The sequence below is a fragment of the Bos mutus genome, chromosome 2 (assembly GCF_027580195.1).
Source record: "Bos mutus isolate GX-2022 chromosome 2, NWIPB_WYAK_1.1, whole genome shotgun sequence".
Taxonomy (NCBI): Eukaryota; Metazoa; Chordata; class Mammalia; order Artiodactyla; family Bovidae; genus Bos; species Bos mutus.
In genome coordinates, this window is record NC_091618.1 from 116,711,449 (window position 1) to 117,282,628 (window position 571,180).

A 571,180-nucleotide genomic window follows, 5' to 3' on the forward strand; every position below is an offset into this window, starting at 1 on the left:
GAATGAAGTCAAGGTTGCAGGCAATGTCTTTACAAAGGCCAGCTGAATCACTGGTGCCTAAGGAATGGTGCTGATCTCAAGGACGACTGGATGACTCATGTGTTGGGAATACGGATAAAAATTCATCACCTCCTGGACAACGCTCAAAATGTATGACCTAAATATGGTGAATGTGGTCTGGATGCTTTTAGACACAAGTAACAGAGAAATCTGGCTCAAATAAATTTAATCAGCTATATTTTCCATTGTATAGGAGACCCAGAAGTAAGTCAGGCTCTAGAACAGCCGTTACAGTGGCTCAAAGATATCATCAAAGACTCGAGTTCTTTCTTTCTCTTTGATATCTCAAAGTCACCTTCACACTTTAGATTGGTTTCTGTGATGGTCACACAATGGTGGCAGCAGATTCAGATCTATAACACAGAGAAAGAGACAGTCTTTCTTACATCCTTTTTTTTTTAAGAGATGATAAAACTTTCTCAGCAGCCCTTCCCATGCCTTGGAAAATATTGGTTCACACGGGTTTTTCTAACTCAATCACGAAAAGGGGGATTTCAACAATGGGCTTAGATGAATGGTTCTCAACTACATTTTGAAAGTTGAGAAAAATACTGATACCTGGGTTCTATCCTCAGAGATCCTAAGATGCAGTGTGGGGTGCTGAGAGTTTTAAAAGCTCTGTGGGTGATTCTAATTTGTAGATAAGCATTTGAGAATCATAAATTTAGACCAGATTTCCAGAAGTGGGGGTAGAATAGGAGTAGGGAATGCATACTGAATTATAAACCACTATAGTCATTAAATACTGTTGCATTTGCAATGTAAATTTTAAAAGGTGAATGTTAATCTATAAATACACACATGAGATTTGCGTCAAGTTTGGAGGAATTCATATTTATAACAAGACCAGATGAATGTGGTCCATACTAGGAGAACAAATTAGATGCATCCAAAGCCAACAGAGGCAGAAGATATTAAGAAGAGGTGGCAGGAATACACAGAAGAACTGTACAAAAAAGATCTTCACGACCCAGATAATCATGATGGTGTGATCACTCACCTAGAGCCAGACATCCCGGAATGTGAAGTCAAGTGGGCCTTAGAAAGCATCACTATGAACAAAGCTAGTGGAGGTGATGGAATTCCAGTTGAGCTATTTCAAATTCTGGAAGATGATTGTGTGAAAGTGCTGCACTCAATATGCCAGCAAATTTGGAAAACGCAGCAGTGGCCACAGGACTGGAAAAGATCAGTTTTCATTCCAATCCCAAAGAAAGGCAATGCCAAAGAATGCTCAAACTACCGCACAATTGCACTCATCTCACACGCTAGTAAAGTAATGCTCAAAATTCTCCAAGCCAGGCTTCAGCAATACGTAAAACGTGAACTTCCAGATGTTCTAGCTGGTTTTAGAAAAGGCAGAGGAACCAGAGATCAAATTGCCAACATCCGCTGGATCATGGAAAAAGGAAGAGGTTCCAGAAAAACATCTATTTCTGCTTTATTGACTACGCCAAAGCCTTTGACTGTGTGGATCACAAGAAACTGTGGAAAATTCTGAAAGAGATGGGAATACCAGACCGCCTGACCTGCCTCTTGAGAAACCTATATGCAGGTCAGGAAGCAACAGTTAGAACTGGACATGGAACAACAGACTGGTTCCAAATAGGAAAAGGAGTACGTCAAGGCTGTATATTGTCACCCTGCTTATTTAACGTATATGCACAGTACATCATGAGAAACGCTGGGCTGGAAGAAGCACAAGCTGGAATCAAGATTGCCGGGAGAAATATCAATAACCTCAGATATGCAGATAACACCACCCTTATGGCAGAAAGTGAAGAAGAACTAAAGAGCCTCTTGATGAAAGTGAAAGAGGAGAGTGAAAAAGTTGGCTTAAAGCTCAACATTCAGAAAACGAAGATCATGGCATCCAGTCTCACCACTTCATGGGAAATAGATGGGGAAACAGTGGAAATAGTGGCTGACTTTATTTTTTGGGGCTCCAAAATCACTGCAGATGGTGATTGCAGCCATGAAATTAAAAAATGCTTACTCCTTGGAAGAAAAGTTATGACCAACCTAGACAGCATATTAAAAAGCAGAGACATTACTTACAAAGGTCCATCTAGTCAAGGCTATGGTTTTTCCAGTGGTCATGTATGGATGTGAGAGTTGGACTGTAAAGAAAGCTGCTGCTGCTGCTGCTGCTGCTAAGTCGCGTCAGTCGTGTCCGACTCTGTTCAACCCCATAGACGGCAGCCCAACAGGCTCCCCCGTCCCTGGGATTCTCCAAGCAAGAATACTGGAGTGGGTTGCCATTTCCTTCTCCAATGCGTGAAAGTGAAAAGTGAAAATGAAGTCGCTCAGTCGTATCCAACTCTTAGCGACCCCATGGACTGCAGCCTACCAGGCTCCTTTGTCCATGGGATTCTCCAGGCGAGAGTACTGGAGTGGGGTGCCATCGCCTTCTCTGACAGAAAGCTGAGTGCTGAAGAATTGATGCTTTTGAACTGTGGTGTTGAAGAAGACTCTTGAGAGTCCTTTGGACTGCAAGGAGATCCAACCAGTTCATCCTAGAGGAGACCAATCCTGGGTGTTCATTGGAAGGACTGATGTTGAAGCTGAAACTCCAGTACTTTGGCCACCTGATGGGAAGAGCTGACTCATTTGAAAAGACCCTGATGCTGGGAAAGATTTCGGGCAAGAGGAGAAGGGGACGACAGAGGAGATGGTTGGATGGCATCACTGACTCAATGGACATGAGTTTGAGTCAACTCCAGGAGTTGGTGATGGACAGGGAGGCATGGTGTGTTTATGGCATCACAAAGAGTCGGAATCAACTGAGCGACTGAACTGAACTCAACTAAAAGGCAATTAAAACCATTTATAAGATATTATAAATATTAAATATCATATTAAATAATCAGCAACAAGGGAAGTAGTAAAAGTCATGGCTCTGGAAAAAGGAATGCTTAACATTGATAGAGTCAGAATAATTTGGGGGAAAAAAAGTACCTAAGAAGTGGAATGAGGTTGAGTGGAAAGAGCACAGGAGTTGAGCCAGAAGCTCTGTGTTCTGATCCTGTTATGGCCTCTTATTTGTTCTTGGACAAGTCCTAGTAATATCCGTGAGCCTCAGATATTTTAGTTTTGATCTGCATTTCCATAATAATTAATGATGTTGAGCATTTTTTCATGTGCCTCCTGGCCATCTGTATGTTGTCTTCTTTGGAGAAATGTCTACTTATTTCTTCTGCCCATGTTCTGATTGGGTTGTTTGGTTTTTTGTTGTTGAGTTGTATGAGCTGTTTGCATATTTTGGAAATTAAGCCCTTATAGGTCCCATCATTTGCAAATACTTTCTCCCATTTCATTGGTTGTCTTTTCATTTGTTTATGGTTTCCTTTACTATAGAAACACATCTAACTTTGATTAGTTCCCATTTGTTCCTGTTATGATTTGATTCTTGAAACTTTAAAAAAAAAATTTACTTGTGTACACCGGGTCTTAGTTGCAGCATGCAGATCTTTTTTAGTCGCAGCGTGCAGAATCCTTAGTTGCAGCATGCAAACTCATAGTTGCGGCCTGTGGGATCTAGTTCCCTGACCAGGGATCAAACCTGGGCCCCCTGCATTGGGGGCTTGGTGTCTTAGCCACTGGACCACCAGGAAGTCCCACTTCCTGGAGCTTTGACTTTATAAAATAGGATGTAACCATCTCTTGTGATATATATATTGTATTTCTTGACTTAAAGATGAATTTAAATGTCTTAAATTTAAATGAATTTAAATAGTTCTCCAAAGTATATATTCTCCTTTCTGGTATATGAACTACATAAATTATAGGAGATGACTTTGGCAAATTTGGAATAACTGAGACCAAGAGGTTGAGTCTTCACAGAATAGGCTCTTACCATGTATAGCAGAGACAGAAATACTAACCAGCCAGTAATTTCCTGGAAAGTCTTGACAAGATCTTTAAGAGTCTTTGGATACTCTGTGGACAAAGTTTTTAGAGCAGTTGTCATGAGTGCTGGTGAAACCTTTTGTCATATGTCATTTATCTGAGGCATTTGCCTCTTGTACTAAAATAACTGGAAATAAAACAACAGCAACAAATGCTTGCTCACACAGCTTACTTGGGTCCTGATAGCACAGTGCAGCTTTAGCCATTTTGTAGTTTTTGAACTGAGGTACCAAGTCATTGATAAATGATGATTAATTTCACAAATATGTGCAAATTGCACTTTTGAGCAAGGACTTGGACTTAGTGTACATGTTCAACTGATAAGATTCACAGTCAAGTTATTGACTGACCCTACTTTAACATATGTTCATTTTTCATACTAGAAATATGCATAGAACTCTATTTTCTAATAGTTTTTCCCTATGAAGGCAATTCATTTTCTAATACGTACATATTTTGCTGTAGACAAGTGTTCAGTATGTGATAGATCAAACCTGGCCCAAATCCAAGGGAGTTGATTTAAACACCCAAAAGAACCTCAATTAATAGGGGGATTCAAGTACAAAGTAATCACCTCAAACTACCCCATACAGTCTCCAGCCAAGATAATATTTTAAAAAAGACATTATACCTAATATAAAGCAAAATGTTTAAAAAGACCACACTATACCTATAACTAATGAATTAATTACCTTATGGCTAATCCCCAGCTCTGTTTTTCAGTATAAAATGATTATGATACAGAAAAGCAAGTATGCTCTAGACTTAAGAGTAAAATTAATCCCCAGTGTTGTGGAACATTTTAAGTAGTAACAGTATTGTACATCTTCATAAGTCACTGTTGTTCTATTGAGATCAAATAAAGTTTTTTAAAAAAAGTATAGGAGTTCCTGCAAGTATTGTATACAAAGCTCACCATATTCTACAAATTCTACAGAGCCAGTGCTCTTAGTGATTCCTTTTAAAATTTTCCTCTGGCTTTACTAATTTAAGAATCACTTTTTATTGATAGGTTATTTCAATTTGCAAAAATGCATGGTTAAATTGTTCTAAAGTCATCTTGATAATCATAGTGCTAGCTTACCTGACGCATTGCTAAAACGTTGGTATGCATGTTTAATACCTGCTTATGGTTTCAACCACCAGCTGTCAGGAAATTACTCCCTTTTATAATTGACAAAAGGCAAAAAATAAAGGATAAAAAAGAAAAAGAAAAGAGGGTGTGTGGTAAGGGAGAGATATTTTTCATTTCTTGTCTTGTGATACATTTTATAGCAATAAACACTGCTACCTCCTAAATAGAGCCTTTCAAGGCAAAAAAAGAAGCCGCTCCAAAAGAAAGCTTTATAAACTGGAAATTCTCTTCCTGTTCTTTGTGGCTTTGTCCTTTTGAAAGTCTGCATGACCTCTCCTCGTATTAAAACAAGGGTGTGAGGACTGATGACTCGACTGAGTGAGTGAGTTACAGAAGTAGCTCTGGCATCTGTTACTTCCACTCTGTTATCCATTACTGCTGTTCTGTTAATGGCAGCAGACACTTGATTAACTACCGAGATTTGGACATGAAGGGGATCCAAGGTGGGCTGTAAAGTAAATCACAAAGCTAAAGCTCTGTTTCATCTTCACCTCAGTGTTCCTTTCTTTACAAATTTCTGGCAGACTGGCAGCTGGAGGCCTCACTTCAGGGGAATGAGAGACTATTTCAAGAATAACTGATTTTAAAAATACATACTATAATAACTTGTTAATAAAACTCCAGAAATATATATAATTTTTGGTATATCCTCTTAGAGAATAATTAAAAGCACATATCCCCTTCTCCAATAAATACACATCAGTAGATAAACTTAGAGAGATTGAGAAGTAATTTATAAATATTTACAAAATTCTTAATTTATGCACAACCATAGCAGAGAGCGAGGATTGCTTTATAATACATTTTCATAGCTAGAGCTATAACTAAATCTCCCAAGTGAAAAAAGACAAAAATCCAAATTTCTTAGTAGGTGTCAGAATGTTAATGCATCCAATGAGATAACAACAACAGTTACCTGAGGCGTTAATGTTTACTGTCGTAAGTAAAAATACCAAAAAACACTTGTTAATACACATAAATATTGTGTTTCCTGAGTGACTTATTAATATATATTCATGCCATAAAAAGAGGCAGCTTTCTTCTGTATGACTTACATAGAAGCAGATGTTGTAGCTGGAATTAACTGTGAAGAGTTACTTCAAATGACTGGGGCCTCAGTGGGTGAGTGAATTTCTTAAGACCTAAAACTTGACTGGGGAAAGTCTGAAACTCAATACCTTCGTCGTTTCATTATCAATTCAGTGCTCATTTCCTCCTACCTTGAACTCATTAGAGTCTCCACTCTTGATATTTGTTAGTATTCACAAGGAGGCACAATCGATTCTAAAAAATAAAAAATGGAATGTGAAGGGAAAGTTTGATTATGAAACTTAAGACCAATCAAGCAATCAAATTATGGAAGAAAAATGAAGTCATGAACCAAACTTCATACCTGAAAAAAAACAGTTCTTATTCATTTAGGACTTGTACTTCTCAAAGAACTTAGCCCAGGGTCCAAACTCAACATTGCTGAGATCCACAAAGTTGAAGGACTTAAAAAATAGAGTGAAGGCATTAAGTTTTAATAAGAATTGGTCTTACTGGACAGCACAGTCTATCCTGAGATACCACAATAAACCTATATTTATTTGCTGATTAAGAAATGGTCCAGGGACTTCGCTGGTGGTCTAGTGGTTAAGATTTTGCACTTCCACTGCGAGGGGCTTCGGTTGGATCCCGGGCGTGGGGGAACTAAGGTCCTGCATGCCACATTGCACTGCCAAAAGAAATGGTCCAGCCATGGACCATTATATACCGGTCACCAGAGTAATGCAAACACACCACTCCTAACAGTTCTTTGGCTCATGCCACAGCCTTTTCTATAGCCTAAAGTAGAAAAGAAATTGCTCTTTATGGTTACTTGCTTATATAAAGATGTCACTCTAGCAACTGTTGCTTGAGGCCAGTATCTGGTGACTATTACTGGCAGAGAGAATGCAAAAGTGATTTAGCTTATACTGCATGCTCCCTTTTTTAAAAAAGCTAATTTTGTTGCGCTGGGTCTTCATTGTTGCATCCAGGCTTTTTCTAGTTGCAGTGAGCAGGGGCTACTCTCCAGCTGTGGTGTGTGGGCTTCTCATTATTGGTGGCTTCTCTTGTTGCAGAGGATGGCTCTAGGCACACGGGCTTCAATAGTTGTGGCACACAGGCTCAGTAGCTGTGAAGTGAGGGCCCTAGGGTGCTCAGGCTCAGTGCTTGTGGCGCTTGGGCTCAGTAGTTGCAGCATGTGGGCTCTAGAGCACAGGTTCAGTAGCTGTGGTACACAGGCTTAGTTGCTCCACAGCATGTGGAAGCTTCCTGAACCAAGGATTGAACCCATATTCTCTGCATTGGCAGGTGGATTCCTATCCACTGTAAAACCTGGGAAGTCCTCCCTACTCTTAATAAGATGGAAAAGTCCATCAGATAATATTGTTATTATAATTCTAAGTGTACAAAGTTCAAATATAACAACTGCAAAGTTGTTGGGAAAGATTGAAGGCAGGAGAAGAAGGGAACAACAAAGGAAGAGATGGTTGATGGAATCACCGACTCAATGCACTTGAGTCTGAGCAAGCTCTGGGAGTTGGGGAAGGACAGGGAAGCCTGGCCTGCTGCAGTCCATGGGGTTGCAGAGTTGGACATGACTGAGTGAACAACAAAAAAGTTGTCAAGGAGAAATATAGATTTAAAAAATTTGTGAAATGGGGCTAATGAAGAATTAAATAGAAGCCATTGTCAGGCATTACTATATAATCCAACCTATAATCTCGTGTTGTTGTTGTTCAGTTGCTCAGTCATGTCCTGCTCTTTCTGACCCCATGGACTGCAGCACGCTATGTTTCCCTGTCCTTTACCAGCTCCCTGAGCCTGCTCAAATTCATGTCCATGGAGTTGGTGATGCCATCCAACCATCTCGTCCTGTCATTCCTTCTCCTGCCTTCAATCTTTCCCAACAACTTTGTAGCTGTTATATTTGAACTTTGTCCACTTAGAATTACAGATGTGAATGATTCTTACTAGTATGTTCAGTTCAGTTCAGTCACTGAGTCATATCCGACTCTTTGGGACCCCATGGACTGCAGCACATCAGGCTTCCCTGTCCTTCACCAACTCCCGGAGTTTGCTCAAACTCATGTCCATTGGGTTCGTGATGCCATCCAACCATCTCATCCCCTGTCATCCCCTTCTCCTCCTGCCTTCAATCGTTTCCAGCATCAGGGTCTTTTCCAGTGAGTCAGGTGGCCAAAGTATTGGAGTTTCAGCTTCAGCATCAGTCCTTCCAGTGAATATTTAGGAATTATTTCCTTTAGGATTGACTGGTTTGATCTCCTTAAAGTTCAAGGGACTCTTAAGAGCCTTCTCCAACACCACAGTTTAACAGTATCAACTATTCAGCACTCAGCCTTCTTTATGGTCCAACTCTCACATACATACATGACTACTGGAAAAACCATAGCTTTGACTATATGGACCTTTTGTTGACAAAGTAATGTCCCTGCTCTTTGATACGATGTTCAGGTTTGTTATAGCTTTTCTTCCAACGAGCAAGCGTCTTTTAATTTCATGGCTGCAGTCACCACCTGCAGTGATTTTTGGAGCCCAAGAAAATATAGTCTGTCATTGTTTCCATTGTTTCCCCATCTATTTGCCATGAAGTGATGGGACCAGATGCCATGATCTTAGTATTTGAATGTTGAGTTTCAAGCCAGCTTTTTCACTCTCCTCTTTCACCTTTATCAAGAGGCTCTTTAGTTCCTCTTCACTTTCTGCCATAAGTGTGGTGTCATCTGCATATCTGAGGTTATTGATATTTCTCCTGGCAATCTTGATTCCAGCTTGTGCTTCATCCAGTCCATCATTTCCCATGATGTACTCTGCCTATAAGTTAAATAAGCAAGGTGACAATATACAGCCTTGACGTACTCCTTTTCCAATTTTGAACCAGTCCATTGTCCCATGTCCGGATCTATCTGTTGCTTCTTGACCTGCATACAGGTTTCTCAGGAGGCAGGTAAGGTGGTCTGGTATTCCTATCTCTTTAAGAATTTTCCACTGGGGAGCCATAATCTCTTGAATCAAAGCTTCTAACTATCTGGATTCATATGTGACTGTATTATTTCCAATATTCACATTCTTCTTTCAGGAGTAGTTCAGTAACAGCAGGTATGCACATCATTTGTCCAAGTTAACATGCAACAGGAAAACTGAAACTGCCAAACACGTTCTTAACATGCTCCAGAAGCTTATTTGGAACTAGTAGGTTTGGAAAGGAGTCACTTCCTTGAGCAAGGAGACTGCATGCTATCTATACTTCGTAAGGAAATGGAAAATTTTCTACAGTGTACAACATATAAACTCATTTAATAATCCCTTCAGAATTTCCTTCCAAATATGGGGCCATAACCATCAGCTGGATAAATGGTACTAGCTCAGATAACAGACCAAATATGACATAATTTCAAGCCCATGCAGAATTCACAATGAGCCAAATTCTTAGACAGATATAGAATCTCAGTACCCAGAGATGTCATGCTACACAATTATTCTCAGCATGTTTCATCTGGGTACCATTAGTTTTTTTCCTCCCTGAAAATTAAAAAAAAAAATTATTATAGTAGGAATTCCTACCATTCATTGAGAGCTATTAGGTTGAATCATGGGAACTGCTGTTTTTGTAGGTTGAAAACTTTTAAAAGCAGCAATGGTTCAACCTAACGTTGTTGACTTTTTCTAAACCAGGTTAAGTGGCCACGCCAGTCACTTTATAAAGGGTGGAGGAAACAAATAATAAAGCTCTTGTAGCTTGTAGAAAATTAAATGTCATAAGGTTTCAGAATCCATTGATAACATTTTATGGTATGAGTAGAAGACTTTGATGGGGTGATTGGAATAGAGTATTTTTTTTTTTTTTTTGTAGAATATTTTTCTTTTTCCAAGAGGTTACAACATAAAAACAAAGTCCAGTATTAATGTGTCCTAAGTAGAAACAAGAATTAAAAACCAAGTTTTAAGGGTATCTTAGAACTTTATTAATAAGTGTTATTAATCAGTTAAAGAAAGGAGTAACATCATATATTCAAATTATTAACAAATGGACAAAAGAAAACCATGAAAATTTATCAGTTGTTTATTGTCTCCACACCACAGCACCATAGTTTTGATATGGTATAATTTCCTACTAAATCTTGCAGGTTAAAAAAAAAAATTGGAATATAAAGAATTTTTGTTAAAGAAAGCATTACAATTGTATTGGAAAATTCTGTCAAGACATACTAAAATCTATGCAAAACATATGCATTACAAATTAATGTTACTCAAAGATAAATTGTTGGAGTATAACATGAAATCAATCTCCAGATGTCCTACACATTAACTGAGTTCTGGACTTGACAGTGCTTGGTCCCTGGAGGATATAATCTTCTTGTGCAGGATTTTTTCAGCGTATAGCAAAACACAAAAGATACAAAGGAGAGATGTAGGCATTACAAATACTATTAGACACATTTCCTCATTCACTTTTGAATTTTTCATAAATCTTTCTAGGGTTCAAGTTCTTTTTATTATACTCCTTTTGTGATGTTTCTCAAAAGATACATCTAAATTATTTTCATTATAATTGTCAAGTGTACAAATTTCAATGTATAACAAATGTGAAAACGCCAAAGGACAAAGATAAGAGAGTTGCAAATATATAAAGTTATCAGAGCCATTTTGATAAAAGCCATCATTAGACATTACTACATATTCCAGTCTATAATCTCATAAATCAAAGCTTTCAACTCTCTGGATTCGTATGTGACTGTATTCTTTCCAGTATGCATTCTTTCTTCTTCCAGGGGTTGCTCAATAACAGCAGGTATGTTCCTCCCATAGAGTTCACAGTGTTCAAGAAACTGAACACATTCTTGAATGACACTGTCACGAAGTACAATCATGTGTTTTGACATGTTTTCTAATAATGACAGGAAGCATCTTTTGGCATAATACCACGTATCAGTTCCTAGTTTTTTATTATAAGGTTCCAAGCTTTTGATAACCCGGGAAATACCAAAGTCATAATTTCCTTTGGCACAATAAAGCGTCCCTATCACCAAATTCACAATGCAGAAATGGTAGATTTTCTTATCTGGGTCATCATAGGAGAGCTGCTCTTCCTCTTTTTCAATCTTCCTCATCAACTCCTCAGCTTCTTCATTTTGACTTGTCATAATATACGAAACACACAGGTTAGCCAGCACAATAGCACTGACTTTCAGGATGTTGTCATAATGCTTCTTGACTATGGGCTCATAAAAACCTATGGCTTCTTTGTATTTGTTTTCCTGCATGAACAGAACATGAGCCACATTCAGCTTCCACACATCATGGTCGTTACAAAATTCCACAGATTTACGGAAGATCTTTTCTACCATTGGGTAATTTTCAAGGTTCCAGTAGATTTTGGCCTGGGCCATCAACACAGGAATGTACTTCTCAAGGGTGTCGTCATATTCATTCTCTGCCTTTTTGATAGCTTCATCATCTTTATTGTGTCTTGCTTCCTGCACTTGTTTGGTCAGTCTCCTGAGCTGTTCAGTCAGCATCCCTGCTAGGCCATCAAGCTTAACGAAAGCCTCTTCAGGAGCTGTCTGGCAAGTGATCATGGCATCCAAGAAATCATAGAGATAAGGTGTGAGGAACTTGTAAGTCAAATGGGCATTCTCTGCCAGGACGTCTGCTGCCAGGTCAAAATACTCATATTTACAATAGAGCAGCAACAGGTTGCCAAAGGTCTCTGGGGGAAAGGGGATCTGCTGGAGCAAAAACTGTAGTTTTTCAAACCCTTCTGTGGGCCTGGCATCCATGTTCATTAGTGCCTGATTGTGCAGGGTCACGGGGTCTAACTCCTCCTCTGCTCTTGGTGGCATGTCAGTGAGTGTTTCCTGGGCCGCCTCATAGTTTCTCAGTTGGTATTCTATGGCAGCCTTGAGGTTGAAGGCTTCCACTAGAGCAGTCTGGTGAAGGACTAAGGTGTTGCCAACACTTCGAACATCAATGCCCTCAGTAGTCATGCCCACACCCAGCTCCGGGTGCTGGCGGATACCATGTTCAATAATCTCCACGATATGCTTTAGGGCGGATGCATACTGTCGACTGCTGAAATAGGCCAAAGCCAGGTTGTAGGAAAGATCAGGCCGGTAGCCCGAAGCCTGCAGGGCCGCAGAGAACTTGGAACACGCGGCTTCATAATGTCCCTCCTTGTAGAGCAAACAACCCAGATTGACCTGGCCATCCAGCTCGTTCTCGCCCCCGCTGTCTTCTCCTCCTTCACTCAGTAGCTGCTCCACCAGGCTCCTGGCCCCGGGCAGGTCGCCCTCGCTGTACTTGATCGCGGCTTGGAGACGGAGGACCCGGTTGTGGTAGGAGGGGTTGTCCAGGAGGAGGAAGGACACGCGGGTGGCCTCTGGGTAGAGGCAGGCCTTGTACAGGGCCTGGGCCTGGTACAGGCGGTACTGCTCCAGCTCCGGGTGCAGTTGGCGCAGCTGCTCATAGCACTCGGCAGCCAGCGCGAACTCCTGTAGGCGGTAGTAGCAATAGCCCAGCAGCGACAGCCCGGCGCGGCTTCTCGGGCTCCGCTGGAGCTCTCCGCCCAGCAGCTGCACGGCTTCGGCGTACCGGGCATCCCGGATGAGTCGGTAGACAACCGCGGTGAACTCCCCGTCGGGGATGGGCTCACCGCCCAGCCCCGCCATAACTGCCTCCGCGGCTGTGCATCCCAGTTACCAAGGCAACATGCCAACCGGAAACGGAAAACTGTTTTGTCCGGATATTACTTGGCAACGGGAAAACTGCGGAAGGAATATAAAAGAATCACTGAAGTGAATTTTTAAATTACTGTGTTAGTCCCCGAGAACTCCGGGCTGCGGAGGTCGTGAGTCAGGGAAGATAGACGAAAGGCCTCGGGGCAGTTCCGAAACGGAAACTCTACTTCCCGGCAGGCACTGGTCCGATCGCGCAGGCGTCTGGACGTGCAGCGCTGCATGCTGGGAGGCGTAGTCTCTGAAGGACGGACCCTCTTGCCTTCCATTAGTGTTGTTGATTAAAATTGCTGGCCGCCTTTTGTGTCACCTGTCTCTGGCTCGGGGAAGAAAGGTTTGCGATCTGAAGCCCCTTACGTTTTTAGCCTCATACACTTTGCAATATATACTCATGGTGTCGGTTAGTTTTTATAATTTAATGAGAAGGAAAACGTGGACTATATCTTCGGAATTCTTTTGGAATTAGAGTAGCTTCTCTTTTTAAGCTGCCTTGGCACACTTTCTAAGTAATATGCAGTAGATAATGATAATTCTTATTTTTGTCGTTTCCGCAAGTTAACGATGGGGAATGGTTTTGTGAATATTATCTGGTACTGGAAGACGTTTAATTTTAGATCCAGGTGTTCCCTCCGCCCTCCACAAAGAACAGTTATTATTGAGTAGATGTTAGTGTTTAATCTTGGCCATATCTATTGGTCTGGCTCCCCAGCTTTCACTACGTGTAAGAAACCAATCTTCCTCAATCCCCCTACATCTCCATTGATCATCCATGATGTACATTGGCCTATCTAATACCAAAGTAAACAAGTGTACAAATAAAATCACATCTTTCCTGTATACTTAAAGAGTCAATCAAGTCCTTTTGCTGCCCATAACATCTTTTCTGTGCATAAATTCCAGTGCCACCACTAACCATATTGTATGGCCCTCAGACAATTGATGTACCTTATTTCTAATCTTAAACAGCACGTGTGTTCTCTTTATTACAGGCACACAATCTGTGTACTAGAAAGTTTTAAAGAATTTTCTCAAGACCACACAGCAAAAAAAATTTTTTTTTGAGCAAAGAATTTGCTCAAGAGCACACAGCAGAATTGCCATGATATTCAGCAGCTAGTTTCAGTAGGAAATAGCAACTATTTGTAACCTATTCCATGTATTTCCTATAGATGAGTTTGTAAAGGCCCTGTGTTTGATGCCACATTGTGTGCTGGAAAAGTAGTGTCTTTTTTCCTTCCATTAAAACAACCAATCAACATGGTGTGGGCAATAGACATTTGAACTTCCATATCTGAATTGTAGCTGTGAGCAGGTGTTATAAAATATCTAATGGGGGTGGTATAGTTCCTAGTCACCTAGTACAGCAGGCAGGAGACATTGCTTATATCCTAAAGCAATGGAATTTCTGTGCTCTTTCAGCTTACCTTGCTGAGAAATTGACAGATCTCTGTTCTTCTGGGTGGGACCAGACAAGAAACCTTCCCCTTCATGATACTGAGAAAGGGACAAACTGTACCCATTTCAGATGGGTTGAATAGCATTCTGGCCCACCTAAGATCCCCAGAGAAAGCAATGGATAAGGTCCACTATAACTGTACTCTGAGTCTTCTTTCAACTTAATTTCTGGGTACACCCTTTTAGGGCCTTCAACCCAGGGAGGTGCTTGGGCTGAAGGACGCTTGCTAGTGCTGCTCAGTAATCCAGGAGTGGGGTGGGTGGCTGGGGGAGGGTCTTCACGTTTATGACTACCCGACTATACTTGTCCCTTGGAAACTCAAGCTCAATATTAATATTTTAAAATCCTTTTGTGTAATCTGATACTTTGGGTGAGGTGCTACGAATATGGAAATAGGAAATTATCATTTGTATCTTTAATCAAGCAGTCTGATTTTCAGGGTTGTATTTGCATCATGAAAGCATTCCCCTTCAAATGGCCTCTTGGGAATGGAACCAAAATAGAAGGCCTCTGCTCTCCCCTAGACTTCTCCCCTCCCTACAGGCATCAGTTGAGGACCCCTCTTTGTGCTGCTTCCCCTGTCTGTGTGTGAGTGTGGCTGCTGAAGTGGGCAGGAGGGAAGCCGTTCTTCCTCCTTATTTCATGTGCTGCTGCTCCTGAGGCCTGGCTTGAAAAAAACAGGACATTCGGCTTAGACAGATGGAGGGCAGGGTCATTTTCAAAATGAAATGAGTGCACAAATCACACTGTGAAATTGGCATGACCATGCCTGCTGCTGTGATAGACCGACTTTTATTTAGTCTATGACAGGCAGTTGGGGAATAGATTAGGTTTTGGTGGGGTGGGGGATGGTGAAAGAAGGCCCTTTAATTAATGATAGAAATTCTGGAAAGCAATAAATGGGGCGGGATATTATAAAATGTCATAAAGGATCATTTTGTTTCCAAGACAATCTTGGAAAACTGGAGCATGTATCAAAAAGTTAGTGTATTGTACCATTTCTAGCAATAAGAAAGCATTTGGTGGTTGCAGTAAAAAGATTTAGTGCCTTGTTGAAAGGAATTAGACTTTAGGAAAATGGTGTTGGACTCAGGGTGGATTTTGCTGCATGAAGAGAGGCATATTTACCACACAGAAGAATTTCATTTGGGCAAAATGGATAGGAGCTAAAAGCATGATGTCTGGTTCTTAACATGCTTATATTTCTGCCTGTCAAATGTGAGATGACCAAATTCCATATCCTATTTTATGTATAATCTAGTTGATATTCTCTTTTAAAACTAGTTGGAAAAGTATGTCTTCTTATTTATCCTCTAAATGTAATCACTTCCTATTGGTAAACATTGGTAATTTATGAACATCTCAACAATCGTAGCTGGGGTCAGACAATTTCTTTGACAAAGGAAGACTTCCTGCAAAACCATCTTCCAGTTGTTATGTCTGATCCCTCTCATCTCAAGCCATTTTCTTCAGGATGTGGCCAGCCCCCTTATTGCGTCTTCCTTCCCACCCCCCGAAATCTTCCACCACAAAGGGGGCAGAAATAATAAAGTTTTGTCAAATTGGTAATGTAATTGATTGACTTTTCGGTGCATCTATTCAATCTTTTAAGAGTTTTGGGAAAATTGTGTACCAGATCAACACTTGGGAACATTTATGCTCAGATGGTAAGACATTTAACCTCATGCATTCTCCTTTCACTGGTGGTTCCAGCTTTATTAATATTTTTATTAGATTTCCTTCTTGGATATACCTTTTTTTTTTTTAATCAAGTACCTTATATTTGGGGGCTTATGGTGTTACTATTGAAATTAACTTATTAGGAAGAGCACAATAACATTGCTGTTTATAAATGCAATTACCAGAGAAGGCACAACTGTGGATACTTGCATTCAATGAAATCAATCAACCATCCAAACAAAGAGCTACTCTAAGCCCCTGTGTTTATGCAGTACTTTCTGTACCAGGACCAGGTCCTGCTCTGCCTAACTTCCCTCATTAATCCTCACAGCCCTACCGTGAATTAGGTAATTCTTACCGTTGGCTCCACCTGAAAAACACGGACTACAAAGCACAAAGAACCCTGTGGTTGCCTCAGTCCGCGTGCGGGGACTGGTGATTGCTTAAGCTGGCCAGTAGGGGCCAGGCTGCACCTCTTCCTCTCCCCCTGAGCACCTCCTCTCCAGTCATTGGAATCCGCTTTGGATCATTTGCTGCAGTTTGTTCTAATAGAACAGGCACAATGGTGTAAGAATTTTAAAGTTTAAGCACCGAAGCCACCGTGTAATTGTATGGCGTCAGTGGCTGGCGGCCCTGCATTGATGCGATCCCCCTGTGTAATTGCCCATGCAAATTTGAGTGATCTATAACAGGCACAGGGAACTCGTCTGCATTGGGCTGCAGACTCTTATCCCTCCAGAAAAACTTCAGTAATTCTAAGAACCTTTTGTCATCTTGAAGATGCTCCGTGGACAGGGCTGTCCCACTCTCTTCTTACACAAGCAAACATCACAGATGAAGTCAAGGTTAATGGGCTAAATGGACAGTCAGAATTGAAATCCTAGGTCTTTGGATGCATGCCTGCCTCTTTCAGCCCTTAAATCACCCTTCTCAAGGGAAATAAAGAGTATTTTAGAGGTTTAGTTAAGCTTTAAGCATTTTGTTAAAAACAAAGATATTTAGTTCCCTTAAAGCAGTTTCAAAATCATGGATTAGATGCTTGTGAAATGGTCCAGGAGTCTTATAATGTAGTATTCCTATAATGACACATCAGCCTGGGAAATCTACACAAAAGGAGTGATGTCCGATAAGTCAATTGAAGACATATTTTGCTTCTTTTGTGTAAAACAATAATAATTAAGAAGCAAATCAGTAGATCCTTTGTAGAATATTGTACATCAAAATAAAATGGCAAAAATATTTTTCCCCAAGAGGATGAGATTCACCAACACCTAAATTCTTGTTTCCATACAATGCTATTTGTGTTTTTTAAAAATTCATCTAAATATGATTTCATCTAAATCTAAAGAAAAAATAATCGAGATTCTAATACAGATACACAGAAAATGAACACAAATGGTGGCCTGAAATAACACATTTTTTTTTATAGCAAATACTTCATTCACTTAGTAAAACAAACATATTTTTGTACCAGTGTATACGTTCAACAATGTTAGTAGGGATGTGCTACCCAGGTGACTAACTTACCTTTAGTGCTATTGAGAGATGGACTAAATATGTAAGAACGTTCAAAATTGAATTAGAAAAGATACACAGCATCAAATTACCAGCTGAGGAAGAGGTACACAAACAATGGAAGCAGGACCTCAGGCGTTGTTAAGTCCAAGCGCTCAGTGTGAAATTCCCCAGACACATCACTCCTGCCGTCTATACGTTTCATTCTATCATGGTTCACTTATGAAACTTACGAAATTTTGGCTTCTTATAGTCAGACTCAACCTGTACATTTCCTGATACATTCGAGGTTCGGGAGTTCTTTACAGCACATGACATAACAATTGTTTCAGAGACTGTTATTCTGGAGCAGACAGTGAAACTCCATTGCAGTGGCTCTGCCATAGTTTTTAGGGTCCCAAATTAGGTTTAACTCTTTTGCTTTAATGAATCCTTTTTGAATACTGTTTTTCCAGCCCAAACATTTTTCTTTATATGTAAATCTTCCCTTAATCTGTTAGATTTCTGTCCCACTTGGCAGGAGTTTTTCACACTATTAATGGAGATGAAACTGTATTTTATCTTCCTGTAATTCATTGAGTCAATAGGAGAAATGGATTTTAAAATAATTCTACCACAAAGTAAATTGAGCAGATTCTGTTTAATGACCTAAGGTAAGTGGATCAAATATGATACATTTTGATACATGAAAAAAGCAACTGAATTCCTGTAGCATTAATATTAGATGGTTATTTCACTAACAAAATTTTAACGATTATTTCTAACCCAACGGGTATTTAAATATAAAATACCTGGAAATATGTGGACATTGAAGATTTCAGAAACAGAAAACACATGCAACTTTAACTTCTTTTGACTCACTTTATAAATTCTAAATTAAACTGACTACCATTTATGGGATATCTATGCTATGAGATAATCTAAAGCTGTCCTTTATAGAATAAAAGGATGTATTTTAAAAAATTATACTGATGACCATGTCTTTTATGATCATGACAGGCTCAGACATATCTGTTCTAAGGTTGTTTTTGTATCTACTCCATATAGGTAACTTTTTATTTTGTCTTTAGGGAGGAGATGACCTCTTTATCCCTATCTTGTTTGAGAAGAGTGAATAAGACAATTACATGGAATAATTTTTTAAAGTTAAACACAGCTTGGTCCTTTGGTGTACGAATGAACTGAATAAAAGTCCGGGCTTTTATTTTACAGGTGGAAAATCCGAGACCTGAGGGTCCCAAGATAACAAGCCAGGCCAGGGGGAGCCCCGTCCACTGTGCGCTGGGGTGGTGCCCTTCACAGTCTGCCAAGCTGTCCCTCCTGGCCGGGATTGCCAGCTATATTGTAGGCTGTGCATGTATTATCCACGTACTGACTAATAAAATGCTAAATAGCCTGCCTGAGAAAAATACACCTCGTGGACAAAGTAGGATGAAGTCATTTCAACCATAAATGCCAAGAGAACCGAACATTTGGTCAGTTGGAGATTTTATAAGAAGGTTCATATTTAAATTCCTTCCTCCAATAGGAAATAAACATTAATAATGATTGGGAAATTTTCTCTTTTTCTGTTTTGGGAAAGCAGAGTATATGGGTAAACACACATACCTCAAATTCTTAAAGTTATACATTACTTAGATTTAAAATACCCCAAACTCCCAAGTTCAACCTCTAACCTTCTGGGTCCTTGGCTCCAGGGAGCCTGCTACCCTCCTTTTCGACTGTTTCATGGTCATGGAGGAACAGACCTGGCATTAGTCAGCAGTTTCTGAATTTTGACCCACAATAGGAAAGATACCTTGAGACAGGAGAAATAGATGGAGGCAATTACAAACAGCCACTTGATTGATGGTTGACATTGTCAGGGCTCCACTGTATGGCAGATTGCAATGGTGTTGAACTCCCCTTGCTACCAGTGGATGTTGCTATTGGCAACCGTGCAGTGAAGCCAATAAAAAGGCAAGAAAATGAGAGGAAAACTCAACCTTAGTGGAAGCCGTAGGGTTTCTGCTATAAATTACATTCCCCTTAGCAATAAGCAGCATCAACATTCAGGGTAGCCACAGTGCATGTAGCTGTCTGCAGTCTCCATCGGACCCTGGGTCTAGTTTTATCATAAAGCACATGCTTTAAAATTTTGCTCTAGATACACTGGCATTCATCTTTCTGGGTTACTTATTTATTTATCGTTGGGGAGGACGACAGACGTGGGTTCACCTCTGCCTCACATGGACTGATTTTCAGTTCCCGCTTGTGACATGAACACGATGTGACACGACGGCTGGAAACACCTGCAGTCCTGCTAGCTGCAGACCCACAACCAGGGTCTGGCCCTGCCTCCACCCACCCTTTTTCCTCACCTGAAGGAGGGAGACAGCCCAGCAGAAGCTATTTTCCTTTATAGCTGAGTGACTCGGAAAACTGGCTTAATAAAATCCATAAATCTGAACAACCTCCTCTCACCTGCTCTGCAGAGGCAATTTTTCCTGCACGTATTTTCTCCTCGAGTTTCTCCAGTCTTCCCCACAGAGACAGTGGTAGAGGGTTAGCTGGGAACATTATTTTTTTAGGGTTCCCACTCCTTCCTTCTCTCCTTTGTCAATCCGCTCCCTACTCAAGTGTCTCTCTTTTCTAAGCAATTGATGACAGGACGTACCTTCATTTTCTTTTGATGACAAGCGCCATTTTTCCTTGTTTGGATTAACGTTCACCTTCCCTTTGGCCATCTCTTACCGCCTGCATTGGGCCCTGTATTTTCCGTGTTAGTCATTTTCTTTTGGCTCTCCTCCCTTCCCTCCTCCTCTTCCCCCATTTGCCTGGTTTATAATTTTCTTTTCCTCCATTTCTGGTCATGTAGAATCTTTCTTCTTCCTCATGGTTACCTTGCTCTTCCCTTACTTCTGTTTTGGTTCCTTAATTTACTCATTCTTTAAACATTCCCCCAACGTCTACTATGTGCCAGGAAGACAATGTCCTTGGTGGAACTTGGCCCCTCTTTCTCTGAGTAAAGTTAATAACTGACACTGACCAGCAACAACAAGAACAGAAGTGGTTTTAAATTTTAGATTTTTTTTGGAACTGGAATGGGCTTCAAGGTTCATCTGGTCCAGAGATTTCGAATTCCTCAGAGGCCCTTTATGGGCCGCTGGGTATGTAATCAAAGAGATGAGGCTTCATAGGGCTCCCCCAACCCAGCTTCAAACAGAGGACTTGGACTTTTAGATGTTTTATGTCTTGGGGATTCTTTGTAAGATTTATTTGAACAAAGAGTTCTAAGGTTCAGTTATGTTTGAAAATAATTTCTTAGTGTAATCTCATTTGACAAATGAGGAAAAAGGAAGAAGTTAGTGATTTGTCTAAAGCCATCCAGAGAATAATACCAGAGCTAGGGCACAAGTCTAGCTTCTAGCCCAGCATTGTTTCATTTTTTTCTTTTTTTGGTTGCACCTCATGGCATGCAGGATCTTAGTTCCTTTGTGGTGGAAGATTCTTAACTACTGGACCACCAGGAAAGCCCCACAGCGGGGCCTTTGGATAGGGCGTACAATGTCCTCAGCCTCTCAGCATCCTAATCTCTGCATCTGTTTAATAGAGCTTATTCTTATCTATGGGCTTCCCAAGTGGTGCTAGTAGTAAATAACCTGCCTGCCAGTGCAGAAGACATAAGAGACCCGAGTTCGATCCCTGGGTTGGGAAGATCCCTGGAGGAGGGCATGGCAACCACTCCACTATTCTTGCCTGGAGAATCCCATGGACAGAGGAGCCTAGCGGGCTACAGTCCATAGGGTCACAAAGAGTCAGTCATGACTGAAGCAATTTAGCATGCACACATTCTTACCTGTTATAAACCTGGATTTCTGTAGGATATTTGTTCACTGCCCAGACTGTTATTTCTTAATCTTTCAAGCATTATATTTTATACTTAAGGAAAATCCAAAATTGGGGAGCCCTCCATTTGGCTTTCAGTTGGCACTGGCAGTAACCTTAAACTTCATGCTGAAACTCATCACTAGAACTCAAGTTGTCAATGATTATTCTCTGTGGCTCTGCTGTGTCCTGTGAAATGTCTCACTGTTGGAAATAGTTCTGAATGTTCCCGTGTCACTCATGGTAAATCCACCTATAGATTTTCTTTCATCCTGACTTTTAATTAAAGTCTATCAATCCTGCTAGGAGAAGACTTGATCTACATTGAAGGTTGAATCTAAAAACTGAAAAAGGGGACCACAATCCCAATGCAGTGTTATGAATCTTGTGTAAACATCAATCAGACAAACACATTTGCTGTCTTCCTACTATGGACGTTTTTAGGGGAAACTGGGAATGGCTGGTTTTTGTAAGGATAATATAGGTGTCTCTTTTAGGTAGGCAATTCTGAAGGCTCTGATCTATCATTAAGAAGCTTTGGGATTAAAAATAAGATATCTTCACAGGATACAAATTGGGATTCTAAGGACAGTCTGGCACAAAAGGGAGCTTGGGAGAGGAAGCAAAGGCAGGCATTGTTTGGCTTGTAACAAACAGAATAGCTGTATGCAAAATGAAGCAGCGCTAACACGCCTTCACTGTTCAGCGTTCCCTCAGCTCCGAGTGAGCAGGGCCAACCATCCTCAGGTCCTGGACCCACAGCTGCCCTCTGCCCAGAATCTTCGTCTCAGCCCAGAATCTTCGTGCTCATCAGGGAAAGGTGAGGGTCCTGGGGTGTGCTTGTTGCCCCCACTTCCTCCTCTGCCCTTTTTGCTGACACCACACTTAAAGGTGAAAGTCCAGGCATGCTTCTCAGCACATCCCTGAGGTTTTATGTCTGTTTGAGCTTAAAGGAACAAAAGAATGGTGTGCGGGACCGAAGCCGGTTCTCCAGGGCGCAGTCATCTTGCAGCAGCAGCTGGCCTGAAGGGTTAGTTTCTGTCATCCCTGGTCTCCATGACGTTGGCGGAGGGGGCGGAGGCAGCTGCGGAGACGAGCAGCCTTTTCTGGTGCAACTCTTCCCACTTACTTCTGTTGGTGGCCACGGAATCCAACATTGGCTTCAGTTTCACATTGACCTTCACCAATGCCTACAATAAAACAAAAGCAGGTAGGGGAGAGAGGAACCAATCATGATCATGATTTTCTAGCTTTCACTTGTGAGGAGAATGGAAATGGGCTGTAAGAAATGAAAATGATGATTATTTTGGTAAACATGAGCTATTTACAAGAAGCAAATATGCACTTAACATCACTGTGTTGTATTAATAGAGCTTATAGAGAAAATGAAAAAATAAGACAGATGTCTGTGTACTGCTCCAGGGGGTGCCAGCCAATTTGATTATGATCCTGTTTTAAATTAACATCAAATAGGAAACAAAATATTCAGCTCACACAAGTCTACTAATATGTGTATCTTTGCCTGCTAAGGAGGGCTCCAGATCTCAATAGACCAGGAAGTGAAATTTTTACAAAAATAAACCTATCATTTGCTCCACCATAGATGAATCTGGGTGGATTCACCTGAATAAGAAAGGCCAGGTAAAGTCCTGAAATGAGAGGAGCTCATTTTTTAAAGCACAGGATCGGGGAACAGTGCTCAGTGTACAGATCGACATGAGAACATGCATGGAAATAGACACGAGAGAAAAGAAAAAGGGGTGTGGAAGAGAGGGACAGATGGAGGGGTGGGGAAGAAATGAGGGAGAGAAAAGGTAGGGTGTGGCCACAGGCTGACCAACCCCAAGGCTAAGAAAGGTCAGGATCCAGCCTCCTCACTTGCAGGAGACCCTTCTAAATATCTGTTTTGCACTTAATTTTGTATCATTTAAAAAAAATCAATGGTTCCCTATTCCCAAACACTACAAACTTCCAGCCTCACAAATCTTGGATCACGGCTCTAATGGGACATAGCAATGAATAAAACAAGGATCATGGAGCTGTGAGGCTTAGCCCCTGGAAATGCCTTGGTCAGCGTTCTGTGGCCACAGATTATACCCGGAGTCCCATGGAGACACCCTGCAGGTGCGTCCCATTCATCACAAGGGGGACAAACTGTGACCATGTGACTAAACCGCCGCCATTGTAGGACACCTCCCGAAAAGCCTTCAAGCCTGACCGGTGGTTGGCAGGTGCCCCAGAGCAAAGTCCTCCAATAGGAAGAAGAGCTGTTTCTGTTGAGGATGGACTACCCTGATCATGACTGCAGTGTGTTAGGAAGACCAGAAGCATTCCCTAAATACGATTCCACTCTGGGGAGTTTCAGAGATACAAGTGTGATGTGACTAGATGGAAGTTAAGCGAGGGCTGGAAGTCCAGAAATAATCAGGGAGCCTGCTGAGCAGCGAGCACTCCACCCTGGCCCAGGTGGAGCCCCTTCACATTCACGTCCCCCAGACAGAGCACATCATCGTGATATTTATCACACCAAGCAATGACGTCTACTTTGAAATTGGATGTATTCGTTATTCCATATGATAATAAATCACAGCAACATGATAATTCAGGCAGTAATCAAAATCCCCTTTACATCATGAGAAAAATGCAGGTGCCTGTTTTCTGCTCAGTGCAGTGATTTTATTTAGACAATAGTGTGAGAGGGGGCGATGAATGCCATGGCTTTTAGTATAGTTTGGCACTGGCTCCTCTTTGCTCTGATCAAGCCTTTTAATTAAACCGACCACTATAATTCCTATGGAAATTAGTGTTTATGTTATTTTCCTGCTACAAAAGCATTTCTCTAAACTTTTTTTTTTAATCCCAGGAGCACAAATTGGAATTTTTTTCTGCATGAAATGTAATTAAAAACTCATTTGATTACTATAGTTCTGGCTCTGTTTTACTTATTAAATTCCTGTAATCAGTTTTCTTTTATGAAGCTGCTGGGAAATGATCTCAAAAGCAACACATTTTTCTCTTCCTTGGCAGGTTCCCGAGCATTTACTAAATTACATTCATAGCACCTGCCCATGATTCGAATTACTCCACCAATTTATTTCTAAAACTATTTAAATTTATTTGGCTTAGCCCCAAACAGATTGCTTTCTTTTGTCTAGCTCTTTGTTCTCTGTCTTGCTGTCTTTGTGTTGAATATAAAAATTTTTGAGGGGGTGGTATATATTTCTCAGTATTCCTTTTTCTCTTTATTTCATACTCTCCTTAAATACAGAATTGCCATACTGGAATATCATTTTCTTCTAGTCAGGTGCTGGTTCTAGGCAAAGGGAGCAAGAACTTCATCTTAAAGAATAATTCTTACACTATAAATTTGTTACACAGAAATGCACTTAGCTGGGAGAATATGGAACTATTAGAATATTAGGAAGGCAAGGCATGATCCACAAATCTAAATTCCAAGGTTTACGGTGATTACATGCAATGTACCATCAGCAAGAGAATTGCTCCTAGTATTTAGAAAGATACAGGTATTCCTACGAACTTCTCATCAGTGAGTGATACCCAATAAATTCTGTGCAAATGTTACTGGTTATCTGTCTTGTTTGACTAACTCTTCTCTTAGCAAAAGAGAAAAGGGACATGTCACCCTTCTGCTCACTCTCCACACACACACAGAGGGATACTAAACATTATGTGCGTGGTGCCATCCACTGTGGGATGCTGAGTCCCTTCTGTGACATCCCCTCCGTGTGACCTTTCAGTGTTTAGACATGTCCAGAGGTAGTAAACTCATGTCCTCCCTGGGTGGGTGTGTCCAATTTCCTCTTCATCCTGATTTTAGAACGTCATTCTTTCTACTGAGCTATGTATCCCTGTAACCAACCTAACAGTTCTAGTCCTCTGGGTGCTCTCCCTTTAAACCCAAATCTACTGAGCAAGGAGATCCAACCAGTCCATCCTAAAGGAGATCAGTCCTGGGTGTTCATTGGAAGGACTGATGCTGAAGCTGAAACTCCAATCCTTTGGCCACCTGATTCGAAGAGCTGACTCATTGGAAAAGACCCTGATGCTGGGAAACATTGAGGGCAGGAGGAGAAGGGGATGACTGAGGATGAGATGGTTGGATGGCATCACCAACTCAGTGGACATGGGTTTGGGTGGACTCCGGGAGTTTGTGATGGACAGGGAGGCCCGGCATGCTGCAGTTCATGGGGTTGCAAAGAGTCGGACACGACTGAGCGACTGAACTGAACTGAACTGAACTGAGCAGTAAACCAGTGACTCCTGTGCACCTCCAGGTGTAGGTTAGGGTTGATTTACTGACCTCAAAACCCAACTTGGGCTATATATGGATATCCTGGGGGCTCCCAAGCCACTTCAGCTCCCCCACCCTGTTGGTGGCCCATCACTGACAGGACCCTCTACACCCTGGGGACACAGCTGGAGGCATCTGGCCATCCGGGTGGCTGAGGGGCCTCACGTCCTTCCTGATTCCAGTCAGGCTCCACTCGTGAGCCCACTTGTGACCAGCACATACATTTTATTCTATATTTTATGAATAAGTCATACATTCACTAGACATGTAGTCTAGTGAATACAAAGGGTCCCATATGTATAGTGTTAAACATCTCCCTTCACCCCCTGTCCCAGAGATTCCGTTTCTGTTCCTAGAGGCAACTGATATTACCAGTTTCTTGGGTATCCTTCAAGAAACATTTTATGCCTATGTCAGTATAAGTATGTATATTATGTACATATATTAAAAAAAGTGAAAATGTTAGTCTCTCAGTCATGTCTAACTCTTGTGACCCCATGGACTGTAGTTTGCCAGGTTCTTCTGTCCATGGAATTCTCCAGGCAAGAATCCTGGAATGGGTAGCCATTCTGTTCTTCAGGGGATGTGTGCTGGATTTTTTTTTTTTTTCATTACTTTAAACATTGCTCAGTTTTATTGCGGAGAAGGCAGTGGCAACCCACTCCAGTACTCTTGCCTGGAAAATCCCATGGATGGAGGAGCCTGGTAGGCTGCAGTCCGTGGGGTCGCTAAGAGTCAGACGCAACTGAGCAACTTCCCTTTCACTTTTCACTTTTATGCATTGGAGAAGGAAATGGCAACCCACTCCAGTGTTCTTGCCTGGAGAATCCCAAGGACGGGGGAGCCTGGTGGGCTGCTGTCTATGGGGTCGCACAGAGTCGGACACGACTGAAGCGACTTAGCAGCAGCAGCAGCAGCAGTTTTATTGGGGAAAGCATTTAGGTTACTTAGAAATAACATGATCCTTTGAGGCTTGTCTTTAAGCTTCCCTTGGTGGATCTGGAGCAAACTTTAGGGCTAATTTGGCCCCATTACTAAGACAGTAATCTTCTGAGAACTGTGCCCAGAACATCATATATTTCAAGGTTTTTCTCTAAAATTCTGGGTGGTGGAAGCATGGACTACTTCCCTGCCCGTGTGAACTCTGAGGATTACTCTGCTTGCTCCTTTTTGCTAGATCTTTCCAGCCTCAGTGGTTTCCTCACGTGCAGGGAGCGAACAGCACAAAGACTCAAGGGGCCACTGCAGATCTCTGGAGCTGTCCCACGCAGCCGTCTCTTCTCTGCCACTCTTCCCAGAACGCTCACCTCCTTGGCCTCCCTCGACTCCTGATTCTGCCTCCTTATCTCAGTGAGACCCCTGACTCTGCCTGGGTGCCCCTCCCTGTGCTGTGGCCTGGTCACTCCCCACAGGGAGTAAGCTGGGACACCTGGCGGGCCCATTTCATTTGTTCCCCTTTCTCATGAATCTGTATTACGTGGCTGTTGTCCACTGTCTGAAACTTGTTTTGTGTATTTTTCTGTTTTGTTTTGTTTTTTTTGGTGTTTTATCCCCCCTATTACTATGGCCCAGCAGTGGAAGTTGCTAACATTGGTTTTAAACAACTCTGTCTTGGGTCCCAGCCCATGAGCTCCAAGGGAGAGTGGAAACAAGGCCTATATCTTTAGATCTCTAGCTCTGGGAACAGCAGCCCTCCTCCACCCTGCCCACAGAGCAGTGGCAGGAAGACAGGGGAAGGTCAGGATGAGTAGGGTCAGGACGTTCTGACCTGCTACAAAATCCTGCTATAAAAACAACCCCAGCATGACCCCCTTGGGAAATGAATACAGTATTCTGTCTTACTGCCATAATTCCTGAGACCGTGTTTATACCAGCTCACTAAGCTGCTGGGAGGCAGATTTTGGCCTTGCTTTCCCTCTGCCACCAGGATCTACATCTGCCATCATCTGGCCCGTGTGTGCTTCTCAGTCAACCACAGTCACTTCTCTGAACTCAATTGCTGGATCGATGGAGGCAGATGCACTCCAGGGGAGGAAGCCAACAGAAAGCTGTGCTCTTAGAAGAAGTCCCTACTCCTACATTCTTGCTGAAAAGGGGCAGAGAGGAGCCCCACCAAACTAAAGGCAGTTCAAAGACTTCCTTTGAACCTGAAAATGTCCAACTACATCATTAATACCTTTTAAAAAAACTTTGAGGCAATTATCTGAGCTGGCTATTTATTTTTTTTTAAAGGCCAAAGAGAGAAGATGGTTTTTACTTCCTATTGTTGATTCATATATTCCCAGGGTGTTGGCAATAAGAACTGTATTTTCTGATTTCCTCCATTCCCCACCCTACTCAAGAGAAATAATCAGAAACTAACAGATATGATGGCATGGTAGAGAAAAGAGAAATTAAAATATTTTTAAAATACCGATTTGGGGGGGTAAAATTTAAAAATAGACTTGGAGCCCCTCTTAAATGTCTTGTTTGAGGCAATATCCTTGTAATGAAGATGTGATTACTTACAACCATGATCATTTAACTTCCTCATTGAAAATGTCCAAAAGCCCACTTGGGGGTTGGCATTTTGAAATGGAAAGTCATTGGTGGCATGACCAGCTGGTGTCATCTCTGCTCAAACCTTCAACAGGAGAAGCAAGAATGCAAGCGAGTGGTGGCAGGACCTGAAATTATTTAGAATTCTCAAGACTGGCCACTCACATGCATAAAGAGCATCTCCAAGAAACAAGAAGGCTTCGACTGAAGGTTTGTGACTTCAGAGAGAAGTGGCCAATTGTGCAGCAAATCCCAACTTTTCAATTAGTGAACTGTTGAACTGCTAATCTTTCCTGGTTCTCAAAGGTAAGGATTAGTCCCGATTGCATCTGCCATATTCCTGAATTTTACATGCCATGTTGCAATGATGTAGTTGCTAAGAATCCCATTTGGCTTGTTAGCCTTCTACTCCTCCGTCATGTTGTAAAGGCCACATCGTGAATTGTCCTGAACTCAACTCATTGCCTTCCTGTGAACCCACCTCTGCTGTCAGGGTTACTCCCTCAGGGAATTAAGTATTAGCATCTCCACCCAACTGCCCAGCCCGGCAATCTACAGGTCGTCCATTACATCTTTGTCTTCCCCGGCATCCAGACTATCACCAAGTCCTCTCAATCCTGCTTCCAAAGTGCCCCCGTGTGTCAGTCTAGCGCCATTTGAATCGCCCAAGCTCAGGCGACCCTCACCTTCTCCACTGACCCTGCCTGGGCTCCCTGCTTCCCTTGAGTCCCGTCCAATGAACTCTCATTGCAGCTATCCTGGTCAATCAAAACCATTCATCTGAGCCTGCTGCTCTCTACCCTGAACCTTTCGGTGGCTCCTATATGATATGAATGTGTTGCAAGACCCTACTAGAAAAGGAGAATTGTGGCATTAAAAGGTAATGAAACCCAGAAATAAAACAAAAAAAGAACCATAAAGCTGAATGGAAAATTTGCATTGCAGTACAAAACCGAATTACCAAACACTAAAATAATCCCGTTGGGTCTTCTAGAAAACCTGAAGTGCACACTTTTTTGTGCATTTTACCATTTTTCTGAGTAAAAAAATAAGCTAACTTCCACATGGTGTGTTTGGCAAGGGAGTAGCCGAAGTGTTAGTTACTACATGTGAGAGCAGATGGAGCTGGCTGTGGGGTCCAGATGGGAGGCAGCAAACAGATTCCTCCTAAACCTCACTCCTTCCCTCCCCAGTTCAATGGCCTCTGAAACTCAAGGTTGTGTAAAAATTAATTTGCATTAAATTGCTTAAGATAATGTATTAACTACCACGGGAGGCTTCCAGCAGATTTTAAAACTTGCTTCAAAAAACAAATAATCAAACAATAATGGTGAACACAGAAGTGAACCAAGACTTTCCTGGATAAATGTTTGTAGACATTCATATTAAATATACTACCTTTAAAACAAACCTTTAGTGTGTAATTGGCTCAGGCTGGAAAATTAATAATAATCGTTTATATATGTCACACATGTACCTGCTCCAGGCACCATGTACTGCTGGGTTTTCCCCAGGCTAGAACACGATGGAGTTTAAAAGGCTTATGACTTCTTTCCCATTTAGGGAGGGAGTCATTTACTCCACCAGGGCTGTGGTATCTCTATCAGAGATTGCTAGTTGCCTTTCCAGTAAGCATTTTAGCCTCCCTTAAGCTTAGGGACTTCCCTGGTTGGTCAGTGGTAAAGAATCTGTGGCCAATATAGGAGACTTGAGTTTGATCCCTGGGTCGGGTAGCTTCCCTGAAGAAGGAAAGGGCAACTCATTCCAGCAGTCCTGCTTGGAAAATCTCAGGGACAGAGGAGCATGGCAGCTACAGTCCACGGGGTCATAAAAGAGTCAGACATGACTTAGCAATTAAAAAGTAACAACAGCAAAGCTTAGGAATGGCCAGGGAGGAGCAAGAAGAATTTAGAAAAAAAGCTTCTGAGAAGACTCTTAAATGAGAGTATATTCATTTGGGAGGTGCATCTTCTTGTCCTTGCCCCTCTCTCCTTCTTGCTGCTGGAATATTAACATGATGGTTAGAGCCACAGTGACCATCTTGTGACCATGAGGCAATCTTGAGTATGGCAGCCACATCCTAAGGGAAGATAAACAGGGCCTGGGTCTCTGACTGTTATGGAACTGCCATATCATAGAAACCTAGAATTGACTTATTTGCATTATTATTATCAGAGAGAAAAGTAAATTTCTATTTTGTTGAAGCGATTGTGATTTCAGATGGTGACTGCAGCTATGAAATTAAAAGATGCTTGCTCCTTGGAAGAAAAGCTATGACCAACCTAGACAGCATATTAAAAAGCAGAAACATTACTTTGCCCACAAAGGTCCATCTAGTCAAAGCTATGGGTTTTTCCAGTAGTCATGTATGGATGTGAGAGTTGGACTATAAAGAAAGCTGAATACCAAAGAATTGATGCTTTTGAACTGTGGTGTTGGAGAAGACTCTTGAGAGTCCCTTGGACTGCAAGGAGATCCAACCAGTCCATCCTAAAGGAAATCAGTCCTGAGTATTCAATTGGATGGCCTGATGCTGAAGCTGAAACTCCAATACTTTGGCCACCTGACGTGAAGAATTGATTCAATGGAAAAGACCCTGATGCTGGGAAAGATTGAGGGCAGGAGGAGAAGGGGACAGCAGAGGATGAGATGGTTGGATGGCATCACCAACTCAATGGACATGAGTTTGAGCAAGCTCTGGGAGTTGGTGATGGCCAGGAAGCCTGGCATAATGCAGTCCATGGGGTCGCAAAGAGCCAGACACGACTGAGTGAGTGAACTGAGCTGAATTGTGATTGCAGATCTCTGTTACTAGTACCACATGCAATTCCTGATTCAGAGAATTGATGTCAGGATGTAGGTCTCTATTTTATGGCTACTTGTGTATGTGTCAAAAGGTTCTAACCATCTTGATACTTGGACACATTGATCTTTGTATCGAGGAGTTGTGAGACAAGTTTCTTTGGCAGTGGGTTATAAGTGAACTGTAGTAGGCAGCAGAGGCTAGATACTGTCCTCTTACCCTCCCTCAGGGAACAGTTCACTCCATGTGCTCTGAGTGGGTACATCATTCAGGCCTGACCAACACCAGTGATTGACATAGAGATGTGGATCAGATGTGACCCAAGCTAAGGAAATCCAAGGTCTTGCAAGGTTTCCCCTGGACCTACTGGAAATGAGCTTTTCTTTTCCTTCTTTCTCTTGGTGTGATAATACCTAGAATGAACATGTGACCTTATTGCTGCCAGGATGTGTGAGGAAAGCTTGGCTGAGAATGAAGGCAAAACATACCTAGCTAGAGGCAGAGAAATGGGGGCATCTGTCTTATGATGGCCTTTGAATCCTCTGGATCTGTCCACATGCCACCCAGTCAGCTGTACCTCTAAGTTTCCTGGCTGCTTAAACCAGCAAATTCCCATTTCTGCTCAAACTCAATTGAGGGAGTCTCTGAGCTCCAAACACTGGGTCTTTGGCCATTGTCCCTTATTGTTCTCTGTCACCTGCAGGAACTACTTGAGGTTGAAATCCCCTACTAGACTTTGAATTGGTGGCTGCCATAAGGGAGTCTCAATTTTCCCAACATAAAAAGTTGCTGCTGGGCTTCCCTGGAGTTTTAAGAATCCGCCTTGCAATGCAAGAGACACTGGTTCGATCCCTGGTCAGGGAAGATCCCATATGCTGCAGGGCAACTAAGCCCATGAGCCACAACTACTGAGCCTGCACTCTGGAGTTGGTGAGCTGCAACTGCTGAGCCCACGTGCAGCAACTACTGAAGCCTGTGTGCCTAGAGTCCCTGCTGCACAAGAGAAACCACAGCAATGAGAAGCCTGCACATGGCAGCTAGAGAGTAGACACCACTCTCTGCAACTAGAAAAAGCCTGCACGCAGCAATGAAGACCCAGCACAGCCAAAAATAAATAAACATTTTTTAAAAGTTGCTGCTAATACTCAAGGGTCAGCCTTCTCCACCCAAGTTCATTAGAGTCAGGGACCAGCTAGCACTTATCTCCCTTATCCTTGAACCACTAGAGTCTGCCAAATAGACTCTTTAAAAGGTTTTAAAGGCTGGTGAGTCTTAGTCTCCCATGCTATGGGGACTCAGGACACCAGCAGAGACTGCCAACTCTCCTAGTAGTGAGTCAGCAGAGCTATGGGATTTCACCTTGCAAGGAAGGAACGCTCAGAGGTCTGGGGTGACTTGGCATGCGTTTAGCCTGGATTGTTCCTAATGATCAAGTGAACTCAGACAGGAAAAACAGCAACTAGCTGTTTTTACTTTCTCCTTAGTGGTAGTTCAGTATTACTCCACGTTTATCACATCAGGTGAGATTCTCTTTCCAGCTGAGAAAACTCTTTTTCTATATGTGATCTTAACTCGGCAGATTCCTTACAGCAGTAACAGCTGTAGGATCTATTCAGCAATAGCAGATTGTCTGTGTCTGATTTTTGCAAGTGCCAAAAATTACTGTCAGAGCTTTCTGTTTTGTTAGTGATATTTGAGAACTTAAAATCTAAATAATGTGACAGAGTTACTCAGATAGGAATCGTAAGTAAAGACGATAAAGCCACAGAGGTAATACTTGGTTTGAGGAGGGCAAGCAAGTTCATTGGAATCCAGGGTAAGAATGAGGCAGATCTATATTTGGAATCCTAAGGGCACGGTCTGCTGCTGCTGCTAAGTCGCTTCAGTCATGTTCAACTCTGTGCGACCCCATAGACGGCAGCCCACCAGGCTCCCCCGTCCCTGGGATTCTCCAGGCAACAACACTGGAGTGGGTTGCCATTTCCTTCTCCAATGCATGAAAGTGAAAAGTGAAAGTGAAGTCACTCAGTCACGTCCGACTCTTCGAGACCCCATGGACTGCAGCCTACCAGGCTCCTCCGTCCATGGGATTTTCCAGGCAAGAGTACTGGAGTGGGGTGTCATCGCCTTCTCCAAGTAATAACTTAGAATGAGATCATTTTCTCTCCAAGGTTTGAAGCAGATTAGTAGTGCGTGTAAAAGAGAAAATACTCTATTGCAATTTTCTCTCCCTCTTTTCTTTCTCTTTCCATGTTCTTCTTAATCTCTCAGAGGTTACTTGTTTCACTTTTATTTTATTTATATGTTCAAGGGATTGCTTTGTAGAAAATTTATATTTATAAATTACATTAACATTAGGAATTAATGAGGCAGGAATTTAGTCTCCTTGGATTAATAGCATTGTTATTTCCACAATATAGGGTTGCTGCTGCTGCTAAGTCACTTCATTCGTGTCCGACTCTGTGCGACCCCATAGACAGCAGCCCACCAGGCTCTGCTGTCCCTGCATCTTAAACTCAATGTCTACCCAGCCAAGCCAGTAAAGTTAATGAATGAAATAGGCTGGGAGATACAGCTGGGAGAGGTGGGGCCTGTGGCAAATGGAACATGTTACACTTTGATAAACCACGTTCAATACCACGTTCAATATAAACCACGTTCAACTGAATGAAACGGGGCTGGGTCTGTTCCGAGGCCACACACTTGCTCTCAGTGACAGACAGTAAAACACATTTGGCCAAAGTGGACTAATAGCTTCTGAGTACTGAATGTGTTCTGTGTCCATGTGCCATCCTAGGGCCCCTCCAGATGTGAGCTCGTTAAACCTCGCAGCAATGCAGAGATCGTGATGTTGGCCCTGTTTTGACAGATAAGGAACCTGAGACTGGGGAAAATCGACTTAAAAGGGTCAGCGTTTCCATGGGTAAGTGTACAGCAGACCTGGAATGCTGCAGGCTGAGGACAGAGCCTATGGAGTCTCCCCCAGGGATCTCAACTAGGACGCTGGTGGCGCCTGCGTCTCACAAGTGGCCGCAGCATCTGGGCGGTGGTGCAACTTTTCTGCTCCAGTGTCCTCAGCACTGTTAGGGGACAAAGTCCCAGGAGGGAGGAGGCCTCACTAAGGAATGAAAAAGCACCACTTCCCAAGCATTAGGTGTAGACAGTGAGTCTTTTATCTGTGACTCGTCTACTCGAGCTTACCCTGGGAAAATAAAATGAGGGTTTGAAGTAGTAAATCACAGGCAAGCCTGAAGAGGCTCCTGTGCACAGGAGCAAGGAGGACCGCTTCTTCTGCTATAATGAGCCCCTCTAGGAGACTGTCCTACGTTACCCTGTTGGTCGGGTTTTCAGAGCGCGTTGGTAGCTAATCAATCATGTTCATTGTGTAGGCAACATCTGGACTTGGAAGGAATAAGCTGCTGACCCAGAAGCCATAGGCTTTGATGAATGGGGCCTCATGTAAGCGGTGGTTGGAACATGTAAGTAAAACACAGCCACATGGTAACAATCTACCTCTCCATTCACCGAAATATTTCCCGGTAAAACTATGCCACTTGAGATGCCATAGACATATATATCATCTATTGTTTTTGCAAATTTCAATGTGTAAAAAGAACCATTAAAAAATTTTAGTTTGTTGAGCTGCAAGCATGTGTTTACTATGTACTTTCTGTATATTTCTCACAAGCTTGGGCTCAAGGTTCTCTAAACATAACAGCTAGGGTGCCTGTGTGGGAGAGGGTTGTTGCTGTTCAGTTGCTCAGTGGTGTCCATCTCTTGGTGACCCCATGGACTACAGCATGCCAGGCTTCCCTGTCTTCCACTATCTCCTGGAGTTTGCTCAAATTTATGTCCATTGAGTCAGAAAGGGTTGTAAAAATGTGGAGTTCCTTGCTCTTGCTGTGAGTGGTTTTCTGAGTAAACTATCAAGGTACCTCCAAGAATGGATTCTATAATACCCTATTAACACTTGCTCTTCTGTTTTTTACCTGATATTTGTACTAATGAACTGCTTGGTGTGTGCAGGGCAAATCTCATGATGCCTGAGCATTTCTTGTGAGTTTAAAGGTGGTCCTTGTTGTCAGCACCAACCAGGGCTCAGATCTGAGACAGGGAGGGAGCCATCAAAGGCTGTGCATCCCACTGCCCTAGAACAATAGAGAATCAGAACCAAAGTATCCATGAGGGATGCTTGTCTTTAGATGAACATCCTTGGAGACAAAAATCCTCTATTATTTTAGTGGTCTCTTTCCATATGGCAAGAGAAACTACTTTTTATTAATTTTACAGCATGATAAATAAAGATTTCGGGGAGAAAGAATAAGAAGACAAAGAATATTTTACACATTCCACTGGGTGTATCATTAGCTGGCATTTTGTCCATAGAAAGGGGTCAGCTTTAAGATCTGAGGAAGAGACGCTATTGTGGCTTCTTTATTATATTGCTGCTGCTGCTGCTAAGTCACTTCAGTCATGTCTGACTCTGTGCGACCCCATAGACGGCAGCCCACCATGCTCCCCTGTCCCTGGGATTCTCCAGGCAAGAACACTGGAGCGGGTTGCCATTTCCTTCTCCAATGCATGAAAGTGAAAAGTGAAAGTGAAGTCGGTCAGTCGTCTGACTCTTTAGTGACCCCATGGACTGCAGCCCACCAGGCTCCTCTGCCCATGGGATTTTCCAGGCAAGAGTACTGGAGTGGGGTGCCATTGCCTTCTCTGTATTATATTGCTAACTCTCCCCAAAACTAAGATATGGGGCAAGTTTTTATGTGTGGGAACAGCAGGACGAATACTCTGAATATTTTTAAATTAAATTTTAAAGTTCAGTTTAACGAAGAGAATATTAGAATATTATGAACAAAAACTTCCTAATAGGCACCATTTTTCATCTCAATGTTGGGAAGTTTTGTATTCATTTAACCTTCAGCTGTTGATCATTTATCCCAATAAAGAGACAAACTAGATTTGTTTTTGAACTAAATTACAGAGCTTCTATGGAAAAATAAGCAAGAATACTTAGAAACTACTGAAAGAGAAACGGGGAAGGTGAAACTAGGCTTATCATTAAAGTATATTCTAGGGACTTCCTCAGTGACTCAGTGACGGAGAATCCGTCTGCCAATGAGAGAAACACGGGTTCGATCCCTGGTCCAGGAGGATCCCACATGCCAAAGAGCAACTAAGCTGATAAGCTACAGTTACCGAGTCTGTGCTCTAGAGCCCGGGAGCTGCAACTGCTGAGCCCACTTGCCACAGCTCTGAAGCCCTCATCCCCTAGAGCCTGTGCTTCACGGCAGGAGAAGCCAGTGCAGTAAGAAGCCCTCACAAGACAACGAGAGAGTAGCCCCGCAGTAAAGAGCCAGCACAGCCAAAAAAAAAAAAAAAAAAAAAAATATATATATATATATATATACACACACACACATATATATTATCTAAAGCAATATTAATTAAAACAGCATGACTAGGCAGAGAGAGTAATAGAACGGAATAGAAAGAGTTAAACTAGAATTGTTTAAGGGAATTTGGTATATGATGAAGGTGATCTTTTAAATCATAGGGGAAAAGATTAGGAAAAAACTGATGGGAAAACTGGGTAGCCATCTACAAACTTTGTATCCAACACAATAAAGTAAAACCAGATGAGTCACAGATATAATATAAAAAATGAAACCATAAAGTACTGAAAGAAGTTCTGAGAATTTAAAGAATTTCTAATTTTGGAATGGGAAAGTCATGATCTGTATGATAAAATCCAGAAGTCATAGGAGACGAGTTTGACTACATAAAATCAATGTATTTCTGTATAGCATAAACAGAGTGAAAAGTGAAAAGATAAATGACAACCTGGGGGGGAGTGGAATTGCCACTTTTGCTACAGATAAAAGTCTATTTCTTTAATATACAGTGAACTCCTACAAATAAATAAGAAAAGACCACCAGCCCAATAAAAAAAGGGCAAAATGTGGAGCGTTTATAGAAAAAAATACAATTACTCCTAAGTAAATAAATCTATACTAAAAACATGATCAAACTCATTTATGGTATGGAAAATACACATTAAAACTATAATGAGATAGATTTTGCACCATCATATTGGCAGCATTCAAGAAGTTTGATAATAGCTTGTCTTGGTAAGAGTAGAGAGGAAGAGGCGCCTCAGCCATCGCTGGTGGAAATATAAATTGGTTCCAACTCCACAGAGAGAAAGTTGGCAATATCTATCAAAATTCCCAATGCCCATATGCCAAGTGCCCAGTTATTCCACGTCTAGATATTTATTTTACAAATAAAGTATGAAGATGATGCATTTACAAGGATATTTATAGCACTCTGTTAATAGCAAATCATTAGAAACAACGTCAGTGTTCAGAAATAATAGTTATTGATTAAATAACTCATTTTTACATCTTTAAAATCTGATATTCTGCAGCCATCAAAACTAATGAGATAGCTGCTATCTGGACATGAAAAAGGAGTAATCTCAAAAATATATTAAGGGTAAAAAAAATAATGTATGGAGCAGGATAGACATTCATATATGTGCATATATAGATATATACACACATATACGTGTGTGTGTATATCCATATGTGTATTATACACCAACTATATCTGAATAAAAGAAAAAGCTAAAAAAACACTATATTTCTGCTTCTACATAGATTATCTTTGGATGAAATTGGGTAACAGTGGTTGCCCTGAGGGAGAAGACCTGGGTGACCGGGGGACAGAAGTATGAGGCAGTACGTCTTCTCTCTAATACTTTTGTGCCTTTTGTGAATTTTGTTCACTGGGCATGTATCAACTATTTAAGACTAAACTATTTTATTTAAAAGTTTAACATGCACTGATAATAGAATTAGCAACCTTTGATCATGCATTAGAATTACTCAACTAGCAAGTCATTTCATTGTTCATAAAGCTCACAAGTACAGGATAAAAAAGAGAAATACTTATTTCATAAAGATCAAAATAATTTAGTGCTTTGCTACCATAATTCAACAATTATCTCAGTACCTTAATGCACAGCATGCTAATGTTGTAAGCCTCGGTCCCTCTCCCCCGTCCACATTCCGATAAGGGCCGACTACTCATTGATTCTAAACATTTCCTCTGAAAAGCAATCAATGTCCCCTGCCTGGCCATTAAATGGATTTTGAAAAACTCTTCAATCCGTATCAGTCTCATATCCTTATTTAGTTCCTCAAATTTGCCCTCAGCTGGGAATTGTGCAGGCGACTGTGATTCTGTTGTGTTCACCACTCATTTGAAGGGCCCCATCCATCATCATTTCTAGGCCTTTTCTGATGCAATGTAGCTTGTTCTTTGTCTTTCTTAAAAACTGAACGGCTGTTAAATTATCCATTTATCTTCCTTCAGATTTTGTGTTCAGTTTCTCAGGCCCTCTCAGGGCTGTCTTTTCTACCTTGCTTGCTGACTTTTCATTCCATTTCCCCTGTTCTTAGAGACATCTTGGTTCACCATGCTGTCCTTTAAAACAAACTCCCTGCTTCCATCTGCTTGCTGTGTGTTTGAAATCTGCATCACTACTCAGACAGATATGCTTTTTAAACTTTGTTCCTTCAGGACAGCTTTGAAAACTTGGCGATTATATGCTTCAAATTTTATATGTAGGTAGTGGAGTATATCGGAGAAGGCAATGGCACCCCACTCCAGTACTCTTGCCTGGAAAATCCCATGGACGGAGGAGCCTGGTGGGCTGCAGTCCATGGGTCGCTAAGAGTCAGACATGACTGAGCGACTTCACTTTCACTTTTCACTTTCATGCAATGGAGAAGGAAATGGCAACCCACTCCAGTGCTCTTGCCTGGAGAATCCCAGGGACGGGGGAGCCTGGTGGGCTGCCGTCTATGGGGTCACACAGAGTCGGGCACGACTGAAGCGACTTAGCAGTAGCAGCAGTAGCAGAGTATATCAGGGCCAACCCTACACCGAAGGTCAAAGTCTTGGTTTCTAAACCTAGCTTTGCCACCATCAAGTCAGGTGACAAGGGAACTTTCAGGGTTTCACTCCCCTACAGATGATTTGCAAGTTTGCTTCTAGGCAAGCATTTCAGTATGACGATAGCGTTGTTTCCACTTCAGGTGATTCAGTAAGGACCTGAGGTCTGTACACTGATGCCTGCATACACAGCCGCTCAGGTGGCAACAAGGTTCTATCAACCATAAGCCCAGATGTGAAGGCTGAAATAAAAAATCTAAGCTCTGTTACTTAATATCTGTGTACTCTTAGGCATGTTATAGGAACTCTCTAGCTTCAGCTTTCACATATGAAAAGGGGGGTGGTAGTAGAATCTATCTTGATATGGCTAAGAAAGTTAAATCAATCTCGATCAGAAATGCTGAAGTTTCCCACAGCGCAGCTCAGGAGTGGTGGGTTATATCAGGCATGCAAAATCTTCATAGCAACTTTGTGATAATGCATTCCTTCCCCATCCTTGATTTTGCTAAGAAAATTTAATCAGACTTGGAAAGTCAGTCTAGTGCCTGGCACACAAGAAGTGTCCAGGAAATGTTATTGTTATAGCTTCACTACATCTTGGTGAGACCCGCAGTTCACTATTTTTTTATCCAAAGTTCCAACTGAGGCTACTGAGGCTTAGAGATGCTATTAATGCTAATAACAAGTATAACGGCTCATATGTATGGAGGGCTTCAGCATGTAAAGTTTACTTTTCCAAAAGCATTTCCACAAATTCCGTCTCCCTTGGTTCAGACTTTTGGAAAGGTTGATATTAACTATCATCAATTGCATTTACTCCAAAAAAGAAAGTCACTTTGTAAGGCCAAATGCCTTACAAATGTAGCACAGTGGAGTTATTAATACTTTCACAGTGGAGCCTAAAAGCCCAGGGTGATCACCATGAAAATAGTGTGGAGGATAAGGAGCTGTAGGTTTCACTACAAGTAAGGAGGGGGGATTTATAAAAGCCTTTGTTGTTCATCTTTTCTCTTTTCCCTCTGCCTCTTTCTTCTCTGTATGTCTCTGTTGCTCTCTTTCTCGTGTCATATTAGGTTTTTCAGCTGTTCAGACCATCTATAGTGTGATCACAGGTGACATGTGAAGTCAGGGACTTGGAGAATCATTCTCCCTCTTCTGTTATTTTCTGGTTCTGTGGCTTAGCCCTCCCTTTGCTGGTGGGAGGCATTCATTTGCTGAAGCTCCTCCTAATTCATTGGGGCGATTCTGAGCAGCAAGTATAACCTCCCTAGCTTCTCAGCCGTGAAATAAAGACGGAAATGCTAAAGCCCACCACAGGGCAGCTCAGGAATGGTGGGTTATGTCAGACAACACGGAAGGCACGAGATGCTCGGGAAACGCAAGATCTTCCTAACAGCTTTGCAATAACCCATTCCTTCCCCATCCTGTTGCTATGTTGGCTGTGTTGCTGATGGAGGCAGCCCCGAGGGGTCTCACGGCAGGCAGCTGAGTTACAACTAGAGACCGCTGCTCTAGCCGGGGCAAGGCGGAGGTTGGGGGCATGCAGTGTGCGAAGGTATTACGGCTGAGTAACAGACACAGGGAATGCAAACGAGAATAATGTGCTAATAATGGAAAATGCAGTGGGCCCTGGAGACCAGGATATCTACCTCCTGGGGGAAGCTTGTCACCTGAGCAGATTCCTGCAGTTAGAGAAGGACTTGCTGGAGAGAAGAGGGAAGGGTGGGCCTGGCAGAGGCACCTGTGTGAGCAAAGACATGGGCTTGGACTATGAGTAGGGGAGTAAAAAAGCAAAGACATCACTTTGCCAACAAAGGTCCATACAGTCAAGGTTATGGTTTTTCCAGTAGTCACGTATGGATGTGAGAGCTGGACAATAAAGAAGAATTGATGCTTTCGAACTGTGGTGCTAGAGAAGACTCTTGAGAGTCCCCTGGACAGCAAGGAGATCAAGCCAGTTGATCTTAAAGGAAATCAACCCTGAATACTCTTTGGAGGGACTGATGCTGAAGCTCCAATACTTTGGCCACCTGATGCAAAGGGTCAACTCATTGGAAAAGACCCTGATGCTGGGAAAGATTGAAGGCAGAAGAACAGGGCAACAGAGTTGGGTGGCATCCCCGATTGAATGAGCATGAAATTGGACAAACTCTAGGAGATGGTGAGGGACAGGGAAACCTGGCGTGCTGCAGGCCGTGGGGTCGTGAAGAGTCAGACACAACTTGGTGACTGATCAACAACAACAGTGGTGGGTGTGTCAAGAGCAGAGGGCTCAGGGTGGAGGGCGAGGAGGTGAGCACGGGCAGGCCAATGTGCCAGCTTGGATTTTTTCTTCTCTGATGGGAAGGGAGGATCTGAAGGGCCCACAGTCAGATTTGCCCTAGGAAGATAAGGCGGGTGTTATGATGATGGAATCTAGGGGGTGAGAGTGGGGAAAGGCTGTGAGCCTGACAAGGTCTGAGTGGAGGCCACTGGCAGTGGGGCGGAGTCAGGAGAGCCCAGGATAGGAGGTCCCCGAGGAGGAGAAAATCATGACATAGCAACTAGAAAGTACTGGAGAAGGAAAACATCAGGCATTAGGTCCTAATTTATAATATACTTGTCTTTTTGATGATAGGAGAGGCTTTCTGAAGTTGTCTTTGTTTTTTGCATCTCCTGTATGCTCTGAAATCCTTTTTCATTCAGCGTTTTGATTCACTTCCATTCCTTCACATTGGAAGCTCTTTTCAAACATGCTGTGGCCCTAATCTGTTAGCATATTATTTAAGCACGCAGCACTGAAAGACTTGTTCTGGGTAGTGAGTAAAGTGGGCCGGGGGAGCAGAGAGGCTGTGGTTGTTGCTGGGCGGGGGGGGGGTGGTGGTGGTGAGGCCTCTTAAGGGCGTTCTGCAGGGAGCCAAAACTCTCACTGAGGGAATCCCAAGTGCAAGTACACACAGGTCTTCTCTCTGTAGCTGTTCTCCTTCCCTGAAGAGGAATCCCACTTTTCTGCCTCTGGGGCTATCTGGCCTCTGGCATCTTGAGTGCAAAGTAGGGCGGGCGGGGGGGTGGGTGTGGAGTGTGGGGAGGCCCCCTGGGGTCTAGTCGGTCATTCCACAGACTTCTAATTTCAGTTACAGGTTCTCCCAGTTAATGCTCTGAGAGAAGAGCCCTCTGGTCTCCTGAGTTGGCAGCGGCTGCAAAGGCTATTTACCTGGCTGTGTGGAGAGTAGGAGACTCCAGGAACCCCATTTCCAACTTCTCCTTGTTTCCAGGCTCAAGCTTCAGTCTCTTTACGATGGATCGAATTGTGACACACACCCTCCTCTCAAAAAAACAGAGAGAGATGCTGAATTCCTAACCCTGGTACTTGGGAATGTGACCATATTTGAAAATAGAGTCATTGCAGATGTTATCAGGGGCTTCCCAGGTAGCTCAGTGGTAAAGAATCCACCTGCCAATGCAGGAGATACAGGAGACGTGGGTTCAATCCCTGGGTGGAGAAGATCCCCTGGAGTAGGAAATGGCAACTCACTCCAGTATTCTTGCCTGGAGAATCCTACGGACAGAGGAGCCTGGCGGGCTATAGTTTACAAGGTCGTAAAGAGTCAGATACGATTGAGCAACTGAGCCTGCACACGTAAGACAAAGACATACTGCATTAGGGTGGGCCTGAAATCCAGTGGCTGGTGTCCTTATAAGAAGGTCATATGAAGACACAGGGACACAGAGACGTGGGAGAATGTCATGTGAAGACAGAGGTGGATATGGAAGTGACACAGCTGCATACCAAGGAATGCCAAGGGCTCCAGAAGCCAGGAGAGAGGTATGGAATGGATTTTCTTGCAGAGCTGCCAGAAAGAATTGGCCCTGCTGACCCCTTGATTTCTGACTTCTAGTCTCCAGAACTGTGAGAGAGTAGATTTCTGGTGTGTTAAGCCACCCAGTTTCTTGTATTTTGTTAGGCAGCAGTAGGAAATTAATAGACTCCCTCCTGGCTGAACTGGACCCTTGCCATCCTGAGCCTACTCCTTCTGAAAGACAGATCAGTTCTCTTCCTATTGATGTTCCCTTCTGCAGCCATCCTGGGACATAACTTCCTTTCCAGCCTCCAATTTTGAGGATATTTTATGCCCTCTTACATTCCATTGTCTTTGAGAATTTATATCTTTTTTTTTTTTTTAGAATGCAACATTACTATTTCTAACCACACTTAATAGCATTAAATAAGTCAATAAAATATTGAACAAAAGTGCTCATTTTATAATTATCTCAATTAGGAAAAACAACAAAACAACCAAAAAAAGTAGGAAATGATAGAATAAATTGTGACAAGTCACTCTTTGGAATTCTAGGCTGCCATTTCAAAGGATAATGTGCAAATTATGTTAGGCATTTGGAAACACATTTTGAAGTTTATGTTAAGTGGCTAGAGCAGAATACACTGGTGTTCCTGGATGAAAATGTGTTTGCATGTGGACAACAGCTTGAGGGGGCATCACAGGAAGAAGAGAACATGAGTCCTGACTTGTCCCTACAATCTGCTCTTGAGGAGTTAGGTATTCTCTGAGGCCATATATATTTTCTCTCCTGACATCCTCGATTTCCTTCTGGGTCCTCAACAGCAGGTTGTTAACATCCTTACTTACAGACTGTTCAAGGCACGGTAGGCTTTTTCTATCAGAGTTCCTTAAAATTCTTCCAGCTTCTTTTCATTTCCCGAGAATGTTTATATCTTTAAAAATCCACCCCCCCTCCAATTTTTTTCCTTTGTTATTTTATTAATGGAATTCCCAGAAGGGTGTGGAATACACTAGGGAGGTCGATCTGCCGTTGTTAATTGGCAACATCAACTCCATCACAGATCAAAGTGTTTGGTCAAGGACAACTTAACATAAAATCTTTCTGAGAAAGTATTTCTCTGGTAACTAGCTAAACAGAACCTATTAGCTCATTCAGCACTCCATGAACTGCTCTCTCTAGAATCTCTACTCAGGTCCTTGTATCCTCCTCTCTGAAGAACTCAGAGTTTTATTTTGTAAATGGGAGGTTTCTGAGGTACAGCTCTGCTGGACAAAAATGGAGCTGCCTTTCACTTCCTCGGGGCAGTATGGTGGGAAAAAGCAGCAAAATAAGGCTGAGAGGACTTGGCTTTGAAATTTTGGCTCTGCTGTGTACTAACTGCTTCACTCTGGTTAAGTCCGTTAGTTTCTGTAGGTTTTCATTTCCTCCTATATAAAACTAAGACCATAGATATTATAGGATCCAGAATGAAGTATTTTCTTCCTTCACAGAGTTGGGGTCAAATTACAATGCTTGTAAACTTTAAAATTTAAGCAAGCCCTTATCCAGTGGCCACTAGAGTCAGTATTCAACAGGTGTCTGCTTGCTGAGATAGTATATACAGGGACACCTTTGTATCTTTCTGGACTGTAATACTGAAATTCTTTTCCAAAAGCTCAGTCTGATAGACATCTTTAACTTTGTTTTAGACACTGCCTAACAGACTCAACATTTTAAATTATCATCTATAATGAAAAACAGTGAGCACAGCAGTTGGGCTGCCATGGTCACTGTACATGAGGTTGAGAGCCTGGCTCCCTCTGGTCACATTGTCATTTAGCATCTGCTTGTTAAGATGAGGCAATGTGCCTTGAGTGATTTATTTAATATCTTACAGCTGCAGCTCTGATAACTAAATATAAGAGTAGTGATAGCTGAGGATCCAGATATTGCCTCCTTGAATTCTCTTAGGAAACATTTCAAACAATATAGAGGACCTGTTTGGCAACAGCATAATGAGAATACTTTATGTTTATTTCATGCCTCACTTCCTAGGAGCAAAAACAATGCTGACCCTTCAAATGAACATTAAATTGCAGAAATTTTGGAGAGGCACCCCTAGAATGCAAACATCAATCTTTAAAAAAGGACTTGATTCTTTTCCTAGTGAAAAATGAAAGTTTTCTTCTTTCTCCCTCTTTCCCACCCCACCCTTTTTTCTTTCCTTCCTCCCTCCTTTACTCCGTCCCTCTCTCCTTTCCTCCCTTACTTTCTTCCTTCTTTCCATTTTCTTCTTAGGAGAAGAGAGGTCATGAAGAGGTAAATCAGCATTTAAAATATGCTTTCTAGAGGAACTGGAAAGTAACTTAAGACAACATTCCAAGCCTTGTATGGACTTGGGGTTAAGTGATTTTTAGCTTCATAAGTTCAAAGCAGAAACACTTTTAAAAAGAGTTATTTATGCTGGTCAGCTGGATAGGAAGAATCAGATCTTATCTTAAATTCTACCCTCAAAAGCCTTATTAGGGAGTGTATTAGAACCTTTTTTTTTAAACCAGATTCCAGCATTTTAATATAGATTTAATATAGATTCATGATGGCAGTTTTGGGCTCATAAAATGCATATGAATAGAAATTGAGTCCTACTGTATAAATAAAAGGTTTTTAAAAGCTACTTGAAATAAATCAAAGTCCATTTTGTTTACAAAAAAAATGTACACAGAGCTGGTTGCTTTATCAAATCATGGTCATTTTTTGGAGGTGGAAGACTTTCTCCAAAATCAAACAGTCTGGCATGTCAGGTATGCAGGAAGAACCGTGAGATATAGCCAAAGGTGTGTGATGCCTTCACTGGCCACATACCATGCCTGATGCAGGGCGTGACATGAACGTGAATGTTCTTCTAATAATGCGCCCTCTCGGCTATTCAGCACTTCGTCCTGCAGAGCACATTGCTATTTCATGTTTGTTTTGATAACTGTCAGGCACTGGAGGATCTGAAAAGTCTTCTAAGTCAATGGAAAGTTATATTTTAATCATGATAATTTAGTGTTTCATTGTATTGTAACTTCATGAAATTGTATGTATATATATAAAACTTCTTGAAATCTGTGTACATGTGTTAGCTCTCCCTATTAACTTGGATATTAAAATAACTATATTTTCAGCCAACGCTGGAAGCAGAGAAAATTTTATGTATTTCCTAGTTGAAAAAGTTAAAGCTCTGAAAAATTCATGGCTATAAACTGGTCTTTTTACATTAGAATTAAGGGCCAATTCAACCATGATGAGAACCAAACCACTCTCTAAAAAGATAGCATAGGCCATATACTTCAGATTATGGGCAGGAATATAGCAGTGCACACTCTGATGAAAGGTTTTATGTATTTATATATAATAATTTAAAATGACACTATAACCCTACTTCGTACATTCCACTGCTTATTAATTCTGTGGTCCTGTGTTGCATTATTTTCCCTTCTGTTTCTTCACTCGTTTATTCAGCTGATAGAGGTTTGAATATACTGGGCACTGTTCTGGGAACCAGGACTATGATGGTTCCAGGAAACTAATCTAATGCAGAAGGAAAACAGAAAAGACAGACAGAAAGATGACCACAACACAGAGGGTTACATGTAGTTATACAGAGATCGGTAGAGTGCTGAGGGGAGAAAAGCTTTCTCAGAGGAGGGGACAGTTTGGAGTGACTTCTTCCAGACAAAAAGAAGAGGGAGGGAAGGATAAGCAAAGTCAAAGGAAGACAGCTGAAAGGGTTTGTGAGCCCTGTGCTTTGGGGCAAAAAGTGCCTGGGTGACGTGACAAGAGGTCAAGAGGCAGGGGCCTCAGAATGAGAGGGTTAACCCAGGAGTCTGGGAGGTATCTTATAGATGGTGGTAGTAATCTGAGGTTTTTAAGCAGGAGAGTACCATGATATAGTGGTTGTTTTTTTTTTTTTTTTTTTTTAAATAATCATTTTGGCAAAAGTTTGGAAGACAGGGTATAAACTTCATAAAACTGATACATTTGAATGTGTATATTTTCTCTTCCATCTGAATGCAGAGTTCCAAAGAATAGCAAGAAGAGATAAGAAAGCCTTCTTCAGCGATCAATGCAAAGAAATAGAGGAAAACAACAGAATGGGAAAGACTAGAGATCTCTTCAAGAAAATCAGAGATACCAAAGGAAAATTTGATGCAAAGATGGGCTCGATAAAGGACAGAAATGGTATGGACCTAACAGAAGCAGAAGATATTCAGAAGAGATGGCAAGAATACACAGAAGAACTGTACAAAAAAGAGCTTCACGACCCAGATAATCACGATGGTGTGATCACTGACCTAGAGCCAGACATCCTGGAATGTGAAGTCAAGTGGGCCTTAGAAAGCATCACTACGAACAAAGCTAGTGGAGGTGATGGAATTCCAGTTGAGCTATTCCAAATCCTGAAAGATGATGCTGTGAAAGTGCTACACTCAATATGCCAGCAAATTTGGAAAACTCAGCAGTGGCCACAGGACTGGAATAGGTCAGTTTTCATTCCAATCCCAAAGAAAGGCAATGACAAGGAATGCTCAAACTACCGCACAATTGCACTCATCTCACACGCTAGTAAAGTAATGCTCAAAATTCTCCAAGCCAGGCTTCAGCAATATGTGAACCGTGAACTTCCTGATGTTCAAGCTGGTTTTAGAAAAGGCAGAGGAACCAGAGATCAAATTGCCAACATCCACTGGATCATGGAAAAAGGAAGAGAGTTCCAGAAAAACATCTATTTCTGCTTTATTGACTATGCCAAAGCCTTTGACTGTGTGGATCACAAGAAACTGTGGGAAATTCTGAAAGAGATGGGAATACCAGACCACCTAACCTGCCTCTTGAGAAATTTGTATGCAGGTCAGGAAGCAACAGTTAGAATTGGACATGGAACAACAGAGTGGTTCCAAATAGGAAAAGGAGTACGTCAAGGCTGTATATTGTCACCCTGTTTATTTAACTTATATGCAGAGTACATCATGAGAAACGCTGGGCTGGAAGAAGGACAAGCTGGAATCAAGATTGCCGGGAGAAATATCAATAACCTCAGATATGCAGATGACACCACCCTTATGGCAGAAAGTCAAGAGGAACTCAAAAGCCTCTTGATGAAAGTGAAAGTGGAGAGTGAAAACGTTGGCTTAAAGCTCAACATTCAGAAAACGAAGATCATGGCATCTGGTCCCATCACTTCATGGGAAATCGATGGGGAAACAGTGGAAACAGTGTCAGACTTTATTTTTCTGGGCTCCAAAATCACTGCAGATGGTGACTGCAGCCATGAAATTAAAAGATGCTTACTCCTTGGAAGGAAAGTTATGATCAACCTAGATAGCGTATTGAAAAGCAGAGACATTACTTTGCCAACAAAGGTCTGTCTAGTCAAGGCTATGGTTTTTCCTGTGGTCATGTATGGATGTGACAGTTGGACCGTGAAGAAGGCTGAGCACCAAAGAATTGATGTTTTTGAACTGTGGTGTTGGAGAAGACTCTTGAGAGTCCCTTGGACTGCAAGGAGATCCAACCAGTCCATTCTGAAGGAGATCAGCCCTGGGATTTCTTTGGAAGGAGTGATGCTAAAGCTGAAACTCCAGTACTTTGGCCACCTCATGTGAAGAGCTGACTCATTGGAAAATACTCTGATGCTGGGAGGGATTGGGGGCAAGAGGAGAAGGGGACGACAGAGGATGAGATGGCTGGATGGCATCACTGACTCGATGGACGTGAGTCTGAGTGAACTCCAGGAGTTGGTGATGGACAGGGAGGCCTGGCGTGCTGTGATTCATGGGGTTGCAAAGAGTCGGACATGACTGAGCGACTGATCTGATCTGAATAATACATAGAAAAATTTGAACAGGTTTTACTATCAGCTCTCAGACTGGGTTATAGCATCAAAAAGCATTGTCCTATGTGTAACAAGGAGGAGAATTTGAAAATATCAAGCCAATATATTTTTGTTCCACTTGAACCATGACGCCCATGGCTCCCCACCCATCAGCTCAGCAGACTTTCCTCCTCTCAGCAAGTGGTGGCTCCCTGCTAAAAACAGCAAGCTCTCATCACTCAGGTTTCAGAGAGTAAGTCTCAGTGCTGGTTTTGTGCGGAGAGAAAAGTGAAAGTGAAAGTGTTTGTGACTCCCGCCAGGCTCCTCCGTCTATGGGATCCTCCAGGCAAGAATACTCGAGTGGGTGGCTAGTCCCTTCTCCAGGGGATCTTCCCACCCCAGGGATCAAACCCTGGTCTCCTGCATTGCACACAGATTCTTTTTTTTTTTAATTTAAATTTATTTATTTTAATTGGAGGCTAATTACTTTACAATATTGTATTGGTTTTGCCATACATCAACACGAATCTGCCACGGGTGTACACGTGTTCCCAATTCTGAACCCCCTTCCCACATCCCTCCCCGTACCATCCCTCTGGGTCATCCCAGTGCACCAGCCCCAAGCATCCTGTATCCTGCATCTCCATCTGAGCCACAAAGGGGATTTCTAAATTTCAGAACTCTTATCTCTTAAGAACCAAGCCTGGCTAAAGCAGATCATCAAGTGTGACTACAAAGCTCTGGTGTGGGGAGCATAGAGGAGACCATACAAGGAGAGTTCCCATCAGACTAGGAAAAGGAAATTCATGAACTTCCCACTCCTGTCTTAGAGAAAGGAGAGGAGGAGAGAGGGAGAAGAGGAAAGAGAGAGAGGGGCCAAGGGGGGCCATGAGATCAGATGTGAGTGTCCTGGCTCCATGTTCCTTGGGGGGTCAAACCCTGAAGATGAGGGGAAGGCTCATCTCTTGAATCTCAGAGCCCAATTCAGGAAAATGACAGAACGTTCTTAGAATGAGCTGGCACTACCCAGGTGGCATATTGGAAAGGACTGAGAAAGCTGCTGTGTGGACGGCAGGGTGAAGAGAAAGTAGCTGGGGTTGTTGCAGGGGTTGAGTGATGACAGAGAACCAGCCGATGAGCACTGACCAGGAAGCAGGTGGCGGCTCACCATGGTCTGCATGGACCAGAGCTGCGGCAGCCAGAGCCAGCAGTCAGACCCTGCACGGAGTGCTTGTGGCAGCCACCCCACAGTCCCAGAGACCAACCTCATATTACACCCAGAGCCCTGACCCCGCAGGCAGCCGGGGCACTCGGTCCCTCTCACTCCCCAGCCACAGAACCGTGACAAGGACAGGTAAGCTCCCCTAGCACCTGGACGTCAGCTGGGGATAAGGAATGGTTCTGACTGAGGACAATTCACATTTTAGTCTTCCTAAGGACTTGTTTTAACCAGAAAGAACTGAGAAGCTTTAAAATCAGTCCCTGAACACTCCCAACCCATCACCAGGAGAAGGCGGAGCCAGATAAATTATAGAGAATATAGGAAGTTATTTTCTTCCCTCCCTCCTCTTCTTTCCTTCTTCCCTCCCTTCCACCTTTTCTTTCTTCCTGAGTTTTTGGAGTTATGTCATTCCACATATGTCCCCCACTTTGTAGAGACAAATAAGAAGTTAGCCTTAACTATTCCTTTCTCTCATTCACAGGAATACTAAATGTCGTAGAGGAAAACATTTATAAGAAACTGATTTGGGTGGTGTTCTACTTTTATTAAGTATGTGATAAAATTGTTCCCCTCTTTAACCACATTCTATTCCTTGTAGGCTTTTAAGAGGAGAGTCCTAACTAGTCACTCTGCAGCTCACTACTTTTTCTTTCTTTTTTTCTAAATTGAACACAAGGCATGAACCATCTGGGGAACATTGAGTTGTTTTTGAAGTTCATTTCTTGGTATCCAGAAAAGCTGTCTTGGTGTAGCACCTTACTTTTCCAGTTTATCAATTCTAACTCCAGGTTCTACAACTTGAACTATATTTTAAAGATTTTTTTTCCTCCCTTCTTTTCAGAAAGCATGTTAGTAATTGCATCAGGTGGAATGCATTTTCCAAAACAACCGTGACAAATGAAGGCAGAAAAAAAGTCAGAAGTTACTATAACCCTAACTTCAGAAGCCCTGCCTGTTGCACAAATGCCTTGACATTCTCACAAATCTTGCCAAAATCTTCTTTTACAGGAGATCAGTATTCCAGCTAGAACCTGGCCAGGTCAAGCTCTTTTTTTGTTGTTGTTGTTGTTGATCAAATACTCCAAAATCAAGAGCCAGTTTGGGATAAGCTGAAAATCTGATTATGTTCATAACAAAAATTAACTCTCTCAACCCTTAACACACAGAAGATTTATAATGATTTATAGCGCCTCATTGAAATTCTAGGTGCACTGAAGTTTGACTTAGTTGAGAATGAAAATGAAGGGCAAAAGCTTTGCCCGCTATTGCAAAGACAGGCTCAGTGTGATGCTGCTACATCAGGTTTTCTGTTTATCCCTAAGGCTGGTGCAGCAATGACTTCAAAGTTTGATGGTGTCTGGGGTTTTTTTCCTACGTTCTTTTTTTTGTTTTGTTTTTTCTTTCTCTAAAGAAGTTGAGCAGCAGGCTAATGGATCCCCAGCAGGGTGCAAAGACAGCGGAAAGCGAGGGAATCAGATGTCAATGTGTTCCTCCGAGATACCCTGCTAGGACAGCTAACTAACCAGGGCTTTAGTCTTCTCTTGGGGAACACGCTTTGATGGTTCCCTGCCCACTCCTGGCTTCCTATATGCTTCCTGATTAAAATGCTGTCACAGATAAATCATGACTTCTGCGACCGTTTTCTTTTCTTTTTTTTTTTAAGGAAAAGTTTGGAAACATAAGATTAAAACGATGAGCAAGTTCTAGAGAATTTTATGTGCACATATAAATGTGTATTTAAGCACATCACATCTCCCTACTGTAGAACCATCCATGGGTCTGGGACTATTCTCTGCATGTTCCTTCCCGACCCATTACTTTATGAGGTATGTTTATATATTTTCTTTCAGTCACTTTCAGTCAATCACTAGATTACTCTGGAAAGTTCCTGTTGAACAGATTTTGAGGGGTTGGGGGGTTTCATTGTTTTCCTTCAGCATAAGCACAAGTTGGGAATTGAAGTTGTCTCAGAGGTAAGAGTTTCCACTTTAGATGCAATGGACATTCAAAATCTACCAGTGTACTTTTGTGGGTTCCCACCTAGGCACACAAATAAATAGCCCTTCGGGTACCACAGAGTATTAATAATTTACTCTTTGTTTGGAGAAGAGACAAAACTCAGCAAACTGGAGTGGAAGTGGAAAGTGCTTCATCTATTTTGACCAAGCACAACCCTCTTAAGCTGATTTTACCCAGTAGAAGTCAATGAAGTAAAAAAGCTGCCCTAGAACCATATCTGTATCTATTGCCGGGCTGCATCTCCATCTTCACCTCCACAAGCCCCTTCCTGTCTGGGGCTGCATCCAGCAGCCTCAGCCCGACAGTGCGTTTGATTGGCTTCTCTCTTCATGGCCCTCATCTTTCTAAATTGCTCTGACTGCAAGAAGGTTTCTGATCATGATGTACGTATCTGTTTGCTTCAGGCTCTATGTGAGGTTTCTTGCCACTCAAACCTGCTCTACCTTGGGGTCAGGGCTCTGGCCATCAAAAGGTCTCAGAGCTACTCTTCCATATCATTTTGCCCTCTGCCCAGACTAACTCAGCAAAGCCACACTGCATTCTTATGTTCCATAATGAGGAAGATGATGTCATCTCTCACAGTTTGGGGTTCCTGTCAGCTTCATGCTTTCCCGTTTGCCTTTATCCTCTCAGACTCTTTATTAGTGCTGCTGCTGCTGCTGCTGCTGCTGCTGCTAAGCCACATCAGTTGTGTCCGACTCTGTGTGACCCCATAGATGGCAGCCCACCAGGCTCGCCCGTCCCTGGGGTTCTCCAGGCAAGAACACTGGAGTGGGTTGCCATTTCCTTCTCCAATGCATGAAAGTGAAAAGTGAAAGTGAAGTCGCTCAGTCGTGTCCGACTCTTAGCGACCCCATGGACTGCAGCCTACCAGGCTCCTTCGTCCATGGGATTTTCTTCCCCACTAAAAAACCCAGACTGACCTTCCAGCAACAACCTGAATTCCTGTAGACATTTTGACATTTTACTAGCCTCACATTAGGGATCTTCCATGCTTGGTGAGTCATTTCCTCAAGATTTTGTGTCTTCATACTCATGGTGAGTCCTCTCCACTGACTGATTCCATTTCCATTGCGGAGCATCAACAGTTAATGCGAGATTATCTAGTTAAATAATGAAAAACATCCAGGTGCTCAAGATGGGACAAAAAAGGGATTCTCAAGGAGGGTAATTAAAGTCACTCTACAAGGTTTCAGTTTGAGGGCTTTTTGAATGTTGATTTCAAAATTAGATCAATTTATATATTCATATAAATATGTATTCATATGACTATATAAACATATATTAATTGTCTAGAAATTAATATATATGCAAATTCTATATATATAATTTATAAATATTGTAAAGAATTTATATGAAATCCATGAGGTTTTAAAAAAATAAGATGAAAAAAGAGCATGACTTTCATGCTTTGTTCACTGAGAAGATACAGCAGCAGGTATGAACATGAACTTTTATAAACAGCTTGTTCCACATTCCTCTTTAGATGCTATGACTTTCCCCATTTGGTTTAGTAAGAAAAGATCATGGGTGAACATCCAACAGAGGTGAGATGAGGCAGCAGAAAGGCCACTACGGCGAAACCAAGGCCACAGATGAGTGGGACACAATCTGATTTGGTGGGAGCGTCGCTTGAACTTTCTATATGTCAGTTTCCTGTGAATAAAATTAGCAAGTGTATCTAGTATCACAGCTAGGTAGTAAAGTAAAACATGTGAAAAATCAGGAATGATAGATAATATGATGGGGTAATATTACCCCCTAAATTCTGGAAACTGCTGTTTTCATTTTAAATTCAAAATAACTTACTTTTTAACCGGAAGATTTTAAAGTATTTAATGGGAAGTATAAAAATAAGCCCGGGTGATTGTGAACCAGCAATGAAACATTTAAATTAACATGGAAAAACACACAAGAGTCCTTTCCAGCATTTACGGTAACTAATCCTGTAGGAAGGGTTGTGTAGAGTTGAAAGCTACTTTCATTCCAAAGTAGCTTTGCAGACTAACACCAAAAACTTATCAGCCATACAAAAACAACCTAAGCTTTACCCACAGTAAAAGGAATTTATTAATTGCAAGAAATTCATCTCATTTATTGCCTAAGAATGCACAGGAAAGTGAGTAAAATTAAAAAATAATTCAACATGGGTAGTCAAGGTCAATTTCGCAAAGCAAGATATACCTAACCCAACAGCTATAGGCCTTACATCTGGAAACCCAGCTTATTCAGAGATACCAGAGGAGTGAGGATGGCAGAAGTGGATGGGAGAAAAGAGAGGTGAAGATCTTCTTATAATAATGTAGACCTTATTCTTGATATTTCACCCAATCTTTCATTTTTAAATAAAAGAGCATTATGTCCCATGTATCATTAAAATAATTCATTTTAGATTCTTTTAAAGCTTTACTTCTCTGATTTTATGCTATCATGTACTTAATGGATAATATAAAACAAAAAAAATTACTTTTGTTGTTTATAGTCATTAAAAATTACATTTCCATCTTCAAGACAGTATTCTATATTGTTTTATTTTTTAGGATAATGTGACAGGGCTCAGCAGTTCCTAAAAGTGCTGGAAATGAAGTGGTAGATAAGCCTGAAACTTAATGGTTGTGAAGTCCTTAAAAAACAATACTGTGTTTTTAATGGAGTTAGAGTGAGAAATGAAGCCGTTTTGCTTTCCCTGCATGCGTTTCTCACTCTGAAGTCAAAAAAGCAGCTCAAGCTGATTGAGGTAGGTAGGGGGTAAAGAACTTACCAGGTTTTTCACATGAAAGCAAATGCATAGAAGTAGGATTAAAAGCCAGTGTGCACTAAAGTGTGAGTGTTAACTGATGTCAGCTTTACTCCTACTCAGAGAGTGGAGTGTGAACATCCGGAGCTGGTGACACTGTCTCCTTGCCAGAAGCAGGGTCTCAAGCCCACACAGCAGAGTTGGAAACCATCTCACTCAGGGTTCAGTGGCTGCCGTTTGTCACGCATCTCAGACAGAGGCAGATATTTAAGATGGAAGAGGCTTTACAAAACCCTGTGGCCCAGGCCAGAGGGTCAAAGCAGAAAACTATGTTTCATGGAACTCTCAAGTCTCACATGATATTAATAAAAGTAAAAGAAAAATGGTAAAAAAACTGAAAGAGATGTCCATGGTCAAATGTTTAAGAAACTCAGAATTAATCAAGGTTAAACGTGTTTCTTTCCTGAAGTCCTTTTCCAAGCCTTCAGTATTTTAATATGCAGGAAAAGAAAGTGAAAGTGATAGTTATGTCTGACTTTTTGTGACCCCATGGACTGTAGCCTGCCAGACTCCTCTGTCCATGGGATTCTCCAGGCAAGAATACTGGAGTGGGTTGCCAGTCCCTTCTCCAGGGGATCTTCCTGATCCAGGGATCGAACCCACGTCTCCTGTGTTGCAGGCAGATTCTTTACTGTCTGAGCCACAGGGAAGCCCCAATTATTGGGCCTGAGACCTCTTTCTAATAAGATATTCACTAAGCTATGGATGGACATTTCTGTTCCTTAGGGGCACAATTTGAGAAATACTGAGAGATAATATTACGATACCTGGTTTATAGATGAGGGAGCTGAGGCCCAAGGAGAACTCGGGTCTTTGGGTTCCGAGTACCCACTCTTCTCAGTGGACTGACCAGAAATCCGAGAAAAGATAAGCTGCAACCACCATTCCTGGCAACACACATACCCTGGGAGGGTGTCCTAAAACCAATGCTTCTGAAAACGTGGTACATACACTTTTCCTTCCTGGCCCGGTGAAGACACACAGACCCTCTTGGATCATGATTACCTGATACAAAGGCATACAGATGCTATCAATCCACTCCAGTTGCAACCGAGGCAGCTCATCCTTCCGGTTCCGATCAAAAATAGCCTGGAATAGGGGAGGAAAGCCTTGCTTTATTACACCAGAGACTTTACAGGTGCTTTGTCAAACATTTGCCACAATGATCCGATTTTTACCAACTGAACACTTCACAAATCACAATCAACCTTTACACGTACTTTCTTTTCCTTTATCTGTGATGAGAAATAAGGTATTTTCACCTCTTTTATGAGATTTGTAAGCGGATTTATTTGGACTTTATAGCATGCAACTCCTTGGGGCCAAAATCTGTCTTCAGATATAGGTAACTGCCACTAAATCAAGTCATCAGGTCACTGAGAACTGGGTACAAGTCAAAGGAAGGGGGAATGTTTTATTGCCACAAAATAGGGCAGGCTTTTATTTTTATAGTGAGAGAGTATGGGATAGATTGGAAAAGATCCTTAAAAGCAATGTCATTTTAAATAGGAACTATTTGTGTTAATTTTTCAGAGTGGGGACAATTTTGTGTGTTTTTCAATACGGTCCTGTCATTAAAAAATTCCTAAATTTTTATCTATCACTAGATGGATAATTGGAGAAGGAAATGGCAACCCACTCCAGTATTCTTGCCTGGAAAATCCCATGGTCGGAGAAAACTGGTAGGGATGGATAATGGGGGGAAGTACCCATTCTCTCCTCATTTCCAACCTTTAAACTTTATGATATTTTAATGTTAGAAAATTTTTGAGAAAAAGAAGTGACATATTTCTGTTGGGCAGACACAAAAGGAGAGACACTCAGTTGTCACTGGACGGCTAAATTGGATTCCTTGGACAAACTCTGCCCAGTGTACTCCAGTGGGAATGTCCCTCCCTTTGTTCTTTTGCGAGGCATCGAGCATTACAACAAGCGCTCGACTATCACATCCAGGGAGATCCAGACCGCCGTGCGCTTGCTGCTACCTGGGGAGCTGGCCAAGCACGCCGGGTCCGAGGGCGCTAAGGCTGTCACCAAGTATACCAGCTCCAAGTAAATATAATATGCCTAGCCGCTGTTAAGGGAGAAGACAATGGCACCCCACTCCAGTACTCTTGCCTGGAAGATCCCATGGACGGAGGGCCTGGTGGGCTGTAGTCCATGGGGTCGCTAAGAGTCAGACACAACTGAGCGACTTCACTTTCACTTATGTATATAAACTTTATTGCCAGAGGGTATATTTTCAGGTATAGATTCAACTTATCAATAAATTTTAAATACATACACATGAAATGTTTTGCCCAGATACAAATGAGATTGTCTTTAACTTAGATGACACCCACACAATGGCTTTTACTGTAAAGCATTAAGCAGGAGTCATAACATTATTAAGTATGCTGCAGATTCCAGGTGCTATAACAAATGTGTCACGGACATGACCAGCTCAGGGATAGGTAAAGGCTAATTCCTTTATTCTTAAAGAGTAAGGCCAGGGTCTAAGAAGCAACCCCGCTCCGCCTTACTGTCTTACAGTAGGTTTGTCTTTCTTCTAAATAAAATGTGGCATCCACATCATGTTGGTATTCACATAGGTCATGAGGGCAGACTCGTGACATGTCCTTGGTCCATATATGTTGAAAAGTCCTGCATCCTTTAGACTTAGGAACAAAGGTGAGACTGGGTGGGGCCCAAATCATTTACTGCTGAGGCTCACAAGAAGATATAAGGGTGTTGCTGAGGAAAGTATTTCCAAATTAGGGAGAAGGTCACTGCCTCCCACTGGCCCACTCATCCTTGACTGCCATGTGGAATGTAAATATCAAGAAGGAGGACTAGGCACTCCAAGAACACTGCGAAACGTGCTGGAGGAAGGGCTGGTTTCTGTGAACTACATGGATCTTGGTTCAGTATGTCCAAGATTTAAAAACATTTAAATGTTTTAAAACCATTTAAAAAACATTATTCTGTTTTACCCTGTCTATAGTTCTCAATGTTATCTGAAATTTTCTTTTTTGTTTAATGACTCTTTATGGTGCATAGGATATACTTTTTTTTAAAATTCACTTTAAAAATATTCACAATTAGCTGTGCAACCATTACAACAGTCAATTTTAGAACATTTTTATCGCTCCAAGGGGGAAAAAAAATCACATACCAATTAGCAATCTCTCTTCATTCTTCCCCAAATCCCCTAATACTTAGGCAGTTTACAAAATCACTTTCTGCCTTTATAGATTTGTCTGTTCTGCAGACAAATGTCTGTTCACATTTTATGTTCATGGAATCATATGATATGTGGTCTTTTGTGATGGGCTTTTTTAACTTAGCATAATGTTTTCAAGGTTTACTGTGTAAGCCCCCATCACCACTTCATTTTTATTGCCAAATGATATTTCCTCATATAGATATACCATATTTTATTTATCCATTTATCAGTAGATGGACATTTGGGTTGTTTCAACCTTTTATTATGTATAATGCTACTACATTCAAGTTTTATTGTGTGGATGGATGCTTTTGTTTCTCTTGGGGTTATAATTAGAGGTAGAACTGCTTGCCACATGGTAACCCTGGTGTTTAATGTTTTGAGGAACTGCCAAACTGTTTCCAAAGCAGCTGCATCATTTAAACTCCCACCAGCAATGTACAAACTTCCAATTTCTCCACATTCTTGCCAACTCTTGTTACTGTCTGTCTTTTTGATTATAGTCATCTTAGTGGGTGTGAAGTGGTATCTCACTGCAGTTTCGATTTGTATTTCCCTGATGACTAATGATTTTTATTCATGTGCTTATTGGCCACTTATATATATTCTTTAGAGAAATGTTTATTCATATCCTTTACCCATTAAAAAAATGTGTTGTCTTTCTGTTGTTGAGTTGCAATAGTTTTTATATATTATATATTTTATAAAACATTTTATACATTTATATAATAGCTTATATATATTGCAATATTTTGTATATATCCTAGACATTAGGCAGGCTTCCCTGGTGGCTCAGATGGTAAAGTGTCTGCCTGCAATGTGGGAGACCTGGGTTCGATCCCTGGGTCGGGAAGATCCCCTGGAAAAGGAAATGGCAACCCATTCCAGTACTCTTGCCTGGAAAATTCCATGGATGGAGGAGCCTGGTAGGCTACAGTCCATGAGATCGCAAAGAGTCAGACATGACTGAGAAACTTCACTGGTTAGACATTAGGCCCGTATCAAATAATGCTTTATAAACATTCTTTCCCATTCTGTGGGTTGTCTTTTCACTCTTTTGATAGTGTCCTTTGATACACAAAGTTTTTTATTTTGATGAAGTCCAATTTCTCTATTTTATCTTTTGTTTCTTATGCTTTTGGTATCATATCTAAAATATCATTGCTGAATCCAATCCAGAAGATTTATATCTTGTTTTTTTTCTAAGAGTTTATAGTTTTAGCTCTAACATTTAGGTCTATGCTGCATTTTGAGTTTATTTTAGGGTCTGGTGAAAGAGAAGGTCCATTTTCATCTGCATGTGATATTCCATTGTCCCAGCACCATTTGATATATAGATTATTTTTTCTTGATTGCATTATCTTGGCACCCTTGCCCAAAATCAGTGGGCCATATCTGTAAGGGGTCATTTCTGGACTAATCACTTCTCAACAAATGTTTGATGAGTGGAAGTGTGAGATACCACTTTGTCCTATGTTTCCCCTTACAAAATTTTGCATCTTGTAATTGATTCCAAGTGAAAATGTATGTAATGTCCATATTTCCTGCCAGTTGACAAGCTTCTTGAGGGCGGGGAAGATGGTGCTGCCTCATGTCTCGATGCACTGCGTTCAGCCTAATGCTTAATACTTGAAGGTGGTCAAGCACGTTCTGTTAACCGACTCATTGCTTCCAGTATTAATTTGGATGAAGTTACTCTGTTGACCTTTAGGACTATGACACCTGAAAGGGCTCTTGGACAATTTTATCCCTAAATATCAAGGAATAATGGATACAGAAGGTGTCAGATCTGGGTGTGCACATTTCTAGACATTTCTGGAAAAGCACTAATGTGGAATACTCCTGTTACGGCAGCCAGGCCCCTCCCGAGGAGATGGTCTTCAGTCGTATTAAGTAGGCCCCTATGGGGAGACATAGCACGTACAGCTATGTTTCCACCACAAAAGTAATTTCATTTATGTCTCCAGAAAAGCCCTTACCTGACTCTACAAAAGTTCCTTAGTGCTGCACCACTACACCTGCCAGCCTGTCAATGCTGGCAATTAACTCATATTTTTTCCATTTAATTAAATGACCTGTGGTATTGCTGCAGTGTAAGGCCTTCAGAGGAGGCCTTGGAAACAGTTTTTTAAAAGAGGAGACAAGCTTTTACTTGAAAATGGATATACTAATAGCTGGCAGAAATTTGGGTTGTACTACATTTTACACATTAACTATGTATCCCAATTTAGCATCTTTATTTTAGAACCAAATTTGATGACACCACCAAAAAAGAACAAAGGAATGTTTTGAAAACAGTATAAACAGATATTGCTTTGGAAATTAAAATAATTGATGGGTGTGTTAACTTATGTAGTCTCCTGATCTATTATGGGTCAACAACAAATAAAGAATAGTCAAAATTAGTAAGTCTGAGTTCTGACTTCAAACAGATGAAACTCTTCAAGCTAGGAGCTCTTCTGCTGCTTTTCCTTGTTTTTAAATGTCAGTAAAGGAAAATGTTTTAAAACTTGAAGATCTTACAAATATTCAAAACCTAGTTGATCTGAATCTTCATAAACAGACACTCTTGATAACTGACACATTCCTTGAGCTGCATTGAATCTTCTGTGCTCTGGCAGACTTTAGAATACTCTGGACCATTCTTGGATCATTGGGTGATATGTTTTGAGCTACTCTTTCATTAAGAATAAAGAGACTGCCCCCTCCTGTGGCTGGCGACTGGGGCATTTATATCTTTGTTTTCTGATGGGTAAAAACAGAATCATCCTTAGCCTAGGGTAAGCATTCTCAAATAGTAACTGAATGGTGGAATCCAATAAAAACAGCATTTCAATCAGCAGAACCTAGCTTCTCAGGTGCAACTTTTCATTTTGCAAAAAAAGAAACAGAGACTTGAAAGGATTTGCTTTCAGAATTTGGAAACGTTCAAAATTGGAAAGTAAAATCCAGATTATCCATTATTTACTGCACCTGCCTGTTCTAGCCCCTCAAGGCTGGACAGCTTGCCTTTAGTTCCCCCCGCCTGTATTTCTGTTTCAACATAGCCACTGACTGCATATGAAGCACCAGCCCTGGGCTTTGAGTTATTCAAGTACTGCTCTGCAATCCTCCCTTGCGCCTACTTCTCCCAGTGTGGGAACATGGGAAATGCTTGTTAAGTCATCAGCCCTCTTAACCAGAAACCTGGGAATAACAGTGTTTAGCACTAAGTTTAATTGAAGTTTGAAACTTTCAAGAGTGCTTCCTTAAATTCATTCTCAGCCTTTCAAGGTGCAATCTGAAGTTACTTTGAAATGTCATTCAAAAGGGTAAATACATCATAAGAAAAGGACGATCTTACTGAAGGGGTGAGTTTCAGTTCTGCTCTCTCCCGATCGCCTTGTTCAAAGAACTCGCTGGTTACAAGTTCAGCCACCTGAAACACAAAAACATTTTAATTAATGGGCATATGTAATTCATCATGAGACGTAGAAGTTATTTCTGGCTTATGTCTATGGCAGTTGCCTTCAAGACAGACTATCATTTGAAAAGCGTATGAGGAAGTTCATTAACCTTTTGTGTTTGAAAGTATGACAGAATTTAATCAATGAACCTGATTTCCTTTTAATCAGATCTTGTGCATTGTATTTTTATTTATTGAAATAGAGTTGAAGTACAGTTGCAATCCTTAGACACATGCCAATAGACAATCTCTGAGAGTAGAGCTTACATATTCAGATGAGGCATGGATATGTAACCTTCAAGGGAGGGAATGTTCTTATCCAGAAAAATGAAGCAAATAATAACCTAATAATAATTGACGTTATAACAGATTATCATACTGTATTTGTAATAATAATTCAGCCAACGTTTGGTTGTTTCTGTGCAGATTTTTTCACTCTGTTGCACACATATTTTAGCCTGGCTACACTCTGCCATCATAGAAACTTTTTAACCGCATCCCCCTACCAGTATTTGTGTGCACTCTGGAAGGGTTAACCCCAGGGCCCACCCTTTGCTTCCTACTGTAGCAATCAGTCAAGGGGCAGGACTAATGCCAGATTCATTGTTCATACCAGACTTTTTGGTATTTTTTTTGAAAATAATTATTTATTTATTTTTGGCTGCACTGGGTCATGGTTGCTGCTTGTGGGCTGCTAGGTGTGGTGAGCAGGGGCTCCTCTTCATTGCAGTGTGTGGACTTCTAGCTGCAGTGGCTTCTCTCGCTGTGGAGCACAGGCTCTAGGTGAAAGGTCTTCAGTGGTTGCACAGGCTTAGTTGCTCAGCAGTATGTAGAATCTTCCCGGACCAGGGATCCAACCCATGTCCCCTGCATTGGCAGGGAGATTCTTATCCACTGTGCCACCAGGAAAGTCCTATAGTATGTTATGATATGACTTGAAGAATGTGATTTGGTTTTAGGCTGTCTCCATCCACATAGTAAATAACTGTTTATTTATGGTGGGTTCTAGTTGTTAACAAGCACAATGGAATGGCTGTTCTACTGTAAACCACACAGATATTTCCAAAGTAAGAACATATATTTTTCTACTTTTCATCTATTAGCATGGATGATCAGAAGCTACTGATCATGGTCAGGCTTATAGAGATTCCCCCCCCCACCCAAGTCCTGTGCTTCTATCAATAGGTTTATGGGAAGAAAACTGATATAACAGATAAGGGCTGACTGGATATTTTCAATAACACCGTGGTGAACATCTGGGAAATCTCTGAGATGAACTAGCTGGATTTACAAAATGTTGAAAAAACAGAAAACAAATTCCAGACAACTTGATGGCAAGAAGATCTGATTTCCAGGCTAATTCCAGGCTCTTATAAAGATGAGGTTCTTAGGTCTGGCAAAGGTTAGAGTGGCTTAATTTTGGTCAAGTGCAGAGAATCAAGATCATTTACCCAAATATATCTCTCAAGAGATTTTATCAACCATAAATGGTAGCCATTGATAAAACAAAAAGAATATGTAACATACACACACATCTGAGAGTGGCAAGTATAAAGTCATTTATTAACAAATGAAATGGCCAGCGCAGATTTCAAACATTTAAAAAATTCAATAGCATAAAACTAGGTGGAACTGACTGAATCTTCCTAGGATTCTGGTTCACTTCTCTCCAGTCTCTGCCACTGCCTTTCACATTAGCACTCTAAGCCTCTCCTGTTGCTCTCTAGCCTTCCTTTAGAGAAGAAATGGCCCTCTAAGGACCTGGCCTCGCTAATCAGTTTCCAGAACTCTCCCTCGGACTCCTCTGAGGTGGATCTTTTGCACTAAAGAATGTACGTGTGTATAGCAGGTCACCCCGAGGTGGAGTCCTGAGGAGGTCAGTAGTCCCTAGAAAGCAAAGAAATTAAAACCAAATCCTTGTATTGAGCTTTCTAAAGTGGTCTTGGCTATCTCTCCTGAGCTTCTTTCACAGCTCAACTTGTACCACTGTTTCATTTGTACTTAAAAACCCAAGCAGGCCTATTAAGTGGCTCCTGATTGAATTTTTTATTAAAGAAGGAAATTGAGATGCTAATCAGGCCTTGGGGGATGACTGGGGAAACCCACATGCTTAGAGTCCTGTGTGCAAGGAAGGCAAAGTGAAAGAGACTCCAGTGAAAAAACATTTTCAAAGGGAATTAAAAAAAAATCAGCATCCAGGAAATTGGAAATATATTTCTATTTTTAAAAGAAGTTTCTGTTGTTTATGTCCAACTGTTTCCTAACATCCTACTAGAAGTGAGTAAGTTTTTGAAAATATTTAACTCATTCAATTTGGAGACAAAAGTGAGATCTTTAGAGTTGTGATTTTTTTTTTAGATGTCTGATGGAAACATTTGGAAAAACAGGGTTTTATGTTTTATTTCCCTGACCTCATGAGTTTCTGCATCAGTGAGCAGACGTTCAAATCTTGAAAATAAAATAATATTTATATCAGTGACCAAGAAGACCACCTACAAGTGGCCACTGGGCCTCTTCATTCTACAATCTCAATGCAGTAACTTTTTTCCTTTCAAGTACTTTGTCACTTTCTGACTCCCAGCTGGGCTGCTGCTCCTTTCATCTGTGACATGCATTTCACTGGGGTCCTGATGGCCCTGGCACAGCATCCCTAATCCATCCCCTTTCTAATCTTCTCTATTATCCTCGGTCCTCCTAACTTTTTCCTACTCTCCACCACCTTCCACCCCTATCATAGAGGCCACTCCCCACAGTACCTGGAAAAGTCACCTACCTCTTCTCTGCAGTATATTCCCAAACTTTATTTTAAGGGAGGCCATCCCACATGAGGGAGGGAAAGGTGGGCACAGATGAAGAAATAAGCTACGTGACCAACAGATTCTCCGCCATAACCTGCTTTTTAACTTCAAGCATGTGCGCATGCTTAGTTGCTCAGTCGTTTCTGACTCTTTGCGACCCCATGGACTGTAGCCCACCAGGTTCCTCTGTTCATGGGATTCTCCAGGCAAGAATACAGGAGTAGGTGGCCATTCTGTTCTCCAGGGGCTCTTCCTGACCCGGGGATTGAATCCAGTCTCCAGCATTGTCAGTTCAGTTCAGTTCATTTGTTCGGTTATGTCCGACTCTTTGCGACCCCATGGACTGCATTACGCCAGGCTTCCCTGTCCATCACCAACTCCTGGAGCTTTCTCAAACTCATATCCATCAAGTTGGTGATGCCATCCAACCATCTTATCCTCTGTCGTCCCCTTCTCCTCCTGCCCCCAATCCTCCCAGCATCAGGGTCTTTTCTAATGAATCAGCTCTTCGCATCAGGTGGCCAAAGTATTGGAGTTTCAGCTTCAGCATCAGTCCTTCCAATGAATATTCAGGACTGATTTCCTTTAGGATGGACTGGTTGGATCTCCTTGCAGTCCAAGGGACTCTCAAGAGTCTTCTCCAACACCACAGTTCAAAAGCATCAATTCTTTAGCACTCAGCTTTCTTTATAGTTCAACTCTCACATCCATACATGACTACTGGAAAAACCATAGCTTTGACGAGACAGATGTTTATTGGCATTGTTGGTGGATTCTTAACTGTCTGAACCACTTCAATCATGTCACGCTAAAGTGAAAACCAAGACTCAGTTGGAAGAGAGTCTATTTATTGGAGGAGAGTCTGTAGGAAAACAGCACCACCTGCACCAAGCCGTGATGTGAGCAAGATAGAAACTTTCATTTGTGTTCAGCAACTGAATTTGAGAATATATTTGTTACTGCAGTCAAGCCTAGCTTAGCCTTGACTAACACAAAAATTGGTATGGAAGTGAGGTACTGCTATTCAACAGAAAGGAAGGAAGGAAAAGAAAGAAAGGAAAAAACCCTAAAATATGTGGCTTGAGAGTCAGGTATAAAAAAGTGAGGAAATGGTTGTTAGAAGCTGTAGGGATGATGATCCATCTTACATGGTGGCAAAATAGTTTGTATAGTTCTCATGGAAATAAAGCAAATACTGTATCTAGAACTTACAGCCTTAGGGGAAGAGATTAGAAAAGAATTAAAAATAAAGTTTAGATTAAAAAGAAAGTTAATAGCATGTGATGGCTGCTATTGACTGTTTTGCTCGGTATTATAAGAAGTGAGCTCAGAAAAGGGTTGGCAGGTGTATAATCAGAAATGAAAGGGAACAGAGAAAATCATAAATTCTGGGTCCTATAGGGATAGAATATGAAGCTGCTTTTTAACCCCAAACTGTGAAAGTAAAAGTTGAGATACATTTTGAATGACAAAGATCTCGAGACTGACTTAGCCTCACAACAAGAATGAAATAGAAGGTGTGGCCAGTGACACTCAGTTAAAAACTCTGAATGAATTAGGGGACACACACAACATCCTTTCAATTAGACAAAATGGCCCAGAGAAATAATTTTTGACTACATGGTTTTCTCACTGGTGCCAAATACTGGGCACCAAATACTACGGATTAACTGTCAAGAGAGAAATAAAGATGTACCTGTGCTATATTTCCTTGTTCCTGAATGTAAGGAAGCAAAGAAATAAAGGAGATCTAAGAAGTTTGTATAGTATCTAACTGTGGGAATGATTATTAGCAAATGGAGATGACTGGGATCAAAGACCTGAGAAGGTGACTAAATGTTTAAGAGGCTTTTGGTGCTAAATCCCCCTCACAAGCCTGTGACTATCTAAAACTTAAACCTTGGGCACTTGACCTCCTTTAGAGGGGAAGTAGGCTGAGAGACGGAGAAGGCAATGGCACCTCACTCCAGTACTCTTGCCTGGAAAATCCCATGGACGGAGGAGCCTGGTACGCTGCAGTCCATGGGGTCAATAGAGTCGGACACGACTGAGCAACTTCCCTTTCACTTTTCACTTTCATGCATTGGAGAAGGAAATGGCAACCCACTCCAGTGTTGTTGCCTGGAGAATCCCAGGGACGGGGGAGCCTGGTGGGCTGCCATCCATGGGGTCACACAGAGTCAGACATGACTGAAGCGACTTAGCAGCAGCAGCAGCAGCAGGCTGAGAGAGTTTGACCTTTGAATCTCACCAAGGAGGACTGTGGAAAAGGAATGATTTCCCAGGATGGATCTAAAAACCATAGAAAATATCAAATTGGGGAGCATCCCCCTGAGAATCAGGGCCCTCACAGAGGACGCCCCATGGAGTTGGGAGTGTCATTTGAGTGTTTTGTGGCATGGGTGTGTGCTATGTGCTGCATTTTGGGTGTGTGTGGGCCCCTAGTTTACATCCAGACATGCTGTAGGGGTGCGCACGTATCACCCAGAGATCCTGGACTTTGAGCTTAATCCCTTGACGGATAGGTGTTTGGGTCATCTCCCTTGGAGGGGAGGATGAGTATATTTTGCTCGCAGGAAGGAGAGTGAACCACATTTTTGGTGATTAGAAGGGCAAACTGTGGGAGTTATGTTTCCACCAACTCTTCCTGGCTTTCTACTTTCTGGGGACTGGGAAGGATTGCATTTCCTGTCAGGACGGGGTCTTGTGACAAGTTCTGGCCAATGAATTGCTGGGGGAATGACATTTTAAATTCCAGGGAAAAACCCACCCAGGCCTCTGCTGGAATGATCCAGACAGTGGCTGCTCCTTCAGCCCCAGTCCAGCGTGAGGACAGAGGCGCCAGCCAACCCCCGGGGCACGTGCCTCCAGGTGATTTGTTGGTTTTAGCCACTGAGATCTTGAGCTTAGTGGTAACACAGCCCATTCTGCCAACACACTTGCCTCATTTAAAAAGGCTAACGGGTGCCTTCTAGGTAAGAAAAGCATAAAACACTGTTAAGAAGGAAAGACTTTGGAACTTAATCTGCTAGGACTTGAATTCCTAGCTATGCAACTTACACTTGTATGACCTCAGACTATGTATCCTTTCTAAGCCTCATTTCTCCCATTGGTGAAATAGGAATAATCACTGTATTAGTTTCCTAGGGCTGCCAGAAACTACTGCAGACACGGTGGTTTAAAGCAACAGAAATGACGTCTCTCATAGTTCTGGAGGGCAGGAGTTCAATATCAGTTCACTGGGCAGAAATTAAGGTGTTGGCAGGGCCAGGGTCCCCCAGAGTCTCGAGGAGAGGATATGTCCTTTGCCTCTTCCAGTGTCTGTGGCTGCCAGCACCCTGCTTCCTGGGGCCACATCTCTCCAGTCTCTGCCTTGTCTTTGCCTTGCCTTCTCCTCTTATGAATGTGCCATCCCCGTCCTCTCTCTTCTAAGGACACTTGTGACTGAATTGAGGGCCTTCTTGAATAATCCAGATGATGCTAGTGATGGTCCTTAACGTAATCACATCTGCAAAGACCCTTTTTCCTTCTAAGGTAACACTTACAGGTTCCAGGGATTAGGACCCGATGGCTTTAGGTTGCTGTTATTCAGCCCCTACAGTAACAATACCCACCTCAGAGGATTTAATGATATAACACTTACAAAGCAGACATTTAACAGTTATTCAGTCAATAAATATTAGTTTTTATTGTTATGTGAATGTATCTTATTTTCTCTCAAATGTCAAGTCTTAACAAGTTACTGCTTTAGACCCCACAGCCCACCCAGGAGGTGCCTCATAAAACAGAAAGAGCTATTAAATTAATCAAATCTTAAGCTGGGTAGTTATGAGATTAAAAACTATTCTTGCTCTAGAACTAACACTTTTGATCAGTGAAACCAGTAAATGCATTAAATTTTTGGTACAAATTAAATTAGATACCTCATATTTTGGCCAAAGAGCCCTCTGATTTCTAAATAGGCTTTAAAAAAAAATCAAATTTCCTTTTTACCTCCTTGTTTTTGTTTTTTTGTTTTTTTTTTTTTACCAGATGTGAAAAATTGGACCTTGTACTAAAATATGGTTACTTATTCAAAAACACTACGTTTGAAACTCCTGCCTTAAGAAATGGCCAAAGTGTTATTTGGATTTAGTGTGTTAAAAGAAAAAAATCTTACAGAGTCAGAAATATTAGTTCTCAGTGGAAGCATGATAAAGAAAGGCTGGGCAATAAACTATGTCGCCCCTCAGCCTCCTGCTATTTTTTACACCGCGTTAATACTGATGCAAATTGACTCGGGTTTCAGTGCCTGGCAGACAGGGCTCTGGGAATACTGTCCCCCCCAGTCCCCCCTTGGTTGAGTCCTGCCATTAATCACCACTCGCCTGTCTCGAGATCTCCCACGGTTTGGTCACGGCTCCAAGGTCACAGGCTGTCATTAACATTGATCTGAAAAACAGAACCAAACAAAACAGCCTGAATAATCTTTTGTTGCATTCCTAAACAAACCCATCCCAGATACATAAATAAATAAAATGGGACCGAGGCCAGCTCACATCTTCTTTACCTCCACAAGGGAAGCACTGTTTATAGTCCCATGTTTAAATCTCCATCGTGCAACCACACTGCTTCGGAGGACAAAGCTCACACTCCCTCTCAGCGGCCCTTTTGTTTTGTCTGCGGTAGATCAAGGAAAGCCAAGCCCTGCTTTCTCCCTACCTAAACCAAGCAAGTTCTGAAAATAATTTGTAATGGACAATGCTTTTTATTTTTAACACTCAGCAAGGGAATCAGTATATAATACTACCATAGCTGGTGAACCTATTTACCAAAGTATCACTGATGGATGGGGACGGAAGAAAACCCACAGCAAAAGGCAAATAGCCTGCCCTGTTAGGGGCTCCGGCATTTTTATCGGCTCCACAGAGCTAATATTTACGAGGGAGAGACACACGGTTTCACTCCAGTTTACTACCTGGCTACAGCCCTGTTTTACAAGCGTTACGAAGAAGAAACATATTCAGCCACAGCTTTTATTAATTTGAGCATATAAGAAAATACAGGCAAGATCTGGATCAGATCTTTGAGGGGCAGATTTCTATTGGTTTATCTAGAATCCACACTGAACCCTGGGTATAAAAAACACAGGGAACCCCAGTTTCAAAACTTAAAATGTACGTGAGAATATTAACATAAGCAATCATGCAAACCATGAAAAACAGTGTACAATTCAGCCCTAAACAGACTGCCTTTAAGGAAGAATAAAGAATCGGCAGACAAGGGTCTGCGAAAACCAAGACAAGGGTTAAAAGGAGAAAGAAGCAAACAGACACCATCACCTGGAGCATTCTAGAGAGGGAGGCTATGACAGACATCAGCAGCTCTGATGCTCCTAACTGGGTGTGGTGGGAAGGGGAAAAATCAGGCACACTCTTTGTCCCAAATCTCTCTTTGTATTAAAGCTAGCTGCATGTGATGAGAAGTAGTGAAGGATCTGAGCTGGGGAACCACATCTTGGCTCACTCCTTTTGGAAGAAAGGGGTGGGTTGTTAAAGGTCAGAGGGCTGTCCTGACGTCAGGTGTTAACATTTCATACCCTGCTGGGTTTGAACGCCTTAGAAACACGTCTGCTTCCCAGATGGCAGAGCATGCCTGGACGGTGGTGAGAGGTTTGTGTCACTTCCCCAGGAAACTACTCCAGGGAGCAAGGCAGACCGGCAGATAACAATAGGTCTTTCAAAGCGTACTCAGGCAGCACCAGTTAGGAGCAGCGCTCTCGGAGTCAGGCAGCATCTAACTCCAAACACTCCCAAGCTAAGACCTGTGCAGAGAGACACATCAGCCTATTCTTCATCTTTGGTCTTCTGTGACAAGTGCTTCCGCAGTCCTCACCATGTGCCTGCCTCTCCACTAAACACTGTACCAACTACCTACTAACTAACCACTAAGTAAATGACTCCCCATCACAGAGTGCTATTATTTCTAGTTTCCAGAGAGGTCAGTGGAAGTGTGGAGGGATTAAGTAACTTTCCCAAAGGAAGGAAAGGATTCAGGATTCCGTGCTTATCACAAAGCTGCCGCACCCCTCTTGTTCTACTCCAGTGCTTTTCATTTTAGGACCATTTTAGGACCCTCTGCTGGGACCAGAAAGGGACAAAACTGTAGGTAATGTGTTGGACTTTGTATTCTCTCTCCCAGACAGGAAATAAAATCTCTGTGAGCTTGCCTACTTGTACCATAGTTGATCATTACTTAAGTCTCATCTACTCAATAATTTGAAGCTTACTTCTCAAATTCATGTCAACATTAATCAGTCAATCAACAAATTTTTTGAGTGTCAGCAAGGTGCTCTGATGATGAGAATTCTAATAGCTACCAGTTATTGAATGGGGCTTCCCCAGTGGTTCAGTGGTAAAGACTCCATCTGCAGTGCAGGAGCTGCAGGAGACCCAGGTTTAATCTCTGGGTCAGGAAGACCCCCTGGAGGAGGGCATGGCAACCACTCCAGTATTCTTGCCTGGAGGATCCCATGGACAAAGGAGCCTGGTGGGCTTCAGTCCATAAGGTTGCAAAGAGTTGGACACAACTGAGCGACTTAGCACACATGCATTGAACAGGCATTAAAGAGTGATTTATATCATCTCTATATGAGGTAGAGATACCATTATTATCTCCATTTTACAAAGCAGAGAATGTTTTGCCTTCCTGGATGGGGAGGAGTGGGGGGAGGTGGTTAGGTACCTTGCCTGAGGTTACATCACTCAGATCACATCACTCAGTTACATCACTAGGGGGTATCAAAACTAGGGCTGGGATCCGAAAAGTCTGACAGAACATCTCTACTTTCAGTGAATACAGTGGAGCCAGGAAGTCTGTATGGAGAAAGGAGACAGAATAAAGGCTGGGGAGGAGGATGGCAGATGTCGAAAACCTTTATCCAATTGGTGTAGGGAGTCAATTAAGGTTGGGGGCTCAGTTAAGGAGGCACTTGGCCAAAGCTTCAAGGAGAGGACTTTAATACCTCTTATTAATTAAGAGGTATTAATAGATGTGGGAATAGTTTAAAGGAGAGAGTGGAAGCAGGGTGACTGGTAGGAAAGTGTAATTAAAAAGGGCATAAAACCAAGAAAGGTGGGGATGGAAAGGCAAGGATAAGCGTGAGCACTTACAAGGGAAGAATTGAAGGAGGTGAATGGGCAGTTTTATCTTATTTTTTAGTCAGTCTCTGTACTTAAAAGGCCATCTCTGGAATAAGAGAGGAGGGAGGGAGCTTGCAGCAACTGTTGGTGTCTTGATGTCTGCATAAGTCTGGTCTGATTTACAGTTAGTGGTGCAATCTGCTTAGTGCAACTGCAGGAATGAAGGTCAGGAATGTCTGCCATGGGGTCAGAAGAGGCCATGTGACCCTAGAGCGTCTGAGACTCCCAGTGGCTCACTGCTACCATGATTCTCCTCTAGTTGCCAAAATTACTTCAATAATTATCTTGAGATAATCATAACTTTCTTGATTTGTTCTCTAGTTTTAAAAGCATTTGCAACTAAAAAGAAATATTTGGGGGGATAAACTGGGAGACTGGGATTGACATATACACAGTACTATATATAAAATAGATAACTAATACGGACCTACTGTATAGCATAGGTAATCGACTCAATACTCTGTCATGATATATATGAGAAACGAATCTAAAAAAGAGTGCATATATGTATATGTGTGTGTGTATATGTATATATATATATATATAACTGATTCACTTTGCTGTTATACCTGAAACTAACACAACATTGTAAATCGCAGCAACATTGTAAATACAGTAAATTAAAAAATTACTATATAGTAATTTTTTTAAAAGAGGAATACGTTTTAATTTAAAAGATTTTAGTAAAAGATCACATGTATGAACTGCATTTTATGCTTACCAAACAAAAAGATGACACCTTGCAGTTGACAGTCTCTCATTGCTTTAAATTTTATGCACAAATACAGATCCCAAAAGGCCAACATAAGATGACAGTATGGAGGTAACTCGAGTTCTGTTTAGCTTTACCACCACCGCGCTACCATTGTTTATTCTGAATATACTGCTTAAAAGCAGAAAGGTGACATCCCCAAAGGTTGGAGCATTGCATGTGGAGTGAGGCCAAAAGGTTCTGCACCGTAAGGAACTTACTCTTGAAAGTGCATCCCGAGCCCACCTGTGTTAGGGCTGACGGGAACACTGGGTGTTTTGGGAATTAAATTACATGTGTACAATCCATACACAATGAAAGGATGAGTAATACTGTGTTAATTTGAAGCTTTCAGAGCAATTATTTTGATCCTCAACAGTAACCTCAGCAGTTGTTTAGAATTTATACCAACAAAAGAATTTTCTCTGGGATGCACGTCTCATCGTTGACATTGTTTAGATTGCAGGCACATGGTGATGATAAAAAGCAGGCTAACTTTTAGTTGGTTTTATTACTATTTTAAAATTCTCTGGGATGGTGTTTCCCAGACCACCCCCTCCTTCACATGCACATGGTCAGAGTCCAGCTGTGAAATGGGGTGGGGGGTGCAGAGCTGCAGGGAAAGGAGAGTTCCTGCAGACTTCATCTCTGCTTTATGTACTCTGCCTCCAAATAAGAGTTTTCTTACCTATAGGGTTCCCTGCAGAAAAGTTTGAAAACCTCTGTGGGAAAACACTCATGTGGAAACACACAATAAGCGCTGGCATTTTAGGAGCTGTGCTCCGGAGAGAGGCCAGACCCCAGCGGTTCTGGTAGGACAATTTGTGAGGATGCTGAGGAACAAGAGAAGAATTCCTTGAGGGGAGATTACATTTAGGGGGTAGTAAGGAGGAGGAGGGCTTCCCTGTGGTTCAAACAGTAAAGAATCTGCCTGCAATGCAGGAGATCAGGAAGATCCCCTGGAGAAGGAAATGGCAACCCACTCCAGTACTCTTGCCTGGGAAATCCCATGGACAGAGAAGCCTGGAGGGCTACAGTCCACAGGGTCACAAAGAGTCAGACATACTGAGTGACTAACACACACACACAGGGAGAAGGAAGGGTTAGAGAAAGACAAATAGGAGGAAAAAAGAGTCAGAAGATAGCAGAATATTCAGAAGAGCATGGGCTTTGCAGAAGCCAAGGCAGGAAAGAGTTTTAAGAAAGGCAAGGCCAACACAATTCAGACTGTGAAGAGATCTAGGAAGCTGGAGAGAACAAAGCTCGTAGGATATGATCCCTGGGAGGTGCCTGGTGACTTTCAAAAAGTGCAGAAATCACATTTCAGCAACTAAATTCCTCAGTTGAGGAATTTACTGTAGATACTAGATACACTTTGGAATGCTATGCAGCAATCAAAGATGATGCTGGTATGGACATGGAAAGAATTCCAAGGCATACAGTTGAGGGAACAAGCTAGCTCAGATTGATATGTAAATATATAAAGTATGTTAAACAAACAGATGGACACTAAATAGCATGTTTCCCATGGGTACACGTGTATGGAAATGCTCTGACAATAGTCTGAAAATGAACAAGGAATTAAAAACAGAGCAAAGCTGTGCACAGCATGGGAACTGGGAGTAATACCCCAGGAACTGGGGCTTTATCCATCATGTTCTGATCTGTTACAGAAAAATGTATTCCTATCATTACTTGTGGACTTGAGTGATCTAAAAAGAAAGAAACTGCCTTGTACGAAGTTAGAGGAGTGTGGCTGAGCTGTGGGATTGAAGGAGAGGAGAAACCTATGATTGGACCTTAAGAAGAAGGCAGACTTTAGGGATGACTTTTTTTTAACTGAGGGAGATGGAAGCATGTTTTTTAGCCTAGAAAGGTTATGCTGGGGAAAAAACTAAAAGCCAGATTTTGAAAATGCCAAAAGGAGTAAAATTGTCACAGCAAGGTCAGAGGTCAGGGGTGGGGAGTCGGGGAGGAGGGCCGGAATAGGAACCTAGAACAGGAAGCTGAGATGGAGGTGTTGACAAGAGGAGGCCCCCGATACCACCTCTGGAAGGACAACAGGAATGTCACCTGAAATGATAACAGAGCGAAGTATGAATGCAGAGGAGGGCAGGTAGAGGGCCCTTTGGTGAGACAGTGAGCAGAGGGTCAGCTGTGGAGGCAAGGGGCAGGCAGGCTCTGTGTTCTGAGACTAGGATAGAGGCTGGGGGCTGGGCTAGGATACCTGGGGTGTTTTCAGTGGTTGCCCAGCTGTGGGGCAGATGCACTGAACCCAGAATCCTGGCCTCACAAGCTTTCCCAGGAATACTAAACAGCTGTGGAACAGGACTAAGGCACTGTCTGTGGATGGGTGAGGTGAGGACGGTGGAAGGACAGGGCAGAGGGAAAAAGGAACAGTGCCTACCCAGCTGGAGTGGCTGCAGTGGGGAAAAGTGGTTAAAACGCGCCGAGGAAAAACGAGAGTTTGCTGCTGTCTTTCCTAAACTACTGAGAAGAAGTCCCATGAAAAGTCTAGAACAGATTCCTTATTCCAAACACAAAAATCTTTTGATTGGTTTTCCATCTAAAATGCCTGCTGTCTCTAAAAACAAAACAACCCAAACTTAACTCTCCATTTTCCTTTGTTTTGTGAAACTGTTTTCCAAGGTCCCAAAATCCCATCTCCAATGCACTTTGCATGCCTGCTGAAACATGACCAGTTCAAACATCTTCTAATTTTGAAGGCAAATGTATGGAGAGGAGGCAATAGAAAATAAATCAGAAGATGAAAAGACATATTCTCTATCTTTTCTCTAATTATTCAACTAGTTTCTGAATGTTTTGAATGTAAGCTAAGATTTGGTCCTTTAAACATCACTTGTGCACTCTTAGCATTGTCAAAAAGGCATCGGTAAATCTTCAAATACTGAATAAACACACAAACAAGAGCTTTTTCTTACCGAAATATATCACGATGGTTTTTGATGTTCCAATCATATTCTCCTTTACTGACAAGTTCGAAGAATTCCGTTCTCCTTCTGCATGAAATCAAATGAAAATTCTCAGTCTATGTGGTGATATAAACACATTTATGGGAAAATATGACCACCTCAACCAAGTAATTTAATATTTGAAATCATGAGGCTAAAATGCTATCAAAATAAACCACTTTTTAAAAAATGTTGAGGCTTTGACAAAAAGCCACAATCATTTCCAAATGTATTTACAACAGAAGAGATTATCAAGCCATAAAACAGAAATCAGTGTGGTCCCGCATTTGGGATTACCTGCTGTGAAGCCCTGTGACTCTTACTGAAAAAGTCAGAGAAGGGAGGCAAGGACACATAAAAGGTGGGAACAGTTCCAGAATGTTCTTTTATCATTCAACATAGAACTGAGCTGTATGATCATCCAAGATAATATAAACTCCCTGGTAGTAAATTCAGGACAAATACTTTTGTAGAGGTTAAAAAGTAACCATTTCATCATTTCAGGGCCTTAACACATCAGCTATGGAGTCAGAAATAACTGTGTTTAAACCATAGCTCAGTCACTTCCTTTCTGTGCAACTTTGGAAAGTCACTTAAACCCTCTGAACCTCAATTTCCTAATCTCTAACTTGAAGGTCCTATTTGGTGACTCAGAGTTATTGTGAGGATTAAGTGAGATGACATGCAATGTGTGTTTATTAGTATCAGCACATTTTAAGTGTGGCTACACAAGCATGTGGAAATGCATGTAGAGATGTGTGGATATGGAAAAGAAAAGAAGGGAACCTTCTCAATTTGTGAAAATAGGATGCCATTCCTATTTTCAAAACTTTTGTTTAATCTAGTTTTATGATTTTTCATTTTTATAATGAGAAAGGAAAAAAAGACGTCACCATTTTGGCTCTTTAAGAATCATTTCCCAAGGTCTCACATTTTTGGCACTTCCTAATGAGAGGCTCTTTAAAGGATCCTGACACACTGCTTCCCAGTGTGCACCCCACAAAATGCTAGGCTTAGGAGGTGCTGCATGTAAAGGGGGTGCTCTGGCCAAGTGGGTTTGAGAAATGCTTCCTGTGATCCTTGAAGATTCACCACCCACATTAGCCTTTTGAAGGCTCTACAAAACACTGAGATAGAAAAGCCTGGAGAAGGCAATGGCACCCCACTCCAGTACTCTTGCTTGGAAAATCCCATGGACGGAGGAGCCTGGTAGGCTGCAGTCCATGAGGTTGCTAAGAGTCGGACACAACTGAGTGACTTCACTTTCACTTTTCACTTTCATGCACTGGAGAAGGAAATGGCAACCCACTCCAGTGTTCTGGCCTGGAGAATCCCAGAGATGGGGGAGCCTAGTGGGCTGCCATCTATGGGGTCACACAGAGTCGGACATGACTGAAGTGACTTACTAGTAGTAGTAGTAATAGAAAAGCCTACTCGACTTGACCATAGACTCCCATAGCACTGATGTTTTAAAGAATACACTTTGGAAAATACTACCATGGCATTTATGGCGGAAGTCAGAGTAGGATCTTGGACACTTAGTGCTGACTCATTGTAGTTTGGGGGACAAAGGACAAGATGCTGAGTGCTACTGGCTCCCCTGTTTCTTGTCTGGAGTCCCCATCACCACCTGGGTCCTTACTGTTCCAAGCAGACTTCTGTCATTTATTAAGCACATGACTGACTTTGGGTAGGTTAGGGTTGGTGGGAGGATTTATGTAAAACACTTAGCAGAGTGCCTGACACACAGTAGCTCTTTAGTAAGGATTAGCTACTGTTATTAAGCTCAGAAGCATTGGGTGTACTGGCCCCAGCTGGTGAGTGGCAGAGCTCGGATACAACACAAGCTTTTGGAATAACAGTTGCCCCAAGCAGCAAAGGGCTTTCCCTGGTGGCTCAGATAGTAAAGAATCTGCCTGCAATGCAGGGGACCTGGGTTTGATCCCTCGGTTGGGAAGATCCCCTGGAGAAAGAAATGGCAACCTAGTCTAATATTCTTGCCTAGAGAATTCCATGGACAGATGAGCCTGGCAGGCTAGCCCATGGGGTTGCAGAGAGTCAGACATGACTGAATGACTAACACTTTCACTTCACTTCATACACTAATGTATAGTAAAATTGCTGGGTCATAGAATGATTCCTATGTTTAATTTGAGTTTTCTTTATAAATACAGATTGTTAGGGGCATATGTAACCTTTGAAAAAGGCTGCTGTAATTCTCTGATTTATAGGTCAGAAAACTCAAGGTGAAGGAAGGTGAAGTCATTTCCCCAGGATCCCAGGGCAGTTATGAATAAATCTAGGTAGATTCCAGGCCCCCAGCTTCCCAGCTGTGGCCTGTGTGATAATCTTTATAAACTGTGTGTAGCATGAGCCTTGGAGGCAGAATAGCCTTGCCTGCTATGAGCGTCTGGACAGAGATATGACAGCATCACAGGCTGCTGTACTGAGCCATGGTGAGCACCAGACAGAGGTTTCCATCAACAAGGAGGTGCTCCCAAGAGCTGCACATGGCCCAGACCAGAGTCGTGATCCTCAGCCTTGGTGGTATTTCTGACCTCCTCCTTAGTGATAATCATTACAAAGCAACAATGTGAAATTCACTGTACTTTTGAGAAAGGAACTGGCCCACACAACTGCTCCTTTTAGCATCTATATGTGTAGATAGCGTATACGGAGTCAAAATCAACATGGATGAAACTGTTAGGAGCACTTTTAAAACCATGGGACTGCTAAAATGAACATTTGAAAATCCACAAAGTTATAACACTCCCTGGATCCAGACGCCTCTGTCATGAGGAACTATATCATTAACTTTTCAAGAAGATCATTGGCAACCTTGGTTTTCAAGGACAATGGCAAATACCTCGGCTAGTGAAAAGCAACTTACTGGAAAATCTCATTTATAATCAGATATGTTTTTATTAGGCTTTTATCCTGCTCTCCTGACATATGTTCCACTCAGAAAAATAGCAGTCTTTAAACAAGCATCATTTGAACAGAACTGGTAAAATTACCCTCAGAAATAATTCTAAAGATTGGTTACCAGTCACCCATCACTACGTTGAAAGTCTTTCTTGTTTCTCATTTATCTGCAAGGCACCTTTTTTTTGTAAAGTGAGAAATCACCAACCCTGTGTATATTTTAATTGGGAATATTTTTTGTAATGTTATATAACTCTCTATATAAGTATGTACACATATTCTTTATCTGTTTATCTAACTGTTCTGAATCTACTAAAAGTCTTTGAATGTTAGGAAGATTTTTACTGTCAAGGTGGCAATTTCAACTCCAGAATTATCAGACGGGGTGGCAGGGGACAGGGTGAGATGGGTACAGGGGAGTAAGATTCTCTTCTCTCCGTGTTCTTACAGCTCATTCAACAGGCAAACCGTACATCTGCAATTGATTCCTAAAGGCAGATTCTGGAGAGATTTCTGGACTTTGGGCATAAAAGCACCACAGAGGAATAGTAAATTAGTAGGCAGATGTTAATTCCAGTAATTATGACTAAAGGGAAAAAAAGTTCTATGTTTCACTTTGAAAGTGAATTGTGTCCCTGTGTTAGACTAGCACCGATAACACAAGGACCAGCTAAGCATTAATACCTGAATAAAATTATCTGTTAAAGGCTGTGCTGTTGTTGACAGCACAAATAAAACTGGCAAATGCAAGAAATAGAAAGAGCAGAACAACTCTCAGTATTGATAATGGCAGAAAATTAAGACAATACAGGACCCTACACGTGAGTTCGGTTGATCTATAATCTCCAGGCCGAGAAGAGATTCAAGGGGTTGCTGGATGGGGCGTGCCCTCGTTGCCCCTGCATTTACGTGGCCCCTAGTACTCTTCGTGGGCTTCCCAGGCAGTGCAGTGGTAAAGAAACTGCCTTCCAGTACAGGAAACACAAGAGATATGGGTTTGATCCCTGGGTTGGGAAGAGCCCCTGGAGTAGGAAATGGCAGCCCACTCCAGTATTCTTGCTTGAGAAACCCCATGGACAGAGGAGCCCGGTGGACTATAGTCCACAGGGTCACAAAGACTTGGGCATGGCCGAGCAACTGAGCATGCATGCATGTAGCTCTCCCCAAGGTGGGGTATTACTGTTTTTCTCACTCTCACACTGGGCTCTGAGTCCTTGAAGGTAAGAATGATATCTTCTCTCTGTGTGCATCCCCAGCAACTAGCACCGTGTCTGGCACAAAGAAGGCGTCAGTAAGTGCTACTGGATAAATCTCTCATGTTTTATTCAGTTGCAATATCATATGGATGGAGATATGAGGGTGAATCCTGGAGAAGAGAATGGCTACCCACTCCAGTACTCTGGCCTGGAGAATTCCATGGACTGTATAGTCCATGAGGTTGCAAAGAGTCAGACAAGACTGAGCAATTTTCACTCACTCATGAGGATGAATAGATATAAAATGCGTTGATGTTCATCAGAAAGTACCAAAATATTTCTTCCATTAACTTGTCACTGTGTCTGTAGTTCTACCATTAGAGTAATTTCTGTGGGTTAATTAATCAGCTCTGTTAAAATATAAGAATGTTTGGGAAGGAACAATGGGTCAAGCTCTGTACTCATTACACCTCACTATGCGTTCGTTTATCCTCTTCCTTTCCAAGAAGGGACTAGTTGAGTGCAGGCAACTGTGGAGGTTGAAAACATTGAACATAGTGGCCCTTTAACATTCATTGAATGATGAATGAATGAATACTCCCATCTGCATAGCAGTAGAAATATTTGTTGGGTTCTTATTGTGTTTTATAAAATAAATTGTTCTAGATATTAGTCTAATTTTTTAGAAAGATGGTCAAACTATAACTCCCAACAATCTAAGCTAATTTTGGTACATTCTGTTGTCATCATCAGATGCTTTGAGAAATGCTCCTTTTTGCATCCTTTTGGAAAGACAGAGACAAAGAAACCATTAGACTGGGCGTTTTCTATAATTGTTGATGAATGTTTGCAGAGCACAAAGGGAAGTGAAAAATTTTCAACTTGAAGATTAGTCTGATTAATTTAGAAAGCCAACCGGAAAAGCATTAAGCACCCAAATGGGTATACAAAATCTGAATTCTTGGATAATTCTCTATTTAAATAGTGATCTGAGGCAATGTGGCGTGGAGATATGAGCACAGAAACCTTGATGACTTTGGGCAAGTCATGTACCCTCTCTAAGCCCAGGTATCCTTATCTAGAAGATGGGGATAACAATATCTACCTTGCAGGTTTATATGACAATTCAATATCAGAGAGTTAAAATTTTGAAAATTTATTATGTCAGGCAGTGGGTCAGGTGTGGGGGCTCCAAGAGTGAGCTACAGAGGAAGATGCCTGCATTCACAGAGCTCCCATTCTAAAGGTGATGCAAGAAGATGCTGCAATCCTAGAGCAGTGCAGGGCAGCAGCAGCAGGCACCTGAGATGAGGGACACAGTATTCTGAGGTCACAGCCTCCTGAGATGAATGCTGCACTGCTCCTGCTACCTAGAGGAACACCTTCCATGACGGTACTCAAGCTAAAGAGGGACCAATCTCTATTATGTCCCAGTTTAGCTCAGCGATAGGCAAGGAGCCTCTGCTTGCAGTCTCAGCCCCATGGGTGAGTCTCCTGAGCAACTCTTACCTGGGGTCTCAGCCCATCCCGACCTGCTGGTGGCATCTACAGCCAGCTGAATCGCACCTGCATGATATCTACTGTGTTTGGAACTGGAGCCACTGCTGCCTTTGGTTCCAAAGTGTTCTCAGGAGTGGCCTCAGTTTCCCCTCTGGTTCTCTTAAACTAACAGTTACAGAACTGCAGAGAGAATGGCAGAGTAGCTAAATACATTTTGGAGTCCACATATTTGGTTCCAATCTCAGCTTTACCACTCAACATGGTGAGCAAAACACTGACTTTCTCCCAACCTCAGTTTCCTCATGTGTATGATGGGGTCAGTAATAGTACCTGCTCTGCAGAATCCCTTTAAGTGCTAAACAGAATAATGTGTATATCAAACTCCCACGTGAGCACTCAGGGAATTTTAGGTATTGTTTCCACTAATTGTGGAAGATGCAAGGTCATCTTTGTTAACTTACAGGCAGAGAGTCAGTCCAGGACCACTGTGACATCTTGAAGTTTTAACGCTTGTAATTTTGGATCTCTCTCTGTCTGCCCCGACAGGGACTATCTCTTATGGTCCAAAATTTCATTAACCTTTCTGGTTGAATGATTGTTTTCTTTATAAGGTACTTAAAATTGTCAATGTTTTCAAATTTAAATTATTTAGATTACTTAAATTTTCATCATCTTTCATACAGATAATCTCCTTTGGCCACCACCAGGACTCTAGGAGATCGGTATGGGTGAAGTACCTGTTCCTCTGTTGCTGACAAGGAAACTAAGGGAAAGAGATTAAGTGAGTGACTCTCTCAAAGCTACATGGCTGGTTACCAACAGGGGATATCTAATTCCTGCTTGAGATGCTGAAATTACTATTTAATTATGAAAGCTGTATTCACTGCAGGGACTCAGAAATAGGCACAGAAATCAATTTCAGAAAACCACTCAGCAGTAACTGGAAAATGTTTTCAGTGAGTTCGAAAATCAGACTGAAGAATTAACCCCCAGACTTAAGGTTATGAAGCCTAGAAATTCACACTGAGTTTTTTTTTTTTCGTTTGTTTGTTTGTTTTAAACTTGTGAATTCTGCTTTCACCCATCATTTGTAGTATAGAGTCTTGAGCATATCCAAAGCCATTAGAAATTGACTTTACGAGGTTTTGTGGTTGGTTTTAAAAGAATTCCATATTTCCAGGAATTTTACATTGTTCCCTATTGGCACGTGGCAGGATATCCTGCCACTAGGAATGAGTCATAACCCTCAGCCCCTGCCCTCAAAGGCCTGGATCTTGTGCCTGTCCACCTAGACCCCTTCTACAGTGACTTGCCCCTTCTTAGGGGAGGAAAGCAGTGAACTTCCTTTCTGGTTGGCCTCAACTGTTTCAAGGCTTTTGAGTTAAGTAGCCAGGACAGACCATGGGGTCACACAGAGTCGGACACGACTGAGCAACTTCACTTTCACTTTTCACTTTCATGCATTGGAGAAGGAAATGGCAATCCACTCCAGTGTTCTTGCCTGGAGAATCCCAGGGATGGGGGAGCCTGGTGGGCTGCTGTCTATGGGGTCGCACAGAGTCGGACACGACTGAAGCAACTTAGCAGCAGCAGCAGCTAGGACAGAAGAACCAAGCATAATCCAAACTTCTAGAAAGTGTACAAGGCCATCCCACGGCCCACGTTTCTTCCGCCATTTCTGCTCCAGCCAGCACCGTGGCTCCTGTCTCCGCTGCCCTGCACCTCCCTTTCTGCCCTGGTGCTGCTTTGACTCCACGTGTGGGATGGGGAATGGCTGTAGGAATCCCCAGCCCTTGGGGATGCGCATCCTGGAAATGCATGGAAGTTTTAACATCCATGGGACAGCCTTGTTTATGGAGGCTGGAGGCTGATGGCAATTCTGAGGTGCAGCTTATATAAGTCTTCTCAGATAGTCCCTGCGGGATCAAGCTTGACTGACCAGAGGGGTGGCCAACAAGTGGACGTGTCTTTAGAAGAGCTTCCCTCCTTCCCCATTTCACTGTCTTGGTCCTCGACTCCCATTTCTGATGTTACCTCCAAAAGTAGACTATGTGCATGCAAGCTCTTGTCTCTGGCTCTGCTTTGGGAGAGAGGAGGGAACTCATGCTGGTTTTCATATTAAACTGGTTCACATACACCTGGGAAGGTCAATATTTCCATGTATAATGCATCCCCAATTTAAATGACAAGTACTTGATTCTTCCTTTAGAGAAAGAATACAGTTTGTGGAAAAGCCCCAAAACCAGAGGTAGAGGTTCCAACTTATCCACAAGTTACTTATGTGAGCCAAGCTACACTATTTAACCTACAAACTTAGTACCTGATCTGCGAAATAGAGGAGATAAGTTGGATGACATCATTGCTAACAGTCCTTTCAATTCCACAACTGTATCTCTGTGAAATAAAAGTAACTGGGAGACAGTTTGTAGTAACTGCTTTCCCCTTCATTAACCCGAGGAGTTGTCTTGCCTAAAAATATGGCAATACTTTAATGCAACTTTAGACAGGCAAGTGAATCAGCCTCCTGAAGGTCTAGATTAGAGAAGGAGCAGCTATTCAGAGCCTCAAAACACAATAACACTCACAGAAAGAGAACAAGCCAGCTTCTTTGGAGTCAGCAAACATTAGCAGGGGCTGTAGCATTAAGATAAGAGCAGAGTAATGAGCAAGCAAGTGCCACCAGCTTCCCTGACTGCATCCCTCAGAGATTCGTCACATCCCTAACAGGCCTTGATGAATGGACTCCTACTGTGGACATTTTTTCTCCCTTAGAAGTTACTTGGAAACTTGGCTTGGCAAAATGCTTCTCCTTTGAGAAAAATAATGTAAAATCCTGCAAGTGTCAGACATGGGAAATAAAAATATTAAAGATATACAGGTTTCCATAAGCAATCAATACAGGAGTATTAATTCAGAAAAAAAAGGAACATCATGATACTTAAGTCAAAATGAAGGCCCCAAAACATGCAAAATAAATAGTCTATAAAGCAAATGAGGTTGTAGATGCCACCATTTATGAGACACACAAGACATTTACAAGACAGATAAAGTAGGTACTATCATCTCCATTTTACACATGAAGAAAACAGGATCAGGGAGGTAAGTAATTTGATGACACACAGCTATCTAGTGGCAGAGCTGGGATTTGACTTTTAAAATTAATTAAAATGTATATTCATAACAGTAATACATACACATAGTTAAATGAAACAACACTAGAAAGCACACAATGAATAAAGCAGTGCTTTTCATTTTTCTGCTTTACTGTCCTTTGACTGTTTCTCAATGCTTTCGCCTGATTCTTAATTTGGCCATCATGCTTTTAATTTCCAAAAGCTCTTTCTTCTTCTACAGTTGCTCCTATTATTTTTTAAAGCACCCTGTTCTTATTTCATGGAGACAATGTTTTAGCTCTCTAAGGATATTAACAATAGCTTGGGGTTTTTGTTTTCTTCTCCCCGCTGTTTTCTCTGAATTCTGTTTATTTCCTGTTTTGGCCTCTGCTTTTCATATGGGTGCACATGCATGCTCAGTCGCTAAGTCATGTCCAATTCTTTGTGACACCATGAACTGTAGCCTGCCAGGCTCCTCTGTCCATGGAATTTTCCAGGCAAGAATACTGGAATGGGTTGCCATTTTCTCCTTCAGGGGCTCTTCCCAACCCAGGGAATGAACCCACGCCTCCTACATTGGCAGGCCAATTCTTTACCACTGTGCCACCTCAGAACTGTGCCCTGTTTCATACGGGAGGTTTTCCTAAAATGTTCTGTGGTCCTTGGTGTCTCTGTGTAATAGAATGACATTAAAAGGCTAAGCCGGAGCTGTATGTGCATGTCCCCCCCACACAGTGCATGCGTGTTATTCAGTGTTTATCTGAAATTCAAATTTAACTTCTTATACTTCCATTTGCTGAATCTGAGGAACCTGGGTATGTGGCTTATGGATTCTGGCCTCTGGTTGACTGGGCTGTGGGCTCGAGTTTTCAATCCATTTTACTTCATCCCCTCTTCTGACTTCTGCGTGAGTTCCATTCCCACCTTGAGCTTTTCTCAGTCCAGAGCACTTTCTTTCATCTCTCCAGAGGATAAACTTCTGGCCTTCTCCAGGGATAGAGGAGAGGGAGTTCTGGCTACATTGGCGGAGGACTTCGTGGGCTCTGAGTGTCCTGAAAACTGACTTTCTAGTAATCTCCTCATCTTAAGCTGTGAGCATCACATTCATTTTTTCATGGTGCTTTTTGTCTCTGAGCCCCAGGGGAGGCTCTGCGGGGCCTACAGCTCACTTCTCAGTCGTCCTGCTTTCCGGTCCACTCTGCCAGAACACCTGACCCTCATCAGTGGGCCTTCGTTTGCCACAAACATACTGACACCTCTTCTCAACTGTTGGTGTCCTCTCCCTTTCTCCTTATAGATTCGCGTTTGCTTTTAAATTTATCTGGTGCCATTTAAATGGTGTTTCAGAAGGGAGAAAATATAGACACATGGGCTCAGTATACCAGGTTTAACTAGAATGAGACTTAAATCCAGACCAAAATCATCCCAAAGCCTCTACTCTTTCCACTCGGCCATGTCATAACCCATTCACCAGAGACCAACAACAAATACCTGTGGCCCAGATTGTCAGTTGTCTACTCCAATCTCTCTCTTGCCTTTCTTTCTTAGTAATAGAACTCCTAGACTTTAGCATGGCATGCAATTACCCAACACAAAGCCTAACCTAGGGATGGCCAATGAAATGTAGGTGGAATCGTTACGTGAAGTTTCCAGAAAATGGTCTTAAGAAATAACTTGCATTACCTTTGGCTTCTTTCTTTTTCGTTCCTTTCTTCTTTCTGAGAGCTGGAAGGTGGACATTGTGCCTAAAACATGGGCAGCTACCTTGGGCTAAGGTGGAAACCAGGTGTTGAATGTGGCCACACAGAGAGATAAAGAAGCCTGGGTCCCTGATGACAATGGAGCTGCTCTACCAACTGCCGGTTGCTTATCTCCAGACTTTTTTGACGTGACAAAAGAAGTAAGCTACTGTGATTTTGGGTTTCCTGTCCCTTATAATTGAAGCTAACTCTCACTGACACCATGCCAAGCACAGTAAGATCTGAATGGAGTGACATAGGTTTCCTAGAAAAGGTGGCAGGAAATGGTTCAGCCAGATGGGGAAGTGGAGGAAGAGAGACACACTGGAGAGCAAGGGGCACTGCATAAGCTGTTTTCAAAGGGTAACATGCAGTTGACTAATAAAAAAAGACTTATTTTTTTTCTGAAAAACAAAACACAAAGAGTAACACTAGACCAGTCTAGCTGAAGTATAAATCACATAGGAGAGAAGTGAGAGGTAAGAAAGCAAAATGGTTGGGGGCAGATTATGGAGGGAGAACCTTGAAACACGAACCAAGGTTAGAGGTTGCTTTGAAGGTGATGAGGCCACTACAGCCTTTTGAGATGGGAGTTGGAGACTCGTCTAGAATGTGAGGGAGGGTTAGAATAAAGAGTTTTGGGGTCTTCTCTATGCCTCTATAGAATTAATGTAGAGTTGAGTCCAGGAGAGTGAGCAGAGAAAGAAGAACTGGAACTCATACATAGAAGCAAGGAGAAGAGAAAACTATAAGAGATCCAGAAAAGGAGAGAGGAAGGCAGGTGCATGCTGGGGAAAAAAAGAGAGTAGACACTGACAAGAAGTCAGTAAACCTGCGGATGTCTCAAAGAAGCTAGAAAATACCAGGAATTAGTAAAAGACGTTGAATCTGGGGACAAGAAAGTCTCTGCTGACCTCTGAAAGTACAATGCTGGCAGAATGTGAAGGTGGATACTGGTCTGCCAAGTGCCACCTAGGTGCTAGGAAAATAAAAGCAGTCATGTGCTCCATTTATTTTGGAAGGTAGGAAGTAAAAGAAAGGTAAGGCAAAAGGCAATGCAAGAGCATGTGGTCAGGTCAAAGAATTTCTGAAGGAAAAGAAGTTGTTTGGTCTTTAAGGTCAGAGAAAACTGTGCATATCAGTGAAGGAAGAGATGACCAGGCCACCAAAAGCAGTGGTTCCTGATGGAACAGGTTTCACAGGAAATGAGCAGGATGGAATCACCATCTAAGGTGGAAGCCTGAGCTTTGGGGGAAAGAAGGATGGCTTTTCTGAGAAAGAGAGCTAGAGGAGAGGTGAAGAATGAAGGCTTGGATTTCTTGTCATCCTTTCAGCAACACAAGTTTTTCATCATTATTAGCATCATCAATGCCATTAGAGATCTAACCACTCATGATAGTCTACAATAGAAATCTTAGGGACTTCCCTGATGGTCCAGGGGTTAAAACTCGACACTTCCGCTGCAAGGGGCACAGGTTCCATCCCTGACTGGGGAACTGGATTCCACCTAGCTCGTGGAGTGGCCACAAATAAAATAGCAACCTTAGCCAGTCTTTAAACTAAAAATGCCCATCACTTAGTTTTAGCCAGTAGTCCCAAACAAAGCTCATAAAACAGAAGGAAAAATATGTATCTTGTGATTGTAGTCCTGACTGTCTTGTTTCACAGACACCACACTGATGAGGTTCCTTTAGATGAGGAAAAACAACAACAACAGCAACTTTAGCTCGTTTACACATTGATACCAGTGTTAGAATAACAGGCAACCTCCAGTTTGGACCTGAAAGTTAATTACAGGATGAAACTTTTATATCCATTTGTCAAATAGATCAGATGCCAATACCTACTCAAAGTACAGCGTGAGGTCTGTTGCCAGGATTGACTGCTTCAAAAGCTGCATAAGGTCACTGTATTCCTTGGAGGACAAATTAGCAAAGATGTTGTGACCCTGGAACGAGAAAGTAAAAAAGCCACAGAAGACACCATTACATCCGAGCTTGGCAACTACATGTTTTTTCCACTTTTTTTTCAAAAACAGTCTAGAAACACGATGAAATAATTCTTTAAAAAGCTTAATGACACTCTGTGCAAATACAAACAGATTCCCTGGCAAACAGACCAAAGCCAGAAGCGCAATCATAATCATTGGCGAGGAGGACCACCAAGGGACACTTTATTACATCTAGTTTTGAAGAGAAAACTGGAAAGTGTTTGAACTCCTCTTACTAAGGCTATGCTTGTGCCAACAACTCGATTTCTTGTGGGATCATTGAGCAGAGAAATCGACACTTCTGGGAAACTTTCTGACCCCTGAATACATATTAGTCTCGCTAGTAAAGACTTAAGCTGGCATTTTGGAAGTACTTGCTATTGCAACAAATGACTCAAGGAAGAGAAGAAGCATTAGACCAGTGGTGCACAGGTGGCTCAAGTGGTAAAGAATCCACCTGCCAATGCGGGAGCCGCAGGAGACGTGGGTTCAGTCCCTGGGTTGGGAAGATGCCCGGGAGGAGGAAATGGCAACCCACTCCAGTATTCTTGCCCGGGAAATCCCATGGGCAGAGGAGCCTGGAGGGCTACAGTCCATAGCGCTGCAAAGAGTCAGTCACGACTGAGCATGCAAGCACACGATTGGGGGTGATTTGGACAATGGGCACTTCTGGCAGTGCCTAGAGACACTCTGATTGTCACGCTGATGGACGGCGCTACTGGTATCTATCGGGCAGAGGCCAAGGATGCTGCGATGCACCCAACAGCCCCCACAACGAAGACTTACTTGGCCCCAGTGACAATATTGATGAAGTTGAGAAATGGTGTGTTAGGTAAGATGAAGATACATCTGGATGAAGTGTGTGAAATAATTATAATACAGTAATTGCTGAGTAGCTAGAAAGTGTAAGATATTGCTCTTGGCACAGGAGGACTCTAAAGAGTGACTTTTGCATAGAACATCCTACAAATACACCTGTATCTCCATTCCTTTGAAAAGCACACTTTTTTTCCATCCAACTTTGTTTTAGCTACACTAGACAGCTCCATAGTGTTTTTAGTCAAGTGAAAAAGCCTTTCTGTTAAGTGACAGACACTTCACTTAATTTGCTTTGAAAGTCAGGACTTTTTATTTATCAGGTTTTCTTAGTATGAGATACCAACTCACCAACAGGTGGTCTGGAAACTGGACCAGTTTTAAACCGAGTATCAAGAACCAGAAGATGGTGCAAAAGAAAGGCAGTGAAGATTTCCTGGGAACATTTTCCAATGAGAGGTAAATTAATTCTTCTGGGGAACCAGAATATCAATTAATAAATTACTACATACCAGGCACCAGATGATCTCCTGCCCCCTTGAGTTTAATTTATCTCATTAGGTGAACCTATCACTCCTTAAAGACTAGAGTATATTGGTTCCACCTGGGGCCAGGTCCAATATTAATAATAATTTTCAAACAAACTCTTCTGGACCCTTAATTCAGCCATTAGGAAGAAGAGAAATAACTGAAGGAATGCCACATCATAATTCTACCCAGGTGTCTTTGCCTGGGCCTTGCCCCTGGGTCAGTCACAGGCTGGTGGTGTACTGGGGCCTGGGAAAAAATGGTTGGGGGCTCTGGAAAAATAGTCACCTAGGTCCAGCCACACATCTAAAATTTCTCAGGGAAAGAAACAGAGCTATTAGGAGCAAGTTATAGTAAACTCTACTGTGTGAAGACCAGGAGGAAGATGGTCTGAATCTGACAACGTTGATTATTTTGTGAGAGTGCGTTTTGCTACATTTAAAGGACATACAGTAACTAACACAGTTTATAGCTAACAGAGTGACAAAGCTAGCCAGATCATCTTTAATAATTATAAGTTAGTTTGTAATCAGTTTATGTTTATATGCAAACTGGCCTTCTATGGCACCCTGAAATACTACTATTTCTTGTTTAGGGAGGAGTGGTACTGAAGGGGGGGTGGGAAATGTGTAGGAAGAAAGATCTAGATCAACTGTCTTCAAGCCATCTAACCTCCCTATGCCTCTGCATCATTTGGAAAGTGGGGTGGTAATAACATCTGCATTTCTGCCTTTCTGATGGGCAGTACGGGGATGGGGAGAAGAGGGGGGCATCAACGCAAAGTCTGAACACACCAGTGCTTGTATCCATTACTGCTATTCTGCATTCCTCATAGAGAACCCTGGCACAAAGGGCAGCTGATGAATTTTGCTTGTATGAAGACAAATTCTGAGTTAGTGGGGCTCTGTGACACAAGCAAATGACCTTCTGAGAAAACTCGACCTCCTGTTTATAATCAGTTATTACAAAGGTGTGAATGTCTGGCCTCAGGGGTGTAAGCCCATCATATTACCAGCATAGAAAAGATAGTCTGATCCCAAGTTCCTCCCATTCCTATTCCCCTCTGCACACATCTAAAACATGACTTTCACAGAAGAATTCCAGAGCCACGGATGCTGGGACACTGGTTTCTGTCAGGGTTACTGAGAGCCAACCCTGATGTTTCATTCTCAACTGAAAATCCATCTCCCCCAACGGTTCTGCCTTCCGCAGCTGCAGGCAGGTTCCGGAGTGCTGACTCTCCTTTATGGGGTCGAAGAAGGCTTTCATGATATTGCAAAAGACATGCTTTCTCAAGATAGGCTGGAGGAAAAAAACCTCCATATTTAATGATGCTATTCCAGGGAAGCAGGGCCTTAATGATGATAATAATAATAATTAATGGCACAGCTAGAGAACTGACAAATAATGGGGAACAGATGATCCCTTCCTGGCCTCAAAAAAAAAAAAAAAAAAAAGTCTGTACGCCTGCAGAAAATTAAACAGATCCTTTCTTGGCAATTTCAAATTCAGATGCCTCAGCTAGAGTCAGTTAGCAGTTTTACTTTTTCTCTGTGGAGAGCTAAAAGTATAAAAGACCAACCACTTCTAGTGCCCGCAATGCCATACGAAGCAAAAGAAGGCATATGGCCCCCAGCTTGGGTCTCAAGTTTAGTTGCAGTTCTCACGTTCAAATTGTCCCACCAGCAATTTTAAGTTCTTTTATCTTTTTTATAGGTTTCTCAATTATGTAAATAATGTGTAACTTTCTCACCCCGTTTCTGATTCCCTCATCTTTTCAAATGGGTTTCGCAAAATGGAAATGCTGGGTCACTGACTTCTGGGGTCTGTTACTGGGCTTCTGTACCCTGAAGAAATGTAAAGCCATGTTCTGGTGACAAGCAGTGCACAGTCTGCTTTAAATGAATCTGAAAAGCCCCCTAACCAACAATAAAAACCCAAATGAATTAGCTCGGGAAGAAACTGAACAAGGTCCTTGGTCAGGCATCTGAAAGAATTTCTTAAAAGCCACAAAGAAGTCCGATAGTTCTGATTCTCTGTATTTCTTCTTGCAAAGAAAGAGAAGTAGGAAGCATAGTTTCACTGGTTTTCTTTCAAGGAGAGAAGCAGAATGGTGGGTTTTTACCTCGCTCTGAAGGATCATCACTGCATGGTTGAAATGGTGATGCTCTAAGGTGGCAGAGGTTCCATAGAGTTGGGCCAGGGCAGAGCCACTCCTGAAAGAGGACAGACACGTGAGTGACCATGGCCCTTCCACATCAACAATCTCCTCCACACCGGCTCTTTGGATCACACTGCTTCTCCTGTTTTTACAAAGGACCATGGGCAGATACATTCTCAGGTAACCACTTGTGGGGTTCACAAATCTATAAAGTAAACCTTTTGGGAACCTGCTGTGTGTTAGGCTAGACACAGTGGGTGATACCACCATGAAAAAGACATAGTCCATGCTGCCAAGAAATGTACAAACTAGTAGGGAGATGCGATGTGGTCCTAAGGGAAAAGAATGGACAGACCACACAATATAAAAGCCGTAGGAAGTGTTTCAGTTCAGTCAAAGAGCTCTCGGTGTTCTGAGGACGAGAGACATGATTCCTGGCTCTGGGGGTCAGGGTAGGCTTCATGAGCTAAATCTTATAACGTTTCTGAGTATCCAGGATGAATGTCATATACTAAATGTATCTGCTATTCCATGGGAAAGACCTTGCGAATACTATGTAGAACCCATTTAATCTACTTTACATGTAAGGTTGACAAACTTCAACCACGGTTTTCCAACCTATGGTCACACTGTGATATATCAGTGTCCAACTCCAGAAAGTTCTCTGGACTTGAAGTCAGAACTCAGCTCTCAGTAACAGCTTTGGGTCATTACTTGGTTGTTTGAGAATCAGTTTCTTTGTCTCTAAAATTATGATAATACTCTCTACCTTACCTGCTATTCATGAGACTACAATAAAATATTTCTAAGTGCCCATCATAGTGCCAAGCATGTAAGTAGGTTGTAGTCTATACTACTTAAAACACATAGATATTTCCATTTAAAACAAATAAAATGTTAATTAATACTTGAAAGATTCTTTTGAATTATCTGTAAGTTTTAATCAGGGGGTATTATTTCTTTCAATCTTGCCCTAACCTATATCATTTAATAAGTGACAATTTGTTAGGCTAATCTTAGCAGTACGTGATTAATATTTAATGTTAGTTACTATTTTTCTAACATATGGTTCATTTTTATGAAAACGCATTTTCCAAAATGCACACTGTATTGTGCCTTAGTTGTATTTGTCATGGCAAATCTAGGATGGAAATCTAGGATGAAAATCCAAATGCCTGGATGTATTTAAAATGCCTGGATGGAGTAGGTGTTTAAAAAATATTAGCCACTTGGCTAATAAGGTTGTAGTGATATGTCTAGAGATTATAGTTCAAACTGAAGGTTGATAGTAATGTGTGTTAACATATTTTAAAATAATATTATTAATAATAATAGCTCTATGAGTAAGTACCTATCATGCACTAGGCAATATGTTAACACCTCAACATATTAATTCATCTGTTACTGACAACAACCATGAAACAGTTATTATTTTCTCATTTTACAGATAAGAAAACCAAGGCTCAGAGAAGGTATGTTACTTTTCCAAGGTCACAGAGCGAGTAAGTACCAGTTCTAGATTGGCACCCAAATTCTGAAGTTTTCCTGATTACATAATGAGAAAGAGAATTTTAACTTCCATATTTCTTATATTCTAGTCTCCATTTTTGTCAAGCTGGTTGTCATCAAACCTTCTTTGAGAGAAGGTTTCAAATTTGATTCAGAATTCTCCTGTTACAGCTGCTAACTACAGACTCAGATTTCTGCAATTGGTTTCTATCAACCAGCCACATGCCCCAGTTATTGGTGTGAATCCTAAGAGAATCACTGGTGTAAAAGTGGGGTCAAGATGTAAAATAGCATCTCCTCCTTTATCACGTTGGTTTAGCAGACCTCACAAAGTTAAATCAGCTAGACGATCACAAATCATTAACTATTTCCTTTTTTCAGGATGAGTGGGAAGTTTGTGTCCTTTACCCTGGGAACAACTGGTGGCTCCTATGCTGCCCTCTGCTCTCCCCACATCCATGTGGCCTCTGAACTGTTATGTTTCATCAGGAGGACTCAGTGCTTGTGCAAATGCATCTGAAGGTCCACGGTTTAAGAGTCTTCATCCTTACAAAGGAACATCCTCTTTGTTCCTTTTAGTAATTCCATCTTACATGTTCCACACACTCACACAATACTGAGCTAATTACAGGTATGCAGATTTTGCAACAGAAGCAGACTAATGATGCTTTCATTCCTTCACCTAACAAGGACTGAGGACTATCATGATGCAAGGCTGTGAGTGTGTGGGATATGGAGATAAAGAATGGCTCTTACCCTCAGGAAGCTCTCAGTCCCTATAACTGCACAGGAGACTTTCTCTGTCCACACTTTCATTAACAATGCTCACCTTTCTGCAAGCAAGGTGCCATCTTAGTATTCACAGAATGGACCATGATACTAACTCCACTTTGAGTTTTCTTTAGAATAAAATCATTTAAACAAGAATGCTTCCATTTCCATATGGTTGCTTCAGTTACACTGTTAGGTTTGGTCTCTGTCAGATTTTCTGAGACTACAGGACACCCTGGTGCTCTCTCTCTCAGGCCGAGGCTCACTGAGAATGCTGCCTGCACCTGCCATTACCCACACACATGTTATGAATCTCCTAGCACTGCAAGAGTGAAGTCCATGGTCAGGAAACTTGATAAAAGTGGCAAATCATTGAACTGTTAGGATAAACTTTATCAGAAAGTATTAGACAGAATACGAGTTGTTTGGGATGTAAAATGGCATTATGGGCAGAAGTAAAAAGGGTCTCAGAGTTAAATACATTTGGGAAATGCTGGGTTTAAGAAGTTAAACTGTTTAGATACTGTAGGATTTATCTGTGGCATCAGTGTGTGAACATATGTACTGTGATTCTGCAGGAAAGGAACATACTATGCCGTATTAACCGAACTTACTTGATCATTAAAACATTTTTTACAAGACGACATGCATTTCATGTAATGTACTCTGTGTAAAGGGCATACTGACACTTTTTCATGTAAAATGTGGAAAAAACCTTCCAATCAATCACATATGGAAAAAAAAATGACTTTAATACCACACCTCATTTTAATTGTCTGTGGTAAGTATATCCATCATATCAGTGGCTCTGGGGCACACAGACTATAATTGTAAAAATATTACACATACATGGAGGGTGTGTGGAGACATGCGGAGAGGAGAGGAGAGAAGAGACTCCAGATCTTTTACACACAGGAAGATTTATACCTGTGATTATTTATGATGCTCATTATTGATTAGGTCATCCTAACATACTAAAGTTTTTCATTTGGGGGCAGGCAGCACACTGAGGAGAGGCTTATATAAAAGGAAAGTCAATGTGAAAATGGCTCTCCCCACCCAGGCATTCAGCACTTTGCACAGCCACCAAAAGTAAGCATGCAAAAGGAAATTTCATAACTATGAGCTATGGACCCTCATAACTTCCCTGGACATGCATATTCTTTGAAAGAGAGACTTAATGGAAGTGTGCTGCCATGGCTTACAGGAAACTTTCAGAAGGAAAACTACCGAAGGTAATTAGGAAATTGAGAATTGTTGGGAGGTGGGGAGGAATGGGATTAGGCTGTCACGGCAGATTAATGTGCCCCTGTATTTCACTTCTGGGACCTGGCCGAAAGCGACAACATGGGTTTTCATTCCCAAGAAATGAGTATAAGAGATTATGCTAGAAATGAATAGAGGAAGTCTCCTAGGAGAATATACTACAAAGCTGCTTGGTACTGATATTTAATCATCAGGGGCAGCTGTAATAGGGAGGGCAATGAGTGGGAAACACTGTCCCTGGAGAAAATAGGAGCGAGGTGTTAACAGCAGTTTCAAAGCGCCATGGGATCGCTGCCCTTTCTACCTATTGATCATGCACTGCACACACTCCAATACTTTAAAATTAAGAATAAAATATGAAAATGCGAAGGTTCACTTATCAGAAAGGCTAAGAGAATAAATCACACTGTGCTGTGACTAAAATCACAACTTTTTATTGTAGAGGCATTTTGCATTTTATATAGTAATTTGTCCCTTGCTAAATGTCTCCTGTTTCTTTATAGCCTTATATATGAAAAAAAGAAAAGGTAGCATATGCTTTGTCACATAATAATTGGTGCATTTAAATCCCATTTCCAAATCACTTAAAAGGCTGGCATTAGAAGGTAAATACTTTAAGGAAAGGGACTATTTGTTACACTTCTTTATTTCCCCCACAACGCCTCGCGCAGTGCCTCGCATCTAGAAAGCACTCAATTGATGGGGAATGAATAAGGAAATAAGGATATAGGTTTCTTCTGAGGGATTTTCCTAAACAATGGCCAACTTGCTGAGTAAATCTTATCCTAATCAGTAAAATGGTAGTTCCTCCACCATGATGTCAAAGGGTCTCTTTTCAGCATTTATTGAGGAAAACTTTAACTGAGGTGGAGTGGTGGTGGCATCTGGTATTCTAAGCTCAAGTGAGACTCTGTAAGGGAGGGGCAGGGCTGATGGACATCCCATGGGCTGGTAAACTGCATAAGAGGCCAACCATTGTGAGGAAACAGCTCAGACCATCTTGGAATGCATAGTTTTGATCATGCGGTGTAAGGATGCAAAAAATTTTTTTGAATTCTAATATCAGAGATATCATAGCTATCTCATATGTATGGAAACTGTTCAGTATTACCCAAATCACTTGAGATTTGGGGACCTCAGTTTCCAATTTTTAAAAATTAAGGCATATGAAAAAAATTTTGAAAATTAAGGAATATGACTACTGAGATCTAGTTGAGTTCTACAATTTTTACAGCTCCACGTCTTGATTTTCTGGATATCAAAATGCATCTTAGTTTTCCAGAGCTCACATATATCACAAGCCAGCCAATAAACTGGAAGTTCAAAAGCCTAAAATAAATACCACAAAGTCATGAAAGAGGGTGGGATAAAGTGGTTAAAAAACGGCCTTGGAGTCAGATAGCCCAGGTCCAAACACTACTTTGCCGCCTTCTGGATGGGTGAATTTGGGCAAGTCACTTACTTTCCTGAGGCCCAGTTCCCTCTGTAAGATGGAGACAAAAATATCTAGCTACAGGGATATTAGTTGAGCACTTGAGATAGTAAACAACAAATAACCGCAATTCTTCTCATTGTCTCAAGGACCACTCACAGCAAAGAATGGAAATGAATTAGAACCACTTTTACTAAAAAAAAATGTTGATTAAATACAACTAGGACCTCTGAGCAAGCCCCATTGTTACACACATGGCTGGATTTCCTGGAAGTAGGAGCAGACACGGAAAACCAGGGATCTCTGTCTTCCTCTAGAATTGTACAGTATCTTCTCTGCTCCTCTCTGAATACTGACTTTCTTCTCTCTGCGGATTTGCTCTCTTGCTTCTCTTATCCACTCGGGATTTGTTCATCACCGGTTTCCCCAAATGCAGCCTCAGTGTCCAGGTCTGCATGGACCTGCAGCTTGGACCTCAACAGCTAACTGAGTCCATATCATGGTAATCCAGGACCAGACTCCTGGGAGATAAGATATGATTAGCTGGGTTTGATTTGGTGTGTAGTCTTGGTCCAATGAGGTCAACTAACAAGAAAGCCTGGCTCTCTTGGTGTGATACGCAGGCTCTCTCCAGGGTGGAGGCTGTTGCTATTTAAGTACATACATTGCACACTTGACTCTTTTTAAAAGAACCTACAAGCTGCTCACTATTGCTTTATAGACACAATTCTTTATGTGTAAGTGGCAGAATGGTAGGGTGCTCCAGGAAGACGCAGTGACGATAATGCCATCGGCCTGAGAGAGGGGTATCCTAAAATACTCATAATAACAAAACGCAGGCCAGGAACTCAAACACAAGGAACTGTCAGACCCTATAATCAAAGTGTATACAGTTTACACCTCAGCAGGCCCCAGGGACGCTATTGTCATTAGTACAACATCAAATCAATGTCTGTAAAAACTGTGTTCTATAATAATCCGTAAAAGATTGCACTTGTGTAAGAAGTCAGGAAGCTTTACTGAAAAGCAATATTAAAGTAGTTAAAACCTCATCCATTCATGCATTTATCATTCATTCACTCAGCAAACATTCCTTGTGGGTTTACCATGCTCTTGGTGCTTGTACACATCATAGGTACTGAAGAAGAAGGGGAGACACACCATTAATCAGCAACTAATGTGGTGGGAGATGTGCAATTCTAAAGCATAGCCAGGGCATGATATAGACACAGAAGACTGATGCAGCGAAGGTCATCAGGGATAGAATCTGGGGGGTGGGGGTGGAGCTTTCAGAGGAGGCTGGGGGAAAGAAGAGGAAGAGCATTCTGGGCTGCAGAAACAGCAGACCAGGAGCAAAGGAAAGGGAACTAGCTGGACCCCATCGAGTACTTTAAGTAGCCCCTTGTGTCTGAACCTGGATGCATAGGTCGGGGCGGGGTGGCAGGTGTGAGTGCTGCGCTGGAGAAATGGGCAAGAGCCTGATTGAAAAGGGCAATAGGGGCTAAACTAAGGAATTTGAACATTATCCTGAGAGTCACAAGAGGCCAGTGAGCGTCTTTTAAGTAGGGGAACAATCCGATGACATTTGTGAATTAAAAAGAGTATTTTGGAGTGCCAAGGTGGGGAAGACTGGAGGAGAAGAGTTGGGCTGTTGGTTGTAGGAATCCTGGAGGGATGCAGAGAAGCAGTGGTTACTATAAGAATGCAGAGATGTCAACTCTGAGGGAATCTGAGTGGCTTGTGCACTTCTGGTGGTGCCATTCATGGGGATGAAGAATAAGAGGAAAAGGATTGGTGTAGAGAGAAAGACTGGGGTTGTGGTGATGATGGGACTTCAGATAGGAGGAGCTCCTCAAGCAGCTGGAAGAAGTGTTTAGAGATTAGCCGAAAATTATGGTCCATAGATTTGGGTTTGGGGCCAATCAGCAGGTGGCAGCATGAAAGGTAAAGCAGAACAGAAGAAGAGGAGAGGACGTGTGCAGTGAAGGCTGGCGCAGGAGGAGCAAGCTGGGGAGAAAGGCTAGAAAGGTGGATGAAGGTGTCTCTCTCCCAGACAAAGGAAGAAAGAGAGCTCTTTGGAGGAGAGCATCACAAACAGTGTCATGGCAAGAAGGATCAAGAAAGAAGGACCGGAAGAGTGTCCTGTGGCTTTGGGAAAAGGGGTCATTGGTGGCATTACTGAGGGCTGCTCCCCTGGTGGGCAGACCTGGAAGCTGTGTGGGAGGGAAGTGAAGACAAGGAACAGACAAGTTTCCAAGAAGACTGGCTGGAAAGGAAAGAAGAGAAATGGAGCAGAAGCTCGAGGGAGAAGCAGGGATGGAAGTGGGTTTTTCAAGACGGGGAGAACTGTTCATATTAATAGGTTGGGAGATACAGGGCAGAGAGAGGAAGATGGATGGAGCAAGGTCCTGGAGGAGGGAGGGAGGAAGGGACCCAACACTGAGGTGGAAGGATTAGCCTCAGACATGAGGAGGGACAGCCTTTTCACAGAGATAGGAGGGGAGGAGGAAAGGATGGGGCCAGACAGATAAGTTCGTTCGTGGCAGGGGAGGAAATTGAGGGAGTTCTCGATTGATGGCCTCAATTTTCTCAGTGAAGGGGAGGCAAGGTGATCTGCTGAGTGGCATGGGGGGAGGTGGTAGAACAGAAGGTGGTTTAGGAGGAGGAACGTTTGGTTTCTATAACTGCTGATCAGAATGGGGGACGGAGCTGGCTAGGGGCCCAAAGAGGCTGGTGGGGAGTGCTGAGCCCCTAGCCGAGTTGGGAGAATACCTATTCGGTATGCCTCAGGCTCACAGCTATGACACTTTCTCCCAAAGCCTTTAAAAGTCTGGACAGAAGAGCAAGAAGCTGAATTGTTAGATTGAGCCAGAGCTGAGTTTTTGCAGAGTGGCTGTCACAGAAAGGTAAGAGGGTCTGGAAATTTCAGGACACGGAAAAGAGCAGTTTGAAGTGATGGGCTTCTGCATTCAGGATGGATAGAGGTCACAAAGTCGATACTCATCTGCTAGATCAGGAGCAAATCAAAGGGCCCAGGGCTCCAAGGCCTTAGTATGTAGGTGTTACAGGGGAAAAAACAAGTGGTGAGCTGAAAGGTCCCTGTTGACACATCGTGGGCCACTGGGGTTTCACATCGTAGAGGAAGACCGGCTGCACGGGCTTGGAAATTGGTCACCTGAAAGCTAATCTTACCTCTTCATTGAAGATTCCTTAGTCTCTCCATCCCCAAACGTTTTTCCCTCGAGCCTCTGAAGTCCCATATCATGTTGTTTGCAGACAGGCAGTAAAAAGCACGTTAAACTGGAACCTGAATACGAGAGCCAGGACGCCTGGGTTTGGGTCTTATTTCCAGCACCCGTAAGTTCTGCGGCCTCGGCGCCAGCGTGAGCCGCCAAGCTCCTGGACCTGTCCTGCTTGCTCGGGGACAGATGGCTCTGTCCACGCGCAGTGTGCACCTCCCGCCCCGTGCTGGTGGAGCTGCTTGGCTCGTTCCCACCTTTCTGTGGGATGAGGCGTGGCAGGGACAGAGACCCTCTTCCTCCTCCAATGTCACTCCATTTCACTGCAGTTTATACAATACCCGACATCAAAAGAACCTGGAAGAAATTCTACTGGGAAGGAGGAGATCTTTTGTTTCATAAAATTTCCAATTTTATTTTAATAGTCTCAAAACCAGACTTCCAGGGTAGCAAATCCAAGAAACCTATGATCCCATGAAGGCAAACATTCTGGGAGGAAGAAAAAAAAAATAGGCCCTTTAAAAATCTGAGCTTTGTTATCCGACTGAGGTCAACAGAGACAGACCAAATCAACAAGCATGACATGAAGGGCAAATTTGCAATTAAAAGAGGAATAAGGAATTATAAAGATGGATGAGCCCCGTGACACCCGCGCCCAGGCCTGCGTGGCCTTGGCCTCAGACGCCAGAAATTAATGCTTTACTCTTTAGCACGCGCGTCACCTTTGGCTCTGAACAGAAAGGCAAATGCATTAAAATAACAACAATTAGAACACTTACTTAGCTTGGAAGGCATTGTTGGTTCCCCTGTGGTCGAGGTCATGACACAGGCATCCCACAATCACCGCTAAAATTTCCACCTCGGTCAGAATCTCTTGAAACCCGGCGGTCTGGGAAGATGAGAAAATGGCCCAGTCACTGCTCGGGGCAGGGAGGAAGGCCGAGGCTCGTCTGCTGAGCCGCCATCAGCTCTGTTGTCATACCCACATCATTTAAGGGAATGATTAACTGCCACCCCTTCGACTCGTGAGTTGGGTGGTCAGTTGCACAGCCCAGGGTCCCCACGGTGATGAATTAGCCGGCACGGTGGCCTGCCCTGGCTGGCACACCAGGACAGAGTTCAGATTGTTTTGTTCCCTTTTTAGAGAAGAAGCTGCGCTGTCTAGATACAGTGACAGTCTGGCAAAGGCCTGGAGCAAAATGTGTTTTGTGATTCGACATTTCAAAATGATGAGCATCTAGGGGTAGGGAGAGAGAGGGGGCTGGGAGTTTAGAACTGAGTGATGTAGCCACCAGATGCCATTTAAATGAAAGTTGGCAAGAGAAAATGCCTTTAAAAATATGTGTGTGTGTGTATCTATTAGAAAAAGCAACTTAGAAGTACTCAAATTGTTACATGATAATATTCTAGAAGTTATAAATACCTTAATTCACATTAGCTTGGAGGACAGGTGAAATTTCAGATAAGCAGTGCCTGTCTTGAAAACTAGAATTGGCCAGGGGATTAGGCGATCCAGACGTCGGATCAGGTGGAGGATCTGTTACATGCAGCTCCTTACGATCCCCAGGCAGCTTGCTTGGGAAATGCATAGGTGTGGTGTGCTATCTCTGGCGAGCAGGGTGATGTAATTACATGACCATGAGCAGCAGTGCTTCTCTGATTCCTGCTGGCCTTTCGTTAGTTTAGAAGAGAAAGTGAACTTGCAGAAATGCAGGGCTCTGCATTTGCTTGATCTAAGGCCTTTCTGCCTCCTCCCCCCTTAACTTGTAAGCCTCCCCGCTCAGTATTTATTAAAATCTTTATCAGAGGGCAGGAGAAGGGGAAGGGTAGAGTTCAAACTGCTTCCCTTTTCATGTGTGTTTTTTCCTCCACATCTAGGATCACTAGCTAATATCTGTAAGACAGTTCTCTTACAGCAATGAACACTTTGTTTTTTAGTTAATTATGTTTTTGTTGTAGAAATAACTGAATAATAAAGTTTCTGTGTTGACAACTTTATTTTAAAAGATTTCTACATTAGAAATACATATAATTTCATCTGCATAGCAAATAGGAATGTTTATAAACTATCTGGGCAGGATAAAGTAGTCCATATCTAAGCTGTGTGTGTCCTTCATTTTAAAATTCAGAGCTGGCTATTGGTTTTAAGTTAATTTTATTTTATTGAAGGCATTACTTGCAATAGTTTTTAAAAATTTAATTGTAGTTAGAAACTTAGAACCAAAGCCAATAGTCCCTCATCCTTCCCCTATCCTGATTCCCAAAGACAAGAACTTTCCATTTTCTTTTTTTGTCTAATTTGGTAGGCATTTCCCCCCACATTACTATATAGTAGGTCATTAGCCCTTGGTTATTCAGGGGTTTCCCATGTGACTATAATCCTTCCTGTGTGCCAGACACTGTCCTAAGAGAACCACAACCATTTAACATACTTCTACACCTTTGGCTACAAAGAATGTAATTAATATGATTTCGGTATTGACCATTTGGTGATGTCTGTGTGTAAAGTTGTCTCTTGTGTTATTGCTGTGACAGCCCTGGGATGTCTTTGGAAGGAATGATGCTAAAGCTGAAACTCCAGTACTTTGGCCACCTCATGTGAAGAGTTGACTCATTGGAAAAGACTCTGATGCTGGGAGGGATGGGGGGCAGGAGGAGAAGGGGATGACAGAGGATGAGATGGCTGGGTGGCATCAATGACTCAATGGACGTGAGTCTCAGTGAACTACGGGAGTTGGTGATGGACAGGGAGGCCTGGCGTGCTGTGATTCATGGGGTCCCAAAGAGTCGGACACGACTGAGCGACTGATCTGATCTGATCTGAGTGCATTCTTTTGGCAGAATTCAGTTAACCTTTGCCCTGCTTCATTTTGTTCTCCAAGGCCAAATTTGCCTGTTACTCCAGGTATATCTTGACTTCCTACTTTTTCATAAACAAAGAAAAGCAGAGACATTACTCTGCCAACAAAGGTCCATATAGTCAAGGCTATAGTCTTGCCAGTGGTCACATACGGTTGTGAGAGCTGGACCGTAAAGAAGGCAGAACGCCAAAGAATTGATGCCTTCGAACTGTGGTGCTGAAGACTCCTGAAAGTACCTTGGACAGCAAGATTAAACTAGTCAATCTTAAGGGAGATCTACCCTGAATATTCACCGGAAGGACTGACGCTGAAGCTCCAGTATTTTGGTCATCTGATGTGAACAGACGACTCATTGAAAAACTCCCTGATGCTGGGGAAGATTGAGGGCAGGAGAAGAGGGTGTCAGAGAATGAGATGGCTGGATGGCATCACCTATGCATTGAACATGAACTTGTGCAAACTCCGGTAGACGGTGAGGGACAGGGAGGCCTGGCGTGCTGCAGTCCATGGGGTCGCAAAGAGTCGGATACGACTAGGTGACTGAACAACAACAACTTACTTCTCATAACAGGTAAGAACTATTATTATCTGCCAGTTAAGATGAGGAAACTGAAGCACAAAGAAACTTAAGTGCCCTGGGTCTTAGAAAGTGCCTACCTGATGATCAGTCTGTAAATGTTATTCACTCAGTATCCAATGATTATATCCTTTGTTATGTGGATGTTTAGCTTCCTGGAGTTAAGATTGCTTTTAACATCTAAGTCGACTTACATCCTACACAACTCTCTGAACAGTCACACCTTTGACAGGTCGCTTCCTGTCCTGGGGTTCCCTGCTTTGGCCCAGCGCTGACACTTGGCCTGGATTCTCCTGTCTGCTGCCAGCATCCCCCTCCTAGGGTTGGTCACCTGTCTCCTCCATCCCACATCTCTCTCTTTACTCGTTTTCTCTCTCAGTTTGTGGGAACACATCTGCCAGTAGCTTCATAAGAAAGGATGTTAATACTTCTTTAACATTGAGAAAGTTGATTTTTTTTTTTTTGAGGCTTTGCACAACTGAAATGTCTTTAATCTATTCTCCTACTCAATTATTGGCTTGCCTAACTATTCTAGGTTGCAACATTTTCATTCAGAATTTTGAAGGACTTCTCTATTCTTTCCTAAGTTCCAAAGTTGCCTTAGCGAAGCATAAATCATTCTTGTTCCTAATCCTTTGAATGATACTTATTTTCTCTCTTTTAGAATCTTCTCTCTATGCCTGGGGTTTGCCAATTTCACAAAAATCTTCTTTTGTTTGGGACTTTTCCTCATCATTGCTTGGTAAACCTTTTCAATGTGAAGGCTCATTTTCTTCAGTACAATATTCTTGTCATTTTTTTTCCCCTTAATAATTTCGACTTCATTATTTTTTCTGTCCTATTTGAATGGTACTCCAATTGGTTTGACATTGGACTTCTTATATTCATTTCCTTATTTTCCATTTCTTCTTTCCCATTGCTCATGTTGACTTTTCTCCTCTTACTTTCCAGGAGTAATAATCTTTTAAATTTACTAGCATTTTCCTGTCTGCTGCTCCTTTTCTGACAGCACACTATTCTTCTTACATGGATGCATTATGGTCTCTTCTCTTTTGAAGATATTGATTATAACTGCTTTGAAATTCTCTCCTGTTCCCTGAATTGCCTATTTCTTCTGAACTCCTTATCTCTTTGTTTGGTGGTTTCCTCAAATGCCTGATATCCTTGGTTGTCCACTTATGCATGGGAGTCCACATTCACCACACACCTGTGCATGGAGATGGTGTCTACACATGGCTGATCTCATCACTGCTGAGCTCACGGCCAGGTGGTCCTGCTGTGGACCCCCACACGCCAGTGTAGATACTCTGAACACTTCCTCTGGATTTTCCAATCTCTTGCTTGGAAGGAGCATAAATACAGGTGTTGGAATTCTGAGAAAAGGGTATGTAGCTTCTCACCCTTGTGATGGAGACTTTCACTTCATTCTCTTACTTGCAAGGTGCGTCTCACCTAACTTTTCTTTTACTGGTGTCTCCAAGTCTGGGGCTCAGTTTCTCTGGCAAATACTCTGGCTTCCTGCATAGACAAAGGGAAGAGGGGTTCTTGGACTACAGGGAGAGGGGATGGAAATTTGGGGGCTCAGTGTTTTCCTTGGCCCTCACTCCCATTCACCCCATGTCTGTGGTATCTGATCCTTCCAGTTCCTGAGCTTTGACAGCTTCTAGGAGAGTACTGGTTCTCACGTGTACCCCTTCCTCTACTCTCTTCTCCTGAAGGCATTTGGGTTGGACCTTCCTTTTCTTTGTTAATCTACAAGCCATCCTCCCTCCATGAAAAGAGTGGAATTTGTGTCCATTTCTTACTCTCCTTGTTATTTTTGGGGTGTTTTTTGAAAGGAGAAAGGGATGCAAGTGTCTTTCTCTGTCATCTTGAAACTGTAAGACAGTTTCATTGGGTTTGGATCTTGCTAATATGAAGCAAATCCTGAAAGTCTATCAAGCAGGCAATAATTATACACTGTATTCTGGAAATCAGTGCTGTAAACACAATGACGATGCACTGAAATTTAGAGAGATTGTTGCCTGTGAAAATGCTGCTGTTTAGAACGAGCTGATGAATTGGAACAGTAAGAATAGAGATGGGATAATGTCAACATAAGATAATTCAACTAGAAATTTAATTAGAAGATAAAATCGAATGCCATGTAATAGACTCAAGTTCAAAATCCGGAATCATTTTTAAGCCATCAGTTATCACCCATTGTATACTATGTTGGAATATACTTCAAGGTCTTACACAGCCGACTACCCTGCCCCTTTCTTGGAAATCCAGATTCTAGCTCTTAGACTATTTGTATCACAGGTATTTTTGAGAATTTAATAAAAGCCATGGACCTTTTTCCCAGAAATTATTCTATAACTTCATGGTGTTCCAAGGCCATGGAGCCCACCTCTAGATCCTCCCAATAAAGAATCCCTGACGTACAGCACAGTCACACAAAGCGTATTTACCTCTCTTGGCTGTGATGCCTGAGTTACTGAAGCAGCACCTATCTCTTGACTGTGATTGAAAGCTGCCTGGTAAATGGTTTCTGAGGGTCGTCAGGCCTGAGATGTGTCCACCTGCCACCGAGCGTCCATCTGCCCCTCCCCACCCTCATCCATCTTCTTTCTAGTCCTATCCATTCTGACCTACACTTGACACACACTGGGGAGAAAATGTCAGCTGCGTGCTGCAGACAATATACTTTCAAAAGCGAACACAGTGGCAGCAGGAAGTACATTCGGATGTGTTTCTCCTATGCTTAATTCTATTTTTATTTTCAAATAAAATGATATGTTTGCTGCTACTGATCCAGTAACTAACTACCCATTATCCAATAATGGGTTTTGTTGACCATTATTTTACTCTACCCTCTCACCTGTATTCCCTCATGGCCCATATCAGAAATGTAAAGCCGGGAATATCATATATCTAAGTAAAAAGATAACCAAGGCATACAGAGCTAGCTTCCATGTCACCCTCTCCAGAAAAGCCTGTCACGACCCTCTGAGCAGGTCTCCTGTAACAGTCCTCTGTTGGGTTGGACATATGCTGGGATAACCCTGCCCCCAACCACTAGGGCATATAATCACTGGAACTCCAAAGGACCCAAACAGTAAGACTGAGTTGAAGTGTTTCTTGAACTAGCCAGTGATTTCCTACCATTCAGTCAACATAAAATTCAAACCAGCAAGGACATGCCACCATGGCAAAGCTGATCCTGTGTGGTTGTCAGAGGAACAGAGGAACATGACGGCCAGAGAAAAATTGACAGTTGCTTTTTGACTCCGTGGGGCTTCGCAGGTGGCTCGGTGGTAAAGAATCTGCCTGTAATACAGGAGACCCAGGTTCAATCCTTGGGTCAGGAAGACCCCCCTGGAGAAGGGAGTGACAACCCACTCCAGTATTCTTGCCTGGAGAATTTCATGGACAGAAGAGGTGGGCTGCAGTTCATGGGGTCACAAAGAGTCAGACACGACTGAGCGACTAACACCTGTGGCTGTGGCTCTGTAGAATCCAGGAGTATAAAAAACAACGAGCCATAATAACATTAGATGGTGCTACAGAGGCTTCTTCACTCATTTAACAAAAATGTTCAGTTCTTAGTGGCTTCCCTAGTGGCTCAGACTGTAAAGAATCCACCTGCAATGCAGGAGACCTGGGTTCGATTCCTGGATCAGGAAGATCCCCTAGAGAACGGAATGGCTACCTACTCCAGTATTCTTGTCTGGAGAATTCTCCATGGAAACAGGAGCCTGGTGGGCCACAGTCCATGGGGTAGCAGAGTCAGACACAACTGAGCAACCAGCTCTAGTGTGTGTTAAGTAATTGATCTATCTGAGAAAAGAGGCTTGGGATAATACTGACAACAGATATCACTTGTATAGCATTTAGTATGTGCCAGGCACTGTTCTAAACCCTCAAATACCTTAACCCATCTAATCCTTACAAGTCTAATCTTTACAAGAATTCTCTGAAGGAGAAACTGTTCTGATGTCTCCCATTTTACAGATGAAGATATCAAAGCAACAGAATACACTATTGGAATGAAATGGAGACAGGATTAGACTCCAGGCAACCTGACTCCCGAGTCTGTGTCCTCACACCCTGTGCAACCCAGCCACTAAGGTGAGAGTGTATGTGCAGTTGTACAGATTTTAAAGACCTTTGTAATAATAGAATGACGGCAGGATATTAAGGAATCACTTGGAGTGTGCTTTAGTCCACCACAAAGGTTATTCTTTATCGTCTGTTTCTGGCCACACCATGCAACTTGGGGGATCTCAGGTCCCTACTCAGGGACTGAACGTGAGCCAAAGGCAGTGAAAGCCAGAATCCTAATCCCTAGGTCACCAGGGAACTTTCAACAATGGATGTTTGTTCTTGAATTGGAAGAGGTTAACACTGCAGAGCCACTGCACATCTTGAGCCAAACACAGCTCTGGTGCATCAAGATGTGGCTAATAATATATAGTGATTTAAAATGAGGTTTAGAAAGAAAAGAAAGATACAATGGTTTGTGTACAACATGTAAATCCTGGGGGCAGGTTGATGGATACCAACTTATTCAATTTGCTCCAAAGCATTGGTTTTAAGCAGAGGACTTTCTCAAGCTTTCAGATGAAAGTAGATTTCACTTGCTTACCAAGAGTGCCTATGAATGAATTTATACTTGATGCCATATCCTATCTTCTTTTTAAAAAAGATCCTCTCTGCCAACAAGAGACAGTGGGTGATGAAAGCTCAGTGGGAGAATAACAGGTATTCACAACGCAATCTTCCATTGTGGGGAGAAAACCTTACTTGAGAGCTTCCCTGGTGGCTCAGTGGTAAAGAATTCACTTGCCAATCCAGGAGACTTGGGTTCAATCCCTGGAATATCCCACATGCTACGAAACAACTAAGCCCATGCACCACAATTATTGAGCCTGTACTCTGGAGCCTAGGAGCTGCAACTGCTGAAGCCTGTGTGCCCTAGAACCCATGTTCTGCTATCCAAGAAAAGCCACCGCAATGAGAAGCCCATGCACCACAGCTAGAGAGTAGGCCCCGATCGCCGCAACCAGAGAAAAGCCCACGTAGCGATGAAGACCCAGCACAGCCAACAGGTAAACAAGTCAAATCATTGAAAAAGCAACCCCGCTAGATAAACTATTGCATCTAGATTTAGATCTAGATTGCATCTAAATCTAGATCGGTGTTTACAGTAATGTTTGTCTGCCAATAATTGGATCTGCCGGGCTGAAGAAATGGCACTTCAGTCCTATTTCGAGGTCCAGAAACCAGAACCTTTCCAGTTGTTGCTGCTGCTGCTGCTAAGTCGCTTCAATCGTGTCCGACTCTGTGTGACTCCATAGATGGCAGCCCACCGGGCTCCCCCGTCCCTGGGATTCTCCAGGCAAGAACACTGGAGTGGGTTGCCATTTCCTTCTCCAATGCATGGAAGTGAAAAGTGAAAGTGAAGTCGCTCAGTCGTGTCTGACTCTTCGCGACCCCATGGACTGCAGCCTACCAGGCTCCTCCGTCCATGGGATTTTCCAGGCAAGGGTACTGGAGTGGGGTGCCATTTAGGGGACCACCAACCAACACCATGTTTACATGGCTCCTTTACCAAAGCATGTGATACAATACAAACCAGTTGTAGTTTGTCTAGTTTCAATGGGAGTATAGCTTGGGTTTACCTGGGAGGACAGCTTGGGGGGTTTTGTTTGTTTGTTATTGGTGTATAGTTTATTTCCAGTGTTGTGTTAGTTTCAGGTGTACAAGGCATGGGACAGTTTTGATCAAATTTGCTTTTCTTCGTTTTCAAGATGAATGTAGTCAATAATTGATTTGGCCTTAATTAAATACTGATTTAAGTCTGCAATGAGCCTTTGCTTGTCAAGTTCAGAGTTGGGAAGACCTTACAGTCTATACTTGAATACTTTTATAACCAGAAGCTTCTTGAAGCCACTTATTATCAAATTGCAAAATTTAAGTCATGTTTTGGACACAACTTCTCTCTGAATCTCAAATAACATAGCAAATGCTTACTCATGTAAGACTCAAAATGGCCAGGCACCCAATGGACTATACAGCCCATGGAATTCTCCAGGCCAGAATATTGGAGTGGGTAGCCTTTCCCTTCTCCAGGGGATACTTCCAACCCATGGATAGAACCCAGGTCTCCCACATTGCAGGTGAATTCTTTACCAGCTGAGCCACAAGGTAAGCCCAAGAATACTGGAATGGGTAGCCTATCCCTTCTCCAGGGATCTTCCTGAACCAAGAATCAAACCGGGGTCTCCTGCATTGCAGGCAGATTCTTTACCAACTGAGCTATCAGGGAAGCCTCTCAAAACTGGTACAAGCATACATGTTTGAGTAACTGTTTGTAGCATGAATTTAAAAAATGAATTGACTTTAATCATTTTATTAAATAATTTTAACTACCTCCTTGACTTAATTTTAACCTACTTGTTATCCTAATTAAAAAAATTATCTATTTTGTAAAGTTAAAAACATATGAAAAATAGAATACTGTATTGAATACCTAAGTACTCGTTACCTAACTCTAGCAGGAAGCCACGTTCTGCTGCCTTGATTCATTTATCCCCTCACATGTTCTGTTTCGTTTGTTTGCTAGACTATTTCAAAGCAAACCTCTGGCATCTGTCAATACTCTTCATTTCATTCTCAGGAAGTCATGATGTGGTCAAATAAAAATCGGTCAATGTATCTCTGCTCTCATATTTCGATAAAATGTGCAAAAACAAATATAAATGGTAAAAAGAAAAATGGTAAAAAAAAGGAGTAAATATCTAATAAGCCTTTAAAAGTTGAATTTTTACTTCAATTCAGGTAATACGAAAGCAAAGCTACATGTATGTATATAGCAAGCATACTGTAATTCAAAAAAAGACAAAAGGAAAAACATATTAGGTGTTTAACGTTTTTTGCTTTCAATACTAAGAATATGCTTTATTATTTTTTGAGGATAAAGACAGCCTGCTTTTTCATGTTTAGAAATATAGTTTATATTTTATGATAAACTGCTAATGAATTGAATAGAACATGGGCTGTGTGAGCCCAGAAAATGAAGATCACCTGGTGAACATCAATTGTGCAGAGACAGTCCTCTTCACATGCCACAAAGAAGCCAGATTGATGAATTTCAAGAATATGAAACCTCTTCAAAACTTACCCCAAATTTTCACTAGTCATCACTGAGCTAAACTTGAACATGAGACTAATGAAAAAAATTAAAACTTTATAAAGTCCCCAGCTTGACACCCTTAGGTGCCAGGTTTCATTCAGCCTCAAGAAACTGCCACTACTGAGTCATAAGCTGTGGAAAATAGAGGCTGTGATAAATGACCATGGCTCTGCTGCCGGGTCTCCCTGACCTGCAGGATTTGGCTGGAGTCATAAAATACAGAGTGACAGATTAAGCAGTTTACCAACACCGTAAAAATCTCAGGAATAAATTAACTTTAATAAAAAATCCTATATTGTAACCAGGCAACCGCAGCCCTGAAATCACACACATTTCCTTACAAGCCTGTGTCCACAGGCAAGAGCTTGCACTCCCCCCCAAATGCCAGCATGATTATGTTCATACACTTTTACAATTTACATGTCCTAAGAAAAATACTCAGCTCTGGCTGATGGTGCGGGAGAATTTATTTTCACTAGAAAGGGAATGACCCATAACTCATGAATGGCAGCGCTTAAAGTGAGTTATGGAGGGTACTCTCCTGTGTGAGGAAGTGGAGTGGATTATCCTTCTGCCCAGTTGTATGTTTGATTATTAGCACACCAGTTTCTTAATTATGTGCTGCTTTGCCTTTTTCCTTTTGTAAAATAAATGTGGATAAAGGAAGTGTCAGCTAGAAGCATGGAGTGCCTCACTGGAGCTCTGAGAGGTGGCCAGAGAGAATAAAAATAGAAACCTTCTTAAATGATTAAAAGCCAGGAGTCTTAAATGTAATTTAGACACAGTATTCAAATTGATTAGCTCCCTAGTTAATTTACAGCCCCCAGTGCTGATACTCTGCAAAAACATAAAACAATCACTCCTTTCCTCAATTAAAAATGTGCTTTCTTTGAAGTTACACCAGAAATCTAGGTATGCCCACATGACAAATAATTGGTTTTTCTCATATGCAGATTTTATTGTATTATTAGGATAATGTTGCCATTTATTTTCTAGTAAATATAACGAGTTATTACTTATATTGATAAGGAAATGCAATGTAAAAATGATGTTTGATGATTACAAATGTAAATATTGTTTCTTACTTTTTTGTTGGTTACAGAATAAAACCATAGATCTCTTTGTACCTTACAACATTACAATCTACAATGAATTTAGATTTCCATTGAGATTAGTAGTCTTGTTATAGAGCAAAAACATTTTATTTGAAAATTCAACTAGTTCTGTCCTTCTTTGGGTTAAGGGGAAAGGGAATTCTAATTGCGTTTCTAAGATCTCCTTGCAGAAGAAACTGTCTACCTTAAAAATCAAGGACTTCCCTGAAAACGGCAGACAGAAGACAGCACATTATCCTCAAGCTAGTGAACAGGATGGATTTTTCTTCCTAAACGTCCCTTCTGCTCTCTAGTTTGAATTATCAATAAAACGACTTGGCTTATCTCTGAAAATAACCTTGTTGACAATCCAAATACGGACTTAAACGCGCTACCTCCACATTTAAGATTTAAGAAGCCCCCGTAAATGTCAGGAGGTGTCAGTGTGTTTGCTGCGATACTTGGTTATTATTAGTGTTTAACTGCCTTTCCCCACCAGCACCAAGCCACCAGCACCGCCATCAATTTTAATGTGATCGTGTGCTTGTCTCTTTTCATATCCAGTGAATTCTGCAAGATCATAATATTCTATATGAACCCTAGCTGAACCTTAGTGTGATATGAAGAAAGAACAAGATTTCTAGCAATGATAGTTGTTCATCATTTTATAGTTTTTTGAAAAAACTGGACACTGAGCAGCATAGTTCCCTGAATAATATTACCCTAAACTAAATCCACTCATTCAATGAATCTTTATTGAGCCCTACAGGATACAGGGCATGCCCCAAAGTGCTAATGAGTACATTTATGGGATAGTAAAGAATACTGACTCTTAAGGAAACCTTTTTTTCCCCCTGGAAAATCTGTCAGAGCTCATACATCATTTATAAAACCTTAAAATGTCTCTGCAACCTTGGCATCACCACATGCCTTTTTATTTTCCAGAATACAAACAAAAGCATGGTCGGTTCCTTTATGTGGTCTACACTGTACATATAAGAAATGTGCTTATTATCTTTCACTATGTATGTGCTTGATGGAATATTTATTCTACAAGCTTCTATAAATAAAGAGAATTTGTATAATTATTCTTGATCTATCTGCAGCTTTTTATTCCCTGTTTTAACTGCAAATAGTAACTGGCACTCCATACTGCATTTATCTGAGGAATTAAAAATATTTGGTAATGTTTAACTACCTAAGTTTCTCTTTAGAAGCAAAGAATAAGACGGACACTTTCATTTTAATATTTGGAATTCTACACCAGAGGCTTGTAATAAATTAATAAGTCATTAACAGGGTTCCCAGTGAACTAAATTTCCACCATTATACATCAAATTGCCTATTCGACAATGCAGTTTGTTCTTTTTCTTTTTAACTTCTAAAGAAACAAGGCCTTTTTGTTACTTAGACATGAGCTTGAATACTTCTGCAAAACACAATTCTGAATCAAGCTATTTTCTGGGCTTGAAATGATTATAGAGTTAAAGGTTAGGAAGCTGATTCTTACATGTAATTTGCTTGTTCTGTTGTACTTCGTGTCATGGTTTGCTCATCAGTGACACACAAATATGCATCTTCCCATTCCTGGAGACAATGGGCTTGGAAAAATACACATCCACAGAAAGACACAAGGAGAGTGCCGTAATATTTGCACTAATAGCGCTGCAGGCAAGGAGACCGTCCTAATACAGGTCTGTCCTGATAGGAGGGTTCTTTTCAGATACACTGGCCTTGCTGATGTTTCTTTTAAGAAAAGAGTGTGGGGTGCGTGCCTCAGTATTTCTTTTCTTAGAAGAAAAGAAGCGTCTTCAGGGAATGTTGGTAAGATCAACACCATCCGCCCCCTTTCTTTCCAGGCAACTGGCCGGGAAACTTTGCCTTGGAGCGCCATCTAGAGGAAAATTCAGCGCACGTGCGCCGTGCTCTCTCACCTCTGTAGCTAGCTGAATGAATGCAGGGGTTAATTATAACTTTCCTTTCATATTAATAGAGAATTTTAGTTCTAATTCAACACGTGGAAGTGGAATATAAGATAACTAGAATGGAAATAAAATCACTGATGAGAGCAAAACAGTGAAAGACCCTAATAGTATTCGGGAGTATCTGAAGCCTGAAGCCTTAGTGGCTGCTCAAGGAAATAAGTAGGTTATCATTTTGCCTACTTTGCTTACCAAAGTCGTATTCAGAAGTTAGAATTGATGAGTGAATTATGCTCACTTTCTTTTTTGCCCCTGATCAAGTAATCTCTGTTATCTCAATATTTACTTTCTTAGTGAAAAAGTTCTGATTAACCAGTCTGACTATGGTCAAGTTGGAGAGAATACTTGTGTTATGGACAAAGCTGACATTTTCAACCAACTGTAACCCTTAGTTCAGAAACATTTAATGAACAGAAAATAATATCTTTTCCAAATGTGGCTATTCTACTCAGTGTAAAAGAAAAAAAAAATAACATTCACCAAGGTATTCTTTCCAAAGTCATGCATTTATTTTTCAACCTCTAGCTCCTTCTCCCCCTGGCCAAGAGAATTTTAAGAGTAAATTCTCTTTTTGAGCTAGCGTTAATACAAAAACAAAACCCAGACTTTCTCAAACAGTGATATTCTTCAAGGTTGCTGAGCAGACTTGCAAAAACAACTCTACCTTTGAAATATTTAGGCAGAACGAGTATCTTCATGGTGGTAACATTCTGAGAGCTCTGCCTTCTTCAGTTTCTTAAAAAGGATCAAGATTGTCCATATTGTGGAAAAATTTACTAAAGAAAACTGGGTATGAATTCCCTCTTCTCCTAAATGCCCACTCGACCACACAGTTCTTACCAGTTTCCTCTATCCCAGCTCTTTTACTTCAGTTCAGTTCAGTCGCTCAGTCATGTCCGACTCTTTGCGATGCCATGGACTGCAGCATGCCTGGCTTCCCTGTCCATCACCAACTCCCGGAGTTTACTCAAACTCATGCCCATAGAGTTGGGGATGCCATCCAATCTTTTCATCCTCTGTCGTCCCCTTCTCCTCCTGCCTTCAATTTTTCCCAGCGTCAGGGTCTTTTCCAATAAGTCAGTTCTTCCCATCAGGTGGCCGAAGTATTGGAGTTTCAGCTTCAGCATCAGTCCTTCCAATGAATATTCAGGACTGATTTCCTTTAGGATGGACTATTTTAAGGCTTATTGTAAAATCTGTTTCTGTTTATGACATCTTTAATCCCTCACTGAACAAGTTTCCTGCTTGGAGAAGGGAATGGCTACCCACTCCATGGACAGAGGAGCCTGTTGGACTACAATCCATGGGGTTGCGAAGAGTTGGACAAGACAAGTGACTAACACTTCACATAATTCAGTTGAACAGGTTCCTGCTTACTTATTTTGGTGATTCACCATAAATCCATAGGTTTTCCAAAATAATAGGTTAATAATTTCTTTATTGGATGTCCTCTGTGAGTCATATACATGAACTCTGGACACAAAAAATTATTACTTGTCTATGAGATCTGATTTGGAAAAGTAAAATGAGAGGTTTTTTTTTTTTTCATGAAACATTGGTTCTTAAACGTTTAAGGGTCTTGTTCAACGCTTCTTCCTTCCTCATTTGACTGGCTGCCTGGTTTCATGGTGTTTGTTACAGTGAGATGTCCAGTTTTTCCAGATTATTTTTCTTGCTCCTTAAGCAGTTGTGGACACCCTTCTCCCCTGCCACCCATCCGCAAAAAAAACAAGTCCTTGAGTGTAAAAGTGAAGACATTTTGGTCCCATCTTCTTATGCTATATGTGTATTTCAGTTCAAATCAATCCAACACAAATTTGTTGAAAGCTTACCAAGTACAGGATTGAGTAGAGGGTGCTGGTGACATGCTCAACAGATAGATGTTGAGCAAATAAATGAAGGTTATTGCAAGAACAAAAAAATGACTTCTTTAGCCTCAAGCTGCTTACTTTACAGGAGAATGAGAGATCTTTAACTTCAGATACACAGCAGAAAGAAAGATGTGTTGTACAAGACACGATTACTGATGATTATTGAAATTATTGATGATTATGGAAAAGGAAAGACTTCATGGGAAAAGCAGCATTAGATCAATGCATTTTAAAGAGTGAGCAAAATTTTAGTAGGCAGAGAAGAGTGCAGAGCACTTCAGGAGGAAGGAGCAGAAATCTTCCTTTATGTGGACCAAAGGAAAATGTTTGTCATTGGGCGTTCCCTCTTTCGGGGGGTAAATTTTAATCTGGGTGCAAAGATGTAAGGCATTTAGATTTACGTTATGAGAATCTTAAACTCATCTTCTCTTTTTCTGTGTGGCAGGTATGCCTACATACACGCATGTGGATACACATATATGTACATATCACCTTGAGGCTAAAGAAACCAATATATTTAAGCCAGAAACCATTTTAATTGATAATTGCTTAACAGTGTGAGTAGAAATAAGACCAAATGAGCCTTATTTCTTGCCAGAAAATGGAGATGAAGAGAGGATTCTGTTTTAGTCTTTGCCACAAACATTTGCTTTTAGATTAAATTCCAAGGCTTACCTCTGGCCAGCTGCCCCAGCCGCTTCTATAAAACAGACTGGCCACCTTCACTTTTTTACGGTGCCTGGAGCGGAGCTTTGAAGCCTGGTGTGCCCGAAACCCTGGGAACATACACTCCTACTCCTTCCTTCCCACGGCCTCCCTGGCCCTTCTCCAGATAAGTATCTCTCAGGATTCCATGTCCCTGTGGATAATGTTCATACATCCCTTCTTTGGCTTTCCCCTATGGGGTCTTATCCAGCAGATCTCTTTGTTTAGTCAGTCATCCCCATATTCTCTGCAAAAAAAGGTGGCTTTGAAAACCCAAGCATTTCTTCTGTTTATAAAAAGCCAGTTTCCCAAGATAAAACATTAAAAAGAGATTCAAGCAATCATTCAAAGACTATACCTGCTCCAAGGGATCAGTGATTTTACAGCCTTAAAGCTCAGAGATCGTTGTGAAATATACACTCCCATCACCAGGGTAGGTAAGTTCCAAAGTAAAGTTAATCACAGGGCAGTTTGTCAGAGAAATGGGCATGTGAAGGGGAAGCCAGTAGGTCCTCACAAGTGGCAGATGACCTTCCACTGTCACCGAACACACTTACAGTCAACATCGCAAACATCAGCTGGCACACGTTGAAGGCGTGTCTCCAGTTGTGGTACAGGACCATTCGGTAATTCTTCCTTACTGTCAGGAGCCACCTACACAGCGTCTGAAACGGGAAGGGAAAGTTTACATCAGGCAATTGCATGTGTCTGCAGTGGGCCATGATCAAAATGATACCTTATGTCTGAGGAATCCTCAACATTGAGGTCCTTCCACAAGCATCTCACACGATTCCCACAGTAATCCCACCAGGTATGCAGGGAAAGCATGATCATCCCTGATGAATATTTGGGAAACCCAAGGCTCAAAGTGGCTACCACGTTGTTCTTGGGTGCACTTCTGGGAGCCCCATGACCGAACATCTTACCTCATAGTCAATCTTAAATTTCTGTACCATCCCCAGCTCCATGAACATCCGCAGAGCAGCCGTGATCATGGCGTCAACGTCGAGAGAAAAGTCATCAAAATGTATGTCGTCGATGGCGAGTTCTGACACCAGGGGGATGTTGGCTGCCTACAAAAGCACAAGATAAAAGTCAAGCCAAGTTCACCAGCTTTTCCAGGCCCTTCATCCTGCTCTCCTCTCCTGCTTATCAGACATGCCACATAAATCAGACCTGACCTGCACTTACACTCTGATACAGCTAAACTCTGAGCTAGAAATGTCTTTTGTTTCTGAACTGCTAATGCCCCAAGCAAATGAAGAGGAGGGGAGGGGAGAAGGGAGAGGGGAGCTAATCTGGAGGAAAAAAATATACACCCTGGATCTAGTCTGCTGAATTTAGAATACAAAGCTGTCTAGTTTACTGAAACTGCAGTCAGACAGTATATTCAGATGCATATTACAGAGCACTGAATGCAAGAAACATCTGGGCAGCCAGCAGCTGTGAATTTTAATTGCTGCTCTTCGGGGGAAGGACAGGGGCATACAGCACTCTGCCGCATTTCTTGCAGCCTTAAATGCTGTCGCTGTGCACTTGTTCTTTGTTACACACTGTTCTGTATATTCAGAAAGGTGGAAGGGATTAGCCAACACATCTCTAGTGCAAAATGTGTTTCTTCATAGGATAGAGATATTTGGAGGGTTAGTGAGGGCATATGTTTCATTAAAGGAATAAATTTGCAATATAGTGTCATTCTATAAAAACATCACAACGTCGTCGTTATAATACTGGTGTACAGATTCAGTGTTTTCAAAACACTCATGTTAGGCAGCTGTCAATCTGTTGCCCTCCTCAAATTTAAAGGCAAGAAAAATTCTTTGGGAATATTTTTCTTTATTTTCTGGTTCCACTGGGTTTACCATATTCTTTGGGCCACGCTTGGTAAGGGAATCATTTCTATGTTTTCAGATTATCAGAGACCATTCTGTATGCACAGTCCTAGTCTAGTCACTGGGTGTAAATTATCCAAGGAGTAATTTATGCTCTGGGACCACTTACAGTGAGCAATAAAATCCAGTTCTCCTCCCTGTAAGCATCCCAGAAACCACTGAATCAAGTCTTCCTTCCCAGCCCCATTCTCCTCCATAGAAACATACATCTCTAGGCTAAAATCCAAGCATTGATTATTCACCACAACGTGGAAGAACAATGAACAACTGCAGACAGACTCTCTGCCTGCTATTCTGCTGGTTAATTTTATTAAAAATTAATGAGCGTGGGGGCTTCCCTGGTGGCTCAGTGGTGGAGAGTCTGCCTGCCAGTGTGGGTTCGCTCCCTGGTCCTGGAGGATCCCACATGCCATGGGGCAACTGAACCCGTGCACCACAGCCACTGAGCCTGCGCTCGAGGCTCAGGAGGCGCTACTGAGGCCCCTGTGCCCTGCAGGGGGAGAGGCCAGCCTGATGAGAGGCACTAGGGCACTGTGGCAGAGAGTGGCCCCATCTCACTTCCGCTCGAGAAGGACCCATTCAGTGGCGAGGCCCTGGCACCGCCATAAATACATTTTAAAAAACTAATCAACTTGGGGCTTCCCTGGTGACTCAGTGGTGGAGAGTCTGCCTGCCAATGCAGGAGACACAGGTTGGATCCCTGATCCAGGAGGATCCCACATGCCCTAGAGCAACTAAGTCCCTGAGCCGCAGCTGTTGAACCTGTGCTCTAGAGGCTGGGAACCACAGCAACTGAAGCGTATACACCCTCGAGCCCGTGCTCTGCAACAAGATAAGCCACTGCAACGACTAGGGAAAGCCTGCGCACAGCAAGGAAGACCCAGTATAGCCAAAAACGAATACATAAATACAGTTTAAAAGTAGTAGCTCAAAAAAGTTAGTCGGCTTATCTTTCAGAGAATCACTTTACTATAGTAACATATTTGTAGAATCTAACTCCTTAGAATGAAAAAGGTAAGGTTTGTGAAATTCCAACACGGTGGTGACGGAAACGGTCTTTGTGTCGAGGTGTCCTTATTTGGAGTTCCTGGACTCATGCTAAACACTTTATTATCTTTTTTTTTTTTTTTGCTTTAGAAATAATTTAAAATCAAAGTTATACATGCATATAGTTTTAAGAGTAAGTTAGATCTGCAAGGTTAGTGACATACACACATTAGCAGAACTCTTTGAGTCAAAACTTTCCCTTACTTAGAGGCAACCACTTTCAAATCATCTAGATACGTTTTTTTTTTTTTTTTGGCTAAGTAAGGTGCTTGTGATTTTATCTTTAAATGATTTTCTGTTTTAAGTGTTATCTATTAGCTTCCTCCCTGTTGAAGATGAAGCTGTCTTATTCTGTATCTATCAACTTTTGCTACCTCATATACCATCCCTTCTCACTCCTCAGTATAATAATATAGTAACTTTGTTTAGAGAAATATTCAGGATTTATAGTGTAATGACTCTGTAAAAGAAATTCACATCTAAGTCATGCAACTTACTATGGTTACTTTCCCTTGATAGGATTTTGTATTCTCACAGTTAAGAAATTGTCTTCTTTAAAGTGAGCTTAGTTTTCTCCACCCTGATCACTAATTCAACCTCTAAACTCTCCACTAATTATCTAAATCTCATCTGAAAATGTTCAGATGCTTTGAGTATTCCAACAGTTTTATGAAGAAATCTCTGTTGGAACTTTCTGAACTATAATTGGGACTTGCAGTCTTCTCTGCCTCGCATATAGCTTTCATCCTAGACGTTTCTTCACCATAATATTGGGGGTGTCTTCATCTCTCTTTTATTTCTATACCCCACATCTTTCTCTTTCCTGGCTCTCTTCTTATTTTAGTGAGACACATCTTACAATAGCTTCCCAAGAAGAGATGTATGTGCTAGGTAAATTTATGAGAGCTTGCATGTCTGGTAGGTTTTCGTATTATTGTCACATTTGATTGAAGATTTGTCTATATATCAGTTTCTAGGTTGGAAGTCATGCCAGTAGAATGTTGAGGGCATTCTCTTTTAGTTTTAGATCTACTTTGGAGAAGTCAGAAGCTATTATGAACCCATTACCTTTGGAAGTGATTCCTTCTCCCTCTCTGTTTTTATGGGATCTTCTTTTTGCTTCCAGAGTTCTGAAATGTCATGAAAATGTGCCGAGGTGTGAGTTTATTTTCATTTATAACCCTAGGTACTTTGTGTGTCCTTTAATCTGGAAAAACATGAACTGCAATTCTAGAAAAAATGGAAAAATGCACTCTTTAATGATTTCTTCCTGTCTGTTATTTTTCTGGAATTCCCTTTATCTGAACTTTAGACTGTTTTTTCTTTTTTCCTTTTCCTCCTGTCCTGTATTTAATTTTATCTCTTTTTGATCTTTCTAGGAAATACAACCTCTCCTTAATATTTTAATACTACAGCTTTCATTTCTAAGCATTTTCTTTTTGTTTGTGTTTTTTTTTTATTATTTTTTAATAGCACCTTAATTTTGTTTGATGGATGCAATATCTTCTCTTACCACTCTGAGGATGTCAATAATTCTACTTGACATTTTCTTCTCCCTTCAGAGTTTATGTCACTCTCTTCATTTTGTTTTAGCCTCTCTCATTTTTATTGTGGTTAAAAAAAAACATACATTGTTGTTGTTTAATCCCCAAGTCCTGTCTGATTCTTTGTGACTCTATGGACTGTAACCTGCCAGGCTCCTCTGTCCATGGAATTTCCCAGGCAGGAATACTGGAGTGGATTGGCATTCCTTTCTCCAGGAGATCTTCTTGACCCAGGGATAGAACCTGTGTCTCTTATGTCTCTTGCATTGGCAGGAAGATTCTTTACCACCAAGCCACTGGGGCTTCCCTTAAAACAATATGGCATAAGTTTATCCTCTCAAATTTTTAAAAGTGCACAGTATTATTTACTATATTTACATTATTGTACAACAGATGTCTAGAGCTTTTTCATCTTGCAAGACTGAAACTGTACTCAATGAACAACTTTCCATCCGCCACCACCCCCCACCCTGCCAGAAACAATCATTCTTTTTTCTGTCTCTACGAGTTTGACTTCTTTAGATACCTCAGATGTGGTATCATGCAGTACTTGTCCTTTTGCGATTGGCTTACTTCACTTAGCAAAATGTCTTCAGGGGTCGTCCACAATGTATCACAGAAAAGTATTTCCTTCTTTTTTAAAGCTGAATAATATTCCATTCTAGGTATTCAGCACAATGGTAAATACATTCTTAATCCACTCATGGTTGATAGTTTAGTCTCTTTCTCAATCAGCTTATCCTTCCTTAAATCATTTTAACATAGTCAAGGCTTTAGAGGTAATAGAGATTTTGCCCAGCTGTGTGGTGATCTTTGGTTTTCTGCCCCTGTTTAAAAGCAGAGCCCGGAAAGCTCCTTTTATCAGAGCTTCTGGGGGCTTCTCTGGACAGGGATCTGACTGACCCCTTTCCTTGGGAAAGCCATCAAATGTCTGTATCTTTGGGTCTTTTCTCTTTAGCTACTCAGGTTCCCCAGAGAAGAATCTTCTTATATACAGGAACAGAGATTGGAGAAGAAACTCAGCACTCAGTCTATAACTTCATTCAATCCTCTTGTTTTCAGCCTGCATTCCTGCCCTCAAGCTCTGCACTTGTTTAACCCCATCCCAGAGACCTGCTGTTATACCCTCTTCAGAGGATAAGCCTCTAGTCTCTATAGAGTGGAGGGTGGGATAAAGAATTTGGAGGTCAAACTGCTTCTTAGATTCTCAGTTTCTTGTTGATAGCCTTCCCTTCATCTCTATTTCCAAAGGTACTTACTTAGCCAATTCCTGAGCTGTTTGATGGGGAGGGGTCTGTGGTATAAACCTGTTTACCTTTCAGCTTTTCCCACTGATAGCTTATTTTGTCTTTCTTGGGTTTGCTGGATTACTTAATATTTATCCATCTGTTTTCTAGCTTTAAAAAGTTTATCATTGTTAAGTCCTTGCCCAATTTCTATATCTTTGAGAATACATGCCCTTTTGTTGTTATTTTAGTTGGGTTTCAACAAAAGAAAATGAGTGTATTTACTGTACCATCTTTATCTAGTAATCATTAAAATGATCTTTATTAAATAGTGCCTTAACCGGTCAGCTTGGAGAGCTCACAGGTAAGCCAGCCTTTGGACTAATCCCTTTGTATCTATGTGCAGAGCCTGGCTGCAATCATGTGGACCCCTCTCTCTTGTTCTGTGCCCTGTTACGTTCCCTTGTGTCATCCTGACCTCATTAGGCTGTAACGATCTCAGAGGCAGATGGCATGTTTCTTTCCCTTAGAGAAGCTCCAGAATGACTGTCTACTTCCATCACACATTTCAGGGCTTTGCATACAGAGAATGCCATGTACTTAGAATGTTCTGTGTTTGTTATAATTTGTTCAAACTCAAATACAGCTGGAAAACCACTTCCCAAGAGGGTAGAAGCCCTGTCCCAGAACAAGCAGGTCTTTCTGGTCTAAGGAGAGGAGCTTGGTTCTGCACTGGCCAAGGGAGATGACCCTCTTACAGCCTGTCGCCAGGAAGCAGAAATGATGATGGAGACTGCACTGCTGCTTTCCAGGTGGCCCTTGTCTCGCGGGTTATTTATAGTGCCTTCCCTGATGCCATTATAAATCCTCTGTCCTTCAAAAGCACTAAATTCCCTTAATTATCTTCAAAATTAAAGAATATAGGCATTTTTTCATTGTGAAATGTTAATGGAAAGGAAATAAGAACATTAGGTTGAAAAATGTAGGATGGCCTCTGGTTCACCAAGACCCATCCTTATTGACCTTGTCTTTTTCCCCCTAATAGGTTGATTGATCCATGGTTAAATCATACCAGTGTAAAGATCATCCTGGGCCCCGTCGTAAACCCTTGCTGACACTCCTAGATGCAGAGAAAGTCCCAAGCCTATGACCATTTTCAGCTATTTTGAGAAGTATCGATAGTTTTCAACTACATTCTTGAGTTCAAGAGCAGTTTCTGGAGAAATATATGAAGAAGAGAGTCGTGTGTGTTCCCTGGAGGCATACACGGAGATCCAGTCCACAAAAGATTTGAGAAGAGCATCCCCAAATTTCCTTGTTATAGAGCCACAAGCACCTCATCTCTTATAAGTAGAGAATGGGGCTGCATCTTCCAAACCTGTAATGAGTCTAGCCATAGGATATTAACAAAACAAATCAAAGTCAATTTCTCCAAGTGTCAGTCTTCAACTTTTAAATATTTATAAGGTACCATTTCCCTAAATCAAAGAGGAGTGCTACAATCCAAAATAGCTACTGAATTAATAGCCAGGAAATAACATTTGGATAAAAGAACCATTTACTTTATTGCAGCAATAAATGAAAACACAGAATTATGAGTCCTGGAGCTAATTTGAATAATGTTCAAGAAGTGGGGCTCTAGCTGTCTGGGAGTTCCTGATATCCTCTGACCATTCCTCTTCTTTGTTTGGGTCTTCATAGTTAAGTGGTTATCAAAGGGAGTCATAAAACTGCCTCCTCTAAAACTGAAAAGGTAGCTTTACAAAGAGGCTGTAAAATGTTAAAATACTAGCCTGGATCCCCTGACACATGAATATTACATTTTATGATGCTCAGAAAATGGGAAGAAACAACAAAGTGGATGGTCGTCCTGCCCTAGCAATTGGAAGGGGAACTGTGTTGCCAGTCCGAGCCACTCACCCACTTATCCCTCTTGACAAGAAGACCCTGGGATGAATGAAATAACGAAGACAGGACCTTGGACTGTGGTGATCCAGAAGGGACTGCAAAGTTCTTTGTTTTGCCAGCACTGTTATAGCACTTACTACATACATGACAGGCACTCTTCTAGCACTGGATGTATATTAATTCATTGGACTTTCACAAGGACCCTAGAGGTAGGGACTATTCCTAATCGCATGTTACAGATGAGGCAACTGAAACAGATGATAGACAGTTTGTTCACATTTGCACAGTTGTGATTGGTAGAGATGGATTTGAACCTGAGGCATCTTTTCTAGAGCCTGGCTCCTAACTATTATACTGCCTCTAAAAATGGACCACTGCCAAGCCAAAGGGTTTCCTAAGCCTGCATTATGCAGCTAACTTAGGTGCACCATGAACAGTGCTTGGGATTCCTGCATGACTAGCCTCTTGATCCATTTTTTATGATGGTCAACCTGAATCCATTTGAAGGGACGATGCTTTGATCTGTACTTGGATGAATCCACTCGGGGAGGTCTCTAAACTCACAACTGCGCTTGAAATAAGCTCCATGTGTTAGCTTTGTTTTGATTTAATGTGAACACAGAATCAGCTCAATACTCTCAAGACCATCCTGAAAAAACTAACTTGTCCTCTTCAGGAGCAGAGGCAGACTTCAGGCAAAGGACCTTAGCTCGCACTGACCAGCAGAGCACTGATGGGACTCTGATACCATGCTTGGCTGGCCAAGGTAGCAGAGTAAAATAAGGGAAGCAGCAAGCAGGTGGGATGGTGGGTGGAGAGCTGGGAGATGAGGGATCCCTTCTGTCTAGATGGGGTTCTGGGAAGCTTTCTCTTGGACGTCTGGGACGTGCAGTCAGGCTTTAGAGGGACTAGTGGTACTAGAAGTAACTAGTAATTTGTAAGGAGAGCCAGAAGCAACTAGTGATTTGGATGGTACCTAGTCCCCTCTGCAGTGGTGAAGGAATAAATTGTAACTAATTTTATTCTTCCTCAAGAAAGGAGGACACAGTTCCTTATGAATCTCAGTATGAGGGCTTCCCAGCCAGTGCTAGTGGTAAAAAACCCTCCTGCCATTGCAGGAGACTCAAGAGACGCGGTTTGATCCTCCAATCCTTGGGTCGGGAAGACCCCTTGGAGAAGGGAATGGCAACCCACTCCAGTACTCTTGCCTGGGAAATCCCATGGACAGAGGAGCCTGGTAGACTACAGTCCATGGGGTTGCAATGAGTCGGACAGGACTGAGCACAGCACAGTATATGAGGCTGCTTACTTAACTTACACCAACTTCTGAAGAGGGAAAGCTGGGGTATTTCTGCTGCATGTGAAGCTTGGGAAAGACACAGAATTCTAAAAAGAGGGAGCAATGAAGCTTAGGTAGTGCACCATCAGTTGACTAAGAAGGTGTGGGCCCAGCTCATTCGCAGGCTACGCAGGCTCACTCATCTACACACAACACAGAAGCTAGAGAAGGCTGGGAAGCCATCTGGTGGCGCGGGGGGCAGGGATGCGAAGACCTGAGTCCTCCTCGTGTTCTTGGGGCTGGGCACACAATGGCACAGTCAAACTCTGCAGTTCATGAGCTACATTTATATATAGAAGCAGTAAAATTTAGAACCTAAGAGTGAATATAAATGTCCAAGAATTGCCAAGAAATAGTTTTCAAAAAAGAATTATAAGGCCCTGTTCTACCTCATGCTAAAGCCAATAATAAACATAGTATATGTTTATAGGTAAAAACTTAGACTTTATTCTTTTAATTCAGCCCATCCTGTTTTTACTATGTCACTCCCTCTTTAAATGTCTTTAAGGACTGAGTGTGGCCTGCTGAATGAAGCGAATTCCTTAGTTGGCATCCAAGTATCTTCATAAACTGGCTCCACATTGCCCATCCAGGGTTTTCATCTTCTAGTTTTCCATGGAAGCATCAGGCTGGGGAATTTATCCTTTTTCTCATCTCTTCCTCCGTGGATTCAGATTATTCTACCCTTCCACCTACAGGGCTAGACTTTCTCCTTAACCTGCCAGTTGAAATTCAAGTCTCACCTTCTGTAGAGGTTCATTCCTTCTTATCCCACAGTGACCATGCCCTTCTTTGGAGTTGCATAGATCACTGTAATGTTTATAGCCACTTTATACTCTGAGGTTTTCAAATATACCCCTTAGAGCAGGAATTAAGTTCCTGAACCATGTAAGCAGATTGGCTTGAATGTGTTTATGTGTGATTTGGGGAAGGAGGTCCAAAGCTTTCTCCTGATTCCTCTGTAGTTTAACATGGGTTCTTAACTGGACACAATCCCCAAATGACCCGCATATGCACTCGTGTTTGAGAAGAACTTCCCTAGAGGCTGTTTGCCACTAGGGTCCGGGTACCTGTGAATACCTAAGCTTTCCATGGAATGGCAGAGCTTCCCATTACACGGCTAAGTAAGTCAAATGGCATTTTATATATTTGTCTTTTTTAAGTGTATAAAAGCAAGGAAGATTAGTAGTCAATATCACTATATTGAAAAAGAGAGCAAAGTTTAAAGAAATACAAACTCTAGGTGCAACATTTCCCTTCTCTTGCTAAAATTTAATTATTCTCAATTATTGTATAGTTCACTTTGGTTTTCTAGGCTTGAACAGACCTATTACTTTGATCCTCTTAATAGGAGGATGAAACTTCTATCATCTCTTCCTATGTGATTTTCAGAAATTTCACCGTAAGTTAAAAATCATAGGGCCTTTCCTTTATTTCTGCTTGAGCTATTTTGGTGAAACAATCTTATCTATAACTGTTTTCTGTTAATCTCAGAAACTGCCTTTGTTATCTTTCATGCAGCAACACAACCTTCATGAGAAAGCATGATTCCCACATATTTTCCTTGTCATGGTGAGAAGCAAAAGAAACATCATGGTGACTATCTCCTTTTGAAATAGAAAAACTTTCCCTTATGTGAACTGTCTTTTCCACCATGGCTCCTGGAGAGTTCTACTAATAATATGCCCTCATTATTTATGTTTGTCCAAGAAACAGTTCTCATTAGCAGCACTGAAAATTTAAATAATGCATTTCAACAGAAACAAGTCATTTCAAAAGAGAATTTCTTTTTTCCTAGTATATAACATTTAAAATAAAGTAGAAAACCATTCAGTACTGGGCTTCCCTGATGGGCAAGTGGTAAAGAATCCGCTGGCCAGTGCAGGAGACATGGGTTTGATCCCTGGTTTGGGAAGATCCCACATGCCTCAGAGCAACTGAACCCCTGCACCACAACTGCTGAGCCTGTGCTCTAGAGGCTGGGAGCCGCAACTGCTGAACGCACGTGGTGCAACTCCTGAAGCCCGGGTGCCTAGGCCCGTGCTCCGCAATGAAAGAAACCACGGCAATAAGAAGCCAGGGCATCACAACGAGAGAGGAGCCCCTGCTCACCACAACTAGAGAAAACGCTCGCGTAGCAACAGAGACCCAGCACAGCCACAGATAAACACGTAAATAAAAATTACTTACAAACCATTTAGTACAAGTTTTTAAAAGAAAGGTATCAAGTGTTTCCTCTTTAACACATGCAGTTGATATAGTCTATGACTATATATTTCCATGTTTTCCATAGTTGCTTTATGAAAGAAGATTGTTTAAAAGTAAGATTACAAGATTAATCCACCTTGGATTTTGTATGTTACAGTGATCTTAAAAGCAAAATAGAACCAGCCCTAAGAGCAGATGATGTGTTGAAACTTTAATTTCAAATTAAATTAACCTGAAACTTTAATTTCAAATATCTGTTCCTCTAGCCTATGGTCCCTAAGTGAGGTCTGCACTCCGAAGTAATTTCTCTTTGAAAAAAAAATGTTTCTGTTATTAAAGTTTACTGCTTTCTTCCTAAAGTTTACTCAATATAGTATATCAAAGTGCTGTTTTGTTGTTGCTGGTGGCAGTGAAAGAGACATAACCTGTTTTGTCTTTAAAATTGTTTAATGTGGATTTCAAAGATCCAGGCAATAACAGAGAAAAAAGAAATTAAAAATAGGCCAGAAAGACAAATCAAAGGGAAACTAAGGATAGGAACGTAAAACATAGTCAGAAGTGAAGTTACTAGACAAAATGCATGCCACAGCATCATCAGTGCATTGTATGGATAGCCAAAAATTTGCCTGCAGGCTTCCTAATAACTTCTACAAAGATAATATAAAAGATATATTAGATGATTTACAGTGTTCAAAAGATTTTTAAAAAAGCAGGGGCAAAGGAAACCCACAGAGACATAGCTATGCTATCTCTGAATCTACGGAGAAGCATCTTGTGTGTTTTTCATGGAAAAGTTTCCCAAGCCAGTGATTCTCAGAGTTGGACCCCATACCAACTACATCAACATCACCTGGCAACCTGTTAGGAAGTTGTGAGATAGGAACACCCTAAAGCAAGTGCTGCCTGTCCAGCATGGCCTTTCCAGCCCAGTGAACTGTCGCCTTCAATCTCGGCTCCGACAGAACCACCATCCGTGTGTACGCTGCCTCTCTGACTCATACCCTCGGTTGGACCTTAATGGCCTCCTGCCCACCTCAACCTCAACGTGCTGAGCTGTGGGTTTTGCTTGAGTCCTTGCTGCCCCTCTCAGCCACAGCCTCACCTGAGATGTGCTTCTTCCATGCTCCACGGTGCCTGGTAGCGTACAGGGCACTTGGCAGGGACTCTACAATTGTGTGATGGGGTGGGGGGTATACTCTGTACTCACTGGTAGTTTATCTAAGTCTCTAAGTCCACATGAAGAGTATTAAAAGAGGGGTAGGAAATTGAACAGTATTACTAAAGAGATTTATAGATGATAACCTCAGCCATCGTTTAGGAAGTAACACAGAGTCTGTAATGAATAATACAGACTTACTCAACATTGCTTCCATTTACAAAAAGACACTTCAAATGTTAGCTTCCTATAGGTTAAATACTAACGACTCTAACCAACAGCCCTTCTATATTAGCTTCAGAACAATCTAGGCATCTTAGAAAACAAAAACTTCACCCAACACCTTTAACTTTTCTGCTATTAGTCTCAGCATGCTGCAGTTTTTCTGAAGGTTTGAATTTAGTGAGCAGACTCAGATGTTAATTTCCCAAACAGAAACTTATAAAAGATGGTCAGAAATTCCCAACTGTTGATGGGAATGGTGCAAAGGAAAAAAAAAATGCAATTTTATGCACAAATATGATTTCAACATGGTTTGAAAAGATAACCGTTTGCATTCCAAGCTGGGAGGAAAGATCTAAAATTCCAGGTGAGGGCTCTCTTCTGCCTGCCTGAAACATCATCATTAGAGTTTCATTAACATAAATCAGAGAATTATTCCCTATTAAAATGAAAATACCTTGGAGGCAATGGGGTGGAAGGAAAGGCTCATAAAGCAGGACAGAAAATGAGAATAATTCCCTAAGAAATGTGACAACAACTTGACAACCAGAGAGAAAAGAATGAAGGAGAAAGAAGGTGAAAGAACTTTTGTAAGAAAGAGTTGAAGCTGTCTAGGACATCAGCTCTTGATTATGGATCTGGGTTTGGGAATTGGTAATCCCAGAGCAGGGCATAGCAACCCACTCCCGTATTCTTGACTGGAGAATCTCCATGGACAGAGGGGCCTGGTGGGCTGCAGTCCATGGGGTCACAAAGAGTCGGACACGACTGAGTGACTAAGCAAACAAGGACCAGGTGAGTGGACGAACACACAGCTAACGACTAAGGATCATCACATTGTTTTGTTTCTGCAGTTTGAAATTAGAGGTTTATCAAAGGATTTCCACTAGTAAGAATCACAGGAATAAATGAACTCTGATAGTGAACCATGATGCTATGCCTAAAGCAGAGGGGACAGCAAGGAGATGGAGCCTGGAGACCTGGGAAGTGGTAGAGAAGGACAATGCAGGGGATCAAAGGGAACTGGAACCTCAACCTCCTCTTTTCGTGGTTCTGGTATAAGTCCCACCTGATCTTACCCTCGTGTGCTGGGATAATGGGTCCCAATGCCCTGTTACAAAGTTCCACACCTCTCCATGGGAGCAGAACCAGGGAGGGGCAAAACCTGACGGCTGGGATTAGAACTCTTGCTGATGAAAACAGTGGGGCCCCACTGGGAGGGAGCGTTTGGGGCTGCCGACCAGGACATGGCTTTGCTTGGGTTTTCCATTCATGCCACTGGCCTGATTCCACTTTCTCTCCCCTTGTTCTACATCTGAAGTCCCATCATTGTGGCCTGTTAATTGGGGTTGGGAGTGCGACCTGTCATTGTGAACATATGTGGTTGGCCAGGCAATATCCTTTTCCAAGAACTGGTCAGAGAAATATTTCAATATTCATGCACATGCAGAAACAATGAAAATCCTGTGAACCAAAAACATAACAGAGTCCCTCTGTCATCTCTGAAATTAAGCATCTCTGCTTTGCCGGAGCATATAGTTGAATGTCTTCCTGGAGAAAAATAGACTCAACTTTCCACATGTTTTTCATGGTTTCTCTGTGCAGCAAGATAAATAAGACTTTATGCTCTTTTACTTATAGATCCAGTAATATTTATATTGGTTTTTGCTATAAAAGCACAGGAAGCATTATAAAAAAGTTTCTACTCTTGAGGCGGAAGAAAGCAATCACCTGCAATGAAGAAACAATCTATCAAGTAAGGCATGCAGGGTGGGGGACGGATTCCCCAGGCACAATCCACTGTTTAGAATCGTGCCTGCATTTATTCTCAGATGGGCGCAGGTATGCCCCAAAACACATTCATATGTCCATCAATGCATGCAGTGTCACACACACGCACACACAATTTTTCATTTGCTCTGACTTGTATCAGTATTTTATGAGTCCTTTCTGTCTTGTCTTTCTTCAGACTGTCCTTCCACACTGATGAACATTTTAATTTTGCCTTGACTGTGTTGGTGATGGTATATGTTGGTATTTATTTAAGTTGAATGTCCTGAGAAGGCAAACATATTTTGGAAACAAAATTATATTTGGAAACATATAAGTGTCAGTGAAAATACACATAAACTTAACAACATGTAGAATTTTCATTTAAATAGGAACTCAAACACATTTAGATGGGTTGGCTCTTTTGTTAGTATCTAGTAAGATATGCATTAGAAGAATGTTTTTTCCCGCCATGGTGCATTTATTGAGATGTACTATGTACCAAGCATCATGAAAAGTGCTTTATATTATCTTATTTAATCCTCCAACAACCCAGGGGGTAATATTCCACCATTAGTCCCAATTTAGCCCTCCTAGCACAGATGAGGAAACTGATGAGGTTAAGGATATGAGTAAGAATAAAAGCCCAAGTTCCCGTAACTAAAAAGCTGCTGAATCTTCCCCCAGCCCTTAGGTCTGCAGCCACTCTCTTATGCTGTCTTCACAATCGTTTGAATGCTCTCTCAGCGTAGATTCACTGTGGCGTTGCCATGGCATTATTGATTCCAGACGGTCTGGTCCAGGCAGTACTTATTTATTTATTTATCTTCGTAAGTCTGTCTCTCATCATTTATAAGTTCCATAAGGAAAGGATTAAGTTCTCAAATGTCAGCAATTATTACAGCCTAGTATTTCTTTCATGACTGGTACATCACAAATGTGGGTTCGTGGTATGCTAAGTGCATCATGTCTGGAGCCAGACAGATGTACCTTAGACTCTGAGTTTACACCACTGGCTAGAGCTGTAGCCCTGGGCATCTATTTTCTCTCCTGAAAAAGGAATATAACAATAACTATATTACATAGTCATTAAAAAATTGAGATAAAATACTTCTGCCAGATTCATAGGAGGCCTTCAAAATATATCAGTGTATTCACATGCTAGGGCTGCCACAACCAAAAAGGAGTACGTCAAGGCTGTATATTGTCACCCTGCTTATTTAACTTCTATGCAGAGTACATCATGAGAAACGCTGGGCTGGAAGAAGCACAAGCTGGAATCAAGATTGCAGGAGAAATATCAATAACCTCAGATGTGCAGATGACACCACCCTTATGGCAGAAAGTGAAGAACTAAAGAGCCTCTTGATGAAAGTGAAAGAGGAGAGTGAAAAAGTTGGCTTAAAGCTCAACATTCAGAAAACAAAGATCATAGCATCCGGTCCCATCACTTCATGGGAAATAGATGGGTAAACAGTGGAAACAGTGTCAGACTGTATTTTTTGGGGCTCCAAAATCACTGCAGATGGTGACTGTAGCCATGAAATTAAAAGACACTTACTCCTTGGCAGGAAAGTTATGACCAACCTAGATAGCATATTCAAAAGCAGAGACATTCCTTTGTCAACAAAGATCCATCTAGTCAAGGCTATGGTTTTTCCTGTGGTCATGTATGGATGTGAGATTTGGACTGTAAAGAAAGCTGAGCACCAAAGAATTAATGCTTTTGAACTGTGGTGTTGGGGAAGACTCTTGAGGGTCCCTTGGACTGCAAGGAGATCCAACCAGTCCATCCTAGAGGAGATCAGTCTTGGGTGTTCATTGGAAGGACTGATGTTGAAGCTGAAACTCCAATACTTTGGCCACCTGATGCAAAGAGCTGACTCATTGGAAAAGACCCTGATGCTGGGAAAGATTGCGGGAAGGAGGAGAAGGGGACGACAGAGGATGAGATGGTTGGATGGCATCACTGACTCAATGGACATGAGCTTGGGTAAACTCTGGGAGTCAGTGATGGACAGGGAGGCCTGGTGTGCTGTGGTTCATGGGGTCGCAAAGAGTCGGATATGACTGAGCGACTGAACTGTGGGTGGTTAAACAATTCAGATTCCTTTTCTCTCAGTTCTGGAGGCTGGAAGTCCAAGATCAAGGTATTGGCAAGTGTGGTTTATCCTGTACCTTTTTCTTTGGCTGACAGATGGCTCCCGACTTGCTTTGTGCTCACATGGTCTTTCTTCTGTTTGTGTGTGTGTGTGTGTGTGCGCACATGTGTGTGTGCGTGTGCGTGCATGCGTGTGTGTGTGCATCCCTGGTGCCTCTTCCTCTTCTTATAAGGACACCAGTCACTTTGGATTAGCACCCCCCATCCATGATCTCCTTTAGACTTAATTTCTTCTTTAAGGACCCTATCTTTAAATACAGTCACAGTCTAAGGTACTAGGGGTTGGGTTTCAACATATGAGTTTAGGAGGGGAAGGAAATTCAGTTTCATCCATAACAGATAATTACCATTATCGCAGATGAACTGAATACTAAATCTCCAGGATTCAAGATAAATATTCATGCCAGATCCATGGTGGCCCTCTTCCAAGGTATCCTAATGACATTTCTAGTCTTGTCTTTCCCTGATTCCTTAGAGAAGGCAATCGAGAAAGGCTTCCACTCCGTAGCAAAGTGTGCTGTATCCACTCTTGCAAAAAAATGTATTCTGGGCTGGGATATCCAAAACACATTGGAGAAAAACATGATTCATCAAGTTCAACTTCATCATCTCAAAAGATAAAGATCAAGGGGGCTGTAACCTTGTCGAATCTGAAATCAGGCTGCCCATCCTCCCAGGGCTGTGATCCTCTTGTAGAGAGCTGTTATGCTTCCGCCTAATATCTTGTTGACTGAGCCCTTACCATCGCTGTGCTCCTACTGTGGTACTTCCCTTATTTAGAAAATGACTGCATGGCCATGCTGCTGAGATAATGCCCAGGAAAGATTCCTTCTCCCAGGAGAGCCCTGGAGTGACATCCTCAATTTGTCTCACCCTGCCAGGCTCAACAGCCTCCATCTGCAAGGCTCTGGTCTTATCTGTCTCCCTTCATAAAGCCCACCCCGAAGCCTCTAACCACCAGAACATCTCTCAAGTCAAGTCCCCTGGTATATTTTGTCCTTTATTCTTCTATAGCATTTACTATCATCTCTTAAAATTATTGTGCAGTCATTCTTTCGCTCATTCATTCAACAAATACTTAGTGAGGGGTTCCTGTAGGCCAGGTACTTGCAGAGAGATGTGCGTTCATTCATCCTACTAGACAGGGACCCCCTGGAGGGCAGGACAGAACAGATCTGTGTCATGTTCATTTCCGTACCATCCAGATGGCTTTCCCTAAGAGTTAGCCTAATTTTATTGACAGATGTAAAAGGATAATTTCTCTGAGAACAATTTCCTCTGAAGGAAGAGGTGGTTAGGAAAGTACAGAAGGCGGTATCTTGGGTTTTGAGGAAAAGCTCCATTTCCAATGGGCAAGAGCGGTAACAGAGGTTTCAACTCTATTTCTACTCGAAAAGAGGGGACCCTGGCTCGGAGGGGATGTGGTCGAGCCAGCATGAGGCGCATGCTAGGGACCAGCCTCATCATCAACCTCGTCCACAGGCACCAGGCAGCTCTGTAGCAGCTGCTCCTCCCTCTGCTGCTACTCCAATTTGTGTGTAATGTATTTCTGAGTTTGTGCTGCTACTACATAAACAGCAAAGTGATTTAATGATGTGAAAAGTTGCTTGAAAAAGCCATTTATACTGGTTTTTCATTGGTTCTCTTTGGGACAAGGAGAGGGACTGAAGAGTCAAAGCCTGATAGGGACGTTCACTACAGACACGGTAAGTAGAACTGAAGATTTAAACAATGGTACTTTACTGCCTTCCTGATTTTCTGTTAAACTCTCATAATCTCTGACCATTAGCATCACATACTGTTTGTTAGCCCCACCCATGAATCAAATGTGCAAGTGCTGCTCTCTGGGTTTCCTCTGTGAAGGAGCAGAGATAAGAACAGGACGTGTGCAGAGAGAGGGCTTAGAGCTGATGAGGTGAGGGGAAGGGTGGTGAGTGAGGAGGAAAAGACACTGGCTCATCAAGCACTCAGTGGGCACCTACTGTATGCTTTGAACTGTGCAAGCATCCGATAAGAGAGTACAGTATAGAAATGCCTCTAAAATCAACCTCATCTGATTCAGGACGGCCAAGAAGCAGTGGTATACTCAGAGCCTTTGAAGAGAAATAGAAAGGGAATTAGCATTTTCTGAGTGGCTACCTGGGTCAGGAAGATCCCCTGGAGGAGAGAATAGCAATCCGCTCTAGTATTCTTACCTGGAAAATTCCATGGCAGAGGAGCCTGGCTGGCTACAGTACATGGGGCCACAAAGAGTCGGACATGACTGAGTGCATGTACACACACACACACACACACACCACCTGCAATGAATTTCTCATTGAATATCACACCCCTATGAGGCTCACAGAGGCTAACCAACTTGTTGATAAGAAGCTTGAATAAGTTACAAAGATGTGAAAAATCCAAAGGGAAAGGGGAGAGGGGTGGCAGAATAAGAATTTGGACAGTTATATAATTCTCACAGTCAAAAATCAGGACAAGATCATGGAACAGGCCCAAGCATGAAATTCAAGTTGGAAATGAGAGGACTTGTGAGCAGGAGAGCCTACAATCTACGTCAGTCTTGGCTGGGTGAGATAGCTCATGTTTTTAGGCATCTGGATCACTTCCCTGGCGTCCAGACCACCTTGGGGCTTTCTTCCCTTCCTCTCCTCCTCTGCCCCTGTCCAGCAGTGAAGGGAAGAGCTGGGCTGGAGACTTCAACATTCCTAAGACTAAAGGGAGACACCAGCTTAGAAAACAGAGGAGGGGGGGATCTTGAAGGGCTAGAAAGAGCAAAACCTGAGATACTGGGGGAGGGGAAGAAAAGAGTGTGTGGGAGAGCTCCGAGTGGGAGGCAAGAGAAGAGCTATGACCTGGTGTCTTAGTGGGATGTCCCTAAGGTCTGACAGTGATGCTGTGTGCTGTGGGACAGTGGTGACGGGCTGGGCTGCTCTGAATGCTCCATGCTCTTTGTATCTGTGTAATAACGCTAGAATGTTCAGCATGAACCCAAAGTATGTTCAAACCTTCTTTGAATTCCTTTTTCTACATTCACGCTGTGGAAGGCAAGAAGAGAAAGAACATCTCCCCTCTTCCTGAACCACAGAGGACCTGAGATACACCAGTTGGGAGGAACAATAGGCCACTCGTCCCCATATTCAGTCACTGCCTATCAGGTAATTTTCCTTATTGGGCCTCTTAATTGGGATAACTTCTGAAAGGGATGTTTTCCTGCCCAGTAAGTACGGTAAATGACACTGTTGTCCCTAATTATTTGCTCCCTCCATGTCCATGTGAAAAGATTCAATGTGCCCTTGTACCACCAATGACCTAGCTCCAGCCATGGAATGGAGCTACTTCCCTGCGCATTGACTTCAGGCTTGGCCATGACCAGCTTTGGTCCAAGGAAGGTGAGTGGTGGTGACTGTACCATCCCACCCTACACACACACACGTAGCAAATCTGTAAGGCCGTGGTGTGGTTTTGACAGCTCTTCTGCTTGAATCCTAGAATGAAGAAGATGTGTGGGAGGAGTCACAGAGCTACAGCTGACCCACAGCTGGTGCATAATGAGAGCTAGACCAAACCTTTGTTGGGGTTCTTTCCTCCATATAACCTAAGGAAAGTTGCTATAATGACCCCTTCCTCTGTACCCTCTCCTCATTTAATATTGCCCTGGCTTTACAGATTTGGTGTCCATAGTAAAGGATGATTATTTCCATTCAGGAATATTTTTCATTCTTATCCCAACTGTAGCAGATTTTGAATGTCGTAGAAAAATCATGGTCTAAGGAGAGAAAGGAAAACTGGCTATTGAGAAAGAAAGAGTCTAAGTGTATGTCAGGTCTTCGGGTGAGTTAGCAACCTTGAGTGTAAAAGCACAAGGGTCAGAGCTCCCACCAGGGCACCTTCAGCTCCTAGCACATCTAGAACGGGTTCTTAGCTCCCTTAGGTGATAGCATCAGCTTAAATCAGTGGTTTCAATACTCAATTCTGCTCTTGATTCACCTGAGTAGATTACAAATACAGATTCCAGGGTGTGCCTTGAGATTCTGATTCAGTAAGTCTAGGATGGGGGGCCTAGAATCCTTATTTTCTAGCTGATGAGACATTGGGTTGGGAAGTTACCACCAGCCCCACTCCACTGGCAGGCATGTAGGCCCTTGAGGGTGCTAGGAAAACCCAGACTCTGCCTGGATTCTGATAAGATTGGCTTGGAGGCTGGCTTCTCTGGGCCAGATGAAAGTCTGGGCCCAGTGCTGGAGAGCTCCTCAAATTTAAGGAGCACCTAGCCCCCTGTGGCTCTTTGTGGAGAAGGCGAATGTAGCAATGACATGAGTATATCTTTCCTCCCACCTCCTCCTCACCCTCTCCCCAGGCTTATCAGGTGGACTCAGTTCTCCTCCACTGCTGAGAAGCAGGAATGGCATCAGCCTTAGCAGTCAGTCAAGGGACTCAGAAAGCCAAGAGATCTTCTGCTGAAGTCTCCAGAGAGGTTAACAACTTGCCGATCAGCTCACTGCTCACCCAGGGGGTCTCTGCATCTTCCCATGCTCTTTGGACTGACACTACTGAAGTCTCCCAGGAGTTGGACCTAAGCCCCAGTGAACAAAAGAAAAGAGCAACTCTAGGAAGGGACCCAGGAGCCAGAGAGAAACAGAGCCGCTGGAGGAGACAGAAGACACTTTGCACATCACCATCATCGCTTGGGGGTTTCTCAGGTGATGCTCAGTGGTAAAGAATCCTCCTGCCAATGCAGGAGCCATAGGAGACGTGGGTTCCATCCCTGCGTCAGGAAGATCCCCTGGAAGAGGGCACGGCAACCCACTCCAGTATCTTTGCCTGGAGAATTCCATGGGCAGAGGAGCCCAGTGGGCTACAGTCCTTATGGTCACACAGAGTCAGATACAGCTGAAGCCACTTAGCATGCACGCATGCACACACATCATCACCAACATTTAAGGATTATCACCATGATCACCATCACACTGAAGGATTAACAGCAGAGAAATGGGACCAAAAATGAAGTTTTAGAAACAAAATTCAGTAGATAAAGAAGATGGTTCCTGTTACAAGCAGTGAGTTGGAAGATCAAGTAGAAGAAATATATTGACACACAAAGAAAAACAAACATTTGAAAATCTAGCAGGAAAAACAAAATGCTTGGAGAACAGATCCAGGAGGAAAATGAGCAAACATCAGGAATTCCAGAGGGGGAATATGGAACCCACTGAGGACAGGAAATGATTAAATAACTGAAACAGGCCGCCTTCCTAAACTGGAGAAAGACCAGAGTCTGCAGAAATGATGCAAGCTGGATGCCCACACCCAGGCATGTTCTGATAAAATTCCTGAAATCTAAGGTTGAAGGAAAAACAAATCTACAAGCTGCCAAACAGAAACCATGAATAACTTAAAAAGGAAAAGAATCCGACTGGTATTGATTTCTCAATACAACGTTGAACACAAAAAGATAACATTTGTGCACAAGTGAGACCAAAAAATGCAAGTCTAGATTCCTACACCCAGCAAAGACGAGCTTCACCTGCCAGCAAGAGAGAAAGCTACTCATGCTAGGTAAGGATTCAGAGCCCCTAATCAAACCAGTGGGTATAGACAGAGATTTCGAGAGAGTGAGAGATGAAGAGGAGAGGGAAAAGGTGGTGAACGATGAAACTTGCAATGTAAAGAGCTCAGTCTAATTGACAGACAATAGAAGATTGACTGGGATTATCTAAGTGTCAAATATTACTGAAATAAGATAGTTACTGATGGCCTGGGGAAACCTAATAACTATCCACAAGAAAGTATGAAACTGTGACAGCAAAACTGAGGGTTGGGGGTGATGGAGATGAAGTAGGTGGGCACAGGAAAGAAGACCGGGGAAGAAAACATCCCGCAAATCTCAGCTGGTTGGAGGAGGGGAGCAGATATGTCTGAAAGGTTTACTTAGCTGGTGCTGGAAGATGCAGTGGGAAACATTGACTTGTAGCTTCCATGTGATACCAAGTATTCTGGAGGTGGCATTCTCAGTAGTGGAGAAGAAGTAGCTTGAGAAGCACCAAAAAATTTTTCAGGGACCTACTTCACTGCTGCTGAAATACTACCTCATGGCCCCTCAACTGGGCCCCATTTTGACAGGTGGGCTGAGTCCACCCTGCTCTGCCCTATTCTGCACTCCATTTTGAACTCGCTTGCTGCACTCTCAGCAGCTGGCTTCTGCCCTCCCTGCGCCTGAGTCACCAGGCTTCACTGCTAGATGGGTGGAGGGCAGCACAGGGAGTCTGCTAGGGAGAGTCTGGGCCAAGACCCAGGGGGCTCCGGTCTCCAAACTCAGGGCAGAATTGTTCTAGGAGAGCGTTCCAAACAGCTCTCTCGGACCAGTTAAAATCCTTAGGGAAGCCGACATGAGTCCCTCCATCCTTCCTGTGGTTCTTCTAATTCTGCGCTCCATTTTGAATCTTTGGGTTCTGGGGTGAATTGCAGCCTACCTTTCATTGGATTGCCTGTAGCATTCTGGGACTTCAGGAGAGCCTTTGAGACCTTGTCTCAATCTTATTTCAGCATGTTAGGAACAGAGGAGGATAGGTATGGGCCTCTGAATATCACTCGAAAGTCTGTAAGTAATAGAAGACTGGTTCCTTCTAGTCTGATGCCAGCGAGGTTGAATGACTTGCCCAAGGTGAGAGTAACTGTTGTTAGATTTAGGATCAGGCTCTCCTGATTCCCTGTCCAGCGCTTCCAGTTTGAGGCAGAATTTACAAACATTTAGGGTGCTCTGCTCCATCTCTGTCTTAGATTGGACCTACTCAGTAGCCTTCTGTAGCTTTGCCTTGACTATGAGGCAATTTAGACGATGCATTTAGCTTCATGGTCATAGCTATACTTCTATATTGGAAAAATTTCAGCATGTGGAAATATTTTTGATTCATCTAATAAAGAGTAAATAATACAGTTTATCCAAAAGAGAATATTCTTAAAAATTGTAATTACCTCTGAGAATAGTTTTCCTTTATAATAATTTGATTACATGGAAACTTTAGATTGAACCCACTTTATGGATCCATATAGGAGATCTGTACACCAGCCCATCTAAGAAAGAGAGTCAACGGATTATACATTTATATTCTAAAAACAAATCAGGTCATATTTCTCATCATGCCAGTTACTCTTATAAACACACACCAGGTGAGTAAAGCCCTTTTTCTGTCTTATTTCTTCATGTCTTACTAAATGCTGAGATCATTCAGTGTGCTCAGTCCCTAGCCACAGTACATGAGCAATTCTTGGAAGAGTCATGAACTGCAAGGTGAAGGAAAAAAGCTTCTTGTTCTTCTAGAGTGATTGGATATAAACTATAGGCATGAGACAGCAGTTATTTTTTTATTCTTTCAGAGGTCACAAAGGATAAATGATTACAATAACATTTCACCCACTGACTTTAGATTTTTACTAGTAAATCCTGTTATTGACTTTAAAAGCTGCAAATCTTCAAATCAAATATTTCTGATCAGACCATAAATCCTTAAAATTCAAATCTTTTTTCTGAATGAAAGATCTATGAAAACAGATGATGGATTTCATGGGCTGTCAAAGGAAAAATGTTGCATTTCACAGTTTGTCATTGAATATGATATAAAACACCCGAAGGTAGATTATTTATATTGATAAAACTATTCTTTGGCAACAGAAGCTGCTTTCTGGGGAATAAAAATAAAATATCGAAATAACTAGAAATTTTTTGCTTTAGAATTAGGTAGTGAAAAATAATGTGGATAAATGCCAAAGATATTTTCTTTGAGTCAAATACAGGGTACGTTATTGCAAGCACAGGCAAGAATAGACTAGTTTCTCATGAGACACAATATATGTTAGCAACCGTCTACCATTATTTTTGCTGAACACATATGAGTTCATCTTTTAACTGCTTTTTTTTCTGGTTGTTGTTACTGTTCTTTCTGACACTTCCTTTCAGAGGTCATCAAACATTAGATTCATATTTCAGTCAGATGAAGGATGTCAAAATTATTCTCCTCTTTCCGGGCAGTGACAGCAAGATTAAGAAGCTAGTTAGCTTTGTTATTTTCTATGGCTACAGACAGGGTCCTCACTTCAGCCGGCTTTCTCATCAATAAATGTACCATGAAAGGGCTCATTAAAGGCGTGTGGCCAGACATCACAGCTCCCCAAACAACTAGGAGTTAACATGTCACAGAGATGAGTCTGGAAAGTCATCTTCCCCTGATGAAGACATCAAAGGATGCTCACTAGACAAAACCAAAGTTGGCACCTGTCTGTATAAATATATACGTATCCACTAATCTGCTACTTTCAGCCCCTAAACCATTTTGCAAGTAAGGGCCACAATCATATGATGCCAAATATTCTTTTAAAAATTAAAAAGTGCTGTAAAACTATATTTAGAGGTTAAAGTCTCAATACACTGAAAGAGTTCACATATGAAGTTATAAATACATATCACTATCTCCTTTGTATTAATTGCTATATCCCTTAACCAATGGAACAAGGTATACGATACATTTAAGAGCACACCTTACTGTGAAGAACATTTACAGACAGTAGTTCCAATCCCAGTTTTGATACTGACTTAAGCAAGTCATTTTATCTCTCTAAAATATAGTGCCCCATCAGGTCAGGTCAGTTCAGTTCAGTTCACTTGCTCAGTCGTGTCCGACTCTACGACCCCATGAACCACAGCCCGCCAGGCCTCCCTGTCCATCACCAACTCCCAGAGTTCACCCAAACTCATGTCCATTGAGTCGGTGATGTCATCCAACCATCTCATCCTTATCCTCTGTCTCCTCCTGCCCTCAATCTTTCCTAGCAGCAGGGTCTTTTCAAATGAGTCAGTGGGTCAAGAAGGGCCAAATCACTAATTTCAGAGAATTATTTTGATGATTAAGTTACTATATGACATGCAAGGTGCCTGGGACATGGTAGGTGCTCAATAAATGATAGCTGTAATAATAATAATAATTGCTAAAGCTATTATTTTAAACACACACAACCTGAATAATTTCTGAGGTCCTTGGGTGCTTGTGACAGAGTATAGTCACTATTTTACTGTGACTTAGAAATTGCTGACTGTTGTATATTACTGACATTGTGAATGGAAAAATGATGAGGTCACTGGAAAGGGGAATAGGTCCCAATATTCAGAGAATGTCCTGGGCAGAAGGGAAGATGCAGATGCAGGCTCATATGGCTCCCTTCTCAGATCCTGAAAACTGGAGTCAAGGTTTCATTTACAACAGTACATAATCTCAGCAGCACATAAGAAACCTTGCCACCTCTGCCCAGTAAAACACAAATCACCGACTACCAATTTTTATTTTAGGCAGTTAGATAGTTAGTACATCGTTAATTCCTGCACATACTTGGGCTCGATATCACTGTCAATTCCGTTTTATTTCCACCTCCTTTCCAAGATCCCCAGTTGGAGGTAAAGCCCTGCTCTCTGAGCGTCTGCGGATATTCTAAGGCAAGATGAATCTTAAGAAGCTTCCATCCTTTGAGGCAATTTACAACTCAAAACAGCAACACATTTTCTTTTCAGGGTAGAAATACTGACAATAAAAATGGGAACAGCTTTGAAATATACATTGCTGTAATTAAAGTGACTTGCTCTTTGGAAATTCCTGAGACAAGTCTTTATTGCAACTACTATTTAATGATAAGCACAATAGTTAAAGGCTTTTCCTCTGAATGGTATCAATGCTAGGATCTGGATGTTCCGTGGCTTTTCAGGTTACAGAGTGTGGCCCCTGGTGGATGCCCTGACTCGTTCTTCTCAGGACTTTCTGTGCCTTTGCTTCCTTTGATGATGTGTGGACCCAGGCCAGAGGATGCTCGGGCTGGTGTTGCCTGGCATCCTGTTACAGACGCCGTTAACAGATGGCCTTGGACAGAGATGTGGTCAAAAATGGCTGGGCAAAAGTTGGTATGTCCCCTACCAGAGGACGCACCATACCCAGGAGGGTGTGAAGTCTCAGAAAAGCCAACTATTTAACTTTATTTCGTTGAGTATTCACCGGAACACTTTTTGTAGATATGTGGCACATATTACTATCCCATGGAATGGTGTTCTGTGAGATACTAAATTGGGAACCAACCTAGATCTTTTCATTCCTAGCTCCATCATAGAATGAACTGAGAGTTTTAAAACATACCAATACTAGCCCCATTTTTTTCTCCAAACCGTCTGGGGGTGATGCTTACACATTGGTATTGTTTTTAAGAGCTCTGGTGCCTAGGTGAGTTTAATGTCCATCCAGGACACTCACTCTGACCTAGGCCTGCCACTTAGGCCACCCCTGCTGCTCAATTACCTCCTTTCCAGTACACAGAGCTCCAGTAAGTGAGAGAGAAAAAGAGCCTTCCAAAGCTCTGGTGTGTCGGAGAAGGCCTTATTTGGGATACATCTGAATTATAATTGCTCCTGAAGCTTTAGCCCACGTGTTGATGATGTGCTGGCTTTTCAGGACCGCTCCTAAAGGAAATCAACCCTGAATATTCATTGGAAGGACTGATGCTGAAGCTGAAGCTCCAATACTCTGGCCACCTGATGCAAAGACCCTGATTCTGGGAAAGACAGAGGGTAGGAGGAAACGGGGGTTACAGAGGATGAGATGGTTGGATGGCATCACCGACTCAATGGACATGAGTTTGAGCAAATTCTAGGAGATGGTGAAGCACAGGGAAGCCTGACGTGCTGAAGTCCATGGGATCAGAGTCAGACTGAGCAACTGAACAAGACACATACACTCAAATAATTAAAAGAAGATTGAAATGCTTTACAATTTTCCAAGGCTTATCATTTGTGAAACTCACACAGATTCATAGATTTTGTGTCATTTGTTAATTCATCAGTTCAGTCATCAATTTACTGTTTCAGTCACTCAAGAAATATTTATTGAGCACCTACTATGTGCCAGGCACCGTGTGAGGCACTGAAGATACAGCAACTTTCAAGTAGCTTGCTGCTGCTGCTGCTGCTAAGTCACTTCAGTCATGTCCGACTCTGTGAGACCCCATAGATGGCAGCCCACCAGGCTCCCCTGTTCCTGGGATTCTCCAGGCAAGAACACTGGAGTGGGTTGCCATTTCCTTCTCCAATGCATGAAAGTAAAAAGTGAAAGGGAAGTTGCTCAGTCGTGTCCGACTCTTAGTGACCCCATGGACTGCAGCCCACCAGGCTCCTCCGTCCATGGGACTTTCCAGGCAAGAGTACTGGAGTGGGGTGCCATTGCCTTCTCTGTCAAGTAGCTTAGAGTCCAGCTAAGGCAAATCTGTATTATCTTTATACCCATAAAAAATACACAGAAATGACACTCACGTACTAATTTATTAATATGAGTCTACAAAATTAATAGGCATGTAATAGTATTGGATCTACTATTAATACATTGCTTGTGTTAGTCGTTAAGTTGTGTCTGACTCTTTGTGACCCCATGAACTGTAGCCAGACAGGCTCTTCTGTCCATAGGATTCTCCAGGCAAGAATATGGAATGGGTTGCCATTTCCTTCTCCAGGGGATCTTCCTGACTCAGGAATTGAACCCAGTTCTCCTACATTGCAGGCAGATTCTTTAACATCTGAGCCACCAGGGAAGCCCAGTTAATACTGGGCTTGTTAATTGTAATCACTATCGACTGTGTTAATTTCCAACCTGAATGACTCTCAGAAAGAGCAGACAGCACCTTCCCTCCATCTGGCTGTTCTAAGCCAGCCAAGAGTGGCTGCTTAGGGCAGCGGGCAGGGAAGAGTTACGCTGAGCAAGTTTCCACTTCCCACTGCCTGCTCTGCATTCTGCCAGTCCTTAACCCGTGACAAGATATGCACGCATTCCTGGCATCGAAGCCTTTAGAGTTTAGCTGTGTTTAATCACTAAGAGTGTAGGCCCGTCCGTCATACAGCCTGAAGTGAAGGGAGGCTGGGACCTCAGCGAGAACTGGGCGTTGTCAGTTGACTCATTAATTTTTTTTCCTTGTCTACAAGGTTTACAGCGAGTTCTTTTCGGAGCTTTGATTTGCTCTTCAGTTCTCTAATTGCTTTGATTTCACCTATGCATGCAGTCAATATTAATTTGCTGTCCCATAGTCACAACAAAAGAGCAGAAACAAAGAGAAAATCCTGTCTTCCTGTGTGGTTTGCACAGGACCATGTGAAGGAGAAACTGGAGGAGGTTGGGGTGGCCAGATAGCTTGCTGTTCAGGGCCCAGGTCACCTTGATTTGTTCCTTGGCTCTCTCCTTGATTCTTCTCTGGGTGGGGAGTTGGGTGGGTGAGGGGAGAGGTAGCCTGAAGAGGAGGTAGAACTTTCTAAGAGCAAAATAATTCACAAGCTCAGATATTGGTAAAGTAACCTAAGGGATCTATATCGCATTTAGAATACCCACTAGAGATGGCATCTCACCTCTAGCAGAGAGAGGCTAATTGTTTCCATAGCAAAAAGCCTGCATTTATTTCTCACGGAGGCTCCAAGTTCAGCAGACTTCCTTTGATCAGGCAGATAACACTGGGGCCAAGGTTGATCTTTTACATCCTTATGACCCTGCAGATGAAAACTGTGTGCCTCATGACAGTGTTATTCTTTAACATTGGATTTTTATTTGCTGGGGCTGGGGAGGACAAAAGCATCATGCTTTGTATTGATAAACGATCACATTTGTCACCGAGAGGCTCGGGTATTCAGATATCCAGCCTCCCCACCTTCCCACTGCCTCATCTTGTTCTTCACAGCTGAAGTCCATCTGGATTGTCCTCTTTCCTAGCTGACAGGGAGAGAGCCAATGAAATGCCTTTTCCTGTTGCTGGGTGACTGCGAATATTTTGAAAACATGTCCCGTAAATGCAGCAGCTTAACAGCCTGCCATTGGCTGGTTGAGCATTCTGTGCATGGTGACGCATGAGGCTGACATGAGTGACAGGTGGGAACAGCTATGCAAATATATCACTGGCCTGATGTTCCACTGGAGAGGAAAACTATTTCAAGGCTGAGTGACAACTATAACATACCCCGTGGAAGAAAAATAAATCTCCCTGAGTCTACATTTAGGCATCTGAAGAACAGTTACGGGAAAAAAGAAAGAAAAAAACCCTCAAGGTTGTCTTACCCTCAATATCCTGCTTTTCATGGTCTGATTAGCAGATCTACCTAGAAATATATGTGCATTTCTCCGTATCTTTTGTAGTTGTGTGTTGATACATTTTAAAATCCAGACTTGTTTATTCAGGGAAATAATTTAAACACTGTCAGGAGGCCTTTAAAATTCTTCTTTGTCTCCTGGTCTCCAGCGCCCCTTCCTTCACCTTCCTTCCCTGACCTTCAAGTCCAAATATCCTGCCGCCACAGGATGTGGTCAGTGTGGGGATCAGCATGGACTGCATTTTATCCCTCTCTGTCCACTTAAAATATTTGCATCCTGGTGGGAGGACAAGCAAAGTCTTGTCTAAACAGCTTTGGGATTCTCTTTGCTGCCAGAGAGCTGTTTGGATACAAATAACTGCTTTTGCTAACACCGGGTTAACTATTCATACACAAACCTGCCAAAGAGCCTCTAGGAAAGAACGTCCTTCTACTAATTGAATTCTAATGAGGCCAGGAAGTAGATTAGGAATTGAACTATTTTACTGTGAGTTTCAAACATCAGACATAGGGATGTTAGACTTTGATCTGATTAATCCTTCAGTAGGTCTTAATTAGTTCACGAAAAAACTATTCCGGAAGGTATCTGTGGATTATTGGTGGATCCCGTTGAAGGGGACTTTTTTGGTTATAGTATACATCAGAGCCTCCAGTGTCCATGTGCAATAGAAAGACGCTGTTATGCTATGACCAGATTCTGAAGCAGTTGTTAAAGAGGCATTCCTGGGCCAATTCAATTGGCACATATCTAGAAGTTATATTTATTTGCCTTATCAGATTTGGGTGAGTTTGAGAGCTAAATCAGGGTGACCATCAGTGGGATTAGCTGTGGATACAGAAATGCTTTGAGGACATAATTTATTATTTTTTAATAACGCGATTTAGACAAAGTCTCTTGAGAAACCACTTCAGCAGGTAGGTCACTGGCAAGGGTCACCCAGTGTCTACAAACTGAATTGTGAGCACCTCCCCTTTGTATCAGGGAATCTGAGAGTGCCATCCAGATACACTCCCCTGTGAAGGACAGCCGCAACACTCTCCACCCAGTACTGTTCTCTCCGGGGCACTGGTCCTTCTTCCACTCACACCACGTTTGCATCTGGGACCTGACATGTTCTTCAGTGACCATGCCCTGGCATGGTTGATTGGTCCCGGGATGGGCACTTGGCCCAAACCAGACCAAGTGGAAAAGTTCCCTAACGTTCTCCAAACTGGAACTTGGTAACCGTTCTTTCTCGAGGGGGCTGCTAAAAGATGAGAAACTTAGGCCCTGATAGAAGCCATGGTGACTCCTTTATAAGGCAAAGCCAGGCTGCAGTCAGCACAATCAAGGGCTCAATGCTGCAGTGATGTGGTCTGCCCATTTGGCTCGAGGACACATCCAGGTGCTTGCTGCCGCCCATTCCAGGAGTGGTCAGTTGGCTTCTCGAGTCCAATCTCAGGGGCAGATCTTCATATACTCTTGTTTGGGGCTTCCCGGGTGGCTCAGTGATAAAGAATGTGCCTGAGAAGGCAGGAAGATGCAAGAGATGCAGGTTCCATCCCTGGGTCGGGAAGATTCCCTGGAGGAGGGCATGGCAGTATTCTTGCCTGGAGAATCCCATGCACAGAGGAGCCTGGCGGCTATGGCCCACAGGACTGCAAAGAATTGGTTGCAGCTGAGCACACATGCACACACATACTCCCATTTGTAATGTTTCCCGGGAGGAACTCTGAGCTTACATATAGAGGAGTATTTACCTGGGACCTCACACCCTAGGCAATCCTGCCTCCTCCTGAGAGAACTACTGTGCAGGCTCTCCCTGCACAAATCTCCAGTGAAGGAGATGCTGAGTGCTGCCCAGCAAGCCCAGAGATATCCCCAAAAATATGACATGTGGACCTTTGGTGTTTAGCGGGGGTTATCAAAATAACCAGCCTCTTCTCTCACACATAACTTCTCAGAGAACCAAAGGAAAGCTATTTTTAAGGAGGTCATGGATGATTTGAAAGATGTTTCAGGCAGGAGTATAAATTTCTCCATGGTTTTAAAGGGAGACAGATTCCCATGATTTTTCATTTTGGAGCAACAAACTCACAGAAAGCCTCCCCTCTTGTCTTTCTTTTTGGAGTTCTAGGGCTTTCCTCTGGACAGTGAGGGGAAGTATACAAAGTGTCCTCCCTTAGGATCCAGCTTCAGGGCTGCACAGAGTTGTTTGACAAACGTAAGCCCAGGGGTGAGGATGGCCACCTGTTGCTGCAGAAACCATCACCGAGCTTGGTTTTCATAGAACTCCCTTCCACCTCTGGAAAGGCCTAAGATGAATTACAGCGTATGTGAGGAAAATAAACCCAGAGAGAGAGGAATGGGATCATTCAGCACGAGATATGTTTGGGATTTACCCTTTGAGGGGAAAACTGCTTTTAGATCTCACAGACCTCTCCCTTGAAGTTGCTTTTTCAGAATGCTGAAGGCAGAGAAAGAGCACTCGCTGAAACAGTAGGGCCGGGTAACCTCACAGACTATGTAAGCTTAAAAACCAACCAACCGATCCAAACAGCCGCATCAGAGACTATTGAAATTTGAACTCGTCTATTAAGGAACTAAGCCACGGTTACAGAAAGGTTCATAATCTGACCATAAGGACAGGGTCAAGCCAGGATCAGAAAAACCGAAAACAAACGGGGCTCCACATCATTTTGAAAGGGAATATAACAGATTCAGCGTGACAACTTATACCTTGTTTTTTTTTTTTTTATCTGTACGCTATAATTAATTGGGCATTTCTCTGTACCCCAGTTTCATCATCTAGAAAATATGAAAAATAATAGTTGGGTTTTCTGAGGATTAAATGAGCTCCTATAGGTAAGGACCTGGCACATGGTAGAACATTCATGAAACCTTTGTTGTTTTCCAGGCGACCGTCACACGGAGGGGACTGCACAGGTGCTGAGCAGGGGAGTCGAGGGAAAGGAAACCAGCAGTGAGAAGCCAGGCCCCCCAAACTGGCAGTGAGCTGTCTCTCCCTCAGCTGCCCAATCCATAAATAGGATACGGCCACTAAGGCCTGTTTAAAGGCTCTGTTAACATTCAATGAAATAAGAGCTATGAAAGCACTTGGAATCAGCAAGAATGCTACAGCTATAATAGCACTGCTTTGAGCGAACAGCAATATTTAGAAGTATAAAATGATTGGCATCAGGTTATCCTACAGTAAGCCTAGAAAATGTATTCTAAAGTCCATCCACCTGGAGATGCTTAACAGCAGAATAGTATATAAGCCTTTTATTCCAGGATAGGTTGAAGAGAGCCTGCCCTTTGGTAAGTTCTCACCAGCCCTTCTCACCCTTTGTCCTTTCATGGTTGTATGGATTTGATTACAGTGAATCTAAAGAAGTAGCCGTAGGCATCACCGTGCCACCTTCGAGGGCCAACTAGGAAGCCAGCTGCACGGTTCCCCACCTGGGGGAATGAGGCAAAATCTGTCTTGACTTTGGACCCCATCCACAATATGATCTCACAGAAAGGATTCTAGAGTTTTCTCTGTTATAGTGTGACTGACCAATTTTCAATTTTTATTAAAATTCTTCCTTGTTCACACCCTAAGTCCTTTTAATCCCAACCAAACGTTTGAGGCCCTGGATGAACACATCAGCCTGTATTACATGACAGTCGGAGAACAGTCTCTGTGGCTATTCTTGTTCATAATGCCAAGTTTAATCTCTTGGTGTTCTGTATAGAAGTGTCTAATACAAAGACAGCAAAATCCTGCACTGCTGCTGCTGCTTCTGTAAGTCGCTTCAGTCGTGTCCGACTCCGTGCAACCCCATAGATGGCAGCCCACCAGGCTCCCCCGTCCCTGGGATTCTCCAGGCAAGAACACTGGAGTGGGTTGCCATTTCCTTCTCCAGTGCATGGAAGTGAAAAGTGAAAGTGAAGTTGCTCAGTTGTGCCCGACTCTCAGCGACTCCATAGACTGAAGCCTACCAGGCTCCTCCATCCATGGGATTTTCCAGGCAAGAGTACTGGAGTGGGGTGCCATTGCCTTCTCCAAAAAGCCTGCACAGATACTGCGTTATTGACTACGGGGTTTCCGAGGTGGTATCTGTATGAACTCCATGAATTGCTTCTAGGGAGACAATAAGGACCAGAAATAGATTCACTATTTCACCACCGAGCAGCATTCCTAGGAAGGAGAGTGAGGAAAAGGTCCATCGGGTCTGGTCATGAAAGGGCTGCATCTGAGGGGACAGAGCACAGTCCCACAGATGAGGTTCAAGCCCTGTCACGGGCAGCGCTACATGCAACAGTAAAGATAATTAGTGGAGCGTCTGAGACCTGACTCCCTGAGACCCACTGCACCCCCTCGCCATCCACACCACCTCACTGTCAGCTCCCAGACCCTCCCCTGCCACCCCCTGGCTGGGACAGAGCCCGCGGCCAGCTTGGACCAGGCTTTGTCACTAAGGCTGAACTGAGATTCTTCCCAGTTCTTTGGCCTCGCGCCTGGGCAAATGAATAAGCTGCCTGTGTCACTAACATATTCCAGGTCATGCACACACACAAACATTATTATATCTTGGAATTACTTTTAAATTACTGTCTTTTGGGTTTTAACCATTTTCCTAGAAAGGCAGCTCAGCAAATCCTTGCGTGGAGCAAGGATGGCACCCAGTGGCCAAAGTGTTTCATCTCAGATCTTGTTTTCTTGAAGATTTTTCTGTGGGTTTTTCTCTTTGGGAACAATGAAAGCCACAGGATCTTATTTCTAGAGCCAGAGTTGAAGCTCCAAATCACCTATCTGTTTTAAGCTGAAGTACACTCAAACACACACACATACACAAACACACATACACACACACACAAGTTGGGGCAGTATACAGAGATTAATTCAGAATAACTTCTAAAAAGCCTCAAAGATTTACCATCAATGTCTTGGGTTAAAGTCACCATAGTGCACATATGCAGATCACTTCCCGTGATGTCCCTAATGTCGTACATCACCCTAGGAAATACCATACAAATATCAACCCAGCCTCACATTCTTTACTTCATATCTTCCCCAAATAGTCTCTAGCCCATGAGTTCTCATGCCTTAAACATAAGACTTTATCTCCTGACAAGTGCTTTATCATTAAACTGATGTTTGCAATCTCATATCCCTGTTATCTTTCTTATAAGGTACTTGGCAGGCCTGGAGAGCACAGGATAATAAAGTGGGTCTGCTCTTTTTTCCTTTGAGCTTTCCAGATGTCGAGAGATTTCTATACAGCTAGATAACCAATCAGACTGTAAAGAAGACAAGCAAGATGTCAGAATAATGGATCATACACCCTCTTGCTGAGAATGATGCAATATCTTCATAACGTTTGCTATTTCCAATTTCCTTAGGTTTCTAAGCAGTGTGAAACCCTAGGGCAAGAAGTCACATGGATGGCACAGCCACAATACAGAGAGGCTTCTAATAAAATAGTTAATAACAAAATATATTGATTGCCCAAAGAATACCATGAAAAGGCTCTTTTTAAATGCCTAAATTCAGCCAAAAAAATTCTTTTTTTCTCAGACATCATCCACCATTCATGCTTGCTTGGTTCCCAGGCTGTTGAAATGCCCCCAAAGTTCCAAGATAGAAGTTAAATCAAGAGAAGTGACTTCAACATAAAATTCCATGATATTGTTTACATTTTCCTATTCAGCTACTTAAAAAGAAGAACTGTCTTCAAAACCAAAACAAAACACCGGAGGGAAAAAATCAAAGCCAAGTACATGCATTGTTCTCTCTGGTGCTTTGGTGCTTGTTGTCTCACATGTAAAATGCAGCTGTAAGAAAGCAGCCCTCACCAAGAGCTTATGAGACTCATATGAGAGAAAAGGCTTTTATACACTGATAAGTCATTACTTAAGATATTACTACTTAAACATTTATAGGTGGCACCAGTGTAAGTGTTTATACTGATGAGACTGAGATTCTTGTCTTACCTAAAATAATCACTTATCCTCTGCACAAGTATTATTGTATACTATGCGTGCGTGCTAAGTCACTTTAGTCGTGTGCAACTCTTTGCGACCCTATAGACTGTAGCCTACCAGGTTCCTCTGTCCATGGAATTCTCCAGGCAAGAATATTGGAGTGAGTTGCCATTTCCTCCTCCAGAGCATCTTCCCAGCCCAGGGATTGAACCCGCGTCTCCTGTGTCTCCTGCATTGGCAGACAAATCCTTTACCGCCAGTGCCACCTGTGGTATGATGTGCTGTGTTTAGTCACCCAGTCACTCTGCCTCTTTGTGACTCCATGGACTATAGTGTGCCAGGGTCCTCTGTCCATGGGATTCTCTAGGCAAGAGTACTGGAATGGGTTGCCATGCCCTCCCTCCAGGGGATCTTCCTGACCCAGGGATCAAACCCATGTCTTCTGTGGCTCCTGTATTGCAGGCAGATTCTTTACTGCAAAGCCACTGTGGAAGCCCCAACTGTATACTATATTACCATTCAAATGTTAACAGAGCCATGGTGGGCTTAGGAAATCACTTATAATATATAATTACATCAAGTTGAGCCAAGTCTTCTACCAAATACTCACATTTTTAAATAGAGCTCATATTTAAAACTTTGGGTATTTAGAAATTCTAAGGACCCCAAAATGTTTTGTCCATTTTATGTTGTTTTGCGTTTTATTTTCCCTTTCCCTGCTAGATATAAGTTTTACAAGCTTGTAAAGTGGTAGCATGTTGTGGCTGGAGATCACTTTGTTTTTCAGATTGGAAATCTGAGGCCTGGAAATTTCAAATGAGCCAAGAGGTCTAGGGGCTGCTTTGTCTGCTTCCACGTTTGCTCCTTCTTATTTAACTGTGTCTGCAGCCTTATAAAGATGGTCTTAAAAGGGGAGCTCCAGCTACTAAGACTGTAGAAAACCCTTAAACCAGACAGTGTGTCCTGACTTCGTGTTTCAGACGGTGCCTTGGAACCAACACAATCATGATTTGTACATGCTTGTAAGATTTTGAATTGATCCATTTTCAACTGAGAGAAAACATACAGAATTATCAAAGTGGTACATAATTTCAAAAATAGGTAGAAGGGACAGAAGATAGAACCACACAAGTTAAAGAGAATTAGAAATCTCAAGATTCAAGAAAATAATAGTTTTAAAGAATTTAGTCAGCAGAGTAGTGGTAATGGGACATATGAATGAAGAATCTCACTTCAGCAATTTCTATAATATTAAATTGCTGAATTAACCAAGAATTAATGGCAAAGGACGTTTGCTCTGCTATAGACAAGGGAAGGACAGATATTGTCATTACTGAATACTCAAAGAGAACATCTTAAACAAAGACAAAGAATCCCTTTATTTTCATATACTTAACGCTTCATGGGAAACCCAGGAAATTAAAAATCAAGAACTTGAAACAAGGGGCTGAGAGGATTTGCAGCATTCTCATTGTCACAGAGCCCTGCTTCAGAATTCTACTCACATGTTGTAACTTCCTCTGCCATCAGAATTGCAAATAAATCAATGAATTGGTCACTTGGTAGCGATTTCTTCAGCACCAGGAGCAAGGCTTGGCTTTAGGTGATTTAAGGGTTACAAAAATGAATTAGACAAGGGTATTCTCCCCTAAAAATTCTCCTAGTTTAGCCAGATGACAGGTGCACGAAGATTTATATCACACGGTAGACATGATAAGTATGATGAAAGAATGAGCAGATCACTTTTGCCTGAAGGACAGTAAGAACAACTTCATGGGGGAGGGCAATTGAGCAGGATCAGATGGATTGTAGAGGCTTTAAGTATGCAGACAGAGGAATGGGGATGGGAACAAAGATAGGGAAGGGCAGAGTATGGACTGGAAACATCAACTAGAACTCCTGTGAAGGGTGGGTAAGTGGGAGCATGAGAAACAGACTGGAAAAGTGAACTGGAGGTTAGAGCTCAGAGCACTTTTAATGCCCATTTAAAGAAATTTGAAGTGATGGACTCTAAAGACTTAGAGAGGATGCTAAGCTTTGTGAGAAGGAAACTGGCACCAGCAGAAGAGTGCTGCTGATCTGGCAGCCGTGTACAGGACACATCTGGGGGTGCAGCAGGGAGCCCGGACAGGAGAGCGCTGCGTAGTCAACGTCTGCGTGGGAGAGAAGGAGGATGTGAACTACAGTGACTGCAAGGATGATCAGAGATGTTCCAAGTCAGAATGGAGGGAACAGCGCATGCAAGCGGGGGGCATGAGGTAACTGTACAATCACACCCACAGCGGGCTTCTGAAGAGGAGGATGAGGGAGGCACAACAGTCAGGAGTCCACAGTTTCTGGGTAAAGTGAAGAAACCCTTGTGATGGCTAAGCCCCGCCCATATCATTGAAGTGTGCCCGTGCTTAGTCAGTCAGTCATATCTGACTCTTTGTGACCCTTCAGACTGTATCCCACCAGGCTCCTCTATCCATGGAATTCTCCAGGCAAGAATGGTGGAGCAGGTAGCCATTCCCTTCTCCGGGGATCTTCCTGACCCGGGGATTGAACCCGGGTCTCCTGCATTGCAGGCAGATTCTTTAATGTCTGAGCCTCCAGGGAAGCCCCTTCTCCTGCATTGGCAGGCAGATTCTTTATCCTCTGAGCCATCGAGGAAGCCCGTCACTGAAGTGAGGGGCTATCAGTTTAGTTCCCATTCCATCTCTGTAGTTGCTGATGGCTCTAACTAGAGCAAACCAGAAAGAAGGGAGAGTGATCCAGGCCTAGAGGCCCCAGTGTTCTGGAAGCTTATGATCCCTTTGGCCTTTACAGTTTCCTTCACTGTTTGGGGCTCTAACTGGGCCTTCCTGTTGCCCTCCAAGCTGTCTTCTCTGGACTGGCAGGGCTGTCACTGCTCTGAAACGAAAACTGAACTGCCTTTGATTACATTCTCTCAGGCTCAGACTCCCTGGGTCTTCAAGTAAAGAATGCAGTTGAACCCACTGTGTGAACGATAGGTGGAGGAGAGAAGATGGGAGAATCTTCTCCCAGGAAAAGCAGATGCTCACAGTGTCCTCTGGGAGACAGTTTTCAAATGGAAAGAAATGACAGACAGTGGCTATTTAAGGTGATCTGAGAGGAGGTCAGGGTCACCACAGGATGTTCTTGACCAGGTGGGTCCTTGCAGAGCCCTCCGTGCAGAGCTGCTTAGTTCAGCAGGACAAAAGGTCAGCCTGGACCTGCAGCCCTGCCTTCCCTTCCATCACCTCCCTCCCCCAATATTTTCAATACCCAAGAGTGACAAAGTATAGCCATCTTTTCTCTGATGTGGCATTGAGTTAAGACACAGTTCATAAAGAGAACCCCTTATGAACACGCAGACATCTAAACACAAGGCACCCACATATTTATGGTCCTGTCCTAAGCAGCGAGGCCGTTGGCTCAGGCTGCTGCCATAGGAGCGGGATGTGCCCTTTAAGACGCTGACTCAGCCGTGTCCCCCACAGTCAATTTCCTGCTGAAGGTTCAATAACTTTCACTGATGATGAAAAAAGAAAATCTCAGATATTAAACTTGGCATAAATACTATTTAAAGTCAAAACAACCTGCCTTGATTCAAGAGGCTGGGGGCTCAGAGAAGAGACAGAATAGGTTAGGTGTAGGATAATACCCAAATTCCATTCATAATGCTGTGTGGTCATCTATAAACAAGCTTAGAAATTAGCTGGAGTGAACTGGAAGGTCATTGCTATTGAGATTTCCCAAGGTAGCATTCCAGGAAAGGCTGTGAGGGCTGAGAGTAGAGAAACAAGAAAGAGCTCTTCTTCTCTCCCTGGCACCCTGAGTTCCAGGGGTTACCCCTGAGTCATGGAGGTGCCTCTGAGGGAGTAGCCAGCCTGTGGAAGAGGAGCTGGAAGGTGCTCCCTACTGATTGGGGTGGGGGACATGTGTCCCAGACCCTCCCCCTACTCTCCCCTCCTCAGGAATCGCCGCATCACCTGGCATTGGGTAAATGTCAAGGTTCTAGGCCCTCTCTGCACGGTGCATTTGCCCTCTGCAACAAGTGGCTGCAAGACTTGGGCTTTTCCACCCAAGTAAGTTGGAAAGGTAATGGCCAGCACATGTCCTGCCTTCCTGTAACTAGAAAAAGGTGCGCCCTCTGGAGGCTCAATTCCTAAACAGCATCCCATGCACCTGGCCAGGCAGGTGGGGTCAGTCCCAATTATTGACTTTGTGCAGGCAGGGCTCCACCGGTGGCTCAGCGGTAAAGCATCTGCCAGCCAACCAGGAGATGAAAGTTCAGTCCCTGAGATGGGATGATCCCCCGGAGAAGGAAATGGCAACCCACTCCAGTTTTCTCGCCTGGGAAATCCCATGGACAGGCTACAGTCTGCCTGGTAGGCTACAGTCCATGAGGTTGCAAAGAGTCAGACACGACTGGGCAACTGATCATGTGCATTGCACAAGCAGGGACTCTTGCTCAAGGCCCATGACATACACATCTACCTGCATGGCAGGAAGGACAGTTCTGAGGGCGGAAATGTCTTATTATAACATCAGACTATTTCATGCATCCAACGTATCTCCTGAAACTTGACTACTTAAAAAACAAAAGAAGAGGCTAGCACAGCCCTTCTCTTTGCCCAGCCAGGCCCATGCCATTCTTTTCACAGAGGAAACCATATTTTTGATGTAGCCATTCCTATTTTTGTAGGTAAAGTCCACAGGGTGTACCTATTCTCGGTACTTTATTTTACCAGGATATTAATCTGTGGCCTAGACAATAACATTGAAAACTTACAATATGCAAGAGGTAGTCCAAACCCAAATACTCAGTGTGAGTTATTGGTGTTTAATTACTGAGGCAGTTAAACAGGGCTGTAAACGAGTTCAGCTTTGATTGCAGCCATAACCCTTGCAGTTTGGAATTGAAAGAAGGGATGATAGAAGGTGGCAATATAACATGAGGATGACCATGAGTTGATTTTAATTGGTAAACTGGCATATATAGTGATAAGTATTTGGTCTGTCTGCTGCATCGGAATCCTAGGAAAGTGCATAGAATTATGGGAGCATATAATTGGTGTACTAAACTCATTTTCTTATGTTATCACAGCTGGCATCTTCAGGTTATTAAAAGCCTTTAAACCAGTCCTCTTCAAAGAGACCTCATTGTCAGTATGGTCTTTATACAGTATTCCTCTTTACACAGAGCAGAACAGAAGTACACAGGCACTAGAATCTGCACAGATTTTTCTGGATGCATCTTTCTTATTTCAAGTTCAAGAAAGATCAGTAATGTTCATGATAATAAAAACCATTCTTTAGATCTTGGTTTCCTCATTCAATGCATAGGGTGACCAACCCATAAGTGATAAATTAGTATTATAACCTGAATCAGACTCTTAAAAACTCATTAGTTCAAGAAAGTTCTGTAAACTTTTTGTGCACAGGTGGCCCTACAGAAAGGACTGTTTCCCAAGGTATAAATGATGTATCAGAAAGACAAAAAATGGGCTTAGGTTCTGACATTGTTGGATGAGCAATTATATGTTGTTTCACCTACTTATTTTGGTTAGACAATCTAGGGGCACTTCTAGAAAGGTTTTCACACTTTAACCCACCCCCCGCCCACTACCACACACCCCTCAAGGAGGCTTTTCCCTACAGGAGAAATAGGATTAAGAAAACAAAACAGAAATGAAAGCACTGCCCCCCACTTTATGGTATTCTAGAATAGGGAGAGAAATCTCCAACATGGAAGAGTATGAAATCAGAAGATAAGATGCAAGGAAAAGTAATGTGGTACCAGCCTAGCATGAATGATTACTGAAGATTCACTACAGATTTATCATATAGAAAATCTGTGTTGCTTTAGGCCATATCACCTAGGAGTACAGATAACAATGAATTGAAAGTGATTAATGGTATGTATCCAGCGGATGTTGGCAATTTGATCTCTGGTTCCTCTGCCTTTTCTAAAACCAGCTTAAACATCTGGAAGTTCACGGTTCACATATTGCTGAAGCCTGGCTTGGAGAATTTTGAGCATTACTTTACTAGCATGTGATAAGTGCAATTGTGTAGTAGTTTGAACATTCTTTGGTATTGCCTTTCTTTGGGATTGGAATGAAAACTGACCTTTGCCAGTCCTGTGGCCACTGCTGAGTTTTCCAAATTTGCTGGCATATTGAGTGTAGCACTTTCACAGCATCATCTTTCAGGATTTGAAATAGCTCAACTGGAATTCCATCACCTCCACTAGCTTTGTTCATAATGATGCTTTCTAAGGCCCACTTGACTTCACATTCCAGGATGTCTGGCTCTAGGTGAGTGATCACACCATCGTGATTATCTTGGTTGTGAAGATCTTTTTTGTACAGTTCTTCTGTGTATTCTTGCCACCTCTTCTTAATATCTTCTACTTCTGTTAGGTCCATACCAGTTCTGTCCTTTATCGAGCCCATCTTTGCATGAAATGTTCCCTTGGTATCTCTAATTTTCTTGAAGAGATCTCTAGTCTGTCCCATTCTGTTGTTTTCCTCTATTTCTTTGCACTGATCACTGAGGAAGGCTTCTTGCTATTCTTTGGAACTCTGCATTCAGATGCTTATATCTTTCCTTTTCTCCTTTGCTTTTCACTTCTCTTCTTTTCACAGCTATTTGTAAGGCCTCCCCAGACAGCCGTTTTGCTTTTTTGCATTTCTTTTCCATGGGGATGGTCTTGATCCCTGTCTCCTGTACAATGTCACGAACCTCTGTCCATAGTTCATCAGGCACTCTATCTGTCAGAACTAGTCCCTTAAATCTTTTCTCACTTCCACTATAATCATAAGGAATTTGATTTAGGTCATACCTGAATGGTCTAGTTCCCTACTTTCTTCAATTTAAGTCTGAATTTGGCAATAACGAGTTCATGATCTGAGCCACAATCAGCTCCTAGTCTTGTTTTTGCTGACTGTACAGAGCTTCTCCATCTTTGGCTGCAAAGAATATAATCAATCTGATTTCAGTATTGACCATCTGGTGATGTCCATGTGTAGAGTCTTCTCTTGTGTTGTTGGAAGAGGGTGTTTGCTATGACCAGTGCATTCTCTTGGCAAAACTCTATTAGCCTTTGCCCTGCTTCATTCCATACTCCAAGGCCAAATTTGCCTGTTACCCCAGGTGTTTCTTGACTTCCTACTTTTGTATTCCAGTCCCCTATAATGAAGAGGACATCTTTTTTGGGTTTAGTTCTAAAAGGTCTTGTAGGTCTTCATAGAACTGTTCAACTTCAGCTTCTTCAGCATTACTGGTTGGGGCATAGGCTTGGATTACTGTGATATAGAATGGTTTTCCTTGGAAACGAACAGAGATCATCCTGTCATTTTTGAGATTGCATCCAAGTACTGCATTTCAGACTCTTTTGTTGACCATGAGGGCTACTCCATTTCTTCTAAGGGATTCCTGCCCACAGTAGTAGATATAATGGTCATCTGAATTAAATTCAGCCATTCCAGTCCATCTTAGTTCGCTGATTCCTAGAATGTCAATGTTCACTCTTGCCATCTCCTGTTTGACCACTTCCGATTTGCCTTGATTTATGGACCTGACATTCCAGGTTCCTATGCAATACTGCTCTTTACAGCATCGGACCTTGCTTCTATCACCAGTCACATCCACAACTGGGTATTGTTTTTGCTTTGGCTCCATCCCTTCATTCTTTCTGGAGTTTATTTCCCATTGATCTCCAGTAGCATATTGGGCACCTACTGACCTACCGATCAAATTGCCAACATCTGCTGGATCATCAAAAAAGCAAGAGAGTTCCAGAAAAACATCTATTTCTGCTTTATTGACTATGCCATAGCCTTTGACTGTGTGGATCACAATAAACTGTGGGAAATTCTGAAAGAGATGGGAATACCAGACCACCTGACCTGCCTCTTGAGAAACCTATATGCAGGTCAGGAAGCAACAGTTAGAACTGGACATGGAACAACAGACTGGTTCCAAATAGGAAAAGGAGTATGTCAAGGCTGTATATTGTCACCCTGCTTATTTAACTTATATGCAGAGTACATCATGAAAAACGCTGGGCTGGAAGAAGCACAAGTGGAATCAAGATTGCCGGGAGAAATATCAATAACCTCAGATATGCAGATGATACCACCCTTATGGCAGAAAGTGAAGAGGAACTAAAAAGCCTCTTGACAAAAGTAAAAGAGGAGAGTGAAAAAGTTGGCTTAAAGCTCAACATTCAGAAAACTAAGATCATGGCTTCTGGTCCCATCACTTCATATTAAATAGATGGGGAAACAGTGGAAACTGTGTCAGACTTTATTTTTCTGGGCTCCAAAATCACTGCAGATGGTGACTGCAGCCATGAAATTAAAAGATGCTTACTCCTTGGAAGGAAAGTTATGAGCAACCTAGACAGCATATTAAAAAGAAGAGACATTACTTTGCCAACAAAGGTCTGTCTAGTCAAGGCTATGGTTTTTCCAGTGGTCATGTATGGATGTGAGAGTTGGACTCTGAGGAAGGCTGAGCACTGAAGAATTGATGCTTTTGAACTGTGGTGTTGGAGAAGACTCTTGAGAGTCCCTTGGACTGCAAGGAAGTCCAACCAGTCCATTCTAAAGAAGAACAGTCCTGGATGTTCTTTGGAAGGACTGATGCTAAAGCTGAAACTCCAATACTTTGGCCACCTCATGAGAAGAGTTGTCTTATTAGAAAAGACCCTGATGCTTGGAGGAATTGGGGGCAGGAGGAGAAAGGGATGACAGAGGATGAGATGGCTGGATGGCATCACTGACTTGATGGACGTGAGTTGAGTGACCTCTGGGAGTTGGTGATGGACAGGGAGGCCTGGCGTGCTGCGATTCATGGGGTTTCAAAGAGTCGGACACGACTGAGCGACTGAACTGAACTGAACTGACTGAATGGTATGTATCATACCCTCCAGGATTTTGGGCTCTCCATCTCTCAAGGTTCTTGTCCTTAAGATGTGACCACTCAGTCTGCAGTGAGTCCCTCAGCCTCTGCTGGTCATATTGGTAGGGAGGTGCCTTGCCTCTGGTCATAGTAATGCTTCCTTCTATTGGGCTGCTGTATCCTGTTGTGTGCTACTGACACTCTGGAATCCCTGTGCTCTTGGGGGCATTTAATTCACTGAAACTATATTAAGTCCATGCCTTTTGTGTCCACTCACGTCCTTAGCTGAGAACATGAATTCATGGTAGGCTGGAGTAAGGGACAAATCCAAGAGGCAGACTCCATTGCTGAACTTGGAATTCTCCAGACACTGAAGCCCATGGCCTCAACTCCCAATAGGAAGAAGTTTTTACTCAGAGGACTCTCATGTAAACAGACCACATCTCACTGGTCTTTAAGACATGTCTGAATCCCAGATGTGGTGAATCGTAGGCTGCAACTGGAGTCTGATCTGAGTATTTGACCTCCAGATCTTTTTAGCAGTCAATGATGAAACCATTTTCTCCCCAAATTCTGACCTAATCTCTGAATCACTGATCACTAGCTTGGTCCCAACTGGGTATAACACAACACTTTGAAACTCAGCCATTCTTCCACTTATGAAATCTCATAGATAACTCTGATTCTACATTTCAAAATTTCTCCTTTCTCTCCCTCCCTTTCTCTATAAATATACATATATATATATATATATATATATATATATATAGACAGAGAGAGCCTGGCGAGATATAGTTCATAGGGTTGCAAAGAGTTGGACATGACTGAAGCGACTTAGCACGCAGCTCTGTTGAAAAAAGTATGGTAGTAGCCAAGGTTATAATATTTTTAATATATGCATAATTTATTTGTAAGACAAAGCACTTATTCACTGTTACTTAGCTACAATGTTAGGAAACTGCCATTGCACATACTCTAGTGTGAAATTTCAGTAAATACTTTTCTATGTGCAGGATTATTTTAAGCCCACTACATTTACATGTTATTGCTGCAATTATAAGATATCAGCTACCAATTATGATAATGTTTTATTTACTTTATATTTCAAGAAAAAAAGCCACTAAGTTAAAATTATCTACTATATCTCAATTACATTCTAATAAAATATTCACTAATATCTTACAGGATAAAAATCTGGAATAAATCAGTTTAGTTAATAATCTTGATCATTTTAAGATGAAATAATGCTTTTTTCCCTCAAATTTAAATACTTCATATTTTTAGTATGTTTGTGAGCTAAAAATAAAGAAGCACAGCAAATTCCAAGACGATGTGTTTTCCTTATTCTAAGGAAAGAGTTAAGCCTGAGCATAGAGCAGGACTTTTAGAAAGCAGACAGCTATTGATTTTGGCTGCTTCAGTACTGCACATGTCACATCACATAGCTCTTGCCATCATATTTAGTCCATTATGAGCTTTGCTATTTTCCTCCCTGCCTGCCCCTTCCATCTTTCAGCAATGATGATAATTATAAAATAGTAAAAGTATAAAACATAAAACAGTAAAATATTTATATGGAATGTCTACATAACTCAATGTGATTAAAAAAGCCTTAATATTTTTGATGGGCATGCTTATAAAATATAAATATATATAAAAATATATAAAATATAACATAGCTGACTCCTTTTTATACAGAAACTAACACAACACTGTAAAGCAATTGCACTTCAATAATAAAGAAAAAACAACAAAATCTATAAAAGTAAATATAAAAATAAATAAAGATAATTATATATCACCATATTTTTTAACCTTTTCTTAATGAATAACTGTTTTGAGTTATAGAACACGAAAGATTTTGGGGTTGATTTAGTCATTCAATCATTCATTCATCCATTTGACAAGTATTTATTGAGTGCTACTATGTTCCAAGAATGGTGAACAGCAGTAGAGATAGAACAGAGAACAAAGTATATAAAAAGCCCTGCCCTGCTGCTGCTCACGTATGTGGGATGTTGATCTCCACAGCAAACAGACCCTGACTGCTGTGGTTTTGATTGCCCTGTCTTCTCCTCTGTTCTCTGCTGTCATCTCACTGGCACCGTGGCTTTCTTGATCTGGGTCATCATGGCAGGTCTTTTCCTAAGAATCTCTCCAAGCCAATGAGAAACCATGTCTCTGGATGGAGTCCAAGCAATTCACCTCTGTTTGCTGCCCACATGCAGCTCCCTGACTTTCCTAGCAGTTCCCTCATCCCTGCTGTGAGTTTAGGGTCTTCCCTTGTTTTCTTTTTTTAAGTAGTGTGACTGAACCCTAATGATCTGATTCAATCATGAGGCCCAAAGGTCTCCAGGCCATTTTTTCCTGGGAAGACAAAATGCATTCACATTCAAATGATATGCTCAAGAGTAACCACCATCAAGTGTTACTACAAATACATATTCTTTCTTATGATTGTAGTAACTTAGCTGATAATTCTCTGAAGTGAAGTGAAGTGAAAGTTGCTCAGCTGTGTCCGATTCTTTGTGACCCCATGGACTAGAGTCCATGGAATTCTCCAGGCCAGAATACTGGAGTGGGTAGCCTTTCCCTTCTCCAGGGCATCTTTCCAACCCAGGGATTGAACCCAGGTCTTCCGCATTGCAGGCGGATTCTTTACCAGCTGAGCCACAAGGGAAGCCCGAGAATTCTCTGAACCTCCACAAAAATCTGAAAAAGACAGACACCTAAAGTTCCCAAAGGAGGGAAAATCAGGTTGCCCATACTCCCTGTTTTGACCACTCAGAAGTGCAGGGAGAGGAGCAAGAATCCTGACCTGCCTTGAAGGGAAGGAGGGTGACTAAGGGGAAAGGAATGTCTGAGACTCATGTCAGAGCTGGAAGGGGGTCTTGCTGGGTGGCAGTGTAGCACAGTGGTTAGGGGACTCCAGTTGTAAGGCCAGATTGCTTGACTGTACCTCTTACAATCGTTTGACATTGGCCTGTCTGCTCAATATCTTTGTGCTTCAGTCTGCTCATCTGTAAAAGAGTACCTACTTCATAGGAGTATGAGACAGATTAATACAGATAGAATGCTTTGTATTGTACCTGGTCCATAGTAAGCAGCTGGTAAATGGTAGCTACTAATCTCTTTACTTCTTTTTACAGATGAAGAAATATACCCTAAGATTTTAAGTGAACAGAAAGAGGTAAGACAAATGCCAAAATCAGGCATCCTGATTCTCATCATATTACACAGATTTCTTTTTTCTGATATCCTGCATACTTAAAAAAGGAAAGAAAAAAATACTGAATCATTTAAATGATTAGGAAGGGGCCATTCAGTTATACATAAATTCCTTTTCCCCTCTAAAACTGAAATATGCAAATGGGCCTTACCCAGTTCTATTTCCCCAGCATCCAGAGGGCAGGACTAGTTTAGAGGCAAGATACAAAGGGTCCAAAAGCCCCGGGAAGTTTAACTTTATGCACTATTTGCTTCCTTACCTTAAACTTGTCAACTTCAGCTTTTGAACATGTTGCATGATAAGATAGCACCTGGTTCAGAAAAAAAGGAAAAAAAAAAAACCACTTCAATAACTAAACATGACTTAATTTTCTGAAATTCTCCTGGCACAAAACTAAACTTTGTTCAAGTACACCACCTTGACGTAATAGTGGGTGCTAATGTATGATGAGCAATTCCCAGTAACCATCTGTGATACAGATTATCTTCTGTGCAACTACAGAGAAATCTATTACAATGAGGAATGGAATGACAGTCCACGTTAAAGGCTACGTATTTTATACCAGGATATTTTTATAAGTAGTTATTTTACCCAAGGGACATGATGTGGCTCAAGACAACAGTTCCCAAGGTGTGAATATTTCTCCCATGAAACGCTTTGAAATGCAAATAAATTAAAAGGTATATGTATGTGTGCACACGTATATATGTGCATATTTGTGTGTGTGTGTCTATGTGTGTGTCCTGTGGCAGACACTGTAATTTGCTGACTCAACTTCCATGTCTGGTCTATTCTTATTTGCCTGCTTTTGTTCTCTAGGAAAGATATATTGTTATTCCCAATCATCTGCAATTTTCTTTTCAATTGGCCTCACCCTGTTGCATGTGGGATCTTAGTTTCCTGACCAGGAATTGAACCCATGTCCCCTGCACTGGAAGGCAGATTCCTAACTGCTGGACTATAAGGGAAGTCCCCTGCAATGTTTTTTGTAAGAGGATGATATGTACCTGTTTCATGGACATCAGCTTTAGTATATGATTTATTTTAGTCAATGGATGGTGGAGGAAAGTGATGATGCTACCTTTGAGAACAGCCTTTAAGAGCCATCATGTGGTTCTGCCATGCTCTCTTCCCTCCACCACAGGACGGGCATGGCCCTGAGAGGTGCTGCCCCTCTCAGCCTGGGTCTCCAGGTGAAGAAGATGCATGGAGCTGAGCCATAGCCAACACACTGCTGATTCTGTGTCACATGAGCAAGAAATCAGCTTTTGTGCTTTATCATCGCATCATAACTTACTGATAGAGTTTGAAAATCAAAAACCCAATTGGCAGGCTCCCTGCCACTAGGGGTTATCATGTTGGGTGGCCGTGTGACATTCCTCTGATTGATGAAATATATGTGGGAGTGTTGGGTCTGCCTGTATCCTTTCTTTGTTTTCCCTGGAAAACAGCTGTAAGGCCTAGACATTCAGCAAAATCTGTCATCTATGAGGTTATGGCCATAAGCGTGAATAGATGCCTTGTTACAGATCTAGAGCAGAAAGGGAAAGAGAAATGAAGCTGACCCTGGTCTGCCCTGTTCCAGACTTATTGTTCTGTAGAACAAATAAACTCACATTTCCATGAGTCAGTACTGGATGTTTTGAGGCAAATGCACACACTCACGCACACACAAACACAATGTGTGTGTGTGCATACACAAGCACATTATACATATGCTACCAGTTTCATCCTTAATCTGTACAAATATCAAATAAATCTGAGAAAGTTTAAATCCCTCTTCAACTACAGCTTTCTTAGTGCATACTTTGCTCTGAAAAGTAAAGTAATACATTTCTTCTGAAACGGACAGTCTCTGGTTGGTGAGCAGGGATGTATCATCAGCTAGTAAGAGTACCTTGTTCATGAGGAGCAGGCCCTTTGGTAAACTGCAGTCTAGGAGGAGGCAACATTGTCCCCTCAAAGAATCCCTAGAAGGGCAACAAGCCAGCAAAGCAGATTCCACAGGACAAGAGATCCTTGCACCCTGCTATAGAATGCTCTGATTTTATCCTTCCAAGCAGTTTCTGCTGTTTGGTCCTAAAGGGTTTCCTGGAATGCATCAGGAAGGTGATCATGTGTCATTGCTCCAGGCACCCTCAGGACTGCTTTACACACAGAGCACAGCACTGAGAACCTAGTAACATCTGTACCCCCTTCATGTATACCAGCGTTGCAGCTACCATGCAACCCTGACCAGACAGAAATGCACAACAGTGACCTTGCTTAGCTCCTAGCTGCTTACTGTAGTAAAGCCTCTGATCAAATGTGACCACCTCACTCTTCCTATCGAGCGTCTGCAGAGGCTGTGGGGACACTCAGGACTTTCCCTCATCACCTGTGGTCAGGGATCACATCCATTTACTCCTCAAACTGCATCAGCTTTGGTTGTTCCCTCATAATTTCACTGAAACAGCTTGTATCAAGGTTTTCGATTTCTTGCTATCAAATCCAAATCTCTCTGGACAGATCTGCAAATGTATTTCGCAGCAACATTGAATGCAGGTGATTGCTCTGGCCGTTTTTGAAGAGGGTCTTCTTGACACCACACTATTTTGGTTGTCATACCACATTCCTGTCTGTTCTTTCTCTGTGTTCTCTTTTAGCCTGCCTCCTCTATTTGAACTCTAAATGGAGACATTTACTCAGTCTCTTCTTCAGTGATGTCACACATGCTCATGACCTTATATACCATTTATAGGTTGACAACTTTCAAATTTAGCCCTAATCTCTCATTGAGTTTCAAATCCACATAACCTGCTGTTTACATTGTTAACTTCCAACTTGGCTGACTCAGTAGCATCTCAAATTTAACATGCTTAAACATGCCCACTGATTTTCCCATCTTTAGTAGACAGAACGATGCTCCTTGTCCCCTCATGATGTCCACATCCCAGTCCCTGAAATGTGCACATATTTATGTTACATGGCAAGGGGGAATTTAGGTGCCAGTGGATTTAAGGATGCTCATCAGCTAACCTGTAGATAGGAAGATGATCCTGGATTATCTAGGTGAACATAATACAGTCACAGGAATCTTTATAAGTCAAAGAAGAAAGCAGGAGAGTCAGAATCAGTGATGTGACACGAGAAATATCGACGCTCCATTGCTAACTCTAAAGACGGAAGGGAGACATGAGCCCACAAATGCAGGAAGCCTCTAGAAACTAGAAAAGGCAGGGAAACAGACTGTCCCCCAGAGCCTCCCCTAGAAGAAACACAGCCTACTCACACTTTGATTTTAGCTCAAGGAGAGCCATTTCAGACTTCTGACCTCTAGAACTTCAAGATAATAAAGTTCTGTCTGTTGTTTTAATCCACAAAGTTTGTGCTAACTTGTTACAGGAGCCATGGGAAATGGATGTCACTGATCTGTTTTTCTCCTAGTCTTCCCAGCAACATGATGGAACTTCATCCAATCAATTATTTAAAGTAGAAAAACCTGAGGGTGATCCTTGATTTTTTTTTTCCCCCTTCCTCTTTCCCTCACATTGAATCCAGCAGAACAACATGTCATTTCCAGTCCCGTATCCTGACTCTTTCCAGTTTCACCACCACCTACCCAGGTCCAGTCCACCATCCTCTCCTAGCTGGGCCCTGACAATCATCGTTCTACCCTGACCCCTTCTGATCTCTTTGGCATACATCAGCCAGAGTGGTACCTAAGAAATATAAATCAGATCTTGCCATCCTCCAGCCGAAAACTCATCAGTCATCAGTGACTGTGGTTACACTTAGAATAACATCGCGATGTGGCCCCTGGCGCCCTCTCAAATCACACTGCATGCCCTGCACTCTCTTCTATATATTCTCTGGACATGCTCACCTCCTTTAGGGTTTTCTATACACCAAGCTCTTTTCCATCTTAGAGCCTTATTTGCCCTTATCTCCTGGTTTATATTTTCATCCTTCTGAAATTAGGTTAAACGTTACCTCTTCAATGAGGTCTTCAGTCTGTGCCTTGAGAAACCAGCTCACTCACCGTTACTCTCTGTGTTCACAGGCTGTTTCTTTCACATCACTTATCACAGCTGGAGTTATGTGTCAGCTTGTTCGTCCCCTGCCTCCCCCTCTAGACTGCAAGCACCATGAAGGCAAGGATCAAATCTTGTCCCTAGAAGAATGCCTGATACTTAGTTGGCACTCAGCAAATATTGAATGAATCATGCAACAGAAAATAATCTTCAAAGAAAAGAATCTATTTCTCATATGCTTCTCTGCTTGTATTATTAGTGACCTTAATTTATGTCTTTTCCTCAACAAAATCATAGTATGTCTTAAAGCATAAACTGAACAGTGTAGGTGGGGTTGCCAGTTTTAACAAATAAAAATACAGGACACCCCATATAATTTGAATTTCAGATAAATCACTAATATCTGCACTATTTGAGACATAGTTATACTGAGAATATTATTTGTTGTTGATCTAAAGTTCAAATTTAACTGGGAATCTTTCTGTTTTCACCCAGTAACCTTACTTCTCCTCTCTCAAAATTAAAAAGGCTGGAAACAAGTATGGAAAACTTTAAGCCACATTCCAAAATTTTTCATGCTCCTCACTCAAGCCCTCCCAGTGACTTTTCCTTCCCAGTATTTTATCTGGCAAACCTACCAAATATCTCAAGTCTAGAGTATTTTCAGCAAAGTCAAATAACCTCACTAATCTAAGATCTGAGACTAATCTATGGATGCCATCGAAGGAAATATAATCAGATCAAAGTAATTCCTGATTATTTATAGCATAACCAATATTCCAAAGAGAATCACTGTATGTGTGTGTGCACATGGGGATGTGACCACAAGGCACGGCTGATGACTAAAAATAATGCAAGTTTCTGTGGTGGAGAATAAAAAAACAAGTTAAAGAATTTATTTTTTAAGCTACTATTGTTGCTAAACCCTTATGGATAAGTTAAGATTTCCTCCATGTTTCTAGAGCACATTAACTTTAAAAGAGTCCCTTAAGCTATATATTTCATACCAAGGAGTTAGAGATACTATTTATTTCTGAGTAATAATATATTTGATAGAATAAAAAAGCTTTAAATGAATGTACTGTAATGGTTTTGAAGAAAGAAGCATTTGCAAATCTTATATATACACTTCCTCTATGAAGAACATCATTAGTTTATGAGAGTTTAGCCATTACATACACACTCACAAGATTTTTTTGACAGCTAAATAGAATTTGTATAAAGTTTACTTACAAAAGTAAACAGCTGACCCACAGAGCACTTAACAAACATTAAACTTTCACAAGAAAATGTCTACTCCAGATAGCTTTATCTTTGGTAGCTGTATTCATTTCGAAAATACTTTAAAGTAAAATCTAGTGACTCAGTTTCATGGGTGAGCTCTGACCTAAGAAATCTCTAAAGTTCCAAAAATAAATCACTATTTGCAAAACACTACCAACTTTAATTATCTTTTGGATTGAACTTGCTCCTAGCAAAACAAAGAAACAGAGGCAAGAAAATGTAAAAGAAAGCAACTGTTAGACCCATGCACAACAGACTAAAGAAGTCATGTTTTTGTGCCGTGTCTCCACAGCAGGAAAAGACAGTTAACAATATTTCAAAAGGAAAACATTGAGCAGAACTATGAAATAGGACCACGGTAGCAAGCCTTGCCCTCTGCCGTATGCGGTTCAAGATCAGAGCCAAATGCTTGGCTTGCAATCCCAGGAACTGCCCCTAAGTAGCGGAGGGCAAATCTCTGACAAGAGAGTACTGAATGTTAATTTATTGTGGATCTAGGAAGCCATTTGCTCCTGGAATGAGAAATGAACCATTGCAAATGCTGGCTGCCAGAAGTACAAACATAAAGAACCACTTAACAGGGAGAAGGAACGCAGACCTTGCTGAGGACCCAGATGGGCTGTCTCGGGAGGCCTGAATATTTACTGATGTATTTACAGCTCAGGTGGCAAAGCGACACTTGGTGGCACTTGGAAAAAACTGGTATCAGAGTTAAGGTGGTCTGCAGTTAAATTCGGAGAAGGCAATGGCACCCCACTCCAGTACTCTTGCCTGGAAAATCCCATAGATGGAGGAGCCTGGTGGGCTGCAGTCCATGGGGTCGCACAGAGTCGGACACGACTGAAGAGACTTAGCAGCAGCAGCAGCAGCAGTAGTAGTAAAATTGCAAATACTTTATTCTGATGAGCTCGGAAGAAGTAAAGAAACTCTGAGATCAGCAGCAGGCCTCTGCCAAAGGTGGCAAACCACAAGGAATGAAAAGCCAATTGACTTGGGATGACTTGATAGAAGGGCTATCTGAGTTAAGAGCCATTCTCTAGAAGTTCTTAACAAGAGGTTGATAGGCTTCAAAGACACTGCAACTGGACAAATGCGGGGAAACTGAGAAATCACCAGTTTCTACTGTTAAATATTTAAGAAAGTGTCTGCTGTTTAATGGAATAAAATGTTCAGAAAGATGACTTCAAATAACTGTGTCTGCTGAGTGACCTGTTATCATAGCCTTTGGGCTATATCTGTCATAAAACATATTTTTAATATTCTAAAAAAGACCAAATCTTCTGGAATTTAAAGGATAATAAGAGATTCCTGCAGAATCTAGGGTAATAAATAAAACAGTCAATTGTCAGAATGGCATCAGTTCAGCTGCCTTTTAACTACTACCTGCAGGAAAGAAGGGCCACACTCGTAGTTCGCATCAGCATATATGTATTGCGTATGTACTATGTGTAAATCATTGTGATAGACATTTTGTCTTCTTTTTCCTATCCTGGCAAATAAATTTTACTGGTGGTGGTTTTGTCGCCAAATTGTGTCTGACTCTTGTGACCCCCATGGACTGTAGCATGCCAGGCTCTTCTATCCATAGGATTCTCCAGGCAAGAATACTGGAGTGGGTTGCCATTTCCTTCTCCAGGGGATCTTCCCGACCCAGGAATCAAACCCAGGTTTCCTGAATTGCAGGCAGATTCTTTCCTGATTGAGCTATGAGGAAATAGGAGGCCTCAGTTTTATTTCAGAGAAGGCAATGGCACCCCACTCCAGTACTCTTGCCTGGAAAATCCCATGGACGGAGGAGCCTGGTAGGCTGCAGTCCATGGGGTTGCACAGAGTCGGACATGACTGAGCGACTTAGCAGCAGCAGCAGCAGTTTTATTTCATTGCTGGTAGTTGTATGAAGCACTGTGCTTCATACAGTGCTTTGCTGAGGCTCTAGTCAAGGCTATAGTTTTTCCTGTGGTCATGTATGGATGTGAGTGTTGGACTGTGAAGAAGGCTGAGCACCAAAGAATTGATGCTTTTGAACTGTGGTGTTGGAGAAAGCTCTTGAGAGTCCCTTAGACTGCAAGGAGATCCAACCAGTCCATTCTGAAGGAGATCAGCCCTGGGATGTCTTTGGAAGGAATGATGCTAAAGCTGAAACTCCAGTACTTTGGCCACCTCATGCGAAGAGTTGACTCATTGGAAAAGACTCTGATGCTGGGAGGGATTGGGGGCAGGAGGAGAAGGGGATGACAGAGGATGAGATGGCTGGATGGCATCACTGACTCGATGGACATGAGTCTGAGTGAACTCCGGGAGTTGGTGATGGATAGGGAGGCCTGGCATGCTGCGATTCATGGGGTCGCAAAGAGTCAGACACGACTGAGCGACTGATCTGATTTGATCTGATCTGAAGGTGACTCAGATGGTAAAGAATCTGCCTGCAATGCAGAAGACCCGGGTTCAAACCCTGGGTCAGGAAGATCCCTTGGAGAAGGGAATGGCTACCCACTCCAGTATTCTTGCCTGGAGAATCCCATGGACAGAGGAGCCTGGTAGGCTACAGTCCATGGGGTTGCAAAGAGTTGGACATGACTGAGCAACTAACACTTTCATTTTCAAGGAAGAGCTCAGCAGGAGTTCTATGCAGAGTACATCATGCGAAGTACCCAGCTGGATGAATCACAAGCTGGAATCAAGATTGCTGGGAGAAATATCAATAACCTCAGATATGCAGATGATACCACTCTAATGGCAGAAAGTGAAGAGGAACTAAAGAGCCTTTTGATGAGGGTGAAAGAGCAGAGTGAAAAAGCTGGCTTAAAACTCAACATTCAAAAAACTAAGATCATGGCATGTGGTCCCATCACTTCATGGCAAATAGATGGGTAAAAGCAGAAACAGTGACAGATTTTATTTTCTTGAGCTCCAAAATCACTGTGGACAGTGATTATAGCCGCAAAATTAAAAGACACTTGCTCCTTGGCAGAAAAGCTATGACAAAGTTATACAGCACATTACAAAAGTAGAGATGTCACTGCCAACAGAGGTCTGTATAGTCGTGTATGGATATAAATAAGAGTTGGACCATAAAGAAGGCTGAGCACTGAAGAATTGATGCTTTTGAACTGTGGTTCGAGAGAAGACTCTTGAGAGTCCCTGGACTGCAAGGAGATCCAACAGTCCATCCTAAAGGAGATCAGTCCTGGGGGTTCTTTGGAAGGACTGATGCTAAAGCTGAAACTCCAGTACTTTGGCCACCTCATGCAAAGAGTTGACTCATTGGAAAAGACTCTGATACTGGGAGGGATTGGGGCAGGAGGAGTAGGGGACAAGGGAGGATGAGATGGCTGGATGGCATCACTGACTCGATGGATGTGAGTTTGAGTGAGCTCTGGGAGTTGCTGATGGACAGGGGAGGCCTGGCATGCTGCAATTTATGGGGTCGCAAAGAGTCAGACACGACTGAGCGACTGATCTGATTTGATCTGATCTGAAGGTGACTCAGATGGTAAAGAATCTGCCTGCAATGCAGAAGACCCGGGTTCAAACCCTGGGTCAGGAAGATCCCTTGGAGAAGGGAATGGCTACCCACTCCAGTATTCTTGCCTGGAGAATCCCATGGACAGAGGAGCCTGGTAGGCTACAGTCCATGGGGTTGCAAAGAGTTGGACATGACTGAGCAACTAACACTTTCATTTTCAAGGAAGAGCTCAGCAGGAGTTCTATGCAGAGTACATCATGCGAAGTACCCAGCTGGATGAATCACAAGCTGGAATCAAGATTGCTGGGAGAAATATCAATAACCTCAGATATGCAGATGATACCACTCTAATGGCAGAAAGTGAAGAGGAACTAAAGAGCCTTTTGATGAGGGTGAAAGAGCAGAGTGAAAAAGCTGGCTTAAAACTCAACATTCAAAAAACTAAGATCATGGCATGTGGTCCCATCACTTCATGGCAAATAGATGGGTAAAAAGCAGAAACAGTGACAGATTTTATTTTCTTGAGCTCCAAAATCACTGTGGACAGTGATTATAGCCGCAAAATTAAAAGACACTTGCTCCTTGGCAGAAAAGCTATGACAAAGTTATACAGCACATTACAAAAGTAGAGATGTCACTGCCAACAGAGGTCTGTATAGTCGTGTATGGATATAAATAAGAGTTGGACCATAAAGAAGGCTGAGCACTGAAGAATTGATGCTTTTGAACTGTGGTTCGAGAGAAGACTCTTGAGAGTCCCTTGGACTGCAAGGAGATCCAACCAGTCCATCCTAAAGGAGATCAGTCCTGGGGGTTCTTTGGAAGGACTGATGCTAAAGCTGAAACTCCAGTACTTTGGCCACCTCATGCAAAGAGTTGACTCATTGGAAAAGACTCTGATACTGGGAGGGATTGGGGCAGGAGGAGTAGGGGACAAGGGAGGATGAGATGGCTGGATGGCATCACTGACTCGATGGATGTGAGTTTGAGTGAGCTCTGGGAGTTGCTGATGGACAGGGGAGGCCTGGCATGCTGCAATTTATGGGGTCGCAAAGAGTCGGACATGACTGGGTGGCTGAACTTGAACTAATGCGAAGACCTGACTCATTTGGAAAGACCATGATGCTAGAAAAGATTGAGGGCAGGCAGAGAAGGAGGTGGCAGAAGATGAGATGGTTAGATTGCATCACTGACTCAATGAACATGAGTTTGAGCAAACTCAGGGAGATAGTGAAGGACCGGGAAGTGTGGCATGCTGCAGTCCATGGGATTACAAAGAGTCTGACATGACTTAGCGACTGAACAACAAAAACAGCAGGAGCTGTCTCCAATATAAACTTCCTTTTCACCTTTTCTCCCCTATTTCTCCATTTCAAATGTAAAATAACAAAATTCTATTCCTTTCTCATACAGAATGGTTTTCCACACCCTCTGGTTGTTGGAGGCAGTCAAAATTTATTCCCTCATATATTTACTATCCTGGGAGGGCTTGTCAAGAATCTTCCCATGGAATCCCAATGCCAAAGTTAGATAATTTTTCACCTACATTCTTACACTTCAGAAATTCTCATATCTCTCTTAAGTCATTCATTAGCTCAGTGAGTCACAAACGTTAACATGCATCAGAACAGAGATGCCTGCCTCCAGAATTCCTGGTTCAGAGCAGCTAAGGTGGAACCTGCATTTCTAACAAGTGCCCAGCATCAGAGGTTGATGCTGCTTGTCTGGGAACCACACCGTGAGAACCACTGTTTTGATTCCCATCGATGGATTCTAGGTTTAAAATGTCTAGATTAGAGGGAAGGAGTGAGCAGAAATGAAAGAAATAAAGTGGTTTGGGTCTTCTCCCAAATCCCAGTATGATTTGAATAGCTTTCTTTTTAAGACGCTTAGAAATGTTTCTTTAGTTTTATTCTGCTAGTTAGCTTTCATGACTATATTTCTTTACACTTCTGAATTTCATTGACAATGGAGATAAAAACGCTGTGAAATTAGTTTCATTGGATTTATTTAGAACACTTTGGCTTATGCAAGCAATTTGGTAAAGATCCTGTGTAAAATAAGTCAACTCTTTGACATTTCTGGGCCCAGAAATCAGAATTTATCCCCTGTATTGCACTGGTTTACAGAATGACTTCATTTTCTCCCTGTCTACAGGGGTCAGTAGTGGTACTTGATTTTGCTTATGTGGATTAATTGCTTTATGGATTATCTACAGCGTTCTTACAGCAGGTTGTTTTCTTCCATTCAGTAGTTTTGTCTTCTTACTCTGTGGTCACTTAGTACACCAGTGCTGGGAAGCAGCATAGCTTGTTGGTTGAACACAGGGACGCTGGAGTTAGATGGCCTGGGCTCATAATCCTGGTCCACGAGCCCTTAATTATCCGAACTCGCTGAGTCTCAGTTTACCTATCAGGAAAGGGCAGGGAATATTTGCATTTTCCACTCACATTTCACCAGCTGGAGAAAGTTCCATGGCTCTACTTAACTTCGAGGGAGTGGAAGGTATAACCCTACAGCAGGCTTAGCAGGTGATGGGCTCTAAAGATTACCACAATGGTTCGGTCAGTCAAACAGCAGGTAGAATTAGAATTGTTTTTGAAATCAGGGCAAATGAATCCAATATATGAACCACAGCCTGTGAATTTTATGGTGCTTGTCCATTTTTGTTTCTTTCCTGATTCTCTTCTGTATTTCAAAGAGTTGTGTGTGGTACACAGGATCTTCAAATAAGTGGGATTATAGTATAACCTTATTACCTTCTTTATATTTAACATATGTAGTACATGTAGCATATGGTCATTAATCATTGCTGATTTGACTAAACATATTGTGATACCCATAGAAGAAAATTATTATAACTGAAAGGTTATTATTGGGTTAATTCAGTTCCATAGCTTTTAGGAACTGCTTAGCTACCAATTTCAATCACTTTAATGTCCTTGGGGTGAAAGAAATAGCCTATTTCTTTCCAAAAAGTTGCACGTGGCGATAATTCTAATTTTTAAGTTTTTAGTTGTCTCTCATAAAAGATCTCAGCCATTAACATTTAAATTCAAAAGTCTTTTTTGGATTAATTCTTACTGTAATTTAATATAGCTCTCTATATATGCATATTACACTATAATTTATAACTGTTTCAAAATAAATGTTCCTTTCTCACAATTGCATAACTCCCCACGTTATGTGTGAAAGTGAGGCTGTTTTTTTAATCATGTAGGTTATTAAGAGTATTAATATTTCACAAGTGTTTTTCTAATGAACTCATTGCTTGCTTGTTTTCTTATTTGTTAATAGCAAAAGAAGAGAACATAGCATTCTTTTGGACTAACTGAACAACTTGGATTGGTTATTTCTGCTTCTAAAACAACTATAATGTGTGTCAAGGCTTTTTCAAATCTATAATTTAAATATTTGGAACTGACATTTCTTAATGCCAGATCTGATTTCACTTAATGCCATATTTCAAGTAGCTTGTTATTGAATATATATTTATTTTCCGTACCTCTCCCCTCATGGTTTTTGCATAATCAACAAGACTACCATGGTTGGTGATCTGGGAAGAAATACCTTGATTATTTGCATTGATTGTGCAGGAACACCATAGAGAACTTTATGTTTGAAGTAGTGTGGTTTTGCTGGAAGCTACCCCTGGAGTAAAAAGAGTAAGAAGGGACGAGGCCTAGTTTGGGTCACTGTCAAAATGACTGGGGCCACAAGGGCAAACAGTTGCCATGGAGGAAAGAGAAGCCCAAAAGTAAGAGTGAAAAAGGGCAGCGTTTATGCTGTCTGGGCAAGGTTGGTGGCTACAGAGATGAGATTAGATCTGAGGGAGTAAGTCAGGGAATAGTATACAAGCAGTTGAGTATCTAGATCATGAGCCATTCATTCAAGAAGTATCTATTAAGGACTTGCAAAACATTCTCTGGCATAGATGCTACCAACATTTCCTTAGATCAGTCTCCCAAAGCAACAGAAATAAAAACAAAAATAAACAAATGTTTGACCTAATCAAAGTTATAAGCTTTTGCACAGCAAAGAAAACCATAAACAAAATGAAAAGACTGGGAGAAAATATTTGCCAATGATGTGACTGACAGGGCTTAATTTTCAAAATATACAAACAGCTCATGCAACTCAATAACAAAAACCCCAAACAACCCAATCAAAAAAATGGGCAGAAGACCTAAGTAGACATTTTTCTAAGGAAGACATAGGATGGCCAAAATGCACTTGAAAAGATGCTCGTCATCACTAATCAGTTCAGTTCAGCCGCTCAGTTGTGTCTGACTCTTGGTGACCCCATGAACTGCAGCACACCAGGCCTCTCTGTCTATCACCAACTCCTGGAGTTTACTCAAACTCATGTCCATTGAGTCGGTGATCCCTCCAACCATCTCATCCTCTGTCACCCTCTTCCCCTCCTGCCCTCAATCTTTCCCAGCATGAGGGTCTTTTCAAATGAGTCATTTCTTTGCATCAGGTGGCCAAAGGATTGGAGTTTCAGCTTCAACATCAGTCCTTCCAATGAACACCCAGGACTGATCTCCTCTAAGATGGACTGGTTGGATCTCCTTGCAGTCCAAGGGACTTTCAAGGGTCTTCTCCAACACCACAGTTCAAAAGCATCAATTCTTCGGCACTCAGCTTTCTTTATAGTCCAACTCTCATATCCATACATGACTACTGGAAAAACCATAGCCTTGACGAGACGGACCTTTGTTGGCAAAGTAATGTCTCTGCTTTTTAATATGCTGTCCAGTAAGAGTCTTTTAATTTCATGGCTGCAGTCACCATATGCAGTGATTTTGAAGCCCCCCCATACTGGAGAGGGTATGGAGAAAAGGGAACCATCCTACACTATTAATGAGAATGTAAATTGTTGCAGCCACTGTGGAAAACAGTATGGAGTTTCCTTCAAAAACCCACAAAACAAGAGTTGCTTATGATCCAGCAATCTCACTCCTGGGCATGCATCCAGAAAAACCTAACAATTCAAAAAGATACATGCATCTTGACACTCTTCATAGCACCATTCACAATAGCCAAGACGTGGAAACACACTAAATGTCCATAAGCAGGTAAATGGATAAAGAAGATGTGGTGTATATATATACACAATGGAATACTCGGGTATAAAAATGAATGAAATAATGCTATTATCATACTAATACTAAGTGAAGTCAGTCAGAAAGAGAAAGACAAATGCCATATAATATCGCTTAATATGTGGAATCTAAAATATGAACCAAATGGAATGTATCTACAAAAACAGAAGCAGATACAGAGACACAGAGAACAGATTGTGGTTCCAAGGGGGAAGGAGGGTGCGGGAAGGACGGACTCGGTGTTTGGGATTAGCAGATGTAAACTGTTATATATAGGATGGATAAACAAAAAGGTCTTACTGCGTAACACAAGGAACCATATTCAACTTCCTGTAATAAACCATAATGGAAAAGAATATAAAAAAGAATATATATGTGTGTGTATAACTGGATCACTGCTATACAGCAGAAATTAACACAACATTGTAAATCAACTATATTTCAATAAGATACATTTTTAAAAAATCGATTGAGGAGTTGATTTGCACCAAGCACTGTGTACATGGTCCCTGTCTTAATGGAACTTCTGCTTTAGCAGTAGAGATATACACTAAACAGGCAAACAGATGCATTGAAATAATGTCTATAAAGTCAACTAGCAAAGTGCTGAAAGAGGCAATGGGGGGTGGGCAGAGTGTGGGAAGGTGGCAGGAAAGTGGGTTAGGGACTCCTTCTCTGAGATGGTACTTTAAGCCAAACCCAGAAAATAGAAAGGAGCTAGCCAGGGCAAGAGGCAGAGGCAAGGTACTTGGGGTGCAAGGTGAAGTTTCCTGGAGGCCAATGTGGGTGAGGCAGGGGAGATCTGAGGTGAGGAGGGAGGGCTGGGTAGAGGCCAGGCCATCCAGAGCTTTCTAAGTTAATAAAGGATTTTTATTGTCCTCAGTGGGAAGACACGGAGGAGTGTGGGGCGAGAGATTGACTGTGACCCGGGCAGCCCCTTATACACTCTTCTTCAGTTATACTCCCCTCCAGATGTGACCGCCACCCCTACTTTCAAGGCATTTTCCCCCGAGATATATTATGTAGTTTTGCCTATTCGTAAACTAAGAAAAGCAGATTCCCATTACATGTTGAACAGGATCCCAGTTGCTATACAGGATGGATTGGAGGTAGACAAGAGTGGATGGGAGCTAGAGAACAGCAGCTGGGCCAGGACAGTAGAAGTGGGGATCAAGGTCTGTGGAATCTGGAAAAAAGAGCCCTACCCGAGGAGAAAGGACCAGAACCATGGGAGTGCCCAGGCTTTGTCTTCCTCTTTGTGACACTTGGACAATGGTATTGCTTGAGACCTTGGCCATCCAAGTCTGCACTGTGCAGTGAAGGGCTCAGCTCTGGCACTCCTGGGCTGTGGTCCACCCTCCTGGGGAGAAAAGTCCCTGGGGTCCAGGGGACAGGTCCACCCAGACTATGTAGCAGGTACTTGGCATCACCCAGACTAAACTCCAGGCACCCCAGAATTTCCCCCAGGCACCCCACAGGCCCCAGCCCACTGCCAGGACCTGCACGGGCTTCTTCCCCAGATTGGCGTCCTCTGAGTGCACCTCAGGGTGGGGGCTATTTGCCAGGCTGTGGACAGAGGCTGGACCATGCGGGCTGGCAGGTTCACATGTATGTACACACCGAGCCCAGTGCAGGGAGTTGGTGGGTTGTGGAGAGGAGGGAGGCTTTGTGGGCTTGGAGCCAGTGGGTGGCTCCTGGGTGTGATTTACCGCCTTTTGAAAGCGGCAGCCCCTTTCTGCTCCCTGTACTATAGCACTATCAAGACACTCGGCACCCAGATCCTGAGTAAGATCCTGAGTGAAGGTCAGTTTCTTACTCAGCTTGGTCTCACAGGCCAGCATGTCACTAGAGAAGCAGGCCCTAGGGCGGGGCTGCTCCTCTGCAGAAAGCAGTTCTCCCACTGAGGAGTACCCGTGCCAACTGACCCGGCCCAGCATTTGCTTCTGTCAAGACGGAATTAAAGATGGCGTTGCTGGTGCTCAGCATAGACCCAGGCTATCACTCCTAGAATCTGCGCTGTAGGACAGAAAGGAACAGTTTCCCTACTGATAAATAAAGGTCCTAACTTTCAGTGAGGCAAAAGAGGAGGAGGACAATTCATTCCCAAGGTGCTTTATTCAACTTGAGCTTGTGGATCAACTGGCTCTTCTTCATTATGTGTCCCTCAACCCGTGAAGAGGCCCTTTACTCTGACTCTCTTCCCACCCACTTCGAGGCAGGTCAAAAGCTCCAGTGGTAAATGCAGTCCTGCGGTTGACAGGACAGTCCCTAAAGGACGCCTGGCGGCACAACCTGCACAGCGTGGCCCCTTGAAACAGACTTGAGCTTGAACCCTGGCTCCGCTTCCAGTTGTGCAAAGCGAGCCATAAAACCTCTCTCAGCAAGATTCTAAATCTTCCTGAACCCCAGTTTGCTCATTTGCTAAATAGTAATGATATTGTCTGAGCTTCCCTGGTGACACAGGGGTAAAGAATCTACCTGCCAATGCAGGAGATTCAGGTTCGATCCCTGAGTGGGAAAGACTCCTTGGAGGAGGAAATGGCAATTTCCACTCCAGTGTTCTTGCCTGGAAAATTCCCTGGACAGAGGACTCTGTCTTGCTATAGTCCGTGGGGGTCACAAAAAGTCGGACATGACTGTGCATGCACACAATAATATTGTCTCCTTCATACTGCTTTGGTGAAGGTTAAATGAGATGAGTATTTGGTGAAGGCTAAATGAAACACACATATAACGTAATAGAGCGCCTGACATTTGGTATTTAATGCATGTAGCATTATAAAAAGTACCAAAGAATAACAACGAAAGGAGGAGAAAGAGTAAGAATATAAATTAATGAAAGAAAAAATGTTTAAGCAAATAAGCCAGAACAAGTTACCATGCATGGGGACTATACAAACATCCTGCTGTGTCTGCGAGCTCTTGTCCAGGATTCCAAAGCACGTTCCTGAGACAACAGAGATGGCAAATCATTTGAGCATGGATTTGATTTTGGCAAACCACCAAATATCACTGGATAGAAAATAAAATGAAAACATGGTCAACTTTCCATTAAAAAAACAAGGTATGATGACTATGAAGTACTGAGATGAATTTCCTCTTGCAGATGCCAGAATGATCCCTCAAAAATGTCAAGCTGATCATGTTTCTCTCTTGCTGAAACTCCTCCAATGATTCTCCACAGCCTTCACAATCAAGTTCCAGTTCCTTCCAGCAACACAGGCATCTTGGTGATCCCGTCCCTGCTACTTCTGCAGCCTCAGGCCCTGCCTCTGTCCAGGTGTGCTGAGACAGCCTGCACAGCATCACCTCAGCCCTCCCTGCTTCTGCCACAGGCCTCCGTCTGCCTGGAGTCCTCCTGCTAGCTGTCTTTCAAAACTGTAGAGCTCCTTGACACCTGTCTCTCAGAAGTTACCTTCTCTGCAAAGCAGCAACAACTGAACTCTCTGCCTTAGATATGCCCCTCCAAGCTTTTCAGCCTCTGCTGGAGCTCATCACTCTGTATGACAACCGCTCTGTCACCTGTCTCTATCCTCTACTCTACTGAAATTACTTGAAGTATTGTACCATGGCTTATGAAATTTACATGTTGTCTAGGCCGTGTGGTTTTGGTGAGACATTAAAAAGTATGTACTGTATGAGGTATGGATGTATATACCCAAGGGTTAAGTGAGTTCTTGGCACATGACAGGTAATCCACTCATTATAACAATGATTACTTCTTGCAAACCTCACCATTCCCATTAAAGTGTTTCAGTTCAGTTCAGTCACTCAGTCGTGTCCGACTCTCAGCAACCGCATGAACCACAGCACGCCAGGCTTCCCTGTCCATCACCAACTCCCAGAATTCACCCAAACCCATGCCCTTTGAGTCGGTGATGCCATCTAACCATCTCATCCTCTGTCGTCCCCTTCTCCTCCTGCCCTCAATCTTTTCCAGCATCAGGGTCTTTTCAAATGAGTCAGCTCTTTGCATCAGGTGGCCAAAGGATTGGAGTTTCAGCTTCAACATCAGTCCTACCAATGAACACCCAGGACTGATCTTTAGGATGGACTGGTTGGATCTCCTTGCAGTCCAAGGGACTCTCAAGAGTCTTCTCTAACACCATAGTTCAAAAGCATCAATTCTTTGGCACTCAGCTTTCTTTGTTTTTTTTTTTTTTTCAGCTTTCTTTATAGTCCAACTCTCACATCCATACGTGACCACTGGAAAAACCATAACCTTGACTGACGGACCTTTGTTGACAAAGTAATGTCTCTGCTTTTTAATATGCTGTCTAGGTTGGCCATAACTTTTCTTCCAAGGAGTAAGCATCTTTTAATTTCATGGCTGCAGTCACCATCTGCAGTGATTTTGGAGCCCCCCAAAATAAAAGTCAGCCACTGTTTCCACTGTTTCCCCATCTATCTGCCATGAAGTGATGGGACCAGATGCCATGATCTTCGTTTTCTGAATGTTGAGTTTTAAGCCAATGTTTTCACTCTCCTCTTTCACTTGCATCAAGAGGCTTTTTAGTTCCTCTTCACTTTCTGCCATAAGGGTGGTATCATCTGCATATCTGAGGTTATTGATATTCTCCCAGCAATCTTGATTCCAGCTTGTGCTTCTTCCAGCCCAGCATTTCTCATGATGTTCTCTGCATATAAGTTAAATAAGCAGGGTGACAATATACAGCCTTGAGTACTCCTTTTCCTATTTGGAACCAGTCTGTTGTTCCATGTCCAGTTTTAACTGTTGCTTCCTGACCCGCATACAGGTTCCTCAAGAGGCAGGTCAGGGTTTGATATTCCCATCTCTTTCAGAATTTTCCATGGTTTACTGTGATCCACACAGTCAAAGGCTTTAGCATAGTCAATAAAGCAGAAATAGATGTTTCTCTGAAACTCTGTTGCTTTTTCAATGATCCAGAGGATGTTGGCAATTTGATCTCTGGTTCCTCTGCCTTTCCCGAAGTGTTTCAAAAATAGTTAAATGATGATAGGATTACTGAGAGAAGCCCACAGACTTCCCGTTGACTATTTTTGCAGAAAAGTATCACTTTTTTATATCCATGAGTTCTTTGTTGTCGTTAAGAAGTTCCATGACTAGATTCTGGTATAAAATGATATCCGATAAATAAAGTAGTAGTTTATTTATTATTATATTATAACTCAAAGTACAAAATAAATATCCTTGAGTCCATACTGAGATGAATAAATAATTGAATAAATAAGTGGGTAGATGAGACAGACATCCTGTATGGAACAATTGAAAATAATGTATGTAGCTACTTCTTCCTCAAGGAGGTCAAGCATGTAACTCCCCACTCCTTAGGTGTGACTGTGCGTAGTGACTCCCTGCCCAGATCTCAGTATGGAGAGGTGGAGGGGGAGAGAAAGTGCACAGTGGAGAGACCTGACAAGCAGTACCCCGGCCAAGCGATCAAGGTCCACATTAACATTTTGAAAGTATGTAAACTTGACATGATGTGATGAAAAGCACTTTAACTCTTACAATAACAATATAGGGACATTTTCACAAAATACCTGATCAGCATTTATCAAAACTATCAAAGTCATCGCAAAAAGAAAAAGTGTTACCCAAGAGGAGCCTGAGACATGGTAACTAAATGTAATAGGCTTTTCTGAGTGGGATCCTAGAAAAGAAAAAGGATATTAGGTAAAGGCTAAGTGAATATGAAGACAATATGGACTGCAGTTAATAGTCATGTAGCAATACTAGTTCGTTAACTGTAACAAATACACCACATTGATATGAGATGCTGAGAACTGAGGAAACTCAGTGAAGCACATGTAGAAATTCCCTGTACTATCTTTCCAGTTTTTCAGTCAATCTAAAACTGTCCTAAAAACAGAGTTTATTTTTTAAAAATGTTACCTGGCTGATTTTCCATGTAGGGTCTCCCACTTTGCACAAAATGCCTAAATGAATATCCAGAAACCATGACTAAACCTGACAACCCACTGCTAGATTCCGGGAAGGATTTCCCCCATTTATAAGGCAGAGGCAGCTGCACTGAGGAGAATACCTGGCAGCGTAACCATGTTCACTCCTGAAATAAAGCATTCCCTGCCTGAAAGAAGCTGGATGCCCCCTCCCTGCCAGGGCTCTCGCTCAGAGACCCAGGATCTGCACTAACCAGAAAATTAATCAGGTGACCTACTGAATGGCAGCTAGTTTTGAAGTATTAGCCTTCATCTTGGGGGACGGAATCACTGCAAATAAAACACTAGGATGAGAGGATGTTGTAAGTAACAATTATTATTGATCTTTTATGAGCACTGTGCTAAAGATTTCACTTGCATTATAGCCTTTCTTCTTCATTACGATCCAACAAGGTCGGGAAGTGAGAAAAACAAAGCACAGAGAAGTTAAGTAACTTGCCGAGAGATACACAGAAAGTGTTTAGAATGAAAATCCTAACAGTCTAACTTTAAAGCCCACACTTTTAACCAGTCTATTGTACTTCATAAAAATCCTCCTAGCAGCATATACTGAGGATTGATTGAGATTCTTACTGTACTTTAATTGTGATCTTTACTTGTACTTTATTGATTCACACAACAGATATTTTTTGGCTGTCTACCATGGGCCAGGTCTGTCACTGGACACACAAAAGTGAACCAGACACACAGACAAAGAAAGATGCCTTTCGGGGTTCCCTGGTGGTCCAGTGGTTAAGAATCTGCCTTGCAGTGCAGTTTGATCCCTGGTTCGGGGTGATCCCATATGCTGCAGAACAACCAAGCCTGTGCAGCACAACTGCTGAGCTTACACGCTGCAGCTACTGAAGCCCGCACACCTAGAGCCCATGCTCTGCAACGAGAGGCCACTACAATGAAACCCCCGAGCGCTGCAACGCAGAGTAGCACTGCTTCCCCCTTTGCTGCAACTAGACTAAGCCTGCGTATATCCACAAAGACCCACCAGAGCCAGAAAAAAATAAAATAAGGAAATCTTTTTTTTTTTTAAGACAGTTTTTCAGAAAATGAATAGGCAAGGTACATATTTGGAGAACATATTCACAATACATATATCTGATCAAACACGGATATCTAGGACATATAAAGAACTCCTCAATAATAGAAAGACAAATAGTCCAATTAAATGTGGCAAAAAATTTGGAATGTTCACAAGAGAGGATAAACAAACTGTAAATAAGTACATGAAGAAGTATATCACATTAGTCATCACAGAAATGAAAATTAAAACCACAATAAAATACTATTACAGACCTACTAGAAAGGCTAAAATTAAAAACAATGATGGCACGAAATATTGGTGAGACTGTGAAACAACAGAAACTTTAATAGTTACTTAGTAGGAAACTACAATGGTACAATTACTCTGAAAAAGAACCTTGTAATTTCTTGTAAAACTAAATGTACACTGGGAGTCCAGTGGTTAGGACTCCTTACTTCCACTTCTGGGAGCTTGGGTTCAATCTCTGTCAGGGAATTAAGATCCCACAAGCTGTATGGCACAGCCAAATAAATAAATTAATTAAATGTTTTTTTTTTTAAAAGATACTCTTTTCGGAGGTGTTGAGAATAAAGAAAACAAACAAAAAAACTAAATATACACTGACCTTTTGACCAGTAATTCTAATACTATGTATTAGCTCAAGAGAAATAAAAGGATATGTCACAAAAAATATGTATACAAAAATGTTCACAGCAATAATTCATATAGCCCCAATCTGGAAGCACTGATGTATCGATCAACAGGAGAATGGATAAAAAAATCTTGTGGTATAATCCCACAAGGGAATACAATTTAGCAATTAAAAGTAAAAACTTATATACCCAACATGAGTAAATCTCAAATGCATTATGCTGGTTGAGAGAAGCCTTATACAAAAGAGTACATATTGTATAGTTTCATTTATATGAAATTCTAAACAGATAAAACTAATCCCTGGTGGAAAAATTAGAACAGTAATTATCTCTGGTGGGGGGTGTGTCTCTTGGAAGATGCACAGAGGAACTTTTTGGGGTGATGACATATAAAGATATATTTTCAACTGAGAAATAACCAAATTGTCATTTTAAGCTAACAAGTTTGGGGTGGTTTGATAGAAAAGATTAGATTACCAAACAAAATCTATGTTCAAATTAATATTAGAAATACAGTTACATTAATATGAATAAATATAAGTAGTGTTGCATTTTGTAAATACAACAATTTACTATTTATAATGTAATTAAAATCCTTTAATACATGAACAAAAACAAGCAAACTGCAGGTAAGCACATGCTCAATTCATTTTCCTACATTGTGGGGAGTTAGAAGATACTGTTTTAGTTTTGTCTTTATTAATTAGAGATATATTGATTAAAGAATGCTTTTGTCAAAGGAGCATGATAACTTTCACTTCACTGAAGTAAACAAATAAAGCAAAATATAATACATATAGTAAAACTCAGAAAAAGAAAAACATAGTAAAAATTCAGAAAGATAAGATGATAGACATAAAAACAAACCCCTTGTTTTTTAAAAAAAGATTCTCAGAATGGAGTAAAAAATTAAATTCAGATGTATGCAGTTCACAAGAAATATGCCTGAAACAAAATTACCTAGAAGTAATCAAAGAATAAGTAAAGAAGCATCAATGTAAACATATATCCTTTATAGAAGACTTCTCTAAAACCCCAGTTTATGTCCCATGCTAGAGTTTCTTATGACATCTTGTATTTTTTCCACATAGAATTTAGCACAACTGATTAGATTCTGACTTGTATGACTTTTTTTGTTGTTTATTTCACATTCTAAGCTCTGTAAGGAAAGGCCTCAGGTCTGCTTTGCTCGTTGCTTTATCTCCAGTGACCAGAAAAGTACTTGGAACATAGGAAATGGTCATTGAATAGATGTATTCTTAAAAATACAATAAACAAAAAAATAGGAGCACAGATGACAACATTAATTCAAACTAAGTTGCTTTCAAAGTGAAAAGCGATAGAATAAAAAGAGTAATTTCAAATCTGCAAAAGAAACAATTCTCAGTTGTGAATCTATTTTTGCAAGAAATATGAAATCAAAATTATAGAATGCAAGAAATATTAACAATTCAAGCAGAAGATTGATGATACACACTATAAAAATATTCAACTCCCTTCCTGACAAAATATGATGAAATTACAAAAAAAAAAGTTAATATCTAACAGATTAGTATCAATCATGGAAAGTAAAAAGAATTGGCCAGACGTTTTCACTTCCTAATAGGATAAAGAATATCTTAAAATATTGCTACCCCCTTTATAGCAATAAGAACAAAAGGTAAAATAAAATTCACACTTCATTTTAAAGCTGTCCAAGAGTGAGTGGTGGACATAGAGAAATCCAAATGAACTATGTTCCAGTCAAGAGATGTCCGTTATAAATGAATGGAAAGGAGTGGCTGCTTCCATAGCTGGGACCAAAGCTTCCAGCAGGAGGATGAGCCTATGCTCAGTACAGTGACTGCTGAAAGGAAGAGAGCTAGCCAAGTTTTTAATAACAGTGTGGGCTGGCATAACATACAAGTATCTGGAAGAGCCACAGATGTAAATTCTCAGCTTGAAATCTCTCCTTCATGGGAAATTTCTTGTGAAAGTGATGGTGAGTGCAGCCCTGGAAAATAGAAGTCTTATATTCTTATTAGGTTTCAGGCCGGTTGAACCCAGAAGTGAACTGAAATGAACTTACACTGCAACTCAAACTCCTTCAACTCAGATCCTAAATGTGGCCACCCACTCAGTGTAGCCTGAGCAGTTGGGGTTGGGTTGAAGGGCAAAAGGCAATCTCCACAGTCTCTTTGGAAATCAGAAATAAACTGAAACTAATAAAAACTTCCCCTATTTTCAGCTGAGCACTACAGATGACTGAGTTTGAATGATCAGGTCCTCATGCTAGCTGTCAGATCTCTAAGCAATCTTTATGTCAGATCTCTCTGACATAAGGAGATCACATACCCTCTCATATCTTATCTGGAAAAACAGAACACAATAAAAAATATTATTTAGCTCAAACAGTATCTACCAAAAACTTCATCTACTTTTGTTCTTCTACACAAGATGTTTGGTATGCAATAAATATTTACAAAGGCAAAGAAACAGAAAAATATGATTCCTAACTGAGAAAAGAAGCAATCAATAGAGGCAGACTCATGGATGCCCTGCTGTTAGAAAAAAAAGATGAGAAATATAAAATAACTTGTGAAGAACTGTATGTTAAAAGTTTAAGGGAAAAGTTAGACATAATAATGGTTAGGCTAGTTCAAGCAGAGAAATTAAAGTGTATAAAAGAACCAAGTCAAAATGTCTAGAATTGAAACATACAATATTAATACAACATAGTACCACAAAATATCAGAAATGGATGGACTTTAGAAGACTAGAAAGAAAAAAGAATCAGCAAACTCTGAGAAAATTGAATGAAAAACTCCGAAACTGAATCACAGAGGGGGAAAAAAATGAAAAAATTACGTGTCAGAGATCTGTAGGCCAATATTACATGATTCACCATGCATGTAACTGGGCCCAGAAGGAGAGAGAATAAAGAAATAAAGAAAAGTAATATAAAAGTAAATAACGAAAAATAAAGAAAGAAAGAAAAATAAATATTTGAAGAGATATTAGCCAAATATTTCTAAAATTTATGAAAGCTATTAACCTTTTGAGCCAAGAAACTCAGTGAATCCCAAGCAAAAGAAATACAAAGAAAAACACACCTAGATACATCACAATCAAATGACTGTAATGCAAAAATTAAAAAGAAAATGTTAACAGAAATGAGAAATAAAGACACATCACATTTACAAAAATAAGGGCAGAGTTTTCATTAGTAACAGTAGAATCTGTAAGACAGTGACATCTTAAAAAGGCTGAAAGAAAAAAACAAAAAGAAAGAAAAATTGTCAACCCAAATGAAAAGGTAGTAAATTCTAGCCATGGGTTACCACTGATTTGATTTCTTCTAAAGACTTTTTATATCTCTATAATGATAAATTATTTAAACTTAACTTAAAAACATTTTAAAAGAGAAGAAATAATTATATCCTATATGGGTCATACTTAGTATAGAAGAATCATAAGAAACAATTTGACTAATCTTTATCTTTATTATCAAATATCTAAGTGATAAGCACCATGTTTCTATTAGTCTTTGCAATATATTTCTATTTGAAGATCAACCAACATAGCAGAGATTTCATGTGACAATAGCCTTTTAAATAAAGCCTAATAAAGAGATTAAAAGAAAGGAACAATCACAACTATTGGGGACACAACAGGAAACATTAAAAGAAAAGGTGAAATTTGAGGTCTGTTAAAATGTTTCTTTAAGCAGATGCAGAAAAGACCCAGAGTGGGAATTTCAAGATATTTTTGAGAAACACATAATAATAGAGATTTTTTTCCTAGATGGAGGAAATGAAAACTAAGGTAAAAAAATATTGTCGTCAGTAGTGGAGGATCTTGAAAGCCCTAATTTGTATGCAATGGGAAGTCACTAATTTTTTTTTAGAGCAGATACAACAGTATTAAGATTTAGGAAGACAAATCCAAATATTGTGAGTATTATGCACAGGGAAAATAAGAAACTAGAGCCAGGATTATCAGTTTGAGTAAGCAGCATCAATACAGGAAAGATGAAATAAAGACCTGCACTACAGAGATAGCAGCGAAAAAGGAGATGATGCAGGAACCAAATGACAGCCTGGCAAATGGCTAGATGTGGAAAGCCAGGGAGAAGTTAGTGATAAACCACTGTGAATGAGACCATCATATCACTATTCTATTTTTTCCAATGGATGGATTGTATTTATTTATTTTTTTTGTACTTTTATTTACTTTTGGCTGTGCTGGGTCTTCGTTGCTGCTCGGGCTTTTCTCTAGTTGTGGGAAGCAGGCGCTACTCTCTAGCTGCCCTGTGTGGGTTTCTCCCTGCGGTGGCTTGTTGCAGGTGCACGGGCTCTAAGGTGCACATGCTTCAGTAGTTGTGGCTCCTGGGCTCTAGAGCACAGCTCAACAGCTCCGTGGCATGTGGTATCTTCCCTGATCAGGGACCGAACCTGTGTCTCTTGCATTGGCAGGTGGATTCTTTGCCACTGAGCCACCAGGAAAGCACTACTTACTTATTTTTAATGTATATTTATGTGACTGCACTCCGCAGCATGCAGATCTTAGTTCCCTGACCAGGGATCACCCTCACCCCCTGAATTGAAAGCAAGGAATCTTAAATACTGGACTGCCAGGGAAGTGCCTCAATATTCTGTTAATTATATATATATATATATGTATATAAAGAATATATTAAAATATATGTATATTCTTTTTAATGCCTCAATATTCTATTAATTTTATATATATATATATAAAGAATATATTAAAAATATATGTATATTCATTTTTTAATGGGGATTGTAACTGTTAAATATGTTAAGTTGGAAATTTTGGAGGTACAAACAAGAGCTAAGAGTTAGCAGGATATAAAAGTCTGAAGCTTCAAGGAGAGAGAAAGAGTGAACTAGGACTACATATTGGGAGTCATCTCAGTTAAAGCCAAGTAAGTAGCTGAAATTGCTCAGGGAAAAAGTATACAGAGAGAAAATAGGAGCAAATAGGTCACATGATTCAACCTCAAAGAATATTCAGAAGAGGGCTGAAGAGATCTAAGAATGAAAGAATCACTTAAGTAGAGTCATAGAAGCAAGGGAGGATAGAGTAGAAAACATAGAAAGCAGAAAAATTGCTAGTTATGATTGACCTGCCTCCAAACAAGAAGATTTAAAACAATACTTTGTGACCCTAATTATCTATAGCAGATATTATTGAGACAAAAGAAACAAAACATATATAATTCCTCATCACTAGCTCAAGGAATGGCCCACAGATCCAGCTTCACAGAATTTGTAGACTTTATCTGCAAAATTATAAACTGGCAATCACACTTTTCATAGACATTTCACTAGACTGTGTCCTAAATTTGCAAAAAACAGGTGCTTACAGAAGCTGTTAGCAAGTCACAAAATGCTTCAGATACCATTAGGTATAAGATTAGGTATGAAATTATGTTCATTCATAAACAAAGAAATAAATGATAACATTAAGCAAATATTTATATCTACTATATGTCAAGTATTAATACTATTCTAGGCATTGGAATAGAAACTGTTTCTCCTTTTACTAAAGAAAATTTTAAAACTATAAAATGCTAATAAATTACACAATGAGCCTTGTAATACTAAAATCGTTGCCCTGTTTTTTGTTTTTAAGGTTCATCTATCTTTGCTCTGGATCCTATGACCATGAAATAAACTAGTCATTTACCTGTCAATTACCATAGTAGATTGGTTATTTTCTTTTCTGTGATTGGGGGAAAAGAGTCAGCAGCATGAACAGGTAAGAGAAGTTAAGAACTGAGAGTGGGAACTGAACACAGGTGTTCACTGATAGCCTTCCAGATGATACCTCCAAAGAGAGGTGAGGATGGAAACCATTAGAAGGAGTCAAAGAATAAATGGGTATTCAGAGCAGGGAGGAGACAGTACCCTTTAACCTCACTTCAATTCACCTACTGTCTTCAATATAATTTTTCAACAAATATTTATAAAGGAAGTACTAATATCCTATGGTTGCCTTTTGTGAAAGAAAGTATTGGAGAAATTATCACACAAATATCAATAGATCACTCTATACCAATGCTTCTCGCTTTGTACCATACATCAGAATCACATGGAGAACTTTTTGTAGATTCATATGCTTAGTCTCCATAATAATATGCCTAGCCACTGTTAACGGAGAAGGCAATGGCACCCCACTCCAGCACTCTTGCCTGGAAAATCCCATGGATGGAGGGCCTGGTGGGCTGTAGTCCACGGGGTCGCTAAGAGTTGGACATGACTGAGCGACTTCACTTTCACTATGCTTAGTCTCCACTTTCAGAGATTTCTGATTCAGTCAGTTTAGAAAAGGGTCCAAGCACCAATATTTTAAAAAAGCACCCCTGTTTATTATAATGCATGGGCTATGGTAGAATATCCCAAAAGTTCAATCAGTGTGTCATTGTGAGACCTTTCTTTGGGCAACAGAAAGCAGCAAATGAAAATTTGAAGCTCACACTATCTGTTTAGCTCATCTTTACTGTGCTATCAAAGAAGTTCAAGAAATTTAGCATGATTATTTTCTTAAGGATTTTTTAAAAGTCATAATTTGGTTTCCCAGGTGGCACTGGTGGTAAAGAATTCATCTGCCAGAAGGAAAGAAATCATAAAGATCAGAGGAGAAATAAATGAAAAAGAAATGAAGGAAGTACTAGCAAAGATTAATGAAACTAAAAGGTGGTTCTTTGAGAAGATAAACAAAATTGACAAACCACTAGCCAGACTCATCATGAAAAAAAGGGAGAAAAATTAAATCAACAAAATTAGAAATGAAAAAGGAGAGGTTACAACAGACAACACAGAAATACAAAGGATCATAAGAGAATATTATGAGCAACTATATGCTAATAAAATGGACAACCTAGAGGAAATGGACAGATTCTTAGAAAAGTTCAACCTCACAAGACTGAAACAGGAAAAAATAGAAATTATGAACAAGCCAATTATAAAAATTGAAATCGAACTATAATAATAATAATAAAAAATCTCCCAAAAAACAAAAGCCCAGGGCCAAAGGGCTTCACATAGGAATTCTATCAAACATTTAGAGAAGAGCTAATGCCTATTTTTCTGAAACTCTTCCAAAAAATTGCAGAGGAAGGAACACTTCCAAACTCATCCTATGAGGCCACAGTCACCCTGATACCAAAAGTAGGCAAAGACAACACACAAAAAGAAAATTACAGGCCGATATCACTGATGAACATAGATGCAAAAATCCTCAACAAAATTCTAGCAAACAGAGCTCAGCAATACATTAAAAAGCTCATTCACCATGATCAAGTCCAGTTTACTCCAGGGATGCAAGGATTCTTCAATATATGTTAATCAATCAATGCGATATACCATATTAACAAATTGAAAGGTTAAAAACTACACGTTTATCTGAATAGATGCAGAAAAAGCCTTCAACAAAATTCAGCACCCACTTATGGTAAAAACACTTCAAAAAATGAGCATAGAAGGAACCTACCTCAACATAGTGAAGGCCATATATGATAAGCCCACAGCAAACATTATTCTCAATGGTGAAAAACTAAAAGCATTCCCTCTAAGATCAGGAACAAGACAAAGTGTGTCCACTCTCACCACTATTATTTGACATAGTTTTGGAAGTCCTAGCTACAGCAGTTAGAGAAGAAAAAGTAATAAAAGGAATCTAGATCAGAAAAGAAGAAGTAAAACTCTCACTGTTCACAGATGACATGATATATACATAGAAAACCCAAAAAAGGCTATTAGAAAATTACTAGAGCTGATCACTGAATTCAGCAAAGTCACAGGATACAAGGTTGATACACAGAAATCACTTGCATTCCTATACACTAACAATGAAAAATCAGAAAGAGAAATTAAGGAATCAATCCCATTCATCACTACAACAAAAAAATAAAATATCTAGGAATAAACCTACCTAAGGAGACAAAAGAACTGTATACAGAAAATTGTAAGACACTGAGGAAAGAAATCAAAGATGACATAAACAGATGGAGAGATATTCCATGTTCCTGGGTAGGAAATGACTATACTACCAAATGCAATCTACAGATTCAATGCAATCCTTATCAAATTACCAATGGCATTTTCCACAAAACTAGAACAAAAAATCACAGTTCATATGGAAACACAAAAGACCTGAAGCCAAGGCAGTCTTGAGAAAGAAGAATGGAGCTGGAGAAATTGACCTTTCTGACTCAGACTATACTACAAAGCTATAGTCATCAAGACTGTATGGTACTGGCACAAAAACAGAAATATAGACCTACTGAACAAGATAGAAAGCCCAGAGATAAACCCACGCATCTATGGATACCTTATTTTTGACAAAGGAGGCAAGAATACACAATGGGGCAAAGACAGCCTCTTCAATAAGTGGTGCTGGGAAAACTGGACAGCTACATGCAAAAGAATGAAATTAGAACACTTTCTAATGCCATACACAAAGATAAACTCAAAATGGATTAAAGACCAAAATCTAAGACCAGAAACTGTAAAACTCTTAGAGGAAAACATAGGCAGAACACTCAACTACATAAATCAAAGCAAGATCTTCTATGACCCACCGCCTAGAATAATGGAACTAAAAACAAAAATAAACAAGTGGGACCTAATTAAACTTAAAAGCTTTTGCATAGCAAAAGAAAAGGAAACCACATAGCAAAGGAAACCACAAGAAGATGAAAAGACAAGCAGAATGGGAGAAAATAATAGCAAAGGAAACAACTGACAAAGAATTAATTTCCAAAATATACAAGCAGCTCATACAACTCAACGCCAAAAAAAATAAACAAACCCCAAAAAACAAATAACCCAATCAAAAAGTGGAAAAAAGACCTAAACAAACATTTCTCCAAAAAAGACATACAGAAGCTAACAAACACATGAAAAGATGCTCAACATTGCTCACTATTAGAGAAATACAAATTAAAACTACAGTGTGATACCACCTCACACCAGTCAGAATGGCCATCATCAAAAAGTCTACAATGAATGCTGGGAGAGGGTGTGGAGAAAAGGGAACTCTCTTGCATTGCTGGTGGAAATGTAAATGGATACAGCTACTGTGGAAGATGGTACGGAGATTCCCTAAAAAACGAGGAATAAAACCACCATATGACCCAGCAAAAAACTCCTAGGTGTATACCCTGAGGAAAGCAAAATTGAAAAAGACACATGCACCCCAGTGTTCACTGCAGCACTAATTACAATAGCCAGGACTTGGAAGCAACCTAGACGTCCATTGACAGATGAATGGATAAAGAAGCTGCAGTACATATTTACAATGGAATATTACTCAGCCATAAAAAGGAACCCATCTGAGTCAGTTCTAACGAGGTAGATGAACCTAGAACCTACTATACAGAGTGAAGTAAGTCAGAAAGAGAAATATAAATATCATATACTGACCCATATATATGGAATCTAGAAAGATGGTACTGATGAATTTATTTGCAGGGCACCAGTGGAGAAACAGACATAGAGAACAGACCTATGGACACGGGGGGAGGGGAGGAGGGAGAGGGAGAGACGCATGGAGAGAGTGACATGGAAACTTACGATACCATATGTAGAATAGATAGCCAACAGGAACTTGCTGTATGACTCAGGGAACTCAAACAGGGGCTCTGTGACAATCTCTGGGATGGGGAGGGAGATGGGAGGCAGGGTGAGGAGAGGGGTTTGGGAGAGAGAGGACATGGGAATGCCTATGGCTGATTCTTGCTGATGTTTGACAGAAAACCACAAAATTTTGTAAAGCAATTATCCTTCAATTAATAAAGTGGGGAAAAAAAAAAAGATTTGCCTGTCATTGCAGGAGACACAGGAGACAAAATTTCGATCCTTGGGGCTGGAAGATCCCCTGGAGAAGGGCATGGCAAGCCACTCCAGTATTCTTGCCTGGAGAATTCCATGGACAGAGGAGAGTGGCAGGCTACAGTCTATGGGGTCACAAAGAGTCGCACATGGCTGAGCACACATGCACGATCATAAACTTATATTAATGAACCAACTCAATAAGACCCTGGAATTTTCAGAGAGAACAGCTTCCAAATCTTTTTTTTTTTTTTAAGGTAACTTATAATGTGAAAGTGCTGCACTCAATATGCCAGCAAATTTGGAAAACTCAGCAGTGGCCACAGGACTGGAAAAGGTCAGTTTTCATTCCAATCCCAAAGAAAGGCAATGCCAGAGAATGTTCAAGCTACTACACAATTGCACTCATCTTACAGGCTAGAAAAGTAATGCTCAAAATTCTACAAGCGAGGCTTCAACAGTACATAAACCATGAACTTTCAGGTGTTCAAGCTGGATTTAGGAAAGGCAGAAGAACCAGAGATCAAATTGCCAACATCAGTTGGATCATCAAAAAAGCAAGAGAGTTCCAGAAAAACATCTATTTCTGCTTTACTGACTATGCTGAAGCCTTTGACTGTGTGTGTCACAACAAACTGTGGAAAATTCTGAAAGAGATGGGAATACCAGACCACCTTACCTGCCTCCTGTGAAACCTGTATGCAGGTCAGGAAGCAACAGTTAGAACCAGACATGGAACAATGGATTGGTTCAAAATTGGGAAAGGAGTACATCAAGGCAGTATACTGTCACTCTGCTTATTTAACTTATGTGCAGCATACATCATGAGAAATGCCAGGCTGAATGAAGCACAAGCTGGAATCAAGATTGCCGGGAGAAATATCAACAACCTCAGATATGCAGACGACACCACCCTTATGGCAGAAAGCAAAGAGGAACTAAAGAGCCTCTTGATGAAGGTGAAAGAGGAGAGTGAAAAAGCTGGCTTAAAACTAAACATCCAAAAATTAAGATCATGGCATCTGGTCCCATCACTTCATGGTGAATAGATGGGGAAACGGTGAGAGACTTGATTTTGGGGGGCTCAAAAACCAGTGCAGATGGTGACTCCAGCCATGAAATTAAAAGACACTTGCTTCTTGGAGGAAAAGCTATGACAAACCTAGACAGCATATTAAAAAGCAGAGACATTACTTTGCTGACAAAGGTCCAAATAGTCAAATCTATGGTTTTTCCAGTAGTCATGTATGGATGTGAGAGTTGGACCATAAAGAAGGCTGAGCACTGAAGAATTGATGCTTTTGAACTGTGGTGTTGGAGAAGACTCTTGAGAGTCCCTTCGACTTAAAGGAGATCAAACCAGTCAATCCTAAAGGAACTCAACACCGAATATTCATTGGAAGGACTGATGCTGAAACTAAAGCTCCAATACTTTGGCCACCTGATGCAAAGGCCAACTCATTTGAAAAGACCCTGAAGCCGGGAAAGATTGAAAGCAGAAGGAGAATGGGATGACAGAGGATGAGATGGTTGGATGGCATCACCAATTCAATGGCCATGAGTTTGACAAGCTCTGGGAGATGGTGAAGGACAGGGAAGCCTGGTGTGCTGCAGTCCATGGGGTCACAAAAAGTCAGACATGACTGAGCCACTGAACAATAAATGGTGTAGTAGTGGCCACAACAGGGAATTAATTAGTACAAAACCATTTGAAGAGAGTAATTTGTGTTTCCTTTTTTCTTTTCTCCAAAAGAAGTGTTTACATAATCCAACATATTGTCAATAAAAAAGAATTTCCAAGTGGGAATAATTCTATTTTTGCTGGTGCATTGCATTTGGCTTTGTAACTGCAAACTTGTATCCACTGTACCTAGAAATAAACAAGGGTCTTTCCAGGGTTGATACTTACCATTTGGGCAGTCATTGGATTGTGGTCTGACAGTAACTTGATCTAGAAAAAACTATTTTGGTAGACAAAATAGGATGTTAAATGAAACTCTTTCTGCCTGAGTTTATAGTTGAGACTAATAGGTAGTAGGTTCTAAAGGGAGTGCCAGGCCATCGAGGAAAGAAGGTGCCCCAAACTAGCTCTCCTGCCTCCAAGTTGAGGGGCTTGTTTCCCGCTCTGCATTGTGTAAAAAGGATAACAGTTTATGAGAGCCCCATATTGAGGAGATGGGCTTCCCTGATGGCTCAGTGGTAAAGAATCCATCTGCCAATGAGATTCGATCCCTGGGTCAGGAAGAGCCCCTGGAGGAAGGCATGGCAACCCACTCCAGTATTCTTGCCTGAAGAATCCCATGGACAGAGGAGCCTGGTGACCTACGGTCCAAAGGGTCGCAAAGAGTCAGACACCACTGAGCAACTGAGTGTGCATATTGAGGATATCTTAGGGTTTCTTGAGAGTTCCTTCCAGAGAATCATTTGGGGGACCTCCTGTGTCTTTCACCTTAGTGTAGTGTGGGAACAGAGACTGGTACCTGATTCACACCTGAAAACTGAAGAAGTTAGTGAGCATAAAGAGAGAGGTGTTTTGAGGAGGACTTGCACGTCAATCTAATGGTTGAAAACATGTGATTTTCCCCACAGATCAAATGGATCTATGAAAGATATCCAGGTTTAAAAGGACTTTGACCTGAAAGCAACCCAAGTGTTTATCAACAGATGAATGAATGAACACATGTAATAGACACATATAATGGAATCATATATCAGCCTTAAAAAGGAAGAACATTTGGACACGTTTCAATATAGATGACTCTTGAAAATATTATGCTAAGTGAAATAAGCCAGTTGCACATGGACAATTAAGATTTTGCTATATGAGGCACCCTGAGCAGAGAAATACATAGATGAAAAGGAGAATGGTGGTTGTCATGGCTCCATGCAAGGAAAAATGAGGAGTTAATGTTTAATGGGCACAGACTTTCACTTTGGGAAGATGAAAAAGTTCTGGCGATGGATGATGGTGATGGTTGCATAACAATGTGAATGTACTTAATGCCACTGAACTGTATAATTAAAAATAGTAAATTTTATGCTGTGTCTATTTTACCACAGTTAAAAATAAAAAAACAAAAATAGGCCTTGACCAAGAGGAATTCCTGGAAGAGTGAGATGATCCCCATGAAGAAGGGTGTGGATGGGCCCCTGGAAGCCAGGGGCTGAGGGGGGATTATAACCAGTCATCAGGAGAGGCACACCCATATCAGGGACTGCCATCAGGAGGTTGCTAGTCCTAAGAGTCCTCTGAAGAATTCATAAAAGCAACTCATGATAAAAAGAGAATGTTGGTGTTTGATACAGAGGGCCCTGAAACCAAATTAGGGGAGCATCTGTCAAGTACAGCTTTGCCCTCTCTTCCGACCTCCCTGCATCTGTCTTGGGGGAGGAAGTGAACTGAGGAAGAGTAACGAGACTCACTATGACCCTCTCCGTGTCCGACTCAATGGACTCAATGGACATGAGTTTGAGCAAACTCCGGGAGATGGTGAGGGATAGGGAAACCTGTCGTGCTACAGTCCGTGGGGTCGCAAAGAGTCAGACACAACTTAGTGACTGAACAACAAATGACCCTCTCCTGGCCACAGGCTTCTTATCCTAAACACGGGGAAAAGCTCAGGAGCGGTATAACTCCTGAGTATGTCAGAAGAGCCGTAGAATCTACCAGAGTTCACCCTGGAGTAGGGAAGACTGATTTAGCAGAGTAAGTTTAAAGGAAGAGGGGTGAGAAAGAATCAAATGGCATTCTGCTGGCATCTTAGGAGTCTAACATTTTCAATCACCCAGTTAGAGAGAAATCTCCTCTTGGAGTTTAGGAGATTTCTCATGGAGAAATTCATGGCTGCACACCTTCATTTATTCAATATACTTGTATTGAGTACCATTATATTTATATAAAACATCAAACGGAATAAAAGGTAGCTAAGACATGATCATATGCTTTGATGGACACATGTTCTAACAGAGGAAAACATAGACTCTGCCATTAACTGCAATATAGGGCAAAGAGAGGAACATATAACCATGAGATCAGAAGCTTTATACAGAGAAGATTACATGTAAATCAAGCTTTGAATGATGGGACAGTTTTGAGGGGAGATGGCATAACCAGAACAGAATAAAGTGGAGAGGATGTTAGAACAAAAATCAGAGGGCAGAGAAGCAGGTGGTTGATTTGTAGACTATGATGTAGCTGAGTTTTGTAATTAGCACAGAATACTCTGAGAAGAGAAATGAGGGCCAGAGACAGGAAGACTGTTTGGTATGTGATTTCCAGGGACCTCAAAGGCCAGAAGTTTGTACTTTGATAGGTAATGGGGGAATAATTTAAGGTTTGTGAGTGGGAGAATGATGCAATCTAAAATATGGTTTAGGAAGAACAAATAGAAGGCTATTACATTTGCTCAGTCAGGAGGCAATGAAGCCTTTAAGTAGGAAGACTGCTGTAGCAATTGGAAAGGAGGAAATGGATGAAAGAGGCTTTTGTGAGGGCTCCTGATTGCATATGCCCTTTTCACACTTCCTGTTTGACCTTCATTCCTTTCCTCTTTTGATCATAAAGGTGTGTGCTGCTGCTGGCGCTTAGTCGCTGCAGTCGTGTTGGACTCTGTGTGACCCTATGGACAGCAGCCACCCCCCGCTGCCCCAGGCTCCTCTATCTGTGGGATTCTCTAGGCAGCAGTACTGGAGTGGGTTGCCTTGCCCTCTTTCAGGCGATCTTCCCAACCCAGGGCTCAAACCCCGGATCTCCTGCATTGCAGGCAGATTCTTTATCGCTGAGCCACCAGGGAAGCCCTATGTATATAAAGTGTCCCTAATATCCTGATTTTATATTTCTTGGAAAATTTCTCATCAGTGTTAGATAACTCTTCATTTGCAGTCTCTATGAAAGACACTCCAAAGGACAATTCTTGATGTTCAAAATGAAAAAGTAATATCGTATATCTACAGTTGTGTTGTATTTTCTCTGTATTACCTATATTAGAGGTAAAGTTTTCCCACTTTAGGATCCTTACTGTCAGAAAATGTAAACACACATCAGTACATTTCTTGTGAAATTTCTGCTGCTCATGCAAAATGGAAATCAAGATCATAGAAGTAAAGTTATTAAACATGATGGGAAATTCCTTTTTGTTCTGTTATTCAGCTTTAAGAGCATCTCTGTTTTCTAAAAGCCTCAGTATTAATTTCATATATTTAGGAACAAAAGAACTTAACAATAGAAATACATAACTAAATTATGAACAATTAAGGAAAGCAATCAGAAAAGTAATTAATTTATAATTTACCTGTTTATAAAGTGTATAAACAAAGTTTCTAATTCACCTGTTAAGCAAAATCCAGATAAAGTGTTAGTCACTTCATTTTTAAAGGCCAGAAAAATAGAAAATATTTTGTATGTTTATAGTTCTACTTTTCACCATTTGTGAAGTAAGCTAAAACGAGCTGAAATTGTCAGCATGGCACATCTTTTGGGAGAGGCTTTGCCCTTGGACGTGTGCAACTTTTGATGACTTACATGCTGTTTTAGTCATGGGGAATTCTGTCAAGGAATCAGGAAATGACTGACCTGTTTTTAGCTCACACTTCAAGCTGGAAATGATCTTTGTAATAAAAGAGGCAAAAATTACAGCTCTTGCCCAGCCCCTCAGTCAGCAGTTCTACAGCAAATCTTGGGCTGAGCAGACTCAGAACTCGGCACTGATTAGGGAGAGTGAGTACTCTGGGTAATAGAATAGCTAACTGTAACTAAAGGTTCTCTCTGAACACCTCCCTGTGTTATTTAACTGAGAGTAAGTGAGAGGGCGTGCAAGCCAGGGGCACGGAACCAATGCAGTGCTATCCTTGTATCATCTCCCCTAGGACCTGGGCTCACCCACTCTCCTTATCCTATCATGGCCAAGCAAATGTTCCCCACTCAAATCGGACCGTTCTTCTGGTGTTTCTCACATTTGCTTATTTTCTCCAGCTTTTATCCTACTCGATTTAACTGTCAAAGCAACTTTCTTAGCATATCCATTTAACATATGAAAAAAACTAAGACTGAGAGGGTTAGTAGCTTGTCCAAGATCAACAGCTACTAAACCAGGATTCAATCCTAACCAGACTAATGCCAAAGGCTTTAAATCTTCTCCCTGCACTGCCTTTCACTGGGATAAAGCCCGAAGCTGCCTTCTACAGGGGAAAATGGATGGCAGTGGGGGCCCTGTCTTAAAAGTGTACCTCTAGGAGAAGGCACGGAGAAGGCAATGGCACCCCACTCCAGTAATTTGGCCTAGAAAATCCCATGGACGGAGGAGCCTGGTAGGCTGTAGTCCATGGGGTCGCTAGAGTCGGACATGACTGAGCGACTTCACTTTTCACTTTCATGCAATGGAGAAGGAAATGGCACCCCACTCCAGTACTCTTGCCTGGAAAATCCCATGGATGGAGGAGCCTGGAAGGCTGCAGTCCATGGGTCGCTGAGGGTCGGACACGACTGAGTGACTTCACTTTCACTTTTCACTTTCATGCATTGGAGAAGGAAGTGGCACCCCACTGCAGTGTTCTTGCCTGGAGAATCCCAGGGACAGGGGAGCCTGATGGGCTGCCGTCTATGGGGTCGCACAGAGTCAGACACGACTGAAGTGACTTAGCAGAAGCAGCAGCAGCAGCAGTGAGCTCTGAACATTTCTGGGAGCACCTGTGAGGATTAGCCTTTCCAGAGAACTTATTTGGAGAAGGTTTACTTCCTGAGGATGTACCGAAACGGTATTTTTATTTAAAGTGCCCGGGGAAAGACTTTTTGAACGGAAGAAGAGAACGTTGTGCCTTCTCTCCAGTCTTAAGGGCAGCAGGAAGGCGTGTATTCACAGACCTCTCCAGGCCAGGAGCTCCGGCGCCTCCCGCTGGGGAGGGACAGGTTAGCGGGTGGGAGGTGCAGTAGGGGTGGGGATACTGTCACTGGGGGCTGCGGCCTAGATTACTTCCTTCCACTCTCATTACCAACTGAAAAAAAAAGACACTGTAGTAAGATTAGGGGAAGGAGAAAGCCAGATTACTTCCTTCCACTCTCATTACCAACTGAAAAAAAAAGACACTGTAGTAAGATCAGGGAAGGAGAAAGCCACACTTAGACATAGATCTTGGGACAAGAATAAAAACTGGAGAGAATAAGCAAATATGAGACAGCACAAGAGGAACCTGTCCTGATCCAAGTGGGGAAGCTTTGCTTGGCCACGATGGGGTAAGGGGAGTGGAGGAGCCCAGGTCCTGTCCTGGGGGAGACGATACAAGGAGAGCACTGCTGTTCTGTCCCCAGCAGGGTTCTGTCCTCCTGGCTTACACGGCCTCTCGCTTGCTCTCATGTTCTCCCTCTCTCTTTCACTCTTCCCTGTTAATGTTATTATTGTTTTTGTTGCTATTTTACCCTTTAAAAGGCTTGCTAAGTTTTCTTGCAAAGTACCTCACATCCCTCATTGAACTACGCTGACTTAAGTACATAGATATAGATACATAATTCTATTAAATATTTATGTAAATATTACACTATTCATCTTCATGTATAATATTTATAAATACATAATTTTAAACTACAGATCCATTCAGAAGCTAATGTATATTATAGCATATGTAGATCTCATTCCACAGTTTGCGTTTAGTTGCTCTCAAACTATCATATTGTCTTCATAAAGTTCTGAGATAAGAAATCCTTCCAGATATTCTTGCATATGGATTCCTGGGCTAGGGAGGGCGGTGGATACCCCTCGATTATTACAGAGTTTAGTGACTGGTGGGGTAGGGGTTGAGTGGAGGTAAAGGGACAAAACCAAGATGGCAACAGCAGAATTCTGACTGGGAATGTTATTTCTGACATTGGCACAAATAAAGCACAAGGAGCATACAAGTCCATACAAATAAATCAGCCTCTAAAAGGTGAGATTGTTACAAGGCTCGGAGTTGTGCTGAAAATTTGGGAGTGTCAGGAGTAATTTTTGTGTCTAAGGACAAGAGGTATCTGAGTCACGCAAACGAGAGGGTGCTGACTATGAACTCAGATGATCAATTATTGGGTCAGGAGACTACGATATTAGCACTTTCTAGGTAATGGGAATCGTGGGGTTCCCTAGGTCGGGTAGGTAGATAATTAAGTGGTACCAGTGAAAACGAAGTAAGTCAGATAGATCTTTTTCCTCCAGGACCTTTGTCACCCCAAAATGTGCGGTTTCCTGTCAGTCTGGATGTTCCTGTTTTTCTTTGTCTGCCCATAGATCCCCGTTGTTCACAAGGTGTATGGCTTCCTTCCATTTGGCCCACGCCCCCTTTCTCTGTTCATATCTAGCAACTTGCCTGTTCTAACAATATTACATCACTTTTATGTGGAATCGTTTAAATGAACTTATTTACAAAAATGAACTTATTTACAAAACAGAAATAGACTCACAGATATAGAAAACAAACTTAGGATTACCAAAGGGGAAAGGCTGGGGGGATAGAGACACAGCACCATATATATCACATAGATAAAGAACAAGGCCCTACTGCATGGCACAAGGAGCTATATTCAATAAGTTACAATAGCCTATAATGGAAAAGAATCTGGAAAAGATGATCTAAATAACTGAATCATTTTGCTGTATACCAGAAACTAACGCAGCATTATAAATCAACTAGATTTCAATTTTTTAAAAAGCAGTGGAACCAGTGAGAATGCTGACTTTCATTGGTAAATTGCCATTCATGCTTCAATCCAGTTATCTGAGCCCTCTTCAGTAGCCACTGGGAGGTTGGCAAGGAGTGAGAGAATGAGAGGTTCTGTGTGTGTGTGAGAGAGAGAATTCCATCATAGCAATATGAAGTAGGGTTTAAGTGGGGCTAGTTTATAGTGAGTTCTTTTTATCGTTTCAGAAATTCTGAAACAATGGATGAAGTAACTCTAGAGATCTGAATTCAATGAGAGTGAAGGAGGCATGACTCAACATTTGCTGTTCCAAATTCCTGTCTTTTGCTCTTTCTTCCAATTCATGATAATTTCTCAGTAATAAAAACACAATTATAAGTAATAAAGTGACTGTTGTTATTGTCATACTTTATTGACCACATCCTAAAATCTTCACATGTATCATCTCATTGAGGCAGGTGACAGAGCCAGCGTTTAAAAACAGGTCTGCACACAGACCTTAATGTTCTACTAGTGATTCTTATTCGCTGGCTGCATGTTTAAAGCTCACCTGTATATTAACTCAACCTGTAGATATTTGTGTTTATTGCTTACTGGAGAGATGTTACATATAAACAAAGCAGGACTATCTCAGATGGAGAGCAAAAAATCCCTTCCTTCCATTCTTTCCTCCCTCCTTCTTTTTCCCCTTCATCTATTCATCCAAAACCATTCAATAAATACCAAAGTACCGGCTAGACTCTGGGAATATGGTTGCAAAAAAAAAAAAAAGACACAGATTCTTGTTGCTTCCAGACGTCATGGTCTGGTTAGGAAGGGAAAGTATATAGATGGTTATGCTAAGCTTAGTGTTCGACTCTTTGCGACCCCATGGACTGCAGCCTGCCAGGCTCCTCTGTCCATGGGGATTCTCTAGGCAAGAATACTGGAGTGGGTAGCCTATCGCTTCTCCAGGGGATCTTCCTGACCCAGGTATTGACCTGGGGGTCTCCTGCTTTACCAGCTGAGATACTAGGGAAGCCCCACATAGACGGTTGGCTGTTAATTTTAAGTCTTCTAAACCTTAAACCAGAATTCCGCAGGTATCACTCACTTGCCTATTTACCCTCTTCCTTGGTTTTCTCTTCCTAACAATGTCTCACTTGATACACGGAGTATTTTGAAGATTGTACATGTCCTATATCATACTGTACCGTATAATGTTACTGGACATTGACATTTTATCTGCTCTACTTATCTCATGTGGGTGAGTCGCTCAGTCATGTCTGACTCTTGCGACCCCAGGATTGTAGCCCACCAGTCTCCTCTGTCCATGGAATTCTCCAGGAAAGAATTTTGGAGTGGGTGGCCATTTCCTTCTCCAGGGGATCTGCCCAACCTAGAGATTGAATCTGGGTCTCCTACATTGCAAGCATATTCTTTACTATATGAGCCACCAGAGAAGCCAAACTTATTTTATAGACATAAATAAAATCTTTGCTAATAGAAGTTGGAAAAAAAATAGGTATTGGGTCTAAACAAGCTGGGATTCAGGGGAGACTAGAGCTATACTTTTAGAACTTGGTGGGTCTGAGGCGAGATGGAATACAGGCCCGGGAAACAGGGCCGAGTTCTCAGCGGGATGCTCGTGTCTGTGGTGGGGAAGGGTGGGGGGCTTGCAAGGTGACAAGATCAGTTTCCCCCATCCTCATCACACATTATCACAGTGGAGTTTTTTTACAGTAATAAAAGTTGTGAATTCCCAGATTATCTATATATATTCAAAATACATTCATAATATATTTTAAATCCTGACAAATTAATTTTGGATCATCCCTTTTAACAAACCTAAAATTTTAAATCTGTACTTATAATAACCATACACAGGCGGTGCAATGGTAAAGAGTAGGTAAAAAGTAGGAAATGGCAATGAACTGCAGTATTCTTACCTGGAAAATTCCACGGACAGAGGAGCCTGGCGAGCTACAGTCTATGGGGTCACCGAGAGTCAGACACAACTGAGCACTCATGCATTATACAACATATATGGCTGGGCTGCAGGGGATCTGTGATTATCCCTGAATTATAATCCTTGAAAGTATATGTAAAACTACGTGCACATGTATATTTTTCTAGAGAGGGTCTATAGCTTTCATCAAATTCAAATCCTTGACACTAAAATTTGACCCCATAAATAAATAATTAAAACTTGAAAAGCTAAACTCCATAGCAAGGACTTTTTCCCCCTCAAAGATTAGAGCTTTTAGCATAAGTTCTGACATAAATATATTGCAACTTACATCAAGAGCCACGGACTGCTTGGCCCATGACTTCTTCACTTGATCGTACATAATTGTATTGTTGATGCCAAGGCCACAAAAGATGACAAAAGCCTAGGAAAGAGAGAGTTCACTAATTAAAAATTGCAATAACTCATTGGCATAATCTAATATAAAAGCAGACAGGCATCAGGAATGGGCCTGAAAATGTAATTTTATTGTACACAGAGGTAGGCCTTAGGGAAATATGTACATTAAAATTCTTAATTACTATTGTCATGTAACAGCTTTATCGCTCACACTGCACAAGAGAAAAATTATTAATTTAATGTTATTGTGAAGAAATAACTTTATACATTTAGAAACATATAGTCCATTTAAATGTGTTCTTACTTTGTTTAGGTTGTGAACTGATTTTAGTCATTTTATTCCATTTAATCAAAAGCAATCTCTTTCAAAAGCTAGGGTATAAAAGAGTTTGGTAAAGAAACCAAGTGATTGTATCCATAAGGTAAATGTTAAGGGGACGCAGGATTCAGATTTTGAGCCAGTTAGTAAAGAAGCTCCGAGGTACTCTCAGCTAGAGAAAAATAATCATGGGGTTTTCATTTTGGCTACTGGTGCAAAGTCTACTAGGAAGCCTGTTCAAGGCTAACCTCTCCAGCTGAGGGCAGACAGGAGTAAATACATGGAAGGTTGGAGACAGAAGAGAGGGGATGGCAGCGCCCCTGGCAGAGCTGGCTAGAGGCCTCAAGGCTGAATGCACACGAACAAGAAAAAGATAAGGCGATTTACACTTCAGAGAGAAGAAGGCAGTTCAATCCCATAAAAAACAATCAATTAGGATTAAAAAAAAAAAAAAAACTGATTCATGAAAAACAGAATCAAATCTTACCTAAACACTGATACATTCTTTAAATCTTCATTTAAATTTCATCATGCTGTCAAAGTATAATGATTAAAAGTTGTCAATTAATAATTATTTATCCTTCCTAATGTGAGCAAGCTGTAACCAGGAGACTACTACTGACTCAGCTATAACCCCTGGTTCAGACATTTATTTTCTTACCTCGAAAAGTCGTTGATCAGCATCATCGAAAGGTTTCCCATCGAGTCTATTTAACACTTGAGCCACTCCTGTGAGAAGAGGTTGGGAGATGTGGTCATTTTTGACACTGGATATCCTGTTCCTACAGCACAAGTAAAATGACTCTAGCCTCCTTTAAGTGCAGACACTCAGCTTAATCCCAGGTTGCTCTGACACCTGCTGCCTGTGTGAGAGCAGATGTGAGGCGTACAGGGATGCAGCCCATTTTCCAGCTCTGATATCCAGACCAGGTCTCAGGTATTAACCAGATTCCCCAAAAATGGTTTTCAAGATGACTGTGGACAATAATTGATATATCATGGTGCACACGTATATACAGTTACATACATATATAAATATATATACACGTATGTGTGTGTGTGTGCTCAGTTGTGTCTGACTCTTTGTGACCCCATGGACTGTAGCCTGCCAGACTCCTTTGTCTGTGGAATTTTCCAAGCAAGAATACTGGAGTGAGCTGCCATTTCCTTCTCCAGGAGACCTTCCTGACCCAGGAATCAAAGCAACATCTCTTGCACCTCCTGCATTGGCAGGAAGATTCTTCACCACTGTACCTCCTGGGAAGCCATATATAATTATATAAATTAAATTAAACAAATTAAAAATATTTATATATAATTAAAATGTTTTCAATTCTCTGAAGCTTAGTGCTTAAATGAGGCAGCATGGCATAGTGATTAAGAACATAGGCTCTGGAGTTAAACATCCTTGGTTTGAATTTCAATTCCATTGTTAGTAGTGTTACTGTGAGTACATTACTTAACACTGAATTTGTTCATTTGTAAAATGAGGATAAAATGTTAACTATCCCAGTGGGTTATAAAGATTAAACAAGATAACATTTGAATAATGTTTGTAAAGCATATTGGTCCACATGGAGAGAACATTCAAGAAATGTTAAGAATTATGATACAGTTAACCTTCAAAGGAAGGCTAGTTTTGTTGCCTGCTACCAATGGGGCTAAACTAGTTTTACAAAATTTAACTTATGTGGGTCTTCTTTCCAAAGTTCATGTCCAGCATTATACTACATGTTTTGGGCATGACCCAGGGATCATGGCACTATCAAAGCACACAAGTTTAACTAGAAAAATTCAACAATCTTGAAAACATTCCCTTGTGTCCCTACATATGCTAAATATACAACACAAAAGAACACTCTACACATGGACATCACCAGATGGTCAATACTGAAATCAGATTGATTATATTCTTTGCAGATGGAGAAGCTCTATACAGTCAGCAAAAATAAGACCGGGAGCTAACTGTGGCTCAGATCATGAACTCCTTATTGCCAAATTCAGACTGAAATTGAAGAAAGTGGAGAAAACAACTAGACCATTCAGGTATGACCTAAATCAAACAGTGGAAGTGAGAAATAGATTTAAGGGATTAGATCTGACAGACAGACTGCCTGATGAACTATGGACGGAGGTTCGTGACACTGTACAGGAGACAGGGATCAAGACCATCCCCAAGAAAAAGAAATCAAAAAAAGCAAAATGGCTGTCTGAGGAGGCCTTACAAATAGCTGTGAAAAGAAGGGAAGCGAAAAGCAAAGGAGAAAAGAAAAGACATACCTATCCGAATGCAGAATTCCAAAAAATAGCAAGAAGAGATAAGAAAGCCTTCCTCAGTGATCAATGCAAAGAAATAGAGGAAAACAATAGAATGGGAAACACTAGAGATCTCTTCAAGAAAATTAGAGATACCAAGGGAATATTTCATGCAAAGATGGGCTCAATAAAGGACAGAAATGGTAGGGATGTAACAGAAGCAGAAGATATTAAGAAGAGGTGGCAAGAATACACAGAAGAACTGTACAAAAAAGATCTTCATGACCCAGATAATCACGATGGTGTGATCACTCACCTAGAGTCAGACATCCTGGAACGTGAAGTCAAATGGGCCTTAGAAAGCATCACTACGAACAAAGCTAGTGGAGGTGATGGCATTCCAGTTGAGCTATTTCAAATCCTGAAAGATGATGCTGTGAAAGTGCTACACTCAATATGCCAGCAAATTTGGAAAACTCAGCAGTGGCCACAGGACTGGCAAAGGTCAGTTTTCATTCCAATCCCAAAGAAGGGCAATGCCAAAGAATGCTCAAACTACTGCACAATTGCACTCATCTCACATGCTAATAAAGTAATGCTCAAAATTCTCCAAGCCAGGCTTCAGCAATACATGAACCGTGAACTTCCAGATGTTCAAGCTGGTTTTAGAAAAGGCAGAGGAACCAGAGATCAAATTGCCAACATCCTCTGGATCATCGAAAAAGCAAGAAAGTTCCAGAAAAACATCGATTTCTGCTTTATTGACTATGCCAAAGCCTTTGACTGTGTGGGTCACCACAAACTGTGGAAAATCCTTCAAGAGATGGAAATACCAGACCACCTGACCTGCCTCTTGAGAAATCTGTATGCAGGTCAGGAAGCAACAGTTAGAACTGGACATGGAACAACAGACTGGTTCCAAATAGGAAAAGGAGTATGTCGAGGCTGTATATCGTCACCCTGCTTATTTAACTTATATGCAGAGTGAGAAACACTGGGCTGGAGGAAGCACAAGCTGGAATCAGGATTGCCAGGAAAAATATCAATAACCTCAGATATGCAGATGATATCACCCTTGTGGCAGAAAGTGAAGAAGAACTAAAGAGTCTCTTGATGAAGTTGAAAGAGGAGAGTGAAAAAGTTGGCTTAAAGCTCAACATTCAGAAAACTAAGATCATGGCATGTGGTCCCATCACTTCATGGCAAATATATGGGGAAACAGTGGAAACAGTGGCTGATTTTATTTTTCTGGGCTCCAAAATCACTGCAGATGGTGATTGCAGCCATGAAATTAAAAGACACTTACTCCTTGGAAGGAAAGTTAGTACCAACCTAGACAACATATTAAAAAGTAGAGACATTATTTTGTCAACAAAGGTCCGTCTTGTTAAGGCTATGGTTTTTCCAGTCGTCATGTATGGATGTGAGAGTTGGACTATAAAGAAAGCTGAGCACTGAAGAATTGGTGCTTTTGAACTGTGGTGTTGGAGAAGACTCTTGAGAGTCCCTTGGACTGCAAGAAGATCCAACCAGTCCATCCTAAAGGAGATCAGTCCTGGGTGTTCACTGGAAGGACTGATGTTGAAGCTGAAACTCCAATACTTTTGCCACCTGATGCGAAGAGCTGACTCATTTGAAAAGGCCCTGATGCTGGGAAGGATTGAGGGCAGGAGCAGGAGGGGATGACAGAGGATGAGATGGTTGGATGGCAACACCGACTCAATGGACATGGGTTTGGATGGACTCTGGGAATTGGTGATGGACAGGGAGGCCTGGCATGCTGCGGTTCATGGGGTCAAAAGAATCAGACACGACTGAGCGACTGAACTGAACTGAACTGATATTCTAAAGGCTTTTATTTTTTAAAAACACCTAACTTCTCATTAGGGAGCTATGTCATCATATGGTAGAAGACATGTATAATAAAATACAAAGCTTTTAGTGTGTTACAGGCAAACTACAATCTTAGTTGTGAAAGAAAATAGATGTTTACACTTAGGAATGAAATGTAAGACTGCATGTGAGATTGCCATTGGACATGTACAGATAATGCAGGCTGTTTCTCATGGACTTTCTCTTCTCATTAAACTTAAATATATTTTGGGACTTCCCAAGGCGGTCCAGTGGTTAGGATTCCATGCTTCCACTGCAGAGGAAGGGGTTCCCTCATACGGGAACTGAGATCCAGCATGCTCCAGCACAGCCAAAACAAACAAGCAAACAAACATATTTAAAACTTGACACATGATGTAATTTAAGGCTTTGTACTAGAGATTCAATTTCTCAAATCTTAGAATCTTCTTTATGTTCAAAAATGCTAATATTTTCTGCAAATTAAGAAAACTGATGAAAAAATTCTCTTGGAATTCAAGTGTTAATATTTATAGAAAATTAAATCCTTTGGTAAGTCCACTATCTTAGAATTTAACAGGCAGCCTTAGGGTGAAACAAAGAGACAAATTTATATTAGTTTCCAAATGTATTAGTTACCTTATGTCTGTTAGAAGAAAGATATATTTTCAGTATGTTTGAACAACTACTGTCTCCCCACTTCTTGACTTTAACTACTGACCCCTTCTTGCTTAACTTTAGGTTTGAGATTTTCCTGAATGAATGTTTGAGGGAAAGGAAAGGAGCAGGGAGGGAGAGAAAAATTGGAAACAGCTCTGGCCCACAATTGCCATATTCAGGGGAAAGTGTAACCTGTTTTGGAACCACCGAGGCAGAAAGACACATTTCAGTCTTTGCATTTATCCCATGTGTGAAAGCATAGATGTAAACATACGTATGTACTAGGATTAGGAGGCCTGAGTTCTATTCGGGACTCTGCTAAGAACTCACTTTGTGACTTTACTCAACTCTTTTCTCTCTCTTTGGGCCTCAATTTCCACAGAGTAAGATAAAAGAGTTCAGTTAGCTGCTTTCTGAAATCCCCATCAACTTCAAAATCATTGGTTCTTATTTAAAGGAATAAATATTTGTGCATTGTCCTGCTTAATGTTGATTTATCAGGAGTCTTCACTTGTGAGATTACACAAGAGTATGAACATAAGTTGATGAGTCCTGGACGTGAAAAGGAGGTACATTTAAAAAGCAGATAGATATACTTTAAAGTAAATTGCATTTTTGTTTTAATATAAGAAGTCTGATAATTTAGGTAATGTCTTACCAATTATTTGGTGGTTGCTATTCCAAATAGGTACGCAGAGAACTGATCTTATGTGAAAACCAGATATCTGGTCAGCCTAGGACATAAGAAAGCAATTAATTAAAATTAAATATCATCTACCCATTTCTGATATATGGCTTACCACCCTTCATAACAGGTGTTTAAAAGTAACTTTTAAAAAGACATAATTTTAATGCATATACTTGCCTGTCTCTTTTCAGTTAAAACATCACAATGTACATCCCAAAGAAACCAAGCCATAGCATTATTTATACTAATGGTGTACCAGAAATAACCTGAACATTACACTGGAGGAAGCTGGTTAAGTAAATCACAGCACAGTGGAATATTGTCCATCTAATCAAAATCATGCTGTAGAAGAATATTTATAAACAGGGAAATTTTTAATATATTAAGTGCTACTAGTTAGGGCTTCCCTGATAGCTCAGTTGGTAAAGAATCCGCCTGCAATGCAGGAAACCCTGGTTCGATCCCTGGGTCGGGAAGATCCCCTGGAGAAGGAAATGGCAACCCACTCCAATACTTTTGTCTGAAAAATCCCATGGACAGAGAAGCCTGGTAGACTACAGTCCATGCGATCACAAAGAGTCGGACATGACTGAGCGACTTTACTTTCTTGGGCTTCCCTGGTGGCTCAGAGGTTAAAGTGTCTGCCACAGGAGACCTGGGTTCGATCCCTGGGTAGGGAAGATCCCCTGGAGAAGGAAATGGCAAGCCACTCTAGTATCCTTGCCTGGAGAATCCCATGGGCAGAGGAGCCTGGTGGGCTACAGTCCATGGGGTTGCATAGAGTTGGACATGACTGAGCAACTTCATTTTCACTTTCACTAGTCTTACTGCCTGTGGGTGTATAAATATATAGTATGCACATTGGAAAATCCTGGTAAAATTATAAGCATAATAGCTCCCCTTGAATTGTTTGTCCATGGAAGTGTTTGTTTCTTTGCTTTTAAAATAGACTTAATTTTTTTTTTTAAAAAACAAATAGGTTCATAACTAATGAGGCCAAATACAGAGTTCCCAAATATCCCCCACCACCACGCATACACAAAGTGACAGCCCTCACTACCAACGTCCCCCACCAGAGTGGTGCATTTGTGCAACGGGTGGACCCACACTGATGCATCATTATTATTCAAATTCCATGGCTTACGTTAGCGTTCACGATCAATGCTGTACATTCTATGGGTCTTAACAACTTTATGATGGCACATATCTACCATTATAGCTTCATACAGTGTAGCTTCACTGCCCTAAAAGTCCTCTGTATGCCACCTACTCATCTACCCATCCCTCTGGCAATCACTGATCCTTTTTCCTTCCAGCTCTATTGAGGTATAATTGACAAAACTGTAACTTATTTAAAGCGTACAACATGATGATTTGATGTATGTATATGCCGTGAAAGAACTCTGCCTATGGGAGGTTTTTTTAACTACTGCTTCTATATTCTAAATTTTAGATAATGAATTACCTGTAATCAAGAGAAAAGGTTATTTTCTAAACAGAGCTAAAGGGGAACAATGGTGTCCAATGGTGCGTAACAGTCAAATAGGATAAGTGCTGAAAATGGGCTCCTGGCTTTAGTAACACAGGATCAGTTCAGTTCAGTTCAGTCGCTCAGTCGTGTCCGACTCTTTGCGACCCCATGAATCACAGCACACCAGGCCTCCCTGTCCATCACCAACTCCCGGAGTTCACTCAGACTCATGTCCATTGAGTCAGTGATGCCATCCAGCCATCTCATCCTCTGTTGTCTCCTTTTCCTTCTGCCCCCAATCCCTCCCAGCATCAGGGTCTTTTCCAATGAGTCAACTCTTCGCATGAGGTGGCCAAAGTATTGGAGTTTCAGCCTCAGCATCAGTCCTTCCAATGAACACCCAGGACTGGTCTCCTTTAGGATGGACTGGTTGGAGATAGCTGAATGCAAAGACAGTCAAGGAAAGAAGGAATGGGATCAGGAACAGAAGTTAAACGGTTAGTTCTGGAGGAGAGGAAGGCCACAATGAGTGAGCAGAGCTAGAGTCCTGCGTGGGCTGAGCCCAGGAGTGGGGAGAGGTGACTGAGAACGTTGAGAATGTTTCTAAGTCGTTCCCACTGTGGCTGAAGGAGAGAAGTGGGGCAGCACTGACTGGCGATGAGAACAGGGAAGAGGGGGAGGTGATGATTTGCTTGCTGATGAGCCCAACAAGATGGGAGAGAGGAATAGAAAAGGATGACAGAGTGTGGTGAGAGTGAATTTTCTGATTTTAAGATGATTAAAGCAATTCTCTGGTTGTCTGTTTGTGGCTACGGCCATTGTTTCTGGAAAGTTAAGCTAATTTAGGTTATATGACTACAGCTCCTGGAGTTGGTGACGGACAGGGAACCCTGGCATGCTGCATGCAGTCCATGGGGTCACAAAGAGTCGGACATGACTGAGCAGCTGAACTGAACTGAACTGTTATGACTATATGAGATAGCAAGGCCTGGGAATGCCTGGTGATCCCTCTGTAGGGATTGAAAGAGAAGGAGATGGGAGGTGAAGCCCATCGTAGAAGCACAAGACCTTGAAAAATGAATGCCAAACAGGGTAAGGAGGAAGAAGAAAGTATGAAGGAATCATCTCTGTGTACCAGGTAACCCAAGTCTGCAGATCCCATCAGTCAATGAGCTCAAAAATATCTGTTGGCCTCTCAATCCCAACCAAGTCCCCCAAACTCTTCATGCCTCAACTTTGTCATCAATGTTTATCTCTTGCACACCAAACTATTAATGCTGGTTATCTCCAGATGTTGGCATTAGAGCACCTTCTCATCATTTCTTCTTTCTGGTTTTTCTTATTTTCCAGGTCTTTGTATGAGAATATGTGTGTGAAAGGGCTTCAGACTGTGTAAGATGTTTTGTCATCAAAACAATATTACTAGTCAATATTACTAGTATTGTAAGAAAACACCTTTCCAGAAATATTTGCTCCATTGTTCCACAGGTTCCCTGCTACATTATTCTTAGATTAAAATTTACACCATTAGAATCTCAAATGTTAGGCCATGTGAGACTAAGTAGCCTTTCCAGGAGGCTAGCATTAAAATAAATATATTATCTAGGGGTGCCTAGTTCTTTCCAATTAAAGATGTATATACTAAAAATTTTGCTTAGTCTCTGTCCTCACTGGGTCTTTCCAGTTAATGGATATAATTTAAGACTGTTTACCTCATGGAGCCATCAAAATATACTGTCATATTTTCCAGACTCTCAAAGGCACTCAGAGGCAATGTTAAAAGAATTGGTGATAACATTATTCATTACTGTGCAATGTGTTTTCCTTCCCTAGAACGATATGTGCAACTTCAATAGTAATCTAAGGTAATGTTTTGCCCCTCAAACACCAATCTACCAGTGGGAAATTCTGGCTCTAGGACAAGTGAGGGAGATGTTCTGAGTCAGTCCCCTGACTTCTCTGAAACAAAGGGACATATCTTTATGCCAACCTCATCTGCACGTAGGCTTCTAGAACACTGCCAAAAAATGATTCCTTAAATTCCTGACAAACGAACTCCTCAAAAATAACCAACCTTTGTGCTTAAAGCAGAGGCATCATATCCACCACTGAAGCAGCAAAGTCTGTTTGACTTAGAACTATGGGACCCCATACTTACAGCTTCCCCATTCAAGTCTCAGTAACCCTGCTGACTCTGCTTGCCCTCCTGGTCATCTGGAAATCCAGTATCCATTGTCCAGTCTTCCCTACCAAACCCTACTCTCTGGAAAGTCTCTCGAACTGGTTTACACTGAGTTTCAGTGACTGAGAGATTACCGGGAGCAAATACACCTTGGCAGATTCACAGAGCCCTGTCTCTTAATGGTTCCATTTTTGCACATTTCCTTTTGTAACAGAAGCATAACTGATAGACCAGAAGGCGTTATAAAGGATGAAAAAGGAGCTGTCCTGCCGGGCTAGCACTCAGCATCCCAGATTGCAGCAGTGCTTCGCTGTGAAGAGCTGGCAGATGAAAGGAGCTTTAATGCTCTAAGTCAAAGGATTTCAGAGCCTGAAGCCCCATTATCCTTAAGTGCTACATGGCAAGGGGAAGAACTATTGACTTCTCTATAACAGGCTTTAATAAAAAAAAAAAAAAAAGAAAGAAAGAAAGAACTTTACAGGGAAGAACTGCATGAGACTGAAGGGTGACAGACTCAATATCCTGACACCTCAGATTTAACTGTGTAACTCTGGGGATCAGTTCCCCATGGCAGAGGAGAGTTGGGTGCTGACGGATTTTCCACCACTCCTGAATCTGTAACACACAGACCACCAAACCATCTGTGCCCTACTTGCCCTACTTCTTAGCTACTTTCTGACATTCCCCTTGCTGAACGCTTTTCTTGTTTAAATGTTGGGTCCGATTGTTCATTTTTGTTGCAGGCAGAAAACAAATTCTTCATGAAATGGCTCGGAAAACTCTTTACCCATAACTATACAAGTGGAGGGAAATATTGAATTAAGCAACAGAGTAGTATACCTTATATTGACTAAATAATAGCTGGCTGCGCATTAGTGTACTTGTTTTAAGGTGTTCTTTTGATCTAGTATGAAAAAAAAAGGGCAGAAAGCTGCACAGATGATGCGCTACAGTGCAACTAATTATCGGGAGTTGAGTTCACAAGCACAAAGCCTTCTAAAGGCAAGGCCAGACTAAATGTTTCATGGGGAAGGCATTTATAAATGGAGAATGTGCCTCAAGAAGCCACCTGATACAAGGGCAGGTCATCTGCAAATGGTTTATATGCATGCTGCTGGGAGAGCCTCAGACAAGGATCCTAGAATAAAATCCAACCAAACTCTTTGCTGGCAAGGGCAATAGTAAATAATCCATCTGAATGCCTCAAAGATACAGCAAGGCAAGTTAGTGTACTTAGATCTTGCATTATCTAAATTCTAGCTTTGAGTGGCAGTTTATAGTTTTTAGAAAGTTCATAATAGCCTGATAAAATATAATTTCACAAAAGATATAAAAGGCCTAACACTTTTAAACATCTTTATAATTTGGCATGATTATAAATATAATATATACATTTGTGAAATTGTTAAGTTAAAATCAAAAGCTATAATCTTGCCATCTCTAGAAATGGCAACTATTAACCATTTGGGATAAGTTCTTCTGGATCTTTTCCTGAAAATATCTAATATGTTACATATCTATTTATAACATATTCAATAATACATAATTATTAATAAATAACAGATAATATGTTCAACAATACTGAACAATATTCAACAATAATGCCTATTAGTTTTTAGGGATACATCAGTGAGTAAAACCAGCAAAATTCTTACCTTCACTGAGCTCACATTCTAGTGAGATAAGACAGATGATAAAGAATACAAAAAACATATAAATAAATTATATGTGAGAAGGTATTAAAATTATGGGGAAAAAGTAGAGCAGGATAAAAGGGATTAGAAAGACAAGGGTACCAGACCTTACTAACAGATAGTATTTGAATAATGACCATAAAAACTATGGATGTGATCCATGCAGATATTGAAGGAAGAGTATTTCAGCAGAGGAGTAGTCAGTCCAAAAGCCCTGAGGTAACTGTGTGAGTGGCATGTTCTAGGAATAACAAGGAGACCAGGGTGGCTGGAGAAGTGTGAATGAGGCCTGGGGATAGATAATGATGCAATATGTTGTGTAAGGCATTGTAAGGCTCTGGAAGAATTGTGAATTTGGATTTTACTCTAGTGAAATGAGACCGTGAAGAGTTTGTGAGCAGAGTTGTGATACAACATACTTAAAAACTTTAAACCTCTGGCTAATGTATTAAGAACAGGGTGTGGAGGGAAAGAGTGGAAGCCAAGCAGTAGATTATGAAGTTATACCCATGAAACAGTCCAGAGATGATAGTGGCCTGGATCTGGGTGGTAGCAGCTGAGTGTTGAGAAGTGGTCAGACTTTGGATAAATTTTACAGGTACAGCCAGTTGAACTTCCTAATGAGTTAGATGTGCAACATAGGAGAATCATGACTATAACATTTTTGGCATAAGCACCAGGAAGGACTGAGTTGCCTTAATAAAGATAGGGAAATAGAAAAGCAAGCTTAGCAGAAAAGAGAGTGTGAGTTCTGTTTTGGACATGTTAGGTTTGAGGTGTCTTTTAGAAAAATATGCCCACATATATTATTCTATATATACTTTTAAACATTATTCTAAACTTACTTCTCTTTATTTGCTTTTATTCTTGTGGACATTTTTCCATATCAGGACATACAGATTATTTCATGGGATACTTTGTATAGCCTCAAGTTTTAGTCTTTATTATGCTGTGGCAGGCAGGATTCTAAAGACGGCTGCTAAGATTCACATGTGCCCACTCTCCATTTTGTACAGATCTGGTATAATCCCCATTCCTCAAGTATGGGTGGGCAGGACCTGAGAATATGACAGGACTGTCACTTCCCAGATTAGGTCATGTTATAAGGCGAAGGAGATGGCACAGCCATCTCTGTGAGTACACAGTCACTCCTGACATTATGTGAGCCTCTGTGAGAGCCAAATGGAGTTCCTCCTCTTGGCTTTGAAGAAGTAAGCTGCCACGTTGTGAGAGGGCCATGTGGCTTGTACCTGAGGGCAAGCTCAGGGAGCTATGAGAGACTTTCGGTCAGCAGTCAGTAAGAAAATGGGAACCTCAGTCTGCAACTGTAAGGAACCCAATTCTGCCAACAACCTAAACAGGCTTTGAAAAGAATGCCAAGACCAAGTGAGAATGCCACCTGGCCAGCTCCTGCTTTCCACCCCATGAGACCCTAGCAGAGAAACCAATGATGCCATGCCAGAAACTGTGAGATAATAAACAGATGTTTGCCTTAAGCTTCTACATTTGTAGTGATTTGCTACACAGCGAAAGAAAATTAACATACATGATATTCCTGTCAATGTCTTTAGAAGCCAAGCATGAATAGCCCCACCGTGGAGCAAATGACTGATTAGTCTACAAAATCCACTAGCATAATAACCCATGAAAATGAGTGTTTGAGTCACTATAAGTAAATATAATCAGTTATACTTAATAGGTTTTTTCTGTTTTTCTTTTTGAGAATCGCAGAACCTTGTAATAGAACAAACATACAGTAATCTTCATAAGACTATGGAATTTAAACCACCAGAAATTTGATTCTGGCTTGGTAACTGTCTTATATAACCATTCTGTCATAAGTTTCCACACATAAATCAAAGAGTTTGGCCTTAAAACCAAGCACGCTATCAAGCCCAGCAGGCACCACTCAGGAGTCAACTCAGGCAGGCAGAAGGCAAGTAATCACTGTGCCTCGCTGGCTAAGCCGCTCTGTTCACCACAAGGAGGGAACTCCATTAAATATTTAAAACAATCACAAAGAGAACACACAGCAGGTGGACAACGACGATTACTTGCCCCACAGTCCTCACAGCAAGTGCCTGACAGCGCCTGGGAGGAGGTTTACATCACATTAATGACATCCCTTTGTATATTCTATCAAAAAGAGGACTGATACTTTAACAGCTGAGATTTCAAAATAGTGAAGACAAAGAGGGCTTCCCAAGTGGCACTAGTGGTAAAGAATCCACTTGCCAAGCAGGAGACCTGGGTTCGATCCCTGGGTTGGGAAGATGCCCTGGAGGAGGGCATAGCAACCCACTCCAGTATTCTTGCCTGGAGAATGCCATGGACAGAGGAGCCTGGCAGGCTACAGTCCGTGGGGTTGCAAAGAGTCAGACGCGACAAAAGCAACTTAGAACACACACGGAGAAGGCAAAGGAGGTAGAAATACAGTTTCTACTTCAACAGTACAGCTAAGGCAAACCTTGGTGGAATAAATTTTGATTAGCCACTGGATTTTTGTTGTATGTTTTAAAGATTGGTGGGTTGCTTGGACCTGGACAGTAGCCAGCTCCCCAAATCTGATCATCTCTTATGTGCATAGGTGGGCTTCCCTGGTTGCTCAGTGGTAAAGAATCTGCCTGCAATGCAGGAGATGCAGGTTTGTTCCCTGGGTCAGGAGGATCTCCTGGAGAAGGAAATGGGAACCCACTCCAAGATTCTTGCCTGGGGATTCCCATGGGCAGAGGAGCCTGGAAGGCTACAGATCATGGGGTCACAAAAGAGTCGGACATGACCTAGCAACCAAACAACAACAATGTACATAGGTAGCCTGGCCCCTGGATAACCGGCCGGCCACTCTCGGGAAGAGCCAGAGTCACATATGGCCGGTCCCTACGTGGGAGGATATGGTGAACATCCCCCAGGGGCCACAGAACATGTGTCCAGCCTTGTACATCTTTGTAGCTAACATGTGCTATTGTTCTTCTCTGGCCAGGCAGGGAAAGACCTGACTTTCTTGAAGACCTACAGGTCATCTGATTATTGCCACCATCTCTTCTTTACTGCCAATGAACAATCATGCTTTATTCCTCTCTTTAGCTAGAGACTTTCCTCTTCTTCCCCACTGTGTCTCTGGAGGAAGAGGACATTCACGTTGGTTTGTCCACGATTAAGATCTGCTCGTCTCTGGTTGTGTGGAAAGGTGTTCTCATTTCGAGAAAGGACCTGCCTCCAGCACTCCCTCAGAACCAAAAACCTAATCCTCAACCAGATTAAAATCTTCACCTGACATTTAAATATTTATATAATTATAGGAGTATAACCACAAGCATGATTTATAAAACATTTATATAGAATTTTATATGCCACAATATGTATAAAAGTAGGACGCCTGAGACTACCCAGCCGGTGACTGGGGCAGATGGGACGAAAAGGTTGGTCTGCTGGCCACGAGTTCACGTCTCTTTGGAGAGAGAAATAACAGAGTGGCGACCCTGTTTTCCAGGCAGCCCCTGAGTAGCTAATCCCCCTGAGAGGCCACCAGGGAGAGAGGAGTGAACTAGGTTCCGGAAGGTCCACAGGCTGTTCTGCGCCATGTCTCAAGGAAGCTGTGTGGCCTTAGGCAAGTCACTTCAGCTCTCTGAGCCTCTGCTTCCTCACTCGTAAATCAAAGAAATCTCTAATATTTATAGTAACTGCAAGTTGATGTATCTATGGTATAAAACCCCAGAAATAAGGCCAATCCACTAGGGGAGCTCTATTCCAGTTCACTACTAATGATTGGGGTCCTTATTCATGTTCAGTGAAGAGAATTCAAATGGCCAGGATTACCCAGTGAGCCACTGAGAAATGTAGGATAGGTACCGGTGCTCAGAATAGACTTATGTTGAGAAAATCTGTAAGAAGAAAATAGGAAATGCTTTGAAAAGGAAACTTCTCTGCAAATTATCATTTTTGTTAACCAGCTTCAAATTATTTGGGGAAGTCAGTAATGTAGAGAATATAAAAGCACACGCTTTCTCCAATGGAGATACCTACTGGAGATAATCCATTAATCCTATATTTAAAAAATGATTTCCTTATATTCTACCATTGATAAACAATGACCTATTGTAATTATTGGGAAAAACTATGGACCAATGGACCAGACTTAAGAAGAGAGGACTCAAGCCTTTGCAAGAAGACAGCACAGTTCTAAAAGGTACCCTCTACCTCTAAGATAATCCTAGAATTACCTTTAGTGAAAGGGTGAAACAATTCTACTTTGCCTTGGTATTTTTTTACCTTGAGGAAAATACTATGTTAACGAAAGAAATTATCTGAATTGATGGTCTTTATGTTATGATCTATACCATCTTACATCAGGCTTTGAAAGGAAAAGGTTCATGCCTCTTAGCCTCTTGGAGGAAAGCACAGTGGCTCAGTCCAGAGTCTGTTTCATTTATCATTAACACAAGCAGTTGACACCCATCAGTGAAGCAAAATATTCTTGAAAAGGGAGGAAGCCTAAGCAGATAAATACTTTTCTTTTCCTGGTATGATACATAATACATACACCATAACATACATACATTTGTAGGACAAATCTATTTAGGCAGAAATCATACTCTCTTTCACCTCTATCTGCATTGATTAATTCTTTTCCAATTTTCCTCCTCCGCATGAGAAAGGAAACATAAGGAAATTTTAAATTTCAGCACCTCTCAAAGAGAACATGTAGAAATCATGATATATTGCCAGATTTGCATTTAAAATTGGTATTAGTTGTGTGGCAGATCAAAAGCATTTTAGGGAGAAGGCCAAGAAATAATGGTGGTCTAGGTACTTGCTTTATTCTATCATAGGGAAGACAGTGATTTCACAGCATGGTCACTGCTTAACCTACCACAGTTTACTGTCTTCAGACATCATTGCCTCTAACTACTGGATCAGAGCATGAAATTTTTATGTTCAATCCCATAGAACTAACTGTTGCATTTCTGCTCAAGAGCCCAAATTGTTCTTTTTTGTAAATGAGTAAGCAGGCTGTCTTATACTGGAATGGACTGTAAGTGTGGAGGAAAATGTAAATTGACTGTAAATCACCAATCAGGAAGAGATGTGATAAGAGTCTGCCTGTAGACATAAGGATATGGAATAGTCAGGCTCACTGCATTGTATTAGCAAGAAGTATTTCCTGAGATACTACTCGCTTTTTGCTACATATGCTGTTTTTCATAAGGAAAATGGGCAAGAACTTTTTATTCTCCTGTTAAAGGTGAAGATACTTGTAGCCTGTGACTGAGCAGGTCACTCTCCTAGGTACAGATGCTAGAAGAGCTCTTGCACATGTATATTTGGAGGTATGGACAGGAATGACCAAGAATGTACTTATGCATGTAATATCATGCAAATGTCCATCAACACTATAGTGGATGAAGTGACACATTCATATGGTGGAATACTTACCAGCACTGAAAACAAATGAACAAATTACAAGTGTTCTTGATTCAGGAATTTATACTGAATTTGAAAAAGCAAGCCATAGAAGAAGACATACAGCATAACTCAATTCATATAAAGTTCAGAGATGTGCAAAACATGTAATAACATGTAAAAACTGTAATATATTTGGCAGGGATTCAAACCTACATGATGAAACTATTGTTGTTTAGTTGCTAAATCGTGTCCAACTCTTTTGCAACCCCACGGACTGTAGCCTGCCAAGCTCCTCTGTCCAGGAGATATTCCCGACCCAGAGATCGAACTCATGCCTCCTGCATTGGCAGGCAGATTTTTATCACTAAGCCACTGGGAAGCCCCAATGAAACTATATATAAAAGCAAAAAATTGTTAAATTCAAATTAGGATAATGGTTTATCTCTGTGTGGGAAATAAAGGAGACTGAATTAAGGAAGATCAACACAAGGATTCAGAAGTAATGACTGAGTTCTTTCTCTTAAATTGGGTAGTGGGCATTTACTCTATCATGCTTTATTGGGAAGCTTGATCATGTTTTATTATGCTTTTGTATATGCCTTATGAACCAACTTTTTAAATGGTGTAAATATGTTGACTCTTTTTGCTTCCCAGAATTTGACTTTTGGTCCAAAGCTAAGAGCAGAATAATAGCAATCCATACCAAATTTGGCACTATAATTTGGGGAAAGAATTGACCATCATCTCTTAACTATCTAATATAATATGTTGACTTTGTAACAATGAATGGGCAATTAATGATTTTTTTTTTTCTGTAGTGAGCCTTTCAGTCTGTTCAGTACTACTGATGTTAATAATAGAATACTGAGATCATTTCTTCATAAAACTGTGTGTTTACAAATCTGTTGTTCAGCATTCTGAAATCAAGAAGGAAAGAAGCATCAGAAAGAAGCATAGCAAAAGGACAAAACTTTATAACATCAGTCCTAACCCAATCATAATGTTAATACATATATTGACACCTATAAATCATTTCTGCTCTGCTAGTCACAGAACCAAGGTTGGTGGTGTTTCTCTGTATAGGAGGAGAACTAAAGAAGTTCTGGACTGTCTACTTTCCCAAGGAAGGTATCTCAAAGCTCAGAAATAATGTATCAAAAACTGAAGCTAGCCAGAGGGTGGTTAGCATTGGGGTAGCTAAGGGAGCACACTGGAGACACCCAACCCAGACAGGAGCTCACGAAAGGGTATCCAGGATACAGGCATCTCAGCTAGATGTGGAGAATAAATAGAAAATACGTAGTAGATGTGACCTGGGGGAAGAGAATGCTAGGCAGCTTACAGAAACACAAATTTCAGGAATTTAAACTTCCCATGCCATGTTCAGTCGCTCAGTCGTGTCCGACTTTGTGACCCCATGGACTGTAGCCTGTCAGGCTTCTCTGTCCATGGGATTTCCCAGGCAAAAAGACTGGAGTGCAGGGATCGACCCACATCTGCTGCTCCTGCATTGGTAGGCGGATTCTTTACCACCGTGCCACCTGGGAAGCCCAGGAAGAGATTTGCAAAGATCTGAATGAAGTTATCAATCTGACCTGGATTCCAACCTCCCCACCATTGTTGCACCCCACCCCAGACACTGGAGACAGCACAGGGCAGGATTCAGAGGCTGGGCTTTGGAGTCTCAGAAACCAAGACTAAATCTCATTTCCAATTACATGTTCAGTTATCATTACTGATCTAGTCTCTGTTCTGCAGTCAGTGGGATCTTCCTAAAGTATAACTCCTTCTTCTCCCTCATTGATAATTTAACCACTGATTCCCCCTTGCCCATGGTAAATACTCAAACTTCTTAACATGTCCTTCAAAGCCTCTGGATGATCTGGCCCCTGCTTTGTCCTCCCGCCTCATCTACCCGGCCCTCCAGCTACGTTAACTCATCTCTGTTCCCAGACTCCTCATGCTCTCAGCCTTGCCTGGAACACATATCTCATCACCATCGTCATCATAACACTCCTGCTACTATTCAGACTTTAGCTTGGTAACCTAGTAATTTAATCTCCTAATTTTTTGAATACACACCACACACACACACATGTGGAGGCATTTTATGAATTCATGTGAATTTATCTATATGATACCCTATACTACCTTAGAATTAAACTTCTTTCAAGTCAGAATCTACATTGTCTTAATATATTCTGCACATCAGCACAATGCACGCCTAAATAATTAACACGAAACAGTAACAGAAGCCGACGTACTATTTCTTGGGAGCAATCTTTTAAAATACGGTAGCTGTTCTAATATCTATTGGGAAATAATTATGTTATATACACATTTTTATTACTAACTGTTTCATTGTTTGACATAAACTATGTTTAATACAAAATGTGCCTGAATATATTTAATTGCATGGGTTTAATTACATATTTAATATAAAATGTTCCCCATAATAAAAGAGCATCAGGCTAGAGAGTTAAGAGTGTCTTTGCAGTTATGTGTGTAACAGTGAAACACTGAATCCGAATGTCCATCAACACCATAATGGATTTAAAACATTTAAATGATGCTGATTCATACAATGGAATACTTTGCAACAGTGAAAATAAATGAATGAATTACACACACATGTGACTCAGGAACATACACTGAATGAAAAAGCAAGACACAGAAAGATACATACAGTATAATTCAATTATATAAAGTTCAGAGGTGTGTAAAATGGAACAATGTAAGTGGCAGGGTCAAATATATGAAGTGAAACTATATAGCCATTTTGCCACAAATCAGGGTAGGAAGAGGAAGATTTCCTGTCAAACACTGCATTTATACTCAGTTGTGTCCGACTCTTTGCAACCCCATTGACTTTACAGCCCATGGAATTCTCCAGACCAGAATATTAGAGTGGGTAGCCTTTCCCTTCTCCAGGAGATCTTCCCAACCCAGGATCAAACCAAGGTCTCCTGCATTGCAGGTGGATTCTTTACCAGCTGAGCCACAAGGGAAGTCCAAGAATACTGGAGTGGGTATCCTATCCATTCTCCAGCAGATCTTCCCCACCCAGGAACTGAACCAGGGTCTCCTGCATTGCAGGGGGGATTCTTTACCAACTGAGCCATGGGGGAAGCCTGTCAGTCAGCAGTAGGCGATGCGGAAAGTCAGATCACAGGGGAAAGATTCAGAAGAACTGCCAGTCAACTCAGGAGTTGCTGTGGATTTGTATGATGTTCCTTTGGGGCTCTGGCCAGCAATGCATCCACAGGGTGACAATGGAACCTTAAAACTGCAACCAGAGGCTTCCCCTTACCTCGGCATCAAAGCGGGGATCCTGGTAGGCATCACTGATGTTCACTGGAAGGCCCGTGGAAGCCACCAGCTCGGCAACACTGTTATTTATCAGCCAATCAGAGTACGATGATTTCTCCATGCTTTCTTTGAAACTATCAGGACACCAAGGCAGGCAGAAAGAAAAGAGAAAAACATCAGTTTACCTGAAAGCTAACCTGTAAAAGTACTCCCGTAGCAGGACTATCCATCCTCATTAAGAAGGGGTATGTGACCTTAGTCACAGAACAATAGCAAGGTAATTAGCAGCAGCTACGACAAAATGACTTACCTGCTATCTTGTAAAATAATCAGCTCCATGGGTAGAAATTATAGACTCTTTAAGAATCAGAGAACAACTCTGGGTTTTATTTAGTCCCCAAAGCAGGCAGAGGTAGAACAGACAATCCAGAAATGACCAAAATTGACAATAAGATGCCAATGCCATGGCATAATAAATTACACTCACCCTCCTAAGCCCACACCTCTTAACAGAGCAGACTAGATGCTTGATACTAGGGAAAATGAAACCCAAGAGTGAGGAGGAATTCAGAAATAAATTGAAAATTTACAAAAGTTTAAGTGTAGCAAAAGATCACATCTAGACTCCATCTTAGTGTTCTGTGACCATTTTTTTTGTAGTTTCAGAGTATATTTCTTAACAAAAATACATTTCCTACTTACAAAATCTTACTGAGAAATATGTTTTAACTCTACCCTTGACATTAATAATTTAAAGTATATTCATGTATGATTTTAACAAGGAATTTTATGTTAAATGATTTTGTTAACTTTCCCCTGTGCCCCTTTCACTACAAAGGTCAAATTACATAAATGCCATAAGAATTAGTAAGGTTCCCCACTTCATCCTTCCCTTCCAACATTTCTTCCTCCTGTACCTACTGAGCACTGCCAGGAGCTGCAGAAATGCAAACTGGAGTACTGTTCAAATTAGCAACACCAAGGAAGATTTCCTGGAGGATGTTAGCTTTATGGCTTGGCCAGTAATAATTGAAATTATGTAAATGAATTTAAGTGTACAGGGTAATGCTTTTCAAACTACATTCTGTGGAACCCTGGGTTCCTGAAGATGTTAATGAATGTACCATAGTAAGAATAATAACTCTATTGACTTTTTAATCTAAGCTTCAGTGTACATAAGAAAAACACTAAATTCTGTACATAGAAAGTGAAAGTGAAGTCAGTCAGTCGTGTCTGACTCTTTGTGACCCCATGGACTGTAGCCTACCAGGTTCCAGGTTCCTCCGTCCATGGGATTTTCCAGGCAAGAGTACTGGAGTGGGTTGCGATTGCCTTCTCCAGGAGATCTTCCCAACCCAGGGATTGAACCCGGGTCTCCCGCATTGTAGGCAGACGCTTTACCATCTGAGCCAGTCATTGTTATTATGCAACAATGTGTCTGTGTGGAATTTGTGCTGTACTGGGAATGCCAGGAACTGGCATGGAGAGGCCACTGGATACGTGAATGAGAGGGAAGCACAGATATTATTTACCACCATTAATACATCTCAGAAGGAGATCAGCCCTGGGTTTTCTTTGGAAGGAATGATGCTAAAGGTGAAACTCCAGTACTTTGGCCACCTCATGGGAAGAGTTGACTCATTGGAAAAGTCTCTGATGCTGGGAGGGATTGGGGGCAGGAGGAGAAGGGGATGACAGAGGATGAGATGGCTGGATGGCATCACTGACTCAATGGATGTGAGTTTGAGTGAACTCTGGGAGATGGTGATGGACAGGGGGGTCTGGCGTGCTGCGATTCTTGGGGTCGGAAAGAGTCAGACACAACTGAGCGACTGAACTAAACTGAACTGAATACATCTCATCTGTAATGACCATTGGTCTGTGTCTGAGAAGTTCAACATGGATTTGTGATGCTTGTTATTCAGTCCTTATTGCATATTAAACGTTGCTTGTACATAAACTTATTCCTTATGGATCTCTAGCTGAAAATGAAAGCATTAATAAAAAGCAGAGGTGAATTTCTCTGGTGGTGGCTAAATCAAAGAGGTAAAAAGACTGAGGACTTCAAAGAGAAGACAAGCTCTTTATTTTCTCTAACAAACAAAAGAACAACAAAAAAAGTCCACGTTTTATTTTCTGTTTATTATGCCCACAAGAAGTGAAATTTCACATTGTGCTGCAATGAAAGCAGAATACAGGAAGAAATATGAAAATGCACCTGATATAAGGACCCAATTTAATGAAGTCATTTGTCAGTTTATAAAAGGGTGTGACTGAATGCTGATCATTTCTTGCAGAGGCTCATCGATCAGTTGATTCATTCTGTGCTGCTTGTGTACCATAATTTTCTTTTACATCTTCTGTGATGAAACAGTGGAGAAAGTGCTGACCTACAGTGTGATGAGAAGAGCTGTGGTGGGACCCTGAGGATGAGCTAGGGAAGGAAATGAGAAACATATGCTGGGGTTGGGGGAGGCTAAGCAGGGATCTGAGAACTGAGGAAGGTCAGCTGGGGCCATAATCAATCTAAGGGCTTCCCTGATGGTTCAGATGGTAAAGAATCTGCCTGCAATGCAAGAGTGAAAGTGAAAGTGTTGGTCACTCAGTCGTGTCTGACTCTTTGCAACCCCATGGACTGTAGCCCACCAGGCTCCTCTGTCCATGAAATTCTCCAGGCAGGAATATTGGAGTGGGTTGCCATTTCCTTCTCCAGGGGATCCTCCCAATCCAGGGATCAAACTTGCGTCTCCTGCATTGCAGGATGATTCTTTGCCATCTGAGCCACCAGGGAGTCCAACAATGCAAGGGACTGGGGTTTGATCCTTGGGTTGGGAAGATACCCTTGAGTAGGACATGGCAACCCACTCCAATATTCTTGTCCAGAGAATTCCATGGACAGAGGAGCCTGGTGGGTCACAAACAGTTGGACATGACTAAGTCACTAACACTTTCACAATCAATCTAAGGAGATTCACTGCAGTTTGGAAACACGTCAAAAATTTGATTCCTCCATAGGCTGTGAGTGCAGATGAGATTGTGGTAGCTCAGTGGATCTCAGTTGCCATGTGCATAACCGCAAAATAACCAGTTAGGTTATTTTAACTCTTTAAAGAGTTAAGATCAAGATTAGTTTAAAGTAACAAGAAAATAGTAAAGAAATCCTTTAGCTTGTATTTTACTAGGACCGGGCACATAGGAAGCTTGGGGTTTTAAGTGAGTTTCCTGTAAAGAGCTACAGTTTGATTCCTCTTCCTCAGTGGTATCTTGATTCCAAGTGTGAGACTCACACTGACTCAAAGAGAACTTCATGAGCTTAAACATACTGACTGTGGAGGGATAAAAGAGAATTGTCCTATTGCACAAAACACATAATTCCTGAAATGTGGCTGTCCCTGAAATGAGGCCCAGTGAGTAAATATAAACATCAAGGTCGACAAGGTGCCAAGCAGTGTAGGAGAGAAATCGATACAAGTAAAACAAATCAGAAAATACACCAGGACGAGGAACTTCACCAAGTTTAATTGTCTGAAAAACCTCTCTCAGCTAAAGGTTCAAACATAGAAAACTGTATGAAAATAAATATGACTATTTTTTAGAATTAATTCTCAAAATGAGTCTCTAAATTAGAAGACAAAATATCTGAATAAAATAATGTTAATCATTAGACTGTGTCTGTATTGATGGTTTTGTTCTCAAAATCAGAGAGACTGATTTCCTTTAGGATTGACTGGTTTGATCTCCCTGCAGTCCAAGAGACTCTCAAGAGTCTTCTGCAGCACAATTCAAAGGCATCAATTCTTCTGCACTCAGCTTTCTTTACAATCCAACTCTCACATCCGTACATGACTACTAGAAAAACCGTAGCTTTGACTATATAGACCTTTATCAGCAAACTAATGTCTCTGTTTTTAATATCTGCTGTCTAGGTTTTTCATAGCTTTTCTTCCAAGGAGCAAGCGTCTTTTAATTTCATGGCTGCAGTCACTGTCCAAAGTGATTTTGGAGCCAAAGAAATGAAAATCTGACACTGTTTCCAATTTTCTCCCTTCTATTAGCCATGAAGTGATGGGACTTGTCTTTCCTAGAGACTCCCAATACTTCACTCTTTCAAGGATGACCATTAGTTGGGCTGCTGCAAAATGCTGGAAAGTCATAAGTTAATCTTGAATGAAATGATCTATAAGGGTCTTTTCTTTTTTTCTGACAAAAGGGAATTGATACATGGGAACCCATCTATATACATATGGTCTCCTCAGCCCCTTCCCCTACCTGTACAGAATGAGATATAGACAGAAACTAAAGAGGTCCCTGGAGAAGGAAATGGCAACCCACTCCAGTGTTCTTGCCTGGAGAATCCCAGTGATGGGGGAGCCTGGTGGGCTGCCGTCTATGGGGTCGCACAGAGTCAGACACGACTGAAGCGACTTAGCAAAGAGGCCCCACCTTCAGGAAGCTCACAAGCAATGACAATGGATTGTGACGCCCTAAATGAAGATGTAAAGACATTATGGGAACAGAGAAAAGAAGGATCAGTTCTGTCTAGGCTGGGAATGATATTTGGAAACTACTTCACAAAGGAAGTTAGTATAAGCTGATCTTATAAGGAGGATAAGTAAGAGTCATCTGGCAGAGAAAGAAGGTAAAAGCAATTCAGACAAAACCACAACAGGACTAAAGCTTTAGAAGTGTGAGGTTTTCTGTACTGGTATAATGAATAGTAGAGCTAAAACTTAGACTAAATGGTAGAAGTGATGAATACGGCTCTAATAGAAGAGGCCAGCCTCTATATTGTGTGGTTCTATGCACAAACACAACCACATTTATACTTACGGTTCCCATACACATGTCAGCAGCCCATGTTCCCTCCATATGCATCTAAGCACTTTCTGGACATTTCCTTCTGGTTATCCACAGACACCTCAAATTTAACATTTGCAAGATTGAACCAACACACTCTCCTTGACATGTTAACAATCAATAAAAACAACAACAAACAAACTGTGACCATAGATCACTGGGTAAGGAACAGAAGTTTCAACATAGACACAATCTGTTTTCTTATTTTTGGGTCATGATTGATTATCAATTGCCCTATGATAGGCTGAGTATTATCCAGTAGGGGTAGGATTCAGAGAGACGAAGAATCAGGAACACCAAGAACTCTTCGAGACAGAAATTTCTTTTTTATGCTTTGTAAACAAAAACTTATTTTTAATCTACATCTTGTACCTGGTACTAGTTTCCATCTTGCTCCATTGACCCGAGGTCAGTCTGAACTTTTGGTTCACAAAGAGAAATGCCCTTCCTTACTTTTTCTTCTCAAGTAAGCCTGTCTATCCCTGGGTCCTACCTGAAGCTTTGAGCTGTGCAACATTATTTGAAGTTGTCTTTTAATTAGGAGATTAAGGAACAGAGTCAATATCAGTTGAACTCAAAGCTAGGACCCCAGCAGGAGAATCTCAAATGCCTAGATCTAGGACATTAACAATTTACTACTGCCCTCAGTATATCTTTGAAGGTTACCAAATAAGTCTTAGACATAAAAGGTAATGGGAGAGAACTTAATTAGCAAGCAGAACCAGCCTGTCAGTTGTTATACTGTGGTGGGAGAGGAAGATGCTCTAAGTTGCAGACCTTCCTGAATTTTATCATGACCTGAACTTGTTAATGGACTTGCCGTTATGGTCTCTCTTGAGGACACTTCATTACACTTGTATTTCTCATTCTAGGCATTGTGTTATCAGAAATTAAGACATGGAAACCAAATAACACATTTTCTGTCCTTCATTTCCTCAAGTTGTACAATGGGAATGATGAGATTTATCACTCCAAGGAGTTGGTATCATTTTGGGAAGCATCTTGCACCTCTCATTTGGGTGTCAGATGGCATTACTGTGAGTAGTTGGCGTTTACAATTTAGTATCAGGTAGTGACAACTGCTTGGTTTCATAGCTGAGCAAATCTGGGTTTGGGGGGCTTATTTCTGTTTTTTGTTTTTCTTTGTATCTTGGCCCAACATTTCCTTGCTATGAGACTACAGATCAAATTTTAATAACTCTGACTGTTAGTTTCCATAATAGAAATTAGGGGAAATACAGCCCATTTTACAGGGTTGTCTTGAGGATAATATAATATACAACAATAATAATATACAACAATAATATAATGTTGAATAATGCATAGCACATGGGAAGCTTTCACTATTAGGTCCTTGTAGCCCAGAGATTCTTCTTTTATTAAAAACACTAGGTGAGGTGTGGTCAGTTTAATTGCTTATCTACTGGTGCAGGAAAGATGTTACTGTTTATTAGCTGTGGCATTGTTGTCAGATTTGGAGAGGTGCTGAAGTAAAAATATGCTAGCTGGTAAAACTGTTGACAATAAAGTATAAGGTTAAAATTCTATCCATCTAGATGTGTCAAGTAGCCCTATCACATCTCTCTTTGGGGTTCCTGTGGGCACCTCCACCCATCTGCTCTGGATTGAGAGCATATCTTCCCACAAGTCCTGTGCATATGTCTACACAGCAAGAAAGAAGTGGACTCAATGCATTAAAATATTAACTAAGGCATGTTAAATGAGAGACCTGAAAAAATGAGAGAGTAAAGCATAAAAAAAATAGTCATTAAGACTTCCAAGTTGCCATGATTCTGTTCACTGTGTGGCATCAATATAGGGCACAGCTGACAGGCTACTATTTTATGTTTGACCTCAGTACTTCTTCATGTGCCTTGTTTTCATGGAATGTTTTTATAGCTTTCATCCTTCTCTGTGACAGTCTTACTAAATTGACAAGACCCCTGGCCCAAAATAAATAAGTAATGAGAAGGTCTGTCTTTCATTTAGTCTTCATATTCAAAGCCAGGAAAAAGAAAAAAAATAACAAAAACATATTTGAGAGGTGAAAGCTAGATATTTGGGAAATGTTTCCTTGAGTTTCCTAAGTTTTTTGGAAGACACAAAAGCTTATTAGAAATATTTCCTCTCCTTCATTGATGTTTGATTATTATAATTAGCATTATGCAAATGGGGTGTAGACACATACATTACTACTGCCATGAGGTTATTTATAAAATAGGGCTATATTTGGGGAGGAGGATTTGGGGCCATATGGCAGAAAGTAAAGAGGAACTAAAAAGCCTCTTGATGAAAGTGAAAGAGGAGAGTGAAAAAGTTGGCTTAAAGCTCAACATTCAGAAAACAAAGATCATGGCATCTGGTCCCATCACTTCATGGGAAATAGATGGGGAAACAGTGGAAACAGTGTCAGACTTGATTTTTCTGGGCTCCAAAATCACTGCAAATGGTGACTGCAGCCATGAAATTAAAAGGTGCTTACTCCTTGGAAGAAAAGTTATGACCAATCTAGACAACATATTAAAAAGCAGAGACATTACTTTGCCAACAAAGGTCCATCTAGTCAAGGCTATGGTTTTTCCAGTAGTCATGTATGGATGTGAGAGTGGACTGTGAAGAAAGCTGAATGCCGGGGAATTGATGCATTTAAACTGTAGTGTTGGAGAAGACTCTTGAGAGTCCCTTGGACTGCAAGGAGATCCAATCAATCCATTCTGAAGATCAGCCCTGGGTGTTCTTTGGAAAGAATGATGCTAAAGCTGAAACTCCAGTACTTTGGCCACCTCATGAGAAGAGTTGACTCATTGGGAAAGACTCTGATGCTGGGAGGGATTGGGGGCAGGAGGAGAAGGGGATGACAGAGGATGAGATGGCTGGATGGCATCACTGACTCGATGGACATGAGTCTCAGTGAACTCCGGGAGTTGGTGATGGACAGGGAGGCCTGGCTTGCTGCGATTCATGGGGTCACAAAGAGTCGGACACGACTGAGCGACTGAACTGAACTGAACTGAAGCCCAGAAATATCAAAGTGATATTATCACTGCACAGTTCAGTTCAGTTGCTCAGTCATGTCCAATTCTTTGTGACCCCATGAACCGAAGCACACCAGGCCTCCCTGTCCATCGCCAACTCCTGGAGTTTACTCCAACTCATGTCCTTTGAGTCGGTAATGCCATCCAACCATCTCATCCTCTGCCATCCCATTCTCCTCCTGCCTTCACACTTTCCCAGCATCAGGGTCTTTTCAAATGAATCAGCTCTTCGCATGAGGTGGCCAAAGCATTGGAGTTTCAGCCTCAATATCAGTCTTTCCAATGAACACCCAGGACTGATCTCCTTTAGGATGGACTGGTTGGATTTCCTTGCAGTTCAAGGGACTCTCAAGAATCTTCTCCAACACCACAGTTCAAAAGCATCAGATCAGGCATAATTTGTTCCAGTGTCAACACTCCATCCATATAACATTCTCTATATTTTGTGGGAAAAGGAGGTTGGATACAACTAGATGACTCTAACAATGGAGCTTCCTGATAAAGAAGCGGCCTTGGCACCAAGTGGGAACCTCAGAGCTCAGTGGCTGGTACCTGGAAGACAGATCTACTGATCCATTTCCTTGCTAAACAATCAAAAGGGAGTTGGGCCATCTGGATCTTTTATTTTTCAACTAGCAACATTAAATATTGGCATAATAAGGTTCAGCAGCCCTGAATTTGCCAGACAATAGACAATCAAACAGAGAAGGCAATGGCACCCCACTCCAGTACTCTTGCCTGGAAAATCCCATGGATGGAGAAACCGGGTAGGCTGCAGTCCATGGGGTCACGAAGAGCCGGACATGACTGAACGACTTCACTTTCACTTTTCACTTTCATGCATTGGAGAAGGAGATGGCAACCCACTCCAGTGTTCTTGCCTGGAGAATCCCAGGGATGGGGGAGCCTGGTGGGCTCCCATCTATGGGGTTGCACAGAGTCGGACACGACTGAAGCGACTTAGCAGCAGCAGCAGCAGCAGACAATCAAAAAGAATGTCCTAAGGTTCTCATTTAAAGGAAGTTAACACAACAACACAAATCTTACATTTCAAGATGACTGGTCATGGTGGTGATGGTGCTATTTTAATGTTTAATATTTTAAAGATTTTCTTCGTTCCTTGAAATTAGAATAAGTATCACATTTTTATTCCTACAAAACACCAATCACATGCTTCCTAGCAGAGGTACAGTCAAAGAAAGGAGATCCATGAACAAGAAAGTAAAAGAGAATATATTCTGATATACTATAGCAGTATTCTGTCTTACATCAATGTGTAAGTTTGTCTAACCTACTACCCTAGGTAACTGAGAAATTTCAAAGAAGGTAAGTAGAACAGAGAGACTTTCCAAATTGGTAAAGCCCACTAAAAATTTGTCCCTCCACAAAAGAATGAGAATACTAGCAAAAAATGGTCAAAATCAACTTTTTGAAAACTGTGGAAATTAAAGAGAGGCTTACAAAAATCCAAAGACTGTTCATTCAAGAAAAACAGTTGAATCTCTATAAGGACAGCAAGTTGTGTGTTATTTAAACTTACCTTATTCTCATCTCCCTATCTCAAGCTCTGGGGTAGTGGTGAAAACCAACAGACTCATAATCATGCTAGCTGTGAAAACCAGTAGCCAAGGAGCCACTAGCAGAGGAAGAATGGGTTTGGAACTCCCCAAAAGTCACATCCCTAGAGAATTGTTATTATTTGACCTATTTGGCAGCTCCATGGAAACCTCCACTCATAAAGCTTTTCTTTATTGAACTGACTTTGAGCTTGCTTACTAAGAACACCCTTTATCCCAAAGCATTAGTGAGGGGAAAAATGGAAGCAATTGTTTCATATCACAACTGCTTTAGGCAGAAAAACATTTACAGCTAACAAGAAGCTGACCAGAAAACCTAAAAGAAGAAGTATGGGAATAGGATATTACTCGGGAGATTTGAAAAGTTCTGACATGTTCCTGGAAATATAGAATTGAATGTATGCTCAGAAAAGACCACAGAAGGTCCTAAACTCCCACCTCTGGTTGACCTTGAAATTCTGTGAAAGCAGAAAGTGAAAGCTAAGTAAACTTCCTGTCAGAGAATTGAAGGTACCCACACATGCACACAGATCCCCTCAGCAAGGCTGGAAGACTTACTGGTTCTTTTTTTGTTTGTTTTGTTTTAAGGAAACCTCAACCCAGTCATGAGTTCACAACTGAGCTAACTAAGCAGAGAATTCAGTTGCCACACACAACAAAGAGAGTTCATGAAAGTCAGTAAACAACAAATAGCAGAAACAATAATAACAGAAACAAATATAAACAACAGCAAAGCCTGGATGGAATGAGTGAGGAGCTGATATTATTTCCAGTTTTCATTTAAATTATTCAGTTTTAAACAGAGAGAGAGAGAGAAATAAAAAAAATAAATAGGAAAAAAGCAATCAACAGAAACTGCCTCAAGTAAGCCCAGATGTTGGATTTATCAGACAAAGACTTTAAATTGGCTAATATAAATGTGTTCAAAATACCAAAGGAAACCATACTCTGACCCGCCCAAAAAAAAGAGCCTATAGAAAAACATGAGAATAATGTCTCACCAAATATCAATAAAGAGATGGAAATCATAAAAAGGAACCAAATAAAAAAAATTCTGGAATTTAAAATTATAATGATTGAAATGAAAATTCACTAAGAGGGATCAACAGGAGGTGTGAGAAGCCAAAAGAATCATTTAACTTGAAGATAAGTTAATTGAAGATAGAGTATCTGGTCTGAGGAACAGAAAGAAAAAAGAATGAAAGAAAAGTCTTAGTAACTTTTAAGCATATAAACATATGCCTAATGGAAGTCTCAGACAGAGAGGAGACAAGAAAAGGAGAAGAAAAGATATTTGAAGAAACATGGGAGAAAATATCACATATTTGACTAAAATAAACATTCAGTCAGTTCAGTTCAGTCGCTCAGTTGTGTCCGACTCTTTGCAACCCCATGGACTGCAGCACTCCAGGCCTCCCTGTCCATTGCCAACTCCTGGAGTTTACTCAAACTCATGTCCTTTGAGTCGGTAATGCCATCCAACCATCTCATCCTCTGTTGTCCCCTTCTCCTCAGGCCTTTAAACTTTCCCAGCATCAGGGTCTTTTCAAAAGAGTCAGTTCTTCACATCAGGTGGCCAAAGGATCGGAGTTTCAGCTTTAGCATCAGTCCTGAATATTCAGGACTGATCTCCTTTAGGATGGACTGGTTGGATCTCCTTGCAGTCCAAGGGACTTTCAAGAGTCTTCTCCAACACCACACTTCAAAAGCATCAATTCTTTGGTGCTCAGCTCTGTTTATAGTCCAGCTCTCAATCTATACATGACTACTGGAAAACCATAGCCTTGACTAGATGGACCTTTGTTGGCAAAGTAATGTCTCTTCTTTTTAATATGCTGTCTAGGTTGGTCATAACTTTTCTTCCAAGGAGCATGCATCTTTTAATTTCATGGCTGCAGTCACCATCTACAGTGATTTTGGAGCCCAGAAAAATAAAGTCTGTCACTGTTTCCACTGTTTCCCCATCTATTTGCCATGAAGCGATGGGACCAGATGCCATGATTTTCATTTTCTGAAGGTTGAGTTTTAAGCCAACTTTTTCACTCTCCTCTTTCACTTTCATCAAGAGGCTCTTTAGTTCTTCTTCGCTTTCTGCCATAAGGGTGGTATCATCTACATATCTGAGGTTATTGAGATTTCTCCTGGCAATCTTGATTCCAGCTTGTGCTTCTTCCAGCCCAGCGTTTCTCATGATGTACTCTGCATATAAGTTAAATAAACAGGGTGACAATATACAGCCTTGATGTACTCCTTTTCCTATTTGGAACCAGTCTGTTGTTCCCTGTCCAGTTCTAACTGTTGCTTCCTAACCTGCATACAGGTTTCTCAAGAGGCAGGTCAGGTGGTCTGGTATTTCCATCTCTTTCAGAATTTTCCACAGTTTGTTGTGGTCCACACAGTCAAAGGCTTTGACATAGTTAATAAAGCAGAAGTAGATGTTTTTCTGGAACTTTCGTGCTTTTTTGATGGTCCAGTGGATGTTGGCAATTTGATCTTTGGTTCCTCTGCCTTTTCTAAAACCAGCTTGAACATCTCAAAGTTCATGGTTCACGTACTGTTGAAGCTTGGCTTGGAGAATTTTGAGCATTACTTTGCTAACATGTGAGATGAGTGCGATTGTGCAGTAGTTTGAGCATTCTTTGGCATTCTTTCTTTGGGTTGGAATGAAAACTGATCTTTTCCAATCCTGTGGCCACTGCTGAGTTTTCCAAATTTGCTGGCATATTGAGTGCAGCACTTTCACAGCATCATCTTTTAGGATTTCAAATAGCTCAACTAAAATTCCATCACCTCTACTAGCCTTGTTCGTAGTGATGCTTTCTAAGGCCCACTTGACTTCGCATTCCAGGATGTCTGGCTCTAGGTGAGTGATACAACATCATGATTATCTGGGACATGAAGATCTTTTTTTGTATAGTTCTTCTGTGTATTCTTACCACCTCTTCTTAATATCTTCTGCTTCTGTTAAGTCCATACCATTTCTGTCTTATATTGTACCCATCTTTGCATGAAATATTCCCTTGGTATCTCTAATTTTCTTAAAGAGATCTCTAGTCTTTCCCTATTTCCTCTATTTCTTTGCAATGATCACTGAGGAAGGCTTTCTTATCTCTCCTTGCTATTCTTTGGAACTCTGCATTCAAATGTGTATATCTTTCCTTTTCTCCTTTGCCTTTCACTTCTCTTCTATTCACAGCTATTTGTAATTCCTCCTCAGACAACCATTTTGCCTTTTTGCATTTCTTTTCCTTGGGGATAGTCTTGATTCTTGCCTCCTGTGCAATGTCATGAACCTCCGTCCATAGTTCTTCAGGCACTCTATCAGATCTAATCTCTTGAATGTATCTCAGTCCACTGTACAATTGCAAGGGATTTGATTTAGGTCATATCTGAATAGTCTAGTGGTTTTCCCTACTGTCTTCAATTTAAGTCTCAATTTGGCAATAAGGAGTTCATGATCTGAGCCACAGTCAGCTCCCAGTCTTGTTTTTGCTGACTGTATAGAACTTCTCCTTCTTTGGCTGTGAAGAATATATTCAATCTGATTTCAGTATTGACCAAAAGAAACATTAATCTATACATTTAAGGATCTCAACAAAATCCAAGTAAGATAAACTCACAAGGACCCACACTTAGACGTATCATTAACAGCCTATTGAAAACTAGTGGAAGCCAGAAGGCAGCTGAATGACATAGTCAACGTGCTCAAAGAAAAAGACCACTAAAGAAGAACTGTATGTCCAGCAAAATTATACTTTAAAAATAAAGGCGAGGTTGAGACATTTTCAAATAAACAAGAACTGAGAAGATTCATTACCAGCAGACGTGCCCTAGAAGAAATGCTAAAGGTTGTCATTCAGGCTGAAATTAAAGAACACTAGAGAGTAATCTGAACCCACATGAAGAAGTAAAGAGCACTGGAAAAGGTAACTCTATAGTAAACACAAAAGATAGCATAAGTGTATTTTTTGTTTGTAACCTTTTCCCCCCCTCCTATCTCATTTAAAAGACAGCTGCATAATGAAACAATAGTAAAATCTTATTTAGGGGGTTATAATGTAAAAAATACAATTTGTAAGACAACAATAACACAAAGGTTAGAACTATATGGGTAACTTTTCTTGTACTACAAAAATTAAGTTGGTATTAATCCAAATTAGACTGTTACAAGTTAAGATGTTAGTTGTAATCCCCAGGGCAATCACTAAGGAAATCATTGAAAAAATAATAAAAGAAATGACAAGATAATTTAAATGGCACATTAAAAACTGTGTACTACAAACGAAGGCAGAAATGAAGAAACAGAGGGACAAAGAGACGTAAGACATGTAGAAAACAAACAACAAAAAAGGTAGATGTAAATTCTACTTTATAAGTAATCATTTTAAATATAAATGAATTAAACGCCCCAAACAAAAGGCAAAGATTGGCAGAACAGATACAATAACATGAGCCCATATAACAACTACATGCTGTTTATTAGACATACTTTAGGTTCAAAGACACAAACAGGTTAAAAGTAAAAAGATGAAAATGTGTCTACCTCAAACAAATCCTCCTCAAGGTGCCTAACTTGAAGTACAATATGTATTTGAGTGAAAAAGCTGACTTAACCCGCCACATTAAAAAAACTAAGATCAGGGCATCTGGTCTCATCACTTCATGGCAAATAGAAGGGGAAAAAGATAGAAGCAGTGACGATTTTATTTTCTTGGGCTCCAAAATCACTGCAAACAGTGACTGCAGCCACGAAATTAAAAGACGCTTACTCCTTGGAAGGAACGCTATGACAAACCTAGACAGCATGTTGAAAAGCAAAGACATCACTTTGTCGACAAAGGTCCATACAGTCAAAGCTTTTTTTCTGGTAGTTTCTGGTTTTCTAGTAGTCATATACAGATGGTTTTTCTAGTAGTCATGTACAGATGTGAAAATTGGACCATAAAGAAGGCTGAGCACCAAAGAATTGATGCTTTTGAATTGTGCTGGAAAGTATTCTTGTGTCCCTTGGACAGCAAGGAGATCAAACCAGTCAATCCTAAAGGAAATCAGTCCTGAATATTCATTGGAAGGACGGATGCTGAAGCTGAAGCTCCAATACTTTGTCCACCAGATGCAAAGAGCTGACTCACTGGAAAGACCCTGACGCAGTGAAAGATTGAAGGTAAGAGCAGAAGAGGGCAGCAGAGGATGAGATGGTTAGAGAGCATCACCAACTTAATGGACATGAATTTCAGCAAACTCTGGGAGACAGTGAAGGACAGGGAAGCCTGGTGTTCTGCAGTCCATGGGGTTGCAAAGAGTCGGGCATGACTTAGTGACTGAACAACAACAACACAATGTATTTGAGTGAAGAAGTTCTGAAATGTTTGGGAAAAATCAGTTTCACACAACTCTTATATTTTAAAATAACCAGCACAGGCACTGATTGAGGCCACATACACTGCAAGCGTTAATCAAAAATGTGTTAAATGTCTAAAATTTTGTTGTGGGTCACAACAATATAGGAATAATGAAATTAATTCTGTGGGTTCAGACAGCAGGTGGTTTTTTTTTTTTTTTAAAGAATAGACTAAATTAGAAGACACATACATAGTAAAGGTAAGTATAGTTTCAAGAAACATGTTTTAGATATATGTGTGTGTGCATTTGTGTATCTATTTACATACATTAACTAGGTTTGGATGTAAAATGTTTACTTTCACTGTAGGTTGCAATAAAAAAGGTTGAAATTCACAAGCTAGGGGATACACAGTGAAATTGGCACAGTTAGGATTCAGGGTAAAGCAACATTAGTATTAGCAACATTGTTCATGGTAGGAGCAGAATTTCTAATTCCCCAAAGCATCATCAGGATGGCATGCTTTTCAGTGGTACTGTCCAAGCAGGGATGAGTCACATCACACTTCCAATCCAGATAACTGCTGGAGATCACCTCACCTGGGCCAGGTTCATGTCAGAGTTATAAAATGTACAATATGACTGTAAGGTACAATCACATTAAATTGTGATAAACAAAATCCTCATCATACGTAGTCTCTCCAGGCTAACACAGTCTATTCCAAGTTTATTCCTGAAAATGTCACTGCCGCTGGACAAAAACAAAGAACATCTCTAGGAGTCTTGTTTACAGATTCTTGACCCAAGGCTAGAGCTCATCCTATAGTTTCGTCTCATTATAGTCACATCTCATGGAAGTCAGTTCCTTCTCACCTCTCAAAAGACCAGATTTGGGCCATGGGGGCTGGAAGCCTAAAAGAATGAGTTACAGAACAGTGAGGAGTGCTAGAAGGAAAAAGTTTGTTTATAGAGCTAGATTCCACATAAAATTGAAAAGGAAAAGAAAAAAAAAATCAATAAGGCATTGAAACTTGAGTTTCAGTATTTTGACCCCAAAAATGCAATGCAGAAAACTAATGTTGAGAAGAATCATAGGGCTATCCAACTGAGACATGAAATAAACCCTAAAAGTCTCCAAGATACTTCTTAAAGTTGAGTTGTACCCTCGGGGGGAGATGTAGATAAGTTAAGGGATAGAAAAGTCACAAGAAAAACATGTGAAAGGGCCATACTATTTCACTGAATCTGCAATATATCAGTTGTAAAATGCACTGTTATTTTTGAACCACTGAAAGAAGACAAAAAAAATGCTGCAATGAGTCAATGTATTCTTTTCACTTAAAATATTAATATTTTCATCTTATTTTAGAGAGTTTTTGATTAGACATACATTTTATCATATGCCATTCTTGAAGGAAAATTTTAACTATGTAAGTTGATTATATATAGAAGGAAAACTTACGAGCAAAAGAAATTGACATTTCTAAAATTTCTTCAAATTCAGTGTCACTCTCCTGAATCATTTTCAATACAGAGTCTTCGATGTTCACAGATATGAGCTTTGAGTCACCAGGATGCAGCCTTTTTTAGAAGAGTGCTCCGCCATCACCTTTAGGACTCTCTTCCGAGCTGCCAACCCCTCCTGCAAGTTCCAACGCTGCCATTCTACTGAACTTAGTAAGAGGAATCATTGGCAGGTTTTTACATAACGACCAGACTCACCTTCCTTCCTCAAGTTCCTTTACTTGGCGTGTTGACAGAAATTGTAAGGCTGTGCTGTTGTCCAGCCACGCCACCAGCAGTTCTTTTATTAGACTGCGCAGATACATGTTTGAAAGCTGTGTCAAGACCTAACATAACTTGGAAGTTCATGTAGGGCTGCTGGTCATGTGTTCCACAGGGCAGAAAAGATGTGCACACACACACACACAGCAACATCAAGTTCAGTCTTATTCTTATATGATATGGGGTTCAAACTCATACACTAATACTGCATTCATTTCCTATTTCTGCATAACAAACTATTACAAATTAGCAGCTTAAAACAACACTCTTTTATTATCGCATAATTCTTAGAGATCAGAAATTTATTATGGTGTTTGTCAGCTGGATTAACTGCTTAGGATCTCACAAGACCAAAATTACAGTGCTGACAGAACTTCATTCCCTTCGGGAGGTTCTGGGGAAGAATCAAGCTCATTCAGGTTGTTGGAAGAGTTCAATTTGCTGCAGCTGTAGCATGGAGGTCCTGATCTCCTTGACATGTGGTCCTGTGTATATTTAAGCCAGCAATATGTGTTGAATTCTGCTCATACTTCACATTTCTCTGATTTCCGGGTCGCTAAGAGTCGGACACGACTGAGCGACTTCACTTTCACTTTTCACTTTCATGCATTGGAGAAGGACATGGCAACCCACCCCAGTGTTCTTGCCTGGAGAACCCCAGGAACGGGGGAGCCTGGTGGGCTGCCGTCTATGGGGTTGCACAGAGTCGGACATGACTGAAGCGACTTAGCAGCAGCAGCCACTTCCTTTTTAATCCTCAACTGGGAGAGAGCTCTGTATTTAAGAGTTTGTGATTACACTGTATCCACCTAGCTAATCCCAGAATGATCTCCCTATTTTAACATCAATTGATTAACCACCTTAGTTACATCTGCAGAGTCTCTTTGGCTGTGTAATGTAACATATTCATGAATATGACAAGAGCGGGTGAAGGTCATGGGGGCCCAAATTCTGTCTACTACCTTTGGTTTGACTTTGTTATTTAAAGTTAAACATGGTGGCAAGTGTTAGCCATCTGATGTTACCATGGCCTCATGCTGAAATGCTGCACTTTGATTTCACTGGGCCCATCCAGATAATTCAGGATAACCACCCCCATCTCAAGATTCTTAATCACGTCTGCAAAGTCCCTTTTGCCAAGTAATATTCACAGATTCCACATATTCAGATCTGGATTTCTTTGAGGGGGGCATTACTCTGCCTACTGTACATACACCTTTGTCTTTTCAAAGAATGCTTTAGCTCTCCACCCTCCAGGCTGACCTGCATGCTGACAGGCTCATTAAACAGAAAGCCTTGCCTTTTAACTGCACTGAGATTTCTAGTTTTATTTTCCTCTTCCCCTTCCAGTTGTAATAAATGAAAAATATAGTAAGAAGATTAAATTTTCTTTAAAAAAGATTGCTTCCCATTGAAGTAAATTTTTTTCCCTTTGACTGCCTTACTCCCCAAATGCTGAAGTGGTTACAGAACTTGGGCTTTAAATAATAATTATTTCCAGTATATTCTATTAAATGATTAAGTGAAAATATCCTTTTAGTCGGTTGTTACCTTATAGAAATTACAGACATTTAACTTAAAAGAAAATTCTTCAAGTAGCAGTGCTGAGAAAGTGCAATTTCCAAAGTGTCCATATTTATACTTAGGTGATACATCAGTAAAATCTGGCCAAATATATTTTATACTAAATAAAAATTTCTAATTCTTAAGATGTTCATGAATGTTCATTCCTACTTTCAGGTACATATGATAATTCAGACTACCTATTTCCATTGAGGGCAGAAAGAGGTTCATTAAAGCTTGAATAAGAGATTCAAGAAAGTTTATTCAGGCCAATTCACTAAATATTATTAAGTCAGGCTTCACAGGAGAGGTCCTAAAGAGAGATCTGAGGAGGGGGAGGGTCAAATAGATCAGAAAAGATCTTAATTTTTTTGGTAAAGTCAGATTGAAAGTTAGTATCCATAAACACAGAAGGTTGGAATAATAAATGCATCAACAATATTATATTCTGTAAAAGAGAGGCACATGTCCTTTCTAATTTGTTATGATTCTGAAAAAAACAGAAAACCGTGTCCCATTCTTAAGAAATACTAGAATAAGAAAGACTCAAGCAAGCTGGGGCATAGCCATAGTAAAATCAAAAAAGTGGTGAAGAGTCTGGGACCATGAAATATGAAAATAGTCTAAAAATAGCAGTTGCTGACCTGGAAAAGGTAAGTACAGTGGATCTGTGCAGTCTTTCAGGACTGAACCACTGCCAAGTGGGTAAGGCACTAGATTTAATCCTTGGTGGCTTTAGCTTGCCATTCTCTGGTCCTTCCATACTACTGCCCAGATGATTTTTCAAGGCAAATCTTAATATGTCACGCACTACCTGCTTACTCTCCCATGAGTAAGCAGGCATGTAGTCAGGCTCCAGGACAATTAAGAGGGTCTGAGCAGCTGAGAAGGACTGGGTCGTTCCCAAATCCCCATCAGATGGCATTCTGGGGAGCTGGATACCCTGAGGAGGAGCAAAGGGCCATCACCATCAATTACAATGACCCTCGTGATGACAGATCACAGCATTAAAGATCCTGAAACACGCCATATTTTCTCTACCACCTAATTAAAGATCCTGAAACACTGCCATGTTTTCTCTCCCACGTCTCTGCTTCTGTTTACAATGTTTCCTTTCCCTGGGAGGTTGCGGTGTCACTAACTTCCTATCATCTTATAGGACCTAAGTGAAGTTCCACCGTGTCTGAAAGCTCTCCCTGAGGATCACCTTCCAGTTTTCCCCAGGTGAGTTGGGTGTCCCTTCCTCTACATTAAAGTGTCACCCAGTACAAACCTTTTCTTTAGCAGGGAAACTCATTTTGTTACTTGTTAAATTAATTTTTATTGGAGTACAGTTGCTTTAGAATGTAGTGTTAGTTTCTGCTGTACAACAAAGTGAATCAGTTATACATATTAAAAAAGTCAAAGTGTTAGTCATTCAGTTGTGTCTGACTCTTTGTGATCCCATGGATCCCATGGAGTCTGCCAGGCTCATCTGTCACTCACTCAGATGACACTCATCTACACTCATCTGTCACCCATGAGCTCATAGGATTGCTCAGGCAGGAATACTGGAGTGGGTAGCCATTCCCTTCTCCAAGAGATCTTCCCAACCCAGGGACTGAAGCCAGGTCTCCAGCATTGCAGGAAGATTCTTTACTGTCTGAGCTACCAGGCAAGCCCCAGCTATACATAAACATAATTTTTGCAGAAAATATTGAATTGCTTTGCCATCATGATTTACTTGATAGCAGGACATACGAGCTTAATCTGGGACATATCTCTACATGAGGGGGCATTTATCTGTACAAATTGACGTGCATGGAAGGAAAGGGCCTTCCTGGGACGAGGAGGTCTTGAGCCTCTGAGCCTGGTGGCAGAGATGGAAGAAAGGTGGAGAAATCAAAAGAACAACTTAGTGGCTGGCCCTCAGTTTGGGGACTTGGTCCTAAGCCTGATCCCATGGACTTGGTCCAAGTCCTATAGAGAAAGAAGGGCTGCAGATAAAAGCTTTAAGAACTAAAAGATTGGTTAAAAAAAAAAATATATATATATATATATATATATATATGGTACACGAGGACTGATTGAGGGCCAGACAGAAAACTATAACACATGGTAAGGAAAGTGACCCTTCTTCCCACTCGTGCACTGATTACCCAGCCTTGTCTGGATCTGGAAAGGCCACCAGTGCATGTGAGACAATGCTGGGGAGCTGTGGTATAGCACTGGTAAGGGGTCCATGGGAATCTGGAGTGGGCCAGGAAGTCCATGCCAACAGGTTCCACTCTGTCATGTTTAGAAGAAAAGGACTTAGGGACACTTGAAGAAATGAAGAGTGAGCAATGAAAATTTTAAAAAAACCTTGGGGATTCCCAGAGCTACTTCAAGAGTGGCTTTTGCAAAGGGCTTGGGTTCTTAGGTTACAAGGGAGAAATGACCAAGCAGTCAAGTATAAATTATCACTGTTACTGTGACTTTACTTATAGCCATGGTCTGGAGGGCTGGTGAAATCTGGTTATGGTTATATTACATTCTTAACCTACTCCTACCCCCTTTATTGGCTTTGAGATCCATTGAGGGCAGAGACTGCTGATTTTAAAATAAATTCTCTGTAGCCCCATTACCTATTGGAGAATAGGTACTCACCATATGGCTGTTGAATGAAATGATAAAGTTAATGAAGGGATAACTATCTCCAAAGGACAAATAGGTCAAAGTCACAGAAATCTGATTCAACATAAAAGGGCTTTCTAACAATTAGAACTCCCTATCAGTGGAAAAAGCCCATCATGACACAGTGAGAATCTTTTCACTAGAAGAGTCATCAAGAATGTCCCATAAGAGAAACACATGGAGAGAGATGGATCAATCATTTCCAGCTCTCAAACTGCTTGGTATTAATTACACGGAGACCAAGGGGAGACTGGTCAAAACAAAAGAGTTACCTACATAAGACAGTAGGCAGAAATGGTGAGTCAGCAACAGAACTGGTTTTTTAAAAAGTCTTCAAGGACTGTCTATAAAAATCAGCAAGCTTTAAATCGGAGAATTAAATTAATTTATCAGAATTAAAATAGGGTCCTGAAACATTGTTGGATGAAGCCCTAGACATTACCTTCAAGAGCTATCCTATCATAACTCTGAACGATGTCCAGAGGACTAAGGTATCTAATGAACGTCATCTATAGTGAAGATGTTAAGTGATGAAAGGTTAAAGAAAAGATTTACAACACGTTGAGAGCAAGCTGTGATTTGTGGGCTCACAGCCTGTTTCAATGGCTTTTCCATGGCCACTGGCAAAGTAAATGCTAGAGCCACTTGTCTTTATTCCTTTAACTTTCAATAAATGACCAAAGGATCCCACATCCACCAGAGGACAATTACTGGACGATGCAGGAAAGGTCTTCTGAGATAAATGGATATTCTACATAAAGGCCACAAATAGAATGATGGAGAATACTATCTCATAATGCCAAAGTTCAAAGGCACTTTTCAAATGTCTCTTTAAAAGAAAATCTGACCTTTCTTTCTTTCTTTCTTTTTTTATTATCAGAATTTTGCCGAGGGCAGTCTAGGCCTTGGGTCATTTCATTTTGACACAGAAGTACTCTCAGCCGTAAAAATAATGAAATACTTAACTCTGTAGTGACCATGAGGGCATATTTAGTATTTTTTTAAAAGAACAATATTAAAGTATTCGAATTTCAAAGGATATCTTTCCCCTTCACATATGAGAGAGAGAACCTGTATGAATTGGTACTTAGCCAAAGGAGTAAGTATGAGTAGAACATTTACATTTCTGTAAAATGTTACAGAAAAACCCAAACATTTTGGCCAACCCAATGTTTCATGCTACTTTGCATGAAATTTTTAGGGAAATGAATACACCACTAGTAACCTTATGTCTAAATCTTTTTTAGGTATAGATTAGCTGACCTTAAATATGGATGTGAACATACATTCTCCTGAAAACAAAAACCTCTTCCAGAAGGTCTTTTGCTTCCCATTTTAAGGTATAATTTATAAACAGTAAAATGTATGCTTTTTAAGTGCATAGTACTGCGAGTTTTCACAAATGCAACTATACAACTGCCACCGCAAGTAAGACATAGAATGGTTCCTTCACAATCCCAAATTTCCCTGTACCCCCTCGTAGTAAACCCTTCTCTCCACCTCCATACCCTGGCAAGTCCTGATCTGCTTTCTGCTCCTATAATTCTGCTTTTTCAAGAATGCTCTATAGGCATTTCTCTGGCAGTCCAGTAGTTAAGACACCATACTTCCACCAATGGGGCACGGGTTTGAACCCTTGTGGGTCAGGAAACTAAGATCCTGCATGCCTTGAGATGTGGCCAAAAATAGGAAAAAAAGAATATAAATGGAATTATAAATGGACTCTTTTATTAAATTTTATACATTTGATAAAAGTGAAGCAGCTGAAGTGCCCATTTTAATGTACTGATTTCTATTTTCTGAATTAAAGGCAATAATAGATATATAAAATCAAATTACCCAGAATAATTACATCTTGAAACAGGTATTACCTAGGGAACCTTTTGAATATGTAGATGGATCTTTAGGGATTCACTTTCAGCATATGGAATCAAAATTGTTCATGTGGGTCCTGAAATTTTATTCAGTTCTCCAGGTTTGATTCTGATTGATCCAGCCAGATTTGGTCAACATTAATCCAGCAGACATTCACTCTATATAGACCATGTGTGGCAGTGGGATCAAAATTCAGAGGTTGAGAGGGTCTTAGATGATCTTGTTCTGAGGTATAAATACCATTCACTGGCTGCAGGACCTTGAACAAGTCATATAAACGCACTGAACCTTGGTTTTCTCCTCTGTCATGCATGAAGAATGATGCCTGCTTAATCGAGTTGTTTGGCAGGATTCAACGTTTATAAAGTATTTAGAATAGTACGTGGCACACTCGGCCCTGAATGAATGGAAATAGCTTATCTAGCTGATATTATCATCACTGGTGTTGTCATCATTATCATGCTTTATTTGTCTTTCTCCATATTTTTGCATTTTGGTCAATTTCACTTTTTTTTTTCTTTTTAGCACTTCTTCTAGAGCTGACCAAAGTAAAAAGAATCAATATTTTTTGTAGCAGCTAAACTATTATTGAGGGTAATGCAAAGCTAACAGAAAGCTCACTGATTGTACCCAACCCTTACTTTTACCCTGCTAGAGCCTCAAAGATACCAACGGGGACAAAACATGAACTACTGGAAGCTCTTACTCTTTTCCCGGGGGGTTAATGGTCAAACACAAGCAAAAAAAAGGGAGAAAGATAAACAAAGGATCTAAATAAGGCAAAAAAAAAAAAGTTATCTATGTAGTTAGGGAATATCTAAAATCTACTTTATTCATTAGCAGTTTTACAAATGTATCAGTTCAGTTCAGTTCAGTCGCTCAGTCGTGTCCAACTCTTTGCGACCCCATGAATCACAGCATGCTAGGCCTCCCTGTCCATCACCAACTCCTGGAGTTCATTGAGACTCACGTCCATCGAGTCAGTGATGCCATCCAGCCATCTCATCCTCTGTCGTCCCCTCCTCCTCCTGCTCCCACTCCCTCCCAGCATCAGAGTCTTTTCCAATGAGTCAACTCTTCTCATGAGGTGGCCAAAGTACTGGAGTTTCAGCTTTAGCAACATTCCTTCCAAAGAACACCCAGGGCTGATCTCCTTCAGAATGGACTGGTTGGATCTCCTTGCAGTCCAAGGGACTCTCAAGAGTCTTCTCCAACACCACACTTTAAAAGCATCAATTCTTCAGTGCTCAGCCTTCTTCACAGTCCAACTCTCACATCCATCATGACCACAGGAAAAACCATAGCCTTGACTAGATGGACCTTTGTTGGCAAAGTAATGTCTCTGCTTTTCAATATGCTATCTAGGTTGGTCATAACTTTCCTTCCAAGGAGTAAGTGTCTTTTAATTTCATGACTGCAATCACCATCTGCAGTGATTTTGGAGCCCAGAAAAACAAAATCAGCTACTGTTTCCCCATCTATTTTTATGTGTGCTGCTGCTGCTGCTGTTAAGTCACTTCAGTCATATCCGACTCTGTGCGACCCCACAGACAGCAGCCCACCAGGCTCCACCATCGCTGGGATTCTCCAGGCAAGAACACTGGAGTGGGTTGCCATTTCCTTCTCTAATGCATGAAAGTGAAAAGTGAAAGTGAAGTCGCTCAGTCATGTCTGACTCTTAGCGACCCCATGGATTGCAGCCTACCAGGCTCTTCCATCCATGGGATTTTCCAGGCAAGAGTACTGGAGTGGGGTGCCATTGCCTTCTCCGATTTTTATGTGTAGTTTTTATTTAAACTCTGAAATACAGAAAAGTGGTGATATTTGGCTTCATCTGCTGATCTGAAGAAAGAACAACTCCTGTCCTCAGAAATTATGCAGTGCTGTCAACACCAAGGATCGAAGGTGAGGATTAAAGACCAAACTGAAACTCATGAGCCTACCTGTTCTCAGCGTCAGCACTGCACTTTGGGGACATCAATTCAAAGGATTTGGTAAACTTCACCACCTGCCGCACAGAAAGACAATAAATCTCAGTCAATTAAAGCTTTCTCACAGTTTAAAATAATCAAATAAACATTTTTCATCTCTATAATGACTATTACAATAATTGGAGATTAAAGACAGATTTTCAGTGGAGAAATCCTGAGGGACAAGAGAAAATTCTATCCTACATTTTGTAACTTATTTCTTACATGGCACACATTGCTAAAGTCTAAATATATTTCTAAATGTGCATATACTAATATAATTACAATAAGGTGTAAAAATCCTGTGGTGGTCAGGCAAAGGGACATCTTGTTTGAAATAATTTTTTCCCTGCCCTTTTAGCAACCCAGTTCACCATCCATGGAGAACCTGGACGAAATATCCTTCAAAAGGTTAAAGTTGCCTTCCCTAGTTGTTCTCAGGTGAATTTTATTTTGCCACCTGCAAAAGGTAACTTTAAAAAAGACACTTTCTTCAAAGATCATCCCTAGTGTGGATACTTCCTCCCTCCTCTGTCTAGTGAAACCGGCATGATTGGTGCAAGAGCCTGATTAAGACCTATTATGCTGACAGGGAATTTATGAGCACAGAAAATGCAGAGGCAGTGTTTCTTATCATTAGCTACTACTGAATCTTTCCTATTACTTTACTAGCGTGTGAGATGAGTGCAATTGTGCGGTAATTTGAGCATTCTTTGGCATTGCCTTTCTTTGAGATTGGAATGAAAACTGACCTTTTCCAGTCCTGAGGCCACTGCTGAATTTTCCAAATTTGCTGGCATATTGAGTGCAGCACTTTCACAGCATCATCTTCCAGGATTTGAAAGAGCTCAACTGGAATGCCATCACCTCCACTAGCTTTGTTCGTAGTGATGCTTTCTAAGGCCCACTTGACTTCACATTCCAGGATGTCTGGCTCCAGGTGAGTGATCACACCATCGTGATTATCTGGGTTGTGAAGATCTTTTTTGTATAGTTCTTCTGTGTATTCTTGCCACCTCTTCTTAATATCTTCTGCTTCTGTTAGGTCCATACCAGTTCTGTCCTTTATCGAGCCCATCTTTGTATGAAATGTTCCCTTGGTATCTCTAATTTTCTTGAAGAGATTTCTAGTCTTTCCCATTCTGTTGTTTTCCTCTATTTCTTTGCATTGATCACTGAGGAAGGCTTTCTTATCTCTCTTTGCTATTCTTTGGAACTCTACATTCAGATGCTTTTATCTTTCCTTTTCTCCTTTGCTTTTCGCTTCTCTTCTTTTCACAGATATTTGTAAGGCCTCCCCAGACAGCCATTTTGCTTTTCTGCATTTCTTTTCCATGGGGATGGTCTTGATCCCTGTCTCCTGTACAGTGTCATGAACCTCCATCCATAGATCATCAGGCACTCTGTCTATCAGATCTAGTCCCTTAAATCTATTTCTCACTTCCACTGTATAATCATAAGGGATTTGATTTAGGTCATACCTGAGTGGTCTAGTGGTTTTCCCTACTTTCTTCTATTTAAGTCTGAATTTGGCAATAAGGAGTTCCTGATCTGAGCCATAGTCAGTTCCTGGTCTTGTTTTTGCTGACTGTATAGAGCTTCTCCATCTTTGGCTCCAAAGAATATAGTCAATCTGATTTCAGTGTTGGCCATCTGGTGATGTCCATGTGTAGAGTCTTCTCTTGTGTTGTTGGAAGAGGGTGTTTGCTATGACCAGTGTGTTCTCTTGGCAAAACTCTATTAGCTTTTGTCCTGCTTCATTCTGTACTCCAAGGCCAAATTTGCCTGTTACCCCAGGTGTTTCTTGACTTCCTACTTTTGCATTCCAGTCCCCTATAATGAAAAGGACATCTTTTTGGGGTGTTAGTTCTAAAAGGTTGGGCTTCCCTGGTAGCTCAGAAGGTAAAGCGTCTGCCTGCAATGTGGGAGACCCGGGTTCGATTCCTGGGTCGGGAAGATCCCCTGGAGAAGGAAATGGCAATCCACTCCAGCACCCTTGCCTGGAAAATCCCATGGACGGAGGAGCCTGATAGGCTACAGTCCATGGGGTCTCAAAGAGTCAGACACAACTAAGTGACTTCACTTTCTTTCTAAAAGGTCTTGCAGGTCTTCATAGAACCATTCAATTTCAGCTTCTTCAACATTACTGGTTGGGGCATAGACTTGGATTACTGTGATATTGAATGGTTTGCCTTGGAAATGAACAGAGATCATCCAGTCGTTTTTGGGATTGCATCCAAGTACTGCATTTCAGACTCTTTTGTTGACTATTATGGCTATTCACACGCTAGTAAAGTAATGCTGAAAATTCTCCAAGCCAGGCTCCAGCAATACGTGAACTGTGAACTTCCAGATGTTCAAGCTGGTTTTAGAAAAGGCAGAGGAACCAGAGATCAAATTGCCAACATCCTCTGGATCATCGAAAAAGCAAGAGAGTTCCAGAAAAACACCTATTTCTGCTTTATTGACTATGCCAAAGCCTTTGACTGTGTGGATCACAATAAACTGTGGAAAACTCTGAAAGAGATGGGAATATCAGACCACCTGACCTGCCTCTTGAGAAACCTATATGCAGGTCAGGAAGCAACAGTTAGAACTGGACATGAAACAACAGACTGGTTCCAAATAGGAAAAGGAGTATGTCAAGGCTGTATATTGCTGGGGACCAGCCCCAGCTGATCCAGGGTATTCGAAGGAGAGACGGCCTAGGCGACTATTTATATGCTAATTAGAGATATAGAGAACAATAGAATGAGGATAGCTCAGTAGGAAAATTCAGTGGAGAAAAGAAGCTGAGTAGCTTGGTTTACGCGGGAGACCAATAAAACTTCAAGACAAGAAGTTTGCACCACTTACGTAGGCCGCAGGCGCCCTCTCGAATAGCGGAAGGTGCCTCACCCTAGACACCTTCTCGAGTGGGTCTTAGAAGCCCAGGCATAATTAGTAAGCGTGGTGGGTTCCGCGCTCCAGATGGAGACTCAGCTGGAAGTTAAAGGGAAGAATGACATGGGGAGACCAAGCATTGGTGAACAAGGCCCGTAGCTTTATTTTTAACAGGGGCTTTTATACCCTAAGTTACACATAGAGGATAATAGGGGATGCAAAGTCAGCAGTCTTTGATTCTTATCAAAAACCAGGTTTCTTTCCTGCAAATTTATCGTATACAAATGGTTTAGGTGATTTACATCATCTTCTGGCCAGAAGGCCTACTAACATTTTATGACTCTTGACAAGGACTTATCAACAAAGACTTATTTTCTCTAAGAGTAATTATTTTAAGGTTTGGCGCCATCTTCCAAAGATAAAATTGCATTCCTATAGGGCGGATGTGTAATGGGTTTACAACAAAGGAAAGAATTTATTACCTTAAGGGTCTAAAGTTACTAACACCAAGGCCACTACTTATTTTTTCTATATACCAACTATTAATTAATACACATTCAAGGATACAATTCAGGGGATGTGAAAACTTGGCAACAAGCATTGATTCATCAATGAAATCCTTTACTAGTTTATTCTGACAGTTTTAACTCTCTGAGAGGCTCTAAGCTATTTGAATATCTTAAGCTTCCCGTGCCTCTGGAGGCTAGGAGACTGTAAACAATCGTATGCATAGCTGCAGGAGTCCGGGTAAACTTGTCAGGCGAGTTAGAGAGCCATCTGAGGGGTTTGGATTTAAACACTCCTAATTGCCCAGGAACTTTATTAATTGGAGCTGTAAGTTAACTCTTTGACAGAGAGAGAGAGATGGTGGTAGGGGACAGCCCCCAGTAAAGTCAGAGGTGAGAGCACAAAGCAATAAAGTAGGCAGACTCTGGTTTTTTTGGGGGGAAAATGCTCGAGAATATCCGGGCGGACTCCTGAGGCTCGATCCCGCCTTTGCGTATGCCGAGCCTCCTTCCTCATGACCTTTGTCACGAGTGGAATGCCTCACCGGCTCCCGGCAGTATATTGTCACCCTGCTTATTTAACTTATATGCAGAGTCCATCATGAGAAAGGCTGGGCTGGAAGAAGCACAAGTTGGAATCAAGATTGCCAGGAGAAATATCAATAACCTCAGATATGCAGATGACACCACCCTTATGGCAGAAAGTGAAGAGGAACTAAAAAGCCTCTTGATGAAGGTGAAAAAGGAGAGTGAAAAAGTCTGCTTAAAGCTCAACATTCAGAAAACAAAGATCATGGCATCTGGTCCCATCACTTCATGGCCGATAGATGGGGAAACAGTAGAAACAGTGTCAGACTTTATTTTTTGGGGCTCCAAAATCACTGCAGATGGTGATTGCAGCCATGAAATTAAAAAACGCTTACTCCTTGGAAGGAAAGTTATGACCAACCCAGATAGCATATTAAAAAGCAGAGACATTACTTTGCCAACAAAGGTCCATCTCGTCAAGGCTATGGTTTTTCCAGTGGTCATGTATGGATGTGAGAGTTGGACTGTGAAGAAAGCTGAGCACTGGAGAATTGATGCTTTTGAACTGTGGTGTTGGAGAAGACTCTTGAGAGTCCCTTGGACTGCAAGGAGATCCAACCAGTCCATTCTAAAGGAGATCAGCCCTGGGTGTTCTTTGGAAGGACTGATGCCAAAGGTGAAACTCCAGTCCTTTGGCCACCTCATGCGAAGAGTTGACTCATTGGAAAAGACCCTGATGCTGGGAGGGACTGGGGGCAGGAGGAGAAGGGGATGACAGAGGATGAGATGGCTCTGTCTCATCCACAGAGGATGTCGATGGCATCACCGACTCAATGGACATGAATTTGGGTGAACTCCGGGAGTTGGTGATGGGTAGGGAGGGCTGGCATGCTGCAGTTCTTGGGGTCTCAGGGAGTTGGACATGACTGAGCGACTGAACTGAACTGAACTGAATCTTTCCTATAAACCAGGCCCTACATCAGAAAGCTCTTTGATTACTTAATTTCCCTATTACAAACTCATCATTAGCCATTATTAAGTCCTTCCTATAAACTAGGCCCTACGTCAGAAGATTCTTCATTTATTTAATTCCCCTGTTACAACTCTATAAAATGGGGATTTTTACCTTCAATATATAGATGAGGAAACTAACCCATAATTTTTGAGAAACTTGCACTACTTCACACAACTAAATGAGGCAACTGGGATTAAAGCAGGTCTGTATGCCTCTAGAGTGCCAGTTTTTTTCAACAACACTAAAAATATGGATTGGGAAAGGCACAATTTCTGGCTCTCTTTTGACAAGATAGACCATGTGACAGAAAAAGAGTCCCTGTACTGAAAGGAGTCATCTGAATGTCACTGGATGCTTCCAAGGTTGACATTTAGATTTGCCTTAGCCAGATGCAGTCATGCTTCAAAGGCCATTTAAATTAACCACTTATAAGGAATTGATGGGCATTTGAGAAAATGATTTTGGAACTGGGAATAGATTAAATATTAAAACAGCTTTATCAGTGAGGTAATGAACCCAAACTAAGAAAATGTAACATTAGGAAAAAGATGAAAGAAAAGCCCATCACAAAGAAAATTGCGTGTGCCTAGCTAAATGCAGGGCAGTGACAATAGCTCAACTAAAAGGAAATACCCTTCACAACTATAGGACGCATTTCATTTCATATTCTAACATGAAATAAGCCTCTGCAAAATCACTCATTGTGACAAATGTCATTTTCCAAAGATGGTCACAGCAATCTCTCCTGTTTCACATTCTTCTCTACAATGTGACCCTGCCACCCTCCTCCCAAATGGTAGGGTCTATGTTTCCTCCCCTTAAATCTAAGTGGGCTTCCGACCACTACAACAAATAGAATATATAGAAGAGATATTACATGTGCCTTCTGAGGTTGTCATAAAAGGCCCTGCAGCTTCTGTGTCATCTGAATGGAATACTTGTGCCTGGAGTCCTGAGACACCATGTAAGAAGCCCAACTACCCTCAGGACACTATGCTAAAAGGGAGGCCACCATCAACAGGAGTCACATGTAGCTGCTCTGGTCAGCAGCCCCAGTTTTTAAGCCCTTCCAGCCTAGATGCCAGACATATAAGCAAACAAGCCTTCAGATGATTCTAGTTCCCAGCCATTAAGTTACCCATCATCTCCAAATTTTTCTAAGTGTGGTCCCAGATATCCTAGAAAGAGGGAAACCATCCTGGCTATTCCCTCTACAAATGCACAGGATCTGTAACCACAAATAATTTGGGGCTTATTTGTTACACAGCAAAAACTACCAGGGAAGAATAGAAGGCAAGGACTAATAGTTCTAGAAAGAAGGAAGCAGCAGGGCTAAAGTGGAAACAACACTCAACTGTGGCTATATCTTGTGGTGAAAGTAAAGTCCAATGCTGTAAAGAACAATATTGCATAGGAACCTGGAATGTTAGGTCCATGAATCAAGGTAAATCATTCATGATCAAACAGGAGATGGCAAGAGTGAACATTGACATCTTAGGAAACAGTGAACTAAAATGGATGGGAATGGGCGAATTTAATTCAGATAACTATTAAATCTACTACTGTGGGCAAGAATCTCTTAGAAGAAACAGAGTAGCCCTCATAGTCAACAAGAGTACAAAATGCAGAACTTGGGTGTAATCTCAAAAATGACAGTATGATCTCAGTTTGTTTCCAAGGCAAGCCATTCAACATCACAGTAATCCAAGTATGTGCCCCAACCACTAATGATGAAGAAGTTGAAGCTGATTGGTTTTATGAAGACCTACAACACTTTCTAGAACTAACACCAAAATGAAAGATGTCCTTTTTATCATAGGGGATTGGGATGCAAAAGTAGGAAGCCAAGAGATATATGGAGAAACAGGCAAATTTGGCCTTGGAGTACAAAATGAAGCAGGGCAAAGCCTAACAGAGATTTGCCAAGAGAGCACAGTGGTCATAGGAAACAGCTTTTTCCAACAATACATGAGATGACTCTACACATGGACATCACCAAATGATCAATACCTAAATCAGATTAATTATATTCATTGCAGATGAAAATGGAGAAGCTCTATACAGTCAGCAAAAACAAGACCAGGAGCTGACTGTGGTTCAGATCATCAGCTCCTTATTACAAAATTCAGGCTTAAATTGAAAGTAGGGAAAACCACTAGCCCATTCAGATATAACCTAAATCAAATCCCTTATGATTATATAGTGGAGGTGATGAACAGATTCTAGGGATTAGATCTGGTAGGCAGAGTGTTTGAAGAACTATGAATGGAGGTTTGTGACACTGTACAGGAGGCAGTGACCAAAACAATCCCAAAGAAAAAGAAATATAAGAAGGCAAAGTGGTTGTCTGAGGAGACTTAACAAATAGCTGAGGAAAGAAAAGAAGTGAAAGGCAAGGGAGAAAGAGAAAGATATAGCCAACTGAACGCAGAATTGCAGAGAGAGCAAGGAGAGATAAGAAAGCCTTCTTAAGTGAACAGTGCAAAGAAATAGAGGAAAATAACAGAATAGGAAAGACTAGAAATCTCTTCAAGAAGGTTGGAAATACCAAGGATGATACAAGGATTGTGCAAGGATGGGCACAATAAAGGACAGAAAGAGTAATGACTTAACAGAAGCAGAAGAGATTAGGGAGAAGTTCACTTAAGAAGGCTTTCTTATTTCTCCTTGCTCTCTCTGCAATTCTGCATTCAGTTGGGTATATCTTTCTCTTTCTCCCTTACCTTTCACTTCTTTTCTTTCCTCAGCTATTTGTAAAGCCTCCTCAGACAATCACTATGCCTTCTCACATTTCTCTTTCTTTGGGATGGTTTTGCCTCCTGTACAGGGTCACGAATCTCCATCCATAGTTCTTCAGGCACTCTATCAGATCTAATCTCTTGAATCTATTTGTTACTTTCACTGTATAATCATAACAGATTTGATTTAGGTCATACCTGAACTTTACTTAGCTTAATTTTTACTACTGATTAGACTACTTTACAATTCTGAAAGGATAGAGGTTAATTTCTGAAAAACTGATATCAACTGGATTATAAATGTGGGGCGGGGGTAAGTCCCCTTTGTAGGGTGTTTGAGGCTCACTCTAAACACGGCTACAGAAACTATACTCAGAAAGGCATGTGAAATTAAATTATTTATCATACAGGTCCTGGAGAGGAGGGCACAGCATACACCAAAAACCACAGAAAGCCACCCAAAGCTCAAAGTTTTGTCACTACAGGTCATAAAAGGAAGAGAGCAGACCAAGGACCCCTGGGTAAGGGCTTTTATTGAGGGTCATACGGAGGGTAACTTGTGGCACTCAGGAAGCTTGCCCCTTGTAATCTGAATGTGACTGGTCTACCTGGAAAGGAGATAAGGAGTAAACACAGGGAAGTCATCATGAGGCTTGTGGTTTGAACACATATGCTGAGGATGGGTACCCAGTAATAACTGGGCAATAACTGAAGTTCAAAACAAGGAGGGTGAATGCTGTCACTCAGGAAGTCACTGGGGCAAGAAAGAATAGCTTGACATTATGAAAATGATTTGTGTCCTGTAGCAATGCAAATGAATTCTATTCAAGTAGAAATGGGAATGGCTTCTGTGCAGAAGAAAAGATAAGCCCATAATTTAAAATTTTATTGTCCTGGAAGACAGTGAAAGTGTTAGTTATGTCTGACTCTTTGCAACCCCGTGGACTATAGTCCACCAGGCTCCTCTATCCATGGGATTCTTCAGGCAAGAATACTGGAGAGTGTATAACCATTCTCTCATCCAGGGGATCTTCCTGACCTAGGAATTGAACTCTGGTCTCCTGCATTACAGGCAGATTCTTTACCATCTGAACCACCAGGGAAGCCCTGGAAGATACAGGTGGTAAAGAACCTGCCTGCCAATGCAGAAGAAGTAATAGATGTGGGTTTGATCCCTGGCTCAGGAAAATCCCCCAGAGGAGGGCGTGGCAACCCACCCCAGTATTCTTGCCTGGAGAATCCCATGGACAGAGGAGCCTGGCGGGTCACAAACAGTCAGACACGACTGAAGCAACTTAGAAAGCAAGCACACACAGCAATCTTGTGCCTGCATTCTTGCAGTGCCTATTTTAGAACTGACCGCTATCTTGTTGACTTCTCTCATTACTGAGTTAACTACATCTTTGATACATGCTTGTTTTAGCTTTTTGCAAGGATTAGGTTTTCAGCTTTTTGAAAACTGTTATTTGACACAACAAATATGTACTGAGTGCATTTGTCAAGTAGTGAAACAGGCACCAGGGCTACACATGTGAAAGTAAAAGAAAAAGAAAAAAGTCCTGCACGCGTGGAGCTTACTGTACAGAGGGAGCTAAACTTGCCCTTGGTCATGAAAATTAGTGCTCCCTGGGAAAAAAGTGAACTTCCGCTTTCTATACCTTAAGAAACAAACCTGAAAAATTTCCAGAGAGTAAAAAAGAATAAAGATCTTTTAAGAATTAAAAAAAATAAAAAACAACCCTCTGAGGGGTAGAAGCTTACAAGAAATGTAACAAGAAATCCTGAAATCTTAAAGCTATATAACTTATAGCTTTAGAATCATAAAGAGAATGGATAAGATAAACAAGGACCTCAATGAAATGTAAGAACTCTTTAAATGTAAAAGAGGGCTTTTTAAAACTACCAAAAGGAAGAAATAATTTTTTTCTAAGATGCTTGAACTTTTTATTCTAACATAAATCACATGCTCAAAAGAAAAACAGGGTCAATTATTTTATTTTATTTTGGGGTTTTATTTTCTAAATTCATGATTAAAGAGTAAAGGGAAAGTCAAGGAGTATGCTTATTTCAACTTCAGCACTCTATATCATGGAAAGTACCCATTGTGTTCCCCAATAAACCAGCCCATGGTGTCCTGGTCAATATCAGATATTGGGTTCATTAACCATGGTGTTGACCTTGTGTGTAGGAAAGAAGTAAGCTTACCCAAAGAAAGGTCTGGTCTTTGCTCTTGTCTCCTGGGAGGTAACCTCTAAGTCCTTGGAATGTCCAGCCTTGAAAAAAGTGTCTTTGTTTACCTGGGTGCCCTGGGCCAGCCAGACAATAACAAGCTAACTTATCATAGTGGCTTTGAGCCACATCAACAATGTGATTTAGGGTGGAGGCTTTGGGTCACATGATATCAGTTGACCTCCAGAGGTCATGGAGACAGAGAGCAGCCATTTGAGTGGCCAGATAGGTTGTAGTGACCAAGCCCCAGCTAAGACTGTGGATGCCAAGGCTCGAGTGACCTTCCCTGGCTGGCAATATTTCACGCATGTTGTCTCACATCACTGCTGGGAGAAGTTAATGTTCTCCATGACTCCATGGAGAGATGACAACTGGATGCACCACTTTTGGACATTTCTGGGCTCTGCCTATGCGTCTCTCCCTTGGTTGACTTCAATTTGTATTTTTTTCTCACAATAAACCATGACCATATGTGTAACAGCTTCCAGTGAATTCTGCGTGCTCTTCTAGCAAATTATGGAGTTTGAGCATGGTCTTGAGAATTCCTGAGCTTGTAATTGGTATCAGAAGTGAAGGCAGTATTATAGATTATGTTCCCTAACTTCACACCTTTTATATTTTAGGTTCCCATGTCTTTAGAAGAAAAATGACGATAATACTAATTTTTATGCATCTTTGGCTAAATATTGATTGTCCAATGTGTATCATAGCAAAGATAGAGAGATACAAAATAACATCTCTAAACTTGAAACTCCAGTACTTTGGCCACCTCATGCGAAGAGTTGACTCATTGGAAAAGACGCTGATGCTAGGAGGGATTGGGGGCAGGAGGAGAAGGGATGACAGAGGATGAGATGGCTGGATGGCATCACTGACTCGATAGACGTGAGTCTGAGTGAACTCTGGGAGTTGGTGATGGACAGGGAGGCCTGGCGTGCTGCGATTCATGGGGTCGCAAAGAGTCAGACACGACTGAGCGACTGAACTGAACTGAACTAAAACTTAAAAGAACTTATTTCTTAAAAACATGTGGCTGCGGAGAAGACTCTACACATGGACATCACCAGATGGTCAACACTGAAATCAGACTGATTATATTCTTTGCAGCCAAAGATGGAGAAACTCTCTACAGTCAACAAAAACAAGACCAGGAGCTGACTGTGGCTCAGATCATGAACTCCTGATTTCCAAATTCGGACTTAAATTGAAGAAAGTAGGGAAAACCACTAGACCATTCAGGTTTGACCTAAATCAAATCCCTTATGATTATACAGTGGAAGTGAGAAATAGATTTAAGGGCCTAGATCTGATAGATAGAGTGCCTCATGAACTATGGAATGAGGTTCGTGACATTGTACAGGAGACAGGGATCAAGACCATCCCCATGGAAAAGAAATGCAAAAAAGCAAAATGGCTCTCTGGGGATGTCTTACAAATAGCTGTGAAAAGAAGAGAAGCAAAAAGCAAAGGAGAAAAGGAAAGATATAAGCATCTGAATGAGGAGTTCCAAAGAATAGCAAGAAGAGATAAGAAAGCCTTCCTCAGTGATGAATGCAAAGAAATAGAGGAAAACAACAGAATGGGAAAGACTAGAGATCTCTTCAACAAAATTAGAGATAGCAAGGGAACATTTCATCCAAAGATGGGCTCAATAGAGGATAGAAATGGTATGGACCTAATAGAAGCAGAAGATATCAAGAAGAGGTGGCAAGAATACACAGAAGAACTGTACAAAAAAGATCTTCACGACCCAGATAATCACGATGGTATGATCACTGACCTAGAGCCAGACATCCTGGAATGTGAAGTCAAGTGGGCCTTAGAAAGCATCACTACGAACAAAGCTAGTGGAGGTGATGGCATTCCAGTTGAGCTCTTTCAAATCCTGAAAGATGATGCTGTGAAAGTGCTGCACTCAATATGCCAGCAAATTTGGAAAACTCAGAAGTGTTCACAGGACTGGAAAAGGTCAGTTTTCATTCCAATCCCAAAGAAAGGCAATGCCAAAGAATGCTCAAACTACCATACAATTGCACTCATCTCACATGTTAGTAAAGTAATGCTCAAAATTCTCCAAGCCAGGCTTCAGCAATATGTGAACTGTGAACTTCCAGATGTTCAAGCTGGTTTTAGAAAAGGCAGAGGAACCAGAGATCAAATTGACAACATCTGCTGGATCATGGAAAAAGCAAGAGAATTCCAGAAAAACATCTATTTCTGCTTTATTGGCTATGCCAAAGCTTTTGACTGTGTGGATCACAATAAACTGTGGGAAATTCTGAAAGAGATGGGAATACCAGATCACCTGACCTGCCTGTTGAGAAATCTGTATGCAGGTCAGGAAGCAACAGTTAGAACTGGACATGGAACAACAGACTTGTTCCAAATAGGAAAAGGAGTATGTCAAGGCTGTACATTGTCACCCTGCTTATTTAACTTACATGCAGAGTACATCATGAGAAATGCTGGACTGGAAGAAATACAAGCTGGAATCAAGATTGCTGGGAGAAATATCAATAACTTCAGATATGCAGATGACACCACCTTTATGGCAGAAAGTGAGGAGGAACTAAAAAGCCTCTTGATGAAAGTGAAAGTGGAGAGTGAAAAAGTTGGCTTAAAGCTCAACATTCAGAAAATGAAGATCATGGCATCCTGTCCCATCACTTCATGGGAAATAGACGGGGAAACAGTGGGAACAGTGTCAGACTTTATTTTTGGGGGCTCCAAAATCACTGCAGATGGTGACTGCAGCCATGAAATTAAAAGACGCTTACTCCTTGGAAGGAAAGTTATGTCCAACCTAGATGGCATACTGAAAAGCAGAGACATTACTTTGCCAACAAAGGTCTGTCTAGTCAAGGCTATGGTTTTTCCTGTGGTCATGTACGGATGTGAGAGTTGGACTGTGAAGAAGGCTGAGCGCCGAAGAATTGATGCTTTTGAAGTGTGGTGTTGGAGAAGACTCTTGAGAGTCCCTTGGAGTGCAAGGAGATCCAACCAGTCCATTCTAAAGGAGATCAGCCCTGGGATTTCTTTGGAAGGAACGATGCTAAAGCTGAAACTCCAGCACTTTGGCCACCTCATGTGAAGAGCTGACTCATTGGAAAAGAGTCTGATGCTGGGAGGGACTGGGGGCAGGAGGAGAAGGGGACGACAGAGGATGAGAATGCTGGATGGCATCACCGACTCAATGGACGTGAGTCTGAGTGAACTCCGGGACTTGGAGATGGACAGCGAGGCCTGGCGTGCTGCGATTCATGGGGTCGCAAAGAGTCGGACACGACTGACGGACTGATCTGATCTGATCTGATGAATTTTTCTATTTTTGCTGAAGGTTGCCTTAAATGCTTTTGACAATTAATTGAGTAAAACTATAAGCAAAAAGGAGATGAAGTACTTACGTACTTGGAAAATGTATTAAGTATATAAAAACACTTTTACACATGATATAACATAAATTTGCTTATGTAAAATTAATTACAGTTGAACAAAGCTATTATGGGCCATTGTGTGTGTGTGCATGCTCAGTCCCCCGACTCTTTGCCACCCCAAGGACTGTAGCCCACCAGGCTCCTCTGTCTATGGAATTTTACAGGCAAGAATATTGGAGCTGGTTGCCAATTCCTACTCCAGGGGATCTTCTGACCCCAGGGATCAAACCTGAGTCTCTTGTGCATTGGCAGGCAGATTCTTTACCACTGAGCCAACTGGGAACCCCCAATAATTTGTGTAAAAGAGTATATTTTTCAGAGGCATAGATGGGAATCTGAAATAGTGGGTAAGAGAAATACAGCAATTAGCTGATAGCAAACAATGCAAGAATAAAAGAGAAGCAGGCTTGAGTTCCATCAAGGGAGTAATAAAATATAAGCAGAGCAATGAAGCTTTGAAGACAAACCCACTGTTGACTGTCAACCACATATGATCAAGGATGTGGCAAAACACCATCCTTGGCTCCATAAGGTGCATAAAGTTAGTCAGGTTCCAAACCATCAGACCACGAAGGGCTTCAAAAACATTCTGGAGTAACTTAAGATTGTCCCAGAAATCTTAGACTAAATCACATATTCAAGAACACAAGATTGCCAGTGGAATTCCCTCACAGATTTTCTGAATTTAGGGCAATCTGAGATTAAGTTTTGGAGAAGGCAGTGGCACCCCACTCCAGTACTCTTGCCTGGAAAATCCCACGGATGGAGGAGCCTGGTGGGCTGCAGTCCATGGGGTCGCTAAGAGTCGGACACGACTGAGCGACTTCACTTTCACTTTTCACTTTCATGCATTGGAGAAGGAAATGGCAACCCACTCCAGTGTTCTTGCCTGGAGAATCCCAGGGACGGGGGAGCCTGGTGGGCTGCCGTCTATGGGGTCGCACAGAGTCGGACACGACTGAAGTGACTTAGCAGCAGAGATTAAGTTTATAATCTCAAAGTTACCAGAATATTGAACCCTTAAGGCTACATACACATGGGCCTTGGCCTTGAGGACAGCAAGATAAATGGCAAAGAAGTTTTATAGTTCTGTATATATACAGTTTTATGTAGCTATAAACTCACCTGCTTGCTTCCCATTCCTCCAGAGCCACAGTAGGCAAAAAAACACTGTAAGCCAAGTCTGGCCCCTATCTGTTTTTAAAAATAGAGTTTATTTTAACGGATCCCACCCATTAATTTAAATACTACCTATGGCTGCTTTTCGCTATGACAGTAGAGTTGAGCATAGACCCCATGGGCCACAAAGTCGACAATATTTACCAGCTGGCTCTTTACAGAAAAAAAAAAATTGCTAATTTCTGGTCCAGAGTGATCTCTGAAACAAGTCAGCTAGTCATTTTCTGCCAAGCCGTTAATGGCTAATGATAGATTAATGTATCTGTGTTCCCATGTAATTTATCTATTGTTCAGAAGGAAGATTCCTGGAGTCAAAATCTTTTCATTTGAAACAACACTGTAATGATAGAAATTTTAGGCACCAGGATGAGTGTTGGGGCATATAACTGAGGACATGCATATGTCCCAGTTGTCATGGGACCATCCCACTCTAATTGAACTTGTTGTCATGGGACAATTATTAAAAGTAGCCCCTTTCACTTTCAAAAATATCTTTGTTTGAAAAGCAAAACTCTAGGCAACCATGGCTCAAACAACTTATATTTTTAAGAGGAATTTGTTAAAAATATAATATGCCCAAGTTGAAAATTATTTACAGTCAGACACCTGGGTTAAAAAACTAAAACAGCAAAAACAGCTAAAAATTTTTGATGCAATCTAATGGGATATGTAGTGTCACCACGGAGGTTATGACCAATAAAAAATAGATGAAAGCACAAACAAATGAGAATAAAGTACATGTTTTATTCTTGACTTGACAATTGAATGGTTCTTAGTTTCTAAATTTTAAAAATCTATTCTCTAATTCCAACTTTGATTTTTATTATAGATGCACTAAATGAATGCAGATTAAATAAATATATAAATGCACACATACACTAAGTAAAAAGGGAATCTTACAAGAGAAACATCAGAAGCGGCTTATAGGTCAATGAAACTGAACAAACAGTTCCAAGTTCCTCTGGCTGTTGATCAGCCCTAGGCATTACACCCCCCTGGGGAAGGCAGTACACTTGCCATAGGGAAGTAAACAAAATATCCCCAAGCATCTCTGACTGTTCTTTGGAAAAGCTCCATGGACGGAAGTCTTTTTGATTTGCATATTTATCAAGCACTAGTTGGCCTGGTTTCTCTGTTTTTTAATTTAAAAACAACTTTTAAAAAATGCTATGCTCAAATAGATATTTCTGCTACCAAAAAGAAAATACAACTGATCTAATAAGTAATCACCATTTTTGGGGTTATACGTTTCTTAAATCAAACCCCATACCCTCCAGAGATGCTCAGAGGGCTCCAACATACCTTGTGCACACCAGGACCCAGAGACCCCATGGAGACTGAGACAGAACTGTGTTTGGGTGTCTCCTGAGGAGGGACAGGTCAGCTATGGACTGCTGCGGGGGCAGGGGCTCTGGGTGCAATAGCCCTGGATATGCCATAAGCCCTCTTGGACTAAGTCACCATTAATCCACCATAGAGCTGCTAGAGCTTACACAGGACTGGGGAAACAGACTCCTGGAGGGCACAAACAGAACCTTGTGTGCACCAGGACCCAGGAGAAAGGAGAAGTGACCCCATAAGAGACTGACCCAGACTTGCCCGTGAGTGTCCAGGAGTCTCTGGTGGAGGTGTGGGTCGGTGGTGGCCTGCTGCAGGGTTGGGGGTACTGAGTGCAGCAGGGTGTGCATGGGACCTTTTAAAGGAGGTCCCCATTATCTTCATTACCTGCACCATAGGTTGGCCTCAGCTCAAATAACAGGGACGGAGCACAGCACCGCCCTTCAACAGAAAATTGGATTAAAGATTTACTGAGCATGGCCCCGCCCATCAGAACAAGACCCAGTTTCCCCTTCAGTCATTCTTTCCTTTCAGGAAGCTTGCATAAGCCTCTTATCTGTTTCCATAAGAGGGCAGACAGACTGAAAACCACAATCACAGAAAACTAACCAATCTGATCATGGCACACCACTCCAGTACTCTTGCCTGGAAAATCCCATGGACGGAGGAGCCTGGTAGGTGGCAGTCCATGGGGTTGCACAGAGTCGGACACGACTGAGCGACTTCACTTTCACTTTTCACTTTCATGCATTGGAGAAGGAAATGGCAACCCACTCCAGTGTTCTTGCCTGGAGAATCCCAGGGACGGGGGAGCCTGGTGGGCTGCCGTCTATGGGGTCGCACAGAGTCGGACACGACTGAAGTGACTTAGCAGCAGAGATTAAGTTTATAATCTCAAAGTTACCAGAATATTGAACCCTTAAGGCTACATACACATGGGCCTTGGCCTTGAGGACAGCAAGATAAATGGCAAAGGAGTTTTATAGTTCTGTATATATACAGTTTTATGTAGCTATAAACTCACCTGCTTGCTTCCCATTCCTCCAGAGCCACAGTAGGCAAAAAAACACTGTAAGCCAAGTCTGGCCCCTATCTGTTTTTAAAAATAGAGTTTATTTTAACGGATCCCACCCATTAATTTAAATACTACCTATGGCTGCTTTTCGCTATGACAGTAGAGTTGAGCATAGACCCCATGGGCCACAAAGTCGACAATATTTACCAGCTGGCTCTTTACAGAAAAAAAAAAATTGCTAATTTCTGGTCCAGAGTGATCTCTGAAACAAGTCAGCTAGTCATTTTCTGCCAAGCCGTTAATGGCTAATGATAGATTAATGTATCTGTGTTCCCATGTAATTTATCTATTGTTCAGAAGGAAGATTCCTGGAGTCAAAATCTTTTCATTTGAAACAACACTGTAATGATAGAAATTTTAGGCACCAGGATGAGTGTTGGGGAGTATAACTGAGGACACGCATATGTCCCAGTTGTCATGGGACCATCCCACTCTAACTGAACTTGTTGTCATGGGACAATTATTAAAAGTAGCCCCTTTCACTTTCAAAAATATCTTTGTTTGAAAAGCAAAACTCTAGGCAACCATGGCTCAAACAACTTATATTTTTAAGAGGAATTTGTTAAAAATATAATATGCCCAAGTTGAAAATTATTTACAGTCAGACACCTGGGTTAAAAAACTAAAACAGCAAAAACAGCTAAAAATTTTTGATGCAATCTAATGGGATATGTAGTGTCACCACGGAGGTTATGACCAATAAAAAATAGATGAAAGCACAAACAAATGAGAATAAAGTACATGTTTTATTCTTGACTTGACAATTGAATGGTTCTTAGTTTCTAAATTTTAAAAATCTATTCTCTAATTCCAACTTTGATTTTTATTATAGATGCACTAAATGAATGCAGATTAAATAAATATATAAATGCACACATACACTAAGTAAAAAGGGAATCTTACAAGAGAAACATCAGAAGCGTCTTATAGGTCAATGAAACTGAACAAACAGTTCCAAGTTCCTCTGGCTGTTGATCAGCCCTAGGCATTACACCCCCTTGGGGAAGGCAGTACACTTGCCATAGGGAAGTAAACAAAATATCCCCAAGCATCTCTGACTGTTCTTTGGAAAAGCTCCATGGACGGAAGTCTTTTTGATTTGCATATTTATCAAGCACTAGTTGGCCTGGTTTCTCTGTTTTTTAATTTAAAAACAACTTTTAAAAAATGCTATGCTCAAATAGATATTTCTGCTACCAAAAAGAAAATACAACTGATCTAATAAGTAATCACCATTTTTGGGGTTATACGTTTCTTAAATCAAACCTCATACCCTCCAGAGATGCTCAGAGGGCTCCAACATACCTTGTGCACACCAGGACCCAGAGACCCCATGGAGACTGAGACAGAACTGTGTTTGGGTGTCTCCTGAGGAGGGACAGGTCAGCTATGGACTGCTGCGGGGGCAGGGGCTCTGGGTGCAGTAGCCCTGGATATGCCATAAGCCCTCTTGGACTAAGTCACCATTAATCCACCATAGAGCTGCTAGAGCTTACACAGGACTGGGGAAACAGACTCCTGGAGGGCACAAACAGAACCTTGTGTGCACCAGGACCCAGGAGAAAGGAGAAGTGACCCCATAAGAGACTGACCCAGACTTGCCCGTGAGTGTCCAGGAGTCTCTGGTGGAGGTGTGGGTCGGTGGTGGCCTGCTGCAGGGTTGGGGGTACTGAGTGCAGCAGGGTGTGCATGGGACCTTTTAAAGGAGGTCCCCATTATCTTCATTACCTGCACCATAGGTTGGCCTCAGCTCAAATAACAGGGACGGAGCACAGCACCGCCCTTCAACAGAAAATTGGATTAAAGATTTACTGAGCATGGCCCCGCCCATCAGAACAAGACCCAGTTTCCCCTTCAGTCATTCTTTCCTTTCAGGAAGCTTGCATAAGCCTCTTATCTGTTTCCATAAGAGGGCAGACAGACTGAAAACCACAATCACAGAAAACTAACCAATCTGATCATGGCACACCACTCCAGTACTCTTGCCTGGAAAATCCCATGGACGGAGGAGCCTGGTAGGTGGCAGTCCATGGGGTTGCACAGAGTCGGACACGACTGAGCGACTTCACTTTCACTTTTCACTTTCATGAATTGGAGAAGGAAATGGCAACCCACTCCAGTGTTCTTGCCTGGAGAATCCCAGGGACAGGGAAGCCTGGTGGGCTGCTGTCTATGCGGTCGCACAGAGTCAGACACAACTGAAGTGACTTAGCAGCAGCAACCAATCTGATCACATGGACCACAGCTTTGTCTAACTCAAAGAAACTGTGAGCCATGCACTGTAGGGCCTCCCAAGATGGATGGGTGATAGTGGAGAATTCTGACAAAACATGGTCCACTGGAGAAGGGAATGGCAAACTACTTCAGTATCCTTGCCTTGAGAAACCCATGAACAATTCAGTTCAGTTCAGTCACTCAGTCATGTCTGACTCTTTGCACCCCATGGACTGTAGCACCCCAGGCCTCCCTGTCCATCACCAACTGCTAGAGTTTACTCAAACTCATGTCCATTAAGTCAGTGATGCCATCCAACCATCTCATCCTCTGTTGTCCCCTTTTCCTCCTGCCTTCAATCTTTCCAGCATCAGGGTCTTTTCAAAAGAGTCAGTTCTTCGCATCAGGTAGCCAAAGTATTGGAGTTTCAGCTTCAACATCAGTCCTTCCAATGAATATTCAGGAAATTAGTCCAAGGAATTTTGCAGCCCAAGGGACTCTCATGAGTCCTCTCCAAGACCACAGTTCAAAAGCATCAATTCTTCAGCACTCAGCTTTCTTTATAGTCCAACTCTCACATTCATACAAACTACTGGAAAACCATAGCCTTGACTAGATGGACATTTGTTGGCAAGGTAATGTCTCTGCTTTTTAATATGCTGTCTAGGTTGGTCATAAATTTTTTTCCAAGGAGCAAGCATCTTTTAATTACATGGCTGCGGTCACCATCTGCAGTGATTTTGGAGCCCAGAAAAATAAATTTAGCCACTGTTTCCCCATCTATTTGCCATGAAGCAATGGAACCGGATGCCATGATCTTCATTTTCTGAATGTTGAGCTTTAAGCCAACTTTTTCACTCTCCTCTTTCACTTTCATCAAGAGGTTCTTTAGTTCTTCTTTACTTTCTGCCATAAAGGTGGTGTCATCTGAGGTTATTAATATTTCTCCCAGCAATCTTGATTCCAGCTTGTGCTTCTTCCAGCCCAGCATTTCTCATGATGTACTATGCATACAAGTTAAATAAGCAGGGTGACAATATATAGCCTTGACGTACTCCTTTTCCTATTTGGAACCATTCTGTTGTTCCATGTCCAGTTCTAACTGTTACTTCTTGAGCTGCATACAGATATCTCAGGAAGCAGGTCAGGTGGTCTGGTATTCCCATCTCTTTCAGAATTTTCCACAGTTTGTGGTGATCCACACAGTCAATGGCTTTGGCATAGCCAATAAAGCAGAAATAGATGTTTTTCTGGAACTCTCTTGCTTTTTCCATGATCTAGTGGATGTTGGCAATTTGATCTCTGGTTCCTCTGCCTTTCCTAAATCTAGCTTGAACATCAGGAAGTTCACGGTTCACATATTGTTGAAGCCTGGCTTGGAGAATTTTGAGCATTACTTTACTAGCGTGTGAGATGAGTGCAATTGTGTGGTAGTTTGAGCATTCTTTGGCATTGCCTTTCTTAGGGATTCGGAGAAGGCAATGGCACCCCACTCCAGTACTCTTGCCTGGAGAATTCCCACAGACAGAGGAGCCTGGTAGGCTGCGGTCCATGGGGTCGCTAAGAGTCGGACATGACTGAGCGACTTCACTTTCACTTTTCACTTTCATGCATTGGAGAGGGAAATGGCAACCCACTCCAGTGTTCTTGCCTGGGGAAAGCTGACCTTTTCCAGTCCTGTGGCCTTGGCTGAGTTTTCCAAATTTTCTGGCACTTTCACAGCATCATCTTTTAGGATTTGAAATACCTCAACTGGAATTCCATCACCTCCACTAGCTTTGTTTGTAGTGATGCTTCCTAAGGCCCACTTGACTTCACATTCCAGGATGTCTGGCTCTAGGTGAGTGATCACACCATCGTGATTATCTGGGTCGTGAAGATCTTTTTTGTAAAGTTCTTCTGTGTATTCTTCTGTGTATGACAAAATGTGGTCCACTGGACAAGAGAATGGCAAACCACTTCTGTATTCTTGCCTTGAGAACCCCATAAACAGTATGAAAAGGCAAAAAGATAGGACACTGAAAGATGAACTCCCCAGGTAGGTAGGTGCCCAATATGCTACTGGATATCAGTGGAGAAATAACTTAAGAAAGAATGAAGAGACGGAGCCAAAGAAAAAACAACACCCAGTTGTGGATGTGACTGGTGATGGAAGCAAGGTCTGATGCTGTAAAGAGCAATACTGCATAGGAACCTGAAATGTTAGATCCATGAATCAAGGAAAATTGGAAGTGGTCAAACGGGAGATGGCAAGAGTGAACATCAACATTTTAGGAATCAGCAAACTAAAATGGACTGGAATGGGTGAAATTAAATCAGATGACCATTATATATACTACTGTGGGCAAGAATTCCTTAGAAGAAATGGAGTAGCCATCATGGTCAACAAAAGAGTCTGAAATGCAGTACTTGGATGCAATCTCAAAAATGACAGAATGATCTCTGTTCGTTTCCAAGGAAAACCATTTGATATCATGGTAATCCAAGTCTATGCCATGACCAGTAATGCTGAAGAAGCTGAAGTTGAACAGTTCTATGAAGATCTACAAGACCTTCTAGAACTAACACCCAAAGAAGATGTCCTTTCCATTATAGGGGACTGGAATGCAAAAGTAGGAAGTCAAGAAACACCTGGAGTAACAGGCAAATTTGGCCTTGGAGTACAGAATGAAGCAGGACAAAAGCTAATAGAGTTTTGCCAAGAGAACACACTGGTCATAGCAAACACCCTCTTCCAACAACACAAGAGAAGACTCTACACATGGACATCACTAGATGGCCAACACTGAAATCAGATTGATTATATTCTTTGGAGCCAAAGATGGAGAAGCTCTATACAGTCAGCAAAAACAAGACTGGGAGTTTACTGTGGCTCAGATCATGAACTACTTATTGCCAAATTCAGGCTTAAATTGAAAGGTAAAACCACTAGACCATTCAGGTATGATCTAAATCAAATCCCTTACTACTATACAGTGGAAGTGAGAAATAGATTCAAGGGATTAGATCTGATTAGATTAGACAGAATGCCTGAAGAACTATGGATGGAGGTTCATGACATTGTACAGAAGGCAGTGATCAAGACTATGCCCAAGAGAAAGAAATGCAAAAAGGCAAAATGGTTGTCTGAGGAGGCCTTACAAACAGCTGTGAAAAGAAGAGAAGCAAAAGGCAATGGAGAAAAGGAAAGATATATCCATTTGAATGCAGAGTTCCAAAGAATAGCAAGGAGAGATAAGAAAGCCTTCCTCAGTGATCAATGCAAAGAAATAGAAGAAAACAATAGAATGGGAAAGACTAGAGATCTCTTCAAGAAAATTAGAGATACCAAGGGAACATTTCATGTAAAGATGGGCTCAACAATGGACAGAAAAGGTATGGACCTAAGAGAAGCAGAAAGTATTAAGAAGAGGTGGCAAGAATACACGGAAGAACTGTACAAAAAAGATCATCATAACTCAGATAACATTGATGGTGTGATCACTCACCTAGAGCCAGACATCCTGGAATGCCAAGTTAAGTTGGCCTTAGGAAGCATCACTATGAACAAGGCTAGTGGAGGTGATGGAATTCCAATTGATCTATTTTAAATTCTAAAACACTCAATATGCCAGCAAATTTGGGAAACTCAGCAGTGGCCACAGGACTGGAAAAGGTCAGTTTTCATTCCAATCCCAAAGAAAGGCAATGCCAAAGAATGCTCAAACTACCACACATTTGCACTCATCTCACACACTAGCAGAGTAATGGTCAAAATTCTCCAAGCCAGGCTTCAACAATACGTGAACCGTGAACTTCCAGATGTTCAAGCTAGATTTAGGAAAGGCAGAGGAACCAGAGAACAAATTGCCAACATCTGCTGGATCATCAAAAAAGCAAGAGAATTTCAGAAAAATATCTACTTCTGTTTCATTGACTATGCCAAAGCATGGTCAATGACTATGTGTGGATAGTTTGACTGTGTGGATCACCACACACTGTGGAAAATTCTGAAAGAGGTGGGAATACCAGACCACCTGACCTGTCTCCTTAGAAATCTGTATGCAGGTCAGGAAGCAACAGTTAGAACTGGACATGGAACAACACATTGGTTCCAAATCGGGAAAGGAGGACGTCAAGGCTATATATTGTCAGCCTGCTTATTTAACTTATATGCAGGGTACATCATGAGAAATGCTGGGCTGGAGGAAGCACAAGCTGGAAGCAAGATTGCCAGGAGAAATATCAATAACCTCAGATATGCAGATGATACCACCCTTATGGCAGAAAGTGAAGAGGAACTAAAGAACCTCTTGATGAAAGTGAAAGAGGAGAGTGAAAACATTGGCTTAAAACTCAACATTCAGAAAACGAAGATCATGGCATCTGGTCCCATCACTTCATGGCAAATAGATGGGGAAACAGTGGCTGACTTTATTTTTTGGGGCTCCAAAATCACTGCAGATGGTGAGTGCAGCCATGAAATTAAAAGACGCTTGGTCCTTGGAAGGAAAGTTATGACCAACCTAGATAGCATATTGAAAAGCAGAGATATTACTTTGCCAACAAAGGTCCATCTAGTCAAGGCTATGGCTTTTCCAGTAGTCATGTATGGATGTGAAAGTTGGACTCTAAAGAAAGTTGAGCACTGAAGAATTGATGCTCCAACTGTGGTATTGGAGATGACTCCTGAGAGTCCCTTGGAAGAATGGAGATCCATCCTAAAAGTACTCAGTCCTGAATATTCATTGGAAGGACTGATGCTAAAACTGAAACTCCAATACTTTGGCCACCTGATGCAAAGAACTGACTCATTTGAATAGATCTTGATGCTGGGAAAGATTGAAGGCAGGAGGAGAAGGGGATGACAGGGGCTGAGATGGTTGGATGGCATCACCGACTCAATGAACATGAGTTTGAGTAAACTTTGGGAGTTGGTGATGGACAGGGTGGTCTGACGTGCTGCAGTATGGGGCCACAAAGAGTCAGACATGACTGAATGACTGAACTGAACTGAGTTTTCTTAATTCCTTTTTTTTCCACGAGACGACTTAATATATAGGGCAAAAGAATGAATTAAATGATTGTTCACTGCCATCTTTCTTGATAAATCCCTCATTATGATGATGAAGTCATTTAGTCATTTATTCAGCCAATCAACACTTACCAAATACTTCTGGTACCAGGCAATGTGATAGGGTCTGAAAACACCAACAGGGGGAAAGCATGTCCTCCCCTCATACTCACAACAGAGTACAGAGGGGGAGACTGTTCACAAAGATATAGTCGCACCACAATACATGGTCAAAATTCTACAAGTGCACAGAAGAGGGTGCTGGAGACGTTGCCAGGTGAAATATGTCCTAAAGAGGGAGCAGATGTACCCTAGGCTGAAAAGTGGAGCAACTTTTCCAGGTTGAGGGACTCAATCATTCAAGGTTTTGCCAGAAAACAGAGAGGACACTCAAAATGTTCTAACTGAAACTAATTCAATAAAGGGAATAGGTAAAGAAACAGATAAGGAATGGTGAGTTTCTCTGGGACTAGACAATTAGAGAGTCATTAACACCCCTAGCTCTGAGGAGACACAGGAGGGAGCGCAGGAGGGAGGGGATAAGGTTATTGGTGACCTGGAGGAGCTGGGGCCATGGTGTTCTGGGCCTTGGAAGCACCTAACCACCTCTACAATCGGCAGAGAAAGGACAAGGAGAAGAACTACCTCAAGTTGCTCTCTCCTTCAGCTCTTAAATCTTCTGTTGATTCCTCCTGTTTATCAGACTCAACTGAAAGTCAGAGGACAAAAAAGCCCAAGTGGTTCAGTACATATGGATCAACCTTCAAAGGCACTGAGCTAAAGGAAGAAAAACCAACAAGAGATGGGGGAAGTGGGATTTGCAAAGAACAGTCAGTAGAGAAGTGACAACGTTGAACTTTGCCTGAGCCCTGCCCCCCAAAATGGCATAATGATAAAGAAACACATCCGCTGCTTTGTCTTCAAGATTTGGCTAACCTTGAAGAACCACCCTACCCTAGAACATTTCAAAATAAGACCTGTCTCTATCCTTCCTCATGACTCCTATACACTGCACAAATGATGCATTTAACTCCTTTGTCTATATGCATCTGAAAGACCCCAGGCTCCCTTTCTTTTGAGATGTTCCTCATAAATGAATGTTCTTCCTATTGCAAAAGCCCAGATGAAATAACCTCAATTGTCTGGTACATTTTATCTGTCACAGGAACGACATATGCAAAAATACAGAGGTAATACAAGCATCAGCTGACCACGGGGAGGAGGGACAAGGATAGAGTGAAGCTGAGGACCAGAAAGGAAAGCCAAAAGCTAAGTTGGGAGCAGAGGTTTTAGACCTTGAATCTTGAGCAGTTTGAACTTTATTGTGTAGGCAACAGACAATTGTCAAATGTTGTGAGGCATGAGAGAGGCAGATGTATGTTTTAGAAATATAACTAGAAGTCATACTAAGAATGGATAAAAACGAAGTGTTCTGTCTGCAAGTGAAGAAGCAAATGAACAGGAAAATTTCCAGGAGAGACTATCAAAGTCAGAGTAAAGACAGTGGTAGAATGTCTGGGAAGGAGAGGTTAGAAATGATGTTTCAATGTTGAAGCAACAGAGCTTTGAGACAATTGAATGTAAACAGTAAGAAACACTCAGAGATTACTCTGTGGTTTCTAGTTTCAGTTACTTACTACATAATGATTCTATTAACTGAAATAGTAAATCTCAGAAGTGGCAAATATTTGGGGCAGCTTGTGGCAGAGATGGGCAGTGGGAACTAAACTTCAGGAGTTGGCTTATATACACACATATATATATACACATATATCTATTCACATACACACATATATACATATGTATGCTTAACATATATAAATGATTAATAATGTGAGTTGAGTTAGTATATTGACATATAATTGCTAATAAAATGAGTCAATATACACAAAGACATAATATAATATAATAATGATTAATGAAGTGAGTATATACATTGTATATATGTACATACATACAAAACAAGATTATTGGGATAATAACCAGAATTCTTTTAGATGCCTTTCATTTTGCACTCTAGAAAAAAGAACTTGGAAGAAAAATCAAATAGGCTTTAAGTTGGTTTCCTTATAGGGAGAAGGAAAGTTAAAGAGAGCAAGATGGGGAAATGGAAAAGAAAGTGAAACAGAAAGGAAAGCCTGAAGCAATTTTTACCATCCACTTTGAGGCTGTTTCAGAACTATCAAATGACCATTACTACTTTCATCTCTTCCTCTCAAGTGCTGGATCCAGGAAGATCACCTAGTTCAATGGCTTAATTGTATGTGTATTCACATAAGAACCAAGAAGTTAAGGAACACATTAGAAAATAAGTGGAGCTTGTGCTTCATGGTTTAGAAAATGAGCCAGCCTCATACTGATAAGCTCAGCTATAAAGTACTTCATGGTGTTCTGAACACGAAATAGCTGCCAGCCATCAGGATAATCCATGAACACAACACACGTAAACACCAGTGCTGAGACAGCGCCTCAGGACAGAAGATTAAAATGTCTACATTCTTGCTTTCCTCGACTAAGCACACCAAGAAACAGAGATAATAGTAAGTATATGGGCTTGAAAAGAAAAGAACCAAGGGAAGTGATAGGAATTGCTTAGACAGGTTCATGGAATGGAATAACATTAAGCAGGGAATATTCAGTTCATAGGACTAAGTAGTTCCTAATGTTGACAGCAGCTAGCTATGGAACAATCTTTTTTTTTCAGTCTAGTGGAAAATGCCATTGACAAAGTCACTTAAGATTGATTGACTAAAACCCTAAAGAAAAGCAAAGGAGGGTAAAATATTAACTTTGGCAGGAGAGACGGGCTAATAAGGCATTCCTTGTTCCTATTTTTGCCATCCACTGAGTAAACCGGTCAGTTTACACCTGACTGCCCAGTTTAAAAAGGACAAATGCAGTCTTAACACTGAGTTAAGAGCTTGACAAATCAGTTTCTACAAATTAGATTTAAATGTTTTTTCTCCCTCTTCCCCTCAATAACCAGCCTTTAAGAGTATTGAAATCACACACTCAAAAAAAAAAAAAAAAAGGTTTTGTTTCCAGGAATGATGCTAATAAAATAGAGAAGAACAAAAGTTATATTCAGAGAATAGAAACAGAGGAGATTCTTTTTTCCCTAAAATGATACTATTTTTTTCTGATTGTAAAATTAGTGTATAGAATGCCAGTAGGGATGGTGCTATAAGTTCATGCTTTGATTATTCTGCTGTCTTCCAAAAGCAAAGATCAATAAATACAGAAAGTCAGAAAGACATTTAGAAATTTAAAGGCAGAGAAAAGATAAGGGGAGAATAGGAGACAGAAAAAATATCTCTAAGGTCACAAACATGAAGATTCAGACCTACTGTGCTCCAAGTCCAGAAACTACTGGGCTTTGGGAACTGAAAGTACCTCCTTGAGACAGGTGGCCTGGTTTCACCCCCAGAGTGAACCATGCTGCTTCTGGCATAATTTAGTATTACCACACAGCAGGAGATCCAAGCCACCAATATAAATAAGGACCTGGTTCTTGATTAGGGGCTAAGGACCTGTGCAAACTATTAGACAGGGGCGGAAGAGTACAAGAGAGAATGAAAGAAAACAACTGTATAAACAAAACACCCTCCCATTAAATTGAACTCTAATCCCAAATGAAAAAACAATTAGTATTAATATAGCTAACTGAATCAACAACCCAAAGAACTGGATAAGACGATAGTGATGAATCAGTTACACTGAAGATTTGAACATACTTCTATCAGAGAATGATAGATGGATAACAAAAACTACTAAGAATATAAATGATTTGAAGATCTTGTTCTTGATTATGGGCCTGGAGGAAAAGTCAGCTAGAAAAAATTCTTTTGGAAAAGACTTTCCTCCTTGAGGAAAAGAAGGATATGTAAAAAGAAGTTTGCCTTCTTCTCCTGGAATACATTTATAGGATGACATGCTATCTGGATCTGTTCCAGGTTCCTGGACCCTGAAGGTGGAAGCCAGCCGGGGAAGGCTAACCACTGAGACAGGAAAATGGACAGAGTCTGGGGCATTGACTACATCATCTGCTGCTCCTCCATTCTCAGAACCTTCTTATCATGTAAGATACAAATGTTCTTATTGTTCAAACCATTTTCCCTTGTGGATTCTGTTATTTGCAGAAATCTCTTAAACTGATCTATAGATTAAAGCCATTTTAATCAAAATCTACAGTTGTTCATGAAACTGGGTAAGCTGCTCTTAAAATTTACATGAAAGAGCAACAGGTCAAGAATAGGCAATCCAATTCTAATGAAGAACAACACTGAGGACTTGTCCTATCAAATATCAAAGAGGGTGATAAAATTATAGAAACTGAGAAAGTGTGACACTGGCGCAGAAATAGACAAACGGAGCCGTGGGACAAAATAGTGAGCTCAGAAACACACACAGTTATATATGGAAACCTGGTATGATACAGAAGGCGGGGGATGGTTCTGAGACAACTGGTTATACTTCTACAGGTTTACACTATACACGAAAATAAATTCTAGAGGGACATAAAAGCCCATAAATATCAGATAGATTAAAGAGAACATCATTATAGCATGAAGGTAGATAAAAAAATTTAAGAAACAAAACCTGTATGTCACAAATGAAAAAGGAAGATTGATAACTCTGACACATTAAAATTAAAATAGTCCATGCTATTTAGATAGATACCTGTTGGAAGAGGAATGCCACTGTCTGCAGTCTTGGCTGTGTACGCCAAGACCATAGGGTCCTGCTTTCTGTCCGGTTCATTTCTCAGGATTGTGTTTACCAGGAACATCTGAGCAATGAGGTATCATCTCTCCCCAGACAGACAGCAGGCTAGATACCACTCAATGTAAAAGGTGTCTATTCTCCAAGTACGATGTTCCTCTATAAGTATAATATACACCCACAGCTTTTTGGTCTTAGCTCTATGTATTCGGTACTCAATACTATGCTTATGTCTTCTCCATTGCTTGCTTGGCTTGATTTCAACCTGTCATATTTTTCAGGAAGGGCTTCTGGGAACTAAGTTTCCCACACTCTCCTTTGCATATTTAAAATGTCTATCTGTGGCTTATGTAATTGACTATGAATTTGGCTGGGTTTTAAATTAAAGAGTCATATTTTCTTTCCCTGAGGACTTGATATCTGTTCCTGTACAGTGTTCTTGCCCTGGAGAGTGCTACCAGGGAGACTAACACCAGAATGAACTTTCCTTCAATAGGTAACTTGATGTTGTCTAGATGCCCACAGAATTTTCTCATTATCTTTGAAGTCCATAAGCACTGGATGTGTTTCAGTACTAAGCAGTGAGCATCAGCTTTTCCTGAAATGATTCTGTAAATTCAAGTCTGCTTTCATTTCAATAAAATGTCCTATTTTTACTCTTCTTGGTCAGTCACTCAGTCATGTCTGACTCTTTGTGACCCCATGGACTGCAGCATGCCAGGCTTCCCCGTCCTTCACTGTCTCCTGGAGTTTGTTTGAACTCATATCCATTGAGTTGGTGATGCCATCCAACCATCTCATTCTCTGTCGTCCCCTTCTCCTCCTGCCCTTGATCTTAACCAGCATCAGGGTCTTTTCCAATGAGTTGGCTCTTCACATCAGGTGGCCAAAGTACTGGAGCTTCAGCTTCAGTTTCAGCATCAGTCCTTTCAGGAAGTATTTAGGGTTGATTTCGTTTAGGATTAACTGGTTTGATCTCCTTGCTGTCCAAGGAATTCTCGAGTCTTCTCCAGTACCACAGTTCAAAGCATCACTTCTTCGATGCTCAGTCTTCTTTATGGTCCAACTCACATCTGTACATGACTACCAGAAAGACCATCGCTTTGATTATACAGATCTTTGTCAGCAGAGTAATGTCTCTGCTTTTTAATATGCTGTCTAGATTTGTCATAGCTTTTCTTCCAAGGAACAAGCGTCTTTTAATTTCACGGCTGCAGTCACCATTAGCAGTGATTTTGGAACCCCCCCAAAATAAAGTCTGTCACTGTATCCATTTCTTTCCCATCTATTTGCCATGAAGTTATGGAACTGGATGCCATTATCTTATTTTTTTGAATGTTGAGTTTTAGGCCAGCTTTTTCACTCTCCTCCTTCACCTTCATCAAGAGGCTCTTTAGTTCCTCTTTGCTTTCTGCCATTAGGGTGGTGTTATCTGCATATCTGAAGTTATTAATATCTCTCCTGGCAATCTAGATTCCAGTTTGTGATTAATCCAGCCCAGCATTTCTCATGCTGTAATCTGCATATAAGTTAAATAAGCAGAGTGACAATATATAGCCTCGATGTACTCCTTTTTCAATTTTGAACCAGTTGGTTGTTCCATGTCCAATTCTAACCACATACAGGTTTCTTCTTTTTTTTTCTCCTGTCTCATTTCTCATGTTCTCTTCAGAGATACCAAGTATCCTTATTTTGGACTTTCTTTTACTCCATATTTATCATTCTATCTTATCTTTTAATACTGTTTTATTTTCCATTTCACTTCTAATTTTATCCTCCATGCCTCTGAAAATATGTTAGAAATTCTTTTCTTCTGTTTTTAATGTAATATTCATTTCTGCATGGTTACATATTTTCTTCTGTTTCTTTCTAAGCTCTTCCAACTAAGTTTTCTTATCTATTTACTGTTTATCTTTTATTCCTTGAGTCCTTGTATCTCTTATTTGAACACTTTTTTCCCCTGAGAGATCACACTATCTTGAATTTCATTTCATGGAGAATTGTTAGCAATTTTTCTGCTGTGTGTTTCTCAACTGGTGTTTGTTTTTACATTCTTTTCCTCCTTTTTTCCTTTTGATATCTTTCCATAAGCTCCAGGTTGGTGGCTTTTTGTTTTGGCTGATATAGTGGTAAAGAATCCACCTGCCAATGCGGGAGATGCAGGTTCTATCCCTGGGTTGGGAAGATCCCATGGAGACGGAAATGGCAATCTACTCCAGTATCCTTGCCTGGAAAACTCCATGGACAGAGGAGCCTGGTGGGTTACAGTCCATGGGGCTACAAAGAGTTGGACATTGAGCACCCACACACGCCACATCTTTAAGTAAATAATGGAGAAGGCATGACATCAGGACAGTGGGTAAGGATGACGGCAGTTGAATTTTGGTCTTTGAGTGCTTTTGCAACAACACACTTTTCCAGGCAACCCCTGCCTAACAGAGGCCGCCCTTGCTTACTATGAAGTCCTAAGTGACATAGATATTTTTGTGTGATGAAAGCCTTAAATTCTCTCCAGGAGACCAAGATTAGCAGCTGCAGGGTGACACACCACTCACATTGTCAACTCTCCTGACAGCCTTGTTTCCAAGACAGCTTGTCTGAAATTGTCTTGTCCCACCCCACTTTTCCCGCCACTCTATGGCAGCAAGGAGGAGTCCAGAAACATTCCTAAGCCTGCCCAGGCACCCATCCGTACTGCTCCAAGCAGGTGAGCCATGCACGCCTTGTTGTGATGAACACTGTACTCTGTCCCAGATGCTGGATGCAGGCCACCTCAGTCAGCTTTCTACTGTACCCCACCCAATCTTCACCATGCTATGTGAGCTGTGTGTGGGGTGATGATTGGAGTAGAGTTATGAACGCTTTTTCTTCTGTGAATTATAGTTTTATTTCTTGTCCTTGGTGTTTTTAGGTTGGTCCTTAACTGGCAGAAGGTAATAAAAATCCATTTAGCAGATCCTCTCTCATGACACCTTGACTTTCAAGTTCACTCTCTTACTGCAAGGTCCAGTACCTGCTCCCTTTTTCCATGAGATGATAAATTCTAACTCTGCTTGGGAGGATAAGATGCAAGATAACATAACTCAAAGGGAGAAAATTAAGACTCCATCAATTTAATAATTGTGAAAATATAATCTCATTTATGTACCCATATTTTGATAAAAATCACTTCCTTTTACATTTGTTTTTTCTCCTTTATTACTTAAAAATATATCAAGGATACTGTTCCTATACATATAGATAAACATCATTATTTTAAAGGATATATATATAGCATTTCATTATATAAAACTTCTGTTGCTATTTGATTTATATTCTTAAAACTGTAAATATTACAGTAAAACTTCTTATATACTGATTTTGCTCTCTTACTCTTCTCCATCTCCTTCACTATGTTAAATTTTAAGAGGAGAAATTGCTGAATGCAAAGGCTATGCTCTTTTAAAACTGAAACATATTTTACCAAACTTATATCCATAAAGGCTACCCCAGTTTAAAATCTCATCATCAGTAATAAGAATGTCCATTTTCTTATACCCACACACATACTTGCTATTATAATTCTCTTAAATCTTTACCAGTCCAGTGGCTAAAAAATCATAGAAGTGTTTTAATGTGCTTATATTCTCTAAAGAATTGTGTGAATGTTTTAGAAAACCTTTCCCCACCAAATGACTATAAAACAATACTCACCAGTATTTTTAAGTTCTTTTTTTACACAAATCTTTGCTCTATTTGAAATTTATATTGACTTCACAGAAGCAAGACAAAAAAGTGGGCAGCTCATTTTTCAGTGTCATAAGAAAGTAAAGGCCACCCAGGGATTATCTAGGATGGAGATCTGAAAACTATTGCCTGCAGCCAAATCTGGCCCACCACCTACTTTTATAAATAATGCTTTATTGGAACACAGCCATACTGAGACTGCTTTCATGCTACCATGAGTAGCTGCAAGAGGGATCATGTGACTTGCAAAGCCTAAAAAATTTACTATCCATCCATCCATTCTGAGGTGAGGAAGTCTCAGCCAGAGAACTTCATCTCGGCAGGATTTTCTGTTTGTTGAAACCTCGGTGCCAGCGTTAGCTTTTGCCGCCTGGTATCCTGTTCAGCTGGCTTCTCCTCTTATACATGGTGTGACTGTATATGGTTTCCTTCCCATCCTTTCTACCTGACAATGAGGGTAGTGCACAGAACAGCGATCAGTCCCTTTAAGTCTGAAGTTTCAAGAAACTTTTGGTGAGAAGCATGTTAAAGGAAAGCAGGGCATTATGACTTTCCTGCGTGGTGATGCCACACATATAAGCCAGACCCCACTGCCGCCCCGCCCCCGCACTCAGCTCCCCCACCACTTGCCTAGCAACCTTGATAAAAATTCTTTACAGCTTCTCAAATGGCACCAAACAGATGGGTCTCCTCTTTTTGCACACAGTTCACTTTTACCCCTGACCTTGTCCCTCTGGATTGAAGGAGTTCATTCTCACTCTGAGAGGGAGGGGATGGGCAAAGAGAAGAAATGATAGACTGGGCCCAGGTTTTCTGCCCTGACTCCACCATTCCAAAAAATCTTAGAATGTTCAGCTGTGATAGGGAAAAGGTCTTACTCTTCACGACTACACCAACACCTTTACCGCATGTTACCATCTAGTCTGGCTTCCCCAGTGGCTTAGCAGATTAAGAATTCACCTGCAATGCAGGAGACCCAGGAGATGAAGGTCTGATCCCTGGGTTGGGAAGATCCCCTGGAGAAGGAAATGTCAACCCACTCCAGTATTCTTGCCCAAAAAGTCCCTTAGACAGAGAAACCTGGTGGGCTATAGTCCAAAGGGTCACAAAGAGTCGGACATGACTGAGCGACTGAACACACACACATGCCGTCTAGTCTAGGGAGTGGTTTCTGACCCCTTCCCTACTTTATATCCTGAAGTTCTTACTGTCACTGTTATCCTCTCCAGCTCTGCCCCCGCCTTCCGTATTACCTTCTGTCTTCTGTACTTTTTCATCTCACTTGCCAAAGAGCAAGACTACAGGGTAAAAGTTAGTCCATGTTAGAAGATTTGCAAAAAATGACCACCCTAAGCCGGTTTAAATTATTTCCATGTCTGTTCTAACTGACCAAGCAAACAGTGAATCTGTCCCTGTTCAGATTCCACCTGCCCCCCAGCCAGCTGCGCTCATGGGCATCTGAGAGTGGCTCGCAAACCCTGGAAACAAGCCCCAACAGTTTCCCCTTCCTGCCTCTGCTCAAGGAGAGCCCACAGCCAGCCAGGCACCCACTAGCATCCCACCGCCTCCCACTCCTTTCAGAGGCTTCCCTGTCAGGTGGTGGGGAATACTCTTGCAGGTCAGTCCACTCTTGGAGCCTGAATTCCCCATCAGTGAATGAGGAGGATAATACTACTTACCTCATAAGGATGCAGTAAGTATTAAACGAGCCAAAATTCTTCATGAAGCATCCAGAAGCACTTCATATATATGGGCTATGTCTGTGTGTGTGTGTGTGTGTGTATGTGTGCGCACGTGTGTGTGTTCTCCCAAGGATCTATTGTGATGTGTGTGCTAAGTCGCTTCAGTTGTGTCTGACTCTTTGAGACCCTATGGACTGTAGCCTGCCAGGCTCCTCTGTCCATGGGATTCTCCAGGCAAGAATACTGGAGTGGGCTGCCATGCCCTCCTCCAGGGCATCTTCCTGAATCAGGGTTCGAACCTGTGTCTCTTATGTCTCCTGCATTGGCAGACAGGTTCTTTACCACTAGTGCCATCTGGGAAACCCAGGATCTACTGAGTTTTACACAACCACAGGATAATTGCAAGGCTATTGTTTGTTTAAACCACATTTGTTGAGTAGAAATAACACCAAACTCTAGAGTTGGACTACAAGGAAAGCTGAACGCAGAAGAATGGATGCTTTTGAACTGTAGTGTTGGAGAAGACTCTTGAGAGTCCCTTGGACTGCAAGGAGATCCAACCAGTCCATACTAAAGGAGATGAGTCCTGAGTGTTCATTGGAAGGACTGATGTTGAAGCTGAAACTCCAATCCTTTGGCCACCTGACGTGAAGAGCTGACTCATTGGAAAAGACCCTGATGCTGTGAAAGATTGAGGGCAGGAGGAGAAGGGGATGGCAGAGGATGAGACGGTTGGATGGTATCACCAACTCAATGGACATCAGTTTGGGTAAACTCCAGGAGTTGGTGATGGACAGGGAAGCCTGGCATGCTGCAGTCCATGGGGTCGCAAAGAATCGGACATGACTGAGCAACTGAACTGAACTGCTAAGATATAGGGAAATACTCCTAAACATTTTAAATGTACATAGATTTTTGAAAGCTTAATGCTAAATAGATAACTAACAAGGTCCTACAGTATAGCATGGGGAACTATACTCAGTATCTTATAATAACTTATAATGGAAAAGAATTCCAAAAAGGCTATATATAACTGAATCACTTTGCTGAACACCTGAAAGTAACACAACATTGTAAATCAACTATATATCAACGAAATGTTTTTAAAAACTTAAAATATCTTTTAAATTAAATTTATTTATTTTAATTAGAGGCTAATTACTTTACAATATTGTATTGGTTTTGCCATACATCAATATGAATCCATCATGGGTGTACACATGTTCCCAAAAAAAACTTAAAATATTTTAAGTTCTACAATATTTATTATTAAATCTCCAAAATTTACCCAAGGTTCTTGTTTTTTGAGGAACTCAAACCTAAAGGCAAAGACAATAACCTTTCTAAGTAACTACAGTAAAACATCATTCTCTGGAGTATTAAAACGGCACTTCATTGCTAGACAGTTCCTGGTCTTTGAAAAGAGTTCACAGCAAAGATATTAAACTGCTGCTGAGGGTGCAGACATTTAGCTTCAAGAAGTTAGATGGATGATGGTCATTATTTTCAATATTGCTGTGTATATACCCAGCAGACTTCCCACAAAGAGCCAGAGGACCTAGAAGACCCTGAAAGCCAAGATAAGGCAGGCCCGAGGCCGAGGCTGAGGCCAAGGTCTGCTTGCCCCTGAGGTGACAGTAAGTAGCCCCTGCATGAGGAGGGAAGGAGCCTCCGCCTCCTGACTGGCGTGCACTGAGCTAGTGTCCACAGGCCCGAGGCAGCAGTAGAAGAAGGTGGAAACGTGGGAAGCAGCAGAACAAACCTCTGCAGGAGAGTGCCGCCCCACTGAGGCTGGGGTGACTCCACTGAGCATAAGCGCAAAGAGCACTGCTTCCCACTCCCCCACCCCCACCCCCAGAAGAGGGCTGTGGAGTATCGTGTGGACTGCAGTCCATGCTCACACGTGCTGAGGGCCTTCCCTTGCTGTGTGAGTTCAATGGGAGGCTGGCAGCCTAGCTTCTCTTCTCTTCAGCTGCGTGAGTTTGGGCAATCCCTTCCATCCCTTGGGCTTCCCTGGTGGCTCAGCTGGTAAAGAATCCGCCTGCAATGCAGGTGACCTGGGTTCCATCCCTGGGTTGGAAAGATGCCCTGGAGAAGGGAAAGGCTACCCACTCCAGTATTCTGGCCTGGAGAATTCCATGGACTGTAGAATCCATGCGGTTGCAAAGAGTCTGACAGTACTGAGCCATTTTCACTTTCCCTTCCCCATCCCTTAGCTGCCTCATCTGTGTACACAGAGTTCCACTAGACGTCAATGTCGTCAGAGTTTCTCAGAGGACAGCAGATCAAGACTGAAGAAACACATACGGGAAATAAAAACTTTACTTTTAAAAAGTCACCTCATGTTAGAAGAGTCACAAAAGAGTGGGTCAAGTCTCGATTTCACGAACTTCGTTACAACTAAACTAAACTTTACTTCCTTAACACAGATGACAGATAAAGATGACTTACTGGTGATTCGATGTCCTCCAGGAGTAAAACAGAACAGCGTTCACATTTCAACAGTGTTTGGGCCCGATGCATTATTTTCTTGACAATTTTCTCCAGGTCGGTCTGTTCTTCAAAGAGGTCATTAACCACCTCTAACAAAGCCTAGGAAAGAGAAACTGGATGTATTTAGGTGGCTAAGGGACTGAATTAAAATTTGTCCCTCAAAAATTCCATTTCGTCTTTGCTATAAAAATATAAATATTTTTATGTGGCTAAATTTTAGAGTGTTTATGTTTGTTTTGACATATTTCCATCGTTTCATTTCATAACACAGTCTTGAATTATAAAATATAACTTGAGAATAGTGCCAGTCCATGTGTGTGTGTGTGCGTGTGTGTGTGTGTGTGTGCTTAGGTCGCTCAGTCGCTCATTCATGTCCAACTCTTTATGATCCCATGGACAGTAGCCCACCAGTCCATATAATCCCACATAAATTCCTCATATATCTATATGACTATGTTCCATACAGTTAATGACTACATGGTCTCATATAATCATTACCGACAGGCTTTTCTGCTTCTACAGTAGTTTTTCTGCAATGTTTTAAAAAAACATGACTGGGTTTAAAAATCAACATTTTATGAATACCAAATACTTGATTCTCTCCAAGGCACATTTATTTCAGAAAATTACAAAGCATCTCTTCCTCACCATCTGGAAGAAATAGCTTCATGGTCAAACTAAAGACTTATTTTCACTAATATATATCTCTCACAGAACTATTAAAGAATTATAGTAGTGGATGCTAGTTAAGTTTCAAAACCTTCAAATATATATATATATATAAAAAAACCCTATTAATCCCTCTACACAAGAAATTTGTCCAGGAGAATATTTAAATGCCATTATACATCTCAAAAGAAAACATCATTAAAAATTTATTAAATAATAAAATAAAAAGCATAAAAATTAAAGAAAAAGCTTAAATTCTAACTTGAAAACTGTATACTCATTTAAAAATGAAATTGTGATAACATGTCATTTTATTCAGCTAAGATAGCTTGCAATTTATACACTGAAATAATATTTATTTAGAATTTTTAATTACATGGATACATTTAGAGATTGAAGAACAGTGAGCCATTTACAGGTAGTAGATACTTTGCCTCTATCAGAGCACAATCAGAAAATTACACAGCCAGTGAACTGGCCAGAGGATGCTTTATTCAATAGAATTCAATATGATGTCTCCAATCTGACCTGTCACAAAAGGATTTCATGGGTTTTCAAATTCACATCTATTCTGATAGGTGGTGTTGACTAATTTTCAACTTTGGTAATGTATTTGATTTGTCCTGAAACCATTTGAAACATGAGAATTTCTTCTCTGAGTCAATTCAGGTACAAAAGTATTTGAATGAGCTAAGGGATCCATGAAATGAGTCTACTTCCCTGAGCAACTCAAAGCAGACCCAAAATCTTGGACAGCGTTTTCTCTAAAGAGAGCTTGTGACTGGCTAAGGGCTATGCATTGCTCTATGATTCCCAAACAAAGAGAAACACTATGAGTTTTAAGTGTATTCTGTCCGTTTGGCATTTGGGCAGCAAATCGCTGTAAGAGGTCAATGTGTGGTAATTTCATGTGCAAATATAATATTAAAAATGAGGCAACTGTCTGCATAATTACCAACAAAATCCCTTGTTATTAAGGGAGGGGACATTATTTCCTTAATCATCCAGACTAGTTCTTCAGATGGATCATATTAACTGAACAATTATTTAACTTTTCAATTTGTTGTGACTGCATGGATGGGGCCTCTGGGACCCATATACAGGAACATTTATCTCAGAGGAAAAGCTAATTGTGCCTTGAGTTTTGTACTGACAAATCGCATTATAGTAATTTTATTGTTTCTAATTAAAAATTGCTGCTTTACTAACAAGTGATAAAAGTTTCACAAATAACAATGCAGACTGGCTCCACATAAAAAAGAGAAGAAAATCTAGGATGACACGCAATGCTACACACACGGAAGCTTTGCACACAGTTGAACGCTCCCTGTTTCTCAATGTCATTTGCATGTCCCCAGCTCCTTCTTCTTCAGACCTTCTTTTGCTCCTGGACTCATCCTTGGACCTTTTCCCTTCTCTTATCCAGATATTTTTCCCACCTGTACCCTAGTTTTAAATACCATCTATATGCTGCTGCTGCTGCTAAGTCACATCAGTTGTGTCCGACTCTGTGTGACCCCATAGACGGCAGCCCACCAGGCTCCCCCATCCCTGGGATTCTCCAGGCAAGAACACTGGAGTGGGTTGCCATTTCCTTCTCCAGTGCATGAAAGTGAAAAGTGAAAGTGAAGTTGCTCAGTCGTGTCCGACTCTAGCGACGCCATGGACTGCAGCCTACCAGGCTCCTCCATCCATGGGATTTTCCAGGCAAGAGTACTGGAGTGGGGTGCCATCGCCTTCTCCGATCTATATGCTGATGGTTCCCAAATAATAATCTCGAGTCTTCACATCTCTCCAAAACTCTAGACTCCCATAGCCAACTGTTTACTTGCCACCTGTACAAGCCTAAAGTTGTTTTCATTCATTACCCATATCAGTAGGCCTTGTATGTTTCACTGATAAATTTTTTGGAGACTCTCTCACTTCTCACTGTCCAGCTACATTATTTCTCCCCACTCTCAGCTTTATTGAGATATAATTGACATAAAACTTTATATGAGTTTAAGGTGTACAATTTGATGATTTAATACACCTATATATTGCAAAATGATTACTACACTAAGGTTACTTAACACATCCATCACCTTACATATTTACATTTTTTGTGTGTTAAGAACATTAAGATTTATTTTCTCAGCAATGTTCAAGTACATAACGCAGTGTCATTAACTATAGTCATCACACTGAATACTAGATCTCCAGAACTTACTCATCTTATATCTAGAAGTCTATATACTTTGACAAACATCTCTCCTTTTTCTAGACACTCCAAGCTACTGGAAACCACCATACTACACTCTGCTTCTTTGAGTACTGCTTTCATAGATCCAATATATATGTGAAATAATACAGGCTGGATCATCGAAAAAGCAAGAGAGTGCCAGAAAAACATCTATTTCTGATTTATTGACTATGTCAAAGACTTTGACTGTGTGGATCACAATAAACTGTGGAAAATTCTGAAAGAGATGGGAATACCAGACCACCTGACCTGCCTCTTGAGAAACCTGTATGCAGGTCAGGAAGCAACAGTTAGAACTGGACATGGAACAAACAGGTTCCAAATAGGAAAAGGAGTATGTCAAGGCTGTATATTGTCACCTTGCTTATTTAACTTATATTCAGAGTACATCATGAGAAATGCTGGGCTGGAAGAAGCACAAGCTGGAATCAAGATTGCCAGGAGAAATATCAATAATCTCAGATATGCAGATGACACCATCCTTATCACAGAAAGTGAAGAAGAACTAAAGAGCCTCTTGATGAAAGTGAAAGTGGAGAGTGAAAAAGTTGGCTTAAAGCTCAACATTCAGAAAATGAAGATCATCGGCATCTGGTCCCATCACTTCATGGCAAATAGATGGGGAAACAATGGAAACAGTGCCTGACTTTTTTGGTGGGGGGGTTCCTGAATCACTGCAGATAGTGATTGCAGCCATGAAATTAAAAGACGCTTACTCCTTGGAAGGAAAGTTATGACCAACTGAGTTGAGTTCACTTCAGTTCAGTCACTCAGTCGTGTCCGACTCTTTGCGACCCCATGAATCGCAGCACACCAGGCCTCCCTGTCCATCACCAACTCCTGGAGTTCACTCAGACTCACGTCCATCGAGTCAGTGATGCCATCCAGCCATCTCATCCTCTGTCGTCCCCTTCTCCTCCTGCCCCCAATCTCTCCCAGCATCAAGGTCTTTTCCAATGAGTCAACTCTTCTCATGAGGTGGCCAAAGTACTGGAGTTTCAGCTTTAGCATCATTCTTTCCAAAGAAATCTAAGGGCTGATCTCCTTCAGAATGGACTGGTTGGATCTCCTTGCAGTCCAAGGGACTCTCAAGAGTCTTCTCCAACACCACAGTTCAAAAGCATCAATTCTTCGGCGCTCACCTTTCTTCACAGTCCAACTCTCACATCCATACATGACCACAGGAAAAACCATGGCCTTGACTAGACGCACCTTTATTGGCAAAGTAATGTCTCTGCTTTTGAATGTGCTATCTAGGTTGGTCATAACTTTCCTTCCAAGGAGTGTCTTTTAATTTTATGGTTGCAATTACCATCTGCAGTGATTTTGGAGCCCCCAAAAATAAAGTCTGACACTGTTTCCACTGTTCCCCCATCTATTTGCCATGAAGTGATGGGACCAGATGCCATGATCTTCATTTTCTGAATGTTGAGTTTTAAGCCAACTTTTTCACTCTCCTCTTTCACTTTCATCAAGAGGCTTTTTAGTTCCTCCTCACTTTCTGCCATAAGGGTGGTGTCATCTGCATATATGAGGTTATTGATATTTCTCCCGGCAATCTTGATTCCAGCTTGTGCTTCTTCCAGCCCAACATTTCTCATAATGTACTCTGCATACAAGTTAAATAAGCAAGGTGACAATATACAGCCTTGACATACTCCTTTTCCTATTTGGAACCAGTCTGTTGTTCCATGTCCAGTTCTAACTGTTGCTTCCTGACCTGCATACAAATTTATCAAGAGGCAGGTCAGGTGATCTGGTATTCCCATCTCTTTCAGAATTTCCCACAGTTTATTGTGATCCACGCAGTCAAAGGCTTTGGCATAGTCCATAAAGCAGAAATAGATGTTTTTCTGGAACTCTCTTGCTTTTTTGATGATCCAGCAGATGTTGGCAATTTGGTCTCTGGTTCCTCTGCCTTTTCTAAAACCAGCTTGAACATCTGGAAGTTTACGGTTCATGTATTGCTGAAGCCTGGCTTGGAGAATTTTGAGCATTACTTTACTAGCATGTGAGATGAGTGCAATTGTGTGGTAGTTTGAGCATTCTTTGGCATTGCCTTTCTTTGGGATTGGAATGAAAACTGACCTTTTCTAGTCCTGTGGACACTTCTGAGTTTTCCAAATTTGCTGGCATATTGAGTGCAGCACTTTCACAGCATCATCTTTCAGGATTTGAAATAGCTCATCTGGAATTCCATCACCTCCACTAGCTTTGTTCGTAGTGATGCTTTCTAAGGCCCACTTGACTTCACATTCCAGGATATCTGGCTCTAGGTGAGTGATCACACCATCATGATTATCTGGGTCGTGAAGATCTTTTTTGTACAGTTCTTCTGTGTATTCTTGCCACCTCTTCTTAATATCTTCTGCTTCTGTTAGGTCCATAGCATTTCTGTCCTTTATCGAGTCCATCTTTGCATGAAATGTTCCCTTGCTATCTCTGATTTTCTTAAAGAGATCTCTAAGTCTTTCCCATTCTGTTATTTTCCTCTATTTCTTTGCACTGATCGCTGAGGAAGGCTTTCTTATCTCTTCTTGCTATTCTTTGGAACTCTGCATTCAGATGCTTATATCTTTCCTTTTCTCCTTTGCTTTTCGCTTCTCTTCTTTTCACAGCTATTTGTTAGGCGTCCCCAGACAGCCATTTTGCTTTTTTGCATTTCTTTTCCATGGGAATGGTCTTGATCCCTGTCTCCTGTACAGTGTCATGAACCTCAGAGCTTATTAAAAGGCAGAGACATTACTTTGCCAACAAAGGTCCATCTAGTCAAGGCTATGGTTTTTCCAGTAGTTGTGTATGGATGTGAGAGTTGGACTATAAAGAAGCTGAGCACCAAAGACTTGATGTTTTTAAACTGTAGTGTTGGAGAAGATTCTTGAGAGTCCCTTGGACAGCAAGGAGATCCAACCAGTCCACCCTAAAGGAGATCAGTCCTGGGTGTTCATTGGAAGGACTGATGTTGAATCTGAAACTCCAATCCTTTGGCCACCTTATGCAAAGAGCTGACTCATTTGAAAAGACCCTGATGCTGGGAAAGATTGAAGGCAGGAGGAGAAGGGGACGACAAAGGATGAGATGGTTGGATGGCATCACCAACTCAATGGACATGAGTTTGGGTCAACTCCAGGAGTTGGTGGTGGACAGAGAGGCCTGGCATAATGCAGTTCATGGGGTTGCAAAGAGTCGAACACGACTGAGAGACTGAACTGAACTGATCTTATTTCACTTAACACAGTGCCCTCAAGTTTCATCTATGTTGTCACAAATGGTAGGATTTTCTTCTGTTATGGCTAAATAATGCTCCATTGTCTGTGTGCATGTGTGTATCACAATTTCCTTATCCATTCATCTATTAATGGACACTTAGGTTGCTTCCATATCTTGGTTATTGTAAATAATATTGCAATGAACATGGGAGTGCAGATATCTTTTTAAGCCTGCAATTTAATTTCCTTTGGATATATACTCAGAAGTGAAGCTGCTGGATCGTATGGTAGTTCTATTTTTAATTTTTTGAGGAACCTCCATATTGTTTTCCATAGTAGCTGCACCAATTTATATTCCCATCAACAGTGTACAAAGAGTTCCCTTTTCTCCACATCCTTACCAACACTTGTTATCTCTTATTTTTTTGATAACAACCATTCTAAGAAATAGGAGGTGATATCTCATTATAGTTTTAATTTGCATTTCCCTGATGATGTTGAGCATCTTTTCATGTGTCTATTGGCCATTTGTATGTCTTCTTTGGAAAAAATGTCTTTTCAAATCTTCTATTTTTTAATTGGATGATTTGGGGGGTTTTTTGGTTTTGTTTTGTTTTTGCTATTGAGTTGTATGAGTTCCTTATATATTTTGGAGATTAACCCCTTATCAATACAGATGATTTGCAAATATTTTCTCCCATTCCATAGTTTACTTCTGAATTTTTTGATTGTTTCTTTTGCTGTGAAGTTTTTTTGTTTGAGGTAGTCTCACTTGTTTATTTTTGCTTTTGTTGCTTGAGCTTTTATATCAGACCCCCCAAAAAAATCACTGGAGCTTTCACTCATATTTTCTTCTAGGAGTTTTACAGTTTCAGGTCTCAAGTTTAAGCTTTCAATCTATTTCAAGTTAATTTTTGTGAGTGATGTAAGATAGAGGTCTAATCTAATCTCATTCTTTTGCATGTGAATATCCAGTTTTCCCAAACCTTTTATTGAAAAAAACTACTTTTTCGCCATTGAGTATTCTAGGCTCCCTAGTCAAATAGATGTTGACTCTATATGTATGGGTATATTTCTGGGCTCTTAATTCTATTCCAGGAATTAACCTGGTGGCAGTAAAGCATCTGTTTGCAATGCAGGAGACTTCGGTTCGATCCCTGGCTTTAGAAGATCCCCTGGAGAAGGAAATGGCAACCCACTCCAGTACTCTTGCCTGGAAAATTCCATGGACAGAGGAGCCTTGTAGGCTACAATCCATGGGGTTGCCAAGAGTCGGACATGACTGAGTGGCTTTACTTCACTTCAATTCTATTCCACTGGTCTGTATGTCTGTTTTTAATACCAGTACAATACTATTTTGATTACTGTAGCTTTGAAGAATAGTTTTAAACCAAGAAGCATGATGCCCCCAGCTTCGTTCTTCCTTAGGATTGTTTTGGCTATCTGAGGTCTTTCCTATCTGCTCTTTAGATACATGGACCCAAGCTTCTCCTACCTCTGGGCCTTTGCACTTGATATTTCCACTGCTTGGAATCTTCTTCCTAGATCTTTGTGTGGCTTTGCTCCTTCATTTCATTTAGGTCTCTTCTCAGATATTACCTCTTCACAGAGACCTTCTTGATCACCTTCTGAAATAAACATCATCCTAAACTACCCTTCAGCAACCAGTCTGTATTCCATTATCTCACTTTGTTCTTTTTTTATAGCACTTACCACCACCTGATACTATATTATTTTTTATTTGCTTGTTTGTCTGCTATCTATTGTTTCATCTAAATGATAAGTTCTATGAAGGCAGGGACTTTAATGGACAGTGTCTGAAGAGGCCCACAAAATAAATATTTGTTGAGTGAGTAAATGAATACATGAGGATGCAAAGATTCATAATGCATGAAGTGTTCCTTAAGGAATTCAAAATGTAGTTGGAGAGGAGTGCCACTGATAAATATTATACAGTGTGATAAGGATCCAGAATAAAACAATGGCAGTAAATATAAGACAAAATAATAAGCAAAGAAGGAAAGATTAAGTGGAACACTGAGCTGGGTCTTCAGGGAAATGCAAAATGAAATCAGTAGGAGAAAAAGGTTGACATGAGGCATTGAAAGCAGAGGGAGAAATATTACTAAGAGAATGAGAAAGTGAAACAGACTATTTTCTGGAAATTGGGGTCTATACTGCTGGAGTGCCCAATTGTCAGGAAGCATTTAACAGGAGGCTTCCAGTGTGCTGTTTTGGATCTGTCAGGAATTCTCTGTTCCTTATTAATTCCTGAATATTCAGGGATTAAGAGGAGAGTCAAGCCTCTCCCGGGGGCCGAGAGATCCAGGCATTTCCTTCGTTAGTTTTCCTATACGGTGATAAGTATCCTCTTCCTTTTTATGAACCATATGGTAAAAGTGATTATTTACAACCCTCTCGCTTTCATATGGATGACCTCATGTTTCCTTGATAACTTGTAAGTTTTGATTTTATCTCTGCTGAAAATAGCTATCATGTAAGACAGTATAAATACCTACACAATGTTGAATAAAACACCTTTGCTCCATCAGAGCTTTGGTCCCCGTGTCTTTCCCTCTCTCTCTCTCTCTCTCTCCCCCTCTCCCCCCTCTCTCTTTTTCAGGCTGATCCCCTGGAGCGCAGAGGCTCTCTGAGTTCACTTTCCTGCCCAGGTTTCTGAGACCCTCTCAAGAAGGTGCTCTGTGCCTTCACCCCATCGAGAGGGCGCCTGAGGCCTCCGTGAACAGAGCAAGCCCCATGTCAGGGACTTTACTGGCTTTCTGCATGAACCAAGGAATATCAGCCTCTTTTTCTCTCCTTTACTTTCTTATTGGTAATGGACCAGACCATCAGGTTCCGGTCCATTAAAGGACCTCAACACCCAATGAAAGGAGGAGAAGGGTAAGACATGGGGCTAAAGATGAAAACAGGATCCAAATCAGAGAAAAGGTGTCTTATGCTGTGCTAAAGAAAATGGCTGTAGTTGTCAATTGTTTCCTGTGAAATATTCGTAAATCATAATGCTTAGTAAACGAAACTTTTAATCAATTTGATTACCAATCAACTGAGGGTTTCCAACCTTTATGAACAAATTCTTGTTAAATATATTTCTAAATTGTGAAAGTAATGTCCCTATATTTAAAAACAGAGTGAGTCTAATATATTTAACCTCTACTTGATTGTACCTGCCTCTTGAGAAATCTGTATGCAGGTCAGGAAGCAACAGTTAGAACTGGACATGGAACAACAGACTGGTTCCAAATAGGAAAAGGAGTACATCAAGGCTGTATATTGTCACCCTGCTTATTTAACTTATATGCAGAGTACTCATGAGAAATGTTGGGCTGGAAGAAGCACAAGCTGGAATCAAGATTGCTGGAAGAAATATGAATAACCTCATATATGCAGATGACACCACCCTTATGGCAGAAAGTGAAGAGGAACTAAAAAGCCTCTTGATGAAAGTGAAAGTGGAGAGTGAAAAAGTTGGCTTAAAGCTCAACATTCAGAAAACGAAGATCATGGCATCCGGTCCCATCACTTCATGGGAAATAGATGGGGAAACAGTGGAAACAGTGTCAGACTTTATTTTGGGGGGCTCCAAAATCACTGCAGATGGTGATTGCAGCCATGAAATTAAAAGACGCTTACTCCTTGGAAGGAAAGTTGTGACCAACCTAGACAGCACATTCAAAAGCAGAGACATTACTTTGCCAATAAAGGTGCGTCTAGTCAAGGCCATGGTTTTTCCTGTGGTCATGTATGGATGTGAGAGTTGGACTGTGAAGAAAGGTGAGCGCCGAAGAATTGATGCTTTTGAACTGTGGTGTTGGAGAAGACTCTTGAGAGTCCCTTGGACTGCAAGGAGATCCAACCAGTCCATTCTGAAGGAGATAAACCCTGGGATTTCTTTGGAAGGAATGATGCTAAAGCTGAAACTCCAGTACTTTGGCCACCTCATGCAAAGAGTTGACTCATTGGAAAAGACTCTGATGCTGGGAGGGATTGGGGGCAGGAGGAGAAGGGGACGACAGAGGATGAGATGGCTGGATGGTATCACTGACTTGATGGACGTGAGTCTGAGTGAACTCCGGGAGTTGGTGATGGACAGGGAGGCCTGGTGTGCTGCAATTCATGGGGTCGCAAAGAGTCAGACACGACTGAGTGACTGAACTGAACTGAACTGATTGTTTAGCAATTTTTTGAGTACCGGTCTTTGTTTTTGTTTTGTTTTTTACTATTTAGGCCTACAACTGGTGAAGGTATATGACAGTAATCCCTATATCTATGTTTCTTTATAATTCTATAAGCTGGTGTTTGCAGCATTATCATCCTCTTCCAGGAAAACTTTCAATTCACAAACATAATTTGTGAGTTGGGGTGAAATCATCTATAATATACCTTGCTTCTTAAAGGAACTAAATTGTAAAAAGATCACTAATTTGTGTTATTATTTCAAAACTGTAAGTAAGCTAGAATATATCTATTGTCTTGTAGTATAGATGTGAAATTAATTTCCTTTTTAAAAGAAGCTATTTCCCCCACACAACATCAGAGGATTTATATCCACTTTTTGGGTTTATTGCTTAAAGGGATCATCAACCAGAAACTTGAAGGATTATACAGATTAAAAACAAATGTTTCTGTACTATTCAAAGATCATCTACTGTTTTTAAAAGACATAATGACTCACAGATACTTGAAAGACAAAGAGCTCTGAGGGCTGTCAGCAATGCTTCTTTCTACTCACCCTGCTTCTTTCATATTCTTTCCTTGAGGCAGCAAAGAGCTGAGCATTGGATATGGCAATTCCACAAAATGGAAGATACATCTGCATGACCTGGGGGCAAAGAAAGTGTTGAGAACATTAAACCATAAAAATATGGAGCCAGATTCCACATTTCCTTCATATGCCTGATTTTAACACCTTTTTTTCCCAACCACAGAGGCTGAATATAGTGTTGATGCTAATATCTTAACTTCAGAAAGAATATTCTTCAGCGTTAACTATACTGTAGTCTCGGGTTTTCATTAGGGACAGTCACATCTGTGAAGACATAAAATGAGAAACAGGCTATGATGGCTATGACCCAGGAACTGTGTATAAAAGGCATCTTGTATACCTTCCTTGATCAATGAAAAATGAGTAAACGGGGGCAGTCTGATATATTTAAAATTTAAGGCAAGGCACAAACTCACACTTGGAAGTAGGAAAGATATAAGCCAACTTCTTTGTACATATGTATCAGTAGCAGGGATCTCAGCTTGACCCTAGAACCCTGCCAGCTTCAGGCTTGAGTTTGACTGTTAAGATGGGCCTGGTAGGAACCGAGGAGCCAGGGGGCCTAGGAGCCTCACTCAGAAGAGTTAAAATTGAACCCACTGTTCTGTTGACATAACTAGCTGCTGCTGCTGCTGCTAAGTCGCTTCAGTCGTGTCCGACTCTGTGCGACCCCATAGACGGCAGCCCACCAGGCTCCCCCGTCCCTGGGATTCTCCAGGCAAGAACACTGGAGTGGGTTGCCATTTCCTTCTCCAATGCATGAAAGTGAAAAGTGAAAGTGAAGTCGCTCAGTTGTGTCTGACTCTGAGCGACCCCACGGACTGCAACCTACCAGGCTTCTCCGCCCATGGGATTTTCCAGGCAAGAGTACTGGAGTGGGGTGCCATTGACATAAGTAGACATGAATGCAAATCAGTGGGCTGGTGCCACAGAAGCTGGTTTGAGGAGAGGCTGGGGATCCTTTAGGTGAGCACTCTTCCTATGGGAACGAACAGCCACGTGTGACAGGCCTGATCCTAACATAAATTTTCTTATTTCAGGGGGTCTAGGTCTTGTGATTTCCAGTACTTCCTGGCACTCTCACTCAAATTCATCTCCAGAATCTCTGATTCTATGAGAGAGGAAGTGTCTCAAGTAAAAGCCAAAATAATTATTTCCCTAAACTCTTTACAATGTAGGGCATTGTACAAGAGACAATGCTTTGGGATTTCTCTGAAGTAGAGGCAAAAGGGCATGTGGGCATGTTTTATATGACAGTCAGTCTCTCTCTCTCTCACACACACACACACACACATGATGCCCTATCGAGAGGTACAGAGCAGTGGCAAAACCGAGCAGCTCCTTCCATGCCCAGAAGAGGGCAGTGCAGAGCTCCCTGGGGGTGAGGGATGAAAACAGCAAGGGAGGATCCACCCAGCAGCAGGTGTGAGACACTCATGGTGTTAGTAGAAATTGGTTAAGGTTGCCTCCAATATCGGAGAAGGCAATGGCACCCCACTCCAGTACTCTTGCTTGGAAAATCCCATGGACGGAGGAGCCTGGAAGGCTGCAGTCCATGGGGTCGCGAAGGGTCGGACACGACTGAGCACCTTCACTTTCACTTTTCACTTTCATGTATTGGAGAAGGAAATGGCAACCCACTCCAGTGTTCTTGCCTGGAGAATCCCAGGGACGGGGGAGCCTGGTGGGCTGCTGTCTATGGGGTCGCTCAGAGTCTGACACGACTGAAGCAACTCAACAGCAGCAGCCTGCAATATGCTAGGCCTTATTCTTTTAAGCCCACTCAGCCATTTTCTCCGAAATGTTTCTCTTGCTTACTTAATTACATTTTGAAAACAATTACTTTCTAATCAGAGCTCTACAATGCCCCTGGTGTTTGCTTCTCTGAGTAAGCACTCCCTAACACTCCCTTCTTCTGTGAGTATTCTTTATTCAAAAAAAAGTCAAGATGCGATACCCTCAAGGACTGCCGGAACCCTCCCAAGACCTCCTGACCCCAACTTTGACCACGTAAAGGCTTTCCAACAGGAAGGAAGAATGCAAGCTTGCATCTGCCCTACTTCTTATCTGCAGCACTCCCTTCCCCTCCTGAACTCTAAGACTCCTTCCTATTTTTCCCAAGGGAGGGCACAGTCTTGAGGGCGCTAGCCTCCTGTGGCCTCTTTTACTTGGCAAAGCAATAAAAGCTACTCTTTTCCACTTCACCCAAAATGCTGTCTCTGTGTTTCAGTTTGGAACCAGAGAACAGAGCCCAGGATTTCGGCAACACTGGGACACCCAGAATGAGACTACTTGGAGTGGGAGGTGCTCTTGTAGAGGGCTGGAGGTGGTCTAAAGATGAAGGGAACTTCACAATTCCTATCATTTATTTCCTATTAAAATCTTGCTTTGGCTACCTGGGCATCCTCAACTCTGACAGAGTGTCCCTAAAAGTATTAATGATTCAGAAGGCCGTAGAAGCTAATGCTGAGACCCTGATTGCTTTTACTGAGATATAGTTGATGTAGAGTATTATATGTTTCAGGTGTACAACATAGAGATTCACAATTTATTAGAGAAAACAAAGAATTCAATAAACACACTCATATCTTATTCAAGAAATAATAATTTATAATAGTAGCTTATATTGACAAAGTCCTTGGATATGATGTTAAGCATTTTTATATGCACTATATCATTTGATCCTCACAACTACATACTTATACTATCCATTCTACTTTTCAGATGAGAAAACTGAGGCTTCACAAATTTATCAAAGTTGTTTGGAAATATTCTCCTTATATTTCTCACATTTCTGCACATCTTGCAAACAAAGGCAATGGCTCATCTTTCCAGAGTGTTTATATAGTTAACAGTCTTGTAAAACAGAACAAAGAGCAGAAATGCTTACTATGCAGTATAATGAAGATAATGCCTCTCTCTGAGGCAGAGGTCAGGCAGGTTTACTGTCTATTATAAAAGATTTTGGTTCCCTACATTTCGGGTTCTTCTCCTGTAACGCATGCCCTATGTAATCTGTATGATGCTCTTATTAAACATCTTATCCCAAGCCAGAACCACCTGTTCACACATCACTATTTTTTTTTTTCATTTTCCCTGTAGGGGTGTGTGTGTGTGTGTATGTGTGTGTGAAGTTCACACATAGTTACTTAGTATATGTCATGTTAAGGCAAGAGATTCACAAACAATTACTAAAGTCAATATCAAATTTCCTTACTCTCTTTTTTACTGAGTCAGTTGCTACTGATTTTATTTCCTCATTCCAGTGATTCTCCCCTTTACTACATTACGCTTCCTTTATTTAAGAGAAATTTTATGTACATACTTGATAAAATCTAAATTTAACATCTTTAGTCTCCTCACAAATAAGGTAAGGACTTTGGAATGCTTCAACTCTCAGTACTACTTCCTGATATACTTTTTTTTTTCTAGTTCTATCTTGTTTTGCTACTACAAATTGGACATTGTTTTGTTATTGTTATTAGGCAGTGCTTATTTTGATTTGTCCACATGTTTGCCAATTTTTCCCTGTTCATTTCTTCCAGTATCTCCTTCTTCCCTTCTAGGATAATTTTCTTTCTTTGTGAAGACAATCCTTTAGAACATTCTTCAGCATTGGTGGTAAATGCTTTGTTTTGTATTAAAATGTTTTTATTTTATGAACTTAAAAGTTAATTTATTTGAGTATACAAGTCTAAGTTGACAGCTGTTTTCTCTCAGTACTTAGAAGATATTCCCTCATCATGCGCAGTTAATGCTGTTGAAAAGTCAACTGTCAATCTAATTCTTGGTAAATTATTCATCTCTTTTTTTTCAAGAATCTTTTTATGTCTTTTTGTACTTTTCCACCCTCAATAAAATGCTTTTAATTAAATTATATAGAACTCATACATATGTATATATATAGATGGTTACATAGCATCACCAACTCAATGGACATGAATTTGAGCAAACTCTGGGAGACAGTGAAGGGCAGGGAAGCCTGCTGCCCTGCAGTCCATGGGGTTGCAAAAAGTCAGACATGATTTAGCAACTGAACAATGACATATATATATAAAATCCTATATGTTATATATCTAAAGATTACTATGGATGGAGGCAATACCATACCTTCATGAAACACAATAAACTAAAAGAAGATCTTTACTTACAAAGGGAATGATCTATACTGTGCCATTCACTGTCACAACAATTCAACACTTCCCGGGGTCAGACTCAGCCCCATCGTTGTTGTTGTTGTTGAGTCACGTCCAACTCTTTGCGACCCCATAGACAGCAGAATGCCAGGCCTCCCTGCCCCCTACCACCTCCACCCCCCCGCCACCATCCTTATACAACAATGTATAGAATTTCTTAATACATATGCAGGAGAAACAGTCAAATACAATTTGAAAGAAGGGAGTAAGAAAAAGCTGAAGCATTATGGAAACAGGAGATAATGAAAAAAATTTTTTATATCCTTTCTCAGTTCCAGTGCAAAACATGTCTTTTTTAGAAAAAGAAATACTGTTCTATTCTGCTCTTTCTGAAGTCCCCTCCTCCAAGAAAAAAATACTAATTTGGTCTTCACCATCTAGTTTCTGAAGGCCAAAGGGTCTAAAAAGCCTTAATGACTAAGAAGCTAATGAGTCTGTACACCCTTGTGCAGCACTTTTCAGCTTGAAAGCACTTTATGAACACTGGCTAATTAATCTTTACAACATCCCACTCAGAAAGGGAGTTAAACTGAAAATCATTAAACAGTGTGAAAAAGTCACTTTAGCCCTGGAAACTCATGAAAAGTATCACTAATAAACATAAAATCTGAGCACTGGGACCGTCCATCAATGTCCTAAAGAAAGATAGTAGGTACTGAGCCCTTTGACTGCAGAGAAAGGCCATTCACGCCCCATGGTCTGGTCTGGTCCAATTACACATCATTAAAGAACACGGGGGCTCTACACTGGATGCTTGCAGTGAGAGGCCCGGGGCCATCCCCTTTATGAACCCCACTCCTGGAGGCAACACAGCTGGAGGTATCCCATCACTGTCAGCCAAATTAATGTGGTTGCGGAGAGGTTTCCCAACCCACACCTTGCTTTTCTGTGCAGATCCTGAGATCTGCCTTGAGGCATTAACTATAAGGCACTTTGCTGATTCAAGCCCTGCTGATTTGGAACTGGGAGTGTTCTAACAGTTGTAATTCAAAAGCTAAATAAACACTTCAAATAGAGTAATTTGGAAAATAAAGCATCAAAATAGGAACCAGTCACAGGATTTTCACATAATGAAACACTTTCCACATCTTTTAGAAATAGAATACTTGAAATAGTGAAAAATTAGTTTGAAACTTTCTGGAAACTCCAGGAGAAATTCCTGCTTCCAGAGGTATAGTTTAAGTTCACTGTAATCTTTCTATGCAAATTCAGTTAACTACAATAGGTCAGGTTTTTATTTTAAGAATCAGAATAATAAATGTATCTTATCAGATCACACCAAAGTATATACTTTTGGCTGAAGCGTGCCTTTTCCTCTCAGAGCTGTGCCCTCTGTGAAGAAGTCTCTAAAAAATACAGAGGCATAAAGTACAAATTTGTTTAAATAAAACACTGGCATCTGGAATAGATGATCCAATCACATACTTTTTGAAACTGCCTACTTTAAGAATGAAGACCCTAAGAGAATGGGTGGAAGGAGAATTTTACTCACAAAAGATGAGAGAGAACAAGATGGCAAATAAGGAAGGAAAAGGTCACTATTCCTCCACTTCCCTTCTTAGACGGATGTTAGAGATTCTGCCTCTGCCCTGGGGATTAAAGCTGGGCCCCCAGAAGACTTGGAGTGAGGACCCTTCCACTATTCTCAGCTCTCTCCTTGAAGCTAATATTGGCTAAAATATTCCAAAGAGTATGGATATTCCAAGCTTTTCCATGATAGACAGGCTGAGTTCAATTCCTGGCAAATTGCAGTTCAGTATCAAATACTTAATCTCTTGGACTTTTTAGAGGCTCTGGTCTGCTGAGCACTTGAATTATGCAGGTACCAGTCACATTAACCAATAGCCTTATCTCTCTGCTGAGTTGTGCATAACTTAGTCTCTTAGTCATGTCCAACTTTTTGCAACCCCTTGGACTATAGCCCACCAGGCTCCTCTGTCCATGGGGATTCTCCTAGCAAGAATACTGGAGTGGGTTGCCATGCCCTCCTCCAGGGGATCTTCCCAACCCAGGGACAGAATCCAGGTCTTCTGCATTGCAGGCGGATTCTTTACCATCTGAGCCACCAGGGAAGCCCTTATCTCTATGTGACCCCACTCCTCACCCTCCAGACTTTGGAAAAATAAGCCTCTTGTGGCAGTTCTACATTTCCACCCTCCCACAGACATCGAAGGGAAAACCCTGAAAGATCCCATTTTGGGAGCCATGTCCTTTCTAAGATAATTTGGATTGTCACAATATTTCAACAGAAAATAAAAGTACTCATATTTCCATCACTCAGAGATAACCACTATTAACATTTTAGAAACCATCATTCAAGTTTTCTTCTCTCTCTCTCTTCACATAAACTAAAATAGGCCTATTATATAATAATAAAAATACTACATGTAATATCTACATTTCTTTACTTTTTATAACCAGCTATAACTTATTATAACCAATTTTTATTAATGCAAAATATTCCATTGCTTAGTCTGGAAAAAAAAAAGAAAAGTCTGGTTAGTATAGAGAAAAAACTAGATTAGCGGTTGCCTTGCAATTAAATCTTTGCACATCCCATGATTATTTTCTTAAAATAGAGCCCTAATATTTGAATGTATTTAATTTAACACACATTTAATGGCTTTAATACTTCCTCTGTACCAGGCAATATTCTAAATGATTTAGAATGTTAATACTAGTATTAGTATTCATTCATTGACATGTATACACTTGTAAATAACTCCTAACAAGAAACAAATTTTTAGCTTTTGTTCAAAAAAATCCAAAAGTATAGCAGTGCATACAGTAAAATAACCAAGATCCCCTTTCATTTCCTGTCTTGCCACCTTCTCCTCTCCCAAGGAGAAACCCCTGTTAGCATTTACAGTGTGTTCTTCTGGATCCCTTTTTATGAACCACATGCATATATCATTTAGTTTTAGGAGTGGTGGTAAACACAAGAGGGATCAGACCGCAAGTTATGTTCTACACCTTCGTATTACTTGGCAATAAATCTTGGAATCATTAATGTCAGTTTCAAAGATATCTGCTTAATTCTTTTTAATCTCTGCCAAATATTTAGGGGGTGGATGTGCCTATTAGTAGATGTTCACATTGTTTCCAATTTTTCCCTATTACAAATAACACTGCCATGAACTTTCTTACAAATATATCTTTGTGCACCTGGACAATACTTCTGTTGGACAGATTCCTAGAATTAAAATTTTAAGGTTGCAGAATATGTGCATTTAAAAGAAAGTTACTAGTTACCGCCAAATCAGCCTCCCAAAGAGTGCTATCAATTTATATACCATTAACAGTAATGCCCCACTCATGGAACACTAGGTATTATCATTCTTTTAAAATTATGTCTATATGATTGATTAAATCAATACTCATTTTTGCATTAACTTATATTTATTAGATTATTAATGATATTGAACAATTTTCATAATTTGTTGGCTATCTCTATTTTTTTATTGTGGCCTATTTATCTTCCTTTTTTTTACTGGACATTTATCTATTTTATTGCTTCATAAGACCTCTTTATATTCTAAGAATATTAACCATCTTTCATTTTTGAAAATCATGACTCTTCTTGATAATTAGCAACTGTCATCTATGCGATATAGTCCAATGGGTCTACAAGATATGATTGCTTTGTCTGAGATGAATAGAAAATATGGCTCAGTAAGTTTGGCCAATTCCCTCTCACTGTGTGAAGAAATTTTACAATAATATCCACCTATGTAACTCCATCAAGGTTATTTTTGTAAGTAGGTTGACCTACATATCTCAGCCTTCCCAGTTTCTCTGTTCATTTTTGTAACTTAAAAGCTCCTGTAAGAAATCAGTTTGAGCTACAGTTTGATCCAGGCATTCTTGAGTCTTAGCTATTAACATCGTTATGATCTTTTCACTTACCAAGGAAAGGTATAAATGCAGGAAGCTATACTACACAGTTATTTAGTCATGGTTTCAAATCCTGATGCTAGAAAAATTCTACTGTATTGCAATCAATGTATGAACAGAAAAATTCCTTTTAGGTTATTTTCTGATGAGAAATACATAGTTGTTTTTATATTTGAAACATATTCACATGATTTCTTCACATTAGTAGCACCATCCTTTGTCAACCACAAATTGGCACTTGCCAGTCAATTGTGAATTGGCACTTGCCAAGAGCATTTGCCAGCGACTGAACAACAACAAGGGCATTTGCCATCTGCCTCTGCGGAAACTGAACCCTGAGCTGCTGCAACTGCTGACCTTCAACATCCCCTGAGGGGAATTCAGGGTGGAGGGTGAGGCACTCTGTTCCAAACTGGTGGAAAGGATCTTTAGAAATATATTTTCAGGAACTGATTTCACGGTCCCAATCTTTGCATCTTTTCATATCTGGAAAAGCACTAAAATCCCTTCACGGTGACTAATAGAAAGGAGCTAACAGAGTTAGCTCCTCACGTAAATGCTCGATTGCAATGAACTCCCCCTTCACGAAAATCTTATATACTGACCTTTCCCCACTGCCTCTTTGGAGCAGTCTCTCAGAGCTGTCTAAGGTGCTGTCTCCTGGGCTGCAGTCCTGATTCTACCCCCAGTAAAACTTAACTCACAGCTCTCATGTTGTGCGTCTTTTTAGTTGACACCTTCCTTTTACCATCTCATCTATCTAGCGCCTTTTTTTTTTTTTTTAATAACTCATGGTTCTTAAAGCAGTGGACATTTCATATAAATGGAATCATGAGTACTTGGCCTTTTGTGTCTGGCTGACTGATTTCACATAGTATTCTGTTAAAAAGCTTCATCCATGTTATAACATGCATCAGTACTTAATTCCTTTAAAAACTGTTTTAATTAACAGACTTTATTTTTAGAGCAGTTTTCAGTTCAGCTCAGTTCAGTTGCTTAGACCAGTCTGACTCTTTGTGACCCCATGAACCACAGCACACCAGGCCTCCCTGTCCATCACCAACTGCTGGAGTCTACCCAAACCCATGTCCATTGAGTAGGTGACACCATCCAACCATCTCATCCTCTGTCGTCCCCTTCTCCTGCCTTCAATCTTTCCCAGCATCAGGGTCTTTTCCAAGGAGTTAGTTCTTCCCATCAGGTGGCCAAAGGATTGGAGTTTCAGCTTCAACATCAGTCCTACCAATGAACACCCAGGACTGATCTCCTTTAGGATGGACTGGTTGGATCTCCTTGCACTCCAAGGGACTCTCAAGAGTCTTCTCCAACACCACAGTTCAAAAGCATCAGTTCTTCGGTGCTCAGCTTTCTTTATAGTCCAACTCTCACATCCATACATGACTACTGGAAAAACCATAGCCTTGACTAGATGGAACTTTGTTGGCAAAGTAATGCCTCTGCTTTTTAATATGCTGTCTAGGATGGTCATAACTTTCCTTCCAAGGAGTAAGTGTCTTTTAATTTCATGGCTGCAATCACCATCTGCAGTGATTCTGGAGTCCAGAAAAATAAAGTCTGACACTGTTTCCACTGTTTCCCCATCTATTTGTCATGAAGTGATGGGACCGGATGCTATGATCTTAGTATTCTGAATGTTGAGCTTTAAGCCAACTTTTTCACTCTCCTCTTTCACTTTCATCAAGAGGCTCTTTAGTTCCTCTTCACTTTCTGCCATAAGGGTGGTGTCATCTGCATATCTGAGGTTACTGATATTTCTCCCGGCAATCTTGATTCCAGCTTGTGCTTCTTCCAGCCCAGCGTTTCTCATGATGTACTCTGCATAGAAGTTAAAAAAAGCAGGGTGACAATATACAGCCTTGACGTACTCCTTTTCCTATTTGGAACCAGTCTGTTGTTCCATATCGGGTTCTATTATTCACAGTTATAACACAGGTTATTTTTGTATAAAGCTTGATCAGATTTTTTTGTTTGTATTCTGATTCCAGATACATTTAGGCTTAATACAAAGTTTTAACATATTTTCTCATCTACTCTCAACCTTATCTCAATATCTCAAGTCTACCCAAGACAATCTCCTTTTTCTAGGCCCAAGGAAAAATGCATGGCTTGTCTATGGAGACAAGGCATTTGCCGGAGTTTTTCATTCTGTCCTTTGTGAAGAATCTTTGTCTCTATCATCGTCATTTCTGTCTCCTGTGTCCAGCTGCTCTCCTCTCCCTTCAAAGAGGAATGTATCCCCTCACCTGGCACTGCTGTTTCCATCTTCACTATGTGACCTACAGCTGCTCGTCTTCAAGTCCTCACATTCTACCACCCAGCTTACAATCTTCAGTCTAAAGGAAGCTTCTCTATAACTTTCCAGTCACCAGATCACAAGATCCATCAGTTATTCTAAGTCCTCTTTGAAGCCTTTAACACTCAATCACCAGCAAGATATTAAAATCTTGGTTTCCCTGCCCTATAAACTCCTATTTCTATTTCTGTGTTTCTGATTCCCCATTTAAGTTGTAATTCTGGATGTGATCTTTGCCCTTCTAATTCTCTCTTTTTACAGTCTCCTTCTAAGGATTGACTTACTCTTACAATGTAAGAATCCTACAAAATAAGGTGGGTTGGCCACGCAAGGATTAACCTTTGACCAAGAGTCAGTGAGAAAAGACGATGAACTTGATGCAGCCAGATATTGAAGGTAGCTGAGAAACTTCCTTCTGCTCACTTGCTTTTCCTGCCTCACTCCTGTTCTTTGGTCTGTTGTTAATTTATTTTGCCTCTGACTTCACTCTCCGATTTTCCCACCCCTTTTCTTCTCAGCCCTCCTCTGCTGTTTTTCAGATTTAGGCTTCAGAGTTTCTGATCCCAATTCACCAATGTGAGTTCTGAAAACCTCTGCTCCCTCTATCTTACAGTCTAATTTTAGCATTCCTGGTCCTACGCTGAACTCAACTCTGAATTCAACCATATTAGCTAAACAGGTGCCAAAGTCTCTTTCTCTTGTGTTAGTCTCATGGTAACTTCTGGGATGATACTCAAAGCTGGCACTCTGGTGCTGACCTTTCTCTGTGCTCTAGCTCTGCATCACCAGTTGCCTATAAGACATTTCAACCTGGAAATCTGTTTACTGCCTTAAACTCAGCATTTCAAAACCAAGCTTGTCGTTTCAATCCCCCTGTCCTCCTGAAGAAAAAGTTTCCTCCTCTAAAAGGCCCTACGTGCCAAAAGAATCATTAATGACTTAATCACCCAGGTCCAAACCCTTGACGTCCTCTTCAATCATTGTCCATAAATAGGCATAAGCACATCACAGCAAGTCAGCAGTTTTTGAAGCCTCTATCACCACACCATTGAGCTTCTCTGGCCCAGCACTGCCATCCATCACCATCTCTGGATTATTTAACAGCAGCCAAGACCCCCTCACCCTTATACTGTGTCAAGAACTTATTAACCTCAGGTTTCCCATCCAGAAAAGTCATGAGTTTAAACACACTGACTGTTCATCCCCATGTGCACGGTTGTCATAAGTAAAAACTATAAGAAACTATATAAATGTGTACACGTGGTAAAAACTATGTTTTTTTATAACTACTTTTGTGTGAGCATTTTTATATCACATACAGTATTTTTTTTTTAATCTCATTAGCTCTTCAGAAGGTATCTCCAATTTTTAAGACTATGGCTAGGTATTTTATAGATGCTTATGGAAGATATGCAATAATCTCTGGAAAAACAGTGAGGAAATATAAAATTGCTATTCAGAGAAATGCATGAGACCCAGAGGGGATTCTTCTACTTATCTATCTTTTATTTTTTTCATTTTCCAAAAATAATTTATCATCAAAATGTAACACCAATGACATGAATAATAAACCACACTATTTTTTAATTTCCAGCAATATTCTCCAGTAGAGAAGAAACAGAGAAGGCTATGAAAAATATGCTCAGAGCATTAATATTTAATTAATGTAATAGGGCCCTAAAATGAATATTATAAATGTAAGAGCCTTGATCAGATCTGTGAGTTGTGTCTATGCAACTAAAACACAGAGTTGGTACCTAGTAAATTCAGGACATTCTTAACAGATAACACAACACAGAGAGAGCTTAAAGTTTGACCTAACAACAAAGAGAACTTTGTGAAGGGCTAATTGTTTATTACCAGAGTGGTATATCAACCCAAAGAGGCAAGAGGGAAGCTTTCTGTGTGGCTCACTGGTAGTTCAGCTAAGGTCTCTCATTCTGTACCTTACAACAGTCTAGCTGACAAGCGAGGATGCCATCTTGAAAACCTAAAGGTCTCACTTCCCCCATCCCATCCACACTTCCTACTTCCACCCAAGTTCAGTCTGTCAGCAACAGGGTTTCACTCCTTCCTGTAGGTGCTGTTTCTCTTTATAAGTCAACGATTTATTTTCAGGGCTAAATTTCATATGAGGAAGCCAAAGAAACAAAAATACAAATGCAAAGAAACAGAAAGAAGGAATTAATAAAAATAAAAACTGAAAATCAGTCAGAAAACAATCAGCAAAACTGATAAAATTATCCCAGAAAAGATTCTTGTAAGGAAAATCAATAAAACATATAAATCACTAGCTAGTTTAAACAGGTGGAAAACCCACAAATATACTAAAACAAAAATGATATAGAAAATATAGTAACAGCAGAAGGAGAGAAATAAAAGAATTATAATAGACTCTGCATAAAATCCTAAGCTTATATATTTGAAAACCTAATGGAAAGTTGTGAATTTTAAGGAAAATATAAATTAATAAAGTTGAATCAAGAAGAATGGAGTAAAACAATTACCAAGGAAATAAAGAATGGAGAGAGTTGTAATGTAATCACCCTTAGAAAATGTGCCAGGGTAGTTTTATAGGCAAATTCTTTCAAACCTTCCAAGAACAAAGCAATTCCTATGTTATTTGAACTATTCTAGAATCCAGAGGAATATAGAAAATCCTCAAATATTTTTTGAAGATACAATAGTTCTGACAGAATATTCCAATAAAAATAGCACAAAACATTAAACTTAGAAATTAAGTCCCTTATGAAAACAGATAGGAAATATCCTAAATGAAATATTAGCAGATTACATATACATTCATATAGTAAATACATATATTCACTGTACTACACCATTTTGCTTAAGGAACTACAGCCTCCATGGACTTACCATTCATGGGGCCCTTGGAACCAGTCCCCCACAGATACTGAAAGATGACTGTATACATATTTGTATATCAAGAAACTGAATTTACCCAAATATTAAAAAATAATGGACATGACCAAGAATCTCTAGTCACTGAACTTATGGTTCAATACTGCAAAATCAATTAATATAAACTATATTAACTTGTAAAGAAAAAATAGAATAACTTTAGTATTCTAAGAAGTCACTTGATAAGAACCATTTGCTATGAAATTTTTAATAAGCTAGAAAGGATATTAAAGAAAATATTTAAATGGAGAAACATGCCATATTTCTAAATGAAAAAGCTCAATATTAAAAACAAATAAATTTTCCCTCCAAATTAATCTATAAATTTTATTCTAGTGAAAATTGCAATGATATGTTTGGAATTTGAAAAGTTAAGTAATTTTAAAGTTTAAATGGAATAAAACATGTACAATAACCAACATTAAAAGTAAGATAAATAAGAAGTAAGTAAGCATATGATGATCAAAATAGAGTAGTATTAGGGACATAATGGGGCTTCTCTGGTAGCTCAGCTGGTAAAGAATCTATCTGCAATGCAGGAGACCCAGGTTCGATTCCTGAATCAGGAAAATCCCCTGGAGAAGGGATAGGCTACCCACTCCAGTATTCTTGCCTGGAGAATCCCCATGGACAGAGGAGCCTGACAGGCTACAGTCAGTCCATGGGATCTCAAAGAGTCAGACATGACTGATCAACTAAGCACAGCACAGCAAAGGGACATGATCACATAACGTAATGGAACAGAAGTCCAGAACAGTACATACAGCATGCTGGTATGTGGCAAAGTCGGCATTTCAGATCGAAGAGAAAAGGATGGATTTAGTCAACAAACCATGTTGAGATAAACAGTTCACTATTTGGGGGATAAAAAACCCTAAATATTAGAAAAACTTTAAAAACAATTCCAGAGAGATTAAAGATAGGATAAAAAATAAAAATACAGGATTGTTTATATAGTTTATAGGATAAACTATAAAAATCATAGGAGAAATGTTGTAACTATTTACATAGTCTTTAATTATGAAAGTCCTTTCCAGCCGTAACACAAAATGTGGAAATTCTATGAGACTTTGGATACATTTTCAAATGAAAACATTTATACCTCAAGATATAAAATAATACTAAGAGGCAAAATGAGAAAAATGATTTGCAATGTTTATGATAATTGTGAATACCCTAAATAGGAAGAGAATTCTCTCAAATCAATCTGAAAAAAAAAAAAAACATAAAAATAATCAAAAGATTAAACAAGAAATTCACACAAAAAAGAAGCAACTGAAAAATATACAAAAAAACCTTCAGTACATTAATTAGAACCGAACTAATTATCAAAGAAATATAAATTAAGTTAGCAATGTATCACATTTCTCCTATTTATTGACAAATATTATAAATAAAACTAATATCCAGAACTAATAATAATGTGGAAACAAATATCTCTTGAGGGAGATGAATTGATGTAGCACTTCTGAAGAACAATTTTGCGAAATGCGCCAAATGCCTTTAAAAAGAACAGGCCTAACTAATAAAGGTGATCTTTCTCCCCATTCTCTCTTTCAAAAAAAAAAAAGAACAGGCCTTTTTGTCCTTAAAATTCTACTCTTAGAAATTTATCTCAAGAAAATAACCTTACAGGATCATTCGAAAGTGCTCATGTCTTTACCAGGGGTAAGTTCACATTTTGTAAGTCCTGAAGCTTATACATTTGGGAAGGGAGCTCCTTAAAAAAAATAAGACAAAATTAGTTATAAAATGAATATTTGCTTAGAATAAGGTAAGAAACCACAATATATTACACATTTTTATAAGCTGACAAATACCACAGCCATTACAACATCTGAAAAAAAGCATGATGCTTATGTTAATTTCCCCACATTTTTTATTGCGTTTTTTGACTGCCTTTCTATGTGATAATTTTTTAATACTGTTTTGTATAGACACACATAAAAATAATTTAGTCTAGCATGATCACTCAAAACTTGTTTTATATATTGAGGGTTTGGATGAATAACACGTACAACTTCACCCAGGGACATATACAGATGCAGGAATCCTGATAAAGTATATTTCCAATAATCCCCACCTAACAGTGATAAACATGTAGGAAACATGGTGTGTTTATCGCTGTATGTGCTGCACTATTGAGTGTGCCTCCGACAGGAGAGAACTTCTGCTTTGACTAGGCATCTATGAAAAACAAGTTTTACAAAACTAACAAATGGAAGAATTTTCCACAGACCAGCTTCTGGCTTCAGACATTGCAAACCGCGTTTCTCCTCCACTGTGTATACTTCCGGGGCCACATACTACAGAAGACACCCATATCCCCGTGTGACCTCTGACCTTGACTATCCACATCAAGGTGTCGCGTAAGGAAGCCATTCCGACAACGTAAACTGAGCAACAGTCTTACACAAAAGGGATTGAAAACCATATACATATATGTTACTAAACTCAACCTAAATATTCCCAACTTGACTTCCTCCCTAACCGGTCCCCAAAATGTCTGTGGGCCCTCCAACAACAGGGAAGTGTGAGGGATGGGAAGTCGGAATGGAAAAAGAAAGTTGTCTCGGGTGAGTCTGTTAAAACATATTTATTTGTCCACAAAATAAAAAGTCCAGGTGTAGGTGCTGGATCAGAGCTCAAATGAGTTCATAAAATGGTGCCCCAACTCACCTCTTATCTCAGCTTCCCTCCTGTGGGTTTTATTTTCAAACACACACTGTCATTCTAGATACCATTCCATGCAAAACTGCAACAATGTAGGAAGAACTTCTTTGCCCGGACTACTTGCACAAGACTGCTGGGCCTTGGACCTTGCCTTCACTGGCCCAAGTTGGGTTACATTATCATTGCTGACCCAGTCCTTGAAGCCAAAGAAAAGCAATCCTCTGATAGGCCAGAACTGAACCACATGCCCACCACTGCGCTTGCGATGGGAACAATGACTGAAAACGGAGGATAGGGTAGCTCTCCAGAGGAAAGTCAAGGCCCAGCTACCAAGATGCTGAGCGCCCAAAATAATAGTAAGTGTACACAGGTATGTTACAAAATCATTGGGGAAAATTATCACTAACTTTCCAGTCGGACAGTATTTTCACTGCTACTTCACCAATTTGATACTTCATAAACTGTGAGGAAGGCTGAGCGCCGAATTGATGCTTTTGAACTGTGGTGTTGGAGAAGACTCTTGAGAGTCCCTTGGACTGCAAGGAGATCCAACCAGTCCATTCTGAAGGAGATCAGCCCTGGGATGTCTTTGGAAGGAATGATGCTAAAGCTGAAACTCCAGTACTTTGGCCACCTCATGGGAAGAGTTGACTCATTGGAAAAGACTCTGATGCTGGGAGGGATTTGGGGGCAAGAGGAGAAGGAGACGACAGAGGATGAGATGGCTGGATGGCATCACTGACTCGATGGACGTGAGTCTGAGTGAACTCCGGGATTTGGTGATGGACAGGGAGGCCTGGCGTGCTGCGATTCATGGGGTCGCAAAGAGTCGGACACGACTGAGTGACTAAACTGAACTGAACTGAAATGTGAAATCTATTCCTGAAAATATTCTTGAGTTCTTAAGAGCATTAGGTTCACATTTCTGAACCTCTAGTCTAATACCTAGTACATAGTGGTTGCTCAAGGAATATATTTTTAACAGATAAGAGAATGATTTAATAATGGGGCTTCCCAATCTATAGAATAATGGGGCTTCCCAGGTGGCACAGTGGTAAAGAATCTGCCTGCCATTGCAGAAGATGCAAGAGATGTGGTTTCAATCCCTGGGTTGGGAAGATCCTATGGAGTCGGAAATGGCAACCCACTCCAGTATTCTCTGCCTTAATGTATAATCTGCCACTTCTGGTACTAGAGTCAAATTATCAAGTATTTATGAAATAACCAGTATCCAGCATTGATTTGTTCTGTGGAGATATTAAGAGGATGAAAATGTGCCTCTTAATTGCTGAGATCATAGACGGGAACAACCCCTCACCCTCCAGGCCACCAGTCTGTGGGCTCTCATGCTGTCAAAGGCAAAACTGCTCTGTAGGTGGCTGGTAATAACAGTGCCGAGGCACATGATTAGACAGAGGAGTTCTGTTATAGAAAAACACATTTCCCATATTCTCATAAGTGCTTTGCTGAAAATATATCAGATCATTGGTAAAATAGAACAGTAAAATAACTATTTCAGTATCTCAATCTTTGCATTAGTTTCTCTACCTCTGAAAGAGAAAAACCAATAGTAACTGCTTTCCTAAAGTAAAGGAATATCTCAAAGATCTAGAGTTATGCTACGGTTTAAAATGCTACAGTTGTTCACAATACATTATTACAGTAGATTTTATTTAAATGAGAATTAGTACTCTCACCATAGGATCCAGCAACCACACTCCTTACCCAAATGAACCCAAATTTGTGTCCACACAAAATCTGCACCCAGATGTTTAAAGCAACTTTATTCACAATAGCCAAAACTTAGAAGCAACCAAGATGTCCTTCAGTCTGTGAATGGATGAATAAACTGTGGTACATCCAGATAATGGGATGTTATTCTGACAGAAAGAAACAAGCTATCAAGTCATGAGATGCCATGGAGGAACCTTATACATAGATTACTAAGTGAAACAAGTCACGCTGAAACGGCTACGTTTTATATGATTCTAACTATACTGTAGCCTGGAAAAGGCAAAACTGTAGAGACAATAAAAAGATCAGGGGTTTGGAGGGAAGGAGGGATGAACAGGCAGAACACAGAGAATTTTTAGGGCGGTAAAACTGTCTGTATGATGCTGCGATGGTGGATCCGTGCTATTATAACCTTTGTCAAAATCCATAGACTATTCCACACTCAACTATGGACTCTGGGTGATAATGACCTGTCAGTGTAGGTTCACAGATTGTAGCAAATGTACCTCTCTGGTGCAGGATGTTGAGAACGGGGGATAATGCACAGGTGGGGACAGGGGGTACGTGGGAACCCCTTGTAATTTCCACTGAATTTTGTTGTGAATCTCAAACTGCTCTAAAAATTGAAGTTGATCAATTTTTAAAGGAACATAAGATAGAGAAAATGCCATTTAATAAATCTCATCTAATAAATACAAAGCTACATGACAATCTCTTGACAGATGTGAAGATTTTATTTCTGTGAGTTTAAGAAATAAATCATAGAAAATTATAATACAGATTCAGCATCTCCAGTTACTGTGTAAGAACTAATTCCAATTGAAACTGAAGAATTCACTTTATTCAAAACAATAGAATAGTCTATAAATCTTGAAGTTATGTTTTCGATTTTTATGTTTCTCAAAATAAAGGCATTTGAGAACTTTGAAAACCTAAGCTGTGTTCCTTTAGGTCAATGTGGAGGGATGAGCAAGTGGGGAAAAGCTTATAGAAAAATGGAATCTTTTTCCTTTATGAGACTTGCCAGAGTTTTCAGAGAAATCTGAGTGTTGGAGGGGAGGAAAGTGAAGGCTAAGGTGATCCAACCACTTTCTGTCGGTGTCACCAGCCTGGGCCTGGACTCTCTACCCCTCCCCTCCACTGCCCAGAGCAGTGAGTGCCTGCCCACGGGGTCTCAGCTCCAAACCCTGTGTTCTTCCTTGCCCTCCAAGAGGAGGAGACATTCTCTGGGGTTTGGAGAGCATATCTAGACAGTCATTCTTTTTTAGTTTTTAATTGGAGGAAGATTGCTTTGTAACGCCGTGTTGGTTTCTGCCATACAACTCCAACCAGCCGTAATTATACGTATACCCCTTCCCTCTCGCGCCTCCCTCTCCTGCCTGTGACCCACCCCTCTAGGTCCTTGCGGAGCTCTGGGCTGGGCTCCCGGTGTCACACAGCAACCTCCCACCAGCTATCTGTTTCACACACGATGGTGTGCACGTGCCAATGCTACTTTTTCCATTCGTCCCACCCTCTCCCTCCCTCACTGGGTCCACAAGTTCATTCTCTACATCTGCGAAAGAGCCCATTCTTTAGTTCCCTGAGAATCTTGGTCTGCTGTATAAAATGTTTAGAAACACTGATGAGATGTTAGTGAGATCAAAACTAAATGAATATTTAGCAATGCATTAACTTTGAGAAATGCAGACTACGAGACTTAAATAAATAACCTTATCTTAAAACAGTATTTTAAAGACTCCATCAGTTTGACATACTTTCTATGTGTGTTTTTCAAATATTCTGCAAATATATATTTTCATATTCATGCATATCTATGAAAATATAAAATTTCATTCTATATGTTTTAATATGTGCTTAAATTTATAGTAATATATAAAAATTGCATAAATGTTATAAATCTCAAAACACACACACACACACACAAGACTGTATTAGTATTGAAAAGCCTGGGGGGATGAAACTGAAACTTCATCCATACAAGGACAAGACTTGTTTCAGCTCATGACTCCTATGAGGCAGCTTCTGTGGTTTTCTTTCTCTTTCTTTTCACATTTGTACATTGATATTTGGGCGAGGGGGTTCTTTTACATTTAATCGCAATTACATACCTCAGGAGGCTGTGTGTGGGTGAATGTGGGGGTGTGGGGAGGGAGAGTTAATTTTGCAGTTGGATAAATTCCGTTTAGAATTTTATAAATCTCCCTCTCTCCCCAGTCTCACATTAAACCCTCAGCACAGGAATCACAGCACACAGTGCTGCTTTCCTTCCAGCCTCCTTCTAAGCAGGGATCTAAAGACAGCAATAAAATTCCTAAATAAGTAACTGCTATTTGAACAATAACCCCACTTTTGTACAAGTTATGTACTCAATAAACCAAAGTTCCAGGATAAATATGATTATAATAAACAAAATGCACTCCCTGAGAAGAAATGGGGGTGAATCATCATTTACAAGTTTGATAGAATAAAAGTGGGCTGTTCACTTTGTCAGCATACGTATGTGATTCGGCAGTTAATACTTTAGATTTCTCATTGCTTAATTTGAAGCTCATTCTTTGAGGTTTAAATTTATCAATTGATTATGTTCAACTCAACAGCTATTTTACAACATCATTTTATATTTCTGTTGCTTGTTATAAAATGACTAGTGTTTCTGAAGCTAATTTTTCTAATAAATTAAAGAAGATGTGTTAGAGGCAAACTGACTCCTTAGACAAGTTCCTCCGTGCATGCAGTAGACAGCCCATATATGCTTCTAGACTGATGCACTAACAGTTGCACGATGCCAATCTTGCAGGTAGGTAATCAAGAGCCATATCCAATGCCGGGGTAAGTTGTCCATGAACTGAGACCAGATCAGGAAAGACAAAAAATACAACCTGGGCCTGAGTTGCGGTATTGATCCTGGGGAAGCCCAAGTCAAAGGCAGAAGTGGCAACTAGTGTTGAAAGTAGAATGCTGAATAACCACCAAGCCCTGGGGCCTGAACCTTACTCTACATGGAAATGCGGTGCAGAGCAGAGGAGAATGGGTAGGAACCTCATGCCACAAATATCCAAAGGGAAGCTACTACTGATATATAAGCATCGGCTAATACGAGACCCAGAGTCACTTTGGGAACACTAAACAAAACCCAAATGGTGGTTTCTCTTCTTACAGTATCCTGGATCCTAAAGAGGATCCATGAACCAACTGGGACTTTTAAGGATCCATAGAGGACTGGATACTTAATTGGCCTCTGAGCCTTAACTGGAAAAGCTCTAGAACTTGCACATCAAGGAGAGTCCTGCCCTTGGGCTTTGTAGCCAGCCCTACCTCTCCTTGGGACTCACTGCTACTGCTCCTAAGTCACTTCAGTCGTGTCCAACTCTGTGCAACCCCATAGACGGCAGCCCACCAGGCTTCCCAGTCCCTGGGATTCTCCAGGCAAGAACACTGGAGTGGGTTGCCATTTCCTTCTCCAATGCATGAAAGTCAAAAGTGAAAGTGAAGTCGTTTAGTCGTGTCCGACTCTAGCGACCCCATGGACTGCAGCCTACCAGGCTCCTCCGTCCATGGGATTTTCTAGGCAAAAGTACTGGAGTGGGGTGCCATTGCCTTCTCCGTTGGGACTCACAGTCACAGGCTAATCCACAGATTCCTGTGCTTTTCACTATGGAGGACATCTTTTGCAATTTTTCCCCTTATGGGTCCCATCTTCTAAAACCACCTTTCTCTAAATTTAATATTATTAATCATTGGTTTCTCATTATTTAATTCATTATATACATATATAAATGCCAATCAGGACTTCTGATAATATTGATAAAATTCCTACCAAAAGACATTTTAAAATCTTGTTTTATTTAATCTGTGTAGACTTGTCCTGGTTAAGCATTTTGTCTTTGTGAGTCTTTTTTTCTTTTTTGGCTGCTCTGGGTCTTAGTTTGAGCATGCAAGTCCTTGTTCCCTGACTAGGGATCAAAGCCAGGGCTCTTGTGTTGGGAGCACAGAGATTTAACCACTGGACAACCAGGGAAGTCCCTCTGTTAATCTTTTTGAATTGCTTAAATTATTCATGGTTCCCACATCTTACCAAGCACTAATCAGCACCCCAGCTCTTCCCACCACTACTGCCTTCTTGGACTGCTAGGGGAGAGGAGTTCCTATGCTGGGAATCACTGAGCTAAAATAGCTACAAACTTGCAAGGTCTAGAAAACCAAAGTCGGAGAAGGCAATGGCACCCCACTCCAGTACTTTCGCCTGAAAAATCCCATGGACGGAGGAGTCCGGTAGGCTGCAGTCCGTGGTGTCATTAAGAGTCGGACATGACTGAGCGACTTCACTTTCACTTTTCACTTTCATGACTGGAGAAGGAAATGGCAACCCACTCCAGTGTTCTTGCCTGGAGAATCCCGGGGACAGAGGAGCCTGTTGGGCTGCCATCTATGGGGTCACACAGAGTCGGACACGACTGAAGCGACTTAGCAGCAGCAGCAGCAAAAAACCAAAGTAGTTCAACTATAGTGAATGTCACAGGGAGACGTGAATTTTCTGTATTGATCTAGGTATAACATTTTCAAGATAGTGCTTTTGTTTTGATGTGAATATTGATCAACTCAGAGGCCTGACACATAGCAAACTGCAGGTAATACCCAAAAGACTTTATAAACCAAACCAATTCCTTCCATATTCAAGGTGGAGGGGAGGCAAGGGCACTGCCTCGTCCTTACCAGCCTGGGGCAGCATCTCAGGATCCTGGGGAAGAGAAACCAGAGGTAGATCTGTTCAGAACTGCTGCTCAAAGGCACATCGATAGAGTAAGCTTGAGACTTGGGGCCAGAAGATCTGAGTTTGAGTCCTGGCCCTGACCATAACACCTACCAGAAGTGTGACACTGAGTAAGACAACTAACATCAGACAGGGCTTAGTAATAAAGCTCTCAGTGACAGTCTCTCTGTCTCAAGCACAGGACAGAAAAATCAGAATACCTCATCAGCTCTCAACCTGCACCGTTCGGTGGCTTGTAAAATCACCTGTCTACATACTTTGTCTCACTAGTATTTTTAATTTTGCTTTATTTTCTCCTGGCACTCTTTTGGGCAATTCAGTAGATATCCATGGATTTCTCTTAATGTACTGTCATAGGGAACCATAGAAAAAGATGAGCATTATGTCATTTGAGGAGTATGAAGTACTGACAGAGAGAAAAAAGGCAAGTGCCTGTTTTACTAGACAGACTGTAAGTCTGAAAAATGTTAATGAGTCTTGAACCATAATAAAGAATGCCCTTTTACTATTTTCTTCCCTTGCTCTCCCAGAGCACAGTGCTAATGTTTTCTGTGCCTGATCTGTTCTGAGTTTGGTTGTATTTCAGCATTTGTGTGACAATGTCAGAGTTACAGTCACAGCCTGTCATTTCACATTCTGCTAGTGACACTTGGATCTATTTTTTCATTCAGTTTCTAGGAAAAATTGTCACTCTACTTCCGTGGTTTGAGGCCATGGACAGAAAGCCATCCCTGCGCTCTTAGCGCAGTTTAAACAAAACATCTTGTAAACTCCTAATTGCATCTCCACTGCTCTCTGATCTTCCCTGGTATGAAAACCTGCTGAGAAGGCCTGGATCCTGAAGATGCCCCACCACAGATCCTCTGTGGACAAATGAATGTTTGAAAAGTGCCTTGGATCAGAAACTTACTTATTCTCAGGGTTTTAAAAATCGAGGAATCAGTTCAGTTCAGTTCAGTCGCTCAGTAGTGTCCGACTCTTTGCAACCCCATGAATCCCAGCACGCCAGTCCTCCCTGTCCATCACCAAATCCCGGAGTTCACTCAAACTCACATCCATTGAGTCAGTGATGCCATCCAGCCATCTCATCCTCTGTCGTCCTCTTCTCCTCCTGCCCCCAATCCCTCCCATCATCCGAGTCTTTTCCAATGAGTCAACTCTTCGCATGAGGTGGCCGAAGTACTGGAGTTTCAGCTTCAGCATCATTCCCTCCAAAGAAATCCCAGGGCTGATCTCCTTCAGAATGGACTGGTTGGATCTCCTTGCAGTCCAAGGGACTCTCAAGAGTCTTCTCCAACACCACAGTTCAAAAGCATCAATTCTTCGGCACTCAGCTTTCTTTATAGTCCAACTCTCACATCCATACATGACCACTGGAAAAACCATAGCTTTGACTAGATCGAGGAATACTTTTATGCAATTCTTTTGTATTATTATTCTGAAGATCTCACTGATATTCCTAGGGCTTCCCTGGTGGCTCAGTTGGTGAAGAATCTGCCTGTAATGCAGGACACCCAGGTTCGATCCCTGGATTGGGCAGATCCCCTGAGAAGGAAATGGCAACCCACTGATACTCCTGATATCACTGATACTATCACTGATATCACGGATACTCCTGATGTCACTGATATTATCACTGATATCACTGATATTCCTGGGAGCTACAGTTATTTGAGAATTTGGACTTGCAGAGGAACCATTAGGACTAATTGCACATTCAACTGTTTGTGACCTATGGACTGTATCCCACCAGGCTCCTCTGTCCATGGGATTCTCCAGGCAAGAATACTAGAGTGGGTTGCCATGCCCTCCTCCAGGGGATCTTCCCAACGCAGAGATGGAACCCGAGTCTCATGTGGCTCCTGCATAACAGGCAGGTTCTTTACCACTGAGCTCTAGGACTAATTACTATGTCCCTAAAATATTTGCTCAGCAGCCCTTTATACACTTTGACATGGGAAACTTATGAATGCCTTTGCACATTTTAACTGGAGTGACCACATATCACAATAGGCTGGGAGATCTGGCTTATGCTTGTCGACCCATTTCCTTTCATTTTCAGAAGTGCCCTCTGATTTGAATGATAAATTATGGTCACCCTACCTCTAGTACACTTAGTTGCACAAGTCAACCCTGAAAGAGACATGAATGACAATTTACAAAACACAGAAATTTAATAACAAGAGTGAAAGCTTTATTGTCAAGACGGTATGGCTCTTTTCTTGTGAAATCTATTTAGGAAGATGATCTGAAGTTGCTTTCTAGCTTTTCTTTGCAAAAAGCTGCCATGGAATGAGCAAGAAGAACACTTTAACTTTGCTTTGAACTCCAAGGTGAAGAGAAAATCCTGTTTACCCAGACAAGAAGCAGATTCACCTCTTACCCAGTACAAAGGATGCTTCCAAGAATAGAGAGTATGACTACAGATTTTGTTTTCTGAGGATGATGGATGCATGTATGCTTAGTCGTGTCCGACTCTTTGTGATCCCATGGACTGTAGTCCACCAGGCTCCTCTGTCCATGGAATTTTCCAGGCAAGAATACTGCAGTGGGTTGCCATTTCCTACCCCAAGGGATCTTCCTGACCCAGGGATGGAACCCACATCTCCTCGGGCTCCTGCATTGGCAGGCAGATTCTTTGCCACTGCTCTACCTGGGAAGCCCTTTGTTTTCTGAAGAGCATCCCCACCACCAAAGTTACTGGCATAATCACAAGGTGCAATGAAAAAGAAAAAAGTATATATATGAAGACAGGCAAAATTCCTAATTGTTAGTATTCACAACATTTTTCTTCAGCCTGGGGAAAATAGGAGATAAGGAATTTCTAGGAGAGGTTGGAAAATAAGAGTGGACGGGGGGAAAATCACTAATAGAATAAAAAGAAATGACTCTTGGAAGGGAAGGGGAGGTCTGAAGGAGAGGGAAGGAGGGAAGCATTGCACAGCTGGGTTTGTGGTTGTTGAGGTGTGGGAGAGTTTAGGGATATACTGCTTAGGGTGCATCTGAAAACAGCAGCAGAAATCTAAGCTCCACAGTCCCTTCCAGGACTTTACCCCAGTGCTCTGCCATCCAGGTCAATTTGAGTGTTTTGTCAACCAGTCAGCTCAATCTGCTCCCCTTGTGTTTCAGCAGAAGCAGCTCCATTTCTTCCATGTGTCATCTTTTTACTAAGTGAGTAAAATAATTTTCAGAAGATTCCCAGGAGACTCTCACATCTCATTGGCCAGAACTGCATATTATACCCATATTTAAACCATTTCTGGGCAAGGAGAATAGGACCACCATATGGCTTAGATCAACCATAATTCACCCTCCTGGGGCTCAGAATGAGGCTCTGAAACCTACGGTAATGAAGCATAGGGTGGTTTCCTATTAGAATAGAGGAGGAGGAATAAGGAGTGATTTGTGTTATGGAATGAATTGTGTCCTCCCCAAATTTATATGTCCTCCCAGTACCTCAAAATATAACCACAGTTAGTCTTTAAAGAGGTAATTAACATAAGATGAGGTCGTATGGGTGGGCTCTGATCCAATATGACTGGTGTCCTTAGAAGACGAGGACACAGATCCATACAGAAGGAAGGCTATATGAAAATGCAGGAAGAAGACAGCCATTAACACACCACAGAGAGCAACCAAGGAACAACGTGGCAGTACCTGCATCTTGGAATTCTAGCCTTCAGAACTGAAAGAACTAATTTCTGTTGTTTAATCCATTTGGTCTATGGCATTTTGTTATGGCAGCCTGGGCTGACTAGTAACGCACGCAACTGGGAACATTTGCAATGCGGGAAGAATTAAGAGCTGGGAAAGCATTTTTAAGATGTGCTAATCTAGACATTGTTTATCAACAACTGTTAACATCACAAAAAGAGAGAGCACCAGACATCGTGTACCTCCCAATGGAAGTGTAAACATTATCACCAATAAGGCAACCTTGCCTCCCAAAAAGAAGGAAAAATTGAACCTGAATTCAACCAAGACATTAGTCTACAAATTTACAAAATAAACAGAGGAAGGTGTTTCCCACAGGGACGTAATCAGTCAAATCCATATTGTGAGAAACTGTAGGACAAACTTCTTGGATTGAAGGATTTTCCAAGATATGGGACTTCCAACGCTAACACAGGGAAAGTCATGGGCAAACCAGGACGAGATGGTCATCCCAGCCATCTCTTCATCAAAGAAACTGCAAGAGAAGAAGAGATGGAGAGGGAATCTATACATTAAAATATTTAAAAATTTATCTTCCAATCATAATATGTGGACCTTATTCTGAACAAATTAATGAACTAGTAACAAATGTTATGAGGCAAGTAAGTATTTTTAATTTTTCAGAGTGATAATAGTATTATTATGTTTTGTAAAAGAGTGAATCCTTTTCTTTTAGAGATATATAAATGAAATATTTATAGAAAAAATTGAGTAATGTTTGATATTTTAGAATAAGATGGGAGAAGGGAAAAGGCAGGGGATGAGGCAGAATGGGTCCAGAGTAGATGGTTGTGTAACTGGGTGATGGGCTTATTATATTGATACTATTCTGTTTAATCTGTACGTTTGAAATTTTCCATAATAAAGAGGTTTTTTTTTTTAAAGATTTTTCTATACATTAAGAATATTCTCTCCAATTTAGTGTCTTCTTCAGAGACAGAATATCTGAAGTAACTCAAGCCACCTATTTCTCATTGGGCTGTTTCTTCAAAGGCATTTGGACCAAAAGGCAGCCCTGATTATATTGGAACTATACTTGAACAAGTACATGAAATGATAATTAGGAAAGAATGGGGTCTTGAGAGTTTATGCTATTTTATTTATTCCAGAAAAGCTTAATAAAGGAGGTGAGATTTCAGCAGCTGCTTGAATGAAGGATGCAGGTCCTATTTATAATCATTGGCCTTCGTATTAGCCTGCTGTGCTCCTAGCTAGTACCATTATCAATTTCATTTCGAAAACATTCTGATACATTAAAAAATATTATTTAAATATTAGCAATTCTCTTTTCAAACAATAAGGAATCACAACAATCAAGAAATTACTCAAAAATTTGTCCTGCGTGATATTAATAAGAGTTCTGTCAAATAAGTTTAGGAATCACTGACTCAAACAGAATGCTGAGCAGTACTTATCAAACCTTGCTCTGGTGAGTGTGCCCCAGAGCTGTGCATACTTCCTAGAGCTTCACAGCTCTGCAGTGCAGCCTCTATTCCACAGATCCTAAAGGAAATGGTGTTTTATGATGCATACTAACATTTCCAAGTTTATACACTTCTTAAACAGAGTCAAAACTAGCTTCAGTTCAGTTCAGTTCAGTTGCTCAGTCGTGTCTGACTCTTTGCGATCCCATGAATCACAGCACACCAGGCCTCCCTGTCCATCACCATCTCAAACTCAAGTCCATCGAGTCGGTGATGCCATCCAGCCATCTCATCCCTTTCCCTCCTGCCCCCAATCCCTCCCAGCATCAGAGTCTTTTCCAATGAGTCAACTCTTCACATGAGGTGGCCAAAGTACTGGAGTTTCAGCTTTAGCATCATTCCTTCCAAAGGACACCCAGGGCTGATCTCCTTCAGAATGGACTGGTTGGATCTCCTTGAAGTCCAAGGGACTCTCAAGAGTCTTCTCCAACACCACAGTTCAAAAGCATCAATTCTTCAGCACTCAGCTCTCTTCATAGTCCAACTCTCACATCCATACATGATCACTGGAAAAACCATAGCCTTGACTAGACGGACCTTGGTTGGCAAAGTAATGTCTGTGGTTTTGAATATGCTATTTAGGTTGGTCATAACTTTCCTTCCAAGGAGTAAGCATCTTTTAATTTCAGTGACCCTATTTTGGACCAGATCAACCTGAAAGACATATTGGAAGGGGGGTAGGTAGTAAAAATTAGCACCAGCCAAGACGTTTAGGGCTCTTAATCTTCACAACCCCAAGACTGACCTCCAGGTAATGAGAGTTACTTTCTCACCTCTCCTGCTGGCACTTTTCCAGTGCCTGCTCCATGCTAGATCCTGTGCTAAACATTTTGAATAGATATCTCATTTAATCCTCACAAAGACCCTCTGAGTTGAATACCATTAACTCATTTTAACAGACCAGGAAGCCACCAAGAAGTTTTCCCTAACCTTTCCACCTAGTTAGTGGCCAAACTGAGATTTTACTAGATCCAGCCCCACACTTTCTTCTAATTCTCCTTCTAATTCTTCTAAATTCTCCCACCAGTTAAATCCCCAAATCCCTAAGATCCTGCTTTCCTGATGCAAATGTTTTATTTAGCAGCAGGGCAACTTTTTCCTGGAACATTCCAGGTGTAGAGATTCAGATTTTTTCCAAAACACTGATTGCTCAGAAACATATTATGATTGTATATTATGAGTACCATTGACCATGGTAATTTAAAAGTCACCCTAAAGCATACACATCTAAACCATTTACCATCTAAACCATTTTTATGTGTACGGTTCAGTACTGTTAGGTATGTTCACTTTGTTGTGAAACAGATGTCCAGAATTTTTTCATCCTGCAAAACTGAAGTTCTTTACCCATCAAACAACTCCTCTTTTCCTCCTTCCCCAGCCCTACAACCACCATTCTACTTTCTGTTTCTATGAATCTGACTATTCCAGGTATCTCACATAAGTAGAATCATATGGTGTTTGTGACTTGCTTATTTCATTAGCATAATGTCTTCAAGGTTCATCACACTGTAGCATGTAATAGGATTTTCCTTCATTTTTCAGGCTGGATAACATTCCACTATATGTATATAGCGTGTTTTATTTTCTGTTCATCTGTTGGTGACATTTAAATTGCTTCTACTTCTTGGCTATTGTGAATAATGTTACTATAAAAATGGGTGTGCAAATATCCCTTCAAAACTCTGCTTCCAATTCTTTTGGATACATAGCCAGAAGTGGAAATGCTAGATCATATAGTAGTCCTATTTTTAATTTTTTTGAAGAACTAACATAATGCTTTTCATAATCACTGCACCATTTACAATCCTACCAACAGTACACACGGGTTCTGATTTCTGCATATCTTCAGTAATACTTGTTAGCACCTGTTTTCTTTGTAATAGCTAACACTGTAGCCTCCACCAAGAAAAAAGATTTCTGATACTAAAGCCCATCAGAAAGAAGAGTAATATTACAACAAAGCCTCCTGTTGAGGTTCCTAAAATTAAGCAATCTTATGTAAAGATTAAAAGCATAAATATAATTTATATACATTCTTCATTTCAAACATAAAATCACTTTGTTTATATACATTTACTAGGAGACAAGTGAGCAATCCCTTAGCTAGAAGGAGGTTAAGAAAAATTAATATCATACAAGTTACATGATATCCTTCTGAATGTTTACAGAGAACACTAAAGCATTAATACTAGGAAAGTAATCAGTTCCAATTTTTTTCATTAATGTTGAGTACAAGCTGCTACTTCAAAAATATCTTCATCATATTTGAATTATTCTATAATTCCATTCCCCATTTCCCACCCCGCTAAATGATGTTGAAGCTGATTTATCATTCTCAGGCATGCTTTCTCATGATCTTGAAGGAAACTGTGATTAAATGAACCCTTGGTGAATCTATCCCAGGAGTGAACATGAGTTGAGCATAAATCCCACTAATTCTCATGAAAATTCCCAAAAGAGTGAGAAGGCGAGTACTCAGACTGCCAGAAATCTCCTTTAGAAAAGGATAATACACAAATAAACTCTTAGGTAATTTTTCAGAGGACTGGCTACAAAATCTAATAATGCTAGAAATGCTTAGGGTACAAAATAGAAAAATGTGAATATGTAAAATTCCACATGAATCTGTGAATGTGTCTTAGGGGCAATCTTTTAAATGGGAACTCTATCATAGAAATTCACTTCCTTTATTTAATGAGAGACATTACTAGTGACTGTAAACTGCCAGTCTATATGCTCTTTCCTGTTCTCTTTGAAATCCTGAATCCTACAGATTCTTATGTGTTCTTAGACATAAAATGCCAGCAATTGTTCATTTCATAAGTACAGTATTAGCCAAGTACTCCTACATGGAGGGAAAAAAGCTACTTACAATTAAATTATTTAGTTGTAGCACAATTACTCATTTCCAACATTCCTTATAGCATATCAAGTATTCTCCACAAAGAAGCTTAGGAGAGGACCCTTTCAAATTTACTGTATTTGAAAAGTAACTCATAAAATAAAAATCAGGGAGTTTTTCTGAGATGCGCTGGTAATTAGAGCAGCAGGAAAAAAACTGGAAAATACGATAGTTCTTAGAATCAGTTCCAGGTTTGAACAACTTCTTTGTATACAGTCTCCAGGGACATGAAGGAAGACAGCACTGCAGGGCATGTATTTAACAACATTCCAGTAGAAAAAGGAACTTCACTGTCCAGAGGAAACAGAATCAGTGTTTCTTAGATATGAAAGATGCACTATTCTCCAAGAAAGCCATTATGGAATTTATCTAACGCATTGCTCTGTGCAAACAGTTCATAACCTGGTTACACTTTAAAATAACCCAAGGAGAATTAAAACAAAACCCAGTAAGCCTGGTCCTCACCCCAGAGATTCTAAGATTTTGATTCAATTCATCTGGCATGGGATGAATCTAATATTCAGCCAAGGCTGAAGAGCACTGTCCTTTGAAATAATAATAATCAAAAAGATAAAGGCCCAAAACTCATATTATGGGGAAGTTAATTTCCTTTAACTATTCTAACGTATGCAGGACCTATGGGAACTGAACAGGCAATTTTCTCCTAACCTAAACACATCAGGAACAGTGGAGTGAACTTCAACTTGGGGGAACTAGAAAGTTGTTTCCAAAAGCTCCTTGTTTCTATGATCAGTTTTGCTTTTTTAGTTAAAACAGTAGAAAAGACTCATTGATGTTTTCTCCTAGATTTTCCCTAAGCAAGGGAAATAATTCTGTAATTACAAGCGTTATTCTAGGGAAATAATTCTGTAATTACAAGCGTTATTCTAGTCCATCTTTTGAGACATAACATGATATCTATCCTTTTTCAGCCTGGACTAGGTAACCTTTGTGGGGCTTTATGAGAATCTAATGAAGGATGAGTAAGCATATGGACACATAATTTTACGTAGAATTTCAATGGGTTCACTAACTACTACCTACAGTTCTTTAAGAGTCCATAGACCCTAGCTTATAATCCCTATTTTATGGACTTTTCCACCAGGGGTTGGAGAGAAGGAAAAGGAGGAAGGGCAGTAAATGAAGCAATTAGGACCTGGAAATTCCCAAAATATACTAGGACTATGCCTCTTAATTCATGTGCATAAGAATCGTCTAAAGCATCCAATGTACAGAAAAACAAAATTAAACAAATGGAACCTAATCAAACTTGGAAGCATCTGTACAGGAAAGGAAACCATAAACAAAACAAAAGGACAACTTATAGACTGGGAGGAAATATCTGCAAATGATGCAGCTGACAAGGGCTTAATTTCCAAAATACGCAAACAACTCACAGAACTCAATAACAACAAAAACAAAAACAACCCCATTGAAACATTTAGGCAGAAGACCTAAATAGACATTTCTCCAAAGAAGACATACAAATGGCCACAGGCACACGTAAAGATGCTCGACATCACTCATTATTAAAGAAATACAAGTCAAAACTATGGTGAGGATGGCCAGTATTAAGAAGTCTGCTGCTGCTGCTGCTGCGAAGTCGCTTCAGTCGTGTCTGACTCTGTGCGACCCCATAGATGGCCTTCTACCAGGCTCCTCTGTCCCTGCGATTCTCCAGGCAAGAAGATTCTCCAGCCCCCTGGAGTGGGCTGCCATTTCCTTCTCCAATGCATGAAAGTGAAAAGTCAAAGTGAAGTCGCTCATTCGTGTCCGACTCCTAGCGACCCCATGGACTGCAGCCTACCAGGCTCCTCTGTCCATGAGATATTCCAGGCAAGAGTACTGGAGTGGGGTGCCATTGCCTTCTCCAATTAAGAAGTCTACAAATAACAAATGCTGGTTAGGATGTGGAGAAAAGGGAACCATCCTACACTGCTGGAATGTAAATTGGTGTAGCCACTATGGAAATCAGTGTGCAAGTTCTTAAAAAAAAAACTAAAAATAGACTTGCCATATGTTCCAGCAAGCCCACTCCTAGCCATACATCCAGAAAACAATATAACTCAGAAAGATACATGCACACCTATGTTCATATAGAAACACTACTTACAATAGCCAAGACATGGAAACAATGTAAATGTCCATCTACAGATGAATGGATAAAGAAGATATGGTACCACAGGATTATAATTTATATATGGAATCCAAAATATGACACAAATAAACTTACCTACCAAACAAAAACAGACTCACAGACATAGGAAACTGACAAGATGAAGGGGTGGAAGAGGGATAGATTGGGAGTCTGGGATTAGCAGATGCTAACATTATGTATTGAATGGATAAACAATAAGGTCCTAGTCCTACAATAGAGCACAGAGAACTATATTAATATCCTGTAATAAACCATAATGGAAAAGAATATGAAAAAGAATATGTGTGTGTATATATGTATATATATATATAGATATATGTATAATTGAATCACTCTGCTGTACAGTATGGAGAAGGCAATGGCACCCCACTCCAGTACTCTTGCCTGGCAAATCCCATGGATGGAGGAGCCTGGTAGGCTGCAGTCCATGGGGTCGCTAAGAGTTGGACACGACTGAGTGACTTCACTTTCACTTTTCACTTTCATGCATTGGAGAAGGAAATAGCAACCCACTCCAGTGTTCTTGCCTGGAGAACCCCAGGGACGGGGGAGCCTGGTGGGCTGCCGTCTATGGGGTCGCACAGAGTCAGACATGACTGAAGTGACTTAGCAGCAGCAGCAGCTGTACAGTAGAAATTAACACAACACTGTAAATCAGCTACACTTCAATAGGGACTAACTTGGTGGTAAAGTGAAAGAGGAGAGTGAAAAAGTTGCCTTAAAGCTCAACGTTCAGAAAACGAAGATCATGGCATCTGATCCCATCACTTTATGGGAAATAGATGGGGAAACAGTGGAAACAGTGTCAGACTTTATTTTTTGGGGCTCCAAAATCATTGGTGATTGCAGCCATGAAATTAAATGACATTTACTCCTTGGAAGGAAAGTTATGACCAACCTAGCTAGCATATTGAAAAGCAGAGACATTACTTTGCCAACAAAGGTTCATCTAGTCAAGGCTATGGTTTTCCCTGTGGTCATGTATGGATGTGAGAGTTGGACTGTGAAGAAGGCTGAGCGCCGAAGAATTGATGCTTTTGAACTGTGGTGTTGGAGAAGACTCTTGAGAGTCCCTTGGACTTCAAGGAGATCCAACCAGTCCATTCTGAAGGAGATCAGCCCTGGGTGTTCTTTGGAAGGAATGAAGCTAAAGCTGAAACTCCAATAACTTTGGCCACCTCATGCAAAGAGTTGACTCATTGGAAAAGACTCTGATGCTGGGAGGTATTGGCGGCAGGAGGAGAAGGGGACAACAGAGGATGAGATGGCTGGATGGCATCACCGACTCGATGGACGTGAGTCTGAGTGAACTCTGGGAGTTGTTGATGGACAGGGAGGCCTGGCGTGCTGCAATTCATGGAGTCACAAAGAGTCGGACACGACTGAGCGACTGAACTGAACTGAACTGAACTGGTGGTTCAGTGGTTAAGACTCTGAGCTTTCAATGAAGACAACATAAGTTCGATCCCTGGTAGAGGAACTAAGATCCCACATTGTTGCAGGACATGGCCAAAATAAAAAAATACTGTATTTCAATAAATAAACTTAAAAAAAAAAAAAAAGAATCACCTAAGAACCTCAGATTCTGGTTCTGTTCAGTAGGTATACAGAGGGCCCAAGAGTCTGCAGTTCTAATCAGCTGCTTCATACATCAGATTTAGAATGGCAAGGTACTGGAAGCATGTCTCAACATTACTGGCTCTCCTATGTGCCAAAGACCATAAATGTACAAATATTTCTACCTTTCTTGAAAATCTAATATTGTGTATAACACATGCTATTTCTTTCAACAAAAAGTGATAAAGAAGATGGCAAACTTAATTCTTTACTTTCGAAGGTCTAGGGACTCCAATTGTTAGAACTGTTAAATTCAATAGTGTTTCTTTTCATGGAACCAAATATTATCAATTCAGTGGAAGCAATTTTTTTTTTAACTCCTAAAAACAACAACAAAACCAAAAAACTCCCCTGGGTGATATTGTTCAGGAAGAAATGAAATAACAATGAGATTTTTAAACCAGTTTTTGTCTGGAAAAGAATTATACTTAAACTGATGGTGAACCTAAAACCAGCTTCTCTGAAGCAGAAATAACACAAGAGCCCGCTGAGCTACATGATCTTCCAGGTTATTAGACCAGTCTTGGAAGTGCAGTGCCAGTCACACAGAAAGGTTCTAGAGCTCACAGCTCACAGCCTACCTGAGGATTTTAGTGCCAATAATTCTTTTTTAGAGTATTCTTTTTTCTGATAATAAGAATAATAAAGTAATACATGCTATTATTTTTAAGTTTATAAAATGTTAAAAGATATTAAAAAATCCATCATTCTAAAACTATATATCGAGGACCTATATACTATGTCTTCCCTGCCTCTGTCTTTTCAATGCACTTTCAACATAATTAGAACCCAAGAGTACATAAAATGTCGTATCATGCTTTCTTCCCTTCAGTACTTGCAAGGGCATAGCAGAGTTTGATGAAATGGCCTGCAGAGAGGACTAGAGGTGGGCAGTACAATCACATCCCAAGAACAAAACCCAGCCCTTCAAAGAAGAAACCACTATCATTGTATCCCTACTTTAAACTTTTGTGCAATTTTACCTACTTGTTGGATAATTATATTTTATTTTGAATGTGGAAAGAGAAAGCTCAGACTAACAAATCTCTATCTAGAAAGTAAAATAAGATAAAGTTGAGAGGGTAAATTATTCCCTTGCAATTTTAAAGAGGTAATCATGGAATATTACTATTGCACACACCGGGAATAATTAATTTCCCTCTTTTGGTTTCTGCCTCATGAAGGAAGCAGAAAGAAAGCTATCAAAGGGGAAATGCTAAAATCTCTGCTGAAATTCTACAGATTCAAGTCATAAGGAAAAGACATAATTCACTAAACTGAGCAACTTTCAGAGCTGGGTTAAGAAGAAGTAGGTGCTATATTTTTCCTGTCTCTTCATACAATTTCACTTGAGAGTTAGCAATTGTTATAACAGTAAGAGCACACAGAATTTGAGAGAAAGAACTAAAGGTTTCTCTCCTTAAATTCACTAAATAAAAGGAAGAAAAAATACTGAATCCATAAACTGGCTAATTGAACAAAATTTATTGAGCCCCTGTTATGTTCCAGGCACTGTGCTAATTAGTGGGAATAAGTGGTTCTCATGAAGATAAGGTTGCTATTCTCGTGTGGTTTATATTCTAGAATAGGGAGGGAAGAGAGACAGACAATAAATAAATAGGAAATGAAGGCGATAATTTTCCTGCTTTGTAAAAAGAGTGACTTGAGGACAGAGGGACTAATTTAGGAAAGGTCTCCCCATGGAGACTTTGAAAGAGCATATAAGTGACAAGAAGAGCTGATCTGAGGACCAAGAGTTCCAAGAATAGGGATGAAGAGGTTAACAGCCCCAAGACTAGAATGAGCTTGGCAAGTACCAGGAACACAGAAATCCCTGTGGCTGGGGAGTACCAAACATGGAAGGAAGCAGGAGAAGAGTCTCAAAGGAAGACTGGGCCCAGATTGTGTAGGACCTTGTAACCAAGGCTGAGAATTTGGGTAGAGTGAGAAGGAAGGGATAGGCCTTAACCAGAAAGGTGCCATGATCTGGTATACCTCTGTAAAAGACCTTTCTGGCTACCATATGGAGAAAACAGATTGTTATGGAGCATTAGTAATCAGAAGGACCCAGTAGAACACTACCTCAAGAGTCTAGGCAAGAAATGATGGTAGCTAGGATCATGACCAGGTTGGTAGCTGTAAAGATGGAGAGAAAGGAGAGATTGGGGTGTATTTTTTAGCCAGCAGAATTTGCCTATGGGTTGTTTTGATTTGAGCAGTGAGAAAAAGGTTTGGGCATTGAGTAACTGTGTGGATGGTGGGGTGATTTTTTGAAATAAAAAGACTTGGGGGAAAACAGGTTATAAGGAGGATCCAAACTTTTGGTTTGGACCATATTACATTTGATATATCAATTAGATATGCAAAAGTCCAATCAAGTAGATATCTGGATAGGTAGGTTGGAATATATACACAAATTTATCAAGTAGTATTAGTGAGGAGGTTAGATATATATTTTTTATTTCTCTAAATTTTACTCTAGTCATAATGGCTTTAATTTTTTCGATATTAGGAATACTGGTTGATGCTTACAATTAGAATAAATCTTTACAGCATACTTTTAACAGAGTAATTGAGTAAAAACACTCTCTTCTTTTTCTAAGCAGTCCAGCCTTGATCATAGTCATGGCCTTGGCCTTGTTTATTAATATATCAGAAAAGGTTTAGTAATTATCCAGTCACCTCCTGGCAGGGGTAATGGGCAACCACTGTCATTATTGTTTTGACCTCTGGACCACTTGGGGAAGTACTTTATGAATTAGAGTTTTATCTTTTTTTTTTTTAATATCATCCTTATTTTAGAGTTTCAAAGTGTCTTTAGAGGACAGATATAAAAAATAAATTAAAGTGGACTTGCTGTGGTTGAAGTAGAGATCAGGACCCAAAGTCTTCCTTCTCACCCACTATAGAGAACAGAACACAGCTTGAAATAGTACCACTTTGATATCATTAGGTTATCAAGAAGCTAAAGGTACCATTTTGGAACTCATTTGGAATGAAGAGGTTTCAACTGAAGAGCAAAATTAGTAATTTTTAAATTTCTAAATAAAACACCAGAGTCATCTCATGTTTATTTTTTTCAAGTAAAATTTTCATTTAAGCATACTTGAGAATAAACTTAGGGGAACACCCAGGTTGCTGAAAATTAACTCCCAGGTTGTTCCAAAGTAACATCACATGAGAGAACCAGGGCGAATTTGTGTTTGTAAAGGAACTTGAGACTTGCCATAGCCACGTATAATTGTCTAAAACAGAAAAGCTGCTGAGTCTAAAAGAAAATAGGAAATGCATTATCATGTCATGACAGATCCAATAACACAGTAGTGGAATTCTTGTCTGTGTACCATATTGCTGTATGGAGAAGACAGGTCAGCCCCAACTAAAACTATTGAGTAAGTAATCTTGGGTTGCCTACCATCCCATATTTTGAAGCAATTCTAGCTCTGCTCTACACATCCCCTGTTTAAACGGACCCATATCCTAATGCTGCCTTCTGACTTGCTAACCTTTCAAGTTACTAACTACTACAGAGCCGTGTGCTGTTAAGTCGCTTCAGTCGTGTCCAACTCTTTGTGACCCCATGGACTGTAGCCCACCAGGTTCCTCTGTCCACTTGATTCTCCAGGCAAGAGTACTGGGGTGGGTTGCCATGCCCTCCTCCAGGGGATCTTCTTGACCCAGCGATCGAACCCATGTCGTCTCTTATGTCTCCTGCAATGGCAGGCAGGTTCTTTACCACATTGTCTTTCAGTCATTCAGTCATATCCTACTCTTTTGAGACCCCATGGGCTGCAGCAGAGAAGGCTTCCCTGTCCTTCACCAATTCCCGGAGCTTGCTCAAACTCATGTCCTTTGAGTCGGTGATGCTATCAAACCATCTCATCTTCTGTTGTCCCCTTCTCCGCCGGCCTTCAATCTTTCCCAGCATCAGAGTCTTTTCTAATGAGTCAGCTCTTCACATCAGGTGGCCTAAGTATTAGAGCTTCAGCTTCAGCATCAGTCCTTCTGATGAATATTCAGGGCTGATTTCCTTTAAGATTGACAGGTTTGATCTCCTTGCAGTCCAAGGGACTCTCAAGAGTCTCCTCCAACACCACAGTTCGCCACAGTTTGGCACTCAGCCTTCTTTATGGTTCCACTCTCACATCCATACATGACTACTGGAAAAACCATAGCTTTGACTAGACAGACCTTTGTCAGCAATGTCTCTGTTTTTTAATATATGCTGTCTAGGTTTGTCCACAGAGTCAGTGGTAAAGGTGACATTAATCCCAGATAGCAAATCCTTCAGTATTGACAATGGTGAGAATCTCATGATGGGAAACGTACATGATGCAAAAACCTTTTCAGATTTTCCCAATCATTCCTCCTGGAGGCTTGCAGTAGAATAAAACACTTCCTCTTACAAAGCACAGGAAGAGTCCAGGTTTCTCAGCATAACGTTCAGTGCCCTCAACCATCCTCCTTCAGCCTACATTTCCAGTCTGCCTTCCCATCCTTGTTCCCACAGACCTTCCACTCTAAACACTCTCCCTGCCCCTTGCTGTTGTTTAGTTACAAGTCATGTCTGACTCTTTTGCAATCTCCAGACTCTAGCCTGCCAGCCCCTCTATCCCTGGGACTTACCAGGCAAGAATACTGGAGTGGGTTGAACTTCCTTCTCCAGGGGATCTTCCTGACCCAGAGATGGAGCCCGAATCTCCTGAACTGGCAGGTGGATTCTTTACCACTGAGCCACCAGGGAATCCCCCTCCCTGCCCCTTTGCTGTTGTCCAGTCGCCCGGTCGTGTCCAACACTTTGAGACCCCATGGATTGCAGCATGCCAGGCCTCCCTGTCCTTCACCATCTCCTGAAGTTTGCCGAAGTTCACGTCCATTGCATCAGTGATGCCATCCAGCCATCTCATCCTCTGACACCTCTTCACCTTCTGTCCTCAATCTTTCCCAGCATCAGGGACTTTTCCAATGAATCAGCTGTTCACATCAGGTGACCAAAATACTGGAGCTTCAGATTCAGCATCAGTCCTTCCAATGAATATTCAGGGTTGATTTCCCTTAAGATTGACTGATTTGATCTCCTTGCTGTCCAAGGGACTCTCGGGAGTCTTCTCCAGCACCACAGTTTGAAGATATCAATTCTTTGGTGCTCTGCCTTCTTTACAGTGCAGCTCTCACCACCATATGTGACCACTGGGAAGACCATAGCCTTGACTCTATGGACCTCTGTCAGCAGAGTAATGTCTCTGCTTTTCAACACGCTGTCTAGGTTTGTCACTGCTTTTCTGCTGAGAAGCAATCGTCTTCTGACTCCATGGCTGCAGTCACCATCCACAGTGATTTTGGAGCCCAAGAAGAGGAAATCTGTCACTACTTCTAACTTTCCCCCTTCTATTTGTGATGAAGTAATGGGGCCAGATGTGATGATCTTAGTTTGTTTTGGTTTGGTTTTTTTTTTAAATATTTAGTTTTAAGCTGGCTCTATCACTCTCCTCCTTCACCCTCATCCAGAGGCTCTTTAGCTCCTCTTTGCTTTCTGCCATTAGAGTGGTATCATCCACATATCTGAGGTTGTTTATGTTTCTCCCACCTATCCTGAATCTAGCTTCTAACTCATCCAGCCTGGCATTTCTTATGGTGTGCTCATCATATAGGTTAAATAAACAGGGTGACAGCAGACAGCCCTGCCATACTCCTTTTTCAATCTGGAACCAATCAGTTGTTCCATACAGAGTTCTAACTGTTGCTTCTTGACCTGCATAGAGGTTTCTCAGTAGACAGGTAAGATGGTCTGGTATTCCCATCTCTCTAAGAGCTTTCCACAGTTTGTCATGATCCACACAGTCAAAGGCTTTAGTCAATAAAGGGTAGTTGATGAAGCAGAAGTAGATGTTTTTCTGGAATTCCCTTGTTTTTCTCTAAGATCCAGCAAATGTTGGCAATTTGATCTCTGGTTCCTCTGCCTTTTCTAAAACCAGTTTGGACGTCTGGAAGTTCTTGGTTCCATAATGCTGAAGCCTAGCATGCAAGATTTTAAGCGTGACCTTACTAGCATGGGAGATGAGTTCAGTTGTCTGATGGTTAGCACATTATTTAGTACTACTTTTCCTGTGAATTGGGGTGAGGATTGACCTTTTCCAGTCCTGTGGCCACTACTGGGTCTTCCAGATTTGCTGACAAATTGAGTGCAACATTTGATAGCATCATCCTTTAGAGTTCTGAATAGCTCTACTGGAATTCCATCACATCCACTAGCTTTATTAACAGCAGAGCTTCTTAAGGCCCACTTGCCCCTTAATATAAAGTAAATTCTGGCCTCCAGGTTCTTCCATCACTGTGAGAACCACACCCTTGACGCCCTCCCTCCTCTCCATCCAGCCTTAAGTCCTTTCTTCTCCATGGAACATGCCCGCCCCTCCAGCCTGCCAGGACCTTTCCCTCCTCGAGCACGTACCATTGATGGCACATAGCGCCTTGTTACCAGACCACGTGCTTCATCAGTCTCTCAAATCTCAGCATTCACATATCCTTCCACTACCTTTTTCATATTCACATATTACCTATTATGTTTTCATCTAAATTTTCTTAAAATCAATGCCCATATTTTAATTAAGTACATTTAATTTGATAGGAAATTTTAGATCATAATCATAATGGAAAGCCAACAGTACTTCACACAGATATTGAGGGCAATTGTAAACATACATACAGCATTGTGTGTGTGTGTGTGTGTGTGTGTGTGTGTCTGTGTGTGTCACTCAGTCGTGTCTGATTCTTTGCAACCCTGTGGACTGTAGCCAGGCTCCTCTGTCCATGCAATTCTCCAGGCAAGAATACTGGAGTGGGTTGCCATTCCCTTCTCCAATATACTGCATTATATAAATGTACATATAACCATTAATTAAAAAAATGTTTCTTCATGTCTACTATCTAAAATTATCTCACATACCACAATTTGAGAGATGTTACTTTATGTTGTTGTCTCATATTGCAATTTTCCTTACATCATGTAACTTTTTATGTGCTTATATCTTGTTTCCCCTAATAAATTGCAAGTCTCTAGGGGAGATCATATACTATACTTTATATTTCCCAGTGATTTTAGCCTAGTGCCTGGCACATGGTGCATATTAAATAAATGTTTGGTTCAGTTAATAAATGACTACAAATATATCAATATTCCTAGTCATAATCTGCAGTTATATAATCAGTAAAATGAAGATACTGAATCCTTCAGTTAAACTTAATGAGACCATTTAATTATATACTGAATTTATACATATAGTACTATCTTGGATATAAAATACATTGTAAATAAGAAAAACTCTATATTGCTGTGAGCACTAACAGTGCTAACCACAGGAGATTCTGGATTTTAAGATTTCAAAGTGATAGCTCTAGATTTTATGAGAGTAATAAACAGGAATAGATCCAAAGATTAACTGATGTGCTTCGATTTAGACAAACCTAATAGATTAAAATTCAAGCATTCATCAAAGATAAATTAAGGTCAAATAACTTACACTGCAAATAAATTTACAATAGAAGCCATTTAGAGAGCAAATCCTCACTACATTTTAAATCTGATCTGATTTCCTATTTTGAGAACATATTTATTAGCTAAATTAAGGTGTGTTTTATCCTAAAAATGAACACAGATGCAGGGGAGAGGAAAAGCTTTTAAAAAAATCCCAGGAATTTTTGGATTTGAACTGGAGATTTAGTAACAATAATATTATATCCAAATATTTTGTTTAAGTTTTGAATTGTTACTTCCCTAAGGTCAAAGTTTTCATTTTCAATTTAAAAAGTTGCCTACAAGAAATTAAATAGGTAAACTCTTTGAGGTGGTGGGACTTATTCCAGCTCCCTATGATTTGTACTGGAAAAATAAATAAAACTTAACAGTCAATGAACTTTCTCTAATTGTCCTTTAATTATCTCAGACACAAAATAAAAGAAATAAAGTAAACACTGCTTCAAAATTATCAAATATCTTCTGCTCTATTTTTGAGGGTCCCTGCTCAATTGCATCAGTCATTCCCTGGCCACACCAGTATTCCTGTATCTTCAGGATGAGCTCTCCAAAGATGCTTAGGGGAATCACTGACAAGGATGGTGCATGAGCTTGTGCTGGTGTAAGCTTGTGTTCCACACACCCACAAAGATGTACAACTCTACAGGGACCCACCTTCAGCACGGTAAATCAGAAAATGTCTGTGCAGAAAGCAATCTCAATAACCCTCGAGTACCACTCCTTCAAGTATCAAAAATGACCCCAAAGAAGAGAAGTTTTTTACCTGATTCTGGCAGATGAGGGCCAGTCAAGTGATGTTAACAGGCCCCCTTGGGCAGCAGTTAGCTACCTCAGTGTCCTTCTCCACTCGTCCACTGAAAAGGTAAGAGAGCAGGTCCATGGAAACATCCAACTCATTCTTGCCCTGTTCCTCTCCCCAGATCTGTTTTCAGAGATGCAATATCTACACCAGCTCTTACCTTAAAGCACAAGTTCAGGGTGACTGTCAAGGGAGGATCTCACCAGGCACAAATACAACTCGGTGGCTGGCCAGGGCTGCAGGATGGAAGCTGGAGCCTCTCTGTAACTGCAGCTTGTGCTGTTTCCACGGGGCTCCATCTTCCAGCCCTATCCCTTCAGACTGCGTCAGGTGCTGCGCAAGTCTCTGTGCCTTACGACGGAATCTTCTCCACTTACCTTTCATAGTTAGTGAGTGCATTCTAGTGTGAAAGCCCTGCACCTTACGTATCTTTTTATCTCCAGTGCCCCGCAGAACACCTACTGTAAAGAAGATCCTCAATAAAGGTTTTTTGAAGGAATGAATGAGCTTATTCCCAGTATCTGCCTCATATGGTTGCTGTAAGTTTTAAAACACCTGGTACAGAGTTTGACAAATAGTAAGTACTCAAAAAACCTCAGCCTCTACAACCCTAACATACCCTGACCCCAACCTGCCCTCTCCCCAGGCCACACATGCTCCCAAACCCTCTTCAGGAAGCCTGTCAAGCCAGACCACTCACTTTCCTAAGCTTAGTGAGTGTACTTGGTGCGGGACTTGTGCTAAGCAGTTTACCTACATTATATCAGCTAATTCCAAACAACCATGGATGGTAGGTACTGTTAATACTGACTTACTAGAGGTAAATTCTATGAGAGCCAAGATTTTTGCCTGTTGTCATATGAAAAGGGATCAAATTGCCAACATCCATTGGATCATCGAAAAAGCAAGAGATTTCCAGAAAAACATCTACTGCTGCTTCATTGACTATGCCAAAGCCTTTGACTACTGTGGCTCACAACAAACTGTGGAAAATTCTTAAAAAGATGGGAATAGCTGACCACCTGACCAACCTCCTGAGAAATCTGTATGCAGGTCAAGAAGCAACAGTTAGAACTGGACATGGAACAACACACTGGTTCCAAATAGAGAAAGGAGTACATCAAGGCTGTATAAGTCACCCTGCTTATTTAACTTATATGCAGAGTACATCATGAGAAATGCCAGGCTGGATGAAGCACAAGCTGGAGTCAAGATTGCCGGGAGAAATATCAATAACCTCAGATATATACATGACACCACCTTAATGGCAGAAAGCAAAGAAGAACTAAAGAGCCTACTGATGAAAGTGAAAGAGGAGAGTGAAAAAGTTGGCTTAAAACTCAACATTCAGAAACTAAGATCATGGTATCTGGGACCATCACTTCATGGCAAACAGAAGGGGAAACAATGGAAACAGTGAGAGGCTTTATTTTTGGGGGCTCCAAAATCATTGCAGATGGTGAGTGCAGCCATGAAATGTAAAGATGCTTGCTCCTTGGAAGAAAAGATATGACCAACCTAGACAGCATATTAAAAAGCAGAGACATTATTTTGCCAACAAAAATCCACCTAGTCAAAGCTATGGTTTTTCCAGTAGTCATGAATGGATATTAGAGGTGGACTATAAAGAAAGCTGAGGACCAAGAATTCATGCTTTTGAACTGTGGTGTTGAAGGAGAGTCTTGAGAGTCCCTTGAACTGTAAGGAGATCCAACCAGTCCATCTTAAAGGAAATCAGTCCTGAATATTCATTGGAAGCACTGATGCTGAAACTGAAACTCCATCCTTTGGCCACCTCATGTGAAGAACTGACTCATTGGAAAAGACCCTATGCCAGGAAAGATTGAAGGCAGGAGGAGAAGGGGAAAACAGAAGATGAGGTGGTTGGACTAACCATCACTAACTCTATTGACATGAGTTGAGTAAGTTCCTGGAGTTGGTGATGTACAGGCAAGCCTGGTGTGCTGTAGTCCATGGGATCGCAGAGTCAGACACAACTGAGCGACTGAACTGAACTGAACTGATATGAAAAGATGGTCAACATCACTAATCATCAGAGAAATGCAAATCAAAACCACAATGAGATACAAACTCATGCCTGTAAGAATGGCTATCATCAAAAAGAACACAAATAACAAATGTTGGTGAGGATGTAGACGAGAGGTAAACTTCATACACTGTTGGTGGGAATGTAAATTGGTACAGCCACTGTGGAAAACAGTATAGCAGTTTCTCAAAAAAACTAAAAATAGAACTACCATATGACCCAAAAATTCCACTCTTGGATATATACCCCCCAAAAAAGCAAAAATATTAATTTGAAAATGTATATGTACGCCAATCTTCATAGCAGCATTATTTACAATAGCCAAAATATGCAAGCAGCCTGTGTCCATTAACAGATGAATGGATAAAGAAGATGTGTGTGTGTGTGTGTGTGTGTCTGTGTGTGTGTGTGTCTGTGTGTATATCAGTTCAGTTTAGTTCAGTCGCTCACTCGTGTCCGACTCTTTGCGACCCCATGAATCACAGCACGCCAGGCCTCTCTGTCCATCACCAACTCCCGGAGTTCACCCAAACTCATGTCCATCGAGTCAGTGATGCCATCCAGCCATCTCATCCTCTGTCATTCCCTTCTCCTCCTGCCCCCAATCCCTCCCAGCATCAGGGTCTTTTCCAATGAGTCAACTCTTCGCATGAGGTGGCCAAAGTGTTGGAGTTTCAGCCTCAGCATCAGTCCTTTCAAAGAACACCCAGGACTGATCTCCTTTAGGATGGACTGGCTGGATCTCCTTGTAGTCCAAAAGACTCGAAAGAGTCTTCTCCAGCACCACAGTTCAAAAGCATCAATTCTTCAGCTTTCTTCACAGTCCAACTCTCACATCCATACATGACCACTGGAAAAACCATAGCCTTGACTAGATGCACCTTTGTTGGCAAAGTAATATCTCTGCTTTTGAGTATGCTATCTAGGTTGGTCATAACTTTCCTTCCAAGGAGTAAGCGTCTTTTAATTTCATGGCTGCAGTCACCATCTGCAGTAATTTTGGAGCCAAAAAAAAAAAGTCTGACACTGTTTCCTCATCTGTTTGCCATGAAGTGATGGGACCACATGCCATGATCTTCGTTTTCTGAATGTTGAGCTTTAAGCCAATGTTTTCACTCTCCACTTTCACTTTCATCAAGAGGCTTTTTAGTTCCTCTTCACTTTCTGCCATAAGGGTGGTATCATCCGCATATATGCGGTTATTGATATTTCTCCCGGCAATCTTGATTCCGGCTTGTGCTTCTTCCAGTCCAGCGTTTCTCATTGTGCACTCTGCATAGAAGTTAAATAAGCAGGGTGACAATATACAGCCTTGACGTACTCCTTTTCCTATTTGGAACCAGTCTGTTGTTCCATGTCCAGTTCTAACTGTTGCTTCCTGACCTGCATATAGGTTTCTCAAGAGGCAGGTCAGGTGATCTGGTATTCCCATCTCTTTCAGAATTTTCCACAGTTTATTGTGATCCACACAGTCAAAGGCTTTGGCATAGTCAATAAAGCAGAAATAGATGTTTTTCTGGAACTCTCTTGCTCTTTCAGTGATCCAGCAGATGTTGGCAATTTGATCTCTGGTTCCTCTGACTTTTCTAAAACCAGCTTGAACATCTGGAAGTTCACGGTTCACGTATTGCTAAAGCCTGGCTTGGAGAATTTTAAGCATCACTTTACTAGCGTGTGAGATGAGTACAATTGTGCGGTAGTTTGAGCATTCTTTGGCATTGCCTTTCTTTGGGATTGGAATGAAAACTGACCTTTTCCAGTCCTGTGGCCACTGCTGAGTTTTCCAAATTTGCTGGCATATTGAGTGCAGCACTTTCACAGCATCATCTTTCAGGATTTGAAATAGGTCAACTGGAATTCCATCACCTCCACTAACTTTGTTCGTAGTGATGCTTTCTAAGGCCCACTTGACTTCACATTCCAGGATGGCTGGCTCTAGGTGAGTGATCACACCATCATGGGTATCTGGGTCATGAAGATCTTTTTTGTACAGTTCTTCTGTGTATTCTTGCCACCTCTTCTTAATATCTTCTGCTTCTGTTAGGTCCATACCATTTCTGTCCTTTATCAAGCCCATCTTTGCATGAAATGTTCCCTTGGTATCTCTGATTTTCTTGAAGAGATCTCTAGTCTTCCCCATCCTGTTGTTTCCCTCTATTTCTTTGCACTGGTCACTGAGGAAGACTTTCTTATCTCTCCTTGCTATTCTTTGGAACTCTGCATTCAGATGCTTATATCTTTCCTTTTCTCCTTGGCTTTTTGCTTCTCTTCTTTTCACAGCTATTTGTAGGGCTTCCTCAGACAGCCATTTTGCTTTTTTTGCATTTCTTTTTCATGGGGATGGTCTTGATCCCTGTCTCCTGTACAATGTCACGAACCTCCGTCCATAGTTCATCAGGTACTCTGTCTATCAGATCTAGTCCCTGAAATCTATTTCTCACTTCCACTGTATAATCATAAGGGATTTGATTTAGGTCATACCTGAATGGTCTAGTGGTTTTCCCTACTTTCTTCAATGTAAGTCTGAATTTGGCAATAAGGAGCTCATGTTGGATGCAATCTCAAAAAGTACAGAATGATCTCTGTTCATTTCCAAGGCAAACCATTCGATATCACAGTGATCCAAGCCTATGCCCCAACTAGTAATGGTGAAGAAGCTGAAGTTGAATGGTTCTATGAAGACCTATAAGACCTTTTAGAACTAACACCCAAAAAAGATGTCCTTTCATTATAGGGGACTGGAATGCAAAAGTAGGAAGTCAAGAAACACCTGGGGTAACAGGCAAATTTGGCCTTGGAGTACAGAATGAAGCAGGGCAAAGGCTAATATAGTTTTGCCAAGAGAACGCACTGGTCATAGCAAACACCCTCTTCCAACAACACAAGAGAAGACTCTACACATGGACATCACCAGATCCAAAATCAGATTGATTATGTTCTTTGCAGCCAAAGATGGAGAAGCTCTATACAGTCAGCAAAAACAAGACTGAGAGCTGACTGTGGCTCAGATCATGAACTCCTTATTGAGTGTATATGCATGCAATCAAATACTACTCAGTCGTAAAAAAGAAAGAAATTTCGCCATTTGCAGCAACATGAATGAATTCAGAGGGTATCATGCTAAGTGAAATAAGTCAAACAGAGAAGGACAAATACTGTATGATATCATTTATGTTCAGATTCTAAAAAATACAAACTAGTGAATATAACAGAAAAGAAACAGACACACAGACATACAGGACAAACTACTGGCTACCAATGGGGAGAAGGAAGTGGATAAGAGCAAGATAGGAGTAGGGGACTAAGAGTTACAAGCTACTATTATAAATAAATAAGCTACAAGGATATATTGTACAGTACAGGGAATGTAGCCAATATTTTATAATAGTTATACATGGAGTATAGCCTTTAACAATTGTGAATTGCTATATTATACACCTGTAATTTATATTATAGCATACTTCAACTATAATTCAATTAAAAAAATGATTTTTCCCATTGTGTTCACTGTTGCTACCCTGATTCCTTTAGCAGAACTTGGCACATCATAGTTGCTCCACAAATATTTATTGAATAGCTAAATGAACAAATGAATGGATGAATACCTGTTTTACAGATGAGGAAATTGAAGCCGAGAGAGACCAAGTCATTTGCCCAATGTCATCCTGTTACTAATGGTGAAGGTAGAATTCCAGACATGGTCTGCCTGATGCCAGTGCCAAGTCTGAAGCACTCTCTACCCTTCTCAAAGGGGACAGTGGTAATTTAGTCAGACAAAGTGTTCATTTTGATTCATCCCACCTAGACTTGGTACCACAGACTGAAAAGACAGAGAGGCCATATTTATTCTAACCTTTAATTGTAAGAGATCATTTTGTCTCCTAAAAAAAAAAAACAAGCTTTATCAATGTACACATTTACTTTTATACCAACACCAATGAATCAAGGTTCTCAAAATAATAAAATAATTCACGCAGGGAGCCTGACAGGCTACAGTCCATGGGGTTGCAAGGAGTTGGACATGACTGAGCACTTGTCAGCAACAGCAACAAACCTAGTTAAGAAGATAAATATTTCTCTGACTTGGTAGATCTTCTTTGATTGACTCTGATTTAATCTGTATCATAGAATTAGAATTACCCTAAGGAAGAAATTGTTTTTTCTGTAGTAAACTAAAAATGATTTTGAGTTCTGGTGCTCTCCCAATCAATACTGTCTGATTGAAAGGATAAAAAGAATTACTGTATACAAGCTAAATAAACTGAAGCTTAGGAATATAACTGTTTCAAAAAATAAACTTCCAGAACAAAATATTTTATTCATACACAGCCAAGTGAATTCCTATTGGATGAACCAACTTTTCAGTTACTAAAACTCTCCAGTGTTTGCAACATAGCCATAATTTCATTGTTAATTATGATACATTTTTAAACACCCAATGTTTCATACTGGAAAGCTTTGCTACCAGAAAGCACGTAACAGATATTTCACCTGAAATACTCTATGATGCTGAAACCTGAGGGTCCTATACATGTAAGATTTCATGTAGAGAAAAGTTGTAAGCAAGCTCTTTACTACAAATATTCATTACTATCTACATCAGATCTTAGGAACTAAAAGAGTGGTTTGCAACTATTTATGTCAGTACCAATCTTGTACTTCCCCAGTGAATAACAATTCATGCTGGTGGGTAGTAAAGAATGTGTATTTTATATCTTTAACTGGTTATTTTACTACATTGTCCCTCTTAGGGAAAATATGGATATTAAAAATACATATAACCATGCATATCAGTAATTCTTCAGCTTTTGTCTCCAAGTAAATATTTCTTGAGTATCTACTATCCATCTCTGTTAACTGCTAGAAATACAAAGATGAAAAAGATTTGATCTCTGCTTTGATATTTATGTTCAGGAGAGAGGCTAATCATTATATTTCAATCCAACAAAAATTTATTGAGTAGTATTACAGGAAATTTTTAATAAAATTGAATTATATTAACTGAACTCTGGGCAGAAGGAATTGAATACGCAAAAATCAGGAGTTGGAAAGATGCGTTTGTGTCCTTGTCAATGATAAGAATCTCAACATGACTTTAGTGTGAACAAAGTATGCGCAATGCATCTAGAAACAAGAGTCAAAGAGTAGTTGAGACTCAATCCTGAAGTGATTCAAATGTCTGGGTTTTATGCTGGAAACAATAGAGAACTGTGAGATTTCCAGGGAGTGGCAAGGTCCCATCAGGACTGTAAAAATAGAACTCTGGCAACAGGACTCTACAGGAGAAAGAGCAAGAATCAAGAGTGAGACATAAAGCACCTCTTCTAAAAGCTATGGAACCAACAGTCTTTTGTAAGTAAAACTGATGGAATTTGACAACCAATTAGATATTGGACATGAGAGTCAAAGACGGAGTAGAATCAAGGATGATGGCTACATCTCTAGCCAGGTGGCTAAAAGAAGGATGATCCTATGGAGTAACGCAGAAAACTCCAGAGGAAGACTGCAGTCCGGGCACCAGTGCAGAAAGGCAGTGAGATAGATGGTTTGGGATTTGTAGCATGGGGGAGAGAGCAGAAGATTCTAGGAAGAAGGACCTGTGGAACCCTTGGAGACTCAGAAGTGAAATAAGCCGACTGACCTACATTTAGCACAAGAATGAGAGCTGTACTTGCATGCACTTGGGAGACTCCTGAGGGATAGAGTGGAAAATAGGAGAGAAAGCAGAAGATAGCACCTTTGGAGCGGCCACCACTTCAAGACCAGGTGAAGAAAATGAGGCAGAGGAGGTACAACAGGGGTCACAGAGGCAGGAGGTGAACCAGAGCAGTGCAGCAGGCAGTCGGGAGGCCTGAGGAAGAGCTCAGGGAGGAGGGATGGTAGACACTGGCAGCTGCTTCAGAGGTATCGAAAGGATGACCAACAGTGCTCCATACTTAGAGGATTGGTACTTATTGAAGCAAATGTGTTTCAATCAAATGGTCATCTAGGGAATATCGGGGCAGGCATGAGTAATAAAGCTGCCAGAGGAATAAAAATCATTAGATTTGATAAGATTGTAAAGCTGAACAGCAAGAAAATCTGCCTGCCTGGTAGGTGTTCCATGCTCCAACAAACACTGCTGTAGAGACAAGCCATCTATTAGCAAGGCCTCAGGCAACTCACGAAACAGCAGTCCTGCGTGCTGCGTATCGGGCCGGCTGTCTTAAACAACACAAAAGTAGTCAGCAACCGTCTACAGGACATTTACTTTTTGTTTTCAAAGTGTATTGCTTTTCTTTTCTCTAACACATGGTTTATAAAACAGAAAGGAGAAGTTAGCAGTTTTATGTATTTGGAGACTAGAACTCGTGAAGATTAAATGACTTGTCAAGGCCCCACACTCAGTTGGTAAGTGGCTGCTCGGTGACATAGAAAGCGTCCGGCAGAAGCTCCAACCTCTAATCTCCTAACTTAGCCTCTATCCCAGGGATGTCCTCCTTCTATCTGGAGCCAAGCTGATCACATCCGTACTGGACCCTGTGCCCACCCACTCTTCCCAAAGCTTGCTTTCTCAGCTCTCCCTTCTCCTTCTCCTTGGACTCATCCCCTTGGATCATTCTCCCTCTTTATAAAATATCCTTTCAATTCAACTTCCCTTCAGAGACAAACATCTTAAAGGATGGTTTTACTCTGATGTGACCACTCCACTCATTTCCATTTATTCTCTGCCTGAGTTTTATTAGGCTTTCTCCCCGTCATTCACTGAAAACTTTCACCAAGATTAAGTGTTATTTGATTTGAGCATGTTGTGTGTGTGTGAGTCACTCAGTTGTGTCCAACTCTTGGAAATGGCAACCCACTCTGGTATTCTTGCCTGGAAAATCCCACTGATGGAGAATCCTGATAGGCTACAGTCCGTGGGGTCACAAAGAGTCGAACACGACTGAGCGACTTCACTTCACTTCACTTTGTGACCCCAAGGACTGGGGCCCAGCAGGCTCCTCTGTCCATGGGATTCTCCAGGCATGAATACTGGAGTGGGTTGCTATTTCCTTCTCCAGGGGATCTTCCTGACCCAGGGATCAAACCCGGGTCTCCTGCATTGCAGGCAAATTTGAATATCAAATCCCAAGGCTTACTTTGAATTATCAGTCCTTCTTGATCTGGAGGCCATAATAGATACAGCTTTGAATCTTTCTGCCCTCCTTCTCTCACTACAGTCTTCTGGTCTCTAGATCATCTCTTCTCTGCCTCTCTCTTTTTTTTTTTTTCCTATTCTTCAGTATTAAGATTCTTTACATAATTCTCTTCTAGTCTTGGTCTACAAGCATTTTTTTGCAAAAAAAATGCTTTTCCTTTTCCATGGCATCACCTACCACTTTTACCTTAAAATTCCTAAATCTCTCTTTGTAGCTCTGATAAGTTATTATAGAAACCTAGTTTTGATGGCTTTAGCTTTTATATCTATAGCTAATACTGTTTTTATCTAAGTTAGAAAGATATGCCAGAAAGTCTTACTTTTTTGTTACTTACTTTCCTGTGAGAATCTCACTGACATCTAGATGGTTCTAGTTCCAATGGTCCAGAAGAAAAGTCACTACTCAAGAGTAGTGCCGAAGGCTGAGCACCGAAGAACTGAGGCTTCTGAACTGTGGTGTTGGAGAAGACTCCTGAGAGTCCCTTGGACTGCAAGGAGATCCAACCAGCCCATTCTGATGGAGATCAGCCCTGGGATTTCTTTGGAGGGAATGATGCTAAAGCTGAAACTTCAGTACTTTGGCCACCTCATGCGAAGAGCTGACTCATTGGAAAAGACTAATGCTGGGAGGGATTGGGGGCAGGAGGAGAAAAGGATGACAGAGGATGAGATGGCTGGATGGCATCACTGACTCAATGGACGTGAGTCTGAGTGAACTCCGGGAGTTGGTGATGGACGGGGAGGCCTGGCGTGCTGCAATTCATGGGGTCACAAAGAGTCGGACACGACTGAGCGACTGATCTGATCTGAGCTTCCCTGGCCTCACTGGAATAGCCAGTAACTAGCTGCTGGGCCCTGAGATAGTCATTTAACCTTCATGTGTTCTAATCTCCAGATACATAAACTGCTAACTTCTTTCTACTTTATAAACAATGTGTTACAGAAAAGAAAAACAAAACAATTTGAAAAGTAAAAGGAAATGTGCGGTAGACCGTTGCTGACTACTTTTGTGTTGTTATAAGATAGCCGGCCCGATATCCAGCACGCATGACTGCTGTTTTGCGAGTTCCCTGAGGCCTCGCTAATGGATGGCTTGTCTCTACAGCAGAGTTTGTTGGAGCGTGGGACACCTACCAGGCAGGCAGATTTTCTTGATGTTTGGCTTCACAATCTTATCAAATCCAGTGACTTTTACTCCTCTGGCAGCTTTATTACTCATGCCTGCCCCGATATTCCCTAGATGACTGTTTGATCGAACAAGAGCAAACACATTTTCTTCAATAAATACTGATCTCCCAATTATGGAGCACTGTTAGTCATCCTTTCAATCCCCCTGAAGCAGCTGGCAGTGTTTACCATCCCTCCTCCCTGGACTCCTCCCCTTGCTTCCCTGACTATAGGTTGTAGGCAAAAGAGTTGGAAAGCTACCACTTCAGTGTAGAGCACTAAGCAGAAGGTGACATCAAGATCAAGAATACAGATAAGGAGAAGTTTCTAAATCAAGATCAAGAATACAGATAAGGAGAAGCTTCAGGGATTAATGATCAAATATACCTGAGATTCCTAATTCTCTCTTTGTTTCTCTAATGAGCAAATAGAAATCTAATTTGATGGCTTGAGCTGTTAAAGTCCATGTACAATCAACTGTTTTGTCTAACTATTGGTTTAAGTAGAATTTCTTTTTTTAACTGCTTCAACCCATGGCCCTTTATAAACTAATTTCTTGATTGTTTTGGATCAGTTAGCAGAGTTAATGAAATGCAGAAATAATCTGTTATTTAGAAAAAAAAAATTATGCTCTGAGAATGAAGTTTCAGTAATAAAATAGTTTCAGTAATAAAACCCTGAGTTTTAAGTGTTAGCCCAGTTTTTAGTATCTCTGATATCTACACAGTTCAAAGCAGATTTTTAAAAGAAATTCTTTTGAAACAGAAAATTGACTCAATGTAGTTTTTTCATTCTGTTACACATATTAAACTTTGATTTGGGTGATGGAAAGAGGTGGAAAGAAATGGAGAGGTGTGGGGGGAGAGGTCAATAAGGTTATAAATTTTGAATTACAAAGAGACCAGAGAATATTGTCAGAGAAATGAAGAGTCATTCATGCCCTTGAAGATGAAGAATGGAGTTGCCAGTTAATGCCAAGAGCAATTCTCCTCTGAAAGGGAGGTGAGTGGTTCTAGATGAGACATGAGGGTAGTGTGACAGTGGCTGCAACACACACACACACACACACAGCAGAGTCTAGGATTAAACCAGCCTGGGTTCAAATCCCAGCTCACTCACTTACTAATTGTGATCTTGGGCAAATCATTAAACCTCAGTAAGTTAGTAACTTCATCTGATGGTATCTTGGGAAGATAATAATAGTCTGCTCAAGGTTGTTATTAGGTGGGAATAAGACAATTCCTGTAATGTGCTCACAGGGCAATGTGGTCAGTACTATTTCAACATTATGATTCCATTTATTTCCTAGGACTGCCATAGCAAAGTAGCACAATTTGAGTGGTTTCAAACAACAGAAGTGTTTTATCTTCGCAAGGTATTTGAAAGACCTTGTGTGCTGTGTGTCGAGTCGCTCAGTCGTGTCCGACTCTGCGACCTGATAGGCTGTGTAGCCCGCCAGGCTCCTCTGTCCATGGGGATTCTCCAGGCAAGAATACTGGAGTGGGTTGCCATGCCCTCCCCCCAGGGGACCCTCTCAACCCAGGGATCAAATCCAGGTCTCCCGAATTGTGGGCGGATTCTTTGCCTGCTGAGCCAGCAGGGAGGGCCCTAACCCCTCTGACCTGCTGGGGAAGGACTCCTCCTCCTCCAGCTTCCCGTAGCCCCGCCTTGCCTGGCTTGTGACGGTGAAACTCCTCTCACATGATGCTCTCCCTGTGTCTCTCCACACAGTCTTTCCTCTGAGCAGGTCTGTCTCTGTAACCAAACTTCCCCTTTTAATAAGGACCCCAGTCATATGGGATCAGGGCCCACCCCAATGACCTCACTTGGGTAGGGGGGGCAGCCCACCTGTAGCAAGTGGGATCTTAGTTCCCTGATCAAGGATTGAATGCACCCACCCCCTGTAGTGGAAGCACGGAGTCTAAATTACTGGGCTGCTAGGGAAGACCCCCCTTATCCCCACTCCCACCCAATGACCCCATTTTCAATTGAGTCCTGTGTAAAGACTCTATTTCCAAATAAGGTCACATTTGAAGTCCTGGGAGTTTCGGCTGCAGCCTATCTTTCTGAAGGGAACACAATTTGACTAATAACAACTCACTAAATTGTCCTGCTAGAGATATTTTGCAAGAGATAAGTTAGTAGAGGACATTAAAACTGTAGAATATCTGTCTTTAGTGAATCATCTTCTGTTTCTTTTTCTTTTTAAAGGAAGGAATTCTAGATCTTTTTCACCAATGACTTCTGCATAGAGTCAGAGTTAGCTGAGTCTGGGATGGCTGGGTGTGACTTCTTTGTCATCCTATGGTTTCCAGGTCTTGAGGAAAGGAAAATAGCCATAGGCTTGGGCAGCCAGGCCTGCAGAAGAACATACTGCAGAAAAAGAGTGTGTATTTCCGTCTGAACTGTTTGTTAATCACCTAACAACCTCAACTATGTTCATCATAATTGGAAGAGAATGGCTCTTCAGTGAAATTTAAATAAGTGTAAATTAAACACTTGTCAATCAAAATTAATTCTCAGCCAATTTCTTTTTTGTCTTCTTAAATGTTTTCAATGAGTAATACAGACTTTTACATAGTTTTCCTGCCACGACCCCAATTCTAACCCCACTTTCATCATGAAAAATAACACCAAAACACTACACATTCATTTCTGGTTTATATGCTTTACAAAGCGACATATATTTTTGCCCAAAAAACTGGACCCTGCTGTGAAGGTTTGATCTCTTAACACTGCAACCATGGGTACACCTATCAAAGGCTTCACATTAACATAAGAAATAAAAATAGGAATATCTGAGGACTAAATTCAGTAGTGAATCCAGAACCCTTTTTTTCAGGGCTGCTTTGATCCACTTCACTCAAATGCATTAATGATCTTCTCTAACAGATCCCTTAATTATAGTTTACATTTACCTCAGTTTTCTCAAGTAGTTAGTAATCTGAAAATGAATACACTCAGGATAACGTATGAAAACGTATGCACTTGGGATACATTTCTTTTAAAAACTGCTAATTTCAGGTCTGACTCCAGATGAGGGTTGGCTTCATTGCTATCAGCAGTAGTAATAGATCACGGCCACCAGGTGGCACTATAAGCAATGGGCCACCGGTGCTTATTTTAATCAGCACCTATTCTAAAAGCTGATCCAGTCCAAGTGGTTCTAGAGAAAACTGGAAAACTCTTAAGACTACAGGGAAGAATGGAGACAAGAAAAGATTACATAAATAGAATAAACTTACTATAATTATCATATCAAAAACACAATCCAGTTCTACTACACATAAGAAGCTATTCAAAAGACTGCTCTTATTCACTATAATGAATTAGTTACTTAAAATATGAAACAGAAATTCATGAGGGTTTTGTTACTTGATGGACTGAAGAAAACTTTTTCATATGTTATGGATTTCTTAATTATTTTATTTTGAAAAACACGACACCAGTGAATTTATAGTTGACTTGGAAGACAGACTGAAAACTAAGAATTAATAGTTCACTAGGAGAAGGAAATGGCAACCCACTCCAGTATTCTTGCCTGGAGAATCCCAGGGACGGGGGAGCCTGGTGGGCTGCTGTCTGTGGGGTCGCACAGAGTCGGACACGACTAAAGCGACTTAGCAGCAGCAGCAGCAGTTATAACCATGGCAACCCACTCCAGTACTTTTGCCTGGAAAATCCCATGGATGGAGGAGCCTGGTGGGCTGCAGTCCATGGGGTCACAAAGAGTCGGACACGACTGAGCGACTTCACTTTGACTTTTCACTTTCATGCATTGGAGAAGGAAATGGCAACCCACTCCAGTGTTCTTGCCTGGAGAATCCCAGGGACGGGGGAGCCTGGTGGGCTGCCATCTATGGGGTCACACAGAGTCGGACACGACTGAAGCGACTTAGGAGCAGTTATAGCCATAATGTAAACAAGTTTGGTCATCAAGTCTGTATAATATGATTATTTCAGTCAAGTAAGCAAGGCAACTGGCATTGACAAGTTAGAAAAGTGACCTTCCAGATCAAGAATGTTGAAGCTGATGATGGACTGTTATTTAGGAGTATATGACAAACTCAACTCCCAAAGTTGCACCAATTAATAAAACAAATCAGCAACATATCTTTTCTTTAATGCAATGGTACTCATATTTACTTATATAACTGTTGCAGGGCTTAGGAAAAGAAGTGATTTACATAAAAATTTGAAATTTTCCAATTACTGGCAAATTTTTTTTGCCATCTACTTAATACTATGTCTGAATATTATGTTGATTTTAGACTGGTGCTGAATGGAAGAGCTAAAAATGATGCATAGCAAAAATGCATTAAATTGTTTGCTCATCAAAAACAGACTGTAACAGCAGGGCAAATGAAAAGTTAGTCCACATAAAAAAATCTAGAATTTTTCTCATGAAATCAATAGCATATTGCTGAAGGTATGTATGATTGGCATAAGTACACTTTTTAAAAATTTAGATATAGTTGACATATAACATTATATTAGCTTTAGGTGTACAACAGATTGATTCAATACTTATATATATAGTGCATTACACTTTTTAGAAATGTGAGATATATATGTACAATATGATATGAGTTACAGGTGAACAACACAGTGATTCATAAGTTTAAAGGTTATATTCCATTTACCGTTATTATACAACACTGCCTGTGTTCTGTGTGGATAATATATCCTTGTAGCTTATTTTACACATGATAGCTTGTACTTCTCAACCCTCCACCCCTATCTTGCCCCTCCCCACCTTCCTCTCCCTACTGGGAACACTAGTTCGTTCTTTATATCTGTGAGTCTGTTTCCTTTATATTATATTCACTGGTTTGTTTTATTTTTTAGATTTCACACATAAGTGATTCATTATAGTATTTGTCTTTCTCTGACTTATTTAAATTAACATAATACCCTCAAAGTCCATCTGTGTTACTGCAAATGGAAAAATTTGCATGGACACTTTTAACTGAGTCAAAGTAAACCCAGAAGGGAGGTAAACGTTGTTTATACCACTGCCTCCTTTGAACATTTTCAAATTATGGGGTTTAATTTCTTATGCTTTAATTCTTGATTCTGCATTAATTTGCACCTACTTATATCTTCAGTCCCCAATTAAATCAAAAGTTCCTTGGACTCAGTAAAATACCTCTTAATTTTTAAGTCCCCCACAGTCATAACAACAATAATATAATAAAGGCTGCCTTTGGTTAAGGTCCTATTAGATGCTAGGTATTGTGGTAAGTAGGTATCACCTCACACAAACCTCGCCAAAAAATCCCAGGAAGTTAGTCCTAACGCCCTGCCTGTTAACAAAGGGGAGACAAAGGTATAAGTTAATTTGCCAAGTTTCCACAACTCCTGAGTATCAGAGCCTAGTTTTGAATTAAAAAAAAAAAAAAGACTTTATGCCAAAGCCCTTGGCTCACCTCGTAGCGGGGAGGCAGAGGCACAGTGGTTAAGGGCACATCGCCTCAAGTCTCTCTGGCTCCCAGGCTGGCTGGCTTTATGGTCTTGGAACATTACTCAGGCATTCTGTGTCCCGATTTAGTTATTATATCAGCCAGCAGTTCATAGGTAGAAATTCAAAATCTCTTCCTAAGAACCTTCTAGTCTCTCTCAGGTACTTCCAAACAAATAAATCCTTTTGTGAAATATTCTCCAGCTGCTTTAATAGACTAATAAATCAGTCAACTGGCATCTGATAGAACTGAAATACGGTGGGTAGCTGATTTCCAGTAGTGGTCCTCGGGGGCTTCTGACAGGTGGCGCTGTGCTATGACGACTAGCATCTCAGGCTTTTGTAGTTAAAATAGCGTTTGCTTTCTCCAGCAAATCTACTACATGTCAAGCAGGGTTGGCAATTGAAATGAATCATGTAGATGAACAGTAAACCTTTGGAAAAACTATAATTTGGAGTACTACTAAGTCTGAACATTACTAAATCTTATTGAGAGATTACCACAATTTTACCTTGTTTAATTTAATCTGTATGTGGCTTTCATTTTCCAAATATCCATACTCTTTTGGGAGTACTGGGAAACCTATGATTTGAGCTAAAATTACATAAATCATGGAATATAGAAGCTTAAGAGAGGTTCCTATAATTTTCTGGTGATTCATTTAAACCAAACAATCAGTAAGGAATAATACTCTCTTCTTACTTTCAAAGGCATTTGGGGCATTCAGCCACCATATACAGAGCCATTCATTAATCCATTCATCCATGGCATAGGAGGCAACACGAGGTAGCAGAAAGAACTCTGAGCTCAATGTTGAGAAATGTTGAGTTAATCCAAGCCCTGCTACTAACCAGTCATGTCTCATTAGGCAAATCCCTTCTTCTGACTCAGTTTCCTGCTCTGTAAAAGTAAGACAGTCTCTGTTCTTTTTTTCAGTGAGACCAGTAAAGTATTTATCAGGATAAAAAAAGAGTACAGTATGTGTTGATTGACACTCGGGCAGACTCAGAGCGTCCCTAAGTTGCTGATATCTGTTCTTGAACTTTAAAGTTTTAAGAACTGCTGTAGTGTATAAACAAAAATATTTATTTATGTGGGAACCCAGGAGTTAAACTCATGGGTTCTCTTCATTCTTTACACGAAGAGCCAGAAGAATGTCCAGGGCTTATACTTGCTTCTTTAAATTTGACACATTGAGACATTGCTTTGGGAAAGATCCAATAAATTCTTCCTTCTCCCACAAAAAAATTAAAAAGTTGAGACATTATGTTGGAAAAAGAAGTAGTTATCTAAAAAAACATAAGCCAAATGATCTTAGATTAAAAACCTTTTGCTCTAGTACAAGTTTCTCAAACAAGAGACTGCCAAACTATTTCAATTAGCAAGAAAAAGATAAAAAGGGAAAAAGAGACTCTAACTTTCAGAGCCTTCATTTTTTTTCTTGTCCAAAACTACAGTAATATTAACCCCACCCTGTTGCATGCAACTACAGACCTGGAAAGGAATAAAAGAATACTAACACTGGACTATCACGTCCCTGGGGGTGGGGGTACACCGTCATCCTCTTCCATGTTGAGATATTCAGGGAAGTGAGGTCCCAGCACCTACCATCAGACCAATACACTCTCTTTTTTTTTCCTTCCAACTGATTTATTTATTTATATGGCTGTGTGGGGTCTTGGTTGCAGCATGTGGGATCTAGTTCCCTGACCAGGGATCCAACCTGGGCCCGCTGCATTGGAAGCTCAGGATTTCAGGCTAATACACCGTTGACTCCCTTCCCTTATTCCTCAGCTATGTCTTTTCCTCTTGCTGCAATGTCAGCCTGGGGGAGCCATGTACTTGGACAGAGCAGAGGACAAGCAGGAGCATCCCTGGCAGTGGATCAGAGCCTTTTCACAGCCCCCTCGGGCTTGCTCTGCCCACGACAGACCCTGTTTCATGAATGGGGTGGATGCTCTGCATCCTCTCAGAAAAGCATGGGGAGAGTTAAGGAGCTGGTTCCAGTCCCAACTCACTGCTTCCCAGTGGGGTGTCTTACTCTCTGGGCCCTGGTTTCCTCTTCTTGAAAATGGGGATTTTAATACCTCCCTAGATTATCCTACCGTGGTACCACAACTGCAGCAATTAACAGAAGAAAAAATGGAGAACTGATATCACAGGGACTCTCGAGAAATGTCTGAGCTGTGGGCCCACGTCTGCACTGTGTCTGGCAGCCTGGACTTGCTGGGAGTCCATCTGCGTTAGACATGGAGAAGTCTCCTGGGAAATAAGCTTACCTGGGGGCTCAGTGGATAGAAAATCAACCCGGGTTTGATCCCTGAGTTGGGAAGATCCCCTGGAAAAGGGAATGGCAACCCACTCCAGTATTCTTGCTTGGAGAATTCCATGGGCAGAGGAGCCTGGCGGGCTACAGTCCATGGGGTCGTAAGAGTCGGACATGACTTAGCGACTAAACCAAGGGAAGAGAAGGGCAGACCCACATCTTAGCCCTGTGACAATGCCTCAGCTGTCGGTGGAAGTGAGTGACTAGTAGGATATCCTGTTTGTTGACAGTCCTAATTATGGCTGACCTCGCCTCCACATACTTATATTTGATTTCCAACAAAGACATGTAAAGAACATGTAAAGAGCTCATTACATTAGGGGATGAAAGTTCTTCACTCCCAGGGTAACAGTAGTTTCCAGCCATGATGAAGTGTCTGGTAGGAGGCAGCCCAGCTTTTGTCAACTAAGGGATGCTGCCTTCATGAGGCTTAGACCCACACATGCCCACAGTGCTTAAGGAAAATAAAAAGACTTGTTTATGAACGCATATCAGACATCACTCTGGGGCTTCCCAGAAGTAGACAGAAAGGCCTGAAGAACTGAAGAACCATAGTATCAAAGGTGGTTGAAAAGTAGAAAAATATAACGTGACCACAGCCGAAGCTCTATTAATGACTTCGACGTCTACCTGCAGCTTAAATTGATGACCTCTGTAAAACACAGCGATATATCTATAGCGTGCTGAAAGGTTTAACTCGGAGACCGATACTCATGCATACACCTGGCCCTACTAGCTGAGACTATTTGTTTACCAAGTGTTAATTGTATCTGTTCCCAAGCCTGTTTATGTCCATTGTACTTATTATTGTAAGTTCAGGTACAAATATATTTTTATTACATAACCTGAACAACATAAAAAAAGAAAAATTTTTTTCCTAGGAAAATTAAGTTGAAATACAGAGAGTTTGATAAAATTATGTCATCAAAAGAAAAAGCTCTCAGATGTAGGTAAGAAAATCATAAAAAAATTGGAGAAAAATCATAAAAGTCTAGAAGGATTTTAGATTTTTTCACAAGTGCCTTTTAACTCTAGCTCCATTTTTAAATCAAACTAAATTATCAACCATAGATAAATCATTATGGGTATGGTTTATATAAAGAAAACAAAGTGATTCTCTAGTTAATGGATCCTCAATCAAAGGAAACACTTGCCTGACAATAACAAATGGTCTGATGGATGTATATTAACATTTTCAATTAAAATGTTTAAGATGTATATATACTGCTTTTAAATAATTCGTGATTTTAATGAATTTGGGGCTACCTGGGCACGTGCTTAGTTGCTCAACGGTCCAACTTTTTGCAACCCCATGGACTGTAGGCTACCATGCTCCTTTGTCTATGGAATTTTCAAGGCAAGAATACTGGAGTGGGTGGCAACTTCCTCCTCCAGGGGATCTTCCCAACACAGGGATTGAATCCAGGTCTCTTGCATCTCCTGCAATGGCAGGTGGGTTCTTTACCACTGCACCATCTACCCAACCAAGACCTAATCATATCAGATAAGAAGCCTTCTCTTATTATTGTGATCCTATTTCAACCTAACTTAGTATGTCTTTCAGATTTTACAGAGTACACAGTAACTCTAAAACTAAATCTGTTTTACTCAAAGAACTGTATTTAGATAACTGAGAAATTGAAATGCTAACTCCAAAGACTGACTACAATACTGAGTGTCCAGTGTTTTCCAGCAAATATTCCTGACTACATCTCTCTGGGTATTTTTGGGAACAGAAGCAGATCCAGCCACTGATGTCTGGTTTACATAGCAAAACTTTACAGGAAAATTTCAGGGATTCCATGAAGACTCTGTGTCCCTCAAGTATACCCCCACCAGCCTGCAGATGCCTACAAGGATACAGATGATACTGTTTTTCTTATTGCTTTTTGACAGCAGCTTTTCCTACTGTCAGAACTGAGGGCCAGAAGAAACCTCTAACCCTCATGGGGAAGAAGAAGGAAAATGGCAAAGAGCAAAGGGCCTAGGATATCAATTATATAATGCAAGTCTCCTAACCTTCTCAAATGCTTGATAACATCAAGTATTTTCTCAAGCATTTGACTATGGTGGGACAACTATTAATTCACATCTTATAGAAGCACATTGTTAGTGAAATGTTTGCTTTTTGAACCACATCTTCCTTATCTCTAAGTGGTAGTAACATAAACTAGGGTGCTACATACGAAGGTGTCTAATACAGTCAGTGAAGTGAAGTCAAGTGAAAGTCACTCAGTCGTGTCCAACTCTGTGACCCCATGGACTATACAGTTCATGGAATTCTCTAAGCCAGAATACTGGGGTAGCCATTCCCTTCTCCAGGGAATCTTCCCAACCCAGGGGTTGAACCTGGGTCTCCCATATTGCAGGCAGATTCTTTAACAGCTGAGCGACAAGGGAAGCCCCTGATACAGTAAGCCACTCCACGAATGTTGGTTTCATGGCCCTGCGTGTGGTGGTATTTTTTTTCTCATCAGAAATAGATGTTTCATTAAACACCTTGATAAGTAAGATGATGTCTCTAAGAATGATTTTGTTTAGAAACAACTATTTATATGTGACTACTGCATTAAAAATATGGCATCTACTCTTTTCTTATGGATTTAAATACAGAAGAAATTTCTCTGTTATGTTTTTATTTTTGTCATTCAGTAAAATTTGTTTATGTTTTGCTTAATACTTCATGTTATAACAAAAAGAACCAAGCAATAGTCTCCTACTAGTCTTCCAACGGCTCTGAAACGTTCCTCAGAGTTAATGCTTTCTCCTCCATCATTACAGTCCATCCAGTAAAAGCTGACCAGCTGTGTAAACCGAGAATCAGTGAGCAGAGTGGCTATAAACACACGGAGAGCTAAGTGCGAGAAGGCACCAGATGCCATCACTGCCACACACAAAAGCTTGTAGGCAGTGCTTTCCTGTCTAAGTTTTGTGAGAACCTTCACTCTATGCAGAGAATGAAAGCTACCCAGGTCTGGGTCCACAAACAAAACATTCACCATGAGCCTTCTGTGATTATCCCAGGGATTCAAGAATGTCAACGATACCCACACTGAGCCTTCGGGGGTCACCACTCGACCCTCTGTGGCTCGACCTGAACCTGTGGCTGCCACAAATATAGAAACTCTCAGACCCACCCTGTGCAACTTCTCCAAGAAGCCGTTTGCTTCTTTTGCACAGAAGGAGTGGCTGTTAACATCTGCCTGGGAAGTACAGTGGTTTCCATAAATTTAATACTGTGTGAGGCCATAAACACAATTTACCCATTCTGTTATTGCTTTCTAACTGCGCAGATTTAAGCAAATCCTTCTCGACCTTTATATTTCCAGACCAAAGAGCTGGGCCAGCTTCCTGGCACGTGACCTGTGCAGTCACATAGAGCCCTGTGCTTCAAAGGGTCCTGAGCCTGCTTTAATGCCCGACTGTCACAGGCTTAAAATTCTTAATAAGTTTTGGACAAGGAACCCAGCATTTTCATTTTGCACTGGACCCTACAAATTATGTAGCCAGTCCTTCCACAGAGTCTGAATTGTCTAGGTATATTCTCATGTGAAAATCCATTTTTCTCTTCATTGCTGTGCCTCCGGGATTAAGCCAACAATTAATTCGTTAAGTCAAAAGGACAAGTGGAACCAAGTGTACTGGCAATAAGAGATACATACTGAAATTAGAGCCTCTGAAACTTTCTTGGCATTTTCTGTAGCCACCTTATTTTTTCCTTGCTCAAAACTAACAAGAATCTTCCAGGTACACCAATGTTATGTGTGTTACACATAAAAACGTATCACTTCTGCTTACTTCTGAGAGATGCCCTGGCTAAATCAGCAAAAGAGGTTTGTCTATTAACTGTGCTGAAAGCCCCCTGCACATGCTAAACTTTTTGGTGAGCTCAGGGTCTGCTTCCATTGTTTTGCACAGCGTTCTTTTAAGTGGTCCTCAAAATCTGTCATACAGTCTCAAACAACTGATAGCTTTAGTGTCTCTCTTATGTCAAGGCTTCCCTGGTGGCTCAGATGGTAAAGAATCTTACTGCAATGCAGGAGACCCAGGTTCGATCCTTGGATCGGGAAGATCCCCTGGAGAAGGGAATGGCAACTCACTCCAGTATTCTTGCCTGGAGAATTCCATGGACAGAGGAGCCTGGTGGGCTGCAGTTCATGGGGTTGCAAAGAGTCAGACAGACTGAGCAACTAACACTTTCACTTATGTCAGAAAATACATAAGAATGACAATGCAAGCAATTCACTCTGCTTAAGAAAGATAAGCAATTCACTAGAGGCGTGGACAGCTTTCATTCCAATCCCAGAGAAGGGCAATGCCAAAGAATGTTCAAACCACCACGTAATTGCACTCATTTCACATGCTAGCAAGTTTATGCTCAAAATCCTTCAAGCTAAGCTTCAACAGTACGTGAAAAGAGAACTTCCAGATGTACAAGCTGGATTTAGAAAAGGCAAAGGAACCAGAGATCAAATTGGCAACATTCACTGGAGCACAGAAAAAGCAAGCAAATTTCAGAAAAAACATCTACTTCTGCTTCATGAACTATGCTAAAGCCTTTGACTGTGTGGATCACAACAAACTGTGGAAAATTCTGAAAGAGATGGGAATACCAGACCACCTGACCTGCCTCTTGAGAAACCTGTATGCAGATCAGGAATCAACAGGTAGAACTGGACATAGAACAATGGATTGGTTCAAAACTGGGAAAGGAGTATATCAAAGCTCTATACTGTCACTCTGCTAATTTAACTTCTATGCAGAGTACATAATGAGAAATACCAGGCTGGATGAATCACAATCTGGAATCAAGACTTCTGGGAAAAATATCAATAAACTCAGATATGCCGATGACACCACTATAATAGCAGAAAGAGAAGAACTAAAATGCCTCTTGATGAAGATGAAAGAGGAAAGTGAAAAAGTTGGCTTAAAACTCAACATTCAAAAAATTAACATTTTTTTGATCATGGCATCCAGTCCCATCACACTATGGCAAATAGAAGGGTAAGTAATGGAAACAATGACAGACTTTATTTTCTTGGGCTCCAACATCACTGTGGATGGTGACTATAGCCAGGAAATTAAAATACATTGCTCCTTGGAAGAAAAGCTATGACCAACCTAGACAGCGTATTAAAAACCAGAGATATCACTTTGCCAACAAAGGTCTGAATAGTCAAAGCTATGGTTTTTCTAGTAGTCATGTATGGATGTGAGAGTTGGACCATAAAGAAGGCTGAGCACCAAAGAACTGATGCTTTCAAACTGTGGTGCTAGAGAAGATCTTGAGAGTCCAAGGGACAGCAAGGAGATCAAACCAGTCAATCCTAAAGAAAATCAACCCTGAATATTCACTGAAAGGGCTGATGCTGAAGCTGAAGCTCCAATACTTTGGCCACCTGATGCAAAGAGCCGACTCATTGGAAAAGTCCCTGATGCTGGGAAAGACTGAAAGCAGGAGGAGAAGGGGACGACAGAAGATGAAATTGTTGGGTGGCGTCTTCGACTCAATGGACATGAGTTTGAGCAAACTCTGGGAGATGGTGGAGGACAGGGAAGACTGGCGTGCTGCAGTTCATGGGGTTCTCAAAGAGTCGGATATGCCCGATTGTCTGAACAACCAAAGAGACATGGAATGCTCTTATCTAAAGCAGTATCAATTTTTTATGTGGTTATAGGAAAAGCTATTAGTCACAGAACAGAATGAAAGAAGTTCAGAGGATTATTCTACCCAGGCTGAAATCTTCCTAACACACCTTGAGGCAAGCCCCAAATAAAAAAAGAAATGAAGACGCATTTCCTCTGTAAAACAGAGGATATTCTTTCTGTGAATTTCTTCATGCACAAACTTGCGGGGGCGGGGGGCAGGTATGCTGTTTACACAGTGGGGAAATGAATCCACAAACTGATCCACTGGGGCCAGAATCTTAACAGTTATACTTGTACATTGGCAAGATTCTTCATTATAGCTGATGCATTTCCCCACTTCGAGAGACAGCAGTGTTCCTAGTTGGCAGGTCACAAACTGTTCTAGCTCCCTGAATAGTGTTATTTGTTCTGTGAATTCTCAGTGAGTCACTGCCCCTCGTCCAAATTCCTCTGACCTGAGACTTGGGAGCACCAATCTAAATACCAGGAGTCCACTGAAATCCTCCAGCCTTCCCCCCATGCCAGAGAGACAGGGTGGATCAATGATACATTCTGGTTAAGATCGAATGTACTCAGATCACCATCACATCCTGGCAGCTAGAGATTCTTATATTTCCCAAAATCTACATTCAAAACAAAAACCTTTGAGAATTCCCAGCTTGTCACCTCATTCTGGCCATGAGACTTTTATACATATCACAATATTTCCCATCAGTTATCTTAAATCCTTGAAGGAATGAAATGGAGAAAGAGGGAGGGTGGGAGGATGGAGAGAGAGAATTTTGATTCAACCTAAAACATACACTGGGCTTCGCTGGTGGCTCAGTGGTAGAGAATCCGTCTGCCAATGCAGGAGTTGTGGACTTGATCCCTGGGATGGGAAGATTCTCTGGAGAAGGAAATGGCAACCCACTCCAGTATTCTCACCTGGGAAATCCCACGGACAGAGGAACCTGGCAGACTAAAGTCCCTGGGGTCACAAAGAGTCGGACACAACTTAATGACAATAATGACAACAAAACATCCACTGCTACAGTTTCAGCTTTAAAATATACATAGCATATATTTGTGTCAAATAATATATATAGTATACATATTTGATACATATATGTATTAAATAATGGACTTCCCCAGTGGCTCAGAAGTCAAGAATTCACCTGCAATGCAGAAGCAGGAGACTCGGGTTCAATCCTGGTTCGGGAAGATCCCCTGGAGGAGAGAGGGCATGTCAACCCACTCTGATATTCTTCCCTGGAGACTCTCATGGGCAGAGGAGCCTGGCAGGCTTCAGTCCATAGGGTCGCAAAGAGTCAGACACAGTGGGAGCAACTCAGCATACACGCAGGTATTAAACCACAGGCAAAAACTGACATTCTTCCTTGGGTAAACCTCACCCTAGCACCAAAGAAAATAGATGGGATGGAAGTAGCCTTAACCGTGTTAGTGAAAGCTCAGCCTGTCTGCACACTGGTGCCGAATCAAGCCCCAGAGATGGAGTTTGGGGTGAAGCAGAAAAGGATAGCTTTATTTGTTTTGCCAGGCAAAGGGAGACATATTGACTTGGCTTCTGCCTCAAAAAACTGTGTCTCTCAACTCCAGTGAACTTGATGAAGGTTTTTATAACAGTGGGTCAAGGTTGAGATCTCTGGCAAGATTGGGGTGTGAGCAGGGCTTGCACTCCCTTAGTCTCATCTCAGGTCCCCTAATCTTGATGAACTTCTCTGGTCCCTTTAATCTTGCCTCAAGTGATTTCTTGGCTGCTCCTTCATTGATAAGCAACTGTTCCAATCACCCCTTGGAACTCATGGAAGGTTATAATGGCTGGAGTTTTGCCTACAAGAAATGGAAGGCAGAATGCCGACTTGGTTTCACTTGCACAAACTACATATGGTTAGAACTCATGCACACATCTCAGAAGGAAACATAAATTCTTCCAATCAAATAACTGCTTTGACAACAAGAACTCACTTGTATCTTGAATTTTCTGCATCTCAGACATTACAATTCCACCTTCAGTGTCACAATTGTGACATTCAATTTACTTTTGCCTTTTAAATAATGATGTTGATCAATAACATAACTTGTTTTTTTATTTTAAAAATTTTCAGCAGAAAGTTTCAGTTATAAGTTCCTGGGGGAATAGTTTGAAAAAATATTTAAAATATAGGTTTATATTTGGAAATGGAAATATCGGTTACTGTTTCTGTAAAACAAACTTTCTTGTAAATGCTTATGAAGGCTTGAGTTTTTAAATGCTGCAAGACATCTATCTAAAGCAAAAGTGTTATCTTCTCCCTGTAAGTATCCTGTGTTTCTTTTTTAATTTGGTATATACTGGGGGCCACAGGGAAGGGAGGATACTTGGACCATAATGAAATCTCTTATTCTCAGCTTCAGATTGCATGAGACCTTAATTAAATTTCTAACTCTTCTCTAAATAACACATTTACACTTATAATAAAGCTCATTTATAGAAATGCTTTAGGGGGAGTATCTGATACCCTTTGGAGGTTTTCCAATTATAGTAGACTAAACAATATTTACTGCTTTTTTCCTAATTCCAAAATAATATGCCTAACATAATCTTAATAAAAATAGTAGAGAAAAAGTTAGAACTCAATCTCATTTATCAAGTGTCAACTGAATCCAGCAATATAACAAAACTCTGACTCACTACCAAATGGGATTCAAACCAGAAACAAAAGCAATATAAACCTGAAGCTTAAAAGCTTCCAAACAATAAATAAATTAATAAAGTGGAAACTAAAAATTTCCCAGAATTGGGAAGAGGATTAAGGTAGAACTAGATACCAGGGTGTCTGCTGGCTGTACTGTACTGCTGTACGTAGGCTCCCCTGTCCCTGGGATTCTCCAGGCAAGAACACTGGAGTGGGTTGCCATTTCCTTCTCCAATGCATGAAAGTGAAAAGTGAAAGTGAAGTCACTCAGTCGTGTCCGACTCCTAGCGACCCCCCATGGACTGCAGCCTACCAGGCTCCTCCGTCCATGGGATTTTCCAGGCAAGAGTACTGGAGTGGGGTGCCATTGCCTTCTCCGCTGCTGGCTGTAATTCTGTCAAAATGCCTGCATCAAAAACACCTGAATTGAAACGCTCTGTATAGACAGTTGATAAAGAGAAAGTACTAAAATATTCATATCATTCATACTATTTGCCTCTTCAATAAAATTTTGCCTCCTACTTACTCTTAACCTATTTCTACCAAAATTTTTACTTCTCATGGTTCTTAAGAGTACATTCGTATAGAGTTTTATTCCAAACATCTTGTCAGCATCTCTGCGTGCTCAGTCATGTCTTATTTTCTGTAACCCTTTGGACTGTAGCCCACCAGGTTCCTCTGTCCATGGGACTTTTCAGGCAAGAATACTGGAGTGGGTTGCCATTTCCTCCTCTAGGAGATCTTCCCCACCCAGGGATCTAACCTGCATCTCTTACACTGCAGGATTCTTTACCTGCTGAGTCATCAGGGAAGCCCACTTTATTCCAATGGTTCATTTTATTCTTAAATACATTGTGTTAGCCATCAAAAATCAACAATCACCAGTAGACAATTAAATAGCTGTAGCTCACTTTCAAACTTTTTAAGGCAAGCAGGCTATGATTCCCAAAACAGTTTTTGAAGAATCCTCGGTTTGACATGATCCAACTTTGATCTATCCAAATATCAGCTTAAAAGCATCAGAAATATGCCAACCTAGAATCTCCCCAGAGTGTTTTGACATAATTTCAGCAAGACTGAGATTGTCATAGAACATGACAATATGTAATTTACTTCAATATTGACTACAGAATAGAGATTTCTTTTCTTAATTTCTTCTTTTCATTCTCAACCTCTGTGGCTGAAATACAGATTCTTCACAAACTCTTTTTATTGTGGAAGCAGAAACACTGTAGGCTCCAACATCTGTGAGAAGACAGGCACAGAAGCGCTTGGGAGACATACTGTGTGTGCATGCGTGCATGCCTGTGTGCTCGGCCACTCAGTCATGTCCAACTTTTTGAGACTCCATCGATTGTATCCCACCAGGATCCTCTGTCCATGTAAATCTCCAGGCAAGAATACTGGAGTGGGTTGCCATGCCTTCCTTCAGGGGATCTTCCCGACCCTGGAATGGAACCCACATCTCCTGCGTCTCCAGCATTGGCAGGCAAATTCTTTACCACTGAGCCACCTCCACTGACTTGCTATTGTGGCTCCAGACACTCCTCAACCAGGATTTTCCTACCTATAAAAAATGGGGCTACACCATGGGATGTTGCTGGCCAAAGAACCGCAGAGTTGAATGGGAACATCACTGTAGTCTGACCCTCTGCCCATAGGCAGCTGAACATCTGCGTGGTATAGAATAAGGCCCAGGAACACTAGAGTTTCAAGACAGAGTCAGGGCCCAGCTCTACTGTTTTCAATTGTGTGATCTGGGCAAATCATTTTAAATTTCTCACATATTCTTTTTCAAGTTGTAAAATAAGAGTTCAAACAAAAACAATTTCTGAGGTATCTTTACTTTCTGTGATTTTCATACACTCAGAGCAGATGGTTCTTAACTATTTTCCAGTAAGAATGTACCAGGGAAGATTCTTATGTCACCTTTATCTTTTTAACAAGCTCATCGCATGTCTTAACGTGAAAACCTGATTCCATTGTTATGATTTTCCCTTTCCTACTGATTGGTAAGTGGTATATTCTGGCATATGAAATGGCACCATTGCTACAATTAACCCATTTCTACTCTTTGCTTTGAGTTCTCCTCTTTCTTAGTAGTGGTGGTGGCGGTTTAGTTGCTAAGTTGTGTCCGACTCTTGAGACCCCATGGACTGTAGCCTGCCAGGCTCCTCTATCCATGGGATTCTCCAGGCAAGAATACTGGAGTGGGTTGCCATTTCCTTCTCCAGGGGATCTTCCCAACCCAGGAATTGAACCGAGGTTTCCTGCACTGCAGGCAGATTCTTTACCGACTGAGCTATGAGGGAAGCCCTTTCTTAGTAGTAGGAATAGTCAATTTGCTGTTTACAAAAAATGACAAGCCAGGCAAAAGGAGAGGAAACAACACTGACCTCCCAATTCCACTATTAACTTCTTACTAGACAAGACAGGCTTCAGTTACCTCAACTATAATAAAAAGTTTCACAGTAATCTTACCTATCTCATAAGAATACTGACAGGATCATATGAGTTAATACATGGGTGAAGATTAAAGTGTCTATAAATATAAATTTTGATATTATTATAATGATTGATACTTTCTAAGATAGTAAATGTAACAAACTATATACCTGGCATGTATTCTACCATCTTCCAGTCAATGACTATTTTTCTAAATATAGCACCAGACACACAGGTCTATCTGTTGGATAAGCACTCTGCCTTTAGAGCCCATAACAAGTGCAATACAAAGATTTTATATCATTGAACCATGAAGGGCAGAGAGTATTTCTCCAAAGTATTTTTCTGGGAATATCTGTGAAGGATCATCTTCCAAGTGAATGGCTGTGACCTTGTACTTCCAGCACAAATGGACCTGTGTTTTATATACTGGTCCTAGAGAAGATGCAATTGCAAGAAGGAGAATGACTTATTGCTTTGTGTATGGCAGGGGGAACAATAATCCTTGTTTAACCCAATGATCTGTGCATAATTTTCCCCCTGGCAACAATCTGAAGACAAGAAAGAACTAAGCAGTTTAGTTTCCAGTTTTCTTGTACTTAAGAAATTCATGTGTAGATCAGAAGTTTGCCATGATTTGTACAGTCTTCTTGTTCATAACTGGATGGGTCCTTAGTTTGTAAAACAATGGAAACATCCACGGTAACAAGTCATAAACATTGGGATCAAATCTTAAAACAACTGGCATTTTGGATCTAGAGAAAAATGAATTTGCCTTCAGGCTTAAGAAGACAAAAATTCCTGTCACCCTGTCTCACAGGTTAAGAGAATAGTAACTGCAAACCCTCCATCATGTTCCATGATTATCCAGTGTACGAGGGTATCATGTCAAACTACTAAGTTGAGACTTTAAAATACATTTAGTCAAACATTGAAAAGGAGCAATGGACACTTAAAGGTTCCTCAAGGGTTGTGATTCTCTGTCTTCATGATGGGGGAGAATAATTCAAGGCTTATTTTGAAGCCTCATCCTGTATTTGAAAGTAGAAATGTGTACAAAATACCTAAAAGAAACTTCAATTATACTAAACAAAACAAAACAAAAAAAGCCACTGGGAAATTGTGAAAAAATTGAGTCAGTATGAAAGGATTTGTAAAATTACTCAGAAACACTTTTTTTTTAAGAGACAGAAAAAAAAAAAAAAGATATGGATATGTTTTTGGAAATGAAATTAACCAAATCACTAAGCACTGAAGATGGAGTTAAGACTTCTCAGATGCTATGGGGTATACAATTACAGAATGCTATTAAACCCTGGGTGGCACCTTTAAAGAAAGGTATTGATTTCCCAGTGACTCAGTATATGCTACAGACAAGTAAGTCTTCCAAAACACCAAACACATTTTTCAGACAGACAAAGCATGTTTTGGCCTTTTGATGGTGTCAATTAATTCTATTGAGGAATCATTTTAAATTCTCTCCAGTGAGAGACTTTCATGATTGCATTTTAGTTCATTTAAACCCCTTTTCAAGAACTGTGTCTAATAGACCTTCAGAGCATCTCTGGGCAGCTCTAACTTATATAACCTCATTTTTCAAAATTGTTCATTACTTTCTCCCGCTCGTAACATGCTCTCACTCCTACCTGGGGCCTCCCAGGGGGTACTTTGCTGCCTGCTTTTGTAATACAGCAGCACTTACCTTTGAGATTTTTTTCTCATTTCTAAACGGAGTATGCAGAATATGAAGGGGATGGGGGCAATGCTCCTCAACATTGTTGATTGGCAATGGAATCAGAATCTGCCAGGGAAAATAGCCTGTAATCATATCTAGCCAGGATATTATCCAGGGTACATGAGGGAAAAATAAAAGGAAATAATGGAAAATGACAAAAAGAAATGGCTTCATTTCCACCTCCAATACAGAAAAGAAGAAAAGGAAAAAAATAAACAGCCAGGTATATTTTAAAAATCAAAATACACTGTTAAAAATCATGAAATATGCTACAAAGTCATCTTCTATTTGAAATTTTCCAAGAAGGAATACAACGTAGCTTCTTTAAACAGAATATTCCATAATTTTGCTAAACATAGAAAAAACCCTCTAAAGTAGGCTGCAGGGTAATTTACTCTGGAACACCTCTCTTCTCTGCTCACTGAAACTGAACACTACTGTATTTGCAAATTCTGGCTTGAAGCACAACTTTTTGTAAAGCATGAGAACTGATCCTCAGCTCCTTTTCATCCTTGGGGTAGGGGAGAAATACATTAAAAACCATAACTTTAAAATGTTTTGTTATTTGTCAGTGAAAACATAAAAATGGGATAAAAGGAAAATATTAAATTATCTACTTCAGAGTTGAATGTATTCAAAGTAATCATTAAAATAATAATAATAATTCCTATAACTCAGCCTGTTCGTTTTCTATATTTCTTACAGACATAAAGCTCAAACTCTGTTTCAGGTATTCATGAAAAGCTAAAATGCCACAAGCCAATGTAATTTAGAAATAATGTTTCACTCAATAACACACTCTCCTCCAAATGTATTAAGTATGCAGACTCTCAAATTTATTAAACATCCCTACACATGCATCAGATATAGCACAATCTGTGTGTTTATGAGTCTCTGAAGTGAAGATGACACAATAAGAAAATAACAACCACCCACCAAGAATCTCCACATGCCACGTGGACATGCACACAAGTCAGGTGATCCTGGACACATTATTAAAATCTCTCATAGTCAGTTTTCCCATCCATAAAAAGTGAAAGTGAAAGTCACATCCAACTCTTTGCAACCCCATGGACTATATAGTCCACGGAATTTTCCAGGCCAGAATACTGGAGTGGGTAGCCTTTCCCTTCTTCAGGGGATCTTCCCAACCCAGGGATCAAACCCAGGTCTTCCACATTGCAGGTGGATTCTTTACCATCTGAGCCACAAGGGAAGCCCAAGAATACTGGAGTGGGTAGCCTATCCCTTCTCCAGCGGATCTTACTGACTTAGGAATAGAACAGGGGTCTTCTGCATGGCAGGCAGATTCTTTGCCAACTGAGCTATCAGGGAAGCCCATCCATAAAATGACAATAATAATAATTACCCAAAGGTTTGCTGCGGATTAAATGAGATACTGAATACAAACCATGTATCACAGAGTAATAGTTTCTGTTATTGTCTTGTTTAAGAAGAAAACCAAACACTGAGAGACAATGCATGCTCTTTTAAGGTCTATAATTTGCCTTAAGTTCTTTAGCAGAGATACTGTGAAAATACGTGTGCTTGTAGAGCAGACTAGGTTTAAAATGCTATGAGGGAACAGACAGTTGCCCTTTCAAGGATTTATGCTTCAGGAATAATCAGAAAATCATACTCAAATGTGGTTACCAAAAGCGCTCCAGCGATCTCTGTTGTTGTTGTTTAGTTGCTAAGTTATTTCTGACTCTTCTGTGACCCCATGGACTGTAGCCTGCCAAGCTCCTCTGTCCACGACATTTCCCAAGCAAGTATACTGGAGTGGGTAGCCATTTCCTTCTCCAGGGGATCTTCCTGATTGATTCAGGGATCAAACCCATGTCTCCTGCATTGGCTGGTGGATTCCTCACCACTGAGCCATCAGGGAAGCCCCTCCAGAGATCTTTACCTACCATCAATAGTGCGGGTGGGATGAATTGAGGGAATAGCATTGAAACATGTATATTACCATATGTGAAATAGATCGCCAGTCCAGGTTCGATGCATGAGACAGGGTGCTCAGGGCTGGTACACTGGGATGACCCTGAGGGATGGGATGGGGAGGGAGGTGGGATTGGGGTTCAGGATGGGGGACACATGTACACTCATGGCTGATTCATGTGAATGTATGGCGAAAACCACTACAATATTGTAAAGTAATTAGCCTCCAATTAAAATAAATAAATTAATTTACAAAACAAAAAATAGTGTAGGGCTTTTACCAGTATTAGAAATGGACTTTCACTGGTGAAATTAGTAGCTTGTTAATCAGCACAATGGATATTAGATATGGACTCTAATTATGAAACTAGTAATATTCAAGATATGTATATTGGTAATAATATTCTAAAGACCCCTCAACACTTGTATTAATAAGATAAAAATCTAGCAAATTCCAAAGGTGATGTATCCTTAGGGACAGACTCTGAGGCTGTCCAATCCTGCCACTGGGTCAAAGGGTCTGGCCGCCTGATACCCACCACAAGAGCTACCAGATTCTACTTCTGACACAGTGCCAGTGGTATTTAGAGTACCTAATAAACTGTGGAAAATTCTGAAAGAGATGGGAATACCAGACCACCTGACCTGCCTCTTGAGAAACCTATATGCAGGTCAGGAAGCAACAGTTAGAACTGGACATGGAAAACAGACTGGTTCCAAATAGGAAAATAAGTACGTCAAGGCTGAATATTGTCACCCTGCTTATTTAACTTATATGCAGAGTACATCATGAGAAATGCTGGGCTGGAAGAAGCACAAGCTGGAATCAAGATTGCCAGGAGAAATATCAATAACCTCAGATATGCAGATGACACCACCCTTATGGCAGAAAGTGAAGAGGAACTAAAAAGCCTCTTGATGCAAGTGAAAGAGGAGAGTGAAAAAGTTGGCTTAAAGCTCAACATTCAGAAAACTAAGATCATGGCATCTGGTCCCATCACTTCATGGGAAATAGATGGGGAAACAGTGGAAACAGTGTCAGACTTTATTTTGGGGGGCTCCAAAATCACTGCAGATGGTGATTGTAGCCATGAAATTAAAAGACGTTTACTCCTTGGAAGGAAAGTTATGACCAACCTAGATAGCATATTCAAAAGCAGAGACATCACTTTGCCAACAAAGGTCTGTCTAGTCAAGGCTATGGTTTTTCCAGTAGTCAAGTATGGATGTGAGAGTTGGACTGTGAAGAAAGCTGAGTGCCGAAGAATTGATGCTTTTGAACTGTGGTGTTGGAGAAGACTCTTGAGAGTCCCTTGGACTGCAAGGAGATCCAACCAGTCCATTCTAAAGGAGATCAGTCCTGGGTGTTCTTTGGAAGGACTGATGCTAAAGCTGAAAATCCAATACTTTGGCCACCTCATGCGAAGAGTTGACTCATTGGAAAAGACTCTGATGCTGGGAGGGATTGGAGGCAGGAGGAGAAGAGGACGACAGAGGATGAGATGGCTGGATGGCATCACAGACTCAATGGACGTGAGTCTGAGTGAACTCCGGGAGTTGGTGATGGACAGGGAGGCCTGGCATGCTGTGATTCATGGGGTCCCAAAGAGTCGGACACGACTGAGCAACTGAACTGAACTGAACTGAAAACAAAGAGCGCTTGAATTTCATGAAACTTACTAAATAGGGTATAGGAACTATTTGACCCAAGGAGTAGGCAATGGCACCCCACTCCAGTACTCTTGCCTGGAAAATCCCATGGACAGAGGAGCCTGGAAGGCTGCAGTCCGTGGGGTCGCTGAGAGTCGGACACGACTGTGACTTCACTTTCACTTTTCACTTTCATGCATTGGAGAAGGAAATGGAAACCCACTCCAGTGTTCTTGCCTGGAGAATCCCAGGGACGGGGGAGCCTGGTGGGCTGCCGTCTATGGGGTCGCACAGAGTTGGACACGACTGAAGCGACTTAGCAGCAGCAGCAGCCAATACATTTTGTTAGATAAATGTCTTTTTATGTAGCAGATTTTGGTCTGAGACCTGTAAAAACAAGTAGCAAAGTTGTAGGAAAGCAGTCATCTCCTATCAACTGCAAGCTTCGGGCAGCTATTATGATGTATTTAAAAACTATTACAAATAAACTAGTAGTTGTGTGTGATCAAATTGGCTTAGGTCAGTTTGCATTATGATGGTCTCTCTTCTAGTTAAAAAAACATGTTCACTTACCAATGGCTAATTAATTCTTGTGAAATACATGCACACACAGAATAATCAAAGAAGTCTGAAATAAAGTGAAATCAGAAATCAAAGGAATGCAATTTTTAGAAATTATAATATTGAAGCTGGTGAAGTTTCAGTGAGTTGATATACTGCTATTGGCATTATATATTAATACAATTTTCTGGGAGAAAATGGGTGAAATGTATCAAGAATATTAAAAAGAAATTCCACAAACGAGCACATGAAAAGATCCTCAACATCAGCCATCAGGACAAGGCAAATCAAAACCACAATGAAACACTAGTTCATACCCAGTAAAATGACTAAAATCAAAATGACAGGTGCTAGGAAACTGGTCAACCACATATAAAAGAGTGAAACTAGAACACTTTCTAATATCTTACACAAAAATAAACTCAAAATGGATTAAAGACCTAAATGTAAGATCAGAAACTATAAAACTCTTAGAGGAAAACATAGGCAGAACACTCTGACATAAATCACAGCAAGATCCTCTGTGACCCACCTCCCAGAGTAATGGAAATAAAAACAAAAATGAACAAATGGGATCTAATTAAACTCAAAAGCTTTTGCAAAATGAAGGAAACTATAAGCAAGTTGAAAAGGCAACCTTCAGAATGGGAGAAAATAATAGCACACGAAAAAACTAACAAAGAGTTAATCTCCAAAATATACAAGCAGCTCATGCAGCTCAATACCAGAAAAATGAACAACCCAGTCAGAAAGTGGGCAAAAGAACCAAACAGACATTTCTCCAAAGAAGACATACAGATGGCTAATAAACACATGAAAAGATGCTCAAAGTCACTCATTATTAGGGAAATGCTAATAAAAAACAATGAGTTACCATCTCACGCCGTTCAGAATGGCCACCACCAAAAAGTCTACAAACAATAAATGCTGGCGAGGGTGTGGAGAAAAGGGAACCCTCTTACGCTGTTGGTGGAAATGCAAACTGGTACAGCCACTATGGAGAACACTGTGGAAATTCCTTTAAAAACTGGAAATAGAACTGCCATGCAACCCAGCAATCCCACTCCTGGGTATACACACCAAGGAAACCAGAATTGAAAGAGACATAGGTACCCCAGTGTTCATTGCAGCACTGTTTACAATAGCTAGGACATGGAAGCAACCTAGATGTCCATTGGCAGATGAATGGATAAGGAAGTTGTGGTACATATACACAATGGAATATCATTCAGCTATTAAAAGGGACACATCTGAGTCAGTTCTAATGAGGTGGACGAAACTGGAGCCTATTATACAATGATTGAAGTGAGTCAGAAAGAGAAACACAAATACTGTATATTAATGCATATATATGGAATTTAGAAAGATGGTAACAATGATCCTATATGCAAGGCAGCAAAAGAGACACAGACATAAAGAACAGACTTTTGGACTCTGTGGGAGAAGATGAGGGTGGGATGATTTGAGAGATTAGCATTGAAACATGCATATTACCATATATAAAATAAAATAGATGTCCAGTGCAAGTTCAACGCATGAAGCAGGGCACTCAAAGTCGTTGCTCTGGGACAACCCAGAGGGATGGGGTGGGGAGGGAGGTGGAAGCAGGGTTCAGGTTCACAGTGCGCCTGTGCCTAATTCCTGTCGAGGTATGGCAAAAACCATCACAACATGTAAAGTAATTATCCTCCAATTAAAATAAATTAATTTTTAAAAAGTATTGCCAAGGATCTGGAGAAATTGGAATAGTCATACATTGCTGGTGGAAATGTAAAAATAGTGCTGCCAGTTTGGGAAAGTGTCTGGTAATTCCTCAGAAGGTTAAACATTAGAGTTACCATATGGCCCAGCAATTCTCTTCTTAGATTTGTCTCCAAGAAAAATGAAAACATATGTTCACACAAAAACTTGTATGTGAGTGTTCACAGCAGCATTATTCATAATAGTCAAGAAGTGGAAACAACTCAAACGTTCATCAACTGATGAATGGATAAATAAAATGTGGTATGTTCATGCAATGGAGCATTATTTAGGCACAAAAAGAAATACTAATAGTACAGATAAATGCTACAACATGGATGAATCTTGAAATCATTATGCTCAGTGAATGAAGCCAGCCAAAAAGGACCACACACTGTATGGCTCAATTTACATAAATTGCCCCCAATTGGCAAACCCATAGAAACAGAAGGTAGACTGTCAGTAGCCTAAGACTAAAAGAGCTGGGAGCAAATGGAAAGTGACTATTAATGGACATGGGGTTGCTTTTGGGGTGATTAAGGCATCCTACATTTGAATGTGGTGATAGTCACAGATCTCTGCAAATATACTAAAAGCCATTGACTTGAGCACTCTAAATGGGTGAATTGTGTGGTATGTGAATTACATCCCAATAAGGTTTTTATTAAAAATTAACGTTCAAAAGAAACAAAGGCAAAAAACAAACGTGACCTATTTAAAATTTAAAAGCTTTCACACAGCAAAGAAAACCATCAACAAAATGAAAAAGAAAAACTACTGAATGGAAGGAAATATTTGCGAATGATGTGACCGATAATGGGTTAATATCCAAATATACAAACAGCTCACACAACTCCATATCAAAAAAAACAAATAACCTGATTTATTAATAAAAATGGGTAGAAGACCTGAAAAGAAAATTTCCCAAAGAAGACATACAAATGGCCTACAAGTGCATGAAAAAATGCTCAACATCCTTAATCATCAGAGAAATGCAAAACCACAAGATACTGCCTCACATCTGTCAGAAAGGTCATCACTAGAAAGACCACAAATAACAAATGTTGGTGGGGATGTAGAGGAAAGGAAAGTCCAGTGCACTGTTGGTGGGACTATAAATTGGGGCAGCCACTGTGGAAAAGACTATGACATTTCCTCCTCAAAAAATCTATAGAACTACTGGATGACCCAGCAATTATACTGCTTGATATGTGTGCAAAGAAAATGAAAACAATAATGCAAAAAGATACACACACCCTAATGTTCATAGGAGCATTATTTATAATAGCCAAGATATGAAAACAAGCCAAGTGTTCATCAACAGATAAATGGATAAAGAAGATGCGGCACGTTGGCCATAAAAAAGAATGAAATTCTGCCATTTGCAACAATATGGATGGACCTAGAGGGAATTATTCTTAGTGAAATAAGTAGACAGAGAAATACAAATACTGTATATATCGCTTATTTTTGAAATCTAAAAAATAAAATAAATGAATGCATATAACAAAACAGAAACCAACTTACAGATGCAGAGAACTAGTGGCTGCCAGAAGGAAGAGGAAGGGGGAAGGGGCAAGACAGGGGTTTGAGACTGAGAGATACAAACTACCATTACGAAATAAATAAGCAACAAGGATATATCGTACAGCACAGGGAAATATAGCCATTATTTTTGTAATAACTTTAAATGGAGTATCATCTATTAAAAACACACTGAATCACTATGATGTACACCTGAAACTAACATATTATAGATCAAATATGCTTCAATTTTAAAAAAATCTCACACTCAAAAAAGAAAAACAAAAAACTACCTGAACCAGTAATCCTAAATTTGAACCGTAGAAAATTGTAAATGTTTTTGACCTACAAAATAGCGATTTAATGTAGCTATCCCATGATGAATCCTAGATTTATTTATAAAAAGTTCATTAGTTATAATTTTATTATAACATGATTTTGGAAAAAACTTAAATGCTGAGGGATGATTAATAAATCATTGCATAATTACATGACAGAAGATAATGATACATAGGAATTGTGCCTTGAAAAATCAAAGCACAATAAAATGTCATGCATACTTTATAATGCTTTATTTGTAAGTAAAAATAAAGAAATATAAGGAAATACATCAACAATATTAACAATATTCTGTCTGCAAATTAGGATGATAGGTGATTTTATTTTTTTAATATTTGTACTTTAAAAATGTTAGTATTACTTTTATAATTAGAAAATAATATTATCATGAAAGGAAAGGAAAATAAACCAAGAAAGACAAATATGCTCAGATCAAAGGTAGTCATTTGGAATTATATTCTTTTTTTAATTAAAAAGAATTTGACTTAAGTTTTCAAATTCCAATTTAAGTATTTCATCATTCTAAGGTGAAAAAAGTAACCTTGTTCTTTTATTCAGACAACAAAACACTACTTATTCAAAGATATTATGTCTTAATTTGAAATCTCCAGTAAACAAGAATTCACAACACCCTGTTCTAGTTCTTTAATAATCATTCTTCTTTCCAACAAGTGCTTATTTAATTCTAATCTGTGATTGCATATCACTCTCCTTTATCCAAGCCCTGTATAAATCTGAGATAGAGTTTATGAGACAGTTTTATTTTATTTTTTTGTCATTTTGCACTTTTAGAAGTGACTTCACTATAAGACTGTTTCATAACCTGCCAAATATTAAAAGCAATGGACATACTGGTCTCTGAAAATCAGAATACCCTGAACTCCTCTCAGCCTTCCACCTTTTCCTCCCATGTGCCCCAGAGTCCTGTCTGTCCAGCACTATATGTCAGCAGCCTGACCATGTCAGGTCAAGATCATCACATTTTCATAACTTCTCCAATTCAGGTGATGGTAAATTGATCCTGTACTTACAGCTCGATACCCATGAGAAGATGCAGTACCAAGATATCTGAGGTGAACGTAATGGACAACACTTTTCTGTACTTCAAGTGCTTAAGGCAGCCTAGAGGGACACACATCTTGAGTGAACATCTGAAGTTTAGAGGGAAAAGAGATTCAGTTGAGGAGTCCATCACAGTTTACCATAGGTACTGAAGAGAAAGCTTTGGCTCAAATCTTGCTCCAGCCTAGTGAAAGATCCTATTGTACTGCAAACATTTTAATCTTACCTAAACTTAATTCAGCACAGTCGTATGAATAAAAGTTACAGGAAAAAAATGGTTGAATTACCTTAATTATAAGAATTATATTTCTAATCACTACTTGAAGTTATATACTCACATATTTACTTTGTTTATTGTCTGTCTATGGAGAAGGCAATGGCACCCTACTCCAGTACTCTTGCCTGGAAAATCTGATGGGCAGAGGAGCCTGGTGGGCTACAGTCCATGGGGTCACGAAGAGTCGGACACGACTGAGCGACTTCACTTTCATTTTTCACTTTCATGCATTGGAGAAGGAAATGGAAACCCACTCCAGTGTTCTTGCCTGGAGAATCCCAGGGACGGGGGAGCCTGGTGGGCTGCGGTCTATGGGGGTCGCACAGAGTCGGACACGACTGAAGCGACTTAGCAGCATACCATAAGAATGTAAATTCTGAAAGGGCAGGAATTTTTGGCTCTTATTAAGCAGTTTAACCCCCATACTTGGAACAGAGCCTCAAACATAGTAGTATTTACTAAGTAGACACTCAATAAGTAGTGAATGAATGCATAGCTCTTTCACAATGAAACATCATTTGGCCATTAAAAATGATGTTCGGATTAATGACCATTCAAAATCCCTCTGATTCTGCATTGTAACAGTTACAGCCCTGTAACTTACTTAGTTCATTTATTTATATCTTGCTCATTCAGGTCCCTGCTAAGTGCAAACTACCGAACAAGGTTCTGCAAAGTATATGGAAAGAGACAGAAAGGGCAAGCACTTATCATCTCCTTGGTAACTCTTAGAAATACAAAAAGAGAAGCTCAAAAAGGAGGAAGTTACAAAAGCCAACATATGACACTGTAATTTTTGCAAGGGACATGTATATCTGCCAACATACCAAACATTATTTGCATCTGAAATACAAAATACACTATGTAGGTATTGTCTTTAATTTTGTCAACTGGTGTGTCATTGATTTTCTTAGCTCCTAAATATTTAGTCATTATATCTTTGCTCAATGAATGGTTAGTTAAAATCCAACTGCAATCACTGGGGTCATCTGAAAAAAAATGTTAAACTATAAAACATTAGGAACTACTATTAAGGAAAAATAATAATCACTTTTGGAATAGTGCCTACTTAAGATGACAGGATTTGACTTAAACCTTGAAAGAGGATGAAGAAGAGAAGAATTTCGTGCAGTCAGATAAGAATACAAGTAAAGGTATGGGAGTAGGAAACACATGACCAAACTGGGGCAGAGTGACCAGTTTTTTAGAGCAATAACCCTTAATCTGGGCCCCAGCAGGCAGACTCCCATTCTTACCCCACCATTAGATCCTGCCTAAGGATAAGGCAGAGAATAGTGCTGAAAGTCTGGGACAGTTCTCCAATAGGAAAAAACGCCCTTAAATTTAACCAGAGTTCTGACAGTTACTCTATTAGTAATAGTTTTTTTCTTGTAAATCTTGTTTATTTCTGAAATCCTCAGTCAGATTTAGTCCAGGGAATACACAGAACATAAAACAGGTCTCTGAAGCTCTGTAGCTTCACAGTGATCACCTAGGACCTGGATAATAGATGTTAAAAGGCAAATAGTACAGTGACTAACAGCTTGAATGTAGATAAGACAGTACAATTAACAAGCTGTATTATTCAATCCACATTTTTCCAGGATTGAAATCTTATTAATGAAATATAACTTGAAATCAAGAGCTGTATTCCAAAACTTTTTAAACCTTTTGTCAAACACTGATTTTTTCATTCTAATTTTATTGCAACAGTTTTGAAAATCTAACTTAATTGGACTATAGACAGGAAACAGGGGGAAATGAGATGAGGACCAAAAGGCCACATGTTCAAATTAGTTCGTTTGAACTACTGCTCGTTCAGTATTTGGGTATCTAAACGATAGCGCAGGATTACGAGAAAACACATAAACCTGCCTAGCAGAGTTATGGAGAAGGCAATGGCACCCCACTCCAGTACTCTTGCCTGGAAAATCCCATGGACAGAGGAGCCTGGTAGGCTGTGGTCCATGGGGTCGCGAAGAGTCTGACACGACTGCGCGACTTCACTTTCACTTTTCACTTTCATGCATCGGAGAAGGAAATGGCAACCCACTCCAGTACTCTTGTCTGGAAAATCCCATGGACGGAGGAGCCTGGTAGGCTGCATGCAGTCCATGGGGTAACGAAGAGTCAGACACAACTGAGCAACTTCACTTTCACTTTTCACTTTCATGCATTGGAGAAGGAAATGGAAACCCACTCCAGTGTTCTTGCCTGGAGAATCCCAGGGACGGGGGAGCCTGGTGGGCTGCCGTCTATGGGGTCGCACAGAGTCGGACACAACTGAAGCGATTTAACAGCAGCAGCAGCAGCAGCAGCAGAGTTATAATACCACTAGCCACACATGTAACAAGGTTTTTTAAACACAATGATTTGAAAAGCACTTTTGAAAAGTACCTTCATAGAGAAACTAACTCTTTATAGGATGATAGAAGAAACCTGTCCATCTTCACTTCCTTAAGTTGATTTTATTAAACTGACTAGTAATTTGGGGATTGTCTATTATGGCAGAGTTGGAGCTTACAGACACATCTAAAGGCTTTCTGAAAAAAAAATCAATTCTATACCACACCAACTCCATGCAAGACAAACATCTGCGAGCTGCCTCCACTCTTCTGGGACCACCAATTTGTTACCCCTATCAGCGTGATGTATCAACATCCTTCTGCCCCACTAATGTGAACTTTAGTACCTTTAGCACCGTTGATATCTCACCAGGCTCCTAAACATTAGCCTTCATAAAACCAGGAACAATTTAAAAATGTAAGATCAAGAGCTTATGAAATCCTCACTCTGTCTGACTGTGGCTGTCTCAGGCCTGTTGCAAATAACAAAACTCCAGCTTCTGCAAGAGCTAATAAGACTCATTAGCCTTATCCATGCACCATCCTCAACACCAGTTGGCAGGGCAGCATCACCCGTAACAAGTTCTTGGAATGTGGCCAGTCCCAGGGCAGGCTAACTCGGATGGCTATACCCCAGCTCTGCAGGGTATCTGAACATGCTGGCACGAAGAAGAGCAGCAGGGTAGCTGAACACTCTGAACGACAAGCTGGAGAAAAGTGATCACAGGCTAAAGAAACCCTGTGAGATAAGCCAGAGAAGGACTTCAAGCCACAACTTCTTATAAGATGGTCGTTGGAAAGTTGTCAGAAAGCATTTAACAGGAGGCTTCCTGTGTGCTGTTTTGGATCTGTCAGGAATTCTCTGCTCCTTATTAATTCCTGAATATTCAGGAATTAAGAAGGGAAGCAAGCCTCTCCCGGGACTGAGGAATCCAGGCATTTCCTTCATTAGCGTTTCTATATGGTGATAAGTACCCTCTTCCTTCTTGTGAACCATACGGTAAAAGTGATTGTTTACAAATCTCTCTCTTTAATATGGATTGCCTATGTTTTGTAAGTCTGGAATTTTAATCTTTATCTTTGCTGAGAATAACTACTTTGTAAGACAGTATATATGCCCACACCATGTTGATTAAAACACCTTTGCTCCATCAGAGCTCTGGTCCCCGTGTCTTTCTTTCTCTCTCTCTCTCTTTCAGGCTGATCCCCTGGAGCGCAGAGGCTCTCTGAGTTCACTTTCCTGCCCAGGCTTCTAAGACCCTCTTGAGAAGGTGCTCTGTGCCTTCACCCCATCGAGAGGGTGCCCGAGGCCTCCGTGAACAGAGCAAGCCCCGTGCAGGGGCTTTATTGGCTTTCTGTGTAAACCAAGGAATATCAGCCTCTTTCTCTCCTTTACTTTCTTATCATCGACTCTGGACCACCAGGTTCCGGTCAATTAAAGGACCTCAACAGAAAATAACTGCAATGGACATATTCCTCACTCAACAATGCCATAATAAACAGCTCCTCTGGGGCTCAGTTAATGACAAGCTAGGAAGGGCGGGTAAGAGCCCATGCTTATTTCCATACCCCAGGTTTCCTCTGTTGTGCCCATACATCTTGAGACATCCCAGATATTTGCTCCCATCCAGGTCTCATTATTTTATTTTGCAAGATAACACCTACTTTTACTCACTCAGGAATAAGGAAGTGATCAATTAATTGGATGCAAGGAGTCTAATCATACCACCTCAATCAGCTAGTGTATATGTATCACAGAAAAACAGGAACATATGCTGGAAATCATGAAGTGAACCAGGAAATTCTGATCATCTCTTGGGTATGATTTACCTGTAGGTGCACTAGCAACATGAATTGCCAAACTAATAATTTGCCATTATGTAACTTAAATTGTTAAATTATGTGCATGTGGTAGATTATATCTCATACAAACCCTGACCATAACTGATAACATTATTGCTAATTATGCAAGAACTTTAAATAACATGATGATTTAAAATAATTGAAAGCGAAGTTTTTAGGCAGAGCCAGGATAACCATCTGTCAGGTAGATTCCTGCTTTGGATGAGGACAGGGGTTGTAGGAAAAGGACTTGATGACCTTTCTGGGGGCCACCATCGAATATTACATGATACAGCACAGTCACTGAAGCATACGCATGTATAGAGTATAAGAAACACAATAGGATCCCATGCACGATTATGTTAGAGATGTAAATAGGCTAGAAATGAATGTACCACATTTAATTTTTAATTTATCCCAGGCAAATAACTTACCAATTCTCATATGGCAAAATGTGTTGGAATTACACCAAACATAACACAGCTGATAGTCTCCAGAAGTTGACATTTTAAGATATCAGGATATACAAATCACATTATGCTAAATGTGCAATAAATTTACCGCTATGCATATGAATGATGACATAGCAGTTATATGTATAAACTAAAATAACAAATAGAGTTCAAATTTTATTCATTTGGATTGGAGTAGATGGTGAGATTTCAGCTCATTATTGATAAGAGCTTTGCATCTATCATCTACTTAACTCCTCACAACAACCCCAGGAGGTCCTGAGGCTAGGAGGAATTGGCCTTAGCAGAAGGTCATTCTGCTAATCCGTGCCAGGCAAAGACTTGAACCAGCCTGGAAGGTCATCTGATCTGTGCCCCTCACCAACAGTGAACACTGCACTTTTGCTTCCCTCCCTTGTCTCCTTACTTGTAGGCAACGATGAAAATTTTGCTGCTGGAGTTGATACTGGTAAATGTGGGAGGAGGTTCTCTGAAGGCTGCCTGGCAGACTAAGGAAAACTAATTTGAGTTTTTAAATGTGAATTGAACAAAGTTGGCAGGTGTCTGTGAGGAGAGGTATGGGTATGCTGCTCCCTTTATAAATGGGCTCAATATATCTGAAAGCTATTTGATAACTTGAAATAAGAGCTATAAAACTTTTCTTGCTCTTTGACTCAGTAATTTCAGTCTCTGGAATACACCTCAAGGAAATAACACAAAAGAAAATGGTAATTTGTTCAAGATGTTCATTCAGGAGTTATTTGTCTTAGTGAAAAACTAGAAACAACCCAAATTTACAGTAATAAGACAAGAACTAAGCAAGCTAGATTATATAGACAAAGAAGAAAATTCATAATCCCTAAAAATGGCAAATGAAGGCTACATTTGTATGTGGACACATACGTAAGAAATAACTTTAAATTAGAAAGTAGAATACAAGTTGGTATAAGTATAATCTTGTACAATCAAGTAAAACAGTATGTGTATAAACAATCATACAAGAGGACTGTAAATTTATAAAGAAGTATAGCCCTCATTTTGTTGTTGAAATTTGGACAGTGGAACTGGCACATAGATTGTGCTTAATAAAAACTTACAGACTTATATTATACAAAGGTAATCCTTTAACTAAGACCTGACTGTATCTCACATAGATTAACATTGCTTCAGTACAAGCTAATCTTTTGCGAAGACTTACCAAGTGCTAGGTTCTCTTCCAAGTTCTTTCCTTGTATTTTCTCATTTAATTCCCCTATTATCTCAGGAGATAAGTATTTTTATTATATTCTCTCCTAAAAGGAGGAAATTGGAGCACAGAGAAGCTAAGTAACTTGCCCAAGGCTACACAGGCTATGGCAGAGTTCAAATTTCAACCCAAGGACACTCGTCCCCTGGAGGAGGAAATGGCAACCCACTCAGTATTCTTGCCTGCGAAATCCCATGAACAGAGGAGCCTGGTGGGCTACAGTCCATGGGGTCACAAAGAGTTGGACGTGACTGAGCACCCAAATCACCGCCACGCTCCCTATCTGGCCTGTATGACCCATTGGGCCACAGTGTTTTCTCTTACATGAAAAAAAAAAGTATCTAGATCTTATTCTGTCCTGTTAATCATTTCTAGAATTTATTTTCTGCTTTTCTTCCTCCCTGCTCCTGTTTGGTTTATTCTAGAATTCTTGTGGTAAATAACAATCACCAGATACAGCATTTGAGATAAAAATATTCTCCATCTAGTTGTCACTGTAATAATATAACCTATGTGCCCTAGGTGATTGATAGAGGTTTCTTTCCAAGAAGTGAGACTTGGGTAAGGGTTTTTAATCAGGTGAGGAAACTGTGGAGCCTGGAAAATAAAATGCTGCTGCTACTGCTGCTGCTGCTGCTGCTAAGTTGCTTCAGTTGTGCCTGACTCTGTGCGACCCCATAGACGGCAGCCCACAAGGCTCCCCCGTCCCTGGGATTCTCAAGGCAAGAACACTGGAGTGGGTTGCCATTTCCTTCTCCAATGCATGAAAGTGAAGAGTGAAAGTGAAGTGGCTCAGTCGTGTCCAACTCCTAGCGACCCCATGGACGGCAGCCTACCAGGCTCCTCCGTCCATGGGATTTTCCAGGCAAGAGTACTGGAGTGGGGTGCCATTGCCTTCTCCAAAATAAAATGCTACTTACATTTAAATTTCTTTAAATTTAGTAAATTTCTTACATTTAAATGTAAGAAATAAGCTGTCTGGGAATAAGTGACAAATATAGAGGAACACTTTGAAACTCTTTGGGAATTATGTTTACATTTGTTAGTTTCTTATACTTTGCAAAGTGTTTGCTAGTGATGACCTTATTAAGCTCTCATGCTGTAAAATGGTAGACAGTCTAGTTGACCAAACAGGAAACTGAAAGTCAGAGTTTAAGTGGCTCACCCAAAGCAGGCTACTTGTCCTTAGCCAGGCTGAAGCTTGGGCCTAGCCCTCATTCTCAGCAGAGCAAAGCACTGATGCTGTTCTAGACAGGAACAAGGCCCTCTGCAGACCTTCCCTTTCAATTATCCAGAGTTTATGAAGTCCTAGATTCTAAGTACAAATCCACTGAGAAAAGTCCAGAAAATAAATCTAACATAAATGGAATCAGAGATGAGAATTAAATATATAACGGAATCCTCTTAAATGAAGGAGACAGAGTCAAAGCAAGACTAATATTTGTGTATAAACTCAACTATTTGGGAGATGCTATTACGTTTGGAAAAACCAAACTCAAATCCTCCTATAAGTCCTTTTTATGTCCCTGTGAAAGTTGCTCAGTTGTGTCTGATTCTTTGTGACCCCACAGACTGTGGCCCGCCAAGCTCCTCTATCCATGGAATTCTCCAGGCGAGGACTCTGGAGTGGGTAGCCATTCCCTTCTCCACTGTATATTCCCATCCCAGGGATTGAACCTGTGTCTCCTGCTTTGCAGGCAGATTCTTTACCATCCAAGCCATCAGCGAAGCCCATAAGTCCTTATAGGAGGTATATTATTATAAGACTGTCATCTTTGGTACAAAAGGAGCAAAATAAAATGTTTGTTCTATCTGCACATCCACGGAAATATTTGCATAGTGAATGAGGTAGATTACATTTTATGGGTTCCTAAACGGCATCACCTTCTCACCTAGCTTTGTCTTAAAAAAGCTTTCTTCAGAGGTCCGATCAGAGACCATCTCCTCCAGGAAGCCTCTTCAGAGTCTTCGAGGGAGCCTCGCTCTCCCTTTCCTAGGCACTCACAGCAGTCCTAGAATATCTAATTGCTGACCTCCCCTTCTTCCTTGTGCAGACCACGCAGCACAGCACGTCTGGAATTTACCTTTGCTTCTCATGGCCCAACACAAGTACTCTGCACCCTGTAGCTGATTATTGAATGGGTAAGACCTTGCCTGAGGTCCTATCACACAGTAAGACTTTATCAGCCTTTCCTGGGATTTGGGCTGTGTAAATCTGACTAGACAAATGACCTCTCAATAAAAGACTCTCTTAAAAGTCTTTTTCCTTATAATCATATTTTATGTTGACCTTCTATACCAGAACATTTGTATTAATTTAATGCATTAGTAATCAGCACTGGCAAACAGCAATCTCACAGCCAGAAGGTTAAATTATAAAGTGCTTTTTAGAATCAAACAGGAGTATGGCCATCATAAACCTAAACAAATTAACTTGAGGTTTGCTTTTACCACAGATTTTATAAATATTCCACCAGGTTCTATTCAACATGAATGGAAAGAGATTCGAAGCCAGAACCTCAGCTCTTTGAAGCGCTCTCTTTTAAAATGAGCTGGTGCAGAAAATACTGGTGAGAAAATTCAACATTTCAGAGCAAAAAGTACATCATTTCTACCAAGGTCAGCTGCTCTTCAGGGACAAAAATAATGTCCTTTTTATTAGCAATTTGGAATAACAATTAAATAACATTCATTTTATTGAGATTTTTATAGAAGAACTGAGAAAATAATTCTTCACAGTGGTTATAAAAATATAAGAAAAGGGCTGAGTTTCTGAAACATAGTAATCTTTTTATCTCCCCTATCTTCCCTTGGGCTGTGTGTGCTGGTATTATGATCCTCAATTAAAAAGCTTATTTATAAAGAATATAAAGATTAGGGAATAACAAGAAGACTACTGGGGATTGCAATGAAAAGCAAGTTAAGGTGAAGACGAAGTAATTATTTTCAATTATACTACATTCTATGATATGGCAAAAAAAAAGCTCCCATTATATTTCATATAATAGGAGAAAAAGTTATTTGATTCATGAATGGTCTAATCCAACAGCTATTCGCATAATTCCTGTCCTTTTCAGGGAGAATAGCAATCAGTGATCAAGAAGAAAAGTACAAATCACAAAATACGCGCAGTCTTACTTTTTCATCATCTTCAGTAAATGGAGCACCCTCAGGAATCTTATTGATCGCTTGGGCCACGCCGATGATCTCACCGTCACTGCTTCGGATAGGCATGCACAGTAATGACTTTGTCTTGTACCCAGTTAGCTTGTCGATTTCATCATTGAATCTTCGATCCTAAAAATAAGACAAGAGAGGGCATTAATTGCATGTGCCTTGTTGTCAAGAGGGAGAGAGAAGTGTATTTTTGTCTATTTCTGCGTATAAGAACTTATTGTTGGGAATGTCACCTCACTGATTTTTAATAACAAGAACAGATTTGATTGCATGTTGAATTCACCAAAGGAGTATAAATGAAAACAAATCACCCCCATAGTTGTTCCCCATGGTAAACGAAAAGAGAAACTTTAAACCCCACCACAACAACATATCCAAACTGGGGGAGCGGGAAGTGTTTTTTATAGAACTTCACACTATGCTATTTACTAAAATATGTTATTTCACATAGACAACTGGCTACAAAGTATTATATACGAAAAATACATAATAAATTTATTAAGTATTATGAAAAAATGCAGAAAAGCACTACTTTTTTTCCAGTCAAATGATCCTGTGGGAAAAAAATAGAATGTATGAGCCCATACTGATACTTTTTAAATACTTTAAAAAATGTTTTTAATATAATGGGGAGGAAGGAGGTAACAGGTTTCTTTACAGAATGTTAGCTAAAAACACGGAAGAAATGATAAAATTATACAATACCTATTTTGCAACTACCAATGCAATAATGGATACAAGCAAGAATCATTAATCAACGATGCCAATCAAGATGCCAATACCATTAGGTGAAAAATTACTGTTAAACAAGTTATTCACTTAGTCTCAAAGTGCTATCCCACAGATTCCTCATTAAATTCAAAGAGGAAAAGATGTCTTTTTATTAAAAGATCTGATGGACATAAGATTTAAAAAATGATCAAACTTACCATCACCATTAATGGGACAAAATAGCACCATGTGCCTCCCTGATGTGGTGCTATAAGAAGGACACAACATCATCAAGAATGTGGGATGCTTTTGTCCAACCTCTGAATCTGATCATTCAGGAAAAGAAAATTAGGAAAGATGCAGATCATCAGTCGTTCTATCAGAAGCCTGACCTAGACTCTTCAAAAATGTCAGTATCATGAGAGATGAAATAAAGCCATGGGAGCTGTGCTGGTTTAAAGAAGACTGAAGAGATCTGAAACCTAAATGACATTGAAAAGTGTTGTGCAATTTAGGGGGAAGATGACTAGAGGAAGTTGAACAAGAACTTTATATATTAGATAATATCATGTGTCAATATATAATTTCTTGGGTGTGATAGTGATATTGTAATGATGTAGGAGAATGTTCTTATATTTAGGATATGCATGCTAGAGTATTTTGAGATGAAATGTCATAATACCTTCAATTTACTTTCAAATGGAAAGCAAGAAAAAGGAAGGAATGAAAGAAGAGAAGGAAGGGAGGGAGGGTGGGAGGAAAGGGAAGGAAGGAAGGACAAAGTAAGAGAGAGAGAGCAAAGACTGGCTCCTGATAGGGTGCTGCTGTTGCTGCTGAGTCGCTTCAGTCGTGTCTGGCTCTGTGCGGCCCCATAGACGGCAGCCCACAAGGCTCCCCCGTCCCTGGGATTCTCCAGGCAAGAACACTGGAGTGGGTTGCCATTTCCTTCTCCAATGCATGAAAGTGAAGAGTGAGAGTCAAGACGCTCAGTCGTATCCGACTCTTAGCGACCCCATGGACTGCAGCCCACCAGGGTCCTCCGTCCCTGGGATTTTCCAGGCAAGAGTACTAGAGTGGGGTGCTATTGCCTTCTCCGCCTGACAGGGTAATGGGGGCTAAAAACATTCCAAGGAAGAAGACAAACTGGATCCAGGCTCACTGTTTCAAGCTAGGGGCTGAACTGAGTTCTCTCCCAGTACTCTTGACATTTCCTTGTTGAAAGAGCCTTAAAAATAAGAAGCAAAGCACTGTCATCTACCACCATCTGGAACTGTGAATTTTATCTGACTGAGGGCCTACGGAGGCTGGCTGTGGACAAACTGAGAGCCCCCAGGGCAAACACTGTTGGCCTTCTACGAGTGTTGTGCTATCCCCACAATCAAAAGGCCTGGAGCCCTCTTCTACTAAGGCCTGATTCTGGTCCAGGACTTCTGGAGGCAATTCTAAACCCTTAGTTAGGAAGAGAGGAGCCCTAAAGGAGAGACAGAAATCAAAAGCCAAGCAAAGCAAATCGCCTGCTCAAAATGAGCCTGCAACCAAACTTACAGAAAAACACTAATTTGCATTACTACTTCTGTGCTTTTCGTTCACTTAGGAGCCACCATGTATCAGGCTGTGAGCATCATCCTGGCCGTCATGGCACATGCAGTCTAGCAGGCGAGGCAGGTGACAGGTATACAAATCTATACCATATATTGTGGTAACTGATACCGAGTAAGAGAGCAAGGTTCCATAAGACAGACTCAAAAGAAGGGATCTACTTTTCTGGGGATCAAGGAAGGTCTCTCTGAAGACAGGACAAGTAAGTTCAGACTTGATTCACAAGGAATAATTTGTCAGTCAAAGAGTGGTGGGGAAACTTTCCGGGAAGCTGAAACGTTGCACATGTGAAGGTCCAGAAGCAAAAGAAAGCTTAGTAGTTTCCCCAGACTCAAAGGTCAAAGGCCAGAGAACAGGAAGCCAAAGGGAGAATGGAAGAGGAAGGCAGGAGCCAGGGAGTGCCAAGTCTTAACAGGACCAGGCAGGAGTTACATTATTCCTAATGGAAAATCACCAAAAATCTTGAAGCAGAAGGATGCGATGATTCATTTCAGCACCCAGTATTCTCTGAAAGCATCATCTCAGTTTATTTGTTCTCCTGCCACTGGTATATAAGATCTAAGACAGAAAAGCTTTTGTCTCTCATTTACTACCTCATACTGGCATTAGAGGTGCTCCACAACATTTTTCCTGAGTAATAGAACTTTTTTCTAAAAACTATATTGCAATTATGCAAAATATTAGAAAGTTAAAAAGGCCCTGAGACTCCATCGTATTTCACTTCTTGGCATATATTTAGAGGTACTATTACACATGCACCATAGAGAGATGTACAAATGTTTACTGCAACATCAATTATGAAAAGAAAAAACCTGGAAGTCATTTGAATGGTCAACAGAAAGATACCTTATGATGTCTTGTTTTGATACACTCTACAACAATTTAAATGAATAAACGAAAGCTTCTTGTATTAACATGAACAAATATCAAAAACATGTTAAAAGAAGCAAAGTGCTACAATCTGATACCATCTATATAATACCACCAGTATTTAAAAATAATGCTAAATATTATGTAGCAAAGTACACTGCATGCATAAGAATAATAAACTCTAAACTGATATGCATGGTTGGTTAGCTCCAGGGAGGAAGAGAGGAGATGGCATGAGGGAGAGAGAGGGTGAGGCTTCAGCTCTTAACAACCAATTTTTCCTTGCTAAAAAACAAACAAACAAACAAACAAAAAAAAAACTTTGAAGCAAATATAGTACAATGTTGAGACTCTATAAACCTTGATGGCCCATTCTTATCTAAAAGTTTGAAATATTTTACAATAAAAGTTTAAGACTATTTTTTAAAAGTTAACTTTGTGGAAGATGAGATAGGGTTGGAATAGGAAAAACCAGTTAAGAAATGTCAGTGGTCCAGGTAAGGCTAAGACGGTGGTCTGGGTTAAAAGAAAGCAGTGGAGGCAAGGAGAAATAGATGGGTATGTGAGTTCACAGTGCTTCCTGACACACTGGTTGGGGATGGGGGACTAGAGAAAGATGAAGAATCTTAGGTTTTAATTCGAGACGCTGTCTACATGGAAGCACCATTTACTGGGATGGGGAACAGTGAGATGAAGGTGAAAGTCTACATATAAAGAAAGCCAAGAAGGTTGATAAAAACATTTAAAAAAATTTTAAAAAGGTTGATAAATCAGTGAGTGCATCCTGTGACCTAAATCAGTGGTTCTTTACTCTGGCTGCAGGTGAGAATTACCTGAGAAGGTTGACTCAATCAGGATGAAGCTTTGATTTTTAATTGGTTTTAAATGCTCATAAATGATTCTCATATGAGACCAATTGTCCAAAATGATGAAGAGCTTAGTCACTAGTAAGATCAATAAAGTTCGCTAATGAGAAAAAAGCCTTAAAATGGGAAGGAAGAAAGATGATGTCATGGCATGTATTTTGGTGGTTATATATTAGTGATGTGGACCCTGTGAGACTGGACTGGAAAATCCACTCTGGAATAGGTGAGCCTTTCTGCTCTTATCTTTGTGATGGTCTGTATCTCTGGAGAAGGGCCTCATCCACCACAATCCAACTCTGAGTTAATCAACCACCAAGACTATGGGGTATTCATTGCCAAAATAGTCAAAGCCACACGAAAACAACAGACATACGGGTGCCCGGTCGTGACCAAGGGGAACACAAATATAGTAAACCCTCTGCACCCTCTTTTCAACTCTCTACATTCACCTGATAAACTTGTAACTAGAGGAGAAAAAGATAATTATGTTGATATATGTGGTAAGTGTTAATCTTCCAATTTAAAAGCTGAGAAGAATGATTCATTTCATAAAGTCTTAATGGTTTTTTAAATATAATGCATGGTAAAACATACTTTGTCCATGTCTTCATCACACTATTTATGGGAATATTCTCCCAAATTAACTCAAAATTTGATATAATTCATCTAATGAGAGGTCAGAAGAGTTGATACAATTGCCTACCTCCCTAATTATATTAATCCTCTAGATTAATTTCCAATTTAAGAAAATTAAGAAAGCTGAGCCCAAAACTGAGGTATAAATTAATGGCAGGAGATGAAGAGAACTAAGGATAACTAAATACAGGGACATATTACTCTGATATTGTAGAAAGAATGAAAGCTTAAAAATGGAAGATAGCAAAAAATAGATCTTGCTAGCCAAGCAGCGAAACTTAGGGCACTGTGGAACTCACAGTGTGGGGCCAGGTAGGGTCGGGGTGGATCTCTCAAGGAAAGCAAAATTTTTAAGCTGCCAGCCAAAGGATCAGTGTCCCAGGAAGAGGGAATAGTATTTAAGACTCGGAGGCAATAGAAAGCTGATGAATCTGAGGAAATGAAAGAAGTTGAAGATGGTCCTCTAGGGAAGAGCCAGAGATGGAACAAAACCCAGCAGCTGGAGGCTGACGAAAGGGTGCTTAGTAACCATGTTTTTGAATTGTAAATTTACCATAGAGGACGGGGGGAGTCACTAGAGGGTTTTAAGAAGGTAGGAGGGAGTAATGTGACTGATTCCTCATTTCAGAAAGAGTCCATATGGCTTAAATGTAAAGAATGAGCAGGAAACAAGAGATCCAGGTGAGAGAGATACCATCTCTAGACTGGGACAGTGGCTACTGGTGGGAGGGGTGATGGAAAGGACTGAGTTGAAAGATATTTAGGAGGTAGAATCAATAGGACTTGCTGATTAATTTGATGTAAGGTTGCTAATGCTATTTAATAGAGAAGTAAAAAAAATAACTCCATATATCCAGTGCAGAGATTCACTGAGTGATGAACACAGGAAGGGGACAAACGCTGAGGGGGAAATAAGAGTTCCCTTGTGGCTGTCCTGCGGTTTAATCATGGGCCATTCACGGGGTGGTCACGCTGCCATGTTTGAGACATAGATAGGTAGGCAGGAAAGTGTTCTAATCTCAGGAAAAGGACTTGGAATGCAAAGAAGAGACTAATTTTCTTTCTTTCTTTCTTTTTTTGGCCACTCAGCATGTGGGATCAAATTCACGTCTCCTGCAGTGGAAGCTTGGAGTCTTAGCCACTGGACCACGAGGGAAGTTCCCAAGAAGGGAGTACTTAGATAAGAGTGAAGGACTCTGCTCAATAACTTTACCAGAGGTCTTCAGGAGTTCACCACACACACCAGCAAAGTTTCACAGAAAGCGAGGTAAGGAGGAGACAGGGGAAGTAAGAAGAGAAAAACACTGGGCCTATTTATTGCTGGAAACGGAAACTTAAAAAGGAAATTAACAAATGCCTCCAGGTCGATAATGAAATACCACATAGAGAATGGTGTCCAATTTGTATTCATCTCCTGGAGGATTTAAAAAAAAAAAAAAAAAACAAGAAATGATCTACAACAGGAGAGATTTCTAATAAATTAAAGTAAGAGCTTCTTTAATAAGGTTGTTAAAATCTGGAATGAGTTTCTTATGATTGTGGCAGACTCTTCTTGCTTCAAGTATTTTTATGTTATAATATTTTTCCTACCACAGGTATCTTAAGTATAACTGTTCTTGAGAAGTGCAGGGATCCCAGTGCTTTCTGTGCAGAACTACCCTTTGCATTTGACACCTAGCTATGATTTTTAATATTTAAAAAGATCAAGACATAAGGCCAAAAGCAATTTTGTCTTTTATCAATGGAACTGACCTGTGCCCGCTACAGAGAGAACCATAGATAGATATACTTCTGAGCCAGGATCTTGGGCTTGCAGCCTCCTCTGCACATTCCTGGGTTGAACATGATGCCACAGAACATACCCAGAAAGCAGGTCCCACCCACAAGGTCCACTTAGGCTGTAGACAGACCTAACTTCTTCAGTCTGAGCCTCAGGTCCTTGAAAGAAAGAGCTACATTCATTGCACTCGAGAAACCCGGGCTGCCCCAGGGAGACATATTTTAGGGCCACGTAAGAAGCCTCAAAGCAAAAGGGAATCTATCCTGTCTTCTTTTCACTTTCTCAAAGAAGCCACTCAAGGCTCCCAAAGGCAGGAGCCAGAGCTAAGAATCTCATTCAGTTCTCAGAATCAGAGCAAGGATGCATCACACAAATCTCTTTTACTCTCTCTGTGTTTAAGAGCTCTCTCCCAAACACTTGAGAGTAAGGTTATCCAGGGCTTGTGATTTAGCCAAGAACTAGTCTTGACCACCTATAAGGGTGATTGTTTTAACCACAATCTCCTCTACTCTGAGCCCTTCATAGCCAAGGTTATCAAACTCTTCAAGTTTGAAAATGTCCACATGATGGGACATAGATGAGAAAGCATGTAAATACAAAAAAGCTTCTATTAACTCCATGAAACATTTAATGAATTTGTATCTGAGTTATTGTTTCCATAGATTACAAAGGAAAAGTAATACATGACACGTGTATATATACAGTAATACTTCAGTCTACAGATGTTGTTAGGTGTTCATAAGAACTGAGCAGTTGCTAGCAACTGTTCCTGACACAGGGGTCACTTGCCGAGCTTTAGGTAACTATTCATGCCCTAGCCCCATCCTGACCAATTAAATCATAACTGGTGGGAGGAGGGGTTGTGCAGGGGATCTGACTTCTAATTGTTGGTCAGGGTTAAGAACCACAGAATTAGAGGTCCTTTAATAAGCCCAAGGCTGCCAGGGGTCTGAGGGACCTTGTGAACTACTACTTTAGAGTTTTCAGAACATTTGTTTGTTAGCTTTTGGTTTGGTTAGCTTGGTTATGTTTTCCACTGACTTTCTTCATAGGCTTAGTGCACTGGCCTGCATATCTTACCCAGAACCCTACTGCCCTTCTCCCAACAACAAAAGGTTTGAAGACCAAGTTCAGTCCCACATCTCATCTACATCCTCTTTCAAATGGCTTATGGAGCTGCAAATGAAGAGAAGTTAATGGAAATATAAAATATAAAATGAAAAAGTCACTGAAATGCAAACCAATAGATTGACCAACTGTCTGAAGCTTAAAACTGCTTTTATTGGTACATCAGTAACACCCATTTAATTCCAATTCATAGAAGCATCTCCTCACATTTATGACTGATCATAAAACCACTTATTTTCCCAAAATTGCTTGGAAAGCTAAGCTTTCAAAAATTTTGATTAGTCTTTAACAATTTAATATGTACTATTCTGCTTTTCTCCATACAAAGAAGTATAATTAATTGTTCTGAATTGATGGAAGGCTTGAGAATACACTGCACAAAAACAAAGACACGGCATATGGTAACTAGATAGCTAATGCTTTGAGCATCCAATTTGATACTTGCCGAGAAAAAGTGCAAAATTATCATTGTTGTTCTTAATATGTATTCACAGAATGTCATTGCTCAACAGCAAACAAAAATCTTCCCTCTGAATTCTTTTACACATACACACACAAAAAAAAAATGTGTAGAGTTTTAAATACTACAAAATGTTCCCCAAAAGTATGTATGTTTTTGAAGTGTTACTCTTTTAGGACCTGAAGCGGTGTGGTAGGTGATTCAGTTCAGTTCAGTCACTCAGTCCTGTCCGACTCTTTGCGACCCCATGAATCGCAGCACACCAGGCCTCCCTGTCCATCACCAACTCCCGGAGTTCACTCAAACTCACGTCCATTGAGTTGGTGATGCCATCCAGCCATTTCATCCTCTGTCGTCCCCTTCTTCTCCTGCCCCCAATCCCTCCCAGCATCAGAGTCTTTTCCAATGAGTCAACTCTTCACATGAGGTGACCAAAATATTGGAGTTTCAGCCTCAGCATCAGTCCTTCCAATGAACACTCAGGACTAATCTCCTTTAGGATGGACTGGTTGGATCTCCTTGCAGGCCAAGGGACTCTCAAGAGTCTTCTCCAACACCACAGTTCAAAAGCATCAATTCTTTGGCACTCAGCCTTCTTCACATTTCAACTTTCACATCCATACATGACCACTGGAAAAACCACAGCCTTGACTAGATGGACCTTTGTTGGCAAAGTAATGTCTCTGCTTTTCAATATGCTATCAAGGTTGGTCATAACTTTCCTTCCAAGGAGTATGCGTCTTTTAATTTCATGGCTGCAGTCACCATCTGCAGTGATTTTGGAGCCCAGAAAAATAAAGTCTGACACTGTTTCCACTGTTTCCCCATCTATTTCCCATGAAGCGGTAGGTGGTAGAGCAGTTTATAAATATGTACAAGTCAGCCTTATTTGTTTAATGCTTGAAGGACACACTTAAATTCATTTAAGTCTTCCAAACTGAATTAGTGGTTAACAGACACTATAAAAGAATTTAATATGAGGTTTAGAACCTTTGAACTTTTTATAACTTTTGCTTTTGAACTGTGGTGTTGGAGAAGACTCTTGAGAGTCCCTTGGACTGCAAGGAGATCCAACCAGTCCATCCTAAAGGAGATCAGTCCTGAGTGTTCATTGGAAGGACTGATGCTAAAGCTGAAACTCCAGTACTTTGGCCACCTCATGCGAAGAGTTGACTCATTGGAAAAGACTCTGATGCTGGGAGGGATTGGGGGCAGGAGGAGAAGGGGATGACAGAGGATGAAATGGCTGGATGGCATCACCAACTCGATGGACGTGAGTTTGAGTGAACTCCAGGAGTTGGTAATGGACAGGGAGGCCTGGCGTGCTGCGATTCATGGGGTCGCAAAGAGTCAGACATGACTGAGCGACTGAACTGAACTGAACTGATGAGGTTTAGAAACAGCCATTGTTATTGCCAAGTTACTTTTCTATTTGGTCATTGTTATTACCAAGTTGGGCTTCCCTGGTGGCTCCGAATGAAGAATTCGCCTGCCAGTGCAGCAGATCCTGGTTCAATCCCTGGGTCAGGAAGACGCCCTGGAGGAGGGCGTGGCAACCCATTCTGGTATTCTTGTCTAGGAAATCCCATGGACAGAGGCGCCTTGTGGGCTACAGTCCACAGGGTAACAGAGTCAGACATGACTGAAATGACTTGGTATACACATATTACCAAGTTACTCTCCTTCAGCTGTGTTGCTAAAGTAAACTTGGTTTGCTGATCTTATTTCTCTTTTCTTAATTTCTCTTAGTTGGCAGTTTTGTTTGGTCCTGTCTTATTGTTGTCATCATGGCTATTATTATTTATCTTTCTTTTTTTAAATTTTTTTATTTTTTAACTTAACAATATTGTATTGGTTTTGCCATATATCAACATGAATCCGCCACAGGTATACACGTGTTCCCCATCCCAAACCCTCCTCCCTCCTCTCTCCCCGTACTAAGAGATACAAATATATCTTAAGACACAGGAAAATGGAAGAACCACAGCACAGCTGAAACCAAAGTTGGTGAGGTGGTAGGGTATGAAACAAAATGATGAAATCTTAAATTTCTTTAATAGATGGGACAGGTAGCTATTAAAGATACATTGTAAGTGTGCAGATAAATTGTATGTGGAGTTAAAATGCAACTCCATGCTCTATAAGATTTATTATGTATACTTAATATGTCTGAGCCAAACATCACCATATGAAGAGACAGCCATGGTAAGTCCGCAGGCTAGAAGTGCCTTTCTTCCTGGCACAGTGGAGCCATCTAAGGACTTTGGTCAATCAGGGAGGTGAGTCTACAGGTAGAACCAAGAAAGCCAAGAAGTCTGTGACTATGGACAAAGGACTGTCAACAGGGGGTTGTGGTTCAGACACCAAACAGTCAGGAACCAAGGACTACAGGAAAAGCCAAAGTCAAAAACAGTGATGCATGGAAAGCCAGGTCTAAATCAGGAGTCAAGATTAACAGTGACACACTAGAGATTTGGCCTCATTCACTTGCTTGACAAGGACCATAGAAGAAGAGATTAGATTTGCGGCAACCAGAGGTGGGAGGTGGGCGCAGAATTGGAGGAAGGTGGTCAAAAGGTACTAACTTCTATTATTAGACAAGTAAGTGCTAGGAATGTAATGTACAACAGAACAATTAACACTGCTGTATGTTAAACAAGAAAGTTGTCAAAGAGAGTAAATCCTAAGAGTTCTCATCACAAAGGAAAAGGTTTTTTTCTATTTCTTTACTTCTGTATCTATACAAGATCATTTATTGTTCAGTCTCTCAGTCATGTCCGACTTTCTGAGATCCCATGGACTGCAGCACGCCAGGCTTCCCTGTCCTTCACCACCTCCCAGAGCTTGCTCAAACTCATGTCCTTTGAGTCAGTGATGTTATCCAACCACCTCACCCTCTGTCATCCTCTTTTCCTCTTGCCTTCAATAAAAGATCATAAATGCTCATTAAACTTATTGTGGTAATCATCTTATGATGTATTTCAGTCAAATCATTATGCTGTACACCTTGAACTTATACAGCACTGTATGTCGATTGTATCTGGATAAAACTGGAAAGAAAATTAAGTAAGGGCTCTGGGTTTAAAACAAAACAAAACCCAACAAGGATCACCTCCAACAGAAAGCCTCTTTGTTCTTTCCACTCTGGGCAACAGAGACAACTGGAAAGTGGCCTCTAAATGTAACTGATTTGTAAACAGCTGTATCAATGGGAATCTGACTTCCCCACATTTATGAAAAATACAGTAATTTCTAATATGAAGTGTAAATGTTATATTTTAATACATATTTTAATTAGATTTTACTGTTAATAAGTGGAAGTGACTGTTTCTGTATGACAAAAGCTTAATGTTAAAAAGTAATTTTTAAGTTTGCTTTTAAATGTTCTAAAAGTTCTAAAATATTTTAAAACTCATTTTAAAATGTTTTAAAAATATTTTAAATCATTATTTCTTGTGAGAACATGATTATAAATACATGATTACTTAATATTAAAATATATCTTAAAGCTACAATAATTAAAAGTATGACACTGGTTCATAAAATTGATGAAAGAGTAGAAAGTCAAATTTATATGTGTATATACATGTATGTATAGATGTGTGTGAATAAATGTATTTAATAAGAGTATAATTTCAAATCAGTCAGAAAATAATAAGTTATTCAGTTAGTCACATATTTGGGGAAAGTAAGATTCTTTTCTCACATTATACATCAAAGTTAATTGCAAGCTGAATAAGGAGATAAATATACTCATCTCTTGATGAACTGAAATTGTGGGACAGATTACTCAAATCCTGCCAAGACACATTTCTTATTTTAACATGATATACTATTAGAAAAACAGTCTGAATATTAATTATAATAGTCAGTAATATGAGAATGCATAGATCCCACATGCTATGCTATGCTAAGTCACTTCAGTTGTGTCTGACTCTGTGTGACCCCATAGACATCAGCCCACCAGGCTCCCCGTCCCTGGGATTCTGCAGGCAAGAATACTGGAGAGGATTGCCATTTCCTTCTCCAATGCATGAAAGTGAAAAGTGAAAGTGAAGTCGCTCAAGTCTTGTCGGACTCTTCACGACCCCATGGACTGCAGCCTACCAGGCTCCTCCATCCATGGGATTTTCCAGGCAAGAGTACTGGAGTGGGGTGTCATTGCCTTCTCCGTAGATCCCACATATTATCAAATAAATCCTAAATTTTCACTCAAAAAGTCATCGGTCTTATGTTCAAATGTTGGTCTTCTTTTCTACCAAACCTTTAACCAAAACAATCAGTAAAAGTAAGATCAATTCTATTTCTTTCAGTTGTTCATTTCAGCTAACATTGTTTTCTTTTTCTGGCTAATATTCTTATCAGAAATACAAATGGGGAAAAGTTTCAGTACAAGAATGAATACTGACATAATAAATGAAATCATCATTTACTTTCCCTGAAAATTATATTAACACATTTTTATAATTAAAAAAATTTAATATCAAAAGTAAAATAATAAAAGAATTGAAGAAATATAACTGAAAATTTACCTCATCTCTTAAAGGGAAGTCTCTCTACCCATAATGCCAAAAGAAGGAAGCATAAATACTGAGAGATTTGACTAATAGAAATTAAAAATTTTAAATCTCAAAAATAATACAAAGAATTAAGAATAAAATAAAGTTGAAAAAATATAAACACACCTGGCTGACAAAGTGTTAAATGCTAAACATACAGAATTATTACAAATTAATTAGGAAAAAGGAGCAATAGGTAGGAATTGGAAATTAACAAAAGAAAATACTGATATGAAAAAAGTTTCATATTTCATATAAATATATGAAAACTGTCAAGTTACAACAGTTATAGTTTTTCTATAAAATTGGCAAAGATTTAAAATTTAAAGTGTCAAGATGCCTAACTTAATCAAAAGTTTTTGTGGAAATACTTTTGTATACTACATTGCTGGTGAGAATACAAATTAGTGCAATATACATGGAGGACAATAAGTATGGGCTTCCCTCATGGCTCAGCCGATAAAGAATCCACATGCAAGGCAGGAGACACAGGAAACATGGGTTCGATCCCTGGGTCAGGAAGATCCCCTGGAGGAGGAAATGGTAACCCACTCTAGTATTCTTCCCTGAAAGATCCCATGGACAGAGGAGCCTGGTGGGCTACAGTCCATGGGGTCACAAAGAGTCAGACACGACTGAGGGACTAAGCGTGTGTGAACACAGCAATAAGTAATAAAAAACTTTAAAATTTTCATACTTTTCAATACAGTAGTTTTATTCTAGAAATTCATAAGTAAAAAATGAAAAATATCTAAATATTCAACAGGAAATTGTTATGGATATATGCACTACTATAAAAAAGTATTATATGTTATTATTATACATGCTATATATAATTTTATTCTGACATGGGAAAGGGACAAAGGAAAAAAAGTTTAAAAACAGTTCCTTCAAAGTGTTGGGATTACTATTTGGGACAGCACTATGGTTTCAAAAGTATCCCTGAAAAAAACAGAAGTTATTATACTATTGGGTTGCAAGTAAAATAGATAGGTAAGATATAACAAATGACAACTCTCAAGATGGGAGTGGGTCAATTTTCATAAAGAATAAATTATGTGAAAAGTGGCATAGCACCCTGTTACTTTTTTAAAGTCATTATCATCCTGGCTATAAAGCTCTTTGCCATAAAAATTAAGCCAAATTGAATTGCTACACGGAATATCAAAGGAATTTGATATTTTCTGAAAATCACAAAGAACTAAGAACAAAAAGACTGCCAAGATACTACAGTTGAGCAATGTTCTAATATGTGAAATGGATGGATCTTTCAACTCTCTCAGACTCTGACCCTGTCCACATTTAACTGGTAAACATCACAACATCTTAACGCGGCATAGCATATACAGTATAATGATGGAAAACACTGGATTTACAAAAAGGATGAATACTAGAAATAAAAAACCAGTAGCCTCATATTGGTTTATAAAACAAAATTCTCACCAAAGTATTAAACCAGTAGATATAAGTTTGGAAGAAAATGATAGGAACAAATCTTCTAGCCACAAGAGTGTGTTCAACCACTGAAAACCCAGTTCAGAAAAAGACGCATCACTCACTGCACAGACTTGGGAGCAGCATGTCACTGCTCCCCTCTGATCTTCTAGGTTAGTCCCCGGGCCTGGCTGGTTCCATACACATTCCCATCCCCACTGTCAGCCACTGTGCCCCTGAAGCCTTTCTTTCCTGTTCCCATGCCAGGCTTTATTTCCCTGGTGCTCACCCTAGCTTGGCTGCAAACAAGCAGCTGTGCTGAGAATACTCAGATTCCCTGCAGAAGGTATATGGCCACACCACAAAACACAGGGGGCATGCATCTCTAGCCCTCAAATTTGAGAGGAAGAGTAATGGATCAAACTGAAGGTGTCAATACATGCTTTGTTTCCACCAGATGACTGTTTTCATCAGCAGGACTCATTTATAAACAGTCAAGAGAGACACAGAGTGGACTCAGCACCCGTGGTGCCTTTTCCTGGATAAAGTGTCAGGATACTTTCTAAGACATGCTTGCAAGTAGGAGTCTTCTAGACAGACACACTGGCTGCAGAACTGAGTCAGCCTGATTTGTGGCAGCCTTGTCTAAGTTACTCCACGTTGGACAGAGTTGGTTAGTGCCTCCTAGAACTGGTCTCCTGCCTACTGCCTTGTTCCAAATATTTCCTAGGCCAGCTGGCAGAATGCTACACTGGTGTTTTTATGAACTAGATCAAGCCCTTAGCAGAGCCAGTCAGCTATACCGTTCCTAATATTTTGCAGGTCTGGGTTCTGCTGGCTTAGAAAGATTGGGCATATCGGCTAGCACTCACTCTTACAGAAGAAACAGAATCAGGGACCATTCTATGAATCATAATTTACTTCTGAAATGCTTCAATAAAATGAGCAATCAATTAATCCAAGTACAATTCTTCCTTGGTTTAGGAACTGCATAGGATGGAATAACAAAAACAGAAACCACAACAAATCCTTGGTTTCTCAGATCTATAAGCCCTCGACATGCTCCTTTAGACAGAGCAATAATACACTTCCGATATCTATGGAAACTTCAACTTTAAAACTTATTAGTGAGTCCCTCTGTCTAAGTAAGTCCCTCTGTCTTATTTAAAAAGAAAGATTATCAATGGGCATCATTGGGTATTATGACCCCACCATAACCACCCACTCATATGCTCATATATAAGTACATCTGATACATCTGGAGACACATTAAACCCCACAATAGGACATGTCATATAAGCGGGCAAGCTGACATTGAACATTGGTGAAAACTGACTAAGAGCTAGGTCATAAAGCTGGCCAATTTTAAATAGTTGTGTGAAATAATTGGTATCATGCAGAATATATCATTTCACACCAATGCACTTTATTAAAAAAAAAAACCATGTAACTAGAGGAAAAATATTTCAAAATTTAAAATACATTTCTAAACTATCAGTCAAAAAATAAATAAAATGGAAATTATAACTAAATATTATGTACCAAAATGGTAGCACATAATTAAAGAGGTTCCTAAAAGTTTCATCTTAGATGCTTCCATTGAAAAGCAAGGCACAACTTATTGAAGTGATAACCGACCATAAGGAATTAGAAAAAAGAACAGCAAAATAAACTCAAGAAAATGAGAGAAAATAATAAAAATAAGAGCAGAAGTTAATGTAAAAGAAAATAAACATATAATGAAGAGGATCAACAGAGGTCAGAAAAGTAACAAAACATAAAAATCTCTGGAGAAAATAATCAAAGGGGAAAAAGAGAGACATTAAAATTTTTTAAATCAGGAATAAAAAGGGCAAAGCTATAGTTGCTACAGAGATTAAACAGATAAGACATTATGAATATGTTTGTGTCTATAAACTTGAAAACTTATTAAATAAACAATATATACAGTTAAAAAAAAAACTCATAAAAAAATAGAGAACATTAAGAGTCCTACAAGCTTTAAAGAAATTGAATTAGCAGTTCAAAATAGTTCTATTACACACACATACACACACAGGAACCAGACAGATATCCAGGAAATTCCACAAGACATTTGAGCACTGGGAAATTCTAATCTTATGCAAGCTATTCCACAGTGGAAAAAAAAATCATTTGTGATATAGATTTGCTTTCAAAACCAAATGAGGATATTATAAGCAAAGAAAAATATAAACCAATCTCACTAATGAATGAATACGGATTCAAAGCCTCTAAAAATAAACATTTTTACAAAACAAATCAGACAGTGAATTAAAAGGTAATTTGTTACAACCAAGTTGGTATTTCCTAGGAATCCTAGATTGGTTTATCATGAGAAGATCAACAGTAGCTCACCACATTAATATGTTAAGGTGAAAAAATAGTGTATCTTAATAAAGGTAGGAAAACTGGGTAAAATTTTACATCTATCTACTGGTTCTGCAATACGGAAGATCTGGGTTCAATCCCCAGGTTGGGAATTTCCCCTGGAGAAGGGAACAGCTACCCATTCCAGTGTTCTGGTCTGGAGAATTCCATGAACTGTATGGTCCACAGGGTTGCAAGTCAGACACGACTGAGCAACTTTCACTTTCACTTTCTTCATGATGTGAAAAATAACGGCAACAACCTCCTTAGCAAACTGGGAATAGAAGGCATTTTCTCAGCCTGATAAAGGGCATTTCAAAAAACCCACAGACATCTCATAACTAACAGTGAAACTCTAACAGCATCTTTGGTAAGATCAGTTTCAATATAAGGATGCCTGTTTTCATCAATCATATTCTACACTGTTCTGGAGGTCCTTGCATAGTAAATCAAGAAAAAGGAAAGTTAAAGGACTAGGAGAAAAGAAACAAAAACTTTCATTATTTTGCAGATGATATGAGCCCTTACATAGAAAATCTCAAAAAACAAAGCTTAACACATCGGGGTTATTTAATAAATGTTGAGAAAAATAAACAATAAAATAGTTGTGAGGATTAAGTGAAATAATCTATGTTGACTATTTGGTGCATAGTAGTAATTTTGTTAATACTAATTTCCTTCCCCCTAAAATTTACTTTTAGGTATCAATGTCATTTGGGAAAAGAATTTTTAAAGAGTAAAAATTGCACCCAAATGTTCATAGCACCATTAATTACAATTGCCAAGATATGGAAGCAACCTAAATGTCCGTCAACAGATGAAAGAATAAAGAAGATGTGTGTGTGTGTGTGTAAGTTTGTGTGTGTGTGTGTGAGTATGCATGTGCACATGGAATACTGCTGCTGCTGCTGCTGCTAAGTCACTTCAGTCATGTCCAACTCTGTGCGACCCCATAGACGGCAGCCCACCAAGCTCCGCCATCCCTGGGATTCTCTAGGCAAGAACACTGGAGTGGGTTGCCATTTCCTTTTCAATGCATGAAAGTGAAAAGTGAAAGTGAAGTCACTCAGTCGTGTCTGACTCTTCACGACCCCATGGACTGCATGCAGCCTACCAGGCTCCTCTGTCCAAGGGATTTTCCAGACAAGAGTACTGGAGTGGGTTGCCATTGCCTTCTCTGACATGGAATACTACTCAGCCATAAAAGGAAGAAAATCCACAACAATGTGGATGAATTTAAAGGGCAATATGCTACAAGGTGCTGAAGCAAGTCCATCCGGACACAGGCATCTCGTCCAAGGCCATGGGAATCATGAACTCCTTCGTCAACGACATTTTCGAGCGCATTGCTGGCGAGGCATCGCACCTGGCGCATTACAACAAGGACTCGACTATCACATCCAGGGAGATCCAAACCGCCCTGCGCTTGCTGCTACCTGGGGAGCTGGCCAAGCATGCTGTGTCCAAGGGCACTAAGGCTGTCACCAAGTATACCAGCTCCAAGTAAATATAATATGCCTAGCCGCTGTTAACAGAGAAGGCAGTGGCACCCCACTCCAGTACTCTTGCCTGGAAAATCCCATGGACGGAGGGCCTGGTGGGCTATAGTCCATGGGGTCGCTAAGAGTCGGACACGACTGAGTGACTTCACTTTCACTTTCATGCTACACACAAATATACAGTTGATGGAATTCTCCAGGCCAGAATCCTGGAGTGGGTAGCCTTTCCCTTCTCCAGGGGATCTTCCCAACCCAGGGATCAAACCCAGGACTCCTGCATTGAAGGCAGATTCTTTACCAGCTGAGCCACAAGGGAAGCCCAAGAATATAGGAGTGGGTAGCCTATTCCTTCTCCAGAGGACCTTCCTGACCCAGGAATCAAACTGGAGTCCTCTTCATTGCAGGTAGATTCTTTACCAGCTGAGATACCAGAGAAGTCCCCCGTTTCAATCCCTGGGTTGGGAAGATCCCCTGGAGAAGGAAATAGCAACCCACTCCAGTATTCTGGCCTGGAGAATCCCATGGACAAAGAAGCCTAGCAGGCTATAGTCCATGAGGTCGCCAAGTTGGACACAACTGAGCAACTAACACACTTTCATAACCAGTAAGGGTGGTGGTATTTGAAAGATATATGCATATATACATATATGAAGAACTCCTACATATCAATTACAAAAAAAAGGATTACTTAGTAGGAAAAATAAGCAACTGACATGGACAGGTATTCAAAGAAAAGGAAATACAAAAATACAAATCATGAAAAGATGATTCAAGGGGATAGTCACAGGGTTCACTGTGGAGCATGTGTACAGCTAGCTGCCTGCTATAACTGGCCTCTTCTTTCCCTGGTTGGGAGGCCACGGAGGCCCTGAAACAGGTGGCTATGATGAGAGTGGACTCAGCAGGAAGCGCCAGAGTTTGCACCCTTCTGGTAGGGGTGGTGCTGGCCCAGTGCACATCCACCTTGGAGAGAAGACACAGCAGAAGATCAAGGTCTTGGTAGGAAGCGCCAGAGTTTGCAACCTCTGGTAGGGGTGGTGCTGGCCCAGTGCACATCCACCTTGGAGAGAGGACACAGCGGAAGATCAAGGTCTTGGAGATGAATGTTGGCTAGCTAAGAAATGACTAATCAAGAGTCCACTGTCATTTAAAAAAAATGATGCTAAAACTACAGAAACATCCAGCTCACACCAAGAATTCTACAAAGATAGAGGAAATTACCTGTGGTCTTGTCAAAGGAGAAGCTGTCATACTTCAGACACTAACAGTCTTTGATATGACACTAAGTAAATACAAGGAAAAAGATGCCCAGGATGTCATAATATCACTCACAACTGTAAACTGGTTACAAATAAATGTGAAAAAAAAAAAGATACTCAACTGAAGGAAAGATATGCTCTTGAAGTTGATCAGTTCTTATCAGAGATGAGAAGCACCTTCCCATGGCTGAAGAGCATAAGTCACTAATTTGCTTGCTGAACAAGCTTCTTCCAAAGCTAAATTTTAAAAAATTATGGAAGAATCTGAAGACATGTTCAAGGAAGGATATGAGACGAGATCCCTGCACTTTTGCACAGCATAGGTGATGTACTTATTTGTCAAACTAGTGTTATCCAAATGTGGTGTCCAGGAAATGGATTTTTATGAAAATGTAGCTTTTTTAAAGCATGTAAAGGGGAATAAATACACATATTTAACAAAAATAGAATATCTCAATCCACAATAAGACAACAGCAACATAATTCTGTTAAGACTCTCAAAGACACTTAATAATAGCAGTGCTGTAACCAGTATTGAACACATTCCGAAAACTAAATATCTAAATGATAGAATGGGTGAACTTTTAGAAAAGTACCTGGGCTCTTATAATACTGGTTTAGTACAATCTAGTACTCATGGACGGAGGATCCTGGTGGGCTGCAGTCCATGGGGTCACTAAGAGTCGGACACGACTGAATGACTTCACTTTCACTTTTCACTTTCATGCATTGGAGAAGGAAATGGCAACCCACTCCAGTGTTCTTGCCTGGAGAATCCCAGGGACGGAGGAGCCTGGTGGCCTGCCGTCTATGGGATCGCACAGAGTCGGACACGACTGAAGTGACTTAGCAGCAGCAGCAGCAGCAGCAGCAGTACTCATTGGAGGTAATTAACACTATCCTACAGAAGATTCTGTAGACAAATATCTTTTAGGAACACAGCTCTTCCATAGAAGAAATTGATGCAAGAACTGCTCATCTGTTCATCTTGCTCTGAAGTTCTTCCTTTGTTACTTCTATTTTTTCCAAATATGTCAGATCCATCAAGTGGAAACTCTTTTGTCTCTGCTCTCTCAACACTATTCTTTAAATAGGTTGGAAAATAAACTTAAAGCCAAAATCAGAAAATAACTCCCTACTTTTACAAAGTCAGTTCTTCAGTTTAATATTATCAAACTCTTTGTGAGGAGTCTTTTATACTGGGAAAGTTTATGTAATGTTGAAAAGAAGTTTCATGAAATAGAAATAATGTGCATGATTTTAAGTGTTGCTGTTTTTATAGTACAGATAAATCATGCTGATGATATCACCATCTCCTGAAAAAAGGCAGGAGATGATTGATTGCCATCTTTAATCACCAGGAAAAGGAAAACCACATGTTAAAACCACAATGAGATACAATTCTCAACATACCACATCAGCAAAAACGTTTAAAAAAAGTTTGACAGTATCAAATGTCAGCAAGAATGTGCAGCAACAGAAACCAATACATTGCTAGAGGGAGTGTAGTTGGCCAACCCCATTTCATAAAATGTGCTATGTGCTAGGTCACTTCACTTGTGTCCAACTCTTTGTGACCCCATGGACTGTAGCCCACCAGGCTCCTCTGTCCATGGGATTCTCCAGGCAAGAATACTGGACTGGGTTGCCATTTCCTACTCCAAGGGGATCTTCCTGACCTGGGGATGGAACCCACATCTGTTACATCTCCTGCACTGGTAGGTGCATTCTTTACCACTAGAACCACCTGGAAAGCCCACAAAAATATAGTTGGTCATTAATAGTAATTTTAACATGTGCATAAATTATGACCCCCCCCAAGTCTATTTCTAGGTATATGCTCCAAAGAAGCCTCACTCACGTGTATTAGTTGTCTATTGCTGCTGTAACAAATTAACACAAATTTAGTGGCTTAACACAATTTAAATTTATTCTCTTACATTTCAGGAGGTCAGAAGTTCTAAAATCAAGGTCAGCAGGGCTGCATCCCTTCTCGAGGCTCTGAGGAGAATTCATTCCTTTACCTTTTCTAGCTTCTGTAGACTGCCTGCACTCCCTGGTTCATGGCCCAATTCTCCATTTTCAAATGAACTTCAAAGCAGTACAGCATCTTCCTGTACATGGCCCTCCTGCCTCTCTAATATAAGGACCGTTGTTACCGCTCTGGGCCCACCCAGATAATCCACAATAATCTCCCCATATCAAGATCCTTCGCTGAGTCACCTCTTCAAAGTTCCTCTTGTCTTATAAGGTAAGATATTCACAGATTCTGAAGATTCAGATGTGGACATCTTTGAGACGCTATTACTCAACATGCTACAAAAGTAAACTAGGGGACATGTACAAAGTGCTTACAACAGCATTATTTATAAGAGAAAAAACAACAACAAACCCTAGAAATAACTCAAAAGTCTGTCAGTTATAGAATAGGTAAATTGTGATATATTTATTCAGAGGGGTATTATACTTCAGTGGATATTACGACTATGCATTTGGGCAGAAAAAGCAAGAAACAGAAAAATGCACATAGAATGATTCCATTTATACAAAGTTCAAAGACAGAGAAAATAAAATTGCATATTTTATTTTCAAACATACATAGGTGGTGAAGCCATAAAACAAAATGCAAGGCAATAATTACAGGATGGTAATAACAGGGGTAGGATTCAGGAGGGAGGGCAATAAAATTGTGAAGGGGCAGCACACGACTTCAGGGGTAAGGGCAACATTTTATGTTGTAATCTTCATGACAAATAGATGGGGAAACAGTGGAAACAATGGCTGACTTTATTTTTCTGGGCCCCAAAATCACTGCAGATGGTGAAGCAGCCATGAAATTAAAAGACGCTTACTCCTGGAAGGAAAGTTATGACCAACCTAGACAGCATATTAAAAAGCAGAGACATTACTTTGCCAACAAAGGTCTGTCTAGTCAAGGCTATGGTTTTTCCAGTGGTCATGTATGGATGTGAGAGTTGGACTGTGAAGAAGGCTTAGTGCCAAAGAATTGATGCTTTTGAACTGTGGTGTTGGAGAAGACTCTTGAGAGTCCCTTGGGCTGCAAGGAGATCCAACCAGTCCATTCTGAAGGAGATCAGCCCTGAGATTTCTTTGGAAGGAATGATGCTAAAGCTGAAACTCCAATACTTTGGCCACCTGATATGAAGAGCTGACTCATTTGAAAAGACCCTGATGCTGGGAAAGATTGAGGGCAGGAGGAGAAGGGGATGACAGAGGATGAGATGGTTGGATGGCATCGCTGACTCGATGGACATGGGTTTGGGTAGACTCCAGGAGTTGGTGATGGACAGGGAGGCCTGTTGTGCTGCGGTTTATGGGCTCGCAAAGAGTCAGACACGACTGAGCGACTGAACTGAACTGAAGTAGGAAGCATGTCCAGTTTATAATTATTTTTTACTCTGTACATACATATTTTCTCCCCTCTGGATATGTGATACATTTCACAATTTTTAGGAAAAGCAACGGACAATAATGAAAACTGAAGATCCACAGCTCTTGTCATTGCCAGTATGTTCAGCACACATTTTGTTTTTACTTTCATTTCCAGGGGTCCAGGGGTATGCTTTAGCAATGTACATGAGCAGTTAACAACCCAACTCTCACTACGTTAATGGGAACACTGCAGCTAAACCACTAAACTAAACTTGACTCCATGGAGTTATTGGCACTAAAACAGAATGTTTATTTAGAGAACTACACACCTCAATTTGTTCACTTTTCTCGTTCTTTAAGTGTGCTGACATTACTATATGTTACAGATAACCTATTAAACTGTTCATGGGGTTCTCAAGGCAAGAATACTGAAATGGTTTGCCACTCCCTTCTCCAGTGGACCACATTTTGAATATTCATTGGAAGGACTGATGTGGAAGCAGAAACTCCAATACTTTGGCCACCTGATGTGAAGAGCTGACTCAGTGGAAAAGACCCTGATGCTGGGAAGGATTGAAGGCAAGAGGAGAAGGGGATGACAGAGGATAGTATGGTTGGATGGCATCACCGACTCGATGGACATGAGTTTGAGCAGGTTTCACGAGTTGGTGATGGACAGGGAAGCCTGGCATGCTGCAGTCCATAGGGTTGCAAAGAGTCGGACATAACTGAGAGACTGAACTGAACCTATTAAACAGAACTGCCTTCCTTCTCTATAGTTCTCTCCACATTGCTCTGTCCTGATAACTTTTATGACTTTGATACTACTGATATGTAATTTTAAGTTAATAATCTAATCAAAAATATAGATTGATAACAATGAGAAATCATAATTTTTTTAACTATGTTATTTCTCCAACCTCTAATTGGATAAAACCAACAATTAACTATTTTCACACACAAAGCAAACTTTTCTCAAAAGTGGCAGAACCCAATATTTGAGTCCACATGGCAATAGTTCTCCAGTTTCTCCATAATACTTTGTATGACAGATCTCACTGTCCAAGTACCAAAGCACTTAATTCCCCTTTTAGATCTACTAACTGTCCAATTTCACACCTGCCCTATAGCCTCTTCTCTAAGAAAAGACAGTATTTCAAGCACTATTCCCCTAGATATTACAACAGAATTAGCTGAGTCAGCTTGGGAATTCAAAGACTCCCTTGAACATAAGTTTCTTATAAGACCCATATTTATCATCTGACAAAAACTTCAAATGAACACACAAAAATAATTTTCCCACATAAGAAGTTTTTGATTTTATTCAAAAAAATTTTAAAGAAATGGTATAAATATTGCTATCCTTTTCTTATGTTTCTATAGGGATCCAAATGATGAGAATGCTTTCTTGTGTGAACAAAGGGGACAGTTGGTAGAGGTGGTAGTTTTCTCATAGAGGCTCAGCTGGCTTCACATATAACATAAATATGCAATAATTCTAAAGATATGTATAATTAAAATCCATATTACTAATATATTCTATTTTATGTTATAAAAAGTCTAACAGAAATTTCTACAAATACAATTTTGAAGGGTGGATGGCTAATCAAAATAAGCAAATTTGTATGTATATAGGAAGACACTGAAGTATGCTGCTGCTGCTGCTGCTAAGTTGCTTCAGTCGTGTTTGACTCTGTGCGAACCCATAGACGGCAGCCCACCAGGATACCCCATCCCTGGGATTCTCCAGGCAAGAACACTGGAGTGGGTTGCCATTTCCTTCTCCAATGCATGAAAGTGAAAAGTCAAAGTGAAGTTGCTCAGTCGTGTCCGACTCTTCGCAACCCCATGGACTGCAGCCTACCAGGCTCCTCCATCCATGGGATTTGCCAGGCAAGAGTACTGGAGTGGGGTGCCACTGCCTCCTCCGCACTGAAGTATAGGTAATCCATTTTAGATGACGTATCTTTCACTCTCCATAATGGGGCTCGGTATGTGATTCTGCTAAGTAATATTCAGAATAGTAAAAATGATTTTAAAATCCTGAAATGATATAAGATATTCTGCTATGCAGTCTCTAATATTATTATCATATCACATAGAATTTTTTTTTAAACAACAGTCAGAGCAAGAAAACTGTAACCAAGCCAGACACAGCTTTTTCCTGAAAAACTGCTCTGTATCAACCTCGTACTAAATCGCCAAAGCAGGCAACGAGGGGTAAAAATATCCAAATAATTCACCAACATTGGACTCCAGAGCTTCCAAGCAGTCCTAACACCCGTCTCCATTTTGATGTTCATAATACAAAAAAAATACACCCAAAATACCAATGACAGAAGACCCTGATGCCTTTAATGGCTTTGCTCTTGTCAGCTGGGAAGAATACCATCAGCACCGCACGGCAGTGATTTTACATATACAGAAACTGAAGCAATAAGCAGTTAAGCAGTGCAGCAAAGCACTGAGCCTGGATAGTAATAGAGGACTGCATGATTTTCAGAATCCACTCTGTGTACTCAGATTTTATATGGCATGTGGTCCGAAGAGAAACTTGAACCAACTTTGGTACAGATCCCCAGCAGCTAACAAAGACTTAGAGTTGGAATAAAAATTTTCTGTTGTTTTTTTGTCTTATGCTCCTAAATTTAGTCTTGATGGAGGTCTTCAGGCCCTTAATAATTCATCCTGCTTAATTCTAATAGTAGGGCATACAGTGACATATGAGGGACAGAAACCTGCCTAATCTCCTTGACCTGTCATCTCTAACCATCCACCCAAGGGCATCCCTAATATTTGACACCATCTTTTCAGACTGGCCTCCTGCATGAAATAGGATCAGGACAGCTTATAAATTTCCTAGCCACAAATTCCTTAAATTCAACTGAGATAAAAGCAGATGAGAAATAATTCTTACAGATCATATTCTTGCAAATAACTGATTTAAAGGTGTACTTCCTGCAGTAATAATCAGAGATAATTCAATCTCCTTAAAGCCATCATCACATAGAGTAACCACTATTAAAATAATCCTTCATGGGTTGATCATGAAAAAATCAATACCTCTTGGCCAAAGTTTCCTTCATAAATTCCCAAGGAAAGGTAAGTGCTTTTGATGGTTCATGACAGGAAGTCCAAACTCTATCCTGACCTCCTCCAACAGTCAATTGAGGGTTCAGGACACTGGATCTGGACCTGTGTGGCACACAGCAGAAGTTTTAGTCCTAGGTGTTCATTGGAAGGACTGATACTGAAGCTGAAACTCCAATACTTTGGCCACCTCATGAGAAGAGTTGACTCATTGGAAAAGACTCTGATGCTGGGAGGGATTGGGGGCAGGAGGAGAAGGGGATGACAGAGGATGAGATGGCTGGATAGCATCACCGACTCCATGCACATGAGTTTGGGTGAACTCCAGGAGTTGGTGATGGACAGGGAGGCCTGGTGTGCTGCAGTTCATGGGGTCGCAAAGAGTCGGACACGACTGAGCGACTGAACTAAACTGAACTGAGGGATGTGTATCACATGCTTTCTTGAGATCAAAAGGTAGACGAGGGTCTTGAACAGGTATAGCAGTGGAAAAAAGAAACAAAGTCAAATAAGAGACCTGAGAGGAGTGTGTAAAAGTCAATCAGACAATCAGAGGGACAAGGAAAAGAGGAACAGTCTAGATATACTCGCAAAGAAGCCTGGACTCACATTCACATTCACACATTCACAACATATGGTGGGAGGCACAGAATAGTGGAAAGCAACTCCTGAAACAGTTCCCTGTGGTGAGAAATTGAGAAGCTGGCCCCCTTGGTGTGGGTGGTGAGGAACCCATTCATGATGCTGGAATGAAAGATTTTATAGTTTTTTTTTTTTCTTTTTACAGTATAAGGATGAATTATAAACTTTAGACAGATTCTAATTGTCATACAGACAATTTCTGGTTGTGGTTTGTGCAATGTGGCCTTATACTATTATAATCATGCCTGGTGGACATTAGATATTCAGTGTGCATTTGTGAAGTGGGATTTAAGGAATGGCATGCCTTTGAGAGGAACTAATGCTATTTTCCTCACAAATAGTATCTTCGTGGGCAAATGATTCACATTGATGCATAATAGCATGAATTCCTTAGGAAATTTTTCCACAGGTCCCTCCCTTCACACTAAGTTCAAGATTTAGCCAAATCCAGTGTATAAACACACACACACATACACACACACACATATACATTACATATCTATCCATGTGTATGTGTGTGTGTATATATACATATATACACACAGTTATCCATCCAGAAAAGACAAGTCAGGATTCCAGTGACAAGACAGCAGCTCTGCAAAGCAATCTAGTTTTGCAGCAGCAGGCAGTTCATTACTCTGACTTTCGACCTTGGTCTTTTAAGCCATCACACAAGCATACAGTAGACAGTGTCACACCAATTACTCCAGCACTGCATGTGCTAGGTTAGCCTTTAACAGAGCTACTAAACAAGACTTGTGATCTATTTAAATTGTAAAGGAATTGAGGTAATTATGGAATTAACTGATTCTTCAGATAATAAAAATGATGAGCTTCTCATGGACCCAGTACCTGGACCAGGTGTTTCAAATTCATATAATATTCACAACAGCAATGCCAAGTGCGTATGATTGGTCTCATTATCATGCAAGGAACCTGAGATGAAAACACAACTAACTTACACCGTGTGTGTAATTTACCAATAACTGAGCTAGAGTGCTAATAACTCAGGGATGCTTGAGTCGAAAGCTTGGACTCTTTTTATCATACCATGTTACCTTGAAGAATTAGCCATCTGTGTTTGGGGCCACTGCCCATGGTGTTAAATGCAGCTCCAAAACCATAAAAAGATCTGTCAGTGGTAATAAACAATAGTTTATGTTCAACTTAATGTACTAGAACAGAGTCAGAAGCTAATATCGTCTTTCTTCTTGTTGGCCAGCTCAATGCCACAGCCACATTTTTTCCTAGTCTATAATCAAATATATTAGCAAAGTTTGACTTCTGCAGAAGGAAAACACAGAATAAATTAAGTATGCCTCTGTAAAGTTTGAAGTTCTTGCTTCATGACAAGTAGGCACATCATAACTGCAAATGTCTTTCCTCAGGTGCAGCCCATTTCATAGATATGATGAAATAACCGAAGAAAGTGGAGTCAGAATCCTTATTTTAATTTTCCAAAACCAGAAGGTTGATATGTAAGTACAACTGCCTGATATATCCCCTGAGTTAAACCTCTGTCCATGCGATTTCCCAGGCAAGGATACTGGAGTGGGTAGCCATTCCGTTCTCTGGGGGATCTTCCCTATCCAGGGATTGAACTCTGGTCTCCTGCATTGCAGGCAGATTCTTCACCATCTGAGCCACCAGAGAAGCTCTTGAAAGCTCTCCTGACCGTGGTCATATAGGAAGTTCTCAGGAAGTGTGAAAAACGTTGGTGTGATGCCAGAAGTCCTGAATTCCCTAGCCAAGCTCTGGCTACTGTTTAGATCTAAACTTCTGGGCCATTTAATTTTCCTAAGCCTCCATTTCTTCACTTTGAATGGGGAAAATGACTCCTACCTTTCACAGCAGTAAGGATTGAAGCATTTTATAAATCATAAATTCCACACAAATATACCCCCACATTCAGAATACAGAACAGGAATCCAACTAGAAGCATTAGGAACTCTCCAATTCATGAATTCTGTCCCCATAAGGCTTGACTTACTTTCTGTCTCGAGTTCTGTGAGATTTCCCTAGATGTTATTTCTGGGATGTTATCCCTCACCCGACTTATTATTTCTGATTGCTTCAGTGGGTGTCTCTCCCCAGCAATCAAACCAACCCATGACTAAAGCAACAAATGCCGCCAAAGGACTTCCCTTCTAGTCAAACAGGAAAGAGCTGTTGGATCAATAAATCACTGTTACGGTTATAACGCCAATGCCCTACTTACAGTTCACCTATAGTTTCCAAAAAGTTTCACAGCAATTTATTCTAGGAAAATTTCTTTGCTTATATACTGCAAAGTTCCAGCTCTTTTCCCAGAAACAAGTGTACATGTCTTACTCTACAATGAATATATGCAATTTAAGATCTTCAGAGAATAATTATATCACTGCTTTAAAATTATCAATATCGCTCAAATATCATGGGAGATCTGTTAACAATTTCCTCCAGTTAAATCTTAATGATGTAAACAAATTTTCTCAGTAGGTTTTAGTACTGAGCAGTTGTGATGTTTTTTAAAACTTTCATCCTAAAGGAACTATTCACCTTGTACACTCACTACCCAGCTTCCAGAAATACCAACTGTGTGGTCCATGTCAAAGTTGTCACAACTGGTAAAGAATCCCCCGGCCAATGCAGGAGATGTGAGTTTGATCCCTTGGTTGACAAGATCCCCTGGAGAAGGAAATGACAACCCACTCCAGTATTCTTGCCTGGGAAATTCCATGGACAGAGGAGCCTGGTGGGCTACAGTCCATGGGGTCCCAAAAGAGTCAGCCATGACTGAGTGACTAAACAACAACAACAATTGTGAAAAGATGTTGTGGAAGAGCTCATTCCTTGTTGTTTACACCACAACAGGCTACAGATCGTGGGTCTTAAGAACACAAATTGTGGCCCCATGAAATCTGGGTTCAGATCTTGCCTCTCTTATTAGCAGTGTGGTCTTGGACGGTGACTTCTCTGTACCTCAGTTACTTCCACTGTGCAATGGACTGATAATAGATCTGTCCTACAAAATTGTTGTCTTGGCTATATAAAGTGCTTAAGATAATGCCGGGCACACAATAGGCATTGTATAAATGTTACCTTTAATGGGTTCTATTGCAGGCAGTGAAATTTCCTGAGGCATCTTGTCACAAACTCTCCAAACATGATACGATTTACAGGGATCTTTGCCTGTAAATAATCAACACCTCGTGTCAATGAATGTGAACTTCTGGAAGGCATTCTAACACATTTTTGAACTTCTTATTCTATCAAAGAGCCTTCTTTCATGTGCAGGACTATTACAACCTTGAATATGTGAGCGAGGCATGAGTGTAATCCTTAATACCTCCCATAGTAGTAAAAGTATAGAGTCCTGACAAAATTAGATAACCTGGGTTTGCATCCTGGTTCTCCCATTTACTAGCTGTGAAAACCTTGGTAACTTACTAAACCTCCCAAAGTCCAGTTTCTTCAGACATAAAATGTGGGAAGCAGTGGTATTTTTACTGACAAAGGTCCGTATAGTCAAAGCTATGGTTTTTTTAGTAGGCACGTACAGACGTGAAAGTTGGACCACATAGAATGCTGAACACCAAAAAACTGATGCTTCAAATTGTGGTGCTGGAGAAAACTCTTGAGAGTTGGTCTCCTTGGACAGCAAGGAGACCAAATCAGTCAATCCTAAAGGAAATCAACTCTGAATACTCATTGGAAGGACTGAGGCTGAAGCTGAAGCCACCTGATGTGAAGAGCCAACATACTGGAAAAGACCCTGATGCTGGGAAAGATTGGGGGCAGGAGGAGAAGGGGGCAGCAGAGGAAAAGATGGTTAGATAGCATCACTGACTCAATGGATGTGAATTTGAGGAAACTCTGGGAGACAGTGGAGGACAAAAGAGCCTGGTGTGCTGCAGTCCATGGGGTCACAAAGAGTCAGACACAACTAAACCACTGAGAAATAACAAAACGATATCTGTCTCACAGAGCTCTTGAGGAATAAATGAGAAAACGAAATCTTAGCACAGTGCCTAGCATATCTTATATGCTATTGCTATTCATATATATATATTTTTTGGCCTGGCTAGTTCAGTTGAAAATTAGTTATTTGCCTGTGTACTAATCAAAAAATTCTATTAGCAGCTGATACTTTAAGGATAAAATGCAAAGATGAAGTTTTACTAGCAGCAGTAACAGAAGTCTTTTCTTGTGCTGTTATAATAGCAGATTTAGTTCACACAAAGAGGCATTTTTGGAAACTTTTATTATAAACTTTATAATATAGAACAATCCTGGAGAATTCATCCAAGAAATATATAGAAATATGTTGAGAAGGTGGTTAATAGAATAGAATCATCCATGCTTCCTTTCTACTAATGCTTCTCGTTTGTCTTCATGATGTAAGAATCGGCTCAGAACTTCAGAATGATAGAGTCATAGAGGGAGAAGTTCAGAGGATATCTAGCCAGGGAAGGCTGGTAACCGCCTCACTCAAGTCAGGCAGACGTGACTTAAACATGGTTTGTCTTCAGCAAAGCTGAGCTAGTCTGCCCGGTGTTGGTCCCTCGGTGACTTTCCTCGCCTCTTCTCAGTCTTCAAACCTATCCTGGTCCCATTATTCTTCTTATCAAGTGGTCGATTTATTTTTGTTTGTGTTAACTATTAATTAACTTGTTCACAGCTGATGGGCTCTCAGATGTTTGGAGATTCTTACAGTTGGAAAAACCAGAAATTCTGAGGGAAATTAAGCAATAATAGTAGGATTATAGGTTGTGAAGTTGTCAGTTTGGAGGAAAGATCACTGCCTGATATTTTTTTGCCCACTCTTCCTTTGTCTAGGCCCATCTTGTTTCTGTGGACTCGCTAGTGTTCTTCAGTTCAGTCGCTCAGTCGTGTCCAACTCTTTGCAACCCCATGAACCGCAGCACGCCAGGCCTCCCTGTCCATCACCAATTCCCAGAGTCCACCCAAACCTATATCCATTGAGTCAGGGATGTCATCCAACCATCTCATCCTCTGTCATCCCCTTCTCCTCAGGCCCTCAATCTTTCCCAGCATCAGGGTCTTTTCAAATGAGTCAGCTCTTTGCATCAGGTGGCCAAAGTATTGGAGTTTCAGCCTCAACATCAGTCCTTCCAATGAACACCCAGGACTGATCTCCTTTAGGATGGACTGGTTGGATTCCTTGAAGTCCAAGGGACTCTCAAGAGTCTTCTCCAACACCACAGTTCAAAAGCATCAATTCTTTGGCACTCAGCTTTCTTTATAGTCCAACTCTCACATCCATACATGACCACTGGAAAAACCATAGCCTTGACTAGACGGACCTTTGTTGGCAAAGTAATGTCTCTGCTTTTTAATATGCTGTCTAGGTTTGTCATAACTTTCCTTCCAAGGAGTAAGCGTCTTTTACTAGTGTTCTTAGAATAGAATAATTATACAGAAAAAGTTTCTTTGATTTTGGACTTGGAGACAAAGAGACTCATTTTTCTATTACATAATAGTTGGCTATATCCTCTATCGCAATTAATTGGAAGACCCAGAAAGCAACCCTGGAACCAAATCATTTGTTTCCTAAAGATATCAAACAGTGACAGTACTAAGGAATGGATTATCTCCAGCCTCACCAAAGATACATAAAGACAATGGGTAGCTGTGCAAATAGAACTTTATTACAGGCCCCCTAGACTATACTGCCAGCCAGATGGCAGCCCTGAGCCCCTCTCCTGTAACATTCTGGAGTAGCCAACTGGTAACACGATGAGTGCCTCAGACACGAGCATGTGTGTGTGCTCAGTCGTGTCTGACTCTTTGATACCCCATGAACTGTAGCCCATCAAGCTCCTCTGTCCATGGGATTTCCCAGGCAAGAATGTTGGAGCGTGTTGCCACTTCCTTCTCCAGCCTCAGACATGAGGTCCATTCAAAACTAAGCATATCTTGTTACAAACTACTGATTTTACAACTCAGAAGCAGAACTGTTTCGTAAGGTTTCTGATCTTTGATCCATAATTAAGATGAAATGTTAGAGCTGGAAGAGTCTTGGAAACCATCTTACTAGCTCCTTCATCCCTCATGTTACATATGAAGGTTCTGGCGTGAAGGGACGGCACCCCTCACAGAGAGCAGGGCAAAACTGGCTGCTTATTTCCTCTTTTGTCTTATTTCTCATCTCCGTCAGAAAGGGAGATGCTGTTTACTGGATCTTCTCAAAGCCAGGAGTAGAAGAAATAGTGATACAGGAAGACTGCTGCTGCTGCTGCTAAGTCGCTTCAGTTGTGTCTGACTCTGTGCAACCCCAGACGGCAGCCCACCAGGCTCCCCCGTCCCTGGGATTCTCCAGGCAGGAACACTGGAGTGGGTTGCCATTTCCTTCTCCAATGCATGAAAGTGAAAAGTGAAAGTGAAGTTGCTTAGTTGTGTCCGACTCTTAGCGACCCCATGGACTGCAGCCTACCAGGCTCCTCCGTCCATGGGATTTTCCAGGCAAGAGTACTGGAGTGGGGTGCCATCGCCTTCATGGAGAATCCTAAATCTAACCCTTATGTCCCTGTGGCCTAAAGGCCTCAGTGCTTGCTTCCTAACCTATAAAAGGGAGAGAGTAACTGCCAGTCTCCCTTTACCATCAGATTACTATGAAGATTATATGAGAGAATTCTGTAAAAATGCCAGGCTCAATTTAATATTCAGATACAGGAAACGTTACTTTTAGTTCCAAAGGCATTGACTGAGGACCTTAAAAATGGAATTTCTGCAAAACACAAAAATGGACAAATCAACATTTACACTGTAATAATAATTATATACATATTATTACATATGTCTCCTTAAGCAAATAGCAGTTTACCAAAAGCGAAGCCATGTAGTTAAAAAAAAAAGAAAAAAAAGTAGTCTAATACTTATTTATTCAAATTTCCTATTTCAAATATTGAAAACCTGTCCTATTCTCTAGCTTTGTACATTTATATAGCATTCAAGCATCACTACAAACAAAGCTAGTGGAGGTGATAGAATTCCAGTTGAGCTATTCCAAATCCTGAAAGATGATGCTGTGAAAGTGCTGCACTCAATATGCTAGCAAATTTGGAAAACTCAGCAGTGGCCACAGGACTGGAAAAGGTCAGTTTTCATTCCAATCCCAAAGAAAGGCAATGACAAAGAATGCTCAAACTACCACACAATTGCACTCATCTCACACGCTAGTAAAGTAATGCTCAAAATTCTCCAAGCCAGGCTTCAGCAATACGTGAACTGTGAACTTCCAGATGTTCAAGCTGGTTTTAGAAAAGTCAGAGGAATCAGAGATCAAATTGCCAACACCCACTGGATCATGGAAAAAGCAAGAGTTCCAGAAAAAAATCTATTTCTGCTTTATTGACTACGCCAAAGCCTTTGACTGTGTGGATCACAATAAACTGTGGAAAATTCTGAAAGAGATGGGAATACCAGACCACTTGATCTGCCTCTTGAGAAATTTGTATGCAGGTCAGGAAGCAACAGTTAGAACTGGACATGGAACAACAGACTGGTTCCAAATAGGAAAAGGCATACATCAAGGCTGTATATTGTCACCCTGTTTATTTAACTTATATGCAGAGTACATCATGAGAAACGCTGGACTGGAAGAAACACAAGCTGGAATCAAGATTGCTGGGAGAAATATCAATAACCTCAGATATGCAGATGACACCACCCTTATGGCAGAAGGTGAGGAGGAACTAAAAAGCCTCTTGATGAAGGTGAAAATGGAGAGTTGGCTTAAACTCAACATTCAGAAAACGAAGATCATGGCATTCGGTCCCATCACTTCATGGGAAATAGATGGGGAAACAGTGGAAACAGTGTCAGACTTTATTTTTCTGGGCTCCAAAATCACTGCAGATGGTGACTGCAGCCATGAAATTAAAAGATGCTTGCTCTCGGAAGGAAAGTTATGACCAACCTAGATAGCATATTCAAAAGCAGAGACATTACTTTGCCAACAAAGGTCCTTCTAGTCAAGGCTATGGTTTTTCCAGTGGTCATGTATGGATGTGAGTGTTGGACTGTGAAGAAGGCTGAGCGCTGAAGAATTGATGCTTTTGAACTGTGGTGTTGGAGAAGACTCTTGAGAGTCCCTTGGACTGCAAGGAGATTCAACTAGTCCATTCTAAAGGAGATCAGCCCTGGGTTTTCTTTGGAAGGAATGATGCTAAAGCTGAAACTCCAGTACTTTGGCCACCTCATGCAAAGAGATGACTCATTGGAAAAGACTCTGATGCTGGGAGGGATTGGGGGCAAGAGGAGAAGGGGACGACAGAGGATGAGATGGCTGGATGGCATCACTGACTCGATGGACGTGAGTCTGAGTGAACTCCGGGAGTTGGTGATGGACAGGGAGGCCTGACGTGCTGCGATTCATGGGGTCTCAAAGAGTCGGATACGACTGAGCGACTGATCTGATCTGAGAATTAGAAACACATTCCTAACGAATGGATTCCTTTATCAAGGATGGGAAAAAATTCTTTCATAAAGCTAGAATGACAAGAAAACACACACACACACACTTACACACACAAGCCAGACGTTACATTCTGCTAGAAATAATGAAGCAAGATGCAGATGTTGAGGTTCAGCGTGGTTTTCAGTCAAGAGAAAACATCAGCTCTAGGAAACAGAGCCACACAGCTCACAGAGTTTGGTGGACTTTGCCTTTGATGGATTGTCACAGAAGGGCAGAGGCAAGTGCTGGGCTGAATTTTACAAATGACTAAGCAAGTTCCAGAGCATTGATACACTGAGGGAGAAGCAATATAATAACAGAGGTGATTAAATCCCAGATGTTTCCTGGTGGGTTCAGGAGGATGGAAAATATTTTTTCTCCATGTACAAAGGGGGGAAAAAAAACAGCCCTGCAGGGGACAGTCACCAGTAGGAATTTTAGGTTAACAGAGGCAAAACCGCAAATAATCCGTCAGCCTGAGAATTGCTGGCATGGTAACTTCTCTGTTGCTGTTGCTAAGAATTCCTGGTGGATACTAGGCTAAGAGATATGTCAAAAAATAGTATTTATCATTGTTTTCACTTTAATAAAAGCCTTGATGTTATATACCAAGTATTTAAATACCAATTTTCCCATCGCTTGTTCTACTTATAATGTACTTCAGAGGCAAGGTCTTTTACATTTCAAGGCATTGATCTGCAGGAACTAAGTTATAATCATGGGCCCATGGGGTAGCAGTTTGAAATGTAATTAAAATCTGTGTGTCTTAACAGAAAGGCTAATATTTCATGTATCTGACTTTAAAATTCAAAGGAAAGATACTAATCACAGGTCACATGGAAGTAAAAAATGAAACAGTTGTTTTCTGAGGGAGGTCTATGAAATTTTAAATTTTGATTTGGAAATGATAACAAAAAACTATTTTCATGTTATATCTGTTTTATGTTAAAGTCAGTAATACCAGTGAGGACAAGAAGAAGACATGGAACAGGGAATAAAGAATAAGGAAAAAGAGACACAGGCAATATGAAGGATGGGGAGGGGAGGACAGGATAAGGAGGAGGAAAGGTGAGAGGGGAAAAGGGAAGCAGTTACACACAAAAAAGACAGGTATGGGGTGTCAGAAAAGAGGAAATGGAGAGCATAAGACAAGGAAATGAGAGAGGAAAGGAAAGTGAGGAAAAGGAAAGAGGCTGAGGCAAGCCATTAGCTCAGAGGATTCTGAACTATGTTGTAAATACGCTTGTTGACAATACTGTTTCATTGAACTTTGAAGCAGTAACGACTGTGATCCCTGTCTTTGCGAATGTCATTAAACTGCTTACCACAACTGGTCACAGATGACTTTAGAAGAATTACATACTTCTCCAAGGACTGACTCTTTTCTAAGGTAATGATAGATAATAATAATAATAAATCTAGAGTCCAGAAAAGAAGCTGACAATCTTGAAGGATGCTTCCTGGAAAGGAGTACAGGCTAAAGAAATATAAATTTTCTGGCTCTCAAGGGGAAGGTGCAGGCAGAGATGGTGGTGGCGGTGGTGGCGGCACACTGCTCACACCCGAGGTGCTGGTCTCCCTAGGGGCATGGATGTAGTTTAAATTATCACCCTGAGAGATCCCAGGCTGACCCCACTTTCCCTAGCAAATGATCTGCCTTGCCCAAAAGACATCACTACTGCCATTTTAAAAAATATTTACTACGTATTTATTTGACTCCACTGGGTCTTCACTACAGCATGTGGGATCTTTTTTTCTTTTTCGCTGCACCATGTGGGATCTTAGTTACATGACCAGGGGTTGAACCGAGGCCCCCTGCTTTGGGAGCAGGGAGTCAGCCACTGGTCCACCAGGGAAGTCCACTACTGGCATTTAAATCAACATATGAAAAACAGACTATATCTCCTTTGCTTCAACACTGCCATTATTAACAACATAATCACTCTTTTCTCAAAGCCCCAGGACTACTATATTAGTCATATTTGATTTTTTTCTCTTGTATTTATCCTCCCAAATCTGCTAATTCCTCTCTCTTTTTTTTTTTTTTTTTTTTTTTACTGATAATCGATGCAGTTCTTGGTTCCCTGTGCCTTCATCTCTCTAATACTCATAGCCTGGACCACTAGAGAGTTGTACCTGTCCACCTGACCCGGGGACCCTAATCCTTCCCTCTGCTAAGATATGATAGGCCCCTTGGCCTATACGTGGCCTACTTCAGTATTATTAGCTAAGCCCCTGGTCGTAATTGACCTTGCAACCCGGTACTAGTACAATACCTAGATGACTTGCCCTTGTAAACCACATTCTCAATTATATTCCTTTTCTTCATTTATTTACAGAACAAGTATTTTGGGGTTATCTACTACCTGCTAGGCACTGTGCCACACACAGGGGCACTACAAAGCTGTGGAAGTCACAGCATCTGCCCCCAAGGCGCTCATAGTTTAATGGAGAGAAAGTCAGGATAGCCAAAATTGAAATGATCAAAAATGGGCTAAATAGCAAAAGTCATACGGGCAAAGTGCCATGGAAGTAGGTAGGAAAAAAAAACTTCCATGGGGAGTTTGCCATCCTCATTATTCTTTTTTGATACAATTTTATTCAATTATTTTTGGCTGCCCTGGGGCTTCATTGCCGCATAGGCCTTTGTTCTAGCTCCGGCAAGCAGGGGCAGCTCTCCAGTGGGTGGTGCGCAGGCTTCTCTTGTCGTGGCCTCTGTCATCGCTTCTTTTGTTGTGGAGCACACATGGGCTCTAGGGAGCACGGGCTTCAGTAGTTTCAGCTCCCGGGTTCCCGTCAGTGTTAGTCATTCAGTTGTGTCTGACTGTCTGCAGCCCCACGGACTGTAGCCCACCAGGCTCCTCTGTCCACAGGATTCTCCAGGCAAGAATACTGGAGTGGGTTGCCATGCCCTTCTCCAGGAGATCTTCCCAACAGGGATCAAACCTGGGCTCTAGTGCAAAGGCTCAATAGTTGTGATGCCCAGGCTTAGTTGCCACGCATCATGTGGAATCTTCCCGGATCAGGAATCAGACCCATGTCTCCTGCATTGACAGGCAGATTCGTTACCACTGAGCCACCGGGAAGCCCCTCATTATTTATTCTTAAAGTCAAAGTATAGGTGCTGCTGCAAGATGGCTTTATGGGTATGATCCAGTGTAGACACAGGGCCCCATGCTGAGAATCCCCCCTTCCTGCCCCACCACTTGAAGCTGAAGCTGAATTTGTGTTTTGTAGGTGAAGTCTGATGGAGCATGCCCCACGGGCTTACACTCAGGCTTATCTGTAGATTCACAGTCTCCCATTCTCTGCCCCATGTCCTCTACTTCCTTCTACCCAGGACCACAACAGGATCTGGTTGTCGGGGGATGTGTTGGGAGGGAAGGTGCCCACATTCTGGTGTTGCCCTCCATTCTCACTGAGGTCATGGGCATAGATACCAGGAGGGTCAAGGGCCCTGCAGTATCACCGGGTAGGGGCAAGGTGCTGGCTGTCCCCATTTCAGGCTGATAGCATCATGGTGCATTCAGTAAGCCTCTGTAGTGATCTCTCACTCACCCATGACCCAGGTACAGAGCACATTCTAACAAAGGTTGCAATCTGGTGGCTGGGCTGGGGAGACAGACTTCCCTGACTTCTGCCAACACCTCCATTTTAATTTTTTCTGGGTCCCAGAAATTATGTACCCAGGTCTGGCCCCCACTCCTTGATCTTTTAACCCTCAGACCTTTGAGTTTAGAGGCAACAATCTCCTTGGCAAACTTCCTGCCTGTAGAGTCCTATTCTCAAATCCATTCTCAACAATGTCAGATAAAACAGCAAAAATCTTCTTCCCCCAACTCTCAAGTCCCTTTTCCACGGCCCAACTCATTTTCCCTCTCAGATCTTGCTGTGGACAATTAATCCCATGAGTCCCATGAGTCCCCATGCACATGAGTCCCAGCCTGTGAAAAATAGGAGGATCTGCTAGAGGAGATGGCTACCCACTTGAAGGTCCTGCACTTGGAGCTGCCTGCATGAGTCAGATGGGACCTGTGGCTGGGAACCACTCTGGGACAAGGACATGCTATACTTGCTAGCCTTCCTGCAGTTAGGTATGGCTGCCTGCCTGAGTGCTAGAGCCTAGAAAATCAGTGAAACATGAGCAGGAAATGATGTGGGCCTTTTCCAGACCTGACCCACTACATCCTCCCACCTCATTTGCCCAGTTCTTTCTCCCCTCATCTGCCATGTTGATGTGAAGGGCAACCTTGGAAGTCCCATGTCGAAGGTGTGAAGACCTAGGAAGGAGGGAATCCTTGGAGGAGAGCAACCTATCAATAAGGAGGAGAGCTCAGGAAGAGTGGGAAATAAGCTTCTGTCGTGTTACCACAGTGTGACACTGAGGTTCGGAGGTGTATCTATGAACGCAATAACAGCTTCTCTATTAAAACATATGCAAAAATTTGGGGAAAATAAATAAAAAATACAAAAGATAAGAGAAAAATAAGCCCACCACCCTGAGATCACTCTGTTCATATTTTGGCTTATTGTCTTCCAAATAACACCTTCCTTTCTGTAGGTGCTATTCCAATTTCTTTTCACCGAGTCCTCAAAAGAAACAAAAAGAATTCTAAGCATTTCTCATATATAATTTTACTTAATTCTGACAACCTTTTAAGACAGGAATCAATATTCCCACATTAGGACTGCAGGAACTAACAACCAGAGAAGTAAAATAGAAGGCAACTCTTAGTGGTAGGGCTGAGAATTGAACCCAGTCTGTCTGATTCCAAACTCAACCTCTCTCCTCATGCTTTCGTTGTTATTGTTAAGATAACTGGGATGCTACTGTTCTCTAAATATTCTCTGTTCACTTAATAGTTTGTGAGCAATTTCTCTGATTAAATATTCCATTATATGATGTACCATAGTCTATTTATCCAACCCTCTAGTTGGATGTTTGAGTTGATATTTTTACACTATTATAAATAAGACTGTAGTGAGTATTCATATAAACAAATTTTTGCACATATCCATAAAAATTTCCTTAGGGCAATCTGGAGTTGCTACATCAAAAGTTATAAATATTCCTAAGGCAGTACATGATTACTCCCAAATCATTCTACATCAGTGGTTTCTAAAAATGGGAGAAGTTGCCCCTAAGGGACATTTGCCAGTATCTACATCATGAGAAACGCTGGACTGGAAGAAGCAAAAGCTGGAATCAAGATTTCCGGGAGAAATATCAATAACCTCAGATATGCAGATGACACCACCTTTATGGCAGAAAGTGAAGAGGAACTCAAAAGCCTCTTGATGAAAGTGAAAGTGGAGAGTGAAAAAGTTGGCTTCAAGCTCAACATTCAGAAAACGAAGATCATGGCATCCGGTCCCATCACTTCATGGGAAATAGATGGGGAAACAGTGGAAACAGTGTCAGACTTTATTTTTGGGGGCTCCAAAATCACTGCAGATGGTGACTGCAGCCATGAAATTAAAAGACGCTTACTCCTTGGAAGGACAGTTATGACCAACCTAGATAGCATATTGAAAAGCAGAGACATTACTTGGCCAACAAAGGTCCGTCTGGTCAAGGCTATGGTTTTTCCAGTGGTCATGTATGGATGTGAGAGTTGGACTGTGAAGAAGGCTGAGCACCAAAGAATTGATGCTTTTGGACTGTGGTGTTGGAGAAGACTCTTGAGAGTCCCTTGGACTGCAAGGAGATCCAACCAGTCCATTCTGAAGGAGATCAGCCCTGGGATTTCTTTGGAAGCAATGATGCTAAAGTGGAAACTCCAGTACTTTGGCCACCTCATGCGAAGAGTTGACTCATTGGAAAAGACTCTGATTCTGGGAGGGATTGGGGGAAGGAGGAGAAGGGGACAACAGAGGATGAGATGGCTGGATGGCATCACTGACTTGGACATGAGTCTCAGTGAACTCTGGGAGTTGGTGATGGACAGGGAGGCCTGGCGTGCTGCGATTCATGGGGTTGCAAAGAGTCGGACATGACTGAGCGACTGAACTGAACTGAGAGACATTATTGGAGAAGGCAATGGCAACCCACTCCAGGACTCTTGCCTGGAAAATCCCATGGACGGAGGAGCCGGGTAGGCTGCAGTCCATGGGGTTGGGAAGAGTTGGACACGACTGAGCAACTTCACTTTCACTTTTTGCTTTCCTGCATTGGAGAAGGAAATGGCAACCCACTCCAGTGTTCTTGCCTGGAGAATCCCAGGGACGGGGGAGCCTGGTGGGCTGCCGTTTATGGGGTCGCACAGAGTCAGACACGACTGAAGCGACTTAGCAGCAGCAGCAGCAGAGACATTATTAATTGTCAAGACCAAGCAAGCATCTAGCAGGTAGAGGCCACAGTTAAGCAGAGGATACTGTTAAACATCCTACTATACACAGGTGAGCCCTCTTCCCCCTAACAAAGAATTATCCAGTCTAAAATGTCAATAGTGCTACCCGAACAGACATAGTGGTCCCCTCAGCGCATGTCACCCTTAAGATTAAATAAAGGTTGTACTAACATCTCTTCCATTCCTTCAAATATGATTTACAAAGAACCTACTATATTCCCTATGTGCCAGATGCTTGTGCCAGGTGCTCAAGTAGCATTGAGGAGGAAGGTCAGATCAACACCCAGGAGCAGAGCGAGGAAGTGGCTTGGAAGTCAATTTTGGCTTCACTGGCTAGAGAGAAAGCACGTCTATTTCATTTTATACTTTCATATTTTTTCATATCATTTTGCATTAAATTATATCCACATAATCCTGCATTAAATCATACACACAAGGTCGCTACAAGAAATGATTAATATTGTTATATTACTACATACATGAATGCTCAATCCTAATTATTTTGAGGCAATCTCTAGAGAATAAAATTGGTTGTTTCTTTAACAGAAACCCAAGATCTTAAGTATAAAACATCCCTACGACGACAGTGGCTCCTCTTTGCTCAATTGATCTTTTCATTCTTTAATTTAACATAGTAGATCTCATTTTGATTAATTCAGAAGTGGAAAAATGTTTTCCTGCCCTTTCTATTTTAAATTAGTAGGTACTCCCTGAGCGCCGGTTCCTTTCTGGCTATTCCATGAGACTCACAGCAGGCACGGTAACAAGGAGAGACCAAATCAGCAGAAGCTGTTCCTCTCATTTGCTCATTTAAGATGCGGATGACAAACGAGAGAAGGTAGAGATAGATGCCTGGGCTCCCAGCTGCACCATCAGCCTCCTCTCCAGAGATTTTGCACTCCTCTGCCTGCCTGCTCAATGTCTGGCACACTCCTTGCCCCTGGCTCCTCTCCTCCTGGCATTGCTCCATGAGAGTCTCCAGGCTATGATAAAAGGTCTCCAGGCTGTGGCTGGCCTGGGCTTTCAAAGCCAGTGCTCCAAACAGAGGAAATAAGAGAAGAATCTGGCCCCAGACTCATACTCGAAGGTGAAAAAAAGAAGTCAGACTTGACCACAGCACAGAAGGCACACTCCATCACTGAGTGCTGCTCTGAAAGCAAAAGGAGGAAGAGGCTAAGGGGGAAAGTGGCTACTCCATAAAGGTGGCCATCAGAGACAGGGTTATAGCTTCACTTTTCCAGAGGACTCTATGCAGAAAAGAATAGAAAACTAGATTGGTTTCCTTAGCAACCTTGGGTTAATCTTTTCCACAAGGTCCCAAACCTACAGTTCTTAATTCCATCACAGCCGTTATTAAAACTTTAAATATGTAATCATGCACATTAAGTTGCCAAATACCCATAAAAACTGTTAGCTGTGTGTTTTGACATTTAAACTGTGTGTAGTCATTTAAATGAAAAATGAGTACCATGTAACTTTTTAAAATTGAATAAAGGTTAAAACATTCTGATAATCTGACGAAGTAATATATGCAGCAAAAGTACAAAAAGGGTAATGCATAGCACTAAAATTAACACAAGTCCTAACCAAAAAAACCACAAGATAAAGTCTATCTTTTATTTAGTGAATAGTCAACACATTTAAAATTACGTCATAGATTCTACCTAGCTTGATTACAAGAAGTGAGATTTAATGTTCATCTACCCTTTAATGTCAGATGCTAGGGTTTATTTAATTCACAAGTAGGGGTTTCCTAGGTGGCATTAAGAGATGCAGGTTTGACCCCTGTGTTGGGAAGATCCTCTGGTGGAGGGCATGGCAACCCACTCCAGTATTCTTGCCTGGAGAATCCCATGGACAGAGGAGCCTGGTAGGCTACAGTTCACGGGGGTCACAAAGAGTCAGAGTAGCATGCACATATGTACAGTGGATTCAAATATTGTCAAATCCCTAGGATTTTTAGAATAAAGCTACAAATGATCAATCTGGAGATTTCACATGAGAATTTATTGCCTAGAAATCCAGTGGATAACTTTGGCATAGGCAAAAGTAGAAAAATAAACATACTAATCAACTGTGAAAAAAAATTTAACACAAATTTTTATGGTTGTTCAATATAGAATATGTACTATGGTCAGTAAATCTTGACAGTCTAATATTCATTTAAAGCATTTGATTGCTATATATTTTAAAGTAATCATTACCTGTGTATAAGGCATCAGGCACTATGTGTGTTAAAATGTGCCCAGGATTCATCTTAATCAGGTATGGTAAGACATGCAGATACCGAAACGACTGTCATGAATGAAGAGGGTTATACTCCCAGATCCCTAGAACTAGGAGACAGGCAGGGCCACATGAGGATGGACCAGAGTCAGTCCAGAGCAGAAGGAGAGAGGGTAGGGCATGGTCTAGCATCTTTATTGATGTTCTCTCTGGAAGGAGTGGGCAAGGCAGGTTTAGGGGATGATTTGAGTAAGTCAACAGGCTCTGGACTATAGGGGTGGTCCCTAAGGTGGTTCCCAGTTGTCCAAGACTTGATCCTGCAGTGACTTAGGGTGGGGGGTTATTGGTTTAATAGATTATTGGTGAGAGTTTGTAAAAGAGATATCTGGGGAGGTGGGCTCTGGATTGGTTGCTTTACATATCAAAAGTGCACTGAAAGGGAAGTCATTTGCTATGACCAGGTATTAGCTAACCCTCGGAGGGGCAGTCTCTCCAGGATTAATGTCCCAAATGCCAAGAATACCAATAATACAGAAAGAAAAAAAGCCTAGATATCCACCAACAGATGAATGGATAAAGTTGTGGTACATATATACAATGGAGTATTATTTATCTATAAAAAAGAATGCATTTGGGTCAGTTCTAATGAGGTAGATGAAACTAGAGCCTGTTATACAGACTGATGTAAGTCAGAAAGACAAAAGAAAGATAGTATATTAACATATATATATATATATATAATCTAGAAAAGTGGTATTGATGACTCTATTTGCAGGGAAGGAATGGAGATACAGAAATAGAGAATGGACTTGCAGACACAGTCGGGGAAGGACAGAGTGAGATGAATGGAGAAAGTAGCATTGACATACATACTGCTGCTGCTGCTGCTGCTGCTGCCGCTGCCAAGTCGCTTCAGTCAAGTCCGACTCTGTGCGACCCCATAGACGGCCTCCTACCAGGCTCCCCCATCCCTGGGATTGTCCAGGCAAGAACACTGGAGTGGGTTGCCATTGCCTTCTCCAACATACATACTACTATGTGTAAAACAGATAGCTGGTGAGAAGTTGCTATATAACATAGGGAGCCCAGCCCGGTAGTCTGTGATGACCCAGAAAGGTAGGATGAGGGAAGGGAGGGAGGGTCAATAAGGAGGTGATATATGTATAATTGTGGCTGATTTACATTGTTGTACAGCACAAATCAAAACAACACTGTAAAGCAATTTTCCTCCAATTAAAAAATAAAGTTTTAAAGTTTTTTAATTACAAATAAGATGATGGGAGCAAATTAGAAATGAAAAAAGAGAGAAAATACAGCAGATACAGGTACTACCATGTTTTAAGTCCAAGTTCTTTTATGTGCAAGGTCCTTAGCAGAGTGAGGCCCTGTGAACAAATGTTGCTAGACTTTGCAGTTAAAAATATTAATAAAGCCTTACATTTCTTACTTTACCCTTTTGAATATGCTTTCCAATTACTATCTCATTAGAATCAAATGATTATATCACAAAATACCATATGGGGTAGACATATCTGAATATTTTATCTTTATGTTATAACTGAAAAAACTAGGGCAGAATTGAAAATAGAATCCAAGATTCCTGTCGCCAAGTCTAGAACATGTTCTCTTACACTCTGATGTGGCTTACAGTTTAACAAAGCGATTAGTGATCTAAGAATTCAATTCTCAAACAAATGGGATTAATCAGGCATTGCAGGGAAGAGCTTCCATAAACTAGACCAATGTTATCTCTCCCCTGAAAGTGTCTTTGGCCCAGGTTGCCTCCTATAGGATTTCTTCTGGGAAATAGGACATCAGGAGTAACCAGAACTGCTTGGAGAGAATAAGAGCGCCAAAGAGAGCATTTCCACACTGTTTTCAACAGATTTCAATCTCTGTGCTCTAGGCTCATGAAACTCAGCATTCAATGAGGGATATTCCTACCTGACTTGGTCTCCCTACACATTTACATCCCTGGTGAATAAACTAATATCCTTGGTGACTCTGGATAGTCCCCATTTGGTTCTCCACATGCACTTGCCACCTTCCACTGCCCTGTCCTGTACCAGGAGGCTGACTCCTATGACCCACTGTACCAGGGCTCCCTTTGTCTCAACCAAGCCTGGGTTCAACCAATGAGTGGCAATGGCAGGCCAGAGAGGGTGTGAGAAGGTGATGCTCCTCTGGCCCCTCTGGTCCAGGTCATGGTTTGCCAGTGGCTGAGCTCCTCTCCCAGCCCTGTGGGAAAGCACAGGGAGAGCTCTGTAACTCCCATAGGACTCTGGTAGTTGCACCCTCCTCTTCAGATCTAGGAGTAGCAGCTCATTTCTACAAAGCAAGTGTAGCTGTACTGTTTACCCTTAAATACCAGGAGGGCTGAGGAGGAGGTGTAGCAAACAGCTAAATTTACTGGTGACATAACTGGAAGGAACAGAAGGGAAAGAGATGGCTTCCACTTGGACATGCCGGGTGGACATCTAATAACTACATCTTGGGAAGAGTAGGATGTAAAATGCAATCATCTCAGAAGTTAGACTTTTTTTGAGACCTTTTGAGTATATGAAACATAAGATATGCAATCAATAAACCCTGAAAGGTTGATCAATATAATAAAGAGCTCCATAAGCACATTATAAGTAAGTATAAGGTTGGTCAATATAATCCCCCATATCTGAAAATATTTTCAAAGAAAAAGTCCTAATGTTTTCAAGATCTAATCCTGGAAGGGGTGTTTTATCTTCAATAAGTTATACTATATGAATGAGGTCAGTCAGTTCAGATCAGTCATATCCGACTCTTTGAGACCCCATGGACTGCAGCACACCAGGCTTCCCTGTCCATCACCATCACCCAGAGCTTGCTCAAACTCATGTCCATTGAGTCAGTGATGCCATCCAACCATCTCAGCCTCTGTCATCCTTATTTCTTATGAATGAGGTAATCATAGAAAAGTAGAAAGTTCAATTAGCTGGAACAGTCATGCCCCAGCCTGTTTTTGCTTTGAAGAAGCTGGCAGTAGGCTGTTGCTTGTTGTTATCATTTGGTCAGCGGCAGTCCACTTTCTCTATAATACGGTCTCCACATGAAATGAAGTAAAAGGAAAACAAACAAACAGTGGAGGGGATGAGAAGATGGGGGCTGGTTCCAGCAATGAACATAAAAATCAATTAATGCAGAAAAGCAGTTCAGATAACTCACCAGTTACCTAGGCTTTATAAGCTCCTATTTTTTTAATCTATAAAATAAGGTACAAACAATTAAAAGATGTGCTCAGGAAATGAATTTCCTGGTTTAACTGTCCACATTCACTGAATAATATTAGTTATATTGGCTGAATAGGCTAAAATTTCTGCTTAGAGGTGGTTGAACTAACCATATAAGGAGGTGTCAGTGATAATTATTCAATTGAATAGAAAACCTTGTGTTAGGCTCTACACTGCAGTGAATGAAAAAAGTCATGATATTTAGTTCGCAGTCAAGTAGTCACTTATGTACTCAGAAAGAAGCATATTTAAAGCATTCAGTTCAGTTCAGTTACTTAGTTGTGTCCGACTCTTTGCGACCCCATAAACCGCAGCATGCCAGGCCTCCCTGTTCACCAACTCCCAGGGTCCACTCAAACCCATGTCCATTGAGCCGGTGATGCCATCATCCAACCATCTCATCCTCTGTCGTTCCCTTCTCCTCTTGCCCTTAATCTTTCCCAGCATCAGGGTCTTTTCAAATGAGTCAGCTCTTTGCATCAGGTGCCAAAACATTGGAGTTTCAGCTTCAACAACAGACCTTCCAATGAACACCCAGGACTGACCTCCTTTAGGATGGACTGGTTGGATCTCCTTGAAGTCCAAGGGACTCTCAAGAGTCTTCTCCAACACCACAGTTCAAAAGCATCAATTCTTCTGCACTCAGCTTTCTTCACAGTCCAACTCTCACATCCATACATGACTACTGGAAAAACCATAGCCTTGACTAGATGGATCTTTGTTGGCAAAGTAATGTCTCTGTCTTTTTAATGTGCTGTCTACGTTGGTCCTAACTTTCCTTCGGAGGAGTAAACATCTTTTAATTTCATGGCTGCAATCACCATCTGCAGTGATTTTGGAGCCCCCCCCCAAAAAAAAAGTCAGCCACTGTTTCCACTGTTCCCCATCTATTTGCCATGAAGTGATGGGACCAAAGAATAGTAAGGAGAGATAAGAAAGCCTTCCTCAGTGATCAATGCAAAGAAATAGAGAAAAACAATAGAATGGGAAAGACTGGAGATCTCTTCAAGAAAATTAGAGATATCAAGGGAACATTTCATGCAAAGATGGGCACAATAAAGGATAGATGGTAGGGACCTAACAGAAGCAGAAGATATTAAGAAGAGGTGGCAAGAATACACAGAAGAACTGTACAAAAAAGATCTTCACGACCCAGATAATCACGGTGGTGTAATCATTCACCTAGAGCCAGACGTTCTGGAATGTGAAGTCAAGTGGGCCTTAGGAAGCATCACTGCAAACAAAGCTAGAGGAAGTGATGGAATTCTAGTTGAGCTATTTCAAATCCTGAAAGATGATGCTGTGAAAGTGCTGCACTCAATATGCCAGCAAATTTGGAAAACTCAGCAGTGGCCACAGGACTGGAAAAGGTCAGTTTTCATTCCAATCCCAAAGAAAGGCAATGCCAAAGAATGCTCAAACTACCACACAATTGCACTCATTTCACACGCTAGTAAAGTGATGCTTAAAATTCTCCAAGCCAGGCTTTAGCAATATGTGAACCATGAACTTCCAGATGTTCAAGCTGGATTTAGAAAAGGCAGAGGAACCAGAGAACAAATTGCCAACATCCGCTGGATCATGGAAAAAGCAAGAGAGCTCCAGAAAAACATCTATTTCTGCTTTATTAACTATGCCATAGCCTTTGACTGTATGGATCACAATAAACTGTGGAAAATTCTGAAAGAGATGGGAATACCAGACCCTGACCTCTTGAGAAACTTGTATGCAGGTAAGGAAGCAACAGTTAGAACTGGACATGGAAAACAGACTGGTTCCAAATAAGAAAAGGAGTACGTCAAGGCTGTATATTGTCACCCTGCTTATTTAACTTATATGCAGAGTACATCATGAGAAACGTTGGGCTGGAAGAAGCACAAGCTGGAATCAAGATTGCCGGGAGAAATATCAACAACCTCAGATATGCAGATGATAGCACTCTTATGGCAGAAAGTGAAGAGGAACTAAAGAGCCTCTTGATGAAAGTGAAAGAGGAGAATGAAAAAGTTGGCTTAAAGCTCAACATTCAGAAAACTAAGATCATGGCATCTGGTTCCATCACTTCATGGGAAATAGATGGGGAAACAGTGGAATCAGTGGCTGACTTTATTTTTCTGGACTCCAAAATCACTGCAGATGGTGACTGCAGCCATGAAATTAAAAGATGCTTACTCCTTGGAAGGAAAGTTATGACCAACCTAGATAGCATATTAAAAAGCAGAGACATTACTTCGCCAACAAAGGTCCGTCTAGTCAAGGCTATGGTTTTTCCAGTGTTCATGTATGGATGTGAGAGTTGGACTATAAAAAAAGCTGAGCATCAAAGAATTGATGCTTTTGAACTGTGGTGTTGGAGAAGACTCTTGAGAGTCCCTTGGACTTCAAGGAGATCCAACCAGTCCATCCTAAAGGAGATCAGTCCTGGGTGTTCAATGGAAGGTCTGTTGTTGAAGCTGAAACTCCAATGTTTTGGCACCTGATGCAAAGAGCTGACTCATTTGAAAAGACTCTGATGCTGGGAAAGATTAAGGGCAAGAGGAGAAGGGAACGACAGAGGATGAGATGGTTGGATGATGGCGTCACCGGCTCAATGGACATGGGTTTGGGTGGACTCTGGGAGTTGGTGATGGACAGGGAGGCCTGGTGTGCTGCAGTTCATGGGGTTGCAAAGAGTCAGACACAACTGAGTGACTGAACTGAACTGAACTGATGGGACTGGATGCCATGATCTTAGTTTTCTGAATGTTGAGCTTTAAGCCAACTTTTTCACTCTCCTCTTTCACTTTCATCAAGAGGCTCTTTAGTTCTTCTTCACTTTCTGCCATAAGGGTGGTATCATCTGCATATCTGAGGTTATTGATATTTCTCCTGGCAATCTTGATTCCAGCTTGTGCTTCCTCAAGCCCAGCATGATTTAAAGCATTACAGATGTTCAAAGCAAGAAGAGACTATATCCAGTTCAGGTGGGATGGGCCAGGGATCAGAAAGAGTTTCATGAAGATGGGCTTTCAAGGATGAGAGAATTTAAATGTTTAAATGGGTGGAGAAAAAGAAAAGGCAAAGGGACAGACCGAAATATACACACAACAGTCGATGGTCAGCAGAGACCACACTAAGAGTGCCTGGGCATGAAGGTTTTACAGTCCCAAGACCTCACCTTGAATCCCAGCTCCCTCACTTAACAGCTGAGTGACTTTCAGCAAATTTCTTAACCTCTCCAAGCTTTAGTTTCTTCTATAAAATCGGGTGGTAATAGCTACCTCTGGGAATTGTTGAGAGGATTAAAAGAGGCAATGCCTGTTCAATAGCTAATGCCAGGCCCTTAGTTAGTGCTCCATAAATAGAGTTCTTCTTAATCAACAGCAGAACTTCCGTTTCCCTTCTATCACGTTTACATTTTTTAAAAATTGATACCCTAAAAAGACATCTCAAAGGTTCCTCATTTTTTTTTTTCACTCAGGTGGAAATGATCTCTTCAACTAAATTTGCAACAGCCTAAAGCTATATTTTAGGAAAGGAAACAGAATTTATCATTAATGTGTGAAACACTATTCAGTCATTGAAACAACTCTTGGAGTTATAGAAAATAAACACCTTTTTACACCAGGAAAATTTCTTTACTATTTTAATCCTAAAAATAAATAAATAAACAAATAAATTTAGCCTGAATGCCTATGAATGATTGGAAACCAAAATTTCTCCCAAAATATTAGAAATCCAACCCACTATTTATGAGTAAACTACTTCTTTTATGATTCAAATTCCTCTTTCCAAAAGAATGTGGTTAAATGCAAACCACCCTTAAAATAAGTGACTAAAGTAGCAAGTAATGGACTCAAATATCTTGTTGACTTCCCTATGAAACAACTCAAAGCTTTTTTCAGTGGAAAGCTTCATATGACTCCTCAACACTATATTAAACATGAAACGCTGACTTCCAAATTAAGCCAGCTTGTAAATAAACAGGTGACCCCAACCTTAGGAACCAAAATAAATTGGTCAGATTAGTAAACATTTAGCTTATGGGCTGGGAAAAAAAAATTAAGTTAACCTTAAATTACCTCTCCATGATTCTGTAGGAACTGTACTTTTCTGTAATCTCTCCTCATGTTCAAAGCAGCAAATGCTATTTGTCACTGTGTTTATCATGATCGTGTGTCTGTCAGGAAGAGCAGCTGAAATAGCAAATGTTTCCTGCTTCAAACACAAAATCAATTCTCGTTCTGGGCTAGTGAACATGGTTATCGGCTTGAGGGAATTTTTAAAACACCATGTAGAAAGCTGAGACAAGATTTCATGAAACTCCTTTGTAATTCTAGTGTGGGGTGAGATGAACATCTGCCTTTTGAGCAAATCTCAGCAACTCAATCACAGGGCTGTAGACCCATGTTGGTCCGCACTGGCTTATCAGGAAATGAAGCATATTTACCATTGAATTTTCTATACACATGAAATTGATCCCTTCTGAAACCAAACACTTTTAAATGTATTTATTTCAATGAAGATTATTCTAAAATAAAGTGAACAATGAAATTCTGTGAAAAGGAGTTATTATATATCACTTTATTATTATTTTATATGTGTTAATAATAGCAGTATAGTACAATGCATTCTTAAATATAACTTTCTGCATAATTTTTTGTTTGGTTTTTTGTCTCTTCAAGGAGAAGCAATCAGCTCTCCTTTCTTATATCATGAGAAGGCAAAGCAAGACCTGAATGAACAAAGATAGGGAAAGAGGCATCCTGGCAGAAAGGATGAAAAACACAGAAATAGAAAAGCACTATTTGGGCATTTAAAACAGCACAGAATTTAATTAGGATGGAGCTGAGGCCATACAAAAGCAGTAAACACTAGACTGGAATAAAATTGAACTCTTCCACCTAAGACTCAGTGTGACTCAGAATCAGGGCTGGCCTCTTAAGCATGTAACCGGTGCAATTGCATGGGGGCTCCCTGCTTGAGGTTTAATGCTGTGGCTGTGTGAAATTCTCAGTAATTTCATCTTTGAAGTCATGCTTTGTAAATGAAGTCCACTAGAACAATGGTGTATGAGTCCAGAGCTCACAGTCAGTCTCCCACCCCACTGCCTGCCTAGGATTGGTTCTTGGCCACTGATTCCTACTGCCTGGTACCCCAAACCCCACCCAGTATACACCTGGTCAGCCCTGCCCTGAGACCAGAAGCCACAAGCAGTTGGAGGTGAGGCCCAACTGATTGGCCATTGCCCTCTGCTCCTGGCTGGGGTCTGGGTGGGATGGGGCAAGGGTCAGGTGCATGCCCCACTCCATCATGAAGAGGAACAAGGCGGTGGTCATCCCCACCCAGAGCTGGCAGCTCTACGGCGCATTCAGCGGGCAACTCAAAAGGGCCTCTCGCTCACAGGCCAGGTACTGAGAATTTCTCAGCATGAAAGTTGAAACCACTTGAGGGTCACACATGTGCTGGGGGTTGGGGCAGCAGACCCTTGGGAAGGCAATATTGCCTTCTCCACCTCCAGCCAGGCTCCTGCTTAATAATTTTGTACCGAGCTCCACAAATTATGTAGCTGGCTCCACTTAAAATCTCTACTCATTCAAGCCTCTCTTTCTATTTTTAATGACAGCATTACCCGTCTCCATATTTCCCAGGTGTAGAATCTGAGTCATCACTGACTTCCCTCTCTCCTTGCCCAAATTCACACCTGCAGGACATCCCCACATAATTCTGCTGTCTATTCCTACTTTTCGTGCTTTAGTGCAGTAGTTCATCTGGCTCTACCATGCCATCATAATAGATTCCAAATTATTTTCACAGTTTTGAGCCTCTCCTTATTCAATCCATTCAGCCACTGCCACCAGGTTACCCAAAACACCATTCTGACCATGCTAAAAAGGTCTCAAACATTTCCTGTGGCTTACTGTTGTCTTTGTTTAGTCACTAAGTCATGTCCAACTCTTTTGTGACCCCATGGACTATAGCCCACCGGCCTCCTCCGTCCATGGGACTTCCCAGACAAGACTTCTGGAGTGGGTTGCCATTTTCTTCTCCGGTTGGGGGTTGAGGTGGGTCTTTCCTTCTCCAGTCTTCCAAGAATATTGGGGTGGGTTGCCATTTCCTTCTTCAGGGATCAAACCTATGTCTCCTGCTTAATAGGGGGATTCATTACCACTGAGCCGTCTGGGAAGCCCCATGGCTTATTGTTAGGGAAGCCCAAATTCTTTAGTCAGGTACTCAAGATTCTTTCTTTTGCCGTCACCCTGCTTTTGCATACTCATCCTATAGCATATGCAATACTTTGGCCAAATTAAACCACACACTCTCCTCTATACATATTACTGTGCGTGTGCTGAGGTCATTTTGCTGTGCCTGGATGCCTTTCCCTACTCCACAACTATCTCCAACAGTGAAATCTAACCCTTGTCCCAGTTTGAATGACACCTCCTCCATGAAGTCTTCTATAATGAGCCAAGTCACAGTGTGACTCCATTCTCCTCTGTGACTAATGCCATTCAGTTTGTGTCATTTATTTAGTGCCGCTTGGTATTACTTGTTCATGAATAGTTCACAACCTTGTACTTGGAAGTACCTGGAAAGCAAAAAAGCAAGTATTTGCTTCTGTACACTCACAGGCCCCCTGGCTTGGACTTAGGTATAATAGGCACTCAGTGTATGTTTGTTGGAACTGATGAATAAATGCATCTGTTGTGTAAACAGATCAGGTTTTCTGAAAGCCTGGCACACCTGTAACCCTTCTGCGTCATCCCCTTTACTCCTCTCAGCTCATCTAACAAAACATCCTGACTGTTTTTCAAACCCAAAGCCTATCAAACACCTGTAGCATCATTACCAACACTAACTAAAATATCATCTCACACTTTTTATTAATGTTTAAAGTGCTATACTCTGAGTGCTTAGAATTACTTCAAAGAGAACACCTGTTATTTGAGTGCTCTTATTTTCAACCTCTTGAGGGCAATTTTTCATTACTATATTAAAGTGGGTTGTTTAATAACTTATAGCTGACAGAGGAAAAGGTAGCTTGCAGTCACTGTGAGCTACACTGAATATGTAAAAGGAATTTTTTTTTTCATTTGCAATTCTTTGTCTCCTAATTTCAAGTCTGTTTTTTAGGACTAATTGAGGAAAGTAATGAAAAATAATGAAATCAACTAAGGAGTATTTTTGCTTTCAAAACTTTTACTCAACTTTAGTACCTCATTAGTCTACTCTTGACTTCAGGGTGCCGTGCTTATAATCATAATTTCATAAGCATTTTCAGTGCCTTTCTCTCACCCACATTCTGAACCTCTAAGGGGATCATCACTTTTATTAAATAATTAAATTTTCAAACCCCATGTGATAAGTTCATCTCCTGAAGAAAAAAAAGCACACTAGTTGAACCTAAGCAAGAAATGTCTTAAAAATAGAGTTAACAAAAAATCAGAGAGGATAGTTATATTTCCACATAGGAACTTCAAGATGTTTACATATATGATCAGAATTATGACAATATTTTGATAAGAGAACATGCATTTGGAAGGTTTTCAGTTTTCATTAAGAGAAATCTATAATAGGAAATGGAAAGGATAAGTGAAAATACTATAACTTGGGAAGGATGCAATATTAATACAACACTATAAAAAGTTTTAAATTGCATGAGCTCTAAAAGGAACAAAATGTAGAACTTTTGATAGGATAAGATATGGTCAAGAATTTTCAATCACATTTAGAGTAATCTTAAGCAGGGGGTGAAAGAGTAGACATTTCCATATTCCTTGAATGAAAAGTTAGTTCCAAAATATTTAATTTAAGGGTGGAGTATGACTTAGGGAAAGATAAGGCTGGTCAGTATGTGCTGAGTTCATATCTCAGCCCCAGATAAGAAGAAAAACAATTAAAAATGAGAGAAAGAGGAAAAAGAAGAACACTAGTAAACCAGATATCATTGTTGTCATCATAAACTGTTACCATTTCCTGAATAACTGAAATGTGCCAGGTACTGTTGGGGGGGCTTTAATGCAGCATCTCGCTTTATTTTCAAAACAATGATCTTTACTGCTGCTACTGCTAAGTCACTTCAGTCGTGTTCCACTGTGTGCGACCCCATAGACAGCAGCCCACCAGGCTCCCCCATCCCTGGGATTCTCCAGGCAAGAACACTGGAGTGGGTTGCCATTTCCTTCTCCAATGCATGAAAGTGAAAAGTGAAAGTGAAGTCGCTCAGTCGTGTCCGACTCGTAGTGACCCCATGGACTGCAGCCTACCAGGCTCCTCCATCCATGGGATTTTCCAGGCAAGAGTACTGGAGTGGGGTGCCATTGCCTTCTCTGGATCTTTACTACAGAGGTGTTATTATTCCCATTTCACATGAGTAAATTGAGACTCAGAAATCACAAAATTCTCCCAGAGTCACACTAGTGGTGACTAGTGTACCATAATAAAGAAAAAAAAAAAAGTAATTTTATCAAAGAAAAGTAGTGAAATAAAAATGAAGAAAAACACACCAGGTCAAAAATATATATTTTGAAAGAAACCAATGGAGAAAGACAAGAGAAATTTCCTAAGCAAGGAGTGGATCAAGATCTCAAACCCTATAATTCTATAACTCTTTCCCTTCCTGTCTTTGGCCAGTTCTCCCACCAACCCAGTCTTTACAGCCATCATTACTACCCAGGGAAGGTAAAAAGAACTCTTCATTCTCAATGTCAGTTTCCAACATTAAAAGGCAACTCTGCTTTACCCTCTGTCTTCAGAATAAGAGTAGGGCCCAGAAGAAACATCAGCTTCTGAAAGCCTGATTTTCTATGCCTGTGATAACACCTCTAGCAAAATACTAGGCAGCAGGAAGACAAGTTAACTGCTGAGGAAGCTGAGAATTATGCTATTGAAGAGAAGACAGTATATATGAACAGTATTAAATACAAGTTAGGAGCTAGCAGAAGGGAGTAAAAAATAAAAGCTACAGAAATGGGAGAAAATCAATTGGGGAATAACAAGAAAGTAAAAGCAATAGAGAGAAAAGACTGCAATTCCAGGCTATAACAAGCATCATCCTACCAGGAAGGGATTTTTTTTCCACCCAAGCACACAATAAGGATGTAGAAATAATGAGAAAGAAAAGTTTGTGACTGTTCAACTTTTTACAGAATCTTCAACATTTCAATTATTAAATGTTTTTATTTCTTCCCATGGTTTTCTAGGGTTATAGAGAAATAGATACCTATTAAAGATCACCCATTGCTTGTTTGTCCTAAACTGATCAAAGTCTTTAAGAAGGACATAATGAATAATGAATATAATCAGTAAACAAGTTAACAAAAATGGTATTGTGATAGGCATTCCTTGACATTAAAACATGATATTGATAGACATCCCACAAAAACAAGAAACTTGGTTTCAAGATAAGCTCCTCAATTTTCTATCTAATATTACCAACTTTCAGATGAAACAGAAAAAATTTTACTTTTAGGGTCCTTCCCACCATTTTTGCTACTCTGAGCAACAGCATCAAACTCAAGAAAAACCTGCAGCTTTATTAGACAACTAGAAGTGCTCATCAAATGACAACAAAACTTTCATGACCAAGGAATAGAACTGTCCATTATTATCAACCCAAAGAAGTCTCCTAGAAAGTGGCCTCTGGTTTCATTATGTTCAGGGAAGTGATACTGAAGAAATTAGAATGGACTGACTTTCAGAACCATGATCTAATAGCAAGTTCAAATCACTGTGAAAATGAAAGGCTTAGAAACACCAGACAACAGCATGATGGGCTTCCTTCTGTACCTGAATCCAGCACATTCACCATGCTTATTGCCTTTGGAATTGCTAGAAAATTATCCATTTTTCATTTGCTTCACAAACTAAAAACCTACATGCTCGGTCAAGAGCCCACTGCAGATAATGCTAGATTCAAACCTAAATAACTCTTCAATTTGTCCAACTTCTCTCAACTCCACAACAGAAGCAGTTAAAATAGATGCTAAAAAAAAAAAAAAAAAAAAAAGCATGAATGGATCAGGGGCCCTTTCTTCCCTTGACTTTCCTCCTCTTTTCTTCATCTTCCTTACCTTGGAACTCATGTAAGAGAAGGGGCTAAGGAAATAGCTAGGCACTTTGATCCCCTCCCAATCTGGAATGAGAATGAAATGCATTATGGTCCCCAAATGACATCAGAGACACCAATATACCCATTTTCTTCAGACTAACACTGGAATTCTGGAGTAGACATCTTTTTCCAGCACCTAAAAAAAATGCATTCTAAAATCATACACTGATATTCTTAAAGACAAGGTATCTTGACAAAGAAACATGAGGTATTACTGGATACAAAAATGTATCCCTATGTGTTATATGAATTTTCCACAAGCCACTGAGTGTTAGTAAAAGACCATTCTATCAAAGAAGGTATAGTAATATTCAAACTAATCTAAACTCGGAATTTAAATAGCAAAATTCATACAGTAAAGAATCTAAGTTAATGTGTTTGTGGATGCCAAAGGGTAACAGAAGGCTTGGCTCCCAGACCAATGGGGCTCTGGAAGGGGACAATGCAAAGTCCTACCTGGTAGGCATCAGGAATGTTGACCGTCTCTCCATGCTCCCCGACATAACCAATGATACCTTTGCCCCAAGGGACCTGCACCTCGTTTGAGTTTTCTGTGCTGCTGCAGGGCAGCAGTGGGGTTCCTGCATGCACATCAAAGAATTTGGAGACCAGGCTCTTCTTGCCAGCAGCCGCCCCTTCCACCAGGAAGAGAGAGCAGCGGTCTGCGTCCACCATGAGGCAGACGAAGATGAGGATCTTGTAGCTCAGACTGGTAAGGTCAAGGTCATTGGAGATATCTTTGACCAGTTCCAGGAAGAACTGTCGCTCGTTATGCTTTTTGAGGTGGCACTTGTAGTCCATGGCCGTAGGGGGGTACTGAGGCAGATTCACCCGCGATTCCAGCAGGGCGCTGAGAATGTGGGCGGTGGTTGGGGGCAGGGAGCTGGCCTTCCGGAGAAGCGCCCTCCGCCGCACACTGCTCAGGGGCTCCTGGGCCCGGGAGGTCACTTGTTCGTCGTAGGTCCTGTTCACATGGATGGCCTTGGAGCGGGCAAAACTCTTCCTCAGCTCTTTCTGAGAAGCTCTCCGCTGCAGGCTCCCATCGCCCCGGATGCCACTGGCCCAGCTGGGACCCATGGGGCCCCCCCTACACTCCCCACCGCCCGGGGTGGGCTGGCTGCTGGCAGAGCCGTCGGGTCCAGGGCTGCCGCTGCCTCCGCCACCGCTCGTGCTGGCGGCCGGGGTGGACCTCGGGCCTACAGCCCCTTGACCCTGCCCGTGCCTCTGCATCCACTTCTCCACCATCTCCTGCTTCCCCTTCCGCATCAGGTAATCTTCCAACAACTCTGGGTGCCTGTCCAGGAAAGTTTCCACCTCTCCAAAGTCCAGGCGGGAGGCTGTCATGGTCCCAGACTCAGCTTTCCCTCTGCCTCTCTACACTGGGACCAAACGAGTCTCTGCTCCGGCCTCTAGCTGGTCCTGCCCATGGCTACCCCACCAGGATCCCGGCCCCGAGCTTCTGCAGACCAGTGGAATCCCAAGGGGCTGGGAGGCGCCCCTTCCTTCGGGCTCAGACGGCGGCTGGCAGGAACCCCACACCCCGTTCCTGCTACTTGTGCGCCGCACAGGTGTCCTCACGGCGCTGCTGCCGCGGCTACGGCTCGCGCTGAAAACCCGAGCGACCGCGGCTCTCGCTCCGCCTGCCGCCGCCGCCGCGGCTGCCTGTACCGGATGAGTGGACCACTGTGGACGCGAGGTAGGGCAGGACACGCCCCTGAGTGAGGCGCGGGTCCCCCGGGGAGGAGAAGGGTGGGAGGAGGGAGACGCGAGCTCCAGCCCCGCCAGAGTCCCCGGCCAGGATGCCAGGCGGTTCCTGGAAGAGTCTGGCCGGCGGAATCGGCGCCCGGGAACACGACCCGCAGAGTCCTGATTGGGACAAGATTAGAGGGGAGACGCACCTCGTTCTGTCCCTCTCCTTCCTTCCTTACCGCCCCAGCGCTCCCTCTTCCCCGCCCCTCAATCCTCCAGCGTTTCACGGAGGCCCCGCGGGAGCCCAGTGGGAGCCCAAGTACTAGGAAGTGTTTATGTTTTGCAGGGATCAGACCCAGACGCTGACTCCGAGGAAATGAGGATGCTCAGAGACAGGGGGATTATTTTTCTGGGATGTGACTGTGGATTCTTGGCTCCTAGGATTCCTGGGACTGCCCACTAATACTGCCCAGCTCCTTGTGGGTGTTCAGTAAATAAGTACGGAACTGGATTTACGGAAATTACTAAATGAAGTTCCCCGTCTGAGCAATTCATGACTTTAACCAAATTCAGGGACCCGGGGTTGGGTACAGGAGGGTGGTACACGGAAGGAGACTGTAAAACACAGTTCCTTGGATTTGGAACCCTGCCTAGCCTGAGCATACAGTAGACTCAAGGGCCTCGGGGCTTCCTTCCAAGTCAGTCCTGCATACAGGGTGCCTACTCTTCTTTTCCTGAACGACTTGCCATCTCCTTCTTTCTCCACTCAGTTTGGCAAGGAAGGCAAGGCTCCCTTTAGTTTCAGTATCCAAGGGCTGTGGGTAAAGGTTTCTTCTCTGTAGGAGGCTTTTCTTTCCCCAGCCCAAAGGATTCTCCAGATCTGGCTAGTCTCTGCTAGTTAGGCTAAGAATGACACCAGGTTCCCCTTGGGCCTTTTCCAACCTACTTGCTAAGCTTGGGTAATTTCCTGGCAAAGAGACCCAGCCTGACGACCCCTTCTTGAAGCCCAAGGGTCTCCTCTTGTGAGAAACAAGAGGAGATGGAGAACCATCCAGTCCCCTGGGACAGCAGGACAATCTAGACAAGCTCTTACAGAATGCCAGCAACCAGGTAACAGAAAAGCTGCAGAGGAAACAGGTAGTGACATTTTTATGGGGCTTCCACGTGGCGGGACACGCAGGTGACCTCCACAGTAAATAAAGCTTACTCCAGATGATGTCCTCACAGCGAAAACCACACTTGCTATGCTGATCGCTTTAAACTAACATGTTAATCTTCACAACAAATTTATGATGTGGGGACTCTTATTATCTTGTTCTAAAGATGGGAAACTCTGCGAAGTTGAGTAATGTACCCAGCGCACACAGTGAGGTGGTGCCAGAGCCGGGGCGCAGATCTACTTAGGTTGGCTCCAGAGTGAGGCACAGTCTCAGCCACATCAATGGGTTGTCTCCCACCTGTGTCAGGGGAATCCTAGCTCTGCTGGTAACAGAGATGCAGGGGCTGGCGCAGAATGATCTCTAAACATTCCTCTGACAGCCACGGGAGGAGCAGAGAGGGAGAAGAGAGGCACTTGTTCAAAAATTCCAAATATCCCAGCTTAGTGCTGTGATTAAGGGCATGGCCTTGGCACTGGGAATGCAACTGTGGACAAAGACCCTGCCTTCATGGAGCTTACATTATGCTGGGGAGGCAGCCAGTCAACAAATGAAATACATACAGTTGACCCTTGAACAACAGGGGTTTGAACTGCAGGTGCACTAATACACGGTTATTTTCCAGCAGTAAATACTACAGTACTACCCAGTCTGGGGTTGGTCGAATCCATGAGTGCAGAAACACTGATACAGAGATACCTGTAAGTTATAGGTAGATACCTATAACTTATAGGTAGATACCTATAACTTATAGGTAGATTTTCAACTGCACAGGGGTCAGCACCCCTAACCCCTACTTTGTTCAAGGGTCAGTTCAGTTCAGTCGCTCAGTTGTGTCCGACTCTTTGCGACCCCATGAACTGCAGTACACCAGGCCTCCCTGTCCATCAACAACTCCTGGAGTTCACCCAAACTCATGTCCATTGAGTCAGTGATGCCATCCAGCCATCTCATCCTCTGTCATCCCCTTCTTCTCCTGCCCCCATCAACTGTATACAAAATCAGAATTTCAGTGATAGGTGCAATGAAGAAAAACAAAACTTGGCAAAGTATTAAATAAAGTGATGAGGTGGTGAAAAGGTCTCTACCTGAGTAGAGATCTGGGAGTAATGAGGAAATGAGCTACACTAATATCTGTGGAAAAGAGTGTACCAGGAAGAGGAAGGGTGTGGAAGTTGTGAGATGTAATGTGTTGGGAGCATTTATGAAACAGCAGAGAGATCAGTTAGGAGACAGTGAAGCAAGTGTAGAATATTGGTAGTTGGGAGCTGCAGACTGCTAAGGGGATGAGTTGTGTTCAAGAATTAAAAGAGGTAAAGTTCTTAACACAGTGCCTGATACAAATAAAATGCTCAATAAAGTCCCCTGTTGTATTACTTTTATTATTATCACTATTATATTCCTAAAATAATAATGGGGTTTCCCCGGCCTGCAGTGCAGGAGCCGCAGGAGATGCAATTCCATCCCCAGGTCAGTATTGTTGCCTGGAGAATCCATGGACAGAGGAGCCTGGCTACAGTCCATAGGATCACAAAGAGTCAGACATGACTGAAGTGACTGAGCACACACACCCACACAGTAATAGTGTATGGCCACGTCTCTGGTAACTTGAGGGACTTATCAGTAAAGATGATCAGGGTAGTACACTGGAGCTGGCTTGCAGGGGCTCACAAGAGCTTGTTTTAGCATCTCTCCAACTTCATGTTCAGTGACATCATGTAGCTTGCAATCAGCCATGATGGGAGTATTTACACCATGAAATCAACAAATGCTATGAATCAGGACTTCCCCCACCCCCCACCGCCCCCGATTGCTAGTTGTTAAATGCCTGCTAGAATTCAGAGGAAACAGTTCAATTGCCCACCAACTGATGAATGGATAAATAAAATGTGGTGTACCCATACAGTGGAAAAAATGTATATGTAACAAATGAAGTACTAAAATATGCTACAACTTGAATGAAGCTTGAAAACCTTGTACAAAGAGAAAGAAGCCACTTACAAATGACCATATACTGTATGATTTCATTTATATGAAGTGTCCAAAATAGGCAAATCCATAGATTAGTGGTTACCAAGGGATGAGGGCAAGGGAAGATGTAGGAAAGTTGGGGGCGGGGGGTAACCACTAATGGGTATAAGGTTTTTGCACGAGTAAACAAAATGTTCTGAAACTGAGTGTGGTGATGGTTGCACAGATCTGTGAATATACTGAAACCACTGACCTGTACACTTTAAAAGGGTGAAGAATTGTGTGGCGTGTGAATTATATCTCATTAAAGCTGTTATTAAAACAACAACAAAAGCCATTTACCAGCACTCGACTGGTGAGAATAGAGCGGCACTGCTGTGCAAGGAGGCAAGAAAAGCAATGAGCTTCTTCAAGGAAGGGAGAGAAGCAGACCACCCCTGGGCTGCCTGGAAACAGAGCTTAATAAATGGCCATTTCCTCGACTCCATCTTCCATGTATTCATTATGTAAGCACTTGCTTAGCATGTATTATGTTCCAGGCTCTGGGAACAAAAGAAGACCAAGACAAAACCTCTGCCTTTGATTGAGAATCTCAGTCTCCTCTGCCAAGAGGAGTGGGCGTAGAATACTGGGAATGGTAGGGGGGAAAAACTGAGCATTTCTGGCTGGGTTTTGAATTAGCTGGAGCCTCATTCTCTGCTTGGCTCATGAAGTCGCTAAAGGAGTCAGTTTGAGGAAGACAATGCAAAGGTGGCAGACAGCGCAATTAAGATGGTCCGAGGCTGTGGTGGAGGGCGACACAGTAAGATGTGTGGCGACACGGCCCCAGTTGCATTTCCTCGTCATGCTCCATTTGTAGAACAGTGTATGCACTGGTCAAGATTCCAGCGGGAAACAGGGTGCACTCAAAGTAATTCTAAGAGGGTAAATTCACAAAGGGACTCATTACAAAGGGGAAGTACATAGGTAAGCCACAGTGACAGTGAAGGAACTGCGACTCACAGCCACAGAGAAGTCACCTCCCCTAGACCTGATGAGAGCAGGAGAGAGGCTTGCGGACTGACTAAGCCTCGAGAGAAGCAGTGGCAGCCGGTCAAATGACATGGACCGCTCAAGCTGACCTCAAAGGAGGGAGATACCAGGAATAAATAACTTGATCTCCTTCTTCCCCGTCTCTCCTGTCCTGACCAGAGCCAGCTAGAGGTTAGGAGCTTGTTGATGGAATCCATATGTCATCCCTACTGGGCAGAGAGTAGAGCAGGATCTGAGTAATATCTGGAGGGGCAAAGGAAAAATACTTGGCCCAATATGGAACCCTGAGGAAGTCTCTTTAGGACATACTGGATGCTATAACTCCAAAGAATTTTCTGTATAATCCTGCCCTCTTCTGCTCCCTGCTAATTCCATCAGAACTGTCTATAATATACCCTACACCCACATTTGCAGTCAACAAAACCCTCTATGGTATTCACCCTGAAAAGATATGATATCTTTTGAAGATAGATCAGTCATCTCAAGGGAGAAACTCTGCAGGCTCCTTCCCTATTTATATTTCCACCAGTCTAGAAATATTGACCAAGCAGCCCCTCACTGGAGTAGATCAAGGGGTTTTCCCTTCCTATTCCTTTCAAGAATAACTCATTTTCAAGTATAACTTGATCTGAGTATTCATTACTTTATCATTGTCATCATCAATCAGCATTTATTGAGCAACATGCAAAGCACTGGGTTACTTCCAAGGTAACTTTTGTTATTCCAAAGCAGACCCATTAAATTTTAGTACTGGATGAAACCTTAGAGATCATCTAATACTCCACTTTCATTTCACGCCTGTGGAAATTGAGATTCAGAGCAGATATCTAAGTCCTCCAAAGTCACCAGCCAAGTACAACCTCTGATCTGCCCTTGGTTCCATCCCACGTCTACATCCAGAACTCAATACCAACCTCATGAAGCCAATGAACTTCTGTTGCCTAAACTTGTCTCCTAATCATTCCATCTCCTAAAATAGACTTTCATTTTGTGACCATTAAACATCATCAGATAGGTTGATCCAACTTTCAAAATGAAACCTTCACTTCAAAAATAAAATTGGCATCATATTCTTTTAGGAAATAGGAGTCCACAGGATCAAACAGAAGACAGGTTATTCCCCTTCCAAAAAGATGAAAACTTCCACAGAGATGTTTGTGGAAATTTCATAAGTGGTCATAGTCTATATCAAATCTATACCAAATCTATACATCATAAGTGGTCATAGCCTATACCAAATCCAAAACCTGAGGTGCTGTACCACTCAGGGTTCTCCAGAGAAGCAGAACCAACCGGATTATGCCGTTCGGTTTGGTTTTAGTCACTAAGTCATGTCCAACTCTTTCTCGACCCCGTGGACTGTAGCCCATCAGACTCCTCTGTCCATGGGATCTTCCAATCAAGAACACTGGAGTAGGTTGCCATTTCCTATTCCAGAGTATCTTCCTGACCCAGGGATAAAAACTAAGTCTCCTGCTTGGCAGGCAGAGTCTTGGACCACTGAGCCACCTGGGAAGCCTATACAGAGAGAGAAAAGAGAGACAGAGATGTTGATACAGACAGAGATAGAGGTAAAGATTGATGTATTAGGGGGAATTGGCTCACATGGTTATGGAGGCTGAGAAGTCCCCAGTCCGCTGACTGCAAAGTAGAAATCCAGGAAAGCCAGCAGGGTGATTCAGTCTGAGTTTGAAGGCCTGAGAACAAGAGGAGAAAATGATGTAAATCCTAGTCAGAGGGCAGGAGAAGATGAGATTAAATGTCCCAGCTCAAGCAGTGAGGCAGAAGGAAAAGAGTGAATTGATTCTTCCTCCACCTTTTGTTCTATTCAGGCCTTCAGTGGAATGGACAGTGCCCACCCACATTGGGAAGAGCTACGTTGCTGAGTCAACCAGTTCAAATGTTAGTCTCAACCAGAACTACTCTCCTAGGCACACCCAGAAACAATGTTTAATCTGGGTACCCAATGGCACACTCAAGTTGTCACATAAAATTAACCATTACAGGAACCTTACCTGGTTTTAAATTTTGCAACTGCCTTCTCCCTATTCTATTTGTGTAGAATCTCTACATGTGCCTATTTAAATTGTCACTCTCTATCCTGGTAGTGATTTCACCTTAATCCATGAAACTTGATAACCCACAGTAACTCACAAGAGAATGCTAAGTATATAAAGTAACAGTGTGGGTTTATGTCCACCAGGCCAGGGTAGATTAGATTAGCACTGTCCAGCTAGGCATCTGGGAATGAAGTCTGTTTCTTTTACTGAAGAAGAAGTTGTGCATGTAAATTCTGAAGCATGTATTTACACAGTAGCGTGCCAAATCACTTTAGTCATGTCCGTCATGTCCAACTCTTTGTGATCCTATGGACGGTAGCCTGCCAGCTCCTCTGTCCATAGGATTTCCCAGGCAAGAATATTGGAGTGGGTTGCTATTTCCTCCTCCAGGGAATCTTCCCTACACAAGGATCAAACCCATGTCCTTTATATCTCCTGCATTGTCAGATGGGTTCTTTACCACTAGCACTACCTGGGATTTATTTATACACCACCTAGACAAGTATGGCTTCCCTTATAGCTCAGTTGGTAAAGAATCCACCTGTGATGCAGGAGACCCCAGTTCAATTCCTGGGTTGGGAAGATCCACTGGAGAAGGGATAGGCTACCCACTCCAATATTCTTGGGTTTCCCTTGTGGCCCAGCTGGTAAAGAATCTGCCTGCAATGTGGGAGATCTGGGTCCAATCCCTGGGTTGGGAAGATCCCCTGGAGAAGGGAAGGCTACCTACTCCAGCATTCTGGCCTGGAGACTAAGTCCATGGGGTTGCAAAGAGTTGGACATGACTGAGCGACTTTCACTTTCACTGGACAAATATAGCTGCGTTTACAAAGTATAATTGACCTAATTCACAGTATTACTAATCAAATTAACAGGTTGCCCTCAATAGCTCTTATACTCTTAGCAATAATCAGAGACAGTAAATTACAATGGTACACTTACTGTTTAAAATATTTTAATGTTAAATTTTCTTTCTTACTCCATTTCAATTGTTTCTTCCCTCTCCCTTCACTATTAACATTTTCAGCTATTTCTCCAAAACTTATCTTTGAACAAAATATCACTCTCATATTTAACCTACAAGGACCTCAGTTTCCTTAGATTTAGTGCAAGGCAATGGCACCCTACTCCAGTACTCCTGCCTGGAAAATCCCATGGACAGAGGAGCCTGGAAGGCTGCAGTCCATGGGGTCGCTGAGGGTCGGACATGACTGAGCGACTTGACTTTCACTTTTCACTTTCCTGCATTGGAGAAGGAAATGGCAACCCACTCCAGTGTTCTTGCCTGGAGAATCCCAGGGACAGGGGAGCCTGGTGGCCTGCGGTTTATGGGGTTGCACAGAGTCGGACACTACTGAAGCAACTTAGCAGCAGCAGCAACAACACTATGCTATCCCATATAGTGTCCACCAGACACATGTGGCTAGCTAAATTTAAATGTTAATTAATTAAAATTAAATAAAATTATAAAGTCCGTTCTTTAGGAAACTACTCACATTTCAAGTGCCCAATGGCCATATGTGGCTAGTGGCTACCATGTTGGATTGTGTGTACCTTAAGAAAGTTCTATTGGAGAGTGCTGCTCTAAGACCATCTGCAGTGCTAAGATTCTGTGTTTATTTACCAGTGTCATTCAGTGGCCTCCCAACTGTCAGATATAATGGCCCATTTTAACCTTCATACTAGTTTTGTGATTGTCCTCTGTTCATGAAACTTTCTCTCAACAGCACCATTTCCCAATTCTGTATTATTCGAATGGAGTTGAATTACATTCTCTCAAAACAGTGACTAACCATCATTTCTCAGTTTATTTCACTAGTTTTTACACTTCCTGTGGCCTTCCTTAATGGCTGCAATTACTCATTTAAGGTCCATTCCCACAACTGTAGTTACCACCTCTGTTTTCACAGTCCCCAGTCCATATGTCATGTTACAAGATGATTCCGTTTTCTATCAGCGGATGCTATCTTACTTAGCTGGGCTCTCATAACAAGATATCATGGACTAAGTGTCTTAAGCAACAGAAATTTACTTTCTCACAGTTCTGGAGGCTGAATGTCTGAGAACAGGATACTAGCATGGTTGTATTTTAGTGAGAGCTTACTTCTTGGCTTGAGAATGGCCACCTTCTCTCTGTGTCCTCACATGGCAGAGAGAGCATGCTCTCTGCTGTCCCTTCTGATTAAAGCACTAATCACTTCAAACCAGGGCCTCACTCCTAAGACCTCACTTAACCTTAATTACCTCCCAAAGGCCTCTCTTCTAAGTGCCATCACATTGGAGGTGATGAATTTTGCAGGGACACAAACATTTAGTCCATAACACATGTACAACAAACCACCTCAAAACTCAGTTGCTTAATACGAAGGATTTGTTTGTTTGTTTACTTATCACAGTTGTGTGGGTTAACCAGTGGTTCTTCTGTTCCACTTGGAATCAGCAGGAGTCAATCCTGTGGCTGCATTTAGCTGGCAGCTGGGCTTCACAGGAAAAGGCCTCTTATGCACATCCAAGACCTCAGTGCTGGGGCTACTCAGTTTTCCTCCAAGAGCTTCCTTCCATGGCTTGTCTCTCAAGGACAGCTTGTCCTCCCTTACTGTGTAGCCACTGGGTTCCAAGGAAGAGTATTTCCAGAGGGTAAGCCCAGTGTGCAAGAGCTTATTAAGTTTTGCATTAAGTATTACATTTGTATTAAGTTTTGTATTAATACTTATTAAGTATTAATGTCCCATTGGCCAAAGCCAACCATATAGCCAAGCTAACTGCAGAGGAGGGACAAGAATGTGAATCTTTATTGGGACAGTGCACTGGGAGCCACCAGTCAACCACACCAGCTCTCCCCAGAATCTCCTACCCACATTGCCAATTGCTACAAGACATTTGCTCCTAAATGTCTTACAGGCACTTCAAATTTATCATTCCCAACATCACTTTCACTCCTCCCCACCTTAAATCACTCAATTCCATATATTTTACTTGAGAAATTTCTCTTTGAAACCAGATTCTCTTCTCCTAACCTACTTGCCTTAATTTAAGCCTTCATTAACTGCCTAATTCTCTGCTGAACAGTACTGTCTTATAACAAGTATAATGGCACAGCCTTGATTATAAACTCTTTTATTTATAGACTTCTGCATTCATATATGCTGGTCACTTCAGTAATGTCTGACCTTTTGAGACCCCATGGGCTGTAGCCTGCCATGCTCCTCTGTCCACGAGATTCTCCAGGCAAGAATACTGGAGTGGGTTGCCATACCCTCCTCCAGGGGATCTTTCCAACCCAGATATCGAACCCACATCTTGTACATCTCCTGCACTGGCAGACATGTTCTTTACCACTAGTACCACCTGGGAAGGATATATAGACTTAAGTCCTTGTCAAAGCTATGTAGGGGATTGAATGACAACCTTCCAAAAGATATGTCATCTCAGAACCTGTGAATGTGACCTTATTTGGAAAGAGGGTCTTTGCAGATATAATTAAGGATCTCAAGATAATAGCATCCTGGACTTAGGCCTAAATCCAGTGATACTTTTACTTATAGAGAAGAAAAGATAGAGATATTAGAGAGAAGATGTTGTGAAGACAGAGTAGAGATTGGAATGATACTTCTCTAGGCCAAGGAACATCAAGGATTGCTGACAGCCACCACAAGCTAGGAGAGAGGTGAGGGGTGGATTCTCCCTCAGAGCCTCCAAAAATATAAACCAACACTTTCCCACACCTTGATTTTGGAGTTCTGGCTTTCAGCACTGTCAGAGAATAGTTTCTATAGTTTTAAGCCACCAAGTTTGGGGTAATTTGTTGTGACAGCCCTGGGAGATAAATATAAGACCTTCCATCACTGTATCTCTATGTTTCATCTTCTACTACTCCCTACCACGTAGTCTCCAAGCAGATGCCTTCTGTCTTCTTGTCTTCTTCCCGAAAAGTCCTTCTCCCCTGTCTTGCCCTTTAACTTCTCTGTTCTGTGAAGACCTATATTTGAAATGTCACATCCTAAATGAGGTTTTACCTGTCTCCACAGTGAGAAGCAGTGTTCCATCTTCCTGTGTGGCCTGTCCTCCTGCTTTCGTACATTCTGGTCATCTATCTGCTATAAATCATTCAATAGTTGGTCTCTATTTAACCCAACGTGATGCATTTAATTCTTCATTTTAAAAGGTTTTACATCAAAGCACATTTTATTATTCTTTCACTTCTCTTTTTTTGTCAATTTAGAAACTGAAAACACTCTAAGCAAAAAGTCCACCTGCATTCATAACGGTATTAAAGAGTAATAAGTACCTAGAAGATAAATTTTTAAAAACTTAAAAGATACCTAGATGAACAATAATGACCCGTGAGAATAACAGAAAAATACGCAGAAAATAACAGAAAAATATTCCATATCATGCCAAAATATTTTATATATTCTGTTTTCTCCTCATCTCCTTAATATCAATTGAGTATTTTATCTCAGAATAAAAATAAGAAATAATCGAAATATCTTGCTGAAGAATGATTTGTTGATAAAATAAATTGACTGGCTTTTGACTGTCTCAAAGTATTTCCTCTGCATTTGGAGATTCAGACAGCAGATAATGGACAAATTCAATATTCTTAAAATTCCTTGAATCTTTACAAAGGTAATTTTGCTAAAAATATCTTAAGCAATCAAATGTTTAGTTAAACACTGAGAATATAAAACAGTCAAAGGATCATCCCTTTCTTCAAAGAACATTACCTATAATCTAGCTAGGGAGATAAGATATTTACATACTGAAAGTCACTCAGTCATGTCTGCCTCTTTGTGACCCAGAATACTGGAGTGGGTAGCCATTCCCTTCTCCAGAGGATCTTCCCAACTCAGGGATCGAACCCAGGTCTCCTGCATTGCAGGCAGATTCTTTACCAGCTGAGCCGCCAGGGAAGCACAATTGACAATACTAGATACTATTGATGGAGTAGGAGAGACAAAGAGATCTATAATAGAGATCAGAAGTATTCTTAAGTGTCATATGGTATGGTTTATATTTAATAATAATTCATAATTAGTATTAATATTGAAAGTATAGGCCTACCAATACCAGAACAAAGGAGGTAAAAATTGAAGGAAAATTCAACAATAGATGGGAATTAACAATAATAGGGAATTAACATAAGAAGGATAGAAATAAATATTAAATAATGATGACTTTCCTCTCTCTTTTTTTTTTTTTTTTTTTTGACCTCTCAGGGCAGCTTTTTGGATCTTTGTTCCTGACCAGGGACAGAACCCATGCCCCCTGCAGAAGCATGGACTCCTAACCACTGGACGGCCAGGGAATTCCCCTGATGCCTTTTTTCTTAATTGCCATGCCTTCATTCACCAAATCAAAAGCAATCAATCATTCCAGTTATTGCTTTACATGTCTTACAGGAAGAACACTATAAGAACAGAATAAGGATGCCTTATCATTTAAAAGACAGTCTCCATTTGTCTCATACTGTTATTTATGGTTTGATTCAAAGATGAAATATTACTCCCCAGAGTACCTTTAACAGCAAATAACACAAAAAAGCAAACATGTCAACTCTTAATTATTTTTTATTTTTCAAGTGATTATGATAAATGAGGGCAAGGCCAAGCTATAAGTTTCAAATAAACTTTTTTGAAAATATACCATATATTATCCATAAACATAAATGTTTTAATGTTAGAATTTACCTTCCCCAAAATAAATACATGAAGATTAAAGACAATTTGAACTTTGAGAAACTATGAATCTCCTGCCAAATTAATCCTCTTAATATAATGTGAGATAGCAGCTAACATAATTAGTTATAATTCCAGAAATGAATTACATCACTGTTATATGCTTTAAGAACAGCTAATGAGTGTAGTCTGGTGTGTGCATGCATGCTAAGTCTCCAGTTCTGTCCAACTCTTTGCAACCCTGCTTGGGCTCCTCTGTCCATGGGATTCTCCAGGCAAGACTACTGGAGTGGGTTGCCATGCCTTCCTCCAGGGGATCTTCCCCATCCAGAGATCAAACCCATATCTCCTGCGTTTGCAGGCAGGTTCTTTACCACTAGCCCCACCTGGGAAGCCCAGTCTTTTGCCATCATGGAAACAGTTAATCCAAGATAGAACCTGATGCTGGATATTTCCCCTGAAATTTAGTCTCTGAAAGATTTTCTCACTTGTGTATATTTTTTTTCCAGCATAAAACCTGCATCTTAATGAAACTCTTGTATGTGTAGGAAATTTCTTTACCAGTTATTTTACCACCAAGAAATAAGCCAATTTAAATGTCTTACCAGATATCAACATAATAGATATATTAAAGAAAAAACAAAAAATTGGCCAAATTACTAAATTCATGCCACAATATAATAATAAAATAAAGAATGAGGTTAATTTCAGTCTTTCATCCAAATACTCTTTGGAGCAAAGTAAAATGTGTCATTTTCACCCTGGCTGCTTTTTTTTGCACTCTTTCATCCATCTGCTCATTGGCTTCTCCAATGGGCTTCTCCAATTTTCCCTATTAAATGACCCTCCAAGGACACTCTGACAATGACCTTGGAGGGAATTTACATCTGTTTCTGTTAGTTTGTTTGCTTGTGATAGTAATTGCATTGTATTGCTTCTAACCTGGTCCTTTTTTTCTGAAATTGCAAACTCATGTCTTAACTCTGTGCTTGGTAGGCTGGTTCTTCTCGTTGAGCAGATTCCCTGGTGAAGTGGGAGTGGTGCTACCTGTCACCTTCATGGTCCCAGTGAAGGCCACTGTGGGGAGCACAAGACCATCTCTGTCAGTGCCCTTTATGATTTTAGCTTGGTCAGAATTTCTATTTTGCATATTTTCCTTAGTTTCAAGCTATGACAGGGCAATTTATTTATCTATGCCTCAGGTTCCATATCTATAAAATGTGAATCATTTCCCTAACAGAATTGTCTAGAGGATGAAATGAGTTCATACATGTACAGCACCTAGAACAGTATTTGACACTTAGTAGGCTCTCAGTAAATGTTAGCTATTATTTGAACCACCAATCCATACTCCTTAAGAAATATAATTTTTGAACACACTATTTTTAAAGAACATAAATGCTGACGTTAATAATTATTTTTAAAACCATAATTTCTGCTAGTTGGGAGTAATTGAAAAAAAAATCACTGTAGAGAGAGAGAGAGAATTTAACAGAACTAAACATGTGAAGGAGCACAATTGTGGCAGGAAATTGAACCAATTCAAGGAGCCAAAAAACAACAAACAAAAAATACTGCTTAGAAAGATGACACGCTTGCTTTTTAAAAGAACTGGCTGTGCTGGTTTCCCACATGTTCAGGGGAGTCTTGCAGATCAGCACAATCAGCCCTCTCAGGAAGTAGCTGCATTACTACTCTCTGCCACAGTAGCCACCATGCCTTCTGAGAGGCGGTATGGCTAACACCACGTTCCCAAAACACACACACAGTAAGCTTCCCAATAACTCATATGCATGGAAATGTTCTTCTTTCTAAATTTTTATAAACTTAAATTTGCTGAACACAAAAAGAATTTATAGATTTCACTTTTATATATGTAACAGAATTTTAGTGCCTTTTGTTCTTTTTTATTAGAAAAATATATACTTGTAAAAACTTAAATATAACAAAATTATATAAAAGAAAAGTAAAAGCCTTCCATCCCTGTTCCCTAGAAACACATTTATCATATAGCATGTATCAAGTAGCTGTATAGATACCTTTACATATACATACTTTTGTATGTGCACAGAAAAAAAAATTGTATATAAAATTGAACAATTCTATGACATTAATCAGAAGTTTGCTTTCTTTACTCAACAGTGTATCAAAGATATCCTTCCAAATCAGAAAAAATAAAACCTTTCAAAAGAACAAAACTTCAAAAAAGGCTTTTATCTTTAAGCAAAATTAATACTCTAAGAAGAAAGACCATGTTTATTCTATCCAGAATTATAAGAGAAGTGATTGTCTCTTCCAAATCAGAATTTAACTTTTAATGATAAATTATCTTCTTGAGTGGTTCACTAATGTTCTCAGATATAATAGTGGAATAGAATCATCTAGTCCTAGCTACCAAAGTTAACAAATTTTTCATGCTTCAAGTAAAGTTGCTCAATAATTTGATAATGAGTATAGAGTTAATCTAAAATTGGAATTTTCAAAGGCGTTGTTTTTTTTTTTTCTCTCACATATCAGAATTGGAGAAGTAGTAGGAGAGCCAAGACAGAGCAAAGCTGATGGTTTCACAAGCCAGAATGCAGAACTGAGCAAGCCTGAAATGGGAGCAAGCAAATGCAAACAAGTACAGAAACCAGAAATAAGAGTGCAGCAAAGTTGCCAGCCAAGGAGATCATCAACAAAATGAAAGGCAGTGTACAGAATATAAGAAAAATCTCCAAATCATCTACCTGAGAAGGGGTTAATATCCACAATATATGATGAACTCATGCAACTCAACAGGGGTGGGGGCGGGGAACCACCCAATTTAAAAAGAGGCAAAGGAACTGAATAGACATTTTCCCAAGACATAGAGATGGCCAACAGATACATGAAAATGTGCTCATCACCACTAATCATAAGGGCACTGCAAATCAAAGCCATAATGAGACTATTACCTCATATATGATAAAATGACTATTATCAAAAGACAAGAAACAAAAAGTATTGGCAAAGATGTAGAGAAAATAAATGTTTTATTGTTGCAAGCCCTAAGATTTTGTTACTGGAGCAAAGTTGACTAATACAGAAATTGGTACCTAGAAGTAGGGTGCTGCTCTGTGGCTCTACCTTCTGCACCAGATATCAGGTGGCATGGAAACTATTATTTAGAGCTAGAAAAATGGTGACTTGTGTTATGCAAGTATCAATAATTTGGTGAAATTTTCACCTGCAATAATGTAAACAACAGGTAATAAACCTAATAAATTTATGGCTTTGGGTGAAGAGAATGTAAAACAAAATGGTAATAGTGTACTTTGGTCACTCCTAGCTGTATTTACAGAGAAGGCAATGGCACCCCACTCCAGTACTCTTGCCTGGGAAAATTCCATGGACGGAGGGGCCTGGTAGGCTGCAGTCCATGGGGTCTCGAAGAGTCAGACACGACTGAGCACCTTCACTTTGACTTTTCACTTTCATGCATTGGAGAAGGAAATGGCAACCCACTCCAGTGTTCTTGCCTGGAGAATCCCAGGGATGGGGAGCCTGGCGGGCTGCCATCTATGGAGTCGCATAGAGTCGGACATGACTGAAGCAACTTAGCAGCAGCAGCAGCAGCAGCTGTATTTAACAAGATTCTACAAAAGAGGCGAGCTCAAGAACAGGCCTATCTACAAGCAGGATGCAAGGGAAAATAGAGGACTCAGAAATCCTACAGTTGCGATCCTGAGAGCTACAACTGTTTCTCACCTCAATTTCAAATGAAATTTGAAAATACTCTGCTACACAGGTCAAATAAGATAGTCTTGAGGCAAAGAAAGGACTCAGAAAAAGAATAAGACTCCATGAAAGCCCTGATAAGTACAAAGTACAATCAACAAAAAGAACAAAAATCAAAGAGATGTTTGGAGATGGTTGTATTTTAAATAAGGACTGTGTTTTATTATTTACAGGGCAGCACTGGAGAAACCGACATAGAGAATAGACTTATGGACAGGTGAGATGTTTGGAAAGAGTAACATGGAAATTTATATTACCGTATGTAAAACAGATAGCCAAGGGGAATTTGCTGCATGGCTCAGGAAACTCAAACAGGGGCTCTGTATCAACCTAGAGGGGTGGGATGGGGAGGGAGATGGGAGGGAGGTTCAAAAGGGAGGGGATATATGTATACCTATGGCTGATTCATGTTGAGGTGCAATGGAAAACAACAAAATTCTGTAAAGCAATTATTCTTCAATTAGAAAATAAAAGAAAAAGGACTGTGTTTTAAAGGACAGTGTTAAAAAGAACTGTGTTAAACATAAAAACAGTAAACATAAAACAGTCTTGGCAGCAGTCATCTGGGGGCTTGGCTGGACTAGATGGCTCACTCTGTGTGGCCCCTTCACAGAGACATCTGAAGTCTGGGCTCAGTGGGACTCTGGAACAGCTGACTCTGTTGATTTTTCTCTCTTATTCCCCCAGTTCAATCAATCAATCCCTCTCCTTCTCTCTCTTTCTCTACAGTTCCAGGCCCTCTCATTCATCATAAGGTTTCTCCATGTGGTCTTTCCAGCAGGATGGCCAAACTTCTTACATGGTGGCTTGCTGCTGCTGCTGCTACGTCGCTTCAGTCGTGTCCGACTCTGTGCAACCCCATGGTGGCTTAGATCTTCCAAAAATACAAAAGTGGAAGCTGCCAGGCTTCTCAAGACTTAAGACCAGAACTGGAATAGCATCACTTCTACCACGTTCTGTTCATTAAAATGAATCAAGTTCAGCCCAGATTCAACATTTGAAGGAGCTACACAAAGGCATGAACACCTACAAGCCAGTTTATTGACAGCCATGTTTGGAGATCGGCTGCCAAGATGCACAAAAAATATTTATTAAGTGAGCTCATTTATTAATAGCCTTCCACTGTAGCAGACTACATTTTTATTGTGGACACAGAATGGTTTAAGATTATCACCCTTATTTTCATTGCGTGCTTACTCAGTTGTGTCTGAATCTTTGCAACCCCATGGACTGTAGCCCACCAGGCTCCTTGGTCCATAGAGTTTTCCAGGCAAGATATTGGAGTAGGTTGCCATTTCCTCCTCCACGGGATCTTCCTGATCCAGAAATCAAAACCACATCTCCTGCAGCTCCTGCATTGGCAGACGGATTCTTTACCACTTAAGCCACCTGGGAAGTCCCTTATTTTCCCTATCAAACAGCATTTATATAGTTAACATTTTCACATTCTATTCCAAAAAAGGAAAATAAACCAAAAATAAAGCTCTTGGCAGGATTAATAAAGATTTTATTTCAGAGATTTTGATTCCATATCATTGTTGTAGTTTAAGGAAAATTAAATGCGAGGAAGTATGTTTGATAACAGTAATTGAAAGTATATGGACTTAGCCAGAATCCCACATAAAAAATTGAAAAATCAGTTATTTGGAAATCAGGACCCACGTTCTAGTCCTAGTTTTTAATTTTTATCGGAGTATAGTTGATTTACAATGTCGTTTCCATTTCAGGGGTGCAGCAAAGTGTCTAGCTTTGAAGACTAACACTGACTGAATGTTTGATTTTGGAAGTCTCTGAACTTCAGTTTTCTCAACTGTAAAATGAGATTGTGAGAGCTAATAGTTTTCAAACATTTTCTAGCATTTATATTCTTTATTCAGAAGCAGCTGGAGGTAGGGAAAAAAGATATGGGGGAGGAGGGATGTATCCAGCCCTTACTCAGTCAGAGTACTATTATTTTACATACTGAGTTTTCTTTGGAGGACTGCATTTAAACAAATGGTTCTGTAAATAAAATATATTTGAAAATGAGAGATCTGGCCCAAGTCCCCCATTTTATAGATGAGGAATTTTATAGATTTTGTCCCTTTCCACACCCTTCCTTTTGTATTCTTCATGCCTGTCGTCAGCTCTTGTTCCTTCAGACAACACCCCACCCCGACAGTGGCTCCTTATCCTCAGCTGGCCTACAACCATAGTGTCCTGTGTTAAGTGATGCCCAACTTTGTGGGAAATGAGGAATTCAAGATGAAGAACTGCATGGGATTGTGATGTCAAACTCACAAGTTGATGACAATGATCACTGAGTGAAAAATACAAAGAAGAAACTCTGATTCTAAATTCCTACCCATGTTAATATTTTAGAAGTGATAATGAGAGAGAATAAGCCAATAAAATATTCTCAAAATCATGCTCTATTATATACGACATCTTGTAGGACACAAGCGTTCAATTCAAAAAATTACTTTTCTTAAGTAATAAATGGTATGTTGTTTCCCATAAGAACCCCTGACTAGAAGTTTACATCTAGGAAGTACTTCACTCTCTAGTGTAAAAAATTTTAAGAATGCAGGAACTAACAATGTTCCACTGTCTGATGAGTTCTCTCTGTTCCTTCTGAGACACACAAATAATTGCCAAGTTAAGTGATCTCACTTTTTCACTCTAATTAAGTAACACTTTATTCTTCCAAATCCTCAAGATATATCATAAAACTAAAAGTCATAAATGTGCATCTTATGTAATCATCCAACTGTCTACAATACTTTTCAAATATCTTTGTGTTGGAATGCAAACAGCATAACATTTCCTGGTCACTGAAGTCTCCTGGTTCCTGTTAATGGTGCTATAAAGCAAGGATACATACTTTCTCTTAGATTTCACAGTAACAAGGATGTGTTCTCTTATTACGGTGAACCCTTCTTCTACTGAATCTTTAAGACTGGAGACCTCATTAGATCACTGGAAAGGTAATTATTCTTTGCTAAAGGATCAAAGTTCCAAAGACCACAAAAGAGAGCCAAAGAAGACGACGGGAGGTGACTGGCTCTGCATCTCGGTGAGCGACCTAAAGCTGCTGTAGGTCAGCCCGGCAGGTAGTCGGGAAGAAGAGCTGGGAACAGACTATGGCGAGCAAGGAGACACCCGTGACAAACTGGAGCCAGTGCTGCTTGTTTCTCACCGTTTCACACTTGATTATGAGGGTGACCTGACCTAAGTCTTTCCCCTCGAAACAGCCTGGACCCTGGCCCCTGGCCCGGGACTCAGAAAAGCTGAAAGGGTTATGGTAGGAGCTGGGGGAGCTCAGTGCCCAGCTGCTGCCCCACCACCCAAAGGCTGCTGAGTTGCACCTGTGACCCTGCACTGACTATTCAAGTGTGAAGGCTTCCATCTAACTTCTGCTCTTCAAATCTCAGGCAGACTTCTCATGTGACCAGTCCTAACCAGCAATCATACAGGGAATAAAGTTCTGGAAAACAGTTCCAACTTAGCTAAGTTGGCACAGTACCAAATTAACACAGTGCCCAGAAGTTCCTTCATGTAAACTGATCCTAAGAAGGACTTAAGCCTCTCAAAGGCGACATACATTCATTCAGTAATAAATCCTATGACAATACAGAATTTTAATTAATGTGTTTATTTGAAAATTTTCCTCAAAATGTTTTCCCTAATATTAGAAACATTGCTACCAGCTCTTACCTGGATACTCATAGATGTAAATCATTCAACAACTTATCACTAGCTGACAATTTTTGAAATGGAAAAGGTCCACCTAATACTTCTCCATTTCCACCAAATGACTTTTATCATTTCAGCCCTTCTCATACTACCATCTTTTTACTACTCCTAGGTCAAAAAATATTTAAACTCCAAACAGGAGACCTTCATTCTCTTGTGCAACATGGCTTTTTCTCAGTACCACCAAGTTTATCAGGACTGTATAAATCTGAACTATGATTATGAATATGAATTGAGTTCAAGCTCTGTCTCACAGAGCTCTATGTCTCAGGCAGATCAGAACAGAGGGTATGTCACCCAGTTCTACATCACTGCAAACTCAAGTCAGCTCTGACACTGGCAACATCCTTAATATACGCTTGAGAGTCCCTACAGATGTCTCTGACCTCATCAAAGAACTCCTCCAGGGAGAGAGTCACAAGGTCAGCTTTGCCTAAGGCCTTCTCTTGGACCCCAGGGACACACTCTCCTATTCAACAGGGCCCTGGGCTCCAGGAGGAGTACACCCTTTTCCGCTTGCTAGAAGCATTGAGTAGTCCCAGGCACTTGAAGGATTTAATAGAACCTTCTGGAAATCACCATCTTTTCAACCGTATTCCCCTTCTGACAGGAATATCTTCTTAGTAGTGGCATCTGTTAATGTTAGCTAACATATCCCTATGATATGGTGAAAAGTTATTAAGAACTGGAGTAGAAGATCCAAGTTTTGGTTCTGGCACCAGACCTAAGTCTCACTGTAGAAGGTAAACTTCACCTTATGGTGTATGTGTGTTAGGGGGTGGGGTGGTGATGGTGAGTGGAAATGAGAGGGAAATTTCCATGTTGTGAAGTACAAATGAGATAATGGATATCCTATCTTCAACTATTATGAACCTAACCAGTCTATTATCCATGCCATCAACAAGGAAACACCTTCTCCTTGTGTGGGGCCATATCATTCAGGTGACAGAGTACTGGAGATGACACGGGTCATGTCACACCACACAGAGCCACTGTTCCCTTCTACACAGGCCTGTTGTGGACCTGCCCCACCAGGCCTCACTCCCATTTACTGTGAGGTGGGAGGTCTTTCACATTTAGGATGAAAGTTGTTATTCTTTCTCCCTGTCTCTCAGGGTCCCTGCTATCCCTTCCTACAGTCTAGCCTTATATTACTCAGGATTAGAAGGGCATTGTAATGCTGACAGATAAATGCAGAAAACATGTATGTTATGGATATGAATGTCTATTAACATGGAACATGCTTTTCTCCTTCTCTCTAGGTTTTATTTTATATCACCTATGGTCAACAATCAAATCCCTTATGATTATACAGTGGAAGTGAGAAATAGATTTAAGGGCCTAGATCTGATAGATAGAGTGCCTGATGAACTATGGACTGAGGTTCATGACATTGTACAGGAGACAGGGATCAAGACCATCCCCATGGAAAAAAAATTCAAAAAAGCAAAATGGCTGTCTGGGAAGGCCTTACAAATAGCTGTGAAAAAAAGAGAAGTGAAAAGAAAAGGAGAAAATGAAAGAGATAAGCATCTGAATGCAGAGTTCCAAAGAATAGCAAGAAGAGATAAGAAAGCCTTCCTCAGTGATCAATGCAAAGAAATAGAGGAAAACAACAAAATAGGAAAGACTAGAGACCTCTTCAAGAAAATCAGAGATACCAAGGGAACATTTCATGCAAAGATCGGCTCGATAAAGGACAGAAATGGTATGGACCTAACAGAAGCAGAAGATATTAAGAAGAAGTGGCAAGAATACACAGAAGAACTGTACAAAAAAGATCTTCACAACCAAGATAATCATGATGGTGTGATCACTGACCTAGAGCCAGACATCCTGGAATTTGAAGTCAAGTGGGCCTTAGAAAGCATCACTACAAACAAAGCTAGTGGAGGTGATGGAATTCCAGTTGAGCTATTTCAAATCCTGAAAGATGATGCTGTGAAAGTGCTGCACTCAATATGCCAGCAAATTTGGAAAACTCAGCAGTGGCCACAGGACTGGAAAAGGTCAGTTTTCATTCCAGTCCCAAAGAAAGGCAATGCCAAAGAATGCTCAAACTACCACACAATTGCACTCATCTCACACGCTAGTAAAGTAATGCTCAAAATTCTCCAAGCCAGGCTTCAGCAATACGTGAACCAGGAACTTCAGATGTTCAAGCTGGTTTTAGAAAAGGCAGAGGAACCAGAGATCAAATTGCCAACATCCGCTGGATCATCGAAAGAACAAGAGAGTTCCACAAAAACATCTATTTCTGCTTTATTGACTATGCCAAAGCCTTTGACTGTATGGATCACAATAAACTGTGGAAAATTCTGAAAGAGATGGGAATACCAGACCACCTGACCTGCCTCTTGAGAAACCTCTATGCAGGTCAAGAAGCAACAGTTAGAACTGGACATGGAACAACAGACTGGTTCCAAATAGGAAAAGGAGTACATCAAGGCTGTATATTGACACCCTGCTTATTTAACTTGTATGCAGAGTACATCATGAGAAACGCTGGGCTGGAAGAAGCACAAGCTGGAATCAAGATTGCCGGGAGAAATATCAATAACCTCAGATATGCAGATGACACCACCCTTATGGCACAAAGTGAAGAGGAACTAAAGAGCCTCTTGATGAAAGTGAAAGAGGAGAATGAAAAAATTGGCTTAAAGCTCAACATTCAGAAAACTAAGATCATGGCATCTGGCCCTATCACTTCATGGCAAATAGATGGGGAAACAGTGGAAACAGTGTCAGACTTTATTTTTGGGGGGCTCCAAAATCACTGCAGATGGTGGTTGCAGCCGTGAAATTAAAAGACGCTTACTCCTTGGAAGGAAAGTTATGACCAACCTTGATAGCATATTAAAAAGCAGAGACATTACTTTGCCAACTAAGGTCCGTCTAGTCAAGGCTATGGTTTTTCCAGTAGTCATGTATGGATGTGAGAGTTGGACTGTGAAGAAAGCTGAGCGCTGAAGAACTGATGTTTTGAACTGTGGTGTTGGAGAAGACTCTTGAGAGTCCCTTGGACTGCAAGGAGATCCAACCAGTCCATTCTAAAGGAGATCAGTCCTAGGTGTTCTTTGGAAAGAATGATGCTAAAGCTGAAACTCCAGTACTTTGGCCACCTCATGCGAAGAGTTGACTCATTGGAAAAGACTCTGATGCTGTGAGGGATTGGGGGCAGGAGGAAAAGGGGATGACAGAGGATGAGATGGCTGGATGGCATCACTGACTCGCTGGACGTGAGTCTGAGTGAACTCCGGGAGTTGGTGATGGACAGGGACGCCTGGCGTGCTGGGATTCATGGGGTCACAAAGAGTTGGACATGACTGAGCAACTGAACTGAACTGAACTGAACTGAACTGACTGATGGTCAACAATTGCAATTTTTTCCCCAATAACATTCCTAGATAAGATCATGCTGCTGCTACTAAGTCACTTCAGTCATGTCCGACTCTGTGTGACTCCATAGACGGCCTCCTACCAGGCTCTGCTGCCCCTGGATTCCCCAGGCAAGAACCCTGGAGTGGGTTGCCATTTCCTTCTCCAAAGCATGAAAGTGAAAAAGTGAAAGTGAAGTTGCTCAGTCGTATCCGACTCTTAGCGACCCCATGGACTGCAGCCCACCAGGCTCCTCCATCCATGGGATTTTCCAGGCAACAGTACTGGAGTGGGCTGCCATTGCCATATTTGACTTTATTTTCCCTACTTTTTTTTCCTTAAAGTTACTTTAAGTATTGTTCATAATAAAAAGCAAACATATAATCAAAACAACTTAATGAAAATTAAACCTAATGTCTGCTATATTTACATTTAAAATGCAGAGAAATAAGTATGTGGAAACTATTTCCATTATCACTGGTAGTTTCTAGATTTATAAAATATTTTGTGCATGTAGAGACGACTAAAGAACAGTAAGTTTCAGTTTCCTTCTCTCTCTTCCTCCACCCTGACCTTGCTCACATTCTTAGCAACCAGACAAAATCAACTTCAGACTCCGAAGGGCATGTGATAAGTAGGTTACACACAATCAAAAACATCAACTTTTATTTTAAAATGTTAAACTTACTTACAGGCTGATCAAGAAAGATCAAATATGAATTTTTTAAACATGTAAAATTGGAAAACATGAAATTGGAAAATTTTGGTTTATAACTAATAATTTTTAAGTTGCAAGAACATTTCATGAAGATGTTGCCTGTTTCAAATACTCAATAAGATCTTCTCTCTCACTCTTCTTTTTAAGACCAGCAAAGATCATTTTAGTTCCAGGGATATATTTCTTTGGGTTCTCCAAATATTCCATCAGAGTCTGCTCTCCCCAGATAATGCCTATAAAGGTGAAAATAAGTTTTAAGTTTGCATAATTACATTTATAAAACTTACTTACTGATGTGATCTACATTCGAGAACAAAAGCTTACTTTTGGACTCAATAGGAATGCTATTATAACCGAAAATACTTACAGTTTCTGACCTACAAGAAAATTCCAAAATTGGCCTTTGGTGATCTCCTGTTTGGGTTTCTTACAGAAATCCAATGCTGTTTAAGATCATCTAAGGTACACCAATGAACCACCAACCCAGACATGTTGTGCCATCCTCCTAGAGTCACAGAGTTCACTCTAGAAAAGATCTTAGAGGTCAATTGACCCAAATCCTCATTTTGCAGATAAGTGAATGATGACCCAAAGAGAGAATAATAACTTACCTTAAGATGACAAGGCCACAGAGTCAGGAACCTGTGACTAGTAACTCAGTTCCATGTTTGGGGTGGGGAGTTGCTCGGTTGGTTTTTTACCAATCATAGCAAGCTGCCTCCGTCTAGATCCCTACCAAAAATTTATGACTTCAGGAATCCAGTTTTAAAACCAGAGAAAAAGGTTGCCTCTAACTTTTTTTCCTTTCTGAAACCAGTTGAAAAGAACATGAACAAAGAGAAATAGAAATGCTAATTCTACTTTTAATAAAATTCTTGAGGGAGTACCTCACAAATTTTATACAATTAGAAAACTACCACAGACATAAAACCTGGACCAGAGTGAGAGGACACTTGTCATTAATTTCAAGACAAAAGTTCTCCAGAATAGGTGACAAATCCTAAGGGGCAGAGTCATGACGCTCTGGCCCCAAAAGAGTACAGTATATATTGACTGGCTTTGAAAGTCTAAATTCAATTTGATATCATGGAGGGCCAGGGGAGCCAGGATTAAAGAAGAAAACACATCTTTAAAAGAAAGATTCTACCTTGTTACAGGATAGAAGAGAAAGGTACTGGGTAACCCTGGAACTACCAGACTTGGTCAGCTGAAGAGCCAAATAACCCCCCAGCCAACATTCACACATACACATATCTCTAAAACATAACTGTGGGTAAGGAAGACTTCATAACCAAATGGAAAGCTCAGACCCTCACTCTTACTGACCTTCTGCACATACCCATCCTGATGAATCATCCTCATCAAAAGATGAGTAGTAATTAAAAAGGAATCAGCATGAAAGAGCACTAAAAACACATACACACAACAGCAGAAATACAAAAACCCAAAAGATAAATGAAATATACACATCAGAAATCATCAGAAAAATCATGACCACATCCCCATGGATTCAAAAAAGATCTTTACAAATCAAGGATTTATAGCAGAACTACAAAGGGTCAAGGAGAAAATGATAAAAACAGAAGACATAAATGACAGCGAAAAGAACAGACACTGCTGATAGCACACTCAGGCTTGAAAGTATTGATAAAAAAACAAAATGAAAAAAATTAAAAGTTTAAAACAATCAAAGGAAAAATAAGTTATAGAAGATATGTAGACAAAAGACATCCAAAATATGTACAACTGATGGCCCAAGCAACATTTCTTTAAAAAACAAATGAAAAAGTATAAAATTTTTAAAACATGTAGTGCAAGAAAACTTTCAAAAATAAAAGTTCTGAGTCTACCAACTGAAAGAATACATATCCCAGGAAATTCCGAAACAAATGAATCAAGGATTACACACAACCCAATAAGTTCCTAATTTTTAATGAGAATTTTACTGAAATTTAGGGGGGAAAGAATAAAATAAAAATAAAACCGATTAACTTATAATGGAAAACAGTCAGGCTGGCTTCAGATTTCTTCAAAGAATAATTCAACACAAAGCATACAAAATCTTGAGGAACTAAAAGAATCATCCAATTATTTTAAGTCTAGCCAAAAAGTTTAGCACAGACTCGGACACGACTGAAGTGACTTAGCAACAGCAGCAGCAGCAGTGAGATATAATTGACGTATAACATTCTCTAAGTTTAAGGTGTACAATAGGTTGATTTGATACATTTATATATTGATTTTTCATTACCACCATAGCAAGAGCAAAAAACTCCACCCCATCACATAATTGCCATTTCTTTTTTGTAGTAAGAACATTTAAGATATACTCTCTTCTGCTGCTGCTAAGTCACTTCAGTTGTGTCCATCTCTGTGCGACCCCATAGACATCAGCCCACCAGGCTCCCCTGCCCCTGGGATTCTCCAGGCAAGAACACTGGAGTGGGTTGCCATTTCCTTCTCCAATGCATGAAAGTGAAAAGTGAAAGTGAAGTCGCTCAGTTGTGTCCGACTCTTAGCGACCCCATGGACTGCAGCCTACCAGGCTTCTCCATCCATGGGATTTTCCAGGCAAGAGTACTGGAGTGGGGTGCCACTGCCTTCTCCGATATACTCTCTTAGCAACTTGCAAGTATATAATACAGGATTATTAGCTATAATCACCATGTTATACATTAGATCCTCTGAACTTGTTAATCTTGTAGCTGGAAGTTTGTACCCTTTGACCAATATCTCTCCATTACCCTAACTCCCCACCCTGGTCACTACAATTCTACTCTCTATTTTTCTAAGCTTGGCTTTTTCAGATTCCACATATAAGTGATATTATACAGGATTTGTCTTTCTCTGTCTGACTTATTTCACTTAGCATGATGCCCTCAAGATTCATCCAAGTTGTTGCAAATAGCAGGATTTCCTTCTTTCTCATGGCTGCATAGTATTCTATTGTGTATAAAAAGCACTTCTTCATTCATCTATCCATTAATGGACTCTATGTCATTTCAATATCTTGGCTGTTGCAAATAATGCTATATTGAACATGGAGGTATAGATACCTCTTCAAGGTTCTATTTTCATTTCCTTTGGATGTATACCCAGGAGTGGGATTACTGGATCATATGGTAGTTATATTTTTAACTTTTTGAGGAAACTATACACTGTTTTCCACAGTGGCTGCATCAATTTACATTCCCACCAACAGTGCAAAGGGTTCCCTTTTCTCCACATCCCTGCCAATAATTGTTATTTCCTGTCTTTTGATAACAGCCACTCTAAAGGTGTGAGGTAACAATCTCATTTGTGATGATGGCCACCTTTTCATGTATCTGTCGGCCATCTGTGTATCTTCTTTGGAAAAATATCTATTCTTTTCCTCTGTAAATTTTTTAATTTGGCTGTTTGGTTTTCTCTCTATTGAGTTGTATGAGTTCTTTACATATTTTAGATATTAACCCCTTATTAGATACATGATTTGTAAATATGTTCTCCCATTTAGTAGGGTGCTTTTTAATCTTGTTGATTGTCTCTTTTGATGTTCAGAAGCTTTTCAGTTTGATGTGCTGTGTTGTGCTTAGTTGCTCAGTTGTGTCCAACTCTTTGCGACCCCATGGACTATAGCCCACGAGGCTCCTCTGTCCATGGGGATTCTCCAGGCAAGAATATTGGAATGGGTTACCATGCCCTCCTCCAGGGGCTCTTCCCAACCCAGGGATCAAACCCAGGTCTCCCACATTGCAGGCAGATTATTTACCAACTGAGCCACCAGAGAAGCCCAAGAATACTGGAGTGGGTAGCCTATCCCTTCTCCAGAGGATCTTCCCAAACCAGGAATCGAACTGGGATCTCCTACATTGCAGTGGATTCTTTACCAGCTGAGCTACCAAGGAAGCCCTTAGTTTGATATAGTCTCATTTATTTTTGTTCTTTTTGCTTGTGCCTTTGGTGTCATATCCAGAAAACCACTGTCAAGACCAATATGGAAGAGTTTTCCCCTATGTTTTCTTCTAGGAGTCTTATAGTTTCCAGTCTTATGTTTAAATCTTTAATGCATTTCAAATTAATTTTTGTCAGTAATATACAAGAGAGTCCAATTTCATTCTGCTACTTATCATTCTTATTTCATTATTAAAACTAACAAATACTCATATTATATGCCCAAGTAAGTCACAAATACTACTTAAACAGTCTCACTTAGGAAAAATTTTATTTCTAATTGTTAAATAATGTTAAAGCCAAGCCTTATAAGCTTTTATCTTTGACAATAGCCTATAATAAAAGATATATTTGTAATAAGTTTTAATATGATTTCAAATCAATATTAATAAAGAAAATGTTAAAGAGTTTTGGCAGCTAGAGGGACAATAATAACTGTTCTAAAAATCAGAACTTTAAAAGTTGACTGTTCTTATAAGAGGATAATAAAATAAAGACACTATAGAAAAATATTACTTGAAAAGTTAGAGAGCCATATAAATGCAAACAATAAATGCAAGTTTAAGACTTACTGTAATAAGTGCAATTCAATTCTCATACTAACTGTCTAGAGTTAGCACAGACTCCAAAGTTTCCAACAAGACTGCAAGTTCAGGGTACCCAGCCCATCCAAACTTCTAACCAATTGGCTATAAATTTAAGGGTTCCCAGGACCCCCTTAGGTATGATAATTCAGTAAAACAATTCACAGAACTCAGGAAAGCACTACTTAAAAATCACAGTTTTACTATAAACAATACAAATCAGTACCAGCCAAGTGAAGAGACCCATATGGTGAGTTCTGGGAAAGTCACAAACACAGGGGGTCCTGGCCCTGTGGAATCAGGACTCATCACCCTTCTAGTACACGGATGTGCTTATCAAACAGGAAGCTCAAATAGAGCTTCCAGTTTAAAGTGGTCAGAGTTTTTGATTGGGGTTTCATTACATAGACTTGACTGATTGCATCACTCACCATGTGCCTAAACTCAATCTCCAGCCCCTACCCTCTATACCTGGAGATTAGACTGCTATCACCTAGCCCAAAGTCCCAATTCTCTAATCAAAGAGTTGGTCTTTCCAGCTTGGCCAGTCCCAGCCCTATCAAGAGCCCTACTGAATTTTCTCATCAGCATACATTCAGGCTGCAATCCCAAGGCCCAACGTTGAAAAACAAAGACACTCGTGTGTGTGTGTGTGTGTGTGTACGTGTTAGTCTCTCAGTTGTGTCTGACTGTTTGTAACTCCATGGACTATATATAACTTGCCAGGCTCCTCTGTCCATGGAATTCTCCATACAAGAATACTGGAGTGGGTTGCCATCCCCTACTCCAGGGGATCTTCCCGACCCAGGGATTGAACCCAGATCTCCAGCATTGCAGGCAGATTCTTTTACCGTTTGAGCCACCAGGGCAAACTCTCTTATCACTGGGAAATTCCAATGTTTTACAGATCCCTCCCAAGAACCTGAGATAAAGACCAGACAAATTCTTTATTAAAGAATATCTACTAACCAGCACTTTTACATATACTAAATACAATGATATTGTATTAAAACAACTATGCTTCCCAGGTGGCACTAGTGGTAAAGAACCCACCTGCCAATGCAGGAGACCTAAGAAACAAGGGTTTGATCCCTGGATTGGGAAGATCCCCTGGAGTAAGAAATGGCAACCCACTCCAGTATTCTTGCCTAGAGAATCCCATGGACAGAGGCGCCTAGTAGGCTAGAGTCCATGGAGTTGAAAAAAGAGAAGCAAATGAAGCGACTTAGCCCAATGTAAGTAATGTAACAACTACACAGATGTTTTAAAAAGGTGATAAACACCCTTGACTTGACAAAGATTAAACTTTATGTTGCTTTAATATAAGAATTTTTATCAATTGTCTATATATGTATTTTATATATATGTGGTCGTTTTTTGTCGGTGTCCCCTGAATAAAACTGTGTTGAGACCCCTAACCTCTGGAGCCTCAGAATGTGGCTTTGTTTGGAAATAAGGTCATTGCAGCTGTGATTAGTAATGATCACAACTGAAAAGTAAGATAGGCCATACTGAGAAGGATAGGTCTCCCAGTCCAATATTACTAGTATCCTTACTAGAAGGCCATGTGAACACAGACACATGCGGACAAGGTAACAATGAAGGCAGAGGCTGGAGTCATGCAGCTGAAGGCCCCAAACTCCAAGTTTACTGGCAAACACCCAGAAGCTAGAAAGAAGCAAGGGAGGATTGTCCTCAGGCTTCAGAAAGACCATGGCCATGCCAACATCCTGATTTACACTTCTAGCCTCCAGAGCTATGAACCCATAAATTTCCACTATTTTAAGCCACCTAAATTATGGTACTTGGTTACACCAGCCCTAGGAAACTATTACCGCCCTCCAATGCTAAGTTGTAGCAGTACTGCTCTAAAACAGACTTAGCATATACTTCCCGCCTCATCAGAGTTTGCCTGGGAACCCAAGTCTAGGAACAAATGGCTTTGCCACTTTTCTATCCTACTAAACGGCATTGCTCTCAAGGCTTTGAGAAAATGAAAAGTATCTTACTTTCACATATGCACAGAAAAAGCTGGCAATCTAGATGTGTTAATTTTCTTTTACTCAAACCATTTGACTATCCATAAGGTCTCTTTCTCCAAAATTCCAGATAACAAAAATTTCACTACATCTTATCTATCTGTAGTATAAGTAACTCACAATTAATCTTTTTGATTGTAATATAAGTGCTGAACATTAAGCTTTCAATTGCTGAGGCAACTCCTTCAAATATACACATTTTGAATAAATGCACTACCAGCTACACAGAGTCCCTTGGACTGCAAGGAGATCAAACCAGTCAATCCTAGAGGAAATCAATCCTGAATATTTATTGGAGGGACTGATGCTGAGGCTGAAGCTCCAATACTTTGGCTGCCTGACTCTAAGAGCCAACTCACTGGAAAAGACCCTGATATTGGGAAAGACTGAAGGCAGGCGAAGAAGGGGATGGGAGAGGACGATTTGGTTGGATGGCATCACCCAGCTAAATGGACATGAGTTTGAGCAAGCTTTGGGAGATGGTGAAGGACAGGAAAGCCTGGCATGTTGCAGTCCATGGGGTCACAGAGAGTCAGACATGACTGAGTGACTGAGCAACAACTACACAAGTAGATGGAGAGCCAGGCTGCCCACCCATGAAGTTCCCTTTCTTCAGAAAGCTCTGGTAGACCCACATACCTATTTGACTGACCTGCTTGCTTTTCCCTTCCCATGCTTTAATTCGTGCTTTTATATTTTAAATTCACCAGTAAAGAGTGAACCCATAAAACCCTAGGCAACCCATCCTCAACCCCAATAAAAGCAAAACTCCAAGCCCGTGCTCTCTCTCTACCTGCGACCACACTGTGTGCCCCAGGCATGCTGTGTGCCCTCAAGAACCTGTGAGTAATAAACTTTGTTTTTTCCAGCTTCCTGATGTTGTTGCTAAAGGAAAGTGCACCTTGCAATCATATTAAGAAATGTAATAGGCTGAGACCAACCCCAAACACTATCTTACTAGAAACATTAATACAGGTTGAAATAAGTAGAATCCCTCTTTCGACAAAAAGCAAGCTATTACCTGTGCACTCGAAAATAAAAAATAGTACACAAGATGCCAAGTACCCATATTAAAGCCTTTCTCCTACAACGTGGTCTCCAAGCTAAACCAAGTAAGGTAATTTAGTTTATGTTGCTGTTGTCATTTAGTCGCTAAGTCGTATCTGACTCTTTTGCAACCCCATGAACTGTAGACTGCCAGGCTCCTCTGTCCATGGGATTTCGCAGGCAAAAATACTGGAGTGGGTGCCATTTCCTTCTCCAGGGGATGTTCCCAACCCAGGAATTGAACCTTCATCTCCTACACTGGTAGGCAGGTTCTTTACCACTCAGCCACCAGGGAAGCCCAATTTTGTCTATATAAGCAGTATAAAACCTATTAAGTAAATTTTTAGTACTAAATTCAAATCACTAATGAAAGGATTTGCAACTTCCAATAATCTATATTTAAAACTTCTTCAAACACCAAGTAAAGACATCACAAGAAAATGACAAACCAATTATCTCTTATGTAAAAATCTTCAACAAAGTACTAGCAAGTTAAATTCAACAGCACTGTTAAAAGAACTACACACTACGACCAATTGGGATTTATCCCAGGAATGCAAGAATAGTTCAACACAGGAAAACCAATATAATACAAACATTAATAGAGCAAAAGGGGAAAAAAAAACACATGATTATCTCAACAGACGCAGAAAAAGCATTTCACAAAATCCAAAACCTTTTCATGAGAAAAAACATTCAGCAAACTAGCAATAGAAAGGACCTTGCTTAACATGGAAAACAGAATTTATGGAAAACCTAGAGCTAGCACCATATTCAAGGTAAAAAATGGAACCCTTTCCCTCTAAGATCAGGAACAAGATCAAGATTCTCACTTTTACCAGAGCTATTCAGAATTCTACCATAAGTCTTAGCCAGAGCAATTAGGAAAAAATGACAAATAAAAGCTACTCAGGTTGGGAAGGAAGCAAAACTATCTCTATTCACAGGTGACATAATTCTCTACATAGAAAATGCTAAAGAATCACAAAAAATCTACTAGAGATAATAAACGAATTTAGCAAAGTTGCACAGTACAAGATCAACATGGCTTGTCTGGTGGTGCAGTGGTAAAGAATCCATCTGCCAATGCAGGAGACACAAGAGACATGGGTTTCATCCCTGAATCAGGAAGATCTCCTGGGGTACGAAACGGCAACTCACTCCAGTATTCTTGCCTGGAACATGCTATAGACAGAGGAACCTGGTGGGATACAGTTCATGGGGTCACAGAGAGTCGGATGCAACTGATTGAACACCCATGCCAAAAACTGGAAAGGCATCCCATGTTCATAGAATATAATGTTAATACTGTTAAAATGGCAATACTCGCCAAAACAATTTACAGATGTTATGCAATCTCTATCAAAATTCTATAGGTCTTTTTTGCAGAAATGGAAAAATGATCTTCAAACTCAGGAAGTTACAAAGGGTCCTGAAAAGCCAAAGAAATACTGAAAAATAAAAACACTGCTGGAGGGCTCATCCCTCTGAATTTCAAAATGTATTAGGAAGCTACAATAACCAAAACAGTGTGGCAGTAGTATAAGAACAGAAAGGCAACAGGCTGCATTTCACTACTGTATGTCTGCAAGAACAGACATGCAGACAAATGGAAGAGAGCGGAGAGTCCAGACGTAAACCTTAACATATATGGTCAACTGATTTTCAACAAGCGAGTAAATTCCATTCAACTGTGAAAGAATGAATCCCTTCAACAAATGGTGCAAGGACAACTAAATAACCACATGCAAAAGAATACAGTTGGACCACTACCTCACTCTATATAAAAACTTAATGATAATTAATTAGAGGTAAGACAGTGACCTAAATGTAAGAACTAAAACTATTAGAAGAAAATATAGGGTAAATCTTTATGACCTTTGATATGGTGATAGATTCTTAGATTTAACATCCAAAACACAAGCAACATCAACAATAAAAATAAACAGACTTCATACAAATTAAAAACCACTGTTCATCAAAAGACATTATTTTTAAAAACAAAGACAATCTACAGAATAAGAGAAAAAAACTGCAAGTCACTTATTTGATAAGAGTTTAATATTCAGAATACATGGACACCTCTTGCAGTGCAGTGCAGCACATGTGTGCTCAGTTCAGTTCACTTCAGTCGCTCAGTCGTGTCCGACTCTTTGCGACCCCATGAATCACAGCACGCCAGGCCTCCCTGTCCATCACCAACTCCCGGAGTTCACCCAGACCCACGTCCATTGAGTCAATGATGCCATCCAGCCATCTCATCCTCTGTCGTCCCCTTTTCCTCCTGCCCCCAATCCCTCCCAGCATCAGAGTCTTTTCCAATGAGTCAACTCTTCGCATGAGGTGGCCAAAGTACTGGAGTTTCAGCTTCAGCATCATTCCCTCCAAAGAAATCCCAGGGCTGATCTCCTTCAGAATGGACTGGTTGGATCTCCTTGCAGTCCAAGGGACTCTCAAAAGTCTTCTCCAACACCACAGTTCAAAAGCATCAATTCTTCGGCGCTCAGCCTTCTTCACAGTCCAACTCTCACATCCATACATGACCACAGGAAAAGCCATAGCCTTGACTAGACGAACCTTTGTTGGCAAAGCAATGTCTCTGTTTTTGAATATGCTATCTAATTTGGTCATAACTTTCCTTCCAAGGAGTAAGTGTCTTTTAATTTCATGGCTGCAGTCACCATCTGCAGTGATTTTGGAGCCCAAAAAATAAAGTCTGACACTGTTTCCACTGTTTCCCCATCTATTTCCCATGAAGTGATGGGACCAGATGCCATGATCTTCATTTTCTGAATGTTGAGTTTTAAGCCAACTTTTTCACTCTCCACTTTCACCTTCATCAAGAGGCTTTGAGTTCCTCTTCACTTTCTGCCATAAGGGTGGTGTCATCTGCATATCTGAGGTTATTAATATTTCTCCCGGCAATCTTGATTCCAGCTTGTGTTTCTTCTAGTCCAGCATTTCTCATGATGTACTCTGCATATAAGTTAAACAAGCAGGGTGATAATATACAGCCTTGACGTACTCCTTTTTCCTATTTGGAACCAGTCTGTTGTTCCATGTCCAGTTCTAACTGTTGCCCCCTGACCTGCATATAGGTTTCTCAAGAAGCAGGTCAGGTGGTCTGGTATTCCCATCTCTTTCAGAATTTTCCACAGTTTATTGTGATCCACACAGTCAAAGGCTTTGGCATAGTCAATAAAGCAGAAATAGATGTTTTTCTGGAACTCTCTTGCTTTTTCCATGATCCAGCGGATGTTGGCAATTTGATCTCTGGCTCCTCTCAGTCGTGTCCAACTCTCTGTGACCCCATGAACTGTAGCCCATTAGGCTCCTCTGTCAATGGAACTTTCCAGGCAAGCATACTGGAGTCTTGTTGCCATTTCCTACTCCAGGGGATCTTCCCAACCCAGGGATCAACCATATGTCTCTTGTGTCTCCTGCATTGGCAGGTGGATTCTTTACCATTGTACCACCCGGAAAGAACTCTTAAAACCTGACAAAAAGTCAACTCGAATAAAAAATGGGTAGAGAATATCAACAGACATTTTTCCAAAGAAAATATACAAATGGCCAACAAGCACATGAAACAATGTTCAGCATTATGGATCATTAAGGAAATACAAAGCAAAGTCACCAAGGCTACTTCCTACCCACTGTTGCTATTGTTTTTAGTTGCTAAGTTGTGACCAACTCTTTTGAGACCCCATGAGCTGTAGCCCACCAGGTTTCTCTGTCCATGGGATTTCCCAGACAAGAATACTGAAGTGGGTTGCCATTTCCTTCTCCCAAGGATCTTCTCAACCCAAGGATCAAACCCACATCTCCTGTATTGCAGGCAGATTCTTTACTGCTAAGCTACCTGGGAAGCCCTCATATCCACTAAAATGGCAGTAAAAGAGAAGAAAAGGAAATCACAAGTGTGGGTGAGTATATAGAGAAATAAGAATCCTCCTCCATTGACGATGGAAAAGAAAAATGGTGTAACCACTGTGGAAAATAGTTTGTTGCTGCTGCTGCCGCCAAGTCACTTCAGTCATGTCCGACTCTGTGCGACCCCATAGATGGCAGCCCACCAGGCTCCCCCATCCCTGGGATTCTCCAGGCAAGAACACTGGAGTGGGTTGCCATTTCCTTCTCCAATGCATGAAAGTGAAAAGTCAAAGTGAAGTCGCTCAGTCATGTCAGACTCTTAGCGACCTCATGGACTGCAGCCTACCAGGCTCCTCCGTCCATGGGATTTTCCAGGCAATGGCAATTTGCCATTGCCTTCTCCGGGAAAACAGTTTGACTTTTCCTCAAAAAGTTATTAACTGATCCAGCAATTTCACTCCTAGGTATAGATTTAACGTAACTGAAAACAGGGATTCAAACAAACAATTTTTCACAAATGTTCACAGCAGTACTGCTTAAAATCGGTACAAGGTAGAAACAATACAAATGTCCATCAATTGATAAATGAATTAAAAAATTATATATATATATATATATATATATATATATATATACATACACACAGACACACATATATATGCAATGGAATATTACCCAGCCATAAAAAAGTAATAAAGTACTGATATATGCTTCAAGTTCAATGAAAATATGCTAAGCAAAAGAAGTCAAACACAAAAGATCATATATTATATGATTCCTTTCATATGAAATATCCAGAGTAGGGAAATCCATTGAGACAGCAGATAAGTGATTGCCAAAGGCTGGTAGTTACTAGATAGATACGAGGAGTGATTATTTAATGGGTACAAGGGTTTTTCTGGGATAACAAAAAAGCTTTGAAACTACAGAGGTGGTGATTGGACAACACTGTGGATACAGTAAATGTTTCTGAATTTTACACTTCAAAATGGCTAATTGTATTTATGTGAATTTCATCTACTAGAAAAATAAAAAGAAATATAAAATAAAATAAAATAAAAATCTTTCCAAACAGTAGTATAGTAGTGATATGAAATTTGGACCAGTAAGAAATGCTCAGATCCCAAGAACAGTTCAAAACAGAGAAGTACTTTATTTTTTAAATGAATGCTAACTATATTTATAAATATATATAGATACAGATATCTCCAGGAGTAATAAATTGCTTTGCAAACATATTAGTCTTTTGCAACTATTTTTAATTTCAACCTAAAATTAACTGCCATCTACATACCTTCTATCCAACAAAGAAATGACTGACTATACTTTTTCAAGCTGAAAAATAACTGAATATACTTTTTCAAATTGAATATACTTTTCCACCCTGCTAAGAATCACTACCAGAAATAGAAAACTACCATTATGCCATTAAAACATAATTTGATTTTTTAAATTCAGCTTATGCTTTTTCAAGATAAATGTATTGCTAAAAATGAAGTGTCTTGTATAGGCAAAAAATTAATGCTACAGAAGATTGCTAATCTTGCTGATAAAAACATGACCAGTTATCCAAACACAGATCTTTTGATATACATTAATATTTCTGTAATATAAATGTGGATTTCATTTTTAATACTACAAATTAGGAAATTATTATAATATCAAATCCTGTGTTTTCTTCTTTGCTACAAAGTTTCTGGTTCTCTCCAACAACTGCCTAGCTTTTACCTTTGTTTTTGTTTGCCTCGGTATAAGAAAATCCTGGCGCTTGTCCTGTTTTTCTGCCAAAAAGGCCCCAGAGATTTGGACCAGTCTTGTGTTTTCCGCCTTTCTCCACTGTGTGACACTGAGCACATTTTTGAATAAAGATCTTCTTGCCTGCCTCAGCATCTGCCATTTTGTTCTGCAATGAAACATTAAAACCACAGACCAAAGAAAATATCAGATTTGCAAAGCTGGAGAAAAAGGAATTTCAACACTTTGACTGAAGTATTAATGATATTAAACCAAAATATAATTTAAAGCATGTGCTTTAAATTCTGAGTGCTCAAAAACACAAACATAGCATTCAGTTTTATAAAGAGTCTCATTTATCAGATTTATTTTTAATTTCTAGCTATAGCTACTTTAGAAACTGCTATTGGTATAAGCCTGGTTTTACGTCAGCCTTCAGACAATTATGGGGTTCTCTGGTGGTTCAGACGGTAAAGTGTCTGCCTGCAATGTGGGAGACCGGGGTTCAATCCCTGGGTTGGAAAGGTCCCCTGGAGAAGAAAATGGCACCCCACTCCAGTACTCTTGCGTGGAAAATTCCATGGACAGAGGAGCCTGGCAGGCTATAGTCCATGGGGTCGCAAAGAGTCAGACACGACTGAGCAACTTCACTTCTTCACTTCTTCAGACAATTATAGTGATTTACCTAAATCAATTATATTCTTTCTTTTCACTTCCAAAAAGTACATGTGTAAAAAATTATGTGAAGCATATATGTCTAAATTGGTACTTCCTCACTTAAAAATAAAGATAGAACAAGTTGGAAAGATGATTAAATACAATGTTTATTATAAGTACTTATATGCCTGCAATAATAGACAAAACTATAAAATACCATGCAGAATGAGGCTACATATGGAATGAGGCAAGACACATATAATATATAATTTCATGTTTACTTTACACTCTAAGTGGTAAACAAATCTACCAAGACTAAATCAAGCATTACCTGAAAATAATTAAATAACAATATTGAGTTCAGTCAGCATTAGTATACATAGCAGAAAATACGTGGTCCTAAGTAGGAAAGATTTTATTTTATGGTGATAGACATACACAATAAATTCTGTACAAAGATACTTTTGTTAAGACTGCCCAAAACTCTACTGGGTACCTAAATAAATGCCTCATCCATGTAAAATGATATAAAAACTAAAATAATTCGAACTTATTGAACAAATGTAGCTTAAAATGCTAATGACTGCAGTACCTTGGTTTTGTTTTCCTGCAGCTTGTGTTCTTTGAAGAATGGGTGCTGGGGCAGTGGAAGTGGGGATGGATTCCAACATAAGAGTTACTGTTACAGACATCATGAAAATTCCTAATTCTTTGACAGGTTCTAGGCACATTTTTACCTTCATAGCTCAATTGAGAAATAGAAAATGTTTGTGTTATTCTGACAATATTGAAAAAACAATACTGTTTAACTAAAGTAACTATCCTGGAGAAGGGCATGGCAACCCACTCCAGTATTTTCACCTAAAGAATCCCATGGACAGAGGAGCCTGGCAGGCTACAGTTTATGGGGTTTCAAAGAGTTGGACACAACGGACATGACTTAGCACGCCAAGTAACTATTACAGTGAAACTAGTATTTCATCTGTATGTACCATGTGCATGCATGCATGCTAAGTTGCTTCAGTTGTGTCCAGCTCTGTGGGACCCTATGGAATGATGCTAAAGCTGAAACTCCAGTACTTTGGCCACCTCGTGCGAAGAGTTGACTCATTGGAAAAGACTCTGATGCTGGAAGGGATTGGGGGCAGGAGGAGAAGGGGACAACAGAGGATGAGATGGCTGGATGGCATCACTGACTCGATGGACATGAGTCTGAGTGAACTCCGGGAGTTGGTGATGGACAGGGAGGCCTGGCGTGCTGTGATTCATGGGGTCGCAAAGAGTCAGACACGACTGAGCGACTGATCTGATCTGATCTGATCTGATGGATTGCAGCCTGCCAGGATCCTCCGTCTGTGGGATTCTCCAGGAAAGAATACTGGTGTCGGCTGTCACGCCCCACTCTAAGGGATCTTCCTGACCCAGGGATCGAACTTGTGTCTCTCCATTGGCAAGAGATGTAGCTACTGCATTGGCAGGCAGGTTCTTTACCACTACCAGCACTACTAAAAATACCACTACTACTTATGTAGAAACCCAAATCAGTGTCAATAATCCACTTAAAGGGAGGACAGAAGTTTTCTTTGGGCAGTATCCAAAACAATTCAACTGTTAATCAGTGCTTTAGGTCTAATGCCTGGGGCTGATGGTGCACTGGGATGACCCAGAGGGATGGTATGGGGAGGGAGGAGGGAGGAGGGTTCAGGATGGGGAACACATGTATACCTGTGGCAGATTCATTTTGATATATGGCAAAACCAATACAATATTGTAAAGTTAAATAAAATAAAATAAAATAAAAAAAAAAAAAACTTTATCCAAGAGAAGATTACTTTAAAATTCCAAACTTAAATCAAAATACTGCATTCAATTTCTAACTAGGTGAGTTCTATCAACTTTCTGTATAGGTACAGAATTCACTGAACCTTTGAATAAAGGACATAGAGAGGAAAACCTGAGTCACTAAAACAAACATATGGCCTTTAGTAAAATGTATTCACTACACCAGTAAAGCTTGTGTAATACAAAAACGTTAGGGAGGGGACATATGTATACTTATGGCTGGTTCATGCTGTTGTATGGCAGAAATCAACACAACACTGTAAATCAATTATCCACCAATTAAAAATAAACTAAAAAAAAGAATCTACGAGAACCCAAATGTCATCTCAGTACTAAAGGAAACTTTCTTTCCAATTTTTATATAAAGCAGAAAGATCAGATTGATTTTTATACCAATTAAATTTTACCGGTAATTCAGGAAACTAGACTTTAAAAAAAGGATAAAACAAAATATTTTGCTTATTAACACAGATTTTACATGCAAGTCACTAAGAAAATATATATTGTCACTGTTCAAACTATCAGTATTTAACACAAAACACTGCTGCCGTCTTTAATCACTGCTGTGCAAGTATCTAAGATCCCTCTTCAAAGTGCATTAAAACCAGTAGATTCAGCAATGGCAGCAAGGGAGGACACAAGAAGACCAGGAAGGATCTCAAGGGAAGTCATTTTGTCTTATAATCATTTGGCACTCTACTAGTACTTAGTAACTAAGAAGAAATATCTCACTGAAATAGACAAAGATATGATATCTGGTATGAGAATGATCACTCATCCAAAAACGAATTCTAAAACTAAATAGACCAAGATAAGAGTAGCAAGCAATTACACATGCTTACTTAATGCCAGGCATATTCTAATGTGTAAGCCTGTACACATTATTAATGTATTTAATCTCCACGTCAGCCATGTGAGATAGATACTATTAACATCTCCGTTTTTTATGGATGAGAAAAATGAAGCACGTAGAGCTCATTTCAAGTCATAAGCTGATGAAAAGTAGAGAGAGATGGTGAAAGATGAGAGAATTACATCTATAATCCTAGATTTTTAATTTCAACAATTCCCTTCTAAGAGTGATTGAGGCAACCCTGTGTTGAACATAATGTCTGACACACTGCAGCTGCTAAACTGAGTGAAAATACTTAACGAGGAGTAAGTGAAAAAACTTTTTAATACTGGTACATACCACTGACATTTCTAATTTTGCCCATAAAAAGAGGAATGTGGTAAAAAAACAACTAAGATACCATTAAAGTCTAAGAAGTCCATATAACTGAAGTGATGAAAGAGGAAAGAGAAGCTCACTAGAATATTTTAAGGATGAATACTACACTGATTTTAAAAAATTAAGTGGGATTATGCATGTTGTAGTGGGAAAAAACACTGGAGTGGAATGTATCACAAAGATGTGACCCTGGGTAAATCGTTTCATGTTTATGAACCACATGCATAGGTGTTTCTATAGTCTTTATCCTTGCTAATCTGCTGTACTTGAACCTATGACCTGGAACAAGAATCCAGCTTTCCAAACTCCTAATTGCCAAAGAAAGTTCAAACTATCACACAATTGCACTCCTCTCACATGCTAGTAAAATAATGCTCAAAATTCTCCAAGCCAGGCTTCAACAGTACATGAACCGTGAACTTCCAGATGTTCAAGATGGATTTAGAAAAGGCAGAGAGGCACCAGAGATCAAATTGCCAACATCTGCTAGATCATCAAAAAAGCAAGAGAGTTCCAGAAAAACATCTACTGCTGCTTTATTGACTATGCCAAAGCCTTTGACTGTGTGGATCACATCAAACTGCAAAATTCTTTAAGAGATGGGAATACCAGACCACCTGACCTGCCTCCTGAGAAATCTGTATGCAGGTCAAGAAGCAACAGTTAGAACTGGACATGGAACAACACACTGGTTCCAAATCAGGAAAGGAGTAGTCAAGGCGGTTTATTACCACCCTGCTTATTTAACTTATATGCAAAGTACATTATGCAAAATGCTGGGTTGGATGAAGCACAAGCTGGAATCAAGATTGCCAGGAGAAATATCAGTAACCTCAGGTAAGCTTTTGAACTGCGGTGTTGAAGAAGACTCTTGAGAGTCCCTTGGACCGCAATAGAGATCCAACCAGTCCATCCTAAAGGAAATCAGTCCTGAATATTAATTAGAAGGACTGATGCTGAAGCTGAAACTCCGATACTTTGGCCACCTGATGCGAAGAACTGACTCCTTGGAAAAGACCCTGATGCTGGGAAAGATTTAAGGCAGGAGAAGGGGAGGACAGAGGATGAGATGGTTGGATGGCATCACGCACTCGATGGACATGAGTTTGAGTAAGCTCCCGAAGTTGGTGATGGACAGGAAGGCCTGACGTGCTACACAGTCCATGGGGTCGCAAATAGTCGGACACTGAGCGACTGAATTGAATCTCAGCATGCCACCACCTCCTTTTGGAGGCTGACTTCTGCTAAACATGGGCTGAAGGTTCGGCTCAAAATCAGTCCCATCCAGAAATCAGAAGGGCTGCAGCGAGGCCCCTGGTAGAAACAGTCAGAATTCTGTTTTACTTAAGACTACTCAGGCCCCACCTGGCTAGGGCTAAGGGAGAGCTTCTTACTATCCGGACGGTTGGGATACTCCTCTCTGAGTGAGCTAAGTCACTTTAGTCGTGTCCGACTCTGTGCGACCACATAGACGGCAACCCACCAGGCTCCCCCGTCCCTGGGATTCTCCGGGCAAGAACACTGGAGTGGGTTGCCATTTCCTTCTCCAATGCGTGAAAGTGAAAAGTGAAAGTGAAGTCGCTCAGTCGTGTCCGACTCTTTGCAACCCCATGGACTGCAGCCTACCAGGTTCCTCTATCCATGGGATTTTCCAGGCAAGAGTACTGGAGTGGGGTGCCACTGCCTTCTCCGTCTCTGAGTGAACCCAGGCCTAAATTGTATCGTGGTCCATAACGGTGTTCAGATCACATGAGGTCGCAGGCCACTCCCTCCTAGCTAGTCCCATACTTACCTCAGGGCCAGTGGCTCCGTCCTCTGCCTCCTTGCAGAACCTTTAGCGTCAACGTGCAGCTGTGAGCCACAGTCTGTCCTGAGATCAACGCTGGCGATACCGCAGCAGCGCCTCAAAGACTGTACTGCTGGCCCAGCCCAGCACGTGCTTCTGGGACGACGTCGGCCAATGGAAGGCGGGGCTCCGTCGGCACTGCTGATTGGTCCTCAAATCCCGCAGGAACGCAACTCTCGCAGGAGCAAAAAAACCTAGCATTGCAGAGTTGTTACTGATTGAGTTTAAATGTGACAAAATGTTTATTTCTTTAACTTTTACCTAACTTAAGAGTTATCTATGTATATTCACAGTAAATACCAGTTCTTGCTTGAGGTAGGAACTCAACATTTTATGAATGATTCATTAGTGTTTGACTGTGGGAATCAAATCACGTCAATAAAAGAATAAGGCAAGTGCTTATTGGGGGCAAGACGCTGTGCCAAGCAACTTGGAAGGACAAACTCTGAACTGAAGTTCCAATTTTCATTGAGGTATAATCCAGCTGGGGCAAGATTAAAGTACATTAAAAGTTAAATCATTATAAATGAGCTACATAGAAGTGCAATAAATAAGAACTGACAGCAAAGTTGCAAGCTGCCTGTTTAATCGCCAAAAGAACAACAGACTAGAGCATGAATAGAAACAGAGAATGCGTCCTGAAGGAGCGAGGGAGGGAGATATAAGGGAGAGGACTGAGAAAGCTTTAAGAAGACGAGGGTATTGAAGGCAGACGGGTGAGAAAGCCAAAGCTGTGTTTAGGAAAACGTGAGGGGGAAAGTAGTTCACCTGTGGTTACACGATTACCTCAGTGAGATGTGAGTGGTAAAGGCTATTAACAGAGAAATAAAAATATTAAAATAATTTAGCTTATTAAATTTTGTGTTAGGTAAGTGCAAGATTTACCCATATTCTCTGGAGTGCTGTCCAATAGAACTTTCTACTATGATGGAAATATTCAGCGTGGACCCCGTCTACTAGCTGCAAGTAACTTTGAGCACTTTAAGTGTGACTCACGCGACTAACTGAATTTTTTATGAGTTTAGAGTTAACTTTAATTAATTTCAAATTAAATAGCCACAATTAACAGATGGTTGAATGAAACTAAGTGGTACCTATATGTTCTGTCCTGTGAGCCACATATTTAAAAGATGTATGTCATCAAATTGAATCAAAAAGAGAGAAAAATCTGGTGTTACATATTATCTCAAACTCAAAGACAACCAAACTCAGGAAATAAAATGAGACTACCATTTCTTGAGTGCATACCACATGCCAAGTTAGGCACTTGTGTACATTATCAGTAGCCTGTAGACTTATAGATGGGAAAATGGAGACTCTGGACCATATTCATGCAGAACAATCTGAAAGTTACTAATTGATCACCAATAAATATCAGTGAAAATATTTTAAAATCCAGTAAAAATTTGCAAATAAGGCAAAACATTTTTACTTAATCAGATATAATGTATAATTATAATTATATATAATTATGCATCCCAGACAGTAAAGAATCTGCCTGGAATGCAGGAGACCCAGGTTCAATTCCTGGGTCGGGAAGATCCCATGGAGAAGAGCGTGGCAACACATTCCAGTATTCTTACCTGAAGAATCCCATGAACAGAGGAGCCTGTTCATAAATATGTGGTCATTACCACAGTCCACAGGGTCGAAAAGAATCGGACATGACTAAAGCAACTTAGCACACAAAGACTAATATCAATAACCAATAAGTCTTATTGTAATTAGATCATAGTTTAGAGAAATTTTGGAAAGCAATGACAATAATTTATTATTTTATCCTTGCATTTCAAAAATAAGTTACAATATCAATATGATCACTTTTAAAAAAGATTAGTAAGAACTTATTAAAAATTTCAAGGCAAATCTGAATTTCATGTGAAATTCAGTGTCTATCATTCTAATAATTGTGCATTGTAGGCTACATGTTTTATTTCTCTTAATCTGCAATGGCCTAGCATACCTTTTCTCTAATATAAGACAAATTAGTAATCATTCTTTCAAATCTCAGAATTTTCAACTGTTTTACTTCCATGTGATTCATGGTCAAATGTGACTTTATATGATTTGAACATAAAAAAAAATCTGTCATTACTGAGTGATGAAAATGTTCTACAACTGTGGAGATGGTTGCACAACTCTGTGAATACTAAAAAGCAATTAACTTAATTCTTTAAATGGGTGAATCATATATTTGAATTATATAGCAATAAATCTGTTTAAAATAGACAAGTAAAAAAATTATTTACTATAATTTATAATATAAGTAAATTTCTTATTTTCCTTGAATATGTGGTATTATTTCACATGATTAAATGGTAAAGAAATTTTGCTTTCTCAGCATCACCCAATATTTCTGATTCAGGCTTTGTTCTCTCCAATCTTTCATTCGTTCTAAAATAAAATTAACTACTCTAAAATTCTCAGGATACCAATCAGTAATCTTGTTTTACAAAGAAGAGATTTCCCAGAAAATGCTGTTTAAAAAAAGTATACATTTTCCACTAGATGGCACTAGTGTTCAAATAGTATTGCTAGAATACTGGACTTTCTTTACATCAATAAAATTATTATATTACGACATTGTTTTCATTCACTTTGACTGGTCTGGGCAAGATAAAGAGAAGTGGAAAGTTAAGATATTTCCTTAACTTGTTAAGCTCCAATGTAAACAGATCCTTCATTTTACAAACGTGGGAAGTAATGCAAGGAGAAACTGTATCAATTTTGTGCTAAAGCCTGAGTGAGAACCCAGAATCCCTAACCCAGTTGCCATCATACAACTATACAATATTAAGAATGGAGGATTGTACACCATAGACAAATGGAATAAGAAATTAAATCTCTATCGTGCATTGTACACATATCTCATTTGATCACTACGCTATTAGCCCCATATATCTTATCTCAAATAATCCTATTTCGAGAAGCCCAATCTATTAATTTCATGAAGTAAGGAGAGAATCATTTAACACATATCATTCAGTTATAGCACAGTGCCCAACAGACAGCAATCAAAAACATTTCTGAGCTAATAGAATGGATGAATTAATTAAGCTTGCTTATGTGCTAAATTGCTTTAGTCATGTCCAACTCTTTGTGACCCTATGGACTATTGCCCACCAGGCTCCTCTGTACACGGGATTCTCAGGCAATAATACTGAAGTGGGTTGCCATGCCCTCCTCCAGGGGATCCTCCCAACTCAGGGATCAAACCTGCATCTCTTAAGTCTTCTGCATTAGGCAGGTGGGTTCTTTACCACTAGCACCACTTAGGAAGCCCTAATTAAGCTAGACAACTATGCTATTTAGTAGGGTATATTATTTCTGCTTTACAGTTGAGGAAACTGAAGTTGAAAACTTGAAGTAATTTGCCCAAGCTCATATAATTCAGTGGCAAAACCATTTAACACAATCTGGTGTTAGTTTGCACTATGTATTTTCTTATAAGACTTCCACAGTAGAAAAGAAAAGCTCTCTGAGAGCCAGCATCATGTATTTCCTTTTCTCCATTGTATGTCCAGATCCTTACGCAGAGCCTGGATTATGGCTGGTACACAATAAACAGTATTTATATGTTTTCATTCATAGCAACACAGGTCTTCAAGTTCCATTAACAACAAGCTTTAGAAGTCAGTACAGATTTCCCATTTTACCTGAACCTTAGGGCTTCCCTGATGACTCAGAGGATAAAGAATCTTTCTACAATGCAGGAAATCCCTGTTGGAACCCTGGGTCGGGAAGATCCCCTGGAGAAGAGAATGGCAACCCACTCCAGTATTCTTGCCTGGAGAATTGTATGGACAGGGGAGCCGAAGGGTAGCAAAGAGTCTGACAGGACTGAGCGACTAACACTTTCACTTTACTTTCACATTTCTCCTAGCTCCACAGTAGCGTGCTGCATTCTTTTTTCCCTCAAACCACCCATGGTTGCTTGTGGGAATCAAGTACATCCCAGGTGGTTCTAATAGTAAAGAGTCTGCCTGCCAATGCAAGAGACAAAAAAGATGTGGGTTTGATCCCTGGGACCTGAAGATCCCCTGGAGTAGGAAATGGTAATCCACTCCAGTATTCTTGCCTGGAGAATCCCATGGACAGGGGAGCCCGGTGGGCTATATAGTCCATAGGGTTGCAAAGAGTAGGACATGACTGAAGCGATTTAGCATACACGAAGATGGAGTTGTTTTCTGGTTAGGGCTCTACTGTTTGTATTAATGTTTCTGTTGCCTTTTGTTATGCGATTGGCCCCAATTCTTCATCTCAGTCTTCTCAACAATAAGACTGGAGTTGGATGATCAGCAGTAAAGCTGAACAGTTTTAACTTAGTCCTATGGAGCTGTTCTAGTGAGCTTACGACCAAGATGGCAGGTTTGGTGGAAGAGTCCATGGGCTGTAGAGGAAGGGTAGAGCCAGCAACAGGAAAGCTCTTCCACCAGACAGGGCTCTTCTAGCAACATGGAACCAGGGTCGCACACCTTAAGTGTGGGCCTTGGCTCCACCGGATTGGGGGCCTGGACTGCGGCGGGCTCCCCCGGGCCGCTAGGGCGCGCTGCAGGCTGCCCACCACCCCCCACCCCGGAAGCCGTCTCACTGCGCGTCCGGCCTGCGCCGGGAGCCAAACTTTTCAGTCTTCCGGAAACGGACCCCGGACCGGCAACGGCTGGGTGTGGTGCGACGGTCGTGGCTGTAGCACGGCTGGAGCCAGGAGGAGTAAAGGGGTGCGAGCCTGGATTCCGCCCCGGGTGGAGCACCATGGACGAAGCGGGCAGCTGTGCAAGCGGCGGAGGCTTCCGCCCGGGCGTGGACAACCTGGACGAGCCGCCCAACAGCCGCATCTTCCTGGTGATCAGCAAGTACACTTCCGAGTCGGTGCTGAGGGAGCGCTTCTCGCCCTTTGGGGAAATCCAGGACATCTGGGTGGTGCGCGACAAGCACACCAAGGAGTCCAAGGGCATCGCCTTCGTCAAGTTTGCCCGCAGCTCGCAGGCCTGTAGGGCCATGGAGGAGATGCATGGCCAGTGCCTCACCCCCAGCGACACCAAGCCCATCAAGGTGCGGGTGCCCGGGACGGGATGTCCCGGGTCGGGGGCGGAGGGGAGCGGTTTCGGGGTGCGGTAAGGGCAGTGCATTCGCTAGCTGGAGCGGTCTGGAAAGCACCTGGCATTCCGGGGCGAGGCAAGGGAAGGACCACGTTGCAGAGAGGATTTCCTAGGACCTCCCTGCGCGAAAATCTGCTAGAGGGTGCGGGAGATAAGGGATGCGGAGAGAACACCCGCTTCCGGGTCGGACCAGGTTATCTGTGGCTACTCGGGCTGCAGAGCTGCGGTGGCTGGGCCTTCCCCCACCCCCGCCGTCACTAATTCAGCTCTCAACTCCGACCCGACCTGCTATGAGAACTTTTCTTACTCTCCTCTCTCAGACGTCTTGGTTACCACGTATAAAAGTAGTTAACTCTACTTTTCCCCACATCGGTGCTTAACAACTTGATAAAAGTAGATTTAATTGTGGCCCTCTGAAGTTAGGCATTTTCCCAGTACCAAACAAAAGTATACATGTATATAATATTTAAGTGCAGGTAATTAAAACTACTGCTATTGCCTATTTATCACACTTATGTAAAAATTTGTAATTTTTTACAAATTATTGTAAATAAACCCCTCTGTGAAGATATTAATGTCATAGGTTTTGTTACTGTCACTTCTCTTTGAAAGCAAACCAAAGTAAACTGCCTTAAAAAGAGCCAAATCAAAAAACCAAACAAAAAAACGGAAAACGAGCCAAATCATTGTGATGATAGTGTAAATTGTATTATTATTAAATGCTTCTTGGCATATTCCTAATTCATTTTGGTGGTATTTATATTTAGTTTCCACATCTAATTTATCTGTAAAATTAATATATTGACACATGGCAGGAAGGGTGATTTTGAGGGTTGTCTTATGTTTGTCCATAGCAACAGTCTCTTCCCCATACTTGGTTTAGTAGAAAACAGAGGAGCCGGGAAATGCCGACAACACATTAGGCAATAGGCATTCTGTCTCCTCCCACCTTCTAAACCGTCTGAAATAAGTCAAAACAGATCATCAGTGAAGTTAGGTGTAAGGCCACAGCATGTAAAATCAAAGGGACAAACTTTCTATAAAGAGTCAATAAATATTTTAGGCTTTGTGAATCACATACAGTCTCTGTCATACATTCTTTTTGTTTTTTAACAACCCTCAAAAAAATGTAAAAGCCGTTCTTAGCCTATGGACTATAGAAAAACAGGAAGTTGAAGTTTGTTGACTCCTGCACTAGGTTGATAATTTTCATCTTCTTTCAATTGTGATCTTAGCAGAGAGAATTTCTGTACTTTGAATATAACCACAGAGGTCTCCTGGGAAACTTTGCTCACTGCCCCAAATTTGAAACATAATGACCCCCTCTTTCCTTGATTAAATTCCTACAAGAGAAGTAAAAGTCTCAACACTAAAATGTATCCTTCCCTTTTAGCCACAGAGAAATTAAATGGTTCCCAAAGATAAAGTTTAAATTTTGTTTGTCATATTGTACACTCAGTTTCAGCCAGAGGGTTTTTGGACTACAGTGCTTAGCTGGACAATCTAAGGTCACTCTTCACAGCGTCCACCGTCTTCCACTGCATTGTAGCGGGGGGGGGCGGTTTTCTGTTTTTCGATATTTCCAGTTAAATTAATTCAGCCTCAGTTTTCTTCGTGTACTTTGCTTTTGCAAAGTTTCAAAAGTCCTAAAAGATAAGAATTTTGATAACAGGCCTACAGCCAGAAAGGATTGTGCAAATGAGAATCCTGTGAGCGATCAACTATATTATCTTGAGGAAAAGGGTAAAACCTAGAAAGTGAAAAAGAGTAAAATCTTAGGAGAAATCATCAAGTAGGTGGTTAATTATTATACATATCTACTTAGATATTGTCTCCTCTATCAGGAATTTGAAATGCTCCAATCTTCTAAAATTTAGAAATTTGTGATCTGATGGCAACTCCAGTCACAAAGAGTACTTGAGACTTTTTTTCTCCTAGTGTCTTCTCATATACTTAAAGGTTCCCTATTTGTATTTCCCTACATACCATCCATTACTTAATATATCCACTGGACTCACTTTCTAGTGGGCTATTTCTGTGTTATTTAGTACTCTATACTTAATACCTTATACAGTGTTTGGCACATGGTATGTTTATTGAAGGAATAACATGGAATTTGATGCTCTCTAGGGATGTCTCCAGCTATATCTTGTAAGCAAGGTTCTACACCTCTGGGAGAGCTGCTTTCCAAGCAAATATAATGACCCTCTTTTTCAGGATTTCTAAAATATTTATAAATTCTTTGGTTTTTTAGTTACTGCCTCCTACCCTGGAATTTCATAGGTTCAGGTTTTCCCCACTGAGTGGTATACAGCCCCTCTTCAAAAACAGAAGAAAACAAAAAATTCAAGGGCCCTGTATTATGGTGATTTACATTAATTCTATTACATTTCTTCAAGTTATGAAAAATAAACGTAGCCATTATGCTCGTGGCTCTACAAACAAATTCATGACCGTAATTAACACATTCTTCTAGAATAATGTAAAACCAAAGAAATTTTTAAAAGCAATACCACAAAGCAAATTACACTCCAAATAATAACCTAATGTCACAGATGATATTTCAGTAGAACTAAATTACTAATAGAGAAATAGAGCCTCAGTTCATTGTGTGCATTTTCTTGCTCACATAAGTCATTCAGGTGGTCACTGAGATGATCCAGAATATAGTTGGGTTATCTTTTTAAGGATTAGTATTAGAAAGCAAACAAAAACATGGCCATCTAGACTTAAATCCAACTATATCGATATTAAACATAAACTGACTCCTATTAAAAGTCAGGGATTGTCAGGATTTTTCCTTAAAGGTCAAACTAAGTGCTGTTTACAAGAGATGCAGTTTAAGTATAAAGATACAAAGTGGTTGAAAGTATTTAATAAAGGAATAGAAAAAGCTGGTAAAAGGATAAGAAAAGCTGGTATGGTATCAGACAAAAATGGTCTTCAACAGGAAGAGTATTAACAGAATAATTTCCTAAACATAAAAATACCAGTCAAAAACTACAAAATAATTCCGAATGTTTATGCAGCCAATAATAGAACTTCAGAATACATGAAGCATTATTAATAGAACTAAAAGGAGAAAAGATAAATTCATAATCATATTTTTACACTCAGTCTCTGATAGAAAAGGAAATGAAGTATGTGTGACATTTTAGTAACACTATTAATCAGCTGTATAACTGACATTTATTGACACCACCCAACACTCAACAGAGTACACATGCTGTTTCAGTGCACTGCCTCTTGCTCTCGGTGTATGTGTGTGGAGTCGCTCAGTCATGTAGTCGTGTCCGACTCTTTGCCATCCTGTGAACTGTAGCTCACCAGGCTCCTCTGTCCATGATTCGAATTCTCTAGGTAAAAATACTGGAGAGGGTTGCCATTCCCTTCTCTAGGAGATCTTCCCAACCCAGAAATTGAACTCAGGTCTCCCGCATTGTGGACAGATTAAATAGAAAAGGAAAAAAATTTTGAAAAAAACATAATGTGATGATTAGTCTTATCTCATAAAAGGTCACTGCAATAAAATTTGCTTTACAGTGTTGTTTGATGAGATCCTATCACATTGTATTTAACCTAACATGAAACTTAAGCTAATAATAAGGTAAGTATTCTTAAGAAATAGAAAAACAGTTGACTGATATTTCTGCATTTTTCTTTGGGTTTTGTTTGTTTCTTAGGTTTTCATTGCTCAGTCCAGATCATCTGGAAGTCACCGAGATGTTGAAGATGAAGAACTTACAAGAATATTTGTTATGATACCAAAGTCCTACACAGAAGAAGATCTACGGGAAAAATTTAAGGTGCTTCTAATAGCTGATGTTTGTGATAATTTACAATCTTAAATTGGTTGTACAATTACTAAATCTTAGGTTGTTTGAGTTAGATCATTAGATTGGTGGTGGAGAATTAAATAACTTTTTAAGTCACTTATTTCAATCTAGTTTTTAAATGTTAAAACTAAAATAATTTTTTTTGAAAATATATAAAACCTGGAAAATATTAATGATGGTGTTTCTTCCCCATTTAGCAAAAATACAGATTCAGGAAATGGAAGTGTAAAGCTCAGAGTTTTAAGTAAGGTCACATATGTAATTATGCAGTGGGGCCGTTATTCATGCCCAGGCTGTCTAAATCTAGAATCTGCTCTTGGTCTTGAAAATTTCAAAGCACCCTCTTAACACTGCTCTCTATTGGCTCTCACAGAGGTACATCAGGCAAGCCTGAGTGTATGAACTGTACTAGCTCACATTTATTGCAAATTGTGACATGTTGTACTTATTCACAGAAAGGCTTATGCTTTATAGTTTATGTTTTAAAATTAGGCCTTTGAAGGAGTTATATTGAAAGAAAAAAAATTACCTATAGCTCTCACTTTAGCTACTTTAGCTAGATTGTAGTCAGTGAAATTTGGAGACGACTTAAAATCTCTTTTTAGCCATTAAATTTTATATGCAGTGATACACTTTCACAAAAACTATTTCAAAACCAATTTTAAAATTGTCTTTTGAGTTGTAATTTTTTATTATTTTTCAGTACCTTCCCAAGTACTTGTGGGCAACAAGCAAGAAAGAAAACAAGTAATAAAAAGTAATTTAAAACTTCCTGTGTCCTACCCAAATGAGGATTGAATAAAATACTTCAAAAATAACAAATACTAAATACATATACTCCATATTTTCTCCAATAGTAAGGAAAAAGTTCATACATTATATACTTACAAACTTTTATCCTTTTCTGAGTGAACACATAGCATTTTTATCTACATATAGTAAAGTTACAATTGGTATCTATAAAATAAATAATAAACAATTTATATCCTGTATTTCTTCCAACCTTAAAAGTAAACATTTACCACATATTTCTCACATAGAGTATTAACTTTCTGAGTGAAACAGTATATTTTAAAGATGTACTTTGAGAAGCACTGCTTTAAAAGAAAACATAATGATTTGTTTATGTTTATGTTAAAAGGAAGATAAATAATTATAGTTAATATTTACTGAATGTTGACTATATCCCAGACCCTGTATAGGCACTTTAGATATATTTGTTCTTTTAACCCTGAAAACAACCCTCTGGGTAGGTACAGCTGTTAGTCCCATTTACCAGGTAAGGAGATGGACCCAGAGAGGGCAACTCAACTGTCCAGTATTTAAGTGGCTGAACCAAGATTTGAATAAAGAAGATTCTAATCCAGAGTCTCTGCTTAACCATCATTGAGTAAAGCTTTGAAGCTATCCAGACCATGAACAAATTCTTACTCTACCTCCATGACTTCGGCTAATTATTTGATTTCTCTAAGGCCCAGTGTCTGTGAAATAAGCAGTGTAACATATATATCCTTGAAGGACTGTTGTAACAATAAAGTGATACATGTAAAGCAAATGTTCAGTAAATAAAAAGCATCATTGTTTTGGTTATGTTATTATTTGGTTTTTATCATCATTAAGATTATTTTTCGAGCACCTTATTAGTTTGTGACATACATATTCCATTATTAAAAATAGCTATAAATTCTATTTTCTTTTTTTAGCAAGCAAGAAGATCAATAAACAAATTTTAATTTAGTTCTGAAATCTGTTCAGTTTATTAATCTTAACTCCTCTAAGAACATTTCTTTTAACTCTCATAGGTGTTTGGAGATATCGAGTATTGCAGCATTATTAAGAATAAAGTAACTGGAGAAAGTAAAGGCTTGGGCTATGTTCGGTACTTAAAACCATCACAAGCTGCCCAAGCAATAGAAAACTGTGATCGAAGTAAGGATGTGTTCATTTATCATTGTTATTTGAAAAAGTGCTAATCTGATTATCTTAATAGTGGTTTGTGCTAATAGCCATACCTGCTAATTTAATCTCAGCAATGGTAATTTAAATATATATAGTCTTAGGATGAAAATAATTTGGGGGTTATTATTAAGCATTCACTGAGGCACTGTCTTGAAAAATATGAGCAACTGCATTAACTCATTAAGTGAAAATGCTCGTTTCATTAGTATTTCCACAGGGTTTTAGGGTTTATTCAATTATTTTAGAATTTTAGGTATTAAAAATATTGACCAACCCTTTCAGGTTGGGTTGTTTGTTTTTTTTTATATATTTATTCTTTGTATTTTAAAGAAATTCAAGTAGTCTGTAGTATTTGTTCATGTATGACTTAAACCCTAAATAGAAGTAAGTATACTAATAAACATATAATTAATAAAGATAGGATTTTTAAGGTTTGCTAACTTTGGAAAGTAAATGCACATTGGGTTAATTTCAAGCTAGAGTGGCATTACTGTTACTGGTGTACATTCTGAAGAATGAGAATTTTAGAGACCAAGGAAAATATTCTTTGTTGTCATACTTGTGATTATATTGAGCTTTAGAAATGAGATGTAGAATATTTATTTCAGTTAGTGGGTTTCAGGATATTATAAAATACATACATACTGGAAATAATTATTGTTAATCAGAACGTTTAGATAATTCTAAGTTACACACCAAAATGTTCTCTCACATCCTTCTAAATTTATCAGTCAGCCAGCATTAATTGAGTACCTATGGTATACTCATCAATATAATTAGAGGGATACAACTGGAATTTATATAGCATCCCTGACATTTAAGGAATTTATAGCTATAAGTTTAATACCCATAAATTAAAATTTATAGCTATAAATTATCTTGGATAGCCAAGATCTAATAGGCAAAAAATAGTTGAAGAGTAATAGGATTTTTTTAAGCTCTTTGAAAGCATGGTATATGTCTTATTTATCAGTTTCTGTCACCCCAAGTACCTAGTACTATACTCGGCATAGTAGTGAGGCCTCAGTTAAGACTTTGAGATCCCTAGCAAAGATTTTGTCATTTAGAGTAGTCTCAATGAAAATATGGCAAATGAAAAAGTGTTCAAACGTGTGTGATATTGCCTGTCAGTGGTGAAAAGTAAGTGCACCGGTGCATCGTGAAAATACATCTGGAGTAGACTTTGCACCTGGTGTAGAGGAGCCAGGGCAGATGATGAGAGCAATGTCAGTAAGACGTGACATATCTAGAAATGAATATCTTTGCCTAATAGTGTGAAGGCAACAATCTGAGTAAACCTTGTTATTCCCATTGAGAAAGTAATCTAGGTACATTTGGACCATATACGGGAGGTTATGAAAAGTTCAAGCTTAGTCCACATTAGAATTTCCCTTGAAGATTGCTTCAAGAGAAGAAAAATAGCAAAAACTGTTTCAGGATCTTTGATCTAAACACAGTATCAAGAGTGAATTTCCAGAGAAAGAATTCAAAGAGGCTGGTTTTATCCTTTTTGGAGCCACTAAATAATATGGTGAAAGCTGTGAACCTTCTCCCTTTGAAATACGCCCTAGTGCACATACACACAAGCTCATTTTTGGACACCTAGTTAAAGCTCTTAACCCAGAGGCAAATGGATCAGTTGAAGGATTGTTGTAATTAATTGAAGAAAATATAATTTTAAAACAGAGGCAGGGAAATTGGAGTAAAATGTAGCATCCTCTAGGTACATTTCAAAGGAAGAATCTTGATGGCAGTTGGGTGTGAAGAAGCACTGTTAGATTTTGATGTTGAGAAGGCTGAGAGAATGAATGATGATGTCATCTGTAGTAGGGATTGATTGATCAATGTAATGAATGACTATGATTGATGTCATCTGTAGTAGGGATGGATTGATTGATTGGAAAGGATAGCATAGAATCGTGATCTTTCATGTCTCTATTGACCCATAATTTGGGATTCTTGCTATTTCTCATTTACTCTTTTCTGTCTTTCAAAAAACAAAAAAATACGTAGGTCTGGTGAAGATGGTTGTTGGTATAGATTTTTTATACAATTATAAAACTAAATCAAGCAGTAGCAGTCGAGTATATTTGTAAGTATGTTAAATTTGCTATAAAGTTTGAAATTCATAGATTGTCTTTTTCAGGTTATAGAGCAATCTTGGCTGAACCTAAAAATAAAGCATCTGAATCCTCAGAACAAGATTATTACAGTAATATGAGGCAGGAGACTTTAGGACATGAACCTAGGGTAAATATGTTTTCATTTGGTAAGTAGGCTATCTTTACTTTAATGGTATAAGTAGTAAATATTCAGTCTGATTTGGAGGGTTTTTTTAATTTTCTTTTATCAGCAGTCTAAATCTCACACAGTACATAAGAGAATTTATAGGGTTTTTTAAAGTTGGTCATGGTCCCTAATGTCCTTATTATTTAACATTTAAGTTATTTCTAGTTAAGGTTTTTTTATGGCTAGTTTTGCATTATCTAAGTGTTACACTATGTCACTGCCATTATGTGAGGGTGGGTTGCTGCTTATAAGTAGCTGATCAAGAAGTATGGAAAACATACATAGCTATCCCCTCAGTATGAATCCTAAAATTTTATCCCTAAATTACTGATGCTTTAAAATTAGGGTTAGAGAAAGAAGAGGAATGACAACAGTAAAGTTAAAAAAAGGGGGAAAATGTATGATGATGGTAAGACCTGTAACTCTTATTTGGCATAAATTTGCTTTTAGGTGAAACACTTGCTATATTTTGCAATTTTGCATAGTAAGCATATTCCTGTGAAATTAGACTACACATTTCTGCTTACATTTTTGAATAGAGGCGAGGAAATGGGGAGAGTTGTCTGTTTTCTCATCCTCTCTCCTGATAGTGCTGATGACCAGCATACTACAGAAAACAGTGCCTTTGATCAATGCAGACGACTCAATGACAGTTCATTTTATTTTCTAGTACTTAAAATGTTAAATGAATCTTTGAATGAATAGAAATGTAAAGATTTGCTTTTTCTGTATTGTTGGAGAACAACAATCTGAATTTTCAAGTTTTGACAAGAATGACAACAGAGGCCAGGAAGCTATCTCCAAACGCCTGTCAGTTGTATCAAGAGTTCCTTTTACTGAAGAGCAGCTTTTCAGCATTTTTGATATAGTACCAGGCTTGGAATACTGTGAAGTCCAACGAGATCCTTATTCTAATTATGGTAAGATAATGTCTTTGTTGTTTGTAAATGTACTGTAGTTTGTTAAAATGGCTTTTCTCCAGTGGCACTTTTTAAAAATTTTTATTGGAGTACAGTTGATTTATAATGTTGTGTTAGTTTCAGGTGTACAGTAAAGTGAATCACTTATACATATACCTATATCCACCCTTTTTTTAGATTCTTTTCCCATATAGGTCACTATAGAGTACTGAGTAGAGTTCCCTGTGCTATACAGTAGGTCCTTAATAGCTATCTGTTTTATATATAGCAGTGTTATATGTCAATCCCAATCTCCCAGTTTATCTTCATCCCCCCAAAAAAGCTCCTCAAAAGAATGTGAAATGTGTGAGTCTGATCCTAAACCCTCTATTCCCTACTTTTTGGTTTTCATACATTTATCACTTTTTCTCTCTATATCATTTCAGCTAGCCAAGATGACTGTATATTCTTTTATATATCACTTCTCATTTCATTTCCTACTTAGTATGATACGAAAAATTTTAGAATTTTGAAGCTTATTTCATAGAATTGAAATGTTAAGAAAAATTAGTTGGTTTTTAAGGTGTATCTCTGTCATACAAGAAAAGCTAGTATCTTTAAATTCTTTGGACAGAACTTAAGCTAATGATATATATATATTTTTAATATCATATTCATGTTTTTATGAAAATCTGGTTCATATTTTGCTTTATAGGAACATGACTGTTGAACACATGTATCAGTAAAAAATAATTTTGTTTTCTGATACATTTGATTATATATTATTAATGTTGTGATATTAGTGTCTTTCTATGTTGTTTTATCTTTGTGACAACACAGACTCTAGGTATTCAATCTGCTTTCTTTTTAATTCCCATATATTCTCTGCTTTGTTCTAGGTCATGGAGTGGTTCAGTATTTTAATGTAGCATCAGCTATTTATGCAAAATACAAGTTACATGGATTTCAGTACCCTCCTGGGAATCGGATAGGTGTTTCCTTCATTGATGATGGGAGTAATGCAACAGAGTAAGTACCATTCCAGGAATTAGTCTAAAGCCACACTTCGGGTGTGCATGCCATGACTGAGAGAATAAAAGTAGAGAACAATTTACCTCTCAGGTGAGGAAGTTACGTGAAGCAAGTTATTGTGAGAGACTTGAGTATTTCTAGTTTTCTATAAATTACCTGTTCTTATCTCCAGTCTCCTTAGAAAAATGGCAACGCAGATGGTCGCTGCACAGCTTGCATCAATTGTGTGGAATAACCCAAGTCAGCAGCAATTTCTGGTAAGTGAAGAATTTAACCTTACAGTACACCATTAGGGTATAAAATAAATGTGGCCTCTGTTTATTACCTGTGTAAGAAAATGTTCAGAGATATAGTAAAAGACCACATAGGTGCCATGATAACACGTCTATTTTTAGCTCTTGACTTATTATAAAATCCCCAAAGTGCCGTTTTTTCTTTTTCTCATTTTGAACCTAATTCTTCAACAGCAATTTGCAGGAAGTTCTGGATCACAGCTGCCTCAAATCCAGACGGATGTTGCACTACCATCATGCAAAAAAAAAGCTCCTCCTGACACTCCCGTGAAGGAAAGACTTTTTATCGTGTTTAATCCACATCCTTTGCCTTTAGATGTACTAGAGGATATATTCTGGTAAGATTTCAGTTCCATAGAGTTACATTTTATTTTATTTTATTATTTAAAACTTTTTAAATTTTTTTGGCTACGCAGCACTTAGGATCTTAGTTCCCCAACAAGGGACTTCCCCACACCTTCATTGGAAGTGGAGAGTCATCCCAGGACTTCCCTGGTCGTCCGCTGATGCTGTAATGCGTGGAGAAGGCAATGGCAACCCACTCGAGTACTCTTGCCTGGAAAATCCCAGGGACAGAGGAGCCTCATAGGCTGAAGTCCATGGGGTCGCTAAGAGTCAGGCATGACTGAGCGACTTCACTTTCACTTTTCACTTTCATGCATTGGAGAAGGAAATGGCAACCCACTCCAGTATTCTTGCCTGGAGAATCCCAGGGACGGAGGAGCCTGGTGGGCTGCCGCCTATGGGGTCGCACAGAGTCGGACATGACTGAATCGACTTGGCGGCAGCAGCAGCTGTAATGCAAGGCATGCAGGCTCAATCCCTGGTGTGGAACTAAGATCCCATATGCTGTGTAGAGCAGCCAAAAACAATTTTTTTTTAATTTTAATAAATATTTTAAAATAATATAATTTATTTAAACTAGACATTTAAGTATTCTTGCAGTCTGGAAACTTCCTGTGTCCAGTACCTCTCACGGGGAGATGATTTGTTCTGTGGTTTTAAAAAAGTCTGTGGTTTGTATCACCTTTAAAAATACAAAGTTATCTCCTTTTCTTTGTTATTCATATGGCTTAAGTCTCCACACAGAATTTCCTTTTATTTTGTTTTGAAGACATAAAACATATAGTATTGTTTTGTAAATTGCATACGTAGAACGAACAAATCATTTGTTTCTTGATAGAAAATACATGTGTCTAGATCTGGCCTATAGAATTCTTTTCCTTTTCCTTTGCAGTTATAATTCAACTGAACAGTGTTTATTAAGCATCTTCTATTTTGTCAGCATGCTACTGGATCCTTAAGGATAATATAATTACATTGAGTAAAAAATTACTTGATTATAATGCTTGCTATTATATATAATAAGTATTAAAAAGGGGGAAGACACTTGTTTCCAGTATAACTTCTTTAACCTTAACATTTTCTTTTTGATCTTTTCCTATTTGCTTTACAACAGTGTTAGTGAATTAAAAGATAGATAGAAAACTTGTTAAAGAGTTTCACAAAATATAAGCAATGTGGTTCAAGTGTTTTGATTTTTATTTAACTAATTTATTCTATTTCTTTTTTGAAACCTCTCTTCTGTACCTGCTAAGTGCCAGAGACATTGTGTAAACTTTATATCAATATTATGTAAACAAGACGTAATAGTTCTTGTCCTCTTAGAACTGATCACATGTAGGAGACAGAGAAGTGAATAGGAAATTACAACCTGTAGAGGTTAGTGTTGTGAAAAGGAATGTTCAAGCTATGAAATATATGGGAGGGCAACCGCTATAGAAAGTCAGAGAATGCTTCTTGAAAGAAGAAAGGATTCTTTGGAGGATAAAAATAATTTAGCCAAGGAAGAAACTTGGGCATGTAGGTGGTTATTCCTCCAGAGAGAACATGAAAAGAGGTTGTGGGAATATAGGATTTAAGAGATTGAGGAAAGATGAAGCAGGGAGAGTTCGAGGACCCAAGTCAAGAAGGGCCCACAAGCCGTTAGGGAGTTTATCCTTCCTCTGGAGGCATAAAGAGCTACCAGAGGGGCTTTGTGGGAGGAAACGATCCTACTTGTCTTTTAGAAAAATCAGTCAGAAGACAGGGTAGAGAATGGGTTGGAGAGGGATAAGCCCAGGATGCAGGGAAACTAGTGAAGAAGGTATCTGTTGTTGTTTTTGTTCTGTTGCCCAATCTGAATCTTTGCAACCCCACGGACTGCCGCACACCAGGCTTCCCAGTCCTTCACCATCTCCTGGAGCTTACTCATACTCATGTCCACTGAGTAGGTGATGCCATCCAACCATCTCATCCTCTGTCGTCCCCTTCTCCTCCTGCCTTCTGTCTTTCCCAGCATCAAAGTCTTTCCAGTGAGTCAGCTTTTCGCGTCAGGTGGGCAAAGTATTGGAGTTCCACTTCAGCATCAGTCCTTCCAATGAATATTCAGGACTGATTTCCTTTAGGATGGACTGGTTTGATCTCCTTGCTGTACAAAGGACTCTCAAGAGTCTTTTCAGCACCACAATTCGAAAGCATCAATTCTTTGGTGCTCAGCTTTCCTTATGGTCCCACTCTCACATCCATACATGACCACTGGAAAAACCATAGCTTTGACCATACAGACCTTTGTTGAAGAAGGTATTAGAATAAACTAAGAAAAAGATAATGATGCTCAGAGTGAGGAAAAAGACCTGAGTGGGAGTGAAGAGAAATTAACTAATAGAGGAAAATGTTTAACAAGAAAGATTGACACATACTAGAGATTGGATGTGGGGAAAGGAGTGAAAAAGGAGTCCAGAATGGATCCTAATTTTTAGACCTGAGCATATATGCTTATCAGTTTCAGTTGATCTCTCTCTTTTTTTTTTTTACTTTCAGTCGTTTCGGTAACCTGATTGAAGTTTACCTTGTGTCAGGAAAAAATGTGGGGTATGCCAAGTATGCTGATAGACTAAGTGCTAATGATGCCATTACAACTTTACATGGAAAGATCCTGAATGGAGTCAGACTCAAAGTTATGTTGGCAGACTCCCCAAGAGAAGAATCTAACAAACGACAAAGAACTTACTGATTCTTTAGGTAAGGTCTTTATAATATAAATTCTAAAACACATTGTCTAAATAGTATAATGAAAGAAATATATAGGGAATTTCTTTTTAAGGATTTAGAAGTTGTTGGTTAAAAACACTGTGACTTAAAAGTTTGCTGATAATTTTTACAATATATTTTTTAAACTTGGACTTTTTAAACTTAAAAGTCTTTTATGTTTACTGGGAGAATGTTTTTGTCCTTCTGTGAAATAAAATCAGATTTCAGTTTAGAAAATTAAATAATATTTGTGTATGTGTGTGAATGTCTTAGATATTAAGAATTGGACTTCACTGTATGGTTACATAAACTTTAAAATTAGAAGACTTCTAAAGATTTTTTTAGCTAACACCTAAGTTATCAATTGAGGTAATCTATGACAGTCTTTTGGAGAAGGGCGTGACAAACCACTCTAGTATTCTTGCCTGAAGAGTCCCATGGACACAAGAGCCTGATGGGCTACAGTCCATGGGGTCGTAAAGAGTCGGACACGACTGAAGCAACTTAGCATGCACATGACAGTCTTTATAAAGTATGCCTTGACAGGCATTAGTGAAATGCCTAAAAAGCAATATCTAATACAGTTGACCCTTGAACAATGCAAGTTTGAACCACATGGGTCCACTGGACATGAGGATGTTTTCAGTAGTAAGTAATACAACACTAGATCTGAGGTTGGTTGGGTCCAAGGTTGGTTGAATCTGTGGACATAGAACCGTGGGTATGAAATATCCACGTTTATAAAAGGGTTCACAGTAAGTGATATGCAGATTTTCAACTATGTAGAGGGTCACCACACCTAATGTCTACATTGTTCAAGAGTCAATTATAATGCATCTTTTTGGACCTAAATGGTATTTTTCTGGACTCATATTTGTGAATAAGTACATTAAAAGTACACATTCAGAAATAAGTGCATTAAAACTACACGTTCATGTACATATGTGTATTTTCAAAAATAACCTTGACGTTTATCAAAAGCTCTTGTCAGTTATACATAATGCTACGTACAGCCTTATGAGTGCCTTTTTTTTTTTTTTAACTATTAAGAAATCAAACCTAAATTTCTATCTATAGGACAGTTCACATCTCCGCAGTTGGGGGAAACATTATTAAAAGTTACCATTGTTCAGCTCTTTCACTTTTTTATTCTGGAAATGAATTCTGAGTTTCTGGGGAAGCTGAGTGCTTCCCTGTTCCCACACACACACCCGCTCCCCAAGTCCACTGCTGGTCCAATTGCAGCAGCTGGTAAGCACATCCGATTCAGTTTGAAGTTACTAGCTCGAAAGCAGTTTTCTTTTCTCACCAATTATGAGAAATGGCGAGTATCAGAATGAATTGTCTGGGTCTTTACTATAGATGACTTTTCCTTGGATGAAGCAAGTCACATGATTACTTCCTCCTTGCAGAAGGCACTTGTCGATAGAAAGTGCCCATTGGGGCATTATGAATATCTCAATTTAGAAATATTTTCAAATGTTACAAAATCCACTCCCATTACTTCATACAGTGTAGAAATATTAAATTTGCCAGTGAAAAAGAATTAACAAGTCTTTCTTAAAGCAGTTTTTTGTCTTTACAAATAAAATGTTAAGAACTGAATTCTCTTTAGACAAGCTGTCTTCTAAAATAGCATGCAAACCTGCTTATTCATGTCTGTGAGTCTTCCAAAATATAGGTAGTAATTCTTACTCTTATTCAAAGAATCTTTGTCCTTAAAAGAGGACAATACTAACTTCTTAATATGGGGAAAATATATAAATGACTCCTGTGAGTGAGCCTTTTTATAAAATAATTATTTATATAGTATAGAGAATATTAGACTTAAAATCAGAAGATCTGGAATTGGGATTCCATCTCTGACACTTAATGATGATTTGGCAGTTATCTTCACCTTTCTGAGGCTGAGTTTCTCCACGGGATTATTAAGAGAAAATGAGTCGGCAAAATTTCTTATAAAATAAAATTTTTAAATACTTTGCAAGTGTGAGCTAAAACTCATGCATTGGTGACTTCATTGAAACTTCTTATGTCATCTCATCAAAAACGGTCAGAAATTAAGTTTAATGGTACAAAACCACCTTCTGGCCAGCAGGTGTATGGGAATGAAACTTTAAAATAACATGTTTATTATCCAGTTCCCTAATTAGAGGAAGTGGTATTCTTCAGCATGACTAGTCATGAAATACAAATCTATCCTTTTTCCCTTTGTTGAGCGGTTATACATATTCAGTAGGGTCAAATGAATTGAAAATGGTAGGACATAATAAACTGTACTGGTTTTAAATGTCTTCTAGTTGCAGCACGGCTTTTTAATTTATTTTTGCTTTGAATCCTCATTTACTGTGGATTTCATAATGAAATTAGTCTCTGAGAAATAAGCCTAAGATTAGCTGAATTGTGCCTAGGAAATCGGAGAAGAAACTGGTCTAAGAATATCACTTTGAAAGTTGTTGAGTTCTATTTTGAGATAGATCTGATGTGCAAAGTATGTTTCTCTTTCTATTTGAGGAAAACTCGAATTTTAGTATTTTAGAGCATCCTGATCTATGTGTGTGTGTGTGTTTATAGGTCCATTTCTTCCTTTTTTTAATCACATAAAACAGTTTGTACAACTGTTGCTTTTTTCACTTCCTCTGTTTTGTATCTTGACAGACTATTTTGAGGGAAATCCCTCTGAACTTTATCCTTGTTTCTCAATTATGATTGAACAATTATGGTTAATTGAGTTTAGCTACCTAAAAGAACAAAATATTTTAGCATACATGCTCTAGTTGGACTCATGGTTAAGAAGACAAATACAAGCACCCATTCAGTCAGCCTGGTGTGTGGGGATAAAACCCAAAGCTGTCATCCTCAAATGATGCATGATTTTTGTATGCATTTTCCCTCCCCAAATTCAGTACCCACTTGCATCATTCTTGTCAGTAAGTTTGGTTTTGCTTATTTGGGGGCATCTGTGATTAAGCAGGTAATATTGGGTATATTGAAATAAGGGAACAACTAACATTTTAAGAATACTATATACAACAGCTCTTTCCTTTCAGGTGATGATTTTCATGCTTGTGTTGTGTTCTTTCTACAGAACAAAGACTAAATAATGACGTACTCCTCAGCTGACTGACTGAAAATGTGACTGGACGCACTCCCTGTGGACAGTTGACGGCTTTTTTTTCACATACCTGATAGTTTGTACACAGCATTGTTTTGTCTGGGGAGTAGGATTGTTGACATGTGTTTTTCAACCACACATTAATGCTAAAACTAATATAGTAGTTGTTTCTTAGAGTAATATGTTGTTACGTGTGGCAGAAATAAAGTTTCCTTTGGTTAACTAAATCATGCCTTATTTATGTGAAAGATAAGAATGAGAAAAACTTAATAGACAATGTTTAGAAATTTATTAAATGACATTTCATTGATTTTGAGATGCACGTTTTTTCACATTTTTACACTTCTGAAATTGGAAATATTATGATATCAATCAGTAAATAATTGACAGCTTTTTTTTTTTCCTTTCTTTCTTAGTGGAACATAAAGGTGCTTTTTTCAGTCAGTTGCATCTGAGATTCAATGAAATATGGTAACTGCTACTCAATCTACACATGTAGATTGGCTCCTTACACTTATTCTGAAGCAAGGGCTAAAAAGACATATCATTAGAAATATTTTTATACTTTTTTTGTGGTTATACCAGAATACTTTGTTGGTAATGTTGTACAGATCTTTTAAGATTTTAAGATTTGCAGCAGTTTAGGTGATAAGGAAAAATTTTAAGTTATTGTTGATAATAATTTAAATAAATACCAGTAGCCTTGGTAAGTGGACATTTTTCCTTTATAAATATAAAATGCAATGGCTGCTCCAAAAATATGACGTGTAAGCAGTTTTCAGAACAGACTATGATAGGAAGAACAGTCATTTCAAAAAAAAGATTAAAAATTAGGAACTTATTCTGCTTCTATTTTGAAAATCCAAGAAAAAAATTTTATCTTCTCTTGAGATGAATGATACGTATCAAAAAAGGTATAAAGTTGAGAGTTTGGCACCTTAAAAAAGACATTAAGTGGTATACAGTTGTTAAATACCACTTAATTGGTTCCTCATGCTTCTCACATCCTGAGTTAAATTAAAAACAGTGAAAAGATTAAAATCATTAAGCGTAATAATATATTTCATACTTGGACATCTCTCTGTTAAAAACTTAAAATCCTTTTTTTGAATCAGTAATTTTAACAAATTTAGATAAGAAAATATCCTGTCTTATCTTCCTAGGCAAGACATACTGAACAAGAATTGAACCAAGTATCTTTCTCTTAGCCAAAGGCCATATTTTAAAAAGAAAGCCAGTGATGTCTTTAGAAATGAAAAACTTCTGAAGAGAGTTAGGGATTAATTGCCAATAGATTATTCATTCCAAACTCATTTACTGCACATGAAGTTCCATCTTCACAGATTAGAATTAAATTGGTTCTTGAAGTTTACCTAGCTCTACCACTCGATTAATGCTTGAATTCTCCCCCAGATATTCCTGCCAGATGGTTAATCTAAATAATGTAAAAATAGGAACCTCCCTACTGCCTGAGTCCATTGCATGTTTGGTTAATCCTCATAATTGACATAAAACCTGATTTCTTGCTATTTTACTTGTTCACATGGGAGCTATCATATACCCTCCAGCCCTCCAAGTTTTCTGTTCTTCATTTAAGGTGAGGTAGCCAGTTCCAGCCAGAGAAGGCAATGGCACCCCACTCCAGTACTCTTGCCTGGAAAATCCCATGGACGGAGGAGCCTGGTAGGCTGCAGTCTATGGGGTCGAGAAGAGTCGGACACGACTTCACTTTCACTTTTCACTTTCCTGCATTGGAGAAGGAAATGGCAACCCACTCCAGTGTTCTTGCCTGGAGAATCCCAGGGATGGGGGAGCCTGGTGGGCTGCTGTCTATGGGGTCGCACAGAGTCGGACACGACTGAAGCTTCTTAGCAGCAGCAGGAGCAGCAGCCAGTTCCAGCAAACAGTCGTGATTGCAATAAGGTGCCTTGTCTATGTTTATTTCTTTGAGTTCTTCATATAAATTCTTAAAAAAATAAAAAAGGTATAATAGTTCTCTGCCTGCCAAACACTTCATTGGTTTTACAGTGTGACTTGAGTCTTGCGTTTTCTCTCCCAATTGCATGCCTCAGCGAATAATCCTTACTTTGGCTTCCATGTGCATTTAATCTTAATCCTCTCAGTCATTTAGCCTTGTTGCCACTCTCCTGTCTCTTGCAGTTGATCCCTAAAAGTTTAAAAGCCAAAATGTCACATTTTTCTTAAAATGAGGAAATTCTAGAACCTAAAAAATAACATTTAATAATCTAGTGCTTATGTCTTCACCTAAATGTTTACTTCTCAATTGCACTTTTGGTATAAGAATAAAATGTATAGACATTTTGATACCATGCATACGTCGGTTACTAAAATTGCCAACAAAATGTGGTTTTTATGAGTTTTTTTTTTTATTTCAAAGAAAATGCTAAGCAATATAGATCAATAAACTTCTCTTTCAAATATATGGTTTGCATAATAAATAACATTTAAAATAAATCCTGATCAGACTTTTTTTGTAAATTCATTGTCAGATCTTTTATGGTCGATCAAATACTGAAAGCAGCTCTCAGATTTGCTGCTTCTAGAGCATCATGTTCCAAGCTATATTCCTTGAAACACTATTGTATTGAAAGAAGTCAATAAGTATTTCTTTTGGAAAGAAATTTTCATGGTCCAGTATATTTAGGAAATTCAATTATTATTAGTTCACAGGGTTTTTTGACCATGAAGCTTCCAGAGCCTTTAATTTGCTGGTGTACCCCAGCCCTGTAACTCTAAAAAAGACCATAGTTTGCACTGTGAATTAAGTGTTTTTAGAGGCATACTGCAAACAGGGCACTAGTATTAGAAGGAGTAATTTTTAGGAAAGATTCTTCTGGAATATAAACTATTTTTTATTCATATGTTATGGTGTGGTTTTATTTATACCTTTTTTTTAAAATTTTTATCCAACCCTAGATTAAAAATTAATACAAAATACTAAGGAAATTATTACTCAAAAATTTTACCCTTCTCAGAAATGTGTTCTCAACCTACTCAATATTAATGAACAGAAAATAGAAATGAGAGACCTTAACCACTAGGTGGTGATGAAATCGCCACTCAGAAAGTGCGGCATTCCAATGGTATCTAAGGTATTGAGCCTGACGTGCTAGAATTTGTATTGTCTAGAGCGGTGGTCCTTAAACTTTGGTGTCTACAAGAGTCACCTCAGGTGTTTGTTTAGAATGCAGGTACACTGATTCTGTTAGGTTTGGGTTGGGTTTTTTGACAAGGCCTCTGAGTGACTCTGCGTCATTGGCATTGACTTTGTGGTATACTGACCTAAAGAGATTCCATATTTGGACCTTAGGTTGGACTATTGTAAAAGTAAGACACTGAGAAGTTGCCAAGTTGTTTACCTCGAGCATTTTTTAGAATTAAGCATCTGCTTTCCCTCAATTTATTATCAATACATATGAATTACCATAAGAAATTGAAAAGCACAAGCCATCTCACAAATAGCAAAATGTCAGGTCAGCCTTTTCCTGTTGGCATATGTTTTTCGATGTTTCTGAAGGATGGTAATTATTTGCTTTATGTCATTCAAAGCTTCTACCTAATTTTATGTTCTGTTTACATTTATTTTGAACTGAATTATGTTAATAAGTGAATCAGATTTTGGCTCTGAAGAAGTTCCTAAATCTGTGTCATTCTTTTTAAATGGCAAAGAGCTTGAAGGTGATGTCATCAGTATGTAAAAAATTGAAGTAGAATAATCACAAGGGTACAGAAATCATGTCTACATATGTGAGTATTACTACAATCCTAAAGTGAATCTTATTTTATGAATGTTTTTTTGGTGCACCCCAAAAATCTTTTGATATGTTAAGTGCAGTTTACCTGTCAATAACTTCTTATGAACGCATAAAACAAAATATCAGTGAAGGCAGAAACAAGTGAAATATTTATACAGCCTTTTCACCCAACACTACAGCCACATGCAAGTTTTATTTCCTCCATATGTGAGTGGTAAGCTCTAGTAAAAGTCATGGCTCTTATTTTTACATACGATTTCAGTAAAGAGAGAAAACATAATGGTCATCCTTACTAGGTAAGAAGTTCCATTTTAAAATCTGAATTCTAATAAATGGATTGCATTATTTCCTTTTCTAGAAACAGTAACTCAAGAACAGTGGATCCTGTGAACTGAAGGTATGGTATTGCTAGGGGGTCAAACAGAAACATTTAGTTAAAATATTAAATTGCAATTCATTCATTACAATGACCATGCTGTATTTAGTTAGAATTGTCCTCAGGAGAATATGCAGGTGCCACTACACTGTGAGAAAGTTAACAGGTCCCGTGAGAACCACTCAAGTGGATTCTCACAGGAAAAGAAAGTCCAGTGGCCGTCGTATGTGAATTGTAGCCACTGTCTAAACGTCCAGGTCCACGTGAGCTAGCTAACCTGCAAGCTGACCGAGACTGCAGCTCCTGTGGCATCCTAGAACTGCCTTTCCGACCATACTGCTGCAGAAGTGGTGCGAGGAAGGCCTTAGCAGACTGTTTAAGGAAAGTCATTGGTGTTTGAGATGCAAAAGTCAGGAATGTGTGAAAAGGCAAGTACTGTTTTTCACAAGTAATTGGGAAACTGCTGGGTACAGTAGGGTAACCACAGTGCTTACTCACAGATATTCCTGTTAATCTACACTCTGAACTTGCCTGCCTCTCTTTCCATTTCTGATCTTGTAGGTAAATGGTGTTACTAGTAATTTTCTTGTTCAGATATTACCGTTTTCCAGTATTAGTAATTTATAGGTCATAGCATTTATTAGCACAGAGTTCTTAGGGATTTTGTTTCTTTTATTCTTGTGGGGTTTTTTTTTAATGCTAAAATAAGAGATTTAAAGTCATCTAAATAGAGTTATCTACTACTTTACAGGAAGATCTGATATATTAAAATACATCCTTTCCTTTCATCATGGACAAACTCGTTATTTTAGTTTGGGGCCCCAGTTAAGCACAAAAAAACTTTCTTCCTCTTCCACATTAGTGCATTAGTAATTTAAGAACCGTAACTGTCTATTGACTTTGGGGGAAGGTAGAGAAGGGATCACCTTACCTGGAGAATCCCAGGGACAGGGGAGCCTGGTGGGCTGCCGTCTATGGGGTCGCACAGAGTCAGACATGATTGAAGCGTGGCATCAGCAGCCGAGAAGGGATCACAATTTGTTACTTGTAGGACTGGCTTTAGGAAGAACCTGCAGTAGTGGAGGAGAGCACTGGGACTGACTGACTGACCAGCTTTGTCCGTATCAAAATTGGACCAACAATGGCAAAGAAAAAGTATACTTGAAGAGAGTACCCATCTTTTCTTTACATTGCAAACTCCTGTGAGGGTTCATCTCCCATTAGTACCATATTGGCTTAATCCTTTCATCAGAACTCCAGCAGGGTTCACTTTCTACCACTTACACCCCAAATCTGGAAACTGTAGACACTGTAATGTGGTCCCATCTTTCACCCAGCCCAGTCTTACGTTACTGCAGTGACTCAAAGTAAGTAATAATAAATAGGATGGAATTAGATCTTACAACATCCTGCAAGATTAGCAGTGTGCCTGAACTAATACGCAGTTTCTGTTTAATAGCTTTCAGTTACTTGTAATATGGCAATGTATCATGTTTTCTGAGTCTTGTTAATATCTTTGTCTTTAGTTTTCCCAAGAGTGTATTTCATGTGTGATATCAACGGCCTTTTGAGGCCTGTTTCCTCATCTAGAACATAAAATAATAAAGGCTGTGTAAACAAATACTTGCAACCCCCTTCTCCCAACTTTCTGCAAAAATACCCTTGAAAACATTTAAGAAAAAAAATTGGTATCATTCATAGAAACTTGAATAGATAAGTAGATACATTGGTAAGAATAGTAGATACTAGGAGAAATGTTTACTATAAAGCAGTAACGATGTGGATTTTATTTAATAGCCGACTCAAATCCCACATTGAAACAACTTGTCACGTAAAACAAGATGATACCTTAGCTTCCCACCTTCTAACACTCCTTATTAACTTGTGTATAAGAAGGCTGTACTAATAATTTAAGATAGCTATTGAGAGTCCCATCAGAAAAGGCTTTCATTCTGCATTTCTTAACTAGTGGCCCTGAAGCCGCACCGTCTTGGAGCTTTTCCTTAACCAAGAGAACCACAGCTGACATTCACCATGGGGTGGAGAGAGTTGTGGAAGAGATCCCACCTTTGACCAGAAGAGCAGTGCTGAATGACAAAGGCAGCGCAAGCAGCCCAGAAAGATCTTCCGCCCATCAGCAGATTTAGAACACTTAGAGCAGGATTTTTTTAAACACTCATCCTCTATCCTAAGAACTTTGGTCTTATTGCATGAAAATCCCTTAGCCTTTTCCACCCTAAGCTTAGATCTACAGACATCCTTGCGTTTCCTGGAGAAATGGAATGGGCCTGATATTTCAGACAATGTGCTGGATATTACATCAGCATTTTAGTGAACTCTGAAAGAGCTTAAAGCAGTCCCTGTGGTCTGCCAATTCTGAAATCAGCCTGGCTAAATGTGTCCTCATTGAGATATGGGCAAGAGATTTACGCTACTGGCACTTGACAAAAGAAGGCCAAGAAAGGATTGCAGTTGTCTTCTTTTGGCAGAGGAAGGGAGGATTGGGTAAATTCTTTAGTCTTTGTGAAGAAACATTAAAACATTCTCTCATTAAAACATTTTTTACTTTGACATTTAATGTAAGTTGAATCTTTTTAAAATCAGTTAAATGCTCAGTAATGCTAGTCATCAAGGAAACATTAAAACCACAGTAAGATACCCCTCCACTGGTAAGAGCAGCAAAAATTAAGGTATCAGCAATACCAGATGCTGGTATGAGTGTGGAGCAATAGGATCTCTCATAACTTGCTGATGGGAGTGTAAATTGGTTCGACCATTTGAGAAATATTTGACAAATACCTGTTAATGTTAAAACATACATCTACCCTCAACTCACCAGTTCCACTGCTAACGTGTGTATCCAGAAAAGATAAGAAAATATATGTACCAAAGACATGAACTTTATTGGTAGCTCAAAGTAGAAGCAACCCCTGATGTCCATCAGCAGAATGGATACTGTGAAGTACTCTATAGTGAGGAAATGAGCTAACTTGTTTGCTACATGTATTAATTTGGATGAATCTTATAAACATACTGACCAAGGAACCAACAAAAGAAAATGCTATATGATTCATTCCCACTTGTGAAAGGGTTCAGAAACAAAACTTAAGCAGAATTAATTGGAGACGGGTCACAGAGGGATAAAAGGGGGCTTATGGTATACTGGTAATCTTGTCTGTCTCGATCAGTGTGGTGATAACTGTGATAAGCTTTTTGAGTTGTGCTTTTTATGTTTTATGCGTTTTTGTATTTGTCCTACACATCATTTAAAGTTTTGGTTTCTTAATGTATTAAATAGTATCAACATGAGGCTAATGAAACAGACACTCCTGCAGTGTAAGAGAACAGCAGTAGCCTGAGGCATTTAGAAGGAAGGGTTTTCCGTATCCATCCAATACGTTTAAAGCAGGAAGTATTAGAAAATACCTGCGTCAGCTCCTGCTCTGGTACAGCAGGGCATTATGATGACAAGAACACGAGAAGAGTGAGAAAGAAGGAAAAGATAGGGAGAAGCTAAATTAAAAGTTGTGTCAGAAATAGCAAATAGTCACAGATGAGAGAAAATCTAACCCATAATGAAGAACAGTAACTATGACACTGATTGCAGAATCTTATGGGTTCTCATGAACCAGCAAAGGGAAGAAAGAAGGGTTCCCCCCAACTTGTTATCAACCAGATTAAAGCCATCTTCATCAGTGTTCTAAACTGTGCTTAATAAGCTCTCCTCTAAGGAATTCTGCAACTTAAATAAATTACAATAAATCAAAAGCACCAACACATGAATATATTGAGAGAAAAGGTGGAGCTACAAAAGGCTGATAATGAAGATTTATCCTTTGACTAATAGATGTTCCCAAAGAAGGCAAGATGAATTAAACAGAAAAATAGTTTAATAGAAGAAACCTTGATTTTTAAAAGGGCTCAGGTCTGAAGATCTTCATCTGCACATTAGATGCCAGCTGGAATGGAACAGTGTCTATAGGGTTGTGTAGTTCAGGATTTCTTTACTCCAGATGTGAAGGTAACAGAAAAGGATTCCGTGATGTTCATTGTACTGCTGATTTGGAAAAAAGTACTATATAGGAAAAAAGTACTTGAATATAATCAACACGTTGGCCAGAATGAATCAAAATTCAGAATAAAAGAATGAGGAAAGATGAGTCGGTGAGTATTAAAATCAATGCAACTGTTAGAGTAATACAGATAATTATTGTAAATCTAATATTGAAAGCACAATTTATTAAATAATCTTTGAGTGAAGGCCAAGAAAGTATGGAAATTTCCCTTTTTTTGTGGGGGGTGGAGAATGAAGTGAGAAATTCTTTTGTAAAGAAAAAATGTGTTTTTTACTTGGAAAATTAAGTGTAAATTTAACAGTGAAATCTGTCAAGGTGGGTAACAATAAAATTAATAATAATGTCTCTTGTCATAGTCCTTGAAAAAGACATGAATGAAACTGAGACAAAATTAAAAAGGAGCACTTAAGATCAAAACTTTTAGATCATTTAAATTTTAAAAAGAAAGTGAAATAATTTGCTCATTTGGAAGAAAGTACTACATAGGAAAAAAGTACTTGAATATAATCAATACACTGCCAGAATGAATCAAAATTCAGAATAAAAGAACGAGGAAAGACGAGTTGGTGAGTATTGAAATCAATGCAACTGTCTCTTCCAAGAGACTTACTTTTAAATCAAATCTTGTCATGTACATGTGACACAAAAAGTATCCCAGAGTACAATTTACAGGAGGAGGTATAAGGCTGAATAACAGCATGCGCACTAATATAGTTACACTCAGTAGTGAAGATGGCAAACCTTAATATTTATATGCAGGATAACAGGATTAAAATACAGAAGTACAAAAATGGCTTAGAGATTGTGCTGAAGACTTAATAACAACAGTCTGTGAATGGTAACACTAATCAAATAGAAGGGAGAAATTACTCTTAAAAAAAAGATATGTATGGTGATGAGAATTACATTTTCTCAAATAAGATAGTTTACAAATTGATCAGATAGTAGTATTGACAAATAACAAAGCCAGCAGAGGAGACCCAGAAAGATAACTTCTGAATACCAGCTGATTTAGAATTTTTAACCACAAGATAAAAAACAACATGGGGGAAAAAATCCTTAAACTTGTTCTTTTCAGCCTGTTTGTCCTAAAGACAAATTGCAAGGAAATCACCCTTTTCTACACTAAGCCTAGATCCTTTGCGCTTCCTTGAATTTCCCAGAGGAATGAAATGGATCGTTGTTTGTTGTCCATGTGGTGGACATAATATCACATCTGAGTGGAGTGTAAAAGCTGAAAGCGGTCCTTGGAGCTTCAAGATTTCCCTGAAGTGCACGTTAAAGGGCGGAAGTTGTGCAGGGCATGTTCTTTGATCACAGGATAATAAGCCCAGAAAATAATAAAAGCACAAGCACCTGGATAATAATTTTTGAAAAACTCTTCTAAACAGCTATTTTGTCAAGAAAAGTACAGTAAAATACAGTGAAAATAGCAAAAATAGAGGATAATATGTAATGCTGAAAGGCAAATTGATGGTCACTCAGAGTGAATGAATTAAACCTGCAGCACTAGAAGCAAAAGTAATAAAGATAGGATTGACCTAGCTGCTGCTGCTGCTGCTACTAAGTCACTTCAGTCTGTCTAACTCTGTGCCACCCTATAGACAGCAGCCCACCAGGCTGCCCCGTCCCTGGGATTCTCCAGGCAAGAACACTGGAGTGGGTTACCATTTCCTTCTCCAGTGCATGAAAGTGAAAAGTCAAAGTGAAGTCGCTCAGTCCGACTCTTTGGGACCCCATGGTCTACAGCCCACCAGGCTCCTCCGCCCATGGGATTTTCCAGGCAAGAGTACTGGAGTGGGGTGCCATTGCCTTCTCCAGGATTGACCTTATCTGACACCAAAACTTAGATAATTTAGTATCAAAGTTATAGCCCCTGAGTTCACCCAGAAATACAGATACAAACCTAAGAATTCTAGAAAGTACAAATAATATGTCCAAAGAACAATTTACCATTTCTATGTAGGTTATCCTTCGATTAAAAAGCAGCTTGCTTTAAAAATCAAAACCATTACTTTAATATATAGCTTAACAGGGCCATAATGAGATCTGTTGACCTATTGGTTGCTTGTCCGTTTTTGTGATCATACAAATGCCATAGACTTTTTAGGATATGCATGGTTTACTTGAAACAGTCACTGGCTGGAGGGGTAGGATTAGCCTGATTTATTTAAGTAAATCAATGCCTAATCTTCATCTCTAACTGTATGCTGCTGCTGCTACTGCTGCTGCTGCTACGTCCCTTGAGTCATGTCCAACTCTGTGTGACCCCATAGATGGAAGCCCGCCAGGCTCCACCATCCCTGGGATTCTCCAGGCAAGAACACTGGAACGGGTTGCCATTTCCTTCTCCAATGCATGAAAGTGAAAAGTGAAAGTGAAGTCGCTCAGTCGTGTCCAACTCTTAGCGACCCCATGGACTGCAGCCTACCAGGCTCCTCTGTCCGTGGGATTTTCCAGGCAAGAGTACTGGAGTTGGATGCCATTGCCTTCTCCACTAACTGTATGACTCCTGTATAATAAGACACACAGAATGGAAATTGGTGAAGCAATCAAAGTGTCTAAAACTATTTCTTAGAAAAATAGCTAAATTTACTGAACTCTTAACTATTTGCCAGGCTAATTGGTTTACACACGTCTCAAAACCTGTGAAGTAGGTACTATTACTCCTGTTTTACAGAAAAGCTGAAGTACGTTCAAAGAAATGAGTGGGAAATCGTCTTTTCCAAAATCACAAGTGGGGAAGCTGGTTGTCTTATGTAGCCAGTCTTCATCGAAACCCATGCTCTTAATCTCTACACTAAATATCAATGGCTATAACAAAGAATTCAGACACTACTTCACAAATGTATATTTATGCAGCAACAGGAAATCCTTCTAAAATTATGGAATAGCATTGGAATAATGTGTAATATTTAGTGAAAGCAAGCAGGATACAAAATTATATACACAGTGTGATTTATATATTTTTTAAGCTAGAATGAGTTTGAAAAGAACCCAACGTGTGTGTGTTTGCTTTTCACTATTGTCCCCGCTTTTTTTTTTTAATCTAAAAAGGATACTGTGTCCCCTATAAGATTATAAGTTTTTGTAAACAAACTCTGTTTTTGTAACCTCAAGCCCAGCTATCCTGTTTACACATAATGGGCACAAAATTTTTGTCCAACTGGATATAACATAAAGGGATCCTATGTGTGTTTCCTACTAGAGATTCTGTAAAGTCCATGTTCTCTATAAATATTCTAATACTTATATGCCTTTTTAAAACCTGGGGCCCTACCTATGAGATTCATTTTCAAAGGTTCTGCTAATTTTAATTTCAAGTTTATGTTTTTGTTGTTTTTTTGCATTCCTATTAGAGACTAAACAGTCTACATACAAATCTCAGTGGTATTTAAAAATAATAGCATATATTGAACTCTATGTCACTACTGTTCTAAGCACTGGTAAATATTTTCCCACTTAGCTCTCATGACAGTTCTATAAAATTAATACTGTAAAGCACAAGGAGATGAACTGACTTCTGCTAGGACACAAGAAAAAATATTGGAGCTTGGATTCACAGGAAGCATGATTCCATGTTCTAATTTAAGTTTATATACTGTTTAATTCAACCACTGTTCTTTAAGAATGAAGTGTAAAACCTTTATTGTATAAATGGAGCATGAATAGAGAATTTTATTCCATTGTATGACCCCTTGAGAAAGTGGATGGAAAAAAAATAGAGAAGCCTAACTGAGATGAAGAAAGCAAGAAAGCAAAACATTACATACAGGTGGCAGGAAAAAGCGAATGACTCAGTGGTTTGGGGTTCAAGGGACACAATGAAGTGGAGAAGACTTCCTCCACTTAGGTAGCTTAGTCTAATTATTATGTATTTTGAAAAAATGTTGTAACATGGAGTCAGATGCCTCTTGGGTAAAGCAGGTTGGTTCCTTCCAAATCTACTTTGCAAGGATTCACCAGAACCAAAAAATTCACCTCTTCTGCCCCCCTTAATTTGTCCACACTTTATTCTCTTTCTTTTGTTTGTTTTACAAGATCACTTTGCCTTGTTCTGGAGATTAAATTACAGTGCAGTGCACAAGTCATAAATGTAGGGTTCAAAGAATTTTGACAGATGCATACATTCGTGTAACTCACTGTAAGATACTGTTCCCATAGGTCCCTTACAAGTCTCCATTTCCTTTTTTTTAAGTTTCACATGTTCATTATTGAGCCTCATAGACTGCTAATGAAGAAACGGGAAACATCAGGAGCCAAGCATTCCCTCTCCCCCATAGGCTGTTCAGACAGTAGTGGTGTTCTCACTGTGACTTGGTTGGTTAATACACAAGTGATCTTAACACACAGCATGTGTGCCACTTTATATCGGAGGCTTTTTATAGACCCAGCTTGGTTCTTCTGTCTTCTCTTGGAGTTGTACCAGATTTTATTACCAGTTTTCATTTGAATCCATTGAGGAATGGGACAATTCTGCTTTTGTTTCGTGGCCTGGAATCACTTGATCCTGAAAGTCTTGTGAGAAGACATGGTGATGAGTGAGCTCCCACGTCTGCACTTTGTGCAAGCAGAGGTACTGTCTCTCTCTTCAGGAAGGTGTATACAGTGAACAGGCTTAGAAAACAGTCTCCTTCTGGAGCAAAAGGCGATTGGTTTACTGTCCGGTATAATAATGTCTGCTTCCAGGGCAAAGGACAGGCAGACTTATTGCCCTTTATAAAAGGTTGAGGTTCCCTAACCTTGAGGTTCCTCAGTTCTGCCACAAACCTAAGTATGTGCACAGCATGCATCTGGGCCCCTCACTGTCCCCTCCTGTAACACTTCAGAGGTGAGAGGAGGCAGTGCAGACTGCCAGCTGCGCTGCGGATGATAAAGTCCTTTGCCTCTGACCCAGGGCCTTCGAATTTTCTGCCAGCATCCATGAGACTGTGGCAGGTTAACTGGTGGTTTTGCAAGTAGTGTAAAATTTCAGACTCTTCAGAGTTCTTGACAACCATACTCCCTCAAAACCGTCACTAGTTCTTCTCACTGACTCGATGGACGTGAGTCTGCGTGAACTCTGGGAGTTGGTGATGGACAGGGAGGCCTGGCGTGCTGCAATTCATGGGGTTGCAAAGAGTCAGACACGACTGAGTGACTGAACTGAACTGTTCTCATTTTTAAATATCTCTTTTCTGTTGCATTTTGGGGTAATTTTTTCATAATGCCTTCTAAAATAAAGACTGTGTACAGTCTGGATTGCCTATTAAGTTTTTTATTTCAATGATTATGTTTTTCTAATTTTTCTACTCTTTTTACCCATTATTGAAACATGTCTGATTTTGTTTCCTAATGTCTTACTCTTTTGAAAAATGTATGTATTGCTTCACCTCTGAGAATATGAAACATTGTTTTCTTTAAGTTATGGTATTATTTCAGATTATTTTTCTGATTATTGATTTTGTGGCAGTGTTTTTTAATGGTAGATTTATGTGCTTTGGAGCTTTGATTTTCATGTTCGTTTTAACTGGGGAAGAGTGGTTTTGTTACCTACATCTCCCTATCTAAGGATTTTGCAGTTGGCCAGGAGGCTCCAGGGTTCTCCAATCTCAAACCAGATCTTCCACTAACAATATGAAATTTCTCCCCCATGTTCATTAGTTATTGCCAGCACAACCTCAAAAGCTCAGTAGTTCACAGCAATAAGCATTTCTTTCGCTCACACGTTGTGAGGTAGCGCTGATTTAAACTGCAGGTCTGCAGTCAGCTGGGGCAGTTCCAGGTGTGTTCATTGTTGCGGTCAGGCTAAGGGAGAAGCAGCTCTCTAGGGGGAGGTCATCTCCTGATAAGGGCAAGAGCACAGTAGGGCAAGACCCATTGTACAAGCATTTCAAGCCCCTGCTTATATAACATCTGCAGATACCTCACTGGCCAAAGCAAATCCATAGTTGAGCCCCAAACAAGGAGCAGATAAGTATAAGTATACTAGCCTTTTGTAAGAGGAATTTCAAAGTTACAAGGTAGGGACTCCCCTGGCTATCCTGTGGTTAAGACTTCACCTACCAGTGCAAGGGGTAGGTTTGATCCCTGGTTAGGGAGCTAAGATCCCACATGCCTCAAGGCATATATATATGTGTGTGTGTGTGTGTGTGTGTGTGTGTGTGTATAACAGAAGCAATATTGTAACAAATTCAATAAAGACTTCTAAAAAATGGTCCACATCAAAAAAAAAAAAATCCTTAAGAAAAAGAAGGCAATTTATATCTGCCTCACAGCAAAACAAACTCACCCTTAACCCAAGACCCTCAAAAGCCTCATCCAATCATGAACTCAGGATCAAAATCCAATATTTTATGATATATATCAGATTTGAATGTGGTTCTCCTTGATCTGGAAACCTATGAACTAAAATGTGTGTTGTGTGTGTGTGTGATCTTTCCTTCACCCTTACCCCACGTGGAATGATGGAACAAGGATATATTAGGTGCATTTAATACTCTTAATCAAAAAGGGGAAGATCAGAAGGCATTAGCATTCACTTCTTCTGAAATACCCTAGGGAAAATATAACCTGTCCCTCTACTCTGGGAGTAAGGCATTTTTCTTGGTTAGACCGTAATTTTGCTCCCTGGCAGTGGGTCTCCAGTCTGTTGTTCTCTGCTGCTCTTGATTTCATGCTCTCAGGAAGTTTAGATTTCTGTTATTGTTATTGATCACGTCCAGAGAGTACATTGGAGAATATGCCCCTTTTGATGCTAAGAAGGTTTCTCAGCTACTTCCTGCCTATGAAATGTTGTTGGCTCAGAGGTCTTTTTATATCTCAGTCTCATTCTCTTTTAGTCCTATCTGGTGATTTTTTTTTTTTTTTTTTTTTTTGCCAGTACAATTCTCTCAAAAACATGGATTTTTTAATGTATTTGTTTTCTGTAAACTCTACAAAGCTATACCCATAATTCCTTTGGGGACATGACATACTAAACTATTAAAAGGAACTTCCACCCATTAGCCTTCTGAGAGATCCTGCCCTTAAGTTTTCTAGAAGCCCCATTATCTCGCTGAGGGGATCTTCCAGGCATCACCTTCTTTCAGATGTCTTACTAAAGGAAATTACAGCAATGCCCTTAATTATATTTTTCCCCCAAGCTGAATCTGAGGTTCTTCCTGGCTGGAAATAAAGAACTTTGCTTTCCAGATAAGCAAGTTCAGGGCTCTTTGAAAGTGAAAGTGAAGTTGCTAAGTCGTGTCCGACTCTGTGCGACCCCATAGATGGCAGCCAACCAGGCTCCCCCGTCCCTGGGATTCTCCAGGCAAGAACCCTGGAGTGGGTAGCCATTTCCTTCTCCAATGCATGAAAGTGAAAAGTGAAAGTGAAGTCGCTCAGTCCTGTCCGACTCTAGCGACTCCATGGACTGCAGCCTACCAGGCTCCTCCGTCCATGGGATTTTCTAGGCAAAAGTACTGGAGTGGGGTGCCATTAAACCCCTCTAAATTTTTGCAAGTTTCAAGGTTTTTATTTTTCCTGAATTAACCTCTTTCTTTAATAAGGTGACAGCACCTTTTTAAATGGATCTAAAAGTAACATGCTAATAACTTTCAACATAAGCCTAGAAACCACCCTGTCTTCCATGTTACCACAGGCAGCAGTGTTACCAAATACAGGTTGCCATTTTTCCAGCTTCTGTAATAATTTTCTTTCCATTTGCCACCTGTTCCCTACCCTAATAGCATATATTTTACGTTCTTAATACAATAGCATCCCAGTATTAGGTTTTCCGTATCAGCTAGCTGTGCTGCAAAACAAACAACCACAGAATCCCAGTGGCATGTAACAATAAGCTTTTCATTCGTAAGTCTACAGGTCAGCTAGAGAAGCTCGGCTCCACATCACAGGTCTGTGTGCAAGTAGAACAGTTCTTCTCCACAAATACTCATCCGGGCTGGGTCCCAGGTTGAGGGTAGCAGCTACCCTGGGGGAAAGCTTTTCACTGAGGTGACAGAAATGTAAAAGCGCAAGCCCCTTTTGTGCTTAGTCGCTACGTCATGTCTGACTCTTTGCAACCCCATAGGCGTAGCCTGCCAGGCTCCTCTGTCCATGGAATTTTCCAGAATATTGGAGTGGGGTGCCATTCCCTTCTCCAGGGTATCTTCCTGACCCGAGAATCTACCCTGTGTCTCCTACATTGGCAGGTGGATTCTTTACCACTAAGCCTCCAGGGAAGCCCTATAAACCCCATTGCTGCTAAGCTGCTAAGTTGCTTCAGTCGTGTCCGACTCTGTGCGACCCCATAGATAGCAGCCCACCAGGCTCCCCCGTCCCTGGGATTCTCCAGGCAAGAATACTGGAGTGGGTTGCCATTTCCTTCTCCAATGCGTGAAAGTGAAAAGTGAAAGTGAAGTCACTCAGTCGTGTCCGACTCCTAGTGACCCCATGGACTGCAGCCCACCAGGCCCCTCCGTCCATGGTATTTTCCAGGCAAGAGTACTAGAGTGGGCTTGCCATTGCCTTCTCCATTAGACAAGCACATTTCAAAACCCCTGCTTTCCATCACATCTACTAGTGTCCCAGTGGCCAAAGCAAGTCCCACTGCTGAGCCCAAAGTCAAAGTGTGAAAAAGTACACTCCCTTTTGTGTAAAGAACTTCAGAGTTAGAATGGTGTAGGATATGGATACAAGGAGGGAAGAAGAATTGGGGCAAGGAATTCAACACATCCTGTGTGGTAATATGTGAGGTACTGGTTGCCAGGCTGCCCTTCTGTCCTTCTGCTTCAAGAATATACAGCTTATCTAAGACTGTAGTGCCAAGCCGGAGTAAGCAGCAGCTTTTTAAAGATTCCTCGTGAGGAGGTCAGGGTAAGTGAGGGTCACCTAGCCCAGCTCCTAGTTGTTAGGCAGTGAACTTGTCTCTTATCTCCATCTCATCTAGGGCACTTTTATTCTCTGTTCCTCAAAAGGATACAAACTCTCAATTGCTTCTACCTTCTTCACCACCTATGGGCCTGCAAGCCCATGACTCCACCTCCTTACTTTGTTATTTGCATTTCTTTTCTGTTCTTGGCTCACAGAAATGTTTATCTTATTAAACGAAGTGTCTTTTTCTTTTCTAAGCTGTGTATATTGTTTTCTTTCCCATATTACATATCATAGCTTTAGATTTGGAGCAAGGAGATACCCTGAACCTTGAACTTCCGACAGCTTTGCCACTCAGAGTCCTAGAATCCTGTGTGAAGCTTCTCTTTTATTTTCTGTGATGGTCTTTAAACATAAAATGGGTTTTAAAATCTCGTGGCATTAAGTATGCCTAAATTTAGTGCACTACAAAAAATAACCAGTTTCTTGAAAGATAGACAAGATGTTCAAGTTCAGTACATTAAAAAAAAAATGATCAGGAAAATTATATAGAGCAAAAATAGAAAATAGTCCTCTATTCTTGCCAGTAAATCTGATCACTAAAATAAACTATGAATACTTTAAAATGTGTATTTTAAATAGTAGTATATTTTATTACAAACCTGGTTATCCCATTCTCTTATCCAAACTTTCATCTGTTGTTTTTTTGACTTTTTATTATATAAAATTTATTATAGGAAAACTCAAGTATATAATATACACAGAATAGTGTAATGACTTCTATATACCCATGACTGAGCTTCATAATTATTTGTCATGGTAAATCTTGCTTCGTTTATAGCAGGGGTTGGGAAACTATGACCCACATATTAAATCCAGCCTACTGGCTATTTTTATAAGTAAAGTTTTATTGGAGCACAGAACATTTATGCTCTTTTGTTTAAATGTCTATGCTTGCTTTCATGTCACAATAGCAGAAATGAGTAGTTACAGTAGAGATTGTATGGCCTGCAAAGGCAGATCCTAAAATATTTACTATCTAGCAGCTTACCAGAAAAAGAAAAATATTTGCTGACTGCTGGACTATATACTCTCATCCACTTCCCTCAGCAAAAAATATCTTCCACATTTCATTTAAAAATATTTCAGTATGTATTCTAAATGAAAAAATTTAAGTTATTCAGTTGTGTCTGACTCTTTGCAACCCCATGGGCTGTAGCCTGCTAGGTTCCTCTGTCCATGGAATTCTCCAAGCAAGATTACTGGTGTGGGTTACCATTTCCTTCCCAGAGGGTCTTCCCAACCCAAGGATCAAAACGGGGTCTCCCACATTGCAGGCAGACTCTTTGGAAGGAATGATGCTAAAGCTGAAACTCCAGTACTTTGGCCACCTCATGCGAAGAGTTGACTCATTGGAAAAGACTCTGATGCTGGGAGGGATTGGGGGCAGGAGGAGAAGGGGACGACAGAGGGTGAGATGGCTGGATGGTATCATTGACTCGCTGGACGTGAGTCTGAGTGAACTCCAGGCATCGGTGATGGACAGGGAGGCCTGGCGTGCCATGATTCATGGGGTCGCAAAGAGTCGGACACGACTGAGCGACTGAACTGAACTGAACTGAGACCCTTGTGCTATAAATGGCACTGAAACATTTGGCGACACTTGAGCAGGGTCTAAGGATTAGATGGTAGTGATGTATCAATGCTAGTTTCCTCATCTTGATGGGTTGTATTATGGTGAGACAGGAGAATGTCCTTGTACATAGGAAATACACACAATAGTATTGAAGGGTAATGGGGCAGTAAGTAGGTCAGGAACTTACTCCCAAATTATTCAAATAGCAAAAATTCTTAGTACTCTTTTTTCGAGCATCCTGTATGATTGACATTGATTCAAAATGAAAGGATTTCTTATGAAATACAAAGTTAAATGCACACTAAGTTACAGCAAATTCTCACATATCTCTCTCTCTCTTTTTTTTGGCCATGCAGCATGCTGGATCATAGTTCTCTGACCAGAGATTGAACCTGTAACCTCTGCCTTGGAAGCTCAGTGTTAACCACCAGGGAAGTCCCTGTCACATTCTTCATTACAAAGATTTCTTGCTAGGCTTTCTACATGACAAAAACTAGTGGATCATTACTTGTCAACTTTTTGATTGTTAAACAAGGTGATATTTTTTAGCATTAAAATTTTATGACTTGCCCTCTTGCCTTATCCACTTTCTGTTTCTTGATCAGCTAGCATATAACGAGGAGAGGCAGGGACTAAGAATGGCTCAGAAAGAACATTCGAGGAAGGCAAAATTGACATGTAGGACAAGTTTGTTTTGCCTCTGCCTCCGTTTTCTCTGCTGTTGTCTTTCCCTTTCAATCCTGGCCTCCCAGTGATCTGTGTCCAGTGTACTCCTATTGGATGGCTCTTCCTTTCTCAAAAGACTAACTCATTCTCACTGAGATGTTTGGACTTAACGTGTCATGCTCCTCAAAGCGTTTGCAGTAGAAAGAATCCAATGGTTTTTTTGAGGTTTACTATGGTTCAGAGCACTTTCCAAAGAGTGGCAGAAGGAAGGTAAATAGTCTGTCAGCGTTAGTAAGATGGATGTTTTTGGTACCCTACTGAGTCATCCACATAGAGGGCAATCCTCTTCTCCATTTATACATCAATTGAAATTTTTGTGTAATAAGTCCTTGGGGAAATATCTTGGGAAAAATAGTATTTGGAGCTACTTCTATTTGAAAAATTGTGATAAATTATTTACCACAAGCATTAGCAGATGAAAACATTTTTTGCAGAAACAGTGAGGTTTAATTCTTAGAGGCATATTTCATTTGTTAACATCTATTTTCAGTGGACCATGGGCAATACAAGTCAATGTTTAGGTTAAGAAAGCAATAATTTATGTTTAGAACAGTGAGATTTAAAATTCTGCCAAATTAGGTAGTTTGGGACATCTCTAAATATTTTTTAAACTGTTCAAGTTAAATGTGATATGCTATCTGTTTTACAAATAACCTTCATTTCCATTTTTTTTTCTTTACTAAGACAAAGTATTATTTGAATGTTGCAACTTGATGCTTCAAAGTCTTGTCTAAACAGAGCACTAAGCTTGTTGCTTTGTGTTTGTCCAATTATCTCTTTTCTGTTTTTTAAATTGGCCATTTATTGGTCATTTTTCAGTTTTTCCATTAGTCCCATTATTTTTAACAATATGCCAGGTGGCACAGTAGTAAAGAATCCACCCGCCGATGCAGGAGACACAGGTCCCATTCCTGGGTTGGAAAGATCCCCTGGAGAAGGAAATGGCAAGCCACTCCAGTACACTGGGAAATCCCATGGACAGAGGAGACTGTCAGGCTGCTGTCCATGGGGTTGCAAAAGAGTCAAACACGACTTAGCAACTAAACAGCAACAACAAAAGTGATAGCTGATGGTTCCACCATTAGTGTTTTATGTGGATTTTTTTGCAGGGAGGGAGGGTGTTTGTATTTTTTATAGTTTAAGATCATTTTATTGAGCAGGGAGAGGTGGGCTGAGGCAGGGCAACTACAGCTCCTCCAGCGTGGCCTCAGGGGAAAACACCCCCTCCCCGCCCCCATCCCTCTGTCCTTTGTGTTTTTGATTACCAGGACATGAGTTTTGTCAAAAGGCAATGGCACCCCACTCCAGTACTCTTGCCTGGAAAATCCCATGGACGGAGGAGCGTGGTAGGCTGCAGTCCATGGGGTCGCAAAGAGTCGGACACTACTGAGCAACTTCACTTTCAGTTTTCACTTTCATGCATTGGAGAAGGAAATGGCAACCCACTCCAGTGTTCGTGCCTGGAGAATCCCAGGGACGGGGGACCCTGGCGGGCTGCCGTGTATGGGGTCGCACAGAGTCGGACACGACTGAAGCGACTTAGCAGCAGCAGCAGCAGACCTCAGAAATCAGTTGTGTAAAACTTTGTTTTAGTTTAAAATATGAATTAGCCTCAGTTCTTTCATTTTAAAAACTATATTGCTGCTTCTGTTTAAGAATTGGGGTTATTTAATCTTCCTCATTCTGTGAGATTTTAGATCTACTCATGTAATCTCAGGTAGCAGATTGATTTTTATATTCTAGGACAATTTTAAAGGAACCAGCTAAAGACTGACATAGCTTTTTTTCTCCTCTGTTAGCTATTTATGCATGTAGTGTTCTAATTAGTTTAAAGAAAAATGTCAAAGACCTTTCCCCAAAGAGTTTCCATCTACTCATGTAAGTAGAAGCAGATGTACAGCACAAAATTAATTTGTAGTGTCTAGTTCTCATTAACCAAATGAGTCACTTTTTAAAAGATTTTTAGGAGGTTACAAGGTAGTAAAACGTGTTTAGACTGGAATTCGGGTGAGGATTAAGAAGGGGTTTGAACAACAACAAAAACAAAAAGTGATTATCAAAATAGGGTAGAGATTCTAGAAACATGGTGATTATTGAAATAGAGTGGAAAATAAAAGTTTGCCTTCAGATAACTTTCTAATCTGTTTGTGTTTTTGTTCACTAGTAGAGAGCATGACCTTTTAGAACTAACACCCCAAAAAGATGTCCTTTTCATTATAGGGGACTGGAATGCAAAAGTAGGAAGTCAAGAAACACCTGGAGTAACAGGCAAATTTGGCCTTGGAATACAGAATGAAGCAGGGCAAAGACTAATAGAGTTTTGCCAAGAAAGTGCACTGGTCATAACAAACACCCTCTTCCAACAATACAAGAGAAGACTCTACACATGGACATCACCAGATGGTCAACACCGAAATCAGATTGATTATATTCTTTGCAGCCAAAGATGGAGAAGCTCTATACAGTTAGCAAAAACAAGACCAGGAGCCGACTGTGGCTCAGACCATGAACTCCTTATTGCCAAATTCAGACTTAAATTGAAGAAACTAGGGAAAACCACTAGACCATTCAGGTATGACCTAAATCAAATCCCTTATGATTCTACAGTGGAAGTGAGAAATAGATTTAAGGGCCTAGATCTGATAGACAGAGTGCCTGATGAACTATGGAATGAGGTTCATGACATTGTACAGGAGACAGGGATCAAGACCATCCCCATGGAAAAGAAATGCAAAAAAGCAAAATGGCTGTCTGGGGAGGCCTTACAAATAGCTGTGAAAAGAAGAGAAGCGAAAAGCAAAGGAGAAAAGGAAAGATATAAACATCTGAATGCAGAGTTCCAAAGAATAGCAAGAAGAGATAAGAAAGCCTTCTTCAGCGATCAATGCAAAGAAATAGAAGAAAACAACAGAATGGGAAAGACTAGAGATCTCTTCAAGAAAATCAGAGATACCAAAGGAACATTTCATGCAAAGATGGGCTCGATAAAGGACAGAAATGGTATGGACCTAATGGAAGCAGAAGATATTAAGAAGAGATGGCAAGAATACACAGAAGAACTGTACAAAAAAGATCTTCATGACCCAGATAATCACAATGGTGTGATCACTGACCTAGAGTCAGACATCCTGGAATGTGAAGTCAAGTGGGCCTTAGAAAGCATCACTACGAAGCTAGTGGAGGTGATGGAATTCCAGTTGAGCTATTCCAAATCCTGAAAGATGATGCTGTGAAAGTGCTGCACTCAATATGCCAGCAAATTTGGAAAACTCAGCAGTGGCCACAGGACTGGAAAAGGTCAGTTTTCATTCCAATCCCAAAGAAAGGCAATGCCAAAGAATGCTCAAACTACCACACAATTGCACTCATCTCACACGCTAGTAAAGTAATGCTCAAAATTCTCCAAGCCAGGCTTCAGCAATATGTGAACTGTGAACTTCCTGATGTTCAAGCTGGTTTTAGAAAAGGAAGAGGAACCAGAGATCAAATTGCCAACATCTGCTGGATCCTGGAAAAAGCAAGAGAGTTCCAGAAAAACATCTATTTCTGCTTTATTGACTATGCCAAAGCCTTTGACTGTGTGGATCACAATAAACTGGAAAATTCTGAAAGAGATGGGAATACCAGACCACCTGATCTGAGAAATCTGTATGCAGGTCAGGAAGCAACAGTTAGAACTGGACATGGAACAACAGACTGGTTCCAAATAGGAAAAGGAGTACCTCAAGGCTGTATATTGTCACCCTGTTTATTTAACTTATATGCAGAGTACATCATGAGAAACGCTGGACTGGAAGAAACAAAAGCTGGAATCAAGATTGCTGGGAGAAATATCAATAACCTCAGATATGCAGATGACACCACCCTTATGGCAGAAAGTGAAGAGGAACTCAAAAGCCTCTTGATGAAAGTGAAAGTGGAGAGTGAAAAAGTTGGCTTCAAGCTCTGCATTCAGAAAATGAAGATCATGGCATCTGGTCCCATCACTTCATGGGAAATAGATGGGGAAACAGTGGAAACAGTATCAGAATTTATTTTTCTGGGCTCCAAAATCACTGTAAATGGTTACTGCAGCCATGAAATTAAAAGACGCTTACTCTTTGGAAGCAAAGTTATGACTAACCTAGATAGCATATTGAAAAGCAGAGACATTACTTTGCCAACAAGGTTCATCTAGTCGTCTTGTCATGGTTTTTCCTGTGGTCATGTATGGATGTGAGAGTTGGACTGTGAAGAAGGCTGAGCGCTGAAGAATTGATGCTTTTGAACTGTGGTGTTGGAGAAGACTCTTGAGAGTCCCTTGGACTGCAAGGAGATCCAACCAGTCCATTCTGAAGGAGATCAGCCTTGGGGTTTCTTTGGAAGGAATGATGCTAAAGCTGAAACTCCAGTACTTTGGCCACCTCATGCGAAGAGTTGACTCATTGGAAAAGACTCTGATGCTGGGAGGGATTGGGGGCAGGAGGAGAAGGGGACGACAGAGGATGAGATGGCTGGATGGCATCACTGACTCGATGGACGTGAGTCTGAGTGAACTCCGGGAGTTGGTGATGGAAAGGAAGGCCTAGCGTGCTGCGATTCATGGGGTTGCAAAGAGTCGGACATGACTGAGCAACTGATCTGACTGATCTGAGAGAGCATGAAAGTCATGTTTAAATCTTAGTTTCTGTTAACAGAAATGTCAGTAAAGTCAATGCATTTTACTAGGTAATAAAATGGCTTCATTTTCCTTTATTTCTTTCATATGTGTTGTGTCTCAAGGAGAAAACCAGAGCAAAAGGATATTGGTGCTTTAACATTTGGAGCATATTGTAAAAATTTGCAATATAGATTTTATGATTTTAGATCTTTTTTCTTCAATACTACACCATTCATCTGGGAATGCTGACTTCAGAGGATCTATAAGCACTTCACCTATGCCAAAAATAATCTAAACTCCATTGGAAAAAAGCACAGTTAACATTTTAATGTGTGCTTTTTAGTCTTTTTTTTTTTTCTTTCATCTTTTTATCCCAGGCTTATAAGCTTTTTTTTTTTACACAAATGATATCATACCACTCATTTGATTTTAAAAGTTATTTTTAATTTAACTATATAACATGAATATTACTCCATGTTTTTATTATTCTTCTGCAACATGATTTTAAATAGCTATAAAGTATCCTATTGTATGGGGCTTCCCAAAGAAGAACCTGCTGGTGGTAAAGAAACTGCCTGCCAATGCAGGAGATATAAGAGATGGCAGTTTTGATCCCTGTGTTGGGAAGATAAGATCCCCTGGAGAAGGGCATTGACCTCACTCTAGTATTCTTGCCTGGAGAATTCCATAGACATAAGAGTCAAAGTAGGCTACAGTTTATAGGGTTGCAAAGAGTTGGATAAGACTGAAGCGACTTTAGCACACACATCCTATTGAATGAGCTATCACCTCACACCAGTCAGAATGGCTGTTGTCAAAAAATCTACAAACAGTAAATGCTGGAGAGGATGTGGAGAAAAGAGAACCCTCTTGCATAGTTGGGGGAAATGTAAATTGATACAGCCACCATGGAGAACAGTATGGAGATTTCTTTTTGAAAGAAAAGTAGGAATTAAACTACCAAATGACCCAGCAATCCCACTTCTGGGCACATACCCTGAGAAAACCATTATACGAAAAGACACATGTGCATGTGATGTCCATTGCCACGCTATTCACAATAGCTAAGGCATGTAAGCAACCTAGATGCCTATAGACAGATGAATGAGATGAGTAAATATATACAATGGAATATTACTCAGCCATTAAAATGAATGAACTTGAATCAGTTATAGTGAGGTGGATGAACTTAGAGCCTGTCATATGGAGTAAAGTAAATCAGAAAAACAATTATTGAATATTAACACATATGAATGGAATCTACAAAAATGGTACTGATGAACCTATTTGCAGGGCAGGAATAGAGATGCAGTCGTACGGAACAGACTTGTCGACACAGCAGGGGTAAGGAGAGCGTGGGACAAGTTGAGTGATGTTGAAACATATACATTACCATATGTAGAACAGAGGGCTAGTGGGAAGTTGCTGAACAACACAGGGAGTTCACCCCGGTGCTCTGTGACAGCCTAGAGGGGTGGGATGGAGGTTCAGGAGGGAGGGACATACGTATACCTATGTTGATCCATGTTATTGTATGGCAGACACCAACACAACATTGTAAAGCAATCAAAAATTTTAAACAAGTATTCTATTGTAGATATGACCACAATTTGTTTAAAACCATTAACTTTCGTTTGACATTTAGTTTGTCTTCAATTTCTTATTATTATGAACAACATCAAAATCATCAGAGAACAAGTTTATAGCTGAACATTCGGGCTACAGGCATATTTCACAAAGATAAATTCTCAGATGTGGACTAACTGGATCAAAGAATGTGTGTGTTTTTCAGGCTTTTGATATATGTCACTAAGTTGCTTCCAGAAAGGCTATACCAAATGATATTCCAATGAGCAGTGTATAAAAGTATCTGTTTCCATACCTTCCCCAACATTGAATTTCATAACATTTTTATAATCTTTGATAAATGAAGGGAAAAAGCTGGTATCTTATTTTTCCTAACTAAAAATTACTTACCGGATTTTCTAATTATGCCAATCAATAATGTTCATTACAGAGAAATAGTTTATTAAAAAAGTAACCATAATGCCAAGAGCAATAAAAAATCAGCATTAACACATTCTTTGTATATACATTTTGTTATGTCTTTTACTTTTGACATCATGCTTACATTAGATAGATTCGTACCAATATTCTCTTCTAATAATTTTAAGAATTGCCTAATTTTCAAATTTCTAACTGTGGTAAAACACTGATATAAAATTCACATCTTAACCACTTTTTAAGTGTACATTTCAGTATTTTTATTATATTCACATCATTTTGCATATAATCATCATAACTTGTACATCTTGCAAAATTGAAACTATTGGCATTATTCAACTTTCCCCTTTCCGCAGCCCCTAGCAACCACTCTGTGTTTCTGTGAATTTGACTGCTTTAGGTACCTCATATAAATGGAATCGGATAGTATGTGCCCTCATGACTGGCTTATTTTGTTTAGCATGACATCTTCAAGTTCAACCATGTTGTACCATGAGTCAGAATTTCTATTCACTTTAAGACTGGATATTCCATTGTACGTGTATGCCCGTGTGCTCAGTCTCTCAGTCATGGCTTACTCTTTGGGACCTCAGGGATTGTAGCCTGCTAGGCTCCTCTGTCTGTGGATTTTTCAGGCAAGAATACTGGAGTAGGTTGCCATTTCCTCATCCAGGGGATCTTTCTGACACGGGGATTGAAGCCACATCTCCTGAGTCTCCTGCATTGGAAGGTGGATTCTTTACCACTAAGCCACCTGGGAAGCATTTCAGCTCCTTTAGTCATATACTCAGAAGTAGAATTAATGAATCATATGGTAATTTTATTTTTAATATTTTTGAGGGACTGCCATGCTGTTTTTCCATAGTGGCTGCACCATTTTACATTCCCATCAACAGTGCATAAGAGTTCCAATTTCTCCACATTCTTGCCAACACTTGTTATTTTCTGTTTTACTTGTTTTTTATGGTAACAATCCTGATGAGTGTGAGATGATAAATTATTTTTCTCTGTCTGCCTCTCCCTCCCTTCCTCTTTCCATGTCTTGCTTCTGCTTCTCTTTAGTCACTAGCTATATGATTTGTGCCTGCTTTTATGCTATACACATAAAACTAGAAACGTGATCCCTGATGCATCCAAGCCCATCCTTATAGCTTACTAACCAAACAGAAATAGTGCTTCCTATAATCCCAGCTTGGAAAATCTCAGGAAAGGACACTGATTGGCACAAACTAAATTATACACCCACCCCCTGGACCAGTCACAACGGCCAAAAGGGTGTAGTGTGATTAACTCTTCTTGTTCCATATGCATGTCCTTTGGGGGAGTGGGGGTTACTGTATAACCATATGTCACCTCCCATTCAGAGCATAAAGAGGATGAACAGCTTGCCCAAATGAGGAATGCTGTGAGAAGGACAAATATGGCCATTTGTAGAATCACTGTGAACTGGGTAGCCAACTCAATGTGTGTCTGCTACACAAAGAAGCCTTAATAGTTGTATCTAATATACATTTGAAACCTTGATTCAGATCAGATCAGTCACTCACTCGTGCCCGACTCTTCACGACCCCAAGAATCGCAGCACGCCAGGCCTCCCTGTCCATCACCAATGCCCAGAATTCACTCAGACGTCCATCGAGTCAGTGAGGCCATCCAGCCATCTCATCCTCTGTCGTCCCCTTCTCCTCTAGCCCCCAATCCCTCCCAGCATCAGTCTTTTCCAATGAGTCAACTCTTCGCATGAGGTGGCCAAAGTACTAGAGTTTCAGCTTTAGCATCATTCCTTCCAAAGAAATCCCAGAGCCAATCTCCTTCACAATGGACTGGTTGGATCTCCTGGCAGTCCAAGGGACTCTCAAGAGTCTTCTCCAACACCACAGTTCAAAAGCATCAATTCTTCAGCGCTCAGCCTTCTTCACAGTCCAACTCTCACATCCATACATGACCACAGGAAAAACCATAGCCTTGACTAGACGAACCTTTGTTGGCAAAGTAATGTCTCTGCTTTTCAATATGTTATCTAGGTTGGTCATAACTTTCCTTCCAAGGAGTAAGCGTCTTTTAATTGCATGGCTGCAGTCACCATCTACAGTGATTTTGGAGCCCAGAAAAATAAAGTCTGACACTGTTTCCACTGCTTCCCCATCTATTTCCCATGAAGTGATGGGACCGAATGCCATGATCTTCGTTTTCTGAATGTTAAGCTTGAAGCCAACTTTTTCACTCTCCACTTTCACTTTCATCAAGAGGCTTTTTAGTTCCTCTTCACTTTCTGCCATAAGGGTGGTGTCATCTGCATATCTGAGGTTATTGATATTTCTCCCGGCAATCTTGATTCCAGCTTGTGTTTCTTCCAGTCCAGCATTTCTCATGATGTACTCTGCATATAAGTTAAATAAGCAGGGTGACAATATACAGCCTTGACGTACTCCTTTTCCTATTTGGAACCAGTCTGTTGTTCCATGTCCAGTTCTAACTGTTGCTTCCTGACCTGCATACAGATTTCTCAAGAGGCAGGTCAAGTGGTCTGGTATTCCCATCTCTTTCAGAATTTTCCACAGTTTATTGTGATCCACACAGTCAAAGGCTTTGGCATAGTCAATAAAGCAGAAATAGATGTTTTCCTGGAACTCTCTTGCTTTTTCCAGGATCCAGCGGATGTTGGCAATTTGATCTCTGGTTCCTCTTCCTTTTCTAAAACCAGCTTGAACATCAGGAAGTTCACGGTTCACATATTGCTGAAGCCTGGCTTGGAGAATTTTGAGCATTACTTTACTAGCGTGTGAGATGAGTGCAATTGTGTGGTAGTTTGAGCATTCTTTGGCATTGCCTTTCTTTGGGATTGGAATGAAAACTGACCTTTTCCAGTCCTGTGGCCACTGCTGAGTTTTCCAAATTTGCTGGCATATTGAGTGTAGCACTTTCACTGCGTCATCTTTCAGGATTTGGAATAGCTCAACTGGAATTCCATCACCTCCACTGGCTTTGTTCGTAGTGATGCTTTCTAAGGCCCACTTGACTTCACATTCCAGGATGTCTGACTCTAGGTCAGTGATCACACCATCGTGATTATCTGGGTCATGAAGATCTTTGTTGTACAGTTCTTCTGTGTATTCTTGCCATCTCTTCTTAATATCTTCTGCTTCCATTAGGTCCATACCATTTCTGTCCTTTATCGAGCCCATCTTTGCATGAAATGTTCCTTTGGTATCTCTGATTTTCTTGAAGAGATATCTAGTCTTTCCCATTCTGTTGTTTTCCTCTATTTCTTTGCATTGATCGCTGAAGAAGGCTTTCTTATCTCTTCTTGCTATTCTTTGGAACTCTGCATTCAGATGTTTATATCTTTCCTTTTCTCCTTTGCTTTTCGCTTCTCTTCTTTTCACAGCTATTTGTAAGGCCTCCCCAGACAGCCATTTTGCTTTTTTGCATTTCTTTTCCATGGGGATGGTCTTGATCCCTGTCTCCTGTACAATGTCATGAACCTCATTCCATAGTTCATCAGGCACTCTGTCTATCAGATCTAGGCCCTTAAATCTATTTCTCACTTCCACTGTAGAATCATAAGGGATTTGATTTAGGTCATACTTGAATGGTCTAGTGGTTTTCCCTACTTTCTTCAATTTAAGTCTGAATTTGGCAATAAGGAGTTCATGGTCTGAGCCACAGTCAGCTCCTGGTCTTGTTTTTGCTGACTGTATAGAGCTTCTCCATCTTTGGCTGCAAAGAATATAATCAGTCTGATTTCGGTGTTGACCATCTGGTGATGTCCATGTGTAGAGTCTTCTCTTGTGCTGTTGGAAGAGGGTATTTGTTATGACCAGTGCACTTTCTTGGCAAAACTCTATTAGTCTTTGCCCTGCTTCATTCTGTATTCCAAGGCCAAATTTGCCTGTTACTCCAGGTGTTTCTTGACTTCCTACTTTTGCATTCCAGTCCCCTGTAATGAAAAGGACATCTTTTTTGGGTGTTAGTTCTAAAAGGTCTTGTAGGTCTTCATAGAACCATTCAACTTCAGCTTCTTCAGCATTACTGGTTGGGGCATAGACTTGGATTACTGTGATATTGAATGGTTTGCCTTGGAAACGAACAGAGATCTTTCTGTTGTTTTTGAGATTGCATCCAGGTACTGCATTTCGGACTCTTGTTGACCATGATGGCTACTCTATTTCTTCTGAGGGATTCCTGCCCGCAGTAGTAGATATAATGGTCATCTGAGTTAAATTCACCCATTCCAGTCCATTTCAGTTTGCTGATTCCTAGAATGTCGACATTCACTCTTGCCATCTCTTGTTTGACCACTTCCAATTTGCCTTGATTCATGGACCTGACAGTCCAGTTTCCTATGCAATAGTGCTCTTTACAGCATTGGACCTTGCTTCTATCACCAGTCACATCCACAGCTGGTATTGTTTTTGCTTTGGCTCCAACCCTTCATTCTTTCTGGAGTTATTTCTCCACTGATCTCCAGTAGCATATTGGGCACCTACTGACCTGGGGAGTTTCTCTTTCAGTATCCTATCATTTTGCCTTTTCATACTGTTCATGGGGTTCTCAAGGCAAGAATACTGAAATGGTTTGCCATTCCCTTCTCCAGTAGACCACATTCTGTCAGATCTCTCCACCATGACCCGCCCATCTTGGGTTGCCCCACGGGCATGGCTTAGTTTCATTGAGTTAGACAAGGCTGTGGTCCTAGTGTCATTAGATTGACTAATTTTCTTGTCCAAGGTAAGGAGCAATGGCTGCGCTTTGCTGGAGCAGCCGTGAAGAGATACCTCACGCCCAAGGTAAGAGAAACCCAAGTAAGACGGTAGGTGTTGCAAGAGGGCATCAGAGGGCAGACACACTGAAACCTTGATTACTAGATTTTAAATTCTTCATTCCCTGATGTCTTATTTTTCTCCTCTTTTGCAAAATAGATACAAAAGAGAAGCAGATGACTCTGATAAATGATTTTCTTCATTCCAAGCTGCCTATCTTCTTTCAGGTTCATTGTCTAAAGACAAAGCCTGGTATTTGGTGAGAGGTGTACTCTATTTGAAGAGAGTTTTTAACTAGGAATTGTATATTCACCTGCAGCATTTCAAAACTTATGTTTATACTCTTGTTCATGTACTTTTCAATTCTATCATCTCTGAGAAGGTCAAATATTACATACCTTCTGTTTCTATGAATGAAAAGTATGCTTTCTGATCTACAGAGCTTTTTGTCACTAAGAAAATCAGACTTTTTTTTTTAAGTAACATGATTTTAAACCCCTGTGGTAGTTAACCAAATTATATAATTTCATCAGTGTTAAATGAAATAGAGGTTCATATACTGGTATTGCTAAATAAATGTTATATTTAAATTTAATGCATTAATTTACTTCCTTAAAAATGAAACCAAATTTTATTTATGTCAAGGAAATTTCTGTTATCTTGTTAAGCACTTAACAAGTGCTTATAATTTTTAAAATAATTTGATATTAATACTCTTCTATATATCAGAAATAAACTTGCTTAAAATTCTTCTTTTTTTAAATACATCAAATTATTTAACTACTGATTCCAAGGCTGTAAACCTTCAAAGCCATGAAACAGTGATAATGGTTAATGTAAATTAACTTGTGGAAAAAGAGATACAGGAAAAAATCTCCAGTGTCTCAGAGTGCCTATAATGGAACAGGAGAATAAAATCAGGTTTTCTTGATGTCGCCATTCTGCTCTGGATCAGTTTCATTAGAGTATTATTAGAAATTGTACTTCCTGTAAATATAAGACAAAATTAACATGAGAGAGGGCAGTCCTAAGATGGCAGAGGAATAGGATGGGGAGACCACTTTCTCCCCCACCAATTCATCAAAAGAACATTTAAACGCTGAGTAAATTCCACAAAACAACTTCTGAATGCTGGCAGAGGACATCAGGCACACAGAAAAGAAACCCAGTGTCTTCGAAAGTAGCTAGGAAAAAATGTAAAAGACACAAAAAGAGATAAAAGAGGTAGGGACGGAGCTCTGTCCCAGGAAGGGAGTCTTAAAAAGAGAGAAGTTTCCAAACACCAGAAAACACTCTCACTGCCGAGTCTGTGGTGAGCCTTGGAACCACAGAGGGCAACATAACTGGGAGGAAAAATAAATAAATAATTAAACCCCACAGATTATGTGCCCAATGGTAACTCCCCCAGCAGAGAAGCAGCACAGATGCACGCAGACGCCTGCACCTGCCACTAGCAAGGCGGGGCTAGGCAGAGAGGCGTGGGCTACATTGCTTAGAGTAAGGACCGGGCCTGAATGCCCCGAGGACAATCGGAGGGAACTAACTTGGGCTAGCAACCCACTCTGGTGTTCTGGTCTGGAGAAGCCTAGGGACGGGAGAGCCTGGTGGGCTGCCGTCTATGGGGTCGCACAGAGTCGGACACGACTGAAGTGACTTAGCAGTAGCAGTAGCAGCCAACCTTAGGCAATGGCAACCCACTCCAGTACTCTTGCCTGGAAAATCCCATGGATGGAGGAGCCTGGTAGGCTGCAGTCCATGGGGTCGCTGAGAGTCAGACACGACTGAGCGACTTCACTTTCATGAAGTGGAGAAGGAAATGGCAAGCCACTCCAGTGTTCTTGCCTGGAGAATCCCAGGGACAGGGGAGCCTGGTGGGCTGCCATCTATGGGATTGCACAGAGTCGGACATGACTAAAGCGACTTAGCAGCAGCAGCAAACCAGACTGTGGGATACCATGCAAAAAGCCCTAACCTAAGACACCACCAGGACCACTCACAGAACAAAGGACTGAACAGAGCTAGCTGGCTGCAGACCATCCCCCTCCGGTGACAGGCAGCCAGAGCCAGAAGGGGGCAGTTGCAGCCCCAGAGAGGCATTATCTACCAAACTGCAAGCAGGCTTCTTTGCTAACCAAGACTTCTTGGGGTTCTGGACAGTCAACATCTGCCTGAGAAAGTGCGCCAGTTGTACACCCAGAAAACCAAGCAGCAGGGATGGGGGAGGGGATAAGTCACAGAGACCATGCTCACCAAACAGCTCATCACCTGAGCTGCTCGGATTTGGGAAGGGCACAAAACGCAGGCCCAACTGAGTCTGTGTCTCTGAGGACTACCGGCGTACCTGAACCCGAGTGGCTTAGACCTGGTAGGTGCATGCAGCCCAGGGCCGGCCTCGGACGGTTCCCGGCAGAGCAACCTAGAGCCTGAGCAGTGTGGGCAGGGAGGGCACACGCGCTGTGAGCGGGGGCAGGCCCAGTGTGGCTGAGACACTGCGAGCACACGCCAGTGTTATTTGTTTGCAGCGTCCCTCCCTCCCCACAGCGCGACTGAACAAGTGAGCCTAAAAAAGTGTCCACCACCGCCCCCTTGTGTCAGGGTGGAAATTAGACACTGAAGAGACCAGCAAACAGAAAAAGCAAACAGAGGGAACCGCCTTGGAAGTGACAGGTACAATAGATTAAAATCCTGTAGTTAGTACCAACTATATGGGAAGGGGCCTATAGATTTTGATAAATATAAGCGGACCAAGGAACTATCCAAAAATGAACTGACCCCACACTGCCCACAACACCACCAGAGAAAGTCCTAGATATATATTTACTATTTTTACAATTTAAAAAAAATTTTAAGTCCTCTATTACTCCTTTAATTTTCATTTTTATAACCTACTATTACTTTGAAAAAAAAAAGAGGCCCTATTTTTTAAAGCAAACTTTATATATATATATTATAATTTTTGTGACTTTTTTTTCTTTTCTTTAATATTGTATTTTTGAAAATCCAACCTCTACACTAGATTTTTAATCTTTGCTTTTTGGTATTTGTTATCAATTTTGTACCTTTAAGAACCCAATCTTCAGTACCCATTTTTACTTGGGAGCGAGATTACTGGCTTGACTGCTCTCTCCCCCTTTTGACTCTCCTTTTTCTCCACCAGGTCGCCTCTATCTCCTCCCTCCCCCTTCTCTTCTCTACCCAACTCTGTGAATCTCTTTGTGTGTTCCAGATGGTGGAGAACACTTAGGGAACTGATTACTGGCTGGATCTGTCTCTCTCCTTTTGATTCCCCCCTTATCCTCCTGGCCACCTCTGTCTTCTTCCTCCCTCTTCTCTGTATAACTCCGTGAACATCTCTGAGCGGTCCAGACTGTGGCACACACATAAAAAAGTGATTACTGGCTAGCTTGCTCTCTCCTCTTTTGATTCCACCTCATCTCATTCAGATCACCTCTAACACCCTCCTCCCTCTTCTCTTCTCCATGTAACTCTGTGAACCTCTCTGGGTGTCCCTCACTGTGGAGAAACTTTTCATCTTTAACCTAGATGTTTTATCAATGGTGCTGTATAGATGGAGAAGTCTTGATACCACTGTAAAAATAAGACTGAAAACCAGAAGCCAGAGGCTTAAGTCCAAATCCTGAGAACACCAGAGAACTCCTGACTCCAGGGAACATTAATCGACAGGAGCTCATCAAACGCCTCCATACCTACATTGAAACCAAGCACCACCCAAGGGCCAATAAGTTCCAGAGAAAGACATACCATGCAAATTCTCCAGCAACACAGGAACACAGCCCTGAACTTTAATATACTGGCTGCCCAAAGTTACTCCAAAACCACTGATATCTCATAACTCATTACTGGACACTTCATTGCACTCCAAAGAGAAGAAATCCAGCTCCACCCACCAGAACACTGATACAAGCTTCCCTAACCAGGAAACCTTGACAAGCCACCCGTACAACCCTACCCACAGCGAGGAAACTCCACAATAAAGAGAACTCCACAAACTGCCAGAATACAGAAAGGCCACGCCAAACATAGCAATATAAACAAGATGAAGAGACAGAGGAATACCCAGCAGGTAAAGGAACAGGATAAATGCCCACCAAACCAAACAAAAGAGGAAGAGATAGGGAATCTACCTGATAAAGAATTCCGAATAATGATAGTGAAAATGATCCAAAATCTTGAAATCAAAATGGAATCACAAATAAATAGCCTGGAGACAAGGATTGAGAAGATGCAAGAAAGGTTTAACAAGGGTAAAGCAAGGTTTATTTCTTCTTATTAGAAGAAATAAAAAAGAGTCAATATATAATGAATAATACAATAAATGAGATCAAAAACACTCTGGAGGCAACAAATAGTAGAATAACGAGGCAGAAGATAGGATTAGTGAAGTAGAAGATAGAATGGTAGAAATAAGTGAATCAGAAAGGAAAAAAGAAAAATGAATTAAAAGAAATGAGGACAATTTTAGAGATCTCTGGGACAATGTTAAACTCCCCAACATTCGAATCATAGGAGTCCCAGAAGAAGAAGACAAAAAGAAAGACCATGAGAAAATACTTGAGGAGATAATAGTTGAAAACTTCCCTAAAATGGGGAAGGAAATAATCACCCAAGTCCAAGAAACCCAGAGAGTCCCAAACAGGATAAACCCAAGGCAAAACACCCCAAGACACATATTAATCAAATTAACAAAGATCAAACACAAAGAACAAATATTAAAAACAGCAAAGGAAAAACAACAAATAACACACAAGAGAATTCCCATAAGGATAACAGCTGATCTTTCGATAGAAACTCTTCAGGCCAGGAGGAAATGGTAGGACATACTTAAAGTGATGAAAGAAAATAACCTACAGCCCAGATTACTGTACCCAGCAAGGATCTCATTCAAATATAAAGGAGAAATCAAAAGCTTTACAGACAAGCAAAAGCTGAGAGAATTCAGCACCACCAAACCAGCTCTCCAACAAATGCTAAAGGATCTTCTCTAGACAGGAAACACAAAAAGGGTGTATAAACTCGAACCCAAAACAATAAAGTAAATGGCAACAGGATCATACTTATCAATAATTACCTTAAATGTAAATGGGTTTAATGCCCCAACCAAAAGAAAAAGACTGGCTGAATGGGTACAAAAACAAGACCCCTATATATGTTGTCTACAAGAGATGCATCTCAAAAGAGGGGACACATACAGACTGAAAGGGAAGGACTGGCAAAAGATATTCCATGCAAATGGAGACCAAAAGAAAGCAGGAGTAGCAATACTCATATCAGATAAAATAGACTTTAAAACAAAGGCTGTGAAAAGAGACAAAGAAGAACACTACACAATGATCAAAGGATCAATCCAAGAAGAAGATATAACAATTATAAATATATATGCACCCAACATAGCACCACAATATGTAAGACAAATGCTAACAAGTATGAAAGGGGAAATTAACAATAACACAATAATAGTGGGAGACTTTAATACCCCAGTCACACCTATGGATAGATCAACTAAACAGAAAATTAACAAGGAAACACAAACTTTAAATGATACAATAGACCAGTTAGACCTAATTGATATCTATAGGACATTTCACCCCATAACAATGAATTTCACCTTTTTCTCAAGCTCACATGGAAGCTTCTCCAGGATAGATCACATCCTGGGCCATAAATCTAGCTTGGTAAATTTAAAAAAATTGAAATCATTCCAAGCATCTTTTCTGACCACAATACAGTAAGATTAGATCTCAATTACAGGAGAAAAACTATTAAAAATTGAAACATATGGAGGCTCAACAACACGCTGCTGAATAACCAACAAATCACAGAAGAAATAAAAAAAGAAATCAAAATATGCATAGAAAAGAATGAAAATGAAAACACAACAACCTCAAACCTGTGGGACACTGTAAAAGAAGTGCTAAGGGTTTCCCCTTAGCTAAGGGTTCATAGCAATACAGGCATGCCTCAAGAAACAAGAAAAAAGTCAAATAAATAACCTAACTCTACACCTAAAGCAACTAGAAAAGGAAGAAATGAAGAACTCCAAGGTTAGTAGAAGGAAAGAAATCTTAAAAATTAGGGCAGAAATAAATACAAAAGAAACAAAAGAGACCATAGCAAAAATCAACAAAGCCAAAAGCTGGTTCTTTGAAAGGATAAATAAAATTGACAAACCACTAGCCAGACTCATCAAGAAACAAAGGGAGAAAAGTCAAATCAACAAAATTAGAAATGAAAATGGAGAGATCACAACATACAACACAGTAATACAAAGGATCATAAGAGACTACTATCAACAATTATATGCCAATAAAATGGACAACGTGGAAGAAATTGACAAATTCTTAGAAAGGTACAACTTTCCAAAACTGAACCAGGAAGAAACAGAAAATCTTAACAGACCCATCACAAGCATGGAAATTGAAAATGTAATCAGAAATCCTCCAGCAAACAAAAGCCCAGGTCCAGACGGCTTCACAGCTGAATTCTACCAAAAATTTAGAGAAGAGCTAACACCTATCCTACTCAAACTCTTCCAGAAAATTGCAGAGGAAGGTAAACTTCCAAACTCATTCTATGAGGCCACCATCACCCTAATACCAAAACCTGACAAAGATGCCACAAAAAAAGAAAACTACAGGCCAATATCACTGATGAACATAGATGCAAAAATCCTTAACAAAATTCTAGCAATCAGAATCCAACAACACATTAAAAAGATCATACACCATGACCAAGTGGGCTTTATCCCAGGGATGCAAGGATTCTTCAATATCCGCAAATCAATCAATGTAATACACCACATTAACAAATTGAAAAATAAAAGCCACATGATCATCTCAATAGATGCAGAGAAAGCCTTTGACAAAATTCAACATCCATTTATGATAAAAACTCTGCATAAAGCAGGAATAGAAGGAACATACCTCAACATAATAAAAGCTATATAAGATAAACCCACAGCAAACATTAGCCTCAATGGTGAAAAATTGAAAGCATTTCCCCTAAAGTCAGGAACAAGACAAGGGTGCCCACTTTCACCATTACTATTCAACATAGTTTTGGAAGTTTTGGCCACAGCAATCAGAGCAGAAAAAGAAATAAAAGGAATCCAAATTGGAAAAGAATAAGTAAAACTCACTGTTTGCAGATGACATGATTCTTTACGTAGAAAACCCTAAAGACTCCACCAGAAAATTACTAGAGCTAATCAATGAATATAGTAAAGTTGCAGAATATAAAATCAACACACAGAAATCCCTTGCATTCCCATACACTAATAATGAGAAAATAGAGAAATTAAGGAAGCAATTGCATTCACCATTGCAACAAAAAGAATAAAATACTTAGGAATATATCTACCTAAAGAAACTGAAGACCTATATATAGAAAACTATAAAACACTGGTGAAAGAAATCAAAGAGGACACTAATAGATGGAGAAATATACCATGTTCATGGATCGGAAGAATCATATAGTGAAAATGAGTGTACTATTCAAAGCAATCTATAGATTCAGTGCAATCCCAATCAAGCTACCAATGGTATTTTTCACAGAGCTAGAACAAATAATTTCACAATTTGTATGGAAATACAAAAAAACCTCAAATAGCCAAAGCAATCTTGAGAAAGAAGAATGGAACTGGAGGAATCAACCTGCCTGACTTCAGGCTCTACTACAAAGCCACAGTCATCAGGACAGTATGGTACTGGCACAAAGATAGAAATATAGATGAATGGAACAAAATGGAAAGCCCAGAGATAAATCCACACACCTATGGACATCCTATCTTTGACAAAGGAGGCAAGAATATACAATGGAGTAAAGACAATCTCTTTAACAAGTGGTGCTGGGAAAACTGGTCAACCACTTGTAAAAGAATGAAACTAGAACACTTTGTAACACCATACACAAAAGTAAACTCAAAATGGATTAAAGATCTAAATGCAAGACCAGAAACTATAAAACTCTTAGAGGAGAACATAGGCAAAACACTCTCTGACATAAATCACAGCAGGATCCTCTATCCACTATCCTCTGTCCTCTATCCACTGCTGGGCATACACACTGAGGAAACCAGAAGGGAAAGAGACACATGTACCCCAATGTTCATCGCAGCACTGTTTATAATAGCCAGGACATGGAAGCAACCTAGATGTCCATCAGCAGATGAATGGATAAGAAAGCTGTGGTACATATACACAATGGAGTATTACTCAGCCATTAAAAAGAATACATTTGAATCAGTTCTAATGAGGTGGATGAAACTGGAGCCTATTATACAGAGTGAAGTAAGCCAGAAGGAAAAACACCAATACAGTATACTAATGCATATATATGGAATTTAGAAAGATGGTAACGATAACCCTGTATATGAGACAGCAAAAGAGACACTGATGTATAGAACAGGCTTATGGACTCTGTGGGAGAGGGAGAGGGTGGGACGATTTGGGAGAATGGCATTGAAACATGTGAAATGTCATGTATGAAACGAGATGCCAGTCTAGGTTCAATGCACGATGCTGGAGGCTTGGGGCTGGTGCACTGGGACGACCCAGAGGGATGGTATTTTATAAAAGTAATAAATTATTTTAAAAAAAATAAAATAAAAAAATAAAAAATATACAAGCAACACCTGCAGCTCAATTCCAGAAAAGTAAATGACCCAATCAAAAAATGGGCCAAAGAACTAAACAGACATTTCTCCGAAAAAGACATACAGATGGCTAACAAACACATGAAAAGATGCTCAACATCACTCATTATCAGAGAAATGCAATTCAAAACCACAATGAGATACCATTTCACACCAGTTAGAATGGCTGCTATCCAAAATTCTACAAGCAATAAATGCTGGAAAGGGTGTGGAGAAAAGGGAACCCTCTTACGCTCTTGGTGGGAATGTAAACTAGTACAGCCACTATGGAGAACAGTGTGGAGATTCCTTTAAAAACTAGACATAGAACTGGCTTATGACCCAGCAATCCCACTGCTGGGTGTACACACTGAGGAAACCAGAATTGAAAGAGACACGTGTACCCCAATGTTCATCGCAGCACTGTTTATAATAGCCAGGGCATGGAAGCAACCTAGATGAATGAATCCATTCATCAGCAGATGAATGGATAAGAAAGCTGTGGTACATATACACAATGGAGTATTACTCAGCCATTAAAAAGAATACATTTGAATCAGTTCTAATGAGGTGGATGAAACTGGAGCCTATTATACAGAGTGAAGTAAGCCAGAAAGAAAAACACCAATACAGTATACTAATGCATATATATGGAATTTAGAAAGATGGTAACAATAACCCTGTATGCGAGACAGCAAAAGAGACACAGATGTATAGAAGAGTCTTTTGGACTCTGTGGGAGAGGGAGAGGGTGGGATGATTTGGGAGAATGACATTGAAAAATGTATAATATCATATAAGAAGTGAATTGCCAGTCCAGGTTCGATACAGGATGCTTGGGGCTGGTGCACTGGGATGACCCAGAGGATGGTACGGGGAGAGAGGTGGGAAGGAGGTTCAGGATGAGGACCACATGTACACCCGTGGTGGATTCAGGTTGATGTATGGCAAAACCAATTCAATATTGTAAATTAATCAGCCTCCAATTAAAATAAATTTAAATTAAAAAAAATTAACATGAGATTTTAAGTGAGCAATATATTAAACTACACATTGGCATAAAAAGATAATAATGCTTTCCCAGATAAAGGAAAGATAACTAATTTATGATGATAATGAGTATAGTAGTCAATGTTTATTATTTATGAATACATTATAATTGATTCTTGAAATAATATCATAACTGGCATATTCTTACTTAAGATACTATGTTAATCACAAATCAGACCTCTGGTGAAATTGGGTTTAAATGTCTAATATAATATGTAATAAAACAGTTGATTAGGGATAAGGCCAGCTTTGAGCATTTGTTGTTATTGCAAATATGTTCACTGTGTTCATGATTTATACCTCTATATTTCAAAAACAAACTTAGACTACTAAAATAAAATACATCATCAACTATCACAAAGCAAGTAATGAAAATGAAAGGACTTGAGAAATTATCAATTTACACTTTTCTTTTTGAAACTGCCGCTTCCTCAAAGAACTGTGACTTTCACATTTTACTCATCTCAGTATGATCAGGACTAGCACAGTACTTGGCTTATGAAGGCTCTCAGGAAATGTGTGTTGAATGAAACGAAGAATGAAAATAACAACCGGAAAAAAATTAAAAGGAGTGAAAAATACGGGAAAAGAGAACAGAAAAGTGGGGAGGGAGGTGAGAGAGGGGAGGAAGATTTTAAACTTTTTGTTTTCAGTTTCATTGTGGGTCTAATGTCACTTGATTAGAGAAAGTGCATCAGAGTCCCTAAGACCTGGAGGCAGGGGAAAGGGGAATTCTAGAGGACCAGATACCAGAAGGCACCACGATCCTCCTGCTGGGACCTCCTACATCTCCACTGAAGAGAGCTTTGTAAATAACTACAGACAGGACAAGCTGAGGAGTCTCAACCTGTCCACCTCTTGGTCTTGACTGCTTTGTACATTGAATTCTCAAGGGTTTTCAAAGCCAGAAAAGAGAGAAAGGAGGGTGCCATTCTCAATTCCTCCCCCGGACACCAACCATCACCTCCAAATATCATCATTCACTGTTGAATTTTGTTTCCGAGTGCCTATCACACCTCTTTCAATTCTAATCTCGGGTCTCTGATGTTAAAACAGGACATAATATCCTGAAAACTTTACTGAATCTCCAAATTTATAAGTACTTCTCAAGTAGGTATTAATAGATTCTCCCATAACATATAACTGAAATTTTTAAGTGCCCCTATCGGAGTCTTGTGGCTCAGCTGGTAAAGAATCCGCCTGCAATGTGGGAGATCTGGGTTCAATCCCTGGGTTGGGAAGATCCGCTGGAGAAGGGAAAGTCTACCCACTCCAGTATTCTGGCCTGGAGAATTCCATGGACTGTAAAGTCCATGGGGTCGCAAAGAGTCAGGCACGACTAAATGACTTTCACTTCTACTTTCATCAGAGTCTTAATAATAAATGCAGGATTAAGGTCCATTTCCAAGCTCTTAGCATTAATTCAAGTACCAAAATAAAGTGTATTCTACATTTCCATTTTATCATTATTGTGATAACACTACTACCAAGTCCATCCTGAATCTGTGTACGTGATGGGGAATGCCATCCTCACTAAGATGCATGCAATGCTTTCTCATTAGTTATCTGATTCATATCAGATCTATCCAAAAAGCAAAAATCAATAAGTTCCCTAACAAATTGTGTTGTAAAGAGCTTGGGAAACAAACACTCTCATCCTTTGTGAATACAAATTCGTACAAACACTTTGGAAGACAATTAGGCAATTTTATCAAAAATTTAAAAACATATATACTTATAGACAGCAATTCCACTATGGGAATTTATTTTATAGATATATTTGCATGTCTGTGAAATAATTTATATACTAGAACACATGCTAGCCAAAAAAAAAACAAACTAAATAGTCATCATTAAGGAACTGTGATAGGGGAAGGCAATGGCACCCCACTCCAGTACTCTTGCCTGGAAAATCCCATGGATGGAGGAACCTGGAAGGCTGCAGTCCATGGGATCACTAAGAGTCAGACTTGACTGAGAGACTTCACTTTCACTTTTCACTTTCATGCTTTGGAGAAGGAAATGGCAACCCACTCCAGTGTTCTTGCCTGGAGAATCCCAGGGATGGGGGAGCCTGGTGGGCTGCCGTCTCTGGGGTCGCACAGAGTCAGACACGACTGAAGCAACTTAGCAGCAGCAGCAGCAGCAGCAAGGAACTGTGATACAGTTCATTTTATATGTCAGTTTGCCTGGGCCATAGTGCCCAGGTATTTAGTTAAACATTATTCTGGATGTTTCTTTGATCATGTTTTTTGATAAGATTAACATTAAATCAGTGGACTTTGAAAAAGCAGATTGTCCTTCATAATGTGGGTAAGCCTCATCCAATCACTAAAGACATGAATGTAACAAAAGACTACCTCATATGGGAAGGAATTTTATCAGTAGATGGCTTTTGGACTTGAAATTCAGCTGCATAGCAGCCCTGATCGCCAGCCTGATGGCCTTTGCAAGTGATCTACAGCATCAACTCTTACCTGGGTCTCCAACTATTTAATCTGAGTTTCAATCGTATCAGTATGTGTTATGGTATGCAATATTTTTTATATTCTGCATTTGAAACAGTATTATAATCATTTTAATTTTTCAATTGGTATATACATTAGCTGCATTATAAATATATGATACAAATGCATTTTCTATGAAACTTACATATTTGTAATTTAAAGTTTGAGTCATTAAAATGCAAACAACATTTACATTATATGCTTTCACAAATTCTTAATGTGTTTATTTCACTTCTCTAATTATTGTTAATGCAAGATTACTTTTAGCCCTTTTATGTTTGAAAAATGCTTAATAGACTTCTGAATGGTAACTATAGTCAACAATGCTGTATCATGTATTTGAAAGTTGCCAAGAGAATGGATCTTAAAAGTTCTCATTCACACAAAAATTGTAACTGTGTGAGATGATAGATGTGTTAACTAACCTTATTGTGGCAATCATTTACATATATATATATATGAAATTGTCACATCATACACCTTAAATTTACACACTGTTATATGTCTAATATATCTCAATAAAGCTAACTGAGGGGTAGGCGGGGGAGAACTTTTAAGATTTTCATCCCAGCTCCAGTAATACTTGCTAGAGACAAATGTCACAGTGAAATCCATCAAAACATGCTGCCATGTTCTTCACACACACAAATGATACCTGTCATCATTCCATAGCTGTGTTACTGTAATTCAGTCAAATTGGTTGTGAATCATGAATGTTCTATTTTTTAGTCTAATTTGAACAGTTAATGAAATTTAATCTAGTGAAAAATAATTCATTCTGAAAAAGGCATTCCCAATCATCTCTCACACACCCAAAGTAACTTTTTTAAAGTCTTCTCCAATGTATACTTCTAAAGGCAAAGATGATATTTTTATATTTAAAATCATGAATATATGGTCAATTCAACATAATTACTATTATTGTAAAAGCCTTCTGTTTGGGGTAAAAAGACAAGAGATAGCTTAGTTAGGCACAAAAATTTCTTTTAAACTATCCAAAGAAAATGAGAGTAATTGAAATATCTGAGTATTCTGTTAGTGAGTAAGGCATTTGGTGCCCAGTATGAAAGTGAAAGAGGAGAGTGAAAAAGTTGGCTTAGAGCTCGACATTCAGAATACTAAGATCATGGCATCTGGTCCCATCACTTCATGGCAAATAGATGGGGAAACAGTGGAAACAATGGCTGACTTTATTTTTCTGGGCTCCAAAATCACTGCAGATGGTGATTGCAGCCAAGAAATTAAAAGACGCTTACTCCTTGGAGGGAAAGTTATGACCAACTTAGCATATTAAAAAGCAGAGACATTACTTTGTCAACAAAGGTCCGTCTAGTCAAGGCTATGGTTTTTCCAGTGGTCATGTACGGACATGAGAGTTGGACTATAAAGAAAGCTGAGCACCCAAGAATTGATGTTTTTGAGCTGTGGTGTTGGAGAAGACTCTTGAGAGTCCCTTGGACTGCAAGGAGATCCAACCAGTCCATTCTAGAGGAGATCAGTCCTGGGTGTTCATTGGAGGGACTGATGTTGAAGCTGAAATTCCAATCCTTTGGCCACCTGATGCAAAGAGCTGACTCATTTGAAAAGACCCTGATGCTGGGAAAGATGGAGGGCAGGAGGAGAAGGGGATGACAGAGGATGAGATGGCTGGATGGCATCACTGACTTGACGGACGTGAGTCTGGGTGAACTCCTGATGGACAGGGAGGCCTGGTGTGCTGCGGTTCATGGGGTCACAGAGTTGGACACAACTAAGCAACTGAACTGAACTGAACTGAATCTACAATAAACCATGTGATGTATATTTTAAAATTGTTGATCTCATACATGGATTCTAGCATACAAATATCCAGCATTCTTCATATAACAGCATGTACCAGAAGCCCTTAATACACATATGCCCAAATAAATTAATGTCCCCTTCTTAGACAGCTCATCTGGATAATTTTATGTGCCAAAAAAGAAAAGAATTTACAGGAGGGGGAGGCAGGAAGATGTAAGGGGTAACACTGCATTTTATGATTTATCAAGATTTGAGACACCATTATTTCATTTTAAATGCTGCTGAAGAAAATAATATACCTAGCACTATTACCATTTTTGCTAACTTCTTATTAAGCATTGTTTAGTAACCACAATACTATTTGTTATTGTCCCAGTTTGTGAGAGGAGATTAGCAACAGCTACTAATGTTAAGAACTAATATATGTAATCCTCCTTTGGTTACTTTGGTTAGGTAGACATTTATTTATTGCTTACCCAGCATTCATTCCTCCTTCTCCTTTCAAACAGCATTTATTTTCTTTTGGGAAAATTACCCCTTCTGTTTGAATGGGATTTACCTCAACCCTAACCCCAGGTCTTTGGACCTGACAGGCCCATAACTCCATCCTTTGGCCACTTTGATTGGTTTAGGAAGAGTGGTTTATGTATTCATTGCTGTATACTAACTTTGTAACTAACAACTTTATTGTATTCTCTTACAGTTTTTGTAAGATTTCCTTGGATTTTCCAAATATGTAATCACATCATTTTTCCAATTTTGGGGGTTTTCATATATACAATCATATCATGTGTAAATTATAATAATTATACCCATTTTATCCCCTTTTTTCTAACTGTATTAGCTAGTACCTCAAAAAAGTGTTAAATGTTTAGTTTTAACTTCTAGAACATCCTTGACTTGTTCCTGACTTTAACTAGGATGTTTCCAATGTTTATGCATTCAGCATAGTGCTAGTTTTTAGAGTTTAGGTATGAGTATCTTATCATGTCAAGCAAGTTTTCTCCTAATCCTATGTGGTTGGGAGGTTTATTTTCTTAAACCAATAATAAATACTGAACATTATCAAATATCTTAATAGCATATATAAAAATTATTTTCTCATTAGATCTATTGATATAATAAATTATTGTATGTTAAATTTCCTAATATCGCATTATCCTTATATTTTTTAGATTAAATTTTACTTTGGTATATTGTAGTCTCAGTGTGATACTGAATTCTTCTTACAATTTTTTAAGGGAATTTTACAGTCATAGTCATAAGTGAATTTGGTTTGCACTTTTTTTTAAACACTGTTATTAGGGTTCATTAAAATAATTTAAGGGGTTTTCTTCTCTTAATATGCTCTGAAACACTTTAAATAACATTAGAATTATCTGTTCCCCTATGCGTTTCATGTGAAACTTCTGGGCCTGATGTTTTTCATCAAGAGAAAGGAAAACAGATTAGGTTTTACGCAACATTTTCCTTCTGTGATAGATCTATTCAGATTTTGTATCTCTTCTGGAGTCAATTTGGGGCAATTATATATACCTCATTATAGTACACCTAAATAATGCCATAAATAAGGTATTATTAAAACGAAGCCTATAGCTATTTTCAAGTGTCTGTTCATTTCTGCATCCCTGTGTCCAACTTTATATTCAGTTACAATTATCTATGACAGGATTAAGCACAGTCTCATGATTCTTTTTATTTCCTTTGCCTAAGTGATTATTTCTCCCTTTTTGTTTCTTATTCTGTGTACTTGTGCTTTCTACATTTCTTTGTTGTTGTGATTATTTAAGTTTATGCTATATTGTTAGTATGTTTTTCTTAAAAGGTAGTTTTGTATGTATTTATTAGTTTCACTCGGAGAAGGCAATGGCACCCCACTCCAGTACTCTTGCCTGGAAAATCCCATGGACGGAGGAGCCTGGAAGGCTGCAGTCCATGGGGTCGCTGAGGGTCAGACACGACTTCACTTTCACTTTCACTTTTCACTTTCATTTTTCACTTTTATGCCTTGGAGAAGGAAATGGCAACCCACTCCAGTGTTCTTGCCTGGGAATCCCAGGGACGGGGGAGCCTGGTGGGCTGCCGTCTATGGGGTCGCACAGAGTTGGACACGACTGAAGTGACTTAGCAGCATTAGTTTCACTACTTTTAAATTTTCTAAGTTATTGATTTCTGTTTTATCTCCATTAATTTTTTCTCTTTCCTTAAGACTAATTTGTGATTTACTTTATAACTTATGAACTCATATATATTTATTCTTTCCTTTTTACTAGAAGTCCTATAAGATCCTCTGTGCAGTACTTTACCTGTAACTCGTTGGTTCTAGTTTTCATTGTCCTTATTTCCTATATATTCTCCAATTTTAGTTTGAATTTCATGTGTCACCCAAGAGTTGAGAGTGCTTTTCAAGTTTCTAGGTAATAATGGTAGAAACTTGATGTAATCTGGTTTTGCTATTAATTTCTACTCTTACTGTATTGTGATTGGAGAATATTGTTCACATTTTTCCTTTCCACAATTTGTAGAAATGTTCTTTATGGCTTAATCCACGGTCAGTTTTTATAAATTTCCTTTGGAAACTTGAAGATATATTCTCTGCTTTAACAATAAGGACTGTCTTATTCACTATATTATTTATTAAATTTTACTTATTTTTTGTCTTCATGATCTATTGTGGGCTGAAGTGATTAATTTCCCTTCATTAATGCATTTCTATTATTGCATCACCTTGGATTTTTGCTTTATGAATGTTAATGCTATTTTAATAATAGATATAAATTATTCATATTTTCTAGTGAATTGTACTCTTGAATGCTATAAAGAGCCCTACTTTTTTCTTTTACTAGATTTTCCCCTGAATCCAACCTCGTCTGGTATAAGATCACAATCTCTGCTTTCTTTTTCTTTGTATTTGCCCAATTTACTTTGGCTCATCTTTTTTTTTTAACCCTTACTGAATTACTTTGTTTTAGGTGTATCTCTTGAATTCAGCACTGAATTCACTTTGTGATACAAACAAAATATATGTTTTTAAAACAGGTGAGTTTAACCCACGTATATTCACTGACTGGATAGACATTTGGTTTCAGTTTTTTCATGTTGTTTTGTAATTGTTTTATATTTTTAAGATGATGTAACTAGTAGTCAGTGTTCTTTGACTTTTTTCCTCGTGTATTTCTTATGCTGAATAGAAAGCCGATATTGCTCTAGCTGTTCTCTTCTCAGGTACAACTTCATAGGATGCCCCAATCCTCTACTTATCAGACATATCTACTATTTTCCTACTGTAAGCACTGATTAAATTAATATTTTCTCTTCCACCTCCTACTCCTTTTCTACTGCATATTTTAAAAATTTTATTTATAATTGACTTTCAGCTATTAAAAATAAGGAAATTAACATATTTATGTGCAATTTACTTTCTTCCCCCTTGCTCCTTGTAGCCCTTATTAGTTTTTCACTTTTGCATTGTCAGGCATATAAGCTTTACATTTTGTTCTGTCACCCTGATCCCTGCACTGTTTTATTCTTAGATAAATACATCCATTGCTCCCTGCCAACCCTCTGTAGCAGTTTCTCAGGTCATCTCTTGTTTAACCTGTCATCAGATTGAATCATTAAGTAGGGCTCAAGGGAACAATACGCATGCTCGAAACTTGGCTTTATGTTTTTACACTTGAGCAACAATAGGGTAGCATCTTTGGCTTACATCTTTTTTTCCTTCAAGATTTTCTAGCATTTATATTGCTATGGAGAAGTCTGTAGTTAGCTCATTTTATTTTTTACTGATCTTTGAAATTCAGCAACTTTAGTAGGCTATGTTTGGGTGAGTTTTTCCTTGAACATATTGTATCCTTTCAAGATATAGGTTCAAGTATTATTTTATTTTAGGAAAAATTTCCATTATTATGTCTTTAATTACTATTTAATTACTTTTGTTTGTTTTCCTCCCACATCAGTGACACATCTGGCTCTCCTTTGCTTGCCTTTTATATCTGCCATTACACTCTTTTTAAAAGTTTTTATTGAAGTATAGTTGATTTACAATGTTGTGTTAGTTTCTGCTGCACAGCAAAGTGAGTCAGTTAGACATATACATATAGCCACACTTTTTTTAGATTGCTTTTCCAGATAGGTCATTACAGAGTATTGAATAGAGTTCCTTGTGCTATACAGTTGATCTACCATTACTTTCTAATCCTTTAAAAAAATTTTTTTTCATTTCCATTTCATGTTGCTTACGTCCTCATTTCTGTCCAATTTGTCCTTCTCTGTATTTTCACCAGGATCTATTGGCCCACGTAGTCTTCACCTTTTGCTTTCACAATGGATACTTTTTTCCCCCCACTCTTCTATGTACCCTATCAGTTCACATCTCATTTCTCCCTGTTGTGTTAATATCTGTTTCATGAGCTCTTCTATCTCTGCTTTATGGTTTTTACTTATAGAGGAGATTCATTTATTCTTTTCTTAAGATTCACAGTAAAATGTTTGATCATAATTTTCAGCAGCTCTGTGGAAAATTTTTCTGGTAAGTGTGCTTTATTAACCCTCTTTTTTTTTTTTCTTTGTGTAGTATCTATGTATGGATACTATGAATATTCCTTCTTGACTACTTATCTCTGCAACAGCTGAATTTTTCCTATGCCACTATTTGCAAGAGGTTCATGTAGTAGTGGGGCAAGTCATAGGCTAGCTTAAATGTCTTTATAACCTTAATTTTGTGTAATTTTGTTTAACTTTTGCTTTTGCTCAGCCAGGGGACTCAGGCAGCGGATTTTCACCATGCATTTTTCTGCTGTGCCATAGAGACAGACTGCTTCCTGTAAATATAGCTTGTCACAATATTTCCTTGTTTAGATGCTCTTGCACTGCTACTCATAACCAAACAGATCCTTGAACTTCCATGACCAACATGTGTACTTTGTCTTTCCTATTATAAACAAGGATTTTCAATTTGGGAAATGAAGATGTACCTGTCACCTTTAAGAGATGTGCTTTGCCGCCTCTAAGACTTAAATTCATAGACCTTCTCTCTGCTTTCTCTAAGTGCACCCCTGCCTGATCTCTGTTGCTTTGGGAGAACTATTCCTCCTTTTTTGTGTGTGTGGTTTTGGATTTCAGCTATTTCCTTAGTATAATGGGAAATACGGCTGGTGAGTTTTTTCTAGCTTTCCTTTTTTCTCCTTCCTTTTCCTCTTTCTCTTTTCTTTTCTTCCTCTCTCCTTTCTTCCCTTCTTCCTTCCTTCCTTTTTTCTTTTCTCCTTTATTTCTTTCTTCTTGTTGCTTTTGCATGATTTCCAGTGAGAGAAGAGAGAAATGGCAACCTCATATTGACTTCTTATGTGTATTTTGAAGGTAGAAACAGGATTTGATGATTAATTAGATATGAGAAGTGAGGTTTCTAACTTGAGCAATTAAGTGGAATGTGGTATCATTCACCAACAAGGAAAACCCTAGAGGTTTGATAGGACAAAAATCATTGAGTTTAGTCTTACACATGTTAAGCTTGAAATGCCTGTGAAACATTAAATGGAAAGGTTTTAGTAAGAACTTAGAGAACAGATTTAGACTGGAGGAATTACCTAGAGAAGAGAAGCACCTGGGGCCCTGGATGAAAGCTCAGAGAACCCCAACATTTAGAAGTTGGTAGACAAGGAAACCATGAGAAAGTTGAGAAAAGTGCAGTTAAAAGGTCCAGTAAGGGGTTGATAGAAAGGTGTGCATTGGATTTCACCACATGGAAGTCACTAAGAACAACCTATGTTATTTAGGAAGAGCAGTTTGGGTGGACTGCTGGGCTGAAGCCAGACTGAAGAGTCCTGTGGAGGGAAGAGGAAGTGAAGAGGTGGAGACATTTTGCTATGAAAGTTAATAGAGAAATGTACAGTAGCTGGAGAGATGATGATAAGATCAAGGGAAGCTTTTTAGAATGGACATTAGGGCATGTTTTTATATTGTTGGAAATGATCCCAGGGAGAAGGAGTGGTTGATAACTTGGAAGATAGAGTGGGTAAGTCAAGGAGCAAAGTCCTTGAGGTTTCTAGAGCAGCTGGGATCCAGAGAGCATGTTTTGGCATTGATGGGGGTTGGGGGGGGTAGTAATCCACATTTGTTGAAAGCTGAAGATGGAAAGCACAAAGCTTCTGTTCAATGATGTCTATATTCTCAACAAAGACTGTTGTAAGATTGTCAGCAGAAAGTTTGGAAGTGGCATGAGGTAGCAGATTTGAGCAGGGAGAAGAAAGCATGAAATAGTATTTTAAACAGCCACAGAAAGAAAGCTATCAGGAAAGTAGCATGATGGCTGTGTTGTATAAAGAGCACTTTTGAGGACTAAGATTCCAAAGATAAAGTGAGGCCAATGTGTCATTTTCTTCATCAGTGTTTAGCTGCTCAGATGCAGGACAAGAGAAAATACAGTAGTTTGGTTCTTACAAGGTTGGAATTTAGCCCATCAGAAAAAGCAGTGCAGAAATGGAAGTTACCAGTATTTTACTGGGGAATTATCATTGTGTTCCCTGGAATCAGACTGGACAAAAAGAGACATGAAGAGCAGGAGGGCACTAATGAATAGTGAGAAAGTGGTGGGGTGGATGGAAATGGTAGCTTGTGTTGGCTGTCCTCCACCAGCAATTAGGCACACATTTGTTGTTTTCTTCTCTTAAACTCTGCTTATCTCCCTTTGACAGCTAGACTGCTATAAACTAAACTTTGTACAATATTTTCACTTCACTGTAGGCCGAGAATGGGCTTCCCTTGTAGCTTAGTCGGTAAAGAATCTGCCTGCAATGCAGGAGACCTGGGTTCAATTCCTGGGTTGGGAAGATTCCCTGGAGAAGGAAATGGCCTAAAATAGTTCTGTTGAATTCTATCTATAACTGAGGAAGGAAGTCACATGAACATTCAAAATTCATTATAAACCTTGCTACATCATGGAGTGGGGGTGGCTTCAAAATTAATTGTGTACATGTATGTCCAGTATTCTTGCCTGGAAAATCCCCATGGACAGAGTAGCCTGGTGGGCTACAGTCTATCGGGTCGCAAAGAGTGGGACACAACTGAGCGACTAAGCACAGCACAGCATGTGTCTATGTATATGGGCTTCCCTGGTGGCTCAGCAGTAAAGAATGCTCCTGCAATGCAGGAGACGCAGGAGATGCAGTTCGATCCCTGGGTCTGGAAGATCTCCTGGAGGAGGGCACAGCAACCCACTCCAGTATTCTTGCCTGGCGAATCCCATGAGAGGAGCCTGGCTGGTTATAGTCCATGGGGTCACAAAGAGTTGGACACAACTAAAGTGACTGAGCACACACACACATATCTATGTATAATTTTTCATTTCATTATTTAAGAAAAGAAAATATACACTCTTCTGCTTCTCACACGTAAGCAAATTCTGGGTCCTTCATCAAGAGCGGTCTAGTTCTGGAGCAGACTTGTGCCTGATCATCCCATAGCAACAGGCTTATCAAATACACAGGAAATGAATGGTTTGTAGTTGTTTAGTCACCAAGTCTTGTCTGACTCTTGGGAACCCCATGGACTGTAGTCTGCTAGACTTCTGTCCAGGGGATTTCCCAAGAAAGAATACTGGAATGGGTTGCCATTTCCTTCTCCAGGAGATCTTCCTGACCCAGGGATCAAACCTGGGTCTCCTGCATTACATGCATATTCTTTACTACTGAGCCAGCAGGGAAGCCCAAATAAATGGTTTAAGAGCAACCAAAATATGCCTAGTGATAGCTGGTCCTCAAAAGAATCAATTTCTAAGACAGAAACCTTGAGAAAGATGAATGAATTAATGAAATCTTATATACCTGAACCATACAACATAGATAATATATATTTAAAGGTAATGTGAATTAAAAGAAAATAATTAGAGGCAGGTAGCATCAAAAGCAAAGAATATAATTAATCTGATTTAGGTGTTGTCCATCTGGTGATGTCCATGTGTAGAGTCTTCTCTTGTGTTGTTGGAAGAGGCTGTTTGCTATGACCAGTGCGTTCTCTTGGCAAAATTCTATTAGCCTTTGCCCTGCTTCATTCCGTATTCCAAGGCCAAATTCGCCTGTTACTCCAGGTGTTTCTTGACTTCCTACTTTTGCATTCCAGTCCCCTATAATGAAAAGGACATTTTTTGGGGGGGGTGTTAGTTCTAAAAGGTCTTGTAGGTCTTCATAGAATGGTTCAACTTCAGCTTCTTCAACGTTACTGGTTGGGGCATAGACTTGGATTACCATGATATTGAATGGTTTGCCTTGGAAACGAAAAGAGATCATACTGTCATTTTTGAGATTGCATCCAAGTACTGCATTTCAGACTCTTTTATTGACCATGATGGCTACTCCATTTCTTCTGAGGGATTCCTGTCCGCAGTAGTAGATATAATGGTCATCTAGGTTAAATTCACCCATTCCAGTCCATTTTAGTTTGCTGATTCCTAGAATGTCGACGTTCACTCTTGCCATCTCCTGTTTGACCACTTCCAACTTGCCTTGATTCATGGACCTAACCTGAAATCAGACTGATTATATTCTTTGCAGTCAAAGATGGAGAAGCTCTATACAGTCAGCAAAAACAAGACCGGGAGCAGACTGTGGCTCAGATCATGAACTCCTTATTGCCAAATTCAGACTTAAATTGAAGAAAGTAGGGAAAACCACTAGACCATTCAGGTATGACCTAAATCAAATCCCTTATGATTATACAGTGGAAGTGAGAAATAGATTTAAGGGACTAGATCTGATAGACAGAGTGCCTGATGAACTATGGATGGAGGTTCGTGACATTGTACAGGAGACAGGGATCAAGACCATCCCCATGGAAAAGAAATGCAAAAAAGCAAAATGGCTGTCTGAGGAGGCCTTACAAATAGCTGTGAAAAGAAGAGAAGCAAAAAGCAAAGGAGAAAAGGAAAGATATAAGCATCTGAATGCAGAGTTCCAAAGAATAGCAAGAAGAGATAAAAAAGCCTTCCTCAGCGACCAATGCAAAGAAATAGAGGAAAACAGCAGAATGGGAAAGACTAGAGATCTCTTCAAGAAAATGAGATATACCAAAGGAACATTTCATGCAAAGATGGGCTCAATAAAGGACAGAAATGGTATGGACCTAACAGAAGCAGAAGATATTAAGAAGAGGTGGCAAGAATACACAGAAGAACTGTACAAAAAAGATCTTCACAACCAAGATAATCACGATGGTGTGATCACTGACCTAGAGCCAGACATCCTGGAATGTGAAGTCAAGTGGGCCTTAGAAAGCATCACTACGAACAAAGCTAGTGGAGGTGATGGAATTCCAGTTGAGCTATCTCAAATCCTGAAAGATGATGCTGTGAAAGTGCTGCACTCAATATGCCAGCAAATTTGGAAAACTCAGCAGTGGCCACAGGACAGGAAAAGGTCAGTTTTCATTCCAATCCCAAAGAAAGGCAATGCCAAAGAATGCTCAAACTATCGCACAATTGCACTCATCTCACACGCTAGTAAAATACTCAAAATTCTCCAAGCCAGGGTTCAGCAATATGTGAACCGTGAACTTCCAGATGTTCAAGTTGGTTTTAGAACAGGCAGAGGAACCAGAGATCAAATTGCCAACATCTGCTGGATCATGGAAAAAGCAAGAGAGTTCCAGAAAAACATCTATTTCTGCTGTATTGACTATGCCAAAGCCTTTGACTGTGTGGATCACAATAAACTGTGGAAAATTCTGAAAGAGATGGGAATACCAGATCACCTGACCTGCCTCTTGAGAAACTTATATGCAGGTCAAGAAGCAACAGTTAGAACTGGACGTGGAACAACAGACTGGTTCCAAATAGGAAAAGGAGTACATCAAGGCTGTATATTGTCACCCTGCTTATTTAACTTATATGCAGAATACATCATGAGAAACGCTGGGCTGGAAGAAGCACAAGCTGGAATCAAGATTGCCGGGAGAAATATCAATAACCTCAGATATGCAGATGACACCACCCTTATGGCAGAAAGGGACTCAAAAGCCTCTTGATGAAAGTGAAAGAGGAGAGTGAAAAAGTTGGCTTAAAGCTCAACATTCAGAAAATGAAGATCATGGCATCTGGTCCCATCACTTCATGGCAAATAGATGGGGAAATAGTGGAAACAGTGTCAGACTTTATTTTTTTGGGCTCCAAAATCACTGCAGATGGTGACTGCAGCCATGAAATTAAAAGATGCTTACTCCTTGGAAGGAAAGTTATGACCAACCTAGATAGCATATTCAAAAGAAGAGACATTACTTTGCCAACAAAGGTCCGTCTAGTCAAGGCTATGGTTTTTCCAGTGGTCATGTATGGATGTGAGAGTTGGACTATGAAGAAAGCTGAGCACCAAAGAATTGATGCTTTTGAACTGTGGTGTTGGAGAAGACTCTTGAGAGTCCCTTGGACTGCAAGGAGATCCAACCAGTCCATTCTAAAGGAGATCAGTCCTGGGTGTTCTTTGGAAGAAATGATGCTAAAGCTGAAACTCCAGTACTTTGGCCACCTCATGCGAAGAGTTGACTCATTGGAAAAGACCCTGATGCTGGGAAGGATTGGGGCCAGGAGGAGAAGGCGATGACAGAGGATGAGATGGCTGGATGGCATCACCAACTCAACGGACATGAGTTTGAGTGAACTCCGGGAGTTGGTGATGGACAGGGAGGCCTGGCGTGCTGTGATTCATGGGGTCACAAAGAATCAGACATGACTGAGCGACTGTTCTGAACTCAACTGATAACACTTTCTTCATAATAATATTAAATGTCTTCCCTGGCTGCAGTGATTGAGAGAATTCCCTTTTCTTCTATTTTAAGGCAACACTCATTTGGGCTACACTATGTTTCTGCCAATGCTCACACATTGTTCTGTGGTCAGTGTATCCTCCTGAGAGCTGATAATGGATGAGTTCATTGCCCTGCTATTGGGGAAGGGAAAAGGGTCTCTTCTGAGTTCTTTCTCTGCATAGAGAGCTGAGCACTAAAGTTTATCTATTAATAAATCAACAAAAGCCTCAATTTTTCAAGAAACTTTTCTTTCCAGCTGAAATCAGGGCCTCTGTGAGGGAATCCAGAGGAATCTATGAATATGCTCTGTGTATGTGATGCTCATCCACAGGACAGAAACAAATGGATGATTAAATTGTTCCTGGTGAGCTGGGAAGGTCAAATGGTGGCAGAACTCCCACCCCTACCCCCTACCATAGTCAAGAGGGAGACAGGAAGTCCTTGCAGAAAGCTACCTGGAAAATGATAAGCTATGGTGTTAAAATATAGTTCATTAATTCAGAACCAGAAACCTTATCCTAGAAGTAAGGCCATATTTAAGTTATTCATAATTTTGTCTAGTTATTTCCATTTACTTTGCCCTTACTGTCTAGTGAAGATATTTTGGAAATGTCAGTAGGTGACAGCTCTGCTGAATGGAACCAAAGAAGAGAATGTTGTATTTGGGCCAGAATTCCTGGGAGTCAGGTGTGGATAAGTCAAGGGAATTCAAATGAGAACACCCCAGGAGCTGGTGATGGACAGGGAGACCTGGCGTGCTGCAGTCCATGGGGTCGCAAAGAGTCGGACATGATGGAGTGACTGAACTGAACTAGAGAAGTATCCCTGTGAGACAGACCCAGGTCCTCCCCCCAATCTTGACTCTTAGTTCTCAGCCTCTTCAATAAAAGCCTGGGCAGTAGGGTATATTGTTTCACTCATCTACATACTTAGTCTTCAGATGTCAAGGCTCCTGTCCCTAAAGGGAAATTGGTCTCCATCTGTTTAGTTTGTGACTTAGGTTTTGAAAAAAGAAATCTAAATCTTATGAATTACTTCTAATTTCCTCTCTGTAAATGTTGATTTCCTCTATGTTGATGAATTTGACTACCACTGCTTATTAATATCTCCAAACCAATATAAAACAATAGTTTTTGTTTTGGAAGATAAGACATATATACTGACTTGATTATTTTTACAATCTTATGATTATGGAATAGAGCTTAAGAATCAACTAAGAAGATTGTGAGGTTTCATATCTATGAGGAACTGACTGGACGGGTTTTTCTTGCCAGGAAATGCTTAACGGTTAAAAGTAAATATATGTACACTTCAGAAGTGTCCTTGTGTTAGCTGAGGGAGCCGTAGCTCTGGACCTCGTACTTTAGAGGTCCTTTGTGATCCTCCTTCAGCCACATGCTCCCCTTGAGGCACGGGATGTGCAGGACCCAGCTGGCATGCCCACCAGAGCCTTTGCCCCTCTTCTACACTACACTCTGAATTATCAGGACCCTGGTGCCAAGGAGCAGCTGCTTGAGAAAAGTAAGGACAGAGCTTAGATGTGGGGGCTGGACTGTCCTCCTGCAGGAGCATGAAGACCCTCTCAGAATGGGTGAGAGCTGGAAGCATGGAGAGAAGAGGAGCAGGACACGGGTGCCAGCCTGGGTGTACCTTCATGCACTGCCAAGTCATCTGGTTAGAACTACAAGGAATTTGAAAATTCTGAATACCTTCCAGGTAGTCACAACAAAACAGTTGTCAAGGTAGACCAGAAAATATTTCACTAAACTGTTTGTTTGGTTTACAACCTTTGATTATTTCTATTAATACATACGGCGTCAGGCCTCCATTTGTATACCTTCCCAGGTCTCTAGGACAGTGTACCTCGCCCAGGGAATGGAAAGATGCTCAAGGCCAAGAACAGAGTTCTAGAGCTTCCATTAATCAATGTGGCAGTGGGCAAGCCACAGTCTCTCAGTGCCTCAGTTTCCTGTTATGTCAAATCAAAATCTTACCTGTGTATTTCACAAAGTGGCCATGTAATGAGAAAATGAAATATTATATCTGAATAATGCCATGTAATCTGTGTAGCAATACATACCACTACTGCTTTTGGTATTGCCCTTATACCTAACACTACTACATAGCTCTTTTTTCTGTATTGTATATCAGATAAGACATACTTACATCTCATGAGCTAGTTTGATATTATGGTACAATCTTAAGAATATTACCAATGTAAACCTATCTTGACACCAGCTTTGACAGCATAAGCCAAGGGCAGATAATGCTTTTGATGACCATTTAATCTAGTGTTTCCTACTACTTTCAGTGCAAAGACTCAGTATTGTTGTAAAAGTAAGCGAACAAAAAGTCGTGGGCTAATTAGTATACTATTCATTGAGAAGAAAACCATCATAACTAAAACCTATATGGTCTTAGTCGTACTTTTAAATGAATTCTGTTTTATTAACCACAAGAGCATCCACATACATACATATTATGTGTGAGGTTGTGATTCTGTTTAGGGACAATACCTTCTGTGCATACAGATTCTCAGGCTGTGCACCCGTAAGTCCAAGGCCTCCGAGTGGTTGAAGATACAGGGAACAAGGCAAACCCAGCTGAATGTGGGAGGAACACAGGAAGCACTGGGTGGAGATTATGATCACTTTCAAATCTAGCGGGGATCAGCAAAAGTTTCATGAAAATCATGACATTGTGATTCATCTCCAAGGAAGATTTTTGGAAAACAGAGATAACCCAACTAATATTTGCCTAGAGCCTTCTATATAGGAAGCTCTTGTAAAATGTTACTGTAATAATCCTTACAACAACCTTACTAGGTTTGGGAAATGTTTTTATAAAAAAACGAACCTGAGACTTAGAGGTTCAGAAACATGTTCAAAGTCAGAAAGCTAGGAAAGATTGGGCTTAGAATCTCAGCCTTTCTGACTTTTCTCTTTCCAATTTACTGTTTGTTTTTGGTTTTTTTTGCTCAATTTTCAGTTGTTATCTTACTACTTTTCTGACTTTTGGGAGAGGCATACTGATGTACCATCTACAGTATTTGTTATCCAGTATGTTTTAAATAGACTTTCTTTAAAAAATATTCTTAAATGAATGCATTTTATGAACAAACTTTATATCACAAGCTACAAACAGAATATAACTCTAAAATTAAGTGTAGTGCAAATCAACAAACATAAAATGTCATTAAATTCTGGAACCATCCTACTAGGATCAAAGGCTCTGAGCCTGGGGTCTGCTTGCTCTTTGTTAAAATCGGACATTTTTCAAGTGTTACAGGGAGATATTAAAAACATAATAGCACCAAACTGAGTCTTGCTTCTTGAGGCAAATCCTCCAAAAAAAAGAAAGAGAGAAAAAAGCAATACTAACTCTGTAATTCAATTGCTTTAAAATACATGTCTGGGCACTGCCTAAATTATCTCACCACACTTTTGGCACATGCCCTATTCTTTGTAATAGAAGAAAATCTAGAGATAAACACTGAGAAATGACCCTCTCAGAGAACTGGAAGGATACCAAGTGCCTCCGTTTAGCAGCATCCATCACTATGCTAATTATCCTCAGGGAACTTTCAACTTCCTAGCAGAACTTCCTTCTGTATCCATCAGGAAAGTCGAGTTAGTTCCCTCTTCCCCCATGGAGAGGAAGGAGCCCTCAAATAATAACAGGGACACTTTTATTAGGATCGAGTCCTCCCAAAGGGCCTGTGGGCTGAGAAAGTATGTTCTGGGTCTGAGTTCAATTACAGGAAAGTCTTATTTTTCAAATTAGGCCCTCGGCTATGAAGCAAAGTGGATTCCCTTTTGCTGATTTTATTCAACAATTTTGGAGGGAGACTTCATTTTAAATTTTTGTGCTCCTAACGGGTCTGTCGTGTTTATGCCCGACAGTCTGTTTTGAGCGTCTATGTTTGTGTGTGTGTTTTATGAAAGCCCAGCGAATGGAGCACTGCTGTGCTGCTGGGCAGGAAGTGGTATGAGCACTGGTAACGGTCACTCTCAAGCATTAAG

General features: G+C 40.6%; 4 protein-coding genes across 4 annotated transcripts; 1 reads left to right on the plus strand and 3 right to left on the minus strand.

The window, feature by feature from the left end:
• Positions 1–10,198: 10,198 nt before the first annotated feature.
• On the minus strand, positions 10,199–13,043 carry LOC102282934 (intraflagellar transport protein 70A). The gene has a single exon (XM_005900800.2). The coding sequence runs from the start codon at positions 12,817–12,819 to the stop codon at positions 10,825–10,827; it is 1,995 nt and encodes a 664-aa protein (XP_005900862.2). The 5' UTR covers positions 12,820–13,043; the 3' UTR covers positions 10,199–10,824.
• Positions 13,044–17,497: 4,454 nt separating this feature from the next.
• Positions 17,498–447,686, minus strand: PDE11A (phosphodiesterase 11A). Its single transcript, XM_005900797.2, has 20 exons — positions 446,453–447,686; positions 389,254–389,412; positions 297,697–297,786; positions 286,785–286,925; positions 249,985–250,049; positions 225,356–225,488; positions 211,266–211,341; positions 206,502–206,569; positions 205,454–205,546; positions 163,445–163,495; positions 116,412–116,558; positions 116,043–116,150; positions 99,995–100,104; positions 90,963–91,053; positions 87,351–87,451; positions 75,001–75,078; positions 68,494–68,557; positions 61,227–61,301; positions 55,684–55,767; positions 17,498–22,593 (listed from the first exon to the last, which is right to left on the minus strand). The coding sequence occupies exons 1-20, from the start codon at positions 447,338–447,340 to the stop codon at positions 22,435–22,437; spliced, it is 2,781 nt and encodes a 926-aa protein (XP_005900859.1). The 5' UTR covers positions 447,341–447,686; the 3' UTR covers positions 17,498–22,434.
• Positions 447,687–471,241: 23,555 nt separating this feature from the next.
• Positions 471,242–490,147, minus strand: LOC106700494 (cytochrome c 2). The gene is made up of 3 exons (XM_005900799.2): positions 489,906–490,147; positions 484,378–484,552; positions 471,242–471,406 (listed from the first exon to the last, which is right to left on the minus strand). The coding sequence occupies exons 2-3, from the start codon at positions 484,544–484,546 to the stop codon at positions 471,258–471,260; spliced, it is 318 nt and encodes a 105-aa protein (XP_005900861.1). The 5' UTR covers positions 484,547–484,552; positions 489,906–490,147; the 3' UTR covers positions 471,242–471,257.
• Positions 490,148–494,567: 4,420 nt separating this feature from the next.
• On the plus strand, positions 494,568–508,429 carry RBM45 (RNA binding motif protein 45). Its single transcript, XM_005900796.3, has 9 exons — positions 494,568–495,011; positions 498,742–498,864; positions 500,697–500,823; positions 503,000–503,122; positions 503,883–504,062; positions 504,941–505,070; positions 505,246–505,330; positions 505,541–505,704; positions 508,229–508,429. The coding sequence occupies exons 1-9, from the start codon at positions 494,712–494,714 to the stop codon at positions 508,419–508,421; spliced, it is 1,425 nt and encodes a 474-aa protein (XP_005900858.2). The 5' UTR covers positions 494,568–494,711; the 3' UTR covers positions 508,422–508,429.
• The last annotated feature ends 62,751 nt before the right edge of the window (positions 508,430–571,180 follow it).

Excerpts from the sequence above, each read along its gene's own strand:
- RBM45 (XM_005900796.3), top strand. The coding sequence starts at position 494,712 with ATGGACGAAGCGGGCAGCTGTGCAAGCGGCGGAGGCTTCCGCCCGGGC. Across the intron at positions 504,063-504,940 it reads AGATCCTTATTCTAATTATG|GTCATGGAGTGGTTCAGTAT; the intron begins GTAAGATAATGT and ends GCTTTGTTCTAG. Across the intron at positions 505,705-508,228 it reads GTACTAGAGGATATATTCTG|TCGTTTCGGTAACCTGATTG; the intron begins GTAAGATTTCAG and ends TTTTACTTTCAG.
- LOC106700494 (XM_005900799.2), bottom strand. The coding sequence starts at position 484,546 with ATGGCAGATGCTGAGGCAGGCAAGAAGATCTTTATTCAAAAATGTGCT. Across the intron at positions 471,407-484,377 it reads CGAGGCAAACAAAAACAAAG|GCATTATCTGGGGAGAGCAG; the intron begins GTAAAAGCTAGG and ends TCACCTTTATAG.
- LOC102282934 (XM_005900800.2), bottom strand. The coding sequence starts at position 12,819 with ATGGCGGGGCTGGGCGGTGAGCCCATCCCCGACGGGGAGTTCACCGCG.
- PDE11A (XM_005900797.2), bottom strand. The coding sequence starts at position 447,340 with ATGACAGCCTCCCGCCTGGACTTTGGAGAGGTGGAAACTTTCCTGGAC. Across the intron at positions 389,413-446,452 it reads ACATTCCTGATGCCTACCAG|GATCGAAGATTCAATGATGA; the intron begins GTAGGACTTTGC and ends TCTTATTTTTAG. Across the intron at positions 225,489-249,984 it reads AGTGCTGACGCTGAGAACAG|TTTCAAAGAAAGCATGGAGA; the intron begins GTAGGCTCATGA and ends GTGTCCTGATAG.